We start from the raw sequence: 530,107 nt of genomic DNA, 5'->3' as shown, positions 1-530,107 counted from the left end.
CACCTTTCGCATATCCTTTTGTATTCATTATAGTAGTTTCGTTTCAAAACCCTCATCGAAACAGACTGGGGTGGTCTAACGAATGAAACGTCACCAGTCCAAATTCTCATCTTATCCTAACAAATGTGGTTTAGCTCGAACCAGATTTCGCATTTTTTATATCCCATTAAATAGATGATACTGTTATCTCACGCGGATTACTTTTCCATTCAATTTAAATCCATTTGCAGAGTACGAATGTTCAAGATGGCAAATTCAAAAATTTGAGATAAAAAAAATTGTCGTACCCGTGGTGTGACTCAAAAGTAGCATTGCTGATCTGGTCCGGGTCGTAATATAAATAGGAACTTCGTAGATAAAACAAGTTTTATTTGCCCAGTTGCTTATGGGGTGGATGCCCATCTAGATCTCTAATATCTAAGCCGAAATTAAATGATAAATTTAAGAGATAGGGGCTGAAAACCGGGGAAGGCGAGAAGACATTTTCTCTGTTTTAGTCTCGTTTCAGTAACCACCGAGCGGGTAAAGAGGCTTTGTTGTTATGGAAACTACGGCAGGTGCGGGGTTAAATTGCAAATAAAAAATGGCTAGTTAGCTCACCGCAGCGGCGACCGATTTTCTTTAATCTTGAATTGAAAGACAATCAGGGAAACAACCGCGAGCGAAATCCTTCTTATACTATTGAAGAAAACCGTCCAAGGACTTAGAACCCGTTCGAAAAGTGTTTACAAACAACTTACGCTTATGATCAAAGTAATCTTAATTTTTTTTGCTGCTCGGATTGAAGTTTCACGGAGATGCCGCTACTGAAGTTCTAAGCTTTCTCGCATTAATTACATGCAAGAAGACATCAAATTGTCATTTCACAGTTTCAATGCTGATGTCATACCAAAGTTTGCTGCCCAAAAGAAAGTATTAGAAAGCACAACTGGTAAGTTTGGCGATAATTTATTCCCCCATGATGAATTACACATTGTATCACAAATTTTCCTCATGAGATCGATTCGTGACCTCAGTCGTTAAAACCATAATTCAACTTGTCAAAGTTTTTTATTATATAAATAGCATATACGCAATAAAGTACAATGGCGGTTTATCAACCATGACATCTTTGCCTCGAGCAAAGCATGAGGGAGTTTAATCAGTCATTTTTGGGTAGTTTCATCAAAACACGGAACATTTCTATAATCCAAGTGCGCATTTAAAAATTGACCCGTTTTAGGTAAGAGCAATGATAAACTTTGATACTTTTAAATACATTTGACAGTTGATTATGTTATTGCTTGTGGTCTATTTGTGTAAGGCTGAAGCTCTTTTTTGTTGACACAAAAGACTATCGAGGGAAAAATCTTTTGTGCTAGTATTGCTAGATACAAAGAATACCTGCCTTGTTGTAATATCAAGAGATTGATTAGCTGTTAAGGTGGCATTGAAGATGTTCTGTTTACTTCAAACATTAACTCAGGTAATTAAAAGATGTTGTTTTTTGTAATTCTGTCAGTTGTTATATGGCAATGACTCATTAAGAAATGGCTGGTAAGGTGTTGAGTTTGGTTTTCTTAATCTTTGCTAACCTATACAACAAGATCATGTGTACAAAACTACATGATTCAAAAGTATGGCTCCATGCCTAAAGATATAATCATATTGGATGTTGGTGTTCTTCACAAGACCAACAACATCAAAGATTCTCTGTCCATTATGTAGCATTGTGGACTTTTATCCCCCACTAAATTGGATCAAGGTCCAACTTATTAGTTAAGTTATTAGTTAAGCATTACTTTGATAGCTAAATTTTGAGTTTTTTGTACTTAGGATATGACACAATGAATGAAGCCAAGACAATATCTCTCCGTTATAGACATGGAAATACAGGAGGGTGAGTGAAAAATAGATACAAATTAGATATTAATTGTGTATCATTTATAAAAGTTAGTCAAATCAGTCATACCTTGGTGCCAGCTTCATCAAAAGCAATGTCAATCTCAAAAAATCATCGATCAACAAAATGTGCAAGATATTTTTTCTAAACAGCCTTTTAGTTCAGAAAGTTTGTGTACTTCAATATCCTCCTCATGTCCAGCTATGTTCATAGTTGTGAAGTTCTAGATATAAATTTTCGATAAACCAGGCACTACGGAGCGTCGAGAAAAGTGGAGGTTCTAAAAAAGTGGGGGGGGGCTAAAACCATATAAAAGGAGGCTTTTCTGGTAGTTTGATACTTAATATTTGGCATTTTTGCAAAAAGTGGCAGGGCTAAAGCCCCCCCAGCCCCCTGCTCCGCGGTGCCTGTAAACAAGGTTTAATCTATTATAAACCTTTTACTTTAAGCTTTAGATTAATGATGAAAACATATAAACTTGTTCAAAACATTTGATTTTGATAAGCACTGTTTTGAAGGTAGAGAATTTCTGGTATAGTTAAGTTATGCAATGATTGCTATCATAGACATGTTTAGTTTGTTAACTAAGATATTAAACAAACAATTTATAAGGGTTATAGAAAAATTAAATTTTTGGCAGATCTTGTGAAAGTCACAGAGACTCTCTCATCCTGCTTTTCATTAATTATGCTAGATATTGTTTTTAAAGCCAATAGATTTAGTTATCTGACCAATCCATTTAGTCGATCCTAGAGCAAGTTGATAATGTTTGAATTTTATTTTCTTGCTATAGTAACCTGGTACTGCTTTTTATTGTCCATGTTGCACAAAATTGTTTCTTCCTCGCTAAGGTTATTGCTACAGAAAAATACATCCATGTTTTGTAAACACTCTTCTCGTTGAATTTTTAGCATTGTAAACCCTTTCAAAACCAAATCCTGAAATCTAGATTAAATTTTTTGAAAGTAAACTTTTTAAGTGGATTGGCAATGAAACAATTAAATGCTACAAAGGACACTTAATTTCGAAATCAAAATAAGTCTCACAAAGAATTAAATGAACAAAGGCTTTAGCACAAGAACATACAATCTAAACAGTTGTATACTTAAACTGGTGGGATTTTGTATGGGTCATTGTATCTGGGATTATTTAACTGAGAAACATACATGTCGTAGTCACCTGTGTACCATTATCCCAGAAAAAGCATGTCTTAGGATAAAAATGAATAACCATGCTGAGAATCAGTGTGTTTATGCTTGTAACTGACTTTTAATCCCTTCTTTTTTGCTCTTAAGCTCTCAATCCGGAATTTAGGATTTAGGGGTCTGGTCGAACTGCATAAGAAAGCAAAATGTTTATAGCTGTCAAGTGGCTGCCTGGGTTCTGAAAGCTAATGTCTTCTTTTCCCACTGAAGGAAAATTGTTTGTATCATATCTGTGTGCTCATTTAAAGTATGGAAAATCCTGGGATAACATTTATAATTTTTTGGGTTTGGAGGCTTGAAGATTCCAAGTCTGAAATTAAAGAACTATTAAGGAACTTCTTGGTCTACGGTGTTATCGACAGGTTCTTTAATGAAGAAAAGCGTGTAATCCAAAACTCACATGCTGAATGGAGGGGAAATAAACGTTTTTGTTTGGTTGCAATGGTAATTTCTATTTGTTGTTCTTACGACAGTAATATACTGGATGATCAGTATCAGTGCAAGGCCAAATGTCCCAAATGGCTTGAAGGACAACGACTTCTTATTTTGATGTTCAGTTTTACAACCTAAACACCTGAATGGAGAAGGAAATCGACTTCTTTGTTGGGTTAAAATCCCACGCAACTTGGTCTGCAATCCCCTGTTTGAGCTGATTCTTATCGGCGTTTTTGAAGATATATATTTCATCAAATTAGACACGCCAAGCAAAATCTTGAGATGGAAAATGGTTAGATTAGGATCCAAATAGAACCGGGCATAAGGCCTGGGGATTCACCAATTCACTGAATGGATATATTTAAATCCATTCAGTCTGTATGAACAACCATCCCGCGTGCTGTAGAGAGAAAGACAAAGATTGTTGTTGGGCCAAACCAGCTTCAGTAATACCATTGTTCGATGTGAACTTTATCTTTGGTGAACCAAGCTACTTTTGCATTCATCATCATCAGGTACCATCTTCTATCAGAAGGTACCATGACCCTCCAACTATCCCAAAATCTGAGTTTTGGTTTGTTGTAATGGTCATAGATAAAACTAAGGGGCTAATAGTAGAGATGGGCCCCCAGAACCACCTCTGCAGTGTTTTTAAAGGGACACCATCCCATCCCTCTTTCCGGGAGTTCTTCCGCCCGAAGCCGTTGACCCCTGGAGTTGTAGCTCATCCGCCCTCCTTGCCGGTCTCCCGCCGAGTTAGCCGCTGGCCATCGCTCGTAGCCCTGAGCTAGGGAACCCTGCCAGGTGGTAACAGTCGGGTCAGGCTGGACCTGTAAGCTAGTGGAGGGAAGGGACGCTTCAATTCCCCATTCATGTCCTGTCGGGGCATGCCACTGCCCTGACTTTTGCATTACTTGCTCCTTGGAAATGGTGCTCTGTGAATTGTGTTCCGTTCCTTTATAAAATCAATACAATAGCAGCATGAAATGTGTATGATATAAACCCGTTTTCAAGTTTTGTTCAATTGAAGGCCGCCATTTTTGCTGACGTCAAAGTCTACGCCGATTAATTTTGCGAGCAATCGATAAAGGTCAAGCTGTATTCCCTTTTCAAAATTTTCTGAATTTTTTCAATGGATTCTGAAAAAGCGAACATCAGCTACAGGTTTCATGACTATGCCTCTATTCATCTTACAATGCTGCGTTAATGAAATCTCATTTGTATACATATAACACAGTTAATTTCCGAGCATTCTGATCCAGGGCTGTCAATCAAAACAGTGACCATACAAAAATATGTTCGCACAAGAATTTATCTCATTTTCAATTTCATTATTTGCCAAAAAATAAGCTAGCTTTGCTGTTAATCACTGCTATCCGCTTCCTGCATTTTCCCTGCCTCCCTCTTCTTCTTCTTTCCCATCATCAACTTTCCTCGCGTTATGAAAGCTCCTTAGCACATTCAATGTCACTTTTCCAATCAACGACCATCACAAATGATTCTTCAATAACACCTTAAAGTAAAAACCGACATTGAGGAAGCTATTAAATGCAAATCCAAAAAGCGCTTGCACGCTTTAAAGTAATCTTCTAACCACTATTAAGTTTTAATGTTCATCGCTGCACTAGCATTGTTGCATGTTTGTAGAGCTTAAGCAGGTTGCCTGGTTGCGCCATCCTTGAATTATGTCTGATCGAACATGAAAAAGCAGCAGCTTAGAATCGTCTTTGCTGTTGAATATCCGGGCCAGTCTTCGCATCATTTCAATATCATTCACCTGGAAGATAGGTATAAAGAATACTTTATTTTTCACATCTTGTGATTATCATTATATCTTGTTAGTATCTTGCCGGCCTTGTCAATGTAGAAGGAACTAACTCCATGATCTAGCGAATTCGGGGATTTCAAAAAGTTCATCTATGTTTGCTTACCTTATTTGCAAGCTAACCTATCTAATCTGTTTACATTTTAAATGCCATTGATTTTAAACGAGCATATGCTCAAATACCAGCGTTAAATTACGCCAGGCATGCTAGACATCCACTCGTTTATACCATATTTTGCATCGACACTCATATCGACAGCAAGCGAGCATTGCTCTAGCTGCTATGTTTCAAAACAAATCAGTGTCTTCCTTTAGGAATTCCTATTTTATTAAGCCAAAATGAGCTTCTTCACTTTTTTGTAAGTCTGTTAACTTCGCTTTTACCTCGCTATTTGTTCATGTTTGCTACATCATTGGATGTTTTTCCACCTCAAAGTCTTTAGGTAGAAAATGGGTTTTTCAGTGTGGGTTACTATCATTGAACTCGCCTTTTCCAAAGAATGCTGCAGCCGAAATTCAAAGGGGCTGTAGAGTATGATCGATAAAGTATGACATACTACGATGGGCCTGTGGACACATTGGCCTCAAACAGCCAACAAATACCCTTTTTGCGAAGAAAATTGCAGTTACGCACCTGCTTTTTGTTCAAGTAGTGTCTTGGTTTACATCAAAGAGAGGATCCTAATATGTCGCAAGTTTGAGCAAGATTTTTCAGGGTAATGATGTACATAACCCTTCCGGAGTTTTATAGCTCTATCATTTAGCTACTTTGAGTGTTTGTGTGGGAGATGTATTGGTTGCAATTATCATTTACCTAGATATAAATTATCTGCCTTCTTTCGGTAATTATCTGACGCTAATACTCTTAAGAGTGTCGGACGAAAGGTACTTAAGAAGTAATATTTCCGTCACTTCGTGCCGTCTTCAAATTTTGCGGTACAAAAACTTATTTAGTTCTGTAATTCAGTTTGTGTATTCCTAAGGTGTTCTCTCTACTTATAGATTATAAGGTTTTGTTCTTGAAGTTTCATTTAATGCTGGGTAAGCACCATGCGAAAATCATTAAGGTTCAGAGGTTGTTAGCATATTTAACCCTTTTTTCTGTGGCATCGAGATTCAGTCTCTTGCAAGAACATATGAAATACGAGCTATCTTCAAATAAACGAGCACCGTGTACTCTCATCTCGCTTTTTCTCATTGCAGAAATCAAAGCCTCGTTATTTATATTTTTCATGTCAATGGCAACCTTTCTTGCTCTTGTAGCTTTGCTGTAGAAAAGCCCTCATTTCTCCTAGAAAAGTGAGGGCTTACTTATACTTTTCACCCAACAATGTAACTGGAAGATTTCAAGGGGCTGTCGATGGCTATAGCCAGGAAAAGCAAAATTCCATCTTTCCCTTACGAAATTGCTAGAGCGATTAAATTTTATTAGTGATCTCCTTCATTAAAGAGTTTGTTTTCCACCTTTGCTAAATTCAAAGAATATTCATATTGCCCAGTGTCCTTTGAATAAAAAATCACCGGTTCTCGCATCCATTCTCCACTATTTCTGTCATTTCATCACTAAAAAACATTCAAATTTCCATTCCAGTTTTGCTTCTTTTGTTTTGTTTCATCTGAAATAGTCTTTGGCCCAGCCCACTGATTAAATCCCAATACAAAAACTTTTTCCAAGTTCAATAAACTGCAACCAATGTTGCCTTAAACAGGCTGATTTACCTAATCCAAAATACCTCGAATTTGCTACTTTTATTGCCAGTCATGGCAACCCCCTTTCTCTCTGCCTGATGCTATTATTTTCCTCAAGCGCATTTCTGTGATACGGGGGTAAGTGTACATGTTGTAAGAACCATAGCTTTTTAATGTATGAAATAATGCAAATGGTTTTGACTGTGTTTCGAATCACTGGCAATTAGCTGGTAAAGGAGAGGAAAAGTGAGACCACAGTTGAACAAATTTCTTAACAAATATTCCGCCACAGAATTCCGTTTCAGTTAAAAACTAAAGAATGATTGTTTCACAGTTTTGAAAACTGTTGCAGTGAAAATTTTGCCATACAATTATAGTCTGTATGGATCTAGTCCAAGCATTGAAAGCTAGTCAAAATTTTATATGCCTGGAAACATACGAACGTAAAATTTGGAGTTGCAAATTAGAACCGTCCTGTTCTTTACACTGTAGCATGTGTTTGTGTAAGAAAAAAGCAACGTTTAGTCTTGTCAAGTCCTTGAAAATCTCAAAATGATGACTATGTTGATGGTCGGCCATTTTAATAACATGTCAGCCTCGGTTTGTATTACATGTACCTCTTATTCACTTTTCTATATTTCAGTGACCCTACAAGCAAACTATTTGCCAACAATGCTAACTTCAACCTGCCTAGCTTACTGCAGTCCCAGACGAGACTAAAAGCTCCTCTGAAAGCTCCTTCGCAGTTGAAAAAGGACGTTTCTGTAGAAATTGCAGCGCCATTCACAATAATGAGTTACAGGCCAGAGAAACTTGACGCAGTCAACAAAGCTTCGCTGAAAACCCAGCAGTTGACTAGGACGAGAAAGGCCTCCAAGACTTTTGCAGGATCAAATCCAAGGTAACTCTGAGTGTCAATCTAAGGTCACTCTTTCTGTAAATCCAGGAATATTCTTTGTGTAGATAGCTCTCAGTGTTAATCCATGGTAACTTTTAGTGCTTACCTAGAGTAGTTCTGTGATCAATCCAAGGTAACTCTTATTGTGGATCCAGCATGATTCAATGCGTCAAACCTTGGTAACTCTTGGTGTCCACCCCGGATTACACGTCATAGTAACAATCCAAAGTAACACATACTGTGAACCAGGGTCATTTTCCGTGTCAGTCCAAGGTAGCTCATTGTGTCAATCCTAATAAAATCTTAGTGATCATCCAATGTAAATATTAGTATTAACCCAGGGTGACTCTAAGATCAATCCATGGTAACTCGTAGTTTCAGTCCAAGGTTACCCTTAATGTCAATGCAGAATATTTCTAAGTGTTTTCAGTCTTTTAATTTTCGTTAACGCCTAATGAAGCATTTATTCGCTCATTTTCTTCTTGCATTTATCGTATTCCATGGCAGTACGATCATTTAAATCAACAAAATCTTTTTCAGATGGAAATCCAAACAGCCTGATCTTCCAAATCGTGGTAAGTCTTGTCAATTGATGATTTCTAATCAGCAACTTTTGAATAAAATCAAGTGAAATGTAACATTTTGTTTTATTAGATTATGTGATGTTGGAATTTCTAGACAGGTTCTCCAAAACTCGATACAGTAGAGTCCCGCATATTAACAAGCAACTTTTTCAATTTCAGTTCTGTTGCTTTTGTTAAGGGATGAGATAAACTTCAAATCAGGGTCAAAGTTTCTTATTAGATAAATAATGTAGTGTTGATCAACTTCTTAGATATAAGCCGTATAATCATGAAGCAGAACTTATCTTAATGAATACAGATGAAGGAGACGAATTTAAAATAAAAAATTCCCAAGGATGTAAAGACCATACATTTTAAGTTATTGACAATCTGCAGAGGTACGGTGTTACAAAGGCAAAGATAGTTACACATAGTTATAGCTCCACTGGCAAGCGGCACTGACTGGACAACCTTTACAGTCAGTCATATGCTCGCATTTTTGATTGGCTTATTTCGATCTACAACAGAGTTTATATATATTTCCTAAGTTAGAGTTTTCGACCTATGTTCTGACGTTTTATACTCTGAAGGGTGTCAAACGAAAAACTTGGCATGTTTCAAGTTATTAGTTTTTTTCAAAGCCAATGTCAATACTATCAAAATTATCAAAATCAATTTTTTGCCACAATTTTCAAAGGTTTCAATATAAACTTTTTCAATTAACCAAAAACAGCTTTGTATCAGTTACTGAAAAAGAGGTCTTACTTTAAAAATCATGTTTCGTGTTTCTCAAATTTGCATTTCTTATAGACACTCCTGCAACACCCTGTTTACTAATAAGATATTGTTATAAGATAATGTTATAAAACCTTTCCATTCCTTATTATATACGCTATAGCTCCATGAAAAGGAAGCTTTTTTATTCTCAATCCTTTCCTATGCTCCTCTTTTCATGTTTGAAGATAGCCGGGATTTGTTCGTCACAAGAGTTGAAGAGCAATTGGTTTAGCATGTTTCTGTACCTTTTTAGAATTTTTATGTTGATGACCAATTTAAAGAGAACGAAATGATTTATTCCTCAATATGTAATTCGCTATCTGACAAAGGTAGTAAAATTTGTTTTGGACTGGCAAGGGATGGGACATCGTGCTAAAGAGAGAGCTGAAGACTATCGAGTTAAAAGATGTTAGCTTGGAGAGGACATGGGGAAATGAAGATGCTCGGGTCGGTGAACCTTTCACAGGGGACAATTTTCCAGAGGCGGATCCAGACAAAAATATGACATTCTCAAAACCCATTATGACCGAAGGGCCACGCCCATTTCCCAGAAACGCCAAAGAAAATGATTTCAGTGCTTTAGGGGTGTAATGATAAAAAAATATCGTTAGTTTAAGAGGAGCAATAGAGACAAACAAACAATAAAAAGTGGCAGACAGCAAGGAGGGATGAAGGGAGCCAGTTGACTCCCAATATTTTTGGAAGACAATCGCCTTTTATTCTAAAAAGGATGGAAAAAATTTGATGTCATCTTATCAAAACTCTCCTGGATACTAGGTTAAATGAAGGAGAATTTGGTGTTTCATCGGAGAAGTTCGAAAAATGTTTTGCAAATGTAGAACGGAGTTATATTAAATAAAGCTAATGTGTAGAAATGAATACCTTGTATATATAATAAATAAAAAAAAGCTAATCTTGAACCTTAAACCTGAGCTTATCCATTACTTGTAGCATTATAATTAGAATAATCAAACTGGAAAAATCTGACATTCTCAAATGAGAATGTTGAGAATGTCTCGATCCGCCCCTGCGATTTTCACCGGGATTTTTACACTGGGTTGTAATCGATGTTAGCAATGTATATCATCCAGCTTAGAGTATTTTCCTTTTTTGCAGCAAGCGACTATCCTGATCCTCTCTTCAAGGCTAGCAAATCATTTTTAGCAAGAATATCAGAACTTTCTCAACTTGAATTGGAAACCGTGAAATTGGAGAAAACCAAGAAATTAAGGAAGAAAAAGCCAGCAGATATATGAGATTTCAATAATAACAAACCTTTTAAATACTGTAAATATATTTTCTATTGCTTTTTGATAAAGAAAAATAAGTCAATATGTCGAATTGGATGTTTCTTTTGTAGCCTCACCTTTGCGACAAAATGTTTGCCAGAAATGATAATGGATCTTTCAGACTGACTTGACATTTAAAATAGTAAGAGATTCAAATATAAAGCATTTAAATAGGACTGTCTTGAAAACATGGAATGTTAGAATGTTGGAATGTTGGAATGCTGGAATGTTGGAATGTAAAACTTATATAACTATATAACTACATGCTAACAAAAATATTTATGTTTAATTTGGGTTCGTTGATACGAAAACGTATCGTATAGGAAGGTATTACCTTGCAAAGGCTAACTTTCTTCTATTCATATTCCAACATTCCAGCATTCCAACATTCCACATTCCATGTTTTCAAGGTAGCCATTTAAAAGGCCAGAGATGTCTTGGAACAGTTATTATACATTTTATAGATACCATCTTTAAGACTGTTCCTCTTTCGGCTTCACATTCTATGAGTGAATTTAAATGAAATTAGCCATTTATAGAATTTGTTAAGTCAGTTCAAATTGTGGGTCTTAATATTCACATGTAGAAAAAGTCACATTGCATTTAATCACTCAAAGCAAACTGACGTCACTTCTATGATCTCATTTGTTCAGGTAAGGAGACACACAAGGACCGATATGTAGAGGGAATGGGGGCCTTGCTTTGTTTTGGACGGGGGCGTACCATTTTGGTTCGAAATTTGAACCCATCATCCCGCACATGTCTGAAAAATGCGACCCATATGATTAAAACTATACCCATAATTCCGCAAGGCGATAAACTTTTCTCAAGCCGCAACAAAATCATTAAACAAATTTCGTATGTCCTCTGCCCCGGAATCTCAACATTGCCCACCAATTTCATTCATTGCATTGTTTTCTTTGGTGTGTCTTTATTCCTTGTTCATCTCTCTGGGTTGTTTATTATTTCTTGTGTCTTCTCTCGCGTCCTGGTTGCTCCTTTAGCGTACTGCTTCATCACATAGGATATGACCCCTTTGTTTAAGCTTTCCATATTTATAGTTGTTTTTTCACCCCCGTTATTATATACTGAAGATGACTCTAGCTAGAGTCGAAACGTTAAATTTAATTTAATATAATGGCCTTGTCTATTTAATGGTACAACAAGGAATTGTCTACTGCCGGATTTGTTTATTTATCGGATTGTCATGATGTAACAAGAAGTTGTCGAATGTTTCAAATATTATGTTTTTTTTATTTGTCATGGTATTTATTATCAATTCTATTATCAAGCTGCAGTATCCAAAGTCTCAATCAATTTCATACTTTCATTTCTAACTGGACATTCATTTTTTATGCTAAATTTCCTTCATAATAATTTTACAACATTTCCCCAAAATGGTGCCCATTGCATGTTTTTTCAAATGGTACCCATAATTCTGCACATATTTCAAAAACTGATTCCAATAATTCCGCCCTTTTCAGAAAAAAGGTTCCCCTAAATATTTGCACGTCCCCGTAACTCAAAATCTATTAACCCTTTTAAGGAATTTGAATTCTTGAATATACCTGATACGAAAATAAAGAATGTGGCTAGCAAAAATTTGTCTTAGGTTCGGTCAGGGAAGAGATATTGTGGTTTTTGATGAAATTGGGCACTAAATATATTTTGCATTGCAATGCTTTCTCTTAATGTTGTCATATAGAAACGTTGATATAAAATTGTATTATTATTGTACTTCGTGATTTTATTGTATGACGTCATTAACGTGCGGAGCAGGTCAGCGGTTATCAGTGCTGCGCATGTTTTTGGCGGGAGGAATAGAACGGCCTAAGCGAAGCCTGTGCACGTTCGGGACAATTTGCTAAAATAAGATCAGAAGTTATACTGGAGAACGTCATCCAACGGTAAATATATGTCCAAAACGAAACATATTAAAGCTTGAGTTTTTCTTTAGCAGGCTTTTTATGCTTGATAAGCGTGTAAGTTACTCTTCATCAATTTATTCTTTAATTTCCCTACCCCATGATGTGTAAAATTCCTGAATTATTCACAGCTCAAAATGTCGCAAGCTGCTCTAGATTTAAACCCTCAAACACTGCAAGAGTTATCAGTTTGTCTTCAAGCAACACTTTCAACAGAAAAACAAGAGCGAAAGAAAGGTAAGGACTGTCAATTTCGAATTTGTCTGATGGCTCGTGTTTGTAGAACCTATGAACAACAGAACAGAATGAAATTTATTAAGACAGTCATTTCTTTCTGTAATAAGACTACTAGGAGCTATTTCAAACTTTTGCATATCTAGATATCTAGAAATGATGTCAATGTCTTAACTCCAGATAAGCTTCAAATTAGAACATAAACTTTTATCGATTGTTAGTTGAATTGAATGCATGTGTCCAGAAGCTTCGAGAAAGTGTTTGCTCACTCCTAAACGAAAGCAGTAAAATGTACCTAAGAACTCTGTAAGACATTTCTGCTGGTACCAGTTATCTGTGGCACAAATACAAACCCCAATATAAAATGAAAACTACCACAAACAGCAAACTGCTAGTGGGATGGAAATTGAATCTACACATTCCAGAGTGAAAGTTTTTTCTTCTGCTTATGCTTGTGCGGGAATAAATAATGTTGCAAAACAGTAATGTAGAATTCTGTTTTTGAGTAGCATTTATAAGCCTCATAGTAACCAGACTGGAAACTTTGTTTCATGCACAGGCAAGTTCATGCGCCTGACTGCACAACTGCATGCCTGAAATCACGAACTTTAAAGAAATTTGTATTGTTGTTAATGTGAAATGTATTAAAATAGGGACTTTGTGGGCCAAAATGCAAAAGTACATGAAAGGAAAATTTGAGTACGTGGGCAATATATCGCAGGCATGTAATTTCCAGTCTGGCATGGTAATGCTGTGGCCAGGCTTCACACACAAGAAATCTGTGCTGCAACTATGCAGATTAATCTAAATTTGAAAAAATGCACAGACATCATATAAGGAAAAAACGTTTTATGGAGAACACATTCCCTACTTTGCAGTGGTTCACATATAGCTATGCCATTAGTAGATCTTATGCAAAAGATGGCAATTTTGTGTTATGTGTATATCTGACCGCAAGATTAAAATGCTTTAAGCCAGGTCACCAAATATTATAGTCCATTGATTTATGTAGTTGTCTGCATTTTTATTCATCAACAACTACAAACCAATGTTGACCACAATTTGCTGTCAAAAATTTAACATGTTATCTATTTAGTTCATAGTATTGGAGGTTTTTTGAAGTCAAATTTAAAGGCTACTAAAGTAGTTTTTTTTGAAGGACGTTTTGTTGTAAGAAAATGAAAATTAGACCTGAGATCTGAGACAATGTATGTGCCTCTCTGTCCATGTTGCATTACAGTTCAGTTTGAATGCGCTACACCATGGTTGCATGGATAAGTGGCCAAAACAATAAGCACTCTGGATATAATGGGTTTTGAGTCCTGTTGAAATCTTTTTCCCAAACCTTCAGCTATCTCAGCTGTGCAGCCTTCTGAGGTTGGTAAATGAAAACACATGGTATTTGCTAGCACAGCATTCTGGGAAAACAAGCCACAGTTTCACATCTGCTATTAGCCGCCTCAACAACTAAACACTTTCTTGCTTGCTTGCAAGTAAACCCTGCCATTCAGAGAAGTGTAAAAAGAAGGCCAAATATCAACCCTTTTCTCCAATCTAGCTTTTGTGACGAATAACCCCTTCTGCAACAGATTGTCGATTATACACATCCTTAGCAAGGAAATAAAGAACATATTTTCATTGCTGTGAAAGATGCATAGAGTTTTGAAAAACATTTTTCTTGATTTTCAGCTGAAGATTACTTGCACTCTGTGGAAGGTGTCCCAAATTATGGTTTGCTGCTTTTAAAATTGCTGGATAGCCCCGAGTGTGAAATGTACATCAGGGTAGCGGCAGCAGTCAATTTCAAGAACTATGTGAAAAGAAACTGGCGAATCGTATGTACTCCATTCTAAAACATCCTGTCTGTCGTTATTTTGATTGTATGCTAAACTGTTTGGCATTTTTTATTATAAATTTCTGATTGGCAAGTAGCTTACTATGCTGGTTTTTCTACCTATTGTAAACACGACATTTTACTGTTATTACCTACAACTCTGAAGAATGTTCTCATGTGACACTTACGGGGCAATTATCTGCCAGCAGTTTGTTCCTGTCTCATCTATAGTAATTAATGTTTATTGTTCCTTGTGCTTTTTTCTTGATTTTTGTTATTGTATGGTCCTCTTCTCCCATTCTTTAAAACCAGCAGCATCATTTGCCAGATGACCAAATATCATTATTTGCCATATGTAGGTTGAAGGAGAAGCAAACAAAATATGTGATGCAGATCGTTTATCAAGTATGACATTTCTTCATTTTATCAATTCATTATTAAGCAAGAAATGGTTTTGCTTGATCATTTTCAAATAGGTTTTCACCTTGAACTGCTTTAGTGAGGACTAGTTGTTCAATATATTTATGTTTTAAATCATAGAATCGTTATTATGATATCCCCAGATTTGCAATCTCTTTAAAAATAGTTTAAATTTATCAATTTTCAAATTCAAAAGTTGATAACCCCAAAATTTTAGTTTCTTCCCAAGTAGTCAATGCCATCGCAAATTTCTCTGTCCCCTCCTATGGATGATATTTGTTTTATAATGATAAGTATCTATACATACATATTTTGCTAGTCGATTAAAACGTTAAGTTGCCACAAATATTTGATGTTTCAAATTTTTTTCAATCTCAGGTTCACATACAATCAAACTGTTTTAAGAAATACTTATTTTTTAAAAATAAAAAATTATTGAAAAAGCAAGAAAATGTTTGAGGTTTTTCATTAAAGAGTTAATTTCTTACAAATATTTTTAGTTAAGCAGCTGATAGTCAGTTTAATGCTGAAGAACCCAGAAGCACTTCAAAGACAGGTTTGATATTAACTTCATATATACTATCATAAGTGTTGTTATTTAAGTTCTTTGCTAAGCTTTTTTCAAATATCATTTAATTTCATCAGCTGTATAAATTTTAATATTTATTTTGATATATGCTATAGAGTTTTTATTTTGATATTTAAAAATACTGTTGAAACTGCTTTCAAATAACGTTATAATGTCAAAAAAACAAATCGCTCATTCTTTATTAGACACGAGATTGGTTCATAAATAAATACATTTATATATAGTAATTAATATGTTTATTTTTACTAGAAGCATATTGTTTCTAACTGTTAATATTAATTGGCAAGGTCTTAGTATTTTAATTTTTGTTAAGCTTTTATGCAATCTTTTTTAGTGGATGTTTAAAACTTTGCAGTTTGATGCAAGGTTCATGAGTAAATACATATATAGTAATTAATACATATGTTTATTATTCCTTAAAGCATATTGTTTGTAAGTGTAAATATTAATTAACCTGGATCCTAATATTTTTTTATTTTTTTGGCTTTTTTGAAGTCTTTTTATGTGTTGTTTTAAACTTTTATAACTTGATATAAGTGGCCCATGCTTGATTAGCTATATGCATTCCCTGGATAGCAAAAAATGCAGATTAAGTTGTTACTTTTACTTTACATCATATGAAAAAAATTTAATTGAGTTTAAGAATTTGTTTTTTTCTTCAACAGCTCAGTGATGCTATCAGCATAATTGGAAGAGAAGATTTTCCAGAGAAGTGGCAAAACCTCCTACCTGTAAGCCATCTAAAAACAATGCACATTATAATTTATTATTCCTCATATACTTTCCTTTTTTGTGTTAGGCTTCAAATCAAGTCTTTAACCTTTTTTGATATTACTAAGGCTACTTCTTGCAATTTTGAAGAAAATCCACAATAATTATTAGATTTCATCGATTTTTTATTTCGTCACTGAATTTTAAAAGATGAATTTAAAACTTTGTGTTTGTGAACAAGTCGGTAACATATCTTTTGCCGGAGAATCTCTAATTGTGTACCAACAGAACAAGATTATATATCTGTTGTTTTTAATCATATTGAATTTTGTTTACAATGTCATTCATGCAATGGCTATTTCAGTCTTTTCATCCCTCTGTATAATGGAAGCTAGCTTTGAAATGAGCAAGGAATTCCTCTTTATGGTCTCTCAAAAGCTAGTTCTTTCGTGAATGGGCAAGAATTTGTCTATTAATATGATTAAATATTTTAGCAGACATTCTGTGCACTGCTAACAAATGTTTATGGTCCTACTAGAAGCTCATTAAAATTTACTATACAACCAGTATGTTGTTTGTTTATGATATAGGTGATGTAGGGTAGTTTTTTTATACTTTTTTGCAAAAGTTCTACATTATGGAAATTTATTAGATGGCTCTATGAACTTCTGGATTGTTTTTATCAGGAAATGATTCAAAGGATCCAAACAGGACAGCCTCATGAAGTGAACGGAATTTTGCAAACGGCTCATTCATTGTTCAAAAGGTAAGAACTACAATTAACCACAAGGAACAATATATTGTTATGAAATTGTTTCCAGATTGCCAGCATTTGCTCCTCGTCAACGTAGGCCCCGTTTACACTGTCCCGTTCAAAAACGGAACTGTGACGGTACAAAATTCGTTCACTTTTGTAGCAGGATCAGAACTTTTGCGGACAGTAGAGAAAAATCGTCTCGGTTGCACAGCAATAATGTAAACAGAAAAGCAAATCGCGATAGTTTTGTCACGGCTCCAAACTTGCACGGGACAGTGTAAATGGGTCCTTAGTGTCCTGAAAGTCCGGGGTTCGTATCCAGCTGTCCGTCAGTTCCTGTAGTAGCAAATTAGAGGCAACTGTCAACTTTGAAGAAGCCAAATGCAATGCAAGGAAAAAATGCATTTAACTCAGTACTGCGAACTACAATTACCTTTCTTTTCCTGAACTTTCAAAACAAAGTTTACATCTCCAATCGTTTGCGTTTTCGGTTCTTCGATTACAGCATTTAGGTTTTGTCTGCTGCCAGCAGGGTTAATATAATTATTATTACCTTTATTTCTATCCAAGGTTTCGTTATTCGTTCAAATCGCAAGAGCTTTGGACGGAACTAAAGTTTGTTTTAGAAAACTTTGCTGCGCCAATGACCGATCTTTTTGAGGTTAGTTGCGATACAACAAACAGAGTACTAAGATTATTTTTCTGTGAGTGTATGCGTGAGGACAGAAAACTTTTTGCTTCAAAATTGCTGCTAAGTTTGTCACGATCAGTTCCAACTTCAATTGAATTGCTCCTTCTAGCCTGTTTTAAACTTAATTAATCACTTAGTTAGCATGGCTATGAGTCCTGTAGACATACACACAAGTATGTTTTGTAACACTTTCTGAGGTACATTGCCGCATCTCCACCCATGTGTACACGAACGTAAATGTGTAATGGAGGACTGGTGACCCCTTATTCATTAACGGCTTTGAGTTTAATTCGGTACTGTTGACTTGAAAACAAGGTTTTTCAACCTCCCTCCCCCACCCTTCGTTGATAATTTATCGAGCGTATTCCCTGGCAGTACAAAAAAGAGTCTTGGTATGTTGTCTGAAGTTTAGGTTCTGGGAAGCCTCGAATAAAAAAACCATTACTGATGGAAAAAACCATTAAAATTGCAACTTTACCCCAATAATATTATAAAAACTCCCCACCCCTGCAGCAATGTTGGTTTTCTGGAAAATACCAAGGTAACAGTGATCGAAATATGCAGAAATAAGCGTATCAACATTGACTGTGAGGGGGTGGGGAGCGTATTTCTTCAGAAAGATTACAATTTGCCAGCCAGTCCAATAACTTTTGGCCAGGATTGTAGCTTGCTATGTTTTCACTTTTCCATTGCATTTCCAAATATTTGACATTGCTGAGATGCGATATTACAAGATATTCTCCAGTCTGATGACTTTTTCTGTTTTTGTTCAGAAACAATTAGAAACAGTGAAGGCTAATCTTAACAATGCCAAGCAACTGAAAGAGACTTTTAACATTCTTGTCATCATTTCAAAGCTGTTCTACAGTTTGAACTATCAGGTAAGAAGCCTGTGTGTTTTTTAAGAGCAGAAGACATAATTGGATTTTAATTTCAATATGTCATCATAATTTTAATTTCATATATTCTTTGGTGAAAAACACATTAACAGCATTATAACTCGACATTTAATTTTTTTTGTTTTATAAATACATTGATGCGCTGTGTTTTTTTTGTTGAGTTCTGATAAACTGATAAAATTTTAGTGGCGATTTTCTTTATTAGAGAAATTGAAAATATTTTGAGTGATTAGTTTCTTTTAAGATTTTTCTAATAATTCAACCAATTGTGCTAATTTTTTTCTGCTGTAATGAAAGTAGATGACGTTTTTGCACTTTTTCTGTTTCAGGATTTGCCAGAATATTTCGAAGATAACATGAGAAGATGGATGACAAACTTCCATTTTCTGCTTGTCACAGACTTTGCTGTTCTTAAAACAGAAGTAATTTTATTCTTAACTCATATTGTTTGTGTACCCCATATTCATATGTTTACAAGATCTTCTCTGCTATTGAGCTCTCAGCTTTTTGAATATAATTCGACTATTTGGTTATTATACACAGTAGCGGTGCCACGGGGAGGGGGGGGGACTGGTTCTTCTTGGCAGGATCAATTTTGTAACTCCTCTAAATTAGATGAGAAAAAATTTGGAATTGGTAATATTTTGACAGCATACTTTCTGTGATGTAATCCTATGATTTTCAAACTGCCTTTAAGTAGCCAAAAGTTAGCGTTCCCTTTAGTTAAAATTGACGTTCCCTGTTGGCACAAGGGTGTTTTCTGGTTGTGAAAAGGGCGTGGCCTGTATAAATTTTTTTTCATGAAGAAGAAGCCCTCCCCTTCTGTCCTTGGCTCACTTCTGTCCACATCTTGATAAGAACTTAATCAACTTCCAGTCTTTTCCTGCAATTTTATATAGAGTTGAGCGTTCAATGAAAATTATTACAAATTTAAAAGTGAAATCGTTGTGATTTTTCGTGCTAGTCTAAAGTGGTAATATTCTCTATCTCTCTAAATGTATTAGAAGTGGTGGAGTTTTAAGTTTTACTCAATAAAGATTTGTTTTGCTCGCAGGACTCTGATGAAGCTGGTCCGCTGGAAAAACTGAGGTCGCAGATATGCGATAATGTGACACTTTATGCGCAGAAATATGACGAAGAATTCCAGGTATAGTTTTGCTAGCTAATATAAAAACATTATTATTTTTGCTATGCCATTTTTCCACTTTTTCACGATTTCTTTAAACTACATCAAACTTAAAAAGTAATATACCTCCAGAGAAATTAATATAAGATGTGATACTGATGTGATGTAGATAATTGGTAATAAATGGTATTTAAGCAGTATCAGTGTCAATTTAAAGCAAACATTGATCAAGGAGTCGCGAACATCTGCTGAAAAATATCCTGCTAAAATTTGCTGCATAAAATGCAATTCTATGATAAATGTCCTTGAAACTTATCAATGAGCTCCCTATAAACTCAATTTTTGCTTTCCATGATTTCAAAGTATGTTTTATGAAGGATGCATTCGCTCTGTCGAAAGGTTCCCATAGTATGAAAAAGCGACAATGTTATTGAAAAGCTGGCAATCAATCCTCCCCATCTTGCTCGTAATTTCCCTGAAATTCTCCAAGCATCAAGACATTTTTTTAAAGACTTTGGATAGCCCAACGCAGTATCGAATATTCTTCTTTTTCTAGCCTTACCTCCCAGATTTCGTCACAGCCGTATGGACATTGCTGACATCTACAAACAATGACGTCAAACATGACTTGGTAAGTAAACGCTGTGCAAATTTTTTTCAATCAAAGAGAAGCATGAAATGAAACTAAACATCGTTATATTTAAAAAATACATACATTAATTAAAGCTATTCACAGAAGTAGCGTTTTGTTTGTTGAATTTAATTATTTCAATGTCGATCTTTATTGTAATGTTAAGCCTTTGCTTTTAATTACACTTTTCAGAAAGCAATTTTTATAATTAAGTATCATCTAAGCAAAAAAGGTTGTTAAGAAATTTTCTCTTTGAAAAGTGTGTACACTAAACAATGAACACTAAAGTGTGTACAGCCCTGCCTATACGATATCGAGCAATATATGCATGACCCGCAACTTAGCAGCTATTTCAATTATTATGATGGGTGTATATTAATATAGTGAATGTTATAAAATTTCTTTTTGCAGCTTGTAAGCAATGCGATTTTATTCCTGGCATCAGTTTGCGAGCGACCACATTACAAGGATTTGTTCAAAGAGGAAGGCACATTGCAAAGCATTTGCCAAAAGGTTATTGTACCCAATATGGAGTTTAGAGGTTCGTTACTACAGCCTATATTCAGCTTTTAAATTTTGGATAGACTATGAAATCAAATTGTTGGGGTACAGGCAAAAGAGGGAGGACAATTTTAAATAGAAAAAGTAAACTTTACCGTTCCGCAAGTTTCCCATTATATCCAAAAAATGTCCAAAACATCATCTTGAAATGCCTAGAAAATCTCCTCGTAAAGTATCCTTGAAACCAATCTTCATAAAAAGTTTTTCATGCCCCCGCTCTTAACCATGTTCTGTCCTGTTATATGATTCAACACTTTCTCTGACAACCAGTTGCAAAATCACTAGCTTCCATCCAGATATGCTAACTAACCTTGACCTCACATAATTTATTTGAAGGGTGACTAAGTCTTGAAGTCAATCTTGTTTGTTAAACATTCCACTGGAAATTAAATCAAGCTATATACTACACTTTTAACAAAAACTACTATGCAACAATACATGCAGCTATAGATGGATGAACAAAAGTTGTTAGCACCTCAGGGCAGTTATACAAAAAGATTGAATTACGATAGTCATTTTTTGATATGAAGTGAACGTTGACAGGGTAGAGAGTAAAGAAGCTATAGATCGATGAACAAAAGTTGTTAGCACCTCAGGGCAGTTATACAAAAAGATTGAATTACGATAGTCATTTTTTGATATGAAGTGAACGTTGACAGGGTAGAGAGTAAAGAAGCTATAGATCGATGAACAAAAGTTGTTAGCACCTCAGGGCAGTTATACAAAAAGATTGAATTACGATAGTCATTTTTTGATATGAAGTGAACGTTGACAGGGTAGAGAGTAAAGAAGCTATAGATCGATGAACAAAAGTTGTTAGCACCTCAGGGCAGTTATACAAAAAGATTGAATTACGATAGTCATTTTTTGATATGAAGTGAACGTTGACAGGGTAGAGAGTAAAGAAGCTATAGATGGATGAACAAAAGTTGTTAGCACCTCAGGGCAGTTATACAAAAAGATTGAATTACGATAGTCATTTTTTGATATGAAGTGAACGTTGACAGGGTAGAGAGTAAAGAAGCTATAGATCGATGAACAAAAGTTGTTAGCACCTCAGGGCAGTTATACAAAAAGATTGAATTACGATAGTCATTTTTTGATATGAAGTGAACGTTGACAGGGTAGAGAGTAAAGAAGCTATAAATCGATGAACAAAAGTTGTTAGCACCTCAGGGCAGTTATACAAAAAGATTGAATTATGATAGTCATTTTTTGATATGAAGTGAACGTTGACAGGGTAGAGAGTAAAGAAGCTATAGATCGATGAACAAAAGTTGTTAGCACCTCAGGGCAGTTATACAAAAAGATTGAATTACGATAGTCATTTTTTGATATGAAGTGAACGTTGACAGGGTAGAGAGTAAAGAAGCTATAGATCGATGAACAAAAGTTGTTAGCACCTCAGGGCAGTTATACAAAAAGATTGAATTATGATAGTCATTTTTTGATATGAAGTGAACGTTGACAGGGTAGAGAGTAAAGAAGCTATAGATCGATGAACAAAAGTTGTTAGCACCTCAGGGCAGTTATACAAAAAGATTGAATTACGATAGTCATTTTTTGATATGAAGTGAACGTTGACAGGGTAGAGAGTAAAGAAGCTATAGATCGATGAACAAAAGTTGTTAGCACCTCAGGGCAGTTATACAAAAAGATTGAATTATGATAGTCATTTTTTGATATGAAGTGAACGTTGACAGGGTAGAGAGTAAAGAAGCTATAGATCGATGAACAAAAGTTGTTAGCACCTCAGGGCAGTTATACAAAAAGATTGAATTACGATAGTCATTTTTTGATATGAAGTGAACGTTGACAGGGTAGAGAGTAAAGAAGCTATAGATCGATGAACAAAAGTTGTTAGCACCTCAGGGCAGTTATACAAAAAGATTGAATTATGATAGTCATTTTTTGATATGAAGTGAACGTTGACAGGGTAGAGAGTAAAGAAGCTATAGATCGATGAACAAAAGTTGTTAGCACCTCAGGGCAGTTATACAAAAAGATTGAATTATGATAGTCATTTTTTGATATGAAGTGAACGTTGACAGGGTAGAGAGTAAAGAAGCTATAGATCGATGAACAAAAGTTGTTAGCACCTCAGGGCAGTTATACAAAAAGATTGAATTACGATAGTCATTTTTTGATATGAAGTGAACGTTGACAGGGTAGAGAGTAAAGAAGCTATAGATCGATGAACAAAAGTTGTTAGCACCTCAGGGCAGTTATACAAAAAGATTGAATTACGATAGTCATTTTTTGATATGAAGTGAACGTTGACAGGGTAGAGAGTAAAGAAGCTATAGATCGATGAACAAAAGTTGTTAGCACCTCAGGGCAGTTATACAAAAAGATTGAATTACGATAGTCATTTTTTGATATGAAGTGAACGTTGACAGGGTAGAGAGTAAAGAAGCTATAGATCGATGAACAAAAGTTGTTAGCACCTCAGGGCAGTTATACAAAAAGATTGAATTACGATAGTCATTTTTTGATATGAAGTGAACGTTGACAGGGTAGAGAGTAAAGAAGCTATAGATCGATGAACAAAAGTTGTTAGCACCTCAGGGCAGTTATACAAAAAGATTGAATTATGATAGTCATTTTTTGATATGAAGTGAACGTTGACAGGGTAGAGAGTAAAGAAGCTATAGATCGATGAACAAAAGTTGTTAGCACCTCAGGGCAGTTATACAAAAAGATTGAATTACGATAGTCATTTTTTGATATGAAGTGAACGTTGACAGGGTAGAGAGTAAAGAAGCTATAGATCGATGAACAAAAGTTGTTAGCACCTCAGGGCAGTTATACAAAAAGATTGAATTACGATAGTCATTTTTTGATATGAAGTGAACGTTGACAGGGTAGAGAGTAAAGAAGCTATAGATGGATGAACAAAAGTTGTTAGCACCTCAGGGCAGTTATACAAAAAGATTGAATTACGATAGTCATTTTTTGATATGAAGTGAACGTTGACAGGGTAGAGAGTAAAGAAGCTATAGATCGATGAACAAAAGTTGTTAGCACCTCAGGGCAGTTATACAAAAAGATTGAATTACGATAGTCATTTTTTGATATGAAGTGAACGTTGACAGGGTAGAGAGTAAAGAAGCTATAGATCGATGAACAAAAGTTGTTAGCACCTCAGGGCAGTTATACAAAAAGATTGAATTACGATAGTCATTTTTTGATATGAAGTGAACGTTGACAGGGTAGAGAGTAAAGAAGCTATAGATCGATGAACAAAAGTTGTTAGCACCTCAGGGCAGTTATACAAAAAGATTGAATTACGATAGTCATTTTTTGATATGAAGTGAACGTTGACAGGGTAGAGAGTAAAAAATCAGTCTGCAGTCTATTTTGGTCTACAAATCATCCAGTTAAGTAACATTTAATGTGAAATAATTCTCATTAGTATCAAGTAGAATTTAGAAAAACTATTATTGTTAAACAATTTCTCTCCATTCTGTGACCTTTTTTGGTCTTTAACAAGCCCTAAAAGGTATATTTGTTCAGCATAAATCTCCCAAAAGCTGCACCTCTTAAATGCGCCTGGCAGTTACCAAATACGCGACGTTAAATGTTTATCTTTGTAGAGGCTGATGAAGAAGTTTTTGAAGACAATCCAGAAGAGTACATCAGAAGAGACATTGAAGGCTCTGGTGAGTTGCATATTTCAGTAATTGCCATTCGTCGCGCACAAGGAAGAGGAAGTGCATCTTAGCTTAGCAATGATTTAATGGCGATTCAGCTGCAGTGAGTTTGCGACAGATAGTAGCAGCTTTTGTTCCTAGTGGTTAGTGAATAAACGTTTCCAACTGGAAGGATTAAGTTTATAGAGTCCTCTGGTGAGCCCTCTTTGACGGATAGCTAATTTCCTGGACATAACTGTAGAGTTGAAGGGCTTAAACATATTTTCAGAGAGAAAATGGCTCCTCACTTTGAATTTCAAGTTGTGGCACCTATACAAATTCCTGAGTTTTCGTATTCCGTTTCAAAATTACGGGCTTTAGAATTTTCAGGACAGCGCTCCTCGTTTGCCATGTCTAAGACACACACAATGACAATAACACCTCAAAATGATACCGAATGAGGCCATTCCACCTATTCATAACAGTTCGTTTTGTTTGATTGCCACGTCAAATGTTCGCTTTTTACAAGGGCGGAATATCCGGGGGGCAAGCCTTTTGTTTTGATAAGATGACGTTACATTTCCCCATCGTTTAAGAACAAAAGACCATTTTCCTCTGACAAGTGACCGCCCCTCCCTCGCCCCCAAGGTGTTCGCCGCTGGTTGCTATTATATGTTACTAAGTAGCTAGTTGTCACAGAATTATGCTACTCTTGTCCCTTTCCTTCAGATATCGACACACGAAGGCGGGCTGCTTGTGATCTGGTCAGGGGACTCTGCAAATACTTTGAAACTTCTGTCATTTCAATATTCTCACAATATGTCAACTATATGTTGGAAGTAAGTGGATTTCCCTTCTCCTTGTATTGATCGATGCCACTGCCTGATGCTCGTTTTTGGATTTTCAAAAAAACTTTAATCTTCTCCAGGTAATCTTGCTCTGCAGACCCAAAAAATATTTTCAATCTTGGTTACGTTATATTTATGAATTATTAGTTTGTTCATCCTTTGAATGATGTCAGCATTGTATTTCTGCTCCTTGTAGTTATACGCCAAATCACCTGCGGAGCACTGGAAATCGAAGGACACTGCGATTTATCTTGTGACGTCACTTGCCGCCAAGAAGCAAACATCAAAGGTGTGTATGCAAATCAAGTAGTGACTTTTAGTTTTTCCAACGGATACATGTTCTTTTTTAATAATATACATACTGTAATTTAAGTAATAACGAACCATGATTCACTTCAAGCTTGACTTGAAGTACTTATTTGCAAAATGGATAGATTGCCAAGAGGGAGATGGTTTGATGTGACAATAGGGCTCGTCCAAAATCATAGAGTAGGACTGGTCTTTCATTGTGCGCCTATTCGGTCTTGCGTTTATGCGCAAAGCTCTACTAGTTAAAAGGACTGTCCCAGTTTTAGGGTAGAACTACGGCCTAGGGACAGTGATTGTTATTATAGGCATGGAAATACGGACTTGAGTAGGGGCAGGTTCCCTTATGTTTACTGACACGAAAGCATGTCCCCGCTTCGCTTTTACTGAGCACACAAACCAGTTGCGTATTTATGATTGAGCTGCAGTTGTCGATGGATCTCAAAGAAGGACAGCACCTGATAACACTCAAAAGATCTTCACAAAAGACGAAACTGTATTTTTATAAAGTCATTTTGTTTTTTTTCTTTTAGCACGGTACGACAGAAGCGAGTCAATTGGTTAACCTTGTTGATTTCTTCAAAAGTCATATTGCTCCGGATTTACAGTCGCCTAATGGTAAGCCCGTCATTGGTAGATATGCTTATTGTCTTAGACTCGCCCTGCGTGTTCTTTTCTGCTAACTGAAATCAAGTTGTGCTTCGGGCTGACCTTTTTCTCAGTTCGCTTGCTGAATTTCAAGACACTATGCTTCCCAGAAAGGATTGCACTTTCAAGAGCAATGTAGAAGTTAGGAGATACTACACCTAACCACGTTATTAAACTTTTTCTGCTCACAATCAAATCATATCTTCTGTTTCTTGTAGTTGATGAATACCCCGTTTTAAAGGCTGATGCTATAAAATACGTCATCACTTTCCGAAGTGTGGTGAGTAGAGAAATCGTTTTGTTTTGTTGAAAAGACCAACAATTTTAAGTATTGAGAGCGCCACTGTATTTCAATTCAAAGAGCATGCGTAATAGTGGTTGACTTTGATGCGCATACTATATACTGCTTAAAGGGGGGATGGCTCATTCAACAAAGGTTTTCGTTTGTCATTCGCCCAGACAACGTTGTCTTATTGGTTGTTCTCCATTCTATTATCAGTAAAGAAGTCGATGTTCTTGTAGCGATATCATTAGAAACCCAGGTTATTCGTGGTAAGAGATAAGCGAGTGTAATAGTAAAACAAACGGTGTAACGCTTTTCATATTACTGAGAGTTTACATTTTAAAAGCTGTTCCCCCGTTCTCTTCTATGTTGTCCGTTTTATGTAGCAGCTATTTATCATTAAATCTTTTATTTACTTATAGAAATTTCACAAGCCCCTTAATTCAGGCAATGAAGAGTATATATTTAAGATCCCTGCCAATTTCGTTATATCTGGATTCCATTATGGATAGCGCAGTTTGATATGTATAGTTGTTTTCTAAATGTTTTTTAAGTGTTAAGATCTACAAAATGCATGCCATTGTAACGAGGCAGCGTTTTCTATTGCTTTTCCAGCTTCCACGTAACCTGATCCTCTCTGTTATACCCTTCCTGGTGAATATGATAAAAGCGAAAAATCCAGTTGTACACAGCTACGCAGCAAATGCAGTGGAGAGAATTATGACGCTGCGAAGCCCAGGCGGAGGACCACCGTACGTTGTTTATTTATCACAGCTTTTTTTGTATCTTCAGTGAAACACCCATCATGGAACGAATCCTTGTAACTGACATCTATATATAAGGGGCAAATATTTTGGGGCTAAATTTTTGATCCTGCAGTCACAGTCTTGCAAAATCAACCTCAAGTAAACATTGTCCTTAACTGGACAGAAAGTTTAGTCATACATATGGCAGATATATTGAGGTTTTATTATGATTGTGATAGCTTTACAACATGTTTTGATACTTGTTATATTCATTTCAGTTTATTAGTCCAGCAATGTAATTGTTGTTGTAATGAACCAGTGAACGGGACCTCTCTCCCTATAACTCAAATCTTTAAACAAGGGGCAAATGTCCCCCCCCCCCTTCCAATATTTGGTCCTGCTGTCAAAGTCCTGCAAAATTAAACTGAAGTCAACACCGGACAGTAACATTGGCCAAAAATGTGTCCAATACGTGACCTTTTTTGTCATTTTGATAGATTTATAACATCTGTTGATACCTACTACAGTCAATCAGTTTATTAGCAAAGTTAATAAAACTACTGTTTACTGTTTATCATAAAATGCTTAATGCTGTATATGCAGTGCTGTACACGCTTTTTGCTGTATAGAATAGGATGATTCTAGGTTGCTACTCCGAGTTTCACGCTAAATATTTTTACCGTCCAGTTTCATACTCCACAGAGGGGTTAATCGATGTGCTTGTGGCACTACTGTTTTCTTCAGGTGAATAAGTTGTGAAAGTAGTATAATTGTTTTAGAATCATTTTTTGACGTGTTTTTCCCAGTATTCTAGTAGAAAACAAAAGACCTTCAATTATATTGCACTGCTATTCACAGTTTGTATCAATCATTGTTTTTAAGGCTTTCTGCTGCTGAACTGAGGACTGTTAAAGAGCAATTATTTGCAAACTTATTCAATGCATTAGAGATGCAAGGCTCGCATGAAAACGAGTATGTCATGAAAGGTAGGCTGGTGACGTTAGAGGCATTCCCAGTTTAGTTTACATCCTTCGTCACTTGACTTTGTATCAATTATATTCCCTTGAGATCTGTCACTGAAAAGATTACGTTGTTGTCATCTGATGCAAACATATTTTAATGTTTTGAAATGTTTAGAATATTAGTAGATTTAATTTTCATTTAGTTCTATGACAACACAAATAAGTTTTAAGGAAACTCAGATTTACCAATGCAACAATCTTTTTACAGGTATTAACAATAATTTAAGTATTGTTTTTTATTTATATAATATTAGATTTGTTTTTTATTTCTTTAAAAAATGTAAATCTGCTTTTGAAATATAATATGACTAGTTTATGTATTCTAACCAAATGTAGGAGGCCATCTCAACTTAGCCTGCCTGGAGACAATCGCTCAAACACGTATTAGATAAACCATAAATTTCTCAGTGATTTTTAAATGTCTTACGCGAGATTCATCTTTTCCAGCAATTATGCGCAGCTGTTCATTGCTACAAGAAACACTCACACCAAACTTAGAGCTGATTATAAGCAAGTTAGTTGGGAAATTAACAGCTGTCAGTAAGGTATGTTGTATTTTCAGGCAAAGGCATCTCTTTGCTTTATTGCAAGCCATGCATCTTTTCAAAGTATGCTTTTCCAATACAAAGAGCAGGGGTGGACACTTGGTCAAGTATTGGGGAGCAACCTATTGTCTGATAAGATGATGTCACATTCTGCCCATTGTTTTAGAACAAACAACCATTGTCTTCCTCATAATTTTGGGGGCTAGGGAGCAGTCGACCCCCCCTCCCCCTCCCCCCAAAGGTGTCTGCCATTGCGACAGAGAAAATGAAATTTATCTTTAAAAAATCCAAGTATATTCCTGGTAAAGAAGAAAACCCTGTACCATTTTACCATCCTTATCAATTCTCTTATATTAGCTTTTTAAGATATGGTTTTGGCTTTTGTGATTTCATTTCATTTTTAATTGTTCAAGCAATTTAGAATCATCAGTATTTAATACTGCTTTACAGCTTGCCCAGTAAACTAAAGCAAATGGGATAAAAGCCTGACTTAGGATTATATTCCAGACCTAGAGTAATTTTAAAAAGAAATCAGAAAGAGTGTTAGATCAGTATCTTATTTTTGTTAAGGTAACAGCTTTCTTGAATGCAGAAAAGCTCTATGTCGCCTTGGCTTCAGAGCCAAATTTGTTCCAAAGTTTTGCTCCCTTGATTAAAAAGCTTTTTGTCCTAAGATTGCCAACACAGGAAAATTGAAATTACGTTACTCTTAATGGTGCATCTTTCATTTGTCTTCTTGATTGCAAGCCATCGCATGCAATGGATTTCACATCAAAACACCATTCTGATTTCATTCACTTGCATTTGCAAAAATATTTCTTCTTAGAACCCAAGCAAGCCACAATTCAACCATTACTTATTTGAAGCAATATGTGTTCTTGTCGGAAGGTATGTCGCTGATATGTCTCCAACATTACAAATAGTTATGTTCTCTCTTGTTTTCGATGCATCCCAAACATAAATAAAGCTAATCCTCAAGAAAAAGGAATCTCTCAAATCTTAGGGGTCAAATCTTAGTTATAGCAATTTGGGAAAATAAGTAATTTCCAGTTTCTAAGACCTGAGTCTATTTATCTGAGTTCTTCATGATATAATCAGTAAGTTGATATAATAACAGTAGATTAATATACAGGTGTAGATATCCCCCTGTTGCTTTTCCAAATACCACCCCTTAGTTCCCCCACTCTTGTTGTCCCTTCCCTTATTGCCCTTACCTCTAATTGCCCTTCAACTTTTCCCCCTGAACTTCTTCAAACTGGCACCCAAGAAAGGAGGTTTTCTGTTTTGTTAGTATTTACTTACACTCTTAAAGTGTTTAGCTTGACTAGGTATTTTGTTTGTAACTACTTCTTTACTGTCTTAATAAATTCAATACTTTTTACATGCAATATCCTGTGGGGATATTTGATTTACCTTCCTTTTTTCCAGGGTAATGCCAAAAACAAGCAGAGAGTATTTGTCGAAATTTGAGAGCGTGCTTTTACCGGTTTTTGAAGGAATCTTGCGTGAAGATGTAACTGAGTTTCTCCCTTACGTCTTTCAAGTTCTGTCACTGCTTTTGGAGGTTAGAGAGGAGGGGATTCAGGGACCTTTCTACATGGCATTGTTTCCCCTGCTGGTTAATCCGCAGCTTTGGGACAGGCCAGGTAACTCCCCTCTCTTATTTCAAACAATCTGTTATTCAACAATTTTTTATATTGATTTCTCATTCACTTCCATTTTGTTCATTTGAGCACCTAATGGGTTTGAGTATTTATGGATTTTGAAAAATTTGGAGTCAAAAACTATGAAACTATGATTTCGAATTATTGAATGTTCTGATTGAAACTAGGATTTCGAAAACACCTCCTTTGATTGAGGGCTCCCTCTTCCTAATCTATAAGATGTTGATAACTGTCTGATTTGTTTTAATTATAAAATGCTATAGTATTTATTGATTATAAAACACTGGTGTGAAATTTTTTAGATTTATTCTTGTCTTCTTATTGCTCCGCTTTTGGATCTCTTCCCTGTAAACAATAATCTTGCTCTCTGTTTCTAAAAATTCCTTGTCAGTCAAAATTTTCAAAATAGTACTTGACACATAGAATAAACTCCATATAAATGAGTCCATAGAATAAACATCTTTTACATACATCATTGCATCCTTTTAACAGCTTTAACGTAACAATTCATTCCTCGTTAATTTTACACAGGAAATATCCCTGCATTGACACGATTGCTACAAGCATATGTAAAAAGAGGCTCAAAACAGATCATTGCTGATGGAAAACTGGTATGTTAATTATTAGATTTGAAATATTGAACAGTAATTGGTTTATCACATGATATGAATAGACCATATTTGTGAGTTGAAGACTAATTAAAATGTCAACTTTTTTCCATTTCTGTGAAATGAACGCAAACTCATGTTTTGGCTTTGTTGAAGTGTGGAAGGGAATCTGTGTTTACCCTGGGTTCTAGAGCCTCAAGTGGAGAGTATTGTCACTGCTATTTCTAATTTTTCACTGTTAGGGGTGTACGGTGTAGAGCAGGCTAAGAATTAATGCACTCATATTACAGGAAGACGATCAGTTGCTTGAACATTTATAGTTTTAGCCTACTAAAAGGTTTTGAGTGAGGCACCTACATTATGCACCCTCGATACTTCATTTTTCTCTGCTATACTTCCAATTTTTAGATTAAAGATAAGTCTTTGACTCTTTAAAAACAGACCTTTGGACTGTTTTAACTGCCGATCATGGCAAACGCAGAAACGATGAATCAGTCTTTATTTGTGGATGTTGTCAAACAACCTGACATTTTTCAGTCAATATTATCAAGAAAGCTTTAGTGGGTTCTATGGTGCCAGGACACAATATATAGCGTGCACTGGTCAAAACTCTGAAGCAGATTCATTGGTTTCTGGTTCATTAGAAAGGTTTTCAGCATTTAGTATAGTGATTCACTAATAGGAAAGGCAATTCACAGATGAGAAAGGCGATTCACTGATGGGAGAGAACTTAGCTTCAAGAGTAGATCAATTCCAGATATGCTAGGTTTTCAAAAAATATATTTTTGTATGGAAGTCTGCTGTGCTGCAAAATGACATACCGTAAAGCTTCAAGACCTCTTTATAGTTTGTTTTCAAACCATCTTTCAGCTTGCGCTGCTGGGTGTCTTCCAAAAATTGATTGCATCAAGAAATAATGACCATGAGGGATTCTACTTACTGGGGAGTCTGACAGAGTACATGGAATGGTAAATGTTCAAATATTAAAACATTTTGTCTGACATACTTTAGAGTAAATGACTGATAATGACTGAAAGATTAATAAGTACTATGTCCAGGTGCAGATAAAAAATTTTGCTTTGGCAAATTAATAAGTCCATTGTCTGACTGACAATTTTGCAATACTTGCAATTTCCAGCAATGTTTTCTGCTAGTAGCAATTAAATTCTAAAACAATAAAAGATAGTAAATTGTGATGTGTGTAATCTATAAACATGTTGTAAATCAGATGTAGGTTAATAAAATATTGCTATCTTCAGAGAAATTTTAGGTTGGCAATGCATTTGCAAGACAATTTGCAAAATAAATTTGCCTTTTTAAAACATAGTACGACCAAAATAATAATGAACATATTCTCAGACAGGGGTCATAAACTAATTATGGAGCAAATATGTTTGACAAACTGATATTTTTTAGACATGTTACCAATTTTTTAGACATGTTACCAAGTATCAAATTTGTGAAGAGTTAAAAAGCCAACTAACTGATTAATCAAGATGTATGAAGTTTCAGATAGCATGCAGACCATAAAAGATAGCAAGATTGGCATAGTAAAGCCAAACTTCAGTCCTTCTGACTCTATATTCAGGTTCCGTTGCAGAATGCATGATTTATCAAAGAGAACACAGGCCCATTTTTCTTTCACTTTATTTCTGTTTCCAAAAAATGCATCTACTGGTATTCCTTGCTATTACTTATTAAATATTTTCTTCCAGGTCATCGTTAGAACCAAATATGAAAAATGTAGTGCTTATTCTGTTCCAAAGACTTCAAAATTCAAAAACAACTAAATTCGTCAAAGGTATGTTACATTATGTTATATTTTGTGAATAAAATATTAAATTCAGATATAGCCAGGTTTCTCATTAGGTCTATCATATTCTGTTAAACTTCTTTTTCTCAACCCATGTCTCAGATAGTAAGAGTTACTCTTTGTGAGCCCAGTGAATTACTTTCTGTTGGTCACACACTATTGATAATTACCTACCACCATTTTGAATATATGTTATCATTTGCAATTCTTATAGATTTCTATCTTTGTGAAATTTTCATTACTTTCATTCAATATTTTCCCCAGGGTTTCTAGTGTATATTAGTCTACTTGCTGGGAAACAAACTGGTAGCACAGTTATTAAACTCATTGATTCTATACAAGCAGGGTAAGTTGACTTTGGTACATGATGAGAATTTCATAAATAATATACATATACTTTTCAGAAGTATTGGGACACTCTGATAAAGGAAGTATGTTGTTGATTTGATTACAGTTCACAAAAACGCCAAGTGTTGATGAAAATTAGTGTTAGAGAAAGAAAGATGTTACAGTCAAAATTACTTTTTTTACTAAAGAATAGGATCTAGAGGATTTGCTAAGTGTCTCATCAAGGGAATCAAGACCCTTATAAAGCTGAATGTCTTCAGTGTAAGCTTGATGTGCAAAGGATATTTCTAGAGTTAGCATTTTGTACCGATGTATGTTATATTTTTTTAAATTATTTATGCTCTTGTTTTGAAATAATTCATAAACTTGATCTTTGCATATGTATTCTTCTGCATGTAGTAAGGTCTTGATTCTAAGATAAAGTTCCCAATGCTTGGAATTCTTCAATCAATATAGGAACAATTTTCATATTTTGCTTTATAGACTTTTTGGAATGGTGGTTGAAAAGATAATAATTCAAGATTTACAGAAAGTATGTTTCACATACATTATTATATATTTCTTTCTATATATTCAGATTTAGACTCTCAACTCCAAAGATTTTTATTTCAAGATTAAAATTTATTCTCTATCTTCCTTGGTATGTTGGAAGATTATTTCATGATTTATTTGATTAAATGATCAGTTGGGAATGTATTTTATCTCTAAACAATGATTAAATGAAATGCAATATATATGTAAAGTTCCTGGTTTATATTATGTGTAAACATTACATTTTGGCTCTAAACTTTAGAGACAGTTTTCTTGATTTATTTTTATTTGTCTGCACTTACAGGTAACAGGTCCAACTGAGAGAAAAATATGTGCTGTTGGTATCGCTAAAATTCTGACAGAAGCCCCTTCAATGCTAACTACATATGTGAACTTTTGGTAGGTCTAGAAAAGTTTCATTTAATCTTGTAGATACTTAGTTAAGCACAATTCATCCTATTTTTTGTACAAAATTATTATCAGATATAAAAGGTTGCTGTTTAGATTGTATTCTGGTAATTTTTTTTCAAAAATGTTTTTAAAAGGGAAAAGGACCAAACATGCAAGAAAAAGAGGAAATATATTTGTACTAATTCAATAAAAAAAATTTAGCTCGTAGTTTATTGAACCCAACAAATGTAGTTAAATGGCCTAAGGCAGTCACCTATTTAGATGATGACATGATACATATGTGTTTCAGGCCACAACTTCTGCAAGCTTTGATTGGTTTGTTTGAGTTACCAGAAGATGATAGTGTCCCAGATGATGAGCATTTCATTGAAGTTGAAGAAACTCCAGGTTTGCTTTTGTTTGGTTGTAATGTTTTAAGTGTGGTTGAAGTATTGTATCAGTTTCCTATCTCTTTTTTGATTAATGCTGTTGTAATCTCGTTGGTATTGTAAATATGTTAAGATCTGACATAAAAGTCCATGTTGAGTTGGGAATGTGTCATCATTATAAGCTCAAGTCAGGGGTTAAGCCAAACACATATTATTTATGATAAACACACAAGTTGGCCAAAACGTTTGCCGCCATCACATTTAATCTGCTGCAGGCCAAGCATTTGTAACCTGTTGGTGCTGCCCAGTCTGCATTCACCTTTGTTTTCCAACCACATATTTGAAGAAGTGATCTTTTTCTAAAGGGGTGATGTTGGGATTCTCTTAACCTATATAGATTATTTGAGTTTTCTTTCCCTCCAAACACAGTCAGTTAATTTGCACTCTGCTTTTTTTAACCTTTTAGGATTTGGTATCTGATTGACTTTTCTGTTTTGAGTATCCTACATATACTGAAGTTTTATAAAGGCTTCAACTGTCTGACATATCATGTGTCTTCTATCATTGAATTTGTTGAATGAATTGAATTGGTTGAATGAATTGAATTGGTTGAATGAATTGAATTGGTTGTTGAATTGTTAAGAGGCATACCCAGTGCAACATCTCTAAAATATTGCTAGAGTATTTTTATATGTATTGGACAAGTTATTAGATTAATATTTCTTGCCAAATGTAAATATTATTGGTTTGCACAATATTGTTGTAGTACTAGTTTTAAAACCAGGAATATTGGCATGGTTTCCAATAAGATTTTTTTCATCAAAGGTTATCAAACTGCTTTCTCTGAGCTGATGTTTGCTGGCAAAAAAGAACATGATCCATTCCATGTTATCAGTGAACCCAAAGAATTTTTGGCTAAGCAGTTGTACAAACTGTCTCTCAGCTGCCCAGGAAAGGTAATTGGAAGCTTCTGGTATTTTTCACTATTTTTAAATTTATTGAAAAGAATTTGCATAAAATTATATTTGCATGTTTCATTTTTGTTACATTTGCATAATCCAGTCTTAAGCTCGATTTTCCCTGAATCAGCCTTCAAACACCTTCAGTAAGTTATCTTACAGTTCCAGTAAGATTTTTAAGCTAAAAATGTCAGCTGGTCGAAGAATTTTATGCATTATATTTCTTTTAGCTTGGACCCATGATATCACAAGGTCTAGAACCAAATGCCATGCAGTTTCTTCAAGGCTACCTCACACAAGCCCAGGTATCAATTGCATAAAGTAAAGAATCAAAGAATCCGACGAGAGTCCATGAAAGGAGATTCTGATTGAATTCCAACAGGCACAACAACATTTTATTTTGTAAGAATGGTGGAATAGATTAAGCAACTGTATTTTAAAGGTCAAGGCCCTAGCATTAATCTGCTACACTATTATCCCCAGATAAATTGTGTGGTAAGATATGTGTTCCCTACATTGTGACCATACCAATAGTTGCATTTGCATTTTTGGAACATGTAATGTGAATAATTTAAAAATTTAAAGAACAATATAATTTTGAGGCATATGAGGAAAATAGTCAAATAGCATCAAGTACCTGACCTTGTTGTAAAGATTTAGAAAACATGCTAAGGATTTGTTATTGGAGGTGATAAAAATTAGAGGTTATGGTTGATCAATGTTTTACACTTTGATGTCTGTAAAGTTGCAAATTGTGAATTTGTGCCAACTGCTGTAAATTCAGATTTCTCAATAAAGAATTTTGCTTGAGAAATGTCTCTTGAATAATGTAAAATGTCAAACCAGTTTTTCTGAGCATGATAATTGCTATCCTCAATCTTGAAGTCTTGGTGACTGCTTGCTTTTCAATATGCATAATGCAAACATCATGACATTGGTCTCACACATGGTCATGTTGTTGGCAACCCACACCAAATTCATGTTCACTTTATTCTGGTCAAACAATACTTGGTTGTCCACTCTCCAGTTGCTTGTATTGAAGCAAATACACACTCTATTTTGTATGATCATTGCTTAAAATCTATCAGTAAAATTTCATTGCTGCTAGCTTTCTTTCTTTCCAACATCACCAACAAATTTAGTGTGTTTTCCAGTGGCTATGAGTTTTCCATCTTCATTTGTAATTGATGACTCTGTAAATGCTATTGTATTTCCAACCTTCTTGCAATTTGCTTGAATGGTGAGAACTTCCCCTAGTTTTGCTGCACTGATATAGCTGCAATATAATGTTCATTTCATTAAATATTGTAGCCTGGGCTACCTTTTTGGCAATCCTGATCTTCAGGTAACCATTGGCTACCCTCAAGGTAAATAACTTAAAACAAGAGGAACTGTTTACATTCTGTCATCAAAAGTTTTGTTAAAATCCAAAGGAATAACATTTAACAAAGAAATCCAATGAATAACCTTTTTCCAAAAAACCATGATATTTATATAAAAAATGATATTTACTAAGAAAGAATTGGCCAATATTTATGTAATAAATTTATTACATAAATATCGGCCAATTCTTTCTTCCCCTTTTTGGATTTGGGTTATTCCCTTTATTGTGGGTCATGGGAATACCCCTTACACAGGGCAGTTCTGTTTCTTTGAGGATGTCAGTTTTGTCAGGTTTGTTTCTGACATTTTGTCAGAAAAAATGTTAGTTTTGTTTGTTTGACAAATTTGTAAACCAGTTCATAGTGTCAGTATTCACCTGCACATTATTTTCTCAACAAAACAACAAAGGAACTTCCTTACCAATATGAGCGAGGAACAATGCCAGCACTTGTTTTTCATTATTTGATCTAAAAAACATGAGGGCCTATCCAGCCACACCATCTGGATATCAGCAGTTTAGAAGAGCCCCCTCAAATGGCTAGGCCTGATATAAGATGTGGTCTCACCTGACACTAAGTTCCAAGCTGACTCCTCTTTTCCCTTTTCCAGCTGTAGTAAGTGCCATGGTAGTTGCAGTATCAATAACACTGGAGATTAACCCTCCATGCAGAGTGCCTTGCATGTTAAGAAGATCATCATCAACCTTCCAGCTTAATGTGCATCTCCCTTCAGTTGCATCCAAAACCTGTAACTAAAGGAACCATGGGTTTAGATTGCGTGCTATTTGCGGTTCTTGAAAAACCATGCCATTATGAAACCATCATTGCATCTATGATACACATGCTAGTTAAAGTACCCAGACAGTTGGTACCTGTAGGACCAAAGTTTAGCGAGGTGAGCCTTAGAGGGAGGTGTCCCGTACCGAGGTGACCCATGTGAGGAGGTGTCCTTTATAGTGATGTGTTCCTTGTAAGGTGTCTCATGTAAGGAAGTATCCCTTGGACGCAGGTGCCCCTTGGATGCAGGTATCCCTTGTGAAGAGGTGTCAATTGTAGGGACGTGTCCTTTGCAGGTAAGTACCATTTGTCTTGGGGTTACCTAGACACAGCTTTACCTGATGAAAAGAGGCAGAAGTTACATCAAAGGTATCTACAAAGTCCAGCATCTGGTGAGAATATCTTTTAAATTTCAATATGAAGTCAATCTATCACATATATCACAGCAAAGAAGCAACTCAATCCAAAAGGGCGATCGTTCACTACTAGAAATATTCCTCCTCGATGAGACTGCCGCTTCTTGGGAGACTTTTTAGAGAGAGACGTCTTTGAAAATAGAATCACGTTCAACCTACACTGAAAATACTCCTACAACAAGGCTTGGTGATTAATTTTATAATTATCTTTTGAAACAGTATTCCCAAAAAATATGTTACTTTTCTGTACACTTTATCAAATCCTTTTGATGATTTCATTGACGATAGCATATTTTTCAACAGACCCAATTTAGTCGCCATTTTGTAAACTTCATAGCGAGGTTAGGGGTGTGTCTTTGTTGTTGCGGTGGTGGCCCCAAAGATATTTGACATTTTCATTGTTTGACAGACTGATTTGAAAATACTTTGAGGGTCAAAAAAACTATAATTTTTCGAAAGATAGAAAAATATAATCACTCGCCTTTAAGAAAAATTCTTGACTTAACTAAGGTATGCTGTTGTTCTTTTGACCATGTGGTATTTTTCAAAAAAGCCCACATAGTTTTGAAATCTCAGGGGACCTTGCTAAGTTAATTCGTGATTATCAGAATTTCAGTAAAATAAACAAACCCAAACTTCAAGCAAATTACCTATGGCGTACCACAGGGATCAGTCCTAAGGCCAGGACTGATTAGTATCATATATACAAGATTTGTCCCTAGAGCTGTGACATCAAGCCGTGTCTAAATGTATACAACAGCCTCTCTAATTCAGGGAAGCAGCGTAGAAAAGATCTGCAGAGCATTGCAAAGAGTTTTGAACGAAATACAAGGGCGATGTAAAAAGCATGAATTGAAAATTGATTCGTAAAAGATTAAAGTAATTATTTTGAATCGACAATAGTGTACTTTCCCATCACTTACTTAGTCGAGGTTAACCCTGCTAAGCATGATGAATCTTCTCCTCCCTTGTCGATCCTTTATTATCCTTTCAGCTCGTTCCTTTGGATACCAATGTCTTCCTCCAATTGTTCAATGTAGGTCTTTTCTGGTCTGCAAGCATGTCTTCTTCATGTGATGGCTCCCAAAACAGAAAATCATGGGCTAGTTCTTTTCTTCTCCAGTAGTGCCCGGCAAATGATAGTCTTTGATTTCTGATAGTAGTTGTCAGCATAGGAGTATCTCCATATAAGTTTTGGTTGGTACAGTGAACTCGCCAACTGATGTTGGGTGTTGCCCGTAGGAGTCCTCTATACCCGCCAATTTCTAAAAATATATGGAGTTATGGTTGGTAATAAACTGAACTGGAAATCATAAGCAAAGAAAAATCGAAAGCCCATAGCCCAGCTACCACGCAGCCATTGGGCTAGCAGGGGCTATAGCCCCCCCCCCCCCACTTTTTTGCACTAATAGATTTAACAATTTTTAGAAAGTTTACTCCAGCGCAACTTTAGAAAAGTTTTCTCTAACGGATTCTAAGTAGTAGCAGTTTTTTTACTGGTAACCCCTTTTGTTTATTTTCTTGGCATCTTATCTTGTTAATCTATTTCATAGTGATTAAGTAGAAAGAATCAAATGTTTTCTGAAAAGGGCGCTTTCTGGCGTTCTAAAGGGCGTGGATTAAAAATTTTCGGTAGCACCCTTCTCAGCCTACCCATTTTAAGACAGGTGCGTGGTGCCTGCCATAACCTGTAAAGCTGCTGTGGTGTAGAAAAAACTATATTTTTACCACCGCTTTTTTACCACCACCGAAAACGTAATGTGAGTCACGTAAACAAATGTCTCAATATAAATACTACATAATCGAAAGATTGTAGTTTTAAAAGATTCAACCACCATGGAACCACCAATCAAAACATCAATTTAAGTAGTAGATTTTTTTTAAATTTCATTGACGAAATTCAATCACCGGTTGGCGAGCAAGGCTTCTGGAATTCGAATTTTGCGCGCTCGAAATATTCATATAAGTTTAAGTAAACATATTAAGAAAGCACACCACAAGTAGGAAAAACGTAAGATAGTCAGCTTGCGATGCACCGTAAAACTCGAAAATCGCCGAAATTACGTAAGACTTGACACGTATGAAAGTCTTGTATAGTGAAAAAGATCAGAATTTACAACTTCCAAAGATAATGTTTTCCAAAGATTATTTCGAGGGAATTTTCTTTAAAAGACAACATATCTCTTGATTTGATCTTTAAGAAAAATAGAAACAATTAGATTTTGAAGCAGAAAAAGAACCCTAAAATCCTTTATGAGTTTTGGAAATTCATTAAAGAAGCACTACAAGATTCCACTAGATGAAAAAAATCTCTTCTTTTATTAGATTAAATTTTTTAAAGTAGTTTCATCAAAATTCAAAATTACACTCTACAGTAGCTCAGCCTCATCTTCTTCTTAATTTGATCAGAAAATTTGAACACTTTCAAGGCTGGTATTCTCATGAAATTGTTGTTATATAAAAGGTGTGTTGGTATGCAGGCTGAGATGGCCCTTAACCTACTCAGAACAACAAACAATTCCAAATTACACTCTACAGTAGCTCAGCCTCAGCTTGTTCTTAATTTGATCAGAATTTTTTAACAATTTCAAGGCTTGTGTTCTCATGAAATTGTTCTTATAATTGTTCTTAAAGGTGTGTTGGTATGCAGGTCGAGATGGCCCTTAACCTACTCACAACAACAAACAATTACAAATTACAAAAAACCTACGATAAATGTTATATAACTAATAACAAAGAGCTATAAAACTGCCAAACTACATGGCTGGTGGACCTGGAAAGATTCTGACCACTCAAAATGTTGAAATGATTTTAGGGGAAACTGAATAGGTCCAATTACTAAGAAGGTGTTTCTGCATTTACGGAAATTTAGGCTCTGAATTTTCAAGATTTTACGATATTGAAAACAAAAAAATTTTTTTTTTAAGAACTACCTTTTGATAAGTATACTCTGAAAAGAATATACGTACCGTAAATCCTCCAAATGCCCCCCCCTCTCGAAAAAGCCCCCCTTGGATTAACCCTTCACCCTAGAACTACAAATTGTCAATAACCCCCCCCTCGAATAAGCCCCCACTGCTACCGTAAGTTCTCAAATTTGACTCCTCAACTTGATTATTCTTGCCATCTGAGGTTGCCTATGGCGTTTTATTGAATTATCACAACAAATTCATACTTTTGGTAGTAATTAATTAAATGCTCATAAAGAAATTTCTACTAAAATAAACGAGGTCTTTTAATAATGTCTTCTTAATGTCTACAATAATTTTATAAGCCCCACCCCCTCGTGAAGCCCCCCCCCCCCTCGAATAAGCCCCCATCCAAAAATATCGGAAATAAATAAGCCCCCAGGATTTACGGTATTGTCATTGCCTTCTCTCCCTAAATGTTATTATAAAGCTCAATTGTCCATGGCTTTGACCCCCAAATGTATCTTTTCTCCGTCCCCTGCGTTGTCTCCTTGGATCAACATTGAGATGGTTAATGTCACGTGACCTGCGAAACTCCCAAAACCACTGTGCTTCGGTGAGCCGAGCTTCGGGAAGGCGAGTAAGCATCATTCGATAGTTTTAAAAGTTTTCTTCACAGAAGGACAGAATGGGACGGGACATATCGCATAGTTTAGAATAATGGCTATCGATTGCTATGTATACTGTTCATGGATTTTTGTAGAAAAATAGTGTTAGAGAAATTGGTAGAAACCTTTGGAAAATCAGGAACCAAGTCTAGGCCCTTTTCCGCAGCAGGAGGGAAAGACAGACGTGATTTTTCAATACTGTGGAGGAGTGAGACAATTGTTTTATAACATCAGTTATTGTCGGAAAAACAAATATCTATTGTTCAAAGATAAAGGGTATTGTTAGGGCAACAAAGATAAATCAACCTGGATAAAGTGGGCCAAGAATCGTACAACAACAAGTTAGAATTTTTGGGAAAAAGGTGAAGATGGCCAGGCCTTTGAAAGCAAGAGTTCATGAATTAGAGAGTTTAATTGCTAACCCAAGAAATGAGCTGTGTGTCGATGGACTACTGGTGAGAATACTTTATTTTTTTCTACCATAACGTGAGCGTTTTTGTATCATGGGCGATTTCATCTTAGTCCCGATTTTCAAATCTCAAAGGATTCTTGTCATATCATCATTGATTATGGCTGATTATGTTAACAAAATTGGAATTCACAGTTTGATTCCCTCAAATACGGCGAATTTGTAACTTTTATGGCATTAGGAGAAATCACTAGCTAACCGCGAATATCCCATAGATCACTGCTTGTTTTTGAAGGCAGGCCCATGGCCGATGTCCTTGCAAAAAAATGCTACCAATTTTCCTTTTTCAGGGCTATATCCCAATCAAACCATATAAACTTCATGTTATTTTCATAATGTTGTTGACAAGATATCACAAATCTTTCGGGAGAGCCATGGATATTGGCCTAATTTCGTCATAACGGAACTGTCTAGTCACTGCCTTTGGATATGCAAACAAATTCGATTCAGCCCACTAAAACCGGGCAGTAAGTTCCTCCCATTTTAAAATAGTTTTTGTGCTAAGCCACGAGTCCTTTCAACTTTTCAAAATTTTAATAATGCTAAACTGCAGTTGCTATATATGCGAAACTCCCTGAGAGTAAACTTCTCCTGAACAGAAAATGTGGCCTAGCCCTAAAATTTTTGATAGGCTCGCTGTTAAACGGGGTCGGCTTTTAAACTATTGAAAATCAATAATCTGTTACATATGTGTTTCCATATGGTTGTGTTAAACAGTCGGCAAAACTCTTCTAATCTGATGCTTCCCTTCCGTCAACTCTTAACACCCTTTGATAAACAGTTATATTAAGGCGGTTAGAAGAATGGCTTTCCTCTCCTCAGGTTTAATCCCCTTATAAACAACTCGAATTTTTGTCAGCTCCGGGATGTCGCTAGATAGTATATTTCTAAAATGAATTTAACATTGTTGTTTTCAAATTTATAGCGAAATATTTTCTCAGACATCACAAATTTAACTTCATTTCTCTACTTCCTGGACTTGTGGCCACATTTCCTTATTTCAAGGTTGTGAAAGAAAACAGCAAGGGCACTAACGGAAAACGGAATAAATTAAGAATAAACTTGCCCTTTGTTAAAAAGCTTAGCCCTGATTAAAATTTGGATACAGACAGTAGGAATAATTTTTAATTCTTAAAACACTGGAATTTTTTATTGTCTTCAAAAATTTACGATTGTCTGCAGATAACATGCATAGTAATTTCTGAATCTCAGTGATTCAGTTTTTGAAAGGAAAATATGTTTCAAAGATCTAAATGCAAATTAACATATTACCATATATACAACTATAAATGCAACTCATTTCAAGTCTTCCAATCTTATCGCATATGTATTATACAATATCACAATTGTGACCATTGTGTTTAAAGGATTTGCCAAAAACCTCTTAAGAAACATTGTAGGAAGCATTTGTTTCTGTTTGTTTTAGTCAAATGCCTCCAGTAATTTTTTCTGTATTAAGGTAGAGCCAGAATTAATTAAAATAACACTTAAAGGTAACAAAAACTCTAATTACAGTTAAATCCTATCAATTGAGACCTTTAAAGGGAACTGTTATGCTTAGCAAATGTCAGTTGGCCAGGGTACAACTTCTGACTTGAATAATGTAAGAGAATTTTACAGGACAACTTTACAGGCTTCAATTGTACACTTGATTATGAGTATATATTTACCTTTAGTTTGCAGACTCCACTGTCCCTCTCAGATTTGCTTTGGTCAAGTCATACATATGAAATTTACCATCATTGGAAAGTTTTATTTGTTTCCTTTCAGCTTTGGATTGTTTCAAGTTCCTAATTATAAATTGTACCAAAGAAAAATATTTCTTTGTTTATCTTACTTCAAGTTAAGGCAAAAAATTTGGAAGCTCTGTTTCCACTATTCATAATAAGGTAGCTTTCTGGTTCAGAATGAGATCGATAAGACCAAATAAGTGTGGGGTAAATTAAACCTCATACAGCACACTAACTTTCAGTGCCTTTTGATAGAAAGTTGCTTCATGATATGGAACTAAAAAGTTTTGTTTCCAAGTTTATGAAATAATTTGTGCCAACCATGTTGGACTGATCAGATTTGTTGATGTTCCCAATATGATCTTAAGAAGATCTAACTCATTTCAACCAAAAGATTATAACAAGTTGGAAACAAAGCTGAAAGAATTTGCGTTATGATTCATCAATGTTTAGGCTACAAAGGCCAGTAAGATATCAGCACTTTTGTAACAATATGTCATAAATCCATGTCAGCACTTATGTAACAATCAAGTAGAACTCAATAAGACCATTCTATGGATCAATACCTGTTAGAACTGTTACAACTGTTATATTTTCAAATCAGGATCAGTAAAAGTTGCCCATGTGTTCAGAGTAGTATTGTAGTGCTAAATACTCCAACTAAACGAGTTACGTGGTCTGTTCTGCTGTTCCTCAAACCAATTGTAAAATATGTGTAGGAAATCATTTCAGACTTTTGCTAACTATGATGGAGCAGGCCGACAGAAAATGCATTTAGGCTGTAAAGAGTAAATTGCTGTATTGCTCTACTGTAATTTGTGCAGGACCTGTAACAAAGGGGGGGGGGGGAGTATCTGGAGCAATGACCCTGAGACCCAGGCCCTGAAAGTGGCCTGTGAAGCTTAGTCAAAGGGTGTTTCACACTTGAAAAGGTTGTAGACAAAAATTTTGCATCTATGTTCTTTGCCGCAGAGACCAGACTGCCTGATGGCAGCCCTGAAATTTGTGTTTGTATAGATTGGAACCACAAACTTTTGTTGCGATTCAAAGAGGGTGATATTCTTTTTGGTGCCTTTCTTTTTTGGCAAACTTTTAAGAACTAAAAGGAAAGTTTCAACAGAGAATAAGCTGTATTGATAGTAGGATAAGTCTTGAGGTCTTCTTGTACCAGCATGAAAACTTGGTGATTTCATGAGGTAAATTTACATATTCAATTTTTTGCAAGAATAGACATGTTTATCATATGCCCTCTTCAATTAGCAATCCAAAAAACCTTTTTCATTCACATTGCCCCCTTTCAACACCTGTTTTTATCAAACCTAGTTTTTGTATGTTTTTCATCCCTTGTCTTGACTGGGTCTGAATTATGTTTCATTAAAATAACTTTGCATGCCAGTCAGCTGCTCATTTGAACATTTTGGTACAACCATACATCATCATGACAACAAATTTATCACATTTTAACGAATCTATTGATGAAATGATCATCTACATTGTTGCCTGCAAAACTAAAGAATATTAAATTTGTCTTTTGTGTAAAAATTTTGGCTTTATTGAATTATAGCACTTCAAGTAACTGGGCATTGATTTGCTCTTAACATTGAAAATGTAATATCTTATTTAGGAACTATCCCCTGCTGTTGCCAACTTGCTTCAGCTGCTGATTTTCATATTTTGAGATACAAATAAAAATGTTTTCTGTCAATAAAATCATGAATTATATTAATCAGAAATTGCAAGCACCAACTAAACTGAATGGCTTTGTATTCAGAAATTAATCTTATTTTTATTCAGATTTTTCCCAATCAACATTTTGGTTATGTTAGGAGTATACTTACCTAAATTTTCATCTTTTATTTATACAATTAATAATTTGATATTGTACACTTACCCAGGGGTGTAGCGTAGCTTGCAGGGGTGAAGATAGGGTGTGAATGACACCCCCAGTTCTTCATTAGTTGATAGGTAAATCTTAAGTTGGTTCGCAAATCACTAATTGTTCATTAAAAATACCTATTGGTAGGTGAATTAGCACCAAACCTTTTCTTCATCTATGTCTTTGTCAGTAAAATGATTTCTTGCCCCCCCTCCCCTAGTCTGGAAGGTCAGGCTACACCACCACACTTATCCCACCTAATTATAACAAGATGGAATCAAAAACTCATAATTATGTTTTTTTTCATTCTTCTATCTTTCTTAAGAAATCTTATGGCCTTTCAGTTTCTGAAATTTTCCAGCAATCATGGATACTTTCTCTGTCAAATTGAGGCTTACAGCAAAAGTGTTTAAATTTAGCCTAGAAAATAGAGCTAATGTCCAATAATGAATTTAGTTACTTTTTTAATGAAATTGGTGTATAATGTGAAAAATTAGTCTTATATCCTGGTCTGCTCTTGTTTACTCGAAATTGAATGGCTTATTTTAAGTGAAGGGATTAAGACGGCACAAGATAAACTGGAAAGGCAATTTGAAGATGTGATTAAAGTCTTTGCAACTTTACCACTGTTTTCCTCTTCTCTGATGCCTTGTTTTGGTCATGAAATACCACTAGCAAAGCTTCAATAGCATCAAAATTATTTCCACCAATATCATTAGTTTCTTCTTTTTTCTGTAAATCACTATATTGACCTTTCTGCCACTTTCAAGATGCTTTCCATGTCCCTAACGAGTTCCATTCACTATGCCTAAGGCACCTGTGATCCAAACTCCATCCAGTCTACAATAAACGGCCCTGTAACAGCAGACCACATCAACCTCTTTCCAGACTACAAACTCCATCCAGTCTACAAACAACGGTCCTGTAACTGCAGACCACATCAATCTCTTTCCAGACTACAATCTCAAATCAGTTTATTTGATGGTACGGTCATTTAGGCATAGGTTTTTACTAACGATTTTCACATCAGCCAAATATTGCGTATCTTCTAACTCTTCTTCATATATTACTTCAAACATTCCAACAATCCTTTAGAAGGGCACCCACTAAACTTACCCCTGCCACTTTGGTAAAGGCGGACAAATATAGCCCCAGTGGCCCCTCATGCTACCTTTTGAGTGCATGAAAATGACCGTCTTCTCCGTAGCTGTTGTAAATATGCGTTTTGTTGTCACGACAACGAAACAGCAGCGTCTTTAGCTAAAAACAATTGCTTAAGAGTGCTTTGGAAGATCAAACCCTTGAGTTTGAAAAAATCCCTGCGGATGGAATTCAAGAAATTTAAGGCAAAGAAAGCTTTTCAAGTCCCATTGTTGAATCCCTGTTATAGATGACATGTCTTTGTGGTTTTGAAGGGAGAATTTCTAAGGGTTGGGCTTACGTTAAAAGATTATTTTCGTTAAAAACAGGATAAATGTGGCTTAGAACATGATTTATTTTCAGTTATCTCAAGATGTTTGATTACTTGTCTATCAAGAATTAGACAGTTCCTACGAGATATCTGCTGTTGAACTGCGAAAATCTCTGAGATGTGGTGGGTTTTCCTAGAAAAGGGGGGGGGGCGGCGGTAAAAGTCACTTACCTGTCTTTGTGCGTCACAGTAAAGTTTTATCATAAACTATCAAGCAATAGAGAGTCAAGTAAAATAAAACCTATTCCAAGTCATTTTTTGTTTTTTATGACCAAACAAAAAAGATCCGCCCAACCCTATCCCATACGCCCCTGGTAATCCCCAAACATACTTAAAACATACCAAAGTCATCTAGCTGTTGCGTTGTTTTATGTATTCTATATTTATGTATATTCAGCGGACATTAGGGTGTTGGTCGACGATTTCAAGGAGAAATCTTGGTGTATGTCCTTGTACCATAGGCAAGTTATTGATAGTAGTGGCATACGAAATATTAGTGTTAAAACTGTATGCATCTTCAAACCGCACCTAGGCCCTTCGAGAGCCAAATCCTCTTCACTCCAGTTTCTCTCTCTTCGACATCCCAACCTGTATCTTTGGAAACATCTGCCCGGTCCATTTTTAAATCAACCAGACAATCAAGTATAATTGTGGCATCTTCTTCAAACAACCCTTAACCTCTTTTGTTTTATTATTTATTCCCGAAATGAGTTCTTTATTTTTTTGCAAATATTAACATTTTTAAGGACAGTGCTCGACAAAATGAAAATACTTTTTCTGCGGTATAATACAGATAGTAGTTTGTAGAAGAGGGATTTTGAAATTGTCGCAGCATTATGTCATGTTGCTAAATATAAAACAGTGTTAAATTTGTGGCTACGATTCAGAGCTATAAAATAGAGCAGCGAGGCTTGAAAACTATGAACGCAGCAGTTGCCAGAGGTGTAATGCTATAAAAATTGTCTCCATAAACATCATAAGAAAATTGAAATAGCAGTGCCCCCAGGCATTAGGCTAAGGGACTCTTGTCAGCTTAAACGATTTTTTTAGTAACTTTTAATGTCCTGCCTGAGTTTAGGTAATGTAGAGAGGGGCGTTTAAGATAAGATAGGCGTTTGATTTTTAGGATCGTTCATAACTGACGTTGTGCTTATAAAATAATATCATGGGAAGAGACCTTGTTGCTTTGGAAATTAAAAATTTTGGCTAACAAGCTACAAAGATCTATTCAGGGAAAAAGCTTTCTATAAAGCTTTCAAAACTTTGTAGATTAGCTTCTCAACTGGAAAATTAAATACATTTTTTAAAAAAGTAATTAAGTTTCATTTATACTGTCAGTATTTTCAGTTCCTTCTAACATGGTAACATGACAATGAAGTTTAGACTTTGGCTTTAAACAGTTAGTCTATGGTTTAAATCTTTTTTGTTTTACGTGTGGGCGTTAACCATGTTTATAATTACCAGACTTTATAGCAAGAACCGTAATTGTTAAATCTTCTCCAAATAGCAACTAAATTCTTTTTGTTCTAATTTTTTATGAAATTCTTTGCATTTTCTGTGAAAGTATGCTCGCGTAACAATGTTGTGGTGTTATTAACGTTTTTTAATCTAGTGACATAGAAGTGTTCATAAGGCCGAGGCTTTCTTTTTTTGGTCTGATGTGCCGTAAAACTTCCGGACGGTCCCTTATCGTAAACGGGCCCTTCCAAAATGTCTTCTTAGCCATTTAAACCTTGTAGAATTGACAACCAGACAACTGGCAACTCGCTAAAACAGACTGTATCTCTATACCGACCGGGGTTTGAAGTTTCACATTGTTGTCTGAAGGTTTACCTGAGAGCAGAAACTTTCAGTTTGCCCTTGACACTAAGCTAAGTCGACAAACCTTCTTTATTAAAAACTGCTTATTCACGATGACATTATGCATCTGACTGCCTATTTTTTGCAAACCAATTGGATTGCAGTACATAGCCTAGCACTGATAGCCTAGCAAATTTGATATTTCTGACTGCCATTGATGCCATTGTAAGATGCCATTGTAAGATGCCATTGTAAGATGCCATTGTAAGATGCCATTGTAAGATGCCATTGTAAGATGCCATTGTATTCACCCATTTTCTAATTTTCTGTGTACTCCACCGTACCAAAATCCCTGACTAGGTATATTTCTCAGTTTTAAAAAAAATTATGATTCGACTGAGTCATACAAAATACACTAGCCCGTATGGCCATTATTGCTGAAGCCGGATTAAAGCAAAACGATCAGCAGATACGGTCAACCTCGCTTTGGGGAACGATCAGCCTCACTTTGGGGTCGGACACCGAGTAATTTGTATGACAATAATCAACACCTCTGGAGTACAAATGTCGCTTTGCTTAAAGATTGATAACTCTTTTGGTTTTTTCTACCTTTCCATTTCGTGACATTTTTGCATCAAGTATCAATTTAGTGTTATAAGCAGCCACTGTTGTATATCATTGCTCAGTATAGGGCAAGATTTACTGTAGCAATAATAATAATCATTTTCCGTTCTCTAATTTCAGGATTCCATCACAGCTTTATACAATGACAGTAACTTTCCAAACATCAGGCGTGCCAAGAACTTTGAGAGCTACATAAACAGATGTAAGTCTTTTTTAAACAAATAAACAGAGTTTTTTTACTGTTTTGTTTGTCTATAAAAATTACCAGAAAATACTCCTATTGTATCACTACATCTACAACTATCTTGGAATATCAAGTTAACGCCATGGTCTTTTAAGATCCACTTGCTTGCGTAACCGTGCACATAGTGGAAGTCTCGAGCTGTCTGAGGCCCTTTGGAATAAATTACTCGAGGGTTAAGATTTCGTGGTCCAAAACAGTTTTATGTAGTTATTTTACGTCTAAAAGCTCTTGAATATCAATGTTTAGTTTTAACAAAATAGCAGCTTTATAATTTTAGTAATTAAACTTTTAGTTTTATCGCATCCTTTAGGGGCCATGAAGAGGTCCCATAGAAGGTGTAATCCTGACTTTAATCCTGATTTGCCCTTGCACCGTTGAGGCCTAGTTCCCGCTCCTAAGTTCTCTGCTTTTCATAAAGAATATCGCTGCCATCTTCCATGTTCACCTTCCTAATACTCTTTTTCTGAAGCTCTCCCGACCCTTTCTTCTTTTTAATTTCATGTTTTTAATTTCGTTTCCTAGATGGCGCTGCGGCAAAGACCGTCGACAGACTTCGGATATCATCACATGATTTCTCAACATTGAAAGTAATTGGACGAGGAGCGTTTGGTGAAGTCCAGCTGGTATAGTTAACCTTCTGTCCATTTCCTTCTCCTATTTTTCTATTTGCATGGGTAACTTATATACCATGCTTTCATCGATTGTCGTCTGAACTGGGGACGCTAGGTAACCGTGCCCACTCCTACATTTGGAAACGCATATAAATGGGTGGCTGCTTCTGCTCTAAGGAAATTTGCTCCTTTCGAAACATAATACGCGACCTCTCCGTGCTTGCCAACTTTGAAATATTGCAGTGTCTATCCTGTTTGCCTTCTATAACTGATGCAAATAGATCTATGCGGCTATTCAAATTTTCTTATCTGCTCGCTTCAAACAGAATATTTTACCTATGGCAGTTCAATTTTGTTTACTCTTGTAGCTGCATCTTATTTGATATTCGTTACATTTATTTTTCTCAGGTCAGGCATAAAGAAAGTAAAAAGGTTTATGCTATGAAATTACTGAACAAATTTGAAATGGTAAGTTTCTACAAGACTGATTCAATCTCTATCCTGCGTGTTATCAAGTGACTTTGCTAATAGCAATTCTTCGAACATGTGCCATAAAACTATAAGCAAGCCCTTATGCAACTCCAATTCGAGGTTCAAAAATTAATCACAGATCATCCCTTTAGCCCCTGTTTATATTGCCCCCTTACCAATTTAGTTTTTCTTCTTTCCCCCTCTTGAAAGGAGTTAGAGAATAAATTATGTCAAAAGATACAGAAGCAATTTTTTTAACTTTAATTTTATAATTTGTTTGGAATTTAAAAGGATTTCATCTATCTTTATTTCAGTTAAAACGATCAGAATCGGCGTTCTTCTGGGAAGAAAGAGATATAATGGCTCATGCTAATTCTGACTGGATTGTCCAGGTAAGGTCATCACCCATTTACACTAAACGCATAAACACAAGTTCCTTTTTTATGGAAGTTTAGCCATTTTCTTTCAGCTACCCTTTTGGGTCAAGAAGTTGCCCCAAATTGTTACTCTTATAAAATTATATTTTTATCAATCAACTTCCTTTAGTAGGGTTGAGCTAAATTGTCCTTCTCTCAGTTGATTCAAACAAAGATTCCGAAATAAGCATCGACTATGGTTTATCTTGTAACCCTGATTTAAAGATTTCAATAATAATCTTATTCCATTTTCTACGAATAACCTTTACATCCCACTTTGGCGTTTCGTTGCCTGCAGAATCTCTGCTTGTCAATTTTGATACAAGTTGAAGCTTTCTGCAAGTGACTCAAATTTCCTGTTTACATGGAGTAACATTGCTGTAAAATTTTACATGAAGTATTGATAAGACATATTTGTTGATGAATGTTGGCTTTAGTTGCTTAAGTCTGAAGTCCAAACCACTCCAGGATTAAGGGACTCTAGCATGAATAGTTTAGATTGTTCACAGCTATTTTTAAAGCGCTTGTCACATGGTATTGAATCAAATCGTTTAGTTATTCCTCAAAATAAACTAAGCATAAATTCCAATTAAATAAGTTAGCCAATCGTCTTGCTAACTGCCAGTGCCCTTTCAGCGTTCTTCTTTCTATAGTCATGTTATTAAAAACTCCATTAGTAGGAGGTTTTTGCGAGTGAACCACGTATCAACTTTCAGACAGAACATATTTTCATGAGGTGCTGATATAATGTTACTTTATTCCTACAAGAAGAACAAAGATATTTTGGTTTTAAAAATAGCAAACAGGAAAACCAAAATAGCGACTAAGGATTTAATATATACTCAAAGTTTTTTTAAAAGAAGTCTACTTGAAAAGTCGGAGAATATACAATTTCTTGCTAGATGGTCAATGTTTTTCATTAGTCTCCTTAAGGTCACGTTCACAAGACTGTTGTTGGATAGGTTTGTACAAAACATTGTCATGGGATGCTGGAGGATGCTTCCAATATATTGTGAAACTAATTCAAGTCTGTTGATTATTCATAGTTCCTTGTAGCATGTCTGTTCGTTGTTTTGTGATAACCCTTTGGCTTCATTTCAGCTCCACTTCGCCTTCCAAGATGAGAAATTCCTTTATATGATAATGGACTACATGCCGGGTGGAGACCTTGTCAATCTTATGAGTAACTACGACATTCCAGAAAAATGGGCCAAGTTTTATATAGCCGAGGTTGTTCTAGCTTTAGATGGTATTCACTCGATGGGTTTTATTCACAGGTATGTCATCTGTTGTGTAGCATGTGTTAAGTAGAAACCTCAGCCTGCAAAGTAATTGCGGGTCGGACCAGATCGAGTTGATCGTGTCTGATCCGCTTGATACAACAATTGCTTTTGATCGGAATAGAAAACGCATAACTTGCAAAGTTACTTCGCAATGCAAACTTTTCTAATACAATTTTTCTTATACAGTTTGTAAGCGTATACAATTCTTCTAACATATAATGATGATTTGCTACTCTTTTTCAACCATAGAAGACTTTCCCACCAGGAGAATTCCACACAAATTTGAGCTGATTTTAACTTTTTCGTCAGGTTCGATCCGAAGTGGATCAAACATCCTCTCACGCAATAAAGTTCTGACCTGATTTGCAGGTTGCTTTAAAATTGCTGGCCCATTCGTAACAATGTAGTCTTGAAACCTTACGAAATCTGGTAATATTTTAGATGTAATAAATAGGGTAACAAAGTAAATGTAATTCATACGATATTCTTCGCAACAAAATTTTCCTGTTCTGATGACGAAATCATCTTTCTTTCAGGGACGTGAAACCGGATAACATGCTTTTGGACAGGGACGGCCATCTGAAATTAGCAGATTTTGGTACTTGCATGAAAATGGACAAGGTATGCATCACCTTTATATTACACCACGCAACTTTTTAAAGTTTATATGAAGTTAACAAACAAAAGCTTTACCTGAAAACTGATGGGGATATTTCGTCCTTTTTGGCGTGTTAGCAATGGGATAGGCCTTGTCACACGTCAGCAACCTTTTTTACCCAATACCTGTTTCAACATATTTTGAAAATTTAGTTTGAAGCACATCTTTATTATTTATTTCTTAAATTATATTATTTATTCTATTATTTATTCTTTATTAGTTACTCCAATTTATTTGCTAAAAGTTTTCCCTTACTTTATGTCAACTGTTCTAACTCCAGGATGGCCTAGTTCGATCTGACACTGCTGTTGGCACTCCGGATTACATCTCACCTGAAGTAAGTTCTAATTTTCATAGCCTAAGCGAAAGTTGTTGGCTGGATCTGTCACCAATATTTGATTTGAAAGAAGGGAAAGAACGAGTAATACAGTTGAATTCCATCAAGTCAGACATTCAAGGGCTGTAAGGGAAGGGCCTGACTAAGCGAATGTCCGGGTTATCCATGATACTACTTTTTGCCAAAATAAGGTAGAAAAACCCAATGGGACTTACAAACCAGCCCGACTTAGGGAAGGTCTGAGTTATCCGGGATACGATTTACCCGGATTCAACTGTTAAAGTAACCCGTTAAAGGGGAAGAACATGTCAAGTAGATAAAAAGAACCAAGAGAGAGTAGTGTAGGGTAGTCGTTTCAATTAGGTTTTCATTTCTACTCATGTTACAGTCGACTTTGTTGATTGTCTCTTCGTTTCAAGACACTGTGCATGCTGCAGTTCATTGAAACTTGTGTCCAAACATGCTGCAATTCTGTGTAGTTCCGCTCCCCGCATGTTGGTGTGGCTATGACCTTAGTCAATCATAAGTGTACTGTTTCGATTGTAGAAGTATTTCCATTATGAAGCAGCAAGATAATTCAGGGTTTTTTAAGAAAAAGTTCCTTCGTTTTAGTTATACTTGCATTTCCTATAGGTGCTACAATCGCAAGGTGGAGAAGGGTGTTATGGGAGAGAATGCGATTGGTGGTCCGTTGGTGTTTTCCTCTATGAAATGCTTGTTGGTAAGAGCGGATCTTGGTTTAGCACTTTAGTGCCTTAAATCCTTTTTGAGTTGATCGTGTATTGCACACGTTCTCATTACAAATACAAATATTACACAAGCAACCAGCCTTTTACGGAAAGTATCCGCTCTTTATTTGTTTCATGATAACATCGTGTGAACAGAAGGAGTTTGTTTTCTCTCTTGGACTCCAGTGGTAAATCTTCTTTAGGCACGCGGCACTGATTGGTCAACTATACCGGTCTTGTCCTTGCGTTTTTCTGATTGGCCTATTTCGATCCACAACTGAGTATAAATTTTTTACGTGTTCTTTCGGACCCTTATTCTGACGTTTTATGCTCTGAGGAGTGTCAGATGAAAAAACTTTTAGCCAATATGCGATAACATCGTATAAATCAAAACCAACCTGTTAACACCTTGGATGTTTTGCATTTTTCTTATTGCCTACTTTCTTTGACAATCGCAACAAACAACCATCCTACTTCCATGTATCACTGATTACAAAATCCATGTTTTATCTTTTTATTTGAATTCCAGAAATTTTTACTTTGTGGATGATAACACTTTTGAGCCAATTCCACTGGTCTTTAAGCTGTTGTTCTATCTGTACCACCTAATCTTTACCCGAAGTCTAAAAAATTATCTCTATCAGCCTTTAGCATAACATATCTTTTAAGTGGCACCGAAAAGTTTTTCCTTAAAGGAACTCTCTATTACAACTTTATTAGTGACAATGTTTTATTTTGTTCAAGGTGAAACGCCGTTTTATGCTGATTCCCTGGTTGGCACATATAGTAAGTACATTGTCTCGTTAGATTTGAACTCAGAAAATTTAGTCTGCCTTCCAATAAATATTCCAATCTGTAATTTTGTGGCTAAAATGCTGATACCTTAATGGAAGCATTTCTCTCTATAGGCAAAATTATGGATCATGAAAAGTCACTCCAATTTCCAGACGATATTCAGATCTCACCATCAGCGAAAAAGCTAATTTGTGCGTTCCTAACAAATAGGTGAGTTTTTTTATTGTATTGCACGCAGAAGAGCGTTTTGCTGCTTTTAACGGCATTTATTCAAGTTCAAGTTCCAATTCACGAACTCACCCTTCCTCCTCAGATCTTGTAATCTTTGGAAAGCTCTACTTACTTCCTCTTTCCCAAACCCTTAATACCTGTCTTTATTCAAAAACTAAAATCACCAACTTTGATCTTATCTCCCTCTCTTCTGAATCCCTCCCTCTTTTCCCTTCTTTTTCTCTTTTCTATAATCTCCCGGCCTTCCCGTAACATAACAAACTAAAAAAAATTAAAACCGGATCCTGAACTTGGAGAAGAATTGTCCCAGTTCGGCTCTAAATCAGGGTTGCCAGGCGCATGCTTAAGTTTTAAGCCAAATCGTTGTCAGAAAAAAGCCAAAATAAGCAAAATTTGTTCTGCTCCGAAAAAGCCAATAAAAAGACAAAAAGCCAATTAAATATCTAAGAAGCCAAATTCATTTAATTTGGTAGATCGCCTCGAGGGCCGTATCGTGTAAATTCAATCAAAAAAAATTTAGCCAGGGCGCAGACTGCATTGTATTGTTTTAAAAATATTATTGTTACAAAGAAAGTTGATTGAACGACGCTTTTTAAATGATGTCTTGTTGCTATTAGAAATATTCCGGTGGAGGGGTGCAGGTTTCCTACCTCTTGAAAGCCGTTTCCCCAAGTTATGGAAATAAGAAAATTGAGAATATAAATTGTTTTCTTGGACATAAAAAAAGCCAAAATTAAGCCAAAATGCCAAACTATTTTTCCAAATCCAAACAGCATTTAAAAAAGCCAAAATTGACATATTTGGCTTAAAAAAAGCCAAATTGGCAACCCTGCTCTAAATCAGCATAGATACAGATACGAAGAGCTTTGAGCTGGAGTCCGATCAGTTTGTGGAAGAAACTCCTCTTTTGCAATCTCAGTAGGCAAGGTTTTATAATGCGCATACTGTGCGAGCAATGCGGATGCTAAAATTCATAAGGAGAATGCGATTGGATAACGTAAAGTGACATTTTTTACACTAAGAAAGGGGGAATGAAGTATTCATAGACACATGTTACAAATATGTCGTGCAATCATACTAGGCAATAAACCATGAAATCGAATACGCAGCCTGAATTGTGTATAGCTCGTTTTTAATGGCCACGCTCTTATGCCGCGACAACGGTTTTGATATTTTGACATGTTTTTGATCTTTTTTTGTTTCAGGCATCAAAGGCTTGGTAGAACCGGCGTCGAAGAAATTAAGAAACATAGGTTTTTTCAAAACGATTTATGGGATTGGAGTAATATCCGATCAAGTAAGAAACTTGAACTGATTATTTTAAACTCTAATTAAGTTGCCATCATTTATGGCCATCAACATCACAGTTGTATCTTGTTTGCTTTCGTTGTTGCTGCTCGTGAATTTTTACTTGTCATTGTCTGTGCAATTATGTTATAAAACCTTGTTTTGAGGATAGCTCAGGGGTTAGGGGCTTGGGCTACAGAGACTGAATTGTCTTTGCCAAATCTGAAACATCTCCACAGCAGATTAATCAGTCAGTTTTTGTCTTTAGCTGTCGCACCCGTGGTACCGGAACTATCTAGTGACGCCGACACTTCTAATTTTGATGATATCCCCGACCCTGAAGCAGGCGATGAAACGTTCGATAAAAATCAGGTTCCTTTTTTAATCTTTTGTCACGCTGCCAATCTGTTAATTTTGAGTTACGCTTCCTGCAACACCATTCAACATTTCCTTCTTATAATTGCCTTTCGTACATATTAAAGTTTTTTATTTTTACTTATCACGATTAATAACTATCATTGTTAGTTATTCATGCATATATATATTTTTATATATCATACATATATCTATATCTTAGAACAAAAAACTCCTATTACTAAACTGATTCTTATTGATGCAATCTATAACCAACAAATTGATCTTTTAGAACTATTTATTGTTGCATTTCAACATATTTGATGTTTCTATAGAAATTAGTAAGTTGTACTTAAAATTGTCCTATTAGCAAGCATCTGAACATATTTTGCCAAGGCTATTTGACTGAGTCCAAAAATGTCATCCTTTCTTTCCCAAAACCTTCGAAAAGAGACCAGGTCAATTTGAGTCGAATTTAAATTCTTTTTACAGTAACATAACATGCTACAGTTCCGTCAATTTTCTGCACGTTCATTTTTTGCGATATTTCCGCTTTTACGTTGCGATCTTTAAATTCAAATATGATGAGAAAATTTGTTTGAGGAAAGCTGGACTTAAACAATTTAACGTCGTATGTATTTCAAGGAAAATAATGTTGAAGAATCTTAATCATTTCAAGGAAATCTTTCCTGTAATTTAGCAATTGTAATTTCCTATTGCTACTGTTTGTCTTTTTGAAATCTATCCATAAGACCATTTTCCCATTTTCTTTCTTTGATGCTTTTTAAGAATACTTTTCAACTGTCCGTGGACATTTTTACACTGCTATAAAATGCGGGGTTGATGAAAACAAACCTGCTTTTGTTGTTTAAACCATTTTTCCACAGACTAAGTATTTTATCTTTGAATGTCACTGTTGTTGATAATCCCCTATCTTTATTTTGATAGGCATTTGCAGGCAACCATCTGCCATTCATAGGATTCACCTTTGCAAAGGAACATCAGTAAGTATATTGAAGCACTACTTCATCGTTAATCGTCAACTATTTATCGCATTGACCGTTAATTCATCTTGATTAATCGTATTCAACATTAATTCATCTTGATTAATCGTATTCAACATTAATTTATCTTGATTAATCGTATTCAACATAAATATTTTTTTATTAATCGTATCTAGCTTTGATTTCTTTTGATTAATCGCATTGAGCCTGAATTCATCTTCGTTAATCACATAGAACATGATGAATTTTCAATAATCATATCGACGAATATGTATTGATTGCGATTGAAGCGATTAATCGCATTGACCCATTAAACCAAACCATATTTCTTTTTGTAGAATCTTTGCTGGCGGGGGTATAGGGAAGGTAAACTCGATTTGTTTCCTTTTAATTGTGAATTTTATATTCTATTCCTATATAAATATATAGTCTTAGTTTTTCATTTCTTTTTATTAGAAAGCACTTAGTTTTGTGTCAACTACATTTGAAAGTAGTTTTTCGGAACTAGTTCCTCCCCTTTTCAAACCCCCAAGACGTTTCCTAAATCCTCTCTGAATACCCTGTTGCTACTAAACCAAAGTAGCGTTATAGAATACGTTTCCCCATTTATTCCCCCTTTTCGTGGATTACCGAGACAAAGATTCTTTGAAGAAATCGCATTTTCTAACTTCAAAATCACTTGATTAGCAGCTCTCGATGTTTATCTATGATACTTGAAATCTATTCTAATCACTTTTTAAATTATTAATTTTTTTGCTTGAAGTAAGGAAGGCCAAGTTTTTGGGAAAAGGTGCCCATTTCATTGGGGAGGGGGTAGAAGCTCAGGGTAGAAGGGGGTACTAATGCATAGGTTTACGAAAGTCGAATATAAGCTTATACCTTACGAAAGTCGAATGTACCATAAGTCTTATGTAGTTTAGATTAAAGCTTTACAATGATTAACTTTGAATATTCCCATCGTAGGGATCCGGGCACAGTAAGACGATTGAAAATGAGGTTTGTCAGCTCTTAGTTCACTATCGATATTTTCCTGTTTTTCCTGTTGATGTTTGGCGAGGCTTTTGAGTAGTTAAATTAATTTTGAGTAATATTAAATTTTTTAACTCTTAACACAGTGTATATTTCAGCATATTATATTTTTTAAACGCAGTATGACATCCATATTCCAGGCTGTATTTCCTTTCCTATATTTGTTGTAATAATTCTCAAAACTGCAATAATTTTTTTGTGTACATATGTTTTATCATACTTGGGCCTTTTGTTAATACATCGTTACCCAGGGTGTGGGCTTTTGATATCCAAAAGAGACCCGGCCTCGGTTGAGTTTATCTCAAGGAAAGAGTGTTTATATTAAGGAAAGATAAACCCAATTGGACGTTGTACCCCTTTCGCATGGGAAAAGAAATGTGCAAACTACAAATGTGCGAATACTACTCTTATTTATCATTAAATTCCAGATATCTCGACTTGAGCGAAAACTGGCTGAGGTGGAAGAGCAGCTACATTCAGAAATGACAGCTAAAGATGAGCTGGAAAGCGCACACAGGACAACGAGTATCAAACTAGCAAAGCTAACCGAAGAGCTAAGTGAGGAGGTACGTTTTCGTGCTATGGAGACCAGTAAAGTTACCACGAAGCTCATTTCATTCTGAAAGTAATTTAAATTTCTTTGGTGGGTCTAACTTGACAAAGTACACTGAAATCGCTCTGACATTTAGAAATCTACGTGTCAACAAAATCCTAAGCAAAATTAAGTCTATTTCTGTAAGGAAATCGTTTGCGTCTAATTTTTCTTTTGATGCGCTGCATCCAAACACGAGCTAAGTATTTTACAAAAAAATATCTCAAGATGATTTTCTAGCATCAGTGATTCAAATCCCATGACTTCGGTTTTCTTTGTCGATCAATCAGCTTTATTCTTGCGCCAAAAGAATAAGCCTATAAATTTTTTTATAGCTGGTACCATAACACTATTAGAATTTTCATCCACGCAAATAGATAGATACAAAATATCACTCGGCGTAGCAGCATGTACGCTTTTTTCTTTGTAAGAACACAGTTATTAAAAATAAGAACAAACCAAACTAGCCTCAGAGTAAATTTTTGAAATTTTACTCGTATGTTAACAATGCAAAGATTTTTTCAGCTGGTGCCTGGTCAACCATGGTACTGAAAGTATCATGCAAAACTTTCATTTATTGAAACATATGAAAAATATTAAGAACACTCTGGCCTCTTATTATCCAGGGAAATAAGAGCATAGAACCCTGGCCGAAATTATTTTAATCAAAGAAGAAATTATCTTATTCTTTTAAAAAAGAGTGTTTGAAGTTCCCAAAGCCCTGTTTTTCACAGAAAGATCTGCTTTTTCTATTCTAGGGTGAAGCAAAGAAGAAAATTGAAACGGAGAACAGAGAGCTGGAACGAGCAGCTGCGCTTTATAAACATGATATGAAGGAGGTATTTTGTTGCTTACGATTTCTTTCCAGCATTCGTAACTAAGATTAGCTTTGGTTTGAAATTTCTTTTTGAAATATTTTAGACTTTATGTTAAAAGCATGTTAAGATACAAATTCGTTTGTGTTTGAATGATTTGTGATTTTATTTTTTTTTTGAGAAAAAACCACTCTTGGACAATTAATTGAAGTTCGTTGGTCATGTATCACCAGTCATAAAAACTCCTGATTGAAATAATGTTCACTTTTTGTTTATTTGTTTGTAGAGCCAAAGAAAGGCCGAGTTTGAAACAGATGCAAAGAGAAAACTGGAAGCCCGAGTTGTAGAGCTGCAAATGCGTATAGATTCAGAAGGAGACTCAAGAGAAGAGCTATCGAGGATGCAAAGGAAATTGCAAACAAGCGAAAAGGAGGTTCGTGTTAACCTTTTGTTGTTGTTGTTGCTGTTGTCGTCGTCTTTTAAGTTTCTTTCCATTTTTCGCATCATCATTTTCCGCTTGGTCCAGATAAAGCTAGTCGCTTTCTCGGTGGAATTGAAATGGTAATGCCAAAAAATAAGGGTAATAATTGGGATAAAGCTATTGTTAGAAGTCTGCAAGAAGGGAATGGGAACTGTTGACTCGTATTGTAGGAATGACAGGATTATTTTGGGAATGTTTTTGGAATGACAGGACTATGTTGGCAGTGGTAGAGGCCCTCCAACATATCCCCTGCCGTATCCCAAAGCCACTCAGTGAAATATACTGTTAACAAAAAGAAAAGCTAATTAACTTGATTATGAAGTAAGTATAATAGAACATTGTTTTTAATATATTGTCATTTAGATTTTGAAGTGAGAATAATCCTTTTTATATCAACTCATCAATCGCTTTATAAAATACATCTTCAAACCTTTTTTATTTTGAATTTCTCTTTACAGGTCTCAGACACCAAGGAGAAACTGCGAAAAGAATCAGAAAACAGCATGAAATTCAAGAAGAGTGAAAACGAATTGCGGAAATCCTATGCTCTTCTCGAACAGTCAACAAATGAACTAAGAGAGAAGCATAAGTTGATGTTTGAACAAAAGGTACGTGGTTGCTATAGATTGGCATCAACCATATACGCTGATATAATGCTCAATAGAAATTAGCAGTAACAACAAAACTTAGCAGTAACAACAAAACTTTAATAAGATCTTCTGGAATCATTGCCTTATATTTTCATTGTTGTCCTACTATGAAACCAATCCTGCAGAACAGAGGATTTAAATATTGCTCTCTAGAATATTATTGCACCCCCCCCCCTTTTTTCACAATAATCCACCCTTATCCACCATCACGGTTCTGCAGGATTCTCTTGACAGTTTTTTGCATCGCTAGTTTTTCACAGTTTTGTAGTTTCTGTAAATTGGTTCTGTAGACATCCAGTAAAATTTTCCGTCCCAAAATGTCGCAATATGTTTATTCTGAAAAGCAGAGAGGATTATATCACGCATCCTAAGCAAGAATCAAAATAATCGAAATTAGAAGCTCTTGTTGTTTTCAATGAAATGATATTTGTCTGTTCAATAGTACGATCCTTCGAGGTAAACATTTTGAAATTTCAAATGATACAAATCACTTTTCGTGAAGCTTACTCTATCTGTTGTGTGATGGTGTTTAGGCCGAGCTCTACAACTTTTTTGTGAACAACAGGGTGGGCCTACGCTGGGACCCCGATTTTCACGCTTAATGCGATCAACTGTTAGAGCTAATCCCATTTCTTTCACATCCATCTTTCTGTAGGGCAACTTGGAAAATGACTTGCTACGGACCCAAGCTTCTTTAGAAGCAGAAATAAACTCAGTGAAGCACGCCAAAGACATGAGGCGTGAACTTGAAAAGCAGGTCGCAGGATTGAAAGAGGAGGTCGAGCAGGCCAAAAACAAGTCGAAGCAAGACGCGGTCCAGTTACAGGGACTCCAGGACGATCTTATCAGTCTGGAGAAGGCCAAGGCGAACAAAGAATTTGAATACAAGCAGTTATTGCAGAAATACGACAAGGAGCAGTCGGAGTTCAAGGTAAAAAATTGGCAAAATCTTCTGTTCTTTGTTCTACTTTTTTAACTGCTTACTTTTTTGTTTCTTTTGATTTAAGCTAAATCCATCATTTAAGAAATAAACATTTGAAGACAGATGTGTTTCTAAAGGTACGATGACAACAATTTAATACATCCAACCAAGCAACTTCAAAATTACACAAAAAGGCCGAACTAGCTCACTCGCTCTTCCTGATTTTTCTTGTTATTTTGAATTTTGCAGTAAGAATATAGAAGCATTTGATCGTTCATGTAGATTTTAAGTGAACTTTCCAATTTGCTCGCTTCGACGACAATAATGGTCCAAACTTCATTTTCTAAGGAATTTTATATATCTGCACTGTTTGTTAAATCTCAATGATGCAACTTGTTTCCCGGGTTTTAGGCCAAGCTTGCCAAATCAACGGCTGACAGAATGAAGTTGACAGAAGTTCGCGATCACGGGAAAGACTGTGAGTTATTTCTTTCAATGTCTGCAAAAGTTTCCTGAAATTAAACAAATATTTTGTCGAATTCATTTTGATTCTTTAAGATGTAGTCTTTAAATGCATTAGATAATTTTGTCCTGTTTATATTTGTGATACATTCGAAACAATGAAAAAAAACAATTCAACCACTCATCTCTAAAATTACAAATTCCATCTGCCTACAGTGACGGTATTAATTAGGCCTAATTTTTTATTTCAGTGGTCTAATTTTGCTTGAATTAACTTGTAGCGAAAGATCTGATTATCGAAAAAGAGGCTAGAACAAAAGCTGAAAGCAAGGCTGCCGATCTGGAAAGGCAGTTGTCAGATGCACGGCTGGATCTGAAGAACGAAAAGCAGAAATTGTGCAGAATCGAAGAAGCTTACAATGCAGCCCAGGCTAAGGTATAAATTTGTTAAGAAACCATGCTCTTTAACAAAGCATGAACTAGTCGGTGAAGGTGCGATTCACTCCTGTGAATAGCATACGAGTTTTCCACGAAAAGAAAAGGATTTCCAGGAAGTTTCTGATAAGGAATGGGTTTCTACCATAGATGTACAAGAATTCCATAGAGTGATTTGCCCCTCGCAGTTGGCACTTTCTAAAACCATAGTTTTTGCCCCTTCATTTTCCTTTCCGCGTCATAATTTTTGTTTAAAATTGTCAAGAATTTCTAATTTTTTTCAGTTGGAAAGTTTAAGCTCGCAGCTAGACGAGGAGGCTTCGAGGCGATCTGTTATTCAAACAGACCTGACGAAGGCCAACGAACAACTGACGCTTCGAGGAACTGCGGAGAAGCAGAAGGAAAAGGTTCGTGTTGAAATATTACCATGGCTTTAATTTCAAGATTCTTTGAAAGGTTGTAGATTTGAACCTATAATGGCCCCATAAAGCTTTGCAACTAATAAGTTAATGTTTTGAAAATCTCCCAATATCGATTGATTTTTATATCTGAGTTGCTTTTTAAAAAATATTTTAGGAGCTGAAAAATGTTACAGAAGAGAAGAAGCAGATTGAAGAACAGCTGGCAAAACTGAAAAGGTATTGATTTTTTTAATTTATTATTTGTCATGCATCTGCAGTATTTAAATAGACCTGTTACATCTTCAGCAGGAATTTTCGGTTAGTGGGGCCAAGCTAAATGAATTTTCTTTATCTAGGACCCCTAATATATTCCCCAAATAATTTCCTATCCATATGAGTGTCAGTAATTGAAAATCGAGAAGAACAGTTTTACTGTGGCAACATTTAAAGTGCAAAGCATAGTTGTGTTGGCTTGAAGCAATGTAATTCCATTAATATACAATCGTATGCATTATTAGATCTGTTTAGATTAGTTACCACAGATTGTGGCCATTTTGTTATTACATCTTTAGCGCTTACTGTACTGAAATCTAACAATTTTTAAAGATAGCTGCAATGCAAGGTTCATTAGTAACTTTGTTAATAGCACGGCTCCGTGAGATATATTTGTGCCGGGGATAAACACTTTTAGCCAAAGGTGTATCACAAATGTTCATCAAAGCTTTACCATCATAGCTTAAAATTCTTTCTTCGTGAATTATGCCTGCTTGTGAATGTCCCTGTGTATCTGCCTGCCTGTGAAGGAACTACCTCCTCGTGCGTTTTTAGATTGTTTAGGCCGGGGTGAAAGGAAACTAATTCTTAAAAAAGCATATGGTGTATGTGCTTTTTTGTTTTATAGAAAAGGAAGAAGGTGTATTAATTATAGAAAGATCAATTATAGCAAGTATAACGGCAGATGTTCCTTCACAACATTATTTTCAATCGCATTTTCCTCAACAGCGCCGTCGCAGTGGATGATCTGCAGATGAAGGAACTACAGGATCAGCTAGAGGCTGAACAGTGCTTCACGGTATAGTTATGATGATAATTATTGCCTGGAAAATTTACGTTAATCTTAACCGCTGTTGCTAATCTTTCGATTGCAGTATTTTGTATTGGGCCACATTTGTTTTTACAATAATCATGTCATTGCATCACCGGATCCACTTAAACTATCTGGATGGTTCAAAATAAAGGGTTCGTATTTTTGTAAAAGCTAATTCTTCAGTTGAAAACATGGCTAAATACTGTGTCCTTTTACCCTCTAAATCTTTTTTTCTGCCGGAGCTTTAGTGCACACTTAACTCTGACTTAAAAAACCTCTGTTTTTCCTTTATTTTATTGGTTTTACATTAGCCGGTCTAACTATCAATGATTGTGAAGTCGGTCACTAGCTTTTGTTAGAATGCTGAACTTGCCGTTATAGACACTTTACAAGACACAAGTGGTTGAGTTGAAAGAAGAAGTCGAGGAAGAAAAGAGGGCACAGCAATCGCTTCATTCAGATTTCCAACTGCTGCAAGAAGACAGGTAAATAGGCACAAGTTTTACATCCTTAACTTTCTTTCTTAGCTTTTGTAGGTACTATTAAGCTTTTTTACTTCTGAAATAACAAGCACGTCTCTGATTATGACGTCATTTGTTCCCAGGGATTCTTTATCAGCGCAGCTGGAGCTTGCAATGGCTAAAGCAGAATCAGAAGAACTAGCAAGGCAAATTGCCGAGGAACAGGTATTTGAGAACTTGATTGTCCTTGCAACAAATCCGTTCTTCTCTTTGCTCTCAGTTTTGATACATATATTTATTTATTCAAACAAGGGAATCATGGAAGTATACTATCTGAATGTAGGCTAGTCGCTGGAAGAACTTCATATTGAACGTCTCTCACCAACTGAATGGTAAAAAGCTTTGCAGGGAGGACTTTTATATTTCTATTTTACTGTGACAGAGAAGAGAATTCAGTGGTCATCTTAACTTAGGGCAGCCGACCATACCAATGATAAAACCCTAAACACTTGCGTTGGTGTTACAGATTTCATTTTGTGTCTATGGAATCGCGTATACTATTCACCCTGCTTTATTTACGGCATCCTTCACTTATTTGCTCTATTACACCCTTTTAGTTAGAGAGTCCCACTCTTAATTTAGAAGTCAATTGCCCTTCTCGTCTGTGTTTTTTGTGGATTATACTGTCTGTTTCTAAAGATTTAGTAGAAGACCCAAAGCATGAACTTTCTTTTCCACTCTTTACAGATATCTGATTTAGAGAAGGAAAAGACGATGCTCGAGCTAGAGGTGAAAGAATTAATTGCAAGGCATAAAACGGAGCTACAGGACAAGACTGTCAAAGTAACACAGGTTTGCAAGATAGTTTTAATCTCGATAACCCTTAAAAGTTTTCACAAGATACAATACCCTTCCGCTTGATTTATTCTCTTAGTATTTGCTTCGAATCCAGATTGTTTGATTTTTTGAATAAATCAATTCACACCACTCTGAAAATGTCTTATCTATTCCGAATCTGTTTTTAGCTTGAAGAAACAGTGAAAAGTCTAGAGTCCTCTTCTTCAGACAGAGACAATGACAAAAAGAATTTGGAAGACCAAATTAAAAAATTAATGGATGGTATGTGTTATTTTTTATTGATATTCTGGTGAATTTCGAATTGTAGAGAATCTTTATTCTAGTGTAACACCAGCATCAGTGAGAACATTGTTCAATTTGATCATCCAATTTTAAAATGATAAAATTTTAATCAATCTGGGCTTAGGACCATCATTTTTATTTTCTGGCAACTTAGAAAAGAAAGGGTTTAGTGATAATTCGACAAAGAGCTACATTGGAAGGGGAGTTATATTGGGAACAGGGTCGAAATTTATTGAAATTATTGAGCTAGGAGTCTTCAACGACACTCTTGCAAGATTAGAAGATGGAGAATTTTGTGGAGATGCTCTCGATTCTGGTAAAGTTATAGCAAGTATTCTCAAAGGGTAAAAAAAGGCGAAGATAAATCAAAGTTGATGGACTCTTGGGGCATTTTTTCGTCCCGGATTAAATCCTTAGAGGTTTCTCTGAAAAGATTGCAAATTAGAAATCAGCAAGGTTTGAACAGTCTGAATCTCTTGAGGGCATGGCATCAAGTTCCCTAGTGATTGCTTTCTGTCCAATCGATTTTCTGTGATGATTGACTTACTTTAGATCTGGAAAACACGAAGAAAGGCAACCAGAATGCTGGTGGCGAGGTCGACCATTTGAGAAAACAGCTTGAAACAGAAAGGACTCTTAAAAAACAGGCTGTTAACAAGCTAGCTGAAATTATGAATCGCAAAGAGTTTTCGTCAGGCAAGAAACCAAATAAAGTTAGCGCTTCGGAGCTGAGAAAGAAAGAAAAGGAAAATCGAAATTTGCAAAAAGAACTCAACCAGGTTTGTTGCACAAAGTTTATTTTACATATTTAGTACTTGGCACGTCAATGGCAAGTCGACAATGCGGTCAAAACACGAAATTCCATTCTTTAAATTTTGTAGAAAAGCTAGATTATGAATTGCCCCTTTCAAAAAATTGTAACATTGATTTTACGATCTGTTGTTAAGTCTTGAATTGTCACTCCAGTTGCAAAGGACAGTTCCGAGAAGCAAAATAAGAATTTCGTGTGTTTAATGTGTTGAATAGAGAGAAAGAGCTGTGTTATTCCGGTTTCCCCCTCACATTGTTGTTGTTGCTGTGTTGTTTCTTGGTATTTGCAAGTGAACTAATTGAATTCTAGGAAAAAGAAAAGTCGAATAAACTGGTTGCCAAGAATCAGGCTCAAGTTTATGAATTGAATCAGGTATGAATTTGACTTAAAATCAACCTTTTTCAGGCAGTTGATCGTTCCTTTTTTACTTAACTTTTTAAATTTGTCATCAATAATCTAATATTCCAGTTTAAAAAATGAAAATATAGAAACTGAAGTTTACTAATGCTGTGCTGCTGAGGCTGCAACTCTTAAAATGGAGTTAGGAGAGATAGATTTCTTATCATTTATTTGGATGGACTGTTCTATCAGTGTATTTCGTTTATAATTATCTGGAATATTTTTGGATATCTGACTAGATTGCTCATTTTTCAACATGAATGGGAATAAAATTTAAACTTGTTTCGTTGTCTTTTCATTTACCCTTTTTAGCCCTTCATTGATGCCCACCATCTCTTTTCAGTTCATTTTTTCCTTTCTTCAAAGTTTTTCTTATGCTCAATTATTTTTTCTTCCAGCAACTTGCAAAGATCGAAAAGATAGAGGTAATGATAAATGTGACATCATATTAGCTTTTCCTATCCTATAATTTTGTTTTTATCCACTGTCAAAATATTATCTTGTTGTTCACATTCTGTTTTTCGACAGAATTGTCGCTTACAAAAAATGTCTGACACGCCAAAAGTCTAATGACAGATAACAACAGAAAAAATCCTTTCAATTAAATCTTTCTGCAGCTTTGCTCTTGAAAGATACGACAGTTTTCAGTAAGATATGGTATTTGGAAATTACTGGATATGTGGTAGCTTTAAGGGTTGGGAAGTAGGAAATAAGACAAACCGTAACTTGATTTGAAGAGAGAGAATCAAGGGACATGTACCCCAATGTTCTAAATAATTTCAAATTCCATTCAATTTGAATTGGCATTGAGCTATATTCAAGGAAATGTTGTATTGATTATCTGGTAACAAAAGGGAATTCTATCGTATTTAGTTGCCTATTAAAAGATGTGTAGGTAGGCCACTTTTACATCTGTTCATTCCCTTTAATAGAATTGGTCCATTCCCAGACTTTCAAGGCACCATAGGGCAATACTTTTTGCCTTGAGTCATTTTACACAGCAATCGATCAATCGAACTTCATAAAGTACGTCCTATGTTTATCTGTTTCTTTTAGATGGAAACAGAATCAAAACAATGTGAAATAGAAAATTTACAGAAGCGAGTCAATGAATTGACGGAGGAGCTGCAGCATCTGAAGACGATGCACCCATTTGATGGCGAAACTAGTTTCTCTTCTCAGATGCAGAGTAAGCTGATGCTTATAATTATAAAATAATGTTGTGATGATATAATATGATCTTATTTGAAGTTTTGCGTAAAATTCAGCCTCTTGACAGACCAATATTAACCAAGTATTGGTCATTCTTAGTTAATTTTCTTTCTCTCCCGGGCCATCAAATCAGGTTTAAACGTAAGGGGGGGGGGGGGAACTCCAAATTTCAAACGAATTGCAACTAACTTGTACTCAAGCAGTTTTATCTATGACCATGACAACAAACAAAAACTCAGATTTTGGGATAGTTGGAGGGTCATGGTAGCCAACCTTTTGATAGAAGATGGTACCTGATGATGATGTACTCGTTGCTGATGTTAAAATAGCCGGATCTGCGGATAAACCCCCTTTCCATTGGCGGAACAGTATCAATTTGAAGGTGCACATCAACCACCCAGTTTTGTTAGAGATAAGTCTTCTGTGAAACTTGCAGGGTTCGTTAGCTCAATTAATGTGTTGAATTTTTTGGATACATGACTAAGATGTTATTAGTAATGAATCTATTCAGTAAAAATACATACCAATTAATTTTTGATGTGATTAACAATATTTAATAAATAGCATTTTATCCAGGAAAAGGTATTTTGTTGTTTGTTATTTTGCAAAGCAAGGTTCCTAAAAATTTGAAAGAAAGCCAAAGTTACTAATTTGCGTATTCTATTTTGCAGATTCATTTAAAGGAGAAGGCTGGCTTGCCATTCCTAATCGCCAGAACATTAAAAAATATGGCTGGAAAAAGCAGGTATGTTAATCACGAAACTCACTGCTACGCGGAGAAAGCTTATTGGAAGCACTGGGTTGCGGTTTTCTGAAATCATATTAATAGTGTGTTAAGACGTCCACCAGTTAACCTCATTCAAGGAAAGAAGTACCTTAAACATGTATATAAATCCTATTGAAGAGACGCAGTCAGGAATCCAACGATTAGATGAATGGGAAAAGTTTTCACAAAAGATTATTTGTTAAATATCTGAAATGTTGAAAGTGAATTTTAAATAAAACAGCCTGTCGATTCATACATATTGTTTTTTGGCAAACAAAACGGGTTTAGAAAATTTCCACACAAGAAATAGGAATAACTTGAAGAAGTCAAACAGGAAGCACACAAACCTGGTTGAAATAAAAGTTTGAACATACAGGAAAAGCAAGCTTGGAACATTCAGGAAATCGTGATTTGAATTTGAATGTAAAAGGCAAGAATTTCTAGATTGAATGAAATTAGTCAGGTTTTGACATTTTGTAAATTTGTGCTAATTTTAGGCACTTTGTATAAAAAATAAGTTGATGTGAGGAGAGGAGCATAAAGAAAATAATGCGATGTTTAATGCTTGTTTTCATTTTAATTATCCGTCTTTTGTTTTGTTATGGAGGGCATTTTATTATGGGAAATTTACGATTCTAAACCTCAAATTATGAAAACCGTAGCAAAGTGATCCGATACAAGTAAAACAGGTTTGAAGTTAGTAAAACGGGAGAATTTCGAAAAGAGGATAAAGTCTAGAGGTTGTTGGGATCTAGTACCAACTATTATTTACATGTAAGTTAGAACTGTCGAATCATACTTTCCTTTTTGTTATCTAAGAATAACAGGCATACTTTTACTTGAAATGCAATCCCTGCTAAATGAAAGAAGTTTTTAAACTTTCCAAAATGCTGATATAAAAGTTTATCCGTACCTCTCTAAATTAAATTGAATTCTACCTAAATGTTACTCCTACAAAGGCTAGTGAAGAGATTATAGATTATGGAAGTGATTGCCTCAGTCTGTATTTGCAGGGTAACAATAAATTCGTAGGTAACTACTACTCAAATCTTTAAAAATCATGTGAGGGGTAATCCTTTCTAAAGGTTTTTAATTGAAAAGGGATTGTTTTCGTTTGGAAAATAAAAGGGGAAGAAAAATGCCTATAGCCGAGAAACATCAACTGAAGTTAAATCAGAGAGCCATACAATTTGGACTAAAGACCTCCAAATGATTTTGGTCTAATCCATTGCAGTTAAACACTCTGATATATTGCTTGCTATTTATTGAGTCTGCGCGCAGGCTAGGGAGAGGCTGAAATGAAGTGAATTTCTTTTTTCTTGCAGTATGTGGTTGTCAGCAGCCGGAAAGTTTTCTTCTACAATTCAGAAAACGACAAACAGGCTTCCACGCCGTCGATGATCTTAGATTTAAGGTTCGTTTTTCATCATCTTTTCTCACCCGTGCTAGTTCTACACTCGAATTTGCGCGTGTTGTCCCGGGGGTGCAAGTCTATGGGACCTTTGCAGGGAACTTTTTGAAAGGACAGACTTGTTTTACCTTAGTTATCGACTTTCCTTGTAAATTCAGGTTGGAATATTTTCATACCGTAATAATTACGGTATGAAAATGATAGATACGGTAACCGTATCTATTATTTAAAGTCAAGAAGGTAACCAATTCAAACCTTACTGTTCGTTTAGGATTCAGCCATCACAATTTTTATTGCCTTTTAATCCCTCTACGAAATTTTTCCAGATTTATGTTAACAGATGTCAGAAATCTAGAGTCAAAACCATTCTGTATTGTGGGAAGTCCCGGAGGTTGCTCTGTTATCCACTTTGAATCTTGCCAACAAATGTAATGTTTCAGGTAATAGGGAAGGGTGGGGAATGCCCGTGGGCTAATCAGAAAAGTGCTGTCCGATTATATGTATCTGTACTTGAATTGTGAATTCATGTCTATAGATTGTTCCTGCTTAAGGGCAGCTGAAATCCCTTAAAGCCATAGCAGCACCAAATTTTCGCCAATTTAAAAGTGTGAATTAACTCACGTGCTTTTTCTTGTGCTATTTTGATACGTTTTCTTGTTTTTTTCCGTCACAGCAAGCTCTTCCACGTCAGATCTGTCACTCAGGGTGATGTCATTAGAGCTGATGCAAAAGATATTCCGAAAATTTTCCAGGTAAAATACTTAAAAAGTTTGCTATTTGAAAGAAAATTTACGCTGAAGGGAGTCATTTGCCCTTTTGGTGCCTTAATGATTTACCCTGAAAATACTGGTAAATGTACTACTGAATTGAGAAAAAGACTTTGACAAGCCATCCATTTAAGAAATTCTCACTCTTAAGAGTAAACACATCTTGACTATTGCTAACAAGCCTTGTATTATCACCAATGCCATGTGACTTTGTTTTGTGTCACATGAGCAGGTATTCTTCGAGTATAACACTTTGAAATGTTTCCATCCGTCAAAAACAGAATCAAAGAGAATAGATTGGATGGATTGCTTTGGTGTTTCCCCTCCCCCCAAACCTACAAGTTTATGGCCCAAACCTTCCTCATTTTTAACCAAAACCTTCCTCCGAACCAGATTTATAGGTGTGGAAGGTTTTCGCATCTCTGATTTAAGGCTTTAACTTTTTCGGTGTATGCTCAATTTTCTATAGTTAAACTACATTTTGTCTTTCTCTGTTGCTTACTTACGGGTTTTTTCTTCTTGTTCATAGATATTGTATGCAAACGAAGGAGAGGCAATCAACCCAGAAGAGAAAGAGGAGCAGCAACAGAACGAGGTTTGTCTCGCAATCAGATTTCAAAAGAAATTGTTCTGTTTTTTGTCAATAGAATCATTTGAAGCTCTGTACCGATGTTTTTCCTTTCCATTCGCATTTGAATTTTCATACATTTTGTTCTTAGGGCGTTTTTGCAGGGCTTGTCAACTTTCTAACGCAGTTAATAGATGGAATATATTTAGGTCAGTTACAAAGCTGAAAAGATGAAGTTGCTTGATTCTAATTTTAATTGTATTTTCTCTCGGTATGTTTCATTGTTTTGTAAAGAATAATAGTAAATTTTGTCTGTGATGGAGAGAGCCTATAGAAAAGGGAATTAAGTTGTACTTTCCATAACTTAGTTGAACGTGCAGTATATGTTTGTCATTTTCATACACGATATTTTGTGTAACATAAATTAGTATATTAGATTGTGTTAGATTCAATGTTGTCTCAATTTTATTATTTTGCAGGAAAAGGGAATCGCTATCGATTACCTCGGCCATAAGTTTTACGTCATGCATTACCATATGCCAACCAATTGCGAAGTATGCCCGAAACCATTATGGAATATGTTCAGGCCGCCCATGGCCTTGGAATGCAGAAGTAAGTGGCTTTATTGCTCTTAAGTGACGCGTGCATAGATGGAAATTTAGACTTTGTACCCTACTTTTGTTAATCCCTACTAATATTATTTGGTGATAGTGCCTTGAATAGACAAAGCTCAGCAGGACGATGCAAATCGGTAACCAGGGGAAAACCCCAGAGCATAGCTTTCTTTTTTTCTTGTCTTCTTTTTCTCGTATTTTCAAATAAGAATCTACAATAAGATTTTGAAGAGCTTCGATAAGCTCTTAAAGCATAAACTTTACAGGAAACATTGTTCATTGTTCAAGGAGTTGTGTAAATTATTCCAAAATGTTCAATTGATGTCTCTGTTTTTCAGGATGCCATATAAAATGTCATAAAGACCACGTTGACATGGAAGAAATGTGTATCACTCAGTGTACAGGTATGTCATTAAGTCATTTTCTAACTCAGTACTGCTTCGTCTCATAGTTAGCTTCATAAAAGATTCGGCAACAATCTTTTTATTTCATAACTATTCGTCAACAAGGTCCCATCTCTCCAGTGTGAAGTCCTTCAGTAAGTTTGGAGGACATTAACGTATTATTTAATGAAATTGAAAATGAATAGTTAGAGAATCAACTTATCATATATTATTATATTTTCTATCCTCTCTCTGTATTTCATTTTAGATTCCGGGTTGTCAAATATAGGGTAGCTTTAAATGTGCAGGGGTATTAAAAAGAGTATTTGCTGTAGTGTTCTGTCCGATGAATGTTCCTGGTCAATGATTTATCCTCGACTAATCTATATTCTCAATGAGAAGTTGTTAGCAGTGACGTTAGAAAACTTGCTAACAAATACTAGCCTAGACTTCATTGTTGCAACTCTCTGAAAAATGGGAAATCCTAAAAAATTTCAAGGTCGGCATAAACGCTTGCCGATCGATTTTCAGGCTTCTAGGGGTTGACTACTTTCAATTTTTATATATATATTTTATTTTATTTTTGTATATATTTTTCATCGTGTTCTTTCTTTCCGACCTTCATTCTGACGTTTTTTGCTCTGAGGAGTATCATCCCCAATGCCTCCTTAAAGATTCATTGCTCACGATGAGCCATCGGGCTGTGTAGGCATCCCATAATGCATTTGTTAGCAATGAGTCTTTAAATTCAGAGGGCAGTATTAAAGAAACATTTAAATGAATGCACGCAGTCTTGCTAGTGAGTAATGTCTTTGTTTATGTAAGGTTTTTTCTTTTCTTTCAGTCACTGTCGATCTCACTACGGCAAAAGAATTACTAGTCTTAGCAAACAGTCCTGAAGAACAGAAGAAGTGGGTTACCGGCCTAAGTGGCAAAATTATCCGCAAAACTCCGCAACAAAAGAAAAATTCACCCAAGTAAGTCTACCGAAAGGAATCCCCATATTGAAACGAGGCTTTAGATCATAACCGAGGCTGTTACTTTGGTAATATCCCGTTTAACAATCTACATATTTTCAGTGGAAAATTACTATTTAGATATTCGTCAATATAATATAATATATGTAAGTGTTTCATTTTAAAAAGCAAGGAAATACCTTCATTGAAAACCGTTTCCCACTAATTTATGCATTCAACGAAGTAAAATTTCGGAAAGGTAAACGTGGACATTTTCCGTTTTCATTTCGAAAAACGCCAGTACGATTTCATTTCGTTAAATTAAAAAGTCTAGCTTTAGTGATAAGCGTAGCTTTTAAGCTTATTTTAATCAAACGATTCAAATTCAACTTTTTAATTTTCAAAATTAATTTCGGGGAAAATTCTCTACTTAATGCTTAAAATTGAAATTATCCGAGTAATGACCTTTTTGGAGCAGTGTCTGACAATTAATCGTTTATTAAGAAAAAATTATGATAAGGTTAGAACAGTATTTTAAAATAATCAGTGTTGACATAAGCCTTAGTAATTGCTTGCTTGATTAAAAAATTAGGAATCCATTATAACTTATAGCATAAATATTTTGTAAGGTTTTTTAAATTCATTAGACTGCAGGAGTTTAATAATTCAGAATATTTATAAGCATTTTTTAATTATATTATATATGTTATAAATGTTTGTTTTGTGATAAAATCAGTTCGGCTGTAATTAGATTCTGAATTAAACGAACATTTGTGTGGAAACCTTTTTATGAGTAAAAAATATTTTGTAGGTAATGCAACTAAATAACTAAACTTAATCACTTTTAACTGCAAATATTAAACTAATTTAGTTTTCAGTCTGGTTTCTTTGCCTTGAATGTTCTCACAAGGGCAACTAATTTTTCCTTATCAATTTATTTGAAAAACCATCTGATTCTTAATATGACATCATAACGCAAGCCCGTCCGCCTGTTTTTGAGTCAAATAATTGAAGAACAGCATAAAACAGATTTGGAGCCCACATTTGGCCCTAGTTGACATCGTTTGTCCCTCAAGGTCCCTTTGTTTTCGTGTGTTTACACCGAAACGATTTCAACTGTTTGAAAATTTTTCCGTTTTTCATATTTTTCTCATTTTATGCTTGCCAGATAAACGTTTAAGTGTGAAAAGAAGGTAAAATCTTAATGATTTCGTAGCCTTCTCAAATGAAAACAGTGTAGTCAAAACGGGTCCCTAAAAGGATTGAAGAACCAAGTAGACAAGTGCGAGATTTTCTTATCCCAAATACACATTACGTCATAACTCCTCAACTAATAGGATTACTACCGGACCTTCCGAACTTTTGCTTTCTTCTTCTATTTTTTTGCTGCAAAAACTTTTACTTCTTACATCATTTTGTCAGAACACTCTTTCATTTCTGCCACAATCTTAGATTCTAAAAGAACTCATGCGGACATGATTAAACCAACCAATAGAAACCAGTTTAAAAATATTCTCACCTGATTAGTGCAACTTATTTGCAGTTGCTCCTTCATGTGAGCTCCGCTACTTCTTTTTAGCCCATCATTTTATGCAAGTTGGCAGGCCAAAGTTACTCTTTTTTGCACTGTTGCTTGCCTCATCATATCAATATCTTTTTCGAATTCTCCTTGTGCGGTGGACATTCTTCATTCCTATTCAACCGATTTCAAAACAAATCATTTGTTCCAACATGGAGATATCCATCAATGTAGCCAATAAACTAGTTTTGGTGTCTGCTGAATAAGCTGATAGAGGCTGCTCATCTGAAGAATTAAGACAATTAAATACATTTTGCATGAGAAAATACGGATAAGCAAATTTCCAATGCACCAGTAAAATTAATAATCAGGATTTCCATTCAAAGTTATTTATGTTGAATATTTCCTGTCGTTAGTATGTTTCTTGGCAAGGTAAATAAAAAACTAATGCTTTAATTGTTCCAAAAGACATTCAATTTTGTGTACAATAGAAATACCCATCTACTGATTGCGGAATGTATTTACTGTTTGATGTATTTTCTTATTTACGAATTAAAACAATTTTATATTTACTGGGTAAGTTCATGCCAACCTTTGGTTCTCTTTCGAAATCTTTGACAGAACAATAATCGCGATTGGTCGAATTTACACAGCTCTCAGCAACAATTGAATGTCTTCCAGGCAGAGATTTTTAGACGTTTAATATGAAGCATACCATCTTGAGCGACAAAAGTCGGAAGTATCTAAGATTATTAGGTTTTGGGTGATACCATTGATGCTATTTTGATGCTGAACAGTTTAGGCGCCCAAGTCATTTGAGTATTTGTTATATCAAATATATATAGTAGTTTCTAATAAATGTGTTTTATTTGAAAATTATTTTTGATGGGAGGAATTTTATTATTTGCAGAGGGCAAGTCCCCGCTACAGGCTCTAGCGTGACTCGAAGCGAATCCTCCATCAACAATTTCAATCGTAGTTCTGATCGAATACCTCAGAGATCACAATCAGTACATTCTGCGCATCTTTCTAAGAGAGACTAGCTGTGGTAGGTACTGCTTAACTTGTTTTCATTTAAGTCAAGTCAAAAATCATAGCTGTAATCTGACTGGTTGATGAAACCATCAAATAAATCTGATTGGTTGATCAGACAAAAGATTCTGAATAAGCAGTCGAATTGTTAGCGACACGAGATAATTTCATTAAAGTCTAACTGAGAATTTTTTTTAATATGAAGTACAATGCCTATCAGAAGGCCTTTGAACTTTTACTTTACCCACCTTTCTTCCTTCCATTAAGCAGGGTTTATATTAAGTATCATTTTAAGTATCTTATATTTATTATTTTCTCTGTCCCTTTCTTGTCTTCAGCAGATGTCGTTAATTTGCCGGTGAACAGAAAGCTAACGTCGAAATCTGGTTATTGTTGCTCTCTGGATGTTCCACTACTGACGGTAACAGCGCTGCAGGCTGCAATCGTTGACTTATTTTTCTAGAATTTTCGAGTCGATGGACAGAGAGCAAATAAACACATAATGTATATCTTTATATGGGAATTTTATATCACACATGATCGATTCATCACTTGTATGATCAAAGGAAGCACACAAGTAAATACGCATAATTTTTTACTGTTTATTTAGCTTTTGGGGTTGATATTCTCCAAAGCATTGTGACGAGGTATTGCAAACTGAACTTGTCTCCATGTCGATTTGCAAAGCAACCATCCCCCCCCCCCCCCCCCCTGAATGCTGTATTGCTTGAACAGATTTTGATTTTCCCAGTTAAAACATTTCATTTATTCTCAAGGCAGATGAATTTTTAGCAAGCGTGAGATTTTGCTAACAACTAATTCCAGTTGCCTGTAAGCTCGGATCTTGAATGTTTTCACAGGGGGTGTGACAGACCTAGGCAAATCGAATCGCCAATATTCCAGCTACTGCGCAATTGTCACATCGCTTCTGTGGGTAATGTTCAAAGGCCTCTTTCAATCTGAATAATTCTCTTTTGAGATCGTCTTTTGGGTCTGTTTCCGCATTTATTCATGTTCGATGATATTCCCTTGTGAAATGCAACCCAGTACAGTGTATTTACTCCCCCGTGGCCCAATCACAGCCATATCGGGGGAATTCCTCAGTTCACATCCTTGTCATCAATTACGCTTTGGAGATTATCCCCCGGTTTTTGGGATGGGGAGGGGAGAGATTCAATTTAGCAGCATCTTTTTTATTCTCAGGGCTCTCAAGGTTTATATTCGTTATATCGTAAATTTTAAGAACGTGCAGAGTTAGGGGGTAGATGTGCTGCCATGGGGTCTGCAAATAGTATGGTAGCATCGCTGCCTCCTTGACGAACGATGGGAGTCGAAAAGAGGCCGTTCAAGGTTTTCTTGTACTAGCACGTGGTAGATACAAAAGATCTGATGAAGTTTGTGATTGGTCAAGGTCACAGCTTGTCTTTCGATTGGTTGGGTTGACAGACCAATCAGTTTGCTGTTAATGGATACGCACCGTGACTTGATATCATTTCGTTTCTAAGAAACACATGCAGCGACTAATGTATCGCAAAATTTGTAACACCGGTTTGTGAGTTAAAGTTCGAATGATCCACTCCCGTTCTTGCAACCAAAAACTTGTGCATTGAATTCAACTGTTATTGTCTATGCACATTGACAGTATGGATGTGGATGTCTCACACATCATGTGCCTTCTTCGTCTTCCTGTAGGTTTTTCCTTGCACCAAGTTGGTCCATGTAAAAACCATTTCTTCCAATGGCGATGCCAATCCTTTCGGTATTCAATAAGATTCTCTCCGGCCATCAATATCTGCCCATCTCCCAGAGTCTTTGTTACCCGAGAGCTTTGTTACCCAATAACCAATCATACCCACCCCCAATGATAAGTAGACCCTGATTACGACAGCGAAACCTGCCCATGAGTCGTCGACTTAGCACCATGAATTCCACCATTGTTACGTTACGATACTCCGTTGATCAAACTGTTGGTTACATGTTACGCGTTACGAGCTAGTGTTACGAGTTATTGTTACGTGTCAATGTGTGTTTGAGTTTTACAGAGTTACGGCATGTTGAGTTCGCCGTGTAGCACGTTCCTTCGTCCTTTTGCCGTAAGCTATTTTCTGATTAGTTTAATCCAGCCGTTAAATGATTTATGTTCACCGTTAATCAAGTAAACACAGCCCGTAATTTTTTATTAGCACCAATTCAGTTGGCCTAAGAAAGCCAGCAGATTGTTATTGCTTTTTCGTATGTCGTTCTCTCTTAGTGTCTGTGCCCTTTGTCGTAATTCTCCATTTGCGCTTTATGTAAGTGCTTAAAGCATATCTACGTTGCCAGTCCCGATGGAGTGCCTGTAGCTCCCCGCTGGAACAGGAACTGGTTCTTTTGAGAATCCGTGAGTTGGTCCCGTTTCTTGTAGGACAAACTGCTGTTATTTGATCTTTCCAGTTGCGGGGTAGCTTTCATCTATTTGATACACTTGGGCCTATATTTGACTTTTAACGCTTGACACCAACAACCCTCGCTGGAAGCAAAGTCCACTAGAAAAATTAAAGTAAGTCTTGTCGAGATATTAAATTGGCTTTGCATAGTATTATTCTCGCATAATTGTATTTTAGCTGATTTAATTGCCTCACTCGGTTAGGCCTACTTACAAAGTAAAATTTAGTATATTTTGTATGTAGCTGATGCATTAAGCCTCCATAGTAACGCACCTTGTATTCTTGTTGATAGAGGTAAATTTCTAAGCAAGGAATCTTGTCTTTTATTTCAACCCTGGCAGAAAATGTTATCTCGGCACCAGTCTTCCTTGTTGCAGGGAATGGTTTATTTGAATTTACAGATATTCTTTGGTCTTTCAGATATTTTTTTTACACCCTGTTTCATCGTCCTTCTTATGTTTTCCATATTATTTGTCTGTTATTGTTGTCCCTTGATTTGTGTGAAAATTCCAATAAATCTTTGACCTAGCTTTGTGGACACTGACAACGTCAATTTGGACAAAAGATGGCGAATTTATCAAGATTGAGGTTACAAAAGAAGATGATTTATTTAAATTAAAAAATTTTTATACTTCAAAAACATATTTTTTAAGAAATTCATTATCCCTGTAAACAGGTATGTCTGATGTACGATAAGTTGATGAAGCTCACACGATTTAAATTTATAAGTCGTCAAATTTATAAGTGATTTGTTTATGAATTTGTTTTTTTTCCAATTGCCCGGTTCATCATCTCGGTCATCTTGATATTATTGATATTTCTTCAATACTGAAGCCAAACACTACCCACTTACCAAGTAAAAAGTGCTCTATGTTCCTAAATATTTTGTTATTTTATGTTACATTTTCTTGTTTAAGCTGTTATTGTTTTCATTACTCGGATCGTTTAGTGGCTGCTCTGAATTTCGCTTCTCTCTTAGTGCCCTCAGGGCTTCTGCCAAGAATTGTTCGCACTTCTTATTGCCATAGGTCTTGGCGATGTCAAGAGGCGTTGCACCGGACTCGTCTTCCTGGTCAATCGGTGCATCGTATTCCAACAGGATTTGGAGGATCTTGATATTGTCTTGCTCTGCCGCCATATGTACGGGCGTCATTCCTGACTTAGTTTTTGCGCCGGCGTCCGCCCCGCTCACCAACAATGTGCGTACACAGTTCAGTTTGCCTAGGATTCGGGTAAATAAGAATTAGCATAGTTCCTAGCGAAATAATCTTGAGCGAATCATTACGAATTGCAATTACATGCCTTATTGACTGACACGAGGTATTTCAATGTTCTTCGTTCCTATTTTGATCAAAGATTTTGCAAAACTTCCTTCCTTATTTAAGAAAATTTGAAAATGTACTCACTCTTTATATTGAAATTCGCCACTTTTGTACACCACTCCTTAAGTATAATTTCTGTTATTTTCTTTATTCACCTTTATAGTCCAATACGCTATCAGTTATATGAGGATCACAAACCCCCATTGAGAAGCACGGCTCCTGCCCGTTTAAAAAAAATTAGCTATCATAGTTCTTGAAGTTGTTGTACCTCTCGAACATTCATGTGTTACCTGTATCTCTTTAGACATAAGACATGGACATACCCGGTAAGGATAAATTTCAAATGAAAAAATTGAAGCGTTTCAGGTGCGGTTTAAGCATTTCAAGAGCTTTTGCTGGTACGGGGCCCTTTGTACATCGTCTGTGCTTACGATTCTGGTGAAAAGAATTCGCTTCTCCTTTGTCATTCATAGATCCGACATCAAAACAGCTATCACTAGCTTATATCAGTCTTTTCGATTGCCTGTTACGCACTAATACATCGGGCGTTTCAAGTAGATAGACTACAGTATGTACAAAGAGGTCAGTCAAAAATACGTCACTCGCCCCAGACCTCATTCTTTCCAATCTCGGGATAAAAAGCCGAAGAAGTAATAACCATAAAATTCATTAAACAAAAACTTTTTTCTTCAAGTCAGTTATTCTTCGCGTGATGGCTGTCGTCCGACACAGTGAGTTGAACATTGGAAGAGCTCCTGATCAATTGGATAGTTAAAACCGCTATCTATAATCTCGCTTGGACAAGTCCCTCCCACTGAGATAAAAGATATCAAAAGAAGAATTAGTCTAGTATGTATGGTTGCTGTTTGTTACCTTATTCTTACACAAAACGTCGATCACAATATTATAGATTAAATTTTTGTGACACAAAATGTGATCTATCTCGTGGCCAAACAAATTCGTTGAACTAAGTCTCATTGGGTACAAACCTGGAGGTCAGAACATTTCAGTAAATATTCATGTAGATATACCAGTTTCAAAAATTGTTTTGTATGATTTATTTAATAATTTTAGGTTTTTTCATATAATTCATGCTGCTAAGCTCTCCTGGTCAGATCTGAAATTAACTCAACTTCCGAAAGGGCCCCTGAAAGAAAGTCTGTTAGAACAACTAGATACTTGCCCTTATAAAGGGATGATTAAAAAAAGTTTTGAGCAGTTTCTTAGTAACCTCACCGCTTTCTATGGCAACGTGCAAGGGCGTTCTCCTTTCGTAAGTCCAGTCTTCACTGTCAACATCATATTGGCCATCGGCTAGCAACTTGTCAAGCAATTTTTTGTTTCCCAAAGATGCTGCCTCGTGAAGTTCCGTTGGGTCTTGCATTTCAATTCTTTACAAGCGGTAATGTTTTGCTTCTCTGCATCTCTGCCTAGCAAGGGTTCGAACCAGCATTCGAATCGTGTAGTCTTGATCTTTGATGCTCTCAATCTTTCGAATCCTTGCTCGTATTTCACAAAGATTGTGAATAATGTTTTCTTTCTTTCGTGGACTGCTTCAAAAGACTATCGTTTTTTCCACTCAGCTTTCTTCAACAAAACCGCATCTATATAAAAGATGGCTATATTTATTCAATGCTTGATATCTACCTAGATACGCTCAGATAAGTGAACTTTATCGAGACAAAACAAATGCAGCTTATTTAAATTCTGAAAGTCTAGAGGCTGCTTTGTTAGGGTTTTAGCAGATCCATACTAAACCGTACGTTGCACCTTGTCTTTTGATTCAAGAACAGGCATGGAGATCAAATGATTCTTATTCGTGAGCAGGTTTTGCATCACAGAAATGTTTAAGTTATGCTGTAAAAATTCAACTTATAGTGGTTATTGAATAGATTTTAAAGTATGAAGTATGCACTGTGCAGTATCAATAAAGTAAAGTTGATTATTCTTGACATTCTCGAGAGAACAACATCGGCATTGCAGATAAACTCGTGCCCAGTAATACCGCGGTTAAACTCGTGCCCAGTAATACCGCGGTAATGCCGCAGTAATACCGCGGTTTATGGAGCTTTTTCAAGATGGTTATACCCTAGGAGAGAGTACAATGGTAAATTTAGGATGGGAATAGGTAAGAAACGATTTTCGGGACAAGCAACTTGTTCAAATACTTTTAAATTTCCTGACATGTTGGAAGATTTTATTAGTCTCTAAATCTAGTGATAATTAATAGGCAATTTGGTTTACTGTTTAATTTGAAAACAGCAAAGTCGTGAAATTAACCAGCATTATTTGGTATTAAAGTTACTAAAAAACCTTTATTGGGTTTTTTAGCACCCCAGTATAAAACATACCCAATGATACAAAAAGTATCCAATTTCTGTATGAAACCTTCTATCCTCCATGAAGAACGGTAAACAATTTTGCCATCAAAAAATGAATGAAGCAAAACTGAACGTATGTGAATTATTGAACGTAACAATTATCTTTTTGCATTTGAATTGAATGCCTAAGACAACAAGATATATCCCCACCCTCGACAATAAGAACAAAAGTGAAAGTTATTTGCATTTTCTATGCATTGCATGTATTCAAATATCAGAAACATGTATGGATAAAGTGCTAATCGGTCAATCATGTTACCTCTGCTGCAAGAGCGTCTACCATTCTGTTCGTGAAAATGCAGAAGAAATAGTTTCCCCCAAAACGAACTCCAGAGTGGACAATTTCGGCCAAAAGTAAACTGCATCAGCCAAAATTCGATACTAGTTGTATTAAGACACTTTAGTATCACCAGGCTTGATGGAACTAGAGTTTAAAGTACCTAGAACATTTGGTAACCACACCATCAATCCCATTGACACGAAACAAAAGCAACATTAGCATTCTGGCCTAAGTAGTATTTGGATCGTAACCGTTTTTGTTCTCCCTTGATCAACCTTTCTTTATCGTCTGCCAAAAACAAAGTCAGTGGATTATATATCAGCCAGTTTTTTGTTTCGTTTGTAAAAAGAATGCGAAGCATAATCTTCGGGGCTGTTTATTTGCCGATTCCTGATCTCCGATTTTAGCCTGTCTTTTTTTCTCGAGCAAAACCTTGCTTAACAATCTCATCATCTAAAGGTTAGACCCCAACAGAGAACACGTCTGATTCAATTTTCAAATATCAAAAGTATAAGCAAAGCAAAAGTACAGTCCTTGTTTCCACTTTGTTTCTTCCTGTTCCTTTTTAAAATGCGTAAAATGACATTGTATATGTTGCAGTCGTATTTTCCAACAGGCTGATAGCTGCTATTCTTGCTGGAAAGATTGAATTGTTTATCACCCCATTGTCAAATAAAGTTGACGATTTTCCCGGATCTTATTTATCACATCTCCATTTTTATGCTCACTTTAATATGTTATGTTTGCTTGTTATCTTTTGCCTTTTCTTTTGAATAATTGCTACAGGTTTTCTTTATGCTTTGTAAACAACCTTTTACTGTTATGGATGGAAAGTTCACAACTACCCAAGGAAAGATTAAACAAGACAACATCCCATTGATGAAACGGGCAACGGGGTAGAAGGTTTCACTGTATCCTCAGCTTATCACTACGACTATTCTGTCTTTTCTTTTCTGTTTGTTTACATTGGACCAAATAAAGGAGCTGGATTAATAATTAAAGTCTATCTCCGAAATCCCGGGCCGTAAATCCCGGGGGGACGAGGGGGACTGGACCCCCCTCCCAAAAAAAATCTGGATCAAAACGATTTATTTTAGAAATTATCGTCATTTTCTTTTATCATCCCCGGTAGCTGGGTTCGGACCAAACAAAGTTCTGTTGAGTTATTGCAACATACCTCAGCCACTATGTCATGGTGTGAAGCGCAAGTTTACTCTTGTAGATGGCTGTTATTTATGTTTGCAGAGTGGTGTCGAGTCGGTGACGATGTCCATGGAGGGGATTAGCCCCGAATATATCTTATCCACCGGTCACCCCTTGAATAAATCTCAAAAACATGTAAGAAAAGAATTGTTTAAGTCGCCATAAATCTCAACAAACCCACATTACATATATTTTCATACTCACCGTTTTATAAAAATCCTAACTCAAAACCTAGGTCCTAAAGTTCTCAATTTTGAACCTCTATTAGCCGAATTGCGGTACGAAGACCTCCATAATAGCTCCTTGATTTTAACTGCACATTTAGTGACATGAAAATAGCATAGACACAAAAAAAGAAATTATGCTTTTAACTGTAGCTAGGAACAAGGCCAAAAGACAAAGAGGGCAAGAAGTCAAACTAATTGGCGTAAATGTAAGAAGTACTTTTGCATTTAATGTAGAGAGAAGCGATGACTAAACTCTTATTATTAGAATGCAAGGAATTCTGCCCAGCCTCGATTTTTTTAAGAAAATTTTCTTTTGGAGCCCGAATATGTTCTTAGATACATCCTTATCTTTTACGAATCCGATATGGTTTCAAGAAAAAAACGCTTGCTCTCTAATAGAAAACACCTTTTCTTTCTTTTCCTCAATGTCTGTCACTAGAGTTTAAGCATTTCCCCAGCATCTGTAACGAGACTTTTTCCCTTCCCAATTTCTCCCAGAAACAGTAATCTGTGTTCTTCTGAGAAACGTCGATTTGTCTATCCTGAACGGTATAGCATTTCATTAAACTTGGTCAGGGAGATGCTTTTATAGCTATTTAGAAGGTATGATTTCAAAAATTTCCTCCCGCGTCGGCCCCAACCATGGTGGGTCCTCCTACATCACTAAACGTGATTCTCAGCCCCCCCCCCCCAGGTCCAATTTCTTCAAGCTGTCTCTGAAAAATGTTATTAACGCAATTATGAAAAAGTCAACGTGCTAAGAAATATCTGTAAATATCTTCTATAGAGCTGAAAAACCTTACTAAATCTAAAAATATTTTTTTTGTTTATTAAGTCGTTTGCCCCTCAAACTGTTTCCATAACACATACCATAAATTGCTTAGTTGTGCCATGACCCACTGCACACTTTATATTCATTCGCTCTGCTGACCCCCCCCCCTCCCCCTCCCTAATCCACATGACAGATTTACGGCCCTGACCGTAATCCCCAATTTTCAGAAAGCCTCTTTCCGACCGAGAAACGGCCGCGTTTTAACAAGCAAGATTTGGGAAGGGGAACCAAATTACTACACTTTTTCAGCAAAACGAAAGAAAGGGGAGCGTTCCCAAACTAGCACGGGACCAAGCAACTGCAATGTCTATTGTCGCCTTTCTGGCATTGAACCATATCTTTCCATTCTCCTTTCTAGTGCAAGAAGGTCCATGTAAGAACTTTAAGTAGGGTTCAGAGCACGTTTAAAGTTGGCTTATAGAGTGATCTGGCGCGTCCTTCCGTCACACATGTGATACCAGGGCCTTTTTACGCGCGGTGAAGTAGCAAGCATAATATTCTGTGCTACAACATGTTCATCGTTAGCCACTCGCACGTGCTTTACGTAGATGCGGAAACATTTGCAACGATTAAAACGTGTCTCATTTTACCACAAACAGCTGTGGTTGCATGTCAGTACGCGCAGTAATTTTAAAATGGTTAGTCAGAGCTTATTCATTTCGCATATGTAGAGTTTCAGCCCTACTCCTCCTGTCTGACTCGAAAGCTGCATTTCCTTATAGAGAAAGATTCGGTTACTTTAAAACCTAAAACAAACTAACAGAATATTCTTTAGCTCTTCTTTGAAGTTATCCACTCAGAATAAGGCGTTTACAAGGATATATTTGGTATGGATAGCGATAAATTAAAGAAAGCAATGGAAATCGTTTACATTAATATTTCTTATATATTTGCTCATTTTGAAAGATTTTAAAAACATCAGTTAAAGACATTAACACTCACAAAGATTTGAAATGAAATAAGAATGCCAAATCACCTGTGTTGTTGCATTTTGCGATTTCCTTTATGCTTAGTTCCGCCTTAACTGATCAAAAAGCTCTTTAGTGAAATATTCCATTTCAATAGCAGGTTCCTTTCTTATACTTACTTTTATTTGCAGACAGGTGCTTTTAAATGACCTGTTAATTCGTGTTGGTATTAAAATGCAATCTTTTTCCTCGGTGTTGAACGGCATTGAATAATACCTCTTCAACCTCTACCTTATAGATACATCTTGCACTGACCTACCGAGACGGGAGGGCAAGGGAGCAATTACCCCTTGGTTTAGGTCGGCAATTACAAATCATATCTGAATTGGTAAATATCAAAAATGATTTAAGAATATGAATTAAAAGTAAATGAAGAAAATCGTATGCATATCAAATCCATTTAGCGCATTTAAGTTTTTTGTTTGGGGAGTAAGGGACCCAAGCATTGGGTCAGCTCCAGTGCCCGGTGTAGCTCTCGGCAGTCCTGAATTCTTGCAGTTTGCTTCCTATAAACCAGACTAAATGATTTTGACAAGTTTGAATCAACTAGTTCTCATCCCTCGTGTAATTAACCTTCTTTAGGCTCATTGATGAAATTCTGGCTTTCATAAAATGTCTCTTAAAACTTAGAATCATGTAAATTGCTATAACACCTTATGATTATTATGCCTACTGAAAAGATACCAAGATCATTGTGGACAACACTTGGACAACACCAACTTCATCAACACACTCTGCACACCCAAATCAACATTCAAGAATGCCTGACAGTCTGAGAAAGCTCCGTCCTAACAGACCAACTTTCCATCACAAAATATATCTAACATTCACCCAACATTTCATCTAGCATTTTATCCAATATTGTTTCAATCCCATCCGACATTGCTTCTTATATTTCATCCAACATTGTTTCAATCCCATCCGACATTGCTTCTTGTGTTTCATCCAACATTGTTTCAATCCCATCCGACATTGCTTCTTATATTTCATCCAGCATTGTTTCAATCCCATCCGACATTGCTTCTTATATTTCATCCAACATTGTTTCAATCCCATCCGACATTGCTTCTTGTGTTTCATCCAACATTGTTTCAATCCTATACGACATTGTTTCTAACATTTCATCCAGTATTTTTTTATACGGTCCATCCAACATTTTCTCTAACATTCCATCTAACATTTCTTCAAAATCCCATCCGACCTTTTCTTTTTTGTCATTTTCAACACTTCAATTTGTTTGTATGCATCAAGTCTTGTCTTTCAAAATTATTTGCTGGTCATCTAAAGTAATTACTAAGAGTGTATGTTTGAACTTGGGGGCTCTAGCCCCCTTCGGAAATCTCTGGTAACTTTTATATGTAGAATACTGTTTTTAACAGTAAAAGATAAAAAGTGACGAATCAAAAAAGGCTGCTTAAAAGTCCAAATTCTATCTTTTATGCGTTTATTCGTTTACTTATCTTTTGTCGAAACAAAAATGGACCATTAACGCTTTGAAAATGAGCTGAACTCCCTTGTATGACAATCGTGGAAACGTAATTGCGACATTATAATGGACTCACTGGAGTTAGTGTTGACTCAATCATTTCTGTAGTCTATGTTACAAATACTCATTACTTAGGAACAAGGAAAATGATGTGTAAATAGGCATTGAGTTTGTGAATAATTGATGCAACTTTGTTTACTGTTGCATTTAGTTTGCATCAGATTAGACAAAGAAATGAGGAAATTTAGCAGGAAAAAGCGGATTGTCGTAAGAGATGCTCTTCAACACGAAAGGAAGCGATGCTTTATAAAAAGTAAAAACAGTGAAATGCGCACTAAAAATATTTTGTTTTTCGAAGCGATTCTTAACTTCAACATTGCCGTGTGTCATTAATTGCTTTGAACACAGATATTACATTATTTTAAGTCAAGAAATACCCTAAGCCTTGTTTTTGGCCGAGTCCTCCATATTCAAGAAGAGCTCCCTGTATGGGCCATTACCTCAAGAGTCTTCCATTACAAGCAGAATCCTCGTCTGATTTTTTTTATCGTTGTTTAATGTTTGCGTTTTGTTATTTTAGTGTTTGATCATGATAGAAAATTCATTAGCTGAAAAACCCCAAAGGATATTTTGAAAAGGATATAAAATACTCAGACATGGCCCCAGTTTTTGCTTAATAAATGGTTTAGATTATCCCAAGCCTTCATATTGATTTGTGAATTTTGTAGTGCGATAAACCTTTAGGTTTATGAAGGGGTAATTTAATGGAATTTTACTGTTGGGCAAAAAAATAATTTTGCTGCTGTGTGAAGATAGGAGACAACATCTAGCGCTGGTGGCAGATGTGAGTTGAGAATCAAATCGAGGCAGTAGAAATAGGCCTACGAAACCTGATCCATAACAACAAAGGACGACGAAAATGAGTCAAAGATTAATAATAAAGGAGGTTCAAAGAACGCCAAGAAATCGCAGAATTTTCAGAGCTATAGCAAGAGATAATAGTGGAGAATCTTTAGAGCCTGCAGAAGATGAGCAAATGTTCTTTGGTTATGGTGGTGGCAATGCTACAGAAAAAAGTAAGTTTTTGCTCTTTAAGTTAGGTTTCCATCCGTCGTTTCTACTTTTCCAATTAGCGTTTGAACGTAATTCCATTCGTGCCCAAATCTAACCCAATTAAGGATAATTGTTTCAAAGATAATTTTGAGAGGAGTAACTTTTCAGTAGCTAGACAATTTGATGTCTGAGGAAAGTTCCTCTATTCTAATGGATAAAGAGCAGCAAGTATTTTCTCAGCAATTATTTCGATGCCTCATAGAATACTGAACGATTTGTCTAAGGCAAGATCAGCTACATTTGTGTAGTCTAAAAAATTAAGATAAAAATAAAGCAGTATTTTGATAGGAATCATTATTAATTTTGTTTGTGTATTTAGTTGATAATTCTTTAATTTCAGATTGATGTTTTTATGTAGTTGCAGTTTTGAAATCACAATTGAAAGTGAGCAAACCATAATTATAAAAATTCATAGATCTAAAATAAAAATGTTATGCTTATAGTAGACTAAGTCAATTTGAAAACAGTCCCAGATAATTTCATCCTGTGGAAGCTATTGCATGAGCAAACCACTCCTAAAAGAAGTACTTACCTGAAGGCCAAAAGTAGGCAGCCAGGCATAACTTTGAATTTCAAGGCATGACCCCCTGCTTAATTTGTCATGGGGTTTATAATACATGTCTCTGCATCATCTTTTGTTTGTGTATTTTCCTGTATTTGTACGTTCCTTTGAAAAATTTGTGATGCTCCGCTTCCAGTTAGTCACCAGCTATGAATGCAAGGCCTTTCGTTGCAAATGTACAATAAAAAGACCCTGTAATCTGTATTGTAAACTGTACTGTAATCTTTTTGTAACCCTAAAAGTGCCTTGTCTATGTTATCAGTCTTTACAGAATATAGTTTTGGAACATTTTAAGGGATGTGATAATTAAGTATTGTTTTCTAGCAATGTCCTCAGACCACATCTATGCAAAAGATATGCAGAAAATTCCCAGTTGTTGAAGCAATGAAAATAGCCACTTCCAAGGTTTTTGCCCTGCTTGCATGAGTTGAAGTGAGAACAAAAAAGGAACAACCTGTTCCATTTCTTACTTTGGCAAAATGCACAAAGTATTCACTAGGTCAACCGTTTTGTGCACAAGAAAAAAGGAAAGACTTTCTATTCATCAATAGGAAATTTTTTGTAAGTTTCTGGATCCAAGTGTAGCATTTGTTAAATCTGGATCCAAGACTTTGGCAATAGGCCAAAGAAGATTTGTCAATTCTATATTTGGAAAGATTATTATCGTAAAGGGCATTGTCAAGAACTATTTGTCTACTGCCATTTTTTCCCTTTATGATAAATCCATGGTGCCCTCATTGATAATGGCCAACAGTTCTGATTTTTTCCTTTTGCAATTTAAAATAGATGAAACTACTCATGTTAACCTCAGTAAACTTATGATCTATCTCTATATTTTGAAAACCAAGATATAATCATTAAGTTTTTAAATTGGAATTTGGCCCAGAACCCTCTCAAGCCTACCAGAACTTTCCAACCTACCAGAATTTGACCCCCTAAAGCTCTATTTAAATGTGCACCTCTGGTTACACCACAACAAGGTTTAACTCACCACACGGTTACGAATCAACAAAACCAATTCATTTGAGAAAAAATTCAGTTGAGGGGAAACACACTGTTATCTTATTAACTAGCAAACAAGAGTGGTACTTATCCAGAAGTCCATCATTGACCAACAACTAAAATAAGAATATCAAATTCAGTATAATTGAAAATATATCAAGATAGTTGTTTATGTGTTTTAAAACAGCAAAACCAATGGACGTTTAATCTCTGCAGAACCACTCGTGTTGAACTGTAAGGAAATAATGGTTTTGACTTTTTTAGGCATCCATTATTTTCATAAAGCTCTTGTTTATACTTCTGCTCTTTTTAGGACTCTTTTTACAAATCCTCCCTTCTAATAAATTAACAGCATGAAAAATTTAGTGCTCTACAAGACCTCCAAACAGCTATTCATGCCGCATTTTCATATTCTTCCAGATATTCATGCCATCGCAAGCATCCATTTGGCACACCCAACTTGCCCAGAAAGCGACAAAGCTTACTACCATTGGGTCACGTTCATGTTTGTCAAGAAAGACTTTCAGCGCATGGGTCTTGGCTCTGAACTACTAGATTTTCTGCAGAACTATGCCTGGAAGTTTAAATCCCACCCTATACGGGTGAATGCCGCGCGAAAATCTATTGGTTTTTTTCTAAAGAACGGTTTCAATGAAATGGGCCCACAATCAGAATGCCTTTGCCCTGGTGGCGGGATTTTCCATTTTTTGCAACTGATGGAAAAAGCACCACCATCCAATATGGTGGAATTATGGGAGTGAAATGAGGAGTGTTGGTCGATGGACCGCAAAGGAAGCATCGCTGCTGTTCGCATTGGCCCTGTAGCTGCAGAAAAATTGGCCTAGTCAGCTAAAAATATGCTGTATCTGATGAAACCTTTTTTGGTTTGCAAGCGATATTATTTTCATTCGATGCATGCATTCCTTGTTTCCTGAGAAGAACATGGTTATGCCAGAGGCTTTTATGGCTCACAATAAAAGATATTGCATTCAGCTGTAAGGCAAAAGCCTCGGTAAATAACCAATGATCAATTGATACCTTGAAAGATCAACGTTGTGTCCGTTTAAAATTTGAATTCTGCGTGGTGCGAAATTGGAACTTTTGATTTTTTTTAATGCAATCTCGAATAATTCCCGATGTGTACAAAATGAGAAAGCAATAAGCTTTGCATCTGATGTGTTTTCAGTCATCGTATGGCTTCATGTGTACGTACGTCTGGTATTAACTACGAATTTCGAGACACGCGGGATGACGTAGTGCTTAATATCATGCCTGAAATGGGTATTTGCTGCGCAAAGACCGCAAAAAGGAAGAAACTCTCAGCATGGTGTGGAATGGCTCATAAACTAAGTTCCTCGCATACGCAGCCAGCCAACTGAATCCTTAGAAATTGGTAAAAAAGGAGATTGGGGTAGCAAAGATTGGATAGATGTTTTGAGAAAATCAAAGCCCTAGATGTTCCCAGCGTGGGTGCCTTTTCTTCGATAAAACTGGACCTGCGTTGAAGACGTGTTCTTAAAACTGCAGGTGTCGTCACAGTGCGTTGCTCCTTCTGCCAACATTCTATATCAATGCTTTATGCAGATGTGCATGCTTAAAACCTCGAACCACTTACCTGGTTTTTATCAAATGCTTGATATTTGCTTTTTAAAGTGACTTCCTCGTGTTTTGCTATTTTTTTCATCCGGTCGGTACAAACAAACCTAGAACAAACGATACCTATCAATCGCCTCACTAGATTGTTTTTATGAATGGGCGATAAATTTTGTTTGATTACGTTTTACTGTATTTGCTTATTTACTGAAGAGAAATGGACACATAGCTACTCTTGAGCAAACAGCGAAGAGACGGCGCACTGATCTGTTGAACGCTTTATCGCGTTGTAACAAAAGAGAACTTTACAATAGGACTTAAAACAGTTTACTTCAGCAATGCTATGTTGAGCACAGTATCGAAGAGCTTAGGGTAATTTCGATGAATCTGGAAATCGTAAAAATTTGCCCCGTTTCGCACAGTGTATTTCAACATTCTCAATTCTTGTTGATGTGTATCCGGTCTTGGATTTCATGATGCACACCGCTGTGTGTATAAACGCAGAACTTGGACCAAAAATTTGAAGTTCGGCACAGCAAAATGCACAGCAAATTCAAGTAGTTCAGAACAAAAAATTAGCAAACAAACGACAGCTGCGAGTAGCCTCTTTTAGGTTGTAGTTAAGACCTCGCTTTCATGATACAGTATTCGAATGAATACATAGCCTGATAACCAGACCCCGATTGTCAATACAGTAAAAAGTTTTGAAATGAAATCTGCATCCATCAAAAGACTGATTGCCATAAGATTTAAATATACCGATTGACAAGAATTTTATTTTAACAAAGCAAAAGCTTATACCACCATGTTCTCTGGTAATTCTAAACCGCACTCAACAGCTTCCCTTGTAAGGCAAGAAATACGAATAAGGAAGTCCCCACTGTCTAGTTCATGTTTCAAGACCCTTTGGCTAGCAGTTGCCTAGATCAGAAAATGCATAGGAGGGTGAGATACTTAGATTATCCGACAAAAATCCAAAAAACCTTTTCATAAATGTGAACATTACATAACTACATTAGAACTGAAGAAACAGAAGATGCAGTCCAGAGATATATTCATAGTCGAGTGTCATAAATCATACTTTTTGAAGATTTTTCTGGACATTCTCCTCAAAGTAATTAGCAAGCACCGTACCTTATAAAAAAAAGATTGCCAATGTAATTCAGAACAACGGAAGAAATCGTTATATTCAGATTGAATATCGTTATATTCTTTCCTCTCAATATGTAACACTTAGGTAAATATACACTTAGATAAATATAAAACCATTTTACATTTCCGAAAAATTCAGAAGTTTTCCGACAAGATAGCAGCTTTGTTTACAAGGGGCTTTTTCGCCCAGGCCCCCCTATCTACGCCACTGCTGGCTAGTTTATGTAACACAGACCATGATGCGCCAGGGCCCACGCCACCGGGGGAGCCGAAGTGGCCATGGCCCCCCACTTTTTGCGAAGCGAGTAGTTTTTGAGCTGCAGTAGAAAGGGGAAAGAATCTTGCCCCCAACATTTGCTAGCCTTGGCTCCCCCCCTTCATTTTCAAATTCGTGGCCTGGACCCTGTGCGTGATGGATGTTACATGAAAATAAATGCAGCTAGTGCCTTTCAAAGAGTAATGTAGATTGTAGATACCTTTTTAGTGCGAATCTGCTATTCATTATTAACAGAGCATATAGAAGCATTGCCGTGAATCCTTTCAGAGAATTTCAGCACCGTACAAATATATTTATTGAAAATTCAACTGGAATAGGAAACTTGTCAAGATAACGTAGATCTCTCTTTCATAAGGACGTTGAAAGAGGCCGATGATGTTTTGCATATTGGAAAAAGGTTCGTTGATAAACTTACATCATTTTTCTTACAACTGATCGAAAAAACATTTCCATGGGGTGAAGGGTGAGAATAATCGAATGTTGCAAATTTAATTGGAACAGTTAGTTTTTGCTGGGAATAGAACCGTTTTCCTGATCTTGCAGCTGGCCTCTGGTTCCGAAAGTCTCCGCCAATGGGCTTAAATCAAGCACCCTTTGTTATTTTTAATTGGCTCATATTAAAATCGGCTAGTAATAAAGACTAAAAATCTCTTTCTAAAAAGACGATTTCCCACGAAAAATCCTACGAATGTAACAAGAATTGATATTCATGATTTTGCATTGGAACTTCGTGAGATTATGTACTCAAATAGTTGCTAAACGGCAATAGTGAATTCCACTGGGCATGGATAAAATTGATGTTATCTGCGAGCAAATTCCCTCACAATTTGTATGTTGGCATGCTTAGGGACAACGTGGCTACTGAATCCTAGTCACAGAATCTCCGTTCTGTGTTCTAGTCTTCGGGTTGACGTCGAGGCCTACCTACGATGTCTTTAGTGAAGAACGAACAATTGAATCCTGGGGGGGGGGTACTCTCTTTATGGTCTAATAGGGAGGTCCGTCCGGGTCAAAGAGGACCAAAGCTAAAATGTTAACCTCAAACGATAGTCTTTTTTGACAATAACCCTTAAATGGTAGCATAAGGACGGAAATTATGTCCTTGGTAGCTTCCATTTCTTTATGCGTGTCTTGTCCTTCTTTGACAAATTTCTTCTCCATTGACTGTTGTTGATTCGAGAAAAATAAAATCTTGTTCATTGTCTATAATAAATTGCAAGCTAAACTAAGCCAATGTGTTATTATCAAAACTGGTCATTTGGTAGCCATTTGGCAAGACCCCCAAATCGATTGCCCCCCCCATTTCAGGCCTTAGTGGGAGTACCCTCTTTGGAACTGAATTTCGGGGTGCTTTTATATAATGCTTTTTTAAAAGAAGGCACTTTTAACAACACGGAGGCCCGGTTTGCCGATAATTGAGAGCATCGAAAAAACATGCCAGGCAGGCTGTGATGAAAAATTAAAACAAAACAACATGTTTTTGAAAATCTGCGTTCTTGACGAAAGCAGAGTAGATTTTATCAGTTGATCACCTGTTCTACTAAAATTTTCATGCAAATGTGTTCTTTTGTGGTCTTGGAACCAATTTATGGAATTTTGTAGTGGAAAAATCAATGTCAAAATGAGAACAAAATTGCGAACTGAACAACAAGGCCTCAAAATATTCAGAAATAAAGAACACCAAGGCTTGGTAATAATCATTTAGTGCTTATGTAGAAATGAGTGCATGGCAATTAATATGATGTTTGAACGTTCTGTGTTTTCTTTCGTTGAAATGTGATTGTGCGCAAAAAAGTCGTCGTTACACCGTTACGAATGGCACAGTGAAGTCAATTTCGAGCGCTATGTTTGTGTGAATGACGAAAAGTGCCGTTTCAATCCTAGATGACAAAAAACTCCTCGGTTTTAACGAAATTGTTTTCCGTTCAGCACTTCCATGCCTCCCATAGCTATCGCCTTGCTTGGCATTGCATCTTAAGTCAGGAACTTCGTCTCAGTGCCTTGTAACCTACAGACAACAGAAAGGTTTCTCAAACAGGCCCCTAATTTGGTCCAGAAAGTGTCTTCTATTTTGGAGCTTTATTTTACTTTAAATTTCAGTTACCAACAAAAATGTCAAAGTCCAGGGTAAAATATCAGATAATTAGGTTATTGGTACGCTATCAAATTTGCAACAGTCCCTTGAAAGGCGGAAGGAAATCATAAAAAAGGAAGTTGTTTTAGTTCTTAGAAAATCAGAATGACAAAGTTGTGAGAATTTCTCATGATGATGCAAATATAAAGATATTCTCTTTCATTCTCAGAACATGCTTTCATTCGTTGTAACGTGCTTTTTTCAATATTTGTAAGTTCGTAGCATTTCTTTGCTGTGTAAAGAGAGTGTTATTTTAATCAATATTTTCGTTTTGGGCATTCGTGAGGGGCATTACGATTTTTAAAGCAAAGGGTGTGGAAAACTTTTTCCGTTTTTAGCAAAACATTTCCTCTTTGAGATTTCTCCTGTGAATCTAATGCTTTCTGCTTGTAATTGTATAGGACATTGTCCGCAAATGGGTAAATTTCGAGCACGTAAACAGAATCCCAACAGAGAAGCGGATGTGGACGCTCCACCGTTCTCCATTCCTATCTTCTGTTTCCTCTTCAATTTATGTGGCCCTGGTACCCAGGCTAGCAAATGAGTTGATTTGGAAATAGTAACAGGACTAATAGTTAGTCAATAAATATTTAGGGGCGATTGGGGCAGTTACTCACGGCATCAAGAACTGCATGACAATAATCTTGAAAATAATTCGGTTGCCCCTTTTGGTTTTAGTTATTGATCGAAGGTGCTCTTAGATCCAGGGCCTATTTTAAGAAATTCTCAATACTGCACATTTATTATCATATTTTCTTATAGGAAATTTTTCTGTTGCAATTAGTGCAAACCACTGCAAACCCCAGGTGCAATGCAAGCGTAGCGAGAAAATTCCCCGAACTTTGAACACGTGTATAGGCCATGACGCAGAAATCACAAACAGACAGACGATAATATACACAATCAACAATAACATTTCAAAACAGCAACAAAACAAACAGTAGCTACAAAACTTGAATAGAAACATAGTCATTTATCACTTATAAACGGGGTCACTATCTCGTGTTTTGTCTGGACAGTACAACTAAAAAGTTTTATTAGGCTCTTTATCTTTCTTTTTGTTAAGTTGTTTCTTTTTGTTTTGTTAAGTGAACTTCTGCTAGACGCCAAGAGCATGATAGGGCAACTGATAAATTGTTACTGAATGTTCAAAATAAGAAATTAAGAAATTTACAGCAATGCTGACATTTACAAGTAGATGTTTTGTTTTTGGTTCTGGGCATTTCGTTTTGTTGTAAGTTTTGATAGGAGAGTCTTTCCGATGGTCATGCGAGATTTACAATACATGAACTCTATATCGAACTGACGAGGAAAATTCACATTTTGAGAACAAAGCAGGAATCTGGGATAGCCGCAAAAAGACATTTTCACAAATCCCAAAATTCAATACTGTACATTTTCCAAATCAACACTGCGCAAAGTGTGTAATACTGCACACTAAAATAGGCCCTGCTTAGAAATCGTTACGCCACTGATAAATTTTCAACATAATACAACGCAATATTCCAAAATACAACCAAAGTATCGTATGATGTAAAAAATTTGAATCTGGCAGCCCATTAGAAAAATGTGACTTTTACGCCAGTAAGTTTGACCTACGAGGTTACCCATCTTTGTTGTCCGATAAGAAGTTAGACGGATTAACCAGGTTTAGCTACCATGAATTAAAGTAATTAAATGTGCGTTCTAACAAACCAAAAGAAAAAACAAATAACATAGGAGCTAGCTATTATTGTAAAACTTCATTGACAAAAATACGAAAGAAAGTTTTGACATCGTTTTATCGATTTTGAATTGTGTTATGATAAAAATTTTGTCCATCAGCTCCTTTTTTCACATACATACATAAGAAATAATGTTTCTTTTGTAGCAATAGCAATCCACTACAAATGTAATAAACCAAAATTTAAAAATAGATTATCATTTTGATAGGACTTAAATTTACTTAAATGTCTTTCTTGACTCGTAGGGTAAAGAACTTGTCTTTTAAAGTCAGCAACTGAAATAGCTGGCGTTTTTTCTTTAGCATACAGTGGACGGATCATTGTAGAATGAAACTCATCTGCGATATACAGTGACGCCGGAGAGGGGGGCGCGGGGGTCAACCGCCCCTGTTGCCTCTTGATAGGAGGAACAAGAGTAGCTAAAGTATCTTTTCATAGAAGTGCCCATGACACCGGCCGTTTGTAATTATCAAAATGTTTATATGAAATTTTTACGGTACTGCCTTATTCATGACGAAATTTCTAAAATTTTTTTATTCCAAAAGTTAGCCGATTTTCATGATACCTACAATAGATTGAGATCGAAACAAAATGATAGTTACGAACGAATTGTTAGTAGCTGGGAATTATTTTTCGAATGCCCTTTTACTCAAGCCCGTCCCCTTGCTCCTTGGTCGTACTGGCGTCCCTGGTGATATAGTTACCAAGGCATATTCTACAGCAAGTATTGACAGATTCGTATCCAAACTTATTGAAAACCTGAAGGTCAAACTAGAAACAAGAAAAGGCCACGTATATATTAACTATTTAAAAGCACCTTAAAATCTGAAAAACACTAAGGCGTTATTTAAGATTTCAAAACTCGAAAAATTAAAGCATAGCTCGCATTAGTTACAATTAGAAACTGGAAGATACGGAATAAGAAGAACCCCTAAAGAAGAAGACAATGTGCGATTGGAGCCTAGATTCCCTGCCAGTCCACCACTGATCGTAAAAAATCATTCTAAACGTGAATTTCGGGTTTTCCCTTTTTAAAGTTTGAGTACCACGACAGTCCCATCTTTAAGTTTTGATTATCAATTGCATGCTAAAATGAAACTACGATGCCAAAGGATGATTTGGCTTTGCTTATTTTAAATAAAATATCTATATAAGGACATGGGGTAATTAGGCGTCACTTGACAAATTAAAGCTCATTTGACTACTTTAAACGTATTTCTACCAAAAAATATGAACTATCCGTCATATTCCACTGCTTACGTGCTTGGACCAGATTTATTTGGTAAAAAAAGGCATCCCAGCCACGCTTCTCCTTCGCAGAGAATAAGCAGGAAGTTCTCCCGATTTAAACCCCATTTTACCCCCAAAAGCAGCGGAAAATCCCCGTTTACCATCACAATTCAATATCCCCAGTTGATAAAAAGCTTGAAACTGGGAATCGAAATTCCCCCGCCCCAAAGTGGTACTCCCCGCCATTTCCATCTGGTCTATTCCGGAGCCCCGATGAACAGCTGTATCAAGCTTTTTTAGTCAAGCGGGTGTTCTTTTCACAATGTAAATCACTTAAAATTTGGTATGAAGTTAACAAGGAAGAGCTATCATGGGTGCAGATTAATTAAAGAAATATTCTGCGTCATTCCAAATTCTTTTTGACCAAACTATTGCAAACCAATTGGATATCATTCCCTTCAACCCAGGAAGCATAAGCCTGTTTGCATTTAGGGGCTTTGAAACAAAATGAATAAAAAGCATTAGTACCCTAGATTTTGTAGAAAAGAATCTCTTAATCTTTAAGGAAGTACTCCCGTCTTGTTACTTGGAACAGAACACAATGGAAGATTTCTTTCATGTCCGAGAGACAACAACAACATCTTACCAGTATCCTTTGATCCCTATGCTAAAATTATATGCAAATTTATTCAAATTATTTCGACTGATCGTTCGAACGTGAACATCGCCAACGTAAGCGGCAATCAAGGCAGGGACACAAAACTGGACCTTCACTGATTCCGTCTAATCTCTCAGGATATTCTGTAAGTTTATTTTATTTTCATAATTTGTTACGGGCCTTTGTGAACTGATGAATTGATCTGCGCTTTTGGTCGAGCTCTACCCATAGGGAAGAGCTGTTCATTATTTGCATTAAATGTCAGCATATCCGCGCACTTGTAATTTTGCGATTGGGGAAACAATCTGTTGTGCAAAAAACAATCAAGTAATTGTTCGGTGATTTAATTTGGCGCTATTGTTCTGGGCTTTTCATTTGTTTTTGTATTGTTTCAATTTGTATTGTACTGACTGGCATGGTAGTACAGAACCCAGCCTAGCACTAGCTCAGCAAATTAGGCTCGGTGTCTTTCTCTCTGACATTTCTTCTTTTTTTGACGTTTTCATGGAGATAACCGTACAACATACTCCGTTGACGGTTTGTATATTCAAATCTTCAATTTGTCGCATAAGCATCCCCAGTTGCCTGCACTTTTGAGAAAATAGGCGTGTATTTGAATTCTGATAAAAGTCGCACCCATATAACTGTACATCATTGGGAAGTGCTGCTTTTAACATCCATTCTTCTCATCGGCGACTGTCATCGCAATCTTTAGGCCTCACCTGACAGTATAAAACTGCGTGGGGTCACAAAACATATCTAATGTTAAAAAACGATGATACGAGATATCATTTGGTTAGGTTAAGCCTTTAACGTAGCTTTTGAAGGCGAAGCGAAGAAGGTCTGAACTACACCATTCCGGTGTTATGACGACGATCTACAAAGAGATTCACGTTAATTTAGTTCCCCAAAATAAAAGTCAAACATTTCTGATTCGTCCAAATCACTGTTTCCTAGTTGAGTAATGAGACGCACCGCAAGTTTAAGTAAGGCGGCAATTTTTAATTCTATTTGCTCTAATAACGTTGGCAGCAAAGTCAATGTGTCACAAACCAACGTTCAGTTTTATGCAAGTTTATGCTTTCTGTACTGATTTGAAATCACTGTTTTTCATTTAATTTTCCTCTAAACACTGTTTTTTAATTTGTCTAAACGTTTGCTTGCCATGACTGAAAGCAGCACACTAAATTTTAAGGTGTGCCTTTTATTTATGCTCAATTTAACCAGGGGCAGACACTTGGTCAAATATTGGGGGGCAAGCCTATTGTTTTAATAAGATGACGTCACATTTCCCATTGATTTAGAACAAAATATCATTGTTGTCTAAAGTATTGGGGGGCAGTAACCCCCCTCGCCCCTCAAGTGTTCGCCACTGAATTTAACCTATAAGGAAGTAGGAAAGGCTTGTTCCATTGAATTACTGCCCATATTGTCAAACAAATATAACCAGACATACGTAAATTGCTTATCATGCGCAATATGTGTAATTTTTTACCTCAACAGTTATGCAAAATTAGTTATGTTTGTGAAATACCCACTAGTTTGGTGTCAAATTTTAATAACAGATAAGTCATTGTTGCCTGTCTGAAGTTATGATTCTAAAGAATTTGCTATCTTACAAGTTTCATTTGATTACTGTTATGCTTTAGGTACTCAGGAAGTGCTCAGCAATTTAAGTAGAAGGTTTCTTATGATTTCATGCACTCAGACAAAAAAAACTTTCTGAAACTTTCTTGAAACTTTCAGCATTTTAATTTTGAAAATTCCAGGGTGGAGCAACTATTGGCTGATATATGTATAACTGTAGGATGTCACTTAATCAAATATTCTTTGGATAAAAAGTAGTATGTCATGAATTTAGTGACAATTACCTTATGCCTTTAGTGGTTTATAATAATTTTGTACATGATAATCCTTGTACATGACAAATTTTAAATTTTTTGTCCACCTTTGATCGATTAAGATAAAAACTGTGTTATCTTAGCAGATAATTTACAACAAGTTTCTATCAAGCTATGGCATTTGGTGTTCCATATCTGTAATGATGTATGTCAGACACAATCCCTTTATTATGTTGTGTACTTAAATCTAAAACATTAAACTTTATCTAAAACATTAATATTTGTAGACAAATCTAGCAGACTGCAAAATGAGCTAGAAGGAGAAGAATATGTACAGTATGACGTTACAATCTGATATCTTTACTAATTATGGCTGTGAGTGAATGGAAAAGACATCAGTGCTAGTAATCAGAGATCAAGTCATAACCAAAAGTTATTTAAGTAAGATCATAGTTAAGCAGTCTGTTCGAAGAGTGATTGATCTAGACAGAACCATTAAGTGCAATTCTGATTTTTGATTACATGGTAGCTAGTATCTGAGCTAGGTTACATGGTGGTTTTGAACAGTCCTGGCTTCAAACCATCCCTCCTTCACAGCAAATCAAAATTATATGTTTGTACTTGTTGCTAGCTAAATTCAAACATTAGCCAAAGATGCGAGATAATTATAACGTCAATTGCAGGTCTTGAGCATTGTATCATATAGTTTTTCACAAAATTTTTCCACAGTTTTGAAGGTGTACCACATAGAGGAAAATCCTGAGAAATGAGCACATATCTATCTCTTCTGGTGAATACTATATATGATTTTATTTTTCTGACCTGTATACTATATAATCCAGCAGTATTTGAATATAGTTTGCAGTCTGAAATGCTTCACTAATAGCAATATTTTTAAACCATCCTATTAAAAACATTCTTCATATTTTTCTCCATTCTGTCTATTAATTTGATGATTCAGCAAATAGATTTTGCAGTTTTGCCCACACAAAAGCAAATAGTTTTTTCTGTATGAGCTCAGGCTTTGAACTCCCTAGCAAACAAAAGGGGTTGCAACAGACTTGCTTCTTGAGCAGGCAGATGGCTTACTCATTTTTTTGATAGAAGGTGTGTTGCTCCTAACTTTATGGGGTAGCTTTAAAACCCTACCACATGCCCTCTGTGTCCTGTGCTGTTCAATAAGTCTTGCTTCATAATGTTTTGTTTAATTAATTGTGTAGTTTTATTGAATGTTGAATTGAAGCCAGAAGCTATAGCTCTATAATTTACATCCTGATTTCAAATCATTTACAATATTGACTAGCTTGTTATTCAAATAATTTCAAATGTGACTTTTAAGCCAGTCAAAATGAATGTTAATTTATACTTCATGAATAATGTACACCAGTTTGTTTGAGGCATTGTGTAATTAAAATTTGATAGCACCATCCTGCCTCAGTTAAACAATAATTGAGTAATGAAATGCAAATTTGTCTTTGTTTTGAATATTGTCTATTAAATAATTAATGCATAACATTAAATGGTAATACAGTCACCTAAATTTTAACTATATATGATAAACATGCCAGAGGACTGTGGAAGCAGCTACTAAGTCTCTAGCCCCTCATTAATTTCCAAAATGATTTAAATTCATACAAAAAATCACCCTGCTCGTGGTGATCATCTTCGTTTCACCCCCAAAAACGTTTTAGCCCTCTCAACTGGAAGGCCTGTATATGTAGATCAAATGATTTTTTGGAAAAGCAATTTGGCTTCTTAAATTCAACTTTATTTATAACATACAACATGCTGAATTGTACTTCATCTTATTATATTTTACCCTTTTTTATTTACATAAAATAAAACAGTACCACTTTGTATCTAGTGTCTTATGGGTCTGACCCCATGTTTCTTTTATTTACTTCAAGAAATTTAGAATAACATCCAATTATAACATCATTTTTCAGCAAGCTAAAATATTTTGTTCAATTTTGTCACAATCTCAGCAAAATAAAGGTTTTAAAACATTACTAATCCACAAACCCTATTATTTGTACATCTGATAAACAAATACTTTTTGGCATCAAAGAACTTAGAAACCCTGGTTTTTCAATAATAAAAGGCACCACAATTAAGATAAAATCAATGGTTTTTGTAAATAGCTGCTTTCTCATTCATAGCATCTTATCTTTGAAAGAAACTGTTCTGCCTTTGTCCAGAATTCAACTTAAGAGACTGTGTTTTTGTGGTTTTTATCAGAACTGTAGTGGTGCACAGCAGAACTTTACAATCCCGACATTTGAACTGGGGGTACTCAATGGGGCTATTTAGAAGTACAGACAATCACTGCAGTAAGTAAGTAAGTCACACAGAGTAAATCAAGATTCTTTTAAAGCCCTCTGTCTGGGGATTTGGTCTTGGCCTCAGTAGCACTTTCGGAGTGACCGCTCTGCAGAATATTCTTGTATCTCCAAAATCCCTTATCCCTGAACTTCTGTTTTAGAAATTTGTCAGCTTAAGCCCTCTGCCTCTGTGAGCCACCATTTTAGATATTGTTTCCATGCTTTTGCGACCCCAGTGTACCTCTTCAACTTTGGGATGCATGCCCCATAACACATGGAAGCCAGAGTGGAGTGGGGTGTGGAGCTCATTGGTTAGCTGATGTTGAAGTGTCCATTAAGTGGTATCTCGTGCATTCCTCTTAAGTTTTTCTGAAATATCATATTAGGCTATTTTTTGATAAAACCGAATTTTCAAGCAATGCTGAAAATTATTGTCTGAATGAACCCTATATGGCTAGGTACATCCTAGGAAGGATTGGTATCAAAATTGGCTAGGCCCTTAACCTCACCCAGAAGGCAATAGAGAGCTACACTTGACTAGCTTTTTTGATTAGCCAGCTGTGTTGTGAACAACTGTTTGTGGTCTTGTATTTTTCATTTCTTGTATTAGGGTTTTGTGGATTTTGGGGACAACTGCATCCTCTGCACTTCTTGCATATCCGGGTTTTGTTAGAAAATGCAACCTTCGTTTTGAGTTTTCTATTGATATAGCAACACAGCTGTTCAAGCACTCAGCTTGGAAAGTCCACTTGTACTTGACTACATGTTTACTTCCAGGGGAAACTATAATGGTATGGCCCTTTGCATGACAAATCAGTTGGACAGTGAATGCATGTATTGTCCAATGTCCCCAAACCTTTTAGAGAACAAATTTATTTATTTTCCTTGCGGCATCTTTTCTCTTCTCGTAATCCGTTTTCGTTTTCATTGCTTAGTTTGTCGAGGTGTATTAGTTCATTCTTCAGTGCGCTGCATGGGAATGTTGATCAGGGATGTCTTTTTATTTCGGTTGAATCTCGCTAATACTCAGAGATTTTCTCTAAGATTGGTCACTTTATAAGCGGTTTTGTTAAAGAGCTTACGTGGCAGCAGGGCATCGCTCAGGTTACTCCATATTAGAAAACTTTTTAACGTCATATTTTGTCGTAAAATTGTGGTATTATATCGCTCTCTTATCCACGACCTGATTGTATCTCTAACCTCCCACTTCTGCCCCTGTTTTCCCCTCTAAGTGTCTTGTGAGCGCAAGGCAAAAACGGATTAGTTTGACTCCGTTTTAATTTGAAATCAGAGTAGTGGGAACGGGTCCTTAATTCCTCGAAACCTCAGTGTCATCAGGATTATCTCAAATCGTTTTTAGGCATACCTGTGTCGATAGCATCGCAGGTCGACATTGTCAGTGGTTACATTTTGTATTTTACTTCTTTTAATTCGAGACAGCAAGGCAGCAACCCTCTCCCATTAGTTAAACAGAAGCGCTGTTATTGAAATTAAAGGGATGTCTTTGGATGTTTGTGGTTTTGGCTTAAAATACCTCGACTTTTCGCTATGGCAATATTAATTTATTTAATTGTTTTAATTTATTCAATACGCTATGCCAGTTCCGTGACAGCACGTGATAGCACTGCACTTCCTGCTCAGTTCCCCTCAATCTGGTGCAACAAAGTCTTCGAATGCTCTCACTTTGGTTAGCTCTAGGTACCTCCCCCCCCTCCCCAGCTTTTGCAAAAATGTTCCATTTCTTAACAGTGCCTACTTGGTCTTTGGAAGAGCGCCCTTTCCTACCTGTCCAACTACGAAATGCACCCAACGCCCCACGGTATCGTCAGCCAGATTTGTCGGGCAGTAATTATCTAATATGCTTTTATTTTTTTCTTCTTAAATGCGTTCAATGGTTTGCGGCATTATCTTCGACATTTTTTAAAAGACTCTTACATAAACTACTTGCATTATTTGAGTGACTTTTCTTACAGGCAGAATAAGTAAAACGGCAGCAAGAACCTTGAGTAATGACTGTCCTGTGAGTGTCTTGTTTACTGTACAGTGTGCACTCTCCAGAATCTTACTTATTCGCGCTGTTCTGTTTATCCTGGTTTGTTTAAATGCTTAAACCCGGTGTGCAACTGCAAATGGCTAGTGATCAGACTGTTTGCATTCTTCAAGCATAAACATCAACTGATATTTACTTGGTCCTGTGATAACATAGGTCTCTCCACGCTGTTTGTTTCAAAGCTGCTCTTTATTTATCTCCTTCTTGCGGACCGCAGCTGCAAGTAGTATTCATACAGTTTCTATTTTGTTTTACTGTTCTAATTACAAGGCCCTGTCTGTGTGTTCAATATTCACAGTAACTAGATTACATCAACCAGAAACCTGTAGAAAAGCAATCGGATTTGCCAAAACAAAAGCGCTCTGCAATAGGCCATTCGTCTGCTTTGAAGCATCTTTTATTGGCAGTATGTCCCGATGCATTTCAGTGGCCATTAAAATTCCCATTGGTTAGGCTAAGCATTAGACCAATCGACAACCTGAGGCTAATTTTTAGTTCGAAGTCTGTAAAGATGGTGATACGGAATTATCCCATCAACGAAGAAAAATTAAATGTAAACTTGTTGCAAAGCGAAAATATATATCTAGAATTAGAAAGTATTGCTTTGGCATACAGAGCTTTATATATGTCAACTAATAAGGCTTTTCAGGTAGTTCCACGATTGATTAGGCCTCATGCCTCCTTACTCTTTCTAAAACCTCCAAAAATTGTTATCCTCTATGGCGTTTTGGCATTCAGGTTATTGTTTAAGTGCATTCAAGAATTGCAATCAGCTTTTAGCTACTAATTGCCCCCAACCCATTTCAATCTAGAGACATAATATTTGTATCATGATGATTTTCTCTCCTACGGTCCAAATACATTACAGTTGCATGTTTGGTCGTTAAAACTGTTGACGAAACGCTGACATTAAGCCAACGGTCCTGTGATTTTATTATGTAAGACCAAGTTACATCCCCTTAAAGCACTATTCCTCTACAAACAACTGTTGTCAAGTATGCAGTTTATCCAATCACGACACCCCATTGTTTATCCCCAGTAAATGCAGTTTCCCCTTCCTGCTAGCCTCTTTTGAAGTTATCAATAGGAGACTGCATACAATTTTTGGCAAATCCGCAAAAAATCATTTTGACGAGGTTAATGAGACTTAGAGTCCGCGGCTTCGAAACAGGCGAATTTATAATTGATAGTTATGCCCTCAATGGCTTGATTAATACAAAAATTTAATCCCAGGATCGTATTAACGTGTCTTTCTTGCAAACTGTACAAATGATTGATTTAGTCTTTGTCCAGGATCTCCTTAAGGTACACTAGTTTTTAAAAGCATTTGTGACTTGTCAGGTCTATTTATTTTTTCATTCAAACCAATCTGATCATTGCTTGCTGTATGTTTTTGAAGTCTTCATTCTTAAGTCGTTTTGGCTGAATCTATGGAAAAGAAAACAAAGCATTTATTTCGCGCAGAACCCTTTGAAAATAGCTTTGCAGCCCGGCGATTACCGTTGTCGTGAATAGTTTTGTGATCTTTCGTGACGAATGTGGACAGCAGGTTGGCAATTTCAATAACGTGTCTAGGAAAATATAGACCTTCCCAGAGTCGTTCAGATTTTACGGTGAAAAACCGTCCTGCAAAAGAAGAAATCGAGTTACTATGGGGCATGAAGCGATGAAGAAAAGGGAGAAACAAAAGCAAGAAAACAGAGCTAGTATCGCGTATAACATTCTGGAAAAACGCTTCTTCCCCCGCCCCACCCACCCCTAAACCCCAATAGCATACTATGTAATAAAGAACACTTCAATATATTACAACATACAAGAAATCTTATTATGTGTTCAAGGCCATAGCTACAGAGTAAGGGGGTTTCAGAAGGGGTGGGGTGGCACGCAAAATTAGGTGTTTTAGCCATTTAAGGGAGCTTCGTTGGAGAATTTTCAATCTTGTCGGCAAATTAAAGATGGGTCACCAACTTTGTTGGCAAGTGGGACCAGGAAATCCGGCACAAGGGCTAGCGAAGGTCCTGTATGTAGGGTTGCGTGTGACGCACATTAAGAGACCCCGGCTACATGAGCAAAAAGAAGAACAGTTAAGCTGGATTTCGACAAGGCGAATCTTGGCGCGAATCGAATAATGCTCCTCTGGGAAATAGGCCCTTGCGAATACATCCCAAAAGATTTGTTGACCAAAATTAGATTTGTTGACCAACATCGACAGCTTGTAATATTTGATGTCACAGGAGTAAATTCGAAACTGGAACATCTTTTGATACAGCGATTGGTCACTTTGCAAAAGGGAAAACCGTTTTGACAGATTTGGATTGTAGTCTGCCTTCTGCGAATCGATTTTTTCGCTGCAGAATTTGAAAGGACCATACCATGCATGCCCACTTGGAAAGACTTTGATGTGCGCAAAAGAATTCGCGCAGTGGAAATCGAGCGGTTTAGAGATCATTTCGTAATATGTACTCCTTTTCAATGAATTCCCGCAGCTGCTTAGTGTAATCAAGATTGAGTTTTAAGAAATCATTTCCCAATTACTCAAAAGAGTACTGGAAAACTCTTGGGGGTTAGTCCAGACGCAAGATTGCTTTGTTTATCGCAGTGTTGTCCCGGTTTAGCGAATAGCTCTTCATGGCGTGCACTTAATTTCTTGCGCGTCAAACACAAAGCATTCTGGGGACAGCCTCAAAGGGCTGCTTACCGTGAATGCCAGCTGGCTGCCCAGCTCGCGTGTTTTGAATCGTAAATCCAACGTATTTAAGATTCCCAAGACGCGGAAGAAGAACGCCGTATGTTCAAGAGTATTCAAGCCCCCGAATGTTGCAATTAATTGTTTAAAAATCTCCCTCGTAGATGTTGAATATTTGCCTTTTTTTTCTATTACCTTGGATAAAACGGCCGCATGATTGTTATTTAACTCTGCACTCATTGCTTTATTTTATTACTAATTTTGTATAAACCCAACATTTCATAGACATTTTAGTAGATGATTTGTTAACAAACAAGCTCGAGTGTTTGTGCGTTTCACGTTTTTTCCTAACTTACCTCCACATTTTTCTAGGAGTTTCTCAATGTGTCTTGAATTTAACAAACCATTCTACGGGTACATATTATTAATATCAGTTTTTGCATTAATAAGTACCAAAATGCTTAATAAATACTTTCAAACCTAGACCAGAGCCGCCCAGTGGAGCGTTCAGCACCCACAAGCTTCCTTTCGGTTCCTTTCTCAAGAACACTATGTAACCAAGGCGGGTTTGGCGTGGTCCCAATTGCGTGGCGTGGAATATTTTTTATTGGCATATGCCTTCCTCAAGCTCTTCTTAGGCAAATGTCTAAATGTCAACGAAAGACATATTTAGTGAAGGGTTGTACTGCGAGCGATGCTATAAATGGATTCAGTGTTTCGATCAAGTAGGCACTAAATTTGTATATGTTGCTACATAGCATCCGAAGGAGTCTTTGGCACTAAGAGGCTGGGATGGTCAAGCAGTTCCCTGGTCCTTCTTATCGTTGTGACAACACATAATGATTCATATGCCTGGAATTACAGACCTAACGACTCCTTCACACTAAGTTAAGGCTGGCCATCGGACTCTAACCTTAGAACTCTTCTAATCCTAAACTCTTCAAAGGTTTTAAAAATCTAGCTTATGTTAATTATAGCCAGCCGACTGATGCCATGTTTGACTCCACCCTTTTTTGTCTATTTTTACTGCCTATTTTTCACATAACACTATGCTCTACGGGTATATGCTGTGTGGTAAGAATGCCTTGCTTTATGTTATATGTACATCCTTGCCTTAGAATTTCAATGCATTAATTATTTTAATGCCAAGTCAAAAACACGTCTTGCGGTCTCTTTGCCTCGCAAAGAAACACTCGCTAGGATTTTTTCTGTTTCATGATCGTATCTCTGATCTTGAAATAACCTTAATCAACACGAAAGTGTGTACTTTCAAAGCATGCCAACGTCCCAAAGAAATTCACGGAATATGCATTTATTATTTATTCGATGCCAAAACTAACTTGATGTTATCAGAATCAGCACCTTCCGCTTGAAATGAAATGCCCGCAGAGAAATATTCAGGGGGTTATGCAGAATGTAAAAAAATTTCAATTTCGCTTCAAGTTCATAAAAAAGAATTTATTAACCTAACTGTTTTGGTTTTCGTTTTTGATATAATGATCTCAAACGAGGCACTGGCTATAACTGAGGCCACAAAAAATGGCTATTTTGAGTTGGCTCATGTTTCATTGATGTTCCCAAAAAAGGAAGTATTTCGCTTGCAAACATAACTTAACTTCGCCCAAAACTATTTTAATATGAGGATATTATCCATAAGTCCTAATATGGAATTTCTTCGACTAATTAGTTTATTAGAGAAATTTGTAGGAATTGGAAAGCTTTGCGTTCATTGGTTAAGGCCAAGGATGAAAATTCGAAATAATTTGCAAAAAGAGGTTAGGAGTCTAGGTCTAGGCGCGTAGAATAAATTGTGCTGTTCCTCAAGCATCCTGATTTGGTCCTGGAGGCAGTGACTGATAACGGAAATTAATAAACAGGGTCTTATGCGCTCTTGTGAAGGAATGCAATTCGAATAGACAATTTAATGAATGAAAATATCTAAGAATTTAATTAACAAAATTAGCACTGTCTATCAACAACGAATGATTTTGATGCAAAACTTGCGTTGTGCCATCGAAGGCAAAGTGTCTATTAAAAATGTCATAATTTCTCATCGCTAGCAAATGCTTGATTTGGTGACATGAGTTTTGTTCTTAATACGTATAGATAAAATGGCAGCAATCTTTGCAATATTTTGAGGCTAGATGGTCTTTTAAATGTGATAGTTAAAGCCAGCGCCTTGATACACCATCAATACACTTCAAAATGTGTGATTCTTTGTGACTCGTAAAGCATTCTTGAGAAGAACGTTTATATCTTTACTTCTGTCTTTTTCAATACTAAAATATGAAAGTAATAGAAGCATATTAGCATAGTACAAGCTTGATGAGTGTACGTCGAACTTCATCAAGGTGGCGATTGTCTTGGCTTCTCTAAAACTCGGATAGATAGATAGAATGTCAAAATGTCGATAAATGTCAAGCCTGCCTATTATTTTTAATTAATTCTTAAATTTCACCAACTTCAAGCTTTAATACTCTTATGAAGTTTCTTTCTATTAAACGTGTGTAAACTTTAGAGAAACGGAAGAAAAAATTAGTGTACCCTTAACTACGCCTGTCACTTTCTGTTATGTACTCATGAATCAAACTTTAACTGTTGGCTAGAAAAGAAGAGGGCAACATACGTCGCGAGAAGACTATCGCAAATCATGAAGCAGAAAGCCCTTTTGCATCTCACAAATAGCTGAAACTAATACATCTTTCTGGTTCTATTAACGGGAGATCTTCTACAGCTAGGTCTATACATTCATATCTGCATATCATTTCAATCGTGGCACTAATTCACAAAATAACGATCACCGGGATGCGTTCTCTGCAGTTTTGCGTTTACGCTGTATAACGAACCTGTTATTTCCTGCATTTTAATCTAAGTTGTAGATATCCTGGCTAGAGATCTTGTGTAATAAGCCGGGTATGTTAAATCCTGTAGCTTGTGAATAATTTATGAAGAGTCTTTTAGCAGGTAAATTTGCCATGTGTACGGTGATAAACAGGGCAACACTACCGAGAAGAGCATTCCGTAATGACATCTATGTTTGCGTGCAAAGATCTGTCACTCTAATGTAGCGACGTCTGGTTTTTGCCAGTGCCTTTACTCAATCGCTATATTGTTTTCCTAGGGCTAGCAAAGTACAAGACGGACACAAACCAGGTTGAAAATGGGAAAGCAGAACAGTAAACTGAAGCCAGAAGTGCTGGCAGACTTAAAACAACACACAGAGTTTAACGAACATGAACTGCAGGAGTGGTACAAAGGTATGTCCTGTTTAAAAACGATTTTTTTTAATCGACTGCGGATTTTTTTGTCTGAGATTGCAATAAATGTTATGCCGGATTGTTGAGGCAGCGTTAAGTTTTAGGAGAGTTGTTTGAGAGTTTTTGAATGTTTTCATGGGTAGTATGCGGTTGCTCCATTGATTTGATTGAGTCAATAACTGTGTTGTTAAACAACCTTTGAGAGCTTTGTTAATAATTATAAACCATAGTGTTCGAGGTAACATAGATATTCAAGGCGAGGGTAGTTTCATTGTTGTTGTTTTTGTCTGGGAACAGTGTATTCATCCATAGAGATTTTCACATACATCTCAGCGGCAACAAGTTTTAAAGAGTCTTTCCTAATATTTGCCCATACAAAATCACGAGTCATAGTCCATATAAATTCTAATTAATTGATTACCCAGATGAGACTCGTTCGCGACACTGCATCCTCTTTTTGGGGGTTTCCCCGAAGATAGTCTGGTAAACAGTGGCAAATATAGCAACAAGTTGAGTGTATGTGATTTGAAAGTTGCCGTTGGGATTTCCCCAAAGACAATCACTATCATCTGTTCAGTTATTTGTCTGAGAAAATTATTGGCCAAATAGCCTTTTGTCGTACACGACATGATAATTTGTTGGCTCAGTAGCCGCTTTCGCACACGACAGTTTTAGTCAGACATTCAATGTTTTTAACGATGTTTTTTAAGATTTTTCAAAACTGCTGCTGTTAACTGAGTCAAAAGACAAGAAAATGCTGACTTACCTTATAAGGAATTGTTACGTCATATGAAGCTGTTTTCATCTTAAAAAAGATAAATCAGTTAGATTTTTAGCATTGATCATGTGACTTGCTTTTCATCTCAAAGCAACTCCTAAGAACACTTCATTAAAAGGCACTATGTACCGCCGCATCTCACTGGCCATTTAAATTCCTATTGGTTAGACTATACAATAGACCTATTGTTACGGAGCCAATCAGCTAATCAGCAATCGATGCTTTCTCGATTTAAAAGACGCTGCAATGTCTTTTGTCAACTCTGAACGATTGACTGCCGAAACAAAGTACATTTAAATGCTATGATTGCAATGTTTCACTTGCTTAACCTTCAAAAAAGCTTCCATCCTCATTCATCTGCGATGTATATGAAAAAGTACCACGTAAATATCTGCGTTGGTCTTTCTCTTTTGCCAGATGTTCTACATGCTTGTTCATGCATCATTTATCATCTTTTATTGTTAATATCACAATTTCAATTTAACTATTAAACGCCCCCTTCCTAGCCCTGGCCTTTCTGAAGGGCTTCAATGCATTCCCACGAATCTTCTGATATAACTGACTCACACTTGCATCTTGAGTTTCTCAGGGCTAACCGGTTTGGTGTTTGTATCGACCTAGGTTATTTGTGTCAGTCTCACAAACATGTTTTTTTCATCGGGTTGACGTTAGTCTCTTCATCGGGAATTTAAATATTACTAAATTCTGCATTACGATTTTTCAAGTCTCTTTTTTGTAAGCGAAACGATAAAAAGGTTATTATGTAAGTTCTACGGGAAAATATTCATGATTTATTGGGAGAAAAATTAGGATTTCTCAGTTAGTGCTTCTGATCTTCGTCTTTCAAAATTTCTTTAATCTCCCACACGAATGTCCTGGCACTCTGTTCTTCCCCTTTTCTGAATATCTAAAATCAACCGAATACCAATTTTGCCAACAAATTTTGCCACTTAGGCAAGGCCGCTACTAGGCGGGATGGGCCCGGGGCAAAGGCCTTGACGGCCCCCCAATTTGCGCCGAAGACCCAACAACCTATTCCCCTGGCATAACCCCCTTTCGGTGCTACTATACTTGGGATACGCTTACAAAATCATTGTGTGAATTTTCTGAATCAATGCAGCATGTTTTTTTACACCCGGCCTTTCTTTCGAAACAGCATGTTGTGAAAAGGCGCATTGTGTATCAAGGAATATGCTTCAGAATCGCTTCATGGTCGTATCGATTCCCGTGGTGCAGTGCGCGAGTTTTTAAGTATTGCCTGGCGGGCTCCATTAATCGTAGGCCAAGTTAGCGTAACAAGTCTGGCACTGTCTCATCAAAAAGGCACAATCTCTCAGCTTTTTGTGTCACATGATTGCAGATTATCAGTTGCAGCAGCTAAGCTTGATCATTAGCTACGTCACTTCTGATTTAAATCAACTTGCACTGAGGCTTCTCATCCTTCTTATTGTTGTAAGTTATTATGTTTCGTTTGGCCGTTAAAGGCCCTAAGTCGATGTAGAACGAACAGCATCGCTCGTTGAAATGGATCTTTGGTTTTCCTGCATCTTGCCTGCTCGTCATCTGTCTAACATTCACCAATCATTAACACGCGTCCAATCATTTAAAAAAGACGATGTTTTCGGGCTGTCAATATCAAACCTGGTGTTTTTCCAGTCAACTAATGGAAAGCCTATTTTCAACTTTCATGACAAGCAGTTTTGATCTTTCTTTGACAGAGCTGACATGAAAACCACCGCGTTCTGTTTATTTTCTCTGTTAATTGTTTGATTTTACAAGTCTTGTTGATTCATTTTCATCAGGCAGAGGGGATGATATCTAGGTGAAAATGCAGTTCTTAGCTGAAGCTAATCAGTTCTGCAGAGGGAGAAGTTTTGGCTTTTTTGATCCCCTGCACAGTCGCTTAAAAACGCAAATGTATGGCGGCAGGCCAGCCATTTCTTGCTTATTGAAATATTGAAATTTCATGCCTTTAAAGAGAATAGGCCAGTTCTAAGAACTGTATGGTTGATGATGCTTCAGTTTTATAGCGGTGTTAGATTTTCGTTTGAAATGAAGTAGACGTGAATCTGTATTTAGTTTTTTTGTTTTTTTAGCATTTTCACCAGCCTTCTGGTCACCATTGTCTAAGATTCGAAGGATGTTTCTCCATATATGGTATCTTAGATGCTGCTATAGTTCTGACTTACTAAGAATCAGAATACTAAGAATCAATCATGTAGCGTCAAGAAAAGTCTATATTGTAGTTTATTGTCTTGTGAGACACCGATATAGTTCAGCTGACAATTGACGTTGCCTTTGAAGAGGCGCTGATCGCTTGAAGGAAATATTTCATTAGTTGAACGGGCTGTTTCTCTCCTCAGCAATGCGCTGGTTTAGAAATGCTTTGTGTCCTGATTCATTAGTTGTGCTTTGGCATATTCTTGACAAATTGACTTTTCCGTTATTGAATGGCCAAGGCCTGCTCTCCTAACCAATTCAATTGCATAAGGTGTCACCACCTGTACATATTTGAGCTTTGTATTAACCTTTCTTAACATCGCCTACTATATTAAACACGTCGGCCCGGGTTGCGGACTAAAATAAGATTCTCAAGCTACTGCGAAATGAATTGGCTTAATGTCGTGTTTTGTTATTCTATCCCAAAATTGTTGTTTCCTATTTTCAAACGAATCCATTGTTATCAGCACCATTCCCATCGTTCTATTATGGCTAGATCCACGGTTTTTTATTGAGAACAATTTCGTGAGTATTTTAAATCGGCTTTGCGTCTTGCGAATTTGCAAACACATGCACGAAATGATTTTTTTTCTTAGTCGATAAAAAATTAAAGCAAACATTTGGAAATTGAGCTTCACCTTGCTTGAAGATCTCAAAATCAAAGAAACATGTTGCCCAGGCCGGCACTTGGGTTCTCGCTCTGTATTGAAGAAGAGGAGCTCTATACAAAACGGATGCGTTTTTCAGATTATCGACATTACCGAGACAAACACAGAGTCTTGGGAAACCCCAAATGTAATTTTTGGAAACATAAAAAAAACTACAACCTTTTGGTTTCGGGTTTTGGTTCTAGCTTTGGGGGTCGCCTGATAAAACCTGATTGCAGTCCAGGTTTATGATATCGATTATATACCTTCTGCATTTTTTTCCGGAAAGATTAGCACAGTAGGCTAGAAACAGCCCATTGTAAACATAAAGCTCCGATCATGATGTTAAATCTAGATAAAGAAGATAAAACAGGTGAATAAGTCATCAGATTCTTTAGAACAATGGCTTCTATGCTCCACATCTTTTGAAGTATGTGAAATTCTGATTTACATGGTCCGTGAACGCTTCGGAGCTCCGAGCAAAAATATACTCTGTGTGTACACGTCTACACATTTCCGTCAACCATGTCTGTTTTTTAAGTTTTCATGCTTCTATGGTACCGCGCACAATCGTTTGACTGACGTATAAGGAGGAAAGACCCCAGAAACGAACCCTGAGTAACAGCGCAAAGAACCACTCGCTACCCAGTTTTACTGTTGCTGAGGCGACACGAATTGCTTTGTTATAAAGTGTGATATGATCAACCGAAGTTATTTGCACATGCCCACGCATTCTTAACTTGACAAGAGAATTTCATGCTCCACCACACCGAGTAATAATTGCTGATGGCCTAGTATTCTTGTATTTATGCTCTCTCTGAAGCACTGCAGCTGTTTTTGAATCTCTCTGTGCTAGAAGTTCAAGGCTATACGCCATGGTAGCTTGTGACTGGTTTGTCGAACAACCAGACAGACTTCCCAAGCGGTTTAGCGACTCGTTACTGACGTTCATATTAAACAAATTAAAATACACAAGTTAATCAAAATTGAAGATCAGGTCGAGCAGCGTCTTAATTAAACTTTTAATTAATTATATTTAGTGTTTTGGTTAAACTTAGCTAAACCTGCAGCTTTGGCGTAATTTGTTGAAGCACAGTGGGCGATCGCCGATAAAAGAATGATCAAACATTAACGACGATAACAGAAAGGCAGAACCTGGACGGCAGCTGTCGTAGTCGTTCGTTTTGTTGGAAATAACTGTGCTTCCGAGCGTTTCATGATTTTTTTCTGTTGAAGATTACAAAGGGTTTTGGAACTTCCTGGACAGATGTTGTGATGTTTCTTGATTATTTCAGCACAATTTGAATGCATTTGCATTTTGCTGTTCATTGAATGGTCATGGATTCCCCCTGCTGAAGAAATGCCACAGATCCGGCACCCTTTTCTGTTTCTAAGCTACGTTCTATGTAGGCTGATGTAATATACTGCCAAGTATTTTAGCTAAAAAATGTTGAAAAACTCCTTCAAGGGAAGAACATCGTATTTATCGATGTTATCGAATCAAATATCATAGTTTTCTGAAATCAAAATGAAATAATATTTCAATTTGCTGAAATGAAACTATTGGATCACATCAAACCTTTATTATTTTAAATAAAGCCACAGATAAAAAGGGTGGTAGACAGTTTATAATATTCAAAATTTTAGTGCAATATACCAAGTCTTTTGGCAGGCATTAAAGCCAGCTTTTTCAAACCCGAAGAAGGCAGCTCAATTTTTCTAAAAGCAGGAAACGCAGTTATAACATTTGTTTGAAAAAGCGAATAATTGCGGCCTTCCTCATCCGGCAGGTTGCTATAATGACGACTTTATCTGTTCTATCTAAAGGTACCTTGAAACATACAGGTGTTATTCAGGTAAAGCAAAAGTGGAAAAACATAACTGTTGTGTATGTTGTTTATGTTGAAAGAAATGAGTGGGCATTCTCCTCTGCAGATGCGAATTAACTTAGCAGAGCAGACGGGTGTTGGTAGCACTGCCCTACAAGGACTGTGCCGCCGAGACTTAAAACGAGTAAAGAAAACCTCGAATCTCAGGAACGGAATCCACTGCGTCGTAGAGTGGAGGAAAGTTACCTGAGAATGTGTTTATATGTCATGCTTTTAACGCATTCAAAATGTACGGTAGACTTTGCACCACAAAAAATTTAATACTTGCAAGGGGGACTTACATTGCTCGAGGTCTGTTATCAATTCGAGACAGATAGTCAACTCCATATATGTAGGTTGCTACAGTACCATGACACTATTAAATCAATTATATTTCCTTTGCAGTTGTCTTCCTTTAATTTTCATTCCTTTAAAATGTTCCTCCCTCCTTCTCCACAACTTCCATGGGAGGGAATCGAAAGTTCCCTTCTGTTTCCAAGATCTTTCCTTAATGCCGAATTTAATGATTTCTATTAGCCAGGTGCAACGATTGGCTAATACGTAGAGAGCGATATCAGTAAGGGTGTACTAAAAGCAAACAATCATCAAATTATATTGTAGAGTAATCGAATCTCTCGGTTTTTTTGTTAAGAAACACTGCCAGTTGACAATGGCACCCACAAAGAAAACCCTCTCCAAAGCCCAGTTCCAGATAGACTGAACCTTTGAAAGCCTTTGGTTTGAATTCTGTTTGGCTCAGCTTAATGTTGATTCTACCCTAGATTGGCCTTCTTTGTTTATGGCTCTTTGAGATAGTATTGGGTGATTCTGTTTACTTGTTTACTTTGGTAAATTTGGCAGCGAATTTTTGCACCTTTTATGAGGACCCTAGGCCGTTAGTTGTGACGTCATTTTTGCTCAAAAGAGCTACAGTACCGTACGTGTGTGTTCCTCGTGATAGGTTACAGCTGGTGGGATTCAGGTGCTAATGAAAAAGCTATGTGCCCAGTCTTGAGGTATTCGAGAGTGTTAGAATCCGACGAGGTCGCATTTAGGCCCTTTTAAACGGTTATCATGGACTTTTTGTGATTTGTGCGTCTTGATAGTGGTAATTTGAAACTATTTGAAATCAATAAGTAGTATAAAGTACATATACATAAACATTTTACTTTTGCTCTGTGCTCATTAAACTATAATAATTTTCTACTCAACAGGTTTTCTGAAAGATTGCCCAGACGGAACTTTAACTGTTGAAGAATTCAAAAAGATTTACGGAAACTTCTTCCCGTATGGAGACGCGGCGAAATTCGCGGAGCACGTGTTCCGGACCTTTGACCAAAATGGCGATGGTAGAATTGACTTCAGGGAGTTTATCTGTGCGTTATCAGTCACTAGCAGAGGAACCTTGGAACAAAAACTCAAGTGGGCCTTTTCCATGTATGATCTTGATGGCAACGGGTAAGTTGTTTCTGAATTTTAACCACTCTGAAGGTTTTTTTATTCACTAACTGTGTATTTTTAAAAATCAAACAACTTTCTGTCAATGTCATCATTCGGCAGTTATTTCCTGATATGTAATTTGCTCCAAAATTTGGACCGTGATTAAATAAATGTTAAATTCTCTTTATAATAAGAACTTAACTGATAACTCAATGTATCCACCTAGGGAACTTCTTTGGCAAGAACACCAATATCAACCAACCATGAACAACATATTTGATACTATTACATAAACAACAAGCCGTTATATTTCATTTCATTTGCTAAGAACTAAAAAACAATTGATTTCGAATTATTTACAAGCAAAACACCTTACTTTGAAATTAAACAAAATCTTCATTTCGGAATTAATCATATTCCAACGGAGCTGAGACGATCTTGGGTACTGAAGTTGATCCACACTTGAAAACGTAGAACTGAAGTTGATAATTTTCATCTTAGGTACATTTCTCGGGATGAAATGTTAGAGATTGTGCGGGCAATTTACAAGATGGTGGGAAACGTTGTGAAGATGCCAGAAGATGAGAGCACGCCAGAGAAGCGAGTCGATAAGATATTCCGACAAATGGACAAAAATGTTGACGGGAAATTATCGGTAGGCGAGTTCATTGAGGGCGCCAAGAGCGACCCATCGATCGTCAAACTGCTGCAATGCGACCCAGCAGGCGGCAAGTGAACACGGGACAAGGCATAGAGGTTAACGTATAACAAAGGTTTCAACAGTCTAAATCATCATACTAATGGAATTGTTGTTATATATTATCAAGGATTTTAATTTACAAAGGACACCCAAATATCTTGTTAAATTCATTTTTTGCTGTTTATTGCCATTCCTTACAAATACGTTTTTGTCGCTCGCACCCATATGGGTTTTTTACAAGTTGGATTCACCATGCAAATCTATATCGTAACTTGATAGCAATATGTTAGCTCTAGTTTCCGATAACAATAATCTATAAACAAGTTCATGTGTCGTTTTTCTCCATTCTCAGCTCCTGACATCATCCTGACAACTCCAAAATTTGTCATTCTACCTTGATAGTAATTTGTATCATTAAGTTTTACAGTTCCAGCATTTCAAACATACTCGAGAAATTTTACATCGCTTAACAAACGTAGATCGTTCTGGCTTTTCAACCTATTTTGCATTGCTTTCCATCAAAGGACATTGTTTTTTCACATGTTTTAATAGACTGTCAAATTTACTTCGAAAATAGCTTTCAATTGGTGATTTCGACGTTATTTCGATAAAGATAAGCAGGAGAATTGCATAAGTACAAAACATAATTTTCTATGTTGGTTGCAACATTATCAACAATCTCTTCCAAATGATAGGCTTTCTCAAAAAATATCTAAAAAACCAAAAATAAAAAGTAGAAATTGGCCTTCAACCATTGTCAAACATTGTTTATCTTTTAGTGAAGTTGGCAAAAGATTCCCCTTTACGTATTGTTACTACAAAGCGAACAAATCTTGATTGGTTGTTACCGAGATCCCCTTCTTGGGAATCCTCCAGGAAATCCAGAAATCACGTTGCTAAATAAAATCTTCAAAAGCCTCGTTTAAAGAACTCGGTGTAATATTCTCCAGCACATTTTGGCAGTTTCATGAAGGATTCTCAAGTAGGGGATCCCCCTTACAACCAAACCAGATTTGTCCGCTATGGTATTGCTACCTGAAACTAGACTTTTCGTGCTGACATTTTGAGCATTGCAAAATATATACCAATGTTCATGCCATACTTGTCAGGAAATTAACTAAAAATAGAATTCAGGGCCTTGATCTTCAATGCTGCTAGTGACATTGCGTCTCCTGTGGTGCTCTATAAAGATTTTTCTTTCCAAAAACCTGCTTTCTTCTGTTCTATATTAGAGAATTGATTTTCTGCTCTAAAAATGCAATTCTTTTAGTCAATCCATTGAAAATGATTTTCTGCTCTAAAGATGCAGCTTTTTTTAATAAAGATTTCTGCAAAAAAGCAAGGCTATAGGCTTACCGAAATGCCAAAAATTTGATCGAATTTTTTCCTTTCAAAAGTTGCATTTCTTTGTCCCTAGATAAAAATATAGACATTTGAAATATGTTTTTGCTCCCCTGAAAGTGATTTTTTGCTCTAAAAATGCAGCTTTTTGGGTAAAGTTTTCTGTAAAAAAGCAAAGCTATAGGCTTACCGAAATGCCAGAAATTTGATCGAATTTTTTCCTTTCAAAAGTTGCATTTCTTTGTCCCTAGATAAATAAAATAAACATTTGAAATATGTTTTTTCTCCCCTGAAAGTGATTTTTTGCTCTAAAAATGCAGCTTTTTGGGTAAAGATTTCTGCAAAAAAGCAAGGCTATAGGCTTACCGAAATGCCAAAAATTTGATCGAATTTTTTCCTTTCAAAAGTTGCATTTCTTTGTCCCTAGATAAAAATATAGACATTTGAAATATGTTTTTGCTCCCCTGAAAGTGATTTTTTGCTCTAAAAATGCAGCTTTTTCGGTAAAGATTTCTGCAAAAAAGCAAGGCTATAGGCTTACCGAAATGCCAAAAATTTGATCGAATTTTTTCCTTTCAAAAGTTGCATTTCTTTGTCCCTAGATAAAAATATAGACATTTGAAATATGTTTTTGCTCCCAAGAAAGTGATTTTTTGCTCTAAAAATGCAGCTTTTTGGGTAAAGTTTTCTGTAAAAAAGCAAAGCTATAGGCTTACCGAAATGCCAAAAATTTGATCGAATTTTTTCCTTTCAAAACTTGCATTTCTTTGTCCCTAGATAAATAAAATAAACATTTGAAATATGTTTTTTCTCCCCTGAAAGTGATTTTTTGCTCTAAAAATGCAGCTTTTTGGGTAAAGATTTCTGCAAAAAAGCAAGGCTATAGGCTTACCGAAATGCCAAAAATTTGATCGAATTTTTTCCTTTCAAAAGTTGCATTTCTTTGTCCCTAGATAAAAATATAGACATTTGAAATATGTTTTTGCTCCCCTGAAAGTGATTTTTTGCTCTAAAAATGCAGCTTTTTGGGTAAAGTTTTCTGTAAAAAAGCAAAGCTATAGGCTTACCGAAATGCCAAAAATTTGATCGAATTTTTTCCTTTCAAAACTTGCATTTCTTTGTCCCTAGATAAATAAAATAAACATTTGAAATATGTTTTTTCTCCCCTGAAAGTGATTTTTTGCTCTAAAAATGCAGCTTTTTGGGTAAAGATTTCTGCAAAAAAGCAAGGCTATAGGCTTACCGAAATACCAAAAATTTGATCGAATTTTTTCCTTTCAAAAGTTGCATTTCTTTGTCCCTAGATAAAAATATAGACATTTGAAATATGTTTTTGCTCCCCTGAAAGTGATTTTTTGCTTTAAAAATGCAGCTTTTTCGGTAAAGATTTCTGCAAAAAAGCAAGGCTATAGGCTTACCGAAATGCCAAAAATTTGATCGAATTTTTTCCTTTCAAAAGTTGCATTTCTTTGTCCCTAGATAAAAATATCGACATTTGAAATGTTTTTGCTCCCCTGAAAGTGATTTTTTGCTCTAAAAATGCAGCTTTTTCGGTAAAGATTTCTGCAAAAAAGCAAGGCTATAGGCTTACCGAAATGCCAAAAATTTGATCGAATTTTTTCCTTTCAAAAGTTGCATTTCTTTGTCCCTAGATAAAAATATAGACATTTGAAATATGTTTTTGCTCCCCTGAAAGTGATTTTTTGCTCTAAAAATGCAGCTTTTTGGGTAAAGTTTTCTGTAAAAAAGCAAAGCTATAGGCTTACCGAAATGCCAAAAATTTGATCGAATTTTTTCCTTTCAAAAGTTGCATTTCTTTGTCCCTAGATAAAAATATAGTCATTTGAAATATGTTTTTGCTCCCCTGAAAGTGATTTTTTGCTCTAAAAATGCAGCTTTTTCGGTAAAGATTTCTGCAAAAAAGCAAGGCTATAGGCTTACCGAAATGCCAGAAATTTGATCGAATTTTTTCCTTTCAAAAGTTGCATTTCTTTGTCCCTAGATAAAAATATAGACATTTGAAATATGTTTTTGCTCCCCAGAAATTGATTTTTTGCTCTAAAAATGCAGCTTTTTCGGTAAAGATTTCTGCAAAAAAGCAAGGCTATAGGCTTACCGAAATGCCAAAAATTTGATCGAATTTTTTCCTTTCAAAAGTTGCATTTCTTTGTCCCTAGATAAAAATATAGACATTTGAAAAATGTTTTTGCTCCCCTGAAAGTGATTTTTTGCTCTAAAAATGCAGCTTTTTGGGTAAAGTTTTCTGTAAAAAAGCAAAGCTATAGGCTTACCGAAATGCCAAAAATTTGATCGAATTTTTTCCTTTCAAAAGTTGCATTTCTTTGTCCCTAGATAAAAAAATAAACATTTGAAATATGTTTTTGCTCCCCTGAAAGTGATTTTTTGCTCTAAAAATGCAGCTTTTTCGGTAAAGATTTCTGCAAAAAAGCAAGGCTATAGGCTTACCAAAATGCCAAAAATTTGATCGAATTTTTTCCTTTCAAAAGTTGCATTTCTTTGTCCCTAGATAAAAATATAGACATTTGAAAAATGTTTTTGCTCCCCTGAAAGTGATTTTTTGCTCTAAAAATGCAGCTTTTTGGGTAAAGTTTTCTGTAAAAAAGCAAAGCTATAGGCTTACCGAAATGCCAAAAATTTGATCGAATTTTTTCCTTTCAAAAGTTGCATTTCTTTGTCCCTAGATAAAAAAATAAACATTTGAAATATGTTTTTGCTCCCCTGAAAGTGATTTTTTGCTCTAAAAATGCAGCTTTTTGGGTAAAGTTTTCTGTAAAAAAGCAAAGCTATAGGCTTACCGAAATGCCAAAAATTTGATCGAATTTTTTCCTTTCAAAAGTTGCATTTCTTTGTCCCTAGATAAAAATATAGTCATTTGAAATATGTTTTTGCTCCCCTGAAAGTGATTTTTTGCTCTAAAAATGCAGCTTTTTCGGTAAAGATTTCTGCAAAAAAGCAAGGCTATAGGCTTACCGAAATGCCAGAAATTTGATCGAATTTTTTCCTTTCAAAAGTTGCATTTCTTTGTCCCTAGATAAAAATATAGACATTTGAAATATGTTTTTGCTCCCCTGAAGGTGATTTTTTGCTCTAAAAATGCAGCTTTTTCGGTAAAGATTTCTGCAAAAAAGCAAGGCTATAGGCTTACCGAAATGCCAGAAATTTGATCGAATTTTTTCCTTTCAAAAGTTGCATTTCTTTGTCCCTAGATAAAAATATAGACATTTGAAATATGTTTTTGCTCCCCAGAAAGTGATTTTTTGCTCTAAAAATGCAGCTTTTTGGGTAAAGTTTTCTGTAAAAAAGCAAGACTATAGGCTTACCGAAATGCCAAAAATTTGATCCAATTTTTTCCTTTCAAAAGTTGCATTTCTTTGTCCCTAGATAAAAATATAGACATTTGAAATATGTTTTTGCTCCCCAGAAAGTGATTTTTTGCTCTAAAAATGCAGCTTTTTGGGTAAAGATTTCTGTAAAAAAGCAAGGCTATAGGCTTACCAAAATGCCAAAAATTTGATCGAATTTTTTCCTTTCAAAAGTTGCATTTCTTTGTCCCTAGATAAATAAAATAAACATTTGAAATATGTTTTTGCTCCCCTGAAAGTGATTTTTTGCTCTAAAAATGCAGCTTTTTGGGTAAAGATTTCTGCAAAAAAGCAAGGCTATAGGCTTACCGAAATGCCAAAAATTTGATCGAATTTTTTCCTTTCAAAAGTTGCATTTCTTTGTCCCTAGATAAATAAAATAAACATTTGAAATATGTTTTTGCTCCCCTGAAAGTGATTTTTTGCTCTAAAAATGCAGCTTTTTGGGTAAAGATTTCTGCAAAAAAGCAAGGCTATAGGCTTACCGAAATGCCAAAAATTTGATCGAATTTTTTCCTTTCAAAAGTTGCATTTCTTTGTCCCTAGATAAAAATATAGACATTTGAAATATGTTTTTGCTCCCCTGAAAGTGATTTTTTGCTCTAAAAATGCAGCTTTTTGGGTAAAGATTTCTGCAAAAAAGCAAGGCTATAGGCTTACCGAAATGCCAGAAATTTGATCGAATTTTTTCCTTTCAAAAGTTGCATTTCTTTGTCCCTAGATAAAAATATAGACATTTGAAATATGTTTTTGCTCCCCTGAAGGTGATTTTTTGCTCTAAAAATGCAGCTTTTTGGGTAAAGTTTTCTGTAAAAAAGCAAGACTATAGGCTTACCGAAATGCCAAAAATTTGATCCAATTTTTTCCTTTCAAAAGTTGCATTTCTTTGTCCCTAGATAAAAATATAGACATTTGAAATATGTTTTTGCTCCCCAGAAAGTGATTTTTTGCTCTAAAAATGCAGCTTTTTGGGTAAAGATTTCTGTAAAAAAGCAAGGCTATAGGCTTACCAAAATGCCAAAAATTTGATCGAATTTTTTCCTTTCAAAAGTTGCATTTCTTTGTCCCTAGATAAATAAAATAAACATTTGAAATATGTTTTTGCTCCCCTGAAAGTGATTTTTTGCTCTAAAAATGCAGCTTTTTGGGTAAAGATTTCTGCAAAAAAGCAAGGCTATAGGCTTACCGAAATGCCAAAAACTTGATCGAATTTTTTCCTTTCAAAAGTTGCATTTCTTTGTCCCTAGATAAAAATATCGACATTAGAAATGTTTTTGCTCCCCTGAAAGTGATTTTTTGCTCTAAAAATGCAGCTTTTTGGGTAAAGTTTTCTGTAAAAAAGCAAGACTATAGGCTTACCGAAATGCCAAAAATTTGATCGAATTTTTTCCTTTCAAAAGTTGCATTTCTTTGTCCCTAGATAAATAAAATAAACATTTGAAATATGTTTTTGCTCCCCTGAAAGTGATTTTTTGCTCTAAAAATGCAGCTTTTTGGGTAAAGATTTCTGCAAAAAAGCAAGGCTATAGGCTTACCGAAATGCCAAAAATTTGATCGAATTTTTTCCTTTCAAAAGTTGCATTTCTTTGTCCCTAGATAAATAAAATAAACATTTGAAATATGTTTTTGCTCCCCTGAAAGTGATTTTTTGCTCTAAAAATGCAGCTTTTTGGGTAAAGATTTCTGCAAAAAAGCAAGGCTATAGGCTTACCGAAATGCCAAAAATTTGATCGAATTTTTTCCTTTCAAAAGTTGCATTTCTTTGTCCCTAGATAAAAATATAGACATTTGAAATATGTTTTTGCTCCCCTGAAAGTGATTTTTTGCTCTAAAAATGCAGCTTTTTGGGTAAAGATTTCTGCAAAAAAACAAGGCTATAGGCTTACCGAAATGCCAGAAATTTGATCGAATTTTTTCCTTTCAAAAGTTGCATTTCTTTGTCCCTAGATAAAAATATAGACATTTGAAATATGTTTTTGCTCCCCTGAAGGTGATTTTTTGCTCTAAAAATGCAGCTTTTTGGGTAAAGTTTTCTGTAAAAAAGCAAGACTATAGGCTTACCGAAATGCCAAAAATTTGATCCAATTTTTTCCTTTCAAAAGTTGCATTTCTTTGTCCCTAGATAAAAATATAGACATTTGAAATATGTTTTTGCTCCCCAGAAAGTGATTTTTTGCTCTAAAAATGCAGCTTTTTGGGTAAAGATTTCTGTAAAAAAGCAAGGCTATAGGCTTACCAAAATGCCAAAAATTTGATCGAATTTTTTCCTTTCAAAAGTTGCATTTCTTTGTCCCTAGATAAATAAAATAAACATTTGAAATATGTTTTTGCTCCCCTGAAAGTGATTTTTTGCTCTAAAAATGCAGCTTTTTGGGTAAAGATTTCTGCAAAAAAGCAAGGCTATAGGCTTACCGAAATGCCAAAAATTTGATCGAATTTTTTCCTTTCAAAAGTTGCATTTCTTTGTCCCTAGATAAAAATATAGACATTTGAAATATGTTTTTGCTCCCCTGAAAGTGATTTTTTGCTTTAAAAATGCAGCTTTTTCGGTAAAGATTTCTGCAAAAAAGCAAGGCTATAGGCTTACCGAAATGCCAAAAATTTGATCGAATTTTTTCCTTTCAAAAGTTGCATTTCTTTGTCCCTAGATAAAAATATCGACATTTGAAATGTTTTTGCTCCCCTGAAAGTGATTTTTTGCTCTAAAAATGCAGCTTTTTCGGTAAAGATTTCTGCAAAAAAGCAAGGCTATAGGCTTACCGAAATGCCAAAAATTTGATCGAATTTTTTCCTTTCAAAAGTTGCATTTCTTTGTCCCTAGATAAAAATATAGACATTTGAAATATGTTTTTGCTCCCCTGAAAGTGATTTTTTGCTCTAAAAATGCAGCTTTTTGGGTAAAGTTTTCTGTAAAAAAGCAAAGCTATAGGCTTACCGAAATGCCAAAAATTTGATCGAATTTTTTCCTTTCAAAAGTTGCATTTCTTTGTCCCTAGATAAAAATATAGTCATTTGAAATATGTTTTTGCTCCCCTGAAAGTGATTTTTTGCTCTAAAAATGCAGCTTTTTCGGTAAAGATTTCTGCAAAAAAGCAAGGCTATAGGCTTACCGAAATGCCAGAAATTTGATCGAATTTTTTCCTTTCAAAAGTTGCATTTCTTTGTCCCTAGATAAAAATATAGACATTTGAAATATGTTTTTGCTCCCCAGAAATTGATTTTTTGCTCTAAAAATGCAGCTTTTTCGGTAAAGATTTCTGCAAAAAAGCAAGGCTATAGGCTTACCGAAATGCCAAAAATTTGATCGAATTTTTTCCTTTCAAAAGTTGCATTTCTTTGTCCCTAGATAAAAATATAGACATTTGAAAAATGTTTTTGCTCCCCTGAAAGTGATTTTTTGCTCTAAAAATGCAGCTTTTTGGGTAAAGTTTTCTGTAAAAAAGCAAAGCTATAGGCTTACCGAAATGCCAAAAATTTGATCGAATTTTTTCCTTTCAAAAGTTGCATTTCTTTGTCCCTAGATAAAAAAATAAACATTTGAAATATGTTTTTGCTCCCCTGAAAGTGATTTTTTGCTCTAAAAATGCAGCTTTTTCGGTAAAGATTTCTGCAAAAAAGCAAGGCTATAGGCTTACCGAAATGCCAAAAATTTGATCGAATTTTTTCCTTTCAAAAGTTGCATTTCTTTGTCCCTAGATAAAAATATAGACATTTGAAATATGTTTTTGCTCCCCAGAAAGTGATTTTTTGCTCTAAAAATGCAGCTTTTTGGGTAAAGTTTTCTGTAAAAAAGCAAAGCTATAGGCTTACCGAAATGCCAAAAATTTGATCGAATTTTTTCCTTTCAAAACTTGCATTTCTTTGTCCCTAGATAAATAAAATAAACATTTGAAATATGTTTTTTCTCCCCTGAAAGTGATTTTTTGCTCTAAAAATGCAGCTTTTTGGGTAAAGATTTCTGCAAAAAAGCAAGGCTATAGGCTTACCGAAATGCCAAAAATTTGATCGAATTTTTTCCATTTCAAAAGTTGCATTTCTTTGTCCCTAGATAAAAATATAGACATTTGAAATATGTTTTTGCTCCCCTGAAAGTGATTTTTTGCTCTAAAAATGCAGCTTTTTGGGTAAAGTTTTCTGTAAAAAAGCAAAGCTATAGGCTTACCGAAATGCCAAAAATTTGATCGAATTTTTTCCTTTCAAAACTTGCATTTCTTTGTCCCTAGATAAATAAAATAAACATTTGAAATATGTTTTTTCTCCCCTGAAAGTGATTTTTTGCTCTAAAAATGCAGCTTTTTGGGTAAAGATTTCTGCAAAAAAGCAAGGCTATAGGCTTACCGAAATGCCAAAAATTTGATCGAATTTTTTCCTTTCAAAAGTTGCATTTCTTTGTCCCTAGATAAAAATATAGACATTTGAAATATGTTTTTGCTCCCCTGAAAGTGATTTTTTGCTTTAAAAATGCAGCTTTTTCGGTAAAGATTTCTGCAAAAAAGCAAGGCTATAGGCTTACCGAAATGCCAAAAATTTGATCGAATTTTTTCCTTTCAAAAGTTGCATTTCTTTGTCCCTAGATAAAAATATCGACATTTGAAATGTTTTTGCTCCCCTGAAAGTGATTTTTTGCTCTAAAAATGCAGCTTTTTCGGTAAAGATTTCTGCAAAAAAGCAAGGCTATAGGCTTACCGAAATGCCAAAAATTTGATCGAATTTTTTCCTTTCAAAAGTTGCATTTCTTTGTCCCTAGATAAAAATATAGACATTTGAAATATGTTTTTGCTCCCCTGAAAGTGATTTTTTGCTCTAAAAATGCAGCTTTTTGGGTAAAGTTTTCTGTAAAAAAGCAAAGCTATAGGCTTACCGAAATGCCAAAAATTTGATCGAATTTTTTCCTTTCAAAAGTTGCATTTCTTTGTCCCTAGATAAAAATATAGTCATTTGAAATATGTTTTTGCTCCCCTGAAAGTGATTTTTTGCTCTAAAAATGCAGCTTTTTCGGTAAAGATTTCTGCAAAAAAGCAAGGCTATAGGCTTACCGAAATGCCAGAAATTTGATCGAATTTTTTCCTTTCAAAAGTTGCATTTCTTTGTCCCTAGATAAAAATATAGACATTTGAAATATGTTTTTGCTCCCCAGAAATTGATTTTTTGCTCTAAAAATGCAGCTTTTTCGGTAAAGATTTCTGCAAAAAAGCAAGGCTATAGGCTTACCGAAATGCCAAAAATTTGATCGAATTTTTTCCTTTCAAAAGTTGCATTTCTTTGTCCCTAGATAAAAATATAGACATTTGAAAAATGTTTTTGCTCCCCTGAAAGTGATTTTTTGCTCTAAAAATGCAGCTTTTTGGGTAAAGTTTTCTGTAAAAAAGCAAAGCTATAGGCTTACCGAAATGCCAAAAATTTGATCGAATTTTTTCCTTTCAAAAGTTGCATTTCTTTGTCCCTAGATAAAAAAATAAACATTTGAAATATGTTTTTGCTCCCCTGAAAGTGATTTTTTGCTCTAAAAATGCAGCTTTTTCGGTAAAGATTTCTGCAAAAAAGCAAGGCTATAGGCTTACCAAAATGCCAAAAATTTGATCGAATTTTTTCCTTTCAAAAGTTGCATTTCTTTGTCCCTAGATAAAAATATAGACATTTGAAAAATGTTTTTGCTCCCCTGAAAGTGATTTTTTGCTCTAAAAATGCAGCTTTTTGGGTAAAGTTTTCTGTAAAAAAGCAAAGCTATAGGCTTACCGAAATGCCAAAAATTTGATCGAATTTTTTCCTTTCAAAAGTTGCATTTCTTTGTCCCTAGATAAAAAAATAAACATTTGAAATATGTTTTTGCTCCCCTGAAAGTGATTTTTTGCTCTAAAAATGCAGCTTTTTGGGTAAAGTTTTCTGTAAAAAAGCAAAGCTATAGGCTTACCGAAATGCCAAAAATTTGATCGAATTTTTTCCTTTCAAAAGTTGCATTTCTTTGTCCCTAGATAAAAATATAGTCATTTGAAATATGTTTTTGCTCCCCTGAAAGTGATTTTTTGCTCTAAAAATGCAGCTTTTTCGGTAAAGATTTCTGCAAAAAAGCAAGGCTATAGGCTTACCGAAATGCCAGAAATTTGATCGAATTTTTTCCTTTCAAAAGTTGCATTTCTTTGTCCCTAGATAAAAATATAGACATTTGAAATATGTTTTTGCTCCCCTGAAGGTGATTTTTTGCTCTAAAAATGCAGCTTTTTCGGTAAAGATTTCTGCAAAAAAGCAAGGCTATAGGCTTACCGAAATGCCAGAAATTTGATCGAATTTTTTCCTTTCAAAAGTTGCATTTCTTTGTCCCTAGATAAAAATATAGACATTTGAAATATGTTTTTGCTCCCCAGAAAGTGATTTTTTGCTCTAAAAATGCAGCTTTTTGGGTAAAGTTTTCTGTAAAAAAGCAAGACTATAGGCTTACCGAAATGCCATAAATTTGATCCAATTTTTTCCTTTCAAAAGTTGCATTTCTTTGTCCCTAGATAAAAATATAGACATTTGAAATATGTTTTTGCTCCCCAGAAAGTGATTTTTTGCTCTAAAAATGCAGCTTTTTGGGTAAAGATTTCTGTAAAAAAGCAAGGCTATAGGCTTACCAAAATGCCAAAAATTTGATCGAATTTTTTCCTTTCAAAAGTTGCATTTCTTTGTCCCTAGATAAATAAAATAAACATTTGAAATATGTTTTTGCTCCCCTGAAAGTGATTTTTTGCTCTAAAAATGCAGCTTTTTGGGTAAAGATTTCTGCAAAAAAGCAAGGCTATAGGCTTACCGAAATGCCAAAAATTTGATCGAATTTTTTCCTTTCAAAAGTTGCATTTCTTTGTCCCTAGATAAATAAAATAAACATTTGAAATATGTTTTTGCTCCCCTGAAAGTGATTTTTTGCTCTAAAAATGCAGCTTTTTGGGTAAAGATTTCTGCAAAAAAGCAAGGCTATAGGCTTACCGAAATGCCAAAAATTTGATCGAATTTTTTCCTTTCAAAAGTTGCATTTCTTTGTCCCTAGATAAAAATATAGACATTTGAAATATGTTTTTGCTCCCCTGAAAGTGATTTTTTGCTCTAAAAATGCAGCTTTTTGGGTAAAGATTTCTGCAAAAAAGCAAGGCTATAGGCTTACCGAAATGCCAGAAATTTGATCGAATTTTTTCCTTTCAAAAGTTGCATTTCTTTGTCCCTAGATAAAAATATAGACATTTGAAATATGTTTTTGCTCCCCTGAAGGTGATTTTTTGCTCTAAAAATGCAGCTTTTTGGGTAAAGTTTTCTGTAAAAAAGCAAGACTATAGGCTTACCGAAATGCCAAAAATTTGATCCAATTTTTTCCTTTCAAAAGTTGCATTTCTTTGTCCCTAGATAAAAATATAGACATTTGAAATATGTTTTTGCTCCCCAGAAAGTGATTTTTTGCTCTAAAAATGCAGCTTTTTGGGTAAAGATTTCTGTAAAAAAGCAAGGCTATAGGCTTACCAAAATGCCAAAAATTTGATCGAATTTTTTCCTTTCAAAAGTTGCATTTCTTTGTCCCTAGATAAATAAAATAAACATTTGAAATATGTTTTTGCTCCCCTGAAAGTGATTTTTTGCTCTAAAAATGCAGCTTTTTGGGTAAAGATTTCTGCAAAAAAGCAAGGCTATAGGCTTACCGAAATGCCAAAAACTTGATCGAATTTTTTCCTTTCAAAAGTTGCATTTCTTTGTCCCTAGATAAAAATATCGACATTAGAAATGTTTTTGCTCCCCTGAAAGTGATTTTTTGCTCTAAAAATGCAGCTTTTTGGGTAAAGTTTTCTGTAAAAAAGCAAGACTATAGGCTTACCGAAATGCCAAAAATTTGATCGAATTTTTTCCTTTCAAAAGTTGCATTTCTTTGTCCCTAGATAAATAAAATAAACATTTGAAATATGTTTTTGCTCCCCTGAAAGTGATTTTTTGCTCTAAAAATGCAGCTTTTTGGGTAAAGATTTCTGCAAAAAAGCAAGGCTATAGGCTTACCGAAATGCCAAAAATTTGATCGAATTTTTTCCTTTCAAAAGTTGCATTTCTTTGTCCCTAGATAAATAAAATAAACATTTGAAATATGTTTTTGCTCCCCTGAAAGTGATTTTTTGCTCTAAAAATGCAGCTTTTTGGGTAAAGATTTCTGCAAAAAAGCAAGGCTATAGGCTTACCGAAATGCCAAAAATTTGATCGAATTTTTTCCTTTCAAAAGTTGCATTTCTTTGTCCCTAGATAAAAATATAGACATTTGAAATATGTTTTTGCTCCCCTGAAAGTGATTTTTTGCTCTAAAAATGCAGCTTTTTGGGTAAAGATTTCTGCAAAAAAACAAGGCTATAGGCTTACCGAAATGCCAGAAATTTGATCGAATTTTTTCCTTTCAAAAGTTGCATTTCTTTGTCCCTAGATAAAAATATAGACATTTGAAATATGTTTTTGCTCCCCTGAAGGTGATTTTTTGCTCTAAAAATGCAGCTTTTTGGGTAAAGTTTTCTGTAAAAAAGCAAGACTATAGGCTTACCGAAATGCCAAAAATTTGATCCAATTTTTTCCTTTCAAAAGTTGCATTTCTTTGTCCCTAGATAAAAATATAGACATTTGAAATATGTTTTTGCTCCCCAGAAAGTGATTTTTTGCTCTAAAAATGCAGCTTTTTGGGTAAAGATTTCTGTAAAAAAGCAAGGCTATAGGCTTACCAAAATGCCAAAAATTTGATCGAATTTTTTCCTTTCAAAAGTTGCATTTCTTTGTCCCTAGATAAATAAAATAAACATTTGAAATATGTTTTTGCTCCCCTGAAAGTGATTTTTTGCTCTAAAAATGCAGCTTTTTGGGTAAAGATTTCTGCAAAAAAGCAAGGCTATAGGCTTACCGAAATGCCAAAAATTTGATCGAATTTTTTCCTTTCAAAAGTTGCATTTCTTTGTCCCTAGATAAAAATATAGACATTTGAAATATGTTTTTGCTCCCCTGAAAGTGATTTTTTGCTTTAAAAATGCAGCTTTTTCGGTAAAGATTTCTGCAAAAAAGCAAGGCTATAGGCTTACCGAAATGCCAAAAATTTGATCGAATTTTTTCCTTTCAAAAGTTGCATTTCTTTGTCCCTAGATAAAAATATCGACATTTGAAATGTTTTTGCTCCCCTGAAAGTGATTTTTTGCTCTAAAAATGCAGCTTTTTCGGTAAAGATTTCTGCAAAAAAGCAAGGCTATAGGCTTACCGAAATGCCAAAAATTTGATCGAATTTTTTCCTTTCAAAAGTTGCATTTCTTTGTCCCTAGATAAAAATATAGACATTTGAAATATGTTTTTGCTCCCCTGAAAGTGATTTTTTGCTCTAAAAATGCAGCTTTTTGGGTAAAGTTTTCTGTAAAAAAGCAAAGCTATAGGCTTACCGAAATGCCAAAAATTTGATCGAATTTTTTCCTTTCAAAAGTTGCATTTCTTTGTCCCTAGATAAAAATATAGTCATTTGAAATATGTTTTTGCTCCCCTGAAAGTGATTTTTTGCTCTAAAAATGCAGCTTTTTCGGTAAAGATTTCTGCAAAAAAGCAAGGCTATAGGCTTACCGAAATGCCAGAAATTTGATCGAATTTTTTCCTTTCAAAAGTTGCATTTCTTTGTCCCTAGATAAAAATATAGACATTTGAAATATGTTTTTGCTCCCCAGAAAGTGATTTTTTGCTCTAAAAATGCAGCTTTTTGGGTAAAGATTTCTGTAAAAAAGCAAGGCTATAGGCTTACCAAAATGCCAAAAATTTGATCGAATTTTTTCCTTTCAAAAGTTGCATTTCTTTGTCCCTAGATAAATAAAATAAACATTTGAAATATGTTTTTGCTCCCCTGAAAGTGATTTTTTGCTCTAAAAATGCAGCTTTTTGGGTAAAGATTTCTGCAAAAAAGCAAGGCTATAGGCTTACCGAAATGCCAAAAATTTGATCGAATTTTTTCCTTTCAAAAGTTGCATTTCTTTGTCCCTAGATAAAAATATAGACATTTGAAATATGTTTTTGCTCCCCTGAAAGTGATTTTTTGCTCTAAAAATGCAGCTTTTTGGGTAAAGATTTCTGCAAAAAAGCAAGGCTATAGGCTTACCGAAATGCCAAAAATTTGATCCAATTTTTTCCTTTCAAAAGTTGCATTTCTTTGTCCCTAGATAAAAATATAGACATTTGAAATATGTTTTTGCTCCCCTGAAAGTGATTTTTTGCTCTAAAAATGCAGCTTTTTGGGTAAAGATTTCTGCAAAAAAGCAAGGCTATAGGCTTACCGAAATGCCAGAAATTTGATCGAATTTTTTCCTTTCAAAAGTTGCATTTCTTTGTCCCTAGATAAAAATATAGACATTTGAAATATGTTTTTGCTCCCCTGAAGGTGATTTTTTGCTCTAAAAATGCAGCTTTTTGGGTAAAGTTTTCTGTAAAAAAGCAAGACTATAGGCTTACCGAAATGCCAAAAATTTGATCCAATTTTTTCCTTTCAAAAGTTGCATTTCTTTGTCCCTAGATAAAAATATAGACATTTGAAATATGTTTTTGCTCCCCAGAAAGTGATTTTTTGCTCTAAAAATGCAGCTTTTTGGGTAAAGATTTCTGTAAAAAAGCAAGGCTATAGGCTTACCAAAATGCCAAAAATTTGATCGAATTTTTTCCTTTCAAAAGTTGCATTTCTTTGTCCCTAGATAAATAAAATAAACATTTGAAATATGTTTTTGCTCCCCTGAAAGTGATTTTTTGCTCTAAAAATGCAGCTTTTTGGGTAAAGATTTCTGCAAAAAAGCAAGGCTATAGGCTTACCGAAATGCCAAAAATTTGATCGAATTTTTTCCTTTCAAAAGTTGCATTTCTTTGTCCCTAGATAAAAATATAGACATTTGAAATATGTTTTTGCTCCCCTGAAAGTGATTTTTTGCTTTAAAAATGCAGCTTTTTCGGTAAAGATTTCTGCAAAAAAGCAAGGCTATAGGCTTACCGAAATGCCAAAAATTTGATCGAATTTTTTCCTTTCAAAAGTTGCATTTCTTTGTCCCTAGATAAAAATATCGACATTTGAAATGTTTTTGCTCCCCTGAAAGTGATTTTTTGCTCTAAAAATGCAGCTTTTTCGGTAAAGATTTCTGCAAAAAAGCAAGGCTATAGGCTTACCGAAATGCCAAAAATTTGATCGAATTTTTTCCTTTCAAAAGTTGCATTTCTTTGTCCCTAGATAAAAATATAGACATTTGAAATATGTTTTTGCTCCCCTGAAAGTGATTTTTTGCTCTAAAAATGCAGCTTTTTGGGTAAAGTTTTCTGTAAAAAAGCAAAGCTATAGGCTTACCGAAATGCCAAAAATTTGATCGAATTTTTTCCTTTCAAAAGTTGCATTTCTTTGTCCCTAGATAAAAATATAGTCATTTGAAATATGTTTTTGCTCCCCTGAAAGTGATTTTTTGCTCTAAAAATGCAGCTTTTTCGGTAAAGATTTCTGCAAAAAAGCAAGGCTATAGGCTTACCGAAATGCCAGAAATTTGATCGAATTTTTTCCTTTCAAAAGTTGCATTTCTTTGTCCCTAGATAAAAATATAGACATTTGAAATATGTTTTTGCTCCCCAGAAAGTGATTTTTTGCTCTAAAAATGCAGCTTTTTGGGTAAAGATTTCTGTAAAAAAGCAAGGCTATAGGCTTACCAAAATGCCAAAAATTTGATCGAATTTTTTCCTTTCAAAAGTTGCATTTCTTTGTCCCTAGATAAAAATATAGACATTTGAAATATGTTTTTGCTCCCCTGAAAGTGATTTTTTGCTCTAAAAATGCAGCTTTTTGGGTAAAGTTTTCTGTAAAAAAGCAAAGCTATAGGCTTACCGAAATGCCAAAAATTTGATCGAATTTTTTCCTTTCAAAAGTTGCATTTCTTTGTCCCTAGATAAAAATATAGTCATTTGAAATATGTTTTTGCTCCCCTGAAAGTGATTTTTTGCTCTAAAAATGCAGCTTTTTCGGTAAAGATTTCTGCAAAAAAGCAAGGCTATAGGCTTACCGAAATGCCAGAAATTTGATCGAATTTTTTCCTTTCAAAAGTTGCATTTCTTTGTCCCTAGATAAAAATATAGACATTTGAAATATGTTTTTGCTCCCCAGAAAGTGATTTTTTGCTCTAAAAATGCAGCTTTTTCGGTAAAGATTTCTGCAAAAAAGCAAGGCTATAGGCTTACCGAAATGCCAAAAATTTGATCGAATTTTTTCCTTTCAAAAGTTGCATTTCTTTGTCCCTAGATAAAAATATAGACATTTGAAATATGTTTTTGCTCCCCTGAAAGTGATTTTTTGCTCTAAAAATGCAGCTTTTTGGGTAAAGTTTTCTGTAAAAAAGCAAAGCTATAGGCTTACCGAAATGCCAAAAATTTGATCGAATTTTTTCCTTTCAAAAGTTGCATTTCTTTGTCCCTAGATAAAAATATAGTCATTTGAAATATGTTTTTGCTCCCCTGAAAGTGATTTTTTGCTCTAAAAATGCAGCTTTTTCGGTAAAGATTTCTGCAAAAAAGCAAGGCTATAGGCTTACCGAAATGCCAGAAATTTGATCGAATTTTTTCCTTTCAAAAGTTGCATTTCTTTGTCCCTAGATAAAAATATAGACATTTGAAATATGTTTTTGCTCCCCAGAAAGTGATTTTTTGCTCTAAAAATGCAGCTTTTTGGGTAAAGATTTCTGTAAAAAAGCAAGGCTATAGGCTTACCAAAATGCCAAAAATTTGATCGAATTTTTTCCTTTCAAAAGTTGCATTTCTTTGTCCCTAGATAAAAATATAGACATTTGAAATATGTTTTTGCTCCCCTGAAAGTGATTTTTTGCTCTAAAAATGCAGCTTTTTGGGTAAAGTTTTCTGTAAAAAAGCAAAGCTATAGGCTTACCGAAATGCCAAAAATTTGATCGAATTTTTTCCTTTCAAAAGTTGCATTTCTTTGTCCCTAGATAAAAATATAGTCATTTGAAATATGTTTTTGCTCCCCTGAAAGTGATTTTTTGCTCTAAAAATGCAGCTTTTTCGGTAAAGATTTCTGCAAAAAAGCAAGGCTATAGGCTTACCGAAATGCCAGAAATTTGATCGAATTTTTTCCTTTCAAAAGTTGCATTTCTTTGTCCCTAGATAAAAATATAGACATTTGAAATATGTTTTTGCTCCCCAGAAAGTGATTTTTTGCTCTAAAAATGCAGCTTTTTGGGTAAAGATTTCTGTAAAAAAGCAAGGCTATAGGCTTACCAAAATGCCAAAAATTTGATCGAATTTTTTCCTTTCAAAAGTTGCATTTCTTTGTCCCTAGATAAATAAAATAAACATTTGAAATATGTTTTTGCTCCCCTGAAAGTGATTTTTTGCTCTAAAAATGCAGCTTTTTCGGTAAAGATTTCTGTAAAAAAGCAAGGCTATAGGCTTACCAAAATGCCAAAAATTTGATCGAATTTTTTCCTTTCAAAAGTTGCATTTCTTTGTCCCTAGATAAATAAAATAAACATTTGAAATATGTTTTTGCTCCCCTGAAAGTGATTTTTTGCTCTAAAAATGCAGCTTTTTGGGTAAAGATTTCTGCAAAAAAGCAAGGCTATAGGCTTACCGAAATGCCAAAAATTTGATCGAATTTTTTCCTTTCAAAAGTTGCATTTCTTTGTCCCTAGATAAAAATATAGACATTTGAAATATGTTTTTGCTCCCCTGAAAGTGATTTTTTGCTTTAAAAATGCAGCTTTTTCGGTAAAGTTTTCTGTAAAAAAGCGAGGCTATAAGCTTACCGGAATGCCAAAAATTTGATCGAATTTTTTCCTTTCAAAAATTGCATTTCTTTGTCCCTAGATAAAAATATAGACATTTGAAATATGTTTTTGCTCCCCTGACAGTGATTTTTTGCTCTAAAAATGCAGCTTTTTCGGTAAAGATTTCTGCAAAAAAGCAAGGCTATAGGCTTACCGAAATGCCAAAAATTTGATCGAATTTTTAACTTTCAAAAGCTGCATTTCTTTGTCACTAGATAAAAAAATAAACATTTGAAATATGTTTTTGCTCCCCTGAAAAGTGATTTTTTGCTCTAAAAATGCAGCTTTTTTCAATAAAGATTTCCTCAAAAAAGCAAGGCTATAGGCTTACCAAAATGCCAAAAATTGGATCGAATTTTTTCCTTTCAAAAGCTGCATTTCTTTGTCACTAGATAAAAAAATAAACATTTGAAATATGTTTTTGCTCCCCTGAAAGTGATTTTTTGTTGTAAAAATGCAGCTTTTTCGGTAAAGATTTCTGCAAAAAAGCAAGGCTATAGGCTTACCAAAATGCCAAAAATTTGATCGAATTTTTAACTTTCAAAAGCTGCATTTCTTTGTCACTAGATAAAAAAATAAACATTTGAAATATGTTTTTGCTCCCCTGAAAAGTGATTTTTTGCTCTAAAAATGCAGCTTTTTTCAATAAAGATTTCTTCAAAAAAGCAAGGCTATAGGCTTACCAAAATGCCAAAAATTGGATCGAATTTTTTCCTTTCAAAAGCTGCATTTCTGTGTCCCTAGATAAAAAAATAAACATTTGAAATATGTTTTTGCTCCCCTGAAAGTGATTTTTTGCTCTAAAAATGCAGCTTTTTGGGTAAAGATTTCTGCAAAAAAGCAAGGCTATAGGCTTACCAAAATGCCAAAAATTTGATCGAATTTTTTCCTTTCAAAAGCTGCATTTCTTTGTCCCTAGATAAAAAATAAACATTTGAAATATGTTTTTGCTCCCCTGAAAGTGATTTTTTGCTCTAAAAATGCAGCTTTTTGGGTAAAGTTTTTTGTAAAAAAGCAAGGCTATAGGCTTACCAAAATGCCAAAAATTTAATCGAATTTTTTCCTTTCAAAAGCTGCATTTCTTTGTCCATAGATAAAAAATAAACATTTGAAATATGTTTTTGCTCCCCTGAAAGTGATTTTTTGCTCTAAAAATGCAGCTTTTTGGGTAAAGTTTTTTGTAAAAAAGCAAGGCTATAGGCTTACCGAAATGCCAAAAATTTTCATCGAATTTTTTCCTTTCAAAGCTGCATTTCTTTGTCACTAGATAAAAAAATAAGCATTTGAAATATGTTTTTGCTCCCCTGAAAGTGATTTTTTGCTCTAAAAATGCAGCTTTTTTTAATAAAGATTTCTGCAAAAAAGCAAGGCTATAGGCTTACCAAAATGCCAAAAATTTGATCGAATTATTCCTTTCAAAAGCTGCATTTCTTTGTCACTAGATAAAAAAATAAACATTTGAAATATGTTTTTGCTCCCCTGAAAGTGATTTTTTGCTCTAAAATTGCAGCTTTTTCGGTAAAGATTCCTGCAAAAAAGCAAAGCTATAGGCTTACCAAAATACCAAAAATTTGATTGAATTTTTTCCTTTCAAAAGCTGCATTTCTTTGTCCCTAGATAAAAAAATAAACATTTGAAATATGTTTTTGCTCCCCTGAAAAGTGATTTTTTGCTCTAAAAATGCAGCTTTTTTCAATAAAGATTTCTTCAAAAAAGCAAGGCTATAGGCTTACCAAAATGCCAAAAATTGGATCGAATTTTTTCCTTTCAAAAGCTGCATTTCTGTGTCCCTAGATAAAAAAATAAACATTTGAAATATGTTTTTGCTCCCCTGAAAGTGATTTTTTGCTCTAAAAATGCAGCTTTTTGGGTAAAGATTTCTGCAAAAAAGCAAGGCTATAGGCTTACCAAAATGCCAAAAATTTGATCGAATTTTTTCCTTTCAAAAGCTGCATTTCTTTGTCCCTAGATAAAAAATAAACATTTGAAATATGTTTTTGCTCCCCTGAAAGTGATTTTTTGCTCTAAAAATGCAGCTTTTTGGGTAAAGTTTTTTGTAAAAAAGCAAGGCTATAGGCTTACCAAAATGCCAAAAATTTAATCGAATTTTTTCCTTTCAAAAGCTGCATTTCTTTGTCCATAGATAAAAAATAAACATTTGAAATATGTTTTTGCTCCCCTGAAAGTGATTTTTTGCTCTAAAAATGCAGCTTTTTGGGTAAAGTTTTTTGTAAAAAAGCAAGGCTATAGGCTTACCGAAATGCCAAAAATTTTCATCGAATTTTTTCCTTTCAAAGCTGCATTTCTTTGTCACTAGATAAAAAAATAAGCATTTGAAATATGTTTTTGCTCCCCTGAAAGTGATTTTTTGCTCTAAAAATGCAGCTTTTTTTAATAAAGATTTCTGCAAAAAAGCAAGGCTATAGGCTTACCAAAATGCCAAAAATTTGATCGAATTATTCCTTTCAAAAGCTGCATTTCTTTGTCACTAGATAAAAAAATAAACATTTGAAATATGTTTTTGCTCCCCTGAAAGTGATTTTTTGCTCTAAAATTGCAGCTTTTTCGGTAAAGATTCCTGCAAAAAAGCAAAGCTATAGGCTTACCAAAATACCAAAAATTTGATTGAATTTTTTCCTTTCAAAAGCTGCATTTCTTTGTCCCTAGATAAAAAAATAAACATTTGAAATATGTTTTTGCTCCCCTGAAAAGTGATTTTTTGCTCTAAAAATGCAGCTTTTTTCAATAAAGATTTCTTCAAAAAAGCAAGGCTATAGGCTTACCAAAATGCCAAAAATTGGATCGAATTTTTTCCTTTCAAAAGCTGCATTTCTGTGTCCCTAGATAAAAAAATAAACATTTGAAATATGTTTTTGTCCCCCTGAAAGTGATTTTTTGCTCTAAAAATGCAGCTTTTTGGGTAAAGATTTCTGCAAAAAAGCAAGGCTATAGGCTTACCAAAATGCCAAAAATTTGATCGAATTTTTTCCTTTCAAAAGCTGCATTTCTTTGTCCCTAGATAAAAAATAAACATTTGAAATATGTTTTTGCTCCCCTGAAAGTGATTTTTTGCTCTAAAAATGCAGCTTTTTGGGTAAAGTTTTTTGTAAAAAAGCAAGGCTATAGGCTTACCAAAATGCCAAAAATTTAATCGAATTTTTTCCTTTCAAAAGCTGCATTTCTTTGTCCCTAGATAAAAAATAAACATTTGAAATATGTTTTTGCTCCCCTGAAAGTGATTTTTTGCTCTAAAAATGCAGCTTTTTGGGTAAAGTTTTTTGTAAAAAAGCAAGGCTATAGGCTTACCGAAATGCCAAAAATTTTCATCGAATTTTTTCCTTTCAAAGCTGCATTTCTTTGTCACTAGATAAAAAAATAAGCATTTGAAATATGTTTTTGCTCCCCTGAAAGTGATTTTTTGCTCTAAAAATGCAGCTTTTTTTAATAAAGATTTCTGCAAAAAAGCAAGGCTATAGGCTTACCAAAATGCCAAAAATTTGATCGAATTTTTCCTTTCAAAAGCTGCATTTCTTTGTCACTAGATAAAAAAATAAACATTTGAAATATGTTTTTGCTCCCCTGAAAGTGATTTTTTGCTCTAAAATTGCAGCTTTTTCGGTAAAGATTCCTGCAAAAAAGCAAAGCTATAGGCTTACCAAAATACCAAAAATTTGATTGAATTTTTTCCTTTCAAAAGCTGCATTTCTTTGTCCCTAGATAAAAAAATAAACATTTGAAATATGTTTTTGCTCCCCTGAAAGTGATTTTTTGCTCTAAAAATGCAGCTTTTTCGGTAAAGATTCCTGCAAAAAAGCAAGTCTATAGGCTTACCAAAATGCCAAAAATTTGAACGAATTTTTTCCTTTCAAAAGCTGCATTTCTTTGTCCCTAGATAAATAAAATAGACATTTGAAATATGTTTTTGCTACCCTGAAAGTGATTTTTTGCTCTAAAAATGCAGCTATTTCGGTAAAGATTCCTGCCAAAAAGCAAGGCTATAGGCATACCAAAATGCCAAAAATTTGATCGAATTTTTTCCTTTCAAAAGCTGCATTTCTTTGTCACTAGATAAAAAATAAACATTTGAAATATGTTTTTGCTCCCCTGAAAGTGATTTTTTGCTGTAAAAATGCAGCTTTTTCGGTAAAGGTTTCTGAAAAAAAGCAAGGCTATAGGCTTACCAAAATGCCAAAAATTTGATCGAATTTTTAACTTTCAAAAGCTGCATTTCTTTGTCACTAGATAAAAAAATAAACATTTGAAATATGTTTTTGCTCCCCTGAAAAGTGATTTTTTGCTCTAAAAATGCAGCTTTTTTCAATAAAGATTTCTGCAAAAAAGCAAGGCTATAGGCTTACCAAAATGCCAAAAATTTGATCCAATTTTTAACTTTCAAAAGCTGCATTTCTTTGTCACTAGATAAGAAAATAAACATTTGAAATATGTTTTTGCTCCCCTGAAAAGTGATTTTTTGCTCTAAAAATGCAGCTTTTTTCAATAAAGATTTCTTCAAAAAAGCAAGGCTATAGGCTTACCAAAATGCCAAAAATTTGATCCAATTTTTTCCTTTCAAAGTTGCTTTTCTTTGTCCCTAGATAAAAAAATAAACAGTTGAAATATGTTTTTGCTCCCCTGAAAGTGATTTTTTGCTCTAAAAATGCAGCTTTTTGGGTAAAGATTTCTGCAAAAAAGCAAGGCTATAGGCTTACCGAAATGCCAAAAATTTGATCGAATTTTTTCCTTTCAAAGTTGCTTTTCTTTCTCCCTAGATAAAAATATAGACATTTGAAATATGTTTTTGCTCCCCTGAAAGTGATTTTTTGCTCTAAAAATGCAGCTTTTTCGGTAAAGATTTCTGCAAAAAAGCAAGGCTATAGGCTTACCGAAATGCTAAAAATTTGATCGAGTTTTTTTTTCGAAAGTTGCATTTCTTTGTCCCTAGATAAAAATATAGACATTTGAAATATGTTTTTGCTCCCCTGAAAGTGACTTTTGCTCTAAAAATGCAGCTTTTTGGGTAAAGTTTTCTGTAAAAAAGCAAGACTATAGGCTTACCGAAATGCCAAAAATTTGATCGAATTTTTCCTTTCAAAGTTGCTTTTCTTTGTCCCTAGATAAAAAAATAAACATTTGAAATATGTTTTTGCTCCCCTGAAAGTGATTTTTTGCTCTAAAAATGCAGCTTTTTCGGTAAAGATTCCTGCAAAAAAGCAAGGCTATAGGCTTACCGAAATGCCAAAAATTTGATCGAATTTTTTCCTTTCAAAAGCTGCATTTCTTTGTCCCTAGATAAAAGAATAGACAATTGAAGTATGTTTTTGCTCCCCTGAAAGTGATTTTTTGCTCTAAAAATGCAGCTTTTTTCAATAAAGATTTCTTCAAAAAAGCAAGGCTATAGGCTTATAAAAATGCCAAAAATTTGATCGAATTTTTTCCTTTCAAAAGCTGCATTTCTTTGTCACTAGATAAAAAAATAAACATTTGAAATATGTTTTTGCTCCCCTGAAAGTGATTTTTTGCTGTAAAAATGCAGCTTTTTCGGTAAAGATTTCTGCAAAAAAGCAAGGCTATAGGCTTACCAAAATGCCAAAAATTTGATCGAATTTTTAACTTTCAAAAGCTACATTTCTTTGTCACTAGATAAAAAAATAAACATTTGAAATATGTTTTTGCTCCCCTGAAAAGTGTTTTTTTGCTCTAAAAATGCAGCTTTTTTCAATAAAGATTTCTTCAAAAAAGCAAGGCTATAGGCTTACCAAAATGCCAAAAATTGGATGGAATTTTTTCCTTTCAAAAGCTGCATTTCTGTGTCCCTAGATAAAAAAAAAACATTTGAAATATGTTTTTGCTCCCCTGAAAGTGATTTTTTGCTCTAAAAATGCAGCTTTTTGGGTAAAGATTTCTGCAAAAAAGCAAGGCTATAGGCTTACCAAAATGCCAAAAATTTGATCGAATTTTTTCCTTTCAAAAGCTGCATTTCTTTGTCCCTAGATAAAAAATAAACATTTGAAATATGTTTTTGCTCCCCTGAAAGTGATTTTTTGCTCTAAAAATGCAGCTTTTTGGGTAAAGTTTTTTGTAAAAAAGTAAGGCTATAGGCTTACCGAAATGCCAAAAATTTTCATCGAATTTTTTCCTTTCAAAGCTGCATTTCTTTGTCACTAGATAAAAAAATAAGCATTTGAAATATGTTTTTGCTCCCCTGAAAGTGATTTTTTGCTCTAAAAATGCAGCTTTTTTTAATAAAGATTTCTGCAAAAAAGCAAGGCTATAGGCTTACCAAAATGCCAAAAATTTGATCGAATTTTTTCCTTTCAAAAGCTGCATTTCTTTGTCACTAGATAAAAAAATAAACATTTGAAAATGTTTTTGCTCCCCTGAAAGTGATTTTTTGCTCTAAAAATGCAGCTTTTTCGGTAAAGATTCCTGCAAAAAAGCAAAGCTATAGGCTTACCAAAATGCCAAAAATTTGATTGAATTTTTTCCTTTCAAAAGCTGCATTTCTTTGTCCCTAGATAAAAAAATAAACATTTGAAATATGTTTCTGCTCTCCTGAAAGTGATTTTTTGCTCTAAAAATGCAGCTTTTTCGGTAAAGATTCCTGCAAAAAAACAAGTCTATAGGCTTACCAAAATGCCAAAAATTTGATCGAATTTTTTCCTTTCAAAAGCTGCATTTCTTTGTCCCTAGATAAAAAATAAACATTTGAAATATGTTTTTGCTCCCCTGAAAGTGATTTTTTGCTGTAAAAATGCAGCTTTTTCGGTAAAGATTTCTGCAAAAAAGCAAGGCTATAGGCTTACCAAAATGCCAAAAATTTGATCGAATTTTTAACTTTCAAAAGCTACATTTCTTTGTCACTAGATAAAAAAATAAACATTTGAAATATGTTTTTGCTCCCCTGAAAAGTGTTTTTTTGCTCTAAAAATGCAGCTTTTTTCAATAAAGATTTCTTCAAAAAAGCAAGGCTATAGGCTTACCAAAATGCCAAAAATTGGATGGAATTTTTTCCTTTCAAAAGCTGCATTTCTGTGTCCCTAGATAAAAAAAAAACATTTGAAATATGTTTTTGCTCCCCTGAAAGTGATTTTTTGCTCTAAAAATGCAGCTTTTTGGGTAAAGATTTCTGCAAAAAAGCAAGGCTATAGGCTTACCAAAATGCCAAAAATTTGATCGAATTTTTTTTTTTCAAAAGCTGCATTTCTTTGTCCCTAGATAAAAAATAAACATTTGAAATATGTTTTTGCTCCCCTGAAAGTGATTTTTTGCTCTAAAAATGCAGCTTTTTGGGTAAAGTTTTTTGTAAAAAAGTAAGGCTATAGGCTTACCGAAATGCCAAAAATTTTCATCGAATTTTTTCCTTTCAAAGCTGCATTTCTTTGTCACTAGATAAAAAAATAAGCATTTGAAATATGTTTTTGCTCCCCTGAAAGTGATTTTTTGCTCTAAAAATGCAGCTTTTTTTAATAAAGATTTCTGCAAAAAAGCAAGGCTATAGGCTTACCAAAATGCCAAAAATTTGATCGAATTTTTTCCTTTCAAAAGCTGCATTTCTTTGTCACTAGATAAAAAAATAAACATTTGAAAATGTTTTTGCTCCCCTGAAAGTGATTTTTTGCTCTAAAAATGCAGCTTTTTCGGTAAAGATTCCTGCAAAAAAGCAAAGCTATAGGCTTACCAAAATGCCAAAAATTTGATTGAATTTTTTCCTTTCAAAAGCTGCATTTCTTTGTCCCTAGATAAAAAAATAAACATTTGAAATATGTTTCTGCTCTCCTGAAAGTGATTTTTTGCTCTAAAATTGCAGCTTTTTCGGTAAAGATTCCTGCAAAAAAACAAGTCTATAGGCTTACCAAAATGACAAAAATTTGATCGAATTTTTTCCTTTCAAAAGCTGCATTTCTTTGTCCCTAGATAAAAAATAAACATTTGAAATATGTTTTTGCTCCCCTGAAAGTGATTTTTTGCTCTAAAATGCAGCTTTTTCGGTAAAGATTCCTGCAAAAAAGCAAGGCTATAGGCTTACCAAAATGCCAAAAATTTGATCGAATTTTTAACTTTCAAAAGCTGCATTTCTTTGTCACTAGATAAAAAAATAGACATTTGAAATATGCTTTTGCTCCCCTGAAAAGTGATTTTTTGCTCTAAAAATGCAGCTTTTTTCAATAAAGATTTCTTCAAAAAAGCAAGGCTATAGGCTTACCAAAATGCCAAAAATTTGATCGAATTTTTAACTTTCAAAAGCTGCATTTCTTTGTCACTAGATAAAAAAATAGACATTTGAAATATGCTTTTGCTCCCCTGAAAAGTGATTTTTTGCTCTAAAAATGCAGCTTTTTTCAATAAAGATTTCTTCAAAAAAGCAAGGCTATAGGCTTACCAAAATGCCAAAAATTTGATCGAATTTTTTCCTTTCAAAAGCTGCATTTCTTTGTCACTAGATAAAAAAATAAACATTTGAAATATGTTTTTGCTCCCCTGAAAGTGATTTTTTGCTCTAAAAATGCAGCTTTTTCGGTAAAGATTCCTGCAAAAAAGCAAAGCTATAGGCTTACCAAAATGCCAAAAATTTGATTGAATTTTTTCCTTTCAAAAGCTGCATTTCTGTGTCCCTAGATAAAAAAATAAACATTTGAAATATGTTTTTGCTCCCCTGAAAGTGATTTTTTGCTCTAAAAATGCAGCTTTTTGGGTAAAGATTTCTGCAAAAAAGTAAGGCTATAGGCTTACCGAAATGCCAAAAATTTTCATCGAATTTTTTCCTTTCAAAGCTGCATTTCTTTGTCACTAGATAAAAAAATAAGCATTTGAATTATGTTTTTGCTCCCCTGAAAGTGATTTTTTGCTTTAAAAATGCAGCTTTTTTTAATAAAGATTTCTGCAAAAAAGCAAGGCTATAGGCTTACCAAAATGCCAAAAATTTGATCGAATTTTTCCTTTCAAAAGCTGCATTTCTTTGTCACTAGATAAAAAAATAAACATTTGAAATATGTTTTTGCTCCCCTGAAAGTGATTTTTTGCTCTAAAAATGCAGCTTTTTCGGTAAAGATTTCTGCAAAAAAGCAAGGCTATAGGCTTACCAAAATGCCAAAAATTTGAACGAATTTTTTCCTTTCAAAAGCTGCATTTCTTTGTCCCTAGATAAATAAAATAGACATTTGAAATATGTTTTTGCTACCCTGAAAGTGATTTTTTGCTCTAAAAATGCAGCTATTTCGGTAAAGATTCCTGCAAAAAAGCAAGGCTATAGGCATACCAAAATGCCAAAAATTTGATCGAATTTTTTCCTTTCAAAAGCTGCATTTCTTTGTCACTAGATAAAAAAATAAACATTTGAAATATGTTTTTGCTCCCCTGAAAGTGATTTTTTGCTGTAAAAATGCAGCTTTTTCGGTAAAGATTTCTGCAAAAAAGCAAGGCTATAGGCTTACCAAAATGCCAAAAATTTGATCGAATTTTTAACTTTCAAAAGCTGCATTTCTTTGTCACTAGATAAAAAAATAAACATTTGAAATATGTTTTTGCTCCCCTGAAAAGTGATTTTTTGCTCTAAAAATGCAGCTTTTTTCAATAAAGATTTCTTCAAAAAAGCAAGGCTATAGGCTTACCAAAATTCCAAAAATTTGATCCAATTTTTTCCTTTCAAAAGCTGCATTTCTTTGTCACTAGATAAAAAAATAAACATTTGAAATATGTTTTTGCTCCCCTGAAAGTGATTTTTTGCTCTAAAAATGCAGCTTTTTCGGTAAAGATTCCTGCAAAAAAGCAAAGCTATAGGCTTACCAAAATGCCAAAAATTTGATCGAATTTTTTCCTTTCAAAAGCTGCATTTGTTTGTCCCTAGATAAAAAAATAAACATTTGAAATATGTTTTTGCTCCCCTGAAAGTGATTTTTTGCTCTAAAAATGCAGCTTTTTCGGTAAAGATTCCTGCAAAAAAGCAAGGCTATAGGCTTACCAAAATGCCAAAAATTTGAACGAATTTTTTCCTTTCAAAAGTTGCATTTCTTTGTCCCTCGATAAAAAAATAGACATTTGAAATATGTTTTTGCTACCCTGAAAGTGATTTTTTGCTCTAAAAATGAAGCTTTTTGGGTAAAGATTCCTGCAAAGAAAGCAAGGCTATAGGCATACCAAAATAACAAAAATTTGATCGAATTTTTTCCTTTCAAAAGCTGCATTTCTTTGTCACTAGATAAAAAAATAAACATTTGAAATATGTTTTTGCTCCCCTGAAAGTGATTTTTTGCTGTAAAAATGCAGCTTTTTCGGTAAAGATTTCTGCAAAAAAGCAAGGCTATAGGCTTACCAAAATGCCAAAAATTTGATCGAATTTTTAACTTTCAAAAGCTGCATTTCTTTGTCACTAGATAAAAAAATAAACATTTGAAATATGTTTTTGCTCCCCTGAAAAGTGATTTTTTGCTCTAAAAATGCAGCTTTTTTCAATAAAGATTTCTTCAAAAAAGCAAGGCTATAGGCTTACCAAAATGCCAAAAATTTGATCCAATTTTTTCCTTTCAAAAGCTGCATTTCTTTGTCCCTAGATAAAAAATAAACATTTGAAATATGTTTTTGCTCCCCTGAAAGTGATTTTTTGCTCTAAAATGCAGCTTTTTCGGTAAAGATTCCTGCAAAAAAGCAAGGCTATAGGCTTACCAAAATGCCAAAAATTTGATCGAATTTTTAACTTTCAAAAGCTGCATTTCTTTGTCACTAGATAAAAAAATAGACATTTGAAATATGCTTTTGCTCCCCTGAAAAGTGATTTTTTGCTCTAAAAATGCAACTTTTTTCAATAAAGATTTCTTCAAAAAAGCAAGGCTATAGGCTTACCAAAATGCCAAAAATTTGATCGAATTTTTTCCTTTCAAAAGCTGCATTTCTTTGTCACTAGATAAAAAAATAAACATTTGAAAATGTTTTTGCTCCCCTGAAAGTGATTTTTTGCTCTAAAAATGCAGCTTTTTCGGTAAAGATTCCTGCAAAAAAGCAAAGCTATAGGCTTACCAAAATGCCAAAAATTTGATTGAATTTTTTCCTTTCAAAAGCTGCATTTCTTTGTCCCTAGATAAAAAAATAAACATTTGAAATATGTTTCTGCTCTCCTGAAAGTGATTTTTTGCTCTAAAAATGCAGCTTTTTCGGTAAAGATTCCTGCAAAAAAACAAGTCTATAGGCTTACCAAAATGACAAAAATTTGATCGAATTTTTTCCTTTCAAAAGCTGCATTTCTTTGTCCCTAGATAAAAAATAAACATTTGAAATATGTTTTTGCTCCCCTGAAAGTGATTTTTTGCTCTAAAATGCAGCTTTTTCGGTAAAGATTCCTGCAAAAAAGCAAGGCTATAGGCTTACCAAAATGCCAAAAATTTGATCGAATTTTTAACTTTCAAAAGCTGCATTTCTTTGTCACTAGATAAAAAAATAGACATTTGAAATATGCTTTTGCTCCCCTGAAAAGTGATTTTTTGCTCTAAAAATGCAGCTTTTTTCAATAAAGATTTCTTCAAAAAAGCAAGGCTATAGGCTTACCAAAATGCCAAAAATTTGATCGAATTTTTAACTTTCAAAAGCTGCATTTCTTTGTCACTAGATAAAAAAATAGACATTTGAAATATGCTTTTGCTCCCCTGAAAAGTGATTTTTTGCTCTAAAAATGCAGCTTTTTTCAATAAAGATTTCTTCAAAAAAGCAAGGCTATAGGCTTACCAAAATGCCAAAAATTTGATCGAATTTTTTCCTTTCAAAAGCTGCATTTCTTTGTCACTAGATAAAAAAATAAACATTTGAAATATGTTTTTGCTCCCCTGAAAGTGATTTTTTGCTCTAAAAATGCAGCTTTTTCGGTAAAGATTCCTGCAAAAAAGCAAAGCTATAGGCTTACCAAAATGCCAAAAATTTGATTGAATTTTTTCCTTTCAAAAGCTGCATTTCTGTGTCCCTAGATAAAAAAATAAACATTTGAAATATGTTTTTGCTCCCCTGAAAGTGATTTTTTGCTCTAAAAATGCAGCTTTTTGGGTAAAGATTTCTGCAAAAAAGTAAAGCTATAGGCTTACCGAAATGCCAAAAATTTTCATCGAATTTTTTCCTTTCAAAGCTGCATTTCTTTGTCACTAGATAAAAAAATAAGCATTTGAATTATGTTTTTGCTCCCCTGAAAGTGATTTTTTGCTTTAAAAATGCAGCTTTTTTTAATAAAGATTTCTGCAAAAAAGCAAGGCTATAGGCTTACCAAAATGCCAAAAATTTGATCGAATTTTTCCTTTCAAAAGCTGCATTTCTTTGTCACTAGATAAAAAAATAAACATTTGAAATATGTTTTTGCTCCCCTGAAAGTGATTTTTTGCTCTAAAAATGCAGCTTTTTCGGTAAAGATTTCTGCAAAAAAGCAAGGCTATAGGCTTACCAAAATGCCAAAAATTTGAACGAATTTTTTCCTTTCAAAAGCTGCATTTCTTTGTCCCTAGATAAATAAAATAGACATTTGAAATATGTTTTTGCTACCCTGAAAGTGATTTTTTGCTCTAAAAATGCAGCTATTTCGGTAAAGATTTCTTCAAAAAAGCAAGGCTATAGGCTTACCAAAATGCCAAAAATTTGATCGAATTTTTAACTTTCAAAAGCTGCATTTCTTTGTCACTAGATAAAAAAATAGACATTTGAAATATGCTTTTGCTCCCCTGAAAAGTGATTTTTTGCTCTAAAAATGCAGCTTTTTTCAATAAAGATTTCTTCAAAAAAGCAAGGCTATAGGCTTACCAAAATGCCAAAAATTTGATCGAATTTTTTCCTTTCAAAAGCTGCATTTCTTTGTCACTAGATAAAAAAATAAACATTTGAAATATGTTTTTGCTCCCCTGAAAGTGATTTTTTGCTCTAAAAATGCAGCTTTTTCGGTAAAGATTCCTGCAAAAAAGCAAAGCTATAGGCTTACCAAAATGCCAAAAATTTGATTGAATTTTTTCCTTTCAAAAGCTGCATTTCTGTGTCCCTAGATAAAAAAATAAACATTTGAAATATGTTTTTGCTCCCCTGAAAGTGATTTTTTGCTCTAAAAATGCAGCTTTTTGGGTAAAGATTTCTGCAAAAAAGTAAAGCTATAGGCTTACCGAAATGCCAAAAATTTTCATCGAATTTTTTCCTTTCAAAGCTGCATTTCTTTGTCACTAGATAAAAAAATAAGCATTTGAATTATGTTTTTGCTCCCCTGAAAGTGATTTTTTGCTTTAAAAATGCAGCTTTTTTTAATAAAGATTTCTGCAAAAAAGCAAGGCTATAGGCTTACCAAAATGCCAAAAATTTGATCGAATTTTTCCTTTCAAAAGCTGCATTTCTTTGTCACTAGATAAAAAAATAAACATTTGAAATATGTTTTTGCTCCCCTGAAAGTGATTTTTTGCTCTAAAAATGCAGCTTTTTCGGTAAAGATTCCTGCAAAAAAGCAAGTCTATAGGCTTACCAAAATGCCAAAAATTTGATCGAATTTTTTCCTTTCAAAAGCTGCATTTCTTTGTCACTAGATAAAAAAATAAACATTTGAAATATGTTTTTGCTCCCCTGAAAAGTGATTTTTTGCTCTAAAAATGCAGCTTTTTTTAATAAAGATTTCTGCAAAAAAGCAAGGCTATAGGCTTACCAAAATGCCAAAAATTTGATTGAATTTTTTCATTTCAAAAGTTGCATTTCTTTGTCCCTAGATAAGAAAGACATTTGAAATATGTTTTTGCTCCCCTGAAAGTTATTTTTTGCTCTAAAAATGCAGCTTTTTTCAATAAAGATTTCTTCAAAAAAGCAAGGCTATAGGCTTACCAAAATGCCAAAAATTTGATCCAATTTTTTCCTTTCAAAAGCTGCATTTCTTTGTCCCTAGATAAAAAATAAACATTTGAAATATGTTTTTGTTCCCCTGAAAAGTGATTTTTTGCTCTAAAAATGCAGCTTTTTTCAATAAAGATTTCTTCAAAAAAGCAAGGCTATAGGCTTACCAAAATGCCAAAAATTTGATCGAATTTTTTCCTTTCAAAAGCTGCATTTCTTTGTCACTAGATAAAAAAATAAACATTTGAAATATGTTTTTGCTCCCCTGAAAGTGATTTTTTGCTCTAAAAATGCAGCTTTTTCGGTAAAGGTTTCTGCAAAAAAGCAAGGCTATAGGCTTACCAAAATGCCAAAAATTTGATCGAATTTTTAACTTTCAAAAGCTGCATTTCTTTGTCGCTAGATAAAAAAATAAACATTTGAAATATGTTTTTGCTCCCCTGAAAGTGATTTTTTGCTCTAAAAATGCAGCTTTTTTCAATAAAGATTTCTTCAAAAAAGCAAGGCTATAGGCTTACCAAAATGCCAAAAATTTGATCCAATTTTTTCCTTTCAAAAGCTGCATTTCTTTGTCCCTAGATAAAAAATAAACATTTGAAATATGTTTTTGCTCCCCTGAAAAGTGATTTTTTGCTCTAAAAATGCAGCTTTTTTCAATAAAGATTTCTTCAAAAAAGCAAGGCTATAGGCTTACCAAAATGCCAAAAATTTGATCGAATTTTTTCCTTTCAAAAGCTGCATTTCTTTGTCACTAGATAAAAAAATAAACATTTGAAATATGTTTTTGCTCCCCTGAAAGTGATTTTTTGCTGTAAAAATGCAGCTTATTCGGTAAAGGCTTCTGCAAAAAAGCAAGGCTTACCAAAATGCCAAAAATTTGATCGAATTTTTAACTTTCAAAAGCTGCATTTCTTTGTCACTAGATAAAAAAATAAACATTTGAAATATGTTTTTGCTCCCCTGAAAAGTGATTTTTTGCTCTAAAAATGCAGCTTTTTTTAATAAAGATTTCTGCAAAAAAGCAAGGCTATAGGCTTACCAAAATGCCAAAAATTTGATTGAATTTTTTCATTTCAAAAGTTGCATTTCTTTGTCCCTAGATAAGAAAGACATTTGAAATATGTTTTTGCTCCCCTGAAAGTTATTTTTGCTCTAAAAATGCAGCGTTTTGGGTAAAGATTTCTGCAAAAAAGCAAGGCTATATGCTTACCAAAATGCCAAAAATTTGATCGAATTTTTAACTTTCAAAAGCTGCATTTCTTTGTCCCTAGATATAAAAATAAACATTTGAAATATGTTTTTGCTCCCCTGAAAGTGATTTTTTGCTCTAAAAATGCATCTTTTTCGGTAAAGATTCCTGCAAAAAAGCAAGGCTATAGGCTTACCAAAATGCCAAAAATTTGATCGAATTTTTTCCTTTCAAAAGCTGCATTTCTTTGTCCCTAGATAAAAAAATAAACATTTGAAATATGTTTTTGCTCCCCTGAAAGTGATTTTTTGCTCTAAAAATGCAGCTTTTTGGGTAAAGATTCCTGCAAAAAAGCAAGGCTATAGGCTTACCGAAATGCCAAAATTTCGATTGAAATTTTTCCTTTCAAAAGCTGCATTTCTTTGTCCCTAGATAAAGAAATAAACATTTGAAATATGTTTTTGCTCCCCTGAAAGTGATTTTTTGCTCTAAAAATGCAGCTTTTTCGGTAAAGATTCCTGCAAAAAAGCAAGGCTATAGGCTTACCGAAATGCCAAAATTTCGATTGAAATTTTTCCTTTCAAAATCGCTTTTCTTTATCCCTAAGTAAGAATATTATTTATTGAAATATGTCTTAGTTCGATTGAAATTGATATTTTGCTCTAAAGTGCAGTTTCTTTAGATATTTCTGCAATAAAAGCAAGACTACAAACTTACCAAAATACACAAAGTGACTTCCTTACAAAAATGCTTTTCTCTATCCCTATGTAAGAATATAATTTATTAAAGTATGACTTTGCTCCATTGAAATCGATTTTCTAGAAATACATTTTTCTTAGTTACAGTTTTCTGAAAAAAAGCAAAGCTACAGGCTTACTAAAATGCAAAAAATTTGGCGAAAACTTTCCTTCGAAAAAGTTGCTTTTCTTTATTCTTAAGTGAGATTATAAATGCTTGAAATTTGTCTTGGATCCATTGAAAATGATTTTCTACTTTAAAAATTTGGCTTTTTGGATAAAAATTCTGCAAAAAAGCAAGGCTATAGGCTTTCCGAAATGCCAAAAATTTGATCGATTTTTTTTCCTTTAAAAAGTTCCTTTTCTTTCTTTCCTTCTTGGCGCAATTGAAAGTTTTTTTGTCTAAAAATACAGCTTTTTGAGTTAGAGATTTTTGCAAAAAAAGCAATGCTATAGGCTTACCAAAATGCCAAAAATTTGATCGGATTTTCTACATTTTTCCTTCTAAAAAATGGTTTCCTTTCTTCCTACATAAGGATATAAATGATTAAAATATGTCTTTGCTCCACTGAAAGTGATTTTTGCTCCAATAATGCAGCTTTTTTGGTCATAGATTTCTACAAAAAAGCAAGGCTATAAGTTATAAAAAGTTCTCAATTTTGACCAAAATGTTTTCTGCCAAGAAACTGCTTTTTTCTATTCCCAAGTAAGAAATATATGTTGAAATATGTCTTTACTTCATTGAGATTGATTTTCTGCTCTAAAAATGAAGTTTTTTCAGTTTCAAAAAAGCAAGGCTAGAGGCTTACCAAGATTATTTAAATTGTGACCGAATGTTTTTCCTTCGAAAAGTTATTTTTCTTGATTCCTAAGTAAGAATTTAAATGCTTGAAATACGTCTTGGCTATTTTGAAAATTATTTTCTGCTCTAAAAATGCAGGTTTTTTCTGTTATGGATTTCTGGAAAAAAACAAACCCTTAGGCTTAGGAAAATGTTCGAATTTTGACCGAATTATTTTCGTCAAAACTTTCCTTTCTCTATTCTTTATAAGATATGTAAACGCTTAATTTATTTGTTGTCTTTATTGAAAGCGGTTTTTTGCTTTAAATGTGCAGTTCGTTGGCTACAGACTCCCGCAAAATTATTAAAGCTATAGGCTTACCAAAATAACAAATTTTGGACCGATACTTTTTCCTTCCAAAACCTATTATCAATTTAAATGCTTCCATTATATCTTGGCTCTATTGTGAGCGATTTTGTGCTTTAAAATCTCAGTTTTTCAGTTACAGATTTCCGCAAAAGTTTGTAAGGATATAGTCTTATCACAATAACTAAGTTTAGTCTTAACATTTTTCCTTCCAAAACTTGCAATTGTAAATTTTATATTAACAATATAAATGCTTGAAATATGTCTTCGCTCTGTTTAAGGTGATCTTCAGTTTCAAAAATTTAGTTTTTCAGTTACAGTTTCGGGATTAAAACGCATAAGATTAGGCTTCCGAAACATTTATATTTCCTTAAGCATGCAATTCCTTTCTTTTACCCGTGCATCGCATTGTTTTTCTTTTGTCGTGTTAATGTTATTGCCTCATTCATTGTAGAGTGAATTTTCAAGTTTTTCCTATCATCCATTCATTATTTATAACACTGTTTGTTTTTACTTCCTTAGACAGATGGTTAAAGCGCTGCTTCTGTGACTTGTCAGATCTTTTACATTGATGCAAATTCATATTTTGAAATGTTTTTTGGTTTCTTTATTGGGATTCAGCGTTTTCACTGTCTAACTCTTTTTACATCTTACAAAAAGCCGAAGAAAAGCATGCTGTGGGCTTTGATTCTTCCTAAAGCTGCGCAGGAGTAGAATGAAGATGGTGAGCAGAGGCTTCTTATGCGGTGCCAATAGCCTCGCATTGATTCTGGATGAAATAGGCAAGGATGAAATTAGTGTTTAACATTTCTTTTAAAAAATTATCATCTTTCCCAAAGCAATGAATATCTCCTAATTTAAAAGTTTCTGAAAAGTCATTTTGCAAGATATTTGGCTTGGATGAATTGGTACGAAAAATCAAGTTAGTGAAACATGGGTCCAAACTTCAATGAAATATTAAACAGACAGAACTGATCAAAAGACTGACAAATAAACAGTTGTTTTTGTTTTAAGAGGTTGAGAGTTAAACACAAGAAAACCAAACAATGGATACATAAACGGTATACATTTCAATTCTTGTGATATTATGGCAGTCTGTATTACTAAAACCTGGAAAATCACCATCTGTGGATACTCAGATGGTTCCAATTATTTCCAATCAACGAATAAAATAGATTATATTGGTTGAATTAACCTGTCAATCAAAAGACAAAAACAAGATGGCGGTATGGTTAATCCAAAACCTCTTACTGTGTTTACAGACAGTGAAATTCAAATTACAAAACAAGTAATACAGACTTGGCAGATGACAAGAATCCCTTACAATACTGAACATCAATGACAAATGTAATGTTATTTATTAGAATACAACTGCAAACTAAAAAGCAAAGTAAAAGGCAAATATTGCTTAACTTGATTAGAAAGTTAATCAAATGTTGCTATATTGGATCAGAAAGACTGGGTTAATTAAGTGAGAGACAAGGATGGAATAAATTATCAAATAAAAAAGTCAGACAATGGATATTGTACAAGTAGGACAACATATTAGCTGTAATATATTGCTTCATATCTGTGGGGCACTGACGTATGATGTGTGCATGTGTTGATTTTCAAAAAGAAAAGCATCTAGCCTTGGAAAAGAAAGCAAGATTAATAAAGTGGTATAATTAGTGTCATAAAAATATACAGCTATAAGCTACCGGCTACATGCAAGCATGGTTAACTTTATTCCAAATGTTCAAATTCTTTTGTAATGACCAACAACCGATCCACAGCTGGGGCAACTGTGGGTCACATCTTTGAGGTCATTGATGCAGAATGGAATTAAACAGCATCCAAGCCAAAGTCTAAAATGAAATTTATTATGATTTTATTAACTTTAATCTTTGTAGGTAAATGAATTGCACTGGGATTAGAACAAGCTTCAAACATCAACAAGAAAAAGTTTCATGTAGCAAAATTTACTAGGCGGTCAAAATATCATTGCAGTCATAACAGTTGGCAGTGGCTTTACACAGTTTGGGTCACCCTGCATTGATAACTAAGAGCCCCCAATATTTGGTGTGCAGAACAGGAAGGTTCTTAGTTGCTTCTCTGAATTTCATGCTCAATGCGATAATCAGACAATATATCTAGTTTAATCTCATATCATAACTCTGTCCTCTCCATCACTAGTATATCATAAATTTGTCCTCTATCAAGCATTTGCGCTTTTTTCAGAATTAGCACCATCGCCATCATCATCTTCTTCCAAAATCCCATTTCTTACTTCATTTTATTTCTGGTGTACAAAATCAAGGGGGGCTAAAATGAGGGGGGGGGGGGCTAAAATGAGGGGGGGCTAAAATGAGGGGGGGGGCTAAAATGAGGGGCTTAATATAAATTTTTTATTGGGGGGGTCTATTGGATAGGGGCATAATTTAGAGGGGGGCTAAATTGAGCTTAAATGGTAATATGGTCTAGGTTTATGGCTTAGATTTCCATCATATGCCATAACTCCTCAAAAGCTTGTAAAAAAGCATACCCAAGTTAGTTGCTGTAGTTGAAAACCACATTTTATAAAGAAAATAAACATTAATAAAGAGAAATAATTTAAAGGCTGATGTGCCTTGTGGTAGTGTCAAGCACTCCATCCAATGAACTGGACAAGGTGTTTGATGAGTCAGGGAGCTTGCGGGTTTTAAAATAGTAATATGAAAGTGGGACCTTTGCTATTCCTTGTGATCTTCTTGTGATAGTTTCTGGAAGGACCACCTGTTTGTCTTATAGGACTACACCCCACTGTTAAGGCAATAAACTCACCCAACTATGCACAGACCCCCAGCAACAAGCCACACCATAAGACCATCTGAGTATGATATAGATGTCACAATGTGAGCACGACAGCTTGGGCATGCGATATTGGCTGGGTAAGGACCAAAGCTTCCAATAGCATGAATCACAGTTGTTGCAGGTTGCATAACAACAGTTGTTGTTGTTGTTGCAGCTCCTGAGCTGTATGTTGTGCCAACTGGTTGAGGGGGGTACCCAGGTTCTAGAACAAACAATTCTAAAATAATCTAGATGTACTGAAAAAAATAAAACAAGGAAAAAGAAACTAGGAACATGACAATGACAAAGGAAAGTAGATACATCTGATACCATATTTATTTGATTACAAGTCACATTTTCTTACAAGCAACCCTTACTTATAAGCTATTTTCCATTATAAGCTGCAGCAAAATTGGTTCATAAGCAAATGTTAGCCACCATTAACTATAAACTGCAAAAATTTGCAGATATATTTGATTTCATAAATTCTCGCTGTGTACTTAAACCAAAACCTAAACATTAGAATTCAACCGACAATAACATCGTTCAGCATGGCATCATCAGTAATTTCAAGAAGTATTTTTCCTCATCTTTTACATAAACACCCTTAGCTTCCAGGTGGCAGGGAGCTTGGGAAGTTCTGGATGAAATAATCTAAGCTACCAGGGTTCATTAGCACCCTTGATTATAAACGGCAGTAAAACGTGCCAAAAATTAACTGTAAACCATGGCCTATAATTGAATAAATGTAGTAATGTTACAATTTTTGCTAAAAAAGCTGTATCAGAATTCCTCTTAGCTGGAAGAAATATTTACCAGGTTTTTGTTTTCCTAATACTAGAATGATTAGCCTAAATCATTTCAAATGATTTTGAAAAAAGCATCAAATTGATAAGTTCAAAGTTTCAGGTTATGGCCTAAAACAGCAGTTTCCTGCCATTTTGTGAAGGAGCCTTCATCTTGCATCTTCTAAAGTACTTCCAACTTCTGAAAACATTGTGTCAAAATAACACAGGAGACCCATCTTAATACGAAAATTGCAACTAATTTTGCAAAATGTGGGAATGATATACAGTGCTGCCTGTACAAAAAAAGGTCATCAATTTCTCAAAATTGCACATTTTGAAGTAGTCTTTATCTTCCAATATCAAAATCTGCCAATGGCACTTCCAGTGAGAAATGACTCATGTGGAATTAAGAATTACAACAAATGTTGAGTAAGTTTATTTTGGCAGGAAAAACAGGCAACAGTTTATAAAAGATTTCAAACATCATATATCTGTCTGAACTTGTTGTGTAAAATGTCAAATTTTGAAAATCAACTACTGGCTTCCTTAAAATCTTTATTGATACAAAGCTGAAAGTACAAGATATGCTGTTTGTCTGTGGTTAAAAAATGAAAGCCATAGAACTTCACAAGATTTAAGTGTCAGGATTTAAGTGCAAGTTTCATAGTCACATGACTGCAGGGTGCTTTCTCAATAACCCTTGGCAAAAACAGGCCAAAATCTGAGGGTAGAAAATCAGTGACTTAAGGTACTGACTATTACTCTGGAAAGAACTGAAAGCTATCAAAAGTACAGAACTTGGATTATTTTTAAATAAAGCGCATATCGATAAATATTTATACAGATTGAGTCTACGTTTTTGAATAACAATAACTGATTTTATATTGATTAATAAACCAAACAGAAAAAGCTGCTGGACCTCCTTCTAGTTGTTATTCATAATCGCTACACTTTGAACAGAAGATATTAAATATTAATTAAATATTACATTATGCACTATTTGCGTTGATGGCGTATACACCAAACATGTAACCTGTAAAAGCATATAGACAACACACAGACCATGATTTTGCAATTGTTTAAAGTTTTTAGAAGGCACAGAATTAATTTCATGTTATGATTTTAGATTACAGTATATTTTCTGTTCCAGGTTGAAAACCATCAAATTTGCACCTCACTATCTACAGATATTTCTAGAAAACGGATTTCACAAAACGATTCAATATTGAAAACTTCATGTCGTTTTAATTGATTGTTTGCAAGTTACCTACTTTCTAAAATTCAGATATTTCTAATGATTTTACTAGATTTTTCTGCTGCAGTTGAGGCATTTCACTACAACTTCTAATGTATAGGAAAGGCATAACTTTGAAAATAGGATTGTTCTCTGTCTGACCATCCAAGGAACAACTAATTTCAACAAGAAGATTCCAATTCTGTTTCCCAATTTTGGCAAATGTGAAGATTTAACAATTGAATTGACAAGGACAGAAAGTCTGGGGCTTCTTAAATATCTGCAAATTTGAATGTCAAAAAAAGAACACTACCCGTGCCGACAATTTGAAAAAACTACGTCATCACCTTTAGAAGACTGCGACACTTAGTATAAGCATAACCAAATATTATATTTTGCGATGCTGACGTAAATGTCGAGAGAAATTTCAACAAAAACCATCTAAAACAAAGACGATTTCTTCGAGCAATCAAAGAGCAGGCCTAAAACGGGAATTACGAAAAACCAGCTCTTAGCGGTTACTTTTCACGATACAGCAAGAAGTTACAATCTTTTTATACTGCTAAACTGACTGATAACGACTCCAGGTGTTTTAAAAGAACATATTGCGTCAAAGTTCGTCTCGTGGGCTAGCAATGTCAGTGAGCAATGGTCACGCAGGCTCAAGATGGCAAAGCAGTTACTAATCCGCAACAGAAGCAAGCTTGCAGACAGAAATCATTACTCTTCGCTTCTTAATCTGTGATCATTAACGAGAAAAGGATTGTGGTTTAGAAATCTATGTTGGTTTTGCTTCAAAAACATAATGCAGTTTGAAAAATCTCGATGTTGAAAGGTATCTAAGTTGCACGTACAGAATTGATAACATAGGCTGCAAAAAGTTTAACGGGACTCCATACCTTGTGGTTTGTAATCTTGAGGTGGTGGATAGGCCCCTGGTGGTGGATATGCCCCTGGTGGTGGCCCTTGAGTTCCTGGATAAGGTGGAGGTGCAGCAGACATCGTTGTTTTTCACTTTGTAACTAGGCTGTAAGAAGTCAGTCAGTTTCGAAAGCCTTCGCCAACATAAATTGCAACTGGGGAGTGACCAAATGCAGTGCTCCTTCGCAAGAGTTGTTTATCTGTTAATTTTTTTTGTAATTAGGATCCTATATTTTCAATTGTCTCTTCATTTAATCACGGTTTTTGGTTCCTTAGAAACAGTTGAAAATTTCTGAGCAAAATTTCTAAGCATTTTCTTACTTATGAAATGCACGCAGGATCCGGGAAGTAGCGACGAATCCGTTGTTAGTTACGGTTGACGTCATAAAATATTTATATCCAAACTGCGTAAGCATAGCAAATTCATTCAACTAGGAAAATTTTTGCAGAGCTCGGAAAACTTTGTGGTTACCATAGACTAAGGAAACTCTATGGTGGTTACACGGTTAAAGGAAGCTCTAAAAAACTTTTCGACAGGCATGCAAATTGCAAATTCAAAAAGAGCTATATAGGGGATGTTCGAAAATTTTGCATCAACTTTTTGCACAAGAGGCTCCTAGATCGATTTCTATTAAATCTTTATTCTCAAAAGCACCAGTAAATTTAAGTTCAGGTTGACTGTTGTTCAAGATCTGAGACTGGCTTGTTCTCAATTTCTTCTTAAATTGTTAGAGTGTAAGCAGCGAAATTACTAGCTATTCAGCCACGTAGCTACAGGGGACACGGGGGGCTGTTCCCCCCCCCCAAATTAAATTTTTGACCACAACTTGCCCCCTCTAGCTACAGTTACTCCAAAGGATTTTTTGGCATTTTGCAAAATAATTTCCTTTGAAAGGGGCCCTACGTCTTTTGAAAATCAAGAAACTCTATTATCGGCTCCTTATTGTAGAAAAAACGTATTTTATTACAGATAACGTATTACAGATAAAGATCATAACTCAGGCTCCAGTTTGCAATGACGTTTTCAAAAACGAAGATTCTTCAATAGCGAAAGTATAAATTAGTGGCAACCAACAAATGCAAAATAACAACTAAAATAGAGATGGCACGATGACAAACAAAATGACTGACGCAAGCATCGAAAGACATTCTCATTAACAATAACGAACCACAAACACGATCAGTGGTGGCGCTAGAAATTCTCCGACGGAGGGGCTTGACCTTCCGACAGGGGGGCTAGGCAATCGGAGTGAAAACATGGAATCCCAGTTGAAAAGGACGCACAAACATTGAGATTATGACAGAACATGAATCCAACAAACATGAAAGAGCAGCTCTTTAGGGCGGAGATATTATTTTTTGTGGGGGACTCGCTTTTTAACAAAATATTCCTAAAAGAGAAAAGACATATAAAGAAAGTTTTTTGTAGATCTTTTTCCGTGATTTTTCAATATTCTTAACGCTCTAAACTTTCCTTAGTAAGAAAAAGACGTCATTTCACCATTAAACAGAATAGGGACCAATTTTACTTAGGTATGTCGAGTCTTTGCTAGCTTTGCAGACGCGCATGTCGCAATAAACAAGTGCACGAAAGTTGCTACCTGAGGCAGCACCATGGTTGCCGCAGAATGCAAAGACATTTTCGAATTTCGATTATTCAAGCTCACTGGAAAATGTCTCATTGAAGCAATTTTTTCTACCTTAACAATACAACCTTACTCTTAGAATTAATATCCACAGGCGGAACGCTATTCTCATCATTCGCGCACCCAACCCTGAAACATTGTAATGTGGAGTTTGGTTCTCACTGGCTTCGGTTGGCCATCTAACAGTTAAAATATTAACGTGCTAAAGTGTGAAGAGGATCAAATCGAAATGAAAATAAAAACAATCAAATATACCATCGACTATCGTTGTTTTTCTAATTAATGCAACCGCCGAGATTGCCGAGTAAACACCGAAAATGCCGAATCTGCCGAGTCTCTTGTGTGTAAATTCCTTGGGAGTTACCAGTTTGTAAATTTAAGCTCAGGGGTAACTCTGTAATTGTAACTGTTACTCCTTCTTTTTCTTAAAAAGTTTACAAACGGTAGCAAAATCTTGCTCCGACAAAATTATAGATTTTCTTCGTATATCTTCCGACGAGTGGGCTAAGCAGCCCCCCTGCCCCCCCTGCTCCTCTCTGGCGCCACCACTGAACACGATGCACGACAGACAAAACTAGTTGTATAACGTTACTCCCCCCTTTGAAAGACAAGTCTCCTGACTTGATCTTTCGAAGGGGAAGAAACATAAAAGTATTATTAGGCAGCACGGAAAATCAAATCAAATAATTTTACTGAAATGAGTAGATCAAGAACCATCTAAGAAATAATGTCCCTGTACGGGTTTATTCCGTCCATACGGTTCTCTACCCGAGGCTATAGCAACATTGTGTACACGTGAAGGTCCTTCTCTTCTTTTAGTCTCAATCAAATTTTTTTCATATGTTGTGGCTAATAAACCCTCGTCAACTTCCATTGGTTTTGAAGAAGGAAGTCACGTCACCATTGCTCGTGATAGTTTATGTGACTCCAATTCATTGACAATCTCCTCCAATTTATTGACTTGAATTTGAAGATCTTGAAAATGTGGCTCATTTCTTTTGATATTGCCAATAAAGGTAACCCGAGGTCGTTCTTCAGCTACCGAGGCAACAGTCACAGATTCATTTTGATCACACTTCTCCTGGGATGTTAAAGAAACTTTCCTGTCCCTACAATATTTGGCAACGTGACCAACCCGCAAACAACAATAGGAAATGGGCTGGCCATCTTCAGCACCATACACATTAATTCGATTCACGAAGAAATTTATCCCATTCTCCCCCGCCAACCTCACCCTTTCGGCCATGTGATATACAACGGTCGTTACAATATCCAACAGAATTTCTCTGAATTCTTCTGTTGAAATCATTTCCATTTTTTTCTGCGAGTTCGTCACGTCGTGGTCACCAATGTAAAATAATGTGTATTGAAGATTCTTCAATAGCGAAAGTTTAAATTAGTGGCAACCAACAAATGCAAAATAACAACTAAAATAGAGATGGCACGATGACAAACAAAATGACTGACGCAAACATCGAAAGACATTCTCATTAACAATAACGAACCACAAACACGATGCACGACAGACAAAACTAGTTGTATAACATTACTCCCCCTTTAAAGACAAGGCTCCTGGCTTGATCTTTTGAAGGGGAAGAAACATAAAAGCATTAAAGTACTTGCGAAATTGTCAATGTTTCAAAATATTTGATATTTCAATTGTTTAGCTGGCGTGTGAAAGAATAGAGAAAAGTGGCCTAGCCTCCTGTTAGCATGGTCACTTGAAAAGAACTATGCCAGAAACAAGGTTGTAGCGCTAGACTCACCCTTTTTATTGCCAAAAAAGTAGCCGATTTCTACTTTTGCTATTGTTTTTTGCAACATTTTCCGTAGAGGAGACACGAAGGAGGCATGTATCATGTATAATCAAACATCAGAAAGTTACCATATTGACAAAGGGAAATTGGAAAGCGATTGCAAAGTTGTTAAGAATGTATTCTCAGCCAGTGTAAGAGCAAGTGGTCGGAAGCGTGTTAGAACTTTTGCTGGAATTGCTTCTCGAATTTTAATGTACAGAATTAACAGAATCGCACTGGTGTATAGTCATGTTTCAGTAAGGGCTGAATGTTTTTTTGTCTATGACGTACATTGATACCTTTTCTTTGGAAAAGCACCCCTACTACATGGCCAAAAATCCTCGTTTTTCGAAGAAACATTGTTTAGATTTTCATATTACAGTAGATCAGCCTCAACTTGTTCTTAATTTGTCCTAATTGTTTACCAAATTTTAGGCTCGTGTCCTTTTAAAAAAGAGTTTATTAGAAGATTATTCTTTATATCTTGCTTATCAAAAGGATTAGAGCTTGGTGTCAAGTTTGGTTAAATTTACGTGGCGTTTTAAATGAAAATAATTGAATTTATTCTTTAAGAAGGACTGTTGAATCTTACCAGTGGCGTAAGCCTGTTTGAACTCAATAAGCACAACATATCAACGCCTAAAATTTACTTCGGGAAGCTAGTAGCCAGCAGGGGCGTAGCAAAAGGGAGGTTCGGGAGGATAGTGCACAACTTTTGTTTTATCGATTAATATGACGAAAATGTCTAGATTTTCAGTTTACTGTCTATTGCTTCATTGTTTTAAGTTTGGAAGATAAAAGGGATAGAACAAGTTGATCCACATTATGTACTCCATAATCCAATCCTGCATAAAAATCGTAAGAGTAGATGAGAATGGCTCGAATGGATTTCATTGGAAGCAGTTTTGCCACGATGTACCGTCGCCAACAGTCACACATTAGGAAGCCAAAGTCCAAATGTTTATTCACATATCTGGGGATCTGGAGCCCCTCGACAATTTTCGCTTCGCCCCTCCATGGTAGTAACAAGTACAAAATCCAAAAATGTTTATGATACCAAGAAAATTGAAGATGGCAGATTTTCTTGCTATTTTGATATACAAAAAACATTGGATGTGCGAAGACTATAAATGTCCTTTTCCGTTAAGTGGAGCCAAAGACCAAGATACAGCGTTTTGTTTGGTGGGGCAGCCCTGATAAATAAGTGTAACAACAGCCATATCTTACTAAATAAAATTATTTTACTTATGTTATTTAGGATTTTTGCTGGCTTTACATGATGGAGGCTGATTAAAACGCAAAAATTGGCGTATTAGATCGATGATTTCATGCTGGTGCTTCTTTTCTTTCAAAGAAACTACTCTAGATCTTGTTTCTAACAAATGTGAAATAAAGTATTGTAGTGAACTCTGCACAAACAATTCTTATAACTCTAGCGTAAAGCTTCTTGTAGAGAATATCTCTGCTTGTTAACGCAGGTTCAATAAATGATTAGAGTAAACTCTTAGAGAAAGACAATCTTTATGTTTTCTGAATTTTCTGCTCAACACAACTCAACGTACATCGTGAAAAATCTCTCTCTACGAATCCTTTGCGCTCGATTCAATTACCAGCTTTTATAGAAGCAAACAAGGAACTAAAATTTATCTTAGCCAATCACAATCAATTTTAACTACTACTCAAGCCAATAAAAATTAAGAATACGATTGACGTAGTTAATCCTATTACAATAGCTTGCTTCCAGAAAATTCTGGCTGGATCCTTAATCTACTGTCTCGGCCTCAAAGTGAGGCTTTTACATAAATTGCATAGTTCCGTAGTTATGTAACACAAGCATACACAATAAAAAATAAACGTGTTGATTTAAGAATGATATTCCCCGACACTTCTCTTCAACTTACGCACTTATCTTTACTTTTACTTTTTCATCTACCTCTCTTCTCTTCCTTTTGCAATTAATTAAATTACTTTCTTTCAACAGTTTCAAATAGTTGTTTGGCAGGGGCTTCGATGCAACCTGGAAAAGGGGGTGCAAGGGCAACTTGAGGGCCAATTGCCAAAGATTTTAAAAAATTATCTCTTGTTTTACAAAAACGTAGGCAGGCATACTGAATAACAATATTTACTGAAGAATCATGGGCCAGCAATCTAATGTATTCTGGTATTGTTTTATCCCTAAGACATTCTATAGAGGTACAAGTTGATTTCAATGTTTATGAGCTCATTTATAATTCTCAACCTTTTTGTCAGGGCTGGAAGCGATGAGCGAGTGCCAAATATCCCAACTTATTGTTGTTGTTGCTCGGCACTCCTTAGCAACGCATGTTTTCAGGCTCTGTTGCTAGCAAACCGATCCTGAGCAAGCGCCTCTGCGATGGGGAATGCTGCATGCAGTTGAAGACTAAAACTTGTCACAAAAAAGATTGCTAAACTCTAATTGTTCCCCAATAATACAGTGCCATAACTCGCAATAGATTTCCCAGATAATTAGCTTTGTGGCAGATAGAGTGTATTAGAAGTGGAACGGTGTCAAGTGCTTAAAACAGTCTTAATTTTTGCTTCAAGTAAACCCACTTCAACTGCATTCCCAAAAGAATAAATAAAGCCCCGCTGTCTACCGTCTTGCCTTCTCCTTCTGTTTACCAAGTTTGCGCACAGCGGACAGACTGTAAAATGATGTGCTTTAGCAAAAGGACTAAAATTTATTTAAAGACAGTCTGTCCCCTATTGTGCTCAACTTCATTTTCACGGGAGTGAAATTCGCGCACCGTTGAGCTTGGTCGATAATTAAACAATTTGAACCAATCAGAGACAACTTTAATTCCAGAGCTTTTGAATCAAATGCCTGTGTTTCCGTTGTAGTGAAGCTGTGACTAGAAAAATATGGCTCCCTGTTTGGTTTCTGCGACAAATATGTCAACAGCGAAAGGAAATGCTTCTATTACAGTAAATCCCCGCATATAAGAACCTACAAAAATTAAAACCTAGAGGCTGTTTTTCCTAGATTATGCACCTTGTAATAAAGAACCTGTTTCAGTATGATAAAATATAATAGGTTCTTATCCCAAGGGCAAAAAATAGAGTTTTCAATGGTCCTTATTTACTCCCAGATTTTTAAAGATGAGGTAGAATCACAATCGGTATAAGAATTTTCAGTTGTGCATTTTCAGCATTCTATACTCATTAACGAAAGAGAACTTTAAAATCACTTTGACTTTTTAACATAATTATATATAGCAAAATCCAAAATTTTGAAAAATGAAATAAAAGCATTAGAATTCATAGTTTTCAATTCCTGAGGACGTATGAGATCATCTCCAGATCCATCCACTGTCATAAGGCAGCCAGTGCGCTCAAATGTCTTCCTGTAAATATCTTTGTAATGTTACATTAATGTTGCCAAAAGGAAAAATTAGGGTTGAATGCATCTCTTGATAATGAATCCTAAAATTTTAAATAAGGGATCCTTCGAATAAGAGCCTTCATACCCTGAAATTAATCCAAGTACCTTTCCAATAAGAACCTACTTCAGCCTGAACCTCAAAAAAGTTGGTTCTTATATGTGGGGATTCACTGTATCATCATTAAATTTCAATAATCAAATCTTCTTCATGGGCTCCGACAAAGGTTGAAAAGTGGGGGGGCCAAGGGAAAATTTAACACCCATAACATAAGATTTTGAAAAAAACTCTATTGTTTTGCAAAAAAGTGGGGGGTCAAGGCCCCCCGGCCCCCCCCTTCGTCGGAGGCCCTGTTCTTGCCATTCCCGATAGCTTTTTGCTCGCAGTTTCAATTGTCGTCCACTACCGCAGCTAGGCCAGCCAAGGCAAGCATCGTAATCCGTAATCCGTTAAGGTGGGAAGACCTATTGTTCATATTAGCCAATCATTGAGGGGACAGACTGCCTTTAACGTGAAACTGATGTTTACAGGCCCGTCGGAACCAATATGAATTTCATTCCGACGGCACTGTGTTTGTTTTGCCGTCTCAATCAAATCCCCATCACAACGATATCTTTCCAGTTCTATTGGTCTTTCCCATTGCATTTCAACAGGTACCAGAATGAAACTCAATTAATTGAATGAAACTCGACAACAGTAGGTTTAGTTCCCTTTATCGGCAATTCGATTGAAACAAAAAGCAACAAAGAATGAAGAAGCAGTCAGTGAAGATTGACTGTCTTCAACGATATCAAGGATGCTTTCATTTCAATTCTTCACATTGCTCCTGTCCATGTTTGTTTTTCAGATTTGTCATCCAGAAATTCTACGATTGAGCTGCAAGTTCTATGGAGATTTCAATATAGTTCTGGCTGGCTTTGCAGATACAGGTTCCACTTTAAAGACACTAGTCTCTCAAAGCAGACGTCAATGCGTTTTAGAGTGCCTCTCATTTCAAGCCTGCCAGGCAGTTAATTTTAAGAGCAATGGTGGTGATTGTGAGCTGGTTGGCCGAGGTTTGAGTAACGCATTGGTTGCAAAGGCAGGCTGGGTTTATTTGACAACTGATGACCTCGAAATCAATGTAAGACAGCTTTGTTTTTTCAGTGCTATTTTATATATCTTGCTTTACACCATTTCATTTTTTTGAGAACAAATGTTGATGGGATACTTGAGTTGATAGCCAAGAAACTATGATTTTCCGCATTAACCGGAAAAAAGGGAAAGTAGGCAGCGCTAGTAAATTGGACGGGAGATGCTCACGTCAAGCAAAATCAACTGCGCCAAAAAGCAAAGATGCCAATACTTGGAGAGAGACAGCCTTTTCTGTCTCATGAGAATTTAGCAAAAATCTTTCATTGCTTTTTGCTTGCACTGATTTGAAGTGTCTAGCCTTGTTATGAAGCTTCTTCTCTTCGTAAAACTGTTGCATATTTTTCGAAGACCTGGTAAGAAATTTCAAATACGAAATTCCGATGTCTGTTTTGTCCTGTATCTCAAACGTCTTCTACAATGTTATTTACAACCAGGCGTATCGTGTTGACATCTGAAGAGTCGGGGAGTTATTCCTCTTGCAAATAGTGTACAAGATTTTGCCTGAAACAAAAGGATCTCTGGGGATTTTCAGGTAAAACAATAGGATTTTCCACAAAAGGTGTACGAGATTTTCTTAGAGTGATTTGCCCCTCGTAAAGAGTAACTTACACCTAGGAAAACAAGGCGCTTAGGCAAAAGAGCCTAGAAAAAGTTTTTCATGAAAAATATATCAACGGCTGATAAAAGAGGCTGGAACTGACATATTCTTTTTGCGTATCAAGAAAAACTTTTACAGATTTGCATTTGATTAACTGTGAACAGCCGAACAACAAAAGTTGTACCATAGTACTCCTATCTAGGGACATTGCTATTTCACGTTTGGCCTATAGCTCTTTTGTGCCGATGACACATTTCTTTGCTATGAACCTTAATCTGCACAACAATGGTCTTTTTGATAACGCTGTAGGCCTAGATTGATAGCTGTGAAGTAACATAATCTCTGAGAATGCTGCAGAAGTTTTTTGCCACACACAAAAAGTAAAATTCAAAGGCCAGTACTGGTCGCATTTTTCGTTTTCATTGATGTTTGAATCTAATTTTCAGTTATGATAAAAGACAGCTTTGAAGAATGTAGACGTCCTCTTTTTGAAAGAAAATAGTAACGGCCAAAGAAAAGAGAAATAATTAGCAGGTTTTAAGGCAGAAACATAATCTGGATGACTTGAAATCTATAAAGCTGTATTAAACTTATCAAATGTTCATATGATATATAATGACCGTAAATCCTCGAATTGTCCCCCGCCTCGAAAAAGCCCCAGCCCCTCGAATAAGCCCAACCCTAGGACTAAGAATTGTCAATGTGCCCCCCTCCACCCGATTATGCCCCCACTGCTACCATAAATCCTTTAATTGGCCCCCTCGACTAGCTGATTTTTGCCATCTGAGATTTCCTTTGGAATTTTATTGAATTACCATAAAAATTCATATCTTTAATAATAATTAATTAAATGTTCATAAAGAACTTTTTACTAAAATATACGGGGTCTTTTATTATTGTCTTTTTAACTGCTTCTATACTTTTATAAGTCCCCCCCCTCGTATAGGCCCCCCTTATAAAACCCGCTGTCCAAAAATATAAAAAACAAATAAACAAACTCTTAGGTATAACAATAGGCATACAACAACAACAAATTATAGTTCCAACCAAATATCGGTTTGTAGTATCCGCTCCGAAAGGTTTTTTATTAGAAACAAAGTATTTTTATACCATTTTTGGGGAGGAAACATAGGACAATAATAGCCGCGGCCCTGATAATAGCCTTGAATTTATGTAAACTTTTCTTGGTAGGTTGGCCCAACATGCAAACTTCTAGCTCCATGTCGAAACCGGGCCAAGTGTACAGACACCTGCTCCGGATTGGGTTACAAGTGCACATGTGACAACATGCACACTGGGGTTCATTGCGAAAAAGACCAGGGTAAGCAGTATTTGCGTTCATTTTTCCAAAGCAGGATTGGGATCCGAGAGAAGAGAGAAAGCAAGAGAGGCAGTATTGACACCAAATTAACTTTAGCAGCCAATTAAAATTAACTCGGTTATCCTAAAATATAGTTTTGCCACCAAAAAGCGACTTTTGAATAACGATGGAACGAGGTTTTTGATGGTGTTTTAGTTAAGTACATTCTCCATTATTTTAATGGCAAAATTTTAATGGCCATCAGTACAGAATACAACCACATTTCTGTTGTGTACATTTGAGAGGTGCCCAGTGTATTATACAATTTGAGGGGTATTATGCAATCTTCATTCATATATAATTCATTACAAAGAGATAAGATCGATTCAGCACTTTATAGCACCGTTATAATGATTGTGCCCATTTAATATGCACACTTGGAATTTTGAAACCAGAAGGTTTAAACAAATTGTCAAAAAAAGTTATAAATAGACATCTGCTGGTAACCACTGCTGGTAAATGGTGAATCGACCAAGGTCAACGTTATGTGTTGGTAACCACTGCTGGTATATTCATTCTACCACCCGCTAACCTACTTATGTAACCGGCATAGTGTACCGATACATTACTATCTTTTCCCCTTAAGTAAACTCCACCTTAGCTATAACTTCGGGAGAGCGCGTGATTTCTTTCTGAATTCTAAGCAGGGAGGTTTGAATGACTAGTTTGTAGCTAGTATTAATTAACATATTGGATGGGCCTTATATACCCAGCTACAACAAGAGTCGTCTTGATGTATGATATTATATAACTTAAAACAATCAGAGGTGCACGTTTATGTTGCTAAAATTCTACAACTTTCAATTTTCAACGAATCAGACCTTTTAATATTGATCGTAATGGCCAATTCTCTATTTCCAAAATGTACTTAAAACCAAAAAACGCTCTGCTCTTGGTTTTTAGCATGCTTAGTCCCCTCTTCCCCAAATTTTGCTCCTTCAATCGGTAATATGATTCACGGACCAGGTGGAGAAAGGGGGTGTTATCCTCCGACAGTAGCGTAGCCAGGGTGTTAAGATGGGGGAGGGGGGGGGGGGGGGTAGGGCAAAGGCGAGTTGAGCAAGGGAGAATTGAGGGTCCATTCTCTTAAGGACGTCAGCAAAAGCAGTTTTCCAAATATATTTCTTTCCCATTAGGGGGGCCTTCACCCCCTCTTGCTTCACCCCCTCTTGCTTCCTCTCACTACGCCACTGCCTCCAAAGACAGAATATATGACAGATGGTGGGTTTGGTCAATCTTGGATGAAGCGCCACGGCTGACCACAGCTTCGAAGAAAGATACATTCATGCTCTTCTTCATATCGATTAGTGGACCCTGAATTTGCTCGTTTTAGTTCGGTTGCCACCCTGCAATTAACATGCCAACCTCCTCTGAAACCTTAAAGCTTGTCATTTCTACAATCTGACGATCTCAAATACACCAATAATGGGTCAAAGTGACGTCACTAGCAACCGGACTGCTGTTCTCGCTTTGCAGCGCATTTTCAGGCCTAATTTCTTTCAGGCTAGATTATTATCTGCTCCACCCCTGTAATCATCCGAATTGCACTTATTTCTACAGAATTTGCAAGCTGCAAAAATGTGTACGATTCTGGCTTTACATCAAGTGGAATTTATAAACTGCAAGGAATGGGCTTCCATTACTGTCACATGGAGACGCTTGGGGAATGTACTGGACCAGGCTGGACCCTTCTAATGAAAACACATGGGACTAAGGTAGTAATATCCGTTATTGCTAGTATTATATCCTAAATAAATGTCGACTGAGGACGCGTAAATCATAAATAAAACTGCCTAGAATGAAAAACACAAAAGCAACTTTATTGCAGGCGATGTTCTGTGGGTAATTATGTATACAAACTTAATATTTTTCTGTTATTTGTTTTAGAACACCTTTGGCTACACTGCTAACTATTGGACGTCAAGCAATGTATACAACCAAGTCTACGGTTTAGCGGGAGGTCTAAATGGCGAAGAAGCAAAGTTTGAAGCATTTAATCGCATGGCCTTCAATGAAGTATGTCTTGGCTTTACAGCCTCAGGAACATCACAGTATGTTAAGATATCAAAATCTGCCACGTCATTTCTAAGCGTAGCTGCTGGAGGATTCTCAGGTATCGTTTTAGTAGCTTCCTTGTTCGGTTTAATGACATTTGAAATAGCAAGAAAAGTCGAATTGCAAGGAAGGTCGAAACATTGTATACAAAGGGCCTGCTGATATGAGCTAAATTATCCAGTCTCCCCAGCCCCAAGAAAGGCCTGTTATTAAACGAAAGATTATGCTACCTTCAGCCCATGGACTGAAAAGTGAGATTTCCCACGTAGAGATATATAATTTTCATCATGCAGTGCGCTTGATTTCTGTATGAGTACTCATTTCAGTGCGAAACAATTTTGAACTAGTGCAACAGGTTTTTGCGAAATAAATTTTAGCGCAAGCTTCTCTAAACAATAAGGTAGTTTATATGGCACCTTACTCTGGCAATAAATAGCAGCGGTTTTAGGAACTGCGCGGCTGGGGCCTAAACTTATGTAGGGCCGTTATTCCTTGCCATTTTATCTTTGTTTCTTGGGTTTGTCCGGGGCCTTTGTTCCCTGGAACCATTAAGGCCGCTACTGACAAAAAGGCTCAACGGCACTGCACATATTTCAACTTGCTTCGAAAGTTTGCTAGATGTAACGACCGTTGTTTCGTTTGTTTGTAGGCACGTCAGTTGCACGCTCAAAGTGGCTCAGTCTAGTTGCTGGCAGCCACTTACAGCCTGGCTGCAACTTACAGGGTTTCAATGCACATGGTATAGTTCGTATTGGCATTCTTGCAAACAACGAGAATGACTGCATCACCCCTGATTCGTACCTTGGCATTGGGATGACTGTAGCATATTGCAGCCCAAAGACGGCTGTTCATGGCAATAAAGCCTGTTATGATTCTTCATATGATAAACCAGCAAATGCCGTTTTGCTTGTGAAATGAAAAAAAATGTATGCTGTGCAAAACTAGAAGAAAATTATACAAGAGACAATATAAAGCACTAATGACGGAGTGAGGTCAAGTGACCTACCAGTGCACACACAGTTGATGAGAGTTATTTATTATTTCATGAAATGTTAGAAAGAAACTTTAGACAAGAGCTGTATTTATTGTAATTTTTCACCAGCACGGCCTTCCAAATGAGACATGCCTGTCCTGTTTCCACCACATATTCGTTCTACCTGGTGAAATTTTTATTTTCAAAACTGGACCAGTATAAATGATAACAACTCGATCAGAAAATGTGGAGAAATGATACAATTGGTAATGTAATGTAATGTAATGTAATGTAAACAACAAAGTCTTCCAAGCTGATTCAAGGCCAATGAAAGTTACTAGATTAACAAGCCATAACAATACGGTAAGAAATTCAAGAGAAAATCAAATAGCTGGTGACATTGTTCATATCTTACAAAAACTGAGTTTCTATCAAGAGAAGAGAAAGAGTTAAATCAAAGCAAAAAGAGGAACTATTAATCTCGATCTGCCCGCTTCGTGAATAATAAATCATAAATCACAGATACCAAAAATAGTAAAAGACTAAGGGAGAATCTTCACAGCGTTTCTCTCAGCATCGATATTCGGAATAGCTCTTTCTTTACAAAGGAAATTGTGAACATAAAAAAGTTTTGAAAGAAAGCTATCATCATGGAGGGTTTTGAATTGTTTACAGCAGCCTTTTCGGATTAGCCTCCGTTTGAACAGCCTCTAGAATCAGTTATTCAGGAGCCCATCGCTCTATCTAACACATAACAATATCAAAAATATGACTAAAAGAACGTGTTTGAACTGAGTATTATAGGACAAAGTCTAAATTACTGTGACTAATGGTCTCTTATGTGCTCAACAACAGGCTTTTTAATTTGATATTTTTGTGTCTAATCAACACATTTTGGCTGATACTTTTGGGTCTGTAAATTTTTTTCTCTCGATGTTTTTAAGCCAATTTCGATAATTGCGGATGGACCTCCCTGTATATAAAAAGTTTGAGTAACTCCCCTGGGGTCTGCAGGGGCCAAATTGAGGATTAATTAACGCAAAACCAGCTCGTCACTTCCAACAGATCATCTCCCAGTTTTTCCAAAAATTTTCAAAACAAGAGCAATAATACAATGAACATTTTAGTTTGATTATGGAAACAGAACGTCGCAGTCAACATATGACCTGTGAATTACCCCTATACACCAACCCTCAAATTGTTTAGTACTTTCATTTGTTGAGTAGCTTAATTTTTAGCCATTGCTGTTTTGCTGCTTTCAGCAATTAGTTACATTGGCCATGCTGTTTTGGTATCGTATTTTGTTTTGTGTAATGGCCTAGTCATGCTATTTTTCCAACAGTGTCACTAGAAATACCGTTTTGTCATAGAGTAGTTAGATTAATAGGAAAAAGTCATCTTTCGCGTCTCAGTTAATCAAGCAGTTAAATCAAGACTCAATTCCTTTAAAGTTATTTTATCCTATTTCTTTTAACACATTAACGTTTGACAAAATATATGAACTTTGGTACCCTGACCATCTATGACTTGTTGAATCTAAGTTTGAAAAGAAAAAGGGTAGCTAAATGAAATCATAATTTTATTGCAGACCCTGGCGAACATCTGTCACACGGTTTTGCCATTAAGAAGGCATATTGAATTTGTGGGAGAATATCCAGAAAACCTCTAACTTATGCAATATTTTCCATATTAAAATATCCCTTACTTGTTATGGCGCAATAATATAAGCTGAACCTCTCAAACGCTAGGACGGTGTATGGAAAACAATGTACCCCGTTATCTTTTCTTCAGATTGCAGAAGATCCATAGACAACAAACATTTTTGAAGGGGAGGTGGGGTGGGTTTGGGGGCCAGGGCACTTAAATGGAACCTAAGAAATCAATAGCAGAGTAGCTTGATGTTTATTGACTCTAGTTTTACTTTATTTAGTAAAATTACCTAAGCAGCTAGAAAAAATTTAGTTACTTTGGATCTACCCTCCCATATTAACGTAACATATAACAGAGCGGCGCTGAACCAAATATATATTAGTCGCAAGGGCCTATTTTATTCTATTGTATATTAATTGTGTCAGAATAGGTACCCTTTAGCATAGTTTCTATTAACTAGGCGTACTTTTTCATTTTATAACCAGACGTTTCTTTCACGAAGCTGAACAGAACAAGTCAAGCTAGAATCTAAGCGTGCAGAGAAACGTTTACAAGAATTTCTTCGCACGTCAACTACAAGTTTAATGTGTTATTTGATTAAGCTTTCTGCAAACAAGAATTGTAACAGTTCACCTTGATAACTATTTAATGTTTTTGTAACTTTTCACGTAATTGTTATTGTTATCCAGCAAATGTTCAGTACAAGATTTGCCGATGATTTGCTTAATTATTCATCTGGCCAGCATGTGGAGTACGATTTTGTCTATCACCTACTCAAAAAATAAGTTGGGCACCCCTGCCAAAGTTTTTTTACATTTTTGGTGATTATAATGATCGGTTTCTTATCGGCAGTTTCTTTTAAGATTATGCGTGTACGAATCATTGTAGTGCTTTTGCTTCTGGCTTTTAGTCCATATTCCTATATCATATTTTCTGTAGGTTTATCATCACTGGCGTAGCTTGGACTTCCAGACTAAAAGGGTACAGGGTCATCAATAATAAGATTTACTGACGAAGACATAGAAGTAGAAAAATTATTATACACACTGATAACGACTTTTTATGAATGCCAAGAGATTGGTTCTAAAGGCATCGCTTTAACACCTGAAAATTAATCTTTAAATGCAGGTATTTCGTGTAATTGCACTGATTTGCAAACAATACCAAGTACCAATTCTTTTCAATTTGTCACTGTTTAGCCTTCTTCTTTATCAAAATTAACTTTATTTAAAAGAAACATTTTCAGGAATTGTACGGAAATTTTGAGCACTCAAATTTTAGAATCTTCTTTCGAAATCTCTTACAAGAATATGAATGAATGAAACAACAGCTAAACCTCCAGAGCATTTTTCTGCCAATAATTGAGTTCTTGTAAGTCCTGTAGTTGTTTCAATAAACAAAATAGGGCTTTTCCACCTCAAAATTCTGCTGTAAACTATATGTCTTCATGGACAACATGTTTTACAAATGTAAAGTTTGTTTCTACCTGGCCAAAAAGTCAGTTACGCAGAACCTTGAAAGCCTAATCTAACAAAAATCAGGTTCATTGAGAGATTCTCCAAGATTGCCTGATTGCCACAAATTAACATCTCTGTTACTTCCATGTACAAATATTAAACATGGGGAAAGGGAATAGGCTCTTAATAAGAAACAGTGTAGTTGTTTCATTACAATGTTGGAAAAATACTGCTTCATTATTTGGTAATCTTGACTTAAACTATAAAAGACAAGTCCTTTCAAGTAATAAGCCTGAAAACTGAAAAAAAAATTCTTTGAACACAAGAAGATTTTTATCAAAGTTAGTTGATCCAATTTAAATATCAAGGAGACACTTTAAAAAACACTTCAAATTTTGCTTTCACATTTTAATAAACAACAATTCCTTTATTGGTTGTACTTCCTAAAACATAAAAAATAGCAACAATTAAAACAAATTTAAATCATTTTGGTATATTAATCAAAGTTTCAGTAATATATGTGTGCAGAGCATGATTTGAGAAAATATGCAAGCTTTCTGCCCTGGTTGGGTTCCTCACTCACATTTTCCAGACTGCAGTATAATCCTGTAAAACTTGAGTGCAGAAACAGCTTTCATTTCAACATGCTATTGGGTTTAAAACTTAATTTTTGCCTTCAGTCTTGGTAATAATGAGTGTAAGTTTGCACATACACACACCTCAATCACATGCCTCAAACAGAGAGGCCTGAATACACCCCTCAAGAATATTCACAAGACTATATACTATATTTAAAGGCTATAAGGTCTCCAAAAACATTAAAACATCTACTTTTTATGGATCAAACATATACCATTATTATACCATTATATATACCATTAATTTAATCAATAATTGAATGGTTTTTCAATTATGATAAAAATATTTATGGCCAGGCCTGCAACACATTTTGACCATAAAGATTCAAAACCATTCTAACTTTTCTATCAACATATGAAAGAAAAACACATTGCTGAATCAAACATACTTTCCAAGAAGACCATCGTTGAGACAGAGGTTGACTAATGAGTCATCAGCTTCTCCCTAGAAAATTAGATTGAAACATTGAAAGAAAATTAAAAAATCCATTGTTATCAATGTTGTTCAGTAAAGAATATAAGAATATTGTTTTGTTAATTCTTAAGTTGTTTCTTATCATTATTATTACTTATTACTAGGGTATTTTTACATACTTGGGAAATATGACTACTAGTGGTTTGAGTTGCCTTTACACTGGACCAGTTGGAAATAAAACCATTCAAAAATGGGTAAGGCTAGGCATTGCCTTTCAACAGGACTTGCTGGAACTCTTTCAAATGGAGCAGATAACCAAGCCTGTTGCAATGCAAGGCCTATCTGTACTTATACAGAAAAGTTCTATTTGGAACCGTTACAATAGGTCCCCTGTAAATGTATCCTAAATTGTTTCAAGCAGTAATGGCAGGTCAACATAAGAAAATACTTTAGCAAGAGAAGAAATCAAATCAAAAGATGGAATGGCAAATACGAAGCAAGAAATTAAAGAAAAATACTCCTCGAATTGGCTCTGACTTGGACAGTTGAAAAATAAGAAATTTTTGCCTTGGAAAGTGACTTTTGCTCTTGAGAAAGTGATTTGAAAACTAATTGTGCTTGTCATATCAAATAAAAAAGTACAAACAGCCACTTAAACTATGAATAAACACAAGAGTTAGACCATTGACCAAGTATATATATCTGTAATAATTTCAGAATTTAATGAAGAGATTCATTAATAGCAAAATTGATTGGTTTATATATCACATACAAGAAGCTGTAGCCTACATTTAAGTTGTTTGCACTTACCATTCCCCTGACTGTTCCACAGAATGCATAGGTTTTGAAACCACCAGTCATTCTGCCTTCTTCATCAACATCAGCAACGGCCAGTTGCACTGAAGCATGGTCCTTAGCTGATATAATTGAATTGGTTGCTGAGCTGGAAAAACAGTGCATATAATGGTATTGGGGTGAAGACAAGGTTTGAGAAAATATTAAGCTATCTTGCTTTTGGTATCACTTAACCTAGGGTGGAACCCAGGAAAATAGTCTTAATTGCACCTAAAATGTCTGTAAGGTATATTCTGTAATTTGATGAATCCTTGTTCAAGACAGATCAAGACAGAACAAGACATTTGTTGTTTTTAGTTGTATTGTTGTCAGACTTTTGTATGTGGTGGACTTTTAAATATGAAAACTTGAACTTGAACTTGAACTAAGATCTGTAATACAAGGCAACAAGGCTGATTTATTCAGGATCTGTAATACAAGGCAACAAGGCTGATTTAATAAAAAACACTTGTCTGTTCAATGAGATGGTTCAGTTTGCAGATGATTTGACTGATCTTACTGAGATCTCTGGTCTGCAAGTTCTAAATTATGCAAAATGCAAAATGAACAAACAGACAAACAGTGCAAAATGAAAATTGCAAAAAAAATTTAGTGCAGTTTTGCTTCCATTACACACATTGTACAGTTGAAGTGCAAAATCTAGATTTAAAGAAAATATCAAAGGAATTTGTGGAGGAAAACCAAAAGTGCACAACAAGTACAAACAAATATATATATTTTATAATTTTTATCAGTATATTTCCATGTACATATTTTGCATTTTCTCCAAACTGGAAGATGATACTACCATATAATACATCAAATAGCTTTTTACCATTTCCTTGGGATGTATAAATCCACATTTTCTTTGGCTTCGTTTTGCATTTTGATATCTGAAAAGAAAATACCAGTTTAGATTCGAGGCAAGCATTTCTTAATAAATTGATTTTCTATAATAATAATTCTTGATCCAACAATTCAATAATAATTCTACCTGTTTTAGCCAAATATCCGCTTTTTAGAAAAAAACTAAAATCTCCAGGTTTTGAAAATTTATGCGAATCTATGGATTTTGACTAAAATTTATGCGAATATTTATTTTTAATGTCTAGGGACACATAACCTCAGCGATTTCCTTGATTCATGCGTTGATAATGAATGATGGAAACTCTTACTTGCGAACTTTTGCATTGAACAATCTAAAGAAAGCACATTGGCAATGTGGCCGTTAGGCCTATCTCAGGCTTAATTTTGATTCAGAGACACTCGTAAAACCTGCAGAACTCGAAAAATGTGTGAATCTTTAAAGCTTCTTCGCAAGAGTACGCATTAATTTCAGTTAAATACATTTTAAAGTCACGGAAGGAGTTCTTACTTTTGTAAAAGGCAGAAACTGTGCAACTTTAATGGCGGACGGTAGTAAAAGAAACATGCAGGAGAATCCCCCATGATTCAATGCGTAAAACTCGAGAGTCGAAAGCGAGGCAACCCGCACGAGAAAGAGGTTTTATTATACTGTTTTGTTTATTATATTTTATATGAGAATCATTAAGATCGTTTTGTGATTTATTTTTACTTTAATAAGTGTATTTTTATTATCTTTCCAATCAAAGCACTGATGTTTTTAACAGTTTCCCTTCCGTCCTATGTTTACGTTCCTTTTTTGAATTCTACTGTCATTAAATAAGTTTCAATCTTCTAATGAACTTTAATTGAGCTAAATATTCAAATATTCATGTCATTATAATTATTTATCGTATTTATTGAGAAATGTTTACGATTTTAGACTTTCCCTTTTGTTGCTGTTGCTGACTTGTTTGTGGTGTTGTGGAAGCCTTGCGGAGGAGGAATGAAATTTGGTATTCGCCAAGTCAAGCTGTGTATGGATTTTCGTGATTCATGGAAATCAGCTTTCGTGCCAACTAACCGCAGATACCTCGGCAAAATCAGAGCTAAAGAAATCATTGACAACAGTTCTACATTACAACTAAAGCAGCCCATTAAGGATATGACTTGATTTGGTAAAAAAACTTTTCAAATTTTATGGCCTAGTGTCGCTCTTTTGTTTCAGGGGTCAATTTATACCGAAGCGTCTCCCATGCACTATAGCCTTTTTTAAATGTCGCATTTCTTTTGTATACCATTAAATTTTAGAATATCCAGGTGTAAAATCGAAGTTTTTCTGTATTACATTTTTAAGGCACCGAATAAAGACGCCTGTTTTTTAACAGAAAAACAAATCGAAGCTTCGAAAAAAAATGCAGCTTTGAAATTTTGTCACCTCCGTTGATTTGTTATGAAAGAATCTGTCTTGCATAACGAGAGTTGATACTTATGGTAAATAATAAACGTAATTCAGCTTAAACCAATGATCTACCTGTCCAATGGCTGTTGCAAAAGTACATTTGCCTAAATCCGTTGCTTCCATGAATGATTTGCTCCATAAAGCAGAAATAAATTGAAGTTTTCGCTACCACATGCCCACAACTAAAGAAAATATTATGATATTATCATCTGGTTACACATTAGGGTAATTTTTTTATCATTTCTTCATGTTATGATATTGGGTAGAGTTTTGGTATGTTTTAAGAGCAACACCTGTGGCTTAACTGTTGCTTTTACTAGGTCGTACAACCCTAGGAACCATATTATCATAACTTTTAAAACACTTTTATTGTCACTTTTTTTGGACATGGGCGTAGTGGATGCTAAACATTTAGGAGGGATTAGTATGGATCTTGCTCAAGTATTGTAACTTTGTTCAGGTAGAACTGCCCAAATCAAGATTAAGTATTAAAACTAAGATGTTCTTACTAGAATCCTTGATTTACCTCCCCCTTTTGCAGTCAAATTTAAAGTAGATCAAATCACAACTTTTCATCTGTAAAGGGCATACAAAAGTATTAAAGCTGGCCAAGGAAAAGTTTCTAGAAATCCTACTAAAAATGATAATAATAGAAGAGCAGCAGCTCATTTGCCTCATTGAGGCTTGCTCTTTTCAAAATTGTTCTTGTTTTTGACAACCAAGCCGGTTCCTCCAAGAAACGGGATGGGAAATCTGAGGAAAATCATAGAATTTTAATTTTTTTTTTCTAATATTTTATTTTGCCCAAATAGGGCCTGAAATGGAAGGGGGGGCTGCTAGGGGAGGGGAGGGGGGGGCTGCAGCCCCTCAGCCCATGCATCAACTAGGCCTATATCTGTATACTGTCTTTCTCGTAAAACAAGTGATGTGATTGGAATCTGCCAACATTCCAATATTCTCTAGAAGCAATGCAAAGCTAATCTTAATTGAAAGCTGCCTGGCTAATAGAATTGTTGGAGGCAAAGTTTCCACTCCATTAAGTCCTAGGTCAGAAAGGTTAAAACATTGCATGCACCTGTTTTAGGGGTGCAAACTGGCAGCTCAAATCTCTGCATTTGAATCATAAGAGATTCTTGCCACTTAAAGGGAAAAGCCAGAATCTGCTTGCAGGCTATTCTTGTTCCCACTCACAGTCTGCACCTAAAAGCTCAAACTGCATACATCCTAAACCATATCTGGGGGTTTCCAACCTGGAGGCCAGTTTTTGTGTCACCACTAAATATCTCGTTGTAATAGGTTATTTGAAGGTGTAAAAACGGAGCCTTCTTTCATAATGAAAGTATTAGTTACCAGAAAATTGTAGCATTTACCCAGTGTAGAAATGTAACATTAGTCTCACATATTTACCTTAATGGGGTCCAGATTGTTTGTTCTAATGGAAAATAAATTTGGATGTAATATTCACAATCATAACATTTATTTGTTTTTTTATCTAGATTAAGAAGCGGTAACAAAAGCCTTTGGGTAAAGAAAATGGGTGATATCCAGATCACACAGGAAGTTGTCATTGAGTTGTCAAAGTTCCACAACATTGACTTGTTTCAGAGGGGGTTTGTTAGTTTATGAATATTATTGAAATTAAACATATAATTTTCAGTTAACTTCATTTTGTAAATATTTTAAATTTTCTTGTCAGCTAAATGACTAAGGCTGAACTTTTTACAAAATATTTTGTGTGATCTACTGTCTGCTACTTTCCCAAGCAGTCCTAGCTGGAGGCTTTCAAAGGGACTTTGCGATGTCCAAGTGACATTGTTATAAAAAAGTTGTATGGAAAGAAGGAAAGAATGATGTTGACAACCAAAATTGATAGTTTTATGACAGTTTGATCAAAAGTCGGTTTTTTGCTTTCTTTTTGAAGAATTCTGATCATTAGGATGACAAAGTTACTTAAATATATTTCATTTGTTTGCCTTTTTAGATTTTATCAACTTAGACTTTCAGTGAAGACTCCACCAAAGTCTTTGTCCACTGTTGAATGTGCTCTTTGGGAAAACAAAAATGGTAATTGTTTCTATATTGTTTGTTAGTGCTGTGGCTTGTAGGTCTGATAAATTAGATACTGATAACACTAAGTGCTTAATATTTGCCTTTTGTGTGCACATTGAATGTAGCCCCTTCACTGCTCACCATTTTTCAAATTTGAGGGATTTTACAGGATAGAAGATATGTTGTTTTATTTATCAATAAAATCTGATCACATCTGCTAGATAACTTGGATTCAGTTCATCAGTGTTAACCAAATCTTTCAAAAAGTGATCATACTGATAAGTAGAGCTAATAATTCAATAAGAGAACGAAGTATCTGTTTTAATTTGAAGGCTATGATTAAAAGACAGCCTACACAACAAAGCATCTAACATAATTCTAATTTTGTCATCGTATGCTCACTTCCTAACAGACCTCTATGTATCACAGATGTAGATGCGCCGCCACTGGTCCCATAGAGGCTTCCTGGTAAGGCTATGCAAGAAAAACATGATGTTGAATCTTTTTCTGATATTGCTGGTTGTCAGCCAGTGGTAATTTTTTGTTTTTCTTTTGATTTTTTAGTCTCCAGTGTACCTTCAGGCTCTGTCTTCCCAGCTTTTGTCGTTGAACATGAAAAAACAGGAGTGTCTCGTACGTTTGAAGTCTATTATAAGCACGAAGAAGTCATTCTGCATGACGTTTTTGTTTTCAAACTTCACATGCTCCTAGAAAGTGGCAAGGTAGGTGTAATCAGTTGCATTCAGGACTAGTTAGCCTTATTTGAAAAGGGGCTTGCAATCTTGCAAGATTTAAGACTTAGAAGAGTTGCTGTGCTCAGTTCAATTAATTTTTCTTGATGCACTGTGCCTAAGTCAAGTTTTTTCAGAGAACCAACAAATGGTTCAAACATTTTCCTTCAATGGAGGTGTTTTTAACATCACCTTTAGACTTCACCACATGAGCAAAACTTAGGATTATCATGACACAAGGAAAGTGTTTTGCCATATCTTGCTGTTCAACTGCTGTCAAGACATTTCTATTCTGCTTCCTGGAGAAAAACATCACTATCATGCAAGACAAGATAAAGACATTATGTGCCACAAGAAATATTTCCTTGTACCATTAATTCTGGGTTTAGGATTTTCTTGCTTGCAATGCTCCTTTAGTTTTTCATAAAACATTCTGTGTATCGCTTTTTGAAAGCTATAATTTTTGTCAACTGATACCTTGCTTAAATGCATTTACAAAATTCAAACTACCTTTCTGTAGTTCACGCTCAAGATTTTACGCATTATCTAGCCAGATTTGATCGTCGTTAATAGGGTCAGATTACCAAAGGGCTTGTCTTAGTAAAACGATTCCCTTTGTTAATAGTTAATCTAATCTACAACTTTGAAAAACTCTTTATTAAAGGTTGAAGAACAGTTCCCAAGAACAATCGACTTGGATATTGATATGTTTTTCGCTGATTGCAATAGAAGGTAATCCTCTACTTATATTTTGTATTTATAATTGATATTATTAATCGCATATCCTTTCTTGGCCAAAACTCAACAGATCAGTTGCTATGCCAATAAGCCAAATCTGATCCTTTGCTGCCAAAGATAGCAACATTTTTGAAGCTACAAATGGTTTCTCTTTCGTAAACAAACTTTCTTCTAACAACTTGGAAGCAAACAACCGTAGAACCTAACATGTACTTGTTTCACATGGCTCTGTTACACTTATTAGTTATTAGGTGGCTCATCCTATTATTTTTTGGTTTATTTCACCAACGTTCAAGTGACTATTCTGAACAACATTGAGGGAGTATCACCCTCTTGGCAAAGCAGAAGGTTGAAAAGCATTTAGCATCTTCTTGAAAAGTGCGAAGGATTTCCAACTTGCTCCCTTAAGTATCGATATATGTGTTAACGTCATAAGCTGGAAGCAACAGTCCACAAAACATTTTAGCCTTCCGCCAAGCCAAAACTTGCTCCGTTGGTCATGCCGATTAGCCAACAGTTAAAACATGCAATGATACGAGGGTATCCAATAAAAAGAATGCAAAAATGGAAAACTTTCTTCTAAGCACTGATGTAGGACACACCGGTTTTTTTCTATCAAATAATAATTTTCTTTAAGATTTTTGCATCTGATAAGATTTCTCGATCTGATTTTTAAAAAAAGGAGAATGAATATTCTTTCCAATATTATTTCTATGTTTCCATATTATATATTTACTTACACTCCTTGAGTTACAATGGTACTAACCAAATTTTTTCATAGATGCTTTGCTTATAAGAGCAACAATGTCTATTTATCTCTGTTCGTGTTAACATGGTTTTAAACTGTGAAACAATTTGCTGTCCAAATGTTAACTCGATTTTGCCAAGTGTCATTTTCCCCTAGATGTTATGAGATCTCGACAAGATACGAAATCTAGAATTTGGCTCCACTGAGTTGAATAGCGAGCTTCTTCATGGAAGCCCGTTGCTTTTGCTAGCCTTACTGTAATATTTATATTTTCTTATTTTCAGCCCATCAACCCCGAGATCTCTTAGGCCAGTCAGTAACCAAACCATTCGCCTACATGTGACGTCATTAAAAAGTCTTCATTACCATAGAAACTTAGTCTTTGATTACTTTAACCTCGCAGCGGTATCATTCACTGCGCATTCGTGTTTAGTCGCCATGCGCCAGCCATGGCTAGGCCCTTTGAAATCTCTTCACCCGTCTTTGAATAACAAATCAACATCGAAGCAGCATTTGTACTGCGCTCTGTTCGGCAAAAGCACGTCTTTGACAAGTGATTCAGAGGTATCTGAGAAACAGCACGCTATTGCCGCTGCGACACACAAGAAACTCTGCATGAATTTGCTCAAGACTTATTCTAACTTGCTGCAGTATTTTCACTATGGTATGACATTTCTTCCTGACTACGCCCAAATGCGAGTTAGCCAACCGGATATTAATTCAAAGCTGGATGTTCTTAGCAGTGAATACGAAAATATGTGGATTGCTGAAGATCTGTACGCGCGAATGGGTGACGATTTGTATCTTCTTAGTACGGAACTTTCGATGCTTTGGACCCAATTTTTGGAACAGTTTATCTTGGAAGGGTTTCTTGTTAAGCAGCTGAAAGAAGAGCACCATCGCCAGCGAGTGGAACATTTAGCTGAAGCATTCTTTGTAGAGGATCATGACTGGGAAGAATTCTGCACGCCGTTTGATTTGACAACCAGTCAGTACACTTCATTAGCCAATCTCGTAAGGGCTTCTTCCTATTACCAAATGCTTTTGCCTTTGAAAGTCGAATGCGCCAGTATTGATGGTGACCCAGCATCGATGCCCATCATATTTGAAGATCGATTTCTTGCTGGGAAAAGTTTAACGAGTGCTGGTGAGTTCATAGATCCGTTTGGTTCTTATCTTATTCTCAACAAGTGCAAGTATTAAATCATCGTAGTTAGGATTATAACGATTAGGCTTATAGGCTTTCATGTCGCCTATCATGTGACTTATCAGGTTCCCATTAACCAATTAGGTCATCTTTGGCTTCTGTCACGTGTCAGAAATTCATTAAGAAGCTTTTCCTTTAAAGATGGGTTATTTGTTGCGTCTCGATTTTGTGTCATGTTGGTAAGCAGTGATTAGTTCAGCTAATTTCACACAGGATGCACAGAAGTGGTTCAATAATATACCCATGTGCGATATTCTGAACCAGCTATCGACGTGATATTGAGATAAAAACTTTATATTCAGTGTCCTTCTAGGAACTATAGAATGTAAAGCACATTTCAAGGGTGAAGTTTCGTATTGTACTAAATTTTGTAAGATTACAGGCCCATTGAATAGATGGAAGAGCCACTTTGCAGAGCAGTAATTTGTTTTTGAACTTCACTTTGTCGCAGTTTCGTTTTTCTTTTATAACTGAGCAGATGAGAATAAAAAAGATGTTTTCATTACCGCGTTACAATTTATAAGCCCTATTTGAGAAGTTTTTCAAGCTATTCTGCTATTATGGCACTGCCTGGAATATCAGAGAGCAGGGGAATTCCCTCTCCTTAGTTTAAGTAATACGTTACCCAAGTAATATTTTGAAATATTATATAGATCATATTTAGCGTTGCCAGATGATCGCATTAAGCGTGAAACTCGGAGTAGCAACTTAAAACCGTCCTGATCTATACGCCAAATAACGTATAGATCATACTTAGATGCATGTTTTTAACTGTAATGGCCTTAAGGGTAATCGTGATTTTCTCCCCATGGTATCATCGTTTTAGTGTTGTAAAGTAATTTCGTCAGTGCGGAGCTTCCTGTTCTTACCTGGATGTGAGACAAGTAAGGCTGAAAACTAAATGTCAAATCTAAAGAATAATAATTTTATAATTCGACTACAACAAAACTAACTAAAAACTACTAGAAACATGTTTACTAGAAATGAAAAAATGATTATTTGTTTATAAGGAATCATTTTTCCTAATGCTTTTCGTAAAATTGTAAATTTTTTTATACCTTTATTATATTTCACTAATGTAAATGCTTTAAGTTATATTTTAATTTTTGGAGTTATTCTAAATCGTATTTTGTATATTTTTGCACGACCTTTGAATAAGTCCTTTGACTGAAGGATTATCGCCAAGAAAGGTAATATGTAATGAAATGTAATAAGTTTTTATGTTGGTTATCCTGTTGAAATCCTAGAGCTTTATGTATGAAGTTTGTAGTCCTTTCCACTGACTTATTTTGACACGTTAAATGCTAATGGTGCTTAAGTTTAAAGAAAGGAAACCACTGACACCTCAGACAGTCGGCTGCAGACCAGTTTCGCCCCATATCAGAGCTCATCAGTACAGCTAGACTGAATGAGGACCTAATGCTTACCTAGGACTAGCCAGCAATTAGGCTGTCAGCGGCAATGCATATGGGTGGTAGTGTAAAAAGATAAAGAAGTTTGATATCGTTGATATACTCCCTTTGCTTAATTGACCGTCTTTTAAATTTTTTCTGATTAAAGATAGTTTTTTTAAAAATTTTAGATGGAGTCCAGCATTTAAGCGTCGAGGAGAATCAATTTGAGGATTTCATTGACTTAGATGTTAGCGTTGAAGGTTTGTTTTAATATTACCACACGGTTTTCCAATCTGCACTAATCCTTTTTTATGTTAAGAGGATATGCTGGTAATCTTTCATAATCTACACACGTCTTTTTATATTTAGTCCATAATCCGTGAGAATCCTACTCGATTTTCTCCGTTAATTTGTTTCTGTGGATATTATTATATTTCGTAGACTTGTTTGCCATATGGAAATAAATTAGAGGTAAAACTGATGATTCAATGTGTGCTCGCTTCTTAGATTTTATTATATGAAATATGGAGCGAGCAGTTCTGGCTTATTAATTCCTTTAATTACCATAAAGTCGTTAAGCATGAGGCCTTATCACATCACTGTTATATATTCAACTTTTTGAGTTGCGTTCTTCTTCACATACGTATAAAATACTTTAATCAATGGACAGATTGCTATGGTGTCTGTGTTATTATTTTGTGAACTGCTTTTATCTATTAGTAGTGACACTAAACCAGATCGAAAACATAGCCTTCATTGTGGTTACCGTGACAATATTATCATCATTGAATTGTTGAATAACAAAATTGCATTTAAAACTGCAACTAACAACGTAAGACATTGTTTTCATTTCAAACGTTTTTGGCTGCAGAGAATGGAAAACAGCAGCACAGCAACACTAGCCCCGATGACGTCACATTAGCCTGGGCTGACAAAGCGGAATCTGCTGGTGAGCTCAACGAGACGGTATTCTGCGTGGTCGGCAAAAGCGAAGGCGGATCACCGGAAGTCAGAAACCGGGTATATAGTAAAAGTATTTCGAGAGAGAGGCCCTCACAACAGAGCTTACCCCCACCAAGCAGGAACGACCCTGAGACTAGGAGTCTGGGATCAGGCGACCACGTCACAGAGTCGTTAAAGAGGCCTAAGTTTCCCAGTGCCCCTGATATGAAGAAATTTGAGCCAACTTCGCCAGGGGAGCTTCGTGGAGCAGGACTCTTGTCATGTTTTCCTTCATTCAAAACAGGAGCGAATAAGAGCAAACAGTATAAATTGGTTGTAAGAAGTCCGAATGGAAACGCAGGAGGGGTGCCGGCTGAAAGACAACTTTCTAGGTTATTTTTTTCTCCTTCTAGTATTTTATGATATTTTTAAAAGCACAATATTATATCTAAGAATAAATACTTTCATTTGAAAAACAAAGAGCGGAGATGGGAAACAGCAAAGAGATACTCTATCCATAAAGTGAAGGAATATTTATAATAAAATGTGGTTAAAATAATCACTATTCCCTACGACCAAAGTTGTTAATCTTAAATCCATTACGTTCTTGTTTGAGAACTGTGGTTCATTGAATATTTGAGCTTAGTTCTCTTAACTTTTCACAATTATAAAAAGGTTTTTCTGTCATGCTTACTGATATACTTGAATGTTGGTGTTTTAGGTTTGAAAAAGCGAAGCAGCTTCTTAAGACAGAGTTGAATATGCCAACACAGCTATACAGGTGAGATTTGTACTCAAAACGAGCTGTAGCCTTCTGGGCATCAAGCTAATTGGTCATCGTTTATGCATATTAGGCACAGCTTTTTGAGAACGCTTTCTCTATTTTCATGCCCTTTTTGTATTAAAACCATTTCGATTTCTAGTTTGATTTTAGTTTGTTACAACAGGGTTACATTTTTACAAAGTCTGAGACAAGACATGCCTATTTTTGGTTGCCATTTGGTGTACACTAACTGCATTGTTCCTCCAACGCGATTGCTGCATTGTTTTGAATCAATTCACTTTCTTGCTAGCGCAGTTACTTTTTGTCTCGAGACTGAACTTATCAGTGCTCAGTTAGGTAATGTAAAATCAGTCTTTAGCAGCAGTTAACAAGATGTGTATTAATTGAATTGTGTGTAATACGAACACAAAATTTAGTCCCACTTCTATCTCTTGGCTCTTTTGCTGATTCATAGTCCATTGAGTATCGTTACACATTTTTAGGGGCCTAAGCCGTTTTTGAGGCTTTTTTAATGACAACCTTTGAATTACGGAGTATCAGGTCCAAAGCTTATATCATCTAAAGCTTATATAATATTTCATGTAATATCATCCAAAAGCAAGGCCGAAACGCAAGTTTTTAAGACAGTGATAAGAATCGTCCTTGAAATATTTCTAATATCTATCGAAATAACAGATCCTTTCCTTATACCAACTTTCTCTTGTTGTAGCGATGTCTTCGACCCAACTGCTACCCGACCATACTTCACGGAAAGGCTCCTGGCAAGTTCGGATGGCTGCCACCTTGTTATCTGTGTTCATGGGCTAGACGGTAGGCTTAATTTCTTTTAGTCTTCTAATTAATTCTACGTTTAATCTTTTTGTTTCCCTTGTGTTTTAACCCTCTTTGAATCTTGGGTTAATTCCATGAATAAAGTTGAACTTTCCTCAATCTATGCTCGAAAAGCTGTCATGCCAATGAAACATGGTTTCTGCTTGCTATTACATACGGTAATAATATAATAATGATTGTGTAATATTTTATATGTATTATTACAAAATGTTTACAGTTGGCGCATAAATCTACTTGCTACATAAAAATTGCTAATGCCAACTACGTGAAAAATATTTAAATTGGAAGGAAGCATCGTTTTGATTACAACGTGAGAAAAGTTTTAAATGAGTTTATAAAAGATTTCAAAACAGTCTACAGTCACAATCAAATTTGTGGGTTTTTAATTCTTTGTAGAAGGCTGGTTATTGGCGTACCCAGTTTTCAAATTGTCTGTTCTCGTTTATATCTTTGCTTGAACATCTTTTTACCAAAACCTTCGTGATGTTAGTATTGCTATTTAGCAGAATAAGCGTAAAAATCTCTTCCAACTTTGTTCTAGATATTATTTTAACACCACTCGTTTGCAGGTAATTCTGGAGATCTGCGTTTGGTTCGATGCTATTTGGAGCTTGCCCTACCCAGGGCTAATTTCGATTTCTTGATGTCAGAAGTGAACCAGGTTTATACTAAAATACTAAATGGCTTAGGTGTAAGGCAATTTGTGGATTTGCTAGAATCATTTTCCTTTGCCTTCTTGCTTGTTGCTTTGATGAAATAATAAACAAAGAATTCTTCATTCCTACTGAGACATCTCATATCTAGTGAGTTGAGGTAACTGTCTTATAGACACAGCTAATTCTTTCATTTCTACTTGCAATTGGTCCGCAAATACCGAATGATAATGTATAGAATTTTCTTTCCTATATATTGTTTGCCGTGTTGTTCATAGCAGTGCCATGCTTGGAGAAATCGGGAGCCTTGATAATTACTCAAGATTTTGTGGTTATCTCAACATTAAAACCATTGTTATCGGCCGTGCAATTTCCAAAGAGGTCTTCAGAATACAATACCAAAACTTCACTTAGTCTAGGTTTTGAAATGATCTGTATCAGCTGATCTCAATTTACAAAAGTTGTATGTATCTAGTACGTTGAATCAATCAAGGCGTTTTTGTTTGCAGGAAGATACCTTCTGCGACATTGATAAATTGACTGAAAATCTAGTACTTGAAATCATGCAGCATATTGAAATGAATCATCTTGATCCAATCAAAATCAGGTATGCTCCAACTGAACTTTATGGCATCAACCATAAATATGAATATTCATCATCTTATTGCTTCTGATATTTAATTAAATTTCTAACTTACTAGCTTTTATATAGTTCTCAATGTTTTCTGGTGATTGCACTTAATAGGAAACTCGTAGCTGCAACCTAGAACCGTTCAACACACCAAAGTGTATTCTGATTCTAATATATGTCCAATACTTTTTTGCTTCTCGTTTTTCTACCAGAAAACCTACATAGAAATGCTAGGTGATATTATTTTTGTTACTGTCATTCTTTTGTCCCTATACTGCAAAATTTTTTTTTTGCATTTCAAAATTTTATTAACAATGCTTTTCTGCACTATAAGTTTTTGCTTTGAAACAGGATCGTCCACAAATAGCCGCTTTTCGTCACATGCATTATTTATTTTTGCACTAAAATGCTGAAATATGTTCCCACTTCACGTGCAAGTTTGAAACTTAACTGTAAAAACACCTTTATTTTATATATTGTTTTGCATATATACTTTTATATATGCTATGAATAGGCCCGTTAGAATTATAAATTATTTTGTCAAATTATCAAGTCATATTTATTTTTATACGTTATATTTTGTGCCTTAATTGCAGCATTTTATTTGATGGTAGTTCATGGTAATATTTTGTGATGTCCGTAAATGTATTGAACATAGAAGTATGTAGCCAGTCTCAAGTAATGTTTTCAAAGTGCACTTATGGCACGTTGATACCCTATATGATATAATTCTTGCTATTACACAGTTTTATAATTTGGTTTAGTCTTTGTTTGAAAAATAAATCATAAATTGAAGAATGAAACAATTTTTAATTTCTTCCTTACTAGTTTTCAAATTGTTTGTTGACACTTTTTGTTATTGGTTGTGTAATTTTATTAAAGTTTATATAACAATGACGTTGCTGGAAAGGCTGGAAATTGAACTGTGGTGCTTTTAAAGCCTCTTAGAGAAAACGTTCATAGCAAATTATCTGTTTTTTAATATGTAACTATTGTAACAAGGTCCACACAGTAATGTGTTATCAAATCTTCTTCTTTTTAATCAATAATCTCTTTTTTTCATCAAATTTTTATATCCTGTCATGATTCTTTAAGTATAACCCTGTCTTCAATATTTCGTTTAGTTTTGTTGGTCATTCGCTTGGCAACGTGATCATCCGAAACGCCGCTGTGCACTCAAAGTTGCTGCCGTTCCGAAACAGATTCCACACGTTCTTGTCCTTGTCAGGACCACATCTAGGGATGTTGTACCACACAAGTTCTCTTGTCAGCACAGGTAGGAAATTATAACGGCTTTTTCCTAACCACGGCACACGCCTCGAAGTCTTTTCTGTGACTTTGTTCCATCGAGCTGTCACTCATTTGCTTGTGCATTCTTTAGAGTTTGTTTGAGTTTCTGCATCAGAAGATTGCAAAGACGTGTCCTGTTTGTTAAAACATCCCTGTTTTATAGCAATTGCTCAAACATACCTGTAGCTGTCATTGAAATTGAATTATTACGGTGATTTAGTGATATAGTGATCTATTGATCAAGTGATCTAATGCTACAAGAGAAGCAGCTGTTGTCACGTTCGTATCAACAAAAACGTGATAACCAAACCGGAAAAGACAATCCTTGCTAAAATTGTTGCAACACCATCACAAAATCTTCCCAGTTTTTAAAAACTGTTCCCACTCCCCCGTTACAATAGTGATTAATATCTATGTGTCATGATTGGCAGTGACAGTCCAACTAGGTTTGGACGCATAAATACCTTTAACGAAGGAATCAGAATGGTTTGGAGGGGAGGGGGAGAATATAGCTAAAGCATTGACGACTTTGACTTTGAAAAGTAGCTAAATCCCGGGGTTGTCAAATCTTAACATGAATATTGTGGTGCTCCAACCATTTTGGGCAACGATTGCACCTCTGTTTGCCCGATCACTTTACAGCGGGTGAAAATGCATACATTAATCAAGCGGCATAAATTCACATATTATATTGTTTAATTTTGCTGTTATCGATGTCCCATCGTTTGCTATCCTGTTCCATTCAGCGTTAATGCTCAAAACTTTCTTTGATGGAATTTTTGTAAGCGATTCATTCCACTACCAGGGTTGTGGTTGATGCAGAAATGGAAAAAGACAGGATCTCTACCCCAGTTGGCCTTAAACGATAACTCGGATTTACGAGAGACATTTATGTATCGACTCAGCTTAACAAATGGTAAGCAATTTCATTTTCTTATTGCCGTTTGAGTGAGGGAGATCAATCACGCTTATCAATAAAGTTTGTTACTTTATGTCTTTAAAAAATGTTCACATCACTTCTATTTCTAAAGTATTCGAAATAAAATATAGAGGAGTTTAAGGAAGAGACGCTGGATCCACTGAATTTTTCGTTGATATAACAACAATGAACAACTGGCAGGGAAAGCCCAATTACAAAATTAAGAGCGAAGTGATTTTGAAAGTTTTCTTTGAAGATGGTTTTTCAGTTATTTTGTATGGTCCCTTCTCGTTTTGCGTTTGTCTTGCCTACTGTTCGTATGTGTATTTTTAATTTGGTTCATTTTGTCGTGGATCTTAATCAGAATACTCATTCATACCTCTCTAAAATGTCAATATTGAAATTTGATAGCCATTTGAGTCAAAATCAGTTTCAGACTCTGTATTTTCTTATAGGCTTCCAGTATTTCAAGAATGTACTTTTGGTTAGTTCTGTTCAAGATCATTATGTCCCGTTTCATTCTTCCCGAATCGAGATGAGCAAGCAGGCAATGAAAGATAATTCCGAAACAGGTATTTATTCCTGTACTTCCTTCTTATTTCATATTTATTTCTATGTCTCGGTTGAAACTTTAATTGTATACCATTTGCCTCTTGCAATTCTCATGACAATCTTTCCTTCTGTTACTCTTGAATTTTGTTCTTCTCGTAGGCCGTGTTTATCGAGAAATGATCAACAACATCTTGAAACCGCTTCATATTCAAAACGAGGTTAACGTTGTACGATACAGCGTCAATCACGTGATATCAAGCTCAGCCAATTCGTTGATTGGCCGAGCAGCTCATATTGCCATGTTAGACTCTGAACTTTTCATAGAGAAACTAATACTCATTTCTGCATGCCAGTATTTTCGATAACTCTTGACAAACCTTTTTCGAATTCAGTCGACTAGTTCGTAATTTAGAGGGTATTCAATGCTTCATTGTATATATCAATCTTAGCAGTTGTTTTGTTAGTCTTAGCCACGCGATTATTCTTCGGTTTTATCCTCCTTTCGATTCTTCTCACTCCTCAAAATTATGAACTTTTCATATAAAGACCGCCAAAAAATTGCAAAGTACACTTTGCCCGGTCACAGAGTTATTGATTCAGGAAATATTGCTCTCCTTTAAGGTCAGGCAATAATGTTTGGCAAAATATGACTGCATGACCTGTTCTGATGGAAAACAAATTCAAATCGATTTGCAGTAGGCCCTTCTTCATTGATACAACATTTTAGAATCTCTTACCTGCGAATGGGATTATAGTTAACTGTTCTCTTCGCATTTTGTTTTATTGTAGGCAAGTTTTTAGCTCTTACCTTGACCCCCCTTGTGCGTGATCATGTGACACCACCCCCACCCCCGTCTCCCGGTTCATGTCTTTGTGAAGGTTCTCATGTGCAAATATTTATATAATAAAAAAACATTTAGCATAACCTTTCATGGAGACTAGCGTTTTCATTTTGTAGAAAGAGTGCAGTTTATTTTTATTTAATTCGCTTCATTTGTGCATATCATATTTTAATTGCGTGTAAGATAGAAGCTATCATACATTTTGTAATCTGTAATCGAAAACATTTCAGTCATGAGACAAAACTGGGGTTTTCACGATGAATTTTCTTTGTATCTTTTTCTTGTTTTCTGTGATTGTTTAATCTATGATTTCCTAATTCTAGATTTTTTGGAAGCGTGCTGGCATTGAAATTTAGCATTGGCGGACTATTTTTTTATTATTGTGAAAACTATTGGATCCATCTTCACGATTTAAATTGGTATAAAATTTTGCACGGTTGGATTTTTTTTGCACACTAGCAACTTTTAAGTTCACGTTTCCTTAGTTCAAGAAATATATCTTATTAAATGCACAATAACAAGAAAGCCCTTCCTCTTAAAAACATATAGCAATCGGATAATATTTCAGGAAATTTTAGCAAATTTTTGCCATGTAACAGCATATATTTTGGCTGGATCTTAAAATTATTTACAATTCTGTTTTCTTTCTCTCAAATATTCGTTAGCGTTTTCTGATATTTCTTTATAAAGCTGTCACCTACCCTGTTTGAAATTCATGAAGATAACCAGGCGTGGCCATCTTCAATAGAAAGAGGATGAATTTACAGGTCTCAATAATCTACCTTTCTATGAACACAGAAGCACATTTCACTCCCTATGTCTTACTTGCCTTGCTATCAATTCTCGCTTGACAGAATCGCTCACTTTGAAATGGCTTTCTAGTTTACCACGGCTTTTAAAGAAAGCAATCAAGACAGTATATGTTTGTGAATTCTAATGAGAGCATATCAGACACTTCCTGCCGGAAGGACGCATTGTTCCCTGTTTTTTAGCCTTTAGTCCCTGACGGCGGCGTAGCCAGGAGTTTTTGTAAAGGGTTTAAAATTGAAGAATGTTATATAAGTAAAGGCATTCTCTACACGTTTTTTAATAAGAAAGTATTTTATAAGAAAGTTGTGCTCGGTTCTACAAAGAGTTGAGAAAGTTCAGGGCTGGATCTTTTAAACCTAAGAAAGTTGAAAAATTTAGATATTCAAAGTTTGAAAGGAAATTGTGGTGTAGTAAGAGTGAAATATTTCAACGATACAGTAAATGTGCTGAACAGGAAACGACGAATACAGCATGAGGTTGAGGGTTTTTGAGAAAAATAGCATATTTATAGCATTTCATCCTCTCCATCACTGCGCATGCTTCGTAACGTAAAACTTTCCAATTTTACGTTAAGTTTTAAGAAAGCTTTAGTGCTGAAATTAGAAAATAGCTGAGAAAATCTGAGGGCTGGGCTGAAAAACTTTCTTATTTAAAAGAAACGTGTAAAAAGATTAAATTGAAAGACAGATGAAGAATGTAGGTAGCACTATCTGAAATTTTCTTGCCAAATAATTGTTCATATCTCCCGGGGGATGCGTCTCACTCTCTCCATTTGTCTACCCCCAGTGTCATTGGTTTATCTCCATTCTGCCCTTAAGATTAAAATCATAGACATCCTCAATGCTGCGTTCGTGGATTTACCTCTGTTATAGACTGGCTATTTTTCGATGCAAATTCTTTGCAGCATTGCCTTTGAGTTCAGATCTCTTTATTTTCTGAATTAATGTAAACGCAAGGAAATTTAGAGAATTTTAGAGGAAGTCAATTTTTATTTGAATTATCAAAATTTTGTAATTTTGAGCAATTTTAAGTGGAATTTGAATCCGAGGAGTGAACTATGTATATTTTGTTCGGTGGTGTTGCCGCTGCGCAGGACGAATCAAATATCTCTCGGCGCCCTGTTTCCGATACGGTAGTAGAGGGAGGTACAAGACAAAATGGCAACAAACAGAGGTACAGTAATTTTTCCGTGAAAAGCTGCGCCAAGATCATCGAGAAGTCGAAAAGGGACATAAATCATGAGTAAGGGGGATTTTGGATATGGCGCTACAGTCGGTGCGTCATACCAACGGCCAAGCGGCATTGGTACGGCAGCTATTTACGGTTATATATTTTGTGTGTGTTATATTGATGTCCTATTTCACATTTCAGATCATCGAAATTACCAGGGCTCGGTTAAACGGCATTTCTATCGATAATGCTTTTAAAGGGTTTTCTTTAACCCCTTCTAAAGCTTTTACTGGCATATTATTAAAACACATTAAACACAGCTGGCGTCGGCTCAATTTCTTTATTTCAACCGAGAAGACAAAATATTGCGGTCTCTGTATGGCAAAACATATTTATGTTGTCCAAAGTGATTGGTCGGTCATGTGAGATATCGATGTTGGAAATTGGCGAGGTTACTTGAAACTTAAAAAAGATTTTCTGGCCAAAGTACCCATTTCATGCATGCCAGAGATAGCTCAGGGTATTTAGCACCTTGGCTGTGTCATCAAAATGCAGGTCTAAAAATTTTCATATTTGCACAGGAAAGCCAGTTTTAGACTTAGAGTTTTTTGCATGATATTACCTATAAGATACAGGAAGTTTGTGCAGCCAAAAGAAGGCCAACGTCTAGATACCTTCTACATAGCAGATCCCAGAAAGAATACCAGACTGAAAAGTTCGGTCTGCGCTGGGAACGTGTCAATAATTTTTATCCTTCTTTCTGAATCTGCCCGTAGATTCCACACACAATATTTGTTTATCTGGTCATGTTCCCCGCGAATATACCACCATTTAAACTTCTGACTTCTTATGACAAGAAAAGCAAAGAATGCAAGGTTTCCTCGAAAGCCTTTGCTTCAAATTCTGTGGAGGATTTTGCCGAGAACATTCCTTATCCGCAAATTTCAAAATTATTGTTCTTGCGGTTCCTGCGCAGAAAAAAAACTTAACAATCTGGAAAGATTACCATATCATCTGACCTTAAATGTGCATGCAGATCCTCTGACCAGAAAAAATGTGATATATGAATACCCAGACACCTGGATGAGACCATTCCTTGGCCTTGGTCTGGGTTCAAATCACTTAGTTCTCAATTGTCTCTCTTTTGTGGACATGCTGATGACATCCCACTCTGGTCTGCCACCCTTTCAAAAACTTCTCCATAGAAGGCAGACAGTAATTGGTAGATATTTCTCTCCTTTTAAAAAGAACTGAGAGTACTTTTAAATTTATGATGGCTTTGAGGAGGCATTTTTTTCCTGGGGATGCTTTTTCCAGGAGAGTAAGGATTGGAGTAAAATTGAGAACCAGAAAGCTACAATAGCTTTTAAGATGACCCGATTTTTTTATTAGGGGATATAATCAAGCTAGTTCATTGACACCGTTAAAGAGTAACTAATGAAAATTCAACAATATTTATTCCGTACTAAATAATTATACCTACATTGTGAGATTGAAAAATGGATTTCTTTAATTTGATCTGACTGGAAGGTGTTTTTTGGTAGGTATGATTATATCTATTAGCGAAAAAGATCATAGGTTGATACCAGTGGTTCTTATTTTTGTAGATAATTTCCAGTCAATCTTTAATGATACAAGCAACAAGATATTCAGGATAAATAAAAATGGTAAGACAAAATAGAAATTTTTTACACACAATGTTTTTACACTGCTAGAATGTAAACATTGCAATGTCTGATCTCTGTAGATTTGGTCTTCTGGTAATACTGTTCATTACTTTATATATCATGTACAGCAGTATCCATGTAAAAATTTGACAACCCCGGGATTTAATTACTTTTCAAAGTAAAAGTCGTCAACGCTTTAACTATATTCTCCCCCTCCCTTTCATACCATCAATGAGAAGTTTATCACGCACTTGCGGATAGAGAGTCTCTTCTGAATTGAGGGGAATTCTAAAAAAGAAAATGTTTATATATATCCTAAAGAGTATTCACTGCAAATTGAATAATAAAGTAGTAGCTTCAAATGAAAGAAACGCTTCAAAATCAGAGCTAGGGCCCAAATTAACTGGACACCACAGAATTGTAAAAAAGATTTGATACATAGTTTGTCTTGGCAGTTGGCGTCACCATTTTGAGTTTTTTTTTCTGACTTTAAGCTTGTATAATTACATGCAAACTTTGCAGATTTTAGGATATATAGTTTTGCTTGAATTTTTATCAGCAGCAAAACCCTATTTCAACACTTAGTCATATATTGATAATAAAGTCATCAAAGAATTATATTGACTCAACCAAAGCCAAACATATTTTGTATTTATTTGTTATTTTCATAGGAATTTATGTTTATAAAAGAAGCACTGATTAATTTAGAGAAATTCTATCAACAAATTGCTCAGTATTAAGCTCACTGTTTAAAATTTTTAGTGTCGGTCTTGGAAAGTACCTCCAAATTATTTCAAGCAAAATCCAAATCTCAAGATGCAGAGGACAAAATGTAAGTTTACGTAATTCCATAATAGATATGTAGTATCAAATACTCATCCATCTTTTTGTTCTTTTATTTGTTTGTTTGTTTGTTTTTTTTGTTTTTCACATAGCGCTTTTTTCTATTGTACATTGAATATCTAGTTTTTCAAATTTACACATTCAGTTGCGAGATGAGATCAAGTCTGATTTTCTTTGTCAAATTTAAATCAAAATTCTCCATTATACCAGTACCCATTTTAAGTTAAATGATTCAGGTTTTTGTCAAAGAGGCATGTGATTGCTTGTGCACCCCTTATCATACACCAACTGCTTTTCAGTAAAGCAAAATATTATGTGCCTTTTTTTGTTTTGAGTGGAAAGTTCTTAATTATTGGTTTTGTGGGTTTTTGAGACGGGTTTAAATGTTTATTTGTCCTTAGTACCATTACTTCATGCAGCTTAAAAGAGGCTGAACACCTTGTCAAGATTGTGGATTAAATAAAAAATTCTCAGATATTCATAGGACTAATCTACAGCCAAATCCTGATATTATGAAAACCAGATAATTAATATCCTTTTATAACGAAGAAAATGTTGGGCCCCTTGGCATCTGCCTAACTAGCTCCTTACAAATTCTCTTAGTATAACAAATACGGGATACAACAAGCAATCATTATTATTGCAAGTGGAAGAAAATCGTAATCTTCCTATCAGAATGCTTAGGAATTTGTTAGATTACACACTTATATAAGCTAATAATGATATAAAGCTAATAAAATTAACAATGGTCTGTAAAGTATCAATGCAACAGTATAAAAGACACACTGAAAATCCTATCTAATGATAACATAAATTGGGAGGCTTCTGCATTTTCTTGTATACAAGATGCTTTTTTTCTTGGTTTTTTTATTATTGGTAAACTCCTGATGGTGGGGGGTGAGGGAATGCAATATTATGAGCTTAAGATGCCCTTTACATGAAACCCGAAACGAAACTCATGCTGTGAATAACGTGTGAAAAGCATTCAACAGTTCCATTTTTGGTCTTCTGTAATGGTGAGCAAATTTTACCAAATTTTCATGCCAGCATGACTTCATTTTGGGCCCCTTGTTATGTTATAAGATGTTTGCTTTCTTCAAAGTCATTTTCATATTTCTTACTGCTAAAAAATTAAGCTAACAAATCAGTCATTAGAGATAGATCTTGGGTTGTCATTTTGTTTTCAAATAATTTTTTCTTGAATGTTCACTCATATAGTCACTCAGTGTCACAAGAAACAAACAAGCTGGCAAAAGCTGCAAAGAACAACTTCAAGCTAATGTCAGAATATATCAGCTCACCAACCAATTACCGGTTTGATCCACAAGGAAATAAATTGGTTAGTTATCTACTTTCTTTATATCCTTGTCACATGTTTTAGTTAATGCATCTGCACACAGACACTAAAGCCTAATTTATACATTTTTTTGACCAGCAGAAGTTAATTTTTTTAGAGACAAAAGCCCCCCAATCCCTTTTGTGTCTATTGCTCTCAAACAATGGTGCCCCCAAATAATTTTATCCTTCCTATGGTTCTGCAAAACTGATGTGCCTTTTAACATTTGTTTTTGTTTTGGCTTTGGGTCAAGTGAAATTTCTTAAAGTGAATAAGTTACCTTTCATATGACACATCAATTTTTAGCACTGCTTTTGGTATATAAACTATTTTGTTTTTCCTCTAATGCAAGCTTTTTTTTAATAAAGTATTATGGTAGATCAGTGGCCTCATCAAAAGGTGGAATAGGATGTCCACTGGAGTTTTCTCGAAGCTAAATTTTCTCGAAATCTGTTGTAAAACCTTGAGAGGGAGAGCTGGTTGATCAGATCAATTTTTTATTTATGTTTTTGTAAAAATACCTTGCTATGAAAAAAGCTGCTTGAGAAAGTTTGTTTCCAAAAAGCTTCAAAACAGATAAAAATACTAAAAAGGCGTTTCCCACGTTTTTCGAGAGTCTGAAGGGCGTGGTCAGGAGACTTTTTTGTCGATCACAGATTTATGGGCTGGTGACATCGCTGTGGTAGATTATACATAGATTCCATTAAGTTTACTAAATGATTCTGGCTGCGTCTGTGTTTTATCATGTTTGCTGTTTTTCCATAAATATTGTATGTTCTAACAGCTATCAAATGTCATGTTCTCATCATTCCATTGTCTGTCAATTACCTTCATTTCAAATAAGAATATTGAAAAATTTTCATGCTATCAATTAAACTATCATGAAATTATCATTATTGGTAAACTGATATGAATGGGAGTTTTTTTAGTTAAATCATGGAAGCAGTTTACTTTATTCAATCAAGTCCATTTCTTTTTTACTTCTCTTTATTTGTTTATTTGTTTATTGATCATCTTCAGAATTCAATGCACTTACCAACATGCTTTACTTTTTTTCTTTGTTTCCAGATGCAAAACAAACTTCAGCAGAATAAGTTAAAGCAAGAATTTGAAAATTCGTTATCTAGGTATCAGGCAATTCAAAACGTGAGCCCATGATTTTTTGTGTTATTCATTCAAATTATTCTTAAAAATCTTTAGCAGGTTATGTTTGTTTAATTGTTAGGAAATAGTTTAGTTGACAAATTCATGTGCTTGCTTTTCTTGCAAGAGATGTCTCTTTGAAGGGAAATATTTGTTGCAAAAATATTAAAGAAGTTTTATTGGACTTTATGTCCCTACTGTTTACATGAATTTTGCAGTGAAACTAGCTAACTTTTATATAAAAAGTTATTTTGCAAGCAATTTTTGCCAATGGGTTATTTTACAGGCTTCAAATGTATTGCTTGCTCTTTCTCAGGTTTTGTCTGTCAAACTCAAGAGCCACATTGACGAAGAGCTTCATTTAAGCCCTGTAAAACACGATGTCAGCCAAGACAATTTCAATGACAGCGACGATACGCTGCTGATTAACGACGTAGAGCAGTATGTTATTGATCTTCAATTTTATGAAAGTTTTGATAAACTGCTTGAATTTAAGCAGTGCATTGTCTATGTTGATGAGAGTCAATGAAAGCATGCTGCCGTAGGAAGGTTTTGGCAGTCTTTCTACCAGGGTTGCCAGATGCTTGGAATGGTTGGCGGCCAAATATTTTACGCGTGACGGCCAAATTCGGCCAGCTAAACAAAATATACAAAAAAGTTACATTTTGGCTAAGTCTTTAGAGTAATAGTGTAATCAAAATTGGCTTTGTTTGTTATAAAAGATCCAACTTGCTTTCAATTTCAATTTTCTGTTATCTTTTACTTTGTTTCTTGCTTCGTTATTTACAATTTTGAGATTGTTCTAACAAAATTTTGAATATTTTCTGTGCAAAAATTGTCGTTTTCTTTGTATTTATGTGGCTTTCAACATGCGGCCAAAATTCGGACAACTTTTACATTTTCGGCTAAATCAATTTTGGACGGCCAATAGCTTTGAAAAACGGCCAGAATAGAGGAATTTGGCCGTCAAAACGGCCAAATGGCAACCCTGCTTTCTACCTTTCCATGACGAACTTTCTCAATTTTTGCTAATCAGTATCAATCCCTTTTAAAAACCTCTTTCTGATACAGGCAGGCCCAGCTTCATGCGGAGGAGCAAGAGTTAGAGGCGATAAAGGAAAGGGAAAACAGATTTCGTCAGATAGAGGTAGGTCGCCATGTTAATATGTGTGGTCTGAGCTACGAGGTCACGAACGACAGTCGTGTTTTCGTCTCTGTGATAGCAAAATGAGCTTAGACATAAGGATTTCTATCAGTGCTTATAGTCTCTCTCAATAAAGCTCGTCTATAAACTAGTGGCCCTCCACTTGTAACGCAACCTTGGCAGGCGTTGGTGTTTTTGCGTTTGATTGCTGCGCTATTGTGGCATCTGCTGTATACATTTTGTTGTATGTGGAAGGTGAGTGGCTGAAGAAAGGTGTTTTTGCGTGATGTTGTGTGCAAGTCTTTGCAACTTAACGTCAAGCAAATGATATTACATTGTTATTTCAAGCAGTATTAGAATTGTCCAACTGAATTCTTGAGCTAAATCCCAGGTTTCGTCTCACGGACACCTTCGAGTTGAAGCATTTTAAAAATGTCTTGAAATGTGTCTACCTATCAAGATATAACTGTGATTAGTTTCAACATTATTCTCAACAAAAGCTCCCTTCATCCCCTGTGAAGTAGAAGTCCCCGTGTATTTAAACATCAAGGAATACATTTTACCGCTAGTGCGAAAAAACAGGATTTCGCGAAAGTTTAAGTTTTTGGTTTGCTATTTATGCTGTTTTTTCATGTTTTCTCCGAGCACAGAGTTTTGAAATATGAAGTACAGAACTGCCAATGTAACTTTTAGGCATCCGGTATAATCAGATGTTTAAAAATACATTCTAGCTGATGGTTTTCTTTCAAACACTGCTTTTATACTTTCTTTTTCTATTTTAGACAGATATTCTTGACGTCAACGAGATCTTCAGGGACTTAGCAGTTATAATTCACGAACAGGGTGATGCAATAGGTATGTAGTTGGCAAGCCCGCTGTCAGGGGGGTGAAAGGGCAGCATGCCCCGTGCCCGAGCTGAGAGGGGCTCCAAAATGTCATATCAAAGTTCCTAACAATTACAAAAGGCATCGTGCACCAGTCTAAAAGTCGGGGAGGGGAGGGGCAGAAAAGGGTATGACCGAAAAAAATTTAGGCCACGCTCTTCAGAACGCCGGATAATACTCCTTTTAGAAAACACTTGCTTATTTCCACTTATTATAAAAAGCAGTCTCATTTAGAGAAGATATCAATTACTATGAAGTTAGATACTGTATAGTTAGCTTGAAGATAATTAAACACCAAGCTAACCAAGTTAGAAAATACAACATATCATTGAACCACAAGGAAATGAACAAAAAGGGTTTCCAGTCAAGAAGAACTGCTACTTGTTAGTACCCCTTAAAGTAAGCTTTCCAATATTGCGTTAGAGCGAACATTCCAAAAATGCCCTAACTAATTTTTGCAAAAAATGGGGGGCTATAGCTCCTGCTAGCCCAATGGCTGCGCGGTGCCTGATTACAACAGCAATCGTACTTTCAATGACGTCAACATCATCGGGCCTAATCTTTTATTTTGCCCCAGGCCTCAAAAAAGGTAATAGACTAAGAATTAAAAAACGTAAGTTGTAAGTATCATAAACATACAATGATTATGAATACAGAAAATTTTAATGTATCAGTGAAAAGGAATCTTTAAACGGGAATCCCTGTTTTTAGATGAATCCGACTAAGGTGTACCCTTATAAGTAGCGCATCCTCATATTCAACAAATGTTTTCTTCGAATTTCTGGGAAAACTGTAAATAATTTTCTGCTTTTTAAACGCTAGATTGTGTGAAGAAACCATGACTGATTTGTTCTGAAGATTTAAGCATGTAATCTATATAAGTAAAATTTGATGTTGTCAGATAAACAAATACCAAAAGGCTGCGTTGTATCGTGACCTACAGCTTTCGAAATCATTTGCAGATTCAATCGAAGGAAACGTAGAGCAAGCAGTCGTTCATGTTCGAGATGCAAATGTCCAGTTACAAAGAGCCAAAGATTACCAAGTAAGTTATCCTTTTCTAGGAAGTACTTTAAATTAGGAAGTACTCAAACAATATTACCTGCAACACCTGATGGCTTGTCGTATTTCTGTAAAGCATGTCATTTCTTTTCCCCCAATTTCAGGTCTTTCCAAGTATCGTACAATACACCTTTTCGATATCCGTGCGCTTAATTTGCATAGGCGCTCTGTATTTGCATAAAGTGACTAGGACGAGAAATTGGGTGAAAAAGTTGCCACAGGCCTATATTTACAATAGATATGGCATTTACTGGCGACTAATCACAGCACGAATTTACATCAAAAGTATTCGAAATTTTGTAAATTTGATTCTTAAACATCTTCCGTAGTCTTTAGTCTCGAAAACAGCTTTTTTTAAAGCTTTTGTCAGGTATCGTGCTCTAAAGGCCATGTGGGGTTAGGCCGGTTTCAAATAAGGACAATGGAAATTGCGATGTCTTTTCCTGCAGAAATAAAAACTGCTGGCTAAAACTTTGAAAAAAACAGGTTTGTGACTTTGGTGAAGGCTTTACAAACAATGATTGTCAATGCTTACCTCCATTTCACCTCTTCAACTTTCCGATTGACTGTCAAGTTAAATTCTGATAAGAGACGTGAATTGATCAGACGTATGAACAGGTACAAGATGGATTTGAAAGTCCCACTTTTATGGCTGCCTCAATGCGAAATAGACCAGCAGCAACATGACTGCATCTTTGAAATATGCTTGCCATACATATGTATTGCGCTGAAACAATTTGCCTTTTTTTTCTCTTTGCATCCAAATATAATATGTGGCGTCAGAGATTCTTTGTCGATGGTCTGCATGAAGATTTTAGAAGTCAGTACTTGCTGCATGGATTAATTGGGTGATAGAGTAATGGAGAAAGCCACCTACATGCATTTAACTTTAGGCCTTTGACCTCTTATAATCGCTCAAGTCTTGGCTGGCGAATTCACTGGGGTGAAACGACAAAAAAATAAAAATTTCTTACACCAACAGTTTCTTACACCACTTCAATCAATCTAGATTTCGATTCAAAAACGTCTGGTAAGACTGCATCAAGTAAACTAAGTTCCATGTTGTTTTGCGCTGACAACATGGAACTGAGAACATTGCCATTCGAAGGTGGTGCTGATTAGGCTCTCAAGTATTTATCAGATCACATTGTAACAAAAATTTACTATTTGTAAAAGCAGTTTGCTCTGTGCTTTTCAAAAAAGTAAATGGTCTGGAAATCGTTAGGGTCTAGAACTTAATATTTGAGATTGTTTTTTAGACACCCAAAAAGATTATTGATTTAATTTTTTAATTCAAAAAGATTAATTTGGAAATTTACTGCTCAAAAAATAAGGCATTTTTCGACGCCCAAAAGCAAACATTCTTCAGCGTTGAGACCAAATAAATAAAAGCGATTCTTTCTCACCTATCAACATTTATTCAAGTGCATTTTCTAGGTGTCCTATATACAATAGAGATTTCACTGGAAAAGGCTTAAAAATATATGACATCACTTTTTTGTTTCGTTCTAGAAAAGTGCAAGAAAACGTCTTTGTATCATATGCATCGTTGCATTCGTTGCTGCTGGCATTATCGGACTAATTATTTACCTTTCTGAAAAGTAAATCATATTTCATTTCCTTTATTTCGAAGGAAGAGCCTGGGGCAGCCTGATATGTTGTCAAGTTATAATTATTATTAACACCATAGCTACTTTCAATTTGCAATGAAAATCTCGGCCGATATTTAAAGCAGAAACCAATTGAAAACAGTATCTCTTGCGATGAACCTTTTATGACTGTCGTTATGCATATAATTCACCAAAATTCTGGGTATGCGTTTTAGTTTATTAAACTCGTTGAAATGTTCTCCAGTTAATTTATAAACTAAAAGTTTCTTGTTCTTCAATTCAAGTACCGTGGGAATTTTGGCTGAATTTAATTTATAGAGTGATCAACTCTCAAGAGGTGCACCAAAATGCTCAAGAGACTGTATAAAGATAAAGATAGCAATATTTTCAGGTCCCATTTTCCCAGAAGTCATCACTGTGCTTGCCACAGAATTGATATGTCTTCATGTATAAAAGGAATGTCTGATAAGGGGATGATGATATGCAACAGAAGCTTTTTGTGAAGAAAAATTTACGTCGGGGCCTTAGATTACTAGACAAAATATTGACAAATTTCTCATTTTGTAGAATTAATCACTAAATGGTTATCATATATTTATAATTTGTTATCTACATTCTGTAGAAAGAATTTTGTAATTTGTTGTCAACGTTTAAATAAATGATTTGTTTATCAAAACGTTTGTGCCTATCAGTTAAATTTGGACTTTTATTGAACTGCGTTCCTGAAAATATTTATCACCATCTACTTTGAATGCATCGAACATTGAATGGGGGAGGAGGAGAGTTATTTTTGAGTGAAAAGAAAATTTTCTTGAAAAGTTTCAATAATTTTTGGCCGGATTTGTTGATCTGAGCTATGTTTGTCCAATTTATGTGACTCTCAATGTGCGAATTATCTGTTTTCTTGCATTCAATAATTTCCTTTCGACGTAAAAGATTCTTGCATATGCGTCTGGTGTTTGACAGCAAAATTGCGGCCTTTACGTAGTTCCAAGTCACACCTGGCAACATCTGGTATTAAATGTTTGCTTGAAAACACATTTATCAATCTGAGTCTGGACTTAATGTTGTTACTTTTAAAGTGGACCCCATTAGACAAAATATTTCAAAGGACTATTTTTCATATCATTCATAACAGTTTTTTGTTCACATTTTCCTATAGATTTCTGAATCTTAAGTGCTAATTTATTATGTCTTCATGTGATCTAGACTAATATTGTATGTCTGATTCCCTAAAGTTATGGTCGAACCTCAAAGCTTTAGGCATCGCTGCACTCCTGGCCTGTCCAGCTTAAGTAAGAAAACAGCTCAAGTCGTTGATTTACCACGAGTACCTACCTCTTCTGAGCAATCTTTCCATTTGCCTACCCATTGTACCACCCTGTTCAATTGCATATTCCTTTTTATCCAACTCTTTCTTTCTTTGCCTATCTTCCCAACTTTGCTCCATTGCCTCCTCTTTCTTTCTACCCTTTGCACTTGCTTACCCCTTCTGCTCATCATATTCCTTTACATACCCCCTTTGCCCCTCCTGAATAAAATAGGCTGCCTGCATATGCTGTCCCATCTTTACTTACTTACATATGCCAGTCTTCAGATTTGCTGCTAAATTGCCAAAAGCCATCATATTTAGCAATAGAGTCAACATTTCTATGGACAAGAGTTTCAACGCCATAGATCAGCATATTTCACACCAGTGACGACCTACTTTAAGGAAAATCTTTTGCGGAAGAGTCTTTGCGTTTTTCGCGTTTCCAAATTTTTGCGAAATTTCCTAAAAGGTAAAATACGGACTGTAGAAGGAGGCGCTGTTATCTTTACGTTTCTTAGCGGGAGGAATGCGTCCAGACGATGATTTGGCCTTTTTTGATATCTATTTCCAATTATGCTACAACAATTATAGGTTTTGAAGATTCGAAGATATTATAAAATTTGACAAGAAACCCATTTTACAAATTATCCTCGCGTATTACGTAGCTTTTTGGAAAACGCAAAAGTTTATTTCCGCAACTATTCACTTGTTAAGCATTGACGCCAAGTTATGGTTTTAGTTGAATCGTTATCCTGAGGCACGAACATATTTGCAAGTTCTTCAAAATGGTTTCATAACATTAACCATTTACGCGATTTTCTCAAAGATTAAGCGGCACCAGCAGTGCTGTAGAGAGAATGCCAGATATGATCAACGAAAACATGATATAGACCTTTTATTCCTTGTGGCTGATAGGGGCTTTCTCTATTTCTCTTTATCTGCAAAACGCGTTTTTTCAAACTGCTAAATGCAAAAGGAAATCTTTAGCAACAATTGCAATTGTTTTGTCGTTGAATTTCAGCAATTGTTTATAATATTGCCTCCTTTGTTTTTATTTCTCATTGGACATAAATATTTAATAAGAAATGCAAGATCTAATATTGTTTTATGATTTCACTTTGACCAATTCACATCTCTTTGGGCATGTAAATATAATTAATGATCCATTTCAATTTGTTGTGACTTCATGCCTTCAATTGCACCTGGCATCAACTCGATATCTTCACAGTTTAAAAGACAGATTGATTAATCGATGTCAAGGCGAGATCAAGTAAAGTGTTTTCAAAAGCGACAATCTGTCGCCTCTTTGGTGGCTGTTTTTGGCGGCTGTGGCAGTTGTAAAATCGTCAACGTAGCTTTGTGTGTTAATGTGTGAAACGAAGGATGATTTTGGTTTACATTTCAAGTTAACGCCGATGATATCATAAAGCAAGGTTGACTTTGTTGAAAGGTACGTATGTACTTTGTTTCAGTTTATTTCTAATAACGTTCCCAAGTTTACATAACTTCATTTTAGCGTTTCTTGGGAGCGCCTGATCATCTTAGTTTGATTGTATATTGTAACATAGATGAATGATAATGGTGGACGGGTATGCTAGAATGGTTGCGAGATTACGCAGGCTACGTGATAGTATATTTCACTTTTTTTGCACCGTTGATGCACCATTGGGACTTGATTTATGTTGAGATAATGATCTTGCATAATTTTCATCCTTCCAGGTTATCGTGTTAACGAATTCAAAGACGCATATCAAAATTCATCGTAATTTGCTATTAATAAGACTGTTTAAATTTATTTCTTTAACTAATTGTTTCGGAAAGTAATTGATATTGTTTCTAGTAAAATAAAGTTAATTTCTCCAACCAAATGTATCTGACACCATGGAAAGGGTATCCGATAAATTGTAGAGAAAGAGACCAATTTCCTTTCTTACTTCAGTAATCTAAAATCTGTATCTTAATTGCTAAGGCGATTTAAGAGCTTTTTCACACCCTCGCCCACGTCACATAAACTCTTTTTTCCAATTTGAAACAGGCTTGTTGAAGAAAGTTCTCGAATCAGTTCGATAATGCTTTACCACCTGGCTAGTCTACTCGTGTTGGTGAGCCTTTTCTAAAAATTATTTTTCTGCTTCTAACCACTTTCACACAATTATTTTTTACATTAAGCATGTGAATGCTTCAGTTAGATCTCTTTTTCATTAACTATAGAATAACGAGTGACATATTTTATACTGTCCTATAATTTTGAAATGATACCGATCATGTCTTAACTAGACTGTGCAGTGGATGTTATTCAAACTTCTAGCGACAAGATGGTTGTTAAGAGGGACAATTAAGATCAAATCAGATACTTTTTCGACTTTTGAAAATTAGATTATTTAGCAAATTAAACTTTGTGTGTTTTGAACTGCGTAGATGTATAAATATGTCGATAAATTTACTTGATTATGATCAAGTTTTGTGGTGGGAGAGTAGAGCTCTGGAAAAAAGATATGGAGCCGAGTAACATGGGAGAATTGTTTCAACTTTGGTTTGTGGATCAGAGTGTTAACAGGGATAACATTTGAGTTGCAGCGTAGGAGTATGATGAAACATGGATACCTTTTGCAAGAATACATTGACCGCGCAAAGCGTTTGAGAGTATGGGATCGTCTCTCTCTTATTCTATTTTTCCTTAATAACGATTGAAGTCTTTGAATAAAGCCTGCTTGTATAATATCAATAAGAGATCACGTGAATACGCCCAGAATATGACGTTATTCTTACAACATTGTCTTCCCTTCCCGTTATCTTTTAAAGTTCTAGGGTAGAGAACAAAATAGCAAATAAAATAAAGATTAACCTTGGAGGAGATGGCAGTGAAATCGCAACATAGTCTGTCCATGATTGTAGCTGTAGCTATTTCTTTCAGAGAATGTTTATTAGGATCCAATCCTATTTCCTCATTTTAAAGTTTATAAATCGTATGAATGCCCCTATAAATCGTAAGATTGTTAATATATGTCCCATATCTTTTAAGCCTTGTAAAATACTACATTTGTTAATTTTTATATTGTTTTCTCCCATCTCAATTTCTTGCAAAAGTTTGTTTAGCTTCACCATCCGTTTTTATGGAGCTTTTAATGTTGTAATCGTCTTGCGAATGAAATCTTCAAATCTTAAAAAATTTTCTTTATTGATAGATTTTTCAATCTTCCCGTTACGCTGCTGAACAAAACCTAATTGTGCCAGACAACCAGTTCTCACGTAAGTATGAGCAATTTTTAAGTAGTGACGTAATTTCAATTAAAGTGAAGATCACCACGCGGATATTCTGAAGCGTAAAACAGAACGATTTTATACATAAATTAGCTGAATATTGTTTCTACTTTTCTTATGGGTGCTTACTGTTAGTGGTTGGGGTTTTCTGGTAAATTCATTTGGCGGAGGGAGTGGCTAGGAATCAGCTAGGGGTATTTCCATCTTCAACAGTGGAAGATTTCATACTTTCCACAAACCTCTCCTTAGTGTTTTTTTGGGAAATGGGAATTTATCACTACTCAACGGCTTAAACTTTGGCTGAAAATAAAGAAATAAAGAAAATAATTAGAAAATTAGCCGGGAATTCCTGATAAGAGAAGGGTTGCAACTTTTGAGAGAGGTGAGAAGACACTAATTTGATTACTTAATAATTGTGCGAAGATGGATCAGTTGCTAGAGGCGCTGACTACAGACCCAAGGGTCCGTGGTTCGAGGCAGCTCTCTGTAATTCCAGGCGTAGGAATCACGAGATGTGGTCACATCGAGAGGAAGGAACAGGACACTGCTCGATAAGCATAGCTTCTCAATGTCTTAAAAACTACCTTCGCATGCTAGGTAGCAACAAATACAAATACAAATACAAATTCGATTTATAGACACACTCTACTTTCTAAAAAGTAAAACTACGGTTTTAATTCTTTGCTGTCGATATACGAAGTCCTCTAGCATACCTAAGAAAATTGAATCCCAAGTTTTTCCTAAATACAACCTGTGCTTTTGACGTTAACTTAAATGGTATTTGCGAGAAGCCGTTATATGCGCGTGTTGTTCAGGGAATCAGGGAGGGGAGTGATTACTCAAGAAGTCTGAATTGTTAGAAGTTGGAGCTCTTGTCTGCATGTTTTGACAAGCAAAACCTATAACTTCTCGATTGTACCCTCATAGGTAATCTGTACGCTTGGGAAATCTTGGAGAGCGAGACAGCATTCAAACATATTCAAGCTTCTCCAGCAAGTACAAATCTCACAGCGATTTCTATTGACGGCAACCACTTCACATTTGCATCTGGTGTTTGGTTCCAAACAAACTACTCAGTCGTCGGGCCTAATGAATCTATAAAAACGTGGAATGAAGATTTCAACGTAACAATATTTGTAACAGAATCAGGCAAAATATACTGCCTAAATGACTCTCCAAATGTTCCGTATTTTATAGGAAACACGTCCAGCAGTGTTTCTGTCATCATAGCAAAACTAAATGAAGGGTCAGTGCCCTTTCTTGAGATATTCTTATCACAGACACAGACGATCACCCTTCAAGTATACGCTCGTGTTTATACGGCTAATGCCAAGGACATTAGCTGCACGTTTTCAAATTACTCTTGCTGGCTATTGGTTGGAAACAATACAATTCAGTATTTTCAATGGCACAGCCCACTAGGAAAGATATCGCTGCTGGCTAACTTCAATATCACTGGCTACAGCTTTTCATCAATCTCTGCTTATCAGAACGAGGTTTGGCTCATAGCTGCTGACGGCGCAACAGCGTGGAGGAGGCTTGGTGTGACGTCAGAAAATCCCATAGGCACTCGATGGATGGTGGTTACTCTGTATGTGCCTTTTCGGGCATCGAAGGTCACGATCGGTCCCGGAGGAATATACGTTTTACTGAACGGAGGAGTAGTTGCTAAGTATCAAGGTAAACAAAACCATTGTTGAATTTACTTGGTCTGAAATTAGCTGTGGAAAGCTGTTTTAAGTAGGTTTATTGACAGTTAAGACCACGTTTCATCATTTTTGTCTCTCAACAGAGGTCCGTCGAAGCTGAAAAAAGTTTTTTTGAACTATCTCTCCAACCAAGCTACATTTATAAATCATGTTAGTTAAAATGTGCTATTTTTGATAGCAACATCTATATTCATTTTACAATCACAGAAGGAGAGTGCAGACCAAGCGCCCTGGTAATCATTTTCAAACATTTCTGATCGCCCGGTTCTGAAAGACCTTGAAGTGATCAATGATGTCGCTTGCTATGAATCTTTTCAATCGCTATCAGTAATCATTTAATCACTTTATCTAATCGCTATCAGTAATCAGTTAATCATTCAGCAATCTTCATAACTATATTCTATCTGCAGGTTTTGAGCAATCTTCTGCGCAGACACCATCGACAATGTTTGAGATTGACACGTACGACGACGGAAAGCTGCTAGGAATAGTTGAAACAGGCCAGATGATTCAAAGTTCAATTGTTAATGCAACGCCAACTAGCTTTGGGAATCTTGTTGTTTACGATGCCATTAGCAAAATTTGGACAGCCCCTTCTGGGCTAGTAACTCATGAGCTCAAGAATATTGCTGTCGGTGAATCGACTGTTTATGCACTTAGAAAGGGAGTAAATGCCTATCCACATCAGATTGGTCTAGGCTTGAATTCTATTAACAAGTATGGAACTGAGAAACTTTCTTGTTTTTCACTGGGTAAGTTAAGTAATTCAGTTTCTTCCTTGCTTCTTCTTCTTCTTCTACTACTTCTTCTTCTTCTTCTTCTTCTTCTTCTTCTTCTACTTCCATTTGTTCTTAGCTTCTCCCTTTACTTTTCTTTCTTCTTCTTCTTCTTCTTCTTCTCCTTCTACTTTCATTTGTTCTTATCTTCTCCCTTTACTTTCATTTCTTCTTCCTTTTCTTTCTCTTCTTCTTCACCTCCTTCTTCTCCTTTTAACCTTTTTCCTTTTCTTCTTAATTTTATTCTTTTTTCATTTTTTTCGTCCATTTCTTCTTGTTCTTTTTCTTGACTTCTTTTCTGATTTTCTTCCTTTGTCCTTCTCAACTTTTTCTTCTTAATCTTCTTCATCTTCCCCTTCATCTTCATCCATTTTCTTGTCCTTCTTCTTGACATCTCTTTTTACTTGTCTTTCTTCCTCTTCATACTCTTTTCCTTCTCCTCTTCTTTTGCTTCTTCCCTCTTTCTCTTCTCTTTCTTCTTTTCTTTCTTCTCCCATTTCTAAGTCATCCTCCTCCTCCTTTAATCTCTCTTTGTCTACTTTCTCTTCTTCTTCTTTCCCTACTTATTGTTCTTCTTTGTTCGTTTTTGCAGTCTTTCTTTCCATTTCCTTACGTTTACAGTGCCGATGAAAACGACGATGTTTATGTTAATTTTTATGATTACTTTAAAGGCACAGGAGCGAGCAATATCCTTTTTATGATAGAAGATAACCCATCAGACACACATTTATACTGCGATACGTTCGTCAGTGAAGTGCCCTATCTGAGGATCGAGGATCAAAACGCAACAAGCTTCGGGCACTTTGCGTTTGTTTCATGTGGAGAGGCCCACTGCTGGGGCATTAACAACAATGGAACTTCAGCCTTCATTTCCCTGAAACCAATAAATCCTTGTTCAGAGAACTTGAGCGATTCTCACCTGCGACTTATTGACGAAGGTATTACTTTCAAAACAATTGATACTAGCAAGAATGGAGATACCTGGGCAGTCGAAGGGAAAACGAACGATGCATTCATTCGACTAGGGGTCGATACTGACACAGTCAATGGTACAATGTGGGCTCCCATTCCGGGAGTTTCTCTCCGAGATGTTGCAGTAGGCCGCGACATAGTATACGGAATAGGCGTCAATGGAGAGTTTTTTCATTTAGGTAAAATGATTCTATATTTACTTTTAGAATTGTGTATGAGAATCTTTAATAATTGATAATTTAAGGGAGGTATTCGAAAGTATTTTAGAGCTAGATGGTTACATGCTGGAAATGATTGCAAATCAATGTTTGAGATTTTTGCAAAGTTTCTTGAAGAATGAGGTTAGCTATCTGAGATATTTACGATTACCTATGGTTACTTGTGGCATACCAAATATCATTCTTGTTGTACGAATGACAACACATATCGCAATAATTCATATTAAAATTTAACATAAATTGACATAAATTTTTAGCATTGATTAATATTAACATTTAGCATAAATTAATATTGATATTTAGCATAAATCAACATTAAAATTTAGTATAAATTAATTAAAGAATAGTGGAAGAAGTTGTATTGGAAATGGGAGTCGGATGTTTAATTATCTAAGGATATTTTGAGAAATTAAGACTTGAGAAAAATTGGGGTTTTTATTTAGTTGGTATTTGCTACATAATCTCTTTATAATACTTTGCATGTCTTTCGCGTGCTGATTTTTATGAATAGCGTTGCAAATGGTTAATTTTTTGAACGCATGCTTGAGAGCCATTCTGATTGCGTTGATTTCGTCTCTAAACTTAAAGTATGCATAGCAATAAAATCAAACATATATTTGATTTCAAAAGATTTCACCATGTGAAGTTAATTCAGTGTTTTATCAAAAGGAAGTAATTGTCCTTCTCTCGTTGAGTATAGGAACTAAAGACGGCAACTGGACAAGCTGGTCGCTATGGACACAATGCAACGCTAGTTGCAACGGAGGAGTACAACAAAGACGCCGGTATTGCCACCGCCCTGCGCCTCAATACGGGGGAAGCAACTGCACGGGCTCGAACATTGAGACAAGAGCATGTAATCAACAAATTTGCAAAGGTTTGTGCTCCCTCAACTGTTCCTTACCCAAAGCGATTCAAATATGTTCGGTTCTCGCATGCTTTTAAGTCTTTATCCGTAGGGGCATCTTGCAGAGCAGGATACGTGTGTGCAAGGCGTAGATAAAACGGTCGAGATTTGGGAGCCATAGCAAACTAGGATAACCGTGAGGTTAATGACCAACGCATTCTGTAAAACACACTTGCATTTTTTTATTTCTTCGAAAAACACTTATATTGTGTTAATAAAAATCTATCAATAATTATTTTTGATCAATTTCTATCTCTACAATACATCTATTTATTTCTCTATGTATCATATTAATGACCGATAAGGACACATGCGCGAAATTTGACTGAGAGTGATCTTGTTTCTCAAAGAGCGCAAGGGAGTGGTCAGGGCACCAAAGCCTCTTACCAATAGTTGAAAGGTGTTATTTTGACTTACATTGTTTTACAGCTTTAAATATTTTGATGAAATACGGTCGTTCATTGCAGCCTTTACAGCTACATGCCCTATTGATACTGTAATAGTCACTGTCAAGGTTTGATCCAAACAAACAATCAGTGGCCGATGAAGCAATGACATGAGACCTTCATTATCTTTTAGGCTACCAGTGGTCAGATTGGTCTTCCTGGACAACTTGTAATGGAAACTGCCCTGTTGGGGAATCAACAAGAACACGATCTTGCGTCGAGACAACGAATTCCACCGGCAATACATGCACTGGCAGCAATCAAGAAAGTTTAAGCTGTCTAAACCAGTGTTTGGCTAATCGGACAGGTAGAGCTATCAACTCATTTTTATGTGTCTTTTAATAACATTGATCCACAAAACATGAAGATGTTTGGTTGAAGGGGTTACATATTGTTTAATGCTAGACAAACAAATTTCATGCATATGGTCTGCGACGCGGAGCCCTGATTTTGATAAATAATAACCTATTTTGATAAAAACCTAAGTAAATGGTAATTGCATTAAATAGAACAATATAACAGAAGGTGTACACAATAGATCTGTTATCAGGGACGCTGCTGTTTAACATTTCCACAAATGCTGTTTTCTTATACACCCAATACTTTGTCTTGTGTGGTTATGATGATCATGCTGCTTCTTGTATTTTGATCAGAAAATTAGAAGCAGTTGGTGTCTCTAGCACAAAAACTGAAATCGATTAGAAAACATTCATCGGTCTGCATTGGTTCCACTGAAGATAATGATGGGTCTCCGATTTATTTTGTTGGGTCTCCGCTACTGTCCTCTGTTCTCAAGCAATACATTAAAAAGTATTAAGAATTGCCAAAGACATTAATTATCAATACATTTTACTGAATGTCGCTGGGACTCTTGGTCTTTTTCACTTTGCCCCTGGTTTTGTTGACTCAGATTTTAAAACATTGCTGGCATAGGCTGACTCTACAATAATTCATCAACACAATATTTAGATATACCCAGAGCCGCGGAGAGTATTTTTGGGCCCCTGGTCAGAACGACGGACAACGGTCAGGACTCTGTAGACATACCTTTGATAAAAATATTGAATACCACAAACAAATTCAGTCTGATTTTTATGACAAGATCTTTCAGAGAAGGAGTGAATATCCTGTGGCTCTATGAACTAGAAATCGCTCGATACTCTTAAAAGTAAAAGCAATGTCGTGTGCAGAGAAGCTGGCATAAGAGTTAAGAAGTATATAGATAAGATCCTGTTGGCTTTTTAACACATGACATAATTGACTGCAGGACACGGAATTTCAAACGAAAAAGACAGTTGAACCCGGAAAGGTTATGCAAGCAACAGCCAATATTAAAACACAGTTTAGAATCATATAACTATGTATAACTAAAATATTAAATCTTTAGTTTTGCATTGTTGTGTGATAGATTGCAATCAGATTGCTTTAAGCTATTAACATTTGATAAAAGAGCTTGTCACTGTCAGTTTTCCTATCTTACGCTATAGTGCCGACTTCCTTTGCCCAAAGGAAGGTGCTACGACAAGATGTTATCATAACATATCAAGGGATAATAACTATTCTTAGACTTTTGTTATTTTGCAACCAAGCTACTGAATCTTGAAAGATTTTTTAACTCTTGAGAACTGTACATAACCCTATTCGTAAAATACTAATTCAAAATCGTTCATATACTGTTCCAAATAGGTTTTCACCATTAAGTTTTCACTCGTCACTCACCTCTCTGTTCAAAGCCTTTACCATTAGCACACTAATTTTCTTCTACTCTAGTTACTGTCGAGAAATACATCAAAGAGCCATGGCAAGACGTCCGGAATGGCTACACATGTCAACCATTCAGTGATTTCATGTCAATTAGTGTTTATATGAAAAATATAATGTTGTACTTTGAAAATGTCACGATTCCAAAATCAGCTGTTGTCCTCGACGCGTATATCCAGTTCACGTGCAAGACTTCGTATTCGTCATCACACCATGTTGACGTGTTGGCCGTTGTTGATGCTGAGGAAGTTATCATTGATGGTTTGTAACAGCCTCAATATCAATATTTCTCTTTTTGGTTCTTCTACACTTCTCTTCACTTCACTTTGCACCTCGCTTTTTATCTTGTATTTGGCCAGCCAAAGTTTGTTTTTCCCCGTTTCCCGGTACGACGCCCAAGTAAAATTTCCAATTTGATTCATCTGAAAGAGTCTTGTTATTTTCTACAGAATTGATCAGTTGTAACTTCAGTGCCAGCAATTATTCGTCTTCTGTTGCTTGGCACGCTGGAGCTTGGCAGTCAGAAGAGCGTGGTCCAGCACAACGGACACCTAATCTAGCAAATATTGTGCAAGAATTAAGGGGTGCACCCTCCTGGAATGGTAGTGGTCCTATGGTCTTTAGCCTCCGGAATGCCACTAGTGGATACAGATATGTATACTCTTTCGACAGGGATCCTCTCAAATCTCCTATGCTCCACATCCGATACAACGAAGGTAAATTTACACCCTTTAATTCACTCTGAGTGCCTTTTTCTTTAGAGAAAACAAAGGATTTTCATCAAAACACCCAGCGAAAGAATATCGACATAATTTTCGTGTTTTCTCTTAGAATATTTGGTCCCTCTCAACACATCATGGACTTCTTGGTCATCTTGGACAAGCTGTAGTCACCCATGCTTTACAGGCAAGCAAAATCGAACAAGAAAGTGTAAAATAACGGATGCCAGTCTGCATGTTCCAGCATCACATTGTCCGCCTGGGCAAATATACGACGAGCAGTTTTGCAATAACCAATCTTGTTACGGTAAGAAAGTATAAAATGGGTTTTTCAAGCAGTAAGATTCTCCCCTCCAAGTATTGTGTGATATGATATGATTGGATACGATACGATAAGATGCGATGTGGGAGGGAAGAATTTTTTACAAAATGAAACGATACGCTACCACATGATAGGACACAATATGATATAAAAAGAGACGGTACAGTACCACATGATACGATTCAATACAATACACTACGATACGATACAATACGATACCATATGATACGATACAGTACGGTACACTACAAAACAATATGATACTATACGTGGTGATACGATACGATGCGATACGATACGGTACGATACGATTGGATACGGTACAATACGATTCGATACGTTGAAACACAGTAAGACACAATAAGAGAAAATAATATGTAATAAGAGATGACATCATAAAAGGTCAATAGAGGTCACATCTTCTTCCAAATTCCTTCTTATTTTTGCAATTTAACAATTATAATAATAATAAAATTTCTGTAGTATAAAATGTAATAAAATTTGCATTTACCTTTGGTGCTTTTGGATTTATTTTCTAAAAGTATCTAACGTACTTTTTAAGGAATTGAAATATGATAGATTACCACCCGTCAAATTACTCCATTGAGTGAACAAAGTCATTATTTTGCGTCATAGAGCTTGACAACTGCACGTTGGCATTAAATGAAACCGGGGGACAAGTCTGTTGCATGCTTGGAATGGAGTTAGCAGACTCTTCAAATTACATTGAATGTTTCTTAAGTGCAGGGTCTCAACAATATCAGTGCCCTTTGGATCGATATGGTTTGGCCTACGGCGCATGCAGTATGTAAATAAGAGGCTTTTTCATATATACGATGTTTATATAAGGATTGTAAAGCAGCCTTTATGTAACTGATCACAGTAACTTGGCGATGGTATTTTGAGTTTTCTATGATATTTTTGCTGATACAAGTTGATTATATCTGGTTAATAACAAAAAACTTCGTAATATAGCAGTAAAACACTAATATTTCTTTGCTAGCAAATGTTTCGTTGAGCATGGTGTCTTTAGCTATTTTGATGGCATTTACACGCAAAAATAATTAATTAATCAACCAGCATAGGTTCCAACGCTTTGAATTAAATTCTCCATTAACATAAACCATTATACGCAATCTGGGCATTAGTGTCTCTGTGATGTAAACATTAACATCTAAATTATCTTGATAAATTGCTTCCCAACATATAAATTGCTTCCCAACCCTTTTCCGCTTCTAATTTATCAGTTCCCCTTTTGCCTCTACGATATTTTATTTAAAAATTGGACTCAAATAGTCCTGCTACGTCTTTCAAAAACTTCTGTAGAAAAATAAACAAACAATTTCAATGGTATGAGCAATTAAAGACAAAACATTCACAATGTGGTAAGGAAGTCTCATATTCTAGCTGAAAGTAAGATACTTTAACTTTATGACATGGCCTTAGTTCAACAAACTAGTTACAACTGCAGATAAGGCAATTTTTGACTATACCAAAGCATCAATTGGATTTGATCATGGACATGAGGTGGATTCTTGGTATTTTGGAAACTTTTCAACTTGTCATTTGTTTTACGTCGCATAGTTTTGTCATAGAACTATGCCGTCAGTCAGTGAATGTAAGCCATCACCCAGCATTTAGGGAATTAAAACCACTTGATATTAAAGACATTCAAAAACATAACCATGCAATAAGCAATCACGTAGCCATGTGATTATGTAATAATGCGATCATATTGATAATTGAATAATGGAACCATGTATTCATATAATCATGTGATTGCATGTGATCATGTGATCGTCTGTGATCATGTGATTGAATGTGATCTTGTAATCGCATGTGATCTTGAAATCGCTCTTTCATTATTTTGAAGTTACCGTCAATGGAAATTGGTCGTCATGGTCAAAGTGGTCTAACTGCAATCCAAACGTGCTTTGCAAGGACCAGCTCAGGCAGCGAAGTAGAAAATGTAACAATCCCGTTCCACTCTATGGCGAAAGCTGTGCAGGAGATTCGAAGAAATTCGACACATGCATCGAAAATTGCATACCAAGTGAGATTTAAGGGTTCTGATTAAAATGCAATATGTAATGTAATCTATAACTAGTTCCCTGTAAAAGCTTCTAGTTTTTTACCAACGAAGTTTACGATAGGATAAGGATTCATTAGCCGGATTCATAAGTCCACAAATGTATGGCCTCCCTAAAATACATAAGCCGAATGTTCAACATAGGCCAATATTGTCTACGATTGGCTCAGCACAACATGAAATGGCTAAATGGCTTTCTGAAGTTTTGGACACTGTTCTTCAAAAATATTCAAAAATTGTATCAAGGATTCTTTTACGTTCGCTGAGTTCATGCAAAACATCGAAACACAATCTCTTTCATGTGTTCTTTGACATTAGCAGTCTTCACCCAGCCCCACAGTTTACATTGAAAAGGAAGAAAATAGCTCCTTGCCATTTCCTAGATGTTTTGGTTGAAAGTCTGGCGCTGGATTTTTTACCAGTGTATTCCGTAAACCCGCATTTTCGGGGTTATACACTCGATGGAGTTCGTTTTGCCCAAAACAAAGAAAAATCAGCCTCATCAAAATGCTTGTTCAAAAACGTGACTCGGAACGTGAACAACTAAAAAACATTTTCTGGAGAATGGCTATCCAGAGGATGTCATTTCAGTTTACATTAAGTAGAGGATAGCTAATTTCTTAGCTGATGTAAAATTTGATCCGCAAAAGTGCCCGGTTTATCTAAAACTACCCTGGATCGGTAACAGTTCCTTGCGATTTGAAAGTCAGATAACACAGGCCATTGCTAATTTTGACACATTTTCCGTCTAGTATTAGAAACATAACTCATCCCCAAAGAGAACAGCCATCTCGGTCTCGCCAAAGTCTTTGGCCTTGCAGATCTAAAACTACAACTAAAACCTGTGATTCTGCTATCGGGCAGCATTTACTGGAAAACCGAGATTGTGCAAAAAACTATAATGGCGACATGTTTCGGATTATTGGTAAAGCCCGATCGTCGTTCCACCTAGCTACTGTGTAGACAAAAGGAGTTCCTTTTCACCTTAGGACTCCACTGGTAACATTCTAATAGGCAAGCGGCACTGATTGGTCAACCTTTACAGTCATGTGCTCGTGTTTCTGATTGGCCTATTTCGATCCACAACTGGGTATATATATTTCTTAGCGTAGAGTTCTCGATCTATGTTCTGACGTTCGCTTTCTAAAGAGTGTCAGACGAAAAGCTTAAGTATACTCAAATCTTTGCCTTTTTAAAAGCCATCTACTAGTTTTTCTTGAAGATGGGCAGTTCTAGAAGAAGAAGAACCAATTATTGAGAAAAAAGATCTTTATAATATTCTCTTCACAGGGCATTTAAAAATATCACTGTATGATTTCCTTACTGTTATGTTGTTCCGCGGATTGTAAATAAGACTATCAACGACTCTCTCTCCTGGAGATAACTCAGTGCCACGTAAATATAGAGAGCTTGAATTATTTTTTTGCTGTAACCAATAGTCAAGAGGATAATCAAATCATAGAGCACCTATTCGATGAGGACACATATAGATTGATGATCAGAGCTGCACTATCCATTAAACTGCTGTCCTTTTCAAAAACACAGTTGTTCCCATCTACAAAAATATCGCAGATAACTAGAAATCGATCGTTCCACCTTACGTTGCGGCCATGTTGTCGGCTTGGAAAGCTTTGAATATACGTTTTGACAACACAGTGTTTGACAATCGCATTTGATTGTAATGGCCGACAAGTTGGGCCTAGCTGTGATATGGCTGAATCGCATGCCTTTGCAGAAGCACATATGAAGCTATTGAGTTTACTTTTCTGTCTTTTCTCTATTACGTTGCTCTGCTAGCCGGCTCTGGTCTTTTTGTAACTAGTCATCAATGTATAAGCCAATTGTAAAGAACCGTACTAATCATTTCACATCTATTTGCAGATGGAACCTGGAGCGATTGGATCCTGGCTCAACCTTGCAACGTGGCCTGCGGAGAAGGATCTCAGACATGGTCGAGGACTTGCCTGGACAAAAATGGAATAGATCAGCTGCCGTCTGTCGCATGTAATGGATTTCACCTGATGACAAACAGCTGTTCCTTGCCGAACTGTTCAGTGTCAATCCCAGATAGCAGTTACATGGTATCAAGCACAATCGCTGCAAGTCCCTTGACCATTGAGCAATCTACCAACAAACAGGGTGTCAGCTCAGTGACTTCTGTGACATCTGGCTCCACAGCTCATGCTACGGAAGGTTTTACAGTTAGCAGCTCAATGAAGTACAAATCAAGCATGCAATTTGAGACTTCAGAGACCCAGCTCCATTCAACAGAATCACAAAGCCAGGCATCGTCGAGCAAATCACCACCCATAAGAAGTGACACATCATCGTTGATGCCTTATGAACCAAGCACAACATTGCAAATTTTTTCAAGCCTTAAATCTCTAATAACAGCGAGCATAGAGCCTACAAATACAGAAACACTAAAAGGAAAAACCCAAAGCCCTTGTCCCTCCCAGATACAATGTAGCTCAGCAACTGTGCATGAGGAAGATCCAAGCTCGGTTCTTTTAGTCGACAGCTCTCAGATCTCATTAACCGTACAGCAATCTGAATCAATAATAGAGACTACATTGCACATGAATATTGATGCAAGCACGGTCCAAACGAACAGACTTGAGGCGACACCGGTACTGAGCAGCACAGCACTGTTGATTTCAGCCTTAACGACGTCTGGAGTTTATTCCGAGATTGATTCCGGTTATTCTGATACCGGTATCGCCTTACTGGCTCACACTACCAGTAAGGGGATGGAAAGCCTTGAAACGTCAACCATAGTAAGCGTCAATCCGAGCTTGGTACTTGAAGATTCCGGACATCTTCCTTCGACATCCGTGACAGAATCATATTCCCTAGACCTATCACAACACACCGTATCATCTCAATTTTCTGAGAAAGTTCTGCAAAGTGTTTGGAGTGAAAATGCAAATGAAACAAAGAGTAGTTCGGTGCTCAAGATAAACCAATCAACGAGCTCGGAATTTGCATCAGCAGAAGGCAAGTCTTCCGGTAATTAGAAATCTATTTATTTTAGTTTTAGTAAAAAGTCTTTGTCACATGTCAACCATTTTTCACAGTATGTTTTTGATACAAACAAATTCCGCGATAGAAATGACAAATGAACAAAAAAGGGTGAAGCAATGAAAAAGAGCAGAATAAAGGATTTTAAAAAGATAAAAGTCGTTTTTCATAAGTGGAGTTTGGTGAAAAATTGACAGTACTCTCCATCTCTCGATCTTTAACAATCCATCTCTCAATCAATAATCACTTCGGTCAGTCGTATCACGGTCAGTCAATCAACTCAATCAACCAATCAATAATCATCAATTTGTGATAAATGATTAAGCCACATTTCTATGATGTCCATATGAAATATAATCTACCCTTCCTCTGCCGTAAGATAATGTCAATAAAACTTTTAAATAAATTTTTCCAGTCACTTTTTGTCATAAGACACTAAAATATCATAGCATAGACATTTTTAAACCAATCGGCAGATTAAGATTCTTTCTCGAAAATGTTTACTGGTAAAGAGGATTATCTTTCTGATGACGCAGTGTTTTAAAATCAAAACAAATAAGACACATGGAACTTTTAACTATATTTGGTTTTTAATTTTATAACTATGCTTATTTGCTAAGTGGGTCAAGAAATTTCCCGAAAGACATTTTGATTGTTTTTCAGTTTTTGTACATGGTGGACATGGTGCCTGGGCCAAGTGGGGAGAATGCTCGGTTTCATGTGGCAAAGGTATCCGCATCCGGTATAGTGAATGTACCGGTGGAGATGTTTGCGACAACGCAATTCCAGAGTCATCCGCTTGTGAAAACCGTCCTTGTCCAGGTGAGACGAAACTTTTTCGAAATATCTAATATGTTAAATCAATGCGTGAAAATATACGTACTACAAACTTCACTCTCCTTGAACTTCACTCTCAAAACGGCTCCCTGAAATTTATAAGCTTTTTTGAATTCATATCCGCTTTCGAATCTTCCAGTCGACGGTGGATGGACCAGCTGGTCGGTGTGGTCTCGCTGTGATCGAACCTGCGATGGCGGAACAAGGGCCTCGTTTCGACGTTGTACCAATCCACCTCCGCAGCACAATGGCCTCGATTGCGATGGGAGTTCCGAACGGACTGAAGAATGCAATCTCCAAATATGTCAAGGTTTGTGCGAAATTATTTACGCTTTGTGTGGAAAAGTAGAAGTAGCAGGATTTCAAGCAATTGAAATGATGACTGAACGAAGCATTGCTGATATGCAAGGCGTACAAAATAGCTTTACAATGTAATATACGCAACTTGATTGGCTAATTAAGCTATCTCATACCTTGTCTAGAGTTAACATTTGCAAAAGATGAATGAAAACAAGGTCATAATGATTCCATAAATTACTCACCGAGCCCCGCTCAGAAAAGACTACCGGAGGGCCTTTTTGAAATGAAACAAAATTCCAACAGCCAGCTTGAAAGTTAAGGAGCATATTGCTTTGTTGCATATTTTTTGCCATCACTAAGGCCCAGAATCAAAACATGTATGGAATCACATAAAGTATTGTGATGTTTCCATGGGCTGTTTTGGCAAAAGCAGTGCCAGTCTAAGGGCCGTCGATAGACAACTAGGGACCTTGAATATCGTTGTAATGGCTTTTTTTGATGAGCCTTATCTAGTTACCAGGTTTCCTTAAAAGCTATTACTGGAAGCTCTATAGCATTCCAAAGATGTGCTTGTGTGTTAATTTCTAAGATTTGCTATATTTCCTTTTGATCTTTGGACAGTTGATGGTGGCTGGGGCCAATGGACAACATGGGGGCATTGTGACAAACCATGCAATGATGGCTACAGAAGACGATTTCGATTCTGTGACTCTCCGCACCCGAAGTACAATGGCAGAAACTGCTTTGGAGCTGGAGAGGAAATAATGCCGTGCAATGCAAACCCTTGTGCATGTAAGCGTACTGCATACAGGCACTTCAAGTAGCAATAGCCTATAATTTTCATATTTTATGCGAAGTTATTCAATTTTCCTGTGCACAGTTTGAATATGGAAAAGCACGTTATAGTATTAAGTTTCTCAAAGAATCGCCATTTCACACTTTTTAGGAGGTTTCAATAGACATCAGAACCTATTTTCTTTCAGGAGCGTCATTAGTTAGGTTAAATCTATAAATCTACTTCATCCATCTATAAATCTCACTTTCTTTTAGCGGCGATCATCAACGTTAGCACCAGATTCAAGTATGAAACGTTTACCAATGATTTACTTGACATAAACTCAATAGCCTTTAAACAATTGAAAGGAAAGATTCGCAACAATGTAGGTATAGATATTCATTAATTAAAATCATCAATTAAAATCTATTTATCAAGCGATAGTGAGACAGCTTTACTGATTATGTCAGCAATGGAGTTCAACACCCACCCTCTCCCCCAGTTGCGTTTAGCTATAAAGCAAGTTGTTATTAAGTTTTCGTTAAAAAATGAATTCCATTTCTATGATGCATTTCTTAATCGCAAGCGGAAGGAATACAGTAATGTCGTTAATGAGATATCTAAATAAACATCAAATAGTGAAGAAGGACATATATGTTTTGAAGTGTCTTAGACCTTAAAATTGTTTTTTTGTTTATGTTTGAGACCCACGCGTAGCTGAAGCCACCGACTCTCAATAGTAAATACGAGATCAGCTAATGCACTGAGAACAAATTTGATATCCTTGGGCTTGTTCTTCAAAAGGCTTTCTTTTTCTTAACAATAATATTCACTAATAAATTGTTCGAAATTTTCTGAAAATTCAGCAGCATATTCTGAAAATCTAAACCTACAGTATATTGGTTATGATGTATTTCACTTCCTCTTTTCTGAGCAGTTTTATCACCTCTAATTCAATTTTCCGTTCTTTACAGCACTTAAACTAAATACTAAGATCTTGATGATCTTTGTAATTTACATAACTGAAAAATTACCAAGACCCTGAGGCTTCCATCCCGCCTGCCCCCCTCTTAAGCCCCTGACTAATCTTTCGCAAACGCGGATCGAAATATTATATTGATGCGTGTTTTTCGTTAATCACCAGCTACTATCGATGTACAAAAACTCCAGCGTCGTGCTTAACCTCGCCATTATTAGCTTCAAGTAAGTGTGTACAATGCACTACAACTTCAGTTGTCGCCCTTACTCCTTTTGATCATGTTTTCATGTTTGTCCTGACAAAAATAATGATCGTAATTTTCCGGTAGGGCTAGAAATAACTCCAAGCCTCCAAAACGTTTCATTACTATGTTATGTTATTCATTTATAACTAAGTTGATTTTACTCTTTGGGCCTTCTACGTTAAAGCCGAAATCCCGAACAATGGATAGAAAGACCGATAGAATTCAATACCCCCCGGGGGTTCAACGTACAGAACTCAATTGGTAGCTTGCGTTATGATGTCCTGTTTTCCTTTTTTACTAGAGAGGGTAGCGTTATTTCGAAGTTCACAGTCAACTACAAGGAATTGAGCACGGTTGAATTAGTGATTTTGGCTACCTACTTGGATGAAAAGAAGCTGCTCGGATCGATGCCAGTCGGGTTCTCGGAACTCAACTCCACAGATGGTGAATTTCTTGTACACTTTCTATGTCCTCATCTATGAGTTACTTGCCATGGGCGCCACTATGTTTCTTTTTGTTCCTACAGAAATTTACAAGCTTTACTGTCTTTTTTTACTGTTAGTTCTTATACCCCATCAAGCAAAGACAAAGTAAGATATGAAATGATGATATGGAAAGCATGTAAACACTGTTTTTATGTGTTTAAGACTAAGACTATATGAAGCAAGAAAACTTTTAATAATTCAGTGACCCGTAGAAAGTATATGGGATGCAATGCTTTGATAAAGAGAACTAAACACATTAATGTAGAAATCGTAAGTTGTTGCCCTAGTTTTCTATGCCGCTAATGCTTCAGTGCTGGCTCCTATCAACCCCTGTTTGCACCATCCCCGCTTATTCCTTATAAGTGATGGATGCATTCCAAATATTCTATTGGGTAGCAGTGTCAATTCACCCCCTCCCCTCTCGAAGATCTCATAAGTACTGCTATAACGGTAATACATAGTGTTCTAAGTTTTTTTGTATCAAAATGCTTCTTTCTTAGTCCTTCCGCCTCCTGATTCACTAACGGCTGAAGCGATCAGCCCCACGACAATTCGCCTGTACTGGAGCTCTTTTGCATCAATACTTCATAAATACAGCAGCAATTTCACAGGCTTCTTGATCACCTACAAGAAAACAGCAGACAGTGATACGGAGGGTTGGCATAGAATAGCTACGCAACCGAATAGCTCTAGTATCGACGTCAAATATCTTAGCCCATACGTGTTGTATACGTTCAGAGTCACTGCAATGACAAACACAGGTCTCGGGATCCCAAGTCAATATGTTGATGCATTCACACAGCAAGGAGGTAGCATTTAGTCATTTTCTATGTACCTTCAAATTAAGCTTAGAAACTGCTTGTTTCCATTTTAATTCTGCAGAGTGCAGATACTTTATAGACTCTCTATGGTCAGCCTTACTCAGTAACTTCTAGAGAATGGGGTGAAATAAGAGGACTAATTAACCGATAGGGGTAAAAAGCTCGGGGACTGGAGCCTTCGGATATCCTATCACATATACTCCACTAATACCTCTTCGTTCGTTTCTCCCCAGTTTCACTGGCTGAGGAATCAAACTCCCCTTCTGAGGAATCAAACTTTCCAAATTTCAGCTTTATAAAGTTTTGCTCAAAATCGAACAACTTGTTTCACTATGAATACTAGGCATTATTTCACAACTAACAAGAGGGATTTTTTATCAGTTCCAGTGAGTCCGCCAGCAAATTTCTCGTGTCAGCCAGCCAACGAAGCATGCTTATTCTGTGAGTGGAAGGAAATACCTCGTGACAGCTTACATGGAGAACTTTTGCAATACCAAATCAACTACAGAGTATACAGCAGATCTCATGCAAATGTGACAACAGAATGGAGTAACATCACTATACCAAGCACGCAGAGAACTTATATAGTAGAAAACCTCGCAGCATATACAAGATACGAATTGGAGCTCGTTGGATCGACAGCCGCTGGAAGTAGCCCCCCTGCCTGGACCCAAGCTAAAACAAATGATGGCGGTTTGTTGTCTTTCTTAAAATCAGTCTCATTTATACTATTTACAACTTTCATGTTCAGATTTTTGGAAACCAGTTCTGTTTAGAATATCATCGAGAAGAAATTTTGTTTGTTTCTCATTTTCAATAAGGTAACCCCCGTTTTTGTAGAGAGAGAGGGTGTGCATTTCAGTTCAATAACCTCTGCGCATGTTTGTTGACGGGGGCTGATTTTTAATATCAAACTTTCACCTGTACGTCTATTAAGCAATATTTTGATTTTACATTTTGCTATGGATGCAATATTTAGGACGAAATTATTGATACAGTTGAAATTGTGGCTATAACAACAAGTGCGATTATGGCTATTGCTTGCGTCCATTTTTTAGCTATGGACGCGGATACGGTTACGTTTGCGGTATGGCCAATTGTTACAATTCGAAAGATTTTTGTCTGCTGACACTTGTCGATTGGAAACAACTGATTTGTCAAGGCCACAATCTAATTTTTCATTGGCTGTTTTTTTATTGCTTGGTAAACCTCCTCCAATCAGATCAATTTCCAAATTTTTCAGTTGGTGACACTCACTAATTTCATTTATCCTTCAAATGCAGATAGAAGACAGTGTTGGCAATGTATTCATGATTCTAATGCTATTACCAACGATAAATTCAAGCTGATAAAACTTTGCGCTTTTCTCTAAACAGTTCCCACATTGCCACCGCAAAACATTACTGTTTCAATCTCAGAAGCTGAGAATAAAATTGACATTCACTGGACACAACTGCCAAGGGAACACTGGAATGGGAAGCCTTTTGGCGTCATCATTTACTACAAAGTCGTCAAAAATGGATCTGCTGCCATTTTGAATGGTGCTTGGCAACAAGAACTGCTGCAACCCGACGAAACCCACCATCAAGTCAAGGGACTGAGCATAAACATGGCACTATCATTTTATTTAGCTGGAGTGACGTCATTTGGGGAAGGCATCGCTAGTTCACCTATCCAAGGCGGTGAGTCAAAGCCTTCTCCAATGGTGCATTGGATAAAATGATCTAGGCTTGTGGGTCCTAACTATTGGGATAAAAGGATATCCGTTAAAAATATCATATTGTATTCGTTAAGAATATTGAACTGGCTTTAGATATACCAGCATGGTTGTAGTGGACTAAGACTAAAAAAAGTCTTAACCTGTCATTTTTATTCTTAAGACATCTTGTTCTAGTGCTAATTAAAATGTCAATCAAAAAAGTAAAACCTTGAATTTCAGGCAAACATTTCGCCTAGAGAATCCCCAGAAACAGAATGCCTCGTCCAAAGCAACTTATGTGAAGTGTCTTGTAGTCATAGACAAAAATTGAATGAGTGCTAGTGCCTTGTTCGAGCCTTGGCTCTAGGTATAAGCAGTTTTTAAAAGGAGGTCATACGTTTGTTTAAGTTTTTGACAGAAAAGTTAATAAATGGGTGAAATTAAAAAGCAAGATTGCAGACATGGCAATTGTTTGATGATGTTTAGTTTTGCGATTAAGCCCAGGGTTCTATGAAGCGTTGCTAATATCACATTTGGTAGAGACGCGTAGAGTATCTTAAATGAGAGTCATAATGCATCTTACTTCCTCTTTCTTTTCTTAGAAACCTGTCATTGTAACCGCATTCTCTATGTTGCTTGGTATGACAGAAAACCTTACATTACTACAAGTGATAATTTGCAGACCGGAATATTCCCGGAATTGATTTCAAAAATTGTCAAAAATGTGTGTGGATATTGCAAAGCGTATGGCTATACAAAGGTTTATTATGATAGAAGTAGAACTGGCAAAAGCCCAATCCGTGTGACAGAGAGAGACCTCCGGTCAAAGGTTGGTTTAAAGCACCATGGTTGTTATTATGAAAATCATTATTGAAGCACTTTTCGTCCGTCACTCCTCAAAGTATAAACATCGGAAGAGGAAGAAAGACGTGTTTGACTGTTTCTTTCTTTTAGTCCTCTTTCTTCCTCTTTCTTCCTCTTTCTTCCTCTTTCTTCCTCTTTCTTCCTCTTTCTTCCTCTTTCTTCCTCTTTCTTCCTCTTTCTTCCTCTTTCTTCCTCTTTCTTCCTCTTTCTTCCTCTTTCTTCCTCTTTCTTCCTCTTTCTTCCTCTTTCTTCCTCTTTCTTCCTCTTTCTTCTTTTTCTTCCTCTTTCTTCCAGTCATACACACCTTTCTTCCTATTACGTTGTCTTTGATCCACACCTGGATATAGAGTTAGTTATTGTTATTTAATCATTGCTTTTAGCATGGTACTTGTCATAAAATATTTCTAGAATAATATGCATATTCGCTATCTTGTAAACAAATATGGGTACAGCTAGCGAGACGGTTTCTGTAACTTCCTAGCCCGCTTTTTCTAATAGTCCTATCTTACAAATGTAGTGGAACAAAAAATGCTTGATGATGACTAAGAAGTGACAAAATTTGTATTCAAGTGTCAAACAACTTCAATTACATGAGACCACATTTTATTGATTTATTTCGACTTACATTTTTCTTTGAAGAATCTTGCATTGAGTCATCACATACCACAATGAGTACTTAGGGGTAGATTGTACCCAGGAGGCTTAGAAACCATGTGCTAGGTCTCTAGATAGAAACCAGCCACGGCTAAATAAGCCACAGCTTTTAAATGTCAAGCTTTTCTAACTTTAGGTTGATGACGAGGTGCATTTCCATCTTCCTGTCTCTGGGAACAAGTTGGTGACCACACTTGAAGGGAAATACCAGTACGTCCAGGTCATAGATGACACAGGATCTGTTTTCATTGGAATCGATCAGAACAATGCTGCAAAGTCTAAGAAGATCATGCAGATCCTCTACACTTCATATCCTGTTGTGTTGATCATTGCTTTGTTCATGGTCACTACTGGCATGATCCTATGGTTCGCTGTAAGTCTTAACAAACTTGCCTATCTTTTGATGTTCTCAAGACCTCATGTACCTTAATGGCTTAAGCCAATCAACTTTTGAGCGACTCAGTGATATCACGATTTTGATTGGCCAATTGTTGATTGACAGATTAGCCACAATTGTATCTATTAATTGCCTTAAAGATACTATATTGCGATGCATTTTGCTGGCCATTCACATTTTCCATTGATTGAACTACACAATAGACCTACTGTTCTGTATCCAATCGGCAACGTTTAGCTAATGCGCAATGTTTCTTGATCATTAACGCGCTGCAAAGTATACTCTTTCCTATCGCCTTGGACCACACGGCCGTTGAAAGATTTTGAGTGCCGAAGTGTGACGTCACCAAAAATCCATTTTTAGAATTTCTAAAATTTGGCCGCATAATCTGAAAGAATGGCATAAAATACCTCCCATTGTGCAAAAGTAGTTAGTTATGTTCCAAACTGGGCGAGATATGGCCAATGAAAGATTTCAAGTTTGCTAACGGATCATTGTTAATATGGACCAAGACCAAATTACAGAGGTTTGATGAGGCAAGAGCCTGTCCTTATGTGGCCATATCTAAGCCAATTCGTGATACCTTTAACTGATTCTGCATACTAAAAGGTATTTCATGATGCTCTTTTAGGTTCTGGGATCAAAATTCAGAAATTCTAAAAATATATTTTTATGACGTCATCACTTCGATACTCTATAGTAGTCTATTACTTTTCTGTCATTTTAAAACCTGTTTCGTATCTTAAAACCTTTTTGAATATTTGTTGAGGTGCCACTTAAACAAGCTTTTAAATCTTATAGAATGTTTGCTAGGGTGCCCCTTAACAGGTGTCCCCCACTTTCATAATGCTTCCTACGTTCTTGATTTTTAGACGTTTTATTCAAGTTGTTTTTTTATTTAGGAAGTTTTCGTGTCGGTATCCATATTCGACGCTTTTAAGGTACCGACTGGTTGGAACTTTGTCCCAGTGGGCCCATTTGCTTGTCCTTGTGGGCCCTTTTGAATCCCCATTAGTTGAAGTCCTTGAAAAATATCCTGAAGATATGGTAAAGCAGTGCTAGAATGCACATGTATTCTGATGAGCCAATACTAAAGAGCTTCTTAAATATTTTGAGCGATTTGAGTTCCTTCCTTTGATTTTGAGCTCAGATCCAAACGAAATAAGTACTCCCCAACTTTACAAATATTCAAGCAATAATCTCAGAATTGTCATCGTTCAATTATACTTATGATTTTTGCAAAGAATATGTACGCTTACATGAGTTAGCGTTGTTAATTCAAATTAGTTGGCTTTATTTAGCTTAAATAAATATAGCTACAGATTGGACCAACTTTTAATAAAGAAAGAAAAAAACAGTTCGTTTAGAGGATTTACATTTAAAGTTATATCAAGCCTGATTGATCACTTCCCAACTAACATTTTCGATCATTCATTTTAGGATCAAGCACAAAATCCAGACGAGCTTCAAAGAGGCCATTTCTTTCGAGGAGTCCTGAATGGAGCGTGGTGGGCGTTTATTACCATGACAACAGTTGGGTATGTGGAATTTTGAAAGACCAGACAAAATAAAATTAGCACAAATATAGTATTTCCATAAAAGTATATTTTGTGGAAAAATTCACGAATTGTCTACACCTCTTGCATTGAATAAGGCGAAAGTTTTGAAGTCCAAGTGACTTGTGATTTCTTTCTTTGAATTGAATTCAACTTAGCCAATAGAAATTGTTTGTTGTACAATATCAATTACAAATTTTGTTCGTAATGTTAAACGAGGTAGTGATAAACAAGATGGGAGCATTTTTGTTGCGTGGCTCTCTCAGACAAATCCAAGTCATATAGAAAATAGGCCTCTTTTGAAGACTTCATGCTGAACAAGGAAAGAATGCTACAAGCAGATCCTATTCATGGCGATCTTGTATAATCTTATAAGACTGTCATCAAAACCCATTTTATCACTATTTTATATTTTAGTGGAGGATTTATACACCTTCCATAGGGTCATCTTATGAGGAGTCTTTCTATTGTTGCAGTTACGGCGACATAGCGCCGAAAAGTTTCTCTGGACGGGTGGTTGCAGTTGTGTGGATAATCATTGGCCTCGTTCTGTCCTCAATTTTCGTCAGCACCTTAACAACTGCAATTATTGTCGCATCTGTGAATGAAGATGTCAAGTTGTATGGAACCAAGGTTTGCTATCGTTTTTATGTTGACGACTTTTTTGGCTATGTTGGTGCAACATGAGAATACTTGTTACTAAGTCTAGGTAGAACAGAGGGTTGCACTTTGTCGCTTTAATAGTTTGGATTTGAAAAAAGGCAAAACTTGAAGCTTACTATTTATTTCTGCTTACCTTCCTCAAAACCGAATTTGAAACTAAGAAGAAATTAAGCTTAATACGCCTAAGGCTGCAAAATATTAAAAAAGGCTTTTATATGCGAAGCAATATATCAAGCATAACATATAACAAATGGAAAAAACCACCTGACTCAGATATCACAGGATACCGGAAATTTTTCTCCAAGTATTAGCGAAATTTCATTTACCAAAGCAGCTAGTAATTAAAGGAAAGGATGTTTGCCGCTCTTTATATGAAAAGTTTTCGATTTTCACGCTACCATTTTTGGATCCTATTCTATTCCAAGAGTAGGCATTCAACGTATGATTCCCGCAAAATTTAACTTTGACGGAAAAAATTCTCCTTGCATTATTATATCTTTCATTTTGTCTCCAAGAAATTACTTCCGCCTACTTGGCCCTTAGAACAATGAGGATGGTTTGACAAAATCGTTCAAGTCACGCAGCTGAATATATATTAGAGAGAAGGGGATGTTTGAATTTGCCACAGAAAACTGACTTTAATTTTCCAAGACTGTGGCGAGGATTTTAACTTTTGTTCTACTAGATGTTTGATAAACCACTTAATGGGGTGGTGCTCCTTATTTTCCTGTGCCTCCTTGACAAAGTCAAACCGAAAGCCATTCGCCTCTTCAATAACTGCAACCTCACCAAGTCTTTTCAGCCTCTTTCCTGTCAGTGCTGTGCTGCTGATCACGCAATTTTTGTAGACTTTACCATGATTTCTGCTCTCAGGAGATCAGTAACATGTAGCCAGTTCTCTGAGACATTACATTGGCAAAGCAAGACACCAGTGCTCACCCTTTCCAAGTCTCTTTGCCAAACACACGAACTCAACTATTGATGTCAACAAATTGCTTATATCTTAGCAACTTTACTTAATCTATTTGCCAGGTTGCTGCTCTCTACAATTCACCAGAGTATTGGCTTGGTTACAGAAGATTGTCACGTATAACTACAACAGATGTTAATGGTGAGAATCAATGAGAATTAATAATTAAGAAAAAAGACTGACAGTATGTGGTCCGGTCTTTCTTAAGCAGAAAGTTGTCTTATATTCACTTCCAGTCAAACATTCTACCGAGATAAATTAAAAGGAAAGAGTCAATCGTCCATTGCCTTTCTGTCAAGGAAAAATTTCCTAAATTGACAACTCTGAAAAAAGCATAAGCGTACGGCAGAATTTTCACAGGGGGGGCGGTAGGATTTTTGCCCGAGTACAGAGGCATGCATATATTTATGAGCCTGTTGGTGATAAGGAACTTGACATAGGAATATTTACATTACGATTTCTTTTTCACCGAAATATCTAAAGTAAAAATAGTCAGTTGAGAGTTGAGCAATCATTTGCGGATAATTTTTGAAAATTTGCCCGACTGACATGGTTTTTCGAAAAACGAAAACCCCAGCCCCCCCCCCGGCCCGTACGCTTATGGTAAGAAGAGTTACCACAGCCTGGACTAGGTTGGACTGGGGTTGTCTTGGAAGAAATGGGGTCAACTGGCAGTAGAATTGGCAGGGTTGGGGTCAACTGGGGTTAGAATGGGGTTATTCACCTCTATTTTTGTCCTTTGGGCTGGCAACGCTCCCTTCACATCATTATACTGGTTTGCTAGGGATGAAAGACAGATATTTAAGTAGCCTTGTCATTGCTATTTGTGATCCCAATTTTACTGAAAATTTCAAATTCTTACAAAGCTAAATTCTATAAGATACTTCAAATTTGTTATTCTTTACCTTGTATTTTGTTATCTATGTGACAGGGAGAAGTTTCACCACTGCAAAAGAATTATTGCAAGCAGTTGTTAACGGTCAGGTGAAAGGTGCTTTGCTAGAAGCCAACGAAGCGTCCACGTTGCTGGATTTTATTTCTGCAAATGGCCTACGAGTTATCAAACAAATAGAAACGAACAAAGGAATTGGTATGCTGTTGTCTGGTGAAATGACTGGACTGCATGCAGATATAAGGACGTATGTTAAGAATAATCAGGATATGATTAGCAACCTCTTGAAGAATGGAACCGTGGAGCTTGAGGTAGGCGTTTTGAAACATTATCTTAACTTGTAACTAGCATTTTGTTTATCTACCATTTTGTTTATCTACCATTTTGTTTATCTACCATTTTGTTTATCTACCATTTTGTTTATCTACCATTTTGTTTATCTACCATTTTGTTTATCTATCATTTTGTTTATCTACTATTTTGTTAATCTACTATTTTGTTTATCTACCATTTTGTTTATCTACCATTTTGTTTATTTACCATTTTGTTTATTTACCATTTTGTTTATCTACCATTTTGTTTATCTACCATTTTGTTTATCTATCATTTTGTTTATCTACTATTTTGTTAATCTACTATTTTGTTTATCTAACATTTTTTCTAAATAAATTACGTTCATATGTTAGAAATTGCCAAGAGATGAGAAACAGACTTTTGAAGAATGGAACAGTGTGAAAAGTTTTTCGAAACAGAGCTGTGTTGTATATTTTTGTTGGGAGACGAAAGAGATAAGTTTGACAATAGTTAACAGTTAGTTTCCAAATTCAACTTCTACGCTTCTATATAACTTCAAGACATAACTCTTTTTGATCAGGACGAATATCAAATGGGCCTAGCCAAGTTAATCTTTGCTCATCTGCAATAGGCTTTTAGGCTGAAACATTTCCAAGAACTCAACATTTCTGGACACCACGAGAAACTTGCACTTACTAGTCATCAAAGACCAACACTACCTGCTTCCTGAGTTGCAATTCATAAAGTTATCAGGTACGAGGATGTTATTGTTCATGATTTCTTGTGTTCCTTTTAATGAAAGCACAACAAAATCCATCTTATAGATAAAGAGCCAAGCATCACGAAGCCACAGTGTTACTCGACTGTTTGACTCCAAATCAGCCTTGTTTCAGTTATCGTTGAAGTTCACGTTGATAATCTTTGGAGTTTTATTCATATTTGGCCTACTTTGGCAGTTTTGCCTTCGATCCGGAATCAAAAGGCTGAAAAGAGTCTACCCAAAGACGAAAGAAGACGTAATTCGAGGTGAGATAAGTCTTGTAATTAAAACCAATCAACACAACAGCTTATGTCCTTCAATGACCAAACAACTGCAATAACAGATTTTTGTGTCATTTGAATGATCTTAGGACCGAATATCAAGCGATCGTATTGGTTAGGGACTGGAGAGGGTAGCCTTGTAAACGCCAAGGCCTAGACAAGAAAGTTGTATCTAAAGAGCAACAATGTCATGTCTTTGGGGGCCAGAAACCGTACAGCTTCAACGCGGCTTGATCTTAATAAAACAACTTGAATATACAATCTTAATATTTTGAAATGTGAAAATTATGAAAAAGGTATCTATTCTATTCTGTTTCTTTCGTGAACCTAAAATATAACGATGCTTATTATCATATTGTCGGTTCAAAATTATATTGATTGAATTTGATGTTTTTAGTCTAAAAAGACCTGATTGATTGGACGCTTGTCTGAATTAATGGAGTTGATACGACGTCTCTTGGTCTGCAAAGTTGCTTTCGAAACATTGAAGTTGATTCTATCAACATGTTCATTTGCTGTAAGACATCTTAAATTCTACTTGCTTTTTCACACAGAACGTTACTTCAAGGCAACAAACGAACTTTGCGATGATGTTGAGAAGTTTGTGACAAGTTACAAGAAAAGAGTTGAAGATCTTTTCGAAAGCCAAATGCGGGAACGCTTTCAACTTGTTATCAAGCACAGTAAAACGACACCCTATGGGCCAAAGGGATGGATAAGATATAGAACACTAAACACACGACATATCCTATCCGAGATCATTGCCCAGGAAATTATAAATGAAAACGTGATGCAAATTCAGCGTAGACAAAGAAGAGCACCCAATACAAAGAAGAGAGAAATGACGATTGCGGATTGTGATGATGAAGTGACAAATGTGACACCTATTGGCCTAATGGAAGCTGAAACAAAGTTGTAGCTGCTTAGTTTTTAAAGCTCAATGTTTCACTAGATACCTTATGTCAAGGTTACTGTACTGTTCTTTCAGGTTTTGTACATAAACTAATGATGTCTGTTGTTGCAATATATACGCATTTCACTTTACTATTAAATAATAACAGCGATACTTCGAGTCAAATCGTATGTCTGTTCATTGCTAACTGCAAGAGTTGCCCTTGCCAAGGATGCCCCGTGCAAGGGATGCCCCGTGCAAGGGATGCCCCCTGCAAGGGATGCCCCCGGCAGGGGTTGCCCCTGTCACGCATTCGAACTTTTTTATTTGAATGCCAAACGCTTTGTTCCATTGTCATGTTAATGTGTGTGGCTTTTAGTGTGGCTGGTGAAATCAAAAATGGAGGAGTAATTTAACCGAGCGATTTTAGAATAGCCCCAAAAAGACAAGAATACTGGTAACCTCTACCTAAACAGGAATATTTGCACCTCTGCATGACAGGAAAGCAATTTTTTATGAATAGATTGGCTTATGCAGAAGAATCTTCTCTCGTAGCAGTCATCATAGATTTCTCAGCAGTTTCTAATCTGGTCATCGATAGATCTCTTAAAAGCCAGTATTGATAAAATCAGTCTAGACGCTACCAGCAGAACTGCAACGGACCAGAATGTTTGGATGTATTTTTTCCTTTATTGGTTTCTATCTAAAGGTTTCTATCTCTCTGGGGCCTTAAAACCAGTAATTTTGATATGATGTTTGTGTAATATTTTGATTTCAAGAAGTATATACAATTTAGGATATTTCTTCTTTTGGAAAATCGTGAAGAAACTGTGTTTGCAGTTAAAAAGTTTTCATTTTTATGTTGAACATTAGTGATTAAAGAGATTAAAACTTAGCATTAATAGCAACAAAACAGCTGAAAATTGATGGTTCCGCCATGCTTGGAAAAATCTCTTTTTAGTTTCCATAATTTTGCCTTCTACTTATCATAATCAGATCACACATCTTATACCCTCAATCACTAACTGCTTCTACTAGTTTCTCTTACTCAATTTCAGTATTTTGTATTCCTTTCAGTATGCATCTAAAAGTATCGTTTACCAGACCTGTAATTTTAAAAGAGTTTACCATACCATCTTTCCAACTATTTAGTCTACTTATTTACAAAAATGACCGATTTCTACATGCAAAAGGCTTCATTTGTTGGAATCATTCAATAAAGTGATCAAATTTCAATCATTTCAATTAAAAAGCTGAACACAATTGTTTCGTAAGAGAAAATGTTTGATCGCTTTCTTGTAGTACCCGTGCAAAGAAAATTTTTGGTCAATGTTACATGAACACACGATATGAAATCAATCGTCAATTCAAGTGTGCACGAGTAGGAAAAAAATCATTAGCAGACGCTTGTAACATTTGACGTAAAGTTTGTGTTGAGAATTTGGAAACATAAATGTTACTTGTATCTACCATTTTGTTTATGTACAATTTTGTTACAATACACACTAGGTGTGTATGGTAGGCATAGAGAAAATATCACCAACAGACTTTGTCACAATGAAAATGTAATGTTTGAAGAAAGTGTTTGGAAACAATAGTGCCTATGTACCATTTTGTTTCTAAATGCAGTAAGTTTGTGTAATAGAAATAGCTAAAATATCATTAATAGAAATTGGAAAAATGGAAACGTGATGTTTGAAGAAAGTGTTTGGAAACAATAGTGCCTATGTACCATTTTGTTTCTAAATGCAGTAAGTTGATATGATAGAAATAGCGAAGATATTTTTAACAGACTTTGTAAAATTGAAAATGTAGTGTTTCAAGTTAAGTGTTTAGAAACACGAATCAGAACTGATTCTTGTATCTACCATTTTGTTTATGCACAATTTTGTTTCTAAACACATTACGTGCGCATCAAAGAAGTCACAAGATTACAATTATTGATGTAATTATTGGGCAGTATATCAGCCGATCTGAGTTTTTTTAGAATAATCTAATTAGGAATTCTTTAACAACACTCTTTTATATTTCGAGCATACATTTTATATAGCATATATATTTTAGGCATACTTGTCCTGTTCTATGATGGTCTGATGAATGTTTGAAAGTTCTTGTGATTAGGATCTCGAAGTGTTTGGACGCCTGTTCTTGTCCTTCTTACGGGCATGTTTGCTTGACATCTATGCCTGTCAGTTCTATAATTTTAACTTGTCTGGTTATGGAGTTTAAGCTACCAACATGAATGGCATCTGTGTGTTGCAAATTGTCAATCAATATTAATAAGAACAGCCAATCAACCATTCGACTTCTAGCCTTGCATGATTTACAATCTTCTATCAAGGAATATCCTTGTTGCATTTTCCCTTCTCAAAGCTAAACGTACTCATCATTCAAAAGCTGTTTTAGCATCTATGATCGCTTACCATGAAAGCAGAAAGAGTATAAGATGTTTGTTGATGCTTGACCACGTGTGCAGCATCAAGTGTCCTTTCTACCTGTATATTTACACATCTTCTGATTGTCCCTCTAAAGGCTGATTTCCAATAGGCGAATTCTTTCGCGCGAATCGAATTTTTGCCAATGTGAGCATGCCTGGTGTCATGTTCTCAGATTTCGCAGCGAAAAAATTCGATTCGCAGAAAGTAGATCACGGTCCTACTCTATCGCTACGAATATTTATTCGATTCGCGCGAAAGAATTCGCCTAGTGGAAATCGGCCTTTATAGCGCTTCTTGCTGACGTATTTCGTTACCTGCAAACGCTTTCACTTGCCTCCTCTCTAAGTATCCGCCCAGCATATGGCTGAAAGTGATTATTAGAATAATGCAACCAGTGGCATTGGCGGCGATCATGGAAAGTGCCGATTCTGTGATGGCATGAGAGGTATTAACCCAAAGGAGTGTAGGAATGAAAATCGCAACCAGGCAACTTGCGACACCGCTGAAACTGCATAACGCAATGGCTTTTACGCGAACTGCGCTGAACCTGCGAGCTTTGTTGGCATAAAATGCTATAAGAATTAGGAACAACTGGCAATGAACAATCTGAAAAATAAAGCTTTTGATGCCTGACTTGCACGTGACAAGGATGTTTGACCTCGAGCTTGTGAAATGAAATTGAATCTCAAGTGGTCTTGCAATTAGCCATATGATGCTGAGAAGAAATTTCGCAGCAATGAGACTAGCACAAGATACGATTTTCGATTTCAAGGATCTGATGACGAAACTTTGATGACCTCTGTGCCTTGATATTGATAGCTGATTGATGTGGTAAGCATCAACGAGCAGAATCGATAGGCTTGATGATATTGCGAAGGAGAATAGCAGGTATTCTAAATTACAAGCCGACATTGAGGGTTTTCTGAGTGCAACAACTGAGCACACGAAATTGAATACACAACTAATCAGAGCAAAAGTATCAAGGCAAAGGGTATTGAAAGCAAAACCAAGTTGCTTGTAGAGGATGAAACAATAGTACAACAATGCTGCAGCAAGAAATGTACCGACAGTGGATAACACAAGCACTGCAGTGCCATGGCTACTGTTTAGGCCATAATGGGTCATTGGTATTTCAACACAGCCATCTTTGTTCGTGTTTGGGTTCTGCGACCATTGACATGGAATGCAACTGTTGTTGACGACAATATTCAAAGCAGGACATGGCTTGCATGATACGCAGCAATTAGGACGAAATATGTCCTTCATCCGAACTTCACCTGCTTTGCAAGGAAGTGTACATGAAGATATTGGCACTATGTGTGTGTCCCCGTCCTTCCACTTGATCGCCTGGTTGGAGATTTTGAATTCTGTTTTGTTCAAATCAACGCGCTTCCATGTCCCTACTCTTTGATAAGATCTTCCATCAAAGTTGAGAATCTCCAACTCACTGTCGACAGATCTATCATCAAGAAAATCAGAGGAGAAAGGAAATTCCGGACAGCTAACCTTTTTTTTAAGTAAAGTTTTGTATATATCGAATCTTGGATAGTAATTGGAGGGGAAATTGTTTCTTCTAACGCATTCTTTAAGATCGAGGCCACTTTTACCCTTGCAGTATTTCATAAAAATGACTTGTCTTAGAATACAAGCGTAGTTATGTACTGCGGTAATAACAGTCTTTGATAAGGTGTGATTAAGTTGAAATCCTGCCCCTCTAAGCGATTCTTTGCCCGTGCACTTCGGATAGGAAATTTTCCCAACATTCCTAGCCCCTGGATCACATTTGAACACATCTCGCCAGAATTCTAGAAACCATGTATAATTCGCTGTTCTCGGTGTTAAACGCACGAAATAGTCTTCGAAATCCGTTACTCTCATGTTGCTGTAGCTCAGTATTAAAGACCCTTTGGCAGTTTCCTCCAAGCCAGAAAAGAAGCTAAAACCTGGTGTCCATGCTGTACTGGAAACCAATGTGATATTGCCAGCACGTCTTCCAGCTCTTCTGATGCCGTGAAGTAACGCCGAAGTGTCTTCAATCGTTGTAAAAAGTACTACTACAGTGGCGGTTGGGCTTGCGTACAACTTCTTAATGACGCTATCAATATAATCCTCCCTCACCTTTCGGGGCAGTAAGTTTCTCGTTCTCACGCAGATGCCTCGCTTAGCCATTTCTTCTAGCAAAATTTCCATACCGCGTTGACCATAGTTCCCCCTTGAGTACACAGCAGAGACATATGTCCAATTAAAGTGTTGCAACAAGTCTCCAATAGCAGCTGACTGATAGGTATCCGGGGGTATCGTACGATAAAAATTGTCGTACACAACCTGGTCTGCCAAATCTACGCTTGTAGCAGCATAGCTAATGACGGGAAAACCCAGGCCGGTCAAAACAGGAGCTGCCAAGAGTGCTGCATCTGAGGATGCTGGTCCGACTACTCCTAAGTCGTTAAAACTAGGGTAGTATCGGAACCACATATCACGCTTTATCCGGTTTAAGTTATTGCAAGTGTCAACAAGTTGGTAGCCGATCTTGGCACCGAACAGGAGCGATTCGTTTCGGTTTATCGAATCAATTGCGAACCGCATTGCTTCCATCAATGCAAGTCCTCTGGCAGGATCAATTTTTCCGCATCCGGTTTCTGAGGATGAATTTAAAAAATGAACCGAAAAGTACCCGGTTAGAAAGTATCCTGGCTCGTCGTACTCTTCGTAGATGAGTTCATGAATGTTGTTAACTGCAAAATGACAATAAAGTTACTCAAATACACTATAACTACACACCCAGAAAAAGAGGTTTGGATACCGCAAAATAGGGAGGCTACAAAAGGCAAATCAAGCATTTTTCTAGATGCTGTTGAATGTGGAGCCAAGAAAAATTAGCTGTTTCATAGCTGAGACCTGCAAAATAAGTTGATAAATAAAACAGATATAAAAACCACACCGAAGCCACACCTGATCTTTAAAAACAGTTTCAGAGCGCAGCTTTCTTGCCAGAAGAAAGAGACACACTTTTAGTTTCGCTGATCAAAATAACATATGTTCATAGGCAGGAAAAGGAAGAAATACGTTACTTATAACAAGGGCCGTCGCTAGCTTTTGTGCTCAAGGGAGGTGGATGAGCCATCCGTTATTTGCCGACAAGTTTGGAAATTTGCCGACCAATCACCCCTAGATGGCAAAAAGCTCGTTGCTTTTGCAATGGAATTTTTTTCAGGTGTCACACTCCTCACGCTCCCCATAGCGACGACCCTACTGTTAGTGCTTACATCGTTCTTTGATGCTGTATCCACACACAAACACGTTGAGAATCACAAAGACGGTTTGAAGCTTCATCTCTCGTTACAGACTACCATGAACGTTTGGCACTCAGATTCGATGCACAGTTTTCACAGCTGATTGCCCTTAAGACGATTGCTAACGATGCACACAGGCAGATATTGATTTCTTCTCTGAAGTATTGACCTTGACACCTGCTGCTTTCTTCTTTTTTGAGCAAACCAGATATTATCTGATTGAGAACGAAACAACCCAAGCCAACACGAACGCAAGACTTTCTAGCAAAACGTTAATTGGAAGCACACCCAAAACATTTATTTAGTGTAAACGAAACTTAGAAATCAGCTTTAACACCGAAAACGATCTTTGCATCTCTTAACAAGTTTAACTCAATACAATCAAGTTGAATTTAAAAATTATCGAATTTTGTTTCAAAGCCAAATAAAATTTTAACATAGAAGATGAAGGCTTGTTTTGTTATGCCATTGTTTTTGTTCAGGATTTCATTTAGAAGAAATAAAAGTGACCAAGTACTTTTTTGCAACAGGAACCGGTGAAAATAATAAAAGGAATTTTTTAATCGAAATCTCTCGTCAACTTTAAAGTGTACATGCTAAAAGGATAATTGTCCCAAAAACTTGTATAAATTCTTCAAAGGGGAACTTAGCATCACATTGGCTTTACTGCCCTCAAGAGTTTATCGCAACAAATTCGTTGCTTTAGGGAGAAAAAGGTGTTTGAATAAAAGTTCAAGTGGTCGCATCTATTTAGTGTAAACGAAATTGGAATTAATGGGGGCTAGACTAAGCGAGGAGACTTCAAATGCATATAAAATGAAATTTGACAAGTTTAAAGAAAGGCACACTTTTTATAAGCAAAATTTGCTGATTTCAGTGATAAATGTTGAGGTGACTTTTTTCTTGCTGAACCATCTAAAAATTTAGCTTGAATATTCAAATTTCACGTTTTTGACTGTGACAAAGCGCGTGTTATCTGTGACGTCACAAAGTTTGCAAACACAGAAACAGTTGGCGCTTAGTACACTAAGTAGAATGGAGTTCGTTATTGGAACTACTGTTAAAATAGCCAAAAGGGAGCAATTTAAAATCAGGGTCCATATCCAATCATTTTTAGCGCACCAGAATGTCCTTTTTTGCAAAGTTTCATACTGTACTCCCAAAGTACGACTGAAATACGATAATACCGTCTTTTAAGGTCTGGGGCAAAGTACCCTAGTCCAAAAATAAAACAAGGGGGCAATTTTCATATGGGGTCTATTTCCTATCATATTCTGCGTATCAGATTGCCACTTATTGCAAAGTTTCCTGCTATTGTACCTACTTTCATCAGAGATATCAAAATAACGTTGTCAGTGGAGTCATGCGATAAAGCACCCTATTCTACAAATTGCCCAAGAGGGCAACTTTTAGTCGGGGTCTATGTCCTATCTTTTTCAGCATATCAAACTGTCCTATATTGCAAAGTTTCGTGTTGTAGTACTAAATCACCACTGAAATGCGATAACACCATCTTTAAAGTTTCTGGAGCAAAGTACCCCAAACTATAAAATAGAAAAAGGGGACAATTTTCATTTAGGGTATCAAACTGCCCTCTGTTGTAGGGTTTCGTGCTATTGTACCTACTTTTATAAGATATATTGTAATAACGCCATTAGGGGCTTTGGGAAAAGAACCCCGGTCTAAAAATAGCCAAAAGGGGACAATTTTCAGTTAGGGTATCAAACTGCCCTCTGTTGTAGAGTTTCGTGCTATTGTACCTACCTTTATATGATATATTGTAATAACGCCATTAGGGGCTTTGGGAAAAGAACCCCGGTCGAAAAATAGCCAAAAGGGGCAATTTTCAGTTAGGGTATCAAACTGCCCTCTGTTGTAGAGTTTCGTGCTATTGTACCTACCTTTATAAGATATATTGTAATAACGCCATTAGGGGCTTTGGGAAAAGAACCCCGGTCTAAAAATAGCCAAAAGGGGCAATTTTCAGTTGGGTTTCATATACTATTTTTTCAGCGTATCAAGCTGCCCCTCTTTGCAAAATTTCATGCTGGTATCACAATTCGCACCATTGTTTGACTAACATTCCTGACTAAGTCGTATAGTGTGATTACTGTGAAGATAGAACCTACTGCATACTTTGTGACGTCACTGATTCTTATGCTTAATTTCTCTCACTCATTGTTTTTAAAGCCCCCAAAACAAACTTTCCTGTGCAAATTTTCGAATTCATTTTCGTTTTATATTGCAAGAACATGTAGAAGTCTCAATTTCTTTCAAATGTGTGAAATGTCATTTCATGGGCACTTTAAGTAATTAGGAAGGGCTCAGGATCAGGGTTGTTCGTCCAAGCATGAAGAAAAGCAGACAGCGGAAGAAGATGTTTCTTAGATTTGGTTTCGAAATAAAATATGACAATTTTTAGTTTATTTTGTTAATCTTGGATTTAAAGTACTAAGAGATCCATAGGGTGTTTTCAAAGTTTTGTTTACACTAGATGAATTCTATGGGTCTGCTTTTAATTAACATTAGGCTAGAAATTATATGGAAGCAATTTTACCGCTTCCCTTTGTTAATAATACAAAAAATTCTTATTTGCTTAAGAAGAAAGAAAAGAGCATGCAAGTGTTTCTAAAGAATCAGAAATTTTCTTTTTCATTCATGATAAATGTCTTGATGAATGAATTTATCTCGGTGTTCTATTTTGCTCAAAGCAAATTCTTTACAATTTTTCATTTGTCAACCAATCGACTTGTCAACCAATATGAACTTTTGTAAACCAATCTTCTCTGAAGCAAGGTTGAGGAAATGTAATTTCTAGGTATAAGAGAGTTTAGCATTGCAAAATAGTAGAGTATATTTAGTGCTGGTTTTTCATCAGACATTCTCTCAAGATTTTTTGTCATTACGGCATAACAGGCTTACCTATACTATGGAAATTGAGGAGTACCACGCAGGTATAACACAAAATAATAATTCTCTTTCCTTAATTATTTTGCTTAGAAATCATCTTGAAAGTAAAATTCCTTCGGATTTCCATTCACGTCATTCTCAAGGCCAGTAAGTAGAATTCAACCAAATTATACAAAGGTATCTGAAAACTACTTATTCGCAATATTTTGTTTGAATATTAAACGACCGTGTGTTATCCATTCCTTTGACCAAATAACAAAGTACAAGCACCTGGTAAAAATTAATTTGTGCTAATCAAAGTCTGTTTGTCTTGGTCAAGCACAAAGTAAATAAAAAACATAAATTTCTTTTGCATTCTGAGAGAAAATCAGCCATATCCGTGATTGTTTGACTTTCTTGTTTTCATGAGGATTTCATTGTTTTCATGGAGAAAACCAGCCATACCTACATCAGTTTAGATTGTAATTGAAAAAAGGTTGCCTATTTGCCTTGAAAGATATTCATCGGATCTACAAGAACAGAACGATGATTTCACTGATTTTTACGCAAGTAGGCATGTTCGTGGTGTTTGCTCAGTTGGTCAAGCAATTTGAGCCCGTTAAGTAAGTCCAGAGTTTGTTTACTTGGGAAATTTCATAAATTTATGCTACATTTATAAGTCATATCTCTGCAGCTTGTCTGACTTCAGATTTTCTACCAGCCTTTCGTCTTTGAGCTGCCAAGAGATGAGCTTGTGAACTTCTTTATCAAAAGGTGAGTTTCGTATCTCACTAATATCTGCTTATGAAAATCTGGAGGCCAAGCTTGAAAAGGTATTTGCTGTAATTTCATACTAGATTCCAAATTGGATTAGTCACTCATATTTAAATGTTGCCACAGAAGAATTAGCTAGGCTAGAGTAAAACACACGTAAAAAACGATACGTTTTTTATTCTTTATGGATTTCTTAATTGACTTCATCATGTTTGGCTTAGTGTCTTGTCACTTAAAATGAAAATCTGTTGAATCTAGTGGAATAGAATATTGAAAATTATGTGCTGGCAGAAAAAATCCTTCTACATACTTCTACATTCTTACTTTCTACAGAAGATCGCGATATTTATGTCCCCTTGATAAGAATTGCTACTTGACGAGCTTCTAAAGAATACACACTGATTTGCTGAACTTCCAGATCAGATTGACAGAAGATGAGGTCACGTTTTTATATTGTGGTGTTTACATTGCTGAAATTTGCCGGTGAGTTTACAGAATGATATAAAAAAGATTTTGCTACAATCCCTTTGTTAAACATGCTTTTGTGTTTCCTTCCTTCAAATCAAACCTTTTCGAAAGAAATAAAAAATGAACATTTATGAAAATCGAAGCTGAAGGTCCACGTCATCCGTTAATGTTGCGAATTGACTTTTGGTAATAATTGTAGGATGCAGGCTTGTATTGTATAAAACTCTTATCCCAAAATCTGAAAAGATGAGCCTAATGATTGTATCTCTGGGAACTCTTCTTTCCTACCACTGGGTGCTAGGATTTTAACCATGGGTATGACCGTGACAACAACCTGCTTGAAGATTTAAGAGACTCTTTGCTACTACAAGGAAGCATTTGGATGCTCTTATTACTCAAAATATAAAATTAGTTTAGAAAATCGATAGTAAGATTCATTTATACGTTCGCAAGGAGTTTCCATTTTCCTTTTATTCCGAGACGTAACTTTAGGCTCTTTTAGGAAGTTAGCATCATCTCCTTTTATCGCGATTCAAAGCAACTAACGTTTCAACAACTAAACTGTTTTGTTTATCAGATTTGATGTTCGAGACTGCAGGAGCAGGTGATAGTTACTATGACATTTGGATTGGTGGATATCTGGACATTCATCGCTATGACAAAACCAAATATGGTGGATGTGGCGAGCTGAATGAACACTCATTTTACTATAAAGAAGCTATAAAATATGCTGTTCGCACAATCAACGAGAATAAGAGTATTTTGCAAGGGATTCCTTTTTACACGAAGATTTTTTACAATTGTGGGACGGTAAAAGGGATCATTTCTGCTATGAATCAGCTTTCATATCACCGTATAATGGGGTCAATTGGGCCTATGCAGTCAGACATTGCAGTTTTCACGTCTCCTAAAGCAGCTGCTTTTAACCAACTTACAATCAGCCACGCAGCAACAACAATTGAGTTTAATGACAGGGATAGATATGGGACATTTTTTCGGACAGGACCATCTGAGGAGGATGAAGTCCTTGCTATTATTGATATCATACGTCATTTCAATTGGACTTATGTATCGGTGGTTAATTCTTACGGATACAACGGGCTAGAAAGCTCTGAGCTGTTTGTTTCTAAATTGAAAGGTATATGTATAGCAACCCAAGTGGCACTTCCGAGAAAACCGACAAGAGAGCACTACGAGAATGCGATATCAAAACTACTTGCTAATGAAAAGGCCACTGTAGTCGTAATACTGTCAAGCGAAGAAGACACGAGGCTGCTGTTGCATGTAGCTGAGGCTGATCATCGGGCTAGATTGCAGTTGACTTGGATATCAGGTACGAAGTTCATGGCGTATAAGGGGTTTGTTAGTGGTATTGAGCAAGCGGCGAAAGGAGCCCTAATGCTCAGTTACTCGAATATGACGATGCCAGATTTTGATGCATATGTAGACAGGCACGCTGAGAATTATTCGCGCCGTTTCTGGCTGAGTGAGTTGATGTCAAAAGTGCTTAACTGCTCGTTAAGTGCTAACGCTGCTCGTTCGAAAGGAATGAGATTATGTTCTGGAAAAGAGAAGCTGGAACATGGTTTAAGTCACAGATATCGTTTTGTTCCAACAAAGGCTGTCATTTCTGCAGTTCAAACCATTGCCTGCGGTGTGCGGAAGTACCTTGAAAAGCATTGCTTTCCAAAGAATCTCACCACTACAGCTTGCAAAACATTGCTATTGCAGTTCGGAATGAAAGACCCACGATTTGATATTCTTCGATTCTTTCAGAACCAAAGCACGACATGCGGATTGCTCCCTCATTCAGTAAACTTTGACAGACATGGCAGTGTTCCTAGGCCATTTGATATTGTGAATTTTGACGGCAGAGAGTTTCAGAAGGTCGGGCAATGGCAAAGAAGGCATGGCACAAATGCAGGCTTCATAAAGGTTTATACCAGGCCGGCTATTCAATGGAGTTCTTCGAATATGACAACAGTTTCTAGGTGTTCATCTCCATGTAAACTGAACGAAATTAAGACTGCAGATATGCTCCATCCTCAGTGCTGCTTCTCGTGTAAGCCATGCAGTAATAACAGTATTATCACAAATAACAGCTGCGTTCAATGCCTCTACCACCAGAAAGCCAACGACCAAAGAGATCAATGCATGGACCTCCCTATTCTTTCTTTAAGCTACGCCAATACGCTTCCTGTCATCATTATTACTGGCATGACACTCGGCTTACTTCTTACAACTTTCGTATTTACTTCTTTTATTAAGAATATCAACAATCAGGTCGTCAAGGCATCAAGCAGAGAGATATCTTTCGTAATTCTGACTTCGTTCTATGCATTGTTTGGTACGTCGATCTTGTTTATCATGGAGCCTACATTTGCGACGTGTGCACTTCGCCGGATTATCGTCGGTTTGGGCCTTACGACATGTTACGGTGCATTAATGCTCAAAACCAACAGAATCTATCGCATTTTCGAGGCAGCAAAATTAGCCCGAACGCCTATTCTAGTTAGCACAAAATCGCAAATAACAATCTGTTTGCTGTTCCTGGGTCTGCAAGTCTTGCTCAGCACTGCTTGGATACTGGCCGATCCACCTTTGGTGATGCCTACCCGATCTCCAGATGGAGATCATGTGTTTCTCACGTGCAAATCAAACCGGTTTAATTTCCTGCTGAACCTGCTTCCGTGCTCCATCTTCATGCTCCAATGCACATTTTACGCCTACAAAACCAGAAGATTCCCGGAGAATTTTAACGAAGCTTCAAGCATTGGCATCACGATGTACGCCAATTGCTTGATGTGGGTCTCATTTGTTTCAGTTAAACTATGGCTCGATTCCCATAACAGGGAAATTCAAGAGTCAGAGTTAGTCGTTGGGATTTTCTGTAACGCTGTTAGTACAGTCAACGCTGCTGGACTTTTTGGGCCTAAATTGACACGGATATTCTTTGGTCAGAGAGAAACCGTGCCGGTGAGGTTCTTCCTATCATCCCAAGTGAGCACTGTTTCTACTGCGGTTACAGGAATTTAAACAAAGATTGCAAGATTATGATTCTGCAAAATTTAGTACAACAAACGTTGCTTGGTGCCGTATAAAAGCTTTGGGCCCAAATAACGCCTGGTACCCAAGTAACACCTGGTACCTATGTAGCGCCTGGTACCCCAGTAACGCTGGTACCAAAGTAGCGCCTTGTACCTAAGTAGCGCCTTGTACGCAAGTAGCACCTTGTACCAAAGTAGCGCCTTGTACCTAAGTAGCGCCTTGTACGCAAGTAGCACCTGGTACCTAAGTAGCGCCTGGTACCCCAGTAACGCTGGTACCAAAGTAGCGCCTTGTACCAAAGTAGCGCCTTGTACCAAAGTAGCGCCTTGTACCTAAGTAGCGCCTTGTACGCAAGTAGCACCTGGTACCTAAGTAGCGCCTGGTAACCCAGTAACGCTGGTACCCAAGTAGCGCCTTGTACCTAAGTAGCACTTGGTACCCAAGTAACACAAAGTAATGCTTGATGCTTGGCATTGAAGTAAAGAAGTAACGGTTAACAATGTTCCACTAATACAAATCCAATATTACCGCTTCTAAAAGCGAATGATGGTCAGAAATCATTTTCGCATTAGCCAACCTTTGGAAGAGCTTAGATAAGGAATCTAAAACAGCATGGCACCTTTTCTTGGTACCTGCAAAATGCTGTCAATAAAGAATTTCAAGTACGCAGCCACTCTTTCCTTTTAAACTTGTTTAAGACTTATAGTGTACTTCATTTAGTTATAATTTCCTTTTTACTACATTTCTTCTTTTAACATGTCAGTTTCAAAAGCATTACCACTTACTGAAATATTTATAAAGATTGTAAAATTAATATATTGCAAATATTTGGTTATTAAATACCGTTTAGCCTGGTTTGTGAGAGAAAGATTGATACAAATGCCCTTCAAATAACTGCCATCTGATGGCATTAGAATTGCTCCAGCTCTATAGTTCATTTCGATAGTTTGATTTTCTTCTTTATATTGCCAAGTTATATTATATTTTGGTGGTCCTGGTCGAGCAGCCTTATAGCCTTATATGCGAATGTCTTCTTTGCAGCTATTAAAGATCGTGTAGGATCTTATGGTAACAATATCTTACATTTGCCTCTTTTTGCATAAATGGTTGTACCTTATTGCTTTTGTCTTTAATCAGGAAAGTAACAATTCAGCCAACGCAGACTAATTCGAACTCGTGTAATTGAAAGTTTTACTAATTTGAACAAAATTCGCAGGTCCATTAAAAAGAAAAATCTATGATTCGAATCTTTGTAGATGGAACGTAATGTAAATGGAAGGCAATCCAGTCGTACTGAATTTTCCACATGTTTTGAGGTAACAAAAGTGAATACTCAATGACGTTATGAATAAATCAAATTATTAGCTAAGGAATCAGATTCTGTTGCAGTTCACGCTAATTTTCATTACTAAGTCATATCAAAGAACAATTATTTTTTATATACCCTTAGCAAAAAAGTCCATCTATTCTCTCCATATTCAATTGTTATCAAAGACAAGGTTTTTACATCAGAAAGCCGCAGAATCAAATTTTGAAACATAACTTCTGTTCGATTCAATCTACATTGATATTATTCAATATAACCTACAATATACATTGATACCTACTAACTAACTAACAATATATATATATTTCAATTTGTATTCTCTGTAGATAAAATTTCTCTATTTATGCGTATTTTACAGCTAAAAGTTATAGATAATCTAGATTTGAGCAACCTGTATATTGCTTTACAGTGAAATGCAATTTTCTTTAACTTCAAACTTACAAGCTATCTGCATGTAACCTCTTTATTCCCAAAATTAAAATTCTGAGCGCCTTCACTACTTAAATAAAATTCAAGGTCACAGTTTAGAGTTTTGGAAAGGTCGAAATCCAAAGGTCAAAGTGATGAGGTCGAGTTCATGCTTATGGATTAGAGTTCTTTGGCAAAAAGGTCAGACCTCTGTAATTAAGTTAATATGATGGGAACTGCATTGCTTTAGAACTGAAATAATTTTGTAACTTCTATCATTTTTCAATGGCAAAAATGTCTTATTGACATTATTCAATTTTCTCCTTGTGTAAGCTATTTGGAAAGTATTTTTTCGGGCCACGCCCTGAAGCTATGTTAAAATTGTGGATTCGATAGAGTTCAGAAAACATTCTTTCTCCTTGCTGTGGGAAAAGTTTTAAGGAAGGTAATTAGGGCAATATTTCATCCGAGGGACGTTGAAGCGTTTTCTGAACTCTTGAACAAGATTAAATTTATATATAATAAACTCTGGAACATTTACGAGAAATAATTTTTGCTAAAAGAAATCTATAGTCAATACGTTAACACACCGAGAAATGTAAAAGCCATTGATATCAGTTGTCTCTTCCTTCACTAATCTGGCATGTTATTTTGCTCTCCTCCGTTGTGCCATACATTTAATGCTCATTTTATCAGAGCTCTGATAATTGAAACTACTTTATCTACGACATTTCTCCTTAAAGCCTTGAAACTCTTACAAACTGACTTGACTTTTTGTAATATCTACTTCTCTTTCCATTAGCTGGCCTTCCTTCTCCATTTATTGACAAATACCATCTGGATTTGTGGTTTCTGTGCAAAAATGCTTGATACGTGTGGTAACTGTTTAGTTCTAGCCGCTCCATAAACACACATTCGAGACTTTTTGTGCTCTAAAATACAAAGTGCTTTATATAAGCCTTTAAAATACATAATCATACCCGTTTAATGTACAGTGCTACCAAATTGCAAAATGAAGAAAACAAAATCATTAAAAAAGTTCTATGTATTGATATAAATACAAAGATCGAATACAAGCACACGTACTCGACTATTGATTGTATCATGTAAAACTGATATTTGCTAGCATGCATAATGATATTTCAATGTGAGGTATATGTAAATTTATTTTCAATATTGATCAGGAATAATATTGGTGAGTAACAATAACTGGTTGATCTTGGTGACATTCGTATGCCTAAATCGGTCTTTAGCAATTACATTTTGTGGCAAATTCTTATTGTCCCTAATCTCGTTTTACACTCGTTTTTACAATTTTTTTTAGGCGAACCCTGATTTCAGAGTAGCTATTGCATATTCAGATGCAAATAGATTCAGATGTTATTTGGTTCAAATCCTCACAAATAATTATTCACACAACGAATCACTCCAATGTTTGAGAGATTGTTAGACAGATTTCTGCTTGTGGTAAACAAAGGCGATAGAAATTCTTCATCACATGTAAATTAGGCGGAAAAATCAAATCTCTAGCTCTCTTTAAAGCAAAAAGATAAAACGTCCAATGTAAAAGCGGTATAGTAATTAATAAATAGGCGATTCCAACTCACAGAGACGTAGATGTTTCCTTCAGTTTCCTTCATACAAATGTATTTATTTGAATCCAGCCCTTTGATCATTAGAGCTCCAAAACCAACCGACTCCATCCGTAATTGAGCTAAAACGAAGTTGCCAAAGTCAGATGGAAATGGTAAATTAAATTTGTAATATTAATTCTTAAAGTAATATTAATAAATTCATGATTTATATCTTGAAATGTTTATCAAAATATTTGAAATGTTGTCGGTTGCTTCACTGTAAATGTTTATTTTACCTGTCTTCGAATGGAAATAGCTAGGAACCAAAAAACAAAAATTGATAAGGTGAAAACCAAGCTAAACAGTTTTTGAAAAATATACGTCATTAAAAATAAAACATCAAGAAAAAAGACAACTAATGGCTTTGAATAGTGTTGAATCATAGACACTTCAAATTAGGCACCTTCTAGCTACTTTTTCTTACAGTTGTTAAAGTAGAGCTGGAAAACATGCATTGCGTGATCACTTACATGAAGTACTTTGGAACAAAGTGCCTCATACACCTGTTTGGCATTATGCTTATAAGCTTCTTTAATACATAGTTTATAAATTGGGCGCCTTTATACCTGTTGTGGCACCGGGCAAAAAGTTGATGGGGGCCAATACAATCAAAACATTTATAGAATGGAGCTTTCAATTGATTGAGTTTCTCTTTACTTTGCAAAAGCCGTAAAAAATGTAGATTTTTCCTTTTAAATCAACTTCAATGGACCCCTTGGTCTAATGGGTCTGTGGGTGAATATGGCACTGTTTATGAAATCATACTTACTGTTTGGAGCTGAAAGTGATCTGGCACCCGTGACTTTGTCCGCTGATACAGCAACCGTTTTGCCCAATCGGTTGAGCAGTTTCCCTATTCTGCTCACAGATGGCGTGTGGATATCAACAATCGGGAAGTTTCGTCGCGCATAAAATGGCATTCCCTTGTTTCTCCAGTGCTTTTCAAGGGCTGCTTTCACGTCAATTCTAGACGTTCTTTTGTACTCAGCATGGTTTTTGCTCAGAAGTCTTTTGCCAAATTGTAAGTGTCCCAGGTTTGGGTGATACAAAGACGGCAGTACCTCACCTCTGTGTCTCGATCTGCTTGACCTCAACGAGCGTTCATCTTGTTGTCCCATCTGTGTTCGGAGTGTCTCAAAAAAGTCTTTACGCATTGCCTCTGCAACTCTGGTCTGTATTTCTTCCATGCTCATGTCTGTACCATTGCAACTTATTTCTTTGACATGGATAACGTAAAGGAGGATCACTAGCATTAACACATGAACCTGAAAGTGACAGAATTTATAAACCGATTATAGATCTTTGATTTGGCTTTACAATATTCAGATAACCCTTAGCAAAAAAGTCCATCTATTTTCACAGTGTTACTGCAACCATCAATTTTCACTGTATAGATAAATTTGTGACTGCATAGTCTTTCAAAGACTTAGATCAGAATTATAAAGAGCCTGACTAGAAAGTGATCGGTCTGTTACTAATTTTCGTAGTTCGCTGAATTCTAACTCTCCTGTTTATCACTCTAATTTTATCAAAGTGAGAGGAATAAACAACTCTAGCTTTCTGTCTTGCTTGCCAAGATAAAAATATCAGTCATTTTACAATTGAAGAAAATAAACAAAATGGTGATGCTTAGATAATCAAATATAGATAAAGCAAATAAAAATAATAACTTAGCCTATGCTATAACGATGACGATACTTGAGATTAATTTTCATTTTTTCAAAATGCATTTTCCATCTTTTTCTCGAAAATATGTAACATAATTGATCAAATGCTTCAAAATATTTGATCTTATCGATGTTATAAAAGCATTTTGAAAAAACTGAAGTTTCTCGCTAGCTCATGTGCACAACACAATCAACTCTTACTGCAAAGTGGCAAGAAATTTAATTAGTTTTTCATTTCCATGAAGTATACACTCGTATTTTACAAAACACGCTATATGAAAACATAGAGGCTCGATTTGCCAAAAAAGAGCAATGACAAAGCTTGAAAGCAAAGCATCTGAGGATGAACATTTCAAAGAAGAAAGCAGGTTCCGGATTTTGTCTGTCATGCTAAAATTACCGAGCAGACTTTATCAGCTAATCAACCTTGCCACAAAAGTGTTATTAAAAACAGTTATCGAGTGGTTTTAAATACAAAAGCTAGCATGCATTTAGAGAAAAATCAATTTCTAAAATAGTAGAACACAATCATGATCACTCCAGCCCCAGCAGAAATTATCTGGTTGTTAGAAACGTGATTGAAATATAAAAATATCAAAGACAAGTTTAAAAGGTGTGACTTACATTTCTCAGATAAACTGCCATGATGTTTCCAAACGATTTCTGGAAAAGAAGGAAATTGTATATCTCTGTGCTTATGAACCTGAAGGCAATCTATCATGAAATTCAATCAGATGAATTTTAGCATTGATCTAGATCCTTTTCAAAAGCTTTTTCTAGCTATTCATCCCTTTTTGACATGATTACATATCATTATCTTATACCTTGCAGCTTGCAGCTTGAATGTCAAAAGATTTCTTGCTACCTAACAACACTGCAATTACAGCGAAGCAAAACTGCTTGTCTCTTTTGTCTAAGATTCAACCAAAAGACATCAGTTGTCAGTTTTTTCCTGGTTACTGAGCTTCTGTAGTTTTTATCATTTCATTTGTCGTTCTTTTTATTCAAATTTTATTAAATAGAGAGGGTGTATTTTAATGACATTTACAATGTGTTCCCGTTTACGTCCGGCCATGTGTAATCATCAAACAATCTTGCAGCCGTTAGAATCACGTGTTGCTCAAACATTCATTCTCGGGAGCATTTTTCCTAGCATTTACTAATTAGTGCTAATGAGGAACATTGCAAATCTTTTTAAAAACCTTTGACAAGATAGTTATAAGGCCCGTGAACGGCATCAATTTCTACAAAAAAGCATGAATTGTTTAAGAGCACGTGACATAATGTGTAATGCTCAGCTGGTCAAAGCGCCTACGAAGCGTCAAATTTTCCTTTGTTACAAAATCGAACACTCAATCAAGCTCTATATTGTAGATCGAAAAATTATTACAAAACTACTTGATATGGTATAACGAAACCCTTGTAGCTAGTGAAGCTATAATTACCGGAAAACGATGCGATTCTCAATGATGTCACAATTACTGGAAAACGATTGGCAAAAAGCAATTTTCATAATTTTGTTAAGCACATGAAAATACATTAAGATAGATTGCGGTAAAACCAATATTACTAGTCAAGTTTCCCCCACTCTTAGTAGTTGGTAATTTATGCTGTTTCTAATGACATATACTATTGTTTTTTTTCTATCCATCTGTTTGAAAGTATCTTTATTGCAAAAGCTCTCTTTTAGGCTGAAAATGGCCCTCGGTTCCGTAGACATCAACACTGCAAACAGTGATCTACACATTGACATTATTATTATTATTACAATCTTTATTCATATTCTTTAAGCGTATATATGGCAATCAAGTCAAACTAATGTTACCAAGTCGCCTATTGTTATGATAATACCATACCTTGAAGAAAGCAGAAGAAAGTCAGGAACCAAGAACTGAAGGCGAAACCATAGTGTGATTGCTTGAACCAAACTGCTATCAACATTAAACTGGGCGTGCTTTGTATCCACAGAATACAGATTTATATCTACCTTAAATATACATCCGCAGATAATAGGCAATCGCAGGTGAAGAAATGGCGAGGCGTGCATCGATAGAAAAGTAGGGTTTATAAATTAGTTTGATAATGATAATCAAATAAGCTCTTGATGCTTTAAAATAACCTAGATCTCGGGGATTATGAAAAAAGGGATTTTTTATGAATGTTCAGTTTTTGGATCCTCTGGACGTACTGACTTTTATTAAATTTATTTAATCTTTAATTCTAGACGTACTCTAGATATAAGATATTAAACAGGCTTTGATTAGCTTGCAAGGCACGAGGGTGACTTTAAGAAAAATCAATTGAGCTTCTATTGATTAATTCATATTTCTGGTGTTTTGCTACAGTAAAGCCCTTTTCCTTCTCTTTCAAAAACGAAAAATCAAATTAAAGCATCGGACACAGAGTCATATAATCGAATTTCAATTCCAGCGATACTAGCAAAAAAATTGTTGAATATAGACCTAGCTACTGTCTAAAAACATAAACCTAGCTAGAAGCTACTGTCAAAAGAAAGTCAAGTAGCACATTTTTTCTAAGTCGGCGTGACCTTCAGCATATTTCAACACTTATTCAGTTGTCTTTGTTTCTTTTTACCACACTATTATGTAAATGCAGAGTAAAATCAAAAGCAGAAACCCTTGATTTAACTTTCAGTTCGTCACTCTAGATTTCCAATTGAACTGTCAATACAACGTCAAAATGCTTTTTCAGTCACAGCAGAAAATCCTTATTCCAGACGCAATCAGAAGCACTCAGACAAAGAATCTTGCTGAGTTTTTAATCAACGCTAGTCATAAAGCATAAAACTTACAGCAGCTGTTGCAGGGTTGGTATAGCCGAAGCCCCAGAAAGCTTCGGAGCAGGCCGCAGCCCTAGCTTCAATGGGTTGCTCTTTGATGGGACCCCAACTTCCATTGTTCAAGTGATGATAACTTTGCGCCAAAAGCACTTGCTTGCACCTATTCTTTGTTCTACAAGTGAAATACGGACAACCCCTAAAGTTTTTCTGCTCAAATATTCCAGCCATTTCTTACTGCCTTGTTGTTTTTAGGCAATTAATTGTAGTTGCTGTTTACCATAAAGATTGTGAAAAAATTTCGAATTCTCTGCTTGCGACCAACACTGTTGGGTACTAAGTGTTAGATAAAGGATATTAAAACGATGCAGATGTCAGAAGGTAACTTTATACATTAAAGAGGTTGGTGCAGCAACAATGGCTATTGATGCAGTTGTTCTTGGACTATAGATTGATTATTTTTATTATCTGCTTACCTTGAACACACCACAGTACATTTTCCCCCTATGCTCACACAATACCCAGCTTTAGAACCCTACGGACTAAGGGCTCAAGAATCCATGCTCAAGGTTGAAAGCCAGTTAATAATTTAACTGTTTGTAACTGTCAACAAAGTCTGATCCTCTATCATTTATAAAAAAATTGATTTTCACATCCAGTTTTTATTTAATTAACTGCACGGCAAACAAATTCTCAACCCTTGGCTGTTTGGTTTAGAAGTTTTAAAACGTTCGGCCTAAAAATGAAAATTGAATGACAGACATCTTGCTGCTATGTGCAAATATTCAAAGATGAAGGCAACGTGAATATTTTCGAGTGCCCCAACACAGTAAGGTTCTTGTAGCAAGTGAGACCAAGCCTAGAGGACTAGACTGGGAACTTTGAAATAGACACTGATGTAGAGAGTGAGTAAGATTATTTTCGATTGTTTTTTCGTTGTTCACCAAGTTGTTATTCTCTGTCAGCTATTTTCACACCTGCTCCAACCAGGGACGCCAGAAGCATTTTGAGGCGGCGGGGGCAGCTACTCAAAAAGGGCACATTTTCAATAACTAATATTAGAATTATAACAAAAAATGATGTAAACAACAAAATTATAACATATTACTTTGGTACCGATAAAACATTTAATCTAAAAGGCCAGTCTAAAACTTCCCATTCTGTTGCTTAGGCTTTTGCTAGGTGGGAGAGGATTGGTTCCTTAACATGTTTGAAGGTAGGGGGACGTGCCAATTTTTAGGGGTACCTTTTTCTGAAAAGTGCGGAATTATCGGTATCAATTTTTGAAATATGTGCAGAACAATGGATACAATTTTCGAAATGTATTGCAAAATTATTAGAAGGGAGATTGAGCATTAACAAAATAAGTGTCCAGTTAGAAATGTAAGTATGAATTATGTGCAATATTGAGATTTTTGGCAAAGGACATGCAAAACTTCATTGATGATTTTGTTGTGCTTTAAAAATGTTATTTGCTTTGCGGGATTATGGGTAAAGTTTTCATCATGATTGCGGAATTATGGTTCACATTTTTCAGACATGTACGGATTCATGGTTCGAAACTTTTTAGCCAAAATGACACGTCCCCGTTCAAAATAAGCCTTAGTTAACCCCACCCCCCTCCCCCACCCTGGCTGTCGAGTCGTATCACGCTGCATTGTGGTAAAAGTGCGTTTTGCAGTTGCAGATGAAAGTGCAAATGAATTGTACAATTGCAATGACTTGTGAGCTCTGACAGGCATTTTTTGTGGCATTCAATTGAAATAATGATTTATCAATGGGTTTCCATCTTTGTTACCTTCTTTATTTGTATGGTAACTTCTTTTTTATAAATTCTGATGACTTTGCTAAAGTTCACCTCATTTTTAAAAGCTTTTAGATTACTCCAATTGAAGCTTGTACTAGCTAACTTGGGTTAGTGTTGCGTATTGCATTAGTGTTTGATATGCTCTACTAGAGTCCGTTTAAAGGGGTCCCATCTCAGTTTTCCCCTAGGACCCCAGATGCCTCCGTTACGCCACTCACCTTATTCTACAGTAATTCCCTACATTTTAGAGTGTTGCCGAAAGAAATATCATTATTGCCCATAAGTTCATAACAAATGCACCCAATGTTTTAAATGCTTTCATTTTGTTCCTAACCGCACTAATATTTCATCTCGCTATTCCATTCGCATAAACACAGTGCCATTTTCACAAAGGCACAGTGCTGCCCCCGCTGCCCCCATAGAGTCAGGGCAGGGGGGCAGCTGCCCCCATGCTTCTGGCGCCCCTGGCCCCAACAGTATCGAAACTTATAAGCTTATATGTTAAATGCAAATATATTTAACATATTTAAATTTTGTTATTGCCCAAGTTTATAAATTTGATATAAAAATTTCTGAGCCCGCCATTATTGTGTTGATAAACTTAGATGTTTGAATTTCATTGGCATCCTGTCAACCACAACGAATATGTTTCGCTGTAAAAACATCGAAATTGCTAACATAGCAGCAGCAACAGAAATTTCTGTCAAAAGCAAAAGAATATTATTGCATTGCACCCGACTGGTATTAGAAAACTAGGGCATTCTTATTGTAAATCCAAAATAGTATTACATTCCATACAGCCTCACTTCCTATTACTCAAAGCAACGCTGCAGAGGCACACAAATCTGCGCATGCCCCGAGCATTTGTGACCTTGAAACTGCGACATGGAAAACCTAAACACTTATGGCATGTCTCAATGTGTTTGGAATCCAGTCAAACATTTTAACTACGTCCGAACCTGGTCATCCAGATAAATGAATCATTGGCGTTTTTGGTTCAATTTCCGTTTGAAATGTAGTAATCTTGGCCTAATCCGGAGAAAGGAATACACGGCATTATCCGTTGTCAATACACTGCCTAATGATGTTAATAGCTCCTAATAGCTTTCACACGAGGTATTAATATCATCTCTAGCTACTTTGAACCTGTACTTAAAGTGATTTGGCTCCCTGACTGGTCAAATTTAGCACCAAAATCTACTTTCATCTTTAAACAAAAATACGAGCCTTAACCGTAATTGGCGATTGTCCGTCACTTGTAAGACCTAATTTAAATATCATAAGCATAAGAAGACCTCGAAAAACTGTTTCATGGCTTAGAAAACCATTTCACAGTCCGTTTAAACCGAAACATGATTGAAATGCTATATCAAAGCTTTTTTTGTGTACGAAGAATTGAGTACACTATGTAGTGGGTCGCGGGTAACGCATACATATACCTATATTAATAGATAGTAACAGCTTTTGAGTATAATCATATAGACCTATGACTGATTATACTTTATATTTGCGCTTTCATATTTCCTAAAAGGACGGAAATCCTTATGAAAGACTGGTTTGTAATGCTTAGTAAGAATGTTTTAGAAGAGAATCTTAAGCGATTGTAAACTTCACAGTGTATAGCTTTAATATTGATAGAATGATCTTGTTATGCATTTTCTGGTCTTATCTTTATATCGATTTGTGAAGATTCGAAAATCGCTGGTTTCCAGTTCCCTTTCCCAGATAAATATTGATTACGATGAGTCATTATGTATTCGGGTTTTTGATGACCAAAAGGACAAGACAGTCGGAAATAAAATGAATCATGCTTTAACATGTAATTACCATCTATACCTTAAAACGAATATTTGATATCATACAAAAGTCAATATTTTCAAAAGCGTGGTAACAAAGACAGAAATCCTGCTGATAGCCAAAACACTTGGGCTGCGTGATTCGCTAACCTGTTGCATGTTCTCACAAAGCAGCTGAAAATGTCCGGATAAAAGGTGCGATTTGCCTTTCGGATATTGACTTATGTAGATAAGCTAGTAGATTAGAACAATGAATACATCCGACTCCGGATTCTTAATGCTTTGGAAATTGGTCTGGAATGCAAAATGCAGCTGCAGCTTTCAAGCTGATGAACGCGATGATGAAGTATACCTAAACGAAACACTTTTTCATGAGTGTGCTCTTATAGATTGCCACAAGAGTTTTTTTCTCATATTACCATATTACATTGGACTGTTTTCGGTGGCCTTTCTCAGCGACTTTTTTACTGTATCATGTGTTGGAACGAAACATAGTAAAATCCGGTTCACGTCAGCCCGATTAGTTTTAAATCATAGGTATATAAAACTTTTGTAATAATGCATAATAATCATATTTGATATATGTTAACTGTTAGTTTCTTGTACTTTACATATTTTAACATTGAGTTGCAAAGAGGCTATACTTTTGTATTCTTTTTTATGATGCCATTTATGGATCTTGAAAGTTGGCATTGATTACCATCGTTTTTTATAGTCAATTGTTCTTTTACAACAAAACCAAAACATTAATGACAGAATTTCTTCATATTGTAACAGTATCTTTTGTGAACAAGAAATGCATGTTCTTTGCAAGATCTAGTTCTCACTATCTTATCTGTTTCCCCAAAAGTTCCTGTGTTCTTTGAATATGGTTTTTACTAGCTTGAACTTAAGAAAAAAACTACATGAGGCGAGCTTTTTTAATAGTAGGTTCTGCAATTCACAAATCAATCCATTGAAATATCATTCAATTTTGGGAACTTTAGCAAAGTATCCTTTCTTTGAAAAATTTCATTGATGGAGTTCCTTTTTTGAAACAAGGTCACCATTTTCCATAATTTTTCATACGGAAAGCAGCCATAGATATCTGGAATTGAGAATAACTTCGTTGCGGTCAATAGAAAAGGACGGTTAAAACTTCAAGATTCATGCTTAATGCGATCATTAGACGCCAGTAAATACTCCAAGCATGTATCGCAAATAAGCATATACAGGTCGAATTCCAAACATTAATCGTATAATGTAGTCACTTCGAAGGACGTAGAATAGAGCAAATCCTTCTTCGATGATAAATATCTTTGTGCAGACGTGCCACTGTGCAAGCATACCTTCATCAGAGCATTGACCTAGCCAGAAATCCATACTTTCAGCTAAACTTTGACTACTTTATAACTTATAAATTGGATAAGTTAGCTATCATCTTCTTTTTGCAAAAGTTTTTACTTTGTTTTAGTCTTAAGGTTTTATATAAAGATATCTAAGCTTAACTACAGATTCTGCGATTTCAAACTATTGAGTATCAAAATAAAATTTTGTCTCATTCGCGTTTTCCCTTAAACTTTGACAAACAAGTTACTTGTGAATTGAGATTGTGCTTTTCTTTATTTTCAACTTTTAATTTTTCAATTTATAAAGATTAAAATAAGCTATGGGCTAAGTCTGTACTAGCTTTATTCGAATGTGCAAGGTGATTTCTAATGAAATCACTGATGCGTGAAAACTAGAGTAAACTTAATGAGACGACGATAATACAACAAAACTTACTTAAAAATTTGATTGCTTAAGTAACGAATGAAACAAAAGCAAAATAAAGATGCCGAACTCTCATTATAAAATCGACATCTATATTCATAAAGGGTTTTATTCAGTATAATGTAAGTTAGCATGCGAAGTGAAAAAAATCGCAGTATTTGATTGTAAAATTCGAGACGGAACCTTTAGCTGAGCACGAATTGCTTTGAAATTCAAAAAAAAATTTTAGTTAAAAATGAAAAAGTCACAATCATGCACAGTCGAATTTTTAGGAACTGTTGCATCGAATTCCTAGATACTAGTTATTGGAAGAAATAGGAAACATACCAAATTATGCTCAAATTTTTGCCCGCTGTTATCTTGATTGAAGTTGTTATAACCTAACAGACAGCGTTGTAATTATAGCAGAAAGCAAGTCGACGATAGACATATTTGCTTTGTCTGTCATCTTTTAGCATTCGTTCCAAGGGCTGAGCATGCAGATTTGTTGGTAAATGGAAAATTTGACCTTGAGTTGCATGCTAGCCAGTAAGAGTCTGGCCTGTTACAATCATTGTTTAGAAATTCAGCTGTTTAGCCTCCAGCAGTGTTAATAGATTGTAATAAACAGTCGTTTGATGGCTAGGATGTATCTTTCTGAGACACTCGAATGATCTGGGTGCAACGCAACAGTCAACGCTATGGTATAAAAAAGAAACTTTTCTGCTCGAAGCCTATGCTAGTAAGGACCTAAGAAACCGCATGACAAAAGGTTTATTTCGTACTTGAAACAGAATGCAGTGTGCTGCAAGTATGAATAGCAACAAAAAGTTGGTTTACATTCCGTTGAGGTGATATAACATTTCAGCATTCTATGTTGGATGATACTAGCTCTGAGAGTTTTGTATATACTTGACTGTTTTAAATAGCTCTCGGTAGGTGCATAAAATGCTACTTTAAACATTATCGAATAAAGCTAGCATGTTTTTAGTAGACAACGTTGTATTAATTGAATCATTGCTATCAATAATTCAAAATTATATGACCCATCACGTCACGCAGTATGCCAAAGGCGGACATATGAAATGTGGTACCACTAGGAAATTCTTTCCGCACAACAGCATAACTTTAGATCTAATTTGCTAGGCAATTTTTGTCTGTTTGAACCGGTCAGGCAATATTGCTCTCGTCTGCTTGTCTCTACTATCCATACTTTAAGCCGGTATATGTTTTACAATATTATTCCAAAACATCCTTACTAAATTTAAGGCTTTTAGATAATGACTTGCGTTGATCGCCGGTCGCAAAGATTTTGGCGTCCTAAAATCTTATAATTGATCCATGCTTAAAACGAAAAAATATTTATGCAAAAAGCAAAGACGTTAAGCTTTTTAAAGGCTTAGCAAGTAAAGGAAAAAGAGCAGCAAACACTTTTAAATTGTTTAAAGGATACAAAACCTGAAATCTTTAAGCCTTTTAATCTTACAGGAAAAGACTGCAAAGATTATCTTTCCAAAATGATATCTTAAATGCCGCAAATATTTTGGTTTGTGGTTTTTGACAATCTGACATATTTTCCTGGCTTGAACTGAGAAAACTCTGACCTAAAAGTGACCTTAGAAATTGCAACTATTGTCTGATTTGACATCCAGGCCAAGCCTAAAGCAAAAGGAATTCGTTTTATCGGCCACCTGGAATACGATGGCTTCCGAAGTAAAGCTGTAAGTAATTTATTTTCTGCAATTCTTTATTTGTATTAATCTCTGTTTAGACTAACCTTTAACTTTTGATCTCTGACTTCTGACCAATACGACTTTGCAGTGGATTCTTCTTGCCCTGAAATGAGCAACGTCCGCAGTGTGTACTCTTTTATTTCCCTTGGGGCTTCTCCAGACAGCTGCCGCCCTCCTTTGCAGCCTTCGTGGATATCTTGTGTAACAAAGGTCACACGTAAAATTCTTGTATTTTGCAATAGAAGACAGTGGAAAAAATTAAACGATCTGTATAAACCAGAAGTTACACACTTAACAGCGAGTCATTAGTTTGCTAGGGGCAACACTTAAATATATTCCATTAACATTATTTATTTGATTATGATAGAAACTATTAGTAAGTGGTGCCTTAAGTGAAAAAAGCTAATATCTGGCAACACGTTAGACCAACCGAAGCGCGTGCCGCCAGCCGTTTGAGAGAGAGGTTAATTAATTAGAGTGGATTTAGATTCACCGGAAAGTGAAAAAACTGGGGCAAATAGTTTCTCCTCGGAAAATAAAATAAGTTTCAATTATATGATTAAATTAGAAAAAGAACTGTAATTATATAATGAAGTTCTAGCTATACCTATAAAAAATTTTATAATATCGTTCACAACAAAAATTTTTTTTTGTCTTTTCTTGAAGATTACAAACCCCTTTTTGGTGGATTTGAACTCTTCTAAATTGAAGAAATAGTTCCTTTTTGTTTCTTTGTTATTGTTGAAGACTTCGACTTTAACGGGTTGCGATTGGGCTTTTGGAATTGAAAATTGGTTTATCAATGCTTCTACACACATTTCATAAGAAATTCAAATTATTATAAAGATTTAAAAACCCTACTAGAAGGGACGGGGATACAACTAGAATTTGAGAAACTTTTTCTAATATTGGTTTAAGATCGAATTTGTTCTGAAATAAATTTATAAGAAACATTTCTTGAACACGCTTTACTCAATTTTGAAAAATTTGTTACCGCTAAATATCATAGATTGGCTCTTTTTGTGAAAATTTTCCATTCGTAAAACTGTTTGGTTTTGTTTTCTACAAAGATTATCTGCTTTGACTTTTAAATTCTCGTATCCAAAGTTTTGCGGGGCTGAGTTTTCTTTCTAATTTTTTGCACTTGGATAAGAAAAATTCCCAAAAATTGATAAAGGCTGGATCGAAATTCTAAAAAAGCATTGTGAAATTGTCACAAAGTGCATGTTCACAACTAGCTTTAGCTTATTTGGCACACAACGAGAATCAAATTACACAATCAGTGCAAATAAGTCCTATCTGCTTTTATCTATGTCGAAGGCACAACATTTTCACACCGGATTCAAACGAGATACACACGCTTTTGTACTTAGTTTCTTTCTTTTTATCCAGTGGTTGGATTCTGATGATAAAGAACTCGTAGTTAAATATTGTGATTCTCAGTTCTATTTGCGTAAGTCTTTTCATGGTTAAAGAATGGTTGATGGTCCATTGATCAATCATCTCGCAGTCAAATTAGTAAAATTCAAATTTCATTGCAATTATCGCCTATTTTGATCGAATGGCCGGCAATCATACATTAAAAATTGATTTTAACGATTCGAAGCCAACCTCTAGCAATCTAAAGAGCAAAAATAGGGTCGCTAATGTGCGGTGAAAATTGTTTGTAATGATCACATTGTCATTGCTAACAAAGAAAAACTGACCAACGAAAGAATGCGAGCACGTGCTACCTTTCTGATGTTTAATTTCTACCGTTAAATTTACATGTTCTACGTCGTATTTCTACTGCCTTCCAATTAGTTAATCTTTCGATTCTACTCTTCTATTCTCTTTCTATCTGTTCCCCCCGCCTTTTCTTTTTACCTGATGAAGAGTTGTGCTTGAAACATCGAAATTACATTCAATTTTCTATTGTACAATATCTTCATTAATTTATATCAATTTTTGGTCATTATTCATTGACGTACACCATACTAAACTACATTTATCAAAACTCACATTAGAAAAGTGAATTTTCATTTTAAATTCGCTTATTTTACTCGTACAATTTCAAGCTATTTTAACTTAAATTGACACATTGGAACACTGTGGAATAACCGCTTGAAGTTGTGCTGAGGAGGTGCTTGGCTTAACAAAGTATAGAAGACGAAAGATTTTTATCGACGAACCAACGAAAATAGAGTCATCCTCTCTCTAAAGAGCATACGTCAAACACACTCCTGCTCCAAAAAGTAGCTTTTTAAAGCTTAAAGATTGAACTTTTTAACAGCTTATAACCTACAAAGATTTTTATTGTTATTATTGACTAATTATTAACGCCTAGAATTTTGTTCGAACAAACATTTTAATAAAAAAGTCAAATTTATGTGTCATTATATCTTATCATTCCTAACAGACTTATGCTTAAATCAATGAAATGATTAGACAATCAGATCTGCTATAGAGGCATAAATAATATATAATATCTATATGTATATAAAATTTATATCAGGGTATTCAAAATCATTTTGAACATGCATTCCAGCAGTTTTACAATTTTTCCTGATTTAAATCAATTTAAGTGACCATTTTAGAATAATTTCAACGTTTTATTTTCTTGCATTACAATTTTGCATTTCTTTAGCAAGTCAAGAAAATTGATGTTTTCTTAGTGATCATTTTTTAGTTAATGCTGAACTTACTGTTTTAAATATTTTATGTCTTTATACGTTTTTCACGAAATACTCGATGACAAAAGGCGAATATCAACAAATAGTTAAGTTTTATCTAGCCAAGAATCTTTCTCATCTTTTACTATAGGTTCATGAAGAATATTCTTAAGACTTTTACACGACAATCTTCTTAAGAAAATCTCGTCAGATCTATCAAGCAAAGACGAGGATCTCGACAGATCTATCACATAAATATTATTCATTATTTCAAATTTGCGTCGAGACTCTCTCTTGCATGGAAGTATTTATTATAGGGTAATCAATATTCATACACATATATAGACATTTTGGTTCAAATTGTTCAATAAATAAGAAAATTATTATTTTTCTACATCCTTTAGCATAGTAAAATTACCTTATTCCTTCCTTTGGCTCACCGACTGCTTTTGCCTACTTCTCTGTTAAATTTACTACATCGATCTTTCTGCCATGACAGTTTTATTGAACGCCCATACTCGTAGCAAAACAAAAATACCTTAAGTACTTTATTACACATACATTGCTAGCTATTTTTCACTGTATGTTTTCCTGAACACTTATAAAATGTATGAATCATTCTTCGTTGGTGTCCTAATAGTCTTTAATATTTCACAACGGTAAAATATCGAACTATTTTTAACGTCCATGTACTCAAAATTTTCTTATCAGGTCCCACACATACCCCGTGTAAAGCACAATCAGTGGTTGTGGTTTGCAAATCTCAAGAAAAGCACTTAAAATTCAGGACGATAAACTAAGACTAATGGAAATAAATTACTGTAAAAACACTTGAATGCTAAAATCTCAATGAACACAAAGGCAGAGATCTGTTATATTCGCTCCACCCCTAACATGCTCATTTGCCCTCACAATAAACCCGTATTTAGAGCCTTTTAAAAGCTTCGATCATGTCTGACAAATATGGAAATGTAATTCTGATGACGCTCGTGATTTCCATGAACGTGCCCCATTATCAAATGTTAACTGAACATGTAAACTATTTTTTTCAAAAACATGCTTCATAACTGACAAGATAGAGCAGGTGCATGCTCGAAAACCAAATATGTGGTTTCTTTCGAAAACCAAATATTAACCGCATAGCTGTCCACAAGGAGTTTCTTTTCTTGCTATCAATCGAATGATGTTGAACATAAAATCATTTACTTTTTATGAAATCCTCGAGCATATTTGAGCGCAGATTTCAGCTGTACCAAGTTTGAAGGGGCTTATAGCGATTAGAATATCTAGTATATTATTTTATCTTAGTATAATTTAATGCTTGTCACATGAGCATCACACCATTTTCTTGGGTGCAGGTTGACTGCTCATTTTCTTTAACAGATTTATATTATAAAAGTTGGATCTTGCCTGTTGTTGATAAAATAAAAAAGGATAGGCTGATTGGTATTGTAAAAAGAGTTGACTGTATAATAGTTCCTTGAAAGGGCTTTTCAAGGAATTGAGCCAAGCTGAAGTTCATGTCTGGGAAGAAAATTTCACTAGCAGAAAAATATATTTTGACAAGAATAGTAACTGCTATATTTTTCAACAGAATTTAAGCATCTTCATACCCTCTTATTCATTAAAAAATGAGTTATCGAGAAAATATGAAAATAATTTTCTTTAGAGATTTGTTAGTATGTAAATGCAAAAAGCAACAAAATTTCATCTTTAGAAGAAGACATATTCTCAACAGATGTCATTATTTTTTGCTACTATAAAAACATTAACATCTTTATCAACCCCTTGGACATTGCACACAAATCAGAGACCTTTTAGGATTTATAAAAACATGTATCTTATATATAATATATTATACTCTGTTACTTCTTTTGTTTACTTTTTGGTCTGTTATGGGAAACTGGTCGCAGTCTTGCAGAATTAGGTTGAGAAATGTTGTTTCTTTTCATGATAAAGTCAAGCTTGTCTTTGCTTTCTTCGACAGATTTTTGTAGCTCAGCATCTATTTGTTCAACATGAAGCTTTGTCAATGCTTCTACAATCTTTGGGAATTCATCAGCATCTTGTGTTTCAAAGGCAACTGCAAGTTGATGGTGTGTTTCTTCACTAGCTTGCTCGATTTTCTCAATATTGCTATGAAGTTTTTGATCTCTAATCTGGGAGACAAAATAGCTTTTCTTTATCACAAAATATCTTAAGAAATTGAAGGGAGTGACTGAAGTAAGAAGCTATCACTGACAGGGAGCAAGCTAAGTCTTTCTGAAAGTAGGGTTCATATTTCTAGCAATGCTAGAACTCCAGACTTACAACAGTAAAGTGTCAGAAACCTCTAAAAAAGGAAGGTATAAGGCAAAGAAATCCCTAAAAACTATAATTTTTTCATTCTTATGGCATAAATTTGCAAGACTTGACTACTATTGTTTGGAAGATATTTTTTCTTATGCTTTGACTGTGGCAAAGAAACCACCGCAACCTCTTTTTGGCAACTTGTTGGAAGGGTCTGATGGAGAATCCTTTTTCTGTTATACACATGAATGGAGCACATTAAATGCTACATCAAGCACACCAGAGCCAGGGGGGAGGGGGTTGGGGTGGTGCTGGTGGAACTATAGCACCCTCATCTTTCATTTACTAGTAAAGGGAAGATTTTTCTTCTAAACAATGATATTTTAGGTAGTGGCATCAATCAAAGAGAATGGTGGAAAAACTGCTATAAAAGTTTGCCAATTTGTCTAGAGACCCCCCTCCCACTCCGAAATGTGCTCTGGTGTCCCTTTACTTTGGTATAACATATTAAAAACGCACAATAATGATTTTTTAATAGAAAGCTAAGCAAAGAATAACATCCTGATTGTTGCATTTGCTTATGGATATTATTGGTTAATAATGAATAATAATAATGAGATAATATTTGCTTATGGATAAAATTTGGTGCAACCCATTTACCAGTAAAGGGAAGATTTCAAAGAAAATCAGAATAAAATGAATTGAACTTACTGTTTTCAAATTATTTTGCTCATTTTGCATTTGCTCAATTGACTGTAAATACTTCCATTTCTCCAATTCAACTCCTTTTGTAAGAGGTTCTGGTGTAATGGGGACCTTTACTTCTAAAGATTCCTCCCTGAGGTCAATCTCCTGATCATTTGTCATACAAAACAAGTAAAGGTTATAATGATGAAAAAATGTTTGCAGAGTGTAGTCCACTAAAGCCTTCATCTCACCAGCCAAGAAATTCACTTGAATTTCATGTATCATAGATCTGAATACAATTATTGCGTCTTTGAGGCATAACCCTGGAAAAAATACAGGAATTGGAAAAGATAGTCAATTTCAATTTAAAGAGAAAGGGAAATTGCAAACAATTGATGCAGTGGAATTTATATTTAGGGGTATGCCGGGAGATCCAAGGTTTTGGTTGCTTTCCACAGGTCTCCCAATTTTTCTTAAAGATTTCTTCCATGCTTCTTCCTTATCTTTCAGCAGAGGTAATCTTATAGCAAAAATGGTTGCAACGGTGTTCTTCATGACACAATTTTTGTTAGTTTTTATGAATTAATGAAAAACTCAAAAAAACCTTTGCAACCTCTTATATTTTTTGTCATCAACTGTTTGCCCAAGCATGAATTTTTACAGAGATGTTGTTTATAAATTTAACCTAATAATGGTTCTATTATTTCATCTTGATTCAACAAATTCCGGGGATCTCCCTGTTTTTGGCCAAATTTTCTTGTTTTTCTTAAAAAAAATCTAAAATTAAAAGAAAAATTCTAGGTTGACAGATCTGGACATGGTTAGCTGAAAAATTTCATGTGAACAATAATGGTTTGAATCATCAAATTTAGTTCAGTTCAGGTCAGTTATTTCATTTTAAAATCCCACAACAAATTTCAAATTCAAATGAATGACAACAATGTATTTGACTAATGAAAAGATTAACTTTTCTCTGCGAGGTTAATCCCTAAATAACGTACAACCTCTTAACTTTGTATCTAGGTATCCTTATTCCCGTAGATAAACTGAAACATGCCTTTGAAAGTTGTTTTTTCCAGAAGATTCACAAGAAAAGCAAGCGCACTCTTTGTACTTTTCCAAGAAAATCCATGGCCAGATGCAAAAATTATAGCCTCGAGAGAGAAATCTAGAAGAATGGCCTTTCTCAATTCTGATTCCTCGCATATATCTTGAATTTCAAGTTTTGTGAGCAGTATTTCTCTTTTCTCTGACCTACTGCTTGCAAAATATATTTCCTGAAGGTCCTCAATCGAAATATTTGATACGTCTAATAATTCCGAGATTCTAAATTCCTCTCTATTGTCAGCCATTTCATCTATTTTTCATCTGAAAAATCTACCGTCAATGTAGCAAATTAGATTTTGTTTTGATTTCGTTGTTGAGTTGGGCCATCTTGGAACAATCATTTCCCGTCGCCATAGTTTCCTTCAACCTCGAGTCGGAACACGGCAAAAGAGGTTGTTTGAACAGGGTTTCATGTTTAGTAATGGACTGTGTACAATATGAAGGGTACTTCAATTTCTTTTCGAATTTGATTTTTCGTTTAATTTCACTTGTTGTTCATCAAGTTTCTATAGTAAAGTAAAATTCATCACCAACCGCCACATTTGCAGATTTTCTGTGAAATCAATGCAGAACTGTTTCTCCATAAAGATGTAAGCTGTTCGGGGAGGACAAGAAGCAAGAAAAAGCTCTGCTGAATCTAGAATGGCCGAAGGTATTTCATAACTAGCTACCACTTTCTTAGATTTTGTGAGAATTTGAGCAAAGGCGTTTCACATTTAATGATGTTTCATTGATTTCGTCTTGGCTAAAGAACACTAAACAGTACTACCTCGCACGATATTGAATATTTTCAGTGTTAAAGACATTTTTAGTCTGAATTTACCTAGTAACAATGAATTTTCACAACCTATTAATTATAATTATAAGAGCAGTTTGACATTGCGAGAGTAAGTTTTCAGCTACTTAGATTAAAGTAACCATATTTGCAATTTGTGAAATGATTCATTTTCCATTTCAATTCGTTTCGTAAGTAGAGGCTTTCAGACTGTTCATATATGGTCAGGAATGCCCGAGAAGGGGGGCAGGGGGAGGGGTCAACCGTCCCTGTTGCCCTTTGATAGGAGGTGCAAGCGGGGCCAGAGTGCCTTTTTCATTAATGTGCTCTTGAAGCCAGCCAATTGTAATAATCAAAGAGATTCATACGAAATTCTGAATATAGTGCTTAATTCATGACAACATTTCTAAAACATGTAAAATAAATCCTTATTCCAAAAGTTAGTCAATTTTCAAGATATCTACAGAAGATTGAAATAAAATGGCAGTTAGTAGAAGGAATTAGTTGAAGCTGGGAGTTATCTTTAAAATGCTCTTTTACTCAAGTCTGCCCCCTTTGCCCCTTGGTCAGTGCAGCATCCCAGTGTATGGTTAAGTAACTGCTATGCTCTTGCTATGCTCCTTTCTCGCTATGCTCTAGTATGCAGCACATGGTGATGGTGCACCTAGGATGCAGACATGGTATTATTGAAGGGGCACCTAAAACTATTTATTCTAGAAAAATTGCTTGTTCTGGTGTACCTGGCACTGTTCATGCACCAAAGATCTTGTGAAATACGGCTATATGTGGAAACTGGGTTATGATACTGTAAAGGTCAGCCCTTGTAGCGATCTTTGAATAAGCCCCCAGCTTAAAAAACACCCCTTCAAAAAAGCACCTAGGGGCTTATTTGGGGGCTTATGCTATGCATATAATGATAAATTTTAATAGACATCTTTTTTGCATCATTTTAGCATCTGGCGTGACCCCAAGTAGTCAACAAGACACTGGTAAAACAAAGAAACCAAAGAAAGGAACTCCTGGCCTAAATAACTCAGTAAGTGTTCAAAAAATTCAATCTTTAGAAATGTAGCTTTCCAAATCATCTTTTGAAATGCTTTGTCATTTTACTTTCTTGGAGAGGTCTGTTTAATGTCATTTAGGAGTTTGTTTTTATTAATCTGGAGAGTAACAGGGAGTTTCGATAGAAAGATCTGTTGATTATTATTCAGTTTCATATTCATATAACATGTCCCTTTATCTTTGCAGAGAGAAAGACGGGGATCCCAAGAGAGCTGTAAGACACATCTTCTGTTTGAAAATTTCTCTGTGTTATTGTAACCAAGGTTTGGAAATGGGAAATGTTTCTATATGCTGCCAACCTGCAGATGATGCAAAAATTATGCCTGCATCTTACAGATACATTGTCTTTTGTTATCATGGATAGGACGCTCTTTATTTAGAAATGAATGTAGTTTTAACTCCTTATATCTTCTGATGAAACTGAAACCAATTTTAATCACTCGAAAAGTCCTGATTTTTCACCATGGCAGTAATTATTCAGGGTTTTTGTCAGAAAGGGAGTAATCTTTTCCCTCAAAGGCCTATTTTTACATGTGATTTTTGTAAATGCTCATATGGAAATTCAGACCAAGCAGCAAAATCTAAAATGGATAGATGTCGTTGGTTTTCTGTTTCTAGTGTCAATTTTTTTCTAATGACGTATTTTTTGTAGTACTCCACAATGAAGATAAAAAAGAAAATCCTAAACTTTCCAGAGCAAGGGAACGCACAAGGGCCCGTTTTGAATCCTTGCTTCAAGCTGCAGCTCAAGAAGGGTTGTAAGTTTCCTAAAACAACTTGTAATGAGTCATACATATTTAAATATTTCAGTTATACAATATGGCTGCTTTGTCAGGAACAACATCTTCTTGATTCAGGTGTTGGAACTAAAAGTCTTTAGGAAAAATGCAGAAATGAAAGACGGGGGATGGAAACATAAGCATATGTGTTTCTTTATCTAGTTTGGATGAAAGATGCAGATTGAATTCATACTAAGCTGAACGATATACTTGGTAAACAGTGATGAAATTACCAGTATGATATTTGATTAATCTAGAATGTATGCTAGAAAATTTAGTTATTCAAAGGTATTTTACCATAGGACTGAGGAAGCTGAAAAGGCGAAGAGAAAGAAGAAGAGAACCAAAACTGCTGACTCCTTGGTAAATATATTTGGTCAATCATTATTTGGTCTGACTGCAAAACTTTGTCCTTGTCTATCTTTGTCATATTTATGCTATCACAGTGGCCTATTTGGAGCCTTTATATGGGCATTATTTTTGCAAAAGAATTGAACTCATTGCTTCTAACAGTCTTTTGTACCATTTTAACTGGGTTGCAATAGATTTTAATTGTTATCTCGTACTTTCTAAAGTTTAGAAAACACCTTTTTTGTTTTAAGCTTTCAGAGCTTAAGTCTGGAGCTCCATATGTAAAAGAGAGGTCAAAATCTGAAGAGAGATTGTTGGAAGGTAACCTTTATAAAGAAGGTAAATAGACAATCTGGGTCATTCTTTTAACACTGATGTCTCTTATCATGTGACTATTCCCAGTTTTAAATGGGAAACAAATAAAAAGCTTTTTTCAAAAATTGTCTGCATTTTTCAAACTAAATAAGTTAACTTGAGTTTTCAGTCTTCTTTGTTTCTGTCATGATTTTGTATGCGCACCTAAAGTTGTTGAAATTCTCTTTATTCACAATATCTTTTGTTTTGTATCAATTGAAAGGAATTTGGTACTGTTTGAAGCTCTGTCTAATCAATGTGACCTTTAGCTATATAGCTTCAATCAAGACTCTTTGTAAAATCCTTGGATTCCTTTTTAATTGAAGACACTACTCCAAAATTCAAGAAAAAGAAAGCTAAAGAGATTTTGCAAGAAGAAACAAATAAAGACCAGCTCCAACTGCCTTTAGAAAAAGATAATCAACAAAGTAACGTTAAAGGAAAACGGAAGTCAAAGAAAAAATTAAACAAGTATGCATGACAATTTATTTTTGGGTCCTTTAAGCAAGTTTCTGTTGCGGGGTGGGTTTGCGAAGAAAAAGGGATATAGTTTAAGAAAAATTGTTTTAGAAATCAAAGCCCATTGCTGGCAGCTATTGTGAAACTAAATTGTCATGAACATTCACAGATGTGGTTTTATGAATTTCATCGTGAAAATTTTTTCAACCATTGCCCTGTATTTTTCAGAAATTGCCTTTGAAAAAAAACTTTTAACGTCTCTTGATAATCATGGCATAAAATTAGAAAGGCAATTGATAGGGGCTACTATCTTTTGTTTTAAGCAATTTCTCATTAGAATCCTGTTAAGACAATATAGCTTGAATATTGTTTTTATAAACTGACTCAAATCTGCTTTTGCTATAAATTTGTATAATTTTGCTATAAAAGGGAATGTTCGAGATCTATTAAAAAAACATGTTCATAAGCGATTCCAAAAAGGGCCTTTGGTATTGCCTTATGTATCTAGGATGTTGCATGTTTTTATAATTAATTTTAAGTTCATATTTAGACCATGCGTTTGTATTTAGGCTATTCTTGTGAAATTTTTGACGTTGGTGTTTAAGACATGCCACTTTTCTTTAAATTTCAGCAGCATACAATGATTATGTTCTCAACCTATGATTGTTTCACAAAGTCTAGCTTTAAGTTGTTTTTCATCAAGACAAATATGATAAACTCTTTCTACGAAACTTTATAAAACTTTAATACTTCAGGAAAACTCTGGAAGATGATGTAGCTGATAATGTTACTGAAGACGATGTTGGAAAAGAAAACGTTGGCTATCATCAAAGCCCTGTGAAGGATGAGGAGCCAGTAAATATTCATTAATATTCATTTACACTGTAAAAACACATGAATTGGAGAAAACAGGTGAATTGTAAGGGATTCTTAGCTCACCGATTTCAATGGGTGACGATGGTTTACAATAGGTTACGCCAGGTTATAGTTGTTTTAAATAGGGTAAAGGGGAATAGAATAAAAATTAAGCAATAGAACTTATTTATGGAAAGTTCTTTAAAAATGAATGGTCAGTTTTAGAACCCGTTTACACTGTGCCGGATAAACGCGTCGCGTTTACACTAGACCCACGCTACCCGCACGAATTTGAGAGGGGCTATCCGAACAAAATTAGTTCACCTAGGAAAGTGCATTAAATTAGTTCGAATAGCTATATGGTACAGTGTAAACGCTTTTATCCGGATAAATTCTATCCACATCGTATCTTGCTCGAAAGCAATTGGCTATTTCATCCAATTTAGTTTTCACTGTCTCCCAATCAAGACCATTCGCCATCTTGGCTGCCTTGTTGTCGATAAATACTCGTGTTAAAAGTGCAGTATCTTGCCATTACACGTAAAATTGGCATCCTTGTCAGCGTTCCCTACTTTCGTTGCTAGTTCAGTGCCATTTGTTTCAAGAACAAACTATTAAAACAAACTAGGCCTAATTTGTATTGACAATATCTTTGGATTTGGTCTAAAAGAGAAGCATATGATTCTGAAGAGAGAATGAATTCTTTTTTCGTTGGCGGGAAATTTGTTATTTCTTTGTTGCAAAGAGAAGACTTTATCTTGGGCGTTCTGTGCATGATTTAGGTCATGTGACTTCAGTTATTCGGCACAGTATAAACGGGAGGGCAAAGTGGACAAAATTTGTGCGGCGCAGTGTAATTGCAAATCAATCCTAACAAGTTTTATGCGGATAAATTTTATCCGGCACAGTGCAAACGGGGTCTTAGGTAATAAGAATTCTAAATATGCTGGCTACAATGGGTTGCAGTGGTTATGAATAAGCATCATAAACCTATGCATGCAAATTGTTAAGTTTCCTAAGCTCTTGATCCTACTGTAATATCAGAGTGTATTGGCATTGAATTAACTGTTCTGGTTTCACAAATGTCCGTATGCTTTATCCTATTTCCACAAAAATGTGTCTCGTATTCATAGTTTTTTCACGAGATAACAAAGCTGACATCGAGTTGGCTATGTATTGACTCTCTTAATTTTGCTATCGACATAATTGTTATTGTAATCTTCTTAATTACGCTTAGAAAATTGGCTCTTTGATAGTTCACTCAATTTTATAGGATAAAGTTATCACAACCACAAAGAAGAAGAAGCAAAAAAGACAGAATACAGGTATGATATTATCATAATATGTGTCAATGTAATCTAAGGACTGTCATGAAACTCTTTGTCGACTGCAATGTTTACTATAATACAAAATAGGCTTCAGAAATTCAGGAATTAAGACCTCTTATACCTGAACTCCTTGCCTGAGACAGTTTTTCCAATTGCTGTTCTTTTTGAACTTCCGTTTGAGAAAATTGAAAATATTTGGTTGCAAAATCCAACATGCAATCTGCCTCTTTATTTAGTAGCTGACATTGTAACATTTCATATTTTTCGAAATTTTTTTTATTTTCCTAGCTGCAAATACATTGTTAGAAATCTTTAGTAGTCTTATTGATTTGTTCTCAGAAAATTTGGCTAATTCTTAGAAAACCTTTACTTGTTTTTTTCAGAGCCTGCTGGTGAAAAGATTGAAAGGGCACTTGAAAGAAAAAGAAGGGATGATGGTATTATTTCATATTTATAAAATATTTTGCTGTAGAAATAGTTTTTAATGGCTGTCTGTAATTCTCACATACTATTTATCCTAAAGTGTTGCAGACTTCCTTTCAATACTCAACCAACTGATTAAACGCTATTATCAGGTCTTGTTGTAAAGAGAAAGGACTCATTGTGACCATTGTCTATTGGGTTACGTTTCTGCTGTGGATTTACCGTGTCCTTCTTCTTCAACTTTCTCTTTTTCTTCTTCTTTTTCTTTACCCTTAGTTTTCTTTTCTTTTCCATCTTCTGTTTTTGCTTGCATTTGTTTTTCGCTGAGTTTCGCATATATATTTCTCTATTTTGCTTCTTTTTATTACCACTTCTGCTACTCTTTTTCATTTTCTAACACGACAATTTTCCACTGTTCTCTGATAATTTTAGGTTATTTGCTGAGCATACAGATCCACAAAGCCGACAGATTAAAGCCTGATATCGATGTTGTTCACCCCTGTATCCGTGTTCATGTTATTGACACAAGCACTGGACAATATGTTAAGAAAAGTGACAGGCAAGCTATTGCAGTCTATTTATGCCTTATATTCTATAAAGTAAATAAGTTGTATAATAATAAAGATTGACAGGTCTTAGATGTGATTGAACTATAAGGTCTTGAAAGTGTTTATTCTACAACTGTCTTACATAGGTTTGGTATTCTTATTCTCTTTTTTCTACGCCACCTGGTGTATTGAGTGACATAAAAAACTTACATTTTGTGCATACTCGAAAGAGTTTTTTAGGTGAAAAGATCGTACATTGATTTAGAACTTGTTCAAAAGACTTGACCTAGCAAAACATTGGCACAAAATCTGTCAGTAGCCAGCTATTCATTTTCAAGCTTTAATCTTTTTCATTCAGCAGTGAAATATTTTGACTTTCTCGATGTTTGCAATCTTAGGGGCCGAAATGTTGCTTCATTCTTCGAAGACAAAAACAATGCTGTTGACTATATTATGCCAATGATGACGCAGCCATTCGACTTTAGAAAGAAGAAGTAAGCAAATTCCTTTTCCTTTGGCAAAAAATCTTGCAAATTTTTTAACAGTAAAATGACATAAAATATCCTTGTAAAATATTCGTTCATTATCAACTGGAAGTAAAAATATCTTTTTACGAACTAAAAATAACTTAAATGCCTGATCAAAGGGGCCTACTTATGACCAATGCCTTGAAATATGGTATAAGAAAATGCTCTCTAGTTCATTGATTGATTATTTTGGGTTTCTTACCAGGATGTGCCACTGTGCCAGTTATTGAAATGCTTAGTCGAAACTTCTTGTTACACAATTATGTTCTTTCGTATCACTTTTCTGCCTGAAAAGGCAGTACGCCCAGAATATTGTTATGCTTAGCCAAGTTTATAATATAGTCAGAACTTTTTACTCTTGTGTCTTGGCAGGTAATTTTTTTAATGTTTTAAATTTCAGATCAATGCTACCCTGCTGGGAAGAGACACTCATTTACAATGAAATTTACTCGTACTTTCTCCAGAGAGAAGAAGGGGACCCTGAAGTCATGATCTTCTTTGAGGCATGCTTATTTGATCTAAATAGATATCCGTTAGCTTGAAAACATTACAACTTTTGCTAACCTAGAGAGTCAAAATAGTTGCAGATATAATGTTATAACTAGGGTTGCTTTCAGGCGAAGATTTTTCCCAAAGTATAGCTCCATCATTTCTCATTTCAATCTGAAAACTTTCCACATTGTTTTTAAGAATCTAATTGTATAGTTATTTTAGTTTTACGAGTTTAAATTCTGATCTTGTCCACCTGGAAGCAATTATCTGGACGTATAAAAAGTTTGATTATTAAGAATGTTATTCCTTTAGCTGGAAATTTTTGAACGGAATAACGAACTATTAAAGAAACTGTATTTACTTTCTTTGCCTAGTATTTTATTGCCAAAACTTTAATTTATGTGATTTTGATAACATTACTTGCAGATCGTTGACTTTTTGAGTATGTCGTCCGTCGTAAGAGGAAATACACAAGGCAGAGAGCAAGGATGGTATAAAATTGCATGGGCGTTTCTTAAGGTATATTTCGTCTTGTGTGATGAATTTTTGACGTTTAAGTAGAGATTTAAAATGCTTGAACTGAAAAAGTTTTACATAAATGCTTTTGATGTTGCGTAATCGGAATTATTCATAATTGTGATGAAAAACTCTTAATAAATCAAATAGGTATGTTTTAAGGATTTTTTTTAGATTTTTTTGCAGTAAATATGATTTAAATCTTATAAAGTTTGTTGACATGTTGACATTTTACTCTTTAACATTTTAAACATGCATACATTATTCCCTCATTTTTACTCATTGTTTTTCTTGGTAAAGAACAAATAAACTGTAGAATAAATTAAAATTTCGTATTTTAAGTTTGTCTCTGACCTCCATATTTCTAGGTTGTCAGCACAAATGGCTCTCCAAACACCGACAGAAAAGTACGCCTCCAATTGTACCATCGACCCACAAGGCTAAGAGCCAGAAATCCAATTCCAGGAGCTCTCGAGGTCAGTAATGCATACATAATCATTTAATACAGGGAGCCATTGTTTAGAAGTTAAGTATGGAACAGTGATAATCTGACACGATAATTAACGGGCTAATTAAAGGCTGTCATAAATGTTGGAAATACTAAGTATTGAACGCCGAGGGAATGGAATTGTTTAAAGTGTACTCGAAATGATCAAAGATCGAGAAACAACTTTTATTTGGGGGGGGGGGGGGAGTCTAGCCCTGATAAATGTATAGGCATTAAAATGTTATGGTGCAAAAAGCATAAAAATTTGTTAATTTTGAAGCGTTTTTTTAAAGAAATGACTTCATTTTAGATTTTCAGTTGGTGGCAGTCAACCGAACGTGTGCCTTATCCGTCGACTCTTTATGTGACAGTGAAAGGCATTCGCCCCCCGGAGAGCATTGATGCTGCAGCAAGGTCGATGTTTCCAATTCAAGAGGTACATGTCTTCATTTTAAGATTTCACAAGATGTCTTTGCTGGCTGTTTTATGCGTAATTGACAGGGGGGGGGGGGGGAGAATGTTTTGAAATTTCTGCAAGTAATAATGCGCTCCCCTGTTTCGCAGGTTACTATGAATTACATCAAGCTCATTCACTATTGACCCATTTAGTTGAAAACCTGTTCTGGGGCGGGTGTTGAGTGGGAAAACATTACCTGGTCTAGATTAGTGAGGCACAATTTGGATCAGCAAGGTTTTAGATATAAAATTAAGGAAAATGCAAAACTGTTTTTTTCTTCTTCAAATTTTTCTTAAAGGCTTACATCTGTGAAAAATGTGTTGCTTTAAATGATAAAGGATTTGTAGTGATAAGAATTTGACTCAGCAAGATTGTTCATTAAGAAAAAGCTGCATTCTAAGTGACAGTTATATGAAAACGGGACATAACCTGTTTGTCCTTCCAGTGGGTGCATTGTTTCGTGTTGCTAATGAAACGGAAGTGCATTGTAACTGGCTAGGTATTTGCAACTTGGGGCAAAGTCTTTATGCAAGTAGTTCTGTCATTGCATCGAAGAAGGCTATTGTACAAATATTCGGGATTTATCTTTCATCACATATTCATTCTTTATTTATTTTGTGTAAACTAGTGGCGCTCTGTAAAGATTTTCAAAAGCTCTTGAGAGTCGTCTTCACGAAACCTGTTTTTGTTTAAACCAAAACGTATGTTTATACTATGAATGATCAAGAATGTTAAATGGTTCTTTTTGTAGGAGCGTGGCACTCTTACATACGAGCAACTCAATGACACATTGGATGGCATCAATGCCCGTAAAAGGTTTATTGAATTTTGTTCTCTTCATTGCAAATTCAAGTTGTTTTATTACAATCTGTGATATAAGCGTCTCTAAGTTAACGTTGCTGTTAAGTATTGAAAGTTTACTGAAGCGATTGCTTGACTTCTTTAGGAATCTGACGTGTTAGATGTATCCACGTGATCTGCTTTTTCTCCTAGGGAATCACTTACCACAGATAAGAAGCATATTTGGAATCGACTTCCGGGACAGGCGAATAGAATTCCCAATAAACTGGCTTTGATTCTACCAACTGGGAGAAGAGGATGTTCTGTAGCCAGGTTTTCACCCGATGGAAGGTTAGTTAGATTTTTGTCTCAAACTGGCATTCTTTTATGAAAATCTTTAATTTTTTCTTGGCTAAGTGAAAATATGTTTATATTTCATAGTTTCCGAAGGTAGGCTTTAGGACATTGAGAAGCTGAGATTATCGAGCAGTGTGCTGGTTCTTCCTCTCGATATGAAAACAGCATGCTTTTAAGAATGAATAGACTTAAGGATAATGAAACTGTTGTTAAAATTTATTTTTAAAACGTTTTCAAGCTTCACTTTTTTTCCCTCTCAGAAATTCTATTTGTTTGCAAAGATAATATTGGTGCATTTCAAAGTATCCTGAAGTAAAGAGAGTGTTAGACCAACCAGTTGCCTCTTCAATTTTTTTTATCATTTTGCTTTGTTTCAGGAACCTTGCTTGTGCATGCAGCAACGCCAATGGATATCCTATTCTCGTTTATGCGGTAACTGGCAAATTTCTTCTTTTTTAACGTATCTCGTTTTTTTAATTCAAGATACCATCTTTTCACTTTATTTTCAACTATAGTTCATTTAAACAAGGACTGTTTATGTTTTAGCTGTGGTGGACCGGACCTTTCGAGTATTTCTTAATAATACTAACAAGTAGAACACGCTAGGCAAGTTGACTAAAATAATTGTAGAAACTTCTAGAGTTAGCCTTACGTAAGATTTTGTAACTTGCTTATTCCAGATTGTATTCCTGCACACGTGATGTTGTACGAGTATATTCTAGAAATTTCTTGTTGAACAGTATATAAGGGTAGAGTAGCTTGCTGTAGGATTCGATTTTAAGTTAAGGATATGTTATGTGAAACTCGATGGATACATAAACACGACGCATTGTTGATTTCTTGGAGAATAACTATACGGGCCTAAGCTGGAAAACGTACCTTATCATAGCGTTGAAAGATACGCACATTGTTTGTGAATCTATTCAGTGTGTTACAGAGTATATACATTTTCACCAACGCGGCCTTGGATTCCCCACAGTACCTCGTTTTTGTAATTCAAGATACCATCTTTTCACTGTATTTTCAATGCCAACAAGATTTCATATAAACAAAGACTGTTTGTGGTTTAGCTCTCTAAAATAAGAACAAGGGTTTTCCTTGTACATGTTAACTTTAATTTTGTATAAGGCCCTGATTAGCTGCAAATAAGCCAGTTTATTAACAGCCTAATGTAAATACATTGATAATAATAATAATAAGAATTTTAGAATTTTCTTCAAACCTCCCGCCGAGCCCATCTGCTAGAGCTCTTGTATGTTCACCAGTATCAAATAGCAACTATTTGATGGTTGAAACACTGAAATTATCAAAATATCCAATAGACAGCGAGAAAAATTGAAAATTTTTATTCCAGTAGCTAGCAAGCTATTAAAAGTTGATAGAAATTATCCTCGTTATAAAGATTAGAAATCTTCTAGGATGCTTTGTTTTTCTGCTCTCTTGTGACTCTGAAATGAACGTAACAAATTCCCTCTGGTGTTTCTAGATTCCCTCTGGATCGCTTCAAGGTGAACTTACGGGGCATTTTGGGATAATTTATGACATGTCTTGGTCAGCTGATGGCAAGGAGCTTCTTACATCTTCATCTGATGGCACAGTCAGGTACATGTGTTGCTTCTTCATTGCCAGTCTGTCTTTTATTTGGCTTCATTCAACAGAAGATTTATCTGTTATGCAATCATGAGTACTGGTGTTTATTAACTTTCCGAGTTCCCGTCACCTTTAACAAAAAAAGGGGCAGCACTTATATACCGAGTTTGGACGCAATATTCCTTTCCGGATCAAGCCAATCCGGACACAAATGAAGGTTCCAATCTAGAGAACTGAAGAAAATCAAGCATACGGTGACAATTTTTGGAATAATAAAGAATGTATTAAACAAAGAGCTGGTTTGCAGTTGGAAACTTGATAGCAAAAAAATTGAATCTACTTCGCCTGTCCGAATATTAGAGATTTGAAAATTCTTGGTTTTTCGTCATTTTGTCGTTTATATTTTCTTTTTTCTAAGTAGTAATTGCGAAATCATTTTAATGGATTATAAGCTCTCTTGAACGATGCTTGCATTCTCTGTTTAAGTAGATAGAGTGTTCATTTTAATAAAATTGTCTCCTCGAACGGGTATATGCCGAGAAATTTTAGAAAGGGTTAACTTTGTGTCAATGTTGTAGTTTTTTCTCGTCTTAATGAGATTCATGATCTATAAGCAACAAGTACTAACCTTTTTGTTGTGATCTTCAACTTTATACATGCACGTGCGGCATTTGTAACATCGATCCGTCATATTGCAGAAGTTGGGATGTCAAACATTTCATCAACAATGCAATCAAAGTATACCCTCACCCATCGTTTGTATACACGGCAAAGCACCATCCAACTCAACAGAGCCTTATTGTAAGTGGCGGGTATGACAAGGTCCTTAGAATATGGACTAAAGCGTCTGATGGTCTTCATGGAAAAGTTAGTTCTCTTTCATTTATAAATTAAACTACTACGATTTAACTTGAGTTTAAACTTCGGGAAGAGCTTGATTACAATATTTGTAAATAACGCAGTTTCATGTCTATCCGTGAGAAATGTTTGCTGTTAGAAGGTAGAACGTGTAATTCTTGATAATTTCGACCATTTCCCCTCTTTTGGTGAAAGTTTTTTAGGTTTCCAATTTCTGTTTATTTTAGACTGTATCTTTAGAATTTTGTAAATTTCAAATTATGCTCTTGTGAAAAGCGATTTAAGTTTCTTGTCTTTAGTCAAGTTGTTATTATTTGACAGCGTCTGCATTTTCAACGTACAAAGTATTTGCAAAGATTTGAAGCTAACAGTTACTTTTTTCATGGATATAGTTCCATTGTAAACCTATTTCTGTGTTTTTTGTCAATTGCGATTCTTTTCGATATTAAGCATAGATAAAATCTATTTTTAGCTTCTTCGTGAGATGACAGGACATAGCGGACTTGTAAACAGTATCATATTCCAGCCATCAGGTACTTTGCATTGAAAACTATCATCATTGCTATAAATCCAACAATCAACGATTTATTAAAGAAACTCATTCTTTCATTATAATTAGTACCAATTTTCACGGTGTTACTGATTTCCGATGCTATGTAACCTGCTGGTTCATCTTGGCGCTGTCTCATCTTTCTGCTAGCGTGGCTGTCTCTCAGTCTTCTGAAGTTAAGACTACTTGCTGAATCGTGTGGTCTTATTGCTTTCTACTCTCTCCATTCAGCTGTTGATTAAAGCAACTTTTGTGTTTTGAAAATGCTCATGTTTCTGTAAGAAATACTTTTCTTTTGAGTTATCAACCATCATGAATCTTCAAAAATCAAATTATCGATTCTTAGGTATCAAGTCTAGGTGGCTGTCTCTCCATGCTCGTATTTTAAATTTTACATCGATTTTGCGTTGAAAGAGCTAGGCCTATATTTTTTATGCGTAAGAATAGTTCTTAGGTAGTCTCACTGGTGACTGCTGGTTTGACCATGTTTGCTGTCATTTGAAGCCTTAACACTAGGAAAAATGCTGGAAAGTGCATAATATTTAAAGGTTATTGTACATACGAACAAATGTACCCTCGACACCAACTCAATTGCCGCTTCTAACTTGGAGGCTGCAGTTCGCTCGAAAATAGTTTTTTAGTTGATGCAGATATTGTAAATGATTTATTGCACGCTAAGCGTATTTCGACAACAATATATCAGCACTACCATCAAGTTAGTGTCATATTATTAAATTTAAAATTATCTAGAAAGCGCTATTCTTTAGAAAATTGATATAATTCATACGAAAATAGACGCAAAGCGATCATACTGCAAAGACAATACAGAAATTGTCCCGAAAGTTTGAAGACACTATTTCCCGTCATTCAACGCTTCAGATTTACCAATAGGCTTTGCAGCGAGTTTTTGATCGAGAAAACATTGAGAATTAGCCGATTGGATACGTAACAATAGGTCTATTGTATAGTCCAACCAATGGGAAATTAAATGGGCGGCGAAATGCGTCGCGATATAGTGCATTGAAGTTGTTCCTGCGTTAACGACCTTTTCTACACCTGACGCCCTCACACGGATCTTAAAAACGAAGTCTGCTTACATTATTTACTTTAATCTTACAAAGTCTTACGATGATTGCAGTATATAATTAAGTGAAGTCCATCTTTTCCCACGAGCTATACATTAATATACGATCTATGCAAATCAGTATGAATTTACGAATGTGAACTATCGATCTTAATTCGTTGCCAAGGTGACCACATGTATTCTGGCGACAGCATTGGTGTTATCATCATCTGGAAATCGTCACTTCCTGGCTCAAGCGGGAAAAGAAAATCACGTGATCTTGCTGCAGATGGTAGGCTGACTTTTTGGATATGTTAGCTAAATTTACCTTTTATGTTTTAAAACAGTAATATTTCTACATTAAATTCATTTAAATTTGTATTGTAAGTTATGAATTCGGACAATGATTTCATAATCATTGTATTCAGATAGTTAGATATTATGATACTTTTTACATTAAGCTTAATCTAATTTGTTTCATTGTGACTAATATAATAAAAGGTAATCGTGATTTTCTTTGTTTATTTACATATTACAACCAGTTGCTTTTAATTTGAACCTTTTTTCTGTTTTGCAGAAGATGGTATAAAAGGCTGGAGAATTTTACAAACTATCAAACTAGAGGAAATCAAAGTACGTCATTTTTCTTCATTTCTTCTGAAGCTATTTTTGATCATTTATAATCATATTTTTATTATTCAAAGTTAGCCCTATCATGTGGTTTTCTAATCGAATTTCAATTTTTTGGGTTGATGAAGAAAGTCTCTTATCACAATTGCTTTTAAAACAACTGGATATTTTTGGTGAGAATATCTCCCTGCAAGAGATCTTTTTAATCTTTGAGAAAAGTCCCTATGTTCTGTACTATCGGCAGAAGGAGCAAGCTTAACTTTAATGTTAAAGGTTGTGAGCTAATAACCAGATTTGGTCCGCGGTTTACTCCCTCCTCTTTTTCCCATCCAATAGCAAATAGGTAGCCAATTACAACACTTCAGAGGCTGAAAACAACAAGAAAAGTGTTTTGTACTGTACCATATCATTTTGTTGACCAATAGAAAGTACTCTCTCTGACAGGCACATATCTGAAAAAAGTTTTTCATCCTGAAATTCTTTTCTTCGATGTATTAATGCATCTATTTCAATAACGATTCAACTCTTCTTGCAGAGTACCCCAATCAACTCTCTAACGTTGCATCCAAATGGAAGGAAATTGCTGGTTCACGCAAGAGATGCTTTTATCCGCATGCTTGATCTCAGAAGGTACATGAATATGCATTGAAAATATGCATTTTCCCATCGCATTTTTACCACAAAGTGCACCACAAAGTAAAATATGTTCGATTACCCTGATAAGGGGACTTGTATGTACTATTTGTTGAACTAGCCATCATGGTGGATAAATGAGGAATAAATACGTGATACTTTACGCCATTTTATAATATCATGCGAACGAATAAAAGAACACGAGGTAAGATCACAGGGTTCCAAAGTTACATGGCCCAGTCCTCCTAACAACAACAAAATTTGTAACTATCGTTAAAAACTAAAGTTTAATACTTAACACTATTTATGTACCGCGAAGAAAACCAGGGTTGGATGCATTTTGGAAATTTTTAATGGGAAATGTTTTACTTTGAAGATCTCCAGAATTATTTCTCTTTATCATTATATCTTTTCTATAAGTATCCAGACGCCACCGTATTCAGTTCTTTACTTCTTATTGTAGAAAGCCAAACTGTGATAACATTTCATCTAGTTGTCTTTTAACATTATACCACAAAGTCTTCTTCTCTTTCGCCAATACTCAACCTTCTTTTAGAGTTGACTCTCCTATAATATTTCGACTCAAACTATCAGAATTAATCTCTTTATTCTTTCTATGTTGTTACATTTTAAACTCATTTGCATCTTCTCTTTGTTTATCTTTTCCACTTATTTTTCTTATACAATTGTTTTTGTTATCGTTTAAAAAAATGTTCCTGCTCTACAGACTGGAAAGGTTTTTAAACAAACATTTGATCGTCTCTTATAGTTCAGCTGTTATGAAAAGATATCTTGGTGCGTTGAACCAGAAAGAACACATAAGAAGCACTACATCGTGTTGTGGTACTTTTGTTATTGCTGGTTCAGAAGATGGTACTGCTCATGTTTGGAACAGCGAAACAGGTACCTAATTATGGTTGAAATCAATTGCCTTTTCGTATCTTTCTGTTATTCTGATATATTACGAATTTGAAGTTGTTTAATTCATAAGCATTTCTGCTGTTTGATATCATGATTTTGCACTGAAGGATCATGAAATTTCAGTAGATTTTGCTCTATTGTTGCAGGATTAGAGAAAGATGAACATTCTCCCATATTTTCTAGAATATTTTATGTTAATCAATATCTTACTTTTTTAAAGTTTTTGAGTATTTCTGCTACAGTCTACCTCGGTCGTAAAAACATTTTGTTTTGCCACAATCTCAAAGTGACGTATTTTATATACTTACAATTACTAGGTCTTTTCGATTTCCAATTATTCTCTCTCCTTTCTCTGTAAATTTTACCATGGTTCTCCTTTTGCGTAAATGTCTCTAACGGCTATGCTATATTTCAGATTCATTGCCTTGGCATGCTCTAAACAATACAGAACTGCATTCACCCTTAATGCCAAATTTATACATGCCGCAACTCAACACATTGAAAAATGCGTTTGATTCTTATGCCGTTTTTTTCCTTAGCTGATTCAGTTTTCGAATACACTGATCTTGGTTTTACAAATGCTGTTTGTGATGTTGACTTTCACCCAAAGGAAAACATGATAGTCTTTTGTTCGTTTGGAGCTGGACATCCCGTTCTTGTTTATATCTTTGACTTAGAAGGTATGATACTGTTTGTACCATAGGAATTATCCAAGTTACAGCTTTCAACAGCAGACTGAAAGATAAAATTAACGAGCCATAGTCTTTTGGCATGTATTAAGATCTATGTCTTCATTATTTCCCTGTGATCCGGAATAGATCCGGTCCGGTTAAGACACCAAATATAAAACTAAAGTACGTTATTGCACAACAAAGTTCAAGGTGGGGAGTAACAATATTCGAGAAAAGAATGGTAACTTTGGCTGGCATTTTAGATCCCATTAACGTGCACCTATTCATAATATAAGCTTCTTGAATAAAGTACTTTTTTGCTTAGGTAAAAACTATAAGTAACATTCATTCAAAAAGGAAGACATTTTGTATACAAAAGACAGTTTTCTTCGATAGCCTTGTTGAAATTTGTGCAGTGGGAGGTTGTCCAATGGTTGTATTGATAATTGAAAACAGTGTTATTGTCACTCTTGGTACCTACACATGCACCTACACTTGGTACCTACACTTGGTACCTATCATAATACCCAACAATAATTCAATATTTTGCAATAAAGAATTTTCCTAAAGAAGCACGTTTCTCTCTCGCCTCCACTTCGCAACGAGGCTCACTGTGCTAGCACAGGTTAATTCATTCTAATCGGAGATAGCTCCTGATTGGCTGTCTCTGTCCGAGAGACAGTGACCTCGATGCTACGAGGAGTCTCGAAGAACTCAAATCGGAGTTCGCCGAGGCTCCTCCAATTTTTATTTCCACTTCCAATGTCTTTTTAACAATCCAATTCTTTATTGAATCAATTTATTATTCCGGCAGTTAAAACACACCAGAAAACGAGATCCTTAAATGCTAACAAATACAATACTTTAAGCTTTCAGTGACAATCTGCGATGCCTCCTATTTTGCATTTAAGTGTTACTCAATGGCAAGTTCATATCTAGATGTGCCTTTACTTTTACTTTGATAGCTAGCCTTGGGCTGCAAAACGCTTCCTTCTCATTTTTCAGAGCAAATGAAAAGCACGCGAGTCACTGATACCATGCGAACGGAAAACGAAAAACAGGCTCTCAAGGACACATTCAGATCGTCACTGCAAGATTCACAACGCCAGGCCGGGGTCACTGCCGATTTCGGAAAGGACAAATTGCGCGTTGAAACTTTGCGGCAGAAGATGGACACGGTGTTGGTATGTTTATATTTTCAAGACATTCGTGAGCTTTTGCTTGAGAGTTCAGATCTAGGGCCCACACCACAAGAAATATGCTTACAGGATTTACTCCAAAGTATCTGGTTTGTTTACCAGGGACTTTCATTCTGAGTAGAGTATAACCAGACAAATCGAGGCCCCGGTAACCCAGACCCCTGATAACTCAAATATTCGTTCATTCGAGCTAATTTAGCATTCTCTGTTAGCTTTTCCCGATACGTTTTATCTTCCGATAACTCGAACACTCGTTTACTCGAACACTCGTTTACTCGAACACTCGTTTACTCGAACACTCGTTTACTCGAACACTCGTTTACTCGAACAATTTTCAGCATTCTTGTGGCTTGGCCAACTTAGCGAATCATTAAGGGAAAGCGATTAGCTGGATGTCATATTTTTAACTGTTTTTCCCCCACCCTAAGTTTCTTAGATTCACTGATTTTTAAATCAACCATCTTCCTAAAAATTATGAAAACTAACTTATGGAACTATGTATGGGCATGTGCTATATCCGAATCTTAGATTATATTTGGCAGTAGGTAAAGGTTTAGCACCTTTTTTATGGGCTATCTTGTGTCCATTCGTTGAAGTTGCTTGAGGGGATATTGTGAGAACCTAGAGCTCTTTGACAACTCTTTGGCAATCACACATCCTGCTTCCATTTGTATATGTATTTTTTGACTGAGGTAACAAAATTCCTCATGTCAATGCTTCACTACAATTGGATAATGTTTGGCGTTGGATGATCGATCACATAGGTATCTCATTACGAATAGAAGTGGCTATTCAAGCTTATACCAAAGACTGTCATCAATTGTCATGAGCATTTTCTTGACATACTTGATATTTTCATTTTAGAACTCCAGCAGCCTGCAGTCATCAAAGATGCAATTCAATCAAGGACCCACGACAGCCGGGATGTCGGAAACAATGATGACATGGGGCTCGGATTTCTCTACCCTTTTGCCAACCTCGACACATATGACAAAGGCATGCTCAATATTTTTTTCCGTTCCTTTGCAAGAAATTCTTTCTTTGTTTAAATTATCTTTATACAGATTAGATAGCTTTCGTCTGTAAAAGCATTGGGTAAGGCAACAGAAACGAACCATCCCACGAGCTTCTTACATTCCCTATTATATTTAGTTTTGTTTGAATGTCTTTCGATATTGTTTAATTTGGCAATTACCAGTGATATATTTTTTTTTTATTCTCATAAAATTTTACAAAACAGACAACTACAAGACGATACCACAGGGAGCATGGAAATACATAGCAACCCTGTGGCCATAACATTAAACATATTTGATTCAAATTAGAGTTGCATTAAATGTTGCAAATTACATGTTACAGATTACTAATAATTAAAGACATTTACAATTTGGATGTTAAAACAAAAACAAGGACAAACTACATTGACGAAACAAAACAAGAACAATGAAAGACAAATTACATAGGAGAGAAGATTTATAAAACTACTTAATGAAACCTTTCAGAGGTCTGAATATATTTTAATGTTGCCTCAAGAATTTTTGTATTTCTAGCGTGATTTTTGTATTAGAGTGACATTTCTAGCGAACAAGGAAGGACAAGCATTTATTTGGATCAATCCTAGCACAGTTCTTTTTAGCTACTGTGGAATACATTCGAAGTTGAAGATAAAGTTCTGATGCCCCCCTATATATGTCAATTTCACGAGCTCTGCTACCTGTGCTGGTAGCAACAAAATTCAGATCATTGAATACAATCAAATTTTTCTATTAAAGGTTTCAAAAACTGCTTATTATTAATGAAAAGGAAACTACTTCTTTAAGAAGGAGAATATCGTTCGTATTATTTTCAGTTGAGGGGATTTTTGTATATTTTGAACAGTGTTTTGTGCTCTCTTTAGGAATTGTAGCTTTAAAGTTGATCAATCTATTTTACATGAAATATAATCCGTTGTAGACACAGGCTGACAGGCGTATGTCCGCATCACCCCATGCACTGCAGCATTTTGGGTCTTCCCAACGAACTCGAATGCAGAGTCAGTCAAGCGATCTCTCTGAAATGAAAGGTAGTTAAGCATATTTGCATTATCTATATTTCTTTAACGCACTTGATATTAAAGATACCAAATGGTATGCATGAATCATTCTTCGTAGGCAATCTACAGGACGGATAACAATTCTGATATTTACTAACCTTCGCTACATAGTATTTAGCTAATATTTTAAGAAGAACTTTCAGCTAGTGATAAGAAAACGGCAAACACTTCTCGATGAACATAGGCCTAAATGATCAATTTGTAAGCAGCTTTCACTATATCTCAGACTTAATCATTCGAAGAGTGCGGGTCAATTTTTCGTATGTTTAATACCTATCTTGAGATGACAAAGCATTATAAAATCCTAGAAACAAGTTTTTTGTGTTTCCCAAGCCACCCAAGACAAGCACTGTTGGATTTTTTGTAAGATAAGGTGAAGAAATAACTGAAATTTGACGGTGATAGCTAATGTGTTTACAAATATGGTTAGCAAGTCGCAAGTCAAGGAAGTAGGCCGTTTCTGTTATTTACGGAGGATTGAAAAGCATCGAGCGATATAATTTACTCCTTTTACTTAGAAACTTATAAAGAGCAGTTGCATGACGATTGCGTTAAACTTGTTACTCTGAGTTGCAACTTAAAACCGCCCTGTTTCATATCGAAGCGCACCCGGAAACCTAGAATTTTTGCGAATTTTGCAATTCAGATGAAAAACAATTAAACTTTTTTAAGAATAGCAAAGTTCATATCGTTATATGAAAGCAAGGGATACCGTCAGGTCATGTAGCATCAATCCAAGAACCGAGATACAAGGGGGAGCCTTGCCCCCTCCAAAAAGGGGGAGTAAAATACTATTAAAAAGTTATTATAAACGGCTCTTGTTGCATTCCTTTATCAGGATTGACCACCCCCCCCCCATCACTATTTGATTTTTTTATTGTGTTCAAGGAGCATACCAGTCAACACCGCCCAGTCCTTACTATGGTGGAATAGACCGTCAACATAAGGGTCTACCATTGGTAAGTCTCCAGCAATTATATCAGGAAATTTTGTCTGATTTGATCTATAGAAGTTGCTCAAAAGAAAATCGAAAAAACACCAGCTTCTATTTCTCTAATTTTATTGACTATTGCTATAGCGTTTTACTGTACATTCTTTTAAGGGTATGAAACCTTCTTTGTCTGAAGAGCTGAATTAAACATGAAACACGACTTCCTGGAAAAGCAGCAAATAGACCCTAACAGAAACTACTTCTTCTCCTATATACATATCAAGTTGTACGATAGCTTGTATTTTATCTTATATTCATCGTATGATGAAGGGATTTTGTGTATTAAATAATTTGATATGAATGTGAAAATGGAATACTTGTGAATATATTATGAATCTATCTTGCATTTTTGTTTAGTTCAGTTCTATTTGTTTCTGCAGACTATGTCCCAGTTGCAAGATTCGTCCAGGGCTGGTTTCAACTTGACCTCAAATACATTTGAAGGAAAATCAGCCTTACAGGGAAAACAGGTAACTTTTAAACTTGACATTGCATATGCTTGTAAGAATTTCGAGACATATGTAGTTTTCTTTGGCACATCAACGGAAAGTTATTGTGCCAATCCCCCTTGAGAAGGGAACAAAAAATTTAAAGTGGAGACGTATCTCCTTCTGAACCATGTTGTAGGATTCTAGCGTAGATTTTTATAATAATGCTGTCATATGTACCTTATTGCATTGTGATACGTAGGTCATCGCCATGTACGCATACACCCCAAGTCGCTCAGATGAATTGCAAATCAACCCGTCTGACGTCATCACAGTTATTTATGAGGATAATGAAAACTGGTGGTTTGGCGAACTGCCTGATGGTCGACAAGGCTACTTTCCTGCCAATTACGTCATGGTTTCTGATGGTAAAGTACTTATGTATGATTTCATATCCGTATAGAACTTCCATACTTGAGGCATCCCTGCTCCAACGTGATTTACTATCACCGTATTAACAGCACTGTCTTTTACAGGCCTCAGTCTCTCTAACTCCACATACTGTGACTGTGACTTTTGCTTCTAACAACCCCCCCCCCCCCTAAACAAGCACTGAGCCATCGATAATGAATTCTTATTATCGATTATTCTGTATTTTTAGATTACAGCTATCATTCAAGCTTTACTTTTAATAATCATTATTTCAGTTTGGTAATCCGGTATTCCAATTATATGATAGCACGGGTTTTAATCACTATTGTTTTACACTTAAATCCTCCAAAATAGTTTTTAATCCAGGCAGAGGCCTGGCAAATATTCTAATCCAGTTTATTTTTCTTTCAACACATATTAATTCGATTTTTCAACGTTGTTTACCAAGATCGTCATAAATCGAGCGTAGGGGTGGACTTGCCCCATGCATAATTACCCAAAATAATCCCCTCTCCTTTGGCACAGACACTGTTGGCTCAAGAAATCAAACTTTTTGTCTGTGCCATCACAATATCACAGTTCTTCATTTTCTCAACCCATTGAAAAGAAAAGTTCTTTCCGAAACTGGACAAAAAGTTTAATACAATCTTTGCCAGTTTCTCCATTTTCAGAATGGGAAGCCACATTTTCTTAAAAAATTACTTATAACGTTTATTGTTTATCAAGTAAAAACAATATGAAAGAAAAAGCGACTCCATTGACTGTATATTATATCAAATTGATATAACTGAAGATCTTAGAACAATAAATTATTTGTTAAGCTTAGATTCAAGAGTTTCATTTTTGCTGTTCTACTTTTATTCAAATTAATTCAATAGCCTATTTTAGTTCTCACGAGTCAATGTTTGTGACGAGTCTCGTATCTTAAGTATCTCAAGTCTTCAGTCTCCTCTCAATACATGGTCCCTCTTCCCTATTTCTAATGAAATATCGCAAAACTGTATTTCAATTCCTTTAATCCTGCTCTCAAATCTTTCCGTTTAGCGAACGAGCTTCAAGAAGTATCAGGCTCACGAGATGATATTCGGAATTCCCACGTAAGATTTTAATTTTGTTTTGGCCAGAAACCCATCTTTTTAAGCTTTGTGCAAAGTTTCCAGACATCTGTTTTTTTTATTGAATTTTGTTTTGGAAGATATTTTTGCGCATTTCTTTGGCTTTTTGTTATCAAAAAACGAGTTTGAAGGCAAGTTTGACTTCTAATTTTGATTCAGATAATCTGAAGGAAGGAAAATTCTAAGGCGGTATCTGAATTTCTAAAAGGTTGCGTCATTTAAAGTTGTCATATTCAAAACAGGATTCGCTTCTCAGATATTTTTCTAGAATAATTTATTCTGAGCAAGAAAGTATTCTATCGAAAAGACTTTCAATCTGTCTTAGCTTGTTTCTGATATAATTTTGTATCTGGTTTTAAAATGATTGACAAAATTTGAACCGTAAATGTTTACAGAATAAAATAGAAATACTCAAAGGCTCTTTTCGTGTAGCTATTTTTTATATTTTAAACAACATGGCTTGGTTTCTGAAAACAACATGATATATTCATGAATTATGGATCAAATTCATGTCAATTAATTTGCTATTAATTTTAATACTAATTCATTGCTACGCAAGCTATAGACACAGGTTTTATCTTCCGGTCTATATTCTTTGTAAGCGAAGACCACTGAGCAAATTACGGATTGAAGGGGCTAAACGGTTTTCGGGGCTAGAACAAGCTGGGAATCTATAGAAGGATGATTTTTGTTTGGATCTAAATAGAAATTATTGACCGCGGATGGATGCTAAGCCTCTTTACCCCTTCTCCGCTTCCGCAAGCCCTGTTTGCTAGATTTTACATCTCCATGTGTCGTTTTAGCATCTTCAAATAAGGTATCTTACCTTGTTAGTGGCTTATGTGCGGTTAGTTTAAATACATTTTATATTGACCTTTGTTTATTTCGATTTCTTCTACCCTGGGTGCCAAAGTCTCCATTATTTAGCCTCAGAGATATAGTTAGAAAATTATCACAAAATAGTTTATTTGAACGAGGATTGCAAAAATCCTTCCACATCCACTCCTCCACATCCACTCATTCTTTGCGAACGCAGCGGTAGAAGAAATCGAACCAAGGGTACATTTTTTCTTTTTTTCTATATTTGAATGACAATTTCAATCTCACGGACCCATACAATTATAGAAATTTCAAATACCCAACTGTATGCTAGTGTTCTGTTACGACTAAGAAAGGGAGCCCAATATCCATGTAGGGCTTTGATAGGGTTAAACTACTTAGATAAGATTTCATTACATTTCGACGGGGCAGTTATACCAGCCCAGGTCCATGTTAATTTTTAGAAAACCAGAATCAATTTGTGAAAACAGCCTGTTAGTAGTAACATCATCTATTGAAAAATTTAAAAAATTTAAATTTTCTATGATCCTAGCCGAAAACTACATATATCACCTCTAACAATCCAGCAAGAAATGATGTCCTAAGATAGAGACATTTAGAGTGTCACGGGTGATGTGTTTGTTTAATTTTCTTTCTAGTCGGCCGTTGTAACAAAAGATGGTGATTTGAAGATCATTTCTGCCCCCGAAGACAGTGAAACTGAACCCAGGTCAGTGTCAAAGATTCAAATTTCTATAGACGCTTTCAATTTTTTCTTATATATAATAAAAGCGGGAAGACATTCATTTTGCAAAAGAAAATTCGAGTTGCGAAGGAGGGAGGTTGCAGCGGGTCTCCTCCGCAGCCACGCTCCCGCTTTGAAACACTGATTCTGCCTTCGCAGTACGCATACTTTTCGAATAGGTTTGAAATAAAAATAGACTTAGGGAAATTTTCGACTTATAGGACACTACATTACATTCTTCATCACAATTTTAGAAAGATTTGTGGGCTTAGTCATATTAACCGGAACATGTGGTTTGATAAAGAGGGTGTTGCTGAACTTTGGTATTCCCTGGTAAAAGGATCTTGGACGCTCTTTTTGAAAGTTTCCTGTGGAAAAATATTAACACGCTCCAGCAGAAAATATCTACATTGTACTTCACTATCCCCTTCCCATCTCCCAAAGACGATGCTGGTTGTAGAGCTAGATTTCATAATTATCCGACAAACATCAGTCGAATATTGTTGAAGCTCTTTGTTTTCCGTATAACCACGTTGGGAGACAAGACTGAATACATAAACCATCACATTGTATTATTCTACGCTTTAACTATTGAGTGAGATTAGGAGATGATAAGCAAAGACTTAACAGTTTCCAGATGGCTTTTGTCCTAGCCGGGCTTATCAAATTCGTAGAGATAAAAAGACCAACTGTCAGATAAGGCCGATGACAAAGAGAACTGATAACGTCATTTGTCAAAGGCGTGTTGCAAGGAGCGTCACATCGTAATATGTTCCAGTTATAGCCCATTAAGTATTTATTTATAAGTTCAAAAAAGAATCCTAAATTAGACAACATCATGGTGGAAACTCTTTGAACACCTTTGGTGGAAATCATATTGTTTTTCTTAAAATCCCTGTAAATTCTTTTGTTTTTGTGAAAGTCTCGTACGCTATTTGCAACAGTGAATTGCTCCTCACATTTCTAAATTGCAACTCCGAGTTTTAAGCGTAATGAGATCATAAGGCAAATGTTGTCATGGTGTTTTGAATTTGACAAGGCTTTTATTGTTTAGGAAACATGTGTAATCTTTCCTATCTTTGCTTGCCAGACAAACAACTAAGAGAAAACAGAGACGACGAAAGACCCACAGGTCTAGTGATGATATAGCCAAGTGAAGTCGAACAACAAATCCAACTGAAATTTGAAGAATCCCGCAAAGAAAGTGACTGACGTCATCTTCACCACCACAAGGATATCAAATTTATTCCACCTTGAAAGATTGTATGTAGCTGTATATGGTGTAAATAGTATAGCGAACTGAATAACAGAAAGACGCAGATAAGGTTTTAATCTATTCAATTTGTCTTGCAAAATTCGCTTTTGTCTTGCCTTTCTGCTCAGGGCTCTGCCTCCCTTTGATATAAGTTGTTTCCAGTATTTCTAGCTGGGATAAGGTAAGTTTGAATATCACCAATATCGAGATTCTGACGGACTCAATTCCACCCATAAAAAATGACCCCTCTCCCCCTCTTCACGCTTCTATTAATGTCGAGGCGATCAGAGATAGGTATTCTTGACTTTTAATTGCGTTGTTCTAAGATAATTACAAGTTTTTATTCTTTATTCGAGTCTGTTTTACAATTGTAAATAATGTTTTATTACGGCAATTAATTATATTGTTGTAATAAAGTAATTTGTTACATTGTAATAAAGTCTTTAACAAAGTATAAGTACCTCGAGGTATTTCATTCTGTGACATTTGCTGCTTTGCCCACTAGAAAGATAATTTATCTACTAGCATCTTTGGTCATTGGGCAGGAGCCTAGCCCAGTAGAAATCTTCATTGAATCACCAATTTTTCAAATAGCTAAACGCTTTATAATTTTTGAATGATGAAAAATTGCACGAAATTGTGGTAAAATGCTCTTTAATTACAGGTTTTGTCAAAACTAGTCGCTTAGGACGCCTAAAAATGCTCATTGTGGGCTTTCTAGTCAAGTGCCCTTGGATCCATAAAGTGATGTAAAATTTAATTGCAAAATAGTTTATTCTCGTGCTGGAATTTATGTGGCTTTGGTACCCAGGAAATAAAAGAGAAAAAAATGATAATTATTCAAAAAATTAGCAAGGGATTAGCGAAACGACATTTGTAAAGTGTAAAAGTTCCATGCATTCTATTTAAAAAAAAGGTTTACAGAAAGTGATAATTCAAATAAAAGGAAAAAAGATTGTTATTTATTCGAACGCTCTACCCTACCAAGTTTTGTATTGAGCCAAATCGGGGTGGTTCTCTTTCACAAGAGCCAAATCGAGGTGGTTCTCTTTCACAAGAGCCAAATCGAGGTGGTTTCATAATTATTTTTATGGAAAAATTACATGCATACATTACATTTTATGTATCAAATATTGTGATACTGTCAGCAAAGAGGAATCGTGGCTTAGATTGCTTTAAAAAACACCTTATTACAATGATTTTTTCCAAACTCCAAAAGGTAACCTTTTTCTAAGTTTTACTGTCCTAGGCATGAGGAACAAACACCCCTTTCTTGAAGGTTTTCCGGATGAAAAAAACCAAACAAAGTAATAATGCAAAAAAATTCAAAAAGCAAAAGTGAAAGCTTTTGCCTCAAACATAGAAAGCTAAATTTGATTACTGAAACTCCACACAAATGGCAAGAATTAAACTCTTTGAAATTGGCGATAGAGAGGCCGGCACGCCCAGGGTCTATGCGAGACAAGTAGTCACGTGGAACGAAGAATGTGAATCACACCCACCAGTGAACACCAACAAAGATATCAACAAGGGAAGTCAACTGCTCAGGACAGAGGGGAAGGCTGCACGAACTATTATCATGCCGAAGCCATGGAGGCTCATACAATAAAAGTTCCACCTCTGAAACCTGTCATAGAATTCCAGGTTTGTTTTCTGGTCTTCCTTTGCTTGAATTTTTGGGAAAGCTTTTCATGACGCGACGATTTCATGATTTGTTTTGGGTTTTATAATGTGGCCTAGCCCCTTTATTAGAGAGTGGCATTCAATTAGTTTTGCCTATCACAGCTTTCTCTTCTCTCTGAAGTTAGTTTTGTAATGTAACAGAATTTTGGTACAGCTGAATGTAACCGCAAATTTGTAATAAGAAATTCTACCTTTTAGGCGAATAAACAGGTCCATCTGGGTGTCAGATAAAACGCGTTTTGTCTGTTCAGCAATTTGCAGCGTTGACTCAAACTTGCATTTCCATTTCAAGGAAATGCTTCACTGAGCAACTCTGTTAGAATGATGGTGTAGGACGGGTTCTTGAATATTTGAGGTTTCACAGAACCTCAAACGCTCATATATGATTTCGTATGTGGTGTTCCAGCATTCCCGTATAAACCACTCTAGACTGGAGGGTGCGTCTCTAACTCTAGAGGTTATTTTGGTTATTGTAAATATAATCCATGAATTAAGAAAACCAAAAGCGTGAAGCATCTTCCGAAATTTCACAATATTTTTTACTTTAGTTATGGCCTAATTTTGATCGTCTCCACGTTTTAACCTCACGATCGGGGGGCGTGCGTGCATCAAAGACCAGACTGTTGTGGAACAAACAATGCAGCAGTTACTTACTTTCTAAAACTTGTAATCCCCTATTATTCTAATCCTCAAATTGAGAAAAACAAGAGGTTTGTGATTAGGACATTGTAGAAAGAGAATAGACGGGCGTATCTTTTGAAAGTATACACGAGTAACTAGCTATTATACGAATTCAGTCTTCCATCTGCAAAGAGAGGCAACATATTTCTCAATGCTTAATTTTGGCAAGTGTGCTCTCATATCCGCTGGATATTTTTGTAATAAAGTAGATTATGGATATGATTTAAGATGTCTTTCCTAAATGCTAAATTCACATGGGCGTGTTTGTGCATGCTGATAACTTTTAAGTTCCTAGACAGGGCTGGCACTCCATGATAACACCTTGATCAGGAAACCATGGTGCGAAGTTCTAGAAAACCTATATTTACTGGCATTATGTATATATATGTACAAGAGGCCTTAAGCTAGAAAATTATCAATTTGATTTCTAGTATTTCATTTGTGTTTCAATATGGCTTTTTTATAATAGCAAGCTTTCATGGTAAATTTGGCTTAAAATTATACTCAAGAAGCACATATACTTATTTGCCTTGTGAATAGATCCAAAATTTTCCCAGGAAACAACACTATGAAAAACCTGTTGTCTGATCTGCTGCTATACAGATTATCTGAATTTGAGTGATCTTATCATTCATTTGGAATCACGAAAAAGCCATCTTGACTTGAAATAAAGCTGGGGATTTTGGCATATATTGTATTGGGTTGATATATCACATTCTGCAATTGCTGGTGGCCTAATTACAGCCCTAGAATTATTTGAGGTGCCTTTACTATCCTGTAGTACATTGCCACCTGTTTGTGATGGAATTAATGAAGAAATTTGAGATGGTTAAGTGCTCTTTGCAGGTATGCATTTGCAATCCAGTAGTTGAACGCTGCTAAGTAGTCATTTCTGCAACTGAAGCAGTATTTGCTGGCATGCACCTCTTACACTGCACCAAGGACTGTGGTGTGTTTTATGGATTGAGGAGGCTAAAGCGTTTTTAAAGGGGAGGGGGGCTAAACATGCTATAGCCAATGAGCAAATTGTTTTTTGTATGGTTTAAAGTACATTTTGAGAACTTTTGGGAGCTAAGTCCCCTCAGCCCTAGGCCTCTGTGGTACCTGCAACACAAAGAATGTTACATAATTTAACATATTGATTTGTGAAAAATTATGCAGTTAAAAATATGTTTACAAAGTGTACAAACTAGTGATTATTTGCATCTAATTACATTAGTGGAAAGGGCAATTTTTGAAAGCAAAGGGGCTTTTGTTGTATGAAAACAAATAGGAGCCATCACAAAAGGCTCTCCAGAAACAATAGCAAGGGTTACTTTTTGGCACCTGCAAGGGGGCTCAGCCCTGTTTAATTGATTAATAAAAGCTTTAATAAAATTTCCTAGTTTATTTTCCCAAGTAGGAGTTTCCTTTTATACATACCTCTGCTTTGGTAAGTAATTCTACTGGATAAGGGTTGATTTAGGCAATTCTTGGAAATAACCAAGCCATTTGTGAAGTTTTTAACAGAATACACCCAATTCCTTGTAATCATAACTTGTTTGCCATGATAAAGAGTGTACAAATGCTTGAAGTCTTGGAAAACAAAACAGACACATGTCAGTGCCTTTGAATCAAAATATTAATATTTGTTGACCAGGAGATTGTGAGAAACGGGAAAAAATTGTAATTCGATAATCTTTTGACATATTTGATTTAACAGAACAAGAGTATTATTTTGCATGGCTGAGACAGTTTTCATGTCATATATCTTGAATTTGAAACGAAGAATATTTGCCACATTCCAAGTAAAACCATAAACTGTTGTTTGCAACGCCATATGCATTTTCTGTATACTAAAGCTCTCATATGTTAAGCGTGGTATGCGATTTGAATATCGAATTTGTCGAAAGGTTTCCAGGTGGGACTTTGTAGCCTGGTAACGCTAGAAATGCTTGCAATGTCTGTTGAAAATAGTCGCTCAGGCATGTTTAGTCTGTAATGAGTCACGCCGGGGATTAGCTTGAGATCGCCGTTATTTGTGTGAATATGAAATTGAAAGGGTTCCCGTTTTTGCTGTGTTAAATTTCGCATGCTGCTTAGACAATTTTCTTGTGTCTAATCTTGTTATCTGAAGGTAAAAAGGCCCTACTGACATCTTTGTGAGAAATGCTATGATAAGCATAATACCTTTCCACAGGGGCGTGTCTAGAGGGGTATCGAAGGCCGTGGCAACCCTCCCCAAATTCTTTATGTGGGTAAATTTTAATTTGGTCCAAAAAATCCCTGGTTTGACTGCGAAATCTTCTATCGGTAGGTGAAATATCCCCACATTTATGCTTTCGTAGGTAGCTTTTACTACTGACTACCTTCCACCCACTAGCCTGGAAGGTCAAGCTACGCCACTGCTTGCCTTTCCCTAAAACTCAAGAATTCTATTTCTTTAGATGATTCGACTTAACATTTCGCATTATATCAATTGATTTGGACACACGGTCTCAGCACAAGGTGTCAGAAGAAACGTTTCTAGCAAAAGCCTTTTAACCATAAGGAAGGTATGGGGGAGATGGTTGGAAACAAATACTAGTGACATCAGAAAGAAGCCAAAATTTTGTGAATGCACCACGAAGTTGCCCGAATGAAGCTGATACCTCATTATATTTTGAAACAGTTATTGAAATAATCTGTTTGACTTGAAAATCGTACATACTATTGCCGCTCTTTCGAATATATCTGCGTAAACTTGAAGTGAAAGCAGCCATGTTGATTTACGCAATATGTAATGGTGTCACTTTTAGAAACTGAAGTTTTTCATTAAAAAAGTTAAAATGGGCTCTTGTATAGAGTTTTCAAGTCTTGATAACACAAATTTGCCAGATGTTAAACCGCCGGATATTTCTTTTTTTGAGATTATACCTTCATTTCTCTGGATTGATGAAACCTTTGGCAAAAAGGATTGGAGACACCCTAGATCAGGATTGCTACAGCCCCCCTCCCTCTAAAACCACAAAGTTCTTGGAAAATTTCGGGAATTTCGCTGCTTTGTCGGGATTCGAAAAAAAATTTCAGCTCACAAGACCCCTTGTACAAAATAGAACAAATTTTAGCCCCCAAACCCCCTGATATTGATTAGAGCACCATCAACATACTTGGTACTGCTGTTGGAGGAAGGTTTATATTTAGGGGGGCCAGTTGGCTGCTAGAAGATATGCTGATATGTTTCTCCCAGTTCTTGATTGAACTAATTCGATGCTGCACTTCCTGGTAATTATCGGGTGCTCCCACCGCTACACATGCGATGGCTCTGCCCGGAAAATGAGTGAGATGTTTTGAGTTATCGTTTTCAGGCTGGCAAAGTATTTGGTCTTCATTTCGTTGTTATACCATATACATAGGGTGGATTGAAGAATAAACCTGTTTATTGATACAAATTTACAATGTTGTTTATGTTTCACTTTAGATTTGGCTTGAAAAAGCAGAAAACCAAGCTGATTCACTTCACATTAACGCCGTCGATCTTGTTGGAATCAAAGACCTACTGCGAAGACACAAGGTAATATTTTTGAAATTTTTACAAGTATTTTTGTAAGTTATAATTTATGAGTGGATTATAAACGATAATTGGGGGTTGATATAAGGTGCGAAAAAAAGTAATTTTGGGTTATTGGTGATCAAGGATTGGACCTTTAATAAGATCAAGTTTCGACTATGATGGACCTACTTTTAAAATAAATTTTGCAAGAAAAGAAAGCTCTACTGGAATCTCTCTCTTTTCTCAAAATTTAAATTTGAACCGACTGTTTGCCCCCCTTTTGAGGGGAAATAAGCTGCGGGGGCAACCTTTTATCTATAATAGGTCGGCGTATTGTTTAAAACAATGGAAATTCAATGGGGTTAGAGGGGCAATTGTCCCCACCCCTGTTAATATGTTGCCGACAACAACCAACAACTTAGGCAGTCAAATAATTTTTCGGGCCTGTTTTCGGCATACGTGGCTTGCTTTTGTTTTCTAAAGATTTCTTAGAAGATGAAAAGGTTTCTTGGAAATATTTGGATAAGATTGACAACAATGATAACTTGAAAAACTACATCTATTTGGAAAATTCCTTCAAGGCTGAATCTTAAATACAATGTTCAAGTAGCATTTTTTGTTTGAAGCGGTAATGGTTGGCAAAGTTTGCTTGCAAAACATCGAAACATTTCGTCTTTTCAAGCATACGACCGCCTCTCAGATTTCTGAATCTCGCATTTAAATGTTTCGATTAAGTCTTTATGATGCTTTTGTTTTCAACTTAAAGCTCATAAATTTGTGTACGGTTCGCGAATTTGAAAAGCGCAAACCAAATCTGCGATAGTTCGAAATTCCTCTGAGATTTTGTGGTATCATAACAACCTTGGCTTTATAAATACAAAGTGCTTTTCTCATTGATGCAATCCCCAGTAGGCTCAAATACAATGGCATTGGTTTGATACTGACCAATGTTCGTCTCTGGGGAAAATTATTGTCATGTGATTGTCTTTCCTGTTGAAATTTCTCGGCTGTTTTTATCACTGTTCATTTACGCGTTAAATCTTGATTTTAAAATGGCGGAGATGCTAGCCGGTGTGAGTTTGTAATGGGGCGTTGGGAAGTATTCCAGTAAGCTGGTAAGGGTGCAAATTTCCATATTTATTGTTGGTTTTTTTTCAGTATTTCCATACAGAAGAATCTAAATTTTGGTTTTGAATCTCTTATTTTGTATTCCTTTGCATTCCTTTCCGGAGTTTTGCTTTTGGAGTGCATTCAGAGAGGTTTTTAAAGAATCATTCGCAATACATAGTTTGGCAGTCTGAACCAAAACTCGGCTCATTTGTTAATGAAAACTTAGCCAGACTTATTCATTCCTCATTTCACCCTTTATGGACCTTGATATTTCCGTGCAACTAACACAATTTTTATCACAAAAACCTTTTTTATTCCTTCTTGTTTTATATCTAAAGTATACAGTATGTTACGAAGGTAAAAGCACCACATAAATGAAAGTAAGCCATTTTGAATTTTCAGCCAGGCGTTACAAAGCCAATCTGCAAACCGCAGAAATATGATGGCTTTGCTAGTTATCCTTGACTGATGTTTTCGTTTCTGCTCATTTGCAGGACTTGTTTTTGTTGCTGTTGTTGTTGTCGTTGCTGTTGTAGAAGTGAAAATCTCCACCCCACCTTAATTGTTTTCGCAATGATAAGAGAAGTACTGTCACTAAGTTAACCTCGTTTCAGCGACAAACAGAATCTGTAAGGAATGGTATCCGTCGTTATTATCCTGACAAATTTGCCGTTAATTTGTGTTGAGCGCCAGTTTTTGATTATTCTAGTCTCTGTTTTAGCATCCATAGAGTGAGGCAGTAGCGAAATAGAGGCTCATGGACCTAGTCTAGTCCTTTCCCTATCTGTTATGCTGCAACATCTCATTTTTGACGTGAAGTCGATTTCCGTGAGATTATGATGTGAACGTAAACTGTATCTCATTTGTCAATCAGTTCATGAGGGCTCAAAACAAAGCCAAAGATCTCACGTTTTTTAATTCGCATAGAAATATCCTGATCTGTGATTTAAACAGAATGTATCGATTGATGATTAGAAATCTTCCATTGATCTGAACTAGAAAATACTTGCTTTGGTCGTGCTATGCATATTCAAAATGAACTTGCCCCACATTAACTGGGTTCTATATACTATTCTCAGCTACCCAGTCCAGTACATGTTCATAAAGTCTTTAATAAAAAGTTCCCTTCCCTTCAACTGGTTTCATTTAACTGTTACATGCTTATATTTAGTGTCCTAGGGTAGTCATATAAAGCCATTTCCCTCTCCTCTTATATATTTTTCTGTGTTTTATTGACGTGTTTGGTAGTATGAGCCTAGTGGGAGTTTTTCGAATTTAAAAGAGTTCCAGTCCTTCAGACCAGGTTAATATCAGTGTTACAATGTCAACATAGCAGTCGCATAATACAGCTGTTTATACCATTGACATCATACGCCATGTAGATCCCGTTTATACTGTCCCATGCAACCGTGACAAAACTGTCGCCTGCTCTGCTATCGGGATCTGTTTTGACCATAGGTTTTGACCCAGCTACAAACGTGAATGATTTTCTACCGTTACGGTTCCGTTGTCGAATGGGGTTTTAAAGTCACTTTAGACTGGCTTTAAAAACAATTCTGTTTTCCTCTGTGAAGGAGAGCAGTATTCACTGGCCCAGTACGAGCTAGCATTTGCTATGTGAAGTCGTGTCTAATGACCGTCTGTCAATATTGAGCAGTAGGCCGTATTATTATTTGATCTTTTCCTTGTTTAAGAAGTTTGTCGAAGAAGTGAAAGACAAAGAGAAAGACCTTGAAAATGTTAACAAACATGGCGAAGCATTTCTCACCGAAGCAAAGGTAAACAAACAAGTTATTCTTTGTTTATTTGTTTGCTCTTTTATTTTTGTATTTATTCGCGTGGACTTCATTTCGGTGTGGACATGGTGGATTTAAGTTTTGGAAGAACTGAAATGTTTCTGTATTAGTTTGCTTGCTGAATACAAAGAAAAACAGGTACATTTATAAGAAAAATTTGATTACTAAAAGATGTCTATGTGTCTTCTTGCCGCAGCCAAATGATCGTCGTTTCCCATGATTTTACAGGTGTACATGGGAATATGTCATTTGATCTTTGAGTGTAGTTTAACATGAAGAAATGCTGAATTTGGCTTGAAACCATAACTTGGTGCTTCTGAATTCCGTTGCACTGACTGATGAGAATGAAAACAATTTTTAAAATAGTAACGAGTAAGAATTAAGAACAAGCGAAATATGCGTAGTTTTTGTTATGATTCAAGCTGTTAAGAGTGATTTTCGATTAAGAGTGAGCTGTTAGGAATTTTTTTCTATTCCTTTCCTCTTTCCAAGAATATTTTCTTTTGATTTTTTAAAACTAAACATCGTTATAGAATCACAAGATTTTAGTATGTTAAAGATTAATGAAACGACCCTTAATTGTGGCTTTAGAGAGACACCCAAAGATATACCTAGGAGATCGTCTTAATCTCCTTTTGCAGGCGTTTCGAAGAGAACTAGACAATTACTACGCAAGTGTTGCTGGGGCGCAGGTATCCAGTTTCGTATCTGCGGAGGAGACATGGATGCTAGAACAGAAGCTCCATGATATAAACTACCGATACAGAAGGCTCCTTCGCACTCTTCAGTTTAAAGGCAACCTGATACAAGAATCGTTGCAAAAACACCAAGACCATTCCGGCAGAATCGAATCTTTTCTTCCATGGCTTTCAGAAGCCGAGAGGAAAGTCGCCTATGAAGCTCAGGAAACTTCATTTTTTAGCGAGGATGAAGTTACACAGAAACTAGAACAACTCAAGGTAGTTTTTTTTGTAATTACTAACCAGAATCTTTAGATGTTTCCAGGAAGAGAATGGGACGTTTCAGAAGTCGCATAAACAAAAAGCTCCTGCTTGTGCTGTTTAAAAGCGAGACAGGCAAAGTAAAGGGCCTGCGTTCAAAACTTAATAGAAAATCCCGTGAAAACCGACGATAAAGAATTAATAGATGACGCTGCCTCTTTGACCCCTCAAACTCCCGCCCCTTGTCCCTCGATTTTCTTTATGTTTTCGGAACTGTATTGCCAATCATGAAAAGCGGACACTCGAAAGATGTTTTCTTACAAGGTACTCCGCTTCCCTAGCTCCAATTGCCTTTTGTTTGAAATCCTCAGAATTGCGCAAATAAAGCAATTATTTTTATTATTTCTAATCTTCTACAGGTGCTTTCTGATCTGATTTTCTAGCCTGCCGGTGTTTGGATCAAACCGGCAAATTGTATTGCTTATCTGTGGTTTCAGTGTCATCAAATGCTCTTTTTCCTCTACAGCACCTGTTAATGTGATGTTGATATTGCCAGAGTTCTTAATTTATTAGTTCATTTAATCGTTTCTGGATTCGTTAAGGCTATCATCTTAACAACCTACCTGTCTTCGAAGCTGTTGTCTTTTAAACCATGTTTTCAATGATTTTGACGTTCTGCAGATTGTCGATGTTCTTATTATTCGGTTTAATAGTGTAGTATCTTGGGTTTAAAACATTGTTGTTTCAGTAGACAAATGAGTTGTATATGTTAATATATTTTATAAGAAAGCTAATAAGCAATGCTAGGGTTTGCGGCAGGATTCTTAAGGATGGCGCATGAATGTCCCTAACACGAAAGTTTGACGCAGTTTTCACATACTCTCTGGAAAACAGTATATACAGCAGAGCGATTCTATAATTTTAGTATTTCTTTTAAATAAAATGTAGAAAATTTGACAAACATTTGTCTTCCCTGCTCTGTATCCTATCATTCCTCTACTCTTTTTTTCTCGTATTTTACTTCCCCCTTATTCCTTTCTTCCGAATGCCTTTTTAATTTTATCAATCTTTAATCTCTTCCTCGCAGCTCTATCGCGACAATGTCCTTTCGAAACACACGGAGCTGGTTAGAATTATCATGGCATCGGAGGTCCTAAACGGGATGAGCAAAGTCGACTCAGAAATCGCAGATTCAAGCCAATTCGTTGAACTACCAGAAGGTATGTGCAATCAAAACAACCTCATTGTTGATGCTGCCTATTTATTTTTCTTAATCTATAAAGGATTTGAGTTTCTAGAAAATCGTATTCCTATATTTGATTTCACAATCATGAGCACGTCACAAGGTCCCTCGCATTTCCACGTAAGCTAGCCATGTTTCTTTAAGAATTTTTTGAATACCATATACCTGGGAATTGTCGTTGATTACCTCAATTAAATGGGACAGTTTTCATGTTTTTTGAAGAGAATACTTTAATGTCAGTGAATTGTCAGAACAAACCCTTTTCAGCTTCATTCGGATAGGCATTTCAGATTTGAAAAACCTATATATTTGAATTTAAAAGACAATATTTAAACAATCATATAAGCCTAGTTATTTTTGAGTTCTTTGCATAGATCACTCACCCTTTGTATTCTCTAAAACCGTCCATAATTGCCGCTCCCACAGATTGTTCTTGTCACTACCAACTCTTCATTGTTTTGTTCTGCAGGTGATTGGGTACATACAACAAATACATTGATTAAACGATACTCGAATTTAACAAAAAATCTCATCACATATGAAAGTGAACTTCGCGTTGGCTTGTTGAAAGTTCAGTGTCTCGATGATGCTGTCAGTTCTGTAATGAAATGGGTGAAGAAAACCAGAAAAGAGCTGCAGGAGATATCTTCAGTGTCAACTGATGTTGTAGTGCTATACGAGCAAGTGACTAAAATGAGGGTGTGTATGAATCCATGTTACTTTGTCTACGCCCAACAGAATGGTTCAAGTCACTTATTTTTAAGGTATAAGCTTCTCTGAACCAAATTAAAGATTGTTCTGTCACTTTCCACCGCTATGTCTTGACTGCACTGTGACAGAAGTTTGCCAAGTCTCTCCCTCCCTGGATCGAAACAAATTTGTTCTCTTTTTGCTTAGGCAATGATTCATCAGAAGGAAATTTTCTGGTACTTGCCAATTAGAGGTTAACATGGAACAATCTTTTCATGGGAGCCATATGATTAACAAGAGAATATTGAATTTCAAAACTAATTTAAGCAGAGACAATATAGAGATTGCCTATTCTCTGTAGCGTCACCTTGAAGTACCCTGTATTTCAAATATATTTTACAAGATGTCTTCCCTATTCTTGATTCACGATAAGCTTTGTTAGTTTTTTCAGTATAAACATGGCCAGCATTTAGTCTTTGCATTCTATCCGTAATCTTATTGTTGTGATCTTCGAACTAAAACTGTAATGCAATTTGATTATGAATGCCATACTTTTTTAGGCCATCACTGTAGAGATTGTTGCCTGCAGAGAATACATTCAGCAACTGCACGCGAAAGTTGAGCAGGCTCCCGCGGATGAAGCGCAGACTTACTCGCACACTGTTGAAGATATCATTCTTGAGTTCGATCAGTTATTACACCACTCAGACGTGCAGATAAAGCACATGGTTGTTGTTTATGAAGAGATCGTTGTCGAGTTTGAAGAATGGGCGGAAGAAATCGTAGAGAAATTGCAAAGCAGAGATATTGTTACCATTGACCTTGAGGAGTTCCAAAAAGACTTGACGGTATGTGACAATGTAAATCATTCGTCCAGTGTTTATACAAATGTATCAGAATGCGATCTTTATTGAAAATATGTCGATAGAATGGCTTTTGATATTTCTATGAATTGCCTTGCAGGGTATTCAGAAAATATTACGTACTTTTTGTTGTATTTGTTTCTATCTAGCATCCGAAGGTAGTTTTAAGGACACTGAGAGGCTTATGCTTATCGAGTAGTGCCCTGGTCCTTCCTCTCGATGTGACCACACCTCGTGATTTCTACGCCTGGAATTACTGAGAGCTGGCGATTCTCCTCACTCTGGTTAAAAGTTTGGTCAAATGTACTCTTTTCTCACTAGGTTTGGCCATTGTTTGAATCAAGCGTTCACCTTTTTTCAAGCCATGCCCTAAACACACTTTTTTAAGATGTTTTAACTGAACACATATGATTTTCTTTTCAACTTATTATGCTTCTGAATTTCGACTTAAAAGGATTACTCTCTTAAGAAACAAGATTCTACTGGAAGTAAAGAATAAAATTGAAATTTTGATAACATTTCTTGCAGACTGTGACTGAGGAAGTTGAAACGAACAGGTCACTGTATCAGCGGATTAATCACATTGGCAGGGAACTGCTTTCTGCAAATCCAGAAAACCTGACCCAGCAGTTTCTGCCAGTTATTGAGAGAATCAACACCACGTGGCAGACGATCACGGTCGAAATACTCAGCCACACGCGTAACTTCGACGAGTTGGTCAAATGCGCAGAGAAATACAACGGTGTGAAGGAGCCTTTGGAAGCGTGGCTTGATGAGACCGAGGCCAGGATTGATAGACTCGACGAAATCGCCCTTGATGTTGATGTTGTAATGAAACAAATTGACGAACAAAAGGTTTTTGATTCTCCATTCTGTGTAGATTAATGCGTTTCTCCATTATTGTTTAGCCCTTTTCTACGACCTTAAACACTCCCTAAACTTTAACAACCACATCTATATATTTCAGACACATTAATTCATCATTTATAACTTCTATGATATATACTTATATAAAGCTCTCACTTGAAATCATTTCTTAACGCTTACTTGTTTTAGGTTTTATCAAGCGAACTTCTGAATCGCAAAGGCAGTGCTGAAATTCTTAACTCAATTTCCGAATCTGTTGTTTCGATAATTCAGGAGCCTGATGACGATACAGGTATGCGCTGTGCTGTTTTTTTGTCTTTCTAAACTCATTTGTGACGTCTAAAAAGAGTTGTTGAACGGTTTCAATGTATATTACTTAAAGATTACAACTTCATTTGGTTGCCTACTGCTTGTTTATATGGCTTTCTATTGAAGGCCAAGTTCGTTGCCCAAGGTGGTACAAGATTGCACTCTCGCCAAAAAGTTCCATGTACATTTAGTTTTCAAAGGTTTTTACTCTTGTACTTTAGCAAAGATTGGTGGCCGTGTTTGCTCTATAATGGATGTACCGACAAATTTGAACAATTTATTCACATAATGTGGCGTATATAGGAAAATTCATAGCAGGGGCGAAAAATTCAGATTTTCAGACAAAAGTCTAATAAGCAAAGTTATTTTTTCATATATGTGAACGTAGCGACATGAAAGCTGAAATGAATAATCTTCTAATATATTCAGATATTCTTATGCTATATTCAACTTCAAAATCTCTTAAAATGTATATAACATTTTTAAAAAATAGACAACGATATTTTAATTCCGTCAAGATCAGAATTTTCTGACGAAATAGCAGTTTAGCTCTACAGGGGGTTTTCCGCCCTCTTTGACCCCCCTCTATTCAAGCCGCTGTCTAGTGGGCTGTTTTATTGCAATGGTCCGCTTGCAATTAGAGTAAGAATGTCTTTTCCAGAAGTCATTCTTCCTCGTGTGGTTTGAAATTTATACAGTACATACTTCGGGCACTGTGTTAGCTTATCTGTCAAAACGACCAGGCTAATGTGCCCCCGTGTTCTTTCTAATTCTAGATACCGAAGAGGTGCTTATCATTAGAGATGAAGTGTCGAATATACAACAAAGATACGGGATATTGATATCGCGAATGGAGGAAAGAGGGAGCAAGCTCGAAACCTTGGCTACAGAGATAAAGAAATTCAATAAAAATTATGCAGAAGTCTCTGAGTGGCTGGAAAGAGCAGAAAAGTTTCAATCGGAGCAGAAAGCTGTAGAAATGGATTTACACTCGCTTGGTCTACTCATAAAGGAGCAAAAGGTTTCCTTCAGTTTTATCAAGCCGCTTTCTGTTTTGAATATTTTTAGTATTTGAACAATATTTATAATGAGCTTTTTCTAGTCTACGTTTGGTAAATACTCAAACCTCTTTAACTGTAAAGGAATTACCCGTTTTTACATATGAACACGCATATATATGTTATTTTGATTTATCATTTTCTCTGTAGCATACTTTTCAAATTTCTTCTTTTAAAATTCTGAGCAAATTTATCTATATGAAAAGCAATGATAAATAATAGCAATTTAAAGATATAAGTTATTATAATTTCAATTTGTCATTTCTTAAAGTATAGGCTTTAGTCTTAGACGATTTGTTTTTATGAGGTTTCAGAGCAATGACAAACAAGCTTTCTCTAGCAAATTGAAAAATGTTATGCTTAGTTTGCCAAATTGTTATTCATCTTTATAGTATGAAAATCTTTTCGTTATGTTTTCTCTAAGTTAATATTTCTTCATATTTCCATGCACATTTCAAGTGATTTTTCCATCATTTTCCAAAGGTTTTTCAAAGAGAGCTTACGCAAGGCATTATCGATGTCAATGGACTCATTGAACTTGGTAACGAACTCATTACTGGAAAAGAAACTGTTTTTGGTGCCTCAGACCTGAAGCTTCATTTAGAAAGCACGAAATCAAGATGGGAAAGTATTGAAAATCATTCGTTGTCAAGGCAGCAATCATTGGAAGATACACTCGAGCAGACGTTTAAGGAAGAAGTTAATAAGATAGTTGTATGGATACAACAGAGGGACAAGCAGCTGGATGATGCTGAATTTGTCATGACTGTCAAGGATGTCAATGCATATATACACGTATGTTGTTTATTTTTGTTGCATGCAGTGTTCTGTAGAGCATCATCAGGCAGATCTCAGATATTTTTCTCTTTCTCAAATATATTTTTGAGTTCTTTTATCTAGTTGTCTCTGTTTAGCTCTTTGATAGATGCACACCTATCTTTTGGATGGCTCATTGTTAAAATCTCTTTCTGATGTATAGAATTCCTATTTGAAAGGATTCAGAGTTGTGCTGTTTGATGTGCTGCATGTTTGATTGCAGTCATGAAGCTAGTAACAAAATATGTTACATTACAGAAAGCACGTTGTGTGCCCGAATGCTGCCCGAAAATCCTTAAAAACTGTGCAGTGTCCTATATGACACTGCACACTTTCCAACAGATCAAAAGCATCTTTCCATCTACTAATTCTTTGATTAATCTCCATTTATTCTTTTCCACCAGACATTTTCTGTTGAAATTGAAACCCAAGAAGAAAGATTCTTTATTGTGCACAAAACCGGATCGGAAATGCTCCAAGAGAGAGAAGACGAGGCCCAGGCTGTTGTACAGATCCTGGCTCAATTGGAAAAGAAGTGGAATTCACTTCGAATGAAACTGCAAAGTCATGGTTGGATTAATCAAAGATTGAAAATGCGATCTGCAGTTGATGTGGAAAGAGGGAATGTTGACAAGAGGGTATGCTATTTTTCAGCAGTTATAGTACAATTTAACTGCCGTTTGGAATAAGTCGTATTTGAAAGACAGGAAATTTAAAAACATGATTGATTTGTTGTGACGTCTGCTAAATGCGGGTTAAAATTTGTTTCTCTAACATGAAATAAGTGAAATACTAATATGACAAATTTTCAGGCAGATGTGAACATTTTTCATTTGATACTGCTAATAGATGCAGCAATATAGTAATTCATAGAGAGCTTGTAATCGTGACAGGATGTAATCTTGTCTTTGAATATAGAATGACAATACTCTATAGTCTTGATTTTACTCAAGTTGATGTTAATCTAGTATTTTCATTCTAGATTTGGAAAGTTTGAAAACTTCATTACACTTAAATAGCTTGATTGTTCAAGACCTTGGATTTTTAGCGTTTGTTATTGTTAGTCAGTTCTCCGTGTCTTTTATGAGGTTTGATTAAGAATATTTTGATTTCACAGAGCCTCGATGTCAGGCAAATAATTTCAAGTCCTGGTGAGCCTCTCTCTCCATCCAAGGTCGAAATCAGCGTTGAGTCTACAGATGGCCGTTTTGGTAGTCCCTCATTTACTGACGACCCACAACACAATCTATTCACATTCACTCGTTCGCATTCAGCCTCGATTCCAAGATCACCATCAGTACGTCGTAGGGGAGCCGTAGCATATCGCAGATCTCTTTCCGCTGAAAAACGAAAAACTGCTAGAACACCGGATGGACAGAGTCCAAGTCCCATTCGTAAATTTCCAGGTCGCATTGGTGAAAGTCCGGTCCCGTCTAGCAGCAGTCCGGACGTATCTTCTCCTTTGAGAAGACAGCGACCTTTGACATTGAGAATCCCAGAACGAGTCTCTGCAGAAGACTTTTCAACAAAAACAAAGCGTCTTAGGCGCACACAAAGCGAAAAGAGGGTTATAAAAAGACAGGTTGTTGACGAATTCGGGCGAAAAACAACAAGAGATATCTTAGAGCCGGTATCTCCTTCCACTCACGACTCGGGCCAAGTTATCATACACTCACCCACTCAGTTAGGAACAGTAAGCTCGGAAGAGGTTCGTCACCCTAACTGATTCTTTTCCAATCTTCAATCATGCTCTTATTGCTCTGGTTGTTATTTACCAGCTGCTATTTTACTTGCATAATATCTTGTCCTGAATGTAGCTTCTCGAATGTAGTTCTGAAGCAAAATAAAATAAAAATTGCCGTCAAAGTTAAATACGATTAAAAATTTTTCAGAGTGCCAGTTTCTGTTCAATATCATTTGCTTCATATTAAATTTTTGTAGAAAACTTTTGTAGCAAACAAACACTTTTGCAGAAAACTTTATCAGGTTAATATTCTCACCAGTAAAACTGATTTTATTATCATGATATCATTGCATAAAGATGTTCACTGGATGAATTTGACGGTGTTTGTGAAAGCACGGAATCATATATTCAGTTCCTGGTTTACTTCCAGGAGGATTCATTGGCCAAGATTATTCAAGCTAAAATTCACTCACGCAATAATTCACTTTGAGTATTTTTCATGATAAAAGGTATATTGAAGAAAGAAATAGCGATTTTTATGTTCTTGAATAATAGCTTAAAAAGGTAAATCATCACGAAGAAAGATTTTTGAACGTTTAAACATTACATTTTTCGTGGTTAAACAGACAGTTAACATTTTCGTTGGCACGGTACTTTTTAGTTGTCAAACGTTTGTATATCTTACAATAAATGGTTGATATGTTTTATTTCTTGATTTAGGTGATCTGCAATGATCAAGGCAAAGTTATTCGACGTATAATTGAGAGGGTAACTGAAGTGACAAGAAGAACAAGGATTATTAGGAGAATCGTTATCGACGAATTCGGAAACGAAAGGGTTACAGAAGAAGAAGTGCCGATTGATGAGATAGAGAACCCATTGGAAGAGGATGATGATGATCAGATGCTTGTTGTTGGGGCTGCCGACGAGAGCACAGATTCGCCAAAAGTACCCTTGCTGACAACGGTGCATAGGCCAGTAAGATCTGCCCACTTTGAGTATAAACTTGATGAAGCAGAAGTAAAAGAAGAGCAAAAACAAGCAGAAGTACCGGCGCTAAAGCCTGAGCCAGTCGTTGAAGTGGAAGAGCAACCCGAGATGGAATTTGTACCCATTGTGCGCTCTAAAGTACTTTCAAAACGAACAGCTATCCGCCATGAGGGAGATCCAGGCACAAAAAGACAGGTAACACTTCAGCACTGTTCTAGCAATCTACATCGTTATTTTAATCATCTGATCATATCATGATCAGTTCACAGTCATTATCATTCAAACTGCAAATCTTTCAAGATTTATTTCACTTTATTTTAGGTCATTCGACGAAAGGAGCTGAGCAGCCAAATAATGCTTGAGACAGAGAGCAATGTTCTAACTGAGGCTGAGAAGAAAGAGCCATTGCTGACAACGGTGCATAGGCCAGTAAGATCTGCCCACTTTGAGTATAAACTTGATGAAGCAGAAGTAAAAGAAGAGCAAAAGCAAGCAGAAGTACCTGCGCCAAAGCCTGAGCCAGTCGTTGAAGTGGAAGAGCAACCCGAGATGGAATTTGTACCCATTGTGCGCTCTAAAGTACTTTCAAAACGAACAGCTATCCGCCATGAGGGAGATCCAGGCACAAAAAGACAGGTAATGCTTCAGCACTGTTCTAGCAATCTACATCGTTATTTTAATCATCTGATCATATCATGATCAGTTCACAGTCATTATCATTCAAACTGCAAATCTTTCAAGATTTATTTCACTTTATTTTAGGTCATTCGACGAAAGGAGCTGAGCAGCCAAATAATGCTTGAGACAGAGAGCAATGTTCTATCTGAGGCTGAGAAGAAAGAGCCGTTGCTCCGTGAAACACTTCTGATGCAAGAAGAAACCATTCCTACTCCAGAGGTTACAGTTGAAACAGAGAATGAACCAGATCATTTCTATGCCGCACTTGAACAGGCAGAAGCCACTGAGAAGATTATCACTTCAAGGCAAGTTGTAAGAACACAGTTTGGGAAAGTGCATGAGAAAACAGTGAATTACGAGGAACCATCTTTAAAAGATTCAGTCAAAGTTGAAGAAGAAGTTTTTGTTGAGCCGTCTGAGGAAATGGTTGTTGAAGTGGAACCGCAAGGAATGATGGAAGTCGATTTTATACCAAGAAAACGGGAGAAGATTCCAGTCAAACGCACTGCAATGCGGCATAGTGATGAAGCTGCATCACAGCGAAAGGTTATAAGAATCCGTGAAACAGAGACTGAGGAGCTGCCTGTAACCGAGGTTTCCACTACTGAAGAGTTGATTGTAGCACCTGTAGTTGTTGCTGATGTCGAGTCTCTCCCGCAAGTGGATTTTGATGCTTTGATTGACGCCAAACAAGATGACAGGAGAAAGGAAGGAAATATTGCGAGAACAGTGCATCGGCTGGAAGAGATTCCTGTGACAAAAAGACAGGTTGTAAGGTCGTCAGTTAGAGAGACCTACACCACAACAGCACGTGTTGATAATTCAGAAGGGAATGAAAGCACTGCAATGGACACCGTGCCTGGAATGACTCAGCAGACCCCAGAAGCTATAGAGGTTGGTTCAAAGGTAGATGTAAACATTTCTCAACCTGTGATTAAGAAAGAGGAAGCCACACGCACAGCAGTTCGTATGGGTGAAGACTTTGTTACCAAGAGACAGGTTTTCAGGTCTTATGAGACTGAGACTCACAAAATTATGGAGTTTGACAGGCCTAAGTCAGAGGACAAGAATCGTGAAGAAGTGCAAGAAGAAGCACTAACAGAGCCTGTTGCATCCGTGGATGTTGAGGTACAGCCGGAGCTTTATTTTGAAGGTGAAACCATACTTGATATTAAGGAGCATGGGTTGACAAGGACAGTTGTGAGGCATGGCGAAGATGAGGTCAGTAGACGACAAGTGTTACGCAGCCATGTTACTGAAACACATGCGATTCGTGTTGGATATGAAGATTATAGTGAAGATACTGTAGAAGAAGTCATTGCTGAGCCGGAAGAAGCTGTTGTTGATCATGCAGAGGTTCTCATTAATGGGCTGGAAAATGAAATGGAAGATCAGGACTTGTATGACCCTGAATTGATTGTGGAAAAAGAGAGCATGACTGGGAAATTCGACTTCTTACGGACAGCGCTAAGGCAAGAAGAGTTTGAAGTAACAAGAAGACAGGTATACAGAAGCACTGTGAAGGAGGTGGTCGATCTTGATGAGGAAAAACGACTGAATTTGATAAATGATGAGGTTTCTAAAGCCACAGAAAAAGAAGACTCTGGCCAAGGTACGTTGTCGTCTGTGCTCTTAAACTTTTGTGTGGCCATGCCACAAATTGAGGACACACATTTAAACGCTCAGTTTTTTAATGCGAACTTTGAGTATTATTGCATTCGGCACTTGATGTTTTGTTTATATATATATATATCTAAACTTAAATTGAATATAAATTACAAAACCCTTGTCTTATTGTCTACACTGGGCAGATATTAATAATACTACTGCAGTTCACTGCATCAGGAAAGTTATATTAAATTTTGTTAAGTGATTGCAATACACTTCATGTAACAGCTGCAGATAAATAAAAAGTGGCATTTCTGCAGCTTTTTTGTTGGGAAAGACTGATTATGTTTAGTGACATAAATTCGTTGGTTAATCTTTTTATCTATTGTATTGGCTCTTCATTTTGCTATTGGTTCTCATTATAAAAGCCAACTATTTCTAACAATCTTATCAGTTTGAGAAGAAAAAATTATATGAAAGTTTGGCTCACTCTTATTTCTTAAATAATTTATGTCTTCAAATGCCAGATTGGCCGTAAGTAGACTTATGAAGCCAATTTTGTTCGGAAATTCCACTGTTTTTAAAATCGAAAATTATAACCATGTTAATTCCCTTGCTTCATTGCTTTCAAATGTTTGCATCTTGTTCATTGAAAGCTGACTTTATCAAGAAAATGATCCATTATACAGTTTTTGATAACAGCTATTTTAATTTTTTGTTAAAAGTATGTTTTTATTTGAAAACTGAAATATGAAAACGATTTAAGCCTATATTTTCTAAGCAAAACATGTTTTGAAAATATTTTTCTTAACTTTTCATGATCCTAATTACGATTTTTTGATAGGTACATCAAGTGTTTCTAGTGCTTCGCTTGAGGAAGATGTTCAAGTGGCACAGGTTCTTGAAGTTGAAACCGAACCACAGTTCTTAGTGGATGAAGTAAGGGAATACACTGTAGAAGAAGATTTTATAAGCAAGGAAATAGCAGAGGAGCCTGTGGAGCAGTTTGAAGAAAAAATCTCACGCAGAGTTTATCGTGAAAAGATTGAGCCGAGCAGTATCTTTTTGACTGCTACCAAGCCAGCAGAGTTGATGGTCCCTAAAGATAGGCCAGTCCCTGAAGCTATCAAGCCTGTTATTTTGCAAGAGCCTGCCCCTACATGTTTAAGTGAAGTTTTCGTGCACCTTACACCATATCGATTGCTCATGTATCTTGACAATGAAAACACATCAATAACTGAAATCACTAGAAGAGTTCATCTTCTCAGAGCGAGGAGTTCTATCGTATCAAAGTCAAAGTTCGTAAACTCCCAAACCAGGCAGGTTTTGCCTCCAAAAACCGTAAAGAAGTTTATTTCAGTCCGATTTTTCACTGTCTCTGCCTGTCCACACGAAAACGCAGACCATAAAGAGATTGAAAATGTTAAAGCATCAAATAGTGTAATCCTTTTGAAGAAACGAACCAGTTACTCCTCAACATCTATCCTTCTCAAGTTCAACATAGAAAGCCACATTTCAAAGCATGGTATGTTCTACAAGGATCAAGATTTTGACGAAAATGGAAACCTGCATGTTGTTATATTCCAACAAAGCATTTTCTCAGCTTATAGGTACAAAATTAACATCTCAACAAGGAAGTGGAATAATAACCAACAGTTTATTACAAGTGAAACAAAGGCAAAAGTTGTTACAAAGAGGAGTGTTTATCGCAGCAAAGAGTCGAAGGAAATAGAGCCAGAGAGAAAGGAGGTGATCAAGGAGCCAGAAGCTGTTTTGGTTGGGGAAAGCTATCCAGCTCAACCTGTCACTTTACAAGAGCCAGGGACAATGGCTGCAAGAGAAGAAACTGAGCTTACTACTTCTCGTCAAGTATACAGAATACGAGAGCCTGAAGATTCAAGGGCTGTTGAAGAAATTGTTGAAGAACCAGGAACTGATGTGTTCTTCGAGGAGGCTTTCCTTGAAGAGCCTGATTTCTTCAAGGGGCCAGAGCCAGTACCTCAAAGAAAGCCTGAAGTGGATGTTGAAGAAGCAGTGATCAGCGAGCCAGAGGTGTATGTCCCTGAAGAGTCAATGCCAGAAGACATTCCAGAAATGGAAGAGGAGACAGTTGGAGTAGAGCGTAGAGTTGTGAGACAGGCAGTGATTGAAAGGACATCAAGGAAGGTATACAGATCTGTGCAAGTTGCTGTGGACGTGCAACCAGAAATAGAGCCCGAAAAAGAGGAGTTGGTGGAGGATGTGATCGAGGAGCCAGCAACTGATGTGGTGTTTGAAGAAAGCTACCCAGTTGAACCTGGTATGTTTGAAGAACCAGAGCCAGAGACAGTGCCTGAAAGAGAAGAAAATGAGGTGGTTACACGTCGTCAAGTGTACAGAGTAAGGGAGCCAGAGAAGGAAGCAGTTGTAGAAGAGATTTTTGCAGAACCAGCAACTAATGTGGTCTTCGAAGAGACTTCCCCCGAAGAACCTGATTTCTTCAGGGAGCCAGAGCCAGTGCCGGAAAGTGAGGTTGAGGAAGAAGAAAAAGAGGAGGTGCAAATTCGCCGACAGGTTTACAGGATGAAAGAGGCTAAAATACCAGAAGACGAGAAGGAAGACGAGACAACTGCCAAGCTGTCAGTGCGCCGAACTGTGACATTCAAAAAGAGAATTGTAAAGAAGATAATTTACTTGGCGGATGGAAGCCCATCAGAAGTTGAAGTGGAAGAGCCGGTTGAGCCATTGGATGTTGAAGAGCCAGATGAAGTGGTAGTTGCTGCTGAGCCAGTAAAGAGCATAAGTGAGCGCACAGTTGTGAGAAAGGAGAAGGAGACAGTAACAAGAAGAACGGTTTACAGAAGGCTTACAGAAGAAGAGAGGCAGGACAAGGAGGTTGAAGAACATGAACCAGAGGCACTGGTACCACCAAAAATGGTAGAACGCTTGTTTGTGCGTCGTATACTTAGAAAGCAAGATGGAACAGAGACGTTGCTTGACAAATCTGAGAGTGTGGTACCGGTTGAGAGTGTAGCTCCTGTTACCGAAGAGGTAGAAGAGCTAAAGGAAGAGGACAAAGAAACTGCAGAGGGCTTCGTTGTAAGGAAAGTGATAAGAAGGCCCTTGTTTTTAACAAGCAAGAGGACTGTTGTCAGAAAGGTAGAAATCACTGATGATGGAGAAGAACGCGAAGTTGCAGCTGATGTTGTGGAAGATGTAGCGCCAGTAGCGAGCTCTGAACCAATGGTGACTCACAGAACTGTGCGAAGAGTAGTGAGCAGCAAAGCAGATGATATTGATTCAAGGATACCACTGGAGATTGTGAGAACAGACAGGCCAGAAGCAGAAGTGAGTGACGAGGAGATGGCAGGTGAAGTAAGGCGTACAGTGAGAAGAAGGTCAATAACCAGCACCCAAAGAAGAGTTGTTCGCCGAATTGTTGAAAGCTCTGATGGTAAGGAGGAGACAGTTGAAGACGAAGTTATGCTACCCGTCGAAGCTATTGGTTACAGAGTGGTTAGACGAAGAATTGTTCGAGCAGACAAGACTGAGGAAGTCGTGGCACGTGCAGATTATGTGTTGCCAGACACAGAGGAGGCTGTAGAAAGCGTTGAGCAGTTGAAGGATGAAGAATTTGGCGTGGAAAGAAAAGTGATTCGCAGGCCAGTACCAGTTGTGACAGTGAGAAAGGTTTACAGGACAATAATACTGACTGAAGCAGGAGACGAATTGGACAGAGACGAAAAGATAGAAGAGCAAGATGTTCCTGCGATGCCATTGCATACAAGTGAATTACTAGACGAGGAGAAGCCTATAGAAGAACTGAGGACTGTGAAAAGAATTGAGCCAGACATCGTAACACGCAGACAAGTGATCAGACGTGTCACATCAAAGAAGGAAGTTGAACCAGTTGTAACAGAAGAAGTTGAGCCTGAACCAGAGATCCCAGAGCCTGAGCTCGAAGTTGAAGTGGAGGCATTGCCTGAGCCTGAACAAGAGGAAATAGAAGAAGATTTTAGGCTGAGAAGGGTTGTTAGAAGGCCAGTGCACATGACAAGTCGTAGAACAGTGATTCGAAAATTCGAAGCAGCAACTGATGAGCATGATGTTGAGGAAGAAGAGGAGGATGGCTTAGAAGCTGTTTACCCGAAAAGGGTTGTTGTGAGGAGAACTGTTTTGCAGCCTGAAGTGGATGTCGAAGAAGCAGTGATCAGCGAGCCAGAGGTGTATGTCCCTGAAGAGTCAATGCCAGAAGACATTCCAGAAATGGAAGAGGAGACAGTTGGAGTAGAGCGTAGAGTTGTGAGACAGGCAGTGATTGAAAGGACATCAAGGAAGGTATACAGATCTGTGCAAGTTGCTGTGGACGTGCAACCAGAAATAGAGCCCCAAAAAGAGGAGTTGGTGGAGGATGTGATCGAGGAGCCAGCAACTGATGTGGTGTTTGAAGAAAGCTACCCAGTTGAACCTGGTATGTTTGAAGAACCAGAGCCAGAGACAGTGCCTGAAAGAGAAGAAAATGAGGTGGTTACACGTCGTCAAGTGTACAGAGTAAGGGAGCCAGAGAAGGAAGCAGTTGTAGAAGAGATTTTTGCAGAACCACCAACTAATGTGGTCTTCGAAGAGACTTCCCCCGAAGAACCTGATTTATTCAGGGAGCCAGAGCCAGTGCCTGAAAGTGAGGTTGAGGAAGAAGAAAAAGAGGAGGTGCAAATTCGCCGACAGGTTTACAGGATGAAAGAGGCTAAAATACCAGAAGACGAGAAGGAAGACGAGACAACTGCCAAGCTGTCAGTGCGCCGAACTGTGACATTCAAAAAGAGGATTGTAAAGAAGATAATTTACTTGGCGGATGGAAGCCCATCAGAAGTTGAAGTGGAAGAGCCGGTTGAGCCATTGGATGTTGAAGAGCCAGATGAAGTGGTAGTTGCTGCTGAGCCAGTAAAGAGCATAAGTGAGCGCACAGTTGTGAGAAAGGAGAAGGAGACAGTAACAAGAAGAACGGTTTACAGAAGGCTTACAGAAGAAGAGAGGCAGGACAAGGAGGTTGAAGAACATGAACCAGAGGCACTGGTACCACCAAAAATGGTAGAACGCTTGTTTGTGCGTCGTATACTTAGAAAGCAAGATGGAACAGAGACGTTGCTTGACAAATCTGAGAGTGTGGTACCGGTTGAGAGTGTAGCTCCTGTTACCGAAGAGGTAGAAGAGCTAAAGGAAGAGGACAAAGAAACTGCAGAGGGCTTCGTTGTAAGGAAAGTGATAAGAAGGCCCTTGTTTTTAACAAGCAAGAGGACTGTTGTCAGAAAGGTAGAAATCACTGATGATGGAGAAGAACGCGAAGTTGCAGCTGATGTTGTGGAAGATGTAGCGCCAGTAGCGAGCTCTGAACCAATGGTGACTCACAGAACTGTGCGAAGAGTAGTGAGCAGCAAAGCAGATGATATTGATTCAAGGATACCACTGGAGATTGTGAGAACAGACAGGCCAGAAGCAGAAGTGAGTGACGAGGAGATGGCAGGTGAAGTAAGGCGTACAGTGAGAAGAAGGTCAATAACCAGCACCCAAAGAAGAGTTGTTCGCCGAATTGTTGAAAGCTCTGATGGTAAGGAGGAGACAGTTGAAGACGAAGTTATGCTACCCGTCGAAGCTATTGGTTACAGAGTGGTTAGACGAAGAATTGTTCGAGCAGACAAGACTGAGGAAGTCGTGGCACGTGCAGATTATGTGTTGCCAGACACAGAGGAGGCTGTAGAAAGCGTTGAGCAGTTGAAGGATGAAGAATTTGGCGTGGAAAGAAAAGTGATTCGCAGGCCAGTACCAGTTGTGACAGTGAGAAAGGTTTACAGGACAATAATACTGACTGAAGCAGGAGACGAATTGGACAGAGACGAAAAGATAGAAGAGCAAGATGTTCCTGCGATGCCATTGCATACAAGTGAATTACTAGACGAGGAGAAGCCTATAGAAGAACTGAGGACTGTGAAAAGAATTGAGCCAGACATCGTAACACGCAGACAAGTGATCAGACGTGTCACATCAAAGAAGGAAGTTGAACCAGTTGTAACAGAAGAAGTTGAGCCTGAACCAGAGATCCCAGAGCCTGAGCTCGAAGTTGAAGTGGAGGCATTGCCTGAGCCTGAACAAGAGGAAATAGAAGAAGATTTTAGGCTGAGAAGGGTTGTTAGAAGGCCAGTGCACATGACAAGTCGTAGAACAGTGATTCGAAAATTCGAAGCAGCAACTGATGAGCATGATGTTGAGGAAGAAGAGGAGGATGGCTTAGAAGCTGTTTACCCGAAAAGGGTTGTTGTGAGGAGAACTGTTTTGCAGCCTGAAGTGGATGTCGAAGAAGCAGTGATCAGCGAGCCAGAGGTGTATGTCCCTGAAGAGTCAATGCCAGAAGACATTCCAGAAATGGAAGAGGAGACAGTTGGAGTAGAGCGTAGAGTTGTGAGACAGGCAGTGATTGAAAGGACATCAAGGAAGGTATACAGATCTGTGCAAGTTGCTGTGGACGTGCAACCAGAAATAGAGCCCGAAAAAGAGGAGTTGGTGGAGGATGTGATCGAGGAGCCAGCAACTGATGTGGTGTTTGAAGAAAGCTACCCAGTTGAACCTGGTATGTTTGAAGAACCAGAGCCAGAGACAGTGCCTGAAAGAGAAGAAAATGAGGTGGTTACACGTCGTCAAGTGTACAGAGTAAGGGAGCCAGAGAAGGAAGCAGTTGTAGAAGAGATTTTTGCAGAACCACCTACTAATGTGGTCTTCGAAGAGACTTCCCCCGAAGAACCTGATTTCTTCAGGGAGCCAGAGCCAGTGCCTGAAAGTGAGGATGAGGAAGAAGAAAAAGAGGAGGTGCAAATTCGCCGACAGGTTTACAGGATGAAAGAGGCTAAAATACCAGAAGACGAGAAGGAAGACGAGACAACTGCCAAGCTGTCAGTGCGCCGAACTGTGACATTCAAAAAGAGGATTGTAAAGAAGATAATTTACTTGGCGGATGGAAGCCCATCAGAAGTTGAAGTGGAAGAGCCGGTTGAGCCATTGGATGTTGAAGAGCCAGATGAAGTGGTAGTTGCTGCTGAGCCAGTAAAGAGCATAAGTGAGCGCACAGTTGTGAGGAAGGAGAAGGAGACAGTAACAAGAAGAACGGTTTACAGAAGGCTTACAGAAGAAGAGAGGCAGGACAAGGAGGTTGAAGAACATGAACCAGAGGCACTGGTACCACCAAAAATGGTAGAACGCTTGTTTGTGCGTCGTATACTTAGAAAGCAAGATGGAACAGAGACGTTGCTTGACAAATCTGAGAGTGTGGTACCGGTTGAGAGTGTAGCTCCTGTTACCGAAGAGGTAGAAGAGCTAAAGGAAGAGGACAAAGAAACTGCAGAGGGCTTCGTTGTAAGGAAAGTGATAAGAAGGCCCTTGTTTTTAACAAGCAAGAGGACTGTTGTCAGAAAGGTAGAAATCACTGATGATGGAGAAGAACGCGAAGTTGCAGCTGATGTTGTGGAAGATGTAGCGCCAGTAGCGAGCTCTGAACCAATGGTGACTCACAGAACTGTGCGAAGAGTAGTGAGCAGCAAAGCAGATGATATTGATTCAAGGATACCACTGGAGATTGTGAGAACAGACAGGCCAGAAGCAGAAGTGAGTGACGAGGAGATGGCAGGTGAAGTAAGGCGTACAGTGAGAAGAAGGTCAATAACCAGCACCCAAAGAAGAGTTGTTCGCCGAATTGTTGAAAGCTCTGATGGTAAGGAGGAGACAGTTGAAGACGAAGTTATGCTACCCGTCGAAGCTATTGGTTACAGAGTGGTTAGACGAAGAATTGTTCGAGCAGACAAGACTGAGGAAGTCGTGGCACGTGCAGATTATGTGTTGCCAGACACAGAGGAGGCTGTAGAAAGCGTTGAGCAGTTGAAGGATGAAGAATTTGGCGTGGAAAGAAAAGTGATTCGCAGGCCAGTACCAGTTGTGACAGTGAGAAAGGTTTACAGGACAATAATACTGACTGAAGCAGGAGACGAATTGGACAGAGACGAAAAGATAGAAGAGCAAGATGTTCCTGCGATGCCATTGCATACAAGTGAATTACTAGACGAGGAGAAGCCTATAGAAGAACTGAGGACTGTGAAAAGAATTGAGCCAGACATCGTAACACGCAGACAAGTGATCAGACGTGTCACATCAAAGAAGGAAGTTGAACCAGTTGTAACAGAAGAAGTTGAGCCTGAACCAGAGATCCCAGAGCCTGAGCTCGAAGTTGAAGTGGAGGCATTGCCTGAGCCTGAACAAGAGGAAATAGAAGAAGATTTTAGGCTGAGAAGGGTTGTTAGAAGGCCAGTGCACATGACAAGTCGTAGAACAGTGATTCGAAAATTCGAAGCAGCAACTGATGAGCATGATGTTGAGGAAGAAGAGGAGGATGGCTTAGAAGCTGTTTACCCGAAAAGGGTTGTTGTGAGGAGAACTGTTTTGCAGCCTGAAGTGGATGTCGAAGAAGCAGTGATCAGCGAGCCAGAGGTGTATGTCCCTGAAGAGTCAATGCCAGAAGACATTCCAGAAATGGAAGAGGAGACAGTTGGAGTAGAGCGTAGAGTTGTGAGACAGGCAGTGATTGAAAGGACATCAAGGAAGGTATACAGATCTGTGCAAGTTGCTGTGGACGTGCAACCAGAAATAGAGCCCCAAAAAGAGGAGTTGGTGGAGGATGTGATCGAGGAGCCAGCAACTGATGTGGTGTTTGAAGAAAGCTACCCAGTTGAACCTGGTATGTTTGAAGAACCAGAGCCAGAGACAGTGCCTGAAAGAGAAGAAAATGAGGTGGTTACACGTCGTCAAGTGTACAGAGTAAGGGAGCCAGAGAAGGAAGCAGTTGTAGAAGAGATTTTTGCAGAACCACCAACTAATGTGGTCTTCGAAGAGACTTCCCCCGAAGAACCTGATTTATTCAGGGAGCCAGAGCCAGTGCCTGAAAGTGAGGTTGAGGAAGAAGAAAAAGAGGAGGTGCAAATTCGCCGACAGGTTTACAGGATGAAAGAGGCTAAAATACCAGAAGACGAGAAGGAAGACGAGACAACTGCCAAGCTGTCAGTGCGCCGAACTGTGACATTCAAAAAGAGGATTGTAAAGAAGATAATTTACTTGGCGGATGGAAGCCCATCAGAAGTTGAAGTGGAAGAGCCGGTTGAGCCATTGGATGTTGAAGAGCCAGATGAAGTGGTAGTTGCTGCTGAGCCAGTAAAGAGCATAAGTGAGCGCACAGTTGTGAGAAAGGAGAAGGAGACAGTAACAAGAAGAACGGTTTACAGAAGGCTTACAGAAGAAGAGAGGCAGGACAAGGAGGTTGAAGAACATGAACCAGAGGCACTGGTACCACCAAAAATGGTAGAACGCTTGTTTGTGCGTCGTATACTTAGAAAGCAAGATGGAACAGAGACGTTGCTTGACAAATCTGAGAGTGTGGTACCGGTTGAGAGTGTAGCTCCTGTTACCGAAGAGGTAGAAGAGCTAAAGGAAGAGGACAAAGAAACTGCAGAGGGCTTCGTTGTAAGGAAAGTGATAAGAAGGCCCTTGTTTTTAACAAGCAAGAGGACTGTTGTCAGAAAGGTAGAAATCACTGATGATGGAGAAGAACGCGAAGTTGCAGCTGATGTTGTGGAAGATGTAGCGCCAGTAGCGAGCTCTGAACCAATGGTGACTCACAGAACTGTGCGAAGAGTAGTGAGCAGCAAAGCAGATGATATTGATTCAAGGATACCACTGGAGATTGTGAGAACAGACAGGCCAGAAGCAGAAGTGAGTGACGAGGAGATGGCAGGTGAAGTAAGGCGTACAGTGAGAAGAAGGTCAATAACCAGCACCCAAAGAAGAGTTGTTCGCCGAATTGTTGAAAGCTCTGATGGTAAGGAGGAGACAGTTGAAGACGAAGTTATGCTACCCGTCGAAGCTATTGGTTACAGAGTGGTTAGACGAAGAATTGTTCGAGCAGACAAGACTGAGGAAGTCGTGGCACGTGCAGATTATGTGTTGCCAGACACAGAGGAGGCTGTAGAAAGCGTTGAGCAGTTGAAGGATGAAGAATTTGGCGTGGAAAGAAAAGTGATTCGCAGGCCAGTACCAGTTGTGACAGTGAGAAAGGTTTACAGGACAATAATACTGACTGAAGCAGGAGACGAATTGGACAGAGACGAAAAGATAGAAGAGCAAGATGTTCCTGCGATGCCATTGCATACAAGTGAATTACTAGACGAGGAGAAGCCTATAGAAGAACTGAGGACTGTGAAAAGAATTGAGCCAGACATCGTAACACGCAGACAAGTGATCAGACGTGTCACATCAAAGAAGGAAGTTGAACCAGTTGTAACAGAAGAAGTTGAGCCTGAACCAGAGATCCCAGAGCCTGAGCTCGAAGTTGAAGTGGAGGCATTGCCTGAGCCTGAACAAGAGGAAATAGAAGAAGATTTTAGGCTGAGAAGGGTTGTTAGAAGGCCAGTGCACATGACAAGTCGTAGAACAGTGATTCGAAAATTCGAAGCAGCAACTGATGAGCATGATGTTGAGGAAGAAGAGGAGGATGGCTTAGAAGCTGTTTACCCGAAAAGGGTTGTTGTGAGGAGAACTATTTTGCAGCCTGAAGTGGATGTCGAAGAAGCAGTGATCAGCGAGCCAGAGGTGTATGTCCCTGAAGAGTCAATGCCAGAAGACATTCCAGAAATGGAAGAGGAGACAGTTGGAGTAGAGCGTAGAGTTGTGAGACAGGCAGTGATTGAAAGGACATCAAGGAAGGTATACAGATCTGTGCAAGTTGCTGTGGACGTGCAACCAGAAATAGAGCCCGAAAAAGAGGAGTTGGTGGAGGATGTGATCGAGGAGCCAGCAACTGATGTGGTGTTTGAAGAAAGCTACCCAGTTGAACCTGGTATGTTTGAAGAACCAGAGCCAGAGACAGTGCCTGAAAGAGAAGAAAATGAGGTGGTTACACGTCGTCAAGTGTACAGAGTAAGGGAGCCAGAGAAGGAAGCAGTTGTAGAAGAGATTTTTGCAGAACCACCAACTAATGTGGTCTTCGAAGAGACTTCCCCCGAAGAACCTGATTTCTTCAGGGAGCCAGAGCCAGTGCCTGAAAGTGAGGATGAGGAAGAAGAAAAAGAGGAGGTGCAAATTCGCCGACAGGTTTACAGGATGAAAGAGGCTAAAATACCAGAAGACGAGAAGGAAGACGAGACAACTGCCAAGCTGTCAGTGCGCCGAACTGTGACATTCAAAAAGAGGATTGTAAAGAAGATAATTTACTTGGCGGATGGAAGCCCATCAGAAGTTGAAGTGGAAGAGCCGGTTGAGCCATTGGATGTTGAAGAGCCAGATGAAGTGGTAGTTGCTGCTGAGCCAGTAAAGAGCATAAGTGAGCGCACAGTTGTGAGGAAGGAGAAGGAGACAGTAACAAGAAGAACGGTTTACAGAAGGCTTACAGAAGAAGAGAGGCAGGACAAGGAGGTTGAAGAACATGAACCAGAGGCACTGGTACCACCAAAAATGGTAGAACGCTTGTTTGTGCGTCGTATACTTAGAAAGCAAGATGGAACAGAGACGTTGCTTGACAAATCTGAGAGTGTGGTACCGGTTGAGAGTGTAGCTCCTGTTACCGAAGAGGTAGAAGAGCTAAAGGAAGAGGACAAAGAAACTGCAGAGGGCTTCGTTGTAAGGAAAGTGATAAGAAGGCCCTTGTTTTTAACAAGCAAGAGGACTGTTGTCAGAAAGGTAGAAATCACTGATGATGGAGAAGAATGCGAAGTTGCAGCTGATGTTGTGGAAGATGTAGCGCCAGTAGCGAGCTCTGAACCAATGGTGACTCACAGAACTGTGCGAAGAGTAGTGAGCAGCAAAGCAGATGATATTGATTCAAGGATACCACTGGAGATTGTGAGAACAGACAGGCCAGAAGCAGAAGTGAGTGACGAGGAGATGGCAGGTGAAGTAAGGCGTACAGTGAGAAGAAGGTCAATAACCAGCACCCAAAGAAGAGTTGTTCGCCGAATTGTTGAAAGCTCTGTTGGTAAGGAGGAGACAGTTGAAGACGAAGTTATGCTACCCGTCGAAGCTATTGGTTACAGAGTGGTTAGACGAAGAATTGTTCGAGCAGACAAGACTGAGGAAGTCGTGGCACGTGCAGATTATGTGTTGCCAGACACAGAGGAGGCTGTAGAAAGCGTTGAGCAGTTGAAGGATGAAGAATTTGGCGTGGAAAGAAAAGTGATTCGCAGGCCAGTACCAGTTGTGACAGTGAGAAAGGTTTACAGGACAATAATACTGACTGAAGCAGGAGACGAATTGGACAGAGACGAAAAGATAGAAGAGCAAGATGTTCCTGCGATGCCATTGCATACAAGTGAATTACTAGACGAGGAGAAGCCTATAGAAGAACTGAGGACTGTGAAAAGAATTGAGCCAGACATCGTAACACGCAGACAAGTGATCAGACGTGTCACATCAAAGAAGGAAGTTGAACCAGTTGTAACAGAAGAAGTTGAGCCTGAACCAGAGATCCCAGAGCCTGAGCTCGAAGTTGAAGTGGAGGCATTGCCTGAGCCTGAACAAGAGGAAATAGAAGAAGATTTTAGGCTGAGAAGGGTTGTTAGAAGGCCAGTGCACATGACAAGTCGTAGAACAGTGATTCGAAAATTCGAAGCAGCAACTGATGAGCATGATGTTGAGGAAGAAGAGGAGGATGGCTTAGAAGCTGTTTACCCGAAAAGGGTTGTTGTGAGGAGAACTGTTTTGCAGCCTGAAGTGGATGTCGAAGAAGCAGTGATCAGCGAGCCAGAGGTGTATGTCCCTGAAGAGTCAATGCCAGAAGACATTCCAGAAATGGAAGAGGAGACAGTTGGAGTAGAGCGTAGAGTTGTGAGACAGGCAGTGATTGAAAGGACATCAAGGAAGGTATACAGATCTGTGCAAGTTGCTGTGGACGTGCAACCAGAAATAGAGCCCGAAAAAGAGGAGTTGGTGGAGGATGTGATCGAGGAGCCAGCAACTGATGTGGTGTTTGAAGAAAGCTACCCAGTTGAACCTGGTATGTTTGAAGAACCAGAGCCAGAGACAGTGCCTGAAAGAGAAGAAAATGAGGTGGTTACACGTCGTCAAGTGTACAGAGTAAGGGAGCCAGAGAAGGAAGCAGTTGTAGAAGAGATTTTTGCAGAACCACCAACTAATGTGGTCTTCGAAGAGACTTCCCCCGAAGAACCTGATTTCTTCAGGGAGCCAGAGCCAGTGCCTGAAAGTGAGGATGAGGAAGAAGAAAAAGAGGAGGTGCAAATTCGCCGACAGGTTTACAGGATGAAAGAGGCTAAAATACCAGAAGACGAGAAGGAAGACGAGACAACTGCCAAGCTGTCAGTGCGCCGAACTGTGACATTCAAAAAGAGGATTGTAAAGAAGATAATTTACTTGGCGGATGGAAGCCCATCAGAAGTTGAAGTGGAAGAGCCGGTTGAGCCATTGGATGTTGAAGAGCCAGATGAAGTGGTAGTTGCTGCTGAGCCAGTAAAGAGCATAAGTGAGCGCACAGTTGTGAGGAAGGAGAAGGAGACAGTAACAAGAAGAACGGTTTACAGAAGGCTTACAGAAGAAGAGAGGCAGGACAAGGAGGTTGAAGAACATGAACCAGAGGCACTGGTACCACCAAAAATGGTAGAACGCTTGTTTGTGCGTCGTATACTTAGAAAGCAAGATGGAACAGAGACGTTGCTTGACAAATCTGAGAGTGTGGTACCGGTTGAGAGTGTAGCTCCTGTTACCGAAGAGGTAGAAGAGCTAAAGGAAGAGGACAAAGAAACTGCAGAGGGCTTCGTTGTAAGGAAAGTGATAAGAAGGCCCTTGTTTTTAACAAGCAAGAGGACTGTTGTCAGAAAGGTAGAAATCACTGATGATGGAGAAGAACGCGAAGTTGCAGCTGATGTTGTGGAAGATGTAGCGCCAGTAGCGAGCTCTGAACCAATGGTGACTCACAGAACTGTGCGAAGAGTAGTGAGCAGCAAAGCAGATGATATTGATTCAAGGATACCACTGGAGATTGTGAGAACAGACAGGCCAGAAGCAGAAGTGAGTGACGAGGAGATGGCAGGTGAAGTAAGGCGTACAGTGAGAAGAAGGTCAATAACCAGCACCCAAAGAAGAGTTGTTCGCCGAATTGTTGAAAGCTCTGATGGTAAGGAGGAGACAGTTGAAGACGAAGTTATGCTACCCGTCGAAGCTATTGGTTACAGAGTGGTTAGACGAAGAATTGTTCGAGCAGACAAGACTGAGGAAGTCGTGGCACGTGCAGATTATGTGTTGCCAGACACAGAGGAGGCTGTAGAAAGCGTTGAGCAGTTGAAGGATGAAGAATTTGGCGTGGAAAGAAAAGTGATTCGCAGGCCAGTACCAGTTGTGACAGTGAGAAAGGTTTACAGGACAATAATACTGACTGAAGCAGGAGACGAATTGGACAGAGACGAAAAGATAGAAGAGCAAGATGTTCCTGCGATGCCATTGCATACAAGTGAATTACTAGACGAGGAGAAGCCTATAGAAGAACTGAGGACTGTGAAAAGAATTGAGCCAGACATCGTAACACGCAGACAAGTGATCAGACGTGTCACATCAAAGAAGGAAGTTGAACCAGTTGTAACAGAAGAAGTTGAGCCTGAACCAGAGATCCCAGAGCCTGAGCTCGAAGTTGAAGTGGAGGCATTGCCTGAGCCTGAACAAAAGGAAATAGAAGAAGATTTTAGGCTGAGAAGGGTTGTTAGAAGGCCAGTGCACATGACAAGTCGTAGAACAGTGATTCGAAAATTCGAAGCAGCAACTGATGAGCATGATGTTGAGGAAGAAGAGGAGGATGGCTTAGAAGCTGTTTACCCGAAAAGGGTTGTTGTGAGGAGAACTGTTTTGCAGCCTGAAGTGGATGTCGAAGAAGCAGTGATCAGCGAGCCAGAGGTGTATGTCCCTGAAGAGTCAATGCCAGAAGACATTCCAGAAATGGAAGAGGAGACAGTTGGAGTAGAGCGTAGAGTTGTGAGACAGGCAGTGATTGAAAGGACATCAAGGAAGGTATACAGATCTGTGCAAGTTGCTGTGGACGTGCAACCAGAAATAGAGCCCGAAAAAGAGGAGTTGGTGGAGGATGTGATCAAGGAGCCAGCAACTGATGTGGTGTTTGAAGAAAGCTACCCAGTTGAACCTGGTATGTTTGAAGAACCAGAGCCAGAGACAGTGCCTGAAAGAGAAGAAAATGAGGTGGTTACACGTCGTCAAGTGTACAGAGTAAGGGAGCCAGAGAAGGAAGCAGTTGTAGAAGAGATTTTTGCAGAACCAGCAACTAATGTGGTCTTCGAAGAGACTTCCCCCGAAGAACCTGATTTCTTCAGGGAGCCAGAGCCAGTGCCTGAAAGTGAGGATGAGGAAGAAGAAAAAGAGGAGGTGCAAATTCGCCGACAGGTTTACAGGATGAAAGAGGCTAAAATACCAGAAGATGAGAAGGAAGACGAGACAACTGCCAAGCTGTCAGTGCGCCGAACTGTGACATTCAAAAAGAGGATTGTAAAGAAGATAATTTACTTGGCGGATGGAAGCCCATCAGAAGTTGAAGTGGAAGAGCCGGTTGAGCCATTGGATGTTGAAGAGCCAGATGAAGTGGTAGTTGCTGCTGAGCCAGTAAAGAGCATAAGTGAGCGCACAGTTGTGAGGAAGGAGAAGGAGACAGTAACAAGAAGAACGGTTTACAGAAGGCTTACAGAAGAAGAGAGGCAGGACAAGGAGGTTGAAGAACATGAACCAGAGGCACTGGTACCACCAAAAATGGTAGAACGCTTGTTTGTGCGTCGTATACTTAGAAAGCAAGATGGAACAGAGACGTTGCTTGACAAATCTGAGAGTGTGGTACCGGTTGAGAGTGTAGCTCCTGTTACCGAAGAGGTAGAAGAGCTAAAGGAAGAGGACAAAGAAACTGCAGAGGGCTTCGTTGTAAGGAAAGTGATAAGAAGGCCCTTGTTTTTAACAAGCAAGAGGACTGTTGTCAGAAAGGTAGAAATCACTGATGATGGAGAAGAACGCGAAGTTGCAGCTGATGTTGTGGAAGATGTAGCGCCAGTAGCGAGCTCTGAACCAATGGTGACTCACAGAACTGTGCGAAGAGTAGTGAGCAGCAAAGCAGATGATATTGATTCAAGGATACCACTGGAGATTGTGAGAACAGACAGGCCAGAAGCAGAAGTGAGTGACGAGGAGATGGCAGGTGAAGTAAGGCGTACAGTGAGAAGAAGGTCAATAACCAGCACCCAAAGAAGAGTTGTTCGCCGAATTGTTGAAAGCTCTGATGGTAAGGAGGAGACAGTTGAAGACGAAGTTATGCTACCCGTCGAAGCTATTGGTTACAGAGTGGTTAGACGAAGAATTGTTCGAGCAGACAAGACTGAGGAAGTCGTGACACGTGCAGATTATGTGTTGCCAGACACAGAGGAGGCTGTAGAAAGCGTTGAGCAGTTGAAGGATGAAGAATTTGGCGTGGAAAGAAAAGTGATTCGCAGGCCAGTACCAGTTGTGACAGTGAGAAAGGTTTACAGGACAATAATACTGACTGAAGCAGGAGACGAATTGGACAGAGACGAAAAGATAGAAGAGCAAGATGTTCCTGCGATGCCATTGCATACAAGTGAATTACTAGACGAGGAGAAGCCTATAGAAGAACTGAGGACTGTGAAAAGAATTGAGCCAGACATCGTAACACGCAGACAAGTGATCAGACGTGTCACATCAAAGAAGGAAGTTGAACCAGTTGTAACAGAAGAAGTTGAGCCTGAACCAGAGATCCCAGAGCCTGAGCTCGAAGTTGAAGTGGAGGCATTGCCTGAGCCTGAACAAGAGGAAATAGAAGAAGATTTTAGGCTGAGAAGGGTTGTTAGAAGGCCAGTGCACATGACAAGTCGTAGAACAGTGATTCGAAAATTCGAAGCAGCAACTGATGAGCATGATGTTGAGGAAGAAGAGGAGGATGGCTTAGAAGCTGTTTACCCGAAAAGGGTTGTTGTGAGGAGAACTGTTTTGCAGCCTGAAGTGGATGTCGAAGAAGCAGTGATCAGCGAGCCAGAGGTGTATGTCCCTGAAGAGTCAATGCCAGAAGACATTCCAGAAATGGAAGAGGAGACAGTTGGAGTAGAGCGTAGAGTTGTGAGACAGGCAGTGATTGAAAGGACATCAAGGAAGGTATACAGATCTGTGCAAGTTGCTGTGGACGTGCAACCAGAAATAGAGCCCCAAAAAGAGGAGTTGGTGGAGGATGTGATCGAGGAGCCAGCAACTGATGTGGTGTTTGAAGAAAGCTACCCAGTTGAACCTGGTATGTTTGAAGAACCAGAGCCAGAGACAGTGCCTGAAAGAGAAGAAAATGAGGTGGTTACACGTCGTCAAGTGTACAGAGTAAGGGAGCCAGAGAAGGAAGCAGTTGTAGAAGAGATTTTTGCAGAACCACCAACTAATGTGGTCTTCGAAGAGACTTCCCCCGAAGAACCTGATTTCTTCAGGGAGCCAGAGCCAGTGCCTGAAAGTGAGGATGAGGAAGAAGAAAAAGAGGAGGTGCAAATTCGCCGACAGGTTTACAGGATGAAAGAGGCTAAAATACCAGAAGACGAGAAGGAAGACGAGACAACTGCCAAGCTGTCAGTGCGCCGAACTGTGACATTCAAAAAGAGGATTGTAAAGAAGATAATTTACTTGGCGGATGGAAGCCCATCAGAAGTTGAAGTGGAAGAGCCGGTTGAGCCATTGGATGTTGAAGAGCCAGATGAAGTGGTAGTTGCTGCTGAGCCAGTAAAGAGCATAAGTGAGCGCACAGTTGTGAGGAAGGAGAAGGAGACAGTAACAAGAAGAACGGTTTACAGAAGGCTTACAGAAGAAGAGAGGCAGGACAAGGAGGTTGAAGAACATGAACCAGAGGCACTGGTACCACCAAAAATGGTAGAACGCTTGTTTGTGCGTCGTATACTTAGAAAGCAAGATGGAACAGAGACGTTGCTTGACAAATCTGAGAGTGTGGTACCGGTTGAGAGTGTAGCTCCTGTTACCGAAGAGGTAGAAGAGCTAAAGGAAGAGGACAAAGAAACTGCAGAGGGCTTCGTTGTAAGGAAAGTGATAAGAAGGCCCTTGTTTTTAACAAGCAAGAGGACTGTTGTCAGAAAGGTAGAAATCACTGATGATGGAGAAGAACGCGAAGTTGCAGCTGATGTTGTGGAAGATGTAGCGCCAGTAGCGAGCTCTGAACCAATGGTGACTCACAGAACTGTGCGAAGAGTAGTGAGCAGCAAAGCAGATGATATTGATTCAAGGATACCACTGGAGATTGTGAGAACAGACAGGCCAGAAGCAGAAGTGAGTGACGAGGAGATGGCAGGTGAAGTAAGGCGTACAGTGAGAAGAAGGTCAATAACTAGCACCCAAAGAAGAGTTGTTCGCCGAATTGTTGAAAGCTCTGATGGTAAGGAGGAGACAGTTGAAGACGAAGTTATGCTACCCGTCGAAGCTATTGGTTACAGAGTGGTTAGACGAAGAATTGTTCGAGCAGACAAGACTGAGGAAGTCGTGGCACGTGCAGATTATGTGTTGCCAGACACAGAGGAGGCTGTAGAAAGCGTTGAGCAGTTGAAGGATGAAGAATTTGGCGTGGAAAGAAAAGTGATTCGCAGGCCAGTACCAGTTGTGACAGTGAGAAAGGTTTACAGGACAATAATACTGACTGAAGCAGGAGACGAATTGGACAGAGACGAAAAGATAGAAGAGCAAGATGTTCCTGCGATGCCATTGCATACAAGTGAATTACTAGACGAGGAGAAGCCTATAGAAGAACTGAGGACTGTGAAAAGAATTGAGCCAGACATCGTAACACGCAGACAAGTGATCAGACGTGTCACATCAAAGAAGGAAGTTGAACCAGTTGTAACAGAAGAAGTTGAGCCTGAACCAGAGATCCCAGAGCCTGAGCTCGAAGTTGAAGTGGAGGCATTGCCTGAGCCTGAACAAGAGGAAATAGAAGAAGATTTTAGGCTGAGAAGGGTTGTTAGAAGGCCAGTGCACATGACAAGTCGTAGAACAGTGATTCGAAAATTCGAAGCAGCAACTGATGAGCATGATGTTGAGGAAGAAGAGGAGGATGGCTTAGAAGCTGTTTACCCGAAAAGGGTTGTTGTGAGGAGAACTGTTTTGCAGCATGAAGTGGATGTCGAAGAAGCAGTGATCAGCGAGCCAGAGGTGTATGTCCCTGAAGAGTCAATGCCAGAAGACATTCCAGAAATGGAAGAGGAGACAGTTGGAGTAGAGCGTAGAGTTGTGAGACAGGCAGTGATTGAAAGGACATCAAGGAAGGTATACAGATCTGTGCAAGTTGCTGTGGACGTGCAACCAGAAATAGAGCCCGAAAAAGAGGAGTTGGTGGAGGATGTGATCGAGGAGCCAGCAACTGATGTGGTGTTTGAAGAAAGCTACCCAGTTGAACCTGGTATGTTTGAAGAACCAGAGCCAGAGACAGTGCCTGAAAGAGAAGAAAATGAGGTGGTTACACGTCGTCAAGTGTACAGAGTAAGGGAGCCAGAGAAGGAAGCAGTTGTAGAAGAGATTTTTGCAGAACCAGCAACTAATGTGGTCTTCGAAGAGACTTCCCCCGAAGAACCTGATTTCTTCAGGGAGCCAGAGCCAGTGCCTGAAAGTGAGGATGAGGAAGAAGAAAAAGAGGAGGTGCAAATTCGCCGACAGGTTTACAGGATGAAAGAGGCTAAAATACCAGAAGACGAGAAGGAAGACGAGACAACTGCCAAGCTGTCAGTGCGCCGAACTGTGACATTCAAAAAGAGGATTGTAAAGAAGATAATTTACTTGGCGGATGGAAGCCCATCAGAAGTTGAAGTGGAAGAGCCGGTTGAGCCATTGGATGTTGAAGAGCCAGATGAAGTGGTAGTTGCTGCTGAGCCAGTAAAGAGCATAAGTGAGCGCACAGTTGTGAGGAAGGAGAAGGAGACAGTAACAAGAAGAACGGTTTACAGAAGGCTTACAGAAGAAGAGAGGCAGGACAAGGAGGTTGAAGAACATGAACCAGAGGCACTGGTACCACCAAAAATGGTAGAACGCTTGTTTGTGCGTCGTATACTTAGAAAGCAAGATGGAACAGAGACGTTGCTTGACAAATCTGAGAGTGTGGTACCGGTTGAGAGTGTAGCTCCTGTTACCGAAGAGGTAGAAGAGCTAAAGGAAGAGGACAAAGAAACTGCAGAGGGCTTCGTTGTAAGGAAAGTGATAAGAAGGCCCTTGTTTTTAACAAGCAAGAGGACTGTTGTCAGAAAGGTAGAAATCACTGATGATGGAGAAGAACGCGAAGTTGCAGCTGATGTTGTGGAAGATGTAGCGCCAGTAGCGAGCTCTGAACCAATGGTGACTCACAGAACTGTGCGAAGAGTAGTGAGCAGCAAAGCAGATGATATTGATTCAAGGATACCACTGGAGATTGTGAGAACAGACAGGCCAGAAGCAGAAGTGAGTGAGGAGGAGATGGCAGGTGAAGTAAGGCGTACAGTGAGAAGAAGGTCAATAACCAGCACCCAAAGAAGAGTTGTTCGCCGAATTGTTGAAAGCTCTGATGGTAAGGAGGAGACAGTTGAAGACGAAGTTATGCTACCCGTCGAAGCTATTGGTTACAGAGTGGTTAGACGAAGAATTGTTCGAGCAGACAAGACTGAGGAAGTCGTGACACGTGCAGATTATGTGTTGCCAGACACAGAGGAGGCTGTAGAAAGCGTTGAGCAGTTGAAGGATGAAGAATTTGGCGTGGAAAGAAAAGTGATTCGCAGGCCAGTACCAGTTGTGACAGTGAGAAAGGTTTACAGGACAATAATACTGACTGAAGCAGGAGACGAATTGGACAGAGACGAAAAGATAGAAGAGCAAGATGTTCCTGCGATGCCATTGCATACAAGTGAATTACTAGACGAGGAGAAGCCTATAGAAGAACTGAGGACTGTGAAAAGAATTGAGCCAGACATCGTAACACGCAGACAAGTGATCAGACGTGTCACATCAAAGAAGGAAGTTGAACCAGTTGTAACAGAAGAAGTTGAGCCTGAACCAGAGATCCCAGAGCCTGAGCTCGAAGTTGAAGTGGAGGCATTGCCTGAGCCTGAACAAGAGGAAATAGAAGAAGATTTTAGGCTGAGAAGGGTTGTTAGAAGGCCAGTGCACATGACAAGTCGTAGAACAGTGATTCGAAAATTCGAAGCAGCAACTGATGAGCATGATGTTGAGGAAGAAGAGGAGGATGGCTTAGAAGCTGTTTACCCGAAAAGGGTTGTTGTGAGGAGAACTGTTTTGCAGCCTGAAGTGGATGTCGAAGAAGCAGTGATCAGCGAGCCAGAGGTGTATGTCCCTGAAGAGTCAATGCCAGAAGACATTCCAGAAATGGAAGAGGAGACAGTTGGAGTAGAGCGTAGAGTTGTGAGACAGGCAGTGATTGAAAGGACATCAAGGAAGGTATACAGATCTGTGCAAGTTGCTGTGGACGTGCAACCAGAAATAGAGCCCGAAAAAGAGGAGTTGGTGGAGGATGTGATCGAGGAGCCAGCAACTGATGTGGTGTTTGAAGAAAGCTACCCAGTTGAACCTGGTATGTTTGAAGAACCAGAGCCAGAGACAGTGCCTGAAAGAGAAGAAAATGAGGTGGTTACACGTCGTCAAGTGTACAGAGTAAGGGAGCCAGAGAAGGAAGCAGTTGTAGAAGAGATTTTTGCAGAACCACCAACTAATGTGGTCTTCGAAGAGACTTCCCCCGAAGAACCTGATTTCTTCAGGGAGCCAGAGCCAGTGCCTGAAAGTGAGGATGAGGAAGAAGAAAAAGAGGAGGTGCAAATTCGCCGACAGGTTTACAGGATGAAAGAGGCTAAAATACCAGAAGACGAGAAGGAAGACGAGACAACTGCCAAGCTGTCAGTGCGCCGAACTGTGACATTCAAAAAGAGGATTGTAAAGAAGATAATTTACTTGGCGGATGGAAGCCCATCAGAAGTTGAAGTGGAAGAGCCGGTTGAGCCATTGGATGTTGAAGAGCCAGATGAAGTGGTAGTTGCTGCTGAGCCAGTAAAGAGCATAAGTGAGCGCACAGTTGTGAGGAAGGAGAAGGAGACAGTAACAAGAAGAACGGTTTACAGAAGGCTTACAGAAGAAGAGAGGCAGGACAAGGAGGTTGAAGAACATGAACCAGAGGCACTGGTACCACCAAAAATGGTAGAACGCTTGTTTGTGCGTCGTATACTTAGAAAGCAAGATGGAACAGAGACGTTGCTTGACAAATCTGAGAGTGTGGTACCGGTTGAGAGTGTAGCTCCTGTTACCGAAGAGGTAGAAGAGCTAAAGGAAGAGGACAAAGAAACTGCAGAGGGCTTCGTTGTAAGGAAAGTGATAAGAAGGCCCTTGTTTTTAACAAGCAAGAGGACTGTTGTCAGAAAGGTAGAAATCACTGATGATGGAGAAGAACGCGAAGTTGCAGCTGATGTTGTGGAAGATGTAGCGCCAGTAGCGAGCTCTGAACCAATGGTGACTCACAGAACTGTGCGAAGAGTAGTGAGCAGCAAAGCAGATGATATTGATTCAAGGATACCACTGGAGATTGTGAGAACAGACAGGCCAGAAGCAGAAGTGAGTGACGAGGAGATGGCAGGTGAAGTAAGGCGTACAGTGAGAAGAAGGTCAATAACCAGCACCCAAAGAAGAGTTGTTCGCCGAATTGTTGAAAGCTCTGATGGTAAGGAGGAGACAGTTGAAGACGAAGTTATGCTACCCGTCGAAGCTATTGGTTACAGAGTGGTTAGACGAAGAATTGTTCGAGCAGACAAGACTGAGGAAGTCGTGACACGTGCAGATTATGTGTTGCCAGACACAGAGGAGGCTGTAGAAAGCGTTGAGCAGTTGAAGGATGAAGAATTTGGCGTGGAAAGAAAAGTGATTCGCAGGCCAGTACCAGTTGTGACAGTGAGAAAGGTTTACAGGACAATAATACTGACTGAAGCAGGAGACGAATTGGACAGAGACGAAAAGATAGAAGAGCAAGATGTTCCTGCGATGCCATTGCATACAAGTGAATTACTAGACGAGGAGAAGCCTATAGAAGAACTGAGGACTGTGAAAAGAATTGAGCCAGACATCGTAACACGCAGACAAGTGATCAGACGTGTCACATCAAAGAAGGAAGTTGAACCAGTTGTAACAGAAGAAGTTGAGCCTGAACCAGAGATCCCAGAGCCTGAGCTCGAAGTTGAAGTGGAGGCATTGCCTGAGCCTGAACAAGAGGAAATAGAAGAAGATTTTAGGCTGAGAAGGGTTGTTAGAAGGCCAGTGCACATGACAAGTCGTAGAACAGTGATTCGAAAATTCGAAGCAGCAACTGATGAGCATGATGTTGAGGAAGAAGAGGAGGATGGCTTAGAAGCTGTTTACCCGAAAAGGGTTGTTGTGAGGAGAACTGTTTTGCAGCCTGAAGTGGATGTCGAAGAAGCAGTGATCAGCGAGCCAGAGGTGTATGTCCCTGAAGAGTCAATGCCAGAAGACATTCCAGAAATGGAAGAGGAGACAGTTGGAGTAGAGCGTAGAGTTGTGAGACAGGCAGTGATTGAAAGGACATCAAGGAAGGTATACAGATCTGTGCAAGTTGCTGTGGACGTGCAACCAGAAATAGAGCCCGAAAAAGAGGAGTTGGTGGAGGATGTGATCGAGGAGCCAGCAACTGATGTGGTGTTTGAAGAAAGCTACCCAGTTGAACCTGGTATGTTTGAAGAACCAGAGCCAGAGACAGTGCCTGAAAGAGAAGAAAATGAGGTGGTTACACGTCGTCAAGTGTACAGAGTAAGGGAGCCAGAGAAGGAAGCAGTTGTAGAAGAGATTTTTGCAGAACCAGCAACTAATGTGGTCTTCGAAGAGACTTCCCCCGAAGAACCTGATTTCTTCAGGGAGCCAGAGCCAGTGCCTGAAAGTGAGGATGAGGAAGAAGAAAAAGAGGAGGTGCAAATTCGCCGACAGGTTTACAGGATGAAAGAGGCTAAAATACCAGAAGACGAGAAGGAAGACGAGACAACTGCCAAGCTGTCAGTGCGCCGAACTGTGACATTCAAAAAGAGGATTGTAAAGAAGATAATTTACTTGGCGGATGGAAGCCCATCAGAAGTTGAAGTGGAAGAGCCGGTTGAGCCATTGGATGTTGAAGAGCCAGATGAAGTGGTAGTTGCTGCTGAGCCAGTAAAGAGCATAAGTGAGCGCACAGTTGTGAGGAAGGAGAAGGAGACAGTAACAAGAAGAACGGTTTACAGAAGGCTTACAGAAGAAGAGAGGCAGGACAAGGAGGTTGAAGAACATGAACCAGAGGCACTGGTACCACCAAAAATGGTAGAACGCTTGTTTGTGCGTCGTATACTTAGAAAGCAAGATGGAACAGAGACGTTGCTTGACAAATCTGAGAGTGTGGTACCGGTTGAGAGTGTAGCTCCTGTTACCGAAGAGGTAGAAGAGCTAAAGAAAGAGGACAAAGAAACTGCAGAGGGCTTCGTTGTAAGGAAAGTGATAAGAAGGCCCTTGTTTTTAACAAGCAAGAGGACTGTTGTCAGAAAGGTAGAAATCACTGATGATGGAGAAGAACGCGAAGTTGCAGCTGATGTTGTGGAAGATGTAGCGCCAGTAGCGAGCTCTGAACCAATGGTGACTCACAGAACTGTGCGAAGAGTAGTGAGCAGCAAAGCAGATGATATTGATTCAAGGATACCACTGGAGATTGTGAGAACAGACAGGCCAGAAGCAGAAGTGAGTGACGAGGAGATGGCAGGTGAAGTAAGGCGTACAGTGAGAAGAAGGTCAATAACCAGCACCCAAAGAAGAGTTGTTCGCCGAATTGTTGAAAGCTCTGTTGGTAAGGAGGAGACAGTTGAAGACGAAGTTATGCTACCCGTCGAAGCTATTGGTTACAGAGTGGTTAGACGAAGAATTGTTCGAGCAGACAAGACTGAGGAAGTCGTGACACGTGCAGATTATGTGTTGCCAGACACAGAGGAGGCTGTAGAAAGCGTTGAGCAGTTGAAGGATGAAGAATTTGGCGTGGAAAGAAAAGTGATTCGCAGGCCAGTACCAGTTGTGACAGTGAGAAAGGTTTACAGGACAATAATACTGACTGAAGCAGGAGACGAATTGGACAGAGACGAAAAGATAGAAGAGCAAGATGTTCCTGCGATGCCATTGCATACAAGTGAATTACTAGACGAGGAGAAGCCTATAGAAGAACTGAGGACTGTGAAAAGAATTGAGCCAGACATCGTAACACGCAGACAAGTGATCAGACGTGTCACATCAAAGAAGGAAGTTGAACCAGTTGTAACAGAAGAAGTTGAGCCTGAACCAGAGATCCCAGAGCCTGAGCTCGAAGTTGAAGTGGAGGCATTGCCTAAGCCTGAACAAGAGGAAATAGAAGAAGATTTTAGGCTGAGAAGGGTTGTTAGAAGGCCAGTGCACATGACAAGTCGTAGAACAGTGATTCGAAAATTCGAAGCAGCAACTGATGAGCATGATGTTGAGGAAGAAGAGGAGGATGGCTTAGAAGCTGTTTACCCGAAAAGGGTTGTTGTGAGGAGAACTGTTTTGCAGCCTGAAGTGGATGTCGAAGAAGCAGTGATCAGCGAGCCAGAGGTGTATGTCCCTGAAGAGTCAATGCCAGAAGACATTCCAGAAATGGAAGAGGAGACAGTTGGAGTAGAGCGTAGAGTTGTGAGACAGGCAGTGATTGAAAGGACATCAAGGAAGGTATACAGATCTGTGCAAGTTGCTGTGGACGTGCAACCAGAAATAGAGCCCCAAAAAGAGGAGTTGGTGGAGGATGTGATCGAGGAGCCAGCAACTGATGTGGTGTTTGAAGAAAGCTACCCAGTTGAACCTGGTATGTTTGAAGAACCAGAGCCAGAGACAGTGCCTGAAAGAGAAGAAAATGAGGTGGTTACACGTCGTCAAGTGTACAGAGTAAGGGAGCCAGAGAAGGAAGCAGTTGTAGAAGAGATTTTTGCAGAACCAGCAACTAATGTGGTCTTCGAAGAGACTTCCCCCGAAGAACCTGATTTCTTCAGGGAGCCAGAGCCAGTGCCTGAAAGTGAGGATGAGGAAGAAGAAAAAGAGGAGGTGCAAATTCGCCGACAGGTTTACAGGATGGCGTTTGATGATTCACCAGGTGTTAGGCCAGTCCAGTCCCTTACTGTGGTTCGTCCTTGTACTGATTCTGAATATAGTGTGAGTTCAGATTTGTCGGATGATCGTGAAGCTACTACTCGAACTGTATTGCGTGAAGTTGTTCGGTTGCGAGAAGAAGGGTTGATGAATGTTGATGGTAAGGTTATTGACAAAACTGTTACTCTTATAAGACCGTCCCAATCTCCTGTCGAATCAGATAGTGACGAAGACGAGAAAGCTACTAAGAGGCGCATTTATCGCACTGCTGTGCCAGTCAAACTTGCTGAGTTACCCGTTTCAGAGGTTGTTGTTGAGCCAGTTGTCACAGTAGATACTGAGGCCTCTTCAGTTATACCCGGTTTGTTTGTGGAAGAAGAGCCTGTCTGTTCTGATGTTCTTCGTGAGGTCCGTAGAAAGTCTGTGCCTGAATTAACCCGTCGTTCTGTAATTCGTAACATCGAAAAGGAAGAAGAGCCGGAGTCAACAGTAGCTGTTAATGACTACACTGACATATCGTCAGAGGACGTAAAAATCGCTGAAAAAAGACTAGAAAAGATCGCGAAAAGGATGATGAAGACTTTTGTTTATCGTAAAGTATTTGTTACTTACAAGACTGTAATGGTTAGAAAGCTTGTTAATGAGTATGGGGAAATTGTTGAAAGTTCTGATGAAGGGAAGGATGATCTTGAGAAAGATGGCTTCAGAAGATTTGATGACGATGATGGTGCAAGCCCAATCCCAAGTATGTGTTTTAAATCTAGTTTTGCTACTTAATTTCAATCAAGTTTAGGTTTTGCTTTTAATATTTCTTGAATATTTCAAGCTACACTTTATTTCAGAACTCTTTATTTCAGTATTTAACGTGGACTGTTTGTTTCAACATTGTCTAATTTTCATATCCTGGAAGATAGTCGTTTACTATTAAGCATTAAAATCACTTTCTGTTTATAATATATTTTCTTCACTACTTTTAATTTGACTTATTGTCCAATTTTTATGAATTTAAGCTGGGGTTTATCAATGAGTTGCTTCAATGGCGTTTGAAAAATTTTACTTTAAAGCCTTTCAAGATTACTTTATATCTGATTGTGAAACTTATTTTGCTTTTGCTTTTTTGCTGAAGGTATCTCAAGGTTACATACTACTCAACATGAAACATTTAAATCTTCGGACACAAGTGCTGGAGGCGCTTCTTTGGGACAGGAAAAGAAGACTTTTTCGAGCATTGGAACACAGTGTGATTTTGACAGCCCTCATGTTGGTCATAAGGAAGCTTCCATAGGCACGTTTGAGGACGATATTTCATTGCAATTCAGCTTGAGCGAACCAGTAGTGTTCCAAACCAGTAGTGGTCCTGCAATTCAGCTTGAGCGAACCAAAAAGGCCTCGCCAAATGTTAACTCCAATCTGCAGCCTGCCGTGAAAATTGTCACGGAACAACCCGAAGGAAAAGAAGCTCGACAATTGCCGGTAATTGAAGGTTTGGAGAGCGCACCAAAAGTTCCTAAGGACAACCGAACTTGGCTGATAGAAATGAAAACTGCCGACGAAATAAAGAGAGAAGATGAAAATGAAAAGACAAAGGATGTTGATAAGACAATGCATGGTCCGTCGGTTGTGACTGCTGTTGGGGATGTTGCTGTTGATGAGCCCATCACCCAAGTCAGCGTTATTGAAACCGTCGAATGCCTCCCTGATGAGCAACAAGATATAATCGGTGAGATAGAACCAGAGAAAGTTGATGTTAAAGAGCTTCCCGCATCAAGACCAAGCAGAAGGAGTAAAGCAAAACTCGTGAAGCAGAAGACATTCCCTCTGTCTGTATCAGAGCTTCAGGTATGTGAAAGTTCAGATTTATCTGGTAATGACAAGGAAACGCGCGTGAAGCTGTCGTCTGTGACGTCAAAGAAGCGGCGTGTGTCGTACGATGAGAAGCGTAATATTTCATTGGAAAGGTTGAGATCATCAATTACGGACGTAGAATTGACACTGGGGAGAAGAAAGTCGAAAGTGAGGGAGATGCTGCTTGCTCGATACGATATCAATTACGATGCCTATCTTATCTGGATCATGTTTTCGGAAGGAGAGCTCAACAATGTGAGATGTGTCTCAGCAACCTACTCAATTCTCATGGAGCAGAAAGCTTATATTGAGGTATGTCAATAATCACGTTTCTAAGAAATTCAGTTCAAGTGTTTGTTGGAAGTTCTGTCAACCCGTTTCTTTGTAGTTTGTAGAAAGTGATGATCTTTCTTCCAAACACAATTAACTTTTTTTGAATTATTTATTGTCCAGAGAAGTCTTAAAGTGTTGCTATGTCATTATGTAGTTCGTGACATTGGTCTAGCTACTCTCGTATTTTTGGCATTGTGAACCAAAGTGGAATGGAATAAAGTTTACGTGTAAAAATGTCAGTCTATCCACGGCAACCAAAGGAGGGGTACTCTTTAATAATGAACAATGTTGTTTGATGTGACTTGAATGCTCTTGCCTGATAAAACTTTAAGCCTTGCCTATTTTAAGGGAATGATCGAAGACATCGAAGAGAAGAAATGGACAGCGGATGTAATACAGCATCTCCTCACCGAGGTAGATGACATGCAAGCTACAGAAGCGGAAAAGAGGTTATTTGTATCAGAAATTACAAGGCTGGGAACTCAGTTTCAGCGAATTGAGAAGACATCAAAGGAATGTTTGAGTTTCATTGAAGAGATTGAGCCGATCGCAAAGGAATTGAATGACAGTGTTATGCCAGTTGCAAATGTTAATAGGAAGATCCACGATTTGTTAGTCGAAAAGCCAGTTATGGATGTCGATATCACAGTTCTTGAAGATGAGCTTAAAAAAATAGAGGCAAGTTGCATGAATTGAATGTGGAAAATATTGTATTTTCATGTTGCATTCTTGTTTCATTTCTGTTGCATTCATGTTGCAATTAAGTTGCATGTTAATTTCTTATCATCTTTAATTGTTCCATTTAACTGATGATTGAAAGATCTCTTACATTTAGAATTTTGAACATACTGGAGTGGTCCTGTATGAATAGATAAGGCAGACGGGTCTTTGATTATGACAGCTAGGCTTCACTATGCCTTGCATTATGGCACAAATCGGAATACCAGACCTTTGACTTTTAAAAGAACCTGTGTTTTTTACTAATTTTCAATTTTGTAGTTTTTTCTTTGACAAAGTTATAGGAACCGTAAAACCTATATTTCTGGCAGAAATCTTAAAGAGTTTTAAGTGTTACCGTTGTACCATTTTCAGGACTTGGAGAAAATCCTGTCTTCAGCTGCTGTCAGCACAAGAGACACAAAGGCTGCTGTTCAAAAGCTCTCTTTCTACCGTGATGATGTGCTTGATAAGAAGCAGGCAATCGTCCATGCCAATATGGTTGTCACAACTTTTGAAGAGCGTGAAAGATCTCTTATTGCTTATCACAGAACTGTCAAAAAACAATACGAGCGAGCTTACCAGTTATATGAAGATATTGCCAAGTTTGAGGATTGGTACCCTAAGATTGAAAGGCAACTAGAAAGTGATTTTGCACCGAGTCGAGATGCTGAAAGTTTGAAGAGCACGTTGCAAGGGTTCGAGGTACGCATTTCTGTGCTATGAATAGTGCATTAAAAGCCTTTCCGTAATTCTGGACTCAGTAGCTGTGACTAGCTCACCAACACAAGCTGGGAAAAGTTATTGTCAATTCTAGCAATTTCTTGCAGTTTTGGTATTGAAAACACTGAAGCGTTTGGATAATCTTTGGAGAAGTATCATTTCAAATGTCGTTTCTGTTGCGGAAAACTAAATACTGAAAATTATCAGCTTTTGTTCTTTGATAACAAAAATTTTCACAGTTATGTGTCAAATTGCATGGCTAACCTCCTGATCTGCGTCAGAACAAAATCATTTTTATAGCAATTAATTGAATATATCTTTGCAACATTCCGTTTTCTAGCTTCTTGAGAAAGAAGTCGATGAACAAAGAATTCTTGTGTTGTCAATCGAAGAAAATGGGCGATGGCTGTGTCAGAATTTATCAACAGTTGATGCAAGGTAAAGCAAGCCATTCTTTTCTCTTACCTTTTCTTTAATTCGGTACACATTTTCGGTATACACATTTTTATGATGACCCATGGCGTCATGGGTAATTAGTTTGAAAATAATTTTTTCCCAAGAGTTATAAATTGTCTACTTTAAGGAGAAGGCACTTTAGTATTCCTTTTCATCTAAGAAAATAATTTATATTTTTTATCCGCTTAGTCTTCTTTCTTATTAATTCATTTTCCAACCTTGTCCCAGCAAGAGCGATTCCATAGTTAAAATATTTAGTCTATAGAATGCAGTTTCAATAAACTTTGATTCTCCGCAAATTTGAGTTTGGTATACCTTAACTATATCTCGATTTTAGTGGGCGGCGCCATTCTACAACAAATTTGATAATGGACAAACTAACACTGACAACATCACTTATGGAGACTTTTACGAAGGAAATCCGACAAAGGAAAGGCCGAGTTATTGTCCTGCTTTCAGAACACCAAGATTTTGCCACTTCACTTAGTATGTTTGAAATATGGCTGAAGAAGGCGGAAAAAACGCAGAGTGCTCAAAAGCCAGTCTCACCGGTTTTAGAAGAAATCAACGCGCAGATGCTGAAAAGCGAGGTAAAATAGAAAGCTTTGATTTGTCTGAGGTTCTGTAATGTCAAGACCATCTAAATCCCTTTTGTCTTTTATTTGTTTCTTTATTTATTACTACTTAGCCTCTTATAGAAAGACTGTGCTTACCAACAGTTCCCTGGTCTTTCCTCTTTGAGTGACCACACCTCACGATTTCACACCTGGAATATCAAAGAGCTAGTGACTCACCTCACACTAAATGAAAGTTTGATCATGCAAGAGGCACGGAAAACTTATCGTTGTATTATTTTTCCGCGACCATAACTGCTGTGTCGTCCTCGCACCCAATGTTTATTTCCTATTATCTAGAACTTATGATCTAGAACTTGCATGATCACTTCTAAAACTTAAATCACTGCTATTAGCTGCTTACTAAGTTGTTGATTGTTCAATCTGGTTTATTTTTGAATCAATTTTTGTGACATGAAATATTTTTTTTTTTAATTCGACCATCCAGTATTGTTGTTTTAGACCATTTTGCCAGTTACTAACTCTTAGTTACTGAACCAATAGACACTGTTAGATCCTTCACATTAGGCTGTAACTCGAGGAGTGTATTTCGAGAAATGCGTTGTTCTGCTTGTCTATAGTCTCCTAAAAGTTCTACTTTCCCTTTACTTTAGCAATTGTACGAAGATGTTTTACAGCACGAGCCAGTTTATGCAACTATCGTGGAAAGTAGCTCTGAATATTTGGAGGAAGTCAGATCACAAAAGGAACGAGAAAGCTTTTCAATGCGAATAGGGATTGTTAATGAACGATGGGAGAAAGTATCGAGTCTTGCGAAGCAGCGTCGAGATAGCTTGAGTAATGTTCAGCGAATTGTTTTCCATCTTAATGAGAATTTGCAGTGTGTTAATGAGGTTATAAAAACTGGTGAAAAGATGGACAATCCATCATTCGTCGTTGGTTTCGATGTGGAAAAAGGCAGATCGGAGCTTAAGCAAATAAGGGTAAGTTTTGTCATAAAGAACACGCCCTTTCACACTTATTGTAGTGCAGGAAAGTAATTGTGACATGCTAGAAATTGTTTTTTATCGCTCTAAACATACGACTCCTATTTTGTCATTCAAGTCAGGAATGATGGTCTATTGTTGTTGTTAAGAGGCATATGACATCGATAGGTAAAACAAAAGAAGTGCTCATTGCTCGTCCATTATATTTTATAGGCAACTCTGGACGTTTTCGATCGAAATGAAGTCTGCCTTGTTATTTTGGATGAAGCCGTGAAGGACATGGAAAAATACATTGGCAAGAAAACAGTTGTCTCTGTTGTAAAGAAGGTCAAGACGAGCAGAGAGCGATTCCAAAGTTTGAGAGAAAATCTCAAAATCTTAGAGGTTTCTGTGAGTAGAGATTTGAGTGAGGCCGAGAAATTTGAACAGCTTACGAGAACATACGAAGAACGGATAAAGAAGTTGGAAGAAACTGTGACTATTGTGAAGGAATCAACAGTGAAAGATGTGACAGTGGCAAGAAGGAATCTAGATCTTATTCAAGTATGATTTTGCATTGCAATTGATATCTGCTAAGTTGATAGATCGACCTTATTAATATGTGGGTGACTCAAGGCTTTTCAATTCAATTCAGTTCAATTCAGTTCAATTTTATTCGCATACTAGAGAAGAAGAATGCTACATTCTTACTGTGATATACAAGACCTAAGAAAAAGTGTTTACTTATCTAGCTTAGGCCGTTACCAAAGGGTATAATTAAAAAATAAATTGGTTATATGGATTGGTTAAAAACTTAAACTAGAACAAGATAATATAGCACAGACATAGGCTAGGTATTCTTCTTTAAATTGTTACAATTTTTAGAGAAAGTAACCACTATGAAATTTCACGTTCTAATGCATTCAGCGCAAAAACAAAATAGAGACCTTTTTTTGTTGCTTTTTCTACTATGTTATGTTAAATTTGTGATTGATTAGTTATTACGTCAATAAGTTAAGAGTCTTAAATGTAATGATTCATAGACTAACATAGATATATTCAATTCTGGTACCGTGACCATGCAGATACCTTTATAATTTAGTTTTCTGAGTTAATCTACTTTAAATCTCTCAGGAATGTTCAATTGTGCTAGTTGAAGTCTATGAAACCATTGAAATCATCCAAACAGTTGTCATAAGAATACGGTGTAATGCTGGTAAAGTACCTAAGGTGCTGAAACAATGTCTGAAGCAAGAAAAGCAAATAAAGTCGTACAGAACCACTATTGGAAAGATAGAAAAGGATTTTAAATTGGCACAAGATAACTGCCAAAAGTTTATTCTTAAGAGAAAGAATCTTGACGATAGTCAGAGAGAAATTGAAAGGAGGCTCCCTGAAATTGAGGCTGCTGTTGTACGACAAACTCTTGTATCTGCGAACTATCTGATTCTCAAACAACAGCATACCAATCACCAGGTGAAGTATTGTTTTGGATTTCGATTTAGTTTGCTGTTTCCAAAGCATATTTGCCAATATCTCAGATTAATAAGATGGAGCGTTGTTTTAAAATTCTCCTGAAAGTATGTTATGACGATTCATTTTCATGAAAACATGGTGATTTGCGTTGTTGATTTCACAAAACAAAGCAATTATCAATGCGATATCGAAACAAACGATTTTAAATATGGTAGCCCCAAGACAGAATGATGCTTTTCAAGAGGCCTTGAACTTGAAAGTAACGTTATGCTGCAAATCAAATATTAAAAAACACCTTCAATGTAAATTATGCATGGTAATAAACGGAAGTAAGGCACTTTGTATACCTCTCTATGAATTGCATTGTTGCAATTTATCCTATGCTTACAATTTTGTTGAAAAACACCAACAAATGAAAGTACTGTTGCAGAGAAGGTAGAAAAAATGCAGATGTTTTTGGATGACTCTTTGTCTAAATAATCCTTTTGTAGTTTTTTACATGAACTTTGGTCTTTTTAGACTGTTTATGAGGAAATGAAGAGCTGCGAAGTTCTTATCGACCACTTCCTAACTACGGGTGATGCGCAGCTGCAAGAGCTACCTCAAAGTCCAGCAAGAGACATTTTGGCTAGTTCTCTGGCAGATATCGAAAGAAGATGGAGATCTGTGAGTAGCAAAGTGAGGACGAGGCAAGCATGCATCGAGAAGTTGTTACCTTTTTCGAGGGAATACAGCGAATGTGTAGAGTTAGTTTTACCGTGGATGACAAGAGCAAACAGCGAAATTAAAGTTGTTTCACCCATAGCGTCAGATCAAGAGAATCTCACCCAACAGAAGCGTGTTATCGAGGTAAGACTCTTTAATTCACAACTTGAATAGCATTGCTTACAAATGTGCGACTTGATGTATACAGTTTGTTATAGCTCACTGAAATTAGTATACTTTGCAAAAACGTCATAGCTCTGAAAAGAATCTAAAAAAGCTCGTGACGTATGACTCCAAGATGACAGTCAACCGTCGAACTACACTAAGTCCAAAAATGACAGGCAGCCTAAATTTTACCCTAAAAGTATAGGCCATGATTGACTTTACTGATGTAGGATTGATCGATTAAGAATTTTTTTCGATGGTTTTAGTGTCTTGATTTTGCTGCAATGCTCCCAAAATACCTGTTACACCGAGCAATTTGTGTTTTTTATATCTTTACACCAAGCAGTCTTTTATATCTTTCATTTCTTTTTCCAAAAAATCACTTCTTCTAAACTATTTCCCCAAAAACAATGTTGATAGTGTAAACAAATAACGCAAAAGCAGAAACTTCCAAGTTCTCTTCACTGTTTTATAATAAACCAGCATTGTTCCTTAGGGGAGAGAGGAATGGCTGAATTTGACCTTAAAAACTGACGTCAGTGATCCAAAACGTTGGGCAGACAATTGCCATTTACATCTATCGTATTCTTTATCGGCTTATTTGCTATTTGAAAGGTAGCACTTGAAAAGGGATGTACTCCTCCCACCCCAACCCTTATTTTCTCGTTTTTTGCTACTATTTCTCTGTTTATTGTCCAGGATCTTTGGAAAGAATTAGAAGAAGCCACAAACACGTACAACAGACTGGCGGATAACTATGATAAACTTATTGAAGTCTGCCTTGAGGAAGATAAAGTCATCATATCGGATGTTCAGTCGATCAAAAGTGAAATGGAATTTATAAATAGTTCGTGGGAGAAACTTACAGAGAGGCTCTCAGAGCTAAGACAGCTGATGGGACAAATCCAGTCTCAGTTGGTTGCTTTTGAAGATTCAGAGAGCTGTTTGATAGATTTGTTTGAGATGATTGAAACCAGGTTATCACAGATGCAGTTTGTTAGTACTTCGCCACAGAAATGCAAAGAGATTGAAAATACTGTAAAGGTAAGAGCATTATTGCTGTTCATTTCTTGTAGTGCATAAGACTGCCTACAGACTCTAAATTAAATCATAGCTATAATACTTTGTTCCTTATATAAAAATTGATTGAAAAAAGCTTGATAAAGAAATGGAGCAGTTACGTTTGAGTCGTATATAAATTCGTCGATTAATACTCCCTTCTGATGTTAAGTTTCAATTCTTTGAAACAGAAGCATATCTTTGTTTACGGTGTGGAAAATTTAAGGTACCAGAATATCTAATTATATTGAGTCGTCCGGCAATAGACTCAAAAGCCTTGAAATGTACCCAATATTATCCTGCATATGGTATTAGAGGATCTGCAGATGATTGGTTTGAATCTTAAGAGAGAAAACAGTGTTATATTGGTGGTGAACACTGTTCAAACATCATAACGTCACTCGTGGTATACCCCAAGGCTCGTGTACTGGTCCCCTTCTTTTTATATCATATACCTCAACGAAAGTGTCTCGAATTTCGCAAACAAGTCTCCATTCTGATGGCACAGAAATCCAAAAGGATAGTGTTGTTTGCAAGCTAAGTTTCAAAATTGTTTCAACTCTTTTTAGTTTTATTCAGAGACAACCGTGGCTTATACATATATTTTTTTCGCTATATACTTCATTTGGTAAACTTTTGAGCTATTTTTCAGGAACTTATTTCGAAAGCCAATAGCTATGAAGTTGAACTAGAGAAATACAACACGACTGGACGCTTGTTGGAATCATTGTTGTCAGAATGCCATAGCAACAGTAAGGGAATCATGCGAAGGGTTTTCCAGATCACGGGAGAATATCGCAAAGTTTGTTCCAGATTGTCTGATCACTTAGCACTTGCTATAAACGTACACGATCAAGCCTTGGAGTTCGTTGAAATTGTTGACCATTTCAATACATGGGTTGATGCAACGAAGAAAGGTCTCAGTGGCAAGCAGCCATCGACTTTAAGCAGGGATATAGCAAATCTAAAAGCCATTATCGAACAATATGAGGTGAGGAACGAATAAAAACACATCTTTCCTTCTCTGCCCATAGTTAGATGAAAAAGCCCTACCTAAGCTTTTTCAGTTGTTATGCTTTACCTAACTTATAGATATGTAATGGGGTGACATTCGTCCTTTCTGTCCTCTTCGCTTACCATTTTGTAGAAAGGCAATAAATTGATTCTTGTTTCGTGCTTTTCACATTTATTCTTTTTCTTTGCTTCTACTTCTCGGTTTTCCTCTAAATGTGCCATGATGGCATCCTGAGTGGTATTCAGTGCGAAATTGGAAGAAAGTAAAAAATGAATTTATATACCGTCATTTCTGTATGCTATGGTTACTTTATTCTTTCGTAGCTATATTTAATGGAAGTTGTAACCAGAAAAGCCCGGCTGGAGAATGCTGTTGTCATTGGTGATTGGCTCGTAGAGAAAAGTCGTGAAGACCCTGTTGTTATTTTCGAAGTGAAGACGAAAATCTTCCAAGCTGTGATGTCAGTTGAAGAGCTTTCGATGACATTGAGCTCGTTCAAAAGCAAGGCACAAGGTTGGTTGTTGAATGAACAAGAGTTTACCGAAATGGCGCGTGACCTCGAGGCCAAATTCGACCGTATCGAAGCGCAGCTTGGTCTACTGGACCCAGTTTCTGCGCGCTATACTGTCGCCAGGCAACAGCAAGATCACTTTAGGCCTCTTTTTATTGAAGTGCAGCAACTGCGTGACTTCCAGGATGCTATCTCAACTTCCCCTGGTTTTGAAAAGGAGGCAGTTGAAGAAAGCCCTGCCAATGCTAAGATAGTGGCTCTGACTGAAAGATGGAAAACGGCTTGGCATGTAGTGGCAAATTACCATTTACAGATAACCAGCGTCCTTCCATTTGAAGAGAGGCATCATTACGCAATGCGGAAGTTAATGCCTGTAATTGACGAATGTGAGAAAAAGCTTGAGAATTTGCAAGGAGAAGTTAGGCCCACTTTCAAGCAAAATATGCACAGTGACATAAAGGTACTTGTCAATATCAGCAATAAGAATTAAATTTTGTACTCTTGATTTAGACGTTATTTCGATATGTATTCATATGTTTTTTCGTTGTTTAATATTTTTCTTATTACGTCTCGATGCAGTTATGTCAGCAAAAGTTTTCTAATTTCTTCGGTTCGATCAAACACTGCATCTTGGATTGCTTATGTTTTTTTTGACATTGCTTGAATTGTGGTACAGAATTTGAACAATACCGTTCCTTTTCTTTTCTTATAGAAAATTCTAGAAGAGTTGTCTGATAAAGAGCATTTGCTAGCAGCAGTCGAAACAAGCTGCAGTGATCTGGTAAAAGTTTGCCAAACGCATGGCATCACTGTTGATGTATTGTATATTGAAGACGAATATCAAGATGCGGACAGAAGATGGCATGCAATCTCCATGGAAACACAAGAGCTTCTTAAAGATGCAAGACGAGCTGAACGGCAGCAACGTGAAGAAGAAATCTCACCTGTTGAAGAAGCTGTGACCGAGGCACAAATGGTTGAAACTGAGGCTGAGCCAGTGAACTGGGAGATGCTTTTAACTGACCCTACATATGCAGAGAAGGTGGAGGTGAGAACTGAAAAGCTTACCGAGTGGATCTTAATGTGAGGAACACTGAATGAGGAACACCATGTGGATGAGATTTGTGACTTAACGTCGTTTGAAGACCCAAAATAACTCTTTCCACAGTTGCTAACTTTCCTTTCTACCGTCTTTGTTCCGTCGCGTTAGCTATTCTCTCTTTGAAACAAGAACAGTTCCCTCTACTTCAACCTAACTTGCAGCTTGTCAATTATAGGGACCTTTTGCCCCCCCCCCTCCCCTCTGTGAAAGCCTTCCTGAATAGTCTGCCTCGATTCATTTTTTCCTAATATATTTTACTTTCAATAACAGAGAGGCCAGGAAGACGCTGACGTAAAGAAAAGGGCTGCTTCGATCAGATGGAAGTCTGTTAAAGAAAAGTTGGTGAAAAGGAAGGTGAACATGCAAGTTAAGTTGAGGAAAACGGTTGAATTTGTTGCTTCAGTAAACGAAATTGAGGGTTTTGTGGCAATATTCGCTGGACATGTGACTAGCTTGCCTTCGCCTGGTACGACAGGCGATGAGATACAGATGCAAATGGAAGAAGCAGAGGTGGTGAATTTAATCATTTTATTAGAAAATTTTACTGCAAACTGTGTAGTTGTATTCTAGTGAAAATATTGCTGGCCTTGTTGCATCATTTGACTCAGTCGTTTAGTTTAGATTTAAAAAAAAGGAATTATTGAGCCATAAAATCTCCTTCAGTGACCATAAAGTCTCCAAAATGGCAATAAATGCTTCAAAGTTTCTATAAACTGTGTTATTTAAATTTTTCTCTGCCTATTGAATGTATTCTATAATGTTTTTGTTAGGCCCTTGAGAACAGCATCAACAAGCAAATTGGAAAGCTCGATTCAACTGAGGAATCAGCTGATTGGCTAATCAAGAACAATGAAGATCAACCAAAGTTCATAGCGACGGTCCATGCAAAGCTATCCAGTGTGCGCAATCCGCTTGAAAGCCTTGCTCTAATGTTGAAAGAGAGAAAGTCTCGTTTGCAAGAGGCACTCCTCGGTGTGCAAGAGTTTGATGTTATGGCAGAAAACTTGAGCCATAAAATTGACCTACACTTGGAGAAGATGGACACTTTTGAGGAACTGAGTGTTGATTGGACTGAACTGAAGAAGCAGTTAGCAGAACTAAAGGTAAGCTAAAAATTAGGCCGTGATTTTTGAGAGCAGCTTTCGAAATGAATCCTTTCAAAAATACTTCAGACCAAAACGAACCAAGATCCCATCTTGCACCTGTGAGGTTGTACTATCTCGCCACAAACCACATAAAAATCCAGGCTCCTGCAGTTTAATTAATAACTGTTTTCTTCTCTCTTTGGCAGAACTTTGAAACAGGCCTAGCCAGCGTGCAGCAAATGTATGAAAGTTTTAAGATCACGAGTGAAAGGATGCTGAAAGAGGCGGAAACAGATCTGGATGCTGTTCCATTGAATAGGCAGACTTGTGCAGTGGAAAATTCATGGAAGGTACTCAACAATAAATGGAACGAAAGGAAACAACAAGCAGCAGTGATTAAAGAGCCATCTCACGATTTCTACAACATGGAACGAAATTTCTCTGATTGGCTCGATGAAGCGGAGCCACGCTTGCAGAGTTTTGAGAAAATCCCTTCGAATTTGCAAGAAGCAGATGAAAGCGCAAAACTTGTGGAGGTGTGGAACTGCAAAAATTTCTTATCAAAAACAAGTAAAATTTCCGTCTGTGGCTATGTTTGCACCTGAGAAACCGCTTATTTTTTCAAAATTTAAAAGAAAATTTAGTATTTGAAGGAAAAAAGGCGATATCAATTGCTTAAGTTTTGTCAAGAAACCCTTTTCGTTATAAATTTCATTGACATTCTTATCCAGTTAGAACATAATCTTCATTTTTAGAAGTGCTCACAGGTCAAGAGACTTTCGAGAGCACTGGCTCGCCAGACATTTCAAACTTTTCCATTGACAGCTTTTTGGTGATCATTTAAAGGCTTGAAAACAAAAGGAAATTTAGTCTACACACAAAAACACCTAGTATTACCAAGTATTCAACCAAGGATATTTTATATACCATCTAAATATGATAATGTATGATGCTAATTTGATAATAGATTATACGATCTAAATGCTATTGTGTTATAGTTTACTTTTAAATGCCATTTATTGGCCTTACTAATACCCATTTATTTGAAATTTCTCGCAGGATTTTACGAACCTTATCGCAACAAAGGAAAAGGACTACGATTCTCTAAACTTAGTTTTCTCCAGTGTAAAAGAGGCTTCTTCTTCGCAAAATGTAATTGCTGGTTATGACCATGTTGAAAGCCGGTTCCAAGATGCTTGTCGCAGATGGGAAAAATTGAAGATCATGTGTCGTGAGAGAAAGGATTTAATAAAGGGATTACACGATGGATTTTTTTCTTATGAGAAGAAGCATGAGCAAATTTATGTATCTCTGAAACAGTTCGAAGATGCTCTCGGAAGCAAAGTGACCATTGGAACAGATGTAAGCAAAATGGTACAGGAGCAAGACCGTATTAAGGTATGCTCGTTATTTTTGTAATGTTAAAAAAGGTTCCTGGGAGAATGTGCAAGATTGAATGGTGGAATGGTGGATCAAATGCCAGTGGCTTTGTTATTCAGTCACCAAGCAAAACTTTTCTGACTTTTTTACGTTCATTTTGATTTTTTCTTGTAATCCTGCTTCGAAGTTTGGATAAAGAAGTAAGGCCTAAAAGCAGTCGTGGCCATAATTAGTGTCTAATGAATAAGTAGAAGTCAACAGTATAGATATTCTGGAGACTAGTAAGAGCATGCCTTTAGTAAAGTCAGATTGCTCCGGACCTCCGGACCGGGTAACAGTAGTTCCGGACCGGGTATCCAAGATAACACGGACTTTCACAAAGTTTAATTAATTTTCTGTTCCAATAGAGTTCCAAAAGTGTGACGTCACGATTTTACAATTAAGAGGTATTTCATGATGCGTTTTCGGGTAATGGGATCAAAATTAGATTTTGGTGACGTCATCACTTGATAACTCTATTGGATTTTCCTACCTTTTTGAAGTCAAAAGTCGTCCGTATTCCGAATAAGTTGGTCATTCGCTAAGTCATCTTTTGCAGGGGCTTATCACGAGGCTGGATAGTTTAGACAAGGATATGAAAAATTTAGATAGCAGAGGGTCAAAGCTGGCACAAGAGATAAAAGACATGGATGGTGACGATACTCCATTGAAACGAAGCCTCGATGATGTTAGCAGGCGATACAGTACTTTGAAAGATTTGCTAGCGAAAAATGCAGCAGATCTTCAGCAGCGAAAAGATGTTCTTGTAAATATCGTTGGAGTTGTGAACAACGCTAATAAATGGGTGTTCAGTGCAAGTGAAAGTCTCGGTGAAATGGTTGTCAGTAAGCCAGATTTAGCAGAATCGAAGAAGCAGATTGTTGTGCTAGAGGTAAGAGTCGATTCGTTTGGAGCAAAACAAGCATGGTCATAACTTTAGAAGTAAACATCTTAACAGTTGCTAGGCCACATATGTTTAGTCGATCATTTAACAACCTCCCCCCCCCCCACACAGCTAACACCCTCCTCCCACCACTCTTTGGAAGTCGGAACCTATGCTTCAGCACCAGAAACGCCAGAGTCGTGAAAATTGGTGTAGGGGGATGACAAATCTCAAAAGCCGTTCGTCCAAGATTGTAGGTTGTTTTTCTGGCGAGCTTTCTTCCCTCCAGTGTTAGAGTTAAAATCTTGACGTTGCGAGGGCAGCGTGACTTCGCGCTCTCTAAGGGCGATGAAGCAGTCCTTGTCATGGCAATTACATTTTGGGGTACTAAGGATGCGTCCGTTGATTTTTCGTAAATCATAAAGTGTCCATATTACGTTTCCTCGTAATTTTCTTTACTCTGTTTCATTCAGTAATGATGTAAAATAGGAAGGCATCGTGCCTTGATCAAATGCATTGTGTGTTCTTTCAGTGTTTTATTCGGTCGATAGTATACGCTCTTTTCCTACAAAAGCCATTGAAAGGATTGTTTGAGTAATTGAATGTCCTCAGAACTGCTCTAATTGACCTATTTCGTGTTTCTGCGTAGCAAATCCTTGAAGATCTTCAAACACAGCAATCAGAGATGTCCAAAGCTTCACAAGATGGCAAATGGCTCGTAGAAAATTCCCATGATGACAGGACTATGAGTTCAAGTGTGCGAAATTTGTTGTCTTCAGGATCCACACCACTCGATTCATTAGAGAAGAAACTTGGAAGCAGAAAAAACAGACTGCAAGCCGCCATTATCTTCAGACTGGAATCTGAATCTGCCATCCAACTAATTAACGAGAGGCTATTGAACCTTGAAGAGAAGGCTGCTAATATCAAAGTATCTGCAAACTTTGCTACCGTAACGCAACAAGGTGCCAAAAACGAGGCTCTAATCTCTCAGGCTGGTGAGTTACATTCCTGTTTACGTGACGTCATGGCATCGTTAATAGCAGCTGAGATTTCGGACGAAGACTCCTCTGTAAAATCCTCTGTGAGGGAGCAGGCAGATAGGCTGTTAACTCGTCTTCAGGACATCGAGAGTATGCTTTGGAAAAAACGAGATCTGGTGCATAAGGTTAGGCCACTTGCGGAGCAGTTCAAGAGTGGATGTTCACACTTTGATCAGTGGTTCCAGAATATCAGTGGGAAGGTTGCAGAACTAGAGAAGGATATCGTGCTTGAACCAGCTCTTGTTGGAGAGCGACAGAAGCAGTTGGAGGTAAGCATTTTTCACATTCAATAAAAATGCATATTGGTACAGATACGGATTCAGTGTTGGTATTCAATGCTCTGGGTTTATGTTTATTGATTAAGAATATTCTTAATTGTCTGTTGCTGGTATGCATTTCATATGACTTTGGTATGAAAAACGGTAGTTTTAGATTTTCAGAATCATTTTCTAGAAGTATATAAGCCCAGGAGAAGGTTAACGGTAAGCCATAGATAAATTTCAAACTATGTATTAGAGAAATAACATTTTGACCCCATTTTTGTGTTCTTGGCTATCTGCAAATGACGCCATTGATTTTGTTTTGTTCCAGGCTTGCGCTGAGGAAATAATCGGATACAAGGAACGTATTGACGATCAAGGAGCGTGCACTGAAAAATTGATATCAGCTGCGGAAACTGACCAAGGTCCTGTAGAAAAGGAAATGTCTGCCATGCAAGCTAAATACGACGAGCTGCAAGCCCGTAGCAATGAATTTCTGCGGAAGATCACCATTCTGAAAAGGGAAGTGGATGAATTCATTTTTGATATGAAGTCAGTGCAGGATGTAGTAGACGAAACTGGAGAGTCGCTTGCAGTGTTTCCAAAACCAGGACATGACCTAGAGGCAATGGAGAAGGATTTGGAAACCCTAAAGGTAATATTTGAACGATTGGTTATGATTTTACGGCAGTCTGTTCACATAGTGATTGGCTGACATTAATATATAACGTTTTTAAAAATTTTCAGTGTCTTCTATTATTGCTTGTTATTCATCAAGCGTGTCAATCAAGCACGAATTTTCTGCATTAAAATTGAGCACATTGGAGGTAAATTGCCATTAAACAACAGTTTTTTTATAATAAATGCCAAAAATTTGAAACAGAGACACTAGAAGATCCTGCAAGCTATGAGTAGGCTCACACCAGCTCAATATTTGTAACTAAAGTCTCTGAATCATGCTTGCTACTTTTAAATTTCAAATGCCAAATATCATTTTGATAACGCATTCTGTCCTCTTACAGAACTGTGAAGATAGGCTTGACAAATGCCAAGCAACTTTGACCAATGCTGAAGAAATCATGATCGATCTTGCTAAAGAGCCATGCTACCAAACTGAACCACTCGAAAACGATCTATCCCGTCTGAAGCCTATTGTAGAAGACATGCAAGATAATTTGCAGTCAAAGTTGAAGGTTATAAGAAGCAATATTGAGGCGCTTGGTGACTTTTACGTCACAATTGAGAGGATCCAGGGCTGGCTAGGTTCCGTGAGAGAAGAGGCCTACAAACCAGTGTGTTCAAGCAAAAAGACATTGAGGGTGCAGCTTACTAGAACCGAGGTGAGATCTTCTGTTTTTGTTTGTCTCCCGTCAAAGGAATAGCAGCTGCATCACAGAAGTATATCCTGTTAGAGAATTCCTATATTTGTAATATGATGTTTAAGGATCACTAAATTACAAAACAGATTCTTGATTAAATCAGATAATTGATTAGAGCAGCTCTTTCAAAACAGCCTGATTTAGTCTGTGGGTATCTACAACTTGTCTTTCCGCAATCCTACCAAAATCATCAAATTTTCTTTTCATTCAGTTATCCTTCATTGGGTTTTATTGTCTTGCTAGAGTTTCCTTTTTCTAGATATTAGTGAATTAGAACATCCTATATGATGTACGTAGTGAGGGAAATTTTTCTCTTTCGGCAACATAATGAAGAGGTAGAATGGAAAGTTCTATGCTGCATTCCTAACCTTCTCACACGGAATATCTATTTTGAAATAGGTAAAAAGAAGTCAACAATCAAAGTTATGGATCGAAAGCCTCAAAGGCTCTTGGGTAACCGGCATGCTTTTAAAAGTTGCTTTTTTACGCGGGGAGAAATAGTTGAAAACTTCATACAGTACGATATTAGGCCTGTTTTGAAAATATAGTCGCAATGCATGCTGGTTGTGCGAGAGCCTTTAAGGTTCGACCCAGGAGTTTTATTCATTGAATCAGATTTCTTGATACTATCATATCAGAATATGAGCTGTTTCTTCTTCAGTCTATCAAAAACAAACTGCTGCAGAACATCTCGGATGTTGGGCGTGCCGAAGAACTGTCTAAAGATATCATAGCAAATCTTGACTCAGACATCGCTGCGAATGAGATAAAGTCGCGTCTTTCTTCTGTTCAGCAAAGCGTTAGCCAACTTGATCAGTGTATTGAGGAAAAGACTAAAAAACTCAAACGTATCCTTGCAATGATTGATAACTTTGCCGAGCTGCGAGATTCTCTCAATGAAGCCCTAACAGAATTAGGCTCAAGGTTTTCAATGATTGCCCCAATGCCATCTGTTGGTGACAATTTGAAGGAGCAGCAACAACAACTTGAGGTACGGTTTTTCTGAAAGTATGTTATAATATTGAATTAAAGTTTCATTAAAGGGGTATTGAGTTTTATTGCGTCAATTTTCATTTTTATATCCAAACCACCTGTATCAACTGTCTTTGTTTTTCTATAACATTAAAAACAAATGCAAGAACTCAAATTAATTATTGTTGAGGAGGAGACAGAAAACATATCGAGCTGCCTCTATATTCAACATTACAAATATTCCTATACTTTGCAAAATACACAATAAAGCACAATACAGAACAATACAGCACAATATCAGCTGTGCCAGTCCAAAGTTTTCTTACCGATAGCCCCAGGCGTGGTTTCTAGGTTATATTTAATATGCATTATTCTTCTGTGAGGAGTACTTGAGATCATTTTCAACCTTTTCTGGCATTTTCAGGAACTCTTTTTCGATGTCTGTGAGCAAGGGACTGTTTTAGCATCCATGAGGGACACCGTCAGTAAGATTGAAGAAGAGGCAAATCGTTGCGAGGAGACCGTGGAAGTGCGTGGAAAATTAGATGCTGAGAATCAAATGTACGAGGATCTCAAATCTCGTGTTGAGGCGCAAAGAAATTTGGTTGGAACAGTTCTTGCAGACACCGATAAGTACAATGCAGATAAGGGCAAATTTCAGAACTGGTTGGCTTCGAAACGTCTTGAAGTAGTGGAGTTCAAGCCAATAATATTAGAGAAGAGTTGGCTGGCTGAACAATTAGAGCAAGTGAAGGTATGTTGTGTTTTGATGCTTGGAAACGGATAGCGAACGTTGTGCTGTGATAGTAGAAATGCTGCTTGTATTTCACTTGACTTTCAGCATGCTAGAAATACTAATTTGGAAGAGGGGGTTTCCCAAGCACAAGCAACATTTTAGTGACATCGGCCCCGGTTTTTTTGTGCCCAATACAACACGGAATTATGATTGAAGTCGAAGCACATGCTCTTTAAAGTGAAGACGGAGTTGTCACACTCATAAGAAGGTTTCGTTTTCGTCACCCAACAACTGCTTCTCAGGAGCATAGATAGAGAAGATGCAATATTGTCACTTCCTCTTCCGCGTGTCAGTGCCTTCTTCTCTTCTGCCCCTCTTCTCTTTGGCCCCTCTTCTCTCTGAACACTTTGCAGTCGAATCTTCGCCTTTAATCTCAGAATATTAAGTCTGAAAATTAAGTTACATAGAAACTGGTAGGGGAAAATATTGACAAAAGAAACAAATGCGATAACATTTTACATATGATGATGACCAAATTTGCAGGATTTGCAGGCGACAATAAGACATTTTCAAATCAGTCAATTGTTTTTAGCTATAATAGAACACGATTTAAGTAAAGTCAAAAGAGTAAGATTTTGATAGGCCACACAAGATTTTGGGTGGCGCTTAGTTGCACAATGTCCCTCTTTTGTAGTTACAAGTCTATTTTTGTTGGGGTTTTCAAAAATGTAACCTTTTTTGTCTTTCATAAGTATCTATCTCTGTTTTTATCTTTTTACTTCAGTAGACTTTTTGTCTCTTCGTTTTATCTCTTTCCCATGTTCATTCGAATTTGCGGTTAGATATAATCGCTCCCCATTGGACTGCCAATTCTTCTTCCGTGAGAACCACCTTCATCGTATTGCCCGCAATGCATCATCAAGACTCAGGATTATTTTGCTATTTTTGAGCTCTTGTTATTTTGCAGACTTCATCTATGTGGAGAAAGCTAATCAGTTTACGGTCCACATTATTGGAAACAGTTTTTTTATTATAAAAATATTATTTACCTGACCATACAGAAAGTCAAGCAATAAGCATTTGATGTCTGATTTCTTTTATTTCACTTAGTCTGTTCAAGTTCTGGTTTTATTATCTTCAAACATTGTCTATATTATGCATAATCAGGACAAGGATGTTCTTTCTGGGTGTGTTTCTTGGACCTGTCTGGGTGTAATGAATCACTGTAATAAAACATCTGAGTGTAATAATTAATTTCTGTGAAGAACCTATGAGTACCCTCTCTGTTCATTCGCACGTACGCTTTTTAAGAGTAGAAATATTCGAGTTGCCCTAAAATGACGGGATTTATTGTATGGAAACACCAAAAAATATACAGGTAATTGAAATTCATATATCGTAAAAAACAGGCCTTGCCGACTCTAAATTTTTATCCATAACCACGACGTCAGCAATATCTTAGCCCTGCCTACCGAATCTGAGACAGAATCCACCTACCTTTTTCTCAATACAATGTAACTTTCGCTAAACCAGACTTAAAGCTTTAGATTATGCATTAGCGGCCTTGTCGCTTTTATGTGAGCTGCTTGGCTTTCTTAATTCTGTCTCATCACAACACGCAGGCTATTGCAGTCGACCTTGATGAGCATCGAGACGCCCTTGAGAACTTGAAGCGACAAGAATCTCAGCTGATGGCCGAGTCGCCATCTGGCCACCAATTTGTTGTGAAGAAGGTGCATGAGGAATGCGAGGAAAGCTACCATGTCTTGCAACAAAGCGTACAAGAGCGTTTTGAGACTTTGCAGGGAGTAAGTCAAAGCGTGCAGGATTATGGAGCAGAGGAAGATGTTATCGTTAATGTTTTTGAGGAGACCAAAGGAGTCATCAGTGAAAACAATTCATATGGTGTCGATATCGAAAAAGTAAAAGCAGATTTTGGTAGAATCAATGTAAGCAAAGACAAATTTGATTTACATTTGAGTTAACCATACATCAATGTAGCCTCTCAATTTATTGCGATTTCACACAGTAATAATTCATTTATGTGTTTTTAATCATCCCGCTAAATCCATCTATATCCATCTGTAAATTGTGTTACAATGTCTTCGTTTATCTTTTTAAGAAAGATCTAAACTAGTATGTATTAGGCATTATTTTCAATTAATCGAACGTCCCATGTCTTCTTGCTAGCCAGGCCTTTTTCTTGGTTCTTGTGGGACAAAAGCTACTTTGAGGGGTTTCAGTCGCTTTGGCTTTTTAAGCATTTACAAAGTATCTTTCGCGACAGACGATTTTATTATCAAAGAAACCAATGAGTGGGACCATAATTTACAGATCTTCTACAATTTGCTATTTATTAAAACATTGAAAGCAGAACGTTCGTTTTCTTGTAAAGCCTTTTCCTATCCAGAGGCGTAGTGTTAGGGTACTAACCGGGGGCCGAGCCCACCTTGCTAATGGCAATTTTTTACGTGAAAGCCCCCTTCCCCCTATTTATTTCATAGCAGTACACCCCTGTACCTACCCGAGTGATTATGTCATCTGATAGTTGAAGGAAATACCGCCGCTGCAAGACGATACCTCCAATACCTTGTTTCCCAAGCTAAATACAGTTGATATCCCCGTAGGTTGTCGTCAAGCATCAAGAAGATCTTCAGGAAAATGTCCAAAGAGCTGATGATATCTCTCGCAAGTTGACCATGACTGTAAACGTCGAGGAGCCGGTGAACCGCACCTTTATCAAGAAGCATGCCACAATGATCAAACTCAGTGCTAAACTTGCTGAAGATGCGAAAAGGGTGCAAAAAGAAAGGAAAAGCACCATGGAACAGATGGCAGTGTACCATGATCGTACTGAAAGCTACCAAACCTGGTATGAAACATCGTCAAAGACGCCCGGCTTGACTGAGCCAGTTGGCAGTGAAACAAGCATCATTAAGAGGCAGCTTCACGAGGTCGAGGTAAGCTATAGTGTCATTGATTGTAATAGTAGAGCCATTGCTGTTTTGGGTTGAGAAAGTTAGAAATCAATACATTGAGATCATGCAAGCGAACTTTGGGAATCGAAGCTTTATCCGCTGGGTCGAAGAGTTACCAGTTCAGGAAGAATTTCTTTGTTTTTCAATTGTGAGGTGAATGAGACCATAATTTGTATCCTGTATTGAAATGTTTGTTTTTTGCAAAGTGGCGCAAATCAACAATGTAAACGTGTTTCATGAAAACAGGAATTTCATAAAACAAGTTTTCAGATCTGAAAACCTGAAATAATATTCGTAAAATTTATTCTTTAAAGAAGTGGCTGATAATTCCTTTACCCACGATTGGCCCTACTACTGGTACTTCTAAGGTCATCTTGAAAAATTATGTAAGTTGAAAAGGGAGTCAGTGAAACCATTTTGTCTTTTAGGCCCTGCAAGATGACATCATTAAGCGAAGACAAGAGGTTGATAATATCACCGATGTCTGCGTTTCATTGAAAGAACAGCGGCCTAAAGATCAACAGCTTGTCTCAATTGTTACAGAGAAGATGAAATTTGCGGAAACATCATACGCCAGTCTAAGTCTCACAGCGGAGCAAAAATACAAGATTCTTCAGAGAGCCCTTTTGACAGGCCAAGAGTTTGAAGTGACGTTCAGAGACTTTGTTTTATGTCTGGACGATCTTGAGAAGCGAATCAAAGAACAGCAATCTCTTGATGCTAGGTTCGATGTGCTGACTGCAATTATGGTCACCTATCAGGTAAGCATTTTTCTTAGTTGCGTGAGTCAACTCTCTGTCCTCTTAGTTGAGTCAACAATGTTGAACTGGATGATAGTACGATGCAGTTCTAAATTATTAAGTCGTGAATAGTTGCTGGACACTAGTGGAAGTTCGGCATTTGGCAACACCAATGTGTTTTTCGAGTTTTTCGTTACAGCGGCTTTTTCCCGTCTATTGCTGATACAAACATCCTTTTTTGGAGGTAGATTTTCCAAGCAGTGTAACGGCAACACCGAAAGTCTTCAATAGCTTCTTTCTTTGCTGTAAGGTAAACAAACAGACATTTTAAAGAACTATGCCTAGATACCTTATCAGCTGCCGGAATAATTTTCGTCGAATCTTAAAAAGATTAGTTTCAAGCTTTTTCTGAAGGTAAAGAGTGACTAGTACTACGTCTTATAAGACATGGAGGCTGTTAAAAGAGGGCCTTTACAAATACATTCATTCGTATTGTCACGCAGCCCTGTGAAGAGTTTTAATCGCTATCTCCTTTGTTTGTGTTATAATTCACCTTTATGATATACAGCCCTGTTGCATCTGAAGTATTATTAAGTATCACTTGAAGTTATGACGTCAGATCGGTCAGATATCCTTTAATTGGATCCAAAAATGACTCTCTGCATTTACGTTGGTGGACGCATTTCCACACGGAAAGAAGCGTATACTGACTTATCCAGCCAAAAGCAAGATTATCTTTAATATATATATAACCGAGGAAATCACCTTTAGATCGTCATCAAACAATTTAAATGCATCTTTATTCAATCTGATTGTTTTGCTGTGGTATCCGTTTCAAATCAGGTTTGGCAAATTCTGATGCGTCTTCTCGACTCTAGCGCCCGTGCCAGCCAAGATCTTGTTTATCGTTTCAGTCTGCCAATCGTGTTGTTGTTGTAAAAATGGTTAACTCTTTCAATAAGCTGGTCAATATGCTTTCAAGTTTTTAGAAGCTATTGTCAGTAGAGATGCACAAACAAATAACAGAGAGTCAAATATAATTTTTTACTTTACTCAGTTCAGAATATTCTGCAAATTCTGCTTGTAAAGGCCAGTGCAATTTTCGAAAAGAATTTATGACGATAGCCCGCGTGTCAGAATTTATGACGATAGCCCGATCCATCGTTGAATTTATGAAGAATTTACACCTCATTTATGGTGACTGCCCCTTAGACCGAACATACTTTTTCCCAAAGCTATCTAACTCAGAAAGTCTCATCCTAACCAACTACAGCAATGCTCCAAACTTTGCCATGGTCGCTCTAATGTTTATTATTACCATCCTTATACCTGCAAATACCTCATAAGGCGACAGATCATACCTCTACTCGCGAGTTGTTTGTTTTCATGTATTGATATTACCATAAGATTAACATGAGACCACGAAAGAATAACATCCGTCTTTGAGTTTCAATGGGATTGCAATGAAATCCATACTTAATTACATGACAAAAGAACATGAAATCGGTATGCTACTGTCACTTTTAATCTCAGATAGCCCCTAGTGCACCACGCCTTATCCGGCATTCTCATATGACGTCATACTTGAAATGAAAAATCTTACAGCGAAATCATCAATGGATTTTAGCGGATTTCATTTTTCGCTGCCTCGATTGAAATGCATCTTACATACCTTCTTCCACGTCTATTTTTCACTTTTCTTGAATACTTATTTCTGGTAGTCTGAATCCAGTAAAAACAAACCAGATTCTCAGTATTTCATTGTAGCTAATGTGAAGAAGTGAATGGCTAAGGAATTTTTGAAGCTAGAGGTATGGAACGAGCGACAGAATAGACTATGGGTGTAATTAGGAGTGAAAAGGAAGAATGAATACCGAAGTCATAATATTTTGTGAAAAGATTTTGACTTTAGGTTACAAGTTGATCCATCGTTGTCGATTGGATACGTAACAATAGGTCTATTGTATAGTCCAACCAATAGGAATTTAAATGGCCATCCAAATGGGAATTTAAATGGCCATCCAACTGGGAATTGTCCATACTGCTCGACCTGATAGTCATAAATAAGCATGATTAATAGTCATAAATTAGTATGATTAATTATTTCAAGTAAAGGGGTTAGGGTTAGGGTTAGGGTTAGGGTTAGGGTTAGGGTTAGGGTTAGGGTTAGGTTTAGGGTAAACTAATTACGTCATCAGGACGAGCAGAATGGAAACTAGACAGCTCCATCGAAATGCCCCGAGACATAGTACCTTCGAGTATATCTTGAACATTCCTCAACTCAAGGGATAATTGAAGTGTCTTAAGACGATCTTTATCGCCTTACTTTTGCTATAGACTAAGATGAACAGAACTCTAGATAAAAGTTTCTAAAAAGAAAACAGCAATAAAGCAGGAAAATGAGGCAATGAAAATTTTGTATGAAATCGCAACTCTTTTAGTCTTCAACTTTCTATAGTTGCTTAACACATAACCTCCTAAATTATTTATTTGCCAGTCTGTTATGGCGATGTTCTTCGAAATTGTTTTGAATCAGAAAAACGCTTGATATGCATCAAGATGAAATTATCCAATCACATTTGGTGAAAAAATTCCATCAATTGAAAGTTTCAACACCGCAATCATGAATAATTAAACTTTAATGTTACCTAACGATTTCAGTTACCGTGGAATTTTCATTCGATTGGATTTTGGTACCATGCGTAACCCATTATTCATAATATTGATATTTTCCATGTTGATCGTTACCTTTCAGACATTTTTAATACTGGGTTTCTTTACATTCTGAATTTGTTGACTCACAAATGTACTACTAAATAAATACGCTGCTCTTGTTTTTCAATTATCGTATAATCGTTTGCTTGTTTGTATGAAGGCGATTGCGAACGCCACCAGCGAGGGAGTGTCTTTGTTTAATTTTGCTTGGAACAGTTCTGCAGGTGTGTTTGGGCAGTGCCCTGTACTTAAAATCATCTGTCTGCTCAGGACGTTTTACATGGGACCATTTGCATCAGTTGGTTCCCCATCGATTTCTTGGGATTTGTTGCTGTCCTTCTTTTCCTTCTCCATTTAAGAATGAGTCCTAGCTGTGTTGCCATTTGCCATACTCCTGCGATGATGAGTATTTAGTGTATTGCTATTGAAAAATTGCAGAATATTCCGAATTTTTGCTGCCAAAAGTCTGACATTTTCCCTGAGGTTTGCATCTGTAGGGCAAATCAATCTATGGAAACCTCGTACACCCCTGGCGGAAATCCTATTGTTTTAACGCAAAATCCCTAGAAATCATTCTGTTTGCGTTAGAGTCCCGTATTCTATTTGCAAGCAAGAGTAAATTACCTTGCTTGGTTGCATTCTTGCTATCTTCCAGATAAAATACTCTCTTTTCAAAGATATTTTGTTTTGGATGAATAATTGGTTTGTTTTGGGTGCGGCTTTTTCCCCTACTTCACTTCTAAAGAATTCTTTCCGGTGTTTGACCTTCTAACCGTAGTGTTTTCATGCTCATCCGCTAATCCACATACATTCCGTTAGCAGAGAAAAGCAAGAGGCAGTAATACCGAATATATATCTTTTTATTGTTAAATTCTCTGTTACATAAAATTGCCCATACCTTCTACGTGAAATAAATATTGGAGACAATAAATGGTCCTTCGCGGTAGATTATTTCCGGGCCAAAAAGTATTTTCCATGGAGAAGAATGTGCTCGTGTATTGTTTTGATTGTCAAATTAATATGAAAACTTTAATAAGAAAAATCTAAAAATTTGATTCTGAAGTGTATACTTGATTCACTCAGCCATCTGATTCACTGTACATTATGGAAGGCAGGGTCTTTTTCGATATGTTTTACAATACAATAATTATTATCAGCATACCTAATCCTATTAGGAAGATGAACATACTTTTATTTGCAACGTTTCCCACCTCAAACACAATTAAATACGTTTTGTAAAGCCGGATTACGCAGTTGGGCCACCTGTTTTGAATTTGTTGTCTTTGAGAGGCAACTGATTGTGAGCGATTTCAGGGTGTAGTGTAACAGGGTCTCGAGAACTGAATGCTTGAAAGAAAAAGCATACCGCAATAAAGAGTGCGATTTTAAAAATTTTTACACGAAATAAAATTTTTTACACGACAAAGTTCCTTGCATAAATGCATCGATGCAGCTCATGGTTTGAAGGAAGCATTGAAACTTTTATAAATTGTGTAACCAAGTTAAGGGTACAAAAGGCAGCTATTTTACACTTCGCTCGTCTGAAGGAAAGTGCACATCTGTGCAAACTTCATGTACTAAAACAAAGTTTATTTGGTAACTGGACGTTAAGTTGGTTTTTAATGATGTTCAGTTATTTTTAATTGGGTGATGTCAGTTCGGTTTCGCGTTTAAGATATTTGGAGATGATAGCTTTCTTATTGCAAGCATGCAAGTAAGTCTCGGTTAGGTCACCTTTGTCACAGAATGTGCCTTTGTCCTTATTCCTGCCCTTTACTTGTCTTCCGCAGATAAAATGTTCCCAAATTTAATTCAGTGCCTCGCGTTCTTATTTTAGCTCACTATCTGCGGTTTGTAATAAGCCTAATGCTCAGTAAAAGACAACGCTTGACCTAGCAAATGTTTCTCCGTGTCACTCTCTTGGAATTGCCTGACTTTGCAAACCCATCCTTGTAGTCCGGTCAATTGGTAGTAGATAATTGGGCGTTCATTTCAACTTTTGTTTGCTTCAAAGTGAACTACTTTTACTTCAAAGTCAGACTGGGCCTCAATTCTAAATAGCCTAATTCTTGTAGTTCATTCTGGTGAATTGTCCAGAATTTACATCGCAGTTAATGCGTCGCTTGCCACATCATTCTGTCTAGATTTTGTTAAAGTTTTTATTTCATAGTTATAAGTAACACTGACAGGAAAGAAATCTGTTCCCCTTTATTTTCAGCTTCTCAAGTGTGTTGAGCCTTTTTGTGAAACAACAGCAAACTTCGCCAATATTTTTAAATGATCTCGGTTTTAAAAACTTTGGGTGATTGACCACTCTTGCATCTTTTCTCAAAATTATTATGGTGCTTGAATAGGCCTAACTCCGATAAGGCGTCCTTTGTCAGTTGCTCCGCCATCAACATATAGAGTCAATTACCTCGGGCTCCTGTTTTGTCTCTTTATTTATAGAAAAGAATTTTTGAATATGACGAATGATTGTTACTACAGTGATGGATGGGTCTTGAAATTATTTGTATGGAAAACATCCATAGCTGCTAAGTGCTATGCGAGACATGATCTTATCTTCATGGCTGTGTGCGTCAAGACTTGGGTGAATCCATTTCTATGGTTGGGTCGCACCACTGCTTGGCAACTTGAATATCTCTATGCTATGGAATTTTTCCTAATCCTTCCCAAGAAGTATTATTTGTTATCGTGTCTGTTTTCAAAAAAGTAAGTAGGAAGACCTGCAATCTGCAAATGTTCTGTGTCTCCTAGTTAAGCGACCGTCGCAAATTTGGTTTTTTGTACTAGGGCTTTGGCACTGGACGGACAGTCACCGATTTTTGTAGCGTCCATCTTCTTTTACACGGTGAAACTTTTAAATTTTATATCATTCACAGCGCTTTGAAAAAGGTCAAATTGTACCGTTTAATAGCTTTCTGTGAATCTGACAATACCGTTTTTAACTGTGAATTTGTTTCTACCTTTCCAAACAAAAGAATTGAAAGACCGAGTTTTCGCCACACCCGATTGCAAGGAACCCGGTCGCTTTAGAGCAGAGGTTAATCACCCGGTCCCTTTGAATAGGAGTCCTCTGATAATCAATTTTTATGTTCTGCATGAATTTATTTATCCGGGGATTTGTTTTATAAGAATAACAAAAACCAACCGAAATTGTTTGATAAACAACCCGTCAGTCCTCGACCAGCTCTTGTTGAAAGTAACATATGAAATGATTTCATTTTTTGAATTTTTTGTTGTTATTTAATCCAAATAGCGTCGTATTTTTATAAGTAAGGTACCTGTTATCTTTTCAAAATGTGAATAAATGAAACCTTAAATCGAAACATGTACTTTAAACTCTTCTGAATTGGCTTCTAGAAAGCCGAAAAATATAGAAAACACGAAACAATAACAATGCAACGACATGTGTAGAAGATTTTGAGTCATCTTGTTTTTCAGACTAAACACCTACAGCTTTCTTTTTATGGACTCGGTTTTGTTTCTATGTTATCTTTTAAAGTCTGGGACGAACTTTCTGTGGATATGGAAAGAGAAGCACGAACAAAGGAATTTCATTTTGTGAAAGGTGTAATCTTTTTCCAAATGTGTCCAGTTTTCAATAAAGAAAAGTATGTATTTGGGTTAGTTTTCATTTAGTTATATGACACTAATTCGTATGACTCGCCAGTCTTAGAAAATGTGAGCCAGCTATTTCTAAAAGTCTGTTCTTGGGACTCTTTTTCCCAGCCCTATATTTAATAGTTACAGAATTGCCCCCCGTCCGTTGCAAATGGTCCATCACATGCTCAGAGATCATCCGCCAGATCGCATTGTCATGTTCCTCAGTCGACGGAAAGCAAGAAGGGGTGTGCACACCGCATCCGAAACAGTTATACTTAAAATTACAGTTTAATATCGAAATAACCACATTTTTGACGCCTCTGATGTAAAGACACGGAATATTTTACGAAAAGATATGGCCGAAGGGGAAGGTTCAGCGGCTAGACAGTTTACAAATGGTGATGGTTTTACTGAAACGAAGGCTTCAAATTATATTTATTTCGTCAGGCCGAGAAAAAACAACATTCGCGTAAGAATTTTTATTTGTTTATTTTAAGCATTTCTGACAGTATCAGTGTTTTTACATATGAGATTTGGCTTTTTAAAGTTTTTAAAGAACCTTGGGCTTGAGGTTTTTCTAGTTCCGTCTCGCGTGTCCATTATCACCTATTGTTATTGCTGCCTGGAGCCGATCTCGTAAGACAGGTTACAGCAGTTAATTTTCATCACCTCTCTTCAATTTGCGGAAGTTTAATAACTGTAATTTTGAAACAGTAATCACTATTTGATGGTTTTTTATGATTTACGTCAGACATTTCACCATCCAATAAATTGTGCAAGATTCAAGAAATGCTTTCTAGCAAAGCAGGTCTTTTTTCAATCACCCGGACTTCCCGTTTTCCGGACTTGGAAATATGCAAGCAGCTGATCGATTCAATCGTTGTCCTTGTCTGTTTTTGAACAATAATTTTCCATATACTTGGCAACAGTGATTTGAACTCCTCTAAAACAACGCTTTTCCTCGCGGACAGTAGATAATTAAATATGAACTTCTCGCACTGTTCGATTTGATACGACAGTTGTTAAATTTCAAAACCTCAACAATTATTAAACTAGAAAGCCTTAATTCCCGTGGAAAAAAGAACAGGTGTGATTGTGGGTTCTAAATATCACGTTTTAAGAAACTCAACAGGTCAATTTATTAATGTATTCATTATAACAAGCCTATCATAACGGTAAGATAATTTTTAGGATTTTGAAAATTTAAAGTAATGGTAATATATGGTTTAATGAAAAGTAAATGAATAATGTTTGAAAAATAAACTATAAGAAATATAATAGGGATCAAACATGTTTTAAGTTTAGTACTTCGATTTTATTTTCATTTTTTTGCCTTGTATTTCTAATTATGACTTCTTGACTACACCACTCGACAGCCCAATTAAAACCATTATTATTTGTCTAGTTGTTTGGATCTATTGAATAAACAACAAAGATTTTAAAAATCATTTCCAGCAACCAACTTAGCCTTGCAATAATCTTGGGACTCAATTTTGTTTATCCTATTTATATAAGGTCATTTTGATGTAGTTTAAAAATTAATCTCCCTGTCACGTCACAACTTGCCCCTAACATGCCTCGTTGATATGTTCGTCTAGGCGCCCCTACCCCTTTTTAGATTCTTGTTTTTATTTTATTTGTTTAATCCCGTGTAATGTCACCAACATCGTCACCAACCCTATTCAATTAACTGCAATTAAATCTAATTCAATTCGTTAAAAGGCGTCTTAATACAAGATTTCAGCAAAAATTTGTTATTCATAAGACCCTATTACAAATATTGTGCCCAATTTGGCAAGCGTGATGTTGTTTCCAGGCTGGAGGGCCATGCGGTTTACAGTGTTTTCATTATGACAATGAAAGGGAAGTTATTTCCAAATATGAATTCGTTTTCATTAACCACAACGAAGTCGTCTGCCTAAAGAAATTTGAATCAATTAGAGATTTTAGGATGTAAAACGGGCCATAAATTACTGGTTAATATCTTGCGAGGGTGGTAAATTGATTATATGCGCAATTAACGGTGACATGTGGCTGGGCTTGTGCTAATAAAGGGAAGACACACTTTCGATATTAAATTTAGTATTTTTCATTTGTACTAAGATTTTTGTACCTTATGTAGAATAAACTCGTAATTGAATACAGGGGTTCTTTAACTTATAGCGATGTTTTCGTCTCACCCCAGAAACTCCTTTGTTTTGTTAGGACAAGAGGAAGTTACCAGAGATTGCTGGAATTTTTTAGAGACTTCGATGTATTCTTAATTGTACCTGGAATTTCGGTATCTAGGGATTCTTTTTACTGGTGAAAGAATTACAATTAAATGCCATGGGGAACTGGAATAGTACCCTGGGTAACAGAGCCTTCAAAAACCGGGGCTAAAATATTGTAGACCGGCCCTCGCTCTAAATATATATCTGTGACTATATCATGGAGATACTGGCACCCAAGCTTCTAAGAAAGTAGACTTTAGAAATCACTTCAAAATAGTTCGCCTGTGTGAAATTCCACAAATCAAGACATTCCACATCCACCAATCTTTACCAAGCCTATGACCGAATTGGCAGGGATTAATAAAAGTCAAGCCAATTTTGTGGCGAAATTGAAATTTCTGGCACGAGATTTACTTGATATTCATAGACACAGCGACCATTTCTGGATATTTGTGGTGAATTTGATGGTTTTTTGTCGCATTTGGTTTTGGTCGCAAGGCGATTTTTCAGAATGATTTAGCACTTAAGTAGGAGGAAAAGATTGGCAATTATCCATGACATTAGCTCATTTGAAAGGCATTTAGGATTTTTATGAGTTATAAAGTTATCGAAACACTTTTACCTTAGTACGGGGGTAGTGGAATCGATTTGCATTCACGTGAGCTGGCCTAGTTTGAGAAATATCTTTCTCCTATCCACAAACCGTTCATAACTTGAATATTCGATCGTTCGAGCAAATATTTATTTTTCGTGAGTGGTATTTGACTTTAACTATCTTTATAAACAGACGTCAAAGATGTATTGCTCATCCTGAGGGGCCTAGGTCCGTTGTGGCGTCTTCCACTAGTCTGTGGAGGAAGGGGGTTGAATAGAGCAAAATTTTAGGCGACACCCTTTTTGCTGTAAGAACATGCTCCTGTACCAACAAGGAACGCCATTTGTACCAATAGGGAACGCCCATTACTAACATTTGGTTTCCTAAAGGCAGTTTAAAAATCAAAGAAACACGTCACAAAAAATGCTTTGCCAAATATTATGCCTTCCCAAATTAATTTCTCATTAAACTTGAATAAAATGGAAATTAGATCCTGCCGAGAGAAAGCTATTGACTCTGACGGCCCCGACAGGCGTTTGTAAAAACTGTTCAAGCGCTTCACTTTGTATTTGTGAAATGAAAAGACACATTTTCTGTATATATTGGATACCTGTAACTCTGTATAGGAACATGCACGTCTTGTGAGAAGGTTCCTTTGGCTGCCCCCTGTGTTGATGCACATTTTTCTACCCAATGGAACTGTTGCTCAATCGCATTTATTTGGCCCAAACATGTCCAAAGCCTGTGTACACAGTTCATCACCATGTCTGTACTGCTTTCTCCCGTCCTTTGTCTCACCTTACTGCTTGGATTAGGTCAGCGAGGACTTTTCTCCGCGTTTGCTTCATTTATTAGCAATCTGCAAACACACGAGGTTGTCTTGTGGCTATCTTTTTCATTGCTACGTTAGCCGATTGTATGCGCAAATAATGGTTTTTCCATCTGTGATTAAATTTTAACCCAAATTCACTACCATGTGCCAAAGAACAAGATATTGAAACGAAGATTCGATTCAGATTTTGACCTCACGTTCAATGATAATGGCGTCATCACCGAAGTCCCTCTCAACCATCCCTAATTCTATTTCATGTTTTATCTTCCCTTTATAAAGTGAGAACCTGTCTATGGTTTTTCTATCACAAAGGTAGAAAAAACCAGCTAAGCCTTATGCCAGTGATAAAGAACTACCAATTCGCGTTATTGGTTCCTTTATGTTTTTCACAGACATTTTACCGGGTTTTATTGTTTCCTGGCAGCTAAGGATTAGAATTAAAAATAAGAATATCGACGTAAAAGGCCCAATAATCTTTGAAGTGAGTGTTTTGAGACCCCTTGTATCATTCCCAGCCTCCTCGGGCTGATAGCCAGGGACTCCGTGTAATTTCATTAGATTATACTTTTCCATCAATTAGCTCCCTTGAATACCCTTATATTGCATGCTAAGACAGCCCCCCCCCTCTTGAAGCGGTTAACTAACCATCCCCAGTATCGTCGTAAATCCAAGTCAAAAATACTTAATCTGCAAATATTCGCAAAAGCATTTTCTTGAATATAATTTCTCGGTAAAAAAAATTAACAGATTTTCTTCTTGAGGTCATTAGCCCTCACATTGGATTAGTTTAATCCTGTTGACATTTGACGATTTTGGAAGATTTTTTATTAAAGGACATTGGCAATCTCGATTCTGACATGCTTCTGTTTTGGTTCATTTGTGGCGTTCTTGTTTTGCCAATTCCTATGCCATGCAGTCCCTGGTGTCTGTGTCACAAGCTCGACACGTCACAGTAACGTTGTTATTTCGGCACTAATGGTAGCGTCTTAAATTTGTTTTATACGAAGTGGGTGTATTTGATGGCCTTTGTAATAAGTTAGTCTATTCGAAAAGCGTTTAAGAAGTTAATCCTTTTGTTGATCTCAAACTCTATTTACAACCCACGGTTTTTCTCTTTGGCAGCTTATACAACAAGATGTGGTGCAGCAACAACCTTTGTACGACAAGGTCATTCGCGAAGGTGAGAAGATATTGAATGGAACCAGTCATGGACCAGAAAGAGATGCACTGCAATCGAGGCTGGATAATTCCAAGAAACGATGGGAGGAAGTAAAAGACGTTACTGAGGAACGCTGCAAAGATATTGATGAACTGTATCCAAAGAGTAAGTCATTCGATGAGTCGTCTGTTACCTTCAGTTGCTGGCTCATGAAAGCTGAGACACATCGGTACGATCTCATGAATTCGCCACTTACCGCCGACAAAGATTTTATTCACCAAAGGCAGAGCCAAATTGACGTGAGTAAATCTTTTTTTTTTGATTAAATGTCGTTTATTCGAGCTTAAGCATAGAACTGTTTTGTGTATTGCGAACTCAATGAATCACGAGTCCAGAAATCATGAATCCACAAGTCAAAAAGCACAACTCCAAGAATCGAAATTAAGAAATCAAGAATCAAAATTCAGGAATAAAGAATCAATATTCAGGAATCAAGAACCAAAAATCAGGAATCAAGAATCACAATTCAGGAACCAAGAATCGAAATTCAGAAATCAATAATCAAAATTGCTTCATAGTCAATTATTTTTTTCTTAAACTTTCAAAACCATTTTTTAAGACACCTTGTCTCGATGTTGTCTATTTCCATCTTTTTTTCTTATTATCCTTCATTCCTATTTTACCTCCGTCATGAAATGGTATTAATTACTTCATTCCAATTATAATTCCTATGGACCGCTTCTATTCCTTTCTTTCTGCTCACCCACACTACGCAACACCTGCTTGTTTCTATTAAACCTGCTTTCGTATATATTAACATTCACAATAACTCATTGTCATCACTTCATCATAATCACACGCCTAAAAATTCGTTTTTAAGGTATGCAAGGAGCGTTTTCTTGAACGTCTCGCTGCGAATATTAACCGTAAACACTGGTAGTGATTAAATATTGAACAATCCAACTTTTAACTGAAAGCCTTTGTTTATCAACAATAACCTTTGTAGTGTTTCATATCACAGCAATCGCACTTTTAATGTATTTAATGATTCTTACAATTTTTGTTTGTTCAAACCCTGCTAGTAATCTTAAGTTGAAAACTTTTTCGGCGTCCATTAAAACTCCATTAAGGTATTCCGTGCCACCGTGAATTGGAAACTGGTGTCTTCAATCAGATTATAATCCGAATCATCTATCGGGGCCTTAATAAGTACAAGATACACGTACAGAATTTAGTTTGTTCGCAGTACAATCCAGGTCGGTCTGCGTCTTGTCAATAAGAATTCTTCCCTGTGTTTTGTTAAATAATGTTTGGAAATCAGAGTGTGGAAAATCAAGGCATGTTTAAAAGTGGAGAAAGAACAGAGGATGGGTATTTGCAACAGAGGGATAGGGATTTGGTAAGAAAGATAGCCTTGAAATAGGCTGTTTCAGATTTGTTTTGAGTTTCCACGCAATGCATGCAGATATTTTTGGTTTTCAGTTTTGAGTGAAAAACATTTATCAATCAGCATTTTCGATCTTCACCTGCAGTTTAGCAGATGCTTGATTAGTGATTTGGAAATGAAGTAGATATAATCATATTGATAAAGCAAAACTTCCCTGTATGGCAAAAAATACTTGTTGGTGCATGTTACACGGACCATAGATCAGATTGCAGAAAAAAACCATATGAAAATTATAAACTGTAAACTTCAATGCAAAACCATCAGACACGATGTTGAGGTTGTGGAGAAGTGCACTTCTCTGTTGCATTGATGCCTAGCTACGCATTAAGAACATTGGTTTTTATATAATTTTTGCCTGTTTTCATTCAATGATGAAGTTGATCTTTTCAAGAATTTGAAACAACATTGTTATCTTTTTTCGTCTTATGTTAAAAACCTCTCGTAAACACCTCATTCCCTCCTGCAGTATAAGTATCCTTGCTCCTTCCTTTTGCCAACAGGTTTGCAGATTTCTGTATTTTCTTTGGTTTTTTGGTTTTTATTACTTCCATTTTTCATTTGTTCTCAGCATTTCAAAGAAGATCTTAACCAGAATTATCAACTTTACGAAGACATGTCTGCTAATGGCAAGTCACTTGTGAACGAATGCGATTCCCGAAACGTGACGAATGGAGTTGGTCATGTCAACGGGCACATGAAGGACCTAAACGGACGATATGAAGACTTGAACAGTTTTGCAGACAATGAAAAACAGAGAATTCTAGAAGTGGGTAAGAGACTCGATGCCTGCCAGATACAACTAACTCCGATTGAGGACCTGATAAGAACTGCCAAACGCACAATGGAAGAACAGACTTTGTTTCAGGATGACGAGGCTAAAGGAAAACAGCTGGTTGATAGAATAGAGGTAAGTAATCAAGGAGACAAATCTGCTTGCTTAGGCTAGTGATCCAAAATTGTTGCTCTCCAAAAGGCATATTGTATTTTATATTCACTATATCTAAATGCGTTAGAATAAAAGTAAGCTATAACTAGTTCTAAACATTTGTTGAGAAACAACTTTGGCCAACAACAACCTCCCCCCCCCCCCCCTCTCCTTCCGCCTACTCCTCTTGAGTTTCTAAATATTTTACATCTAGCACCCTTCGTAACATATCTATTTGGTAGATTGGCTGTGTCCTTTCAGTGTTTCAAATCTAGTTCTGTAAGTTTCATTTTCAACATTATCAGGAAGGTTATGCAGATTGTGAACATATCTTATCATCCACTGTCATTGTAAGTGTCGCTTCATTTCCAAATTTCCAATTCACTTTGAAGGAATTAAAGAAAGAATTTGAGAAAGAAGAACCACATCTTGAACAGATTTGCGATGAATTCCCAAAGCTACTCAAAGATCTCGGAATCCAAGTCGAACCCGTGGAACAACGATTCAGGACTGTTAAATCAGATTTTTACAAAACCAGATCCGATCTATACGCGTTTTATAACATAGCTGTGGAAGAGGTGTCCGAAGCTGATAATTTTAGGAAAGTTGTTATTGAACTGTTGCTATGGATTCCAGTTATTAAGGAGAAGGCTCAAGTTGTGAAACCGCTTGACGGAAGTTGGGAAACATTGAATGAAAACATGAGTGACTTGGAAGTATGTTTAAGACTGTTTTGTTCTTAGATGCTTTATTCTTTGTCATTTTGTTTGCATGGATTTCAATAACTAGATTTGTTATAACTTGATAAATTTATACAATTTTGACCAGGAAAGTTGCAATTCTGAATTTATTGGGAGGCAATCATTTAGTATGTATATATTGATTTTTCTTTTTAGATAATTCAGTTTAGTTAAGATTTTCAAAGCAAAGAGACCAATAGAGAAAAGTATTTCGCGTCATATATGACCTAAGTTGCGCCTTCTAGTAATAGAGCCAGGAGCTCTATTGTGAATCCTTACGTCACTAGCAAACCCTACTTTGTCTTACCAGGCCTAAGCCTTTCTAAAGTTATGAAGCTGTTTCATTGCTTTCACTTGTCTTACAAAAGCTTCATTTGCTATGCTCTTCACGACTCCATGAAATCTGATCACCCATCTTCAATCAAAGTAAAGCTAAATGTTCTTGAACCCTTCAAGAAACACAGCCTCTACCCTATAAGCATAGTGTGCCCTCAATCGTATGTAGTCTTGTATGGTGTAAATGATACTTGAGTCCTTTGAAAGTTCGCTAATTGACGCAATATGTCTGCTATAGGCCATGTTTTCAAAATGACCAGAATAGTAGTTATAAAATCTGTCCAGAATGTTAGTTATAACATAGTGTAAACGTCTCATTGTAACATCTGTCCGGTTCAAACAGTATCCGGTTCAAACAGTATCTGGTTCCAACAGTATCCGGTTCAAAAAGTATCCGGTTTTATATGTCTTTTCTGGCACTTTTCCAGGCATTGCATCAAGAAATTGTTGAGCACCGACCATCACTAGAGAACGCTCGTCAGTCTGCCAATACGCTGATCAGTCTTAACCGGGACAACCCTCGCGCATGCTCAGCAATAAACGAACGCCTCAACAATATAAGCGTTCCGCTTGCTGACGTAATGACCCTTATTGAGCAGCGACAGAAGAAGATGGAGAAAGCAAAAGAGGCTCTTCATGGCTACGAAGCAGAGAAAAAACCGTTGGAAGAATTTATCACCGCTGCCAGTGTGAGCCTTGAAGAAATGGAGCCCTTTGGCCTTGATGAGGTGGAAGGCAAAAAACAAGTGGAGAAACTTAATGTGAGTTACTAGTTGAATTTTTATTAAGAAAATCTGATTCCGCCATTTATGCCGAACTGTTTATTAATGCTGTTTTTATGAGTGTAAGCGATCTGTATAGTAAGATATTACGCAATGTGATTTTATTGACTTGCTGTCGTTGTCTGCTCTTAAGTATTATTTATCTATTCATTCGTTTAGAAATCAAAGTTAATGGTGTCTTTCATTAACAGTTATTTTCTTTAATAACAATCACATGTGAATATAAAATTTCTTAGTATAATTAGCAGTTTTTTTCATACATATGCATACATTGTTTTTGCAAAGCTTTAATGTTTGTGATTTCAAAACCATTATAGTTCGTTGTATGCAGCTCAATAAAGACAACCTCCCTATAGCTATTTAAATGCATCTTTCTCTTCAGGATCTGGTAGATCAGCTTGATAAGAAGAAACAGGATTTGAGAGCAACGAACAAAGCTGGTCAGATTCTAATCCGACATCTCGACATCCAAGAGAGCATAGAATTGGAGCTGGATAAACTCAGCGATTCTTGTTATGTTGTGTTCGACAAAGCGAAAGATAAACGCGACGAAACTAAGGGAAATCTCGTGAAAGTTACACAAATCCTTGAAATCATAATTGAGATTGAAGTTTGGATTGAAAAAAATTGCAGGAAGTTGGAAATCTTGAGTTATCCGACAACTGATCCTACAACCATGAAATCACAGCTTGAAGAAATCCAGGTAATCTTTTTTTAGATTGAAAAATCTGTTTTTTCAGAGTTCCCAGCTCCCTTTATGGTTTGTTTGAATTTGTTGAAGCGCATGTTACTAGAATTTGTTATATGATCAGGTTTTTATTATTTTTCATATCACTGTTACAGGATTGTTGGTATTTCTTTGCAGCTATCTGTCTTTTGCTTGCTTACATTTTCTAAACATACGGCCTCTCAAAAGCGTCATACGAATATAGAGAACTTAATTTTTGCTATGGAAGGATTGTCAATCCACCAAACCTTTGACCTTGTTAATGAGCTTGTTATGTCCTCTTTCGTAGGTCATCCGATACGAGCTGGCGAGGTTTGCTCCCAAACTTACTCTTCTGTATGACATAACCGAGCAACTTGTGAAGATAAACGCAACCCACCAGAATGTTGTCGACTCTATCAACCTTCGCGTCAATGGCATTAAGTCACCACTTGACGAGAGAATTCCAAAAACGCTTGATGAAAAAGAGGCTATTCTACAGGCCGCGCTTTCATCATCACTGAAATTTCAAGACGAGATCGGGGATCTTCTTCGATGGGTGAAGAAGATGGACGTCGCTGTGAAGAGTCAGAGTCCGTTATCTGCTGAAGAGGGAACATCGAAGAGACAGGCAAATGAACAGGCTTATATCATGGAGGAAATTGCCAGGTAAACTAGGTTATAGATATATTATCATATAAAGAATGCCATGAAAAAGGCCTCGGCACTAGATCTGCAAATTGAAGAATGTATGAAGATTAGCATTGTCATTATTGCCTAGAAGATCATCGTGAAAGGCTCTTCCTATCATCTCTTTGTGTTCCTGTGGCCCACCATGAATTCTTAACTTAAGCTTACAGAGATACAGAGTGACGTATTGTACTACAAGGGTGTTTTTGAATGGTTCCTCGAGTTATAATGTCGTGTACATAACTTTGCAATGTACCAACTTGTGTTTAGTTTGTTAGTTATTGGATGGGATAAGTCTGTTGAGATTCGTTAAAATTCCTATAAATGCCCTGACCCACCTTAATTGTTATTATCCACCTTCAAATGTGTTGACGTGAAACATGATGGTGCCGATTTATGCAGATAAATCATTTCGTTACGTAACAAATGATTTCGATTTGCAGAAATAAACCAAAGATGGACATGCTAATAGCATCTGGCGCTGGTGACGTAACAGACGGAGCTTCTTCTGAAGCTTTGAAGGAGATCTCAGACTTGCAAGAGCAGTGGATTAAGCTCAGCGAGGTGTCTACACAGCGATCTGATGCTTTGGATAAAGTTGTTCTGGTCACAAAGCAGCACGAAGAAAAGAAGGCAGCTTTTGGTCAATGGGTTAACGCAACAAAGCCAAAAATTGATGATCTTGATGTGATGTCAGTTGAAGAAGAAAAATTGCAGGAACAGGAGAAAGCTATCGAGGTTTCATTTTATGGCATATTATTTCCATCGACAAACTAAATTCATTGGCAAATTCCATATATGTTATTTTAGTTGGTTATATTCACGAGAAGTACTACGAAGTTTTCTTCAAACGCATCTTAAATATTTAATCGTGTTTGGATCTATCTTTCTACGATATTTCAAGACTTGAAAATCTCTCCATCGGGAAATTATCTCCGTCTGGTTTACTTCTAGGAACTTGTTGCTGATGTACAGTCTCACCAACCAGATTACGAAAGATTATTGGAGACCGGAAATTTCCTTGTCGAGAATTGTGCTTCGGATACAGAGCCTGTAGTGGAGGCTCAAGCTGACGCAAAACGAGACTGGGATGACATAGATGGAAAACTGAAGACTGCCTCAAACAAACTGGTGGACATGAAGCAGGCGTTGCAGCAGCTGAATGTTGAACTCAAGCCTGTGGAGGAGACTTGTAACAAAGTTGAGGAAGGGCTGCAGAATTCTGCGAAGTTCGGAGTAGATATTGAAGCTGGAAGGAAGGAAACACAGAGGCTGCAGGTAATGTTATGTATAATATTGGGGTAAGTCATTTGCAGACAGGATTAATGCAAGTTATGGATTTGCTAGTGAGATCCCTAGTCGGAGTTAATCGATACTCACAATAATTGAACAGAGTGATTATCAAATTTGAACCGGATATTTTTTAAGTGTTTATCGCATTTGGAAGTGATATTGATGCTCAAAGAAGCTAATTAAACACAGAAAATGGCGGATATTTTTTGTTTAAAACCCAAATTTGTTCAAGTGATGTAAGACACTAAGGTCCTTGTGTTTAAGTTGTTTAAAAATTAATATGTTTGTATTTTCATCTTTTTTAAAGTAGTGTCTGTTTTTTGATAGGATCTCTTGAAAGAACTGAAAGATCGAAAGCCAAGCCTGGACAATTCGCACAAACTTGCTGTTGCAGCTGTGGCTGTCAGCAAGGAGCCTGAAAACATCGCCGCTATGAAAAGAAGAACTGATGCGGTCGACCAACGGTATGATGATTTACTCGAGGTGCTTGAGAAGGAGGCTGAAAAAACCGAGGCTGCTACTAACGCAGCCAACCAGTACAATGAACAGATCAGCGATATTGGAAAACGAATGGAAGATTTGCAGACAAAGATGGATCGGCCATTTGATCTTGCCGCTGATGCTGAGAAGGTGAAGCTGGGTTTGGTTGAAGTAGAGGTATGTCCTACATTGTTTTAGAAACTGTCCCCAATAGCAAATTATGGTAGCGACTTCGTCTTGCAATGTTGTATTCAGCTACAGTCTACATGCTCAAGTTTTTTTAGCTATTGAATCTAATGTTCAGAAAGCTGATAATGATAGTCCATGGCTCGAAATGTTAATTTTTAATGAAATTAATTGAAGATAAATCTGTCTCTATTCTTCAGAGAAATTTGCTGCTGCTTGTCACTGCATATTGCCGAACAAAGATTGCATTGATTAACCAAGTGCTATATGTTTCGCAAAACTTCAGTGATTACTTGTTGTTTTACCTATGTGCACAACTTGTGATAAATTTGAATAAGATGACTTTTAGGCCTGTAGTCTATCGGTACTTTTAATAGGTTAAGGTAGGTTTGTTATTAAAAATTGTATTTTATGCTGTGTTATTAAATGATAGCAAAGTCTATTTATTTATATGAACTAATTGAAAATTATCTGTCGGTTTCAGGAACTTCAGGCTGAGGCTAGCAACATCGAAGGGCTTTGCAATGAGGCGAGTACCCTTGGTGACGAAATCATTCAATTCAACGACCTACCGGCGGTTGAAGAAGCCATCCATAAACAGGTTGATGAGGCGAGGAAGCCACTCAGCGATATGATGGAGAAGCTCAACGATCGGGAATCAATGCTGAAGGAACAGCTGCAGCGAACGGGAGCTTTCAATGATCAGTTGGAAGATTTCTCAAGAAGGCTGTCAAATTTTGATACAAAGATTAACGAGCTGCAGAAGGAACCCATTTCCGCTAAGTCCGCAAAAGTTGCTGATTCGATAAAGGAGCTTGAGGTATGTAAGGTCCATCTTCTTTCTGTCTAAAAATCAAAACGGTACCTTGCAAGATATATGTGAAAAAGTTTCCTTGTTTGCTGTTGTAAATTTTGTTGTGTCTCCTTCTTATTCTACTGCTTGCAAATTGTAATTATTTTTTGATGCACCAAAGCTTCCCATTCTACACCTGTTTGCTGTCCTTTTCTTCGTTTCCTGTTTCCTGGCTCGAAATTTACCCTTTCCTTCCTTTATGCCTTGCCCTCTTTTATTTGAAGCTTCATCTTTTTTCCTTTTCGTTTCTTGCTATTTCTTCCTCCCGTCCTTTGGTCATCAAAAATAGCTGTTGCCTGTCTGATTGTATTTTATATTACCGTTTAAGTATTGTATATAATTCTTTCTCGTAGGCTTTTGCTAAAGATTTGGAGCAAGAGAACCCCCTGTATGACAACGTACTCAGTTCTAGTAATAGCATGCTTGAAAAAATTGAATCTCCTGAAGAGAAAGCTAAGCTCGAAGATGATATGAAAGCACTTGCAAGCAACTGGCAAAGGGTTCATGAAGATTTAGAAGAAAGAAAGAAGGTACTGGAAGAAGTACATGACAAGGCAAAGAAAATGGAGGATGCTAAAGATTCTCTTGACAATTGGCTATACGAAACGGAGAAAAAGCTACGCGATTTGAAGCCCATTTCTTGTATTCCAAGTGAAATAGAATCACAAAAAGGAGAATTGAATGTGAGTATATCTTGTCAGGTTTCGTAACCCATCAGGGTATGCCTTTAAACTCTTCTCTAATTTTTTTCTATTATTTCCTCTTTTCTATTATGATTGCAATAAACTTGGATATTTCAAACTAGTTGTCAGTCACTGAAATTATTCGACGTAGGCATGCTATGTAATTTCTGTAATTATTCACAAAAGCTATGTACTTTTACTTGTATTATGTTCATCATATTAATCCTTCCCAAAATATTTGCTGATTTGAAATAGCTCGTGTATAGCCTAGCGGTGTTATTTGGTTGACTGACCCGCAGAATGTTCGCAGAATGTTTGCAGACTGCCCGCAGGGTGACTCTTTTTATTTATCTCTTATCTCAGGCAATGCGATCAGACTTTGGTACCAAACAGCCTGTCTTTGAAGAAGTTTTTAATACTGTTGGCGAGTTGAAAGATTTGTCCCAGGAAGATGAAGATGCAGTAATGTCTGGATTTGAAGATACGAACAAAAACTGGAATGACGTCAGCGAGTTGTTGAAAGACCGCCAAAATGCAGTTGACCACATGGATAAAAAGCTGCTCGATCTTGACAGCAAAACCAAGTACATTGGAGATGTAACTAGCAAAGTGAAAAAGGCACTGGAATCAATTACGGTAGCTGACTTAAACAGCGATGGGCTGGAGAAGGTCAAAGATGAGATGTCCAAGTTGAAGAAGAAGCTGGAGGATTTGGAACCAAATGTGGCATCAGTAGAGGCAATTGCAGATGAGCTGCAGACGTACCATGTCAATTCTGACGTAACGCCAGTTTCCAAACGTTTGGAGGGCATCAGGGATGAATATGAGAAGCTGAGGAAGAGTGTTAATGATAAATTTGGAAATGTAGATGATACGGTAGCTGATTTGAAGGATGCTGAGGCAAAGGCCGGCGCAGTTGCGCAGCAATTGAAGGATGCTGTCAAAAAGATGGATGAGAATAGACCCAAGGAACTGATTGTTGAGGATCTGATTCTTCAGGCTGAGGAATTGAGGGTATGTAATTAAAGAGTTACCCTTCTAGGTAGATTTAAAAATAGGAAAGGCTCTGGTTTCATTTGGCATTCTTCTATGAGATGGATGAAAGTAAGGACTTTAGAGACAAGAGATCTGTGGATTTGTTGTTGTAAAATGTTAGATATCACTGCAATTATAGACGATATTTGTGCGAATCTATTTTTGATAAATAATTAACTATTTTATAAAGTATACTTGTTCTCACTTTTATAATATTTTTATTTTGGAAATATTAGGATAATAATCCTAACATACTCCATGTAGTTATGGTAGAAGTATTTTTATGTCTGTGCTACAATCAATGTTTTTTATTGAATTAGGATGTCCAGTCTGGACTGGAGGAAGCGAGCCCGCAGATAAACGAAGTTCTTCGCAATGGAAATCAGTTACTCAAAAATGGGTTTGGCGATGAGAAGCTCAGCAATAACCTTGTTTCTATCACTGAAAACAGAAGAAAATGCAATGAGGAACTCCCAGCGTTGATTGAAGAATCTCAGAGACTTGGTGAAGAAGTGAATCAGCTTAACAATGGATTGAAAGGGTTAGGCCGTAATCTGGAAGGAGTGGAGAAGAAGATTGATGCTTTGCCCGTCATTGGAAGTGATGGGGAAGCAATTAAGCAACAAATGGAGGACGTTAAGGTATGCAAATAACAAGAAAAACTGTAGAAAAATATTTGCACTAAATCATTGTTTTACAATAAGTCGATGAACTCGTTTTCTTATGTCAAAAACAGCGAAATAGTATTTTGGCCCTTTATCTGTTGTCTTTGTCTTTAACTTCTCCGCAAAAGATTATTTTGTATAATAGAAAAAAGTTCAAAGTTTTCTATAAATGAAAAATTCTGTGTTAGATATAATTCTTTGTAAAATTTATCCCTTCATATCGATCTGTAGGAGCTACGGTCGGATGTCGCACAAATCCAGTCCTCTGCATCTAAAATCAACTCATCACGAGATGAAATCGTCAGCAAGCATCCGGACTGCGATTCATCTAATCTTGACCAATCTGTAAACGATCTGAACAATCGACTGTTAGATGCAACTCAAAAGCTTTCTGACCACCAAGGGAAACTGGAAGAGGCACTGGTTCAAAGCGGCCAGTTTGGAGAAGCAGTAGATTCGTTGTTCAAATGGCTAGAAGAAACTCAAGATATTGTAGACGGACAAGGGCCTATTTCAGCAGCTGATCCAAATGTTCTTAAGGCCCAAATAATGGAACAGAAGGTATCAACTTGAATTTCGAACTTAAACGACCTGAATCTTTGTGATAATGGAAACGAATATTTTTAATATTCTGAAAGTGTCCCATATCGGAATTTCGCCATTTTCCAGATGTCGTCTCTCTTACAAAGTAAAGTTTGACAAAATTCAGTTTTTAACTATTGTCTGCAATTTTCACTCAACCTGCTTACTTTGCTTTTTTTTAAATTCGAAGTTCATTTCAGCATTGTCTATGTGTAATTTTGCGGGAACAACATGTTTTTGAAGTTTTTCATAGTTAATTTCTATTCGAGGTCTTTCAGTGTTCATGTCGTGAATTTCATAAGAAGTTACAAAAAATTATTTCTTTACGCGGTTCGCTGAGTTAAAACTTCTCTTTGTTGTCTTGTAGCTTCTTAGCAAGATGTTCGATGATCGTGCTCCCAGTTTCAACTCGATGCTTAAAATGGGCAAGGAGATTATTGAGTCACAACCTGACGAAGAAGGAGCGTCAAAGACCAAAGAAGATTTGGATAAAGTAACAGAACTCTGGAACCTGCTAAATAGCGATGTTCAGGATCGAAAAAGTAAATTGGATGGATTGCTGCCCGTTTCGCAGGAATTTCTTGCAAAACTTGATTCAGCTTCAAAAAGTATTGGCAATGTGAATGGCAACCTTGATGACAAGAAATGGCAGCCACGTGCCACTGAAGATGACATTGCAAAGCAGATTCAGGAACTTATGGTAAGACCTATACCTTGTTAGATGTATAAAGACAATTCCAGCTTATTCGCGTGTATCACAAAATTATGGAGTCTCTTTGTGACATGGTGTGACATATGCATATAAATTAGTTGTCATTGTTTGGTTAGCAATTTTATTGACACCAATGACCCTGGTGATCCAATTTGTCATGACACCAAACCCTTACACTTTAAGTTGTGTTTAGTAACACTGAAGGCTCTTCATAAAGAGATAAATTTTGTCATTATTGCAACAGTCTATCTAACTGACTCTAATCTATGAATCATAAACAATCTCTGCTACATGGTGATTGTTGCCTGCCTTAAGGCGTGTACAGCTGTGCCTATAAGACATTGAATACTTTATGTTAGACCATCCCAATCATCACCAGATATGAATCATATTTCTACAAAATTACGCCCGTGATAAAAGTAAAATTTAGTTTTCCCCAACACCACTGAAATAATCCTGGTTTTTTACCCCTGATACTACAATAAATTAATAAAGTAAATTTTTTTACATTTATACACTTCCTCCCTTCAATTCGATTTTCTAAAACGTCCTTAAACTTAATTCTGTGCAAAATAGTACCATCCTTCGATCCAGCATCTGCGTTTTCAAGAACAAAGAATCACACGCTTCGCAGACTAGGCTTGTCCATGTAACATTTTCTATGAAAACAAGCTTGTCTATCGTAGCCTTTCATAAATCGAAAATGACTGCATAAGACGAATGTATGATAATTTAATCTTCGCAGGATCTTGACAAGGACATCGGCCATACAGATAACCTAGTTGAAGAAGCCGTAGTATCTTCAGAAGCATTGCTCGCCCAGTGTACTCCCGATGACGAAGAGATCATCACAAACAAACTGGATAAACTGAATAAAGACAATGGAAATTTGAAAGAAAAGAAGGAGAATATGCTAACTCTTTTGAATGATACGCTTGACCTTAGCAAAATGTTCTTTGGACTTGACAAGGAAGCCAATTCGGTGTTTGTGGACGTGAACGAAAAGCTTTCGGAGAATGAAGTCGGCGAGGCTGAGAAAATCATGGTCAGTTTAAATGAAAACGATTTATCTCAGTGACAAGCAAATACATAATTAAAAGAATAAAAAAGTTACATTTAAGTATAACTGAAGTCAGCTATGAAATAGTATTAAAGATATTATATTCCTCAATCTTATAAGCGACGAAAGCATGCAAGATAATTTTTTTTTTCGTGAGTGGTATATTTACACGATTCTGCAACGCTTTACTATAACTCAATCAATAGAGACCCTATTATTTTTCAATCGAGTTCTATTTTCTGCGTCGGAGAAATTATATTGTAACTAAGAATACAGAGTTCTAGAAACCCTAACTGCTGGCATTGCAATTTTGTCTTGTACTTTTAGCCATAAAGAAGGATTACAAGTGTTTATTTTGAATGTGTTCGAATCAACTTTATTGTATTTTAGGCCCTTCAGAAGCAGGTTGCCGGGCTTCAGCCAGTAATTTCAAAATTGAAAGAAGTCGACCAGAAATTAGAGAAAGTTTTACCTTCCTCTGAGTATGAGAAAATCAAAGAAACGACATTCAAAGATCTGGAGGAGTACGCAAGGCTGAAGCAATTGACGGATGAAAAGGCCAGAAGTGTTTTAATGGGAAAAGAAAAGGTTGATGATTTCAATAACGAACACGATACACTTTCTGCTTGGCTAAATGACGTAATAGACAGACACCGAAGTCTGGAGCCCGTAGCAGTAGATGCGGATGTTGTGAAGGAGCAAATCAAAACTCACCAGGTATAATCTTGCACTTTTGAATGAGAGGTATTCAGACTGTGAATTTGTCTATACATTGTGGGATTGTAGGCTTACGAAAGAAGCACGGTTTGGTTCCATTTCTGGTATTCCACTCATACTGTAGCAAAACAGTGGATCAAACTAGCTGGGTTGGTTATATCGGTTAAGACCGATGAGATTCCGATTCCGGTCTTATTATATCTGCAAAGATGGCCTTTTAGTTCATGCATGTACCTGTTTACAGTGCCCTCACTGTTTTGCTTATAAAGTAATGTAATTATGCCTTTTTCTAATTCAGTGATTCTCTTTTTAGGAATTTCTAACTGAAATAGCTGCACGTGATGCTCAATTCAAAAGCCTATATGCAGCATCAAAGAAGTTAATCGCAGCGTCGAACGAAGACGAGGAAGCTGCCATGAATGAGAAAATCGAAAGCCTCAAGCATCGTCAGACATTTTTAGATAATGCAACCTCGCAGAGGCAGACAAATTTAATCGAAGCCCTTGTAATGGCGCAGCAATTCTCTGATATTTTAAAAGAAGTAGAAAACAGGCTTAAAGGTTTGCTATGTAATGTTATCATTATATCGGTTCATTTGTTGCGCAATTTTAATGAGATTACCTTTCTTCGCACATTGACTTCCGCATCTTGTTTCCTATCATAATAGCTTGCTCGTTGAAGGCTTCCTCTTTGCAGGAGTGCTTGTCAGTTTTATCTAAGTGTTTTTATATAACATCATTGACTTGGTTTTCATATCATTGTAAAGGGTGAAGGAGAATTGAATGCTCTATGGCTGCATTGCATTTGAAACCCTAGGCAGGCGTCTGACTGTATTTCTATAAGATGGCTACGCATTGCGATGAACAGCGTACATCTCTTTTCAAAAGTTCTATGTTTCTTACGTTTTATTTACAGTCACAGAAGGCATTTTGCAAAAAATTGACGACGAGAAGTCCAAAGGAATTGCTATTCAAAAGGAGAAAATGAATGATCTACAGGACGGGATTGACCAACTGGCCCCGCTTATTGACACGCTAAGGAAGACTGGTGATGATTTGATCCGGCTCAGTGGACCAGGTGCGGCATCAAATCAAGTGAAGAAACAAGTGGAAGATTTAGAAGATCGTTGGGACAAGCTCAGCAAAAGAGTGCAGGAAAAAGGTAGTTGATACATGCTGCACGCTTATATTCGTTTATATTAGCTAAGCGGTTAACATTTTTATTCGTTCACATTATGCTTATATTGGTATATAGGACTGTGGAGCTCAAGCTTTCTTGAAGAGAGTAGTATTTAATGAAGCTGAAGTAAACATTTGAAGTTTTGAAGCTTGTCTAGTACCCATTTCTGTTGCTCAACTTGAGGGCTGAAACAGCGGGTTGAAGCTATAACGTTATCTTTCTTCATCGCATCCTATTCCTTAGAGATAACTTTGTGAATCAAGTTATAACATAAAATTGAGCTAATGATATTGATTTTTTTGACAGGTATCAGCATTCACAAGGCAGCCGATCGCGTTGAAGAAGTTCATGCGGAATCCGATGAAATCATGGCTCAACTACAGGGTCTGAAATCCTATTACAAGTCGTTAGAACCAATTGCAGTCTATGAGGAGCCCATCTTGAAACAAATCGAGGAACATAAGGTTTGTAGGACCCTGTAAGCTTTGTAGTTACGGGTTTTTTGGTTGGTCAAAACCCATATGACGGAGCATGGTAATTCATTCATTCGCACCCGTGCTGGGCTGTCATAAGTAGAGTAGTGAAGCCCATGTGATCTAAAACATTCTTCCATGTATATGTCAAATTTTCTATTGCCGATGTGTTTTTCTATTGCTTAAGTTCAATATCTTTCAACTGCCCTACCTCTACCGAACCAGCTTTTTGTGTTCTTTGTTTGACCTCATTATCATCTTACAGACCACGGAGGCAGAAATAGCCAAAATTGAAACACCAGTGGAACAAATCCTTGCTTCAATTGAGCATGTTGTCAAGGAGGATTCAACTTCCCCAGTATCCGTAAACCTCAAAGAAAAGCAGCGAAAGATAAACAGTCTTCTTGGATATCTGAAAGGAGCTGCAGATAATCGTAGAAACTCTTTGGATGAGTCCCTTGATGCTTGTAAGAAATTCTGGCCGGGTATCGAGAAACTGCAGAAGATTTTGGAAGATGTAACTGCATGTCTCGATTCGGAGGAAGAGCCTCGAGCTGATCCTAAAGATATTGAAGACCTGCAGCGTGAACACGAGGTACCGTTTCAACATAGCAGTAGCTTCAAAATTTCATCGACGTTATAAAAATCTAACGTAACGCTTCGTTTCATTGTTCTTCTTCTTCTGACTTTGTGGGTAATGGTTTTTTTTTAGTCATTCTTATAGTTAGTGAAATTTTGAACCATTTTGAGATATTACAGCCTTACCTAAGGTTCTTTTAATGGTATGGAATTCCGATCAAAAGTGAGAATGTGGAAGCAGATCCCTTTGGTCGTTGCACTTGTGTTTCAACGTGCTACCCACAGCCAACATTATCAATGGGTTTATCTATCCTTTTAACCCTCTAGCCTCAAAATCCTTTTTCAACAATAGAGAAGCCTGCGAAGACAAAATCGTTTAATGCTGGAGCAACGGAAATTCGTTGCAACTAAAGCTTTCAGTATTTCTTGTCAAAATGTAGCAATCTGATTTCTTTTTCAGTCATTGCGAAAGGACCTGGACAGCAACGAAGAGAACATAAACATGCTGTGTCAGGCCAGCCCAGTGTTGGTTAGCAACGCAAGTCAAGATGACAAGGTTGACGTCCATAAGCAATTGACAGAAATCACAGAGCAGTGGGACACTTTAGAAAGCAGTTGGAGCAAGCGTAAAACCGAGCTGGAACAGATCTACGAGATTGCCGTGCAGTTCAAGACTGAAGTCGAAATAATCATTGAGTGGCTAGTTGTTGAGGAGGATAAATTTAAAAGCATACCTTCTGTTGGAGCCAAAGTTGAAGTTGTCAAGGAGCAGCTTGCGGAAATGAGGGTAAGTTCGTCATTTTTGATCATTAAAACGTTTTGTTTTTTGGTTTTGCGTTTCAGTTGATCATTAAAACGTTTTGTTGGTTGGTTTTGCTTTCATTTGGTCATTAGAATGTTTTGTTTTTTTGGTTTTTAAGATAAGATATAATATAAAGAGATTAATCATAACATCAATTGATAAGTTGTTATCTTCAAGTAATAATTCATTTTGCATTATAAATGCTTGCATGTTGTCGCAGTCGGATGTTATGCGTTGATTGTCTTTACAGCAAAGTGCAAGCAAGTTGTTTTTAGTTTCAAGTCATTAAAGAGTGGTATCAACTTCTTCTCTTTCTAGGAGACATACAGAAATTTGACCCTGAAACAAATGGAGATAACAGCTATGAGTCAAAAAGGCCAGACTCTTTCTGAGCGAGTGGACGCCGAAGAAGCGGACAAAGTTATGCTAAAAATTGATGACGTCAAAGAGAGATGGGATAAATTATGTAATTTATGCAATGAGAGGCAACAGAAATTGGAAGAGGCTTTGCTTGATTTAGGCCAGTTCTCGATGGCAATTGAAGAGCTATTGACGTGGATTCAGCAGACAAAAACTGTTCTGCAGGAGAAAGACGCGCCACCAAAGGACAAGAAGGCAATCGAAATTGAAATGGCGAAGCTAAAAGTTATTCGCAGCGATGTAATGGCGCATGAGCCAAGCATAATGACATGCAGGAAAGCAGTTCAAGGCTTGATCGATTCAACGGCTAACCAGGAAGAGAAGGGAAATCTTGAGGGCAGACTTGGCGAGCTGAACAGTGGATGGGAGGAGATAGAGTTGCTGTTGGCTGAGAGGTTGAAGGTACTCGAAGAAGCTCTAGAAAAATCCAAGCATTTCCAAAGTCAAGTCCGCGAAATGATTGGTTGGTTGAGTGAGGCTAAGGCGTTTTTGAAGGGAAAGAAGCCAACAGGAGGAAAGCCCGAAACAGCCATGAATCAAGTAGAGAAACACAAGGTAATTTGCTTGGGAGAGCTTTCTAATAATGGCATATCTAAGGCTGGATTTGTCTTTATCTTTTATTCTGATAACAATATCACCCTTTCGTTCGAAATGTATTTGCTAAGTTGTATTTCAAAGTGCAATTATTTTATGTGATAAAGCATGATGGATTCTAGAGCAAATTCAGAATTTTGTTCCACGCGAAGCAACGTTCCTTATCTTGCCATTCATCTTCATTTACACTCAACGATAATTTGTGGGCCCTTCCCTCCTTTTCTTCCTCCTGAATTAACTCTTCACGCTACATCTTCTTCATATCGTTACGATGCTTTGCCTCTCGAGCAAATATGCATTTTTAACGCAAATACTGATATCTCTAAATTCCTTTACCAGGAATTCACGAAGGTTGTTGAAGAACGCCAAGTCTCCTACACATACATCATCGAGACACTTGAAATTCTAATCCAACAAACAAGCTCAATTTCGAATGCACGTATCCTTGAGAAGACATTAAACGATGTCAAAGCATCATGGGAAGCTGTCGTGTCATTGTCAGAGAACCAAACAGTGAAGTTACAATCATGTCTTGAGATGACTATCGCCTTTTCAGATAACTCCAAGCAGCTTGAATCATGGTTGATCACAATTGAGGAGAGATGCATCGAATTCGACGCTCCTGCAATATTGTTAGAGCCATTAGGGAACCAATTTTCATCCCTCAAGGTTTGTTATTTCTCAGCAGTTACTTGTCTTCATCTTTCTATCAGAGTTTATTTCTCGTCATCATACAATGTCTTCCAAAAATAGTTGTGCGTTATCTTTTTTAGTTCCTTCCCCGAATATCAATAGTTCCGTCTCCTTCGCCAGATATCTTTGACCGTTAGGCAAATATTATACATGTCTTGGTGACACATAAAAACGCATCTGCCAATCTCTTACATCCTTTTATAGTAAACGAACATTGTTCCCAGAGGGAGATAGTTGGCTTAATTTGCTCTCAAAAACTGACGTTAATGTTCGATGGATTGTCGGCAGGGATTCCTGATTAACATATTTCAGATCACTTTTTGCAGAGATTGTTGCTTGTCCCTCTACTCTTGTTGATCGCAAATTTACATATTTTCTAACTTGTGCCTGATGATTGCCTAGTTAAGAAAGGTCCTTGAATTAGAAAACCCAAGTTAAGTTATTTATTTGTGTTACAGTATTCCCATTTTGTATTATGTCACAAATTTTTCCTTGTATTGAAAGAGAATAAATAAAATTAAGCATTATAAATTTTTGAAGACATATAATGAAATAAAATCCAGGAACAAACGCATGAAACACTTCTGGATTTTAATCGTATGCTTCAAATAAAATTGTTTTTAATACATTTCCTTTCTTATATTTTAAAATGATATTTTGTAGGAACTCACAGATGAAATCGATGGCCATCGCTCTGAAATCACAAATATAAAGGAGCTGGTAGTGAAAATAACGGACACTTGCAGTTCAGATGAGGCCTATATGTTGAACAGTGATGTGAGGAAGATTGATGAGCGATTCAAAATGATCTGCATTGATGTAAAGCATAGGAAAAAGTCGTTAGAGGAAAACAGGACGCTTGCGAAGCAGTTCTTTGAAGGTGCGGATAAGATCATGAAGAAACTGAGAGAGCTTGAGAAAAATGTCAAAGCTGATTCGACTGTGGGCAAAGACAAGAGTACTGTGAAGGCCCAGATGAAACAACATAAGGAGTTACAATTGAGCCTCAACGCACTGCAACAGCCATTGAATGCAGTGATAAAAAGCGGAAACATGCTTCAGAACAAAGGCAGCCAGGAAGAGGCTGTCGTTGTAGAAGAGAAGGAAAACGAGGTCAATGAACTATGGGACGAGTTGAGCAGAATGCTGGTAGCCAGGCAGAGGCAATTAGAAGAAGCATTGCTCTTCCATGGGATGTTCCAAGATGCTGTGCTGGCTTTGGAAGAATGGCTAAGTACTGTAGAACCAATCCTGTCTACGGGCACTGCAGTTATGGGAGATGTTGATACGGTGAAGTTGCTTATTGATCAACATAAGGTATGTTGTGCTAGGTGAATGAAGATATCCAATATAGTATTGAGCCTTTTTTGTATCACTGTAACTCTAGTGAGTGTGTGCCTTTTTGTATCGCTTAATTTTTTAACAGTTTCTTTAGAGTGCAACGATGTATTCCAAAGATCGCCTGATCTGGCGTTTGTCTCTTTCTTAGGTTCTGTCATCAACTCTTTGTTACTTTAGTATATTTCTATCATGTTTTAAAAGTTCTTTTGTAATTTTCATTGCTTCCTATCTTTGCAGCGTTTTGTCAATGACCTAAACAGTAGAAAATTGAACTTTGACAAAATCATGTCGATTGGTGAACAAACAGTGAAAGAACAGCTTGTTCAAGATCCTTCGTCATTGCAAAAGAAATTGGATGAGTTGAAACTAAGATGGGAAGCTGTTTCCTCGATGTCGTCAACCAAACAGGTAGAAAGCGAGCTTGATTTTTCTGGCCTTGTCGTTAATTCGAAATAAACATAATTGAAGAACATAAGCCTTTCCTTTTTGTTTTGCAATTAAAAAGAACCTCTAGTGTACCAATTGAAGGTGTAAGTCAAATCTGCGGTTTTTTCATGAAAGTCAGTTGATTCGGCGTATTTGAAAGAGCCTGTCTGATATTTTTGATTTTATATAGGGTCGACTCGAAAACGCCTTAGAGCTGGCCAAAGAATTCCAGAAAGGAACAAAAGACACGTTGAAGCGAATTGCTGAATTTTTGGACGTACTGAAAGCACAAGGACCGATCGTGGACGACCTTGAAGGAATCAAGAAGCAATTGGAAGATTTTGAGGTAAATTTCTGTGAATTCTATTTAGTTGTCTTAGTTGTATTTTCAACTGACTGTAACTTTGACGGTTGACTGTAACTTTAGTATGTACTTTAAAGTGTGTTAAATGCTTCCGTAGGTTCTCCAGAGGGAAATCGTTATTGAAGAAAGCAATGTAACCAAAGTTCTACGAAAAGGAGAAGTAATTCTACGATTTTGCCATCCAAATGCCTTGCAAGTGGTCCGGCATCAAATTGCGCTTTTGAAGCGAAGGTGGAATGACGTAACAGCATGGGCGAAACAGCGCGAAACTAGATTACGAGAAGGCGAAGAAATTCTTGTTACCGAGCAAACATTGATTGACGAGCTTATGGCGTGGATTGTTACGGAAGAAGCTGCTTTAGCGGAGGTAGAGACATTGCCTTTGCCTGATGATTATGATGCCTTGTTCGCATTGCTAGAAGAGCATAAGGTGCGGCAAGGAAAGGCCACTTCAAAGCAGCCGGATTATGACAAGGTAGTGAAGAACGCAAAGAAAGTTTCACCTGATAAGAGAAGGTCAGTGAGGACCCCTGGGAAGGCGCATGATGCGTGCACCGGAAAGGAATTCCTCAATCCACGAATTTCACAGTTGTCGAAAAGATGGCAACAGCTTTGGTTGAATCTGATGGAGAGGATGAAGAAGCTGCAAAAGAGGCTCGATGATATACGAATTGTAAGTGAAGTTGTTGTCACCCTGTGATCAAGGAAATATTGTTATCATTGTACCAATGTTTTGTTGTTGCACCATCCAAAATACATTGAGCTATGATTAGACATTTCTGTTTCAATTTTTCGCCTTTGGAGACATCAACCATATGTCTTGAGTCATAATTTCACGGCACCATTGCTTTAAAGAAAGGGTATTGTTCTTTGTGTTTGTTGAATTACTTCTTCAACGGATTTTACAATCGATTTGATTACCCTTGCCTAGAAATTAACTCTATTCGATTTTCTATCTCTAGAAAAAAGCATCTGCTGACTTTGACTGGGCATCTTGGAAAGCTAGGGTGAGTTTTTGAAATACGATACAGTTCTGTCCTCCTTGCTTGCTTTTATTGCAATCAATGGTGGACACCAAGGGGCGAAGGAGTGGGCTCTCAACCCCTATATTCTTGAAGACAAGGGTCTTTCCTTCTAATACAATGAATAAATGAAATGTCATCTTATCAAAACAAAAGCAAACACGCCCCCTCCCCATAATATTTGCCCAAGTATCTCCCACTGATTGCAATGTGTTGAAATGTGTTAACAAATTTTCTTGAAATTCCGTTTTAGCAATTTTCATTGTTGTGCAATATTACAGTTATGATTCTTGTAGGAAGTTTTCGAATAGCCGGCTTATTTCACCTTTTGTGTTTCTTTGTCGTATGAATTACACGAGATTAGCTCTGCTTACTATTTTTACGTCTGGTATTGCAACTCACCCTTTTGAGTTTCCTTTCAGTATCGACAATGGCTACAGGAGACAAAATCAAGGGTCTCAGATTTATGGAGAAGGAAAGACAGAAACAAGGATAACAAACTCAGCAGAGAAGAATTTGTTGATGGCATTCTTGAGACAAGTAATTGATATATTTATTATTGTTTTATCTGCTGGACTTTGTTCTTTAAAAACTTATGTTCTTTATTGCTGGAAAGTTTTTTCAAAATTCGGAAAATCTAGAAATTTCTTTCATACAAAAAACTCATTTGGAATAATTTTATTGCAAACAGTGTGATAAAAGTGCAATAATTTTCAGTTTTATTACAAAGGCTTTCTGCTTTATTTTCTGCTCCATTAAAGAATTTTCTTTTTATTTTATGTTGTTGTTTCTATTACAAAATTGTTCTTTATAATGGACCGGATTGGTATATATTTTGTCCAATTCCTGTACCTCTGACTAATCTGATTAGCAACATCACTAAGCCTGTTTCAATTAATATCTTATTTCTTTCCAGATTTAATTACTGAACGTTGGGAAAATGAACTGGTTTTCAGCATGTTTGAGAAGAATGGCCAGCTTGATTACGAAGATTTTTTCAATGCCTTGAAAGAAAAGAAAGCAGCAAGAACAAGAAAAATTACAACTGCGAAGGAACAAATTCAGCACCAGGTAAAATATCAGTGCTAAACGAATTTGTATTGTTATAATTGTAGTGAATTCGTTTTGATAACAATCGAATTTTCTGCAGCTCTAAGATTTTATATCCCATTAAATCGCATCTGCTTTTAAATGGAGGAATTTAATCAAAATTCATTTCCCATCTCTTTGTTTTCCTGCCTCTTTTCTCTCATCTCCTTCTACTTCCCCTTTTCTTCCTTTTCCCTTCTTCATTCTCTTCATTTTCTTGTTTTTCTTCTTCTTTTCCTTCTTCTTTTTCGTTTTATTCCATCTTCCTTCCCTTTTTTATCCTTCTGGTTCTTCTCCTCCCAGTTCGCCCTCCTCTTTCTCTAATTCCTCCCTCGTCATATGCTCCTTGTTCTTCTTCTTTTTCTTCCATTTTTTATTCTTCCTCTCCCTGTTTCACTTCCTCCATTTTCATCTCTACCACCTTCTCCTACTTCTTCTTCGTCCCCTTCTTCTTTTTCTTCCATTTTTTATTCTTCCTCTCCCTGTTTCACTTCCTCCATTTTCATCTCTACCACCTTCTCCTACTTCTTCTTCGTCCCCTTCTTCTTTTTCTTCCATTTTTTATTCTTCCTCTCCCTGTTTCACTTCCTCCATTTTCATCTCTACCACCTTCTCCTACTTCTTCTTCGTCCCCTTCTTCTTTTTCTTCCATTTTTTATTCTTCCTCTCCCTGTTTCACTTCCTCCATTTTCATCTCTACCACCTTCTCCTACTTCTTCTTCGTCCCCTTCTTCTTTTTCTTCCATTTTTTATTCTTCCTCTCCCTGTTTCACTTCCTCCATTTTCATCTCTACCACCTTCTCCTACTTCTTCTTCGTCCCCTTCTTCTTTTTCTTCCATTTTTTATTCTTCCTCTCCCTGTTTCACTTCCTCCATTTTCATCTCTACCACCTTCTCCTACTTCTTCTTCGTCCCCTTCTTCTTTTTCTTCCATTTTTTATTCTTCCTCTCCCTGTTTCACTTCCTCCATTTTCATCTCTACCACCTTCTCCTACTTCTTCTTCGTCCCCTTCTTCTTTTTCTTCCATTTTTTATTCTTCCTCTCCCTGTTTCACTTCCTCCATTTTCATCTCTACCACCTTCTCCTACTTCTTCTTCGTCCCCTTCTTCTTTTTCTTCCATTTTTTATTCTTCCTCTCCCTGTTTCACTTCCTCCATTTTCATCTCTACCACCTTCTCCTACTTCTTCTTCGTCCCCTTCTTCTTTTTCTTCCATTTTTTATTCTTCCTCTCCCTGTTTCACTTCCTCCATTTTCATCTCTACCACCTTCTCCTACTTCTTCTTCGTCCCCTTCTTCTTTTTCTTCCATTTTTTATTCTTCCTCTCCCTGTTTCACTTCCTCCATTTTCATCTCTACCACCTTCTCCTACTTCTTCTTCGTCCCCTTCTTCTTTTTCTTCCATTTTTTATTCTTCCTCTCCCTGTTTCACTTCCTCCATTTTCATCTCTACCACCTTCTCCTACTTCTTCTTCGTCCCCTTCTTCTTTTTCTTCCATTTTTTATTCTTCCTCTCCCTGTTTCACTTCCTCCATTTTCATCTCTACCACCTTCTCCTACTTCTTCTTCGTCCCCTTCTTCTTTTTCTTCCATTTTTTATTCTTCCTCTCCCTGTTTCACTTCCTCCATTTTCATCTCTACCACCTTCTCCTACTTCTTCTTCGTCCCCTTCTTCTTTTTCTTCCATTTTTTATTCTTCCTCTCCCTGTTTCACTTCCTCCATTTTCATCTCTACCACCTTCTCCTACTTCTTCTTCGTCCCCTTCTTCTTTTTCTTCCATTTTTTATTCTTCCTCTCCCTGTTTCACTTCCTCCATTTTCATCTCTACCACTTTCTCCTACTTCTTCTTCGTCCCCTTCTTCTTTTTCTTCACTTTTAGTACAATAATGACTAGAGGCATTTGCCTTCTATAAAACTTTCTCGCTTTTGCATTATTGTCACTAATTTCACCTGTTGGTTTAATTTAGAAATTCTTTTGACATCGAGCCGCATAAGCTCTCAAAGAATTATAAGTTCCAGCAGTTTTTTTCTTGTGCTCGCAATCAAAAGCTGTGTGAAAAAATTATATTAAATGCTGCATGTCATGAATGTAAGAGTGACCGGTATATTGACATTGCAGATTGAGACAGAGAGTGACAAGTGCTGCTGCCAGAAGAAGTTCCAAGCGGATCGTGTTGGAGTAGGGAAGGGCGATGATCTTTACTACGTCTTTGGAGAGACTCAGAAGAAATACCTGGTTCGCATATTAAGGAGTAATGTGATGGTGCGAGTTGGTGGGGGATGGTTGAGTTTATTCGAATTTCTCAACAAGCATGACCCTTGCAGAGGTATGTGTTTTCCCTTTTCTTGGCCTCTCGCCGTAGTAATTGTATAACTGGGAATTTGAAATATTGTAGTTCAATTTCGTTTAAAGTTTAAAGAGTCAATGTTTGATTTGCTGGAAAAATTTCGAATTCTTACCTTCCCATATTGTCAGATTGTTAAGGTGTTGCTCCTTGCAACGGAAATTCTGTGTAGCCAAATTATTTATTTAATCAAGTATTTAAATGCATGTTTCTCTATTACATAATTACTTTATACCAAATTACTATCTTTTATTTACAAGCATATTCATAAACCTTTAATACCGTTATGAAACTGCGAAAATTTTTTGTAATTTTGTTTATCTGTCCTTGCTCAGCGAGCTGAATTTTAAATACTTTGATATTTCAGCTGAAGGCCGTATGAACTACCAGTTGCGGGACAACCTGTACCTCCCCGAAGGAGCATCTCAATCCATGCAGGCATTCAAAGTAAAACGAGAAGGGTCGTCCACAAAAATGACACCACGTGGTGTGTCTAGAGAAGCCTCCGGGGACCTTAGAAGCAGTTTGTCACCAAAAACGTCTCTAAACGCCCGACAGAAATCCGACTTAGAGAGACGCCGAAGTGGAAAGCAGGTAGCATCACAAGTCGGTGACCAGAAATCTGAGACTGAGGCTGGTAAATCTGCTACGAGGTCGTCTTATGGCAACGTGAAAGGCAGCGGATATGGTATTAAGTCAACAAGGGAGTCCTCTTCAGGAAGTCTGAAAGGAAGTGATATCAGGCGCTCGACTAGCAGGCAGTCTCTAGATGTCAAGGATGCTGCTGACGGACGGACAAAAATGAAACGTGAAAAGTCGGGAGATATACTAGGAAAGTCGCCTGCGACAAGAAGATCAACTTCAAGAGAAGAATCTGCAAAAGCAAAAGAGGCCTCCACTCAAAGTACAAAACCTAGGCTTAGCACGGGGGCGAGTCGGGCAAGAACTCCCTCTGATGACAAGTCGCCTTTGTCTCCTACAGGGGATGAACCCAAAGGAAAAACTGCGTCAGCGAAGCGTGATACATTGAAAGCTCCAACAAGGAAGAGCACAGATGCACAGAAGTCGCCGACAACTACAAGAAAGAGCATGACGCCAACAAGCAAATCAAGTAGCAAGAAATGAGTCTTGAGTGACAGCGTTCCTATTTAAAATGAAATGCTTTAGTAAGGTTTCACTTGCGTTATTAGTGTAGTCAGTTGTGTTTTATATAGAGAACCATTAGCTGCATACATTTACCAATGAAATGTAATTATGGGTGGATAAATTGTTTTCCAAGACAATAAGCAGATTATTCACTGAAGGCTGTTGAATAATATGTCCCTGATGAGGTGGATGGTCTTTTGACAAAGTAGAACAGCTTTTTGTCCTTTTCAGACAGATGTGCTGTGAACAATATATCATTTTATTTTAGAATGCAAATGCCTTCTTGAAACGCCTGCTATGCGCTTGGATCTGCTTTAGATAAATTGTCAATTTTGTGAATTTGTGAAGCAAAGGGATGGTAGTATTTTGTTGCCATGCCTTTATAGAAAACAATGTTTAGCAGCGCTTTTTATGCTTTGGGGTGACAGAATTCGAATTCAGTAGAATATCTTAGTTAATCAAATGCATTTCACGCACTCTGACACCTTTTTCTATTTATTATCATTAATACTTATATTGTTAACGCTGTTTATACCTATTTCCAAGCAGCATGTCTGTGAATCCTTGTTGCACGAGTGCCTACACTGCTTAGCCTTAAAATTTTTATTTCGAAACAATGTTTGAATATCAAAGAGGATTAAACCTCACTCAAGATATACCCTTGCAAAGCTTGAACAAATACATATTTGATTCCCGTTTCTTGAGATAGTCCAATAAATGATAATAAAATCGATTTTCAACTGTATTAAATCAAACTAGGTATTTGCTGCTTGTTAACCATCAAAATATTTAGATTTCGCGGTAATCAATACACATTTGAAGTTTGTAGTATCGTCAAATAAATTTTCTACTCGGTGCGTTTGTATTCCAATGGATTAATAATAATTTCGATATAATTAGAATAAGTAGGAATTTTTGAATATTTCTAGAATTTTTAGATCACACTTTGCTTCCATGCAGTAGCTAATAATAAATAAAATTTACAGATTTGATTTTTGCGTGTATTTTTGTGTCTTTCTTTTTACAAGGAGGGTTGGTGAAGTATAAATTTAATATGTGAGCCTATTATTGACTTGTTTAATTGTTCCAATAATTTATCGAGAACATCATAGCAAAATTCATTGTCAGATTTTGTGTCAAGCTACAACTACCACGGACTTAATGATATTAATCAAGCAATATTTGAAAGTCGACAACGGCCTGCCAAGAAAATTCGGCTTTAAGAGTACTAAGAAAACTTTCTCAGAATCATCAAATCAAAATCAAGCTGCATTGTTGATCTTAACAAATTTCGGCTATTTTTGAACTTGGACTGGTGGAATTTTACAGCTATCTGTTATAAAAATGATGAATGTAGTAAACCTCTTTGAGATAAACCTAAGAATTCAAGAACCTATAGGCTGTGTTTTTGTCTAGGCATTTTGCATTTCAAATACTTTTTTGGGTGAGAGATTTTTAAGGCTTTCGGTTTAAAAAGGTAACTTGACAAAATTGTGCACGTTCGGCATGGATCATTTGCGATTGCAGTTTGCATGTTGGCAATTGCGAGCTACAACCCCAACCCCCCCCCCCCCCCCCCCCCCCCAAAGTCGATATTGTTAAGTAATATTTTGAGACATTTTGGCTCTTTTATCCCCTAAATGCGAGGAATACACCCCTTGGAAAAAGAACTCTTTGACTCTGAAAGAAACATATCCACATCACATATCATGGCCTTTAACTAATTCCTTTCTGTTTATTTCAACTTGAAGTTTTGTGTGCTGTAGGAACTGTTTAGCCAGATGTGGTAAACGTTCCATTAATTTTTTATCACGAAAAGAACACAATAAAACGAAAATGCAGGTTTTTAGTACGGCAGTTAATTTGATAAAACAAACTCTCTCAAATTCATTTAATTTTAGTTAATCTAGATAGTGGTCTAGATTCACTTAAGCAAATTTCAGTCCAAAAATTCAAGTTTCTATGTGAATAATCGTTTAAATAAATTATAGATTCTAGGTTTGAGTATGAATAACGCGCTGCAAGAAGCATAATTCGCTTTCTAGATGTTCTTAATTGTTTGCAGACAACGTATTAAGCAGAGATTTAAAGTCTGCTTTCACAGTGAATTATAATCAGAAAGTGGAAATATAGTCTTTGAGTTTGTTATTAATGGTTTGAATTCTAATTGGTGCTAAGTTAACTGTTAGAGTTTGAAAGAGCAGATGTCGGATCTTCAAGCCAGTATTTTTTTCGGTTTTTTGATTATGGCTTTGTCTTGTTAAAAAACTTGTAAACTTTTCCTGTTAAAAATATATTCTTAAAGGAGGACCTTGGGTAGATATGCATTTTCAGCTGTTGGTTGATCACGAACATGAACTTAATTGATTAAATCAAGAATGAGACACAAAATTACAAACTTGTCCTTTATCATTTTCATTGAAATTCCTAATTTACAAACACTGCAAACTGTTATTGATACCTTAGGCTAAGGATGGAAAAGGTGAATAGGCCTAGTCGAAGAATTTGTTTTGCAGATGAATGCGCATAGGATATAATCTTGTGAGACAAAAGCATACTGTCAGAGTACTGAATTTTAGAATCACATAAAAGCTATGAATTATCTTCTGTTGGGGGAAGGGTCATCATCAAGAAAGTGCAGTTGAAAACAAATGAAAATTATTGTCATAAATATCACTCATAAAATGCTTTGAAAACTACCGTATGCATGTATGTCGAGTGCGGGACTGCCAAAAGGAATTGATTTGTACCAGTCTACAGACGCCTGTTACTTTAAGGGACAAAATATTCGATGGAAAAGGTGGGACAATATGGGCGGACAAAATAATTAAAAGAAAAAAATTCGCCTATTTTGGTCATATCTTCGGAAATTTCGTCTGCTAATTTTTAAACCAGTTTTGACCCTTTACCGTAAAATTTGCTAGAAAAATAAATAGCATTTTAAAAAAGACAAAAAATTTCTAATGGTGTAAAAAACAATAGTTTCCTACGATAAAACAATTTCCCTCAAGGTAGCTACTGTTCAGGGGGAGGGTTAAAATTATAGTGTAAGAAAGTTACATTAATTAGTCTGTCTAAATTTGCATGAATCTGTGCTAATTTATGGGATTCTGCGTGATTCTGCGTGAATCCAGGTGAGTCCGCGTATCACACATTAAACCATATGGCCAAAACCAAGTTAAAACTATATACAGATTGCTTAATAGCATATAAACCTAAAGAATATTCTAATAGATTGAATTATTAGGGATTTACATGTTTAAAAGAACTAATACAAAGGTAAAAATGGTAATAAGACATATGGTGATAGTTGCAATCAACTATTTGAGTTTCTCGTTTCATGGTGATGCTCCTTCGCCTCGTCATCCACTTCGCTGATGAAAAATAAGGGGAACATTCCGATGATGCACCCAACTGCTATCCCAATGGACCGTCCCTGCGGATATGAGGAAGAATATCTGTTAATTTTACAAACTCAGAAACAACAGGAAGAGTTTTTGCACAATCATTAATTTCAAATGGTCGCGTAATTATGATTATAGTTTCAAACCAATTGGTTCCGGTGTCGAGCCCATGGACTTATCTACTTCAAATTTTGTTCAAATTGAAGATTATGTTGCTGCAATGTCTGCCAAATACTAAGAGCACCCAGAAATTTGCGTTGCGTTGCATGATATCTTTTATTCCTTTTCCGAAAAAAATTACTATTTCCGCCCCCTTCCAACTAGAACAATGTTGATAGTTTCGATAAATATCGTAAAAGTGTCGTAAAAGAAAATACTTCCTAAAATCCTAACCCGTTTGATAGTAAACCAACATTGTTCGATGGGGGGATAGCTAAATTTGACACTGAAAGCTGACGTTATTGCTCTAAGACTTTTGGCAGGCATTGTAGCTTCAGCAACACAAACTCGCAAGAATTAGCGAAATCATAAAATATTGACAAGGTTGTTCCATCAAAAGCTCATATCCTCTATGAAGTATCTTTAAAACCTAGAGTATCTACGTAAAAACGCATCTTCCACAATCTAACAATGAATCAAGCTTCCCAAGCTAATCTAACAGAAGTCGGTCCTTGAAAGCACTGCCACTGCTATCGATTAAAGTGATATGCAAAATAATCCAAGGGAAGATAATTAGTATTTCCCATGCCGATGTCCTTTACAGTCACCGGCCGACGATTAAAAATGGCTAAACACAACATACCATCCTCACAAATGATTAAAATACATGAACTGCGCATGAAATATTAAAGAAATACACTAAAAATATCAAACAACAAACCGCAACATCACGCAACACAAAAATAGTGAAAACAACATTTTACATTTAAAAACACGTAATGCTTGTAAACACATGCTTGGTGGGGATTCTTTCCAATGTTATGGGGATTCTTCCTGACGTTATTGGGATTCTTCCCAATGTTATGGGGTTACGGGGAGTCTCCCTAGGGTTATGGGGCTACAGGGATTCTTTCCAATGTCATGGAGATTCTTCCCAATATCATGGGGATTCTTCCCAATGTTACGGAGTTACGGGGATTCTTCCCACCCAATGCTATGGGGATCTTTTGCAACGTTATGGGGGTTCTTCCCAATTTTAAGGGGTTGCGGGGATTCTCCCCAACGTGACGGGGATTCTTTCCAACGTGCGAATAAGCAACACACGCTTGACATTAGCAAAGGCTCAAAAATGGGTGTTTGGTTTGTATCATTTGTGACGGAAAAGTGTTGACGTCCAAGATGATCATCCAGGTTTCAAAAGTACATTGGAAACCAATTAATTACATCATATTTCTCCGAGGTGGAGAAGAATTTCTGCTAATATTGTTATTTCAATTTGTAAATTTTGTAAGGATTAAATACGCAGAAATTTCTGCGTCGAGAAAACATCGAAAGTACCGTTTATCCTCGCATTCTTGCCCTGTCACATTTTTCCTTCAATAACTGAGGAGGTTTTAAAATTGTCGCTACACATACAAGTCGGTATTTCAAGTCTGAATTTTCTCCACCAAAAACCGATACACCGTTTTAATAGGCCTAACTTGAAAATCTTACAAACAGATTGAAAGCGAACTATCACTACCACATCAGTTTATAGCGAATTGTTTCAGAGCCTAAAATACTTGCTTGTGATTGGCTGGTCATTGAAAGACAGTACTATCTCATCCAATCAGAATTCTTGAATCAATAAAGAATCACATTATGACAACAACTTAAATGCTAGCCAAATTGAATCGAGTAGTGAACACATAACTCACAAAATATGCTGCGTATTTCGTTTTCCACATATTTGCCTGTCTTGTCGACATTGGTGGCACGTCAAATCCAAGTTTGACCGCGACGGCTTCCACATATCCAGCCAGCCTGAAAGAAACATTTGAGAGTAATATCAAGTTGAAAAGGCATTTACGGCGCTCAAAAAGGCATTCATTGGCAAAGTTTGAAAAAAGTCGAGACTAGTAGATGGGACTGTGGTGTTCATAAGAAATATAAAAAGAAAAAAATTCAAGGCAGAAAAAAGAATTTTTAAAAGAATTTCAGCCAACTCTTAACCAATTGCTCGAAAAATTTGAAAGCAAATGGTTATCGATGTTCTAAAGATAATTCTGGGCGAGAGTCTGCACTGCTCACAAAAGGTCGTGTAGTGTAGAGATATCACCCATTCGAAAAAACAGCTTCAAAAAATGCAGTTCAAGTTGGATAAAATTATGATACCGAAGAATTCTTGCTTTCATTTTTCTTTAAAAAAACTTAGTTCAAAAAATCATCACTAACGTTTCTTAAATGCTGATTTACGGACTTTGCTCCGTGCATATCCGTTCAAGAGGTGGCATTTAGAGTGATTACAATATTTCTGTGAAAATTTGTAGCAGTATATAACGAAAAGATCGCTCGATCAGCTGGATGATAGAAAAAGCACAAAATGCCAAGAACACAATATCAGACTGGTTATTTAATGATTTTCAGAAAGATTATTGAGCAAATATATCGATATTAGAAATCAGGGTCGGGGAGAAAGAGAAAGGAAAACATCTTTTAGGGGAAATTCATAACCCACCAAGAATGAAAAGTTGTAGTCAGCATTTGCAGGCGGGACTAATACGTGATTGTGCGTATAATTAAACAAAATCAATTTGCAAGACGACAAGAAAGTTACGGTGTTACACCATCACGCTTGCAAAACGCAACGTTATCGCATTATGCTGATTCTTCCAAACATTAAGAGGGTTACGAAAATTCTTCCCAACGTTACTTGGTTACAGGGATTCTTTCTCACGTTACGGGGATTCTTCCCAACGCTATAGGGATTCTTCCTAACGTTATGGGGATTCTCCCAAACTTATGGGGATTCTCCTCAACTTTATGGGGATTCTTCCCAACTTTATGGGGATTCTTCCCAACTTTATGGGGATTCTCCCCAACTTTATGGGGATTCTTCCCAACTTTATGGGGATTCTTCCCAGCGTTACGGGGGTGCAGGGATTTCTCCCAATGTCACGGGGCTACGGAAAGCCTTCCTTACGTTACGGGCTTACAGGGATTTCTCCCAACTTTGGGGAGCTAAGAGTACTCTGTCTAAAGTTACGAAGGTGCTTTCTTTATCACAAATCAATGCCAAAGAATAAGAAATGGCAGAAGAATTTAGAGATAAAAGGCCAGCAATGCTTTTATGTACAGGCGTGTGAAAACCTGCACCATGTCTTTTCCATAGATAAGCTGATTCTGTTAGGTTCCAGTTTCAGGGTGTTGATTTATGAATTCTAAATTTTTAATGATACAAAAAGCGAGCATGGTTTCAGCAACTGTTGCCCAAAACTATCACCTACCAGCAATAGGTGCAAAAGTGCAGCAGTAAGGTCGGCCTTGCGAACTAAATGTTGTATAAGATTCCGAGAACAGTTTTCATTTGGATTTTACAGATTGCTTAAGCATTAGGCTTTTAAGTTAAAAGCAAATGGTCGGAAAAGAAGGTAAAAGATTGTAGGAACCAGGAATAAAAATTGAAGTTTTTGGAAAGGGTACAAAATTTCCGACTGAAAAAAGCTAGTCGTTACTTTTCATCAAAATATGTTCTCTAGTACAGAGGAATATTTTTTCTGTGCAACCTCAGTACAGACCACTACAAGGCACAATGATATTGCAGCTTGGCAGCGAACGTCGCAACAGACTCAATTAGCCTGAGATCAGGGTCGGATCTGAAACCTTCAAACTTGCCAGCTTGAGGCTGACCTAAGGCTATACTCTACTGATAATTAAACTCTCCAGATATATAGACAGCTTGGTGCTGCAAAAATCATTCGCCAATTTGCAAGCGACTTTTGGATCCATACTCTACTTTAAAAACTACTACCCTGTAGAGGTCTTACTTAACCATCCAAAAGTCAGAAAAATCATCTTTGTTGAGTAGAAACCAAGCGGCTAACTTTAGGGCACACAGATCTTTTTAAATTCATTTTAGTCGAAGAAACGAATTGCAAATCCCAAACGTTAACGAACCATCCACAAGAGTTGCAGCAAAGGAGGGGGCTTAAGGGCTTCGCATGATAGCGTGATGGTCTATTTTCGTGTTATGCCCGGCTTGTTTTCAATAATTCATATACATATGGTGCATGTACAGCAGATTTTGACCGCATTGCTTTGTTGCTCGGGATTTCGACCCCAATTTTTCATATGCAGAGGCGCATTGAAGCTTTGCTCGCATATCAGAAAAACACATCATGCAACAAACTCAGCTTGGAAATAGTTGTTTGTTTCTTAAATTTGCTTGATTTCTGCACGGAAAGCTCTAAAAAGGTTTCTTACATAGGAATGGCTCAAAAAGTTACATATTAGAAGCAATACCATAGAATAACATGAAACGTAACGAGCCGCAGAATAACAGAAAATACTTAACCTAACAATCAGGAAGAGATTTTCCGTAAAAATATACGTCAATTTAACCAGGGATATGTTAGAAAATTGTCTAAAAATCATTTTCAGGCAATTTCAAGGTTGAGATTGATAACAACCTCTTGATATTTTGGTTTTATAAGTGGTCGGCTTCTCGAAGAAAAAATGCGCAAAACTGATAATTATTTGTTCGAATTTTCATAACTGGATGATTATTATCCCATCATCCTAGCACATTTCTTTCTTTTAGGGTAGGGGGGCGAGGAAATCGACCTAATAAACGAAACAAAATATCTCGGAGTCGTGATTTATAATTGCCTTACTTGGGAAAGTCACATTAGCGCGCTACAAAAGAAGATCTCCAGAGCAATTGGTCTATTGAAGCGAATGCGCGAAATTTTATTCAAACGGGCACTTTGATAAATTTATATAGAATCATCATAGAGCCACATTTCAGCTACTGCTGCTCCGTCTGGGGCTCTTGTGGTGCTTCAAAGCTAGACATGCTTCAAAAATTCCAGAATAAAGCCGCCAGAATAGTAATAAATAGCCCTTTTGATGCATATGCAGCTCCTTTGCTCAAGAGACTTGGCCAGCCATCTGTACAAACGCTGATAAATAAAGAAACAGATTCTATGGTTTACAAATCTCTTAACTCTCTTGCACCTAGATATCTCAGTGACCTATTCGTGAGATTATCCGGGGTACATTTAAGAGAGTTAAGAAACTCTAAAACAGAACTTGCAATACCCATGTTGAGAACTGGCAATGGCCAGAAATCCTTTGCGTATCGTGGGGCCAGTCTCTGGAACAGTCTCGAATTTGACACAAAAATGGCTCCCTCAATCAATGCCTTCAGGTCCAAACTCAAGGAAAAATAAACATTTTTTATATATACATCTTTGATTTAGCCATATTCAGATCTTTTTATTGTAAATTTTATTGTATATAACTTTTAATTTTGTAAGTAGTTTTTTTTGCAGGGTCAATTGTAAAACAGTATTTAGACTGAATTTGTACCCTTGGTAAATAACTTTAAAATAAAATAAAATAAATAAAATAAAATCACAGTTATCTTTTTTATCCCAAAATTATTCAACTGCAACTCTAGGTAGTTACAAAAATTCTGTCTATCTATAGAGTCCAAATATTTGAAGAACTGCTAATCGTAAAACTGCTAAACCCAATGTAGAGGGCTCTCTTTGCAGAAGAGGTTGTAGTGCAATAAAGCTCTAGGGAATCAAAAAAGGGTTCCACGCTCCACGAATAACAAAACCCTCCCAGAAGGACACTTTCTGATGATGGACACCTATAAACAACGGGCAAAACAGTTTATAAAAAACCTCTTTTATTCAGCAAAAGAAGTTACCTATAAACAACATAGTTTAATTCCAATTCAACATTTGTCCAGTGTAAAGAGGATAGCTTACTGCGATTAAACGCCCCGTGATGCCTACTTTCACTGACCAGATGTCATTTCATTGTTTGTGAGTAAAAATATCAAAGTGGTTGCGGCAGCCATAATCCAAAAATAAGGACATTGGTCCGACAACCCGCTTTACTTTATTGGTAGCGATTTTGAGGGACGGGAGATTCGCACCAAAATACGTCATTGACTTCTTTAAACCAAAGGATTAAAATTCAACCTTCCAACAAATAGCCTCATGCAGCACCTTAAAAGCAATATGGTAATTTATGGGAACAACGTATTTTTATTTACATAAAGTATCATTTGCAGTTGATTGCTGCTATCTCAGTAGCAGCCTCACACGAGCTAGCTCAACATCAAGATTTGAATTCTTATTGTACAGCTACGCCAGGAACTTCCCATGGATTGTTTTCTCAAGTGATAATGCTTTTCCATCTCAAACTATCTTTAATTCAAGACTTCTTCGTCTATTAAAGTTAAAACGTTTTTTTCATTAACGCAAGCAGGCAAGAGCCGCGGCGCATGCTACTGACTGAGGGGGCTATAATATTTTTTTGAGAGGCTAAACATGCTAAAAACAAGAGTAGGGTGATTTTTGTATGGTATTAGGTACCTTATGGAAATTATTAGGGGAGCTAAAGCCTCCATAGTCCTCCCGCAGCCCCCCCCCCTTCCGCTTCCGCGGTCCCTGCGAGCAGATGAAAAGGAAATCAGCTTTGTCGGCTTGCCCAGAACACAGATCCCCTTGATATCATGAATCAAAACGAGCAACAAACGGGGTGCGATGATAAGGCACGCGATAAGGCAAGCGAACATCACTGCCTTCTGAAAGTGAGATGGCTACAGTCATCTGACTACAGAATAACGGCTTAGCGAAGCCACCTGTTTACGCGGAGAAGACCATTCATCGGCTTTCAACTAGCGTTAAATACCGCAGAACTCAGACGACGATGCAAATGAGCATATACAAAGCATTTAAAGTCAAAAACAAGTTCAAGAAGGATGACACAACGACGCTGAAACTGGCAAGATAAGGTAAGGACATTTCTCCCGCTACATTATGGCTACATACGTTTATGAAAGAGAAAATTTCGTATTAGTGAACAGATTTTAAACTCATAATTAAAATGTTCAGAGTAACGGTAGTTTAGACAGAGTTGAGAAAACGTCTTGACTCCTTCGAAGAAACTTTGCCCTTTTGCCTTTATCAAAAATTTTCTTAAGTATCTTTTGAACGCTAGTTTCTTAGAAATGGAATTGAAGTAAAATCATTATGGTTTGACCTTTAACATTTGTTAGGGAAAAATGCAATGGTCGAGCACAAACGTAAATTTCCTTCACAGCACTGACACTTGTCAAGTTACACGCTTTTGGCGTTCTAGGTTGCTACTCGGAGTTTCACGCTTAATGCGACCATAAGGCAACTGTTTGTTATGGATTGTCGATTATACGATCTTTCTCAAGGCAACTACACCGTTTGCTAGCCTTCTTCCGGCTTACATCCATGGAGCTGTAATGTGTTTTTGGCTTAAAATTTGGAAAAATTTTGTCAGGGCTCATTTAAGTTCTGTCAAGTAAAGAATAACAGTTGTAAGGGAATTTTGTCATACACTAATGGGTAGTCTTAAAAATCATCTTTCAATTCACCATATTAAAAAACATCTTCCAATTCGAGAAATAACGTTGATTATATCAGAAGCCGGGCAAATGATGAAGGGATATTTATTCATTCTAATTCGCTACAAAAAACTATTTGAATCTCACGAAATCTGCAGATATTTCTTTGTCGTTTTGATTTTGAAGATTTCGATAAACTCCATCAGAACAACAAACATATTTGAAATTCATATCATTGCTAGGATGAGGTATGCAAAAACGTGATATTTATTAGAAAGGAATAACGGTTGCTTAGGGTTCCAACGAATATCGCTAAAAAGGGCCTTTCTGATGCAATGGTTATAGAATCGGATTACTGATGAAAATCTTTTTGAGATTGAAAATTAAAGGTGAGAAAAGCAATGAAGATATCTTTAATGAGAAATTCATTTACGAATGAGAATGAAAAGATGCGAAAACTTGCAGGTAAGACCAACATATGATCATGCGAACAGAAGAAACAGCACCTCTACGTCATAATCATTAAAGAGCATGTAGTAATCAACAATTATCGAGAATTTTGAATTGCTGTATAAATCAAATAACTTGAGATAATAAGGAGGTCGCCAATAATAGTATTAGAGAATCAAAAAGGCAGACAAATATTAACTGTAAAACTTAAAGTCAACAAATCGAGCCAAGAGACATTATCTCTTGTGTGAGAATGAGAATCCATTAGAAAGGCGTCGCCCACAAAACAGATTCGAAAAAGGCGCTATTAAAAAGCATGGTACCAAGTGAATAGCCTTGTTGCATTCCACCACATCTTCACATAAGGCACTCATTCTTTGTAGATAGAGCAGAGCATAGTCGCTCACACGTTGAAATTGTTTGATGCAGTTGCTGATCATCGTTGATAAAGATGTGATATTGAATGCAATTACGGAAAACCTTCTTTGTGGACTAGGTCAGAAACTAACTGCCAGATAATTTTTCAAAATGACAAACTGCTTCTCTTTATTGATTTCGAAACTTTTCCTGTGATTTTATTATTAGCTTCATGTCTGAATTAGTTAAAAAAAAATCCATAAATTTAATATAGAATAAATAACCTAATTATATGATGTTCACAAAAGACAGGAAGAGTGGGATTTTCGAACTTCCCTTAGTCCAACAGAAAGCGAATTTTACCGAGACTTTGAGATTATTATTTAATTTTCACAGTTCCCTCTTTATAGCCTACTTATTATTTAATTTTTACAGTCCATTTTCAGATACCTGGCATAAAAACACGACAAAATTAAACTTGGTAGCTGGATCCGATCAAGGAGAAACATTGACAACAATCAGGACGTCATCAGAGTACCAAAAACAGAGCTCGACGGAGAGATTGAAAGACGGGCAGATTTGCAATAAAGCAAACGACTTTTTAAGACCCCTGAGAAAAAAACTCAGAAGGAAAGTTCTTTCAAGAGTTGCTGACAGCAGGCACAAGGCTGATTAGATGAGACAAGAAAGCAAAAAATGACTTGTTCGTACATGCAGACTGGATGAATACTTTACCATAATGAATAATACAGTACACGGAGACAACATCGAAAGCTGTCCGTTTCACTACATGCTGAAAGAAGCAAGTGGTCAGGGAACCACTTGGGTTTTTATTTGGCTTTTAACTGCCCTGCTTACGACGATGCTTAGCTTAATTGCGATAATATGTCTGCTAGATGAAACCTCGTGCGGCCATACCAACAGGTGCCTGAAGCTTTCAATGTTTGGTTCACATCTGTTAGCAGGAGTAATAGTCCTCCCAATGCTGGCGTTTGCTAGCAGCAATTGGCTTCCCCTGTGTATTCATCAAATCACGCTAACCTTCTCCGCATCAATGACACATTTTGTATCATGCATGTCTGTGATGCTGCTGTCTACATACATATATAAACGAGTTTCGCAAAACCAGTCGCTCTTAAGCTTGAGGCGTGTAAACATGTGGAAGCTCGCAGTAATGGCGACCTGGACCATATCTCCAGCAATGGCGGTTATTCCAGTTTTTCTACCTGTCCGATTATACGTTGTACCAATACTAACAGCAGCTTTATTGCTTACAACTTATCGACAAGTAAAGACCATAATGTGTTTGCGAAAAGGAGCAAGGGCATCAGCTGTACACACAATTCCTGTGATAATGCCGAAGCATTTAGCTGAACGACGACTTGCCAGAATATTGCTGATTATTTTGCTCATAAATATGACGTTTACGCTGGTACCATACATAGCGCTGGTATCGCCAAAGAATCACCGGGCGTTGAAAATATTCGTGAAAATAGCATCAAAGCTGCCATTTTTCAAAAGCCTTATAGAAGAAATGATTTACTTTTGGGCCCAAAAATCATGGAGAAGAAAAGTCGCAATGACGCTGAAAAAAGTGTTCGATCAATTATTCCTAGACTAAATGGAAACTCTGTAAAAATTTCAAGCTCAGCCGAGAAAAGACAATTTGCCATTATTAGAAGCAGCATATCTTCGAAAACAGCATATCAGAAATTAGCAATTAGCATATCTTGGAAAGACAAAACGTGCCAGAATCTTCTACCACGAGGAAAACCTTATCGAAAACAAACGCAGTAGCCTTTCGGGAATAGAGGGCTAGAAGAATAGTTAACTTCCCATAATAAACGCAAAACAGATTGAAAACAAAGCTCCATAGAGCAGATTTGTAAATAGCATTACTTGAACTAAGGTGACATCACTAGAATTCAAGACGCTGGTACAAAAAACAAAAATCTTGTAAAGTAAATGATTTTATAGCGTAAAAAATTTGGCAATCATGCATAAAAGCAACAAAAACAAAGTTAAAGATAAATTATGATCCTTTTTACGTTTTATCTCTCGAGAGGTTCTATCTCCTGGTGACTCGGGATCAATTATTTACCAAGCAATCTGTTTAAAAAACGCATTTTCGAGTAGCTGGGGTTCAGCTTGCATCTAATTATTTGTTGACAAGGTCACCTTTGTGCTGCTTAAACTAACCTCAATGACAGTGCAAAGCCAAAATCAGCGCGAGAGGATCGTGACATCTGCTGACAAGTATAGAATAAATTGGAGCCTCGTTTTAAAATAATTAGCTAGCCAATCACAGAACATGGGATCTTCCACGTGGTCACTGATCTCGACAGCCATTGCCGGTGGCAACAGCCATTGATTTATTTCCTGAGACTATATCTCAGTAACATTTATTCGATTTTATTGTTCATCGTTGCGATCTCTTTTCAAAAAACGTTTGTTTCATGGCAGCATGGGATATGAAAATTGTTTGATTCTATAGTATTGATATAAATACTTCATGTAAGTTTCATAAACAAGCTTTTTAACGCTTGATAAGACAGTATGCTTCATATATAAAAAACTTGTTTACAGTGTATTCACTAAACACCATTCTTTGACATTTGATGAACTCGGAATCCTACTATACCGGTGTTGTTGCGATGTTGTTAGATTTAGCAATCGATTTGACGAGAACTTCTCAGTTAAACTGTAGCTTGAAAGTTGAATAAACCATTTGCTATCAAGCTAATTGACGAATCATCAATTGTACTTGACCCATGTTATTATATACAGTAAACGGTACCACAAGAATACTTTCTTGTACCCATTCTTTTTACTTACTAAATTCATTCTGATTTCATTCGAAATCATACACACTGTTACAGTTCGTGTTAGCTATGCAAATTTTGGAGTCCTGAACAGCCAACAGCTACTCAATTTGGTATATGCTTGCTACATGATAGTACGTTTTTTATAAAAGTTCAGAAAATATTGGTTAGCACTTGATGAAAGTTCTCAGAATCTCTGGTCCTCAGCGCCAAATTACTGGGTGGCATGACATGAATTTGTTATGGTTAATATTTGGGGTCTACCATAAGGATTAGGGTATAATTAGTTAGGGGGTCTATCTTAAAAATAAGTGAATGAGAAATTGATCTGAGAGTAGCTGCAATGTAGTTCCCTTCCTTCCATTTTAGAGGCGCTTAAACTGAAATTAATCAATAATTAAATGATTAAGCTAATTTCATCAGATATTTTTATAACCTGCCCAATAACCTTGTCAAGCTGGAATAATCAGAGATTTCTTTATCAGATACTTTAATCGTTCCAGCAATCATATAAACCTGAAATGATTAAAGACATATTAAAGACAATCTTCGATCTGTTCGTGGAATTTGATAAGCAGCCCATGTTTCGGTCGAGAGTCTTATCTTTGTAAAATTTCGAGAGGAATGACAATATGAGAATCTGCTTGACAGTTTAACGAAACTTCAGGCTGTTTCATTTTTACTCAAATAAACTTTTAGGACAACTTCTATTGCATGGTGATAAAGACCTTCCTTGTGAGATTGACAAAATTATTCTCGAATTGACACTAAATCTCATCCACAAAACCGGTCGGTTTAATTAAGCCTATTTCAAAATTATTAGTCACAAAGTCCTTCTTACTTCTCTTTGTCTTGTTAATTGTTTTCTAGTTATATGAAACGATATTAATATATAAACTAAACCTAAATGTGTTTAGTTCTGTAAAACGTGTTAAAATCAATATCTAGTTAATTTTATTTAAGTCATACATTATGTAATGGCCCCGGGGTAGCCATTATCCCTTGTTCCCGGGGTTTCGTCCTTGTAGTGAAGTAAAGTAGTTAAAATAATTTATATCGGTATCTCGTCAATGTAAGATGTAAATGAGTACGTAAAAATGAATTGTACAAAATGTTGAATTGCATAACTTAATGACACGCTGTTTTGAAGAACCCAACTACGTCCACATTAAATATGCAGTTTGTTTCAAAGATTAGGATCTTTGGAAGTTTAAAAATGAAAACTCACCCTAAACCCATCAGGTCTGAAATCAAATTTCCGACTGCGGCAGCTGAAAAAGATAAACAGAAAAATTAGAGAACTGCTTGCCAAGCCTTTGATCCAAACGAATCCAGCTATATAACAGGGTTCGAGCCAATTGCAATAACAACAGGGCAGATCGAGATCAAATCCACATGCTAAAGGCATGGGTAGTTTAGGTCCAATGTGAACCAGGTCCTTTTTGATGAAACGAGGGCAAAGAGTATCTGTTCTTAGAATTTTTGGATTGGAATATACAATCTCTATGAAAACAATTAAACAGCCCCATCAGACATGAACCAAGCCAAAAGCAGTATCTTTCTCTATGCCAAAAACAAACCAAAACAGTATATTCGGCTTCTTCTCTGCAACATATCAATCAAATTGCAACAACTTAAACAGGTTGTGCATTTACTCTGAGGTCGGGAATGAACGAGGCACTCTCCGTTTATTTTTTCAGGACTTTTCAAGACTGAGATAAGATTTTGGGATGCTTCTTATTCATACTTCCAACTTAATCGACATCCAGCTAAAAATTAGAACGCATTGAGGTAATATTTGACTATTGTGCATTTCTCAATTTTATGCACCTCTCCCTTAGTGGTTTGTATTACCAAGCATTATTGTGAATTAAACCCTGCCCTCTAATAACCAGCCTTCTGTGAATATTGACGAGCTCGTAACAAATTTTCGGAAGCTTTTTTCATCTTGTCGATTCCTTAATGTTGCTTTAAAGCAATTGCAAACAAATAAACTTCGAAATATTTTGCCTACTGAAAACATGGAACGTATTCTGCCACTGTATGGCGAAATTAAGAACCACCAAAAAAAGAAAGTTTTCCACAGTAACCTTTCCAAAACATAAAGAAACTTATTTCAGACTTATTGTGCGAAGATTCTAATTGCAGTCAGCCTCCTCCAATCTTGTTAGGGCATACCCATAACATATCAAAATGACCCGCAGGCGAAATACAAATACTAATGACATAAGTGTATAAATACCAGCCATTGTTGAAATTCCTAATGTAACACCAACTGTATGGTCAATGTATTCACCCTAAAAATTCGAATTCATTATAGATTTATGACACATTGTTATAAGAGCATTAAACGTTTGCATAAAACTTTTTTGCTTCTTTAAAAATGATCGTCTTTAAGACAAAATATAATAAGAAAATCAACTTTTAAATGTAAAGGTAAAATTACTAATTTCCTGCAGATTTTGAATTTTTCTATCATGATGGTAGTTACAAATGCAAGGTCAATAAAACTATAGAAAATGAGTCACACTCGCAGGTATAAAAATAGAAAAGTAAGAGCAGGAAATAAGAATCAATTAATAGCTTATTTACATTTTAGCCCCTATGGACATAAAGAATTTTGCAGGTGTTCATTACCCTGCGTTATCTCAGAGTTGGCTTATATTTGTGTCTAGTTTTATGCAGATCAAAAGACCACAAGAAATTTAAGGGGATTTTGATCGTCGGATACAGGCTGCGCATGTATGCCTAACAATGGATTAAATTTAAATGCATAATTTGTGTAGCCAATCAATTGTTTAAAGCTAGAGGAAGATCATATGTCTACATGCTTCCAGGATTTAAAATTTCAGAATTTAGATCACCCTCAAATATGTTTAATTTAACAAGTTCAACGATTTGGCATGCCTTTATTATTGCCCTGCAGAATAAGTGAAAAAAATTGTTAAAAAAACATTTAATAGCAAATTGTTTGTTTCTGTAGCAAAGTTCTTACAGCTAGAATCATGATTCCATTGTCCAGCATACCAAACCCAACGAATGGAATAGCATTGCATCCCATAACTAGACAGAAAGATTGGAGTATCAAAAGTGCCATTGAATGCTTAATATCATGATTCAAAAGGCTCTTTAGTGTACTTTATTAGCATAATTTAGGATCAGGTTAATAAACCATTAGCATCAAATGATGCAACGAACAGGGAAACTACAGAATCGTGATGTGCCAGAATTGTAGAGCCAGAAAGGTGGCAGTCAATGGGAACAAAAGAAACAAAAAACGCATCTCTGCTTTGCTTTCATTGCTTAGCTACAAGGAGTTTGCACAACTTAAGGATATTGTCTGGAGAAATGATAAACACTAAATTTCTTATTCTGTGACTAAATGCAATGATCTAATATTATCAATAATATCTTGAGTAGGCCTTTTATGAGAAAAATTCCTTCAAGGTCTTGTAAATACTTCTACATATAACATTGCACTTAGGAAAACAAATTCGAGCTAAAACAAATTCAAAAACAACCTATTTGGATAAAAGATGAGCACTTTGAAAACACATTAAACACATGACTAAAGTATAAAGCTTTTAGCAAAAAACAATTTTGATATTAAACAATTACCTAATTTTAATTGTTGTAGTGTAGGTTCTGGATCTGTTCCTGGAAAGATGAGATATTGCAGTTAGGTTAACAGTGGACAGCGAAAACTGAAGAAGGAGAGTTGATATATGAATATCTTAATTTGCTATTAATTTTACTGAATGGCAGCAGGCAGAACAAATTTGCTATATGGCATGACTTGGTAATTGTTTTGTCAGCAATAAAAGAATGGTCCCAAGCATTTAGGTTTATAACGGACTTTTATTAGGATCCTTATCAATTATTGTCACCATGTTCAACACACTGCTCAATGACAAAGCATCCACCAAATCAGGCCAGAAATACTTTCGAGGTAGATCTCTAGTTAAAATGTTCTGAAAATAATATTAACAGGTTTTGTTAAGCACATCGCTTGATCTGTCCAACATCAGGCTACTTAGACCAAAGATAAATTACCATCAAGCAAGTCTATGGTGCCTTCCTCAGCTTGGAAATCTTGAAGAGCAGCAAATAATGTACTTCTTTCTTCTGGCAGCAGCCAACGAACAAATTGATTGGCTGTGTGTTTTGATGACAATGGTTTGTTACTTCTGGTACCATAAAACCTCTTCTTATTGCTATCCTCTTTTGCATGGTGTATTTTTATTAAACTGACAACTGCTGGGGCAAAAATTAACACGTTTATTTACAGCAGTCACAAATATGCAAAGGCACAGTTATGGGCATATTGTTGGCTTACCATCAGTAAATGACAAAGTCTTGATATATTTATTTCAAAGATATTTGTTACATTCAAAGACGAATAAAGATATATAAGCTATTTATTCATGCCAAGTTCTAACAGTCAGCTGTCACTTCAAAAAAATTATAAAAGAGTCTTTACAAAATGTTTTGCGGGGAAATAGGAAACAGTTGACTTGAAATTATGCCATACATTAAAGCTGGTTTTCACACAAGTACTGTTATTTGTTGTTATTTAGTACTTTTATTTATCAATAGAGTAAGTAGCTGATGATTCTACAATAATTACAAAAGCAAATGAAGTGAATTCACAGCTTGGCTGTTAAAATGAAATAAAAGCCTTTTATTATTATATCACAAATTGACCCAAGCTCCTAAAGTCATTTCAAATACTGGACTGAAACAAAGAAATATTCCGCTCAGGGGGGTGGGCACTCATATAGGCTGTCATATATATCATTAGCTAAATTCAACAAGTCATTTCCAACAAGACTGCGATACTTTTCAACACCAGTTGTTCTTTTTTCCCTGAATGATAAAGAAATAGCTCACCTGCACAGTACGATCCTAATTTCTGGCTGATAGGAAGGTAGTGTTTGAACTTTGATGTTAGGGACGAGAAATCTTTTAATGCCGAATGGTTAAATCTGTTCCTTGTGATTTGAGAAAAGACTATCTGCATGCGGTTCATTTTTGTTTTTTTATAACCTTGATCAAGATCCTTCTAGCCTGAAATCTATACAATCTAATATCATGATTACTAATCAATTATTTATTTGTATTTAATATCTGTTTCTGGTGAAAAACAACAAAATCAACGTGATAATATTATTCTTTTGTGTTCAACAAAGTCCGCCCTATTTTTGCCTCGTATTCGAATCCTGATAATGAGGCAGGGACACCTAAACAAATTATGAAAATGGCGGAACTGGAATTTCAAAATCTCACTCTGAAAGGAAAATTAATCGTTCAAAAAATCACTGAAAATGAGTCAAATTTAACAGTGATTGTTCAAAAAATCAAGAAGTGTGAAGGAAATAGATTGGATATTACAAATTTACGGAACGATGCGCGAAAGGCAATGCAGGCAATCAAATCGGAACTCGAGGTTAGGAATTCAAAATCAAGCGAATAAGCCTCCCACCCCTCAGTAATTTCCAAAAAGGAATTAAATCCATTAAAAGCACGCCCTGCTATTTCTTTCAGAACGTTTAACCCCCTAAAACCTTTTAGCTCCCTCTTAATCAGTAAAATAATTCCTGGTGATTGGTTTCAAATGAAATAGGTACAGGTGTTGAGGTTAACATGATTTTCAAGTTCAAAATGTTTTGCTAACTAAAACTCAAATAGCCATAACAAGTTAGCGTAAAGCTGTAACATGATTTAGTAGCTACAAATGCATATTTTTATCAACATGGGCTTGGGAGGGCCAAGGGAGCTTTTGACCATCATAACAAAAGATTGTATCTATTGCTCTATGTTCTGCAAAAATGTGGGACATTTGTCATAAATTTTGGTGCTGCAATGGGCCAAATGGCAGAGAGCATTTTGTGCTATTTTACAAGAATGGTAATGAATAAAACATGTCACAATTGTTTTCAATTTTTAATTTACAATGGTTGCCAATGTTTTGATGACCATAACATTTGATTAGTTTTTAGCTATAGAATGGTGCCATAGCATAAAAAAGGGGTCCAAAGTTTGATCACCAGAGCATTTAAAACACTGTACCCTATAATACTCATCTGTTCATCCTTTGCAATACTTTGCTCACCCAGTTTATACTTTTCCTTTAGACAGGGATAGCACTAGATTTAATACAATTTCAACAATACTGTTTTTCCTTCTAGCATCTTTCTGAAATGCTAGAAGTTGAGGATGCTGGCAGCATAGCAACTTGTATTGAAGAAGCTATCTCAAAGCACAAGAAAGCTCAGATGAATTTGCAAGTAAGCCTTCGTAAAGCATATCTGATAGCTGAAGAAAAACTGTCCTCTAGTCATAGAAATGAACTCTTTTCTAATGAAAACAAAGAAGTCTCTGAGAATTCAAATATTCATAGAAGGAAAAAGAGTCAGGAAAAAGCAGCAAAAGTTTCATCAAACATCACAGCGAACTTATTAAAGATTGCAGAAATGATGAACAGCCAAGTTGAACATAACATTGAAAGTACAAAGGTGCTTGAAGAATCATCAAATCAATTGCAAGAAACACAAGAAGAGCTAAAGGGGATGGCAGGTGTGATACAAATGAGCAAGAAGTTGATAAATAAATACAGTAGAAGAGAATTAACAGATACACTACTTATATTTTTTGGACTAGTTCTTTTCTTCTCAACTGCTATTTATATAGTTTTAAAAAGAATTTGAATGTAATTTAATTAGCATTGATAAGTATAGTATATTGGTTAAGTATATTGGTATAGTATATAAATATAGTATAGTATATTAGAATACAATTCAATAAAACTGGTTGTTTTATCTATCAAACTTTTCCCAGTATTATTAGTCATATGTGCAGAATGGGTTTAATGGAACATCTTAAGTCTCTCGGCACCCTGGAATTTTGTGTTTCTGAAAAAAATTGTTCACAGTTTATTGCTGTTTTTGAAGATAATAAATTATGAACAAGGCCTTACAGTAAATATTGAAAGATGGAGATGCCACATGAAAAAATATGTTGGGCAAAGAAAAACTTTCTTTTTTATGTAATTCAATTTCTAGTTTTTGCTAATTGATTTATTGAGAGCAAAGCACTTGAATTGTTAGGTCTGCCTAGCTTCCGTTGCCAGTTTTTAAGGCAATTTTAAGACATTTACACCAGTGTTGTTGTCATTTCTCAATTTGACAGGACTATTGAATTCTGGCTACTCCCCTCTCTATAACTCCCTTTTAATGTCAAGAAAATACTAATATATACAAAGGATGGGGCGGTTCAGGCTGGTGTCCCAAAGATGGGACGATTCTGGCCACTATTCAACCAAACAAATCATTTCAGGCATTGAAATTTGCCAAAAAATACTCTTTCCTCAACCTGCAAAAGACATTTTGTAACATTTCTCTCCTTACTCAAAAAATGAAAATTCCATCAAACCAAAAGAAGAATTTTGCAGAAAACTAACAAGAAAATTACGTTTACACAACTTCTATATACATAAAAAGTAACCTGAAAACCCTAAAATGTATGAGTACTCTCTTACCCCAGGGAAGTGTAACATAGTTTCGATAGATTGATGCCATTGTTTTCGTACACAAAATAAGAAACTCGGTTGTGAGCCTGTAGCAAAAAGAGCTTATTGAACAAAAATAGATACAACGGCTATAAAAAAACTCCAGTATATACCAATCAAAAAAAGCAAAAAAATGATTTTACGTCACATTTAATCAATGTTACTGCTATAATCAAACTTCCGTATATACCAATCAAGAAAAGCAACAAAAATGATATTACGTCACATTTAATCAATGTTACTGCCATAATCAAACTTCCGTATATACCAATCAAGAAAGACAACAAAAATGATTTTACGTCACATTTAATCAATGTAAATGCTATAATCAAAATTACGTATATACCAATCAAGAAAAGCAACAAAAATGATATTACGTCACATTTAATCAATGTTACTGCCATAATCAAACTTCCGTATATAACAATCAAGAAAAGCAAAAAAAATGATTTTACGTCACATTTAATCAATGTAACTGCTATAATCAAACTTCCGTATATAACAATCAAGAAAAGCAAAAAAAAATGATTTTACGTCACATTTAATCAATGTAAATGCTATAATCAAACTTCCGTATATAACAATCAAGAAAAGCAAAAAAAATGATTTTACGTCACATTTAATCAATGTAAATGCTATAATCAAACTTCCGTATATAACAATCAAGAAAAGCAAAGAAAATGATTTTACGTCACATTTAATCAATGTTACTGCTGTAATCAAACTTCCGTATATAATAATCAAGAAAAGCAGAAAAAATGATTTTACGTCATATTTAATCAATGTAAATGCTATAATCAAACTTCCGTATATAACAATCAAGAAAAGCAGAAAAAATGATTTTACGTCACATTTAATCAATGTAAATGCTATAATCAAACTTCCGTATATACCAATCAAGAAAAGCAAAAAAAATGATTTTACGTCACATTTAATCAATGTTACTGCTATAATCAAAATTCCGTATATAACAATCAACAAATGCACAAAAAATGATTTTACGCCACATTTAATCAATGTAAATGCTATAATCAAACTTCTGTGTATAACAATCAAGAAAAGCAAAAAAAATGATTTTACGTCATATTTAATCAATGTTACTGCTATAATCAAAATTCCGTATATAACAATCAACAAATGCACAAAAAATGATTTTACGTCATATTTAATCAATGTAAATGCTATAATCAAACTTCTGTGTATAACAATCAAGAAATGCAAAAAAAATGATTTAACGTCACATTTGATCAATGTAACTGCTATAATCAAACTTCCGTATATATCAATCAAGAAAAGCAAAAAAAATGATTTTACGCCACATTTAATCAATGTAAATGCTATAATCAAACTTCCGTATATAACAATCAAGAAAAGCAAAAAAAATGATTTTACGTCACATTTAATCAATGTAAATGCTATAATCAAACTTCCGTATATAACAATCAAGAAAAGCAAAGAAAATGATTTTACATCACATTTAATCAATGTTACTGCTATAATCAAACTTCCGTATATACCAATCAAGAAAAGCAAAAAAATGATTTTACGTCATATTTAATCAATGTTACTGCTATAATCAAACTTCCGTATATAACAATCAACATATGCACAAAAAATGATTTTACGTCATATTTAATTAATGTGAATGCTATAATCAAACTTCTGTGTATAACAATCAATAAATGCAAAAAAAATGATTTTACGTCACATTTAATCAATGTGAATGCTATAATCAAACTTCCGTATATAACAATCAACAAATGCACAAAAAATGATTTTACGTCATATTTAATCAATGTGAATGCTATAATCAAACTTCCGTATATAACAATCAACAAATGCACAACAAATGATTTTACGTCATATTTAATCAATGTGAATGCTATAATCAAACTTCTGTGTATACCAATCAACAAATGCAAAAAAAATGATTTTACGTCACATTTAATCAATGTTACTGCTATAATCAAACTTCCGTATATACCAATCAAGAAAAGCAAAAAAAATGATTTTACGTCACATTTAATCAATGTTACTGCTATAATCAAACTTCTGTGTATAACAATCAAGAAATGCAAAAAAAATGATTTTACGTCATATTTAATCAATGTAAATGCTATAATCAAACTTCTGTGTATACCAATCAACAAATGCAAAAAAAATGATTTTGCGTCACATTTAATCAATGTGAATGCTATAATCAAACTTCTGTGTATACCAATCAACAAATGCAAAAAAAATGATTTTACGTCACATTTAATCAATGTTACTGCTATAATCAAACTTCTGTGTATAACAATCAAGAAATGCAAAAAAAATGATTTTACGTCATATTTAATCAATGTAAATGCTATAATCAAACTTCTGTGTATACCAATCAACAAATGCAAAAAAAATGATTTTGCGTCACATTTAATCAATGTTACTGCTATAATCAAACTTCCGTATATAACAATCAAGAAAAGCACAAAAAATGATTTTACGTCATATTTAATCAATGTAAATGCTATAATCAAACTTCCGTATATAACAATCAAGAAAAGCACAAAAAATGATTTTACGTCATATTTAATCAATGTAAATGCTATAATCAAACTTCTGTGTATACCAATCAACAAATGCAAAAAAAATGATTTTGCGTCACATTTAATCAATGTTACTGCTATAATCAAACTTCCGTATATAACAATCAAGAAAAGCACAAAAAATGATTTTACGTCATATTTAATCAATGTAAATGCTATAATCAAACTTCTGTGTATACCAATCAACAAATGCAAAAAAAATGATTTTGCGTCACATTTAATCAATGTTACTGCTATAATCAAACTTCCGTATATAACAATCAAGAAAAGCACAAAAAATGATTTTACGTCATATTTAATCAATGTAAATGCTATAATCAAACTTCTGTGTATACCAATCAACAAATGCAAAAAAAATGATTTTGCGTCACATTTAATCAATGTTACTGCTATAATCAAACTTCCGTATATAACAATCAAGAAAAGCACAAAAAATGATTTTACGTCATATTTAATCAATGTAAATGCTATAATCAAACTTCCGTATATAACAATCAAGAAAAGCACAAAAAATGATTTTACGTCATATTTAATCAATGTAAATGCTATAATCAAACTTCTGTGTATACCAATCAACAAATGCAAAAAAAAAGATTTTGCGTCACATTTAATCAATGTTACTGCTATAATCAAACTTCCGTATATAACAATCAAGAAAAGCACAAAAAATGATTTTACGTCATATTTAATCAATGTAAATGCTATAATCAAACTTCCGTATATAACAATCAAGAAAAGCACAAAAAATGATTTTACGTCATATTTAATCAATGTAAATGCTATAATCAAACTTCTGTGTATACCAATCAACAAATGCAAAAAAAATGATTTTGCGTCACATTTAATCAATGTTACTGCTATAATCAAACTTCCGTATATACCAATCAAGAAAAGCAAAAAAATGATTTTACGTCATATTTAATCAATGTTACTGCTATAATCAAACTTCCGTATATAACAATCAACAAATGCACAAAAAATGATTTTACGTCATATTTAATCAATGTGAATGCTATAATCAAACTTCCGTATATAACAATCAACAAATGCACAAAAAATGATTTTACGTCATATTTAATCAATGTTACTGCTATAATCAAACTTCCGTATATAACAATCAACAAATGCACAAAAAATGATTTTACGTCATATTTAATCAATGTGAATGCTATAATCAAACTTCCGTATATAACAATCAACAAATGCACAAAAAATGATTTTGCGTCACATTTAATCAATGTTACTGCTATAATCAAACTTCCGTATATACCAATCAAGAAAAGCAAAAAAATGATTTTACGTCATATTTAATCAATGTTACTGCTATAATCAAACTTCCGTATATAACAATCAAGAAATGCAAAAAAAATGATTTTACGTCACATTTAATCAATGTGAATGCTATAATCAAACTTCCGTATATAACAATCAACAAATGCACAAAAAATGATTTTACGTCATATTTAATCAATGTTACTGCTATAATCAAACTTCCGTATATAACAATCAACAAATGCACAAAAAATGATTTTACGTCATATTTAATCAATGTGAATGCTATAATCAAACTTCTGTGTATAACAATCAAGAAATGCAAAAAAAATGATTTTACGTCACATTTAATCAATGTGAATGCTATAATCAAACTTCCGTATATAACAATCAACAAATGCACAAAAAATGATTTTACGTCATATTTAATCAATGTTACTGCTATAATCAAACTTCCGTATATAACAATCAACAAATGCACAAAAAATGATTTTACGTCATATTTAATCAATGTGATTGCTATAATCAAACTTCTGTGTATAACAATCAAGAAATGCAAAAAAAATGATTTTACGTCACATTTAATCAATGTGAATGCTATAATCAAACTTCCGTATATAACAATCAAGAAAAGCAAAAAAAATGATTTTGCGTCACATTTAATCAATGTTACTGCTATAATCAAACTTCCGTATATAACAATCAACAAATGCAAAAAAATGATTTTGCGTCACATTTAATCAATGTTACTGCTATAATCAAACTTCCGTATATACCAATCAAGAAAAGCAAAAAAATGATTTTACGTCTTATTTAATCAATGTTACTACTATAATCAAACTTCCGTATATAACAATCAACAAATGCAAAAAAAATGATTTTACGTCACATTTAATCAATGTGAATGCTATAATCAAACTTCCGTATATAACAATCAAGAAAAGCAAAAAAAATGATTTTACGTCACATTTAATCAATATAAATGCTATAATCAAACTTCCGTATATAACAATCAAGAAAAGCACAAAAAATGATTTTACGTCACATTTAATCAATGTAAATGCTATAATCAAACTTCCCTATATAACAATCAAGAAAGCAAAAAAAATGATTTTACGTCTTATTTAATAAATGTTACTACTATAATCAAACTTCCGTATATAACAATCAACAAATGCACAAAAAATGATTTTACGTCATATTTAATCAATGTGAATGCTATAATCAAACTTCTGTGTATACCAATCAACAAATGCAAAAAAAATGATTTTACGTCATATTTAATCAATGTGAATGCTATAATCAAACTTCCGTATATAACAATCAACAAATGCAAAAAAAATGATTTTGCGTCACATTTAATCAATGTTACTGCTATAATCAAACTTCCGTATATACCAATCAAGAAAAGCAAAAAAATGATTTTACGTCTTATTTAATAAATGTTACTACTATAATCAAACTTCCGTATATAACAATCAACAAATGCACAAAAAATGATTTTACGTCATATTTAATCAATGTGAATGCTATAATCAAACTTCTGTGTATACCAATCAACAAATGCAAAAAAAATGATTTTACGTCATATTTAATCAATGTGAATGCTATAATCAAACATCTGTGTATAACAATCAAGAAATGCAAAAAAAATGATTTTACGTCACATTTAATCAATGTGAATGCTATAATCAAACTTCCGTATATAACAATCAACAAATGCACCAAAAATGATTTTACGTCACATTTAATCAATGTTACTGCTATAATCAAACTTCCGTATATAACAATCAACAAATGCACAAAAAATGATTTTACGTCATATTTAATCAATGTGAATGCTATAATCAAACTTCTGTGTATACCAATCAACAAATGCAAAAAAAATGATTTTACGTCACATTTAATCAATGTTACTGCTATAATCAAACTTCCGTATATACCAATCAAGAAAAGCAAAAAAATGATTTTACGTCACATTTAATCAATGTGAATGCTATAATCAAACTTCCGTATATAACAATCAAGAAAAGCAAAAAAAATGATTTTACGTCACATTTAATCAATATAAATGCTATAATCAAACTTCCGTATATAACAATCAACAAATGCAAAAAAAATGATTTTGCGTCACATTTAATCAATGTTACTGCTATAATCAAACTTCCGTATATACCAATCAAGAAAAGCAAAAAAATGATTTTACGTCTTATTTAATCAATGTTACTACTATAATCAAACTTCCGTATATAACAATCAACAAATGCACAAAAAATGATTTTACGTCATATTTAATCAATGTGAATGCTATAATCAAACTTCTGTGTATACCAATCAACAAATGCAAAAAAAATGATTTTACGTCATATTTAATCAATGTGAATGCTATAATCAAACATCTGTGTATAACAATCAAGAAATGCAAAAAAAATGATTTTACGTCACATTTAATCAATGTGAATGCTATAATCAAACTTCCGTATATAACAATCAACAAATGCACAAAAAATGATTTTACGTCACATTTAATCAATGTTACTGCTATAATCAAACTTCCGTATATAACAATCAACAAATGCACAAAAAATGATTTTACGTCATATTTAATCAATGTGAATGCTATAATCAAACTTCTGTGTATACCAATCAACAAATGCAAAAAAAATGATTTTACGTCACATTTAATCAATGTTACTGCTATAATCAAACTTCCGTATATACCAATCAAGAAAAGCAAAAGAATGATTTTACGTCATATTTAATCAATGTTACTGCTATAATCAAACTTCCGTATATAACAATCAACAAATGCACAAAAAATGATTTTACGTCATATTTAATCAATGTGAATGCTATAATCAAACTTCTGTGTATAACAATCAAGAAATGCAAAAAAAATGATTTTACGTCACATTTAATCAATGTGAATGCTATAATCAAACTTCTGTGTATACCAATCAACAAATGCAAAATAAATGATTTTACGTCACATTTAATTAATCAATGTTACTGCTATAATCAAACTTCTGTGTATAACAATCAAGAAATGCAAAAAAAATGATTTTACGTCATATTTAATCAATGTAAATGCTATAATCAAACTTCTGTGTATACCAATCAACAAATGCAAAAAAAATGATTTTGCGTCACATTTAATCAATGTTACTGCTATAATCAAACTTCCGTATATACCAATCAAGAAAAGCAAAAAAATGATTTTACGTCATATTTAATCAATGTGAATGCTATAATCAAACTTCCGTATATAACAATCAACAAATGCACAAAAAATGATTTTACGTCATATTTAATCAATGTGAATGCTATAATCAAACTTCTGTGTATACCAATCAACAAATGCAAAAAAAATGATTTTACGTCACATTTAATCAATGTTACTGCTATAATCAAACTTCCGTATATACCAATCAAGAAAAGCAAAAAAAATGATTTTACGTCACATTTAATCAATGTTACTGCTATAATCAAACTTCTGTGTATAACAATCAAGAAATGCAAAAAAAATGATTTTACGTCATATTTAATCAATGTAAATGCTATAATCAAACTTCTGTGTATACCAATCAACAAATGCAAAAAAAATGATTTTGCGTCACATTTAATCAATGTGAATGCTATAATCAAACTTCTGTGTATACCAATCAACAAATGCAAAAAAAATGATTTTACGTCACATTTAATCAATGTTACTGCTATAATCAAACTTCTGTGTATAACAATCAAGAAATGCAAAAAAAATGATTTTACGTCACATTTAATCAATGTTACTGCTATAATCAAACTTCCGTATATAACAATCAACAAATGCACAAAAAATGATTTTACGTCACATTTAATCAATGTTACTGCTATAATCAAACTTCCGTATATAACAATCAACAAATGCACAAAAAATGATTTTACGTCATATTTAATCAATGTGAATGCTATAATCAAACTTCTGTGTATACCAATCAACAAATGCAAAAAAAATGATTTTACGTCACATTTAATCAATGTTACTGCTATAATCAAACTTCCGTATATACCAATCAAGAAAAGCAAAAAAATGATTTTACGTCATATTTAATCAATGTTACTGCTATAATCAAACTTCCGTATATACCAATCAAGAAAAGCAAAAAAAATGATTTTACGTCACATTTAATCAATGTTACTGCTATAATCAAACTTCTGTGTATAACAATCAAGAAATGCAAAAAAAATGATTTTACGTCATATTTAATCAATGTAAATGCTATAATCAAACTTCTGTGTATACCAATCAACAAATGCAAAAAAAATGATTTTGCGTCACATTTAATCAATGTGAATGCTATAATCAAACTTCTGTGTATACCAATCAACAAATGCAAAAAAAATGATTTTACGTCACATTTAATCAATGTTACTGCTATAATCAAACTTCTGTGTATAACAATCAAGAAATGCAAAAAAAATGATTTTACGTCACATTTAATCAATGTTACTGCTATAATCAAACTTCCGTATATACCAATCAAGAAAAGCAAAAAAATGATTTTACGTCATATTTAATCAATGTTACTGCTATAATCAAACTTCCGTATATACCAATCAAGAAAAGCAAAAAAAATGATTTTACGTCACATTTAATCAATGTTACTGCTATAATCAAACTTCTGTGTATAACAATCAAGAAATGCAAAAAAAATGATTTTACGTCATATTTAATCAATGTAAATGCTATAATCAAACTTCTGTGTATACCAATCAACAAATGCAAAAAAAATGATTTTGCGTCACATTTAATCAATGTGAATGCTATAATCAAACTTCTGTGTATACCAATCAACAAATGCAAAAAAAATGATTTTACGTCACATTTAATCAATGTTACTGCTATAATCAAACTTCTGTGTATAACAATCAACAAATGCACAAAAAATGATTTTACGTCACATTTAATCAATGTGAATGCTATAATCAAACTTCCGTATATAACAATCAACAAATGCACAAAAAATGATTTTACGTCATATTTAATCAATGTGAATGCTATAATCAAACTTCTGTGTATACCAATCAACAAATGCAAAAAAAATGATTTTACGTCACATTTAATCAAGGTTACTGCTATAGTCAAACTTCCGTATATACCAATCAAGAAAAGCAAAAAAAATGATTTTACGTCACATTTAATTAATGTGAATGCTATAATCAAACTTCTGTGTATACCAATCAACAAATGCAAAAAAAATGATTTTACGTCACATTTAATCAATGTTACTGCTATAATCAAACTTCTGTGTATAACAATCAAGAAATGCAAAAAAAATGATTTTACGTCACATTTAATCAATGTTACTGCTATAATCAAACTTCCGTATATAACAATCAACAAATGCACAAAAAATGATTTTACGTCACATTTAATCAATGTGAATGCTATAATCAAACTTCTGTGTATAACAATCAACAAATGCACAAAAAATGATTTTACGTCACATTTAATCAATGTGAATGCTATAATCAAACTTCCGTATATAACAATCAACAAATGCACAAAAAATGATTTTACGTCATATTTAATCAATGTGAATGCTATAATCAAACTTCTGTGTATACCAATCAACAAATGCAAAAAAAATGATTTTACGTCACATTTAATCAAGGTTACTGCTATAATCAAACTTCCGTATATAACAATCAACAAATGCACAAAAAATGATTTTACGTCATATTTAATCAATGTGAATGCTATAATCAAACTTCTGTGTATACCAATCAACAAATGCAAAAAAAATGATTTTACGTCACATTTAATCAATGTAAATGCTATATTCAAACTTCCGTATATACCAATCAAGAAAAGCAAAAAAAAATGATTTTACGTCACATTTAATCAATGTTACTGCTATAGTCAAACTTCCGTATATACCAATCAAGAAAAGCAAAAAAAAATGATTTTACGTCACATTTAATCAATGTTACTGCTATAGTCAAACTTCCGTATATACCAATCAAGAAAAGCAAAAAAAATGATTTTACGTCACATTTAATTAATGTGAATGCTATAATCAAACTTCCGTATATACTAATCAACAAATGCAAACAAAATGATTTTACGTCACATTTAATCAATGTAAATGCTATATTCAAACTTCCGTATATACCAATCAAGAAAAGCAAAAAAAATGATTTTACGTCACATTTAATCAATGTTACTGCTATAGTCAAACTTCCGTATATACCAGTCAAGAAAAGCAAAAAAAAATGATTTTACGTCACATTTAATCAATGTTACTGCTATTGTCAAACTTCCGTATATACTAATCAACAAATGCAAAAAAATGATTTTACGTCTTATTTAATCAATGTTACTGCTATAATCAAACTTCCGTATATACCAATCAAGAAAAGCAAAAAAAAAGATTTTACGTCACATTTAATCAATTTGAATGCTATAATCAAACTTCCGTATATAACAATCAACAAATGCAAAAAAAATGATTTTACGTCACATTTAATCAATGTTACTGCTATAATCAAACTTCCGTATATACCAATCAAGAAAATCAAAAAAAATGATTTCACGTCACATTTAATCAATGTGAATGCTATAATCAAACTTCCGTATATAACAATCAACAAATGCAAAAAAAATGATTTTACGTCACATTTAATCAATGTTACTGCTATAATCAAACTTCCGTATATACCAATCAAGAAAAGCAAAAAAAAAGATTTTACGTCACATTTAATCAATTTGAATGCTATAATCAAACTTCCGTATATAACAATCAACAAATGCACAAAAAATGATTTTACGTCATACTTAATCAATGTGAATGCTATTATCAAACTTTTGTGTATAACAATCAAGAAATGCAAAAAAAAAATGATTTTACGTCACATTTAATCAATGTTACTGCTATAGTCAAACTTCCGTATATACCAATCAAGAAAAGCAAAAAAAACGATTTTACGTCACATTTAATCAATGTTACTGCTATAATCAAACTTCCGTATATAACAATCAACAAATGCACAAAAAATGATTTTACGTCATATTTAATCAATGTGAATGCTATAATCAAACTTCTGTGTATAACAATCAAGAAATGCAAAAAAAAAATGATTTTACGTCACATTTAATCAATGTGAATGCTATAATCAAACTTCCCTATATACTAATCAACAAATGCAAAAAAAATGATTTTACGTCACATTTAATCAATGTAAATGCTATATTCAAACTTCCGTATATACCAATCAAGAAAAGCAAAAAAAAAATGATTTTACGTCACATTTAATCAATGTTACTGCTATAGTCAAACTTCCGTATATACCAATCAAGAAAAGCAAAAAAAACGATTTTACGTCACATTTAATCAATGTTACTGCTATAATCAAACTTCCGTATATAACAATCAAGAAAAGCACAAAAAATGATTTTACGTCACATTTAATCAATGTAAATGCTATAATCAAACTTCCGTATATAACAATCAAGAAAAGCACAAACAATGATTTTACGTCATATTTAATTAATATGAATGCTATAATCAAACTTCTGTGTATAACAATCAAGAAATGCAAAAAAAAATGATTTTACGTCACATTTAATCAATGTGAATGCTATAATCAAACTTCCCTATATACTAATCAACAAATGCAAAAAAAATGATTTTACGTCACATTTAATCAATGTAAATGCTATATTCAAACTTCCGTATATACCAATCCAGAAAAGCAAAAAAAAATGATTTTACGTCACATTTAATCAATGTTACTGCTATAGTCAAACTTCCGTATATACCAATCAAGAAAATCAAAAAAAATGATTTTACGTCACATTTAATCAATGTTACTGCTATAATCAAACTTCCGTATATAACAATCAAGAAAAGCAAAAAAAAAGATTTTACGTCACATTTAATCAATGTAAATGCTATAATCAAACTTCCGTATATACCAATCAAGAAAATCAAAAAAAATGATTTTACGTCACATTTAATCAATGTTACTGCTATAATCAAACTTCCGTATATAACAATCAACAAATGCACAAACAATGATTTTACGTCATATTTAATCAATATGGATGCTATAATCAAACTTCTGTGTATAACAATCAAGAAATGCAAAAAAAAATGATTTTACGTCACATTTAATCAATGTTACTGCTATAGTCAAACTTCCGTATATACCAATCAAGAAAATCAAAAAAAACGATTTTACGTCACATTTAATCAATGTGAATGCTATAATCAAACTTCCGTATATACCAATCAAGAAAATCAAAAAAAATGATTTTACGTCACATTTAATCAATGTTACTGCTATAATCAAACTTCCGTATATAACAATCAACAAATGCACAAACAATGATTTTACGTCATATTTAATCAATATGAATGCTATAATCAAACTTCTGTGTATAACAATCAAGAAATGCAAAAAAAAATGATTTTACGTCACATTTAATCAATGTTACTGCTATAGTCAAACTTCCGTATATACCAATCAAGAAAATCAAAAAAAACGATTTTACGTCACATTTAATCAATGTTACTGCTATAATCAAACTTCCGTATATACCAATCAAGAAAATCAAAAAAAATGATTTTACGTCACATTTAATCAATGTGAATGCTATAATCAAACTTCCGTATATACCAATCAAGAAAATCAAAAAAAATGATTTTACGTCACATTTAATCAATGTTACTGCTATAATCAAACTTCCGTATATAACAATCAACAAATGCACAAACAATGATTTTACGTCATATTTAATCAATATGAATGCTATAATCAAACTTCTGTGTATAACAATCAAGAAATGCAAAAAAAAATGATTTTACGTCACATTTAATCAATGTGAATGCTATAATCAAACTTCCCTATATACTAATCAACAAATGCAAAAAAAATGATTTTACGTCACATTTAATCAATGTAAATGCTATATTCAAACTTCCGTATATACCAATCCAGAAAAGCAAAAAAAAATGATTTTACGTCACATTTAATCAATGTTACTGCTATAGTCAAACTTCCGTATATACCAATCAAGAAAATCAAAAAAAATGATTTTACGTCACATTTAATCAATGTGAATGCTATAATCAAACTTCCGTATATAAAAATCAAGAAAAGCAAAAAAAATGATTTTACGTCACATTTAATCAATGTTACTGCTATAATCAAACTTCCGTATATACCAATCAAGAAAAGCAAAAAAAACGATTTTACGTAACATTTAATCAATGTTACTGCTATAATCAAACTTCCGTAGATACCAATCAAGAAAAGCAAAAAAAACGATTTTACGTCTCATTTAATCAATGTTACTGCTTTAATCAAACTTCCGTATATACCAATCAAGAAAAGCAAAAAAAAATATTTTACGTCACATTTAAGCAATGTTACTGCTATAATCAAACTTCCGTATATAACAATCAACAAATGCACAAAAAATGATTTTACGTCATATTTAATCAATGTGAGTGCTATAATCAAACTTCCGTGTATAACAATCAAGAAAAGCAAAAAAAATGATTTTACGTCACATTTAATCAATGTGAATGCTATAATCAAACTTCTGTGTATAGCAAACAAGAAATGCAAAAAAATAATTTTACGTCACATTTAATCAATGTTACTGCTATAGTCAAACTTCCGTATATAACAATCAAGAAAAGCCAAAAAAAATGATTTTACGTCACATTTAATCAATGTTACTGCTATAGTCAAACTTCCGTATATACCAATCAAGAAAAGCAAAAAAAAATGATTTTACGTCACATTTAATCAATGTTACTGCTATAGTCAAACTTCCGTATATACCAATCAAGAAAAGCAAAAAAAATGATTTTTCGAAACATTTAATCAATGTGAATGCTATAATCAAACTTCCGTATATACTAATCAACAAATGCAAAAAAAATGATTTTACGTAACATTTAATCAATGTAAATGCTATATTCAAACTTCCGTATATACCAATCAAGAAAAGCAAAAAAAAATGATTTTACATCACATTTAATCAATGTTACTCCTATAGTCAAACTTCCGTATATACCAGTCAAGAAAAGCAAAAAAAAATGATTTTACGTCACATTTAATCAATGTTACTGCTCTAGTCAAACTTCCGTATATACCAATCAAGAAAATCAAAAAAAATGATTTTACGTCACATTTAATCAATGTGAATGCTATAATCAAACTTCCGTATATAACAATCAACAAATGCAAAAAAAATGATTGTACGTCACATTTAATCAATGTAAATGCTATAATCAAACTTCCGTATATACCAATCAAGAAAAGCAAAAAAAAAGATTTTACGTCACATTTAATCAATTTGAATGCTATAATCAAACTTCCGTATATAACAATCAACAAATGCACAAAAAATGATTTTACGTCATACTTAATCAATGTGAATGCTATTATCAAACTTCCGTGTATAACAATCAAGAAAAGCAAAAAAAACGATTTTACGTAACATTTAATCAATGTTACTGCTATAATCAAACTTCCGTAGATACCAATCAAGAAAAGCAAAAAAAACGATTTTACGTCTCATTTAATCAATGTTACTGCTATAATCAAACTTCCGTATATACCAATCAAGAAAAGCAAAAAAAAATATTTTACGTCACATTTAAGCAATGTTACTGCTATAATCAAACTTCCGTATATAACAATCAACAAATGCACAAAAAATGATTTTACGTCATATTTAATCAATGTGAGTGCTATAATCAAACTTCCGTGTATAACAATCAAGAAAAGCAAAAAAAATGATTTTACGTCACATTTAATCAATGTAAATGCTATAATCAAACTTCTGTGTATAGCAAACAAGAAATGCAAAAAAATGATTTTACGTCACATTTAATCAATGTTACTGCTATAGTCAAACTTCCGTATATAACAATCAAGAAAAGCAAAAAAAAATGATTTTACGTCACATTTAATCAATGTTACTGCTATAGTCAAACTTCCGTATATACCAATCAAGAAAAGCAAAAAAAAATGATTTTACGTCACATTTAATCAATGTTACTGCTATAGTCAAACTTCCGTATATACCAATCAAGAAAAGCAAAAAAAATGATTTTTCGTCACATTTAATCAATGTGAATGCTATAATCAAACTTCCGTATATACTAATCAACAAATGCAAAAAAAATGATTTTACGTCACATTTAATCAATGTAAATGCTATATTCAAACTTCCGTATATACCAATCAAGAAAAGCAAAAAAAATGATTTTACGTCACATTTAATCAATGTTACTCCTATAGTCAAACTTCCGTATATACCAGTCAAGAAAAGCAAAAAAAATTGATTTAACGTCACATTTAATCAATGTTACTGCTATAGTCAAACTTCCGTATATACTAATCAAGAAATGCAAAAAAAATGATTTTACGTCACATTTAATCAATGTTACTGCTATAGTCAAACTTCCGTATATACCAATCAAGAAAATCAAAAAAAATGATTTTACGTCACATTTAATCAATGTGAATGCTATAATCAAACTTCCGTATATAACAATCAACAAATGCAAAAAAAATGATTTTACGTCACATTTAATCAATGTTACTGCTATAATCACACTTCCGTATATACCAATCAAGAAAAGCAAAAAAAAGATTTTACGTCACATTTAATCAATGTTACTGCTATAATCAAACTTCCGTATATACCAATCAAGAAAAGCAAAAAAAAATATTTTACGTCACATTTAAGCAATGTTACTGCTATAATCAAACTTCCGTATATAACAAATTACAAATGCACAAAAAATGATTTTACGTCATATTTAATCAATGTGAGTGCTATACTCAAACTTCCGTGTATAACAATCAAGAAAAGCAAAAAAAATGATTTTACGTCACATTTAATCAATGTGAATGCTATAATCAAACTTCTGTGTATAACAATCAAGAAATGCAAAAAAATGATTTTACGTCACATTTAATCAATGTAAATGCTATAATCACACTTCCGTATATAACAATCAAGAAAAGCAAAAAAAACGATTTTACGTCACATTTAATCAATGTTACTGCTATAGTCAAACTTCCGTATATAACAATCAAGAAAAGCAAAAAAAACGATTTTACGTCACATTTAATCAATGTTACTGCTATAATCAAACTTCCGTATATACCAATCAAGAAAAGCAAAAAAAACGATTTTACGTCACATTTAATCAATGTTACTGCTATAATCAAACTTCCGTATATACCAGTCAAGAAAAGCCAAAAAAACGATTTTACGTCTTATTTAATCAATGTTACTGCTATAATCAAACTTCCGTATATAACAATCAACAAATGCACAAAAAATGATTTTACGTCACATTTAATCAATGTAAATGCTATAAAAATACTTCCGTATATAACAATCAAGAAAAGCAAAAAAAATGATTTTACGTCACATTTAATCAATGTTAATGCTATAATCAAACTTCTGTGTATAACAAGCAACAAATGCAAAAAAAATGATTTTACGTCACGTTTAATCATTGTTACTGCTATAGTCAAACTTCCGTATATACTTAGCAAGAAACGGAAAAAATGATTTTACGTCACATTTAATCAATGTTACTGCTGTAATCAAACTTCCGTATATAACAATCAAGAAAAGCAGAAAAAATGATTTTACGTCACATTTAATCAATGTAAATGCTATAATAAAACTTCCGTATATAACAATCAAGAAAAGCCAAAAAAAATGATTTTACGTCACATTTAATCAATGTTACTGCTATAGTCAAACTTCCGTATATACCAATCAAGAAAAGCAAAAAAAAATGATTTTACGTCACATTTAATCAATGTTACTGCTATAGTCAAACTTCCGTATATACCAATCAAGAAAAGCAAAAAAAATGATTTTTCGAAACATTTAATCAATGTGAATGCTATAATCAAACTTCCGTATATACTAATCAACAAATGCAAAAAAAATGATTTTACGTAACATTTAATCAATGTAAATGCTATATTCAAACTTCCGTATATACCAATCAAGAAAAGCAAAAAAAAATGATTTTACATCACATTTAATCAATGTTACTCCTATAGTCAAACTTCCGTATATACCAGTCAAGAAAAGCAAAAAAAAATGATTTTACGTCACATTTAATCAATGTTACTGCTCTAGTCAAACTTCCGTATATACCAATCAAGAAAATCAAAAAAAATGATTTTACGTCACATTTAATCAATGTGAATGCTATAATCAAACTTCCGTATATAACAATCAACAAATGCAAAAAAAATGATTGTACGTCACATTTAATCAATGTAAATGCTATAATCAAACTTCCGTATATACCAATCAAGAAAAGCAAAAAAAAAGATTTTACGTCACATTTAATCAATTTGAATGCTATAATCAAACTTCCGTATATAACAATCAACAAATGCACAAAAAATGATTTTACGTCATACTTAATCAATGTGAATGCTATTATCAAACTTCCGTGTATAACAATCAAGAAAAGCAAAAAAAACGATTTTACGTAACATTTAATCAATGTTACTGCTATAATCAAACTTCCGTAGATACCAATCAAGAAAAGCAAAAAAAACGATTTTACGTCTCATTTAATCAATGTTACTGCTATAATCAAACTTCCGTATATACCAATCAAGAAAAGCAAAAAAAAATATTTTACGTCACATTTAAGCAATGTTACTGCTATAATCAAACTTCCGTATATAACAATCAACAAATGCACAAAAAATGATTTTACGTCATATTTAATCAATGTGAGTGCTATAATCAAACTTCCGTGTATAACAATCAAGAAAAGCAAAAAAAATGATTTTACGTCACATTTAATCAATGTAAATGCTATAATCAAACTTCTGTGTATAGCAAACAAGAAATGCAAAAAAATGATTTTACGTCACATTTAATCAATGTTACTGCTATAGTCAAACTTCCGTATATAACAATCAAGAAAAGCAAAAAAAAATGATTTTACGTCACATTTAATCAATGTTACTGCTATAGTCAAACTTCCGTATATACCAATCAAGAAAAGCAAAAAAAAATGATTTTACGTCACATTTAATCAATGTTACTGCTATAGTCAAACTTCCGTATATACCAATCAAGAAAAGCAAAAAAAATGATTTTTCGTCACATTTAATCAATGTGAATGCTATAATCAAACTTCCGTATATACTAATCAACAAATGCAAAAAAAATGATTTTACGTCACATTTAATCAATGTAAATGCTATATTCAAACTTCCGTATATACCAATCAAGAAAAGCAAAAAAAATGATTTTACGTCACATTTAATCAATGTTACTCCTATAGTCAAACTTCCGTATATACCAGTCAAGAAAAGCAAAAAAAATTGATTTAACGTCACATTTAATCAATGTTACTGCTATAGTCAAACTTCCGTATATACTAATCAAGAAATGCAAAAAAAATGATTTTACGTCACATTTAATCAATGTTACTGCTATAGTCAAACTTCCGTATATACCAATCAAGAAAATCAAAAAAAATGATTTTACGTCACATTTAATCAATGTGAATGCTATAATCAAACTTCCGTATATAACAATCAACAAATGCAAAAAAAATGATTTTACGTCACATTTAATCAATGTTACTGCTATAATCAAACTTCCGTATATACCAATCAAGAAAAGCAAAAAAAAGATTTTACGTCACATTTAATCAATGTTACTGCTATAATCAAACTTCCGTATATACCAATCAAGAAAAGCAAAAAAAAATATTTTACGTCACATTTAAGCAATGTTACTGCTATAATCAAACTTCCGTATATAACAAATTACAAATGCACAAAAAATGATTTTACGTCATATTTAATCAATGTGAGTGCTATACTCAAACTTCCGTGTATAACAATCAAGAAAAGCAAAAAAAATGATTTTACGTCACATTTAATCAATGTGAATGCTATAATCAAACTTCTGTGTATAACAATCAAGAAATGCAAAAAAATGATTTTACGTCACATTTAATCAATGTAAATGCTATAATCACACTTCCGTATATAACAATCAAGAAAAGCAAAAAAAACGATTTTACGTCACATTTAATCAATGTTACTGCTATAGTCAAACTTCCGTATATAACAATCAAGAAAAGCAAAAAAAACGATTTTACGTCACATTTAATCAATGTTACTGCTATAATCAAACTTCCGTATATACCAATCAAGAAAAGCAAAAAAAACGATTTTACGTCACATTTAATCAATGTTACTGCTATAATCAAACTTCCGTATATACCAGTCAAGAAAAGCCAAAAAAACGATTTTACGTCTTATTTAATCAATGTTACTGCTATAATCAAACTTCCGTATATAACAATCAACAAATGCACAAAAAATGATTTTACGTCACATTTAATCAATGTAAATGCTATAAAAATACTTCCGTATATAACAATCAAGAAAAGCAAAAAAAATGATTTTACGTCACATTTAATCAATGTTAATGCTATAATCAAACTTCTGTGTATAACAAGCAACAAATGCAAAAAAAATGATTTTACGTCACGTTTAATCATTGTTACTGCTATAGTCAAACTTCCGTATATACTTAGCAAGAAACGGAAAAAATGATTTTACGTCACATTTAATCAATGTTACTGCTGTAATCAAACTTCCGTATATAACAATCAAGAAAAGCAGAAAAAATGATTTTACGTCACATTTAATCAATGTAAATGCTATAATAAAACTTCCGTATATAACAATCAAGAAAAACAGAAAAAATGATTTTACGTCACATTTAATCATTGTAAATGCTATAATAAAACTTCCGTATATAACAATCAAGAAAAGCAAAAAAAAATGATTTTACGTCACATTTAATCAATGTAAATGCTATAATCAAACTTCCGTATATAACAATCAAGAAAAGCAGAAAAAATGACTTTACGTCACATTTGATCAATGTAAATGCTATAATCAAACTTCCGTATATAACAATCAAGAAAAGCAAAAAAAATGATTTTACGTCACATTTAATCATTGTAAATGCTATAATAAAACTTCCGTATATAACAATCAAGAAAAGCAAAAAAAATGATTTTACGTCACATTTAATCAATGTAAATGCTATAATCAAACTTCCGTATATAACAATCAAGAAAAGCAGAAAAAATGACTTTACGTCACATTTAATCAATGTAAATGCTATAATCAAACTTCCGTATATAACAATCAAGAAAAGCAAAAAAAATGATTTTACGTCACATTTAATCAATGTAAATGCTATAATCAATCTTCCGTATATAACAATCAAGAAAAGCAGAAAAAATGATTTTACGTCACATTTAATCAATGTAAATGCTATAATCAAACTTCCGTATATAACAATCAAGAAAAGCAGAAAAAATGATTTTACGTCACATTTAATCAATGTAAATGCTATAATCAAACTTCCGTATATAACAATCAAGAAAAGCAAAAAAAATGATTTTACGTCACATTTAATCAATGTAAATGCTATAATCAAACTTCCGTATAAAACAATCAAGAAAAGCACAAAAAATGATTTTACGTCAGATTTAATCAATGTAAATGCTATAATCAAACTTCCGTATATAACAATCAAGAAAAGCAAAAAAAATGATTTTACGTCACATTTAATCAATGTAAATGCTATAATCAAACTTCCGTATATAACAATCAAGAAAAGCAGAAAAAATGATTTTACGTCACATTTAATCAATGTAAATGCTATAATCAAACTTCCGTATATAACAATCAAGAAAAGCAAAAAAAATGATTTTACGTCACATTTAATCAATGTAAATGCTATAATCAAACTTCCGTATATAACAATCAAGAAAAGCACAAAAAATGATTTTACGTCAGATTTAATCAATGTAAATGCTATAATCAAACTTCCGTATATAACAATCAAGAAAAGCAGAAAAAAAGATTTTACGTCACATTTAATCAATGTAAATGCTATAATCAAACTTCCGTATATAACAATCAAGAAAAGCAAAAAAAATGATTTCACGTCACATTTAATCAATGTAAATGCTATAATCAAACTTCCGTATATAACAATGAAGAAAAGCAAAAAAAATGATTTTACTTCACATTTAATCAATGTAAATGCTATAATCAAACTTCCGTATATAACAGTCAAGAAAAGCAGAAAAAATGACTTTACGTCACATTTAATCAATGTAAATGCTATAATCAAACTTCCGTATATAACAATCTAGAAAAGCAAAAAAAATGATTTTACGTCACATTTAATCAATGTAAATGCTATAATCAATCTTCCGTATATAACAATCAAGAAAAGCAGAAAAAATGATTTTACGTCACATTTAATCAATGTAAATGCTATAATCAAACTTCCGTATATAACAATCAAGAAAAGCAGAAAAAATGATTTTACGTCACATTTAATCAATGTAAATGCTATAATCAAACTTCCGTATATAACAATCAAGTAAAGCAAAAAAAATGATTTTACGTCAGATTTAATCAATGTAAATGCTATAATCAAACTTCCGTATATAACAATCAAGAAAAGCAGAAAAAATGATTTTACGTCACATTTAATCAATGTAAATGCTATAATCAAACTTCCGTATATAACAATCAAGAAAAGCAAAAAAAATGATTTTACTTCACATTTAATCAATGTAAATGCTATAATCAAACTTCCGTATATAACAATCAAGAAAAGCACAAAAAATGATTTTACGTCAGATTTAATCAATGTAAATGCTATAATCAAACTTCCGTATATAACAATCAAGAAAAGCAGAAAAAATGATTTTACGTCACATTTAATCAATGTAAATGCTATAATCAAACTTCCGTATATACCAATCAAGAAAGGCAAATTAAATGATTTTACGTCAGATTTAATCAATGTAAATGCTGTAATCAAACTTCCGTATATAACAATCAAGAAAAGCAGAAAAAATGATTTTACGTCACATTTAATCAATGTAAATGCTATAATCAAACTTCCGTATATAACAATCAAGAAAAGCAAAAAAAATGATTTTACGTCACATTTAATCAATGTAAATGCTATAATCAAACTTCCGTATATAACAATCAAGAAAAGCACAAAAAATGATTTTACGTCAGATTTAATCAATGTAAATGCTATAATCAAACTTCCGTATATAACAATCAAGAAAAGCAGAAAAAATGATTTTACGTCACATTTAATCAATGTAAATGCTATAATCAAACTTCCGTATATAACAATTAAGAAAAGCAGAAAAAATGATTTTACGTCACATTTAATCAATGTAAATGCTATAATCAAACTTCCGTATATAACAATCAAGAAAAGCAAAATAATGATTTTACGTCACATTTAATCAATGTAAGTGCTATAATCAAACTTCCGTATATAACAATCTAGAAAAGCAGAAAAAATGATTTTACGTCACATTTAATCAATGTAAATGCTATAATCAAACACCCGTATATAACAATCAAGAAAAGCAAAAAAAATGATTTTACGTCACATTTAATCAATGTAAATGCTATAATCAAACTTCCGTATATAACAATCTAGAAAAGCAGAAAAAATGATTTTACGTCACATTTAATCAATGTAAATGCTATAATCAAACTTCCGTATATAACAATCTAGAAAAGCAGAAAAAATGATTTTACGTCACATTTAATCAATGTAAATGCTCTAATCAAACACCCGTATATAACAATCAAGAAAAGCAAAAAAAATGATTTTACGTCACATTTAATCAATGTAAATGCTATAATCAAACTTCCGTATATAACAATCTAGAAAAGCAGAAAAAATGATTTTACGTCAAATTTAATCAATGTAACTGCTATAATCAAACTTGCGTATATAACAATCAAGAAAAGCAGAAAAAATGATTTTACGTCACATTCAATCAATGTTAATGCTATAATCAAACTTCCGTATATAACAATCAAGAAAAGCAGAAAAAATGATTTTACGTCACATTTAATCAATGTAAATGCTATAATCAAACTTCCGTATATAACAATCAAGAAAAGCAAAAAAAATGATTTTACGTCACATTTAATCAATGTAAATGCTATAATCAAACTTCCGTATATAACAATCAAGAAAAGCAGAAAAAATGATTTTACGTCACATTTAATCAATGTAAATGCTATAATCAAACTTCCGTATATAACAATCAAGAAAAGCAAAAAAAATGATTTTACGTCACATTTAATCAATGTAAATGCTATAATCAAACTTCCGTATATAACAATCAAGAAAAGCACAAAAAATGATTTTACGTCAGATTTAATCAATGTAAATGCTATAATCAAACTTCCGTATATAACAATCAAGAAAAGCAGAAAAAATGATTTTACGTCACATTTAATCAATGTAAATGCTATAATCAAACTTCCGTATATAACAATCAAGAAAAGCAAAAAAAATGATTTTACGTCACATTTAATCAATGTAAATGCTATAATCAAACTTCCGTATATAACAATCAAGAAAAGCAAAAAAAATGATTTTACTTCACATTTAATCAATGTAAATGCTATAATCAAACTTCCGTATATAACAATCAAGAAAAGCAGAAAAAATGACTTTACGTCACATTTAATCAATGTAAATGCTATAATCAAACTTCCGTATATAACAATCAAGAAAAGCAAAAAAAATGATTTTACGTCACATTTAATCAATGTAAATGCTATAATCAATCTTCCGTATATAACAATCAAGAAAAGCAGAAAAAATGATTTTACGTCACATTTAATCAATGTAAATGCTATAATCAAACTTCCGTATATAACAATCAAGAAAAGCAGAAAAAATGATTTTACGTCACATTTAATCAATGTAAATGCTATAATCAAACTTCCGTATATAACAATCAAGTAAAGCAAAAAAAATGATTTTACGTCAGATTTAATCAATGTAAATGCTATAATCAAACTTCCGTATATAACAATCAAGAAAAGCAGAAAAAATGATTTTACGTCACATTTAATCAATGTAAATGCTATAATCAAACTTCCGTATATAACAATCAAGAAAAGCAAAAAAAATGATTTTACGTCACATTTAATCAATGTAAATGCTATAATCAAACTTCCGTATATAACAATCAAGAAAAGCAAAAAAAATGATTTTACGTCACATTTAATCAATGTAACTGCTATAACCAAGCTTTCGTATATAACAATCAAGAAAAGCAAAAAAAATGATTTTACGTCACATTTAATCAATGTAAATGCTATAATCAAACTTCCGTATATAACAATCTAGAAAAGCAGAAAAAATGATTTTACGTCACATTTAATCAATGTAAATGCTATAATCAAACACCCGTATATAACAATCAAGAAAAGCAAAAAAAATGATTTTACGTCACATTTAATCAATGTCAATGCTATAATCAAGCTTTCGTATATAACAATCAAGAAAAGCAAAAAAAATGATTTTACGTCACATTTAATCAATGTAAATGCTATAATCAAACTTCCGTATATAACAATCTAGAAAAGCAGAAAAAATGATTTTACGTCACATTTAATCTATGTAAATGCTATAATCAAACACCCGTATATAACAATCAAGAAAAGCAAAAAAAATGATTTTACGTCACATTTAATCAATGTAAATGCTATAATCAAACTTCCGTATATAACAATCTAGAAAAGCAGAAAAAATGATTTTACGTCAAATTTAATCAATGTAACTGCTATAATCAAACTTGCGTATATAACAATCAAGAAAAGCAGAAAAAATGATTTTACGTCACATTCAATCAATGTTAATGCTATAATCAAACTTCAGTATATAACAATCAAGAAAAGCAGAAAAAATGATTTTACGTCACATTTAATCAATGTAAATGCTATAATCAAACTTCCGTATATAACAATCAAGAAAAGCAAAAAAAATGATTTTACGTCACATTTAATCAATGTAAATGCTATAATCAAACTTCCGTATATAACAATCTAGAAAAGCACAAAAAATGATTTTACGTCACATTTAATCAATGTAAATGCTATAATCAAACACCCGTATATAACAATCAAGAAAAGCAAAGAAAATGATTTTACGTCACATTTAATCAATGTAAATGCTATAATCAAACTTCCGTATATAACAATCTAGAAAAGCAGAAAAAATGATTTTACGTCAAATTTAATCAATGTAACTGCTATAATCAAACTTGCGTATATAACAATCAAGAAAAGCAGAAAAAATGATTTTACGTCACATTCAATCAATGTAAATGCTATAATCAAACTTCCGTATATAACAATCAAGAAAAGCAGAAAAAATGATTTTACGTCACATTTAATCAATGTAAATGCTATAATCAAACTTCCGTATATAACAATCAAGAAAAGCAAAAAAAATGATTTTACGTCACATTTAATCAATGTAAATGCTATAATCAAACTTCCGTATATAACAATTAAGAAAAGCAGAAAAAATGATTTTACGTCACATTTAATCAATGTAAATGCTATAATCAAACTTCCGTATATAACAATCAAGAAAAGCAGAAAAAATGATTTTACGTCACATTTAATCAATGTAAATGCTATAATCAAACTTCCGTATATAACAATCAAGAAAAGCAAAAAAAATGATTTTACGTCACATTTAATCAATGTAAATGCTATAATCAAACTTCCGTATATAACAATCAAGAAAAGCAAAAAAAATGATTTTACGTCACATTTAATCAATGTAACTGCTATAATCAAGCTTTCGTATATAACAATCAAGAAAAGCAAAAAAAATGATTTTACGTCACATTTAATCAATGTAAATGCTATAATCAAACTTCCGTATATAACAATCTAGAAAAGCAGAAAAAATGATTTTACGTCACATTTAATCAATGTAAATGCTATAATCAAACTTCCGTATATAACAATCAAGAAAAGCAGAAAAAAAGATTTTACGTCACATTTAATCAATGTAACTGCTATAATCAAACTTCCGTATATAACAATCAAGAAAAGCAGAAAAAATGATTTTACGTCACATTTAATCAATGTTAATGCTATAATCAAACTTCCGTATATAACAATCAAGAAAAGCAGAAAAAATGATTTTACGTCACATTTAATCAATGTAAATGCTATAATCAAACTTCCGTATATAACAATCAAGAAAAGAAAAAAAATGATTTTACGTCACATTTAATCAATGTAAATGCTATAATCAAACTTCCGTATATAACAATCAAGAAAAGCACAAAAAATGATTTTACGTCACATTTAATCAATGTAAATGCTATAATCAAACTTCCGTATATAACAATCAAGAAAAGCAGAAAAAATGATTTTACGTCACATTTAATCAATGTAAATGCTATAATCAAACTTCCGTATATAACAATCGAGAAAAGCAAAAAAAATGATTTTACGTCACATTTAATCAATGTAAATGCTATAATCAAACTTCCGTATATAACAATCAAGAAAAGCACAAAAAATGATTTTACGTCACATTTAATCAATGTAAATGCTATAATCAAACTTCCGTATATAACAATCAAGAAAAGCACAAAAAGTGATTTTACGTCACATTTATTCAATGTAAATGCTTTAATCAAACTTCCGTATATAACAATCAAGAAAAGCAAAAAAAATGATTTTACGTCACATTTAATCAATGTAAATGCTATAATCAAACTTCCGTATATGACAATCAAGAAAAACACAAAAAATGATTTTACGTCACATTTAATCAATGTAAATGCTATAATCAAACTTCCGTATATAACAATCAAGAAAAGCACAAAAAGTGATTTTACGTCACATTTATTCAATGTAAATGCTTTAATCAAACTTCCGTATATAACAATCAAGAAAAGCAAAAAAAATGATTTTACGTCACATTTAATCAATGTAAATGCTATAATCAAACTTCCGTATATAACAATCGAGAAAAGCAAAAAAAATGATTTTACGTCACATTTAATCAATGTAAATGCTATAATCAAACTTCCGTATATAACAATCAAGAAAAGCACAAAAAATGATTTTACGTCACATTTAATCAATGTAAATGCTATAATCAAACTTCCGTATATAACAATCAAGAAAAGCACAAAAAATGATTTTACGTCACATTTAATCAATGTAAATGCTATAATCAAACTTCCGTATATAACAATCAAGAAAAGCAGAAAAAATGATTTTACGTCACATTTAATCAATGTAAATGCTATAATCAAACTTCCGTATATAACAATCAAGAAAAACACAAAAAATGATTTTACGTCACATTTAATCAATGTAAATGCTATAATCAAACTTCCGTATATAACAATCAAGAAAAGCACAAAAAGTGATTTTACGTCACATTTATTCAATGTAAATGCTTTAATCAAACTTCCGTATATAACAATCAAGAAAAGCAAAAAAAATGATTTTACGTCACATTTAATCAATGTAAATGCTATAATCAAACTTCCGTATATAACAATCAAGAGAGGCAAAAAAAACGATTTTACGTCACATTTAATCAATGTAAATGCTATAATCAAACTTCCGTATATAACAATCTAGAAAAGCACAAAAAATGATTTTACGTCACATTTAATCAATGTAAATGCTATAATCAAACACCCGTATATAACAATCAAGAAAAGCAAAAAAAATGATTTTACGTCACATTTAATCAATGTAAATGCTATAATCAAACTTCCGTATATAACAATCTAGAAAAGCAGAAAAAATGATTTTACGTCAAATTTAATCAATGTAACTGCTATAATCAAACTTGCGTATATAACAATCAAGAAAAGCAGAAAAAATGATTTTACGTCACATTCAATCAATGTTAATGCTATAATCAAACTTCCGTATATAACAATCAAGAAAAGCAGAAAAAATGATTTTACGTCACATTTAATCAATGTAAATGCTATAATCAAACTTCCGTATATAACAATCAAGAAAAGCAAAAAAAATGATTTTACGTCACATTTAATCAATGTAAATGCTATAATCAAACTTCCGTATATAACAATTAAGAAAAGCAGAAAAAATGATTTTACGTCACATTTAATCAATGTAAATGCTATAATCAAACTTCCGTATATAACAATCAAGAAAAGCAAAATAATGATTTTACGTCACATTTAATCAATGTAAATGCTATAATCAAACTTCCGTATATAACAATCAAGAAAAGCACAAAAAATGCTTTAAGTCACATTTAATCAATGTAAATGCTATAATCAAACTTCCGTATATAACAATCAAGAAAAGCAAAGAAAATTGTTTTACGTCACATTTAATCAATGTTACTGCTATAATCAAACTTCCGTATATACCAATCAAGAAAAGCAAAAAAAAATGATTTTACGTCATATTTAATCAATGTTACTGCTATAATCAAACTTCCGTATATAACAATCAACAAATGCACAAAAAAAGATTTTACGTCACATTTAATCAATGTAAATGTTATAATCAAACTTCCGTATATAACAATCAAGAAAAGCACAAAAAATGATTTTACGTCCCATTTAATCAATGTAAATGCTGTAATCAAACTTCCGTATATAACAATCAAGAAAAGCAGAAAAAATGATTTTACGTCACATTTAATCAATGTAAACGCTATAATCAAACTTCCGTATATAACAATCAAGAAAAGCAAAAAATATGATTTTACGTCACATTTAATCAATGTAAATGCTATAATCAAACTTCCGTATATAACAATCAACAAATGCACAAAAAATGATTTTACGTCACATTTAATCAATGTAAATGCTATAATCAAACTTCCGTATATAACAATCAAGAAAAGCAAAAATAATGATTTTACGTCACATTTAATCAATGTAAATGCTATAATCAAACTTCCGTATATAACAATCAAGAAAAGCAAAAAAAATGATATTACGTCACATTTAATCAATGTAAATGCTATAATCAAACTTCCGTATATAACAATCAAGAAAAGCAAAAAAAATGATTTTACGTCACATTTAATCAATATAAATGCTATAATCAAACTTCCGTATATAACAATCAAGAAAAGCACAAAAAATGATTTTACGTCACATTTAATCAATGTAAATGCTATAATCAAACTTCCGTATATAACAATCAAGAAAAGCACAAAAAATGATTTTACGTCACATTTTATCAATGTAAATGCTATAATCAAACTTCCGTATATAACAATCAAGAAAAACACAAAAAATGATTTTACCTCACATTTAATCAATGTAAATGCTATAATAAAACTTCCGTATATAACAATCAAGAAAAGCACAAAAAATGATTTTACGTCACATTTAATCAATGTAAATGCTATAATCAAACTTCCGTATATAACAATCAAGAAAAGCAAAAAAAATGATTTTACGTCACATTTAATCAATGTAAATGCTATAATCAAACTTCCGTATATAACAATCAAGAAAAGCACAAAAAATGATTTTACGTCACATTTAATCAATGTAAATGCTATAATCAAACTTCCGTATATAACAATCAAGAAAAGCACAAAAAATGATTTTACGTCACATTTAATCAATGTAAATGCTATAATCAAACTTCCGTATATAACAATACAGAAAAGCAAAAAAAATGATTTTACGTCACATTTAAACAATGTAAATGCTATAATCAAACTTCCGTATATAACAATCAAGAAAAGCACAAAAAATGATTTTACGTCACATTTAAACAATGTAAATGCTATAATCAAACTTCCGTATATAACAATCAAGAAAAGCAAAAAAAATGATTTTACGTCACATTTAATCATTGTAAATGCTATAATAAAACTTCCGTATATAACAATCAAGAAAAGCACAAAAAATGATTTTACGTCACATTTAATCAATATAAATGCTATAATCAAACTTCCGTATATAACAATCAAGAAAAGCACAAAAAATGATTTTACGTCAAATTTAATCAATGTAAATGCTATAATCAAACTTCCGTATATAACAATCTAGAAAAGCACAAAAAATGATTTTACGTCACATTTAATCAATGTAAATGCTATAATCAAACACCCGTATATAACAATCAAGAAAAGCAAAAAAAATGATTTTACGTCACATTTAATCAATGTAAATGCTATAATCAAACTTCCGTATATAACAATCTAGAAAAGCAGAAAAAATGATTTTACGTCAAATTTAATCAATGTAACTGCTATAATCAAACTTGCGTATATAACAATCAAGAAAAGCAGAAAAAATGATTTTACGTCACATTCAATCAATGTTAATGCTATAATCAAACTTCCGTATATAACAATCAAGAAAAGCAGAAAAAATGATTTTACGTCACATTTAATCAATGTAAATGCTATAATCAAACTTCCGTATATAACAATCAAGAAAAGCAAAAAAAATGATTTTACGTCACATTTAATCAATGTAAATGCTATAATCAAACTTCCGTATATAACAATTAAGAAAAGCAGAAAAAATGATTTTACGTCACATTTAATCAATGTAAATGCTATAATCAAACTTCCGTATATAACAATCAAGAAAAGCAAAATAATGATTTTACGTCACATTTAATCAATGTAAATGCTATAATCAAACTTCCGTATATAACAATCAAGAAAAGCACAAAAAATGCTTTAAGTCACATTTAATCAATGTAAATGCTATAATCAAACTTCCGTATATAACAATCAAGAAAAGCAAAGAAAATTGTTTTACGTCACATTTAATCAATGTTACTGCTATAATCAAACTTCCGTATATACCAATCAAGAAAAGCAAAAAAAAATGATTTTACGTCATATTTAATCAATGTTACTGCTATAATCAAACTTCCGTATATAACAATCAACAAATGCACAAAAAAAGATTTTACGTCACATTTAATCAATGTAAATGTTATAATCAAACTTCCGTATATAACAATCAAGAAAAGCACAAAAAATGATTTTACGTCCCATTTAATCAATGTAAATGCTGTAATCAAACTTCCGTATATAACAATCAAGAAAAGCAGAAAAAATGATTTTACGTCACATTTAATCAATGTAAACGCTATAATCAAACTTCCGTATATAACAATCAAGAAAAGCAAAAAATATGATTTTACGTCACATTTAATCAATGTAAATGCTATAATCAAACTTCCGTATATAACAATCAACAAATGCACAAAAAATGATTTTACGTCACATTTAATCAATGTAAATGCTATAATCAAACTTCCGTATATAACAATCAAGAAAAGCAAAAATAATGATTTTACGTCACATTTAATCAATGTAAATGCTATAATCAAACTTCCGTATATAACAATCAAGAAAAGCAAAAAAAATGATATTACGTCACATTTAATCAATGTAAATGCTATAATCAAACTTCCGTATATAACAATCAAGAAAAGCAAAAAAAATGATTTTACGTCACATTTAATCAATATAAATGCTATAATCAAACTTCCGTATATAACAATCAAGAAAAGCACAAAAAATGATTTTACGTCACATTTAATCAATGTAAATGCTATAATCAAACTTCCGTATATAACAATCAAGAAAAGCACAAAAAATGATTTTACGTCACATTTTATCAATGTAAATGCTATAATCAAACTTCCGTATATAACAATCAAGAAAAACACAAAAAATGATTTTACCTCACATTTAATCAATGTAAATGCTATAATAAAACTTCCGTATATAACAATCAAGAAAAGCACAAAAAATGATTTTACGTCACATTTAATCAATGTAAATGCTATAATCAAACTTCCGTATATAACAATCAAGAAAAGCAAAAAAAATGATTTTACGTCACATTTAATCAATGTAAATGCTATAATCAAACTTCCGTATATAACAATCAAGAAAAGCACAAAAAATGATTTTACGTCACATTTAATCAATGTAAATGCTATAATCAAACTTCCGTATATAACAATCAAGAAAAGCACAAAAAATGATTTTACGTCACATTTAATCAATGTAAATGCTATAATCAAACTTCCGTATATAACAATACAGAAAAGCAAAAAAAATGATTTTACGTCACATTTAAACAATGTAAATGCTATAATCAAACTTCCGTATATAACAATCAAGAAAAGCACAAAAAATGATTTTACGTCACATTTAAACAATGTAAATGCTATAATCAAACTTCCGTATATAACAATCAAGAAAAGCAAAAAAAATGATTTTACGTCACATTTAATCATTGTAAATGCTATAATAAAACTTCCGTATATAACAATCAAGAAAAGCACAAAAAATGATTTTACGTCACATTTAATCAATATAAATGCTATAATCAAACTTCCGTATATAACAATCAAGAAAAGCACAAAAAATGATTTTACGTCAAATTTAATCAATGTAAATGCTATAATCAAACTTCCGTATATAACAATCAAGAAAAGCACAAAAAATGATTTTACGTCACATTTAATCAATGTAACTGCTATAATCAAACTTCCGTATATAACAGTCAAGAAAAACACAAAAAATGATTTTACGTCACATTTAATCAATGTAAATGCTATAATCAAACTTCCGTATATAACAATCAAGAAAAGCAAAAAAAAATGATTTTACGTCACATTTAATCATTGTAAATGCTATAATAAAACTTCCGTATATAACAATCAAGAAAAGCACAAAAAATGATTTTACGTCACATTTAATCAATGTAAATGCTATAATCAAACTTCCGTATATAACAATCAAGAAAAGCAAAAAAAATGATTTTACGTCACATTTAATCATTGTAAATGCTATAATAAAACTTCCGTATATAACAATCAAGAAAAGCAAAAAAAATGATTTTACGTCACATTTAATCATTGTAAATGCTATAATAAAACTTCCGTATATAACAATCAAGAAAAGCAAAAAAAATGATTTTACGTCACATTTAATCAATGTAACTGCTATAATCAAACTTCCGTATATAACAGTCAAGAAAAACACAAAAAATGATTTTACGTCACATTTAATCAATGTAAATGCTTTAATCAAACTTCCGTATATAACAATCAAGAAAAGCAAAAAAAATGATTTTACGTCACATTTAATCATTGTAAATGCTATAATAAAACTTCCGTATATAACAATCAAGAAAAGCAAAAAAAATGATTTTACGTCACATTTAATCAATGTAACTGCTATAATCAAACTTCCGTATATAACAGTCAAGAAAAACACAAAAACTGATTTTACGTCACATTTAATCAATGTAAATGCTATAATCAAACTTCCGTATATAACAATCAAGAAAAGCAAAAAAAATGATTTTACGTCACATTTAATCATTGTAAATGCTATAATAAAACTTCCGTATATAACAATCAAGAAAAGCAAAAAAAATGATTTTACGTCACATTTAATCATTGTAAATGCTATAATAAAACTTCCGTATATACCAATCAAGAAAAGCACAAAAAATGATTTTACGTCACATTTAATCAATATAAATGCTATAATAAAACTTCCGTATATAACAATCAAGAAAAACACAAAAAATGATTTTACGTCAAATTTAATCAATGTAAATGCTATAATCAAACTTCCGTATATAACAATCAAGAAAAGCACAAAAAATGATTTTACGTCACATTTAATCAATGTAACTGCTATAATCAAACTTCCGTATATAACAGTCAAGAAAAACACAAAAAATGATTTTACGTCACATTTAATCAATGTAAATGCTATAATCAAACTTCCGTATATAACAATCAAGAAAAGCAAAAAAAATGATTTTACGTCACATTTAAACAATGTAAATGCTATAATCAAACTTCCGTATATAACAATCAAGAAAAGCACAAAAAATGATTTTACGTCACATTTAATCAATGTAAATGCTATAATCAAACTTCCGTATATAACAATCAAGAAAAGCAAAAAAAATGATTTTACGTCACATTTAATCATTGTAAATGCTATAATCAAACTTCCGTATATAACAATCAAGAAAAGCAAAAAAAATGATTTTACGTCACATTTAATCAATATAAATGCTATAATCAAACTTCCGTATATAACAATCAAGAAAAGCAAAAAAAATGATTATACGTCACATTTTGTCATTGTAAATGCTATAATAAAACTTCCGTATATAACAATCAAGAAAAGCAAAAAAAATGATTTTACGTCACATTTAATCAATGTAAATGCTATAATGAAACTTCCGTATATAACAATCAAGAAAAGCACAAAAAATGATTTTACGTCACATTTAATCAATGTAAATGCTATAATCAAACTTCCGTATATAACAATCAAGAAAAGCAAAAAAATGATTTTACGTCACATTTAATCAATGTAAATGCTATAATCAAACTTCCGTATATAACAATCAAGAAAAGGAAAAAAATGATTTTACGTCACATTTAATCAATGTAAATGCTATAATCAAACTTCCGTATATAACAATCAAGAAAAGCACAAAAAATGATTTTACGTCACATTTAATCAATGTAAATGCTATAATCAAACTTCCGTATATAACAATCAAGAAAAGCACAAAAAATGATTTTACGTCACATTTAATCAATGTAAATGCTATAATCAAACTTCCGTATATAACAATGAAGAAAAGCAGAAAAAATGATTTTACGTCACATTTAATCAATGTAAATGCTATAATCAAACTTCCGTATATAACAATCAAGAAAAGCAGAAAAAATGATTTTACGTCACATTTAATCAATGTTACTGCTATAATCAAACTTCCGTATATAACAATGAAGAAAAGCAGAAAAAACTATTTTACGTCACATTTAATCAATGTAAATGCTATAATCAAACTTCCGTATATAACAATCAAGAAAAGCAGAAAAAATGATTTTACGTCACATTTAATCATTGTAAATGCTATAATAAAACTTCCGTATATACCAATCAAGAAAAGCACAAAAAATGATTTTACGTCACATTTAATCAATATAAATGCTATAATAAAACTTCCGTATATAACAATCAAGAAAAACACAAAAAATGATTTTACGTCAAATTTAATCAATGTAAATGCTATAATCAAACTTCCGTATATAACAATCAAGAAAAGCACAAAAAATGATTTTACGTCACATTTAATCAATGTAACTGCTATAATCAAACTTCCGTATATAACAGTCAAGAAAAACACAAAAAATGATTTTACGTCACATTTAATCAATGTAAATGCTATAATCAAACTTCCGTATATAACAATCAAGAAAAGCAAAAAAAATGATTTTACGTCACATTTAAACAATGTAAATGCTATAATCAAACTTCCGTATATAACAATCAAGAAAAGCACAAAAAATGATTTTACGTCACATTTAATCAATGTAAATGCTATAATCAAACTTCCGTATATAACAATCAAGAAAAGCAAAAAAAATGATTTTACGTCACATTTAATCATTGTAAATGCTATAATCAAACTTCCGTATATAACAATCAAGAAAAGCAAAAAAAATGATTTTACGTCACATTTAATCAATATAAATGCTATAATCAAACTTCCGTATATAACAATCAAGAAAAGCAAAAAAAATGATTATACGTCACATTTTGTCATTGTAAATGCTATAATAAAACTTCCGTATATAACAATCAAGAAAAGCAAAAAAAATGATTTTACGTCACATTTAATCAATGTAAATGCTATAATGAAACTTCCGTATATAACAATCAAGAAAAGCACAAAAAATGATTTTACGTCACATTTAATCAATGTAAATGCTATAATCAAACTTCCGTATATAACAATCAAGAAAAGCAAAAAAATGATTTTACGTCACATTTAATCAATGTAAATGCTATAATCAAACTTCCGTATATAACAATCAAGAAAAGGAAAAAAATGATTTTACGTCACATTTAATCAATGTAAATGCTATAATCAAACTTCCGTATATAACAATCAAGAAAAGCACAAAAAATGATTTTACGTCACATTTAATCAATGTAAATGCTATAATCAAACTTCCGTATATAACAATCAAGAAAAGCACAAAAAATGATTTTACGTCACATTTAATCAATGTAAATGCTATAATCAAACTTCCGTATATAACAATGAAGAAAAGCAGAAAAAATGATTTTACGTCACATTTAATCAATGTAAATGCTATAATCAAACTTCCGTATATAACAATCAAGAAAAGCAGAAAAAATGATTTTACGTCACATTTAATCAATGTTACTGCTATAATCAAACTTCCGTATATAACAATGAAGAAAAGCAGAAAAAACTATTTTACGTCACATTTAATCAATGTAAATGCTATAATCAAACTTCCGTATATAACAATCAAGAAAAGCAGAAAAAATGATTTTACGTCACATTTAATCAATGTAACTGCTATAATCAAACTTCCGTATATAACAATCAAGAAAAGCAGAAAAAATGATTTTACGTCACATTTAATCAATGTTAATGCTATAATCAAACTTCCGTATATAACAATCAAGAAAAGCAGAAAAAATGATTTTACGTCACATTTAATCAATGTAAATGCTATAATCAAACTTCCGTATATAACAATCAAGAAAAGCAAAAAAAATGATTTTACGTCACATTTAATCAATGTAAATGCTATAATCAAACTTCCGTATATAACAATCAAGAAAAGCAGAAAAAATGATTTTACGTCACATTTAATCAATGTAAATGCTATAATAAAACTTCCGTATATAACAATCAAGAAAAGCAAAAAAAAAGATTTTACGTCACATTTAATCAATGTAAATGTTATAATCAAACTTCCGTATATAACAGTCAAGAAAAACACAAAAAATGATTTTACGTCACATTTAATCAATGTAAATGCTATAATCAAACTTCCGTATATAACAATCAAGAAAAGCAAAAAAAATGATTTTACGTCACATTTAAACAATGTAAATGCTATAATCAAACTTCCGTATATAACAATCAAGAAAAACAACAAAAATGATTTTACGTCACATTTAATCAATGTAACTGCTATAATCAAACTTCCGTATATACCAATCAAGAAAAGCAAAAAAAAATGATTTTACGTCACATTTAATCAATGTAAATGCTATAATCAAACTTCCGTATAAAACAATCAAGAAAAGCACAAAAAATAATTTTACATCACATTTAATCAATGTAAATGCTATAATCAAACTTCCGTATAAAACAATCAAGAAAAGCACAAAAAATGATTTTACATCACATTTAATCAATGTAAATGCTATAATCAAACTTCCGTATATAACAATCAAGAAAAGCAAAAAAAATGATTTTACGTCAAATTTAATCAATGTAAATGCTATAATCAAACTTCCGTATATAACAATCAAGAAAAGCAAAAAAAATGATTTTACGTCACATTTAATCAATGTAAATGCTATAATCAAACTTCCGTATATAACAATCAAGAAAAGCAAAAAAAATGATTTTACGTCACATTTAATCAATGTAAATGCTATAATCAAACTTCCGTATAAAACAATCATGAAAAGCACAAAAAATGATTTTACGTCACATTTAAACAATGTAAATGCTATAATCAAACTTCCGTATAAAACAATCAAGAAAAGCACAAAAAATGATTTTACATCACATTTAATCAATGTAAATGCTATAATCAAACTTCCGTATATAACAATCAAGAAAAGCAAAAAAAATGATTTTACGTCAAATTTAATCAATGTAAATGCTATAATCAAACTTCCGTATATAACAATCAAGAAAAGCAAAAAAAATGATTTTACGTCACATTTAATCAATGTAAATGCTATAATCAAACTTCCGTATATAACAATCAAGAAAAACAAAAAAAATGATTTTACGTCACATTTAATCAATGTAAATGCTATAATCAAACTTCCGTATATAACAATCAAGAAAAGCACAAATAATGATTTTACGTCACATTTAATCAAGGTTAATGCTATAATAAAACTTCCGTATATAACAATCAAGAAAAACACAAAAAATGATTTTACGTCACATTTAATCAATGTAAATGCTATAATAAAACTTCCGTATATAACAATCAAGAAAAGCACAAAAAATGATTTTACGTCACATCTAATCAATGTAAATGCTATAATCAAACTTTCGTATATAAGAATCAAGAAAAGCACAAAAAATGATTTTACGTCACATTTAATCAATGTAAATTCTATAATCAAACTTCCGTATATACCAATCAAGAAAAGCACAAAAAATGATTTTACGTCACATTTCATCAATGTAAATGCTATAATAAAACTTCCGTATATAACAATCAAGAAAAGCAAAAAAAAAGATTTTACGTCACATTTAATCAATGTATATGTTATAATCCAACTTCCGTAAAAAACAATCAAGAAAAGCACAAAAAATGATTTTACGTCACATTTAATCAATGTAAATGCTATAATCAAACTTCCGTATATAACAATCAAGAAAAACACAAAAAATGATTTTACGTCACATTTCATCAATGTAAATGCTATAGTAAAACTTCCGTATATAACAATCAAGAAAAGCACAAAAAATGATTTTACGTCACATTTAATCAATGTAAATGCTATAATAAAACTTCCGTATATAAAAATCAAGAAAAGCACAAAAAATGATTTTACGTCACATTTAATCAATGTAAATGCTATATTCAAACTTCCGTATATAACAATCAAGAAAAACACAAAAAATGATTTTACGTCACATTTAATCAATGTAAATGCTATAATAAAACTTCCGTATATAACAATCAAGAAAAGCACAAAAAATGATTTTACGTCACATCTAATCAATGTAAATGCTATAATCAAACTTTCGTATATAAGAATCAAGAAAAGCACAAAAAATGATTTTACGTCACATTTAATCAATGTAAATTCTATAATCAAACTTCCGTATATACCAATCAAGAAAAGCACAAAAAATGATTTTACGTCACATTTCATCAATGTAAATGCTATAATAAAACTTCCGTATATAACAATCAAGAAAAGCAAAAAAAAAGATTTTACGTCACATTTAATCAATGTATATGTTATAATCCAACTTCCGTAAAAAACAATCAAGAAAAGCACAAAAAATGATTTTACGTCACATTTAATCAATGTAAATGCTATAATCAAACTTCCGTATATAACAATCAAGAAAAACACAAAAAATGATTTTACGTCACATTTCATCAATGTAAATGCTATAGTAAAACTTCCGTATATAACAATCAAGAAAAGCACAAAAAATCATTTTACGTCACATTTAATCAATGTAAATGCTATAATAAAACTTCCGTATATAAAAATCAAGAAAAGCACAAAAAATGATTTTACGTCACATTTAATCAATGTAAATGCTATATTCAAACTTCCGTATATAACAATCAAGAAAAACACAAAAAATGATTTTACGTCACATTTAATCAATGTAAATGCTATAATAAAACTTCCGTATATAACAATCAAGAAAAGCACAAAAAATGATTTTACGTCACATTTAATCAATGTAAATGCTATAATCAAACTTCCGTATATAACAATCAAGAAAAGCACAAAAAATGATTTTACGTCACATTTAATCAATGTAAATGCTATAATCAAACTTCCGTATATACCAATCAAGAAAAGCAGAAAAAATGATTTTACGTCACATTTAATCAATGTAAATGCTATAATAAAACTTCCGTATATAACAATCAAGAAAAGCAAAATAAAAGATTTTACGTCACATTTAATCAATGTAAATGTTATAATCCAACTTCCGTAAAAAACAATCAAGAAAAGCACAAAAAATTATTTTACGTCACATTTAATCAATGTAAATGCTATAGTAAAACTTCCGTATATAACAATCAAGAAAAGCACAAAAAATGATTTTACGTCACATTTAATCAATTTAAATGCTATAATAAAACTTCCGTATTTAAAAATCAAGAAAAGCACAAAAAATGATTTTACGTCACATTTAATCAATGTAAATGCAATATTCAAACTTCCGTATATAACAATCAAGAAAAGCACAAAAAAATGATTTTACGTCTTATTTAATCAATGTAAATGCTATAATCAATCTTCCGTATATAACAATCAAGAAAAGCACAAAAAATGATTTTACGTCATATTTAATCAATGTAAATGCTATAATAAAACTTCCGTATATAACAATCAAGAAAAGCACAAAAAATGATTTTACGTCATATTTAATCAATGTAAATGCTATAATAAAACTTCCGTATATAACAATCTAGAAAAGCACAAAAAATGATTTTACGTCACATTTAATCAATGTAAATGCTATAATCAAACACCCGTATATAACAATCAAGAAAAGCAAAAAAAATGATTTTACGTCACATTTAATCAATGTAAATGCTATAATCAAACTTCCGTATATAACAATCAAGAAAAGCAAAAAAAATGATTTTACGTCACATTTAATCAATGTAAATGCTATAATCAAACACCCGTATATAACAATCAAGAAAAGCAAAAAAAATGATTTTACGTCACATTTAATCAATGTAACTGCTATAATCAAACACCCGTATATAACAATCAAGAAAAGCAAAAAAAATGATTTTACGTCACATTTAATCAATGTAAATGCTATAATCAAACACCCGTATATAACAATCAAGAAAAGCAAAAAAAATGATTTTACGTCACATTTAATTAATGTAAATGCTATAATCAAACACCCGCATATAACAATCAAGAAAAGCAAAAAAATGATTTTACGTCACATTTAATCAATGTAAATGCTATAATCAAACACCCGTATATAACAATCAAGAAAAGCAAAAAAAATGATTTTACGTCATATTTAATCAATGTAACTGCTATAATCAAACTTCCGTATATAACAATCAAGAAAAACACAAAAAATGATTTGACGTCACATTTAATCAATGTAAATGCTATAATAAAACTTCCGTATATAACAATCAAGAAAAGCAGAAAAAATGATTTTACGTCACATTTAATCAATGTAAATGCTATAATCAAACTTCCGTATATAACAATCAAGAAAAGCAAAAAAAATGATTTTACGTCACATTTAATCAATGTAAATGCTATAATCAAACTTCCGTATATAACAATCAAGAAAAGCAGAAAAAATGATTTTACGTCACATTTAATCAATGTAAATGCTATAATAAAACTTCCGTATATAACAATCAAGAAAAGCAAAAAAAAAGATTTTACGTCACATTTAATCAATGTAAATGTTATAATCCAACTTCCGTAAAAAACAATCAAGAAAAGCACAAAAAATGATTTTACGTCACATTTAATCAATGTAAATGCTATAGTAAAACTTCCGTATATAACAATCAAGAAAAGCACAAAAAATGATTTTACGTCACATTTAATCAATGTAAATGCTATAATAAAACTTCCGTATATAAAAATCAAGAAAAGCACAAAAAATGATTTTACGTCACATTTAATCAATGTAAATGCTATATTCAAACTTCCGTATATAACAATCAAGAAAACCACAAAAAAATGATTTTACGTCTTATTTAATCAATGTAAATGCTATAATCAATCTTCCGTATATAACAATCAAGAAAAGCACAAAAAATGATTTTACGTCACATTTAATCAATGTAAATGCTATAATAAAACTTCCGTATATAACAATCAAGAAAAACACAAAAAATGATTTTACGTCACATTTAATCAATGTAAATGCTATAATAAAACTTCCGTATATAACAATCAAGAAAAGCACAAAAAATGATTTTACGTCACATTTAATCAATGTAAATGCTATAATCAAACTTCCGTATATAACAATCAATAAAAGCAAAAAAAATGATTTTACGTCACATTTAATCAATGTAAATGCTATAATCAAACGTCCGTATATAACAATCAAGAAAAGCACAAAAAATGATTTTACATCACATTTAATCAATGTAAATGCTATAATCAAACTTCCGTATATAACAATCAAGAAAAGCAAAAAAAATGATTTTACGTCAAATTTAATCAATGTAAATGCTCCAATCAAACTTCCGTATATAACAATCAAGAAAAGCAAAAAAAATGATTTTACGTCACATTTAATCAATGTAAATGCTATAATCAAACTTCCGTATATAACAATCAAGAAAAGCAAAAAAAATGATTTTACGTCACATTTAATCAATGTAAATGCTATAATCAAACTTCCGTATATAACAATCAAGAAAAGCACAAATAATGATTTTACGTCACATTTAATCAAGGTAAATGTTATAATAAAACTTCCGTATATAACAATCAAGAAAAACACAAAAAATGATTTTACGTCACATTTAATCAATGTAAATGCTATAATAAAACTTCCGTATATAACAATCAAGAAAAGCACAAAAAATGATTTTACGTCACATCTAATCAATGTAAATGCTATAATCAAACTTTCGTATATAACAATCAAGAAAAGCACAAAAAATGATTTTACGTCACATTTATCAATGTAAATTCTATAATCAAACTTCCGTATATACCAATCAAGAAAAGCACAAAAAATGATTTTACGTCACATTTAATCAATGTAAATGCTATAATAAAACTTCCGTATATAACAATCAAGAAAAGCAAAAAAAAAGATTTTACGTCACATTTAATCAATGTAAATGTTTTAATCCAACTTCCGTAAAAAACAATCAAGAAAAGCACAAAAAATGATTTTACGTCACATTTAATCAATGTAAATGCTATAGTAAAACTTCCGTATATAACAATCAAGAAAAGCACAAAAAATGATTTTACGTCACATTTAATCAATGTAAATGCTATAATAAAACTTCCGTATATAAAAATCAAGAAAATCACAAAAAATGATTTTACGTCACATTTAATCAATGTAAATGCTATATTCAAACTTCCGTATATAACAATCAAGAAAAACACAAAAAATGATTTTACGTCACATTTAATCAATGTAAATGCTATAATAAAACTTCCGTATATAACAATCAAGAAAAGCACAAAAAATGATTTTACGTCACATTTAATCAATGTAAATGCTATAATCAAACTTCCGTATATAACAATCAAGAAAAGCACAAAAAATGATTTTACGTCACATTTAATCAATGTAAATGCTATAATCAAACTTCCGTATATACCAATCAAGAAAAGCACAAAAAATGATTTTACGTCACATTTAATCAATGTAAATGCTATAATAAAACTTCCGTATATAACAATCAAGAAAAACACAAAAAATGATTTTACGTCACATTTAATCAATGTAAATGCTATAATAAAACTTCCGTATATAACAATCAAGAAAAGCACAAAAAATGATTTTACGTCACATTTAATCAATGTAAATGCTATAATCAAACTTCCGTATATAACAATCAATAAAAGCAAAAAAAATGATTTTACGTCACATTTAATCAATGTAAATGCTATAATCAAACTTCCGTATATAACAATCAAGAAAAGCACAAAAAATGATTTTACATCACATTTAATCAATGTAAATGCTATAATCAAACTTCCGTATATAACAATCAAGAAAAGCAAAAAAAATGATTTTACGTCAAATTTAATCAATGTAAATGCTCCAATCAAACTTCCGTATATAACAATCAAGAAAAGCAAAAAAAATGATTTTACGTCACATTTAATCAATGTAAATGCTATAATCAAACTTCCGTATATAACAATCAAGAAAAGCAAAAAAAATGATTTTACGTCTTATTTAATCAATGTAAATGCTATAATCAAACTTCCGTATATAACAATCAAGAAAAGCACAAATAATGATTTTACGTCACATTTAATCAAGGTAAATGTTATAATAAAACTTCCGTATATAACAATCAAGAAAAACACAAAAAATGATTTTACGTCACATTTAATCAATGTAAATGCTATAATAAAACTTCCGTATATAACAATCAAGAAAAGCACAAAAAATGATTTTACGTCACATCTAATCAATGTAAATGCTATAATCAAACTTTCGTATATAACAATCAAGAAAAGCACAAAAAATGATTTTACGTCACATTTATCAATGTAAATTCTATAATCAAACTTCCGTATATACCAATCAAGAAAAGCACAAAAAATGATTTTACGTCACATTTAATCAATGTAAATGCTATAATAAAACTTCCGTATATAACAATCAAGAAAAGCAAAAAAAAAGATTTTACGTCACATTTAATCAATGTAAATGTTTTAATCCAACTTCCGTAAAAAACAATCAAGAAAAGCACAAAAAATGATTTTACGTCACATTTAATCAATGTAAATGCTATAGTAAAACTTCCGTATATAACAATCAAGAAAAGCACAAAAAATGATTTTACGTCACATTTAATCAATGTAAATGCTATAATAAAACTTCCGTATATAAAAATCAAGAAAATCACAAAAAATGATTTTACGTCACATTTAATCAATGTAAATGCTATATTCAAACTTCCGTATATAACAATCAAGAAAAACACAAAAAATGATTTTACGTCACATTTAATCAATGTAAATGCTATAATAAAACTTCCGTATATAACAATCAAGAAAAGCACAAAAAATGATTTTACGTCACATTTAATCAATGTAAATGCTATAATCAAACTTCCGTATATAACAATCAAGAAAAGCACAAAAAATGATTTTACGTCACATTTAATCAATGTAAATGCTATAATCAAACTTTCGTATATACCAATCAAGAAAAGCACAAAAAATGATTTTACGTCACATTTAATCAATGTAAATGCTATAATAAAACTTCCGTATATAACAATCAAGAAAAGCAAAATAAAAGATTTTACGTCACATTTAATCAATGTAAATGTTATAATCCAACTTCCGTAAAAAACAATCAAGAAAAGCACAAAAAATGATTTTACGTCACATTTAATCAATGTAAATGCTATAGTAAAACTTCCGTATATAACAATCAAGAAAAGCACAAAAAATGATTTTACGTCACATTTAATCAATGTAAATGCAATATTCAAACTTCCGTATATAACAATCAAGAAAAGCACAAAAAAATGATTTTACGTCTTATTTAATCAATGTAAATGCTATAATCAATCTTCCGTATATAACAATCAAGAAAAGCACAAAAAATGATTTTACGTCATATTTAATCAATGTAAATGCTATAATAAAACTTCCGTATATAACAATCAAGAAAAGCAAAATAAAAGATTTTACGTCACATTTAATCAATGTAAATGTTATAATCCAACTTCCGTAAAAAACAATCAAGAAAAGCACAAAAAATGATTTTACGTCACATTTAATCAATGTAAATGCTATAGTAAAACTTCCGTATATAACAATCAAGAAAAGCACAAAAAATGATTTTACGTCACATTTAATCAATGTAAATGCAATATTCAAACTTCCGTATATAACAATCAAGAAAAGCACAAAAAAATGATTTTACGTCTTATTTAATCAATGTAAATGCTATAATCAATCTTCCGTATATAACAATCAAGAAAAGCACAAAAAATGATTTTACGTCATATTTAATCAATGTAAATGCTATAATAAAACTTCCGTATATAACAATCAAGAAAAGCACAAAAAATGATTTTACGTCACATTTAATCAATGTAAATGCTATAATCAAACTTCCGTATATAACAATCAAGAAAAGCACAAAAAATGATTTACGTCACATTTAATCAATGTAAATGCTATAATCAAACTTCCGTATATAACAATCAAGAAAAGCAAAAAAAAAATGATTTTACGTCACATTTAATCAATGTAAATGCTATAGTCAAACTTCCGTATATAACAATCAAGAAAAGCACAAAAAATGATTTTACATCACATTTAATCAATGTAAATGCTATAATCAAACTTCCGTATATAACAATCAAGAAAAGCAAAAAAAATGATTTTACGTCAAAGTTAATCAATGTAAATGCTATAATCAAACTTCCGTATATAACAATCAAGAAAAGCAAAAAAAATGATTTTACGTCACATTAAATCAATGTAAATGCTATAATCAAACTTCCGTATATAATAATCAAGAAAAGCAAAAAAAATGATTTTACGTCACATTTAATCAATGTAAATGCTATAATCAACTTCCGTATATAACAATCAAGAAAAGCACAAAAAATGATTTTACGTCACATTTAATCAATGTAAATGCTATAATCAAACTTCCGTATATACCAATCAAGCAAAGCACAAAAAATGATTTTACGTCACATTTAATCAATGTAAATGCTATAATAAAACTTCCGTATAAAACAATCATGAAAAGCAAAAAAAAAGATTTTACGTCACATTTAATCAATGTAAATGTTATAATCCAACTTCCGTAAAAACAATCAAGAAAAGCAAAAAAAATGATTTTACGTCACATTTAATCAATGTAAATGCTATAATCAAACTTCCGTATATAACAATCAAGAAAAGCACAAAAAATGATTTTACGTCACATTTAATCAATGTAAATGCTATAATCAAACTTCCGTATATACCAATCAAGAAAGCACAAAAAATGATTTTACGTCACATTTAATCAATGTAAATGCTATAATAAAACTTCCGTATATAACAATCAAGAAAAGCAAAATAAAAGATTTTACGTCACATTTAATCAATGTAAATGTTATAATCCAACTTCCGTAAAAAACAATCAAGAAAAGCACAAAAAATGATTTTACGTCACATTTAATAAATGTAAATGCTATAGTAAAACTTCCGTATATAACAATCAAGAAAAGCACAAAAAATTATTTTACGTCACATTTAATCAATTTAAATGCTATAATAAAACTTCCGTATTTAAAAATCAAGAAAAGCACAAAAAATGATTTTACGTCACATTTAATCAATGTAAATGCTATATTCAAACTTCCGTATATAACAATCAAGAAAAGCACAAAAAAATGATTTTACGTCTTATTTAATCAATGTAAATGCTATAATAAAACTTCCGTATATAACAATCAAGAAAAGCACAAAAAATGATTTTACGTCACATTTAATCAATGTAAATGCTATAATCAATCTTCCGTATATAACAATCAAGAAAAGCACAAAAAATGATTTTACGTCACATTTAATCAATTTAAATGCTGTAATAAAACTTCCGTATTTAAAAATCAAGAAAAGCAAAAAAAATGATTTTATGTCACATTTAATCAATGTAACTGCTATAATCAAACTTCCGTATACAACAATCAAGAAAAGCACAAAAAATGATTCTACGTCACATTTAATCAATGTAAATGCTATAATAAAACTTCCGTATATAAAAATCAAGAAAAGCACAAAAAATGATTTTACGTCACATTTAATCAATGTAAATGCTATAATCAATCTTCCGTATATAACAATCAAGAAAAGCACAAAAAATGATTTTACGTCACATTTAATCAATGTAAATGCTATAATCAAACTTCCGTATATAACAATCAAGAAAAGCAAAAAAAATGATTTTATGTGCTAAAATAAAACTTCCGTATATAACAATCAAGAAAAGCACAAAAAATGATTTTACGTCACATTTAATCAATGTAAATGCTATAATCAAATTTCCGTATATAACAATAAAGAAAAGCAAAAAAATGATTTTACGTCACATTTAATCAATGTAAATGCTATAATCAAATTTCCGTATAAAACAATACAGAAAAGCAAAAAAAATGATTCTACGTCACATTAATCAATGTAAATGCTATAATCAAGTTTCCGTATATACAAATCGAGAAAAGCACAAAAAATGATTTTACGTCACATTTAATCAATGTAAATGCTATCATCAAACTTCCGTATATAACAATCAACAAATGCACAAAAAAATGATTTTACGTCACATTTAGTCAATGTAAATGCTATAATAAAATTTCCGTATATAACAATCAAGAAAAGCACAAAAAATGATTTTACGTCACATTTAATCAATGTAAATGCTATAATAAAACTTTCGTATATAATAATCAAGAAAAGCACAAAAAATGATTTTACGCCACATTTAATCAATGTAAATGCTATAATAAAACTTCCGTATATAACAATCAAGAAAAGCACAAAAAATGATTTTACGTCACATTTAATCAATGTAAATGCTATAATCAATCTTCCGTATATAACAATCAAGAAAAGCACAAAAAATGATTTTACGTCACATTTAATCAATGTAAATGCTATAATCAAACTTCCGTATATAACAATCAAGAAAAGCAAAAAAAATGATTTTATGTGCTAAAATAAAACTTCCGTATATAACAATCAAGAAAAGCAAAAAAAATGATTTTACGTCACATTTAATCAATGTGAATGCTATAATCAAACTTCTGTGTATAACAATCAACAAATGCACAAAAAATGATTTTACGTCATATTTAATCAATGTAACTGCTATAATCAAACTTCCGTATATAACAATCAAGAAAAGCAGAAAAAATGATTTTACGTCACATTTAATCAATGTAACTGCTATAATCAAACTTCCGTATATAACAATCAAGAAAAGCACAAAAAATGATTTTACGTCACATTTAATCAATGTAACTGCTATAATCAAACTTCCGTATATAACAATCAAGAAAAGCAGAAAAAATGATTTTACGTCACATTTAATCAATGTAACTGCTATAATCAAACTTCCGTATATAACAATAAAGAAATGCGCAAAAAATGATTTTACGTCACATTTAATCAATGTAACTGCTATAATCAAACTTCCGTATATAACAATCAAGAAAAGCACAACAAATGATTTTACGTCACATTTAATCATTGTAACTGCTATAATCAAACTTCCGTATATAACAATCAAGAAAAGCAGAAAAAATGATTTTACGTCACATTTAATCAATGTAACTGCTATAATCAAACTTCCGTATATAACAATCAAGAAAAGCAGAAAAAATGATTTTACGTCACATTTAATCAATGTAACTGCTATAATCAAACTTCCGTATATAACAATCAAGAAAAGCAGAAAAAATGATTTTACGTCACATTTAATCAATGTAACTGCTATAATAAAACTTCCGTATATAACAATCAAGAAAAGCAGAAAAAATGATTTTACGTCACATTTAATCAATGTAACTGCTATAATCAAACTTCCGTATATAACAATCAAGAAAAGGACAAAAAATGATTTTACGTCACGTTTAATGAATGTAAATGCTATAATCAAACTTCCGTATATAACAATCAAGAAAAGCACAAAAAATGATTTTACGTCACATTTAATCAATGTAAATGCTATAATCAAACTTCCGTATATAACAATCAAGAAAAGCACAAAAAATGATTTTACGTCACATTTAATCAATGTAAATGCTATAATCAAATTTCCGTATATAACAATAAAGAAAAGCAAAAAAATGATTTTACGTCACATTTAATCAATGTAAATGCTATAATCAAATTTCCGTATAAAACAATACAGAAAAGCAAAAAAAATGATTCTACGTCACATTAATCAATGTAAATGCTATAATCAAGTTTCCGTATATACAAATCGAGAAAAGCACAAAAAATGATTTTACGTCACATTTAATCAATGTAAATGCTATCATCAAACTTCCGTATATAACAATCAACAAATGCACAAAAAAATGATTTTACGTCACATTTAATCAATGTAAATGCTATAATAAAACTTCCGTATATAACAATCAAGAAAAGCACAAAAAATGATTTTACGTCACATTTAATCAATGTAAATGCTATAATCAAACTTCCGTATATAACAATCAAGAAAAGCGAAAAACATGATTTTACGTCACGTTTAATCAATGTAACTGCTATAATCAAACTTCCGTATACAACAATCAAGAAAAGCACAAAAAATGATTTTACGTCACATTTAATCAATGTAACTGCTATAATCAAACTTCCGTATACAACAATCAAGAAAAGCACAAAAAATGATTTTACGCCACATTTAATCAATGTAAATGCTATAAAAATACTTCCGTATATAACAATCAAGAAAAGCACAAAAAATGATTTTACGTCACATTTAATCAATGTAAATGCTATAACCAAATTTCCGTGTATAACAATCAACAAATGCACAAAAAATGATTTTACGTCATATTTAATCAATGTGAGTGCTATAATCAAACTTCCGTGTATAACAATCAAGAAAAGCAAAAAAAATGATTTTACGTCACATTTAATCAATGTGAATGCTATAATCAAACTTCTGTGTATAACAATCAACAAATGCACAAAAAATGATTTTACGTCATATTTAATCAATGTAACTGCTATAATCAAACTTCCGTATATAACAATCAAGAAAAGCAGAAAAAATGATTTTACGTCACGTTTAATGAATGTAAATGCTATAATCAAACTTCTGTATATAACAATCAAGAAAAGCACAAAAAATGATTTTACGTCACATTTAATCAATGTAACTGCTATAATCAAATTTCCGTATATAACAATAAAGAAAAGCAAAAAAATGATTTTACGTCACATTTAATCAATGTAAATGCTATAATCAAATTTCCGTATAAAACAATACAGAAAAGCAAAAAAAATGATTCTACGTCACATTAATCAATGTAAATGCTATAATCAAGTTTCCGTATATACAAATCGAGAAAAGCACAAAAAATGATTTTACGTCACATTTAATCAATGTAAATGCTATCATCAAACTTCCGTATATAACAATCAACAAATGCACAAAAAAATGATTTTACGTCACATTTAATCAATGTAAATGCTATAATAAAACTTCCGTATATAACAATCAAGAAAAGCAGAAAAAATGATTTTACGTCACATTTAATCAATGTAACTGCTATAATCAAACTTCCGTATATAACAATCAAGAAAAGCAGAAAAAATGATTTTACGTCACATTTAATCAATGTAACTGCTATAATCAAACTTCCGTATATATGTTATACAACTTGTTTTGTCTGTCGTGCATCGTGTTTGTGGTTCGTTATTGTTAATGAGAATGTTTGTCATCGTGCCATCTCTTTTTAGTTGTTATTAGTTCATTTGCCGTTAATTTGTGTCATTAGGGTTTTGTGTGCGTCACTCATGTTGTTAAAAGCGTATGTTCGTTGAGTGCAAGTCCAGTCCAGTCGAAGTTGTTGTTAAATGAAGTCGTTATGTTGTAATTCGTTGGTTGTTGCTAATTTATACTTTCACTATTGAAGAACCTTGGTTTAAAAAAAAAAACGTTATTTTACATTGGTGACCACGACGTGACGAATTCGCAGAAAAAAATGGAAATGATTTCAACAGAACAATTCAGAGAAGTTCTGTTGGATATTATAAAGACCGTTGTATCTCACATGGCCGAAAGGGTGAGGTTGGCAGAGGAGAATGGGAGAAATTTCTTCGTGAATCGAACTAATGTCTATCGTGCTGAAGATGGCCAGCCCATTTGCTATTGTTGTTTGCGCGTTGGTCACGTTGCCAAATATTGTAGGGACAGGAAATTTTCTTTAGCATCCCAGGAGAAGTGTGATCAAAATGAACCTGTGATTGTTGCCTCGGTAGCTGAAGAGCGACCTCGGGTTACCTTTATTGGCAACATCAAAAGAAATGAGCCACACTTTCAAGATCTTCAAACTCGAGTTAAGAAATTGGAGGAGATTGTCAATGAATTGGAGTCACATAAACTATCACGACCAATGGTGACGCGACTGCCTTCTTCAAAACCAATGGAAGTTGACGAGGGTTTATTAGCCACAACATATGAAAAAAATTTGATTGACACTAAAAGAAGAGAAGGACCTTTACGTGTACATAATGTTGTTATAGCCTCGGGTAGAGAACCGTATGGACGGAATAAACTTGGACAGGGACATTATTTCTTAGATGGTACTTGATTTACTCATTTCAGTAAAATTATTTTATTTGATTCTTCGTGCTGCCTTATAATACTTTTATGTTTCTTCCCCTTCGAGAGATCAAGCCAGGAGGCTTGTCTTTCAAAGGGGGGAGTAATGTTATACAACTTGTTTTGTCTGTCGTGCATCGTGTTTGTGGTTCGTTATTGTTAATGAGAATGTTTGTCATCGTGCCATCTCTTTTTAGTTGTTATTAGTTCATTTGCCGTTAATTTGTGTCATTAGGGTTTTGTGTGCGTCACTCATGTTGTTAAAAGCGTATGTTCGTTGAGTGCAAGTCCAGTCCAGTCGAAGTTGTTGTTAAATGAAGTCGTTATGTTGTAATTCGTTGGTTGTTGCTAATTTATACTTTCACTATTGAAGAACCTTGGTTTAAAAAAAAAAAACGTTATTTTACATATAACAATCAAGAAAAGGACAAAAAATGATTTTACGTCACGTTTAATGAATGTAAATGCTATAATCAAACTTCCGTATATAACAATCAAGAAAAGCACAAAAAATGATTTTACGTCACATTTAATCAATGTAAATGCTATAATCAAATTTCCGTATATAACAATAAAGAAAAGCAAAAAAATGATTTTACGTCACATTTAATCAATGTAAATGCTATAATCAAATTTCCGTATAAAACAATACAGAAAAGCAAAAAAAATGATTCTACGTCACATTAATCAATGTAAATGCTATAATCAAGTTTCCGTATATACAAATCGAGAAAAGCACAAAAAATGATTTTACGTCACATTTAATCAATGTAAATGCTATCATCAAACTTCCGTATATAACAATCAACAAATGCACAAAAAAATGATTTTACGTCACATTTAATCAATGTAAATGCTATAATAAAACTTCCGTATATAACAATCAAGAAAAGCACAAAAAATGATTTTACGTCACATTTAATCAATGTAAATGCTATAATCAAACTTCCGTATATAACAATCAAGAAAGCAAAAAAAATGATTTTACGTCACATTTAATCAATGTAAATGCTATAATCAAACTTCCGTATATAACAATCAAGAAAAGCACAAAAAATGATTTTACGTCACATTTAATCAATGTAAATGCTATAATCAAACTTCCGTATATAACAATCAAGAAAAGCAAAAAAAATGATTTTACGTCACATTTAATCAATGTAAATGCTATAATCAAACTTCCGTATATAACAATCAAGAAAAGCACAAAAAATGATTTTACGCCACATTTAATCAATGTAAATTCTATAATCAAACTTCCGTATATAACAATCAAGAAAAGCACAAAAAATGATTTTACGTCACATTTAATCAATGTAAATGCTATAATCAAACTTCCGTATATAACAATCAAGAAAAGCAGAAAAAATGATTTTACGTCACATTTAATCAATGTAAATGCTATAATCAAACTTCCGTATATAACAATCAAGAAAAGCACAAAAAATGATTTTACGTCACATTTAATCAATGTAAATGCTATAATCAAACTTCCGTAAATAACAATCAAGAAAAGCACAAAAAATGATTTTACGTCAAATTTAATCAATGTAAATGCTATAATCAAACTTCCGTATATAACAATCAAGAAAGCAAAAAAAATGATTTTACGTCACATTTAATCAATGTAAATGCTATAATCAAACTTCCGTATATAACAATCAAGAAAAGCACAAAAAATGATTTTACGTCACATTTAATCAATGTAACTGCTATAATCAAACTTCCGTATACAACAATCAAGAAAAGCACAAAAAATGATTTTACGCCACATTTAATCAATGTAAATGCTATAAAAATACTTCCGTATATAACAATCAAGAAAAGCACAAAAAATGATTTTACGTCACATTTAATCAATGTAAATGCTATAACCAAATTTCCGTGTATAACAATCAACAAATGCACAAAAAATGATTTTACGTCATATTTAATCAATGTGAGTGCTATAATCAAACTTCCGTGTATAACAATCAAGAAAAGCAAAAAAAATGATTTTACGTCACATTTAATCAATGTGAATGCTATAATCAAACTTCTGTGTATAACAATCAACAAATGCACAAAAAATGATTTTACGTCATATTTAATCAATGTAACTGCTATAATCAAACTTCCGTATATAACAATCAAGAAAAGCAGAAAAAATGATTTTACGTCACGTTTAATGAATGTAAATGCTATAATCAAACTTCCGTATATAACAATCAAGAAAAGCACAAAAAATGATTTTACGTCACATTTAATCAATGTAACTGCTATAATCAAATTTCCGTATATAACAATAAAGAAAAGCAAAAAAATGATTTTACGTCACATTTAATCAATGTAAATGCTATCATCAAACTTCCGTATATAACAATCAACAAATGCACAAAAAAATGATTTTACGTCACATTTAATCAATGTAAATGCTATAATAAAACTTCCGTATATAACAATCAAGAAAAGCACAAAAAATGATTTTACGTCACATTTAATCAAAGTAAATGCTATAATCAAACTTCCGTATATAACAATCAAGAAAGCAAAAAAAATGATTTTACGTCACATTTAATCAATGTAAATGCTATAATCAAACTTCCGTATATAACAATCAAGAAAAGCACAAAAAATGATTTTACGTCACATTTAATCAATGTAAATGCTATAATCAAACTTCCGTATATAACAATCAAGAAAAGCAAAAAAAATGATTTTACGTCACATTTAATCAATGTAAATGCTATAATCAAACTTCCGTATATAACAATCAAGAAAAGCACAAAAAATGATTTTACGCCACATTTAATCAATGTAAATTCTATAATCAAACTTCCGTATATAACAATCAAGAAAAGCACAAAAAATGATTTTACGTCACATTTAATCAATGTAAATGCTATAATCAAACTTCCGTATATAACAATCAAGAAAAGCAGAAAAAATGATTTTACGTCACATTTAATCAATGTAAATGCTATAATCAAACTTCCGTATATAACAATCAAGAAAAGCACAAAAAATGATTTTACGTCACATTTAATCAATGTAAATGCTATAATCAAACTTCCGTAAATAACAATCAAGAAAAGCACAAAAAATGATTTTACGTCAAATTTAATCAATGTAAATGCTATAATCAAACTTCCGTATATAACAATCAAGAAAGCAAAAAAAATGATTTTACGTCACATTTAATCAATGTAAATGCTATAATCAAACTTCCGTATATAACAATCAAGAAAAGCACAAAAAATGATTTTACGCCACATTTAATCAATGTAAATTCTATAATCAAACTTCCGTATATAACAATCAAGAAAAACACAAAAAATGATTTTACGTCACATTTAATCAATGTAAATGCTATAATCAAACTTCCGTATATAACAATCAAGAAAAGCAGAAAAAATGATTTTACGTCACATTTAATCAATGTAAATGCTATAATCAAACTTCCGTATATAACAATCAAGAAAAGCACAAAAAATGATTTTACGTCACATTTAATCAATGTAAATGCTATAATCAAACTTCCGTAAATAACAATCAAGAAAAGCACAAAAAATGATTTTACGTCAAATTTAATCAATGTAAATGCTATAATCAAACTTCCGTATATAACAATCAAGAAAAGCACAAAAAATGATTTTACGTCACATTTAATCAATGTAACTGCTATAATCAAACTTCCGTATACAACAATCAAGAAAAGCACAAAAAATGATTTTACGCCACATTTAATCAATGTAAATGCTATAAAAATACTTCCGTATATAACAATCAAGAAAAGCACAAAAAATGATTTTACGTCACATTTAATCAATGTAAATGCTATAACCAAATTTCCGTGTATAACAATCAACAAATGCACAAAAAATGATTTTACGTCATATTTAATCAATGTGAGTGCTATAATCAAACTTCCGTGTATAACAATCAAGAAAAGCAAAAAAAATGATTTTACGTCACATTTAATCAATGTGAATGCTATAATCAATCTTCTGTGTATAACAATCAACAAATGCACAAAAAATGATTTTACGTCATATTTAATCAATGTAACTGCTATAATCAAACTTCCGTATATAACAATCAAGAAAAGCAGAAAAAATGATTTTACGTCACGTTTAATGAATGTAAATGCTATAATCAAACTTCCGTATATAACAATCAAGAAAAGCACAAAAAATGATTTTACGTCACATTTAATCAATGTAACTGCTATAATCAAATTTCCGTATATAACAATAAAGAAAAGCAAAAAAATGATTTTACGTCACATTTAATCAATGTAAATGCTATCATCAAACTTCCGTATATAACAATCAACAAATGCACAAAAAAATGATTTTACGTCACATTTAATCAATGTAAATGCTATAATAAAACTTCCGTATATAACAATCAAGAAAAGCACAAAAAATGATTTTACGTCACATTTAATCAATGTAAATGCTATAATCAAACTTCCGTATATAACAATCAAGAAAGCAAAAAAAATGATTTTACGTCACATTTAATCAATGTAAATGCTATAATCAAACTTCCGTATATAACAATCAAGAAAAGCACAAAAAATGATTTTACGTCACATTTAATCAATGTAAATGCTATAATCAAACTTCCGTATATAACAATCAAGAAAAGCAAAAAAAATGATTTTACGTCACATTTAATCAATGTAAATGCTATAATCAAACTTCCGTATATAACAATCAAGAAAAGCACAAAAAATGATTTTACGCCACATTTAATCAATGTAAATTCTATAATCAAACTTCCGTATATAACAATCAAGAAAAGCACAAAAAATGATTTTACGTCACATTTAATCAATGTAAATGCTATAATCAAACTTCCGTATATAACAATCAAGAAAAGCAGAAAAAATGATTTTACGTCACATTTAATCAATGTAAATGCTATAATCAAACTTCCGTATATAACAATCAAGAAAAGCACAAAAAATGATTTTACGTCACATTTAATCAATGTAAATGCTATAATCAAACTTCCGTAAATAACAATCAAGAAAAGCACAAAAAATGATTTTACGTCAAATTTAATCAATGTAAATGCTATAATCAAACTTCCGTATATAACAATCAAGAAAGCAAAAAAAATGATTTTACGTCACATTTAATCAATGTAAATGCTATAATCAAACTTCCGTATATAACAATCAAGAAAAGCACAAAAAATGATTTTACGTCACATTTAATCAATGTAACTGCTATAATCAAACTTCCGTATACAACAATCAAGAAAAGCACAAAAAATGATTTTACGCCACATTTAATCAATGTAAATGCTATAAAAATACTTCCGTATATAACAATCAAGAAAAGCACAAAAAATGATTTTACGTCACATTTAATCAATGTAAATGCTATAACCAAATTTCCGTGTATAACAATCAACAAATGCACAAAAAATGATTTTACGTCATATTTAATCAATGTGAATGCTATAATCAAACTTCCGTGTATAACAATCAAGAAAAGCAAAAAAAATGATTTTACGTCACATTTAATCAATGTGAATGCTATAATCAAACTTCTGTGTATAACAATCAACAAATGCACAAAAAATGATTTTACGTCATATTTAATCAATGTAACTGCTATAATCAAACTTCCGTATATAACAATCAAGAAAAGCAGAAAAAATGATTTTACGTCACGTTTAATGAATGTAAATGCTATAATCAAACTTCTGTATATAACAATCAAGAAAAGCACAAAAAATGATTTTACGTCACATTTAATCAATGTAACTGCTATAATCAAATTTCCGTATATAACAATAAAGAAAAGCAAAAAAATGATTTTACGTCACATTTAATCAATGTAAATGCTATAATCAAATTTCCGTATAAAACAATACAGAAAAGCAAAAAAAATGATTCTACGTCACATTAATCAATGTAAATGCTATAATCAAGTTTCCGTATATACAAATCGAGAAAAGCACAAAAAATGATTTTACGTCACATTTAATCAATGTAAATGCTATCATCAAACTTCCGTATATAACAATCAACAAATGCACAAAAAAATGATTTTACGTCACATTTAATCAATGTAAATGCTATAATAAAACTTCCGTATATAACAATCAAGAAAAGCAGAAAAAATGATTTTACGTCACATTTAATCAATGTAACTGCTATAATCAAACTTCCGTATATAACAATCAAGAAAAGCAGAAAAAATGATTTTACGTCACATTTAATCAATGTAAATGCTATAAAAATACTTCCGTATATAACAATCAAGAAAAGCACAAAAAATGATTTTACGTCACATTTAATCAATGTAAATGCTATAACCAAATTTCCGTGTATAACAATCAACAAATGCACAAAAAATGATTTTACGTCATATTTAATCAATGTGAATGCTATAATCAAACTTCCGTGTATAACAATCAAGAAAAGCAAAAAAAATGATTTTACGTCACATTTAATCAATGTGAATGCTATAATCAAACTTCTGTGTATAACAATCAACAAATGCACAAAAAATGATTTTACGTCATATTTAATCAATGTAACTGCTATAATCAAACTTCCGTATATAACAATCAAGAAAAGCAGAAAAAATGATTTTACGTCACGTTTAATGAATGTAAATGCTATAATCAAACTTCTGTATATAACAATCAAGAAAAGCACAAAAAATGATTTTACGTCACATTTAATCAATGTAACTGCTATAATCAAATTTCCGTATATAACAATAAAGAAAAGCAAAAAAATGATTTTACGTCACATTTAATCAATGTAAATGCTATAATCAAATTTCCGTATAAAACAATACAGAAAAGCACAAAAAATGATTTTACGTCACATTTAATCAATGTAAATGCTATAATCAAACTTCCGTATATAACAATCAAGAAAAGCAAAAAAAATGATTTTACGTCACATTTAATCAATGTAAATGCTATCATCAAACTTCCGTATATAACAATCAACAAATGCACAAAAAAATGATTTTACGTCACATTTAATCAATGTAAATGCTATAATAAAACTTCCGTATATAACAATCAAGAAAAGCAGAAAAAATGATTTTACGTCACATTTAATCAATGTAACTGCTATAATCAAACTTCCGTATATAACAATCAAGAAAAGCAGAAAAAATGATTTTACGTCACATTTAATCAATGTAACTGCTATAATCAAACTTCCGTATATATGTTATACAACTTGTTTTGTCTGTCGTGCATCGTGTTTGTGGTTCGTTATTGTTAATGAGAATGTTTGTCATCGTGCCATCTCTTTTTAGTTGTTATTAGTTCATTTGCCGTTAATTTGTGTCATTAGGGTTTTGTGTGCGTCACTCATGTTGTTAAAAGCGTATGTTCGTTGAGTGCAAGTCCAGTCCAGTCGAAGTTGTTGTTAAATGAAGTCGTTATGTTGTAATTCGTTGGTTGTTGCTAATTTATACTTTCACTATTGAAGAACCTTGGTTTAAAAAAAAAAACGTTATTTTACATTGGTGACCACGACGTGACGAATTCGCAGAAAAAAATGGAAATGATTTCAACAGAACAATTCAGAGAAGTTCTGTTGGATATTATAAAGACCGTTGTATCTCACATGGCCGAAAGGGTGAGGTTGGCAGAGGAGAATGGGAGAAATTTCTTCGTGAATCGAACTAATGTCTATCGTGCTGAAGATGGCCAGCCCATTTGCTATTGTTGTTTGCGCGTTGGTCACGTTGCCAAATATTGTAGGGACAGGAAATTTTCTTTAGCATCCCAGGAGAAGTGTGATCAAAATGAACCTGTGATTGTTGCCTCGGTAGCTGAAGAGCGACCTCGGGTTACCTTTATTGGCAACATCAAAAGAAATGAGCCACACTTTCAAGATCTTCAAACTCGAGTTAAGAAATTGGAGGAGATTGTCAATGAATTGGAGTCACATAAACTATCACGACCAATGGTGACGCGACTGCCTTCTTCAAAACCAATGGAAGTTGACGAGGGTTTATTAGCCACAACATATGAAAAAAATTTGATTGACACTAAAAGAAGAGAAGGACCTTTACGTGTACATAATGTTGTTATAGCCTCGGGTAGAGAACCGTATGGACGGAATAAACTTGGACAGGGACATTATTTCTTAGATGGTACTTGATTTACTCATTTCAGTAAAATTATTTTATTTGATTCTTCGTGCTGCCTTATAATACTTTTATGTTTCTTCCCCTTCGAGAGATCAAGCCAGGAGGCTTGTCTTTCAAAGGGGGGAGTAATGTTATACAACTTGTTTTGTCTGTCGTGCATCGTGTTTGTGGTTCGTTATTGTTAATGAGAATGTTTGTCATCGTGCCATCTCTTTTTAGTTGTTATTAGTTCATTTGCCGTTAATTTGTGTCATTAGGGTTTGTGTGCGTCACTCATGTTGTTAAAAGCGTATGTTCGTTGAGTGCAAGTCCAGTCCAGTCGAAGTTGTTGTTAAATGAAGTCGTTATGTTGTAATTCGTTGGTTGTTGCTAATTTATACTTTCACTATTGAAGAACCTTGGTTTAAAAAAAAAAAACGTTATTTTACATATAACAATCAAGAAAAGGACAAAAAATGATTTTACGTCACGTTTAATGAATGTAAATGCTATAATCAAACTTCCGTATATAACAATCAAGAAAAGCACAAAAAATGATTTTACGTCACATTTAATCAATGTAAATGCTATAATCAAATTTCCGTATATAACAATAAAGAAAAGCAAAAAAATGATTTTACGTCACATTTAATCAATGTAAATGCTATAATCAAATTTCCGTATAAAACAATACAGAAAAGCAAAAAAAATGATTCTACGTCACATTAATCAATGTAAATGCTATAATCAAGTTTCCGTATATACAAATCGAGAAAAGCACAAAAAATGATTTTACGTCACATTTAATCAATGTAAATGCTATCATCAAACTTCCGTATATAACAATCAACAAATGCACAAAAAAATGATTTTACGTCACATTTAATCAATGTAAATGCTATAATAAAACTTCCGTATATAACAATCAAGAAAAGCACAAAAAATGATTTTACGTCACATTTAATCAATGTAAATGCTATAATCAAACTTCCGTATATAACAATCAAGAAAGCAAAAAAAATGATTTTACGTCACATTTAATCAATGTAAATGCTATAATCAAACTTCCGTATATAACAATCAAGAAAAGCACAAAAAATGATTTTACGTCACATTCAATCAATGTAAATGCTATAATCAAACTTCCGTATATAACAATCAAGAAAAGCAAAAAAAATGATTTTACGTCACATTTAATCAATGTAAATGCTATAATCAAACTTCCGTATATAACAATCAAGAAAAGCACAAAAAATGATTTTACGCCACATTTAATCAATGTAAATTCTATAATCAAACTTCCGTATATAACAATCAAGAAAAGCACAAAAAATGATTTTACGTCACATTTAATCAATGTAAATGCTATAATCAAACTTCCGTATATAACAATCAAGAAAAGCAGAAAAAATGATTTTACGTCACATTTAATCAATGTAAATGCTATAATCAAACTTCCGTATATAACAATCAAGAAAAGCACAAAAAATGATTTTACGTCACATTTAATCAATGTAAATGCTATAATCAAACTTCCGTAAATAACAATCAAGAAAAGCACAAAAAATGATTTTACGTCAAATTTAATCAATGTAAATGCTATAATCAAACTTCCGTATATAACAATCAAGAAAGCAAAAAAAATGATTTTACGTCACATTTAATCAATGTAAATGCTATAATCAAACTTCCGTATATAACAATCAAGAAAAGCACAAAAAATGATTTTACGTCACATTTAATCAATGTAAATGCTATAATCAAACTTCCGTATATAACAATCAAGAAAAGCAAAAAAAATGATTTTACGTCACATTTAATCAATGTAAATGCTATAATCAAACTTCCGTATATAACAATCAAGAAAAGCACAAAAAATGATTTTACGCCACATTTAATCAATGTAAATTCTATAATCAAACTTCCGTATATAACAATCAAGAAAAGCACAAAAAATGATTTTACGTCACATTTAATCAATGTAAATGCTATAATCAAACTTCCGTATATAACAATCAAGAAAAGCAGAAAAAATGATTTTACGTCACATTTAATCAATGTAAATGCTATAATCAAACTTCCGTATATAACAATCAAGAAAAGCACAAAAAATGATTTTACGTCACATTTAATCAATGTAAATGCTATAATCAAACTTCCGTAAATAACAATCAAGAAAAGCACAAAAAATGATTTTACGTCAAATTTAATCAATGTAAATGCTATAATAAAACTTTCGTATATAACAATCAAGAAAAGCACAAAAAATGATTTTACGTCACATTTAATCAATGTAAATGCTATAATAAAACTTCCGTATATAACAATCAAGAAAAGCACAAAAAATGATTTTACGTCACATTTAATCAATGTAACTGCTATAATCAAACTTCCGTATACAACAATCAAGAAAAGCACAAAAAATGATTTTACGTCACATTTAATAAATGTAAAAGCTATAATCAAACTTCCGTATATAACAATCAAGAAAAGGAAAAAAAATGATTTTACGTCACATTTAATGAATGTAAATGCTATAATCAAACTTCCGTATATAACAATCAAGAAAAGCGAAAAACATGATTTTACGTCACGTTTAATCAATGTAACTGCTATAATCAAACTTCCGTATACAACAATCAAGAAAAGCACAAAAAATGATTTTACGTCACATTTAATCAATGTAAATGCTATAATCAAACTTCCGTATATAACAATCAAGAAAAGCAGAAAAAATGATTTTACGTCACATTTAATCAATGTAACTGCTATAATCAAACTTCCGTATACAACAATCAAGAAAAGCACAAAAAATGATTTTACGTCACATTTAATCAATGTAACTGCTATAATCAAACTTCCGTATACAACAATCAAGAAAAGCACAAAAAATGATTTTACGCCACATTTAATCAATGTAAATGCTATAATCAAACTTCCGTATATAACAATCAAGAAAAGCACAAAAAATGATTTTACGTCACATTTAATCAATGTAAATGCTATAATCAAACTTCCGTGTATAACAATCAAGAAAAGCAAAAAAAATTATTTTACGTCACATTTAATCAATGTAACTGCTATAATCAAACTTCCGTATATAACAATCAAGAAAAGCAGAAAAAATGATTTTACGTCACATTTAATCAATGTAACTGCTATAATCAAACTTCCGTATATACCAATAAAGAAAAGCACAAAAAATGATTTTACGTCACATTTAATCAATGTAAATGCTATAATCAAACTTCCGTATATAACAATCAAGAAAAGCACAAAAAATGATTTTACGTCACATTTAATCAATGTAAATGCTATAATCAAACTTTCGTATATAATAATCCAGAAAAGGAAAAAAAATGATTTTACGTCACATTTGATCAATGTAACTGCTATAATCAAACTTCCGTAAATATCAATCAACAAATGCAAATAAAATGATTTTATGTCACATTTAATCAATGTAAATGCTATAATCAAACTTCCGTATATAACAATCAAGAAAAGCACAAAAAATGATTTTACGTCACATTTAATCAATGTAAATGCCATAATCAAACTTCCGTATATAACAATCAATAAAAGCACAAAAAATGATTTTACGTCACATTTAATCAATGTAAATGCTATAATCAAACTTCCGTATATAACAATCAAGAAAAGCACAAAAAATGATTTTACGTCACATTTAATCAATGTAAATGCTATAATAAAACTTCCGTATATAACAATCAAGAAAAGCACAAAAAATGATTTTACGTCACATTTAATCAATGTAAATGCTATAATCAAACTTCCGTATATAACAATCTAGAAAAGCACAAAAAATGATTTTACGTCACATTTAATCAATTTAAATGCAATAATCAAACTTCCGTATATAACAATCAAGAAAAGCACAAAAAATGATTTTACGTCACATTTAAACAATGTAAATGCTATAATCAAACTTCCGTATATAACAATCAAGAAAAGCACAAAAAATGATTTTACGTCACATTTAATCAATGTAAATGCTATAATCAAACTTCCGTATATAACAATCAAGAAAAGCACAAAAAAATGATTTTATGTCACATTTAATCAATGTAAATGCTATAATCAAACTTCCGTATATAACAATCAAGAAAAGCACAAAAAATGATTTTACGTCACATTTAATCAATGTAAATGCTATAATCAAACTTCCGTATATAACAATAAAGAAAAGCACCAAAAATGATTTTATGTCACATTTAAGCAATGTAAATGCTATAATCAAACTTCCGTATATAACAATCTAGAAAAGCAAAAAAAATGATTTTACGTCACATTTAATCAATAAAAATGCTATAATCAAACTTCCGCATATAACAATCAAGAAAAGCACAAAAAATGATTTTACGTCACATTTAATCCATGTAAATGCTATAATCAAACTTCCTTATATAACAATCAAGAAAAGCACAGAAAATGATTTCACGTTAAATTTAATCAATGTAAATGCTATAAAAATACTTCCGTATATAACAATCAAGAAAAGCACAAAAAATGATTTTACGTCACATTTAATCAATGTAAATGCTATAACCTAATTTCCGTGTATAACAATCAACAAATGCACAAAAAATGATTTTACGTCATATTTAATCAATGTGAGTGCTATAATCAAACTTCCGTGTATAACAATCAAGAAAAGCACAAAAAATGATTTTACGTCACATTTAATCAATAAAACTGCTATAATCAAACTTCCGTATATAACAATCAAGAAAAGCAAAAAAAATGATTTTACGTCACATTTAATCAATAAAACTGCTATAATCAAACTTCCGTGTATAACAATCAAGAAAAGCAAAAAAAATGATTTTACGTCACATTTAATCAATAAAACTGCTATAATCAAACTTCCGTGTATAACAATCAAGAAAAGCAAAAAAAATGATTTTACGTCACATTTAATCAATAAAACTGCTATAATCAAACTTCCGTGTATAACAATCAAGAAAAGCAAAAAAAATGATTTTACGTCACATTTAATCAATAAAACTGCTATAATCAAACTTCCGTATATAACAATCAAGAAAAGCAAAAAAAATGATTTTACGTCACATTTAATCAATAAAACTGCTATAATCAAACTTCCGTGTATAACAATCAAGAAAAGCAAAAAAAATGATTTTACGTCACATTTAATCAATGTGAATGCTATAATCAAGTTTTTGTGTATAGCAATTAAGAAATGCAAAAAAAATGATTTTACGTCACATTTAATCAATCTTACTGCTATAGTCAAACTTCCGTATATAACAATCAACAAATGCACAAAAAATGATTTTACGTCACATTTAATCAATGTGAATGCTATAATCAAACTTCTGTGTATAACAATCAACAAATGCACAAAAAATGATTTTACGTCATATTTAATCAATGTAACTGCTATAATCAAACTTCCGTATATAACAATCAAGAAAAGCAGAAAAAATGATTTTACGTCACATTTAATCAATGTAACTGCTATAATCAAACTTCCGTATATAACAATCAAGAAAAGCAGAAAAAATGATTTTACGTCACATTTAATCAATGTAACTGCTATAATCAAACTTCCGTATATAACAATCAAGAAAAGCAGAAAAAATGATTTTACGTCACATTTAATCAATGTAACTGCTATAATCAAACTTCCGTATATAACAATAAAGAAATGCACAAAAAATGATTTTACGTCACATTTAATCAATGTGAATGCTATAATCAAACTTCCGTATATAACAATCTAGAAAAGCAGAAAAAATGATTTTACGTCACATTTAATCAATGTGAATGCTATAATCAAACTTCCGTATATAACAATCTAGAAAAGTAGAAAAAATGATTTTGCGTCACATTTAATCAATGTGAATGCTATAATCAAACTTCTGTGTATAACAATCAACAAATGCACAAAAAATGATTTTACGTCACATTTAATCAATGTGAATGCTATAATCAAACTTCTGTGTATAACAATCAACAAATGCACAAAAAATGATTTTACGTCATATTTAATCAATGTAACTGCTATAATCAAACTTCCGTATATAACAATCAAGAAAAGCAGAAAAAATGATTTTACGTCACATTTAATCAATGTAAATGCTATAATCAAACTTCCGTATATAACAATAAAGAAATGCACAAAAAATGATTTTACGTCACATTTAATCAATGTGAATGCTATAATCAAACTTCTGTGTATAACAATCAACAAATGCACAAAAAATGATTTTACGTCACATTTAATCAATGTGAATGCTATAATCAAACTTCTGTGTATAACAATCAACAAATGCACAAAAAATGATTTTACGTCATATTTAATCAATGTAACTGCTATAATCAAACTTCCGTATATAACAATAAAGAAATGCACAAAAAATGATTTTACGTCACATTTAATCAATGTAAATGCTATAATCAAACTTCTGTGTATAACAATCAACAAATGCACAAAAAATGATTTTACGTCACATTTAATCAATGTGAATGCTATAATCAAACTTCTGTGTATAACAATCAACAAATGCACAAAAAATGATTTTACGTCATATTTAATCAATGTAACTGCTATAATCAAACTTCCGTATATAACAATCAAGAAAAGCAGAAAAAATGATTTTACGTCACATTTAATCAATGTAACTGCTATAATCAAACTTCCGTATATAACAATCAAGAAAAGCAGAAAAAATGATTTTACGTCACATTTAATCAATGTAACTGCTATAATCAAACTTCCGTATATAACAATCAAGAAAAGCAGAAAAAATGATTTTACGTCACATTTAATCAATGTAAATGCTATAATCAAACTTCCGTATATACCAGTCAAGAAAAGCCAAAAAAACGATTTTACGTCACATTTAATCAATGTGAATGCTATAATCAAACTTCTGTGTATAACAATCAACAAATGCACAAAAAATGATTTTACGTCATATTTAATCAATGTAACTGCTATAATCAAACTTCCGTATATAACAATCAAGAAAAGCAGAAAAAATGATTTTACGTCACATTTAATCAATGTAACTGCTATAATCAAACTTCTGTGTATAACAATCAACAAATGCACAAAAAATGATTTTACGTCACATTTAATCAATGTAACTGCTATAATCAAACTTCCGAATATAACAATCAAGAAAAGCAGAAAAAATGATTTTACGTCACATTTAATCAATGTAACTGCTATAATCAAACTTCCGTATATAACAATCAAGAAAAGCAGAAAAAATGATTTTACGTCACATTTAATCAATGTAACTGCTATAATCAAACTTCCGTATATAACAATAAAGAAATGCACAAAAAATGATTTTACGTCACATTTAATCAATGTAACTGCTATAATCAAACTTCCGTATATAACAATCAAGAAAAGCACAACAAATGATTTTACGTCACATTTAATTAATGTAACTGTTATAATCAAACTTCCGTATATAACAATCAAGAAAAGCAGAAAAAATGATTTTACGTCACATTTAATCAATGTAACTGCTATAATCAAACTTCCGTATATAACAATCAAGAAAAGCAGAAAAAATGATTTTACGTCACATTTAATCAATGTAACTGCTATAATCAAACTTCCGTATATAACAATCAAGAAAAGCAGAAAAAATGATTTTACGTCACATTTAATCAATGTAACTGCTATAATCAAACTTCCGTATATAACAATCAAGAAAAGCAGAAAAAATGATTTTACGTCACATTTAATCAATGTAACTGCTATAATCAAACTTCCGTATATAACAATCAAGAAAAGGACAAAAAATGATTTTACGTCACGTTTAATGAATGTAAATGCTATAATCAAACTTCCGTATATAACAATCAAGAAAAGCACAAAAAATGATTTTACGTCACATTTAATCAATGTAAATGCTATAATCAAACTTCGGTATATAACAATCAAGAAAAGCAAAAAAAATGATTTTACGTCACATTTAATCAATGTAACTGCTATAATCAAACTTCCGTATATAACAATCAAGAAAAGCACAAAAAATGATTTTACGTCACATTTAATCAATGTAACTGCTATAATCAAACTTCCGTATATAACAATCAAGAAAAGCAGAAAAAATGATTTTACGTCACATTTAATCAATGTAACTGCTATAATCAAACTTCCGTATATAACAATAAAGAAAAGCACAAAAAATGATTTTACGTCACATTTAATCAATGTAACTGCTATAATCAAACTTCCGTATATACCAATCAAGAAAAGCAAAAAAAATGATTTTACGTCACATTTAATCAATGTAACTGCTATAATCAAACTTCCGTATATAACAATCAAGAAAAGCACAAAAAATGATTTTACGTCACATTTAATCAATGTAACAGCTATAATCAAACTTCCGTATATAACAATCAAGAAAAGCACAAAAAATGATTTTACGTCACATTTAATCAATGTAACTGCTATAATCAAACTTCTGTATATAACAATCAAGAAAAGCAGAAAAAATGATTTTACGTCACATTTAATCAATGTAAATGCTATAATCAAACTTCCGTATATAACAATCAAGAAAAGCACAAAAAAAGATTTTACGTCACATTTAATCAATGTAAATGCTATAATCAAACTTCCGTATATAACAATCAAGAAAAGCAAAAAAAATGATTTTACGTCACATTTAATCAATGTAACTGCTATAATCACAATTCCGTATATAACAATCAAGAAAAGCAAAACAAATGATTTTACGTCACATTTAATCAATGTAAATGCTATAATCAAACTTCCGTATATAACAATCAAGAAAAGCAGAAAAAATGATTTTACATCACATTTAATCAATGTAACTGCTATAATCAAACTTCCGTATATAACAATCAAGAAAAGCACAAAAAATGATTTTACGTCACATTTAATCAATGTAAATGCTATAATCAAACTTCCGTATATAACAATCAAGAAAAGCACAAAAAATGATTTTACGTCACATTTAATCAATGTAAATGCAATAATCAAACTTCCGTATATAACAATCAAGAAAAGCACAATAAATGATTTTACGTCACATTTAATCAATGTAAATGCTATAATCAAACTTCCGTATATAACAATCAAGAAAAGCAGAAAAAATGATTTTACGTCACATTTAATCAATGTAAATGCTATAATCAAACTTCCGTATATAACAATCAAGAAAAGCACAAAAAATGATTTTACGTCACATTTAATCAATGTAACTGCTATAATCACAATTCCGTATATAACAATCAAGAAAAGCAAAACAAATGATTTTACGTCACATTTAATCAATGTAAATGCTATAATCAAACTTCCGTATATAACAATCAAGAAAAGCAGAAAAAATGATTTTACGTCACATTTAATCAATGTAACTGCTATAATCAAACTTCCGTATATAACAATCAAGAAAAGCACAAAAAATGATTTTACGTCACATTTAATCAATGTAAATGCTATAATCAAACTTCCGTATATAACAATCAAGAAAAGCACAAAAAATGATTTTACGTCACATTTAATCAATGTAAATGCAATAATCAAACTTCCGTATATAACAATCAAGAAAAGCACAATAAATGATTTTACGTCACATTTAATCAATGTAAATGCTATAATCAAACTTCCGTATATAACAATCAAGAAAAGCAAAAAAAATGATTTTACGGCACATTTAATCAATGTAAATGCTATAATCAAACTTCCGTATATAACAATCAAGAAAAGCAGAAAAAATGATTTCACGTCACATTTAATCAATGTAAATGCTATAATCAAACTTCCGTATATAACAATCAAGAAAAGCACAAAAAATGATTTTACGTCACATTTAATCAATGTAATTGCTATAATCAAACTTCCGTATATAACAATCAAGAAAAGCAGAAAAAATGATTTTACGTCACATTTAATCAATGTAATTGCTATAATCAAACTTCCGTATATAACAATCAAGAAAAGCAAAAAAAATGATTTTACGTCACATTTAATCAATGTAATTGCTATAATCAAACTTCCGTATATAACAATCAAGAAAAGCAGAAAAAATGATTTTACGTCACATTTAATCAATGTAATTGCTATAATCAAACTTCCGTATATAACAATCAAGAAAAGCAGAAAAAATGATTTTACGTCACATTTAATCAATGTAATTGCTATAATCAAACTTCCGTATATAACAATCAAGAAAAGCAGAAAAAATGATTTTACGTCACATTTAATCAATGTAATTGCTATAATCAAACTTCCGTATATAACAATCAAGAAAAGCAGAAAAAATGATTTTACGTCACATTTAATCAATGTAATTGCTATAATCAAACTTCCGTATATAACAATCAAGAAAAGCAGAAAAAATGATTTTACGTCACATTTAATCAATGTAACTGCTATAATCAAACTTCCGTATATAACAATCAAGAAAAGCAGAAAAAATGATTTTACGTCACATTTAATCAATGTAATTGCTATAATCAAACTTCCGTATATAACAATCAAGAAAAGCAGAAAAAATGATTTTACGTCACATTTAATCAATGTAACTGCTATAATCAAACTTCCGTATATAACAATCAAGAAAAGCAGAAAAAATGATTTTACGTCACATTTAATCAATGTAACTGCTATAATCAAACTTCCGTATATAACAATCAAGAAAAGCACAAAAAATGATTTTACGTCACATTTAATATATGTAACTGCTATAATCAAACTTCCGTATATAACAATCAAGAAAAGCAGGAAAAATGATTTTACGTCACATTTAATCAATGTAAATGCTATAATAAAACTTCCGTATAAAACAATCGAGAAAAGCACAAAAAATGATTTTACGTCACATTTAATCAATGTAACTGCTATAATCAAACTTCCGTATATAACAATCAAGAAAAGCAGAAAAAATGATTTTACGTCACATTTAATCAGTGTAAATGCTATAATCAAACTTCCGTATATAACAATCAAGAAAAGCAGAAAAAATGATTTTACGTCACATTTAATCAATGTAAATGCTATAATCAAACTTTCGTATATAACAATCAAGAAAAGCAGAAAAAATGATTTTACGTCACATTTAATCAATGTAACTTCTATAATCAAACTTCCGTATATAACAATCAAGAAAAGCACAAAAAATGATTTTACGTCACATTTAATTAATGTAAATGCTATAATCAAACTTCCGTATATAACAATCAAGAAAAGCAGAAAAAATGATTTTACGTCATATTTAATCAATGTTAATGCTATAATCAAACTTCCGTATATAACAATCAAGAAAAGCAGAAAAAATGATTTTAGGTCACATTTAATCAATGTAAATGCTATAATCAAACTTCCGTATATAACAATCAAGAAAAGCAGAAAAAATGATTTTACGTCACATTTAATCAATGTAAATGCTATAATCAAACTTCCGTATATAACAATCAAGAAAAGCAAAAAAAATGATTTTACGTCACATTTAATCAATGTAATTGCTTTAATCAAACTTCCGTATATAACAATCAAGAAAAGCAGAAAAAATGATTTTACGTCACATTAAATCAATGTAATTGCTATAATCAAACTTCCGTATATAACAATCAAGAAAAGCACAAAATGTGATTTTACGTCACATTTAGTCAATGTAAATGCTATAATCAAACTTCCCTATATAACAATCAAGAAAGCAAAAAAATGATTTTACGTCACATTTAATCAATGTAAATTCTATAATAAAACTTCCGTATTTAACAATCAAGAAAAGCACAAAAAATGATTTTACGTCACATTTAATCAATGTAAATGCTATAATCAAACTTCCGTATATAACAATCAAGAAAAGCAAAAAAAATGATTTTACGTCACATTTAATCAATGTAAATGCTATAATCAAACTTCCGTATATAACAATCAAGAAAAGCAAAAAAAATGATTTTACGTCACATTTAATCAATGTAATTGCTTTAATCAAACTTCCGTATATAACAATCAAGAAAAGCAGAAAAAATGATTTTACGTCACATTTAATCAATGTAATTGCTATAATCAAACTTCCGTATATAACAATCAAGAAAAGCACAAAAAGTGATTTTACGTCACATTTAATCAATGTAAATGCTATAATCAAACTTCCCTATATAACAATCAAGAAAGCAAAAAAAATGATTTTACCTCACATTTAATCAATGTAAATGCTATAATAAAACTTCCGTATATAACAATCAAGAAAAGCACAAAAAATGATTTTACGTCACATTTAATCAATGTAAATGCTATAATCAAACTTCCGTATATAACAATCAAGAAAAGCAAAAAAATGATTTTACGTCACATTTAATCAATGTAAATGCTATAATCAAACTTCCGTATATAACAATCAAGAAAAGCAAAAAAAATGATTTTACGTCACATTTCATCAATGTAAATGCTATAATCAAACTTCCGTATATAACAATCAAGAAAAGCACAAAAAATGATTTTACGTCACATTTAATCAATGTAAATGCTATAATCAAACTTCCCTATATAACAATCAAGAAAGCAAAAAAAATGATTTTACCTCACATTTAATCAATGTAAATGCTATAATAAAACTTCCGTATATAACAATCAAGAAAAGCACAAAAAATGATTTTACGTCACATTTAATCAATGTAAATGCTATAATCAAACTTCCGTATAAAACAATCAAGAAAAGCAAAAAAAATGATTTTACGTCACATTTAATCAATGTAAATGCTATAATCAAACTTCCGTATATAACAATCAAGAAAAGCACAAAAAATGATTTTACGTCACATTTAATCAATGTAAATGCTATAATTAAACTTCCGTATATAACAATCAAGAAAAGCAAAAAAAATGATTTTACGTCACATTTCATCAATGTAAATGCTATAATCAAACTTCCGTATATAACAATCAAGAAAAGCACAAAAAGTGATTTTACGTCACATTTAATCAATGTAAATGCTATAATCAAACTTCCCTATATAACAATCAAGAAAGCAAAAAAAATGATTTTACCTCACATTTAATCAATGTAAATGCTATAATCAAACTTCCGTATATAACAATCAAGAAAAGCACAAAAAATGATTTTACGTCACATTTAATCAATGTAAATGCTATAATCAAACTTCCGTATATAACAATCAAGAAAAGCAAAAAAAATGATTTTACGTCACATTTAATCAATGTAAATGCTATAATCAAACTTCCGTATATAACAATCAAGAAAAGCAAAAAAAATGATTTTACGTCACATTTCATCAATGTAAATGCTATAATCAAACTTCCGTATATAACAATAAAGAAAAGCACAAAAAGTGATTTTACGTCACATTTAATCAATGTAAATGCTATAATCAAACTTCCCTATATAACAATCAAGAAAGCAAAAAAAATGATTTTACCTCACATTTAATCAATGTAAATGCTATAATAAAACTTCCGTATATAACAATCAAGAAAAGCACAAAAAATGATTTTACGTCACATTTAATCAATGTAAATGCTATAATCAAACTTCCGTATATAACAATCAAGAAAAGCAAAAAAAATGATTTTACGTCACATTTAATCAACGTAAATGCTATAATCAAACTTCCGTATATAACAATCAAGAAAAGCAAAAAAAATGATTTTACGTCACATTTCATCAATGTAAATGCTATAATCAAACTTCCGTATATAACAATCAAGAAAAGAACAAAAAATGATTTTACGTCACATTTAATCAATAAAAATGCTATAATCAAACTTCCGTATATAACAATCAAGAAAAGCACAAAAAATGATTTTTCGTCACATTTAATCAATGTAAATGCTATAATCAAACTTCCGTGTATAACAATCAAGAATAGCAAAAAAAATAATTTTACGTCACATTTAATCAATGTAAATGCTATAATCAAACTTCCGTATATAACAATCAAGAAAAGCAAAAAAAATGATTTTACGTCACATTTAATCAATGTAAATGCTATAATCAAACTTCCGTATATAACAATCAAGAAAAGCAAAAAAAATGATTTTACGTCACATTTAATCAATGTAAATGCTATAATCAAACTTCCGTATATAACAATCAAGAAAAGCAAAAAAAATGATTTTACGTCACATTTAATCAATGTAAATGCTATAATCAAACTTCCGTATATAACAATCAAGAAAAGCACAAAAAATGATTTTACGTCACATTTAATCAATGTAAATGCTATAATAAAACTTCCGTATATAACAATCAAGAAAAGCACAAAAAATGATTTTACGTCACATTTAATCAATGTAAATGCTATAATCAAACTTCCGTATATAACAATCAAGAAAAGCAAAAAAAATGATTTTATGTCACATTTAATCAATGTAACTGCTATAATCAAACTTCCGTATATAACAATCAAGAAAAGCAAAAAAAATGATTTTATGTCACATTTAATCAATGTAACTGCTATAATCAAACTTCCGTATACAACAATCAAGAAAAGCACAAAAAATGATTTTATGTCACATTTAATCAATGTAACTGCTATAATCAAACTTCCGTATATAACAATCAAGAAAAGCACAAAAAATGATTTTACGTCACATTTAATCAATGTAAATGCTATAATCAAACTTTCGTATATAACAATCAAGAAAAGCAGAAAAAATGATTTTACGTCACATTTAATCAATGTAACTGCTATAATCAAACTTCCGTATATAACAATCAAGAAAAGCACAAAAAATGATTTTACGTCACATTTAATTAATGTAAATGCTATAATCAAACTTCCGTATATAACAATCAAGAAAAGCAAAAAAAATGATTTTACGTCAAATTTAATCAATGTAAATGCTATAATCAAACTTCCGTATATAACAATCAAGAAAAGCAAAAAAAATGATTTTAAGTCATATTTAATCAATGTAAATGCTATAATCAAACTTCCGTATATAACAATCAAGAAAAGCAAAAAAAAATGATTTTACGTCACATTTAATCAATGTAAATGCTATAATCAAACTTCCGTATATAACAATCAAGAAAAGCACAAAAAATGATTTTACGTCACATTTAATCAATGTAAATGCTATAATAAAACTACCGTATATAACAATCAAGAAAAGCACAAAAAATGATTTTACGTCACATTTAATCAATGTAAATGCTATAATAAAACTTCCGTATATAACAATCAAGAAAAACACAAAAAATGATTTTACGTCACATTTAATCAATGTAAATGCTATAATAAAACTTCCGTATATAACAATCAAGAAAAGCACAAAAAATGATTTTACGTCACATTTAATCAATGTAAATGCTATAATCAAACTTCCGTATATAACAATCAAGAAAAACACAAAAAATGATTTTACGTCACATTTAATCAATGTAAATGCTATAATCAACCTTCCGTATATAACAATACAGAAAAGCAAAAAAAATGATTCTACGTCACATTAATCAATGTAAATGCTATAATCAAGTTTCCGTATATACAAATCGAGAAAAGCACAAAAAATGATTTTACGTCACATTTAATCAATGTAAATGCTATCATCAAACTTCCGTATATAACAATCAACAAATGCACAAAAAAATGATTTTACGTCACATTTAATCAATGTAAATGCTATAATCAAACTTCCGTATATAACAATCAAGAAAAGCAAAAAAAATGATTTTACGTCACATTTAATCAATGTAAATGCTATAATAAAACTTCCGTATATAACAATCAAGAAAAGCACAAAAAATGATTTTACGTCACATTTAATCAATGTAAATGCTATAATCAAACTTCCGTATATAACAATCAAGAAAAGCAAAAAAAATGATTTTACGTCACATTTAATCAATGTAAATGCTATCATCAAACTTCCGTATATAACAATCAACAAATGCACAAAAAAATGATTTTACGTCACATTTAATCAATGTAAATGCTATCATCAAACTTCCGTATATAACAATCAACAAATGCACAAAAAAATGATTTTACGTCACATTTAATCAATGTAAATGCTATAATAAAACTTCCGTATATAACAATCAAGAAAAGCACAAAAAATGATTTTACGTCACATTTAATCAATGTAAATGCTATAATCAAACTTCCGTATATAACAATCAAGAAAAGCAAAAAAAATGATTTTACGTCACATTTAATCAATGTAAATGCTATAATCAAACTTCCGTATATAACAATCAAGAAAAGCACACAAAAAATGATTTTACGTCACATTTAATCAATGTAAATGCTATAATCAAACTTCCGTATATAACAATCAAGAAAAGCACAAAAAATTATTTTACGTCACATTTAATCAATGTAAAAGCTATAATCAAACTTCCGTAAATAACAATCAAGAAAAGCACAAAAAATGATTTTACGTCACAATTAATCAATGTAAATGCTATGATAAAACTTTCGTATATCACAATCAAGAAAAGCACAAAAAATGATTTTACGTCACATTTAATCAATTTAAATGCTATAATAAAACTTCCGTATATAACAATCAAGAAAAGCACAAAAAATGATTTTACGTCACATTTAATCAATGTAACTGCTATAATCAAACTTCCGTATACAACAATCAAGAAAAGCACAAAAAATGATTTTACGTCACATTTAATTAATGTAAATGCTATAATCAAACTTCCGTATATAACAATCAAGAAAAGCGAAAAACATGATTTTACGTCACATTTAATCAATGTAACTGCTATAATCAAACTTCAGTATACAACAATCAATAAAAGCACAAAAAATGATTTTACGTCACATTTAATCAATGTAACTGCTATAATCAAACTTCCGTATATAACAATCAAGAAAAGCGAAAAACATGATTTTACGTCACATTTAATCAATTTAACTGCTATAATCAAACTTCCGTATACAACAATCAAGAAAAGCAGAAAAAATGATTTTACGTCACATTTAATCAATGTAACTGCTATAATCAAACTTCCGTATATAACAACCAAGAAAAGCGAAAAACATGATTTTACGTCACATTTAATCAATGTAACTGCTATAATCAAACTTCCGTGTATAACAATCAAGAAAAGCAAAAAAAATGATTTTACGTCACATTTAATCAATGTAAATGCTATAATCAAACTTTCGTATATAACAATCCAGAAAAGGAAAAAAAATGATTTTACGTCACATTTGATCAATGTAACTGCTATAATCAAACTTCCGTAAATAACAATCGACAAATGCAAAAAAAATGATTTTATGTCACATTTAATCAATGTAAATGCTATAATCAAACTTCCGTTTATAACAATCAAGAAAAGCAGAAAAAATGATTTTACGTCACATTTAATCAATGTAAATGCTATAATCAAACTTCCGTATATAACAATCAAGAAAAGCAAAAAAAATGATTTTACGTCACATTTAATCAATGTAACTGTTATAATCAAACTTCCGTATAAAACAATCAAGAAAAGCACAAAAAATGATTTTACGTCACATTTAATCAATGTAAATGCTATAATCAAACTTCCGTATATAACAATCAACAAATGCAAAAAAAATGATTTTACGTCAGATTTTATCAATGTAACTGCTATAATCAAACTTCCGTATATAACAATCAAGAAAAGCAAAAAAAATGATTTTATGTCTCATTTAATCAATGTAACTGCTATAATCAAACTTCCGTATACAACAATCAAGAAAAGCACAAAAAATGATTTTATGTCACATTTAATCAATGTAACTGCTATAATCAAACTTCCGTATATAACAATCAAGAAAAGCACAAAAAATGATTTTACGTCACATTTAATCAATGTAAATGCTATAATCAAACTTCCGTATACAACAATCAAGAAAAGCACAAAAAATGATTTTACGTCACATTTAATCAATGTAAATGCTATAATCAAACTTCCGTATTTAACAATCAAGAAAAGCACAAAAAATGATTTTACGTCACATTTAATCAATGTAAATGCTATAATCAAACTTCCGTATATAACAATCAAGAAAAGCACAATAAATGATTTTACGTCACATTTAATCAATGTAAATGCTATAATCAAACTTCCGTATACAACAATCAAGAAAAGCACAAAAAATGATTTTACGTCACATTTAATCAATGTAACTGCTATAATCAAACTTCCGTATATAACAATCAAGAAAAGCAAAAAAAATGATTTTACGTCACATTTAATCAATGTAAATGCTATAATCAAACTTCCGTATATAACAATCAAGAAAAGCAGAAAAAATGATTTTACGTCACATTTAATCAATGTAAATGCTATAATCAAACTTCCGTATATAACAATCAAGAAAAGCACAAAAAATGATTTTACGTCACATTTAATCAATAAAACTGCTATAATCAAACTTCCGTATATAACAATCAAGAAAAGCAAAAAAAATGATTTTACGTCACATTTAATCAATGTAAATGCTATAATCAAACTTCCGTATATAACAATCAAGAAAAGCACAAAAAATGATTTTACGTCACATTTAATCAATGTAAATGATATAATCAAACTTCTGTGTATACCAATCAACAAATGCAAAAAAAATGATTTTACGTCACATTTAATCAATGTAAATGCTATAATCAAACTTCCGTGTATAACAATCAAGAAAAGCACAAAAAATGATTTTACGTCACATTTAATCAATGCAAATGCTATAATCAAACTTCCGTATATAACAATCAAGAAAAGCACAAAAAATGATTTTACGTCACATTTAATCAATGCAAATGCTATAATCAAACTTCCGTATATATCAATCAAGAAAAGCAAAAAAAATGATTTTACGCCACATTTAATCAATGTAAATGCTATAATCAAACTTCTGTATATAACAATCAAGAAAAACACAAAAAATGATTTTACGTCACATTTAATCAATGTAAATGCTATAATCAAACTTCCGTATATAACAATCAAGAAAAGCAGAAAAAATGATTTTACGTCACATTTAATCAATGTAAATGCTATAATCAAACTTCTGTATATAACAATCAAGAAAAGCAGAAAAAATGATTTTACGTCACATTTAATCAATGCAAATGCTATAATCAAACTTCCGTATATAACAATCAAGAAAAGCAAAAAAAATGATTTTACGTCACATTTAATCAATCTAAATGCTATAATAAAACTACCGTATATAACAATCAAGAAAAGCAAAAAAAATGATTTTATGTCACATTTAATCAATGTAACTGTTATAATCAAACTTCCGTATATAACAATCAAGAAAAGCAGAAAAAATGACTTTACGTCACATTTAATCAATGTAACTGTTATAATCAAACTTCCGTATATAACAATCAAGAAAAGCACAAAAAATGACTTTACGTCACATTTAATCAATGTAACTGTTATAATCAAACTTCCGTATATAACAATCAAGAAAAGCAAAAAAAATGATTTTATGTCACATTTAATCAATGTAACTGTTATAATCAAACTTCCGTATATAACAATCAAGAAAAGCAGAAAAAATGATTTTATGTCACATTTAATCAATGTAACTGTTATAATCAAACTTCCGTATATAACAATCAAGAAAAGCACAAAAAATGATTTTACGTCACATTTAATCAATGTAACTGCTATAATCAAACTTCCGTGTATAACAATCAAGAAAAGCAAAAAAAATGATTTTACGTCACATTTAATCAATGTAAATGCTATAATAAAACTACCGTATATAACAATCAAGAAAAGCAAAAAAAATGATTTTACGTCACATTTAATCAATGTAACTGTTATAATCAAACTTCCGTATATAACAATCAAGAAAAGCAGAAAAAATGATTTTACGTCACATTTAATCAATGCAAATGCTATAATCAAACTTCCGTATATAACAATCAAGAAAAGCAGAAAAAATGATTTTACGTCACATTTAATCAATGCAAATGCTATAATCAAACTTCCGTATATAACAATCAAGAAAAGCACAAAAAATGATTTTACGTCACATTTAATCAATGCAAATGCTATAATCAAACTTCCGTATACAACAATCAAGAAAAGCACAAAAAATGATTTTACGTCACATTTAATCAATGTAACTCTATAATCAAACTTCCGTATATAACAATCAAGAAAAGCAAAAAAAATGATTTTACGTCACATTTAATCAATGTAAATGCTATAATCAAACTTCCGTATATAACAATCAAGAAAAGCAAAAAAAATGATTTTACGTCACATTTCATCAATGTAAATGCTATAATCAAACTTCCGTATATAACAATCAAGAAAAGCACAAAAAATGATTTTACGTCACATTTAATCAATGTTACTGCTATAATCAAACTTCCGTATATAACAATCAAGAAAAGCACAAAAAATGATTTTACGTCACATTTAATCAATGTAAAAGCTATAATCAAACTTCCGTATATAACAATCAAGAAAAGCACAAAAAATGATTTTACGTCACATTTAATCAATGTAAATGCTATAATAAATCTTCCGTATATAACAATCAAGAAAAGCACAAAAAATGATTTTACGTCACATTTAATCAATGTAAATGCTATAATCAAACTTCCGTATATAACAATCAAGAAAAGCACAAAAAATGATTTTACGTCACATTTAATCAATGCAAATGCTATAATCAAACTTCCGTATATACCAATCAAGAAAAGCACAAAAAATGATTTTACGTCACATTTAATCAATGTAAATGCTATACTCAAACTTCCGTATATAACAATCAAGAAAAGCAGAAAAAATGATTTTACGTCACATTTAATCAATGTAATTGCTATCATCAAACTTCCGTATATAACAATCAAGAAAAGCAGAAAAAATGATTTTACGTCACATTTAATCAATGTAAATGCTATAATCAAACTTCCGTATATACCAATCAAGAAAAGCACAAAAAATGATTTTACGTCACATTTAATCAATGTAAATGCTATAATCAAACTTCCGTATATAACAATCAAGAAAAGCAGAAAAAATGATTTTACGTCACATTTAATCAATGTAAATGCTATCATCAAACTTCCGTATATAGCAATCAACAAATGCAAAAAAAAATGATTTTACGTCACATTTAATCAATGTTACTGCTATAGTCAAACTTCCGTATATACCAATCAAGAAAAGCAAAAAAAAATGATTTTACGTCACATTTAATCAATGCAAATGCTATAATCAAACTTCCGTATATAACAATCAAGAAAAGCACAAAAAATGATTTTACATCACATTTAATCAATGTAAATGCTATAATAAATCTTCCGTATATAACAATCAAGAAAAGCACAAAAAATGATTTTACGTCACATTTAATCAATGTAAATGCTATAATCAAACTTCCGTATATAACAATCAAGAAAAGCACAAAAAATGATTTTACGTCACATTTAATCAATGTAAATGCTATAATAAATCTTCCGTATATAACAATCAAGAAAAGCACAAAAAATGATTTTACGTCACATTTAATCAATGTAAATGCTATAATAAATCTTCCGTATATAACAATCAAGAAAAGCACAAAAAATGATTTTACGTCACATTTAATCAATGTAAATGCTATAATCAAACTTCCGTATATAACAATCAAGAAAAGCACAAAAAATGATTTTACGTCACATTTAATCAATGCAAATGCTATAATCAAACTTCCGTATATAACAATCAAGAAAAGCACAAAAAATGATTTTACGTCACATTTAATCAATGTAAATGCTATAATAAATCTTCCGTATATAACAATCAAGAAAAGCACAAAAAATGATTTTACGTCACATTTAATCAATGTAAATGCTATAATAAATCTTCCGTATATAACAATCAAGAAAAGCACAAAAAATGATTTTACGTCACATTTAATCAATGCAAATGCTATAATCAAACTTCCGTATATAACAATCAAGAAAAGCACAAAAAATGATTTTACGTCACATTTAATCAATGTAAATGCTATAATAAATCTTCCGTATATAACAATCAAGAAAAGCACAAAAAATGATTTTACGTCACATTTAATCAATGTAAATGCTATAATAAATCTTCCGTATATAACAATCAAGAAAAGCACAAAAAATGATTTTACGTCACATTTAATCAATGCAAATGCTATAATCAAACTTCCGTATATAACAATCAAGAAAAGCACAAAAAATGATTTTACGTCACATTTAATCAATGTAAATGCTATAATAAATCTTCCGTATATAACAATCAAGAAAAGCACAAAAAATGATTTTACGTCACATTTAATCAATGTAAATGCTATAATCAAACTTCCGTATATAACAATCAAGAAAAGCAAAAAAAAAGATTTTACGTCACATTTAATCAATGTAAATGCTATAATCAAACTTCCGTATATAACAATCAAGAAAAGCACAAAAAATGATTTTACGTCACATTTAATCAATGTAAATGATATAATCAAACTTCCGTATATAACAATCAAGAAAAGCAAAAAAAATGATTTTACGTCAAATTTAATCAATGTAAATGATATAATCAAACTTCCGTGTATAACAATCAAGAAAAGCACAAAAAATGATTTTACGTCACATTTAATCAATGTAAATGATATAATCAAACTTCCGTGTATAACAATCAAGAAAAGCACAAAAAATGATTTTACGTCACATTTAATCAATGCAAATGCTATAATCAAACTTCCGTATATAACAATCAAGAAAAGCACAAAAAATGATTTTACGTCACATTTAATCAATGTAAATGCTATAATCAAACTTCCGTATATAACAATCAAGAAAAGCAAAAAAAATGATTTTACGTCACATTTAATCAATGTAACTGCTATAATAAATCTTCCGTATATAACAATCAAGAAAAGCACAAAAAATGATTTTACGTCACATTTAATCAATGTAAATGCTATAATCAAACTTCCGTATATAACAATCAAGAAAAGCACAAAAAATGATTTTACGTCACATTTAATCAATGCAAATGCTATAATCAAACTTCCGTATATACCAATCAAGAAAAGCACAAAAAATGATTTTACGTCACATTTAATCAATGTAAATGCTATACTCAAACTTCCGTATATAACAATCAAGAAAAGCAGAAAAAATGATTTTACGTCACATTTAATCAATGTAATTGCTATCATCAAACTTCCGTATATAACAATCAAGAAAAGCAGAAAAAATGATTTTACGTCACATTTAATCAATGTAAATGCTATAATCAAACTTCCGTATATACCAATCAAGAAAAGCACAAAAAATGATTTTACGTCACATTTAATCAATGTAAATGCTATAATCAAACTTCCGTATATAACAATCAAGAAAAGCAGAAAAAATGATTTTACGTCACATTTAATCAATGTAAATGCTATCATCAAACTTCCGTATATAACAATCAACAAATGCAAAAAAAAATGATTTTACGTCACATTTAATCAATGTTACTGCTATAGTCAAACTTCCGTATATAACAATCAAGAAAAGCAAAAAAAAATGATTTTACGTCACATTTAATCAATGCAAATGCTATAATCAAACTTCCGTATATAACAATCAAGAAAAGCACAAAAAATGATTTTACATCACATTTAATCAATGTAAATGCTATAATAAATCTTCCGTATATAACAATCAAGAAAAGCACAAAAAATGATTTTACGTCACATTTAATCAATGTAAATGCTATAATCAAACTTCCGTATATAACAATCAAGAAAAGCACAAAAAATGATTTTACGTCACATTTAATCAATGTAAATGCTATAATAAATCTTCCGTATATAACAATCAAGAAAAGCACAAAAAATGATTTTACGTCACATTTAATCAATGTAAATGCTATAATAAATCTTCCGTATATAACAATCAAGAAAAGCACAAAAAATGATTTTACGTCACATTTAATCAATGTAAATGCTATAATCAAACTTCCGTATATAACAATCAAGAAAAGCACAAAAAATGATTTTACGTCACATTTAATCAATGCAAATGCTATAATCAAACTTCCGTATATAACAATCAAGAAAAGCACAAAAAATGATTTTACGTCACATTTAATCAATGTAAATGCTATAATAAATCTTCCGTATATAACAATCAAGAAAAGCACAAAAAATGATTTTACGTCACATTTAATCAATGTAAATGCTATAATAAATCTTCCGTATATAACAATCAAGAAAAGCACAAAAAATGATTTTACGTCACATTTAATCAATGCAAATGCTATAATCAAACTTCCGTATATAACAATCAAGAAAAGCACAAAAAATGATTTTACGTCACATTTAATCAATGTAAATGCTATAATAAATCTTCCGTATATAACAATCAAGAAAAGCACAAAAAATGATTTTACGTCACATTTAATCAATGTAAATGCTATAATAAATCTTCCGTATATAACAATCAAGAAAAGCACAAAAAATGATTTTACGTCACATTTAATCAATGCAAATGCTATAATCAAACTTCCGTATATAACAATCAAGAAAAGCACAAAAAATGATTTTACGTCACATTTAATCAATGTAAATGCTATAATAAATCTTCCGTATATAACAATCAAGAAAAGCACAAAAAATGATTTTACGTCACATTTAATCAATGTAAATGCTATAATCAAACTTCCGTATATAACAATCAAGAAAAGCAAAAAAAAAGATTTTACGTCACATTTAATCAATGTAAATGCTATAATCAAACTTCCGTATATAACAATCAAGAAAAGCACAAAAAATGATTTTACGTCACATTTAATCAATGTAAATGATATAATCAAACTTCCGTATATAACAATCAAGAAAAGCAAAAAAAATGATTTTACGTCAAATTTAATCAATGTAAATGATATAATCAAACTTCCGTGTATAACAATCAAGAAAAGCACAAAAAATGATTTTACGTCACATTTAATCAATGTAAATGATATAATCAAACTTCCGTGTATAACAATCAAGAAAAGCACAAAAAATGATTTTACGTCACATTTAATCAATGCAAATGCTATAATCAAACTTCCGTATATAACAATCAAGAAAAGCACAAAAAATGATTTTACGTCACATTTAATCAATGTAAATGCTATAATCAAACTTCCGTATATAACAATCAAGAAAAGCAAAAAAAATGATTTTACGTCACATTTAATCAATGTAACTGCTATAATCAAACTTCCGTATATAACAATCAACAAATGCAAAAAAAATGATTTTACGTCAGATTTTATCAATGTAACTGCTATAATCAAACTTCCGTATATAACAATCAAGAAAAGCAAAAAAAATGATTTTACGTCACATTTAATCAATGTAACTGCTATAATCAAACTTCCGTATATAACAATCAACAAATGCAAAAAAAATGATTTTACGTCAGATTTTATCAATGTAACTGCTATAATCAAACTTCCGTATATAACAATCAAGAAAAGCACAAAAAATGATTTTACGTCACATTTAATCAATGCAAATGCTATAATCAAACTTCCGTGTATAACAATCAAGAAAAGCACAAAAAATGATTTTACGTCACATTTAATCAATGTAACTGCTATAATCAAACTTCCGTATATAACAATCAAGAAAAGCAAAAAAAATGATTTTACGTCACATTTAATCAATGTAACTGCTATAATCAAACTTCCGTATATAACAATCAACAAATGCAAAAAAAATGATTTTACGTCAGATTTTATCAATGTAACTGCTATAATCAAACTTCCGTATATAACAATCAAGAAAAGCACAAAAAATGATTTTACGTCACATTTAATCAATGCAAATGCTATAATCAAACTTCCGTGTATAACAATCAAGAAAAGCACAAAAAATGATTTTACGTCACATTTAATCAATGTAAATGCTATAATCAAACTTCCTTGTATAACAATCAAGAAAAGCAAAAAAAAATGATTTTACGTCACATTTAATCAATGTAAATGCTATAATCAAACTTCCGTTTATAACAATCAAGAAAAGCAGAAAAAATGATTTTACGTCACATTTAATCAATGTAAATGCTATAATCAAACTTCCGTATATAACAATCAAGAAAAGCAAAAAAAATGATTTTACGTCACATTTAATCAATGTAAATGCTATAATCAAACTTCCGTATATAACAATCAACAAATGCAAAAAAAATGATTTTACGTCAGATTTTATCAATGTAACTGCTATAATCAAACTTCCGTATATAACAATCAACAAATGCAAAAAAAATGATTTTACGTCAGATTTTATCAATGTAACTGCTATAATCAAACTTCCGTATATAACAATCAAGAAAAGCAAAAAAAATGATTTTACGTCACATTTAATCAATGTAAATGCTATAATCAAACTTTCGTATATAACAATCAAGAAAAGCAAAAAAAAATGATTTTACGTCACATTTAATCAATGTAAATGCTATAATCAAACTTCCGTATATAACAATCAAGAAAAGCAAAAAAAATGATTTTACGTCAGATTTTATCAATGTAACTGCTATAATCAAACTTCCGTATATAACAATCAAGAAAAGCAAAAAAAAATGATTTTACGTCACATTTAATCAATGTAAATGCTATAATCAAACTTCCGTATATAACAATCAAGAAAAGCAAAAAAAATGATTTTACGTCACATTTGATCAATGTAACTGCTATAATCAAACTTCCGTAAATAACAATCAACAAATGCAAAAAAAATGATTTTATGTCACATTTAATCAATGTAAATGCTATAATCAAACTTCCGTTTATAACAATCAAGAAAAGCAGAAAAAATGATTTTACGTCACATTTAATCAATGTAAATGCTATAATCAAACTTCCGTATATAACAATCAAGAAAAGCAAAAAAAATGATTTTACGTCACATTTAATCAATGTAAATGCTATAATCAAACTTCCGTATATAACAATCAACAAATGCAAAAAAAATGATTTTACGTCAGATTTTATCAATGTAACTGCTATAATCAAACTTCCGTATATAACAATCAAGAAAAGCAAAAAAAATGATTTTATGTCACATTTAATCAATGTAAATGCTATAATCAAACTTCCGTATATAACAATCAAGAAAAGCACAAAAAATGATTTTACGTCACATTTAATCAATGTAAATGCTATAATCAAACTTCCGTATATAACAATCAAGAAAAGCACAAAAAATGATTTTACGTCACATTTAATCAATGTGAATGCTATAATAAATCTTCCGTATATAACAATCAAGAAAAGCACAAAAAATGATTTTACGTCACATTTAATCAATGCAAATGCTATAATCAAACTTCCGTGTATAACAATCAAGAAAAGCACAAAAAATGATTTTACGTCACATTTAATCAATGTAAATGCTATAATCAAACTTCTGTATATAACAATCAAGAAAAGCACAAAAAATGATTTTACGTCACATTTAATCAATGTAAATGCTATAATCAAACTTCCGTATATAACAATCAAGAAAAACACAAAAAATGATTTTACGTCACATTTAATCAATGTAAATGCTATAATCAAACTTCCGTATATAACAATCAAGAAAAGCACAAAAAATGATTTTACGTCACATTTAATCAATGTAAATGCTATAATCAAACTTCTGTATATAACAATCAAGAAAAGCAGAAAAAATGATTTTACGTCACATTTAATCAATGTAAATGCTATAATCAATCTTCCGTATATAACAATCAAGAAAAGCAGAAAAAATGATTTTACGTCACATTTAATCAATGTAAATGCTATAATCAAACTTCCGTATATAACAATCAAGAAAAGCAAAAAAAATGATTTTACGTCACATTTAATCAATGTAACTGCTATAATCAAACTTCCGTATATAACAATCAACAAATGCAAAAAAAATGATTTTACGTCACATTTAATCAATGTAAATGCTATAATCAAACTTCCGTATATAACAATCAAGAAAAGCACAAAAAATGATTTTACGTCACATTTCATCAATGTAAATGCTATAATCAAACTTCCGTATATAACAATCAAGAAAAGCAAAAAAAATGATTTTACGTCACATTTAATCAATGTAACTGCTATAATCAAACTTCCGTATATAACAATCAACAAATGCAAAAAAAATGATTTTACGTCACATTTAATCAATGTAAATGCTATAATCAAACTTCCGTATATAACAATCAAGAAAAGCACAAAAAATGATTTTACGTCACATTTAATCAATGTAAATGCTATAATCAAACTTCCGTGTATAACAATCAAGAAAAGCACAAAAAATGATTTTACGTCACATTTAATCAATGTAAATGCAATAATCAAACTTCTGTGTATAACAATCAAGAAAAGCAAAAAAAAAATGATTTTACGTCACATTTAATCAATGTAAATGCTATAATCAAACTTCCGTGTATAACAATCAAGAAAAGCAAAAAAAATGATTTTACGTCACATTTAATCAATGCAAATGCTATAATCAAACTTCCGTATATAACAATCAAGAAAAGCACAAAAAATGATTTTACGTCACATTTAATCAATGTAAATGCTATAATCAAACTTCCGTATATAACAATCAAGAAAAGCACAAAAAATGATTTTACGTCACATTTAATCAATGTAAATGCTATAATCAAACTTCCGTGTATAACAATCAAGAAAAGCACAAAAAATGATTTTACGTCACATTTAATCAATGCAAATGCTATAATCAAACTTCCGTATATAACAATCAAGAAAAGCACAAAAAATGATTTTACGTCACATTTAATCAATGTAAATGCTATAATCAAACTTCCGTATATAACAATCAAGAAAAGCACAAAAAATGATTTTACGTCACATTTAATCAATGTAAATGCTATAATCAAACTTCCGTATATAACAATCAAGAAAAGCACAAAAAATGATTTTACGTCACATTTAATCAATGCAAATGCTATAATCAAACTTCCGTGTATAACAATCAAGAAAAGCACAAAAAATGATTTTACGTCACATTTAATCAATGTAAATGCTATAATCAAACTTCCGTATATAACAATCAAGAAAAGCACAAAAAATGATTTTACGTCACATTTAATCAATGCAAATGCTATAATCAAACTTCCGTGTATAACAATCAAGAAAAGCACAAAAAATGATTTTACGTCACATTTAATCAATGTAAATGCTATAATCAAACTTCCGTATATAACAATCAAGAAAAGCACAAAAAATGATTTTACGTCACATTTAATCAATGTAAATGCTATAATCAAACTTCCGTATATAACAATCAAGAAAAGCACAAAAAATGATTTTACGTCACATTTAATCAATGCAAATGCTATAATCAAACTTCCGCATATAACAATCAAGAAAAGCACAAAAAATGATTTTACGTCACATTTAATCAATGTAAATGCTATAATCAAACTTCCGTATATAACAATCAAGAAAAGCACAAAAAATGATTTTACGTCACATTTAATCAATGCAAATGCTATAATCAAACTTCCGTGTATAACAATCAAGAAAAGCACAAAAAATGATTTTACGTCACATTTAATCAATGTAACTGCTATAATCAAACTTCCGTATATAACAATCAACAAATGCAAAAAAAATGATTTTACGTCACATTTAATCAATGTAAATGCTATAATCAAACTTCCGTATATAACAATCAAGAAAAGCACAAAAAATGATTTTACGTCACATTTAATCAATGCAAATGCTATAATCAAACTTCCGTGTATAACAATCAAGAAAAGCACAAAAAATGATTTTACGTCACATTTAATCAATGTAAATGCTATAATCAAACTTCCGTATATAACAATCAAGAAAAGCAAAAAAAATGATTTTACGTCACATTTAATCAATGTAACTGTTATAATCAATCTTCCGTATATAACAATCAAGAAAAGCACAAAAAATGATTTTACGTCACATTTAATCAATGTAAATGCTATAATCAAACTTCCGTATATAACAATCAACAAATGCAAAAAAAATGATTTTACGTCAGATTTTATCAATGTAACTGCTATAATCAAACTTCTGTGTATAACAATCAAGAAAAGCAAAAAAAATGATTTTACGTCACATTTAATCAATGTAAATGCAATAATCAAACTTCTGTGTATAACAATCAAGAAAAGCAAAAAAAATGATTTTACGTCACATTTAATCAATGTAAATGCTATAATCAAACTTCCGTATATAACAATCAAGAAAAGCACAAAAAATGATTTTACGTCACATTTAATCAATGCAAATGCTATAATCAAACTTCCGTGTATAACAATCAAGAAAAGCAAAAAAAATGATTTTACGTCACATTTAATCAATGTAAATGCTATAATCAAACTTCCGTATATAACAATCAAGAAAAGCACAAAAAATGATTTTACGTCACATTTAATCAATGTAAATGCAATAATAAAACTTCCGTGTATAACAATCAATGAAAGCAAAAAAAATGATTTTACGTCACATTTAATCAATGCAAATGCTATAATCAAACTTCCGTATATAACAATCAAGAAAAGCACAAAAAATGATTTTACGTCACATTTAATCAATGTAAATGCAATAATAAAACTTCCGTGTATAACAATCAATGAAAGCAAAAAAAATGATTTTACGTCACATTTAATCAATGTAAATGCAATAATCAAACTTCTGTGTATAACAATCAAGAAAAGCAAAAAAAATGATTTTACGTCACATTTAATCAATGTAAATGCAATAATCAAACTTCTGTGTATAACAATCAAGAAAAGCAAAAAAAATGATTTTACGTCACATTTAATCAATGTAAATGCTATAATAAAACTTCCGTGTATAACAATCAAGAAAAGCAAAAAATATGATTTTAAGTCACATTTAATCAATGTAAATGCTATAATCAAACTTCCGTATATAACAATCAAGAAAAGCACAAAAAATGATTTTACGTCACATTTAATCAATGTAAATGCTATAATCAAACTTCCGTGTATAACAATCAAGAAAAGCACAAAAGATGATTTTACGTCACATTTAATCAATGTAAATGATATAATCAAACTTCCGTATATAACAATTAAGAAAAGCAGAAAAAATGATTTTACGTCACATTTAATCAATGTAAATGATATAATCAAACTTCCGTGTATAACAATCAAGAAAAGCACAAAAGATGATTTTACGTCACATTTAATCAATGTAAATGATATAATCAAACTTCCGTATATAACAATCAAGAAAAGCAAAAAAAATGATTTTACGTCACATTCAATCAATGTAAATGCTATAATCAAACTTCCGTATATAACAATCAAGAAAAACACAAAAAATGATTTTAAATGCTATAATAAAACTTCCGTAAATAACAATCAAGAAAAGCACAAAAAATGATTTTACGTCACATTTAATCAATGTAAATGCTATAATCAAACTTCCGTATATAACAATCAAGAAAAGCAAGAAAATGATTTTATGTCACATTTAATCAATGTAAAAGCTATAATCAAACTTCCGTATATAACAATCAAGAAAAGCAAAAAAAATGATTTTACGTCACATTTAATCAATGTAAATGCTATAATCAATCTTCCGTATATAACAATCAAGAAAAGCACAAAAAATGATTTTACGTCACATTTAATCAATGTAACTCTATAATCAAACTTCCGTATATAACAATCAAGAAAAGCAAAGAAAATGATTTTACGTCACATTTAATCAATGTAAATGCTATAATCAAACTTCCGTATATAACAATCAAGAAAAACACAAAAAATGATTTTACGTCACATTTAATCAATAAAACTGCTATAATCAAACTTCCGTATATAACAATCAAGAAAAGCACAAAAAATGATTTTACGTCACATTTAATCAATGTAACTCTATAATCAAACTTCCGTATATAACAATCAAAAAAAACACAAAAAATGATTTTACGTCACATTTAATCAATGTAAATGCTATAATCAATCTTCCGTATATAACAATCAAGAAAAGCACAAAAAATGATTTTACGTCACATTTAATCAATGTAAATGCTATAATAAAACTTCCGTAAATAACAATCAAGAAAAGCACAAAAAATGATTTTACGTCACATTTAATCAATGTAAATGCTATAATCAAACTTCCGTATATAACAATCAAGAAAAGCAAGAAAATGATTTTATGTCACATTTAATCAATGTAAATGCTATAATCAAACTTCCGTATATAACAATCAAGAAAAGCAAAAAAAATGATTTTACGTCACATTTAATCAATGTAAATGCTATAATCAATCTTCCGTATATAACAATCAAGAAAAGCACAAAAAATGATTTTACGTCACATTTAATCAATGTAACTCTATAATCAAACTTCCGTATATAACAATCAAGAAAAGCAAAGAAAATGATTTTACGTCACATTTAATCAATGTAAATGCTATAATCAAACTTCCGTATATAACAATCAAGAAAAACACAAAAAATGATTTTACGTCACATTTAATCAATAAAACTGCTATAATCAAACTTCCGTATATAACAATCAAGAAAAGCACAAAAAATGATTTTACGTCACATTTAATCAATGTAACTGCTATAATCAAACTTCCGTATATAACAATCAAGAAAAGCACAAAAAATGATTTTACGTCACATTTAATCAATGTAACTGCTATAATCAAACTTCCGTATATAACAATCAAGAAAAACACAAAAAATGATTTTACGTCACATTTAATCAATAAAACTGCTATAATCAAACTTCCGTATATAACAATCAAGAAAAGCACAAAAAATGATTTTACGTCACATTTAATCAATGTAACTCTATAATCAAACTTCCGTATATAACAATCAAGAAAAACACAAAAAATGATTTTACGTCACATTTAATCAATAAAACTGCTATAATCAAACTTCCGTATATAACAATCAAGAAAAGCACAAAAAATGATTTTATGTCACATTTAATCAATGTAACTGCTATAATCAAACTTCCGTATATAACAATCAAGAAAAGCACAAAAAATGATTTTACGTCACATTCAATCAATGTAACTGCTAAAATCAAACCTCCGTATATAACAATCAAGAAAAACACAAAAAATGATTTTACGTCACATTTAATCAATAAAACTGCTATAATCAAACTTCCGTATATAACAATCAAGAAAAGCACAAAAAATGATTTTACGTCACATTCAATCAATGTAACTGCTATAATCAAACCTCCGTATATAACAATCAAGAAAAACACAAAAAATGATTTTACGTCACATTCAATCAATGTAACTGCTAAAATCAAACCTCCGTATATAACAATCAAGAAAAACACAAAAAATGATTTTACGTCACATTTAATCAATAAAACTGCTATAATCAAACTTCCGTATATAACAATCAAGAAAAGCACAAAAAATGATTTTACGTCACATTCAATCAATGTAACTGCTAAAATCAAACCTCCGTATATAACAATCAAGAAAAACACAAAAAATGATTTTACGTCACATTTAATCAATAAAACTGCTATAATCAAACTTCCGTATATAACAATCAAGAAAAGCACAAAAAATGATTTTACGTCACATTCAATCAATGTAACTGCTATAATCAAACCTCCGTATATAACAATCAAGAAAAGCACAAAAAATGATTTTACGTCACATTTAATCAATAAAACTGCTATAATCAAACTTCCGTATATAACAATCAAGAAAAGCACAAAAAATGATTTTACGTCACATTCAATCAATGTAACTGCTAAAATCAAACCTCCGTATATAACAATCAAGAAAAACACAAAAAATGATTTTACGTCACATTCAATCAATGTAACTGCTATAATCAAACCTCCGTATATAACAATCAAGAAAAGCACAAAAAATGATTTTACGTCACATTTAATCAATGTAACTGCTATAATCAAACTTGCGTATATAACAATCAAGAAAAACACAAAAAATGATTTTACGTCACATTCAATCAATGTAACTGCTAAAATCAAACCTCCGTATATAACAATCAAGAAAAGCACAAAAAATGATTTTACGTCAAATTTAATCAATGTAACTGCTATAATCAAACTTGCGTATATAACAATCAAGAAAAACACAAAAAATGATTTTACGTCACATTCAATCAATGTAACTGCTAAAATCAAACCTCCGTATATAACAATCAAGAAAAACACAAAAAATGATTTTACGTCACATTCAATCAATGTAACTGCTAAAATCAAACCTCCGTATATAACAATCAAGAAAAACACAAAAAATGATTTTACGTCACATTTAATCAATAAAACTGCTATAATCAAACTTCCGTATATAACAATCAAGAAAAGCACAAAAAATGATTTTACGTCACATTTAATCAATGTAACTGCTATAATCAAACTTCCGTATATAACAATCAAGAAAAGCACAAAAAATGATTTTACGTCACATTTAATCAATGTAACTGCTATAATCAAACCTCCGTATATAACAATCAAGAAAAGCACAAAAAATGATTTTACGTCACATTCAATCAATGTAACTGCTAAAATCAAACCTCCGTATATAACAATCAAGAAAAACACAAAAAATGATTTTACGTCACATTTAATCAATAAAACTGCTATAATCAAACTTCCGTATATAACAATCAAGAAAAGCACAAAAAATGATTTTACGTCACATTCAATCAATGTAACTGCTATAATCAAACTTCCGTATATAACAATCAAGAAAAGCACAAAAAATGATTTTACGTCACATTTAATCAATGTAACTGCTATAATCAAACCTCCGTATATAACAATCAAGAAAAACACAAAAAATGGTTTTACGTCACATTCAATCAATGTAACTGCTAAAATCAAACCTCCGTATATAACAATCAAGAAAAACACAAAAAACGATTTTACGTCACATTTAATCAATGTTACTGCTATAATCAAACTTCCGTATATAACAATCAAGAAAAGCAAAAAAAATGATTTTACGTCACATTTAATCAATAAAACTGCTATAATCAAACTTCCGTATATAACAATCAAGAAAAGCAAAAAAAATGATTTTACGTCACATTTAATCAACGTAAATGCTATAATCAAACCTCCGTATATAACAATCAAGAAAAGCACAAAAAATGATTTTACGTCACATTTAATCAATGTAACTGCTATAATCAAACCTCCGTATATAACAATCAAGAAAAACACAAAAAATGGTTTTACGTCACATTCAATCAATGTAACTGCTAAAATCAAACCTCCGTATATAACAATCAAGAAAAACACAAAAAACGATTTTACGTCACATTTAATCAATGTTACTGCTATAATCAAACTTCCGTATATAACAATCAAGAAAAGCAAAAAAAATGATTTTACGTCACATTTAATCAATAAAACTGCTATAATCAAACTTCCGTATATAACAATCAAGAAAAGCAAAAAAAATGATTTTACGTCACATTTAATCAACGTAAATGCTATAATCAAACCTCCGTATATAACAATCAAGAAAAGCACAAAAAATGATTTTACGTCACATTCAATCAATGTAACTGCTAAAATCAAACCTCCGTATATAACAATCAAGAAAAACACAAAAAATGATTTTACGTCACATTTAATCAATAAAACTGCTATAATCAAACTACCGTATATAACAATCAAGAAAAACACAAAAAATGATTTTACGTCACATTCAATCAATGTAACTGCTATAATCAAACCTCCGTATATAACAATCAAGAAAAGCACAAAAAATGATTTTACGTCACATTTAATCAATAAAACTGCTATAATCAAACTTCCGTATATAACAATCAAGAAAAGCACAAAAAATGATTTTACGTCACATTCAATCAATGTAACTGCTAAAGGCAAACCTCCGTATATAACAATCAAGAAAAACACAAAAAATGATTTTACGTCACATTTAATCAATAAAACTGCTATAATCAAACTTCCGTATATAACAATCAGGAAAAGCACAAAAAATGATTTTACGTCACATTCAATCAATGTAACTGCTATAATCAAACTTCCGTATATAACAATCAAGAAAAGCACAAAAAATGATTTTACGTCACATTCAATCAATGTAACTGCTATAATCAAACCTCCGTATATAACAATCAAGAAAAGCACAAAAAATGATTTTACGTCACATTTAATCAATGTAAATGCTATAATCAATCTTCCGTATATAACAATCAAGAAAAGCACAAAAAATGATTTTACGTCACATTCAATCAATGTAACTGCTATAATCAAACCTCCGTATATAACAATCAAGAAAAGCACAAAAAATGATTTTACGTCACATTTAATCAAAGTAAATGCTATAATCAAACTTCCGTATATAACAATCAAGAAAAGCACAAAAAATGATTTTACGTCACATTTAATCAATAAAACTGCTATAATCAAACTTCTGTATATAACAATCAAGAAAAGCACAAAAAATGATTTTACGTCACATTTAATCAATGTAACTGCTATAATAAAACTTCCGTATATACCAATCAAGAAAAGCAAAAAAAATGATTTTACGTCACATTCAATCAATGTAACTGCTATAATCAAACTTCCGTATATACCAATCAAGAAAGCAAAAAAAATGATTTTACGTCACATTTAATCAATGTAACTGCTATAATCAAACTTCCGTATATACCAATCAAAAAAAGCAAAAAAAATGATTTTACGTCACATTCAATCAATGTAACTGCTATAATCAAACTTCCGTATATACCAATCAAGAAAAGCAGAAAAAATGATTTTACGTCACATTTAATCAATGTAACTGCTATAATCAAACTTCCGTATATAACAATCAAGAAAAGCAAAAAAAATGATTTTACGTCACATTTAATCAATGTAACTGCTATAATCAAACTTCCGTATATACCAATCAAGAAAAGCAAAAAAAATGATTTTACGTCACATTCAATCAATGTAACTGCTATAATCAAACTTCCGTATATACCAATCAAGAAAAGCAGAAAAAATGATTTTACGTCACATTTAATCAATGTAACTGCTATAATCAAACTTTCGTATATACCAATCAAGAAAAGCAGGAAAAATGATTTTACGTCACATTTAATCAATGTAACTGCTATAATCAAACTTCCGTGTATAACAATCAAGAAAAGCACAAAAAATGATTTTACGTCACATTTAATCAATGTAACTGCTATAATCAAACTTTCGTATATAACAATCAAGAAAAGCAAAAAAGATGATTTTACGTCACATTTAATCAATGTAACTGCTATCATCAAACTTTCGTATATACCAATCAAGAAAAGCAAAAAAAATGATTTTACGTCACATTTAATCAATGTAACTGCTATAATCAAACTTCCGTATATACCAATCAAGAAAAGCAAAAAAAATGATTTTACGTCACATTCAATCAATGTAGCTGCTATAATCAAACTTCCGTATATAACAATCAAGAAAAGCAAAGAAAATGATTTTACGTCACATTTAATCAATGTAAATGCTATAATCAAACTTCCGTATATAACAATCAAGAAAAACACAAAAAATGATTTTATGTCACATTTAATCAATGTAACTGCTATAATCAAACTTCCGTATATAACAATCAAGAAAAGCACAAAAAATGATTTTACGTCACATTCAATCAATGTAACTGCTAAAATCAAACCTCCGTATATAACAATCAAGAAAAACACAAAAAATGATTTTACGTCACATTTAATCAATAAAACTGCTATAATCAAACTTCCGTATATAACAATCAAGAAAAGCACAAAAAATGATTTTACGTCACATTCAATCAATGTAACTGCTATAATCAAACCTCCGTATATAACAATCAAGAAAAACACAAAAAATGATTTTACGTCACATTCAATCAATGTAACTGCTAAAATCAAACCTCCGTATATAACAATCAAGAAAAACACAAAAAATGATTTTACGTCACATTTAATCAATAAAACTGCTATAATCAAACTTCCGTATATAACAATCAAGAAAAGCACAAAAAATGATTTTACGTCACATTCAATCAATGTAACTGCTATAATCAAACCTCCGTATATAACAATCAAGAAAAGCACAAAAAATGATTTTACGTCACATTTAATCAATAAAACTGCTATAATCAAACTTCCGTATATAACAATCAAGAAAAGCACAAAAAATGATTTTACGTCACATTCAATCAATGTAACTGCTATAATAAAACTTCCGTATATAACAATCAAGAAAAACACAAAAAATGATTTTACGTCACATTTAATCATTGTAAATGCTATAATAAAACTTCCGTATATAACAATCAAGAAAAACACAAAAAATGATTTTACGTCACATTCAATCAATGTAACTGCTATAATAAAACTTCCGTATATAACAATCAAGAAAAACACAAAAAATGATTTTACGTCACATTTAATCATTGTAAATGCTATAATAAAACTTCCGTATATAACAATCAAGAAAAACACAAAAAATGATTTTACGTCACATTTAATCATTGTAAATGCTATAATAAAACTTCCGTATATAACAATCAAGAAAAACACAAAAAATGATTTTACGTCACATTTAATCAATAAAACTGCTATAATCAAACTTCCGTATATAACAATCAAGAAAAGCACAAAAAATGATTTTACGTCACATTCAATCAATGTAACTGCTATAATCAAACCTCCGTATATAACAATCAAGAAAAGCACAAAAAATGATTTTACGTCACATTTAATCAATAAAACTGCTATAATCAAACTTCCGTATATAACAATCAAGAAAAGCACAAAAAATGATTTTACGTCACATTCAATCAATGTAACTGCTAAAATCAAACCTCCGTATATAACAATCAAGAAAAACACAAAAAATGATTTTACGTCACATTCAATCAATGTAACTGCTATAATCAAACCTCCGTATATAACAATCAAGAAAAACACAAAAAATGATTTTACGTCACATTCAATCAATGTAACTGCTAAAATCAAACCTCCGTATATAACAATCAAGAAAAACACAAAAAATGATTTTACGTCACATTCAATCAATGTAACTGCTAAAATCAAACCTCCGTATATAACAATCAAGAAAAACACAAAAAATGATTTTACGTCACATTTAATCAATAAAACTGCTATAATCAAACTTCCGTATATAACAATCAAGAAAAGCACAAAAAATGATTTTACGTCACATTTAATCAATGTAACTGCTATAATCAAACTTCCGTATATAACAATCAAGAAAAGCACAAAAAATGATTTTACGTCACATTTAATCAATGTAACTGCTATAATCAAACCTCCGTATATAACAATCAAGAAAAGCACAAAAAATGATTTTACGTCACATTCAATCAATGTAACTGCTAAAATCAAACCTCCGTATATAACAATCAAGAAAAACACAAAAAATGATTTTACGTCACATTTAATCAATAAAACTGCTATAATCAAACTTCCGTATATAACAATCAAGAAAAGCACAAAAAATGATTTTACGTCACATTCAATCAATGTAACTGCTATAATCAAACTTCCGTATATAACAATCAAGAAAAGCACAAAAAATGATTTTACGTCACATTTAATCAATGTAACTGCTATAATCAAACCTCCGTATATAACAATCAAGAAAAACACAAAAAATGGTTTTACGTCACATTCAATCAATGTAACTGCTAAAATCAAACCTCCGTATATAACAATCAAGAAAAACACAAAAAATGATTTTACGTCACATTTAATCAATAAAACTGCTATAATCAAACTTCCGTATATAACAATCAAGAAAAGCAAAAAAAATGATTTTACGTCACATTTAATCAACGTAAATGCTATAATCAAACCTCCGTATATAACAATCAAGAAAAGCACAAAAAATGATTTTACGTCACATTCAATCAATGTAACTGCTAAAATCAAACCTCCGTATATAACAATCAAGAAAAACACAAAAAATGATTTTACGTCACATTTAATCAATAAAACTGCTATAATCAAACTTCCGTATATAACAATCAAGAAAAGCAGAAAAAATGATTTTACGTCACATTTAATCAATGTAACTGCTAAAATCAAACCTCCGTATATAACAATCAAGAAAAACACAAAAAATGATTTTACGTCACATTTAATCAATAAAACTGCTATAATCAAACTTCCGTATATAACAATCAAGAAAAGCACAAAAAATGATTTTACGTCACATTCAATCAATGTAACTGCTATAATCAAACTTCCGTATATAACAATCAAGAAAAGCACAAAAAATGATTTTACGTCACATTCAATCAATGTAACTGCTATAATCAAACCTCCGTATATAACAATCAAGAAAAGCACAAAAAATGATTTTACGTCACATTTAATCAATGTAAATGCTATAATCAATCTTCCGTATATAACAATCAAGAAAAGCACAAAAAATGATTTTACGTCACATTCAATCAATGTAACTGCTATAATCAAACCTCCGTATATAACAATCAAGAAAAGCACAAAAAATGATTTTACGTCACATTTAATCAAAGTAAATGCTATAATCAAACTTCCGTATATAACAATCAAGAAAAGCACAAAAAATGATTTTACGTCACATTTAATCAATAAAACTGCTATAATCAAACTTCTGTATATAACAATCAAGAAAAGCACAAAAAATGATTTTACGTCACATTTAATCAATGTAACTGCTATAATAAAACTTCCGTATATACCAATCAAGAAAAGCAAAAAAAATGATTTTACGTCACATTCAATCAATGTAACTGCTATAATCAAACTTCCGTATATACCAATCAAGAAAGCAAAAAAAATGATTTTACGTCACATTTAATCAATGTAACTGCTATAATCAAACTTCCGTATATACCAATCAAAAAAAGCAAAAAAAATGATTTTACGTCACATTCAATCAATGTAACTGCTATAATCAAACTTCCGTATATACCAATCAAGAAAAGCAGA

At 34.6% G+C, this 530,107-nt stretch overlaps 21 protein-coding genes across 37 annotated transcripts; 13 read left to right on the top strand and 8 right to left on the bottom strand.

Moving 5' to 3' along the window:
• Positions 1-537: 537 nt before the first annotated feature.
• On the top strand, positions 538-10,615 carry LOC148959527 (uncharacterized). Of its 4 annotated transcripts, none has more exons than XM_089110165.1 (5): positions 538-931; positions 1,816-1,879; positions 7,680-7,937; positions 8,475-8,509; positions 10,391-10,615. In XM_089110165.1, the coding sequence occupies exons 1-5, from the start codon at positions 838-840 to the stop codon at positions 10,528-10,530; spliced, it is 591 nt and encodes a 196-aa protein (XP_088966291.1). In that variant the 5' UTR covers positions 538-837; the 3' UTR covers positions 10,531-10,615. The 4 variants fall into 4 exon arrangements, with proteins under 4 accessions (XP_088966291.1, XP_088966293.1, XP_088966294.1 ...); XM_089110167.1 differs by lacking the exon at positions 538-931 and adding an exon at positions 962-1,222; XM_089110168.1 differs by lacking the exon at positions 538-931 and adding an exon at positions 1,260-1,465.
• A 1,703-nt stretch (positions 10,616-12,318) lies between these two features.
• Positions 12,319-36,515, top strand: LOC135689124 (exportin-2). The gene is made up of 32 exons (XM_065206246.2): positions 12,319-12,470; positions 12,620-12,725; positions 14,412-14,557; positions 14,916-14,961; positions 15,477-15,532; positions 16,231-16,296; positions 16,963-17,042; positions 17,604-17,694; positions 18,498-18,605; positions 18,953-19,045; positions 19,678-19,770; positions 20,306-20,380; positions 20,792-20,921; positions 24,538-24,603; positions 25,303-25,412; positions 25,618-25,710; positions 26,261-26,345; positions 26,594-26,655; positions 27,274-27,410; positions 28,287-28,390; positions 28,874-28,971; positions 29,798-29,859; positions 30,400-30,617; positions 31,167-31,246; positions 32,114-32,211; positions 32,959-33,044; positions 33,321-33,402; positions 33,888-33,936; positions 34,240-34,334; positions 34,636-34,733; positions 35,540-35,670; positions 35,904-36,515. Exons 2-32 carry the CDS (start codon positions 12,626-12,628, stop codon positions 35,991-35,993), a joined length of 2,928 nt encoding a protein of 975 aa, XP_065062318.2. The 5' UTR covers positions 12,319-12,470; positions 12,620-12,625; the 3' UTR covers positions 35,994-36,515.
• LOC135689130 (acyl-coenzyme A thioesterase 13) lies at positions 33,736-38,614 on the bottom strand. 2 transcript variants are annotated; one of them, XM_065206251.2, is made up of 3 exons: positions 38,489-38,614; positions 37,623-37,807; positions 33,736-36,949 (listed from the first exon to the last, which is right to left on the bottom strand). In XM_065206251.2, the coding sequence occupies exons 1-3, from the start codon at positions 38,567-38,569 to the stop codon at positions 36,778-36,780; spliced, it is 438 nt and encodes a 145-aa protein (XP_065062323.1). In that variant the 5' UTR covers positions 38,570-38,614; the 3' UTR covers positions 33,736-36,777. The 2 variants fall into 2 exon arrangements, with proteins under 2 accessions (XP_065062323.1, XP_088966295.1); XM_089110169.1 differs by having other exon boundaries at positions 38,408-38,584.
• Positions 38,615-41,750: 3,136 nt separating this feature from the next.
• On the top strand, positions 41,751-79,885 carry LOC135689297 (rho-associated protein kinase 2). Of its 2 annotated transcripts, none has more exons than XM_065206482.2 (43): positions 41,751-42,280; positions 49,916-49,997; positions 50,562-50,662; positions 51,059-51,118; positions 51,436-51,513; positions 52,639-52,814; positions 53,357-53,441; positions 53,759-53,815; positions 54,449-54,536; positions 55,288-55,329; positions 55,452-55,548; positions 56,775-56,866; positions 57,125-57,228; positions 58,159-58,214; positions 58,553-58,580; positions 59,178-59,210; positions 59,672-59,809; positions 60,594-60,674; positions 60,937-61,083; positions 61,590-61,739; positions 62,437-62,712; positions 63,115-63,181; positions 63,447-63,601; positions 63,885-64,007; positions 64,177-64,238; positions 65,004-65,073; positions 65,470-65,573; positions 65,693-65,774; positions 66,297-66,401; positions 66,575-66,668; positions 67,242-67,468; positions 67,810-67,872; positions 68,298-68,324; positions 68,956-69,088; positions 69,783-69,856; positions 71,203-71,291; positions 71,962-72,040; positions 72,585-72,650; positions 73,103-73,235; positions 73,576-73,641; positions 74,465-74,597; positions 77,006-77,143; positions 77,469-79,885. In XM_065206482.2, exons 1-42 carry the CDS (start codon positions 42,194-42,196, stop codon positions 77,136-77,138), a joined length of 4,143 nt encoding a protein of 1,380 aa, XP_065062554.1. In that variant the 5' UTR covers positions 41,751-42,193; the 3' UTR covers positions 77,139-77,143; positions 77,469-79,885. The 2 variants fall into 2 exon arrangements, with proteins under 2 accessions (XP_065062554.1, XP_065062556.1); XM_065206484.2 differs by having other exon boundaries at positions 77,466-79,885.
• Positions 79,886-80,037: 152 nt separating this feature from the next.
• Positions 80,038-94,875, bottom strand: LOC135689299 (uncharacterized). 4 transcript variants are annotated; one of them, XM_065206487.2, is made up of 3 exons: positions 92,545-94,875; positions 82,112-82,479; positions 80,038-80,774 (listed from the first exon to the last, which is right to left on the bottom strand). In XM_065206487.2, the coding sequence occupies exons 2-3, from the start codon at positions 82,257-82,259 to the stop codon at positions 80,452-80,454; spliced, it is 471 nt and encodes a 156-aa protein (XP_065062559.1). In that variant the 5' UTR covers positions 82,260-82,479; positions 92,545-94,875; the 3' UTR covers positions 80,038-80,451. The 4 variants fall into 4 exon arrangements, with proteins under 4 accessions (XP_065062559.1, XP_065062561.1, XP_065062558.1 ...); XM_065206489.2 differs by lacking the exon at positions 92,545-94,875 and adding an exon at positions 86,741-88,155; XM_065206486.2 differs by lacking the exon at positions 92,545-94,875 and adding an exon at positions 86,775-88,155.
• Positions 89,077-92,550, top strand: LOC135689300 (uncharacterized). Its single transcript, XM_065206490.2, has 2 exons — positions 89,077-89,328; positions 91,350-92,550. The coding sequence occupies exons 1-2, from the start codon at positions 89,172-89,174 to the stop codon at positions 91,688-91,690; spliced, it is 498 nt and encodes a 165-aa protein (XP_065062562.2). The 5' UTR covers positions 89,077-89,171; the 3' UTR covers positions 91,691-92,550.
• A 4,827-nt stretch (positions 94,876-99,702) lies between the features above and the next one.
• Positions 99,703-119,828, top strand: LOC135689298 (neurocalcin homolog). The gene is made up of 4 exons (XM_065206485.2): positions 99,703-99,842; positions 111,717-111,852; positions 118,580-118,823; positions 119,307-119,828. The coding sequence occupies exons 2-4, from the start codon at positions 111,756-111,758 to the stop codon at positions 119,539-119,541; spliced, it is 576 nt and encodes a 191-aa protein (XP_065062557.1). The 5' UTR covers positions 99,703-99,842; positions 111,717-111,755; the 3' UTR covers positions 119,542-119,828.
• A 36,157-nt stretch (positions 119,829-155,985) lies between these two features.
• Positions 155,986-160,965, bottom strand: LOC135689033 (lipopolysaccharide-induced tumor necrosis factor-alpha factor homolog). The gene is made up of 3 exons (XM_065206137.2): positions 160,671-160,965; positions 157,741-157,972; positions 155,986-156,785 (listed from the first exon to the last, which is right to left on the bottom strand). The coding sequence occupies exons 1-3, from the start codon at positions 160,771-160,773 to the stop codon at positions 156,677-156,679; spliced, it is 444 nt and encodes a 147-aa protein (XP_065062209.1). The 5' UTR covers positions 160,774-160,965; the 3' UTR covers positions 155,986-156,676.
• Positions 160,966-168,148: 7,183 nt separating this feature from the next.
• LOC135688849 (uncharacterized) lies at positions 168,149-176,776 on the top strand. Its single transcript, XM_065205882.2, has 5 exons — positions 168,149-168,658; positions 170,459-170,588; positions 172,188-172,342; positions 172,515-172,740; positions 173,332-176,776. Exons 1-5 carry the CDS (start codon positions 168,332-168,334, stop codon positions 173,598-173,600), a joined length of 1,107 nt encoding a protein of 368 aa, XP_065061954.2. The 5' UTR covers positions 168,149-168,331; the 3' UTR covers positions 173,601-176,776.
• Positions 176,777-177,155: 379 nt separating this feature from the next.
• Positions 177,156-180,127, bottom strand: LOC135688851 (small ribosomal subunit protein eS21). Its single transcript, XM_065205885.2, has 5 exons — positions 180,025-180,127; positions 179,485-179,542; positions 178,626-178,758; positions 177,790-177,845; positions 177,156-177,205 (listed from the first exon to the last, which is right to left on the bottom strand). Exons 2-5 carry the CDS (start codon positions 179,532-179,534, stop codon positions 177,190-177,192), a joined length of 255 nt encoding a protein of 84 aa, XP_065061957.1. The 5' UTR covers positions 179,535-179,542; positions 180,025-180,127; the 3' UTR covers positions 177,156-177,189.
• Positions 180,128-180,484: 357 nt separating this feature from the next.
• Positions 180,485-195,540, top strand: LOC135688848 (protein FAM135A). The gene is made up of 16 exons (XM_065205881.2): positions 180,485-180,670; positions 182,451-182,564; positions 182,936-183,018; positions 183,568-183,725; positions 184,399-184,466; positions 185,505-186,367; positions 188,010-188,081; positions 188,693-189,155; positions 189,485-189,544; positions 190,257-190,357; positions 190,948-191,039; positions 191,541-191,638; positions 192,787-192,938; positions 193,758-193,868; positions 194,327-194,443; positions 194,583-195,540. The coding sequence occupies exons 2-16, from the start codon at positions 182,488-182,490 to the stop codon at positions 194,786-194,788; spliced, it is 2,721 nt and encodes a 906-aa protein (XP_065061953.2). The 5' UTR covers positions 180,485-180,670; positions 182,451-182,487; the 3' UTR covers positions 194,789-195,540.
• Positions 195,541-197,193: 1,653 nt separating this feature from the next.
• LOC135688850 (syntaxin-7) lies at positions 197,194-207,631 on the top strand. Its single transcript, XM_065205883.2, has 10 exons — positions 197,194-197,380; positions 198,853-198,912; positions 199,675-199,744; positions 200,974-201,094; positions 202,160-202,237; positions 202,551-202,675; positions 203,306-203,381; positions 204,161-204,233; positions 205,225-205,307; positions 206,837-207,631. Exons 1-10 carry the CDS (start codon positions 197,314-197,316, stop codon positions 206,927-206,929), a joined length of 846 nt encoding a protein of 281 aa, XP_065061955.2. The 5' UTR covers positions 197,194-197,313; the 3' UTR covers positions 206,930-207,631.
• Positions 207,632-208,755: 1,124 nt separating this feature from the next.
• On the top strand, positions 208,756-239,052 carry LOC135688847 (uncharacterized). The gene is made up of 31 exons (XM_065205880.2): positions 208,756-209,696; positions 210,282-210,348; positions 211,432-211,495; positions 212,435-213,187; positions 213,627-213,968; positions 214,664-215,143; positions 215,883-216,059; positions 216,669-216,842; positions 218,306-218,557; positions 218,746-219,012; positions 219,128-219,322; positions 219,974-220,141; positions 221,211-221,390; positions 223,308-224,435; positions 225,111-225,269; positions 225,424-225,594; positions 226,206-226,376; positions 226,635-226,744; positions 227,504-227,562; positions 227,884-228,026; positions 228,568-228,876; positions 229,270-229,581; positions 230,265-230,570; positions 231,190-231,416; positions 232,242-232,478; positions 233,943-234,040; positions 234,535-234,691; positions 235,754-235,832; positions 236,623-236,894; positions 237,702-237,903; positions 238,473-239,052. The coding sequence occupies exons 2-31, from the start codon at positions 210,316-210,318 to the stop codon at positions 238,835-238,837; spliced, it is 7,590 nt and encodes a 2,529-aa protein (XP_065061952.2). The 5' UTR covers positions 208,756-209,696; positions 210,282-210,315; the 3' UTR covers positions 238,838-239,052.
• Positions 239,053-239,632: 580 nt separating this feature from the next.
• Positions 239,633-245,010, bottom strand: LOC135689119 (metabotropic glutamate receptor 2). The gene is made up of 2 exons (XM_065206241.2): positions 244,515-245,010; positions 239,633-243,983 (listed from the first exon to the last, which is right to left on the bottom strand). Exons 1-2 carry the CDS (start codon positions 244,579-244,581, stop codon positions 241,531-241,533), a joined length of 2,520 nt encoding a protein of 839 aa, XP_065062313.2. The 5' UTR covers positions 244,582-245,010; the 3' UTR covers positions 239,633-241,530.
• Positions 245,011-247,799: 2,789 nt separating this feature from the next.
• On the top strand, positions 247,800-253,179 carry LOC135689220 (metabotropic glutamate receptor 4-like). 5 transcript variants are annotated; one of them, XM_089109959.1, is made up of 3 exons: positions 247,800-248,053; positions 248,623-248,687; positions 249,250-253,179. In XM_089109959.1, the coding sequence occupies exons 2-3, from the start codon at positions 248,639-248,641 to the stop codon at positions 251,706-251,708; spliced, it is 2,508 nt and encodes an 835-aa protein (XP_088966085.1). In that variant the 5' UTR covers positions 247,800-248,053; positions 248,623-248,638; the 3' UTR covers positions 251,709-253,179. The 5 variants fall into 5 exon arrangements, with proteins under 5 accessions (XP_088966085.1, XP_088966082.1, XP_088966083.1 ...); XM_089109956.1 differs by having other exon boundaries at positions 248,538-248,687; XM_089109957.1 differs by having other exon boundaries at positions 247,800-248,204.
• Positions 253,180-254,192: 1,013 nt separating this feature from the next.
• Positions 254,193-266,905, bottom strand: LOC135689058 (uncharacterized). Its single transcript, XM_089109960.1, has 5 exons — positions 266,665-266,905; positions 257,381-257,419; positions 255,859-256,354; positions 255,063-255,169; positions 254,193-254,387 (listed from the first exon to the last, which is right to left on the bottom strand). Exons 2-5 carry the CDS (start codon positions 257,399-257,401, stop codon positions 254,193-254,195), a joined length of 819 nt encoding a protein of 272 aa, XP_088966086.1. The 5' UTR covers positions 257,402-257,419; positions 266,665-266,905.
• Positions 260,250-300,356, top strand: LOC135689092 (jouberin). 3 transcript variants are annotated; one of them, XM_089109954.1, is made up of 37 exons: positions 260,250-260,458; positions 273,903-274,006; positions 275,083-275,165; positions 275,378-275,405; positions 275,844-275,949; positions 276,273-276,333; positions 276,573-276,660; positions 277,002-277,146; positions 277,890-277,989; positions 279,263-279,314; positions 279,701-279,754; positions 280,173-280,299; positions 280,687-280,782; positions 281,216-281,318; positions 281,734-281,826; positions 282,192-282,299; positions 282,621-282,746; positions 283,519-283,583; positions 283,761-283,898; positions 284,282-284,336; positions 285,391-285,506; positions 286,193-286,361; positions 286,825-286,885; positions 288,153-288,257; positions 288,543-288,598; positions 289,131-289,225; positions 289,998-290,131; positions 290,689-290,829; positions 291,826-292,004; positions 292,884-293,015; positions 293,973-294,081; positions 295,000-295,070; positions 295,483-295,572; positions 295,793-295,958; positions 297,007-297,059; positions 298,556-298,626; positions 299,732-300,356. In XM_089109954.1, exons 2-37 carry the CDS (start codon positions 273,997-273,999, stop codon positions 299,796-299,798), a joined length of 3,453 nt encoding a protein of 1,150 aa, XP_088966080.1. In that variant the 5' UTR covers positions 260,250-260,458; positions 273,903-273,996; the 3' UTR covers positions 299,799-300,356. The 3 variants fall into 3 exon arrangements, with proteins under 3 accessions (XP_088966080.1, XP_088966079.1, XP_065062280.2); XM_089109953.1 differs by lacking the exon at positions 260,250-260,458 and adding an exon at positions 266,473-266,608; XM_065206208.2 differs by lacking the exon at positions 260,250-260,458 and adding an exon at positions 273,755-273,798.
• LOC135689100 (uncharacterized protein C8orf74 homolog) lies at positions 270,825-273,726 on the bottom strand. Its single transcript, XM_065206218.2, has 3 exons — positions 273,305-273,726; positions 272,272-272,570; positions 270,825-271,430 (listed from the first exon to the last, which is right to left on the bottom strand). Exons 1-3 carry the CDS (start codon positions 273,597-273,599, stop codon positions 271,137-271,139), a joined length of 888 nt encoding a protein of 295 aa, XP_065062290.2. The 5' UTR covers positions 273,600-273,726; the 3' UTR covers positions 270,825-271,136.
• A 1,025-nt stretch (positions 300,357-301,381) lies between the features above and the next one.
• On the top strand, positions 301,382-408,284 carry LOC135689090 (uncharacterized). Of its 2 annotated transcripts, none has more exons than XM_065206205.2 (76): positions 301,382-301,540; positions 305,700-305,792; positions 308,579-308,659; positions 309,319-309,636; positions 310,706-310,838; positions 311,331-311,560; positions 312,112-312,399; positions 312,943-313,269; positions 313,471-313,573; positions 314,367-314,611; positions 315,132-315,443; positions 315,869-316,102; positions 316,582-317,172; positions 317,869-318,333; positions 318,460-318,774; positions 318,901-320,428; positions 321,269-347,410; positions 347,792-348,822; positions 349,192-349,521; positions 349,936-350,265; positions 350,624-350,721; positions 351,077-351,329; positions 351,968-352,297; positions 352,514-352,843; positions 353,414-353,755; positions 354,275-354,604; positions 355,325-355,669; positions 356,337-356,675; positions 357,023-357,670; positions 357,923-358,258; positions 358,583-358,822; positions 359,083-359,415; positions 359,604-359,933; positions 360,457-360,795; positions 361,376-361,708; positions 362,349-363,011; positions 363,334-363,657; positions 364,025-364,342; positions 365,043-365,372; positions 365,778-366,107; positions 367,712-368,038; positions 368,717-369,049; positions 369,496-369,828; positions 380,891-381,226; positions 382,943-383,281; positions 383,692-384,015; positions 384,804-385,136; positions 385,540-385,860; positions 386,174-386,532; positions 386,997-387,291; positions 387,508-387,831; positions 388,174-388,503; positions 388,997-389,332; positions 389,719-390,048; positions 390,412-391,062; positions 391,404-391,724; positions 391,980-392,309; positions 392,698-393,030; positions 393,788-394,087; positions 394,493-394,819; positions 395,133-395,379; positions 395,735-395,980; positions 396,305-396,462; positions 396,737-397,066; positions 397,511-397,837; positions 398,171-398,827; positions 399,206-399,535; positions 400,223-400,876; positions 401,138-401,308; positions 401,517-401,672; positions 401,788-402,363; positions 402,653-402,697; positions 403,135-403,252; positions 403,629-403,783; positions 405,921-406,128; positions 406,514-408,284. In XM_065206205.2, exons 1-76 carry the CDS (start codon positions 301,487-301,489, stop codon positions 407,269-407,271), a joined length of 52,059 nt encoding a protein of 17,352 aa, XP_065062277.2. In that variant the 5' UTR covers positions 301,382-301,486; the 3' UTR covers positions 407,272-408,284. The 2 variants fall into 2 exon arrangements, with proteins under 2 accessions (XP_065062277.2, XP_065062276.2); XM_065206204.2 differs by having other exon boundaries at positions 308,576-308,659.
• Positions 408,285-409,604: 1,320 nt separating this feature from the next.
• Positions 409,605-427,036, bottom strand: LOC135689101 (transmembrane protein 65). Of its 2 annotated transcripts, none has more exons than XM_065206219.2 (8): positions 426,750-426,888; positions 425,913-426,116; positions 425,478-425,516; positions 424,855-424,922; positions 424,102-424,156; positions 423,088-423,130; positions 412,553-412,658; positions 409,605-410,728 (listed from the first exon to the last, which is right to left on the bottom strand). In XM_065206219.2, the coding sequence occupies exons 1-8, from the start codon at positions 426,886-426,888 to the stop codon at positions 410,609-410,611; spliced, it is 774 nt and encodes a 257-aa protein (XP_065062291.1). In that variant the 3' UTR covers positions 409,605-410,608. The 2 variants fall into 2 exon arrangements, with proteins under 2 accessions (XP_065062291.1, XP_065062293.1); XM_065206221.2 differs by having other exon boundaries at positions 409,617-410,728; positions 425,913-426,113; positions 426,750-427,036.
• Positions 427,037-427,110: 74 nt separating this feature from the next.
• On the top strand, positions 427,111-429,793 carry LOC135689102 (vesicle transport protein SEC20). The gene is made up of 2 exons (XM_065206222.2): positions 427,111-427,305; positions 428,048-429,793. Exons 1-2 carry the CDS (start codon positions 427,111-427,113, stop codon positions 428,564-428,566), a joined length of 714 nt encoding a protein of 237 aa, XP_065062294.2. The 3' UTR covers positions 428,567-429,793.
• Positions 429,794-530,107: the final 100,314 nt, after the last annotated feature.

This window comes from Rhopilema esculentum, chromosome 9 (genome assembly GCF_057945365.1).
Source record: "Rhopilema esculentum isolate cy_ngs chromosome 9, ASM5794536v1, whole genome shotgun sequence".
NCBI classification, from domain to species: domain Eukaryota; kingdom Metazoa; phylum Cnidaria; class Scyphozoa; order Rhizostomeae; family Rhizostomatidae; genus Rhopilema; species Rhopilema esculentum.
This window is presented reverse-complemented; position numbering and strand designations above follow the sequence as displayed.

Bases quoted from the DNA above. Each gene is read 5' to 3' on its own strand.
- LOC148959527 (XM_089110165.1), top strand. From the start codon at position 838: ATGCAAGAAGACATCAAATTGTCATTTCACAGTTTCAATGCTGATGTC. The intron at 7,938-8,474 runs GTAACTCTGAGT...AATCTTTTTCAG, and splicing joins TTTGCAGGATCAAATCCAAG to ATGGAAATCCAAACAGCCTG. The intron at 8,510-10,390 runs GTAAGTCTTGTC...CCTTTTTTGCAG, and splicing joins GCCTGATCTTCCAAATCGTG to CAAGCGACTATCCTGATCCT.
- LOC135689124 (XM_065206246.2), top strand. From the start codon at position 12,626: ATGTCGCAAGCTGCTCTAGATTTAAACCCTCAAACACTGCAAGAGTTA. The intron at 28,391-28,873 runs GTAGGCTGGTGA...CATCTTTTCCAG, and splicing joins AAACGAGTATGTCATGAAAG to CAATTATGCGCAGCTGTTCA. The intron at 28,972-29,797 runs GTATGTTGTATT...ATTTCTTCTTAG, and splicing joins AATTAACAGCTGTCAGTAAG to AACCCAAGCAAGCCACAATT.
- LOC135689130 (XM_089110169.1), bottom strand. From the start codon at position 38,569: ATGGCGACTAAATTGGGTCTGTTGAAAAATATGCTATCGTCAATGAAA. The intron at 37,808-38,407 runs GTAGGTTGAACG...TGGTTCCTTTAG, and splicing joins GTTGTAGGAGTATTTTCAGT to TTACAGGTTTTGGATGCAAC. The intron at 36,950-37,622 runs GTGAGACCACAT...ATTATATTGCAG, and splicing joins AGCTTGGAACTTAGTGTCAG to CTATATCAGTGCAGCAAAAC.
- LOC135689297 (XM_065206482.2), top strand. From the start codon at position 42,194: ATGGCCAGGCCTTTGAAAGCAAGAGTTCATGAATTAGAGAGTTTAATT. The intron at 50,663-51,058 runs GTATAGTTAACC...TATTTTTCTCAG, and splicing joins CGTTTGGTGAAGTCCAGCTG to GTCAGGCATAAAGAAAGTAA. The intron at 72,041-72,584 runs GTAAAATACTTA...TCTTGTTCATAG, and splicing joins ATATTCCGAAAATTTTCCAG to ATATTGTATGCAAACGAAGG.
- LOC135689299 (XM_065206487.2), bottom strand. From the start codon at position 82,259: ATGCAAGACCCAACGGAACTTCACGAGGCAGCATCTTTGGGAAACAAA. The intron at 80,775-82,111 runs GTGAGGTTACTA...CCCGAATCCTAG, and splicing joins GCACGTTGCCATAGAAAGCG to GCAAACTGAACTGTGTACGC.
- LOC135689300 (XM_065206490.2), top strand. From the start codon at position 89,172: ATGAGTCAAAGATTAATAATAAAGGAGGTTCAAAGAACGCCAAGAAAT. The intron at 89,329-91,349 runs GTAAGTTTTTGC...ATATTCTTCCAG, and splicing joins TGGCAATGCTACAGAAAAAA to ATATTCATGCCATCGCAAGC.
- LOC135689298 (XM_065206485.2), top strand. From the start codon at position 111,756: ATGGGAAAGCAGAACAGTAAACTGAAGCCAGAAGTGCTGGCAGACTTA. The intron at 111,853-118,579 runs GTATGTCCTGTT...TCTACTCAACAG, and splicing joins ACTGCAGGAGTGGTACAAAG to GTTTTCTGAAAGATTGCCCA. The intron at 118,824-119,306 runs GTAAGTTGTTTC...TTTTCATCTTAG, and splicing joins TATGATCTTGATGGCAACGG to GTACATTTCTCGGGATGAAA.
- LOC135689033 (XM_065206137.2), bottom strand. From the start codon at position 160,773: ATGTCTGCTGCACCTCCACCTTATCCAGGAACTCAAGGGCCACCACCA. The intron at 157,973-160,670 runs GTATGGAGTCCC...TGTTTGTTCTAG, and splicing joins TCAAGATTACAAACCACAAG to AACCTGGGTACCCCCCTCAA. The intron at 156,786-157,740 runs GTGAGTTTATTG...ATTTCATTTTAG, and splicing joins GGGGGTCTGTGCATAGTTGG to ACTTTGGCTTGGATGCTGTT.
- LOC135688849 (XM_065205882.2), top strand. From the start codon at position 168,332: ATGCTTTCATTTCAATTCTTCACATTGCTCCTGTCCATGTTTGTTTTT. The intron at 168,659-170,458 runs GTAAGACAGCTT...TTTTCTTGGTAG, and splicing joins CTGATGACCTCGAAATCAAT to GTTGGCCCAACATGCAAACT. The intron at 170,589-172,187 runs GTAAGCAGTATT...TTATTTCTACAG, and splicing joins TCATTGCGAAAAAGACCAGG to AATTTGCAAGCTGCAAAAAT.
- LOC135688851 (XM_065205885.2), bottom strand. From the start codon at position 179,534: ATGCAAAACGAAGCCAAAGAAAATGTGGATTTATACATCCCAAGGAAA. The intron at 178,759-179,484 runs GTAAAAAGCTAT...CTGTTTTTCCAG, and splicing joins TTATACATCCCAAGGAAATG to CTCAGCAACCAATTCAATTA. The intron at 177,846-178,625 runs GTAAGTGCAAAC...CTAATTTTCTAG, and splicing joins GTGGAACAGTCAGGGGAATG to GGAGAAGCTGATGACTCATT.
- LOC135688848 (XM_065205881.2), top strand. From the start codon at position 182,488: ATGGGTGATATCCAGATCACACAGGAAGTTGTCATTGAGTTGTCAAAG. The intron at 184,467-185,504 runs GTAATCCTCTAC...TCTTATTTTCAG, and splicing joins TTCGCTGATTGCAATAGAAG to CCCATCAACCCCGAGATCTC. The intron at 186,368-188,009 runs GTGAGTTCATAG...TAAAAATTTTAG, and splicing joins GAAAAGTTTAACGAGTGCTG to ATGGAGTCCAGCATTTAAGC.
- LOC135688850 (XM_065205883.2), top strand. From the start codon at position 197,314: ATGAGTAAGGGGGATTTTGGATATGGCGCTACAGTCGGTGCGTCATAC. The intron at 199,745-200,973 runs GTAAGTTTACGT...TCACTCATATAG, and splicing joins CAAGATGCAGAGGACAAAAT to TCACTCAGTGTCACAAGAAA. The intron at 202,238-202,550 runs GTGAGCCCATGA...GCTCTTTCTCAG, and splicing joins GGTATCAGGCAATTCAAAAC to GTTTTGTCTGTCAAACTCAA.
- LOC135688847 (XM_065205880.2), top strand. From the start codon at position 210,316: ATGCTTTACCACCTGGCTAGTCTACTCGTGTTG. The intron at 211,496-212,434 runs GTAAGTATGAGC...GTACCCTCATAG, and splicing joins GCCAGACAACCAGTTCTCAC to GTAATCTGTACGCTTGGGAA. The intron at 225,270-225,423 runs GTGAGACGAAAC...CGAATCTTCCAG, and splicing joins TGAAAACCGTCCTTGTCCAG to TCGACGGTGGATGGACCAGC.
- LOC135689119 (XM_065206241.2), bottom strand. From the start codon at position 244,581: ATGAAGCTTCAAACCGTCTTTGTGATTCTCAACGTGTTTGTGTGTGGA. The intron at 243,984-244,514 runs GTAAGCACTAAC...GTCATTTTGCAG, and splicing joins ATACAGCATCAAAGAACGAT to TTAACAACATTCATGAACTC.
- LOC135689220 (XM_089109959.1), top strand. From the start codon at position 248,639: ATGAGGTCACGTTTTTATATTGTGGTGTTTACATTGCTGAAATTTGCC. The intron at 248,688-249,249 runs GTGAGTTTACAG...TTTGTTTATCAG, and splicing joins TACATTGCTGAAATTTGCCG to ATTTGATGTTCGAGACTGCA.
- LOC135689058 (XM_089109960.1), bottom strand. From the start codon at position 257,401: ATGGCAGTTTATCTGAGAAAT. The intron at 255,170-255,858 runs GTAAGTATGATT...ACTTCGTTTTAG, and splicing joins ATCACTTTCAGCTCCAAACA to CTCAATTACGGATGGAGTCG. The intron at 254,388-255,062 runs GTGAGTTGGAAT...TTTGTATTTTAG, and splicing joins AAGGAAACATCTACGTCTCT to AGCACAAAAAGTCTCGAATG.
- LOC135689100 (XM_065206218.2), bottom strand. From the start codon at position 273,599: ATGGCTGACAATAGAGAGGAATTTAGAATCTCGGAATTATTAGACGTA. The intron at 272,571-273,304 runs GCATGTTTCAGT...TATTTTTTCCAG, and splicing joins GGAAAAAACAACTTTCAAAG to GGTTATGCCTCAAAGACGCA. The intron at 271,431-272,271 runs GTAAGTTCAATT...TTTGTCTCCCAG, and splicing joins AGCAAAATAATTTGAAAACA to ATTAGAGATCAAAAACTTCA.
- LOC135689092 (XM_089109954.1), top strand. The intron at 276,334-276,572 runs GTAAATATATTT...TTTTGTTTTAAG, and splicing joins CCAAAACTGCTGACTCCTTG to CTTTCAGAGCTTAAGTCTGG. The intron at 280,300-280,686 runs GCAAGCTATTGC...TTGCAATCTTAG, and splicing joins TATGTTAAGAAAAGTGACAG to GGGCCGAAATGTTGCTTCAT.
- LOC135689090 (XM_065206204.2), top strand. From the start codon at position 301,487: ATGGAGGCTCATACAATAAAAGTTCCACCTCTGAAACCTGTCATAGAA. The intron at 354,605-355,324 runs GTAAGACTCTTT...TTTATTGTCCAG, and splicing joins AACAGAAGCGTGTTATCGAG to GATCTTTGGAAAGAATTAGA. The intron at 359,934-360,456 runs GTGTGGAACTGC...AATTTCTCGCAG, and splicing joins AAAGCGCAAAACTTGTGGAG to GATTTTACGAACCTTATCGC.
- LOC135689101 (XM_065206219.2), bottom strand. From the start codon at position 426,888: ATGAACCGCATGCAGATAGTCTTTTCTCAAATCACAAGGAACAGATTT. The intron at 426,117-426,749 runs GTGAGCTATTTC...TTTTTGCCCCAG, and splicing joins ATTAGGATCGTACTGTGCAG to CAGTTGTCAGTTTAATAAAA. The intron at 424,157-424,854 runs GTAAGAACTTTG...TCGAATTTTTAG, and splicing joins ATGGAATCATGATTCTAGCT to GGTGAATACATTGACCATAC.
- LOC135689102 (XM_065206222.2), top strand. From the start codon at position 427,111: ATGAAAATGGCGGAACTGGAATTTCAAAATCTCACTCTGAAAGGAAAA. The intron at 427,306-428,047 runs GTTAGGAATTCA...TTTTCCTTCTAG, and splicing joins CAATCAAATCGGAACTCGAG to CATCTTTCTGAAATGCTAGA.